Consider the following 576,716-nt stretch of genomic DNA (forward strand, 5'->3'; position numbering starts at 1 on the left):
TGCAGAAAGGTAGTATAGGAGGAAAAACAGTGAGGAGTGTCTAGGGCAATAGAAATCCCAAGGTGTCCACCCCCACCCCCAGATTCATTCTACTTATTCATTTGCCTAGATTGTGCTTACCCAACCTTTTAATCTGAGTAGTAAAATCAACAGATTTGACTTTGACCTTATTTTTCACTTCTGCCCAGTCAGTCATGGAGTTGGAAGTACCTAAAGGAAAAGGAAAGAAACTGGATAATTTCCAAGCAGGTTCTTTCATGGTTCTGGGTAGGCTAGCAATGTTTCCAGGAACTAGTACAGAGTGCAAGGTTCACATTTCTAATTGGTAAAAAAACAACTCCTTTCTTTGGCTATCTCTCCACTGCAGCCCTCTATTCCACACCAACCAAACAGAAGGAGGAGAGGGAGGGAGGGAAAAACGAAGGGAGGAAGGAAGGAAAGGGGAAAAATTATTTCAGCATTGGGACAGTCTCCTAGATGTGGGTTCCTGTCCAAATCTGTTTAATTGGTTTCTGGAGAATGTCCTACCTGATCTCTCTCCAGTTTATTTGGATTTTAGCTGGAATAGACCTCCTGCAACCAACAGATGTAGTCCTATGGATTTCTATAATTAACTGCTGAAATGTGCTTTGCTTTTGGATTATGTCAGCCTACATAGCAGAGCTATTTACAACACAGGACAACATATCAATTGATCTCCCAGCTCCTAAACTTTATATCCCAGTCCTCTTGAGATTTTATATCCAATCAGATCGTTTTTGTCATTTTTATGGTGCGCTACTGCTTTTTGTTTCTCCAGGTGGTTTATAGAGACCTTTTCTTGAAAATGAGTGTTTCTTTGCAGAAGGTTGCTTCCTATGTGCAGTGTCTTCCTGGACTGGAAGAAAAAAAGGAGAAAGGGGCTCAGAAAGAAGAGCAGTCTAAACTAAACTGGGCATGAGAATTTTTAATTTGTGCTTTTTTTTTTCCCTCCAAACTAATGTCATGGCTTTGAAAAAGAAATGAGGGCATTGAAAATTTGACTCTTTTGCTCAACTGAGACCAGGGGATAAGTCACAATTTCTCCATATCCCTGCATCATGTAGTTTAATATCTCCTCTCAGAAGCCCTTTACTGATTCATATATTAAGGCTCTGAGATTTTTACAGAAGTTTATAATAAGCATTATCATTTTTTAAGTAATTACTATTTGAAGGTGCTTATAGCTATTATTATGTTTACAAAGGCTGTTACTACCCATGTTGGCTTTATTTGATTGCCTCCCTGATATCTTGAAGGGCACTGTAGCTTTTTCCTGGATCTCTGACATGTAGTTTTGTTTGAAATTGTGTTTCAAGACATTACAGCCTCTTTGCTTCTGCTTCCAGGTAGATGGAATAAGTATATTTTTCTCTATCTCTCCCAATAAGTACAACTAAAAACTTTGGACATTATATATAAAACAAATTTAAGAAACTCTGAAACGTGGAGAAAAAATGGCATACTAACTAGGGACTTCTGGACCCAAAGACGGAGGGAAGTACTTGGGTTTTTGTTTAACCTTAAGTTCCCATACTGAGTGCTAGAGAAGTCAAAAGCTAGAAACCTTGAAATGCCGAGAGGCACAGACAAAACTGCCCCAGTGAAAGGCTATTCTCTTTAGCCAAAGGATGAGGAAGGGGCAGCCTACCAAAATATCACTTTTACACCAAAATATCACTTTTACAAAATAATTACTCTGCTATAGACAAGCACCACACAATAAAAACCTATGACCCCACCCATGCCTGGGAAGGCCAAGTGAGGAGCCTAGACTTGCACACTCTATAGGCTATAATGAAACACTTCAACATCCTAACATCCCAATCCCCCATTCCTCAATCCCACTGGTGTCATGTCAGAGAAAGCCAAGTAGAGGGCCAAGACTTATATACCACTGCTGAGTTATAACAAATAATCCTCTACACATATCCCTGATCCCTCTCCTTACAGAGACTATGTTGGGAGCCTGGACTGGACTTCCACCCCTACTTGACAGTAATGAGAAAACCCTTCTCCCTGCTGAGAGAGTCAGAGAAGGGACCTACTGGAGAGTAAGGACTTTCATCACTCTCTGGTGTAAGGAAGCCAACCATCCCCATTATGGTGCCATTGGAGGCCTCGTGGGGAATAGTAATGAGGCTCTCCTATCCCTCTCAGCTAAGGAAGTACCAATGGCAGCCTAATGGGAAGTTGAACTCCTACCCAAGCCCACCAGTAATGAGGAACCACACCCCCATGCCATCAATGTCAACATGGGCAGAATGGAGAACCTTGAATGCTACACTTAATGTCCCATTAACATAGACAATGCACCCTCTATTCCTTTTCCAGGGCTAGGAAAAGCCAGCTAAAATAGGTGGTTTAAATAAGACCCAGAGTAGAATAATAACCAAACATCCATGTTGCAGTTGAAAGTCGTTCATCGTACCAAGAACCAAGAATATCTTAAACCGAATGAAAAGAAAAAAGATGTCAATATCCCATAAATCAACTATAACAAAAATAATAGAGATTTCTGGCTTTGTTTGTTTTTGCTTAAAGAGATGATTACCAGAGGCCCATGCCATAATTTCCATAGCCTGCGATCACTCTGGTATTTCCTGGGTCAGATCATTTCTACATTTGGCCGAATTTATCTGTAAAGAGTATTAAGCAGTGGCTTGCAATCCCAAAGTCACGTTAAACCGTTTTCAAAACACCAAAGCTCCGTCCTCATGCACAAGTGGCTTCTGGAGTAAGTCATAGAGCATTTGAATTTGTTTTTAATTTCTTCAAATGATTCTGCTACACAGTGAATCTAGAGGGCCACAGTCATAGGAGGGAAAGCTAGCTAAGGCATAAAAGATGCTCAGGAACTGTCCATGCTGGCAATGACAATGGGCATAGAGAAAAAGAGACAGGTATGAAAGGTATCTGGGAGGCAAATCCAGTGATACCAGTTACCTCTGAAGTTGAAGGAAACTTGAAAGGGAAGTAATCCAGGCAGAGCCCCAGGTTGTTGGCTTGGGTGACAGAATAGTCGAAAATGCCATTTCCCAATATGGGGAACTGGATTATATAGAGTTTGAAGTGAATGTGTCCAAGGGCAGTCGGCCAGATGGAGAATCCACGTTAGAGATTCATATTTAGAAGTCACAAGCTAAGAGAGGGTAAAGGAAGTCATGGGTGGAGGTGGGATCATTATGAACGTTTTAAAGGAACATTTTTGGGGTGCCTGGCTGGCTCAATCAGTAGAGCATGCAACTCTTGATCTTGGGGTCATGAGTTGAAGCGCCGTGTTGGGGGTAGAGTTTACTTAAGAAAAAAAAAGTTTTTAGTATTTTTAAAAAATTAAAAATAAAGGAACATGGCTGATGATAAAACTCCAGAGAACACCGTAAGAAGTCGGTGAAAGAATTAGATCTTATGAAGACTGAGAGGGAGGGTCCAAAGGAAGAAAGACATAAGGAGCAATATCCAAGAAGTCACAGCAAGAGAAAAGTTCAAGGAGGGAATAGTTCACAGTGCCAGTTGTTACCATGTAAGTGATAAGTGCATAAAGGTAAGTCTTTATTGACTCTTGGAACTCAGAGTTAGTGTTGGCTTTAGTAAGGGAGAGCAGATGTAGTGAAACGGTGGGGCCAGATCACTGTAGATCGAGGAGAGAATGACCAGTGGCAAAATGGAGAAATTCAGACAGCAAATATTGTCTGCTTTTTCATAACACCTGGCCTATGAAGGGAAGAATTTAGAAAGATGTAAATGCCAAGGGAGGCCTTTATTTACTTGTTTTCATTTTAAAGAGGAAAGATATTTGAGTATGTTTAAATCCTAAGGAGAAACAGTAAAGAGACTGAATTGAAGAAAGGGGTGCTGATAGGTGATAGTTTTGGGGTTATTACTGAACAATCCCAGGGGTTCTTTCTCTTTAATTAAAAAAAAAAAAATGCTTCTCCATTTAGTTTCTATGTAGACCTGTAGTCAGAAAGAAAGCATGTAGAGAGCCTCAGCTAATAAAGCTGTGGATTTTCTTTCCCACAACAACACAAGCTTAGAACAATCTTACAAACACATAGTGAGGTATAATAATTTTTAAAAATACAGATCAGGGTGCCTGGGTGGCTCAGTCAGTTAAGCATCTCACTCTTGATTTCAGCTCAGGTCTTGATCTCAGGGTTGTGTGATGGAGCCCCATGTCCTGCTCTGCACTCAGCATGGAGTCCGCTTGAGGTCCCCTCCCTATCCCCTTCCCTTGCTCATGTGTTTTCTCTCTCTCTCTCTCTCTCAAATAAATAAATTAAATTAATCTAAAAAAAGTACAGATCAAGTTGGGAACATGCATACATTTATGAAAACATTTAAAATATTGTTTCCTAAGTTTTAGTAGTATAGGAGAATTCTCGTAATATAATGTTATGTGAAAAGAATCAAGATACAGGCACCTGGGCGGCTCAGTTGGTTAAGCATCTGCCTTTGGCTCAGGTCACCATACCAGAGTCCTGGGAGGGAGTCCCTCTTTGGGCTCCTTGCTCAGTGGGGAGCCTGCTTCTTACTCTACCTGCTGCTCTTCCTCCTAGTGCTCTCTCTCTCTCCCTCTGACAAATAAATAAATAAAATTTTTTTAAAAATCAAGATACAAAACTGTTCTTGCAACATTTTGCAATTTGTATTGTATTAAGTATAAATATATGATATATATATAAACATACAATTTGTATTGTATTAAGTGTGTGTGTGTAAGTATATGCATATATATATGTACAAGCATAGGAAAACAAAATGCAGGATTAAAGATGTTTTTTCTTATCTCTGCTTTTCTTCGCCTTTTCTACCTCACCGTCCATAAAAATCAATTCCAGATGAACAAAAGACTTATGTATAGAAGACAAAATTTTAAATCTATTAAAAGAAAATGTGGAAGAGTATGTTTGGAATAAGGAAGAATTTTTTTAACAAGTCACAAAAACGCAAGCAATAAAGAAAAGTATTAACACATTCAACAGTATTATAATTAAGAACATCCACTCATCAAAATATAACAAATAGAAAGTGAAAAAACAAGCCACTGGAAAAGGTGTTTGCAACACACAAAAACATCAAAGGATCAGTAGCCACTATATATTTTTATTTTTATTTTTAAGTTATCTCCACACCCAATGTGGGGCTCAAACTCACAAACAAATCTTTTCATTTATTTATTTTTTTAAGATTTTATTCATTTATTTGACAGACAGAGATCACAAGCAGGCAGAGAGCCCAATGCGGGGCTCGATCCCAGGACCCTGAGATCATGACCCGAGCCGAAGGCAGAGGCTTTAACCCACTGAGCCACCCAGGCGCCCCTCACAAACAAATCTTAAATCAAGAGTCACACACTATACCAACTGAGCCAAGCCAGGTGCCCCACCACAATACCTTTTAAAATCCTACAAATCTACATAAAACATATAAACAGCTAATAGAATAAAAGAGTAAAAGATATAAACAGACTTCTTATTAATAATCATGAGATGCATATTAAAATCACGAAGAAGAGACAGAGAAACAGGAGCTTTCTTACATAGCTAGAAGGAGTGTAAATTAGGTCAACGACATTGGGAAATTCTTTGGCATTACCCAGTGAAGTTACACAAACTCAATAATTCCACTCTTGAATATTCAGCTTTGTGAAATGCATCTATATGTTCATCAGGAGCCCTGTGCAGGAAAGATCTTTTTTTTTTTTAAGATTTTATTTATTTATTTGACAGAGAGATCACAAGTAGGCAGAAAGGCAGGCAGAGGGGGTGGGGGAAGCAGGTTCCCTGCTGAGCAGAGAGCCCAAAATGGGGCTCTCCATTCCAGGACCCTGGGCCAATGACCTGAGCTGAAGGCAGAGGCTTTAACCCACTGAGCCACCCAGGTGCCCCCAGGAAAGATCTTAATACTGTTGTTCCAGTGGCAAAAAACTGGAAACAATGCAAATATCCAACAGAACAAGGAAATACATTGTGGTGTATGCATAAAATGGAATGTCACGTTAGCAGTGAGAATGAACGCAATATCACGGCTCCCATTAACATGCATGACCCTCAGAAACAATGTTGAGTGAGTCACAAAAGAAAAAGTACTTTTATAGAGAGCTCAAAACAGGCAGAACAAAGTATTTCTTTGTATGAATACATACACATGTAGTAAAATGATATTAAAGTAAGAGAATGATTAACACCAATTACAATATAGAGGTTACCTCTGGGAGGAAGAGGAAGTGGGGTGACTGGGGAGAGGCACACGGGAATCTCCAGAGCTATTAGCAAAATTCTGTTTTTTAAGCTTTGTGATAGGTCCAGGTGGTCATTTCATTCTTCTTTAAATAATAATGTTTTTACTAAACATGTACATGTCATACACTCTTGTAGGCATGTGATTTAACTTGGAGGTAATTTTTTAAAACTAATCACACACCCACAGTGTGCCTAAGAATGTAAATTTGTGAAGGTTAGGACACACTTGATGGGGATCATTTACAGGTTCAGGCAATACTCAGAGAGTGATGGAAAGAACTTGGGTCTCTGATGGAACCTGGGCCTCTGCTAATATGGACCAGGATAACAAGGTCAGCCCTGAATCTTTTACCTAGACTAGTCAAGTCCCTGTATCTTGGGGTCTTTTTTTGTAGCACCAGTTTGTCCCTTGGCTAATAAAGCCATCGTCTTTCTTTATGTGTTCCTTGTAAACATCAGCAGAGTAGGTAAGGCTTGACGGATAATGGTACAGGGCTCATATGCCATTGTCTGGGAAAAGATCAGCTGCTTTCATACCTTAGAAATTTCGTTTTCTTGCTTTCTAGGACTTTCAGGCCCTGATAGACTGGGACAAGTTGGCTAAAAATTACAGGAGACCAAAGTTAACACCAGAAAGCAAATTGATTAATTTACTGGGAAAAGTAAAACGGCAATAACGTAGCAGGCATAGTTAGCATATTCCATCCCCTATAATAAAGCTACATGGAAAGCTAATTCATCAGAAGCTGTTTCAGTGACTTGCCAGAGAATTTTAAAGTTCATGTGGTAAAAGTTCATGTGGTAAGTAGGAGAACTTAGAAGGTTGCTTCCTGATCGTAAAATCAAAGCAAGGGGAAACAGATGAGTTAAATGTATAGTGATTAGCTTTTTACTTTTGTAACCACAGGACAGGATCAAAATCAAAAGCTAAAATCTCCTATCTCTATCTTCACATCCAAAATGGTGTTGCAGCTGAGAGCAAAAATAGGTCAAAGGCAGAAGGTACGGCTTCCTTTTCCTGACCCCAACCCCAATCCTAACCCCTCCTTTTCCCTGAACAACAGACATTACCAATGTTTGCCTCTGGGACTCTTTTTTTTTATCCCAAGGGCTGGTCCAAGAGAGTGTTGCTTGTCTTTAATAAGATTTTCACCTGTTTTGGGGGAAAAAAAAATATCTCCCGAGATTGTAGACTTTCTGGGAACAACTGCCTTTGTTCTGAGAATATACTATTTTTTTTTTTTTTTGGTGGTAAAACATCTTTTCTCTTATGACATGATGGTGGTGGGTTTTGACAGATATTTCTTGTGTCAGTCTTTGGTAAATTGGAACGTTGGAAGCACTTCATCAGGCTCTCCAGTTTTTTTAAAGAGTCATAAAACCTAAAGGCCTGTTTTATCCTCCAGAAGGCAAACAACCGCTTTTTGATGGACACGTTTTTAAGATAGGATAATAACTTCAGATCGATTACACTGAAGTTTTCTGAGCCTTCAAGCTATCCTTCAGGTGAACCACTTATGGTTCATTTTATACTAAACTTGTAGATTTTTTTTTTTTTAAGAATTTAATTATTTATTTATTTGTCAGAGAGAGAGAGAGAGAGAGAGCACAAGCAGGCAGAGCGGCAAGCAGAAGCAGAGAAGCAGGCTTGCCACTGAGCAAGGACCCCCCAATGCAGGACTGGATCCCAGGACCCCAGGATCATGACCTGAGCTGAAGCCAGCAGCTTAACCGACTGAGCCACCCAGGCGTCCCAACTTCTAGGTGTTTTATTTTATGTCTTTCTCAAGTTATCAGGACATAACATGATAACCCTGAGGTATTTAGAACATCCCATGAATTCACTTTCTAAGAGCACAGTAATCATGTCTTATAACAGTAATAACAACATCTGCAATTTCTTGAGCATGCACCATATGTCAGACACTGTAAGTGTTCTATAAGTTCTTTACCTGGATTAATTCAGGCAGTCCTTTCCCTAGGAAGTGAATATAATTATTTGTCAGAAAGCACAAATAATAATCATAATTATAATTATTATGAGCACAAATAATAATAGTAATTATTATTTGCATTTTAAGATGAGATGATCAGAGTACAAAAAGGCTATTAATTTGTCTAAGATCACATAGCTCATAATACCTGGAACTCAAAACCAGGCGATCTGATTCCAAAGTCCAAGTTCATTTTGTATTTCAAAAAAACATGTTGCCTTCTCATTGACAAATTAAACCCCGCTTTTCCATGAGACAGAAATCTGACACCGCCTAGTGAGGCATTGTATAGTGTAATCTCCAATACCTGGTACTTTAAAAATATTCAGTGCTATATCTAATATACTTTATCCATAGAAATACACAAACAGTTTGCATTTCCTAGGGTAGAAAAGTGAAAATCCTTCTCAATAACTCCCTCCATCCTTTTTTACTCTTCTCTTTGTGAACACTTTGTCCCTAAAATAATTCATGACTGTGGCTTTAAGGAGAATGATATTTCTTAAGAAGTTTTTCCCTTGTACTAACACTAGTTTCCTTTTTATTTTTTTCAACTAACTTTCAGGTTTTAACCTACTCCATCAGTGTTACTGAGATAAGGCCTTGTCTCTCTATTGCCTTTTCGGAGGATATAGCCTTTAATTCTGTTTAGGGAGGGTCCTGCTTCGTCTTTCCCCATACTGAATCCTCCAAACCTTCCTTGGCCTTCCCCACACTGACCTCTCATGAGTGTACTCCATGTAACCTTTCCTAATAGGTGTCTTTTGAGAAGTCCACATCATCGGCCAATTTTCCACATAGGGTTAGTCTCAGCTTTCATGCTTTGGGTCTCCCAACACATTCTGTAATGTCAGGCCTAGCCAGGGTTTCCAACTCCTAACTCTTAAAACCAAACCAAAAATCATTCACATTCAAGTCTTCCTTTAGTGGGTTCTATATATTACCTAACATGTCAAGGGTCCCCAAGACCACCCCAAGTTTTAGGGGTCTACTAGAAGGACTCAGGACTCAGCATATAGTCATACTCATGGCTGTGATTCATTACAGAAAAAAAAAATACAAAGCCAAAGTAGCTGAGGCAAAAGATACAGGGTCAAAATCCAGAGGAAGCTGTGTTGTAAGCTTCAAAGAATCTTCTCTCAGTGGAGTCATATGGGACACACTTAATTCCCCGGCAGTGAGTTCTGATGTGTAAAATGTTGTCTACCAAAGAATCTCATTAGAGACTCAGTACCCAAAGCTGTTATGTATGTATGTATGTATTTAAGATTTTCTTTATTTGACAGAAAGAGACAGAGAGAGAGGGGGGAACATAAGCAGGGGGAATGGGAGAGAGAGAGAAGCAGGCTTCCCTGCCAAGCATGGAACCCGATGTGGAGCTCCATCCCAGGACCCTGGGTTCTTGCCTGAGCTGAAGGCAGATGCTTAACGACTGAGCCACCCAGGCGCCCGTTTTTTATTTATTTCATTTTAAAGCTTGCTACTCTTGTGTGTGTGTGTATTTTTTTAAGATGTTATTTATTTATTTGCCAGAGAGAGAGAACAAGCAGGGGGAGTGGCAGGCAGAGGGAGAAGCAGACTCCCTGTTGAGCAAGGAGCCCAATGTGGGACTCAGTTCCAGCAGCCTGGGATCATGACCTAAGCCGAAGGCAGACGCTTAACGGATTGAGCCACCCAGGCACCCCTCAGTGCCCAAAGTTTTCACTAGGGGCTGGTCACATGGGCGCCCTCTGCCTAGCACAAAATTCCAGACTCCAGAAAGAAAGTAGGTGTTTGGTATGAACAGTATCATTGGTACAAAGCAGTTTAGGTACAGTGAGCCATTCTTACTAGGTAGGACAGTGGGAACCCTTCCGAAATCCAGGTTACCAAACAATAGCCAAGGGCTAACCTTGCCTTTCAAAGTTTGTAACTCTTCTTCAAATAGCTGAGGAAGTACAAGTAGAAGAGTTCTGGTAGAACAGGTCAAAGGCAAAGTCCTTGAGGGAGAGCCAAGAGTCTGAATCTGGGGCTCCCAGACATATTGCCAAGCACAGAGGTCTGCAGCCACACAGAAAATGAGAAAGAAAACCAAAAATGGGAAAGCAAAGCAGGAATCTGACAAAATTAAAGCCCACTGAGGGCTTTGATCAGAGCTGATTGATCCTAAATGCCTCTGTGTACTTTGTCCCTGGTACACAGCTGAATCAACGGCTTAAAACTATAGAGTTAAGCCCGGCAAATGCTCTCCAGATTACTCCCACAACATGGCAAGGACCCATCAGAGAAGAATGCCTGAGACTGAGCACTGAGGTGAGTTTTGATGGGAGAAAGCCAGTGCCACGCCAGTTTCTGGGCCTCACCTTTCCCACTGTCTCAACTTCTTTGGTACAAGGCAGAGTTTCATGTCTCTATGTTGTCTGACATATATCTAAGCCTCCTTTCAGAGCGTCAAAGAGGCTGACTTCTGTGGACAGTATTCCCACAACATATAGGCAACTATTCCTACATCTGTCCATGCTTGGCAGAGCTCTGGAGAAATCCTGACAGTAGTGTGACATGGAAGAAAGGAAGTCCTCCCATGCAACTCTGGCTAGTTATATGTCCCAGTAGACAGAGCTTGGATCCAGGCCTGTCTTCTATGCCAGGGTGAAAACTGAGAGGGCTACTGGGACCCTTTCAAGAGAACTAATTTGACTCATTAGGGAATCTAATAGTCCCATAAGCAGCATAACTTCTTTCATTAGTCCGACAAATAAACGATACTCTTGGCCAACAGATAAGTCAGTGATTCCCAAGGAGCTCTTATTCCTTTTCCTGTCCCCTAAGCCTGCTAGGGGATAGTGTCATGCAATTCAATCATAAACCATATTTCTTTTCTTCTGTGTCTATCTCAGGTTTGATGGGGCTACTGATAAAGATAATTTATGTGTCATCTGTTCCTGCTCACATTTGGCACTGAACACTCAACCATGCACCTGCTAGATAATACCTGCAACCATGTACCCACAAAATGCAATAGAATAGTACAAACCACCAAATGGTTTCTTTTCCTACAGAGCCTTTACAGGGCCCCATACTTGTAAGCCCATGTTTGTAGGGTATGTTAAATCCAGGTCCAAGTCTATTTCCCCTCACTCCTAAACTCATGGCCAAGAATCTATGAACCATGTGCTAGAATATTTCAGATTCAGACCATTCTCTTAAAAGGATGGTTGCCCTTGGGGAGCCTGGGTGGCTCGGTGGGTTAAAGCCTCTGCCTTCCGCTCAGGTCATGATCCCAGGGTCCTGGGATTGAGGCCCTCATTGGGCTCCCTGTTCAGCAGGAAGATTCAGGCCATTCCCCCTGTTTGTATTCTCTCTCTCTCTCTCTCTGTCAAATAAATAAATAAAATCTTTTTTAAAAATAATAATTGTCTTTAGGTGGCACACACGAAACTTTCAGCTTTATTTGCATTATACAGTCCTTCAGGAATATAATCTCTTGATGGGCATACTATGAAAAACAGATAAGCCAAAAGGTTTAGAATTGCTGTCCCTTTCCTTGAGAGTAGCAATATTTACTCTAAGTTAGACTAGATTTAGAATAGGCAGAATGTCCATAGCAATTTTAACTTGATCCTGTTATTAGCAAGGAAATATTCTGTTGCTTACTTGTCAGGCTTTTTGTAGGTGTCTTTCTATCATTTTATACTGTTTCTTTGTAGCAAATCACTAGTGAGAGAAAGTTAAACCTAATGAATTAATTCCACTTTGGGGTTTGTAAGTTATTGTACATTAACCATGATGATCATTATTCTACAGTCTCTCCAAGCCTGATACTCTTGAAGGATATAGTACTATTCCCCCAACGGTTACATCCTAAGTGACAGGATGATATAACAAATGACTGAATCTATATCAAATGAGAGTGCATCCTATAAGTCATATCTCTTCAGCAGACATATTATGATCATTATTGTCAGGCTTTATTCTGTTTGTTGTTGCAGAGGAGAAATTATTTGGTTTTCTTTGATAATAATTTGATGAACTGGGGTGGTTTTGTGCAGACAACAGTGAAAAGACTTTCATAACAGCTCTGAAGAAGATTAGGGTGGGAATAGTGGTCATTTTGTTGGTTGATACCCATATCCATCTCTGCTTTCTAACCATATCCTAATTCAGGTAACCAGTATGACTCTTCACATGCGTGTTGGGGGAAATGGTCACACCCTGATACAGAGCAAGGCTATTGGGAATGAAGGGAAATGCCATCTCCCTCATTACAGTGACTGGTGCTGGAACCCAGACCTAAGCTGATCTGCAGATAGCATTCCTCTGGTCCCAGGGACTGGTTCAGGAACAACATATAAACCAGGATGGGCCAATAAGAAATGAGAAGAAACATGCAGAATCTTCTGAGAAAGAGTTGTCCTTATTCCTAAAAGAGAATCACAGATGTGAAGGTAGCATGAGAAAAGCCAGTAGAAGGATGAATCCAACCCACAGAGGAATAACAGTCCTGGAAGGCTGGATTAGACTGAACCTGAAACCAGCCTCGCTCTGGACTTGCATTACGTGGACCCATGAATTCCCAGATACATGAGCCAATAAAACAAGGGGAAGTCTGGTAAGTTAGTTTTAATTTTATTTCACTTTTTAAATATTTTCTTTTTTCTGTTTCTTTTTTAAGGTTTTTTAATTTATTTACTTGACAGAGAGAGAGATCACAAGCAGGGTGGGGGGGGAGCCAGGCTTCCCACTGAGCAGAGAGCCCAATGCAGGGCTCGATCCCAGGACCCTGGGATCATGACCTGAGCCGAAGTCAGAGCCTTAACTCACTGAGCCACCCAGGCACCCCTTCTGTTTCTTTTTTATTAATTATATTTACTTATTTGACAGAGAGAGACACAATGAGAGAGCAAACACAAGCAGGAGGAATGGGAGAGAGAGAAACAGGTTTCCTGCTGAGCAGGGAGCCCAATCCCAGGATCCTGGGATCACGACTGGAAGGCAGATACTTAACGATTGAGCCACCCAGGTGCCCCTCTGTCTCTTCTTAAGTAATCTGTACACTCAGTGTGGAACTCAAACTCATGACGCCCGAGATCAAGAGACATGTGCTTGGGGTGCCTGGGTGACTCAGTGGGTTGAAGCCTCTGCCTTCGGCTTGGGTCATAATCCCAGAGTCCTGGGATTGAGCCCCGCATCAGGCTCTCTGCTCAACAGGGAGCCTGCTTCCCTCTCTCTCTGCCTGCCTGTCTGCCTACTTGTGATCTCTGTCTGTCAGAAAAATTAATGAAATTTTAAAAAAAAAGAGAGAGAGAGAGAGAGAGACATGTGCTCGCCTGCCTAAATCAGTCAGGCACTCTTTGGCTCAGTGGGTTAAAGCCTCTGCCTTCAGCTCAGGTCATCATCCCAGGGTCCTGGAATCAAGCCCTGCATCCGGCTCTCTGCTCAGCAGGGAGTCTGCCCCCCCCCACCTCTGCCTGCTTGTGATCTCTCTCTCTCTGACAAGTAAATAAAATCTTTAAAAAATATATTTTAAAGTTTTACCAAAAAATTTGATGAGCATATGGTAAGATTCAGTCAGTGTAAAAAGACAATCAAAGTAAATGTCCATCTCCTTTCAAATATTATCTACTCTCTAGAGTCAATACAGAGTAATTTCACACACATATGTGTATGTCCTTGTTTCTATTCAAATAGAAAAACAGTATAGGCACTGCTCTAAAGTCTTGCTTTCTGTACTTTGTGTATCTTGGAGATCACATCAAATCATACATATAGATTTATCTCATTTTTTAAATTCAATTAGCCAACATTTAGAACATCATTAGTTTCAGATGTAGAGTTCAGTAATTCATCAATTGCATGTAATACCCAGTGCTCATCACATCACGTGCCCTCCTTAATGCCTGTCACCCAGTTACCCCACCCCCACACCCTCTCTCATTCTTTTTATTTTTTTTAAGGATTTTATTTATTTTGAGAGAGAGAGGGAGAAGGAGAGAGCATGCTGGGGAGAAGGGCAGAGGGAAAGGAAAAGGGAGAGAGCAGACTCCCCAATAAGCATAGAGCCTGACCTAGGGCTGGATCCCAAGACCCTGAGATCATGACCTTAGCCAAATCAAGAGTTGGACACTTAACTGATTGATCCATTCAGGTGCCCTATCTCATTCTTTTTAAAGGCTGCCTGATATTCTATTGTAAGGAGGTACCACAATTCATTTAACCAATTCTAATTTTTGCCACTATAAATAATGATGAAATTAACATCCTTAAATTTATATATTTAGATAAAGATATGAGTGTAGTGTAAATCTGAGGATAAATTCCTAGAAATGCAATAAATGGGTTAGAAAGTACATACATTTTATATTTTAATAGTTATTGCCGAAGTTGATAGAACCTCTTTACAAGGGCTTTTGAGAGTAGTTTCTAAAATAAAAGATGAAATAAAAATTAAATTAAATTAAATAGGGGCACCTGGATGGCTTAGTTGATTGAATGTCCAGGTCTTGATTTTGTCTCAGGTCTGATCTCAGGGTGGTGGGATCCAGTCCCATGTCAGACTCCACACTCAGCAGGGAGTCTGCTGGAGATTCTCTTTCTCCCTCTCCCTCTGCCCCTCCCCTCACCCACGTACGCGTGCTCGCTCTCTCTCTCTCTCTCTCTCTCTCAAATAAATAAATAAATCTTTTAAAAAATGCATACACTTTTTTTGGGACATGGAGAAATATTTAATAACTGTAGGTGTGCCTCTCTTCTCATTCCTGTTTTGATTTGACAGCCTCCCCAAACTGTCAGCACCAGAGAAAACATGGGCACTTTTTCTCACCAGGATTTAAAAACCAGTAAGGCCCCAGTTTTCTAGCTCTGGAAATGATCTCAGGTGAGATCATTCCACAGCATGCCTCAAGCCTCTCTGCTCAAGGAAAATCCCCTCCTGGTACTACAGGATGCTGAGGTCTTCTGTTCTTTTGCAGCCTAGTGCTGGGAACTGTGCAGGTGGAAATAGTAGTAGGCTCAGGCATTGCAGTGGTAGCTCCCATTAATAGTGAGGAGCATCATGGAGGTAGAGAAAGTCTTGTAACCAATATCAGCTAGTTACCTGGCTGTTGGCAGCTGCCTCTAGGACTCAGCTCCCAATGTGGGAGAGTGCGTCACATGCCCAACACAGCACAAGTCAAATAGACTGTTTTTCCTTAAGCTATTCCAATGATCAAAATTATACTGCATGTTATGGGTAATATTTGGACTGCAGCTTTATTTGAGTTTTGTTTGTTTTCCTGGAGTTTCTTTTTTCTTTTTTTTAAGATTTTATTTATTTGTCGGGTGGTGAGATAACGAGCAGGCAGAGGCAGAGAGAGAAGCAGGCTCCCCACTGAGCAAGGAGCCCAATGCGGGACTCCATCCCAGGACTCTGGGATCATGACCTGAGCCAAAGGCAGCAGCTTAACCAACTGAGGCACCCAGGTGTCCCTTTCCTGGAGTTTCTAATTGCCTTTCTTTTCTTTCCATTTTTTCCTTTGATAAATGGAACATGCCTTCTTCACCATATCCAAATATCTTCCAACAACTTATTTATTCTATATGTAGCATGGAATTGATTTATATTAATTTATTTATTTTCAGTTTCCTTTGAATACTTGCTTGAATTTGGAAAGGCTTATCTCTAGAGTGCCTGAGTGGCTCAGTCAGTTAAGTGTCTGCCTTCAGCTCAGGTCATGATCTCAGGATCGAGCCCCACTTCAGGCTCCTTGCTCAACAGGGAGTCTGCTTATCTCTCTGACCCTCCCCCCTCTCATGTGCTCTCTCTCTCTCAAATAATAAAATCTTAAAAAAAAAAAAAAACAAGAAAGAAAGAAAAGAAAGTCTTATTTCTAGACCTGCAGCATTAGCAATCATTTGGGATTTCTGTTGATTGAAGACTGGGTTAGTTCCATGTTTTCTGTATTCCAGGTCATTTTCTTTCTGATTTCTCTCCTTGTTTTTTTCTCAAGTACAACAAATAACTTCCCATAAAAGGGAGCTCTGAGTCCTTGAATATCTTTATCTTGTTCTATTCCTTGACAGTTTGACTCCAAGTTTCCAAGTCCAGAATATCTCTGAGGTTCTACTTGAACAGATTTATTCCTACCGCCCCTGATTGTATCTGGGTTGTGGCTTCCTTCCCTCTGTTAAAGCCATCATATAGTTTCCTCTCTTTTCTGACTTCCATAAATTAAGAAAACAAAAACAAAAACAAAAAATTTTCCATTTGTTGGTGATTCTCATCCTATTCTCTTCAGTCTTCTGATTTTATTTCCTTTTTTTGATTTTTGTTTCTTTACTATCATATTAACTCCATCCTGACCAAACAGTGCAGTTTGACTTGCAAAGACTTTCCATAATTCTTTTGATTTTTTTAGTCTCAAAATAATTGTTTTGCTTGTCGTCATGGATAAGAACTCACCTGCCTACTTTTTTCTTTCTTCTTCTTCTTTTTAAAAAGATTTATTTATTTATTTTAGACAGAGGGAAAATACAAGTGGGAGGGGCAGAGGGAGAGAGAATCTCAAGCAGATTCTGTGCTGTGCATGGAGCCTAATATGGGACTTGATCTCATGACCCTGAGACCTTGACCTGAGCTGAAACAAAAAGTCAGATACTTAACAGACTGTGCCACCCAGGTGCTCCTCACCTGTGTGCTTTTTCCGTGAAAAAGTAGCTCATGGTAAGCTCTAACCACTTATGTAGTCATGTAAACTTGAACTATGTGGGTGGAAACAAAATGTCTTTTTCCAGAACTATAGAACTATTAGGCACTTAGCATATCAGGATGGTTTTAAAGTATTACCACAGACATCATAGGAATTTAGTTGCCTACTTACTATCAAAACATTTAAGGAAATAACTATATGGGTATTCTTATTAAGCATTGTTAACAGCCTGAACTTTTTGTAGCATTGATAGAGTATGACTTGAGATGAAGTCACATTATTCTCGAACTAAGTGGGTGAGTCGAATGAAATTACTTAAATTATTTATATTTTGTTATTTTAAGCAATCCATTATAAATATAAAATGTATAAGCAATAGTGTGCTAGTAAATATTTAACAGCCAACTCTTTAGGGAAAAAGTATGTATAAATATATGTTTATTATAAATGTGTATAAATGAAGGATGTGTGCCATACAATTTACAAGTAATGAGAAAATGATAAAGAAACCTTGTAACTTCCACATAGCTAATGGATTCTTAGAGAATGCTTGTACTGATTTTTACTAAATTTTTGTATCTGTAGCCAATATGTGGCCGCAACTGGACTATGATTTGACAAATGGAGTTACCTCCCAATCTGCTCTTTTCCTAATACATCTATTGTCATTAAATCTGACCTATGGGGGCGCCTGGGTGGCTCAGTGGGTTAAGCCTCTGCTTTCGGCTCAGGTCATGATCCCAGGATCCTGGGATAGAGACCTGCTGGGCAGAGAGCCTACTTCCTCTTCTCTCTCTGCCTACCTCTCTGCCTACTTGTGATCGCTCTCTCTCTCTCTCTGTCAAATAAATAAACAAAATATTTTTTTTTTAAATCTGATCTATGTAGTAAATTTTTCATGACAGCTTTGCTGAATAACTAACTTGCAAAATTACTGAAAGTTTAACAATCAGCTCTCACAGACACAAACCAACTCTAGTACCCCACTACCTTTAACCTCCAGTTCTCTGACCTCAGTATCAAAATGAGGACCCATCTACTTTTGTTATCCAAATACTTCTTCTCTGAGAGCACGAAAATATCTTTCTTCTCTGTAATCCCTGCTCTGTAACCATTCCCCATCTCCTACCGTAATAAATCTAGACCCCAGGGACTGGGTGGTTAGCCCTACTTAGTGACCTCCAGAAGAGAAAACTAGAAATTCAGCGGGTCCATCAAGGTGGTCTCTTGGGCTAGGGCGAGGCTGTTGCTGGTGTCACAGCCACATGGTGGCACTATTGAAACACAGGTATCACGGCTGCCTCAGTACCCCTCCACACACCAATCCCATCCCCCAGGTTGCTCCAAGCCTTGGAAAAGTTGATGGTGAACCAGCCCACATCTCTTCTAAAAACCTAGCACCCCTCTCTCCTTGCATACACAGTTCCTTTCAGCACAAGAAATTCCAATGATGCAAACCAGCCCATTGGCATGCTGCTTGCATAAAAGTGATATAACAGGACTTTCCTGTTTCATCTTTCCCAGCAAGCTCACTTGTTGGCCACTGGTTTTTAGACCTTGTGATTTATATGTTACTGGGAGCCTCCCTGTCTCAGATTTACCTGTGGTGAAAGTAAATATTTGAATACCAGTCCAGGGCGTGGGAAAACTCAAGCCCTTTTAATAATTCATGTGTTCTTACTTGTGTGTTTCTCTCTTTCCCATTCCACTGTTCACATGTGCATTGCTAGATTTTGGTCTGTATTAGGTCCCACTGGAAAAACTATTCTTTATCATCTTCCATAAGAAATTCAACAAAACTCAGCACTTTCGTATTTGGGCAACTTCATGGAAGAGGTCCCAATTTCATATAAACATACCAGAGAAGGACTCTAACTGGCCCACCTTGGGCCTATACCTACCATGGACCAGTGTATAGTCAGGAGGATGCGACAGTATAACAGACTAGACCTATACCACATGCCAACTTCTATGATGGGGGGAGTATAAATGGCAGCCCAGAATCACGTGGAGTGAAGGAAGTATGATGCAGAAAACAAAGGAAGAAAAAAAATATTAAATTTCCTTAATACCTACAACACATTGACACGTCCTTGAAACAGGCAGAGTGAACTTCCTCTAGGGACTCAGCTGCCTCGATGTTAATACTTTGCCAAGGGCAAAACTCAATCTTAGTCCAACCCTCCAGGATCCTGCAAGTCTACTTGAACATATAAAAATTCCTTTGGAAACTTCCTTTATCTCTACTTCCTAAACACAGGACCCACTCACTGATACACATCTGAAGGGTCTCATGACTCAGGTTTTATTAGACATAATAAATAAATGGCATTTTCCCAGTAATAGCCAGCTCCCTTAAGGTCCTGCTTCTAAATTCCTTAGAGACTTACACTATCCCTAACCCCTTCCCAACTTGGAAGTATATAATCAGCCTCTCCTCATGACCCGGGTGCAGCTCTTTCTGCCTGCAGGTCCTGTTCCCTTGCTTTAATAAAACCACTTTTTTGTACCAAAGAGGTCTCAAGAACTTTTTCTTGGCTGTTGGCTTTGAACTCTAACATCTTGCCTACATCAAGTAGAATATTCCGGGGGAAGTGGGGCAATCGTATCTGAAAATGAAAGAGTGCTGAAAAACCAAAAGCAACAAACATCTACTTCCAGTTGAGAGCTGGCCCTTCCTGCCCTTCCTCAGGGCTAGCTCGCTCTTTTTGGATGTTTTTACCATTCCCGGAGAATAACACGGAAAGTAATGCTTTGTGGGAAAGAATTATAAAATGAACACATATTTAACATAAAGTTTAACATAAAGTTTTTAACATTTTGACATAAAGTTTTGTGTTTTTTTTTAAAGAGTTTAGGGTTTTTTTTTTTAATTTATTTATTTGACAGAGAGAGAGAGATCACAAGTAGGCAGAGAGGTAGGCAGAGAAGCAGGCTCCCTGTGAGCAGAGAGGCCTGATGCGGGGCTTTATCCCAGGACCCTGGGATCATGACCTGAGCTGAAGGCAGAGGCTTTAACTCACTGAGCTACCCAGGCGCCCCAAAGGATATCTTTTTTGAAGTATTCATTTGATATGGTTGCTTTCCTGTTATGGAGGTTAGATTTTTGTACAATTGGTATTCTCAAAGTGGGAAACAATTTTTGCCTGCTTTCAACCCCTCTGACACGGGTATTAATTTTTTGCTTAATGTTTCTATGTTAATAAATTGAATTTAAATTATTACTATTATTTTTAAAGATTTTATTTATTTTTGTGAGAGAGAAAGAGAAAGAGCATGCATGAGCAGTGGGGAGAGGCAGAGGGATCGGCAGACTTCCTGTTAAGCAGAGACCCCAATGTAGGACTCAGTCCCAGGGCACTGGGATCATGACCTCAGCTGAAGGTAGATTCTCAACTGACTGAACCATATAGGCGCCCTAACTAGATTTAAATTAATTTTTTTTAAGAAAGAAATTAATAACTGTGGTATAGAGTAACATTAAAGACTTAAGGCCCGGGTTGCCTGGGTTGGCTCAGATGGTTAAGCATCTGCTTTTGGCTCAGGTCCTGGGATGGAGCCCCGCATCGGGCTCCCAGCTCAGCAGGGAGCCTGCTTCTCCCTCTCCCTCTGCCTGCTGCTCCACCTGCTTGTGCTCTCTCTCTCTGTCTCTCAAATGAATAAATAAAATTAAAAAAAAAATAAAGGATTAAGGACTATGAGCCATTTATAATAAAACCTGCCTCTACCACTTACTAATTGCGGAACTGTGGGCCAATCACTTAAGCTCTCTGAGCTTGCTAACAAGCTCCTGAGTAGGATTAGCATAACAACATAGAGTTCATATGTCTGTTGTGAGGATTAAATGAAATAGAGCATGTAAAGTACTTGGGAGGAAAAAGTTTTCACTTAATGTGACAGAATAACCTAGCATCTTCAGTGAAAACATCAAATCAGAAGGTACCTTATGCCACTTAAGCCAAGACAAAAAAAATAATAGCAGTTAAATAATCTCATTGCTGTTCCCTTACTTCCATCATTCCAGATATAATGTTGTGTCTTACAGCCTTCTTCATTTCTAGAAATTCTGTATCAAAATATGAGACATAGGCCATGGAATGGGAACTGTTCTGATAATGGGTAGCATTAAAGAAGTTCCCTTAGTCAGATTGAGTTTCTGGAACACCCGATGCTATTTGAGCATCTCATCACTGGAAGGCTGTCTCGTAGCTTGTATCTTTGTAGCATATACACTTCTCTTCCGAAAAGGGTTTAGCACAGCGGACTGCAAACTGGATACTCATACTCCTGGCATTTCATGAAGACTGTCCTTTTAAAAACACACAGTGTTTGCATTGTTTTTTTTTTTTAAAGATTTTATTTATTTATTTGATAGCCCGAGATCACCAGTAGACAGAGAGGCAGGCAGAGAGAGAGAGAGGAGGAAGCAGGCTCCCTGTGGAGCAGAGAGCCCGATGCAGGACTTGATCCCAGGACCCTGAGATCATTGACCTGAGCTGACGGCAGAGGCTTTAACCCACTGAGCCACTCAGGTGCCCCGTGTTTGCATTGTTTTAATGCAATCTATTTCCAGATTCTCAACTTCCACACATCTCTTTCCTCAACAGCCCTCCTCCCGAGGACTCCCAGACCTTTCCATGTTCACCCTTTTCCCACCTCCTAGAACTTACACACTTCTCTCCTAACTGGAGTCCTATCTCCAGGCTGTAAAAATCTGGGAGGAATGTCTTAAGTGGATAATAAAAGATACTGCTTCTGAAGGGGTATCTTCCTCTTCCCCACCCAAAATAGGGCAAGGAAAGCCTCAGGTAAAAGCACTAAAGTCTTATTTTATCCAGGTAACAAATTTTTGGCAAATCTCCATGCCTTCTCGGTCTCTCCTCTGTCTCTGTCACGTGGAATTAAGATCCAAAATGATATTATTCTAATCGTTTAAATGTTAAAACGATACTAAGTATGATTTAGCTGATCAGTTTGACAATGAAGACTGGTTTCAAAAGTGTATTATAGGAGCACATGGGTGGCTCAATTGGTTGCGCATCTGCCTTCATTTTGGGTCATGATCTCAGAGTCCTGGGATCCAGCCCACCTCGGGCTCCCTGCTCAGCTGGGAGTTTGCTTCTTCCACTTCTCCCTGCTTGTGCTCACTCTCACTATCTCTGTGTCTCTCTCTCTCTAATGAATAAATAGATAAAATAATTTTTTTTTAATTTTTATTTTCAGCATAACAATATTCCTTGTTTTTGCACCACATCCAGTGCTCCATGCAATCCGTGCCCTCTCCAATACCAACCACCCCGCTCCCCCAACCTCCCACCCCCCGCTGCTTCAAACCCCTCAGATTGTTTTTCAGAGTCCACAGTCTCTCATGGTTCATCTCCCCTTCCAATTTCCCCCAACTCCCTTCTCCTCTCTAACTCCCCTTGTCCTCCATGTTATTTGTTATGCTCCACAAATGAGTGAAACCATATGATAATTGACTCTCTCTGCTTGACTTATTTCACTCAGCATAATCTCTTCCAGTCCCGTCCATGTTGCTACAAAAGTTGGGTATTCATCCTTTCTGATGGAGGCATAATACTCTATAGTGTATATGGACCACATCTTCCTTATCCATTCATCTGTTGAAGGGCATCTTGGCTCTTTCCACAGTTTGGCAACCGTGGCCATTGCTGCTATAAACTTTGCAATCAGACAACAAAGAGAAATAAAAGGTATCCAAATTGGCAATGAAGAAGTCAAACTCTCTCTGCAGATGACATGATTCTTTATATGGAAAGCCCAAAAGACTCCACCCCCAAACTACTAGAACCCATACAGCAATTCAGTAACGTGGCAGGATACAAAGTCAATGTACAGAAATCAGTAGCTTTCTTATACACTAACAATGAAAATACAGAAATGGAAATTAGAGAATCGATTCCATTTACTATAGCACCAAGAACCATAAGATACCTGGGAATAAACCTAACCAAAGAGGTAAAGGATCTGTACTCGAGGAACTACAGAACACTCATGAAAGAAATTGAAGAAGACACAAAAAGATGGAAGACCATTCCATGCTCTTGGATCGGAAGAATAAACATTGTTAAAATGTCTATACTGCCTAGAGCAATCTATACTTTTAATGCCATTCTGATCAGAATTCCACCAGTGTTTTTCAAAGAGCTGGAGCAAATAATCCTAAAATTTGTATGGAACCAGAAGAGACCCCGAATCACTAAGGAAATGTTGAAAAACAAAAATAAAACTGGGGGCATCACGTTACCTGATTTCAAGCTTTACTACAAAGCTGTGATCACCAAACAGCATGGTACTGGTATAAAAACAGACACATAGACCAGTGGAACAGAGTAGAGAACCCAGATATGGACCCTCAACTCTATGGTCAAATAATCTTCAACAAAAAAGGAAAAAATATACAGTGGAAAAAAGACAGTTTCTTCAATAAATGGTGCTGGGAAAACTGGACAGCTATATGTAGAAGAATGAAACTCGACCATTCTCTTACACCATACACAAAGATAAACTCAAAAAGGATAAAAGACCTCAGCGTGAGACAGGAATCCATCAGAATCCTAGAGGAGAACATAGGCAGTAATATCTTCGATATCAGCCACAGCAACTTCTTTCAAGATATATCTCCAAAGGCAAAGGAAACAAAAGTGAAAATAAACTTTTGGGACTTCATCAAAATCAAACGCTTCTGCACAGCAAAGAAAACAGTCAAGAAAACAAAGAGGCAACCCATGGGATGGGAGAAGATATTTGCAAATGACAGTACAGACAAAAGGTTGATATCCAGGATCTATAAAAAACTCCTCAAACTCAACACACACAAAACAGATAATCATATCAAAAAATAGGCAGAAGATATGAACAGACACTTCTCCAATGAAGACATACAAATGGCTATCAGACACATAAAAAAAAATGTTCATCGTCACTAGCCATCAGGGAGATTCAAATTAAAACCACATTGAGATATCACCTTACACCAGTTAGAATGGCCAAAATTAGCAAGACAGGAAAAAACACGTGTGGGAGGGGATGTGGAGAAAGAGGAACCCTCTTACACTGTTGGTGGGAATGCAAGTTGGCGCAGCCACTTTGGAGAACAGTGTGGAGATTCCTCAAGAAATTAAAAATAGAGCTTCCCTATGACCCTGCAATTGCACTACTGGGTATTTACCCCAAAGATACAGATGTAGTGATAAAATCATTTTTAAAAGTGTGCATATAGGGGCGCCTGGGTGGCTCAGTGGGTTAAGCTGCTGTCTTCGGCTCAGGTCATGATCTCAGAGTCCTGGGATCGAGTCCCGCATCGGGCTCTCTGCTCAGCAGGGAGCCTGCTTCCCTCTCTCTCTCTCTGCCTGCCTCTCTGCCTGCTTGTGATTTCTCTCTGTCAAATAAATAAATAAAATCTTTAAAAAAAAAAAAGTGTGCATATATAGGGGCGCCTGGGTGGCTCAGTGGGTTAAAGCGTCTGCCTTCGGCTCAGGTCATGATCTCAGGGTCCTGGGATCGAGCCCCGCATCGGGCTCTCTGCTCAGCAGGGAGCCTGCTTCCCCCTTCTCTCTCTCTGCCTGCCTCTCTGCCTACTTGTGATCTCTGTCTGTCAAATAAATAAATAAAATCTTTAAAAAAAAAAAAAGAAAAAAAGTGTGCATATATATATATATATATATATATGACTTAGTCCATAAACCAAATGAGCTAAACCTACAGCTCCAAGGACTTGATAAAAAGTGGAAGTGTATATTCATATTACAATACAGCAGGAAGGACACTCTATAATCATTGAAACTTATGATGCAAGATTTTTAGATATCAATGTAAAATATGAAAAGGGATCCTATATTTTTCAAAATTCTTTCAGGACTACATATGCAAAGAATTTTGAAGATCCCTGGTCTAAAGAACAGAAACTACCTCAGCAATTTAAAGTATTCATTAGGAAAATGTAACCATATAACTTATAGCTATAATTAACTATGAAAAATGTCCCATTTAAAAGAAGGATGTAAAAGAATACAACATCTTGGTAAAAATTCATACTTAACTAAGCTAACATTTTTCTTATGTTGACTTAATTTTTTTTACTCTTGAGTCTAATCGAATGTGGGTTTCACCCCGTTAAATATAGAATTTGGCCAGGGGACATACTCAAGCTTTCCATCGCACCATCTTTCATCCTGTTTGTTTATGCTAGGTAAGAAGTGACTGGTGGTTAAACTCGGCTTTCCTGATATTTAAGCCTGCGAAGCCTATATTTGAGCCCCCACAAGACCAAAACTTTCTAATTACAGTTCTCCTAGTGGTGGTCCTCCCCACACACGAAATATCAAAGAAGAAAATAGCAATTTTTGCAGACTCTGGTAGAGCCCATGACTTTTTCAACCCAATGGAAAAGAAAATTCCAAAGCGCTACTTTTACCTTCCCTCTTCTCTCTCTGGGGCTTAGATAGCCTTAGGATCATTTAGCACAATACGATGCAAAATTAATTACGGAAGTTTGATTCTATTAAATTGCCAGATGGGTTTACTGACCTAGAGCCAAACTGGTTTTCCTACTAACTCGAATTTTCCTCTCTGTTTCTAATAACTGAAAAACTCTGAAACATATAAAGACATTGTAAATCCTTAGCAGCATGGTTTTCTCCACCAACAGACCCTCTTACCCATTAATGAGCTGCCAACTGAGAGCAAAATTTAGACCAGGGACAGAGAGACCCCTGAGAGGAGGGAGAGGGGAAGAATGGGGGTTCCAGAGGGCAAAGGGAACTATTTGGAGAGAGGGTAAGTGTTCCCGGGACACACGTCCTATTGCACAAGCTTGCCTTTGGCCAGGCCAGTCCTGGAGGACAAGGCCTTCTTTAGTCACCGCATTTGACCTGCTATAACCTTGGCTGGGGAAGTAGTAGTCATTTCTGGACATTCATTTGGAACAGACGGTTAGCTTGAATTTTTTTTTCTTTGTTTAATTTTTATTTCCTATCTGCATTGTGGTCAAAGCCCTTACAGTAACAAATTGGCCCAACTCTATCTTTGAGGCCAAAGATTTGACTTTCAGAAAGATGCTCTGGCTATCAGATTTGAGGGGTTTCTCTTCTTTCCTCTTGTTTCCACAATACATTCAATGTTCCGGCTGTTCCATTTACGTTTTGCATTTGCATCCTGTAAAGATTTTCCTGTCCACTTATTTGGGGAAGAAAAACTCCATCAATTTTTTTTTTCAAGAAAATAATCCCCAAAGGGTAATTATATGTTTCCTGAGGTGATAGGAACATTTTCTAGTCTCATCAGCAGAGACTGCCGAGCACAGTCTGTGCACAGTGAGTAACTGGTAATGACAAAGCCATAAATAAGCAACATTATGGAGGTGTGGATTCATTACCAGTAGACGATGCAATGGTGAACTTGTTACAGAGAAGAAACAACTTAATTATTCATGTAATATATTTTAAAATGTTAAGAGAACCATTGGTTTGTAGAGCAACTCTTTGCCAGCTCAGATTAAATGAAGATTTAAGTGCAGTTAAGTGCACGCACATGCACTTGAGAACAGACAGAATCCTTTAAGCATCTCATACTAATAAGAACGTTGAGGTCACTGAGAACTCACAGAGACTTTGTCTACACAAAGCCTCAAATTGGTCAGTTTCGAGACGATGACTTACAAATCTATAATATCAACATGGTCTATTTTGTAATTCTTTTTTTTTTCCTAAAGATTTTATTTATTTACCCAACAGACAGAGATCACAAGTAGGCAGAGAGGCTGCCAGAGAGAGAGGAAGGGAAGCAGGCTCCCCGCTGAACAGAGAGCCCGATGAGGGGCTCAATCCCAGGACCCGGGGATCACGACCCAGCCAAAGGCAGAGGCTTCAACCCACTGAGCCACTCAGGCACCCCTATTTTGTAATTCTTCTGCAGCCCTAAGATTCCATCAATTCCTCCTAGGGTACTACTATTGGTCCTACAGGTATTATTGAAAGCTCCTATTTTCCCCAGCCTTCTAAGGTTAAACTAATAAATATTAAATTGTATTCTGGCTTACTTCTTCAAGGTACCAAATCTAGTTTCCCTTTAAAGACAAAGACTATAGGGGTGCCTGGGTGGCTCAGTCAGTTAAGTGTCTGCCTTTAGCTTAGGTCAGGATCTCAGGGTCCTGGGATGGAACTCTGCCTCATGCTCCCTGCTCAGTAGGGAGTCCACCTCTCCCTCTCCCTCTGCCTACTGCTCCCCCAGCTTGTGTGCGCTTTCTCTCTTTAAAAAGAAAGGAAGGGAGGAAGGGAGGATGGGGAAGAGGGAGAGAGAAAGAAATGAGAGGCAAGAGAAAACAGAAGGCTGGGAAATAGATCTTGTAGTTTTTTGGGTTTTTTTTTAGGTTTTATATTTTAGATTTTATTTACTTGACAGGGAGAGAGTACAAGGGAGGAGCAGCAGAGGGAGAGGGAAAAGCAGGCTCCCTGCTGAACAGGGAACCCAATGCAGGCCTTGATCGCAGGACGCTGAGATCATGACCCAAGCTGAAGGCAGATGCTTAATAGATGGAACCACCCAAGTACCCCTAAATCTTGTTTGGAAACACAAATATAAAGCATTTCCTTTGATGAACTTCTGATCAAGATTGGCAGGAGTGAATTCACTCAGAAGGAGCATCCCATTGGCATAAACCACTTCTGCCCTCCACAGCATAACAGAATGTTTAGTAAATTTTATGTAAAAGACACCTCCAAGCTCTGAAATGCAATGGGTAAGGTGGGTTACAAAATATAAATGATACTACTCTATGCATATGTAGAGAAATAAGAAAAATGATAAAGTTAAATTTATATCTTTGGGCTGGTAGAGAAGTTCATGATATATTAAGTAAAAATAGTAAGTGGAGCAGTGTGTATAATAGGATTCTATTTCACAGAAAACAGGTAAACCTAAAAATCATTCGTTCGATTTCTCTTTTTCCTCTGTGTGTGTGTGTGATGAAAAATTATATAGGTTTGATTATACTACCTAGTTTGTAGAAAGATAAGGGTTAATCTTTTAATATGTTTACCTTAGAAAGCAGGGCTAGAATAGAGAGATGGAATCAGTTTTTTTTTTTTTACGCACCTTTGCATTGTTTCAGTTGTTAACAACCAGCCCATATTGTTTTTATAGTTTGAAAAACCCTAAATTATGGGAACTATAGAAAATTATGTGAGGCTCAGTTTTGTTTTTTTTTTTGAAGATTTTATTTATTTATTTGACAGACAGAGATCACAAGTAGGCAGAGAGGCAGGCAGAGAGAGAGAGGGAAGCAGGCTCCCTGCTGAGCAGAGAGCCTGATGCGGGACTCGATCCCAGGACTCTGAGATCATGACCTGAGCCGAAGGCAGCGGCTTAACCACTGAGCCACCCAGGCGCCCGAGGCTCAGTTTTATATAGTTTCTAATTCAGGATTCATTTTACATTTTCTAAATTTTATCTGAATATAAAAGTAATCAATATTCATTTTAGGAAGACTGAAAAATATAGAAAATCACACATACACAGAGAATAAATATCATTAATAATCCTACACCCTAAACATAAACACCATGAACAAACTTTTATATAGTTATTTCCCTCTTTTTTCCTTTGTGTGTCTATGTGTTTGTTTGTTTTAAGGTACATACTGGGCCTAACCCACTTTTAAAGACCTAACAAAAACAAGCAGTCCTAGTAATCAAATATCCTTCTTCAGTAGTGATTTTAGTGACCACATTGTATTCTACACAGTGTTATTTAGGATTAGATTCGACTATAACAAAATAACAGTGATTTAAATAAGCAGGGGGGGAAGCCTAGCTGGTTTGGTTGGTAGAGCATGCAACTCTTGATCTCAAGGTTGTAAGTTCGAGCCCCATGTTGGGTGTAGAGATTACTTAAAAATAAAATCTTAAAAAAACACACACACACACACAACAATTTCACAAATGAAGGCAGATCACTGATGGTAAATTGGCCCCAACAAGTCATGGCTGGCTGCTTCATTGTAGAAAATGAAAATGTGGGTTCTCTTGTTTAAAAAAGTAGGAGAAATCCTATTACAACACTAAAACATAAATATTCTTCCTCTCCTAAAAACTGTCTCTTGACTTGTCATGGTGTTTCCTTATTTCCTATTTAATGTCATTCTAAGTAACAAATTAAGAGAAATCTAAATTGTTAGTATGAATTTTAACCTTCGTCTTTATATTGGGTAATGCCAGTTTTAAATGCAAATAGAAGAATATTTCAATTGTCTCTGGAATCCCTAAAATCACTTAATTCACATGACATAATTTCTGCAAGTATTTGTACCTTATTCTTACCAGGACAATAACAATGCCAGTGGCACAAAATGAAGTCAGCTGTTTTTATCTCACTTCTCAATATACACACCTTCTACCAAAACTCTCTACCTTCATCTTATTGATGAGTAAGAAGAACTGAAAGGAAGAGGCACTGTGGGTTGCCTATCTTTCCTCTTCCTTCTATGTTGTCATTTCCAGGGCAAGTTCTTGACCACTACAGGGAAGCAACATGAGCCCAAAATGATACAGCAGAGTTCCTTGGTTGTCATGTTTCTAGAAATGCCATTGCCTTCTTTCTGCACAGCAAGTTCTAGTTCAAATGCAAAGTGTAGCCTCTCGGGGCTCTCAGAGACCCAGCTCAACCAGTTGTAATGTAACACGCTTTTTTTGAATTCACTGAGTCGTGCTTGAACTCCAGCTCATTGTAGGACCACAGAAATTCTGAACTCTTCAGGCTCTACCCAAATGGAGCAACAAGAAACAGCAAACAAACATATTGCAAGCACTCTCTTCTCACGCACATGCTCTGCTGCTCTATCAGACTTCATTTACAAAGCACAACTTCAAAGACAAAATTGTTAAGAATTTCGAGATGCCGACAATAGAGCGTTAGGCGAAGCTGGAGGTCTCCTAAGCAGGGGTCCTGGTAGGACTGCATAGCTCGCGTGCCCATGAAGCTGGCATGTTCCACCACATCTGAAAGGACATGAATTCTTTTTATCTTTTTGCTCCTTTATGCTCCGTGTGGGGCTTCTGCCTTCAAGGTCAGTTCCTGATTAAGTAGGCTGCTGGAGTTCAACACCAGCAGAAAGGAGAAAAGGAGAAGTGCAAAGAGCCAGCTTTCCAGGCTGAATCAGTGCCCTTAAGGGGCCTTCTCAGAAGCCTGACTCTGCGGGCATTTCATCAGCCAGAGCTTAGTCATGGAGCTTTGCTAAAACTCTAAGGGCTGCTGGGAAATGGAGCCTTCTTGTTGAATACACTGGCATCCCAAATGAAATCAGGCTATTTGAAGAAGTAAAGGTTAATTGATATGGATAGACAACTAATTGTCCTGCCATGCCAACATAAAGATGTAATTTATTTCACCCAGGACTTAATTTTTATTTATGAGGTTGTTTCTGATTTTTCACCATGATCTATATCACTTACAAACATTTAAATTGTGTAGTACTCCTAACTTATAAAAACTTATTCCTAGACAACTGGCACTTGTCGTTGGGAGAATCTTTCTGTTTATTAAATCAAACTAAACAACGTGTACTTAATTAAATTTGCAATGATTACAACAGTTAAAAAAAAAACAGGGCTTTTTTGGTAAAAAATAATGAGCAATTAAATGTTTATATTGATATTTTATTCCTGACATAAATACTGCATGGGGCAAGGAACAGCTAGCTAAAGATAAAGACATGTTAAATTGTGTGGATTTATGATCCTCTGATCCTGTATAGTACTGTTAACTTATGCACATCTAGATGACAAAAAGCAAAAGTAATATGAGCAAGTCCTGAAGGTTGCTGATTTTTTTTGAAGACAACTTACTTCTACCTGAATCAATGTCCCGTCAATGTTAGGATCCATTGGATCATCTTACGCTACTATCTATTTCTAAGATTGAATATCAAAATGCTTTCTATAATCTTGTGCTAATGGTATCTAATTTCTAATATTGAGTACCTGGATGCGTTATGTCATCTTGAATTAATATTATCTACTTGAAGCACACCAGAAGACCAAACTTAAGTGAGAAGGAGATACTGCTCATTTTTACATGGGCATTTACATAGCATATAATGAGGCTGTTCTTTCATTAGTGAACTCATTCTCTGTTCCGTGCTAGGAACTCAAGACGAAAATAACTTGAATGGTCTTAGCTCATTTGTTTTGTTACATCTTTGCCAAGCTTATCAAATTATTTCCATATGAAATGGAAAAAAAAGAGTTTATTAGCCTCCAAAAACATTTTTATTTGAAGTAAATAACTGTGAAAGAATTTACTTACTCTATTTTTTAACCAATTCTTAAATCACAAGAACTTGTAATTTATTAAACAGAAAGGCATCTGCATAGTCAGATTCTAATGTGTGAAGTTTTTCTGAATGAGTTTGGGTAAAATTAGATTTCTTTCAGAAATAGAACCATTAAAATCTGAGTATTATGAGCAAACTATTATTTATAGAGTATAGTTCTACATACTCTAACATTTTCTCCTTCACATATAAATATCTGGGTACATGCACCATCTGAGTGTATAAAATTAAACTACCCGAACACCTTTAAAAAATTAAAGTAAAACATAAAAATGTCTATAAAAAGAAATTCATTTGAGATTTCAAAATATCCGTAAGTGCTAAATAAGGTTTCCAGAAATCAGTGATTATGCTGAAACGTGTCACAAGGGGAACTGTTAACAAGTGTTACTTTGCCAATGGTAGGAAGATTGCCAACCTTTAATTGGCTTTAAAGTTGGTGTTCTATCAATGGTGTATTGTAAAAGGCAATAATGCCCACATTTATGATCTAAGTCTGAATTGGGAACTCTAGATTTGGCTAACTGCGGCACTATGCATTACTAGTCCTTCTAATTAAAAATATTCAAATGCCTGCCTTTTAAATTTGATCAGGATGTTTATGATCATGTTTTTATTAACAACAATAAAACAAAAGATGTTTGTCCACACTTTACAGTACACAATGACCAGTCAACACCCCCCCAACCTTATTTTGTTATACATTAAATATTTTGTTCTAACAAAAATAGCCCTAATGAGAAAAGTTCTTTCAAGGCTGCTGGGAAGATGGGATTCTACTGAATGAAACAAAAATCTGGCATGGCATCATTCTTTGCATTCTGTAAGGGAGGGTGTCCTCATTAGTCAATGCAAATGAGAGATTATATCATGATTATATCATCTTTAATAAGCAGAGTCAACAATGTTCTGCCCACTATTGGCTTCTGGATTTTTCTTTCCTTTCTTTCTTTTCTTTTCTTCTCTTCTTCTTCTTCTTCTTTTTTTTTTTTTTTTTTTGGCTTCTGGATTTTTGTGAATTCCTAACTGCCTACTGACACTGATGTTAGGCAGTGTGACAGAACTTTTGAATAACAACATGAACAAACAAATACAAAGTCAACTTCTGGTCAAACCTTTAAGAGGAGAAATCCCAACAGAAAGATCACTTTCAATACATGTGAGGCTTCAGGGTGGGAAAAAGACCCCGAGAGGATTTCTGAGGGAACACTGAGTGTTTGGTATTCAGTATTCAGCTGATTAACCTGGCAGTTTTGTCCTGATGACTTGATGGCTTTGTGAATTAAGCACGGTTTCTAGTTTTTCTGAGTGTTACAGCTTACTGATTCATCAGACTGCCTTTCTCTACCAGCTACTGGGTTTCCACTCTCTAATCTTCCTCCTACTCCGTGTGATAGCACACCCTTCATATTTTTAGCTCATTGGCTCTAAGAAACCAGCAAGGCACATGCCGTGACCATAGCTACAAGGTCCCTGTGACAGACACTGTTGGCTGCTTTCCCAAGGTCAGACCTCTTCCATCGTCCTCACTGGCAGGGCTGCCTCACAGCAGAGCCGGACAATGCCAAGTACATGCATTCTCAGCCTCTCTTGTGACCTTAGTCCTGGACTGTGATATAAGGGCAAGTCTGCTGGAAACTTCTGGAAAAGAAAAGAAAAGCTTCTCCATACATCCCACCCTAGCCTCTGTGGTTTTGATGTGATCGTGTAGAAGGGACGACACTTGGAGTCCAGGAGGCCATCTTGCAACAATGATCAAGAAACTGCAGAAAAGCCACCTCAGAGCTCTCTGGACTTTACTTGTGTGATAGAAATTAACCATTTTTAAAGCCACTTTAATTTTTAAAAAATATTTTATTTATCCATTTGACAGAGAGAGTGAGAGAGAGAGAACATGAGCAGGGGGAGGGCAGAGGGAGAGGCAGACATAGACTCTCCACCGAGCAGGGCACCTGGTGAGGGACTTGATCCCAGGCCCCTGGAATCATGACCCCAGCTGAAGGCAAATGCCTAACTGACTAAGCTACCCAGGCACTCCAAGCCACTTTAATTTTTATTTATTATTTTACTTCCACCCAAAAACAGCTTTACTAATATTCTTTTTTTTTTTAATTTTATTTTGTTTTTAAGCAGACCTACACCCAACATGGGGCCTGAACTCACGACTTTGAGATCAAGTCGTAGGCTCCACCAGGGATTCCTATTATTGATTCTAAATATCAATATAGTTTACCAACACAAACAGACAGATTCTATGATGATTCAAGTTGCCTTTCAGACAGTTCGTAGTATTGATCTCTTATTTCTCAATCTGATTTCTTTGATGTTATAGAAAGACAGTTTTTAGGGGCACCTGGATGGGTGGCTTAGACTGTTAAGCATCTGCCTTCAGCTCAGGTGATGATCCCAAGGTCTTGGGATAGAGCCCAGTGCCTGGCTGGGAGTCCACCTCTCCCTTTCACTCCGCCCCTCCCTCCATTCATCTTCTCCTCTGTTTAATAAATAAATAAAATCTTTTTAAAAATTTTTTAAAAAGCAGTCTTCAGCCAAAGCTACACATGCCATTTTTTGAGATTTAAGTAAAATCTGAGTAGAACAATGTCTGTGAAACAATTGCTTATCCATCATGCCAAAATTCACCCGCCCAACACTAATTCAATTTTTGTCTTTAATAATTCTGTAAACATAAGGCAGCATGCCTGTGGACATCAATATGTTTCTCTGAAAAGATATATGTATTTCTTAGCATTGTGAATGAGACTGTGGAACGTAAAATGTAAAAGATGAAGGTCATAGTTATTAAGAGCTCAAAGTAGTGATAAAATTTTAAAAAGAAAAACAATTTTTTCTTTTGTTCCCATATTTTGTTCCCGCAACTCTTTCTCATATAATCACAAACTATAATAAAATAGAAGTATTTTTTTTTAAGATTTTATTTATTTATTTGACAGAGATCACAAGTAGGCAGAGAAGCAGGCAGAGAGAGAGAAGGAAGCAGGCTCCCCGCTGAGCAGAGAGCCCAATGTGGGGCTCCATCCCAGGACCCTGGGATCATGACCTGAGCCGAAGGCAGAGGCTTTAACCCACTGAGCCACCCAGGCACCCCAAAATAGAAGTATTTTTTTAAAGATTTTATTTATTTATTTGAAAGACAGAGATCACAAGTAGAGGAAGTGGGGGGAAGCAGGCTCCTCGCTGAGCAGAGAGCGCAATGATGTGGGACTCGATCCCAGGACCCTGAGATCATGACCCGAGCGGAAGGCAGAGGCTTAACGCACTGAGCCACCCAGACACCCCCAAAAATGGAAGTATTTAAACTTGGGGTTTTGTATTCATCTTAGAAACATTAGCAGAGGGGCGCCTGGGTGGCTCAGTGGGTTGAGCCGCTGCCTTCGGCTCAGGTCATGATCTCGGGGTCCTGGGATCGAGTCCCGCATCGGGCTCTCTGCTCAGCAGGGAGCCTGCTTCCCTCTCTCTCTCTCCGCCTGCCTCTCCGTTTACTTGTGATTTCTCTCTGTCAAATAAATAAATAAAATCTTTTAAAAAAAAAAAAAAGAAACATTAGCAGAAGAATTCTTTCACATCTATTCTCAGCTAGGAAACTTGGCAAAAACCTGCTGTCCCCTATAAGTATCATGATTATTTGTTTAGCCAGGAGAATAAAATATGGAAAGGATATTAAATGTGTTTGGGAATTGGCTTAGGGTCAGAGTTACCTATCCTGAGGTCATAACTGAAGTAATCTGGAGCTCAAATATAAGATCTTGACTAAACCACTCATCCTGTAGTCTCTCCCATCAAAGCCTGCTCTATAATGTGGAGACAATATTATTAAACATTTTTAAAAGATTTTTATTTATTTGAGAGAGTGAGAGAGAAAGAGTTCCTATTGGTTCCTATTGGAGAGAGAGAGCATGAGATGGGGAGGGTCAGAGGGAGAAGCAGACTCTGCTGAGCAGGGAGCCTGATTCAAAGCTTGATTCTGGGACCCTGGGTTCATGACCTGAGCTGAAGGCAGACGCTTAACTGACAGCCACCCACGTGCCACTGGAGTCAATATAATTTTTTTTTAATGATTTTTTAATAGATTTATTTATTTATTTATTTATTTGACAGAGAGAGAGATCACAAGTAGGCAGAGAGGCAGGCAGAGAGAGAGAGAGAAGGGGGAAGCAGGCTCCCTGCTGAGCAGAGAGCCCGACGTGGGGCTCGATCCCAGGACCCTGAGATCATGACCTGAGCTAAAGGCAGAGGCCTAAACCACTGAGCCACCCAGGTGCCCCCAATATAATTATTTTTTAAGTAAACTCTACCCCCAACGTGGGGCTGGAACTCACAGCTCCAAGATTGAGAGAGTCACATGCTCTTACCAACTGAGCCACCCCGGTACTCTGGAGTAAATATTGTTAACAGCACCTGATTCTCCCTGTGAGCTTAGAAAATCTGATTAACCCCAAGCAGTCTATGAGCTTACATCGCTAAGGATTAAGCTCAGCTGTTGGCAGCAGAGACTCAAATATAGTGGCTTGTTTATCATCTCTTATAAAATATGTTCAAAGCATACAAACTCCCCATGACAATAGAAACAGAGTTGAAGCTAGGACAGTCTTTCTTCTAGGGAGCAAGAACATAAAATCTGTAGTCTATCTGAAACCTGTATTTAGTAATACCTCTGCTACTTACTAATTACGTGACCTCAGGAAAGCTGCTCTCTGAGCCCTAATTTTCTCTTGAATAAATGGGAAGAATAAAATGCGCTTGGCAAGTAAAGATTAACTGAGATAGTAAGTGGGGTTTTTTATACCTACTGGAAAATGATTTTAAAAGAGGAGTCCTGGGCTGGAGCTGTGCTTAGAAGAGCTTCTCAGGACCAGGAGACTTCATGTTAAGAGCAAAAGCTAATTGGTTCCATGGGTCTCAAAATTACCTCTAATGGGCATTTGACTAGTCAGCACCAGGGGCTCTTGTCTCTTCCTGGGAGGCCCCAGAGCCTTTCCTGCCACAATGGCCAAGTTTTATGTGATGGTTCACTTTATGTCAACTTGACGAAGCGATGGTGCTCAGATATGTAATTAAACATTATTCTGGATATTTCTATGAGGCTGTTTTTGGATAGATTATCATGTAAATTGGTGGATTTTGCATAAAGAGAGAGCTTTCCGTTACGTGGGTGGGCCTCACTCAATCAGCTGAAGGCCTGAATAGCACAAAAGAGTGACCTCATCTAAGCAAGAGAGAATTCTGGCAGGAGATGGCCTTTGGATTTGAACTGCAACATTGGATCTTTTCTGGACAATCAGCTTGATGATCTCTGGACTTGAACTACAGATTTTGAATTTGCCAGTCTCTGTAAGTGCTTGAGCCAATTCCCTAAGATAAATCTTTTTCTCTGTCATATATATATGACAAACACACATGTTGTATATACATGTCATACATATATATCATGCAGATATATATACACATCCTACTGGTTCTGTTTTTTCTGGAGAAGCCTGATTAATACATTTTCTCTCTCTCTTTTTTTTAAGATTTTATTTATTTATTTGAGAGAGAGACAGAGAGAGTGCAATCAGGGGAAGAGGCAGAGGGAGACCGACAAACAGACTCCCCACTGAGCATGGAGCCCAAAGTGGGTCTTGATCCCAGGGCCTGCAGATCATGACCCGAGCCGAAGGCAGACACCCAGCCATCTCAGCCACCCAGACACCCAAATACATTCTCTTACAGAAAAACTATGGATTAATTTCTCTGTAGCATCTTCTAATCTAGTTTCACCATTGGTAAAAATAACCCCTCTTGAGATATGTCATTAAAACATTACTGTATTTGATGTCACAAGATAATGACTCAATACCAAGAATATTGATTACAATGAGCCTCTGTTAGGGTGGTTAAGTGGGGAAAGAATGAATTTTATTTACTTATGTATTTATTTATTCATTCATTCATTTATAAATGGAGAGATAAAAGTTTCTTTTACTTTTTAAAAAATTTTATTCATTGGGGCACCCAGGTGGCTTAGTCATTGGGTGTCTGCCTTCAGCTTGGGTCATGGTCGTGGGGTCCTGGGATCGAGCCCCACATCGGGCTTCTTGCTCAGCGGGGAGCCTGCTTCTCCCTCTCCCACTACCCTTGGTTGTGTTCCCTCTCTCACTGTGTCAAATAAATGGTTTTTAAAAATATTTTATTTACTTATTTATTTGACAGACAGAGATCACAAGTAGGCAGAGATGCAGGCAGAGAGAGAGAGAGGAGGAAGCAGGCTCCCCGAGGAGCAGAGAGCCCCGATGCGGGGCTCGATTCCAGGACCCTGAGACCTCAACCTGAAGGCAGAGGCTGTAACCCACTGAGCCACCTCAGTGGCTTAAGTTTAAAAAGCCACCTTTTAAAATTAATTAAAAAATTAATAAAATTTTTTAAAAATAAAAAAAATAAATTTTATTTGTTTGAGAGAGAGATGCCAAGTGTGAGTTGGGGGAGGGACAGAGAGGGAGACTCCCTGCTGAGCAGGGAGCCCAATGCAGGGCTCTATCCTAGGACCCTGGGATCATGACCTGAGCTAAAGGCATACAATTAACCCACTGAAGCAGCCAGGTCCCCCCAGAATGAACTTTTAGCTGGTATAAGTGTGCCTTGCCTATTCCAGCTTTGTTTAGGACAGATAGTGCCTTCACACATAAGGTTGGGGTTATATAAATGAAGTATTATATTGACTATATGGTTTATTCGTATTACTTTTTTTTTTTAAAGATTTTATTTATTTATTTGACAGACAGAGATTACAAGTAGGCAGAGAGGCAGGCAGAGAGAGAGGAGGAAGCAGGCTCCCTGCTGAGCAGAGAGCCCGATGTGGGGCTCGATCCCACGACCCTGGGATCATGACCGGAGCTGAAGGCAGAGGCTTTAACCCACTGAGCCACCCAGGCGCCCTATTCATATTACTTTTCAATATTGAGCTGGTGATTTCCTAGAATGCTTATTAATGTGCATAATAATTAAATTTCTAAAAGTTTTTTTTGCAGATTTTAAAACACAATTTATTGTAAATATAGTCTACAACCACAAATACTAACTATACTTTCCAACTGTGAATGCATCAATTCATCATTCCTTGATACTTTTTCTTTTTCTTTATTTTTTTAAAAGATCTTATTTATTTGACAGGAGGCAAAGGTCACGAGTAGGCAGAGAGGCAGGCAGAGAGAGAGAGGAGGAAGCAGGCTCCCCACTGAGCAGAGAGCCCAACGCGGGGCTTGATCCCAGGACCCTGAGATCATGAGTTGAGCTGAAGGCAGTGGCTTAACCCACTGAGCCACCCAGACACCCCTCCTTGATACTTTTTCATCACACATTTTAGAACTGTATTCTCAGTTGGTTTGGTTGGAAAAACTTCAAATTGGTGCTAAAATAAAATTATTGAGCATGAATATGATTTTCCTATTATAAAATATTAAATTATACATGTAATGATGACCCATTTCCACAGGAAAACTAGAGTTTTCTGTGGAAAACAGAGGAAGAAGTGGTATCTTCATTTATTATTTCCCTACTGTTTTGAATAACTATATTATGAGTATATGCAGGTCTTTGGATTATGAAGTAATAATTAATTTTCCACTAAAGATAACAGATGACTTTTGTGCATTTAGACATTTTTGGTCACTTAAAGCTTACTGCTTTATTTTTCGCTTTTGCATTCTAAACAGCTGAAATAGTTTTATGAATCATCCCATTAATCTTTTTTTTTCTTTTTTTTAAAGATTTTATTTGTTTCATTTGACAGAGAGATCACAAGTAGGCAGAGAGGCAGGCAGAGACAGAGGGGGAAGCAGGCTCCCCGCTGAGCAGAGAGCCCGATGCGGGGCTCGATCCCAGGACACTGAGATCATGACCTGAGCCGAAGGCAGCAGCCTAATCCACTGAGCCACCCAGGCGCCCCTATCCCATTAATCTTTACAACACTGCCCTGAGCACTAGTGGGAATCTGTCGTAATCTTTGGGGAGCATAAGGTTAATGCAACATATATTTACATTTGTTAATGTAAATATTTATATGTTACATGTAAAATATACACCTACTCTGAGTCTGCTTACTTGGACATAGGTTAAGTAACAAAGCCAAGTAAATGAATGTCTTCTATTCCTTGATGCCTGGGTAACTCAGTTGGTTGGGTGTCTGCCTTCAGCTCAGGTCATGATCCCAGAGTCCTGGGATAGAGCCCCGCATCGAGTTCCCTGCTCAGTGGGGAGACTGCTTCTCCCTCTCCCTCTACTGCTTCTCCTTCTTGTGTGCATGCTCTCTCTCTCTCTCAAATAAATTAAATCTTAAAAAGAAAAAGAAGAGTCAGATGCTTAACCAACTGAGTCACCCAGGTGCCCCTCTATGAACAGCTTTGAAAGAGGTCATACACTTCTTCAGGATATGTCCATTTTTGTGTGCCTGCAGACAGTTTTAATCATTATCTGCAATGATAATGTAATTTCTGCTCATTATTTCTGCCTTGGGCACTATACAGCATATATCTTGTCTTTTACATGAAAGGCCTGCATGTTGCTTTTTTTTCCCTTAAAGATTTTATTTATTTATTTGTTTGTTTGTTTGTTTGTTTGTTTGTTTCAAGAGAGCACCAGCAGGGGTTTGGGTAAGAGGAGAGGGAGAGAGAGAATCTGCAGCAGATTCTCCTCTGAGTGCAGAGCCCAATGTTGGGCTCAATCTCAGAACCCTGATTTCATGACCTGAGCCAAAATCAAGAGTCAGACACTCAACTGATTGAGCCACCCAGGTGTCCCATGTTTTTGAAGAAATTAATCAATATTATCATCTCACCGAAGTGTTGCTTATTCCTAGCCAAAGTCTATATAAAAAATTCCTTTCCAGGGGCACCTGGCTGTGTCAGTTGGTTAAGCATCTGCCTCAGGTAGTGATCCTCAGGGTTCTGGGATCCAGCCCTGTATAGGCTCCCTACTCAGTGGGGATCCTGCCTCTTCCTCTCTCCCTCTGCCCCTTTTCTCTGCTTATTCTCTCTCTCTTTCAAATAAATAAATAAAATCTTTAAAAAAATCCTTTCCATTTTTATCCTAATATTTTGTACATACAGAAATATTACATACATATAGGAATAAATTACAAACACACATACAAATTTTGGACTTTTTAATAGTTTTGATATTAGTAGATATTTTAATAGCTAATAAACTACTTTAGAATAGTTTTTGATTGCTAAGAAAGTTACAATAATATTAACCCCACCTCGATTCTCCTATTGTTAACATTACAACTGTACCTTTGTCATGGCTAGTGAGCCAATACTATTAACTAAAGTCCATACTTCACTCACTTTTTTCAAACTTTTTATTGAATGTCTAGAAGTCCATTTTTCACAGGCCAATTTTCTAATCCTGGTCAAAGTCCTCTTTAAAAGCCCAGAAATAAACGTGATTCTCCATAGATGATCCACTAGGGCAGATCTCTGTTCAGAAACTGGATGGTGAAGAAAAGTTAGAGAAGTTGGGCAACCTCCTCAGGAACAGATGTGAGATCCATACCCAAGAGACTATCTCCTAAAAGCTATCCACTTCTCATCAATTCATTTAATGCTCCCTTCCGTCTAGGATGCAGGTACTATCATTGTCTCCATCTGTAAGAGGTTCAAAGAGATCTTATCTTCCCTGGGTCTCACAGAACCAAACCTCCAGTCCAGGTGTGTCTGACTCAGAAGCACAGCTCCACCTCCCACTGGTACATTTCAAAGCCACATCTGCTATCCACGAGACCCTCATTGTTCAGACAAGATAGCAATGTGAGAGCTCTGCAGCCCTCTTCTGAATGTGGGTTCACTTATTTAACAAACATTAAAAAACAACAACAACAACAAAAGCCAAACACCAAACATTTTTACCTCCTCCTGTGGAGCAGAAATGGGTGCATTTTGCAGGAGGGACTTTGGATAGAAACAAAGACTGGGGGTACAGGGCCCCAGATAGTAATGTGAGTGTGAAATGTTAGTAGTCCATCAGATTCTTTACCTTCATTGACAGGCTTCCAAAAACAATACACATAGAGAAATTTTGTTTAATCATGAGACTGGAGTTGGCAATAAAGCTGGTCCCTAATTAGAAAATCAATAGTAAATGCGCTGTCCATAAATGTGCTATTTGTGTATCTCTGTCTAAGGTGAATAGGACATTTATCAGGGTTCAGAAGTAAACACGTGACTCTTATGAACCTCAGTGTTGACAACCACAGGTTTACTGACTAAGTTATATGAATGAGAGATTCTGTAAAAGAAAGTCTGTTTTTAAATCTTTGGATATAAATTGTCCACTTGATTGGTCAGATAATGTAATTGTAACATGGTAAACATGTAGTGATGACGATAGCTACCATTTACTGTGTCTTCAGTGCCTGACATTCATTTTTTCACTTAATCTTCAAAGGCTCTGCTAGGGAGATACCCTAATCACAGTTCCACAAAGAGTGAACTACAGCTGGGTGGCTCAGATGGATAAGCAGCTGCCTTCAGCTCAGGTCTTGATCCCAGGGTCCTGGGATCGAGTTCCACTTCAGGCTCCCTGCTCAGTGGAGAGCCTGCTTTTCTTTCTGCCTTTGCCTGCTGATCTGCCTACTTGTGCACTCTCTCTCAAATAATAAATAAAATTTTAAGAAAAAAGAAAGAAAGATTAAGCAGTTAATGTCAGTGATTTAATCCTGAGCCAAGACTTCAGCCTGGGTCTGTTTGATTCCTGCACAGGGGATGAGAAGGGTGTGGTTTACTTGCTTAAACATGAGTCATATGAGTTGGGGAAGAAGATGTGATGATGAGTGGCTGACCTTGAGGTTCACCCTCTAGATTTCAGAAATGAAGATGACCATCAGAGGTGAAACAGACAGAAATGTCCAGCTAGTCCTGGGGTGTAATAATGTGCCATGATATTAAGGTTCTTTGGTCCAGATGCCAGGCTAGAACTCTAAGTAAAGAATCTAAACTTCGGGGCGCCTGGGTGGATCAGTGGGTTAAGCCGCTGCCTTTGGCTCGGGTCATGATCTTAGGGTCCTGGGATCGAGTCCCGCATCGGGCTCTCTGCTCGGCGGGGGTCTGCTTCCCTTCCTCTCTCTCTGCCTGCCTCTCTGCCTACTTGTGATCTCTCTCTGTCAAATAAATAAATAAAATCTTAAAAAAAATAATCTAAACTTCTCCTATGTGGGGATTAATAAGTTTTATATGATTTAGTCCCATAAACCAAGAATATAGTTTGATCAAATCAATAGAACAAAGATATATCCAGGTATGAAGAAATAAACTACCTACCCATGAGGGTAGGAGGAATGTGAGAACGAATGGGGAGATGGAGACAAAATATAGGGAGAAGAAGGAAGACAATGCGGGGTAGTTTTTGAAACCATCCAGCTTTGTCTTCCTACACTGAATAATGATGATAATGACAAAAATTTTTTTTAAATTGAAGTATCATTTACATCCAATGTTACAGTTTCAGGTGTACAACATAGTGATGTCAACCATAGAAAGGTCAACTTTCACCACAAGTGTAGCTACCATCTGTCACCATAAAACACTACTACAATTTCATTCACTGTGTTCCCTATGCCAGCAAGCATTTTTTGAGTACTTACCATATGCAAGCATTTGTGTGAGCACTTTGTAACTCTACCATGTAGGTGCTATATAGATGAGAAAAAATAAGATTCAGAGAGATGAGGTACTCTCAAAAAGCCAGTCAGTTCTGTCTGTCTCAAAAACTTAGGAAGTGTGGTTATTTCTTAATCTATGTATGCATCACCCATTGTTCAGCCAAGAGTCTTTCAAACCCTCCTCCAAGAAGGCTTTGGAAACAAAGGTCTGGAGAGAAGGTTTGTGGAAGATGTGACATATGGACAAGAAAGGACTCTCAGAGAGGATGTGGGACAGAACCATTGAGAGCTTGGCACTGTTCAGTTATTGTATCTATTGATAGCTTGACCATCCTTTTTTTTTTTTTTTTAAGATTTTATTTATTTGCGAGAGAGTGTGAGTTTGAGAGAGTAGAAAGTCAGAGGGAAAAGCAGACTCCCCACTGAATCGGGAGCCCAGTACGGGACTCAATCCTGGAATCCCAGGATCATGACCTGAGCCAAAGGCAGTCGCTTAACCAGCTGAGCCACCCAGGTGCCCCTAGCTTGACCGTTCTTATGAACTTTGTGTTTTCTTTGCTTGTGTTTATTTGTCCTCAGTTTCTTTTGGAAAATTCCAGCCTTCATTGCTGTGCTGAGAGAAACAATGCTCTTTTGTTCATGCTTGAGCCAGAGACCCAAGAACAACAATTTCTCTGTCAGGGTTGGAGGGAAGGATGGAGTGGAGGGTGGTAAGGGGGTTAACCATGGACATCGAAGTGAGAGAAGTCTAAAAGGAAGACCACAGGTACGTGGGTCCTTTTCTCCTCTTTGGATTGTAGCAAAGGCGGAGGCGGTGGAAAGGGGCAAACACCTTGTTAAGTTTGTTACTTGTGCTGTGTCATCTCTTGACTGTAGATGCTCTCTGTGAAACAGGCACCCAGTGGAGCATGTGTAGAGGTGCTTTGGGGGGACTCTCTAGTAGGAGTCTCTACTGTTTGTTCCTCTGATTTGGGATAAACCAGCTTGATGCATTTTCAAGTCCATTAACTCCTTCTTCTCTCCCCCCCCATATAGCCCTCCTATCCCCCTTGATACTGCTCTTGCCCCAGAGGCAGCTCTCTTGAGTGGGGTACCCACAAGACAGCTCCAGCCTGAATAACTTTGTCATTGTACACTTGACCAGAGAAATTCCCACATCCTTCCCATACTTGTTTAGAATCTCATTAAAAAGCAACTACACTTCAGTGGGCATATCATGTTGTACCAGCTAACCTGCAAACAGGGTCATCTTCTGAGTACATGAACCATTCCTAAGCAAAGGAGCAGGCTGTTCTTCAAATGTCCTCTGTCTCACTTCCCAATTCTATTTCCCTCTGTTCAGATAGGCATGGAAGGCAGATAAGCAATTCTAGGGCATGATCATAACTTCAGCTGGAAAATGGCTTTCTTCTTGCAGGCACTTCCCAAATGTTTGAATCTACTGGTGGTTCTCTTACGGTCTACACTTGGTCTGGGTGGGGGATGCAGAAGGAAAAAGCAGGGATTTAAAAAAAAGCAATGGTGGAGGGAGGGATCTCCCAGTCCTGATATTTCTTCTAGAATTTTGGTTTTCATATATAAGCTGCTGGTGTTAGGAGTGATAGTTGGAGTAGCAAATCTAGCTTTGCTTTTAGCAAGATCTGAGAGCACATACCTGAAGGTTTTCTTCAGAATTGAAGGTGGGAATTAAAGGAAGTACATACAGCTATTTTCCTCAGTTTCTTAACGTTCTCACCTTTGGGGCCATCAGAAACAACAAGAAAAATTTTATTCAGCAATCAGAGGTGACAGAAAAACTCTTACTCAACATTCTATTATGTGTGTTAATGCAACAATAAAGATGCAGACAGGTGCTTATCTCCATTATAGGGCTGATGTGAGAGTACAATGGAGTAGGGAACTGGTTAACAGCCCTTCCCATAATAGCTAGTTAACCAGTGGAGGCCATTGTAGTTTGACTATCTCTGATTTGAAACCTGTAGGGCCAGCTGTGTTCTAGAATTCAGAAGTTTGGGGATATTAAAACAGCAATTGTATATATTGTACAGTATTTCCAGGGGATCTGGAGCAAAACCCTCTCATCAAATACCATAATATTTATTTATATATTTATTTATGTCTTTCTTTCTTTCTTAATATTTATTTGAGAGAGAAAAAGTAAGCATGAGTGGAGCAGGGGCAGAGGGATAGAGAGAGAGAGAGAGAGAAAATATCCTCAAGCAGATCCCAGGCCCAGCACATAGTCTGACGTTGGCCTCAAACCCAGGACCCTGAGATCATGATCTGAGCCAAAACCGAGAGTCGGGATGCTCAACCGTCTGATCCATCCAGGTGGTCTTTTATATTTCTGTAGTAAAATATACAAATAGTCACAGTAACTGGTTTAAATAAAGACTTGATGTCAGTTTAAAGGATGATTTGTCACTAAATGAGCTCAGGGGTGCCTGAGTGGCTCAGTTGGTTAAAGCCTCTGCCCTCCGCTCAGGTCATGATTTCAGAGTCCTGGGATTGAGCCCCACATCGGGCTCTCTGCCCGGCGGGGAGCCTGCTTCCCCTTCTCTCTCTCTGCCTGCCTCTCTGCCTACTTACGATCTCTGCCAAATAAATAAATAAAATCTTTAAATAAATAAATAAGCTCAGAGCAGTATATGGTTTTGACATCAACTGAGTTTTGAACAAATTGTCAGCTTCCAGAGTTCCTTAGATTTCAGTTTTCAGTTTTAAGACTGTGGGCTTGGATTAATAATGTCAAGTCATTGCTCCAGGAACTGAAAACCAACAAACCAAACCATTGGACTATAGCTTATCCTCGCTGCGGATTCCCAACAATGCTTCATTAATCTGGCCCTTTACAAAATAAACTGTGTTCATTTGACCCATTCATGTTTTACAGAGCTAGCCTAAAACAATGGACTTTCTAAGTGCATCAGCTGTTCTGCCACTCTGGCAAAAGTACTTGGTGTCTAGCAGACAGGCCTCTTCGTTAACTATAACGGTACAGAGATTTAATAAATGGTGCCCTGCTGGTTAATGAGCATTCATACGACTCTGAAACATGCTTAATTATTGCTAGGGAGTGTCAGGTACAATGGTGAGTTCATTGGGAATTTTACCCACCTTTAAGAGTACAGAGTACACCTCTTAGTTACTAGTTCCTTTAAAGAATTACATTCTGAAAAAAAAAAAAAAGAATTACATTCTGAAAAAAAAAAAATTACATTCTGGCCACTGTCTGTTAGTAATAAATGGCATAGACCTTGACCAAGCTCTGGGAAATCAAGGATTCCTTCTACTTTTGAATGCCTCAGTTTTTCTAAGTTCTAAAAAAGGTAGAATAAGAACTATTAATCTACAGAGGCCCCAGATTACTCAAACTTATTGTTAACTTGAGATATTTACTACCAATTAATTGACTCATTTAAAATTAATACACTGTAGAAAGCTTCATGCTATGCTAAAAATATTTTTAGTATTAACTTATTAGAGCAATAAGAGAGATATTTTTAGCACAATTTAAAAAGTGCCCTAGAGCTTTAGAATTGAAAGAGTGTGTTCATAACTTCCACGGGCTGGCATGAAATAGAATTTTCAAGAAATGCATGGGATGACAAACACTCAATTCAGAATACTAATTATCTCTGTAGGGAGGGGGAATGCAATCTCTGAGGGGTGCATAGGGGCTTACAACTGCATCGATAAAATTTTATTCTTTAAACTGGATTAAGGGCCCATGGGTGTAGAAGTCTTTATACTTTTTTGGATGTCTGAACTATTTCACGATAAATTAAATATATACATAGTATTTGCATAGATTCATCCAGACTAGGGCAAGAGAAGCATAAAATAGACTCCTGTGTCAAATATCTTGGTAGTGATGAACTATTTACTCTTCAGACATCCTTCTATGGATTTGCTTCCTGTGTCCTTCAATGTTTCTTGATCATTGAATGCCCTCCATGCTCTGAATTCTCTGTAGGGATTAGTTGGTAGACAAGGGGAAGTGTCTGTGGAAAATATTCAGTTTGGAAGGTGAAGTGTGACATTTTATCCTTAGGGAGATTAAAAGCACTAGAGGAACTCCTGGCCTCCTCCTGCTTCCTGCTATCACGTTTCTGCCCCCCAGTCTGCTTTTGCATGTCTCCTCCTAGCTCTGCCTTTTTGTGATGTGATGTAGAAATTGGTCATTTGGGAACATCTGGATGGCTCAGTTGGTTAAGCACATGCTTTCAGCTCAAGTCATGATCCCAGAGTCCTGGGATCAAGTCCCACATTGGGTTCTTTGCTCAGTGGATAGCCTACTTCTCCCTCTGCCTGCTGCTCCCCCTGCTCGTGTGCGCTCTCTCTCTCTCTCTCCCTCTCTGACAAATAAATAAATAAATAAATAAATAAAATCTTTTTTTTTTTTTTTTTTTCAAGGAATTGGTTATTTGTTACACTATCCGTGTTTTTTTGTTGTGTACTTCCTTTCTCATGGACGTCATTGAAAATAAGTTATTATAGGGACGTGGCCTTTCCCAGAATCCCAGACTTTTTTCTGTAAAAATTTATATGCAACAAAGCCAAAGTCCACATCAGTCAGTGGGAATCTAATCATGGGCTTATTTTATAGGCAGAAAGATCTTGAAAGTAAATGTTAAGCAAACATTATGAAAATGCTTATTTAACACTGTTGATACAGTGTTAGTATATTTAACAGTTTCTCATATTAAAATCTTGTTCACCTTTTAGATACCATCCTAGTGATTATGTAGCATTCTATTATGAGGGTAGTTCAGATAAGAAAGGTCTTTGATACCATGTATATATGTGTACTGTATGTTTGCAATCTGATTGTTCTTAGAATCTTGGAGACGTACATTCATTTATCTAAAGTAAAATATGCTAAATTTGAAATCCTCAAATAAACTTCTGACTTCCAAAATTTGTTACTTCCTGAAGAGGATACCTGGATTTTGTTGGCGATGTTTATCCTCTGCTTATGGGCTGGTCTTTGGGGAATGGGCAGCACTAAGATCTTGTGGCTCAGTAGCTACTTCTGCTACTAATCCCCTAAAGAGAGGTGTGGGGGATACCAGGAGAAGAAACAAGGAAGAAAAGGAAGTCAAAGTCTGGTAAGATGTCCAGAAATATCTGTTGTCATATTAAACAGGGTAAAGGAAAGAGAACCAGAGTCATGGGTCCTACAAGGCTCTAGTTTTGGTGAATGAGGCCAGGACCCTGGCTTTCTTGGTTCCATGGGCCAAGGCCTGGTCAGTTTTTGTGAATCTACTATCTGGGTAGGAGAAGGACCAGTCTACAGCTGTAAGGAGCCCAGAGTAAATTCACTTCTATTGGAATAGCAATCCAAAATTATGTTCTTCGGATGATAGTCTCCTTTTCCAAAAGGAGACTCCAGGTTCAATTGTGTGACATCATAATGGTCTATGTTTCTAAGGGTGAAATTAGCCCAAGTACCTTTGCCTCTATGCAACATCCTTGACAAGAGATGATTTACGATGGAAGCTTCTCTAAGACATTGCAGACCTGGTGACCTCGGTGTAGTAATCTGGTCATACCTTTTAGTGCCCCAAACTGGATTGGGAGTAATGATAACAAACTTCTATAGCACCGTAATATTTACAAGATGCTTTCTCTTATTTTTCAATGTATTACTAGAACTCTGGACAGAGGATCAATCTGGGTAGGTATAGGTACTCAATACAGCAGGAGTTCTGATCTGGCTTTGATGGGGACTCAACGCTGTTTAACATGTGCATTTATTTATTTAATAGTTTTTGAAGTTTCCCTTATGTGCCAGGCACTTTTCAAGGCATGGAGGCATTGCAATAGAGGAAACTAAGTCCTTCTCCTAATGGAACCTACATTTTTGCCAATGAAAATACGGCAAATATTGGCAAATGAGAAGTGCTGTAAAGAAAAACAGAGCAAGATAGAGGGCTAGAAAAGTAAAGAAGAAGAGGGATGCTATTTAGCTAGGGTAATAAGAGAAACCCCTTCTCAGGAGGTAACGTTTGAGTAGAGACTCAAATCAAAGTAAGCCATTGGGCTATCTGAAGGAATAAATCAAAGAAGCAAGCCATTGGGCTACCTGAAGGAACAACATTCCAGGCAGAAGTAACAGAACATGCAAAGCACATTCTGAGGCAAAAGCACATTCACATCATTTTTGCTTTTTATATACAAAAACTTAAACATTGTTAGGGTCTGTGATCAACGAGCGAGACTGATAACAAAGCAAAGGTCAAGCAAAGCTTTATTTCGCGCCAGCAGCGAGAATCAAACCGACTGGTCAGGGCCCCTCCCTTATGGAGAGAGACACCCCTCCCAGCCTCACAGACTAACTTCTATAGAGCAAAGGCCATGTGGTTGAGCCTGGCCACACACAGGTGGCCAATGAGATTGTAACACACAGAGAAAGTTGCATAGTCATGCTAGGTCACACACGGGTGGCCAGTTAAATTACAATTCACCCTCCAGTAGCTATAGTAGCCTATCACCTTGGTCAGAATTGGCTCTCAAAAGGCTGGGCCCACATTCATCCTTAGTTAGGGAAATAGTATGTGCGCTTTACTGATTGGATGTCTCCACCTGGCTGGACTTGTCCTTGCATCTGGGCTCTGTTATCTCTCCCTGACCTGACATGTCCTGGTATATGGGCTCTTTTATCAGGGGCTGGTTGGCCATATTTTACTGGTTTCCCAGACTTGTTTCTAAGTAAGTTCCTCAGGGACAGGGTCAATCTGAGTTTACTGCATAAACAACAAAGTGGCTGTTCTACCGAGATGGGGTTGCTCTGGCTAAGTAGCCCTTACAACATATACAAAAGTAGACAGAATTATATAATGAACCCCATGGATCCATTACTCTGCTTCTATACTTTCAACCAATGTACAGACTCCACTTCCCTATACTGGACTATCTGAAAGCGAGTTCAAGACATCATTTAAATACTGAGTATATTTCCAAAGTTAAGAACACTTTTCTTTGACACGCTACAATATCATTACCATACTTAAAAAAATTTATCAATAATTCATTAATATTATCCAATATTCTCTAGTATCCACTCTTTCCAGATTAGTTCATATGTATTTTTCCTAGTTGGCTTGTTTAAATCTATTTTTAAATTAGGTCATCAGAGGGGCACCTGGGTGGCTCAGTGGGTTAAAGCCTCTGCCTTCGGCTCAGGTCATGATCCCAGAGTCCTGGGATAGAGCCCAGCGTCGGGCTCTCTGCTCGGTAGGGAGCCTGCGTCCCCCTCTCTCTGCCTGCCTCTCTGCCTACTTGTGATCTCACTCTCTGTGAAATAAATAAATAAAAAATATATATTTTTAAAATTAGGTTATCAGAATATTCAAAAAATGACCAGAGAAGATTGTGTGGCTGGAAAGAACAGAACTCAATACTGAGTTTCAGCCTCACAGAGGGGGTCAAAAGCAGAATCAGAATCAAAACATCAGTTCCAGTAAGTGAGAGAAGGTTATCAGCAGTTTGGATAAAATAACAGTCTGATGCTAGCAGGCAGAGATTCATAGGCTTTTGTTTCCTTTTAGGAGTAATGTTTTGTGAGCCTAACCTCCAGGAAGCTCGGAGATGAGATTGCCCCACCCTTGAGGTCCTTGAATTTCTTGCCCCAGGCTCTTTTCAAAGTGGCGGGGAAGGAGAGAACGCCGTTTCTGCTCCGCACTAAACCAGGAAAATTTATATAAACTACTCTCAATTCTCACAATAATCCTGCAAGATGATGACTATTTATACGAAATGAAACCAAGACTTAGAGAGGTCAAGTGCAGATATGCACAATATGGACTTGAGTGCTAGCCTATATGGCCTCAAAGCTGATCTTTTCTTTCCGATATTATGTCATATATTCATTTGTTTATTGTCTGTTTCTTCCCTGGTGAGAATGTAAGTTCAAAGAGGCAAGGACCTTGTCTGCCATTCATTGCAATTTTCCTAAGCCCAGCAAAGTATCTGACACATAAGTGAAAAAAAAATTCAGTGAATGATGTACATTGTGTATAACCTTGAGCCTCACAGGAAATGTTCTTACGGGGTCAATTCTACAAATGCCAATGTCTTCGTGGTTCAACATGGCACTTTCCATCCTTCCCCACCTCCTTTAATTCCTTCTAGAGCCAAAGCTCTGGGACTGGATGACTTGGAATGTTGTCAGGGTTGTGCAAAGTAAAGAAAACTCAGGACTGATCCCAAATGAGATATCATTTTACCTACTAGGCTGAAGAAAAGCAATGTGGGGGGGGGAGAGGAAGTTCTGATTGACAATATCAACTACTGATGAGAATGTGGATTAACAGGAATTCTTACATACCAATGGTGGAAGTATGATAGAATCATTTTGAAAAATGTTGACACTAACTTGTAAACTTGAACTTTTGCATACCCTAAGACTCAATAATGCTTCTCTTAGGCCTTATTCCTAAAGACTTCTTACTTTTCACTAGGAGACATATTCTAAACAGTTTGTTCAAAATGGCAAAACCAACCAACCAGTCAACCCTTCCTACCTCCCCCAACAAAAAAAATCTAAACTAAGCAACCCAAACATCCAAAGACTTTAGAATAACTTCCTAAGTGGTGCTATGGTTTAAATAGAAGAATTTTACACAACAGTGAAAATGAATGTGTGAGCTACTGCTGTAGGTAACAACAGAGATGAATTTAGAAACATAGCCTCAGGTGAAAAAAAAATCAAGTTTCAGAAGACTACAATAAATATGATATCATTTTTCTAAAGCCTAAAACAAGGAAAATAAGACAATAAAAAGTTTAAAGGTATATACATCTGTGCTAAACCTTTTTTTTTTTTAATAGGAAAAATAAACACAGTTCAAGATTGGGTTACTGCTGAAAAGGAGGCAGAGGGGGCGCCTGGGTGGCTCAGTGGGTTAAGCCGCTGCCTTCAGCTCAGGTCATGATCTCAGGGTCCTGGGATCGAGTCCTGCATCGGGCTCTCTGCTCAGCGGGGAGCCTGCTTCCTCCTCTCTCTCTGCCTGCCTCTCTGCCTACTTGTGATCTCTCTCTGTCAAATAAATAAATAAAATCTTTAAAAAAAAAAAAAAAAGAAAAGGAGGCAGAGGAATGAGGTAGGTAGGGGAATAAACTGATAATGTTCTAATTCTCCTTAAGTTTGTGTGGTGTGTTCATGCTTCACTATAATGCTTCAAGGCTTAGATATGAATTATGTGACTTCCCTGGTATGTATCAGATATCTAATAAGTAAATAGCTCAAACAAGCCAGCTCAGGACGGAGCTGTGTCTGAGGGCATCACGTCTGTCATCTGCCCAACCATCTGTCAGCTGCTGGCAGGAGTGTACTTCTGGCATCTGGAATCTGTTGTTTACGGCGTGACGGGTGCCAAGAGGTGAGCTGAATCCCATAAGTGAGAAATGAAACACTTACTCAAACTTGGAACTCCCAAATACATACCCAGTAATTACACCTCAGAGAGGAGACTTCATTCGAAGAGAGCATTATTTATCTGTGTTTAAGCATTTCTTCAGTGTTTGACAATGTAGTGATCCTACCAAGAGATACTAGGGATTGGAATGTATTCTTTTCTAAACATTTTTCTTCATGCCCTTATGTTGCATAAAGCTGCCAAAGATCATGCCTTAGATTCACTTAGCCTCTTCCTTAGAGACAGAGAAAGGGAGGTGCACAAATTCTCAACTAAATGTGTAGAATTATGTGTCTGTGACCACTTGACCTCATGTGAGTAAAGGCACAGATTTTATCACTCTTTCTAGTAATTTCAGGAGTCCTGGCAGCTTTTGCAATCTGTAAATGGGGTAACTTCATTAATTCTAATTAAGGGTCAAAAATGAAAATCGAAAACACACAGAGAGGCTTTTCCTTAATAAGGAATTTTAACAACATGTGACCTTAGCTGTGTGACAAAGACAGTATTTGTACTACAGTCTGAAGTGTTGGACTATTTTGGAGAGTATTAAAAGTGTTCTGAAAAGGAAACTTCTTCATTATTTTTAATGATAAGTTTTTAGTAGGTAGGAGAAATGGGTGAACTGTTTCTGTTCTTTGGTTTTTCAGTTGAAGCAAATTGAATTAAAAAATCTATGTGCCTACTCTCTTTATAATGAAAATGAAGATTTATAAATCACCCTGAAGATATGATCAATGTAAACAAGCTGGTAATTGAACATTTTTTCATTTATATTTTAAATTGTGTGTCTTTATCACATGAGCAGATAATTGCTAAATCTCTACCAGGGTGTCAGATCAGACACCCTGTCAATCACTGACTTAGAATACGAGGTAATTTTCTTACAAATTTAAAAACAGCTTTTAATAGACCAAGTAAAGAAGGGTTGTGTGTGTATCATATAAAATCACATGTGTATGCACACATATGCAGAAATGAACAAATATTTTTAAAAATGGGCTAGAACATTTTCACTGAGGTGAGGTATACACTGCCTTGCAATACAGGTGGATATCTGAAGAAAGACATAGAGGGGAAAGCATGTCATAGGAATGTACAGATGGGAAAACATGAAACATATTCCAGAAAGCATGGGTCCAATTTGGGTTCATAGGAGGAAGTAAGTAGTAAGGATTGAGGATGGAAAGTTAGATTGGAATCAGGCTGTGATATCTTTGACTATTGGACAGAGAAGTTGATATGGGATCCAGGATATAGCAGAAGATAAATTATATAGATGTGGGCAACCAGCCTCGCTCAGCTCTCCCACTGTGATGTAGATCTGAGCCATGGAAATGATTAACTCCTATTCTCTGTGTCTATCTGTTCCCTGAGCCGGTTAAAAGTGAGACAAATAAACTGTGTATATTTGGAGAAACACAGAGAGCCTGTATCCTTGAGGTCAGGGACCTTGTCCTATTCATATTCATACAACTTGCACCAAGCTTGGCTCGTGATTACTGCTTAATAATGTTAGTTCTGATATTTATCTTGTCAGTCATTTGTAGAAATCAATAAAAGAAAACCCAAAGTCCATATAGTCCCCCCCTTTTTTTAAAAAAGATTTTATTTATTTATCTGATAGACAGAGATCACAAGTAGGCAGAGAGGCAGGCAGAGAGAGAGGGGGAAGCAGGCTCCCTGCCAAGCAGAGAGCCCCATGTGGGGCTGGATCCCAGGACCCTGCGATCATGACCCGAGTGGAAGCCAGAGGCTTAACCCACTGAGCCACCCAGGCACCTCATAGTCCCCCTTTTTTAATTTACATTTTTTAAATTACAAAAGGACACTGAACAGACATAGCCAAATACAATGTACTGTATTTGGGAAAAAAAAATAGGTGCAAAAGACATTCTGGGGACATTTGGGAAAATTTGAATATGGTCTAGATATAAAAGTATTATGGAATTATTACTCATTTTCTTAGGTGCCTGCAACTAGCTATCAAATGTTCAGCAAAAAAAAAAATATACACACACATATACATATCACAGGTAAAGAAAATATATGAAAACTAACTACTTGTTGAATCTGGCTGGGTGGTATGCAAGTACTTATCTTTGCTATTCTTTTAACTTTTCTATATGTTTGAAATTGTTTGTAAATAAAGTTAGGAAGGATTTTGTTGTTGCTTTTTTAAAGTAGTCTTCATACTGGGTGTCCAGCCCAATGTGGGGTTTGATTCATGACCCTGAACTCAAGACCTGAGCTGAGATCAAGAGTTGGGTGCTTACCGGGGCGCCTGGGTGGCTCAGTCGATTAAATGTCTGCCTTTAGCTCAGGTCGTGATCACAGGGTCCGGGGATCGAGTCCCACACCTGGCTCCTTACTCAGCGGGGAGCCTGCTTCTCCCATTCCTTGTGCCCCTGGCTTGCACTCTCCCTTTCTGTCAAATAAGTAAATAAATAATCTTAAAAAAAAAAAAAAAGAGTTGGTTGCTTACCAACTGGGCCACCCAGGTGCCCCACTTAGGAAGGTATTTATGTATGTATGTATTTTCTTTTTTTAAAGTAAAGAGAGACCTTCTTTTTTAAAGATTTCATTTATTTACTTGAGAGAGAGAGAGAGAAAGCACAAGTTGGGGGATGGAGAGGGAGAGGAATATGCAGGCTCTTTGCGGAGCAGGGAGCTCTGTGGTTGGGGGGGGGGGCTTTACCACAGGACCCTGAGCTCATGACCTGATCCGAAGTCAGACGTTTAAGCCTGAGTCACCCAGGCACCCCAGGAATGCTTTTAATTTCAAAAATAATCTCCATCAGTCAGGGTTCTTAATTTCTACAAAGAAAACAGCTCTGGTTAATTTAGGGGAAAGGTCTTTATTTGGAAGATCGTGAGTAGTTCACAGATCCTTTGGGAAAGCTTGAAAGTCATAAGCCCAACATGCCTTGTGAAGAGCTCCTCACCCTGCCCCCACCCACTTCATAGATGGTTCTGCTAACCCTCTGACGCACTGTTACTTCCATGTCTTCCCCTGGAGACAGAACATAGCTTCCATGACGCTGTTGCCCCTCCCCCACCAGGGTGGATTCTGGACGCATCTGACTGGTGTAGTGCATGCTCTGACCGCAGGGGAGTATGGGAAAGCACGTAGCTGGCATTTGAGTTTCTAGAGCAGAGGCTTGGCCTGCTTCATAAGGTGGGGGATGCTCCAGAAATAGTAAGGTGGTTCAGATGCTGATTGGCCAGGAACAATCACAAAAGTCAATGCTTCTGCAACTGATACAGAAGTTATAAGTTGAAAGACTAAATAAGAGATGCACAGATTTATCAAGATGGGAGGAGACAAGGACCTGAGCTGGAATATGGAGAGGGATGCAAGAAAGGGATGAATGTGGAAAACAGAAAGTAAAATGGACACGATTTGATGACTGATTTCATATAGTAGAAGAAATAAGGCAGAGTTGTTGAGCAAATCTCTCAGATTCCTGGCTGGACAGACTGGGTCACTGGCGAAGCCATTCACCGAGGTGATAGGCTAAGGAGCCTTCATTTGCCCCACCAGAGCTCTTCTCCACCCTTTACCCCACTGCTTTGTGTCCCCAGGAAGCTGACGTCTGTCGACTGAGTCAGCTGGGCTTCTTTGACCTCTGAGTTCAGGTTGGGCTGGCCAATGGGTGGTAACAGCAAGAGATCATGGTTTGATGGCCATCAGGGTGGCCACAGCTTCTGCCAGGCAGTCCTTTCTCCACGTGCAATGAACATCTTCCCCAGCACCTCTATGCCTTGTGGGGATAACTGTTTCTCCTCTGCTGCTGGAGAATCCTTACTGAATCTCTCAAACTCTTCACTAAACTCTCTTCCAACTTCTTCTTTCGTGTGTTATCTGTTTCCTTGCCAGGATTGAGTCTATGATGTTTGTGTGACACACAAGTGGCAATGTGGACATAGGGTTGATGTCAGGAGGAAAGCCTGAGCTGGAGATGTAATATTGATTAACACCAGCATTAGGCTATTTAACAGTTGAAAATATGTAATAATAGTAAGAAAGATTTTAAAACTGAAGGTACAGAAAGCTGGACTCTGAGGAAGATCGGTATCTAAGGAGGCAACTACAAAATGAGAAGCGTGCAAATGAAATTAAGAAAAAGTATTCTGGGGGCACCTGGGTGGCTCAGTGAGTTAAGCCCCTGCCTTTGGCTTAGATCATGATCCCAGGGTTCTGGGATCAAGCCCCGCATGGGGCTCTCTGCTCAGCAGGGAGCCTGCTTCCTCCTCTCTCTCTGCCTGCCTCTCTGCCTGCTTGTGATCTCTGCCTGTCAAATAAATAAATAAATAAAGGGTTTATTTATTAAAAATAAAAAAAGAAAAAGTATTCTGAGAAACAGAAGAAAGACTAGCGTACAATTGTCACAGAGGGGTGGTAGGAAAAAGTTTCAGGAAGGAAGGAGTAGACAATAATATCAATAACATTTGTGGGGTAAGTTCTGAGAACTGAAAATTTGGTTGGGAAATCTGAGGGTTATTGATGACCTTACCATAGGACCTTTCAGTGGATTGGTGGGTGTGAGCATGTCCGAGGTGAGGAATGAATGGTCAGTGAAGAAGTCGGGATGCAAGGTTACTGAATATGTAGAGTATGTGACTCAACTCTGTAAAAAAAAATTTTTTTTTGTTTTTGTAGTCTACCAATTCAATTTCTATTTTGGGTCCCTCAATTCCAGTTTTCTTAGGATTTTGGAATATTACTCAGTACTAAGATGGAATGGGGGATATTTGGAGACCAAGGCTGGTTAGACAGGTTGAGTGGTTTTGTCCACCCAGAGGTATCCTTCCACCTTTCCCCAGATTAGAGAAATTTATTTTTAGAATTGGGGAAGAGGATGCTATCTATTCTCCTTCCACTTTTATTTCCCTGTCCCTGGCTTCTTTTCAAGCCATTTTCTCTGTATCCTAAATCCTCTCCCTGTTTGGCTTTTTGAGACTTTGGAGACAGGTGCCAGAAAGATTGTCCTTCTATACCCCTTCCCCTATGGCAACAAATCTATGGATTTGATAGTGGGCAAGGTTTGGGAAAATGACAAGCTATAGAAGAGGGAAATACTGAAAAATTAGGCTAATATCTCAATATATTGTCTTGTCATATAGATTGCTATTTGAAGAATGCAAGTTGGGAAGGGAAGAGGAAAAATAGCATGAAATTTAAAAAATAGTTCTCCTGGAATGACAGCAATTGTGATCTTAAAAAGTACAAGAAGGGTCCCTTCTCTACAGAGATTTTCCCCATAGATGCATGTAAACCTACAATGACAGGTTCATTGCTTCATGCTCACATTCTTATTTTGAGATCTTCATACTTGCATTAAGTCCCTCATGGGGTTAATATTGAGCCTAAGCTTCTTTTGTTCCCCTGTACAAGACTGCTTGTTGCCTGAGGTGTAGGGGTTGTTGAAACTGAGAAAGAGTATCTGAACAGGAGGGAAAAGTGTAGAAAATGAAGGATTCAAGAAGAGGAATTTTACCTACTCTCAGCTTCTTAGAACTTGCTGTATTATACTAACCAACCTTAAAAGTCAATTTTCACAATTAACCAATAGAATGTACTATAAATCACTTTCTAAAGACGCTCAACATAAGTAATAATTTCATTTTCCCCTTTGTCTTCATGGCAGGATCAGCATAGCTATGGTCTCTTCTGGGAATAAAGGCATTTCTTTCATCTAGAAAACCTAATGCTAAATGGCAATAAATCATTGTTCATTGAATTCTACAACCTAAACTATGTGTTACAGAAGGAATTCTAGCCTCTATGCATCATAATTAACATCAAATAGTAGTACAAGATTGCAGAACAACAAAAAAACATGGCAATAACCCTAGCCACCAGAACTAAATTAATTCACTAAGCAATTACTTAAGGGGAAGAAGGAAAAATAATCAAGACAGGTTCAACCTATGAAGCTAAGGGAAGGGGCATAGTGGTTGTTATCAGTCTGGGTCCAGTTAATCAGAGAACTACACAGTGATTTGAATAGGGAACGCTTAATGGAAAGAATTCCTAGCTATAAAAAGGGATTGGAGTAACCAGCCTACTAAGGAGTAAAGGGAACTCAAAAGACTGTAAGAATCGCAGATATAAGGAACAGATATTATCCCCATGGCTGAGACGCATGCCTAGCAAGAGATCTAGACCTTGGAGAGGTCATGACTCTGAGTCACTGAAGGAAATAATCCCACAAAGAAGTACCTGAATTGAGGGGTGCCTGGGTGGCTCAGTCAGTTAAGTGTCTGCCATCGGCTCAGGTCATGATCCCAGGGTCCTGGGATGGAGTCCTACATCGGGCTCCCGGCTCAGTGGGGCATCTGCTTCACCCTCTGCCCCTCCCCCACTTTCTCTCTCTCTCAAATAAATAATACAATCTTAAAAAATAAGAAGTAGTAGTAGTAGTAGTGCTGGTGGTAGTAGTACTCGAAATGTTGAGTTAGTGGAACTTGGTGGAAATCTACCTTCTGGAACTTGCTAGAGAGCCACTATGTGGATCTTGCTAGAAATCTGCCCTCCAGGGTTTTAGAGAAAGGTATTCATAGAGAACTATCTACACAGCAGGCACTCTGCCACAAAACTACTTAGAAGGGAACATTGCGGGTAAAGCGGCTGGGTGCTGGGGCTGCTGGCTACCATGCAATGGAATCAGCAACTAAGAAACCCCCTGTACTGCAGGAGGTAGATTCTTGGAAACCTGCACTAGCTGGACACTGGAGAAGTCACGTGCACTGCAGGAATCTGTTGAATGAGCAGACAGGGACCAGGAATCAGAATTTTTCTCTACTCCAGTTCTTTACTCCACTTTCTGCTGACCACACTTAATTGTGCCAGCTGGCAGAGAAAACGTTAAATTTAAGGGACCTAGATGAATTTTCACAAAGCAGGCAAAAAAGGCAAATTTAGGACTGGTTACTGCCATGACAGTAATCTGCAAATTCTTTACCCCCACTCCTAATGATAAGCTCCTAAAAAATATTTCAATGTTTTATGAGTAGGATGGGTATCAACCCAAGGAATGATCAAACTCCCCAATTTGGATAAAATTCAAATTCTTTTGCACAGATCTCCTGAGTCCCAGGCAAATCATGAGATGTAGTCAGAAACCAGGTTAGCATCCATGGTATGTGCATGGATAGGAAGATGGATTTGCCTATTGAGAGCACATTATATACATTATGGTATTAATACAACCTGTTTTGGTGTGATGGCAGCATGCAGAAGGAAGTGGGGTAAGAGAGTGGGAAATGGGGGAGTAGAATGTAGATAATTCTTTTTAATAATGAGAAGTTTGGCTGTGAAGGTAAAGACAAAAGGCAATAGCAGTTGAAGAGAAATATGGAGCTGGGAATTTTTTTTTTTTTTTTTTTTTGGTAAAGATTTTATTTTCTCAAATAATCTCTATACCCAATATGGGGCCTGAACTCATGACCCTGAGACCAAGAGTAGCATGCTGTACCAACAAAGCCAGCCAGGCATCCCTGGAACCAGGAAATATTTAAAAAATTAAATAGAAGAGACTTGAGCCAGTGGAAAAGACAATGGGAAGGATCCAGTGGAAATGGAAGGTTTGAATTTAAGAGAGAAGAGTTTCTGAGAAGGTGGGATGAGATGGGATCTGAAGAAATAAAAACATCCTTCAACCTAAAATTTTGATTCAGCTTTTATTAAAATTTAAAAGTTCAGAAGATTATCTTAATAACATTTCTTAAAATAATTTTATTGGGACACCTGCCTGACTCAGTAGAGCATGCAACTCTTGATCTCAAGGTGGTGAGTTTGAACCTCATGCTGGGAGTAGAGATTAGTTAAAAAAAAAAAAACTTTTACTAACTTTAATTACCACTGATATGCAAGTGATCCAAAAAATTAAGGTATGCAACTTATTTTATTATTATTATTTTTTAAGATTTTATTTATTTGACAGACAGAGATCACAAGTAGGCAGAGAGGCAGGTCTCTAGAGAGAGTGGAGGATGCAGGCTCCCTGCTGAGGAGAGATCCCGATGTGGGGCTTGATTCCGGAAGCCTGGGATCATGGCCACTGAGCCACCCAGGTGCCCCAAGGTATGTAATTTAAAACACTGAGAAGAAACATTCCTGACCTAAGAATCTTAAGAATTCAAAGTACCGTGCTCCTGTTACTCCTCTCAGTAAGCTAAGGAAGAGAGGTGAGACTGTATTTACATTCCAGTGACCTCTCAATTGCACAAGAACAAAGAACACTGTTAGGGGCCAGGTGAGGCAAAGGTCTTACTAAAGTATAAATCTCTGCAGTCTCTATTTCTGTTACATAGTTTTTCTCTTTATAGTACAAGAAACTTCCCAAGACATTCAATTTTACTTGTTTAATTTTTTATTGTTAATTTTTTATGATACATGCTTTTATTTTATTCATTGAAAGACAATGTGTACATGCCACATTGTGTATAATTTTTTTCTGAAACTTTAACAATAAATTGATCTCTCAGCCTCACTTGTTACACAGACACTCTGAAGACTCTACATTTCTAGAAAATAAATTCTAAGTATAATCATTTACAAAATAATTGTTAAGAAATTTTGAGAATGATAGTGCTATAAAAGTTATAATGTTATACCTAAAAAAACGCTAAGGTAGTTTTAGGTGCTTAGCTTAATTTTTGAAGTTGTGTGTGTGTGTGGTTTTTTTTTAAATATGTATGTATGTTATATATTTATTGAAATATAGTTGACATGCAATGTTACATTAGTTTTAGGTATATGGCATAGTACATAGTACATAGTATGTGAACTTTGACAAGTTTATACATTATGCTATGCTTACAAGCATTGCTACCATCTGTCACCATAGACATCTATTACAGTACCATTGACTACATTCCTTATGCTGTACCTTTCATCCTGGCAACTTATTCACTCTATAACTGTATCTCCCACTTCCTTTCACCCATTTTGTTCATTCTCCTACCCAACCTCCTTTGACAACCATCAGTTTGTTCTCTGTATTTATGTGTGTTTCTTTTTGCTTATTACTTTTGTTGGTGAGGTTTTTTTAAGATTCCACCTATAAGCAAAATCATATGTTATTTGTTTTTCTCTGGCTTATTTCAGTTGGCACAATATCCTCTAGGTTCATCCATATTGTCACAAATGTCAAGCTCTCACCCTTTTTGATGGCTGAGTAATATTCCTGTGTGTGTGTGTGTGTGTCTGTGTGTGTGTATGCCACATCTTCCTCATTCATTCATCTATCAATTGACACTTGAGTCCCAAAACACTTAAGTTCTATTGTTTTTGAATACCAAGTTTTTGCTTAGTATTCCCAGACATAACCTTTAGTTGTAAAGCATATGACGATTACAGAGTCTGTAACATAATTGTTCTAGGACATTTCACTTAATCTACAAGATAGAAAATCAAAGTATTGAATGGGGTATTGGATATAATGTTAATGACTTGAGAGTCCATGGACTCAGAGTTGGTTGATAAGGTTAGTATTAAAAGGAGAAAGTCGAATGGTTTAGAGATCCTGAAGAGTTTGAGAAATAGTTATAGTGGGCACATTTGAATAAGGAAGTTAGAAGAATAGAAGGTTGTTGTCAAAGAACAGAATGCTTAATTTTTTTTTTTTAAAGATTTTATTTATTTATTTGAGAGAGAGAGACAGTGAGAGAGAGCATGAGCGAGGAGAAGGTCAGAGAGCGAAGCAGACTCCCCATGGAGCTGGGAGCCTGATGTGGGACTCGATCCCGGGACTCCAGGATCACGCCCTGAGCCGAAGGCAGTCGTCCAACCAACTGAGCCACCCAGGCGTCCCTAAATTTTTTTTTTTTTAAGATTTTTTTTTGTTTGATGGGGAGAGACAGCAAGAGAGGGAATATAAGCAGGGGCAGTGGGAGAGGGAGAAGCAGACTCTCCACTGAGCAGGGAGCCTGATGCGGGGTTCAATCCCAGGACCCTGAGATCATGACCTGAGCTGAAGGCAGATGCTTAATAACTGAGCCACCCAGGTGCCCCCAGAATGCTTAATTTTAAAGGTAAAGTAGTTATGGATGGTGACAAGGTCCAAGGTATGAGCATGGAAATAGGTATATGTAGTGGAGTGGAGGACATTATTTGAGATGAGGGGGTTCAACAAATTAGAAGGCCAACATGGTGGCATTTTAATATTAATGTCATCCAAGGATGTACTGACACCTTGGAAAGGAGAGGAAGATGTTTAATGGAGAGGAAGGTGTTTAACTTTAACCCACATTCCCCTGCAAAATGGGGTGATACCTTACAGTGTTGCTGTGAGGAGGGCTGGCAGTCTCAGTATTGGCAGTGTTTGGCATGTGTACTCCACAGGTGGGGATTACTTTTTGTTAAGGATCTTCTCCCTACCAGAGTCCTTTGCCCAAGCTCTTACATCCTGACTGGGAGTCTTCTTCCTTCCATCTCTTCATCAAAACTCTACTTAATTTTAACTGAATAGGCCTACCTCCTTCAGAAAAATTATACTGCTCGCATAAGCCTATACGAGTTCTCCCATCTCTGAATATCTTATTTTATACTTTATTTTTATAGTGTATTTTATATTTTAGTCACCCATATCCTCATAGATTCATTTATTTTCTTCGCTTTGTTATCTTAAGCTCTTCTAATAGAGAAATGGTGTCTTTTAGGTATTTGCTCAGTCAACACATGGGATAGATGGTATGTGACAGATTAGGACAACTATCTGGAAACTACTTGGAATTGTAATTATTCCAGAAATAGCATGGGATGCTGAGGGATTTACTTTCCAATAGGTCTTTGAACAGGTCTACTATCCCTTATTCATTATTTTGAAATCCAAAAAAACTTTGAAAATAAAATATTTTCTTAACACTTGGTGGCAGAACCTATCTTGACCTGAACTCATTTGTCTGTAAAACTTGACCTGAATCCATGGAAACAAAGTGGCAAAACCTTATCTGAAAAACCTGATCTGAACTGAAATAAGCCTGTATGCTTTGTTTATCCCACTTAGTAGTGCAATAGTCATAATGTTTCTTAAAAAATGTTAACTTGATTATGAAGTGCTGCTATAGACCTCGTGGGATATCATGTAACATTAAGTATACTTTTTCTAAAGTCTAAAAATTCTTAATTCTGAATTCAATCTGGCCCAAAAGTTCTATGTGTAGATCTATATCCTTCATGGCCCTAATACACTGCTATACATACAAAGGGCAAATTTTAAAAAATTCAATTAAATACTGAAAGGGTATATATTTATCCTGCTGGGAGCAACATTGTCTAAAAATTCAAGGGATCATACTAAATGGATTAAAGCAAGTAAAAGTTCCTAAACAAATACCTTGATGGGAAAAATAAGGTCTGAAATTCAAGATATTATAAAAAATAACAAAATACTTTCCAATTATGGCTTTATTAAGCATATTGTTTTTCTGATTTCATTAATTGAAAATTGGTGGCAATTGGAGATTTATTACATGTAAATAAATAACGTGGTTAAAACATACCAAATGACACTTCTGAAAAATTGTGCTTATAAAGTTCACTACTATATTTACATTTCTTTTTTTTTTTAAGATTTTATTTATTTATTTGACAGAGATCACAGGTAAGTAGAGAGGCAGGCAGAGAGACAGGAGGAAGCAGGCTCCCTGCTGAGCAGAGAGCCCGATGGGGGGCTCGATCCCAAGACCCTGATATTATGACCTGAGCCAAAGGCAGAGGCTTTAACCCACTGAGCCACCCAGGCACCCCTATATTTACATTTCTTTTCTTTTCTTTTTTTTTTTTAAGATTTTATTTATTTATTTGACAGAGAGAGATTACAAGTAGGCAGAGAGGCAGGTAGAGAGAGGAGGAGGAGGAAGCAGGCTCCCTGCTGAGCAGAGAGCCCGATGCGGGACTCGATCCCAGGACCCCGAGATCATGACCTGAGCCGAAGGCAGCGGCTTAACCCACTGAGCCACCCAGGCGCCCTATATTTACATTTCTTAAGGGACACAGATATTTCCACTACATGTAGACTGCTATAGTAACATTAGTGATTCCTGATATTATCATACCATTTTCATCATCTGTAAAATAAGGTTGGTAGTAAATGAGCTCTAAAGTTCTTTTAAAATTCTACCATCAAGTATGCTATAGAGAACAAAAAGTTCAAAGATTTCAATATACAGGAAACAAATCAGCAAACACAGGATCTGTATTACCGAAAGGATTATAATCTTAACTATGGGGAAGTAAAAATCTAAGTATGTGAGATTGTGTATGTTCTGTATTTAGAGCGCTAATGTGATCTAATTATCCTTTCTCTACTAGGGATATTGATTCTATATGCGGTTTTTTTTTTTTAAAGATTTTATTAATTTATTTATTTGACAGAGAGAAATCACAAGCAGACTGAGAGGCAGGCAGAGAGAGAGAGAGAGAGGGAAGCAGGCTCCCTGCCGAGCAGAGAGCCCGATGCGGGACTGGATACCAGGACCCTGAGATCATGACCTGAGCCGAATGCAGCGGCTTAACCCACTGAGCCACCCAGGCGCCCCTCTGTAAGGGTTTTATAGAAAAATAGGAATATGATGCATTAGAACAGAATACACTTGCTTCCGTGAACTCGGGATGCCATCTGAATGCCTACTATAGGAAGGTAAGACATGTCACAGTCCAAATTGATATTAGAAAATATAGTTGAACAAAGAATATAGGACAAAATTCACACACACAAAAGAACACAGATAATAAAAGCAAGTGCGGGCAGAAAGAGGCCACGCTGGAGCAAGAGCAAATAGAATCATAGAGCTCTGGATCTGAAACGCTCCTAGAACGGGAGGTCTTCCATGGAGGGAACAAAATCTCAAACAAAAACAGGCCTGGACCAGGAGCTGGGAAAGAGCCTTAGGAGTTAGGGGTTGCATCCATGGTTATGGATATGGTCGCTCCTTTACTTCTACCGTTTCCCTACTTCTTGATCTATAAAATAAATGGATTCACTTAGTTTTTAAGATCCAGGCAATGACACGGTAATAGTCCATATATCTTTGGGCTATCGTTCCAACCTAACGTAAGTTACCTAATTTTCCGGTTAAAGTAAAAAATAAAAAATGAAAAATGTAAACCCAAACGGACCCTGCTTGACTAGGACTGAGACAAAAGACCGCGAAGCCAAAGGGGTAAAACGCCGGGCTGGACTTGATCCGCTCCACCCGCCGGGAAGGTGAAAAGCCGCAGGGCCGGAGGCTGTGCTTTCCGGGACAGGCCCGGCCCACCCCGCACGGTGACTGCGGCAACGGCGACGGAAGGGGTGGTCCTGAAGCCGGAAGTGACGGAACGCCGGCTTTTTGGCCCTGAGGGGAGGTGGAGCTGGGCGGTGGAGGGAGGTTGTGGTGGCGGAAGGGGTTCGGCGGCTGATGGCGGCACAAGCTCGAAAGACTTTCTAACGTTCCGTCTGTCCCGGAGTTCTCCGCAGGGTAAGCGCCTTCCCCGGCCAACTGCAGCGCCTTTTGCGGGGCAGTCTCCAGCTGGAGCTCTTTGGGGGTTCGTGATACGCTCCTCAGCGGTTAGAGTGTAGGGGCCTGGCCGGTCTCGGGAATGATCTCTGGTGACGATGCACCCAAATGACGATGCTTTCCTTCTCGAGGACAAACTTTTCCTCTTGGACTACGATTGTGACGGGGGTGCGGGCAACTTCGGTTGGGAGTAAGGCTGGGAAAAACAGCGGGTGGCCGCCCCACCCGGCGGGGAGGCCCCGGGATAGGCCCTTCGCTGTTTGGGGGAGCCGTGTGGAACTTGGGCACTTTGGCGGGGCGAGTGACGCGGGGGACCCCTGAAGAAGGACCTGTCTTGCCGGAGGTCCAATGCTGGGGTGTGTTTTGAGGGCATTGTGTGTGCTGCCGGCGTGGGCGCTTGGGAAAACAGGTCGAGTCCGAGGCTTCGGTTTGCCCGGGTGGGGTGAAACCCAGGTGTTTTGGTTTGTGTCGCCAGTGGAGAAAGAGGCGGGGACTCAGTGCGCCGCCCACGTTTGGGGGCGGGGGCGGAGTTAGCTGTTGGGTTCGCGTATTTCACCTGGGCTACAGGTCTAGCTGACGCTTTTCTTGGTCTTTGTAGACGGCTCCTGTGCGTAGAGTTCGGAGGGATCTTAAGAGTCAACGTCTTCTTTGTTTAGGCAGCTTTTCTTGATTTCACAACTCTCCTACCCCACACCCAGCACCCGCCGGTCGGCAGTTGTGGGCTACTCTCGACCCTCGCTCATCGCCTCGGGCAATCTTTGCTTGGCGGGGTGGGGGTGGGATTGTCTGTGACTGTTGATGCACTAGATTATCTTTTCTATAATTTTGTTTGGAAAACACTGGCAGATGACTTTCTACCTATATTACGTTTTAGGCATCACAGTTTAGTTGCGAATTGCTGTTATGACGAGGATTTAGATGGGAAAGTTTAATTTTTCAACTCTGCTTTACGCTCATTGTAAAATTTCTACAGAGTGAGCACTAATTATAATTTTGGTGCTCAGTTCCAAAGCATCTGAAGAGATTTTTGAATAACCTGTTAATAGAAGAGTGGGCTGATTGTCCCTCAAGGCACAATTCAGGTATAGAGAAGGGGCTGAGGCCAAGCCTTTGTTTTGTGCTTATCAAGAGTAGGCTCCATCTCTGGGGAAAAATTACTTGATAACGTGAGAAATGACTTGTTAGGTACTTTATTTTTTACCTTTTTTTTTTTTTTTTTTTTTTTGCAGCTTCAGAGACATCCTAACGTAGTTTTTGTTCTCCTCATCACATTCTTAAGTTGCGTACCTCTATTTATGGTAATGACTGCAGCCATTTAATGTTAACTATGAAATGTCCTAACGATGCTCATGTACTTCTTTGGGGGAATATTTGGGGAATACATATGCGAAGTTTATTGGATTCCAAAATTCTTTTGGAATTTTGACACTAATTAAAATTTTGGCTTCTCTGGCTTTTTAAAAAGTATTTTGGCTCAAATAAACCCCTACAAAAAGAGAAAAATTCCCTCTTTGTATGGGCCAAGTTACAGCTTTTTAGAAACCATTTAAAAAGAATCTATAGAGTAAAAGTATAAGTAACACGGGTAGAGTGTCGAGGCACTCAGTTGTGAAGAATTCTAGAGATACGGATGTATTTAAGAGTGCAAATTAACAGACTGTTGGCTTTGCCTCTGCCTCCCAGAAGGATTGCAGATAACATTTTTTTTTTAAGATTTTTTATTTATTTATTTGACAGACAGAGATCACAAGTAGGCAAGAGAGGCAGGCAGAGAGAGAGAGAGAGAGGAGGAAGCAGGCTCCCTGCCGAGCAGAGAGCCGGATGCAGACCTCAATCCCAGGACTCTGAGATCCTGACCTGAGCGGAAGGCAGAGGATTAACCCACTGAGCCAACCAGGTGCCCTGCAGATAACATTTTTCTGCTCTATAAACCAGCTGATAGTCTTTGAGTTAAAGTATGAATAATTGAAAACCATTAGAATGTCTAACAGTTTTTCCTTCAGATATTTGTGTGTTTTATGGGACTGAAGTTTAGAGATGATTTTAAAAGTTCATGTACTTTTAACTGAAGATTTAAAAAAACTTCTTGCTAAGTTTGCCATCTGCTATATGTAATGTGTTCCTATTATGGTATGTCATACATGGAGTTTTTATTACTAACTTTACTTATATACATACACAAAAGGAGAACAGATAGTAAAAGGAACTATCATTTTACTAATCTTGTTTTATTACTTCCCCCAGTACATTTTCCCTCAGGGGTTACTTATTTTATTTTATTTATTTATTTGACAGAGATCTAGCTAGAGAGGGAACACAAGCAGGGGGAGTGGGAGAGGGAGAAGCAGCTTCCCACCAAAGGAAGCCTGATGCGTGGGGCTGGGATCATGACCTGAGCCTAAGGCAGCTGCTTAACGGCTGAGCCACCCAGGCACCCCCCTGGGAGTTTTTAAAGCAAATCTTGGACGTCAGGATATTTCTTATGATTAGTTATCTTTGACTTTGTAAGGACTTTGAAAGAAAAAAAAAATCACCAGAGTCACATACACTGAACAAAATTAGTATATATATTTTCTAGTTTAGTTAACTAAGACTTACATTTTTGGGCTGGTCCATTGAAATTGAGTATCGGAAGCCACTGAAAAACTACCACAAAAGCCAGTTTTGGGCTTGAAAATGTTCCTGGAGGAAGAAATAAAGATAACATGCTTCCACCTTCCACCTTCCTCATGCCCCCTACCCCATTTATTTTAGTTGCTTAACTAAGTGCCAGCTGCACATTATTTATCTTTTCTCTAGATAGATGAATCCCCTAAATAACAAAATGGGGATTTTAGACCGAAGATTTTATTGTATAAAGTTTACAGTATAGCACATGCAAAGGAACTCTAGACATGTTGGGCCTTTGGGGAAATTAGTAGTAAACATGGAAGAGGGCACTGCAGGCATCATGTATATGCATTTCAGACTAACTGTTTCTCAGCTGAATGTGTTTGGTTCTTTAATTCTTGAGTGGAAAATTTTTGCTTAGCCTTGGCTTGCATCTTAATGTACTCATGTTTCTGGAGCTGTACTTTAGAGAATGGGAAGCAAAATTTGGTATAGTACAGCTGCTTCCACTTCCCTTTGTGTTTGGGGGGAGGGGCTATATTTCGTCTTCACCTGAGGTGCAGTTTATTCTTAGGGTGTTAGTGAAGCTACACTTACCAAGCATTACCACAAGGTGATGCAGTGACTTTGTATATTACTTCCCCACTGGGCTGTTTGTGTCGCCCGTGTGTGTGTGTGTGTGTGTGTGTGCGCGCGCGCGTGCGTGTGTACACACACATGGATAGTGTATAAATGTCTGAATCATCTTGATAAATTGCCAGTTTCAGTGAATATCAGCATGTTTATGTTTATCCATCTTTTCATTTTCATCTTATCCATCTTTTCATTTTATTTCTTTATCTGTGTGAGTAGTGAAACAGGATTATATGGGAAATTTTGTACTATTTAAAATGGGTTGATTCATGTGGTAATTACACTGAGATTACATTTACCCTTGTTAACTTTTTATGACTAGAAGATATATTGGAATTTAAATTTTTTTTTTTTTTTAAAGATTTTATTTATTTATTTGACAGAGAGAGATTACAAGTAGCCAGAGAGGCAGGCAGGCAGAGAGAGAGGAGGAAGCAGGCTCCCTGCAGAGCAGAGAGCCCGATGCGGGACTCGATCCCAGGACCCTGAGATCATGACCTGAGCCGAAGGCAGCGGCTTAACCCACTGAGCCACCCAGGCGCCCTGGAATTTAATTTTTTTAAAAAAGATATTATTTATTTATTTGACACACACAGAGAGAAATCACAAGTAGGCAGAGAGGCAGGCTCTCCGCTGAGCAGAGAGCCTAGTGTGGGACTCGATCCTACGACCATGTGAGATCATGACCTGAGCCACAGCAGAGGCTTAACCCACTGAGCCACCCAGACGCCCTGGAATTTAATTTTTAAAAAAGTTTAAAACTAATAGTGAGAGTGGAAGTACTTGGAAAACATTTCTGTAGTCATAATTGCACTGAAATTTTTAAAAAGGTTGGAGTGTTGGAGAGAGAAAAGGTTAGTAGGATCACAAATTTATAGTATACTTAAGATTTATACTCTTGAATATATTTAAAGTCTGATGAAGCATGTTTTTAAAAAAAAAAAAACCTGAATTTTGGGGGGAAGCTTTAAACATGAAATTTTATGTCAATATGTTTATTTGAAACGAAAATGTGTTTATATGTACTGGCAAACAGCTTAAAAGTTAGTCTTCACGTGTATCCCTCATGAATAAATACCATTAACTGTAGTTTTTAGTCCTTTTTGATAGCATTTGTACACACACACACACACACACACACACACAAATACATAGATGTATACCTTCCTGCTATTTTTCTACTTAAAATTCCAGTGAGGTAAAAGTGTAAGGTAGGATTATGGATTTTTGAAACATTGTGTAGGTGAGGTTAAACAAAAGTTTAAACTTCACTGCTTAAAACATAATTACAGTTTAAGAAACATGTTAAGTTGTGAGAGAAAGTTTCATTCTTAAATTACTTTTAATTATAACATTGGCAACTCATTCTAAGCTAGCCTTATTTTCTTCTTACTAAATGTTTTCCTAGAGAAACCTAAATCATTTTCTTTGTAGAAAAATATTCCTCATTGACTTCCTCAGTTTTGGTAGTTGTATCTGCTTCAGGTTGGTTTCATTGATTAGCTATAGTTTCTCTTAACTGGTATAACCATTAGTAAACAGGTTTTCAAAACTGGAATCAATCCGTTATTTTTTCCTTCTTTATGAAGGCATTGACTTGAAAAAGAGATTATTACCAGTGACCTTAGTAGCACATGACGTCCCTCTGAGCTGAAATTAGCTCAGACGATTCAAAGAAAGTAATAAAACTCTTCATTTATTTTAGGCAGAGTTCTCAGTGTTTGTAAGTAAGGGCTACTTCTTCATTTTATTGAAGACTTTGGCATGGTAGTGACGGTTAAATCCTTCTATGAAATAGGGCTGCTGGTAATTAAGCCATTTTGTTAGTGCGAAGGTGTAGGAGGATTGCTCCTGAATGTACTCTGCTTTCCTTGGAATCCTGGCAGAGCTCAGTTTGGGGAGAGGCTGACAGACAACCAGGCTGGTATTCTACCACAGTGGCTTCCAGGTTCACCATTGATAGTCTCTTGATGAGATGTTCAGTATATTGTTTCAGTAAAGCAGTACTTGAACAGAAACAGAGAAGACACAAGAAGAAACGTGGGTATTTTCTGAAGTGTTTATTACTTTGAAATTCTTAAAAAATTTGCCTTAGTATTCAAACAGGTCAGCAAAAGAAATATGTGAAAGCATGTTGTCCTAGATCTTCTAGCAGTAAAGGCTTTCTTAATAGTTAAAGTATGAGCAGAGACTAACTGCCATGCTTGCCCTGTAGAGACTTTATTGGTTTGTGAAGTACAATAGATTAATTTGGTTTGCAAAAATCTTGCCCTGGTTTTCCCATCACAGAGATTTTTGTGATGACTTGGAAGCAAGTACCATAGGGACATTGTCATCGTTTTTTATATGTAGTGTAGAATCAGTATTAATTGTACTGAGTCTTTGATACTGTATAGATAGCTTTTTTGAGTAAATCTCAGTTGTAAATCTCAAAAGTAGAGCACAAAATGTGGAAAATATTTGTGTCCTGCAGATTTTTGTTTAGATTTAATTATTTGGAGACTACAGGTGTGAGCCTAGTTAGGGAGGGGCAGAGGGGAGAGAGGATCTTGGTTTTTAAATTTTTTAATCCCCATGTGACTTTCTGAGCCATTTTGGAAATTATTTCCCAGTTTGTATTTCTATATTTAATCACATTTTTAAGGAGGAGTTACAAGTATGTATCTTAATAATTATGGCATACAGATGCGCATGTAATTTGCATTTAGTGTTATGTATTTTCTGAAGGTGTAAGTTTTTTGTTGGTATCATTCAACTTGTCTATGTTTGCTTGTTTCAGATTCACAATGACATCCTTTCAAGAAGTCCCCTTGCAGACTTCCAACTTTGCCCATGTCATCTTTCAAAATGTGGCCAAGAGTTATCTTCCTAATGCACACCTGGAATGTCATTACACCTTAACTCCATATATCCATCCACATCCAAAAGATTGGGTTGGTATATTCAAGGTGAGAATCTTTTTTTTTTTTTTCTTTCATATTTCTTCCGTGTAGGTACTGTTTTCTTTTTAAACAGGTTGATAAGTAGCTTGTATTAGTCTTGTCTTTACTCTGCATTAAGGGCCCTTTTTATGTTTGTAAACTTAAATGTTTTGTAAACATGAAATATTTAACAGTGCTGGCCAGTATCCAACAAATATTGAGAACTTCAGTTCACCAGGCTTGCACCTCTTTGATCAAAACATCTGTCACTCAAGGTCTGTGAAACCTTTCTTGGGACCTTTTTTTCCTTCCATTTTCTCCATTCCTTACTTGAAAAAAGATCTTTTCCTTTGAGTTGCTTTATCATTCTCTCTTCAGTCATTTGTAATTTTATACAGCGCTACAGCCATGTTATTCTTTTGTTGTCCTACATTGCTTAAATATTACTCATATTGTCTTATGCTTTTATAAGAGTATTCTGTTTAACATGACTAAATAGTAAGCTTTCTGATGGCAGGAATCCCAGTTCTTATATTTGGCTGGTCATTTTTTATAATATTTGCCTGAGAATATATTGTGGTGATCATTATGGTGGTGCGTCACTGTGCTAGAGATTTTCTGGCAATTTCAGCTCTTCAGAATGTAGTGGAGAACTAAAACATGAGAGTGTCTTTGGGGCACCTGGCTGGCTCAGTTGGAAGAACATGGGACTCTTGATCTCGGGTTTGTGAGTTTGAGCCCCACATTGGGTGTAGAGGTTACTTAAATAAAATTAAAAAGTGTCCTTTGAACAGCCAAAATGTCATAAATGTCCATATTCCTCAGAATACGTTTTAGATACGATTTTGTCTGGTGTGTGTAAGTTAACAACGTAGAAGTAAGAATAGGTGCTAGAATTAGGCACATAGAAGGTATCTAGAAGTTAAAGTTGGCCTTTCAGACTGAGGAGGGCTGAAAAACTATTGGATAAATAAAGTTTTGGCATCTAATGACCTCTTATTTCCTTTTTGAATCCTTTTTTCATTGATTTTGCCTGTTAGAGGAGTCATTATTAAGTTACTTAAGTCAAATTCCAGAATGGAGATAACATTCATTGTGAGCATTTTTATGACATCGGTGCTGGTTTTGATTTTATGTGAGATACAGGTATCGAGTTAAACTTGGTGAGAATTGCTGTTTTGTATAAGAATGAGTCAGACAAGAGTAGAATAGGGAAATGAGATTGAGGGAAGAAAGGGGCATTTCTGGTAGGAAAGTGGTATAAGCAAAGGCACAAAGAATGTTAATGGATGCAGGTTACAAGTTGTTTTGATTAGAACATAAGCTTCATTTAGGAAAGTGGAGGGAGATAGTGCTGGAATTAAGCTTCACACTCTCCATGAGACCTTCAGTTGTAGGCTGAAATGTTTGTAGGTTTTTATTTTGGGCAGTGGGATGTCTTTGTGTATGTAGGTATGTAGGCTGATGAATTGTGTTTCTAAGATGATGAATGTTTACCCTTTTCTTTCAGATTATTTTTTTAATGGCCTATTGCCTAACCCAGAAGTTAATGACTTTCCCTTCAAATGTAGTCGAACACCAGTTCTATCCATTTTCTTGCCTTTGTATTTTTGTGTTTGTAATATCAATGCCCTAATTATATGTCATCCTTATCTCTAAGACTACTGCAATAGGTCACTTTTCCCCTTTGTTTTCATTCTTACCCCCTCCTTATCTGTTCTTTAAACTACTCTATATAAACTATAATATAAAAAAATCTGAAATATGAAAATCTGAACATACCTTCCTTTTGTTTCAGACTCTTAGGTGGTTCTTCATCATCTGTGGAATAATGCCGAGACCAAATAACTTCACCAATGTGCTGTATAACCTTCTTTTGTTTTACTTCGTTTTTAAAGACTTGATTTGAGAATGCCTATGAGCATGAGCTGGGGGAGGGGCAGAGGGAAAGGGAGAAAAAGACTCCCCTCTGAGCAGGGATCTGGAAGTGGGGCTTGATCCTAGGATCAGGACCCGAAGGCAGATGCTTACCTGCTGAAGCAACAAGCTGCTCCTTGTAAGGCTTCTTTCTGACTTAATCTGTAATTTCATTTTTTGTCATTGCCTGCTTATTTTCTTTGATGATGCTAAACTACTATCTCTTGTGCATTCCAAGTACTGTAACTTTTCTCTAAGAGATGAAAATGTACATGAATATAATGGTGTAGACTGGATTGTAGAATTGCCTGGATAATACCGTAAAACTCAGTAGGAATTTCAGGCCTTTGGTAAAAATTTGAGAACATGTGGGAAGACTCAAGGAAGAAAATTATGTTTGTTTGTTTATTTATATTTAAAGATTTATTTCTCTGTCAGAGAAAGTGAGAGCACAAGCAGGGGAAGGGGCAGGCAGAGGGAGAAGAAGCAGGCTCTCTGCTGAGCAGGGAGCCCAATGCAGGACTCGATCCCAGGACCCTGGGATTATGATCTGAGCCAAAGGCAGATGTTTAACTGACTGAGCCACCCAGACATCCCAAAAAGCATGTTTAATAAAGTGGAATTGCCTTGCTTATTGCATTGTGTGTTTTAAAACACTTAAGTGTCCTGTAAATTGTCCATAGGATGATTTTGATAGACAAAATATTGAAAGACAAGCAGGGAGAATATGCCCAGATAGTAGCAATAAGGGGGAAGGAGTGAAGGGAATGTGTGTGTGGTATGTTTGTGAAAGTGTTAAGGAATTTGATTTACCTGGGACAGATGATTCGTTTTAAAAGATTAATGGGAAAGGTTGGTTTGGATCACGTTATGGATGGTTTTAATATTTGGCTAAGGAATAAAGTAAAGCAGAGAGAAATAAAATTTATAGATGTGTTTTTATGTTGGAGGGTTGAGTTGGATAAATTGAAATTAGAAAATGGAGACTGAGAAAATATTCAGACTGCCCTAATTTTCTAGGTGAGATAAGTCTTAAAGTAGAAAAGGGAGTCAGTTTGGGGAAATAATCCATAAGTAGAATCAGTGGGGATTCATCAACAATTAGTTGAATGAATTTGGACTGGAACTCATTCATGGCTTCAGTATATTCAGTAAGGAGGAATAAGGTCATGTGTTAAGGAGTTGAGGGCTTGAATATGCAGATGATTTGGTCTTGCTGCTATGGAAGAATGTCGTAGAGAATTAGAGATTGCTGAGTGTTGGTTTTAGGACTTTGTCCAGAAAGGTTCAGCAACTAGAATTTTGAGTGAAAAAGTTTGGTGTATATTTTTCTAGATTTTGAAGATCCATAGGCTCATTTTATACCATTCTGTAGGTTTTATGTTTATCCATATATAACCAGCAAATTCATTTTCAGTTCTTTCCTACTTTCAAGTCTTAGGTCTGTCTCCTTTTGCCACTTCCAAAATCAGTCCCTTCTGGAATTCTGTTTCTCTCTTTTTTTTTTACAAGTGCTCTTTGTGTGCTCTCCCTAATGTTTCTGTTTTTCTGTCAAGGTTTCTCTATAGTATCTTAGTTTTACTCGGTAATCTTGATGTCTTTCTGTTCTTCGTATTGCCCTCTCAGAATTTCCTTTATGATCAGTGCTTCTCATCCAACATGTTTTTCTAAAATGTTAATTCTATTTAAAGGGAACATTGGGATGCTGGGTGGTTCATTCTAAGTGTCCAGCTCTTGATTTTGGCTCAGGTCATAATCTCAGGGTTGTGAGATGGAGCCCTGTGTTGGTCTCTGCACTGGGCATGGAGCCTGCTTGAGATGTTCTCTCCCTGTCCCATCTACCCTGCTCCTGCCCCTTCTCCCTCTCTTAAAAAAAAGGATGGGGGAACACATTTGTGGGTTTTTTTTTTTTTCTTCCATGTTACCCTTGTTCATTCATTTCCTTTTTTGCTCTTGTTTTGCTATTGCATTAGTAATAGGAATAATGCCCAGTACTATTGTAATTCCCCAAACTAAACTGCTTTAACGGGGCTACTTTGGTTCCTTCCTTAATATAGTTAACTCTCTTCACTGGATTCAAATATAGCTCCTAGAAGCAGTGTGTTTTGAAAGTCATAGGTAGGGGCGTCTGGGTGGCTCAGGGGGTTAGGCCTCTGCCTTCGGCTCAGGTCATGATCCCAGGGTCCTGGGATCGAGCCCCCGCATCGGGCTCTCTGCTCAGCGGGGAGCCTGCTTCCCCCTCTCTCTCTGTCTGCCTCTCTGCCTACTACTGATATCTGTCTGTCAAATAAATAAATAAAATCTTCAAAAAAAAAAAAAAGGCATAGGTAATTTTAACTTCCATTGTTCTAAGTAATGTCATTCTCCCTGCCATTTTCATTGTTTTAAGATTATTATTCTAAATAAAATAATTCTTTCCATTGCTGCTTGTAAAAAGGCAAATTCCCTTACATTTTAAGGGATGAAAATCTGTCTGAATTCTGAAATCTGAATTCCAATCAAGTTCTAACTAGGTGACCAGGAAAATCAAGAGAAACAAGCTATGAATTGGACACTTTGTTGTTTATTGACTTTATAAATTAGATATTTATTATTCTTGCCATATGGTCCTACATAATTTCCAGATGTCTACTTTTTTTTCCATTATGACCTCATACTACATTTTCATGTGGGAGTTTAGCCTTACCTATCTGTCCTACAGGAGCCAGTAGTTTGTATCTTTACAGATTGAGAGACTATTTATTTTTAAAGATTTTGATTGATTTATTTGAGGGGGTGGGGAAGCAGAGGGAGAGAATCTGAAGCAGACTTCCAGCTAAGTGCAGAGTCTGATTCAGGGCTCAGCCCGATGACCCATGAGACGATAACCTGAGCTGAAATCAAGGGTTGGACACCCAACTGACTGAGCCACCTAGGTAGCCCTATATTTATTTTTCTATGTATGCCTTACGCGTCCCTTCAAGAGTGACCTAAGATCAGTTGTTCAAGATCCATTGTTAATTTCTTCCTCAAGGACTTGAAAGCATAGTTTTCTATTTTGTACTCAGATTGGATTTCATCTTGTCCCTCATTGGGCTCAGCGTGGGGTACCTATTACCTCCTAGAGCACCATCAACCACTTTCTTGAGAAGAGTTGGTCAGACTTAGGCAATAAGGGAAAGCAAAATATGTTAGGCATACTTGTAGGTTGCTGTAGAAGGCAACTGATAATACTCTTGAGCTATTGTGAATCACTTAGTGGAAACACAGCAAGGACCAAACCCTTCAACATCTTTTATTTATTGAAGATCTTATTTATTTATTTATTTATATATTTTTTTTAATAAGATTTTATTTATTTATTTGACAGAGAGATCACAAGTAGGCAGAGAGGCAGGCAGAGGAGGAAGCAGGCTCCCTGCGGAGCAGAGAGCCCGATGCGGGGCTCGATCCCAGGACCCTGGGATCATGACCTGAGCCGAAGGCAGAGGCTTTAACCCACTGAGCCACCCAGGCGCCCCGAAGATCTTATTTATTTGATAGAGTGCATGCGTTCTCAGGGAGTGGCAGAGGGAGATGAAGAGAGGCTAATGCGTGGTGTGATCCCAGGACCCTGGCATCCTGACCTGAGCTGAAGGCAGAAGCTTAACTGATTGAGCCACCCTGGCATCCGTAGATAGTACTTCTTTCTTTCTTTCTTTTTTTTTTTTTTTTTAAATTTTATTTATTTATTTGACAGAGAGAAATCACAAGTAGATGGAGAGGCAGGCAGAGAGAGAGAGAGGGAAGCAGGTTCCCTGCTGAGCAGAGAGCCCGATGCGGGACTCGATCCCAGGACCCTGAGATCATGACCTGAGCCGAAGGCAGCGGCTTAACCCACTGAGCCACCCAGGCGCCCGATAGTACTTCTTTCAATATCAGTGTATGGACAGGGACAAAGAACACAAACTATGATTTGTACCAGGCATGTATCATATATGTTGGGGGAAAAACTTCAGATGGGCCCTTTTTTTTTTTAAAAGGAGACGGTGAAGCATTGGGGGATCCGAAGTGAGGGAGAGCATATTATAGGATCAAGATCACTGTCTCTAATGGGCGAGTGTCCTGGGTATTAATAAATGGTAACATTTAATGAATACTAATGTGCTCAGCACTGTGCTGATCTATATAGAGATTATCTTATTTATTACACAACCTTTGAGATTATCATCTTCATTTTAAAGAGGAGGGAACAGAAATAACCTGACTGAAGTAATATAGCTAGTAAGTGATCTTTTCTGGCAGTCTGATCTTATTTCCTATGCTCTTAATCACTACAGTATACTGTGTGTGCAAAAACTATCATTTATGAAGTGCTTACTGTGGGTCAGGCACTCTCCTGGGTGTTGGTTTTATGTTCATCATCTAATTTCTGTTAACATTCCTGGGAGAAACACTAACAGCCTTATGAGGTAGATCATGTCATGGGTTCTTCAAGTTTCTCTCATACAAAGAAATGAATAGTGTCTTAAATGTTTTCAAATGTTTTTGACTGAAAGAAAGAAATTCTGTGACTTGACCTAGCAATAAGTTGTATGCAAGTACTCCTGAAGCAGATTTTCAAGAAGCATTATTTAGCCTTTATGCATTGGTATTTTCTAATTCTGTATAATTAAGAAATAAGGGCTGTGAACCACTGCATTGATATTACCACTTCCTAGTAGTACTTCCAGTTTAAAAGCACTCTTTTAGAGACTATAAAGATTGCTAATATTCTTTCAGATTCAGTGTTCTGTAATCTTATCCCAGAATTACAGAATTACGGAATGTATGTATAATCTAAACCTGTGGATGATGCATAATTTCTTAGTTTTCTGCAAATGGATGTCTAGTACAGGCATACCTTGGAGATACTACGGGTGGGGTTCTAGACCACCACATCACAGTTGTGAAGTGAGTCACAAATTTTTTGGTTTCCCAGTTCGTATAAAGTTGTTTACACTGTATTATAGTTTTTATTAAGCATGCAATAGCATTATAGCTAAAACATCCAATGTATATACCTTAATTAAATACTTTATTGCTAAAAACTAATCATCATCTAATCTTCCAGCGATTTCTCTTTTTGCTGGTCATGCCATGATATTTGAAAGCTCCTGGCTGGTCAGGGTGGTGGTTGCTGAAGGTTGGGATGGTTATGGTAATTTCTTAAAATAAGACAACAAAAGGGGTGTTTGGCTGGCTCAGTCGGTAGAGCACGGGACTCCTGATCTCTGGGTTGTGAGTTCCAGCCTCACATTGGGGTTGAATTTGCTTTAGGAAAAAGAAAAAGGAAAAGAAAAAACAAGACAATAATGAAGTTTGTCATATCCATTGACTCCTCCTTTCATGAACTAGTTTTCTGTAGCATTTTACCCACAGTAGAACTTAACTGCAGTCGGTCCTCTCAAACCCTGCTGCTGTTTTACAAGCTAAAACCCAGCAGCAGGGTTTGAGAGGACTGACTGCAGTTTTGTAAAAAGTTCTACTGTGGGTAAAATGCTTTTGGTGTCATTTCTATAATCTTCATTTCTATAATCTTCACAGCATCTTCACCAGGAGTAGATTCCACCTCAAATGTTTCTTTACTCATCCATAAGAAGCATCTCCTTATCTATTTTAAGTTTTGTCATGAGATTGCAACAATTCAGTCACATCTTTCAGGCTCCACTTCTAATTTTAGTTCCTTTGCTGTTTCTACTACATCTGCAGTTACTTCCTCCACTGAAGTCTTGAACTCCTGCAGGTCATGCATAAGGGTTGAAATCAGCATCTTCCAAACTTCTGTTGGTGATGGTGTTTTGACTTACTCCCATGAATTGTGAATGTTTTTAAGGGCATCTAGAATGATGAATTCTTTCTAGATGGTTTTCAGCCTACTTTGTCCAGCTCTATCAGAGGAGTTATTACCTATAGCTGCTATAGCCTTTCAAAATGTATATATATTTTTAAAGATTTTATTTATTTATTTGAGAGAGATCTTGAGCAGGGGGAGGGGTAGAGGGAGAAGCAGACTCCCCACTGAGCAGGAAGCTCAATTTAGGACTTGATCACAGGACCGTAGGATCATGATCTGAGTGGAAGGCAGATGCTTAACTGACTGAACCATCCAGGTGCCCAAAATGTATTTCTTAAATAATAAGACTTACAAGTTGAAATTACTCTGGATCTGTGGGCTGCAGAGTGGATATCCTATTAGCCAGCATGAAAACAACATTGACCTTGTTGTATGCTCCATCAGAGCCCTTGAATAAACAGCTGCTTTGTGAATGAGCTATAGGATTTTGAAATGAATATTTCTTTTTTCAGCAGTAGGTCTCAACAGTGGGTTTAAAATATTTAGTAAACCATGTTGTAGACAGATGTGCTGTCATACAGGCTTTGTTCCATTTATAGAGCACAGGCAGGGTAGGTTTAACAAAATTCTTAAGGAGCCTTGAATTTTTGAGAGGATACATGAGTATTGGTTTCAGCTTAAAAATACCAGCTGCATTGGCCCTTAAGAAGAAAGTCAGCTTGTCCTTTGAAGCCAGGCATTGACTTTTTTCTCTAGCTGTGAAGTCTGAGATGGCTTCTTCCAAAATAAGAGTGTTTCATCTACGTTGAAAATCTGTCATTTAGTGTAGCCACCGTCATTAGTTATCTTAGATCTTTTGGGTAACTTGATGCAGCAGCTTCTCCATTAGTATTTGTGGCTTCACTTTACTCTTCTGTATTATGGAGATGCTTTCTATAAATCTCATGGACCAACCATTGCTAGTTTCAAACTTTCTTGGTAGCTTCTTCACATCTGTCCATCTTAAGAGTTGAAGGTAGGATAGGGCCTTGCCTTGGATTAGGTTTTGGCTTGAGAGAGTGTTGTGGCTGGTTTAATCTTCTATCCAGATGATTAAAACTCTCCATATCAGCGATAAGATTGTTTTGCTTCTTATCATTTGTGTGTTCACCTGAGTAGCACTTTTATTTTCTTCAAGAATCTTTCCTTTGCATTCTTAATTTGGCTGTTTGGTGCAGGAGACCTAGCTTTCAGGATGTCTTGGCTTTTGATAGGCCTTCCTCACTAAGCTTAATCATTTCTAGCTCTGATTTTAAGAGTGAGATCTGTCTTCTCAAAGTGAGAAGACTTTGAGGCCACGGTAGGTTTAATAAACAGCCTAATTTCAATATTGTTGGGTCTCAGAAAATAGGGAGGCTTAAGAGGGAGAAATTGGGTAATGGCCAGTTAGTGGAGTAGTCAAAACATGTATATTAAGTTCATCATCTTTTATGGGCCTAGTCTGTGATACCCCAAAACAGTTAATAATAGTAATATTTGAAGATCACTATTGTAGGTCACCATAACAAATACAATAATAATGAAAAAGTTTGAAATACTCAGAGAATTACCAAAATGTGATATAGAGCTGTGAGGTGAACAAATGCTGTTTGGAAAATTGCGCTGATAGAGTTGTTTAATTTGAGGTTATCCCAAACCTTCACTTTGTACAAATAAAACAAAACACAGTATCTGTGATGCACAATGAGTTTTGTGTATACCTGTTTAAACATCTCTAATATTCAGTATTTAACGTCTTACAGTCCATCTAGAAGATGCAGACTGAGATACAGACTGAGATCTGTAATGTGTATTTTATAAGTTGAAAATGGTTTAGATATACGTGGGACATAGGTTTTCTTTCTTTCTTTCTTTTTTTTTTTAAAGATTTTGTTTATTTATTTGACAGAGATCACAAGTAGGCAGAGAGGCAGGCAGGCAGAGAGAGGGGGAGAAGCAGGCTTCCTACTGAGCAGAGCCCGATGTGATGCTGGGCTAGATCCCAGGACCCTGGGATCATGACCTGAGCCAAAGGCAGAGGCTTCAACCCACTGATCCCCCCAGGTGCCCCTAGGATTTCTATTTGTATATATAAACATCTTGATAATAAGGAACTTCTTGCAAAATTTACCAGTTGGCTGGAGTTAAGACTCGGTATGAGAGATTGGTGAAGTTAACCATGTTTAAGATAGAAAGAAAAATCTAATTACACTGAAATTTGAGACATAAAATAGGAAGGTTTAGAAGTTTAGTAGGGGGATGCCTGGGTGGCTCAGTGGGTTCAGTGTCTGCCTCTTGATCTTTGCTTAGGTCTGCGTGGTAAGTTCAAGCTCTGCCTAAAAGAAAAGAAAAAAAAGGAAAACTCTTTAAGTTTAGTGAAATCAAATTTTAAGGGAAACACAGGTTGTTGTATTTGATCATCTGCATGCTGAGATTCTTCTTGAGAAATTGAGTATCAGATTGCATTTTTAATACATAATAGAAACTCTGCTGTTCAATATATATGGGTTTTTATAACAAGCTTATAGCTTAATAAAAATCATAAAAATTTGACATGCTTGTTAAAATGCTCAGTGATTTATAAACATGGTAACACATATTTTAACTTTAGGATGCAGTAAAAACAGTATACTATAAGATACCACTCTAATCTGTGTTTTTGTTACTTTCCTTTAGGTTGGATGGAGTACTGCTCGTGATTATTACACATTTTTATGGTCTCCTATGCCTGAACATTATGTAGAAGGATCAACAGTTAATTGTGTATTAGCATTTCAAGGTAAGAACTGAAAACAACTTGATGAAATTTGATGTTTTCATCAAATTTCAAAATTCAGATTTCAAAAGAACTTGATGAAATTTGATGTTTTCTTGCCATTTAAAATGTCCTCCATTCTGATGGTCTACTTAGGCATGTCTAACTTAACAAAATTGAATTAATTAGTATCTTTATTTAGCAAAAATTTCAAGAATGTAAATATGTAGTGTAGGATGCATATTTTATATGGACATTAAAAGAGGTTTTTTGCTTTTCATTGAAGAGTGAGTTTCTTTCCAGATCTTCACTTTGGATTGCTTTTGTTGTTGTTTTTTCCCACACAAGAAAACTCTTACTGGGCGCCTAGGTGGCTCAATGGGTTAAAGCCTCTGCCTTCAGCTCAGGTCATGGTCCTGGGGTCCTGGGATCGAGCCCCGGGCTCGCCCTGGGACCCTGGCATCTCATCGGGCTCTCTGCTCAGCAGGGAGCCTGCTTCCCCCCCTTTCTCTGCCTGCTTCTCTGCCTACTTGTGATCTCTGTCAAATAAATAAATAAAATCTTAAAAAAAAAAATAGAAAACAGTTACTGATAGTAGAATAATGTAACGAATTAGGGTGAGAAAAATAATTCTATATGAAAACCACAGTTTATAGAGGTTATAGGGTTTATAGAGCAGTTGCTTTATAAAATGGATGTAAGGGAATGTAAAGTTTATTCTTAGCTTGGCATTATATACATAATTTAAAAAATAGTGCATTTAGAATTCTGTCTTAGAATTTGCTTCAGAGTGATCTTTGTATTATAATTTCACTGATTTTTGGATTATATTAAAGCAAATTCTTAGCCTTGTTTATGCTATGGATTCTTTTTGGTCCGTAGAAACTAGTGAATGTTGTCTCAGATTGGTATTGTATTGTGCATAAAATGCGGAGAACTAGGGATGCCTGGGTGGCTCAGTTGGTTAAGCATCTGTGTTTGGCTCAGGTCATGGTCCTTGGATCAAGTCCTGCATCAGGCTTCTTGCTCACTGTGGAGTCAGGTTCTCCCTCTATCCCTACCTCCACCGTCCCTCCCACTCATGCACAGTCTGTCTCTCAAATAAATAATTAAATCTTTAAATTGGGCGCCTGGGTGGCTCAGTGGGTGAAGCCGCTGCCTTTGGCTCAGGTCATGATCTCAGGGTCCTGGGATCGAGTCCGGCATCGGGCTCTCTGCTCGGCAGGAGCCTGCTTCCTCCTCTCTGCCTGCCTCTCTGCCTACTTGTGATCCCTCTCTCTGTCAAATGAATAAATAAAATCTTTTAAAAAAAATAATTAAATCTTTAAATTAAAAAAAAAATCCAGAGAACTACAAAGGAAACAGTAATACTCTATTGAATGGGTCTAATGGATTTGTTCATTCGTCTATTAAAGAAAGACACCTTAGCAGCTTCCAAGTTTTGTCAATCTGAATAAAGCTGCTATAAACATATATTCACAGGATTTTGTATGGATATACATTTTCCACTCATTTGGGTAAATACCAGGGAGTACAGTTGCTGGATCATACGGTATGTTTAGTTTTGTAAGAGACCACCAGACTTTTCCAAAGTGATAATACATCATTTCGCATTACCATTAGCATTGAATGAGATTTCTCGTTCTGCTGTGTCTTTGCTGGTATTCAGTGTTGGCAGTTTTTGGGTTTTGGTGGTTTACTTTTCAAAAAAACTTTATTCTGAGGTTTGTGTATGTTTGGTGTGAAAATGAATTGGCATTGTGACCATGTGGAACTAGCATATAAAAGAAATTTGTTATGTACTATGTCAAGAACCATCCAGAGGATAAAATTTATACTGTAATATAGGTCAAGATTTAGGTCCTTGTAGTGTTTTATGGATTAAGAAATGGTGTAAATTATAAATCTGGTTTATCTTTTAATTCATAGCCTCTTTTTAGATAATCAAATTCAGTTGTGTATACTGGAACTGATTTTTTAAAAAAAGATTTTATTTATTTATTTGGCAGAGAGAGAGCGTGTGGGTGCGTGCACAAGCAGGGGGAGAGGCAGAGGGCAAGGGAGAAGCAGGCTCCCTGCCAAGCAGGGGAAGCCCAACATGGGACTGATCCCAGGATTCTGGGATCATGACCTGGGCGGAAGACAGTGGCTTAACCAACTGAGCCACCCGCTGCCCCTGGAACTGATTTTTTTGTTAAGATGATTTTTTTAAAGATTTTTAGTAGCTGCAGGGGGTGGGGCAGAGGGGTGGGAATATAAGTAGATTCCCTGCTGAGCAGGGAGCGGGACTCAGAATTTTAGGACCCTGAGATCATGACTTGTGCCAGAGTCAGACATTTAACTGACTGAGCTGCTCAGGTGCCCCAAGATATTTTTTTTTCTTAAAAATTGTGGATTTATTTCCAATCATTTTTAATGTGATTAATTTTCCTAAACTAATTTACTCATTTGTTATAGTGACTAATGTTTTACTAGTGATGTACCAAGAGGTTTAAAAGCAGTTTGGGGGAAAAAAAAAAGCATCTGGTTTGTTTGTACTTTAAGAACATTTTCATGGGAGCTAAGCATAAAGGCAGTAAGTTTTCCAAGTTTTTGAAAACTCATCATGTTAATTTTTACTTTGAAATTCAGAAATAAAAGCTTTGGCTTACATAAAGAGGTCAGGATAGAGTCATGAAAAACTTACTCCTAGAGTATTAGAGCTAGAGGAAATTTTAAGCATTATCCAAAATTGCTTTGCTCATTTTGTGAATGAGTCATAAGATTCTTGAAATGCAAAACTCAGAACAACTAACAAAGATATGTAAATGTAATTCTTTCTCTATATGGGCCTTGTTATTTGACTGATTGCTTTACTATTTTATTTTCAATGTTATTCATCTAATGATTTTTCTAGACAGCTTTAAGTTGCAACTCCGAATAACTAGGCTTTGTGTCTCAAATGGTATTTGAACCATTTATTAGTGAATTATTTTTGAGATTTATCAAACCTTGACTATCTAGTTTGTACAATTTTGAATGTCTTGATTCCAGAGCTGATTAGTCAGAGTGCTAATTTTTTTTTCTATTTAAACTTTAAAATAAGTCTGATGGCCATTTAAGTTACTCAGCCATGGCTTAATAAATTTATTTGTATAAGGAGGGTGGGGTTTTCAAAATTTGTAAGTATATTGCCAAATCTACTCCTTTGTTAATTTCTCTTTCTTTCTTTTTTTTTTTTTTTCCCTTTCCTTAAGAGAGGTTGAGGAGTGGGGGCGGAGGAGAAGAGAGGGAAAGAGAATCCTAAGCGGGCACCAGTGTAGAGCCCAGTGCAGGGCTCAGTCTTAAAACCTTGAGAATATGACCGAAGCTGAAATGAGTTGGATGCTTAATTAACTCAGCCATCCAGGCACCCCCATAAAAAGTTTTTAAACTTCATATTTTATAATAATTTTGGATGTAAAGTTGCAAAAATAGTACACAGAATTTCCGTATACCCATTACCCAGCTTCCTTTTATGTTAACATTTTACATAGTACATTTATTTAAAAAGATAGGAATTTATCATTGGTATAACACTAGTGACTAAAGTATAAACTTTATTAAAATTTTATTAAGTGTTTCTAATAGTGTTTTTTCCTGAATCCAATCCAGAATCTCACTTTGCATTTAATTGTGTTACCTTCTTATCTCCTCCAGTCTGACAGTTCCTCATTCTGTCCTTGTCTTGCATGACTTTTACCTCTTTGAAGAGTATCATTATTATTATTTTTAAAGATTTTATCTATTTATTTGACAGAACATGAGCCAATGCACAAGTATGGGGAATGACAGGCAGAGAAGAGAGAAGCAGGATGTGGGGCTCGATCCCAGGACTCTTAAGACCAGGGTGGGAGATGAAGGCAGATGCCCAAGGACTGAGCGAGCCACCCACGTGCCCCTTTTGAATATTAGTATTACTATTCAGTGTGTTTTGGGTGGCGGGAGGATAACATGTTCCTGTTTCTGTGCTGGTGTTTTTTCATGATTAGATTGAGCTTATACATCTTCAGGAAGAATGTCATGTAAGTGCTGTTGTACCCTTTATAGTGCATTGTATCAGGGGGTACTTGATGTTCATCTCATTGCTAGTGACCTTAATCTTGATCATTTGGTGTCTGCTTTGTTTCTTTACTATAAAGTTAGTATTTTTTCTTTTGTAGTTCTGGAGGGAATTAGAGAGTAAGGAAATACCTTGTTTTTCCTTCAACTGTCACCCACTAATTTTACTATCAGTAGATCTTGCTTACAGCAATTTTTACTGTGTTTGTCTAACAGTGCTTTTCTGTTTTCATTGCTTGCACATTTATTAGTTGGAATTACTACATTGGACTTCCCAATGGACTCATGGATATTTATTTTCTTCTTTGGAATAAAGTCTAATACTATCTTTTTTTGTTGTTGCTTAAATTATTCCAGCTTTCTTTGGCCATTGGGAGTTCCATCACATGAGCTCTCATATTTTTTGATATTCCCTCTGCCCCTTGCCACTTTTTTTTTTTTTTGAGGACTTCTTCCTTTCAAGCACCACAAGATATTTCAGGCTTATCTTGTATTTTCTCCTCCCTCCTGTTTCTACGGAAGAAGGTTAGCTTTTTTTTTAACAAATGAAATCAAGTTAAGTAAATAAAATCTGAAACTTTCAAGTTGTGAAAGAAGAACAGGCATATTGATTAGAGATTTTTGGATAGATAGGTATATTCAAGATAAGGTGAATGTATTGATTTTTCTTTTTTAAAATTTTATTTGAGAGAAAGAAAGAGAGGGCACATGAGCAGGTGGAGGGGCAGAGGAAGAAACAGGCTTCCCTTCTGAGCAGGGAGCCCAATTTAGGGCTTAATCCCTGGGACTCCAAGATCGTGAGCTGAAGGCAGACGCTTAACCCACAGAGCCAACCAGACATCCTTGTATTGATCTTAATATATTCATTTCACCACCACTGAATGCTTCTTTTTTAGACGTTGTTATGGGGGATGCTAGAATTTTTATACATATTATTTGTCTGCCCTCAGTATTTCTGAGTTCTTGACAAAGCATATAAAAGCATGTATATTACCAGTGGTAATTGATAATGTGGCATTTTTTTTTTTTAAATGTAAAAAATAGCGTGGGAGCTTTGGAGAGAAGGTAAAGTTTAATTTTGGGCAAGGATAATTAGCAAAATTTAAAAAGTGGGTAAGAGGGTGCCTGGGTGGCTCAGTGGGTTAAGCCGCTGCTTTCGGCTCAGGTCATGATCCCGGGGTCCTGGGATCGAGTCCCGCATCGGGCTCTCTGCTGAGTGGAGAGCCTGCTTTCCTCTCTCTCTCTCTCTCTCTCTCTCTGCCTGCCTCTCTGCCTGCTTGTGATCTCTCTCTGTCAAATAAATAAATAAAATCTTAAAAAAAAAAGTGGATAAGAGATGAAGAAAGAAGGAACAAATATCAAACACGTATTTGTCAGATACTGGGCTGTATGGTGTAAATACATTATAGATAACCTGGACCTGTAAGATAGATGTCTTCATAGCTTTTTTGCAGATTAAGAAACCGGGGCTCACGGAGGTTGAGTCACTAATGGCTAGTGGTAGAGCTGGAATTCCAGAATAAAGCTGTGTGGTTCTAAAGCTGTTTTTATTCTGCTGCACCAGTGAACAACTTCTTCCTGTCTTTTACACAGTTCACATACAGCATATTCCTTTTGTTAATATCTATCTTTCATGCAATGAATGTCAAATTTGAGAGAAAATTTAATTTTTTTTCAGGTTTTATTTATTTGACACAGAGTGAGGGCACAGGCCGGGAGAGCAGCAGGCAGAGGCAGAGGGAGAAGCTGGCTCCCCACTGAACCTGGAGCCTGGTGGCAGAGCTCCATCCCAGGACTCTGGGATCATGACCTGAGCTGAAGGCAGATGCTTAACCTACTGAGCCACCCAGGAGCCCCGAGGGAACATTTCTTTAAATGACATATTCCTACCTGTAATTCTAGATTTTTGTGCTGGGTCTTCCCTTGTTCCTCCTCCAGTCTCTTTCCTCATTGAAAACATATGTGTTGGGGCACCTAGGTGGCGCAGTTGGTTGGGTGTCCAACTCTTGGTTTTGTCTCCGGTTGATCTCAGGGTCATGGGATTGAGCCTTGTATGGGGTTCTGCACTCAGTGTGGAGTCTGCTTGCTACTCTCTCCTCCTCTCCCCCTCTCACTCATGGGCTCGCTCTCTTTCTCTAAGTCTTAAAGAAAAAGAGAAAAAAGAAACATTATGTGACTCTCCCAGATAAGTTGGTTTTGCCCTAGTGAAGATAAAGGGAAAGGATATTCAGGGAGGACAAATTTAGACTTAAGAGAAATTAGGGCATGTTTACAGAAGAAGAGAGAGTCTAGTTTTGATAATTTGTGAAAGAAAGGAGGAAGTCTGTGTGCCTAGAACAGGTCAGGAATGAGTGGAGAGAGCTAGTAATGGTAAATTGGAGAAAAAAAACCATTTAATAATTTTTTTTTTGTACTTCTTTCTAGGATATTACCTTCCAAATGATGATGGAGAGTTTTATCAGTTCTGTTATGTTACCCATAAGGGTGAAATTCGTGGAGCAAGTACACCTTTCCAGTTTCGAGCTTCTTCTCCAGTTGAAGAGTTACTTACTATGGAAGATGAAGGAAATTCTGACATGTTGGTGGTGACCACAAAAGCTGGCCTCCTTGAGGTAGGTACCAACAGTGAGCTAATAATTTATAGATAATTTAAGAACAGAGCTTCTGAGTTTAAAAAATTCAGAAGAATAATCTGAAAGTAAATGGTTTTAAACTAACATGGTAAACTTAGAGTGTTGTTTCTGAAATACTTTAAGTTTCTTCCTGCCACAGGTTAATTGATTACACTGTGCAGGAGCTGTCCCTAGGGCCTATCGGTATTTTGTGCATAGATACACAGTAAATAACCATTGAGTTAGATTAATAACCATTGAGTTAGATTTAAAGCTTTCCTAATGTTACCTTACACTGACTTTTCCTCTTTAGTGGTTGCCTAATCCATTGATTATAGAATAGTACAGATTTAGGTTGTGAAGCTGGTATAAAGTAATACATCTAATTGTAATTGCATGTGAACTTCATTCCAAGTATGGCAGTGAATTAGGAAAGATTCTAGTCTCAGTTTAGGTTGAGCACTTAGAATGATTTCCTTGTTCATTTTATCGAGTGAGTATTGTTGTTAATCATAATTTAAAGAGAAAATGTGAAAAGCTTCTTATACTTTTTAATATAGAAATTTACTGTATAGATTAATAATGCTTTATGTCAAATTCTGGTAATTATTGAAGGACAAAATAGAACAGCATTCTTACTTCAAGATGTCAGTATCTTTAAACCAAAAAAACTAGAATGTTAACATTTGAATTTCTGTGAAAAACAGCTTATTTAGTTGGTTCATTATATATTTTTAGTTAATTTCCACTCATATTTAATCTGGTGGGTCCTTTTTCTTTATAGTCAGATGGATGTTTTTTTTATAAATAAATACTCCATGCCTTTGGTTTTATTTATCTTCAAAAACAGACTAGAGGAAAAAGATAAGGTCATAGATGTAATACTTTTATTAGATAGTCAAACTAAGAAGGTTAGAAGGAACCAATCATTTTTTTATTGTGAATTCTTCCATATCTTCCCTTCCCCTTCCAGAAATTCTTCTCTTATCTTAAATAAAGAAATGTAACTTTTATAGGGTGACTAAAACGTTTTGTGGTGACAACTGCCTGATGATCAAGGTTTTAGCCTGGTATTTGAATGCTAGTCAAAGATGGTGAGACAAGCCTAGCTCTTAAAAAGAATGCAGTTAGCATTTATACTGTAGCCTTTTGAATACTTGTTAGACCACCCTGATTTCAGGGCCTCCAACAAAAAAAATCAGGCATTTAGGCATCTATATCTTTCTTAAGCTCCCTTTCTAAGTTACACAATTTATTAGAGGTTAAACAGTTTACTTCATTTCTTCCTATTCACAGGAGGTACTTTATCAAGAAAATTTAAGTTGCTGTCTCTTAGGTGCTGAGATAATTGGTGAGATAAAATGTTTTTATTCTGACCAGTACTTTGACAAGTCTTTCAAATTTCCCACATTTATCAAAATCTTTAATGATTTTATCTAAGACTGCACAAAGTTAGTACAAATACGAGACGTCTGTGGCATTGTTGACATTGAAGGGGTTGTATCTTTTTTTTCACTTAGGTGTGAACCTTCATTGGAGTTAGAATTTAAAAAATAGCTATTTTGGGAGATTAGTGGGAGATACATAACTATGAACTATCCATTGGATGTTATAAAGTTGCTAATTTTCTTGTTTATGATAGTGGTAGTGGTTGAAAAGGAGACTTCTTTTTAGGAGATGCTTGCTCTGAGTACTTAGGGGGAAATGTCTGGAATTTCAGATGGTTTAGCAAAAAAAGTGTAAGTGATAAAGGGATATGAGGTAAATATTAATATTTCAGTAAATTTAAGTTCATATTAATATTAATCAGTGAGTTTAGGTGATGAGTGTTGATTTCAAGCTTTAATTTGGTAAGCTTGAAAGATTTCAGATACAAAATTGGAGGCAGGAATCAGACTTCTTTCTATACATTTTTATCTAATTTGAATTCCTCTTTAAAATTTCTACTTAAGTTTCAGTAAACTCTTCAGAAGGTATGTGACAACTAAATGAATCACAGGGAAAAATTGGTTCTTAATTTTTCTACTGTACTATGTCAGGATATATTTTCACGTTTAAGCTGCCAGAAAGTTTAGAGCCAAAACGTGTTTTTAAAAAAGTAAGGAATGAAAGAAGTTTAATAATAATCTTTTCTTTTTGGAATAAACTTTTCTTTTTTGAGGGCATTTTACTCCTAACGTTTTCATTTGGTCGGATGGAAGAGATAGAAGAGTCATAATAAAAATTTGCAGCTTTTCAGCTTTCATAAGACCCATTTTAGAGTTTAATCAGTCTGATCCCAGTTTAATCAGTTTGATACCAACTTAGTGCAGGAAAACATTTTTATTTTAGCTAAATGTATGTTGCCTCCTTTGTGAAATTTTCCCTCTGAGTCTTCATTATTCCTGTTAGAATCAAAGACTTTTTGTTGTAAATGTAAAGCTAAGAAATGTTAACCATTTTATTTACTACTATTTCAGTTCTACTATATTTAGTAGTACTTTAATGAGTAATTTTTTAGAATCCTGGCGTATAGGTTTTCCTGAATTGAGTTACTATTAGTGTTCCCATAAGAATCAGTTACATTGTTAACTTATTGTTACAGCCTGCATTTTTGTCCTAAAATTCGCAGTTACTTTAAGTTTGTTTTTAATTTAGCCAAATAGAATCCATTATAAATATAGCAACTGATACTACTTAATACCAAAACTTTAAGAGTAACGCCATAGATGAAGGCCTTATTTAACATGTAAGGAAGTTCTTCAAAATCGATGCTATCTCATAGCTTTACATTTAAGAAGAGGTACACATTTTAATCTTGATTATTATTTAAGAAAAACCCAGAATTAAGTTGGGTATGAAAACAGTATGCCTTGTTTTTGCTGCTTATTTGAAAATTGATTAGCAGGCAACTTCATGAAAAAATTTACTGAATTTATACTTTTATTTTATTTATTTATTTAAAAAGATTTTATTTATTTATTTGATAGAGATCACAAGTAGGCAGAGAGGCAGGCACAGAGAGAGAGAGAGGAAGCAGGCTCCCCACTGGGCAGAGAGCCGGATGCGGGGCTTGATCCCAGGATCCCGGGATCATGACCTGAGCCAAAGGCAGAGGCCTTAACCCACTGAGCCACCCAGGCGCCGCTGTACTTTTATTTTTAAAGATTTTATTTGAGAGAGAGAGAGCGCTTGGGCACACAAGTTTGGGGGAGGGTCTATGGGAAAGGGGAAAGCAGACTCCACTGAGTAGGTAACTGGATGTGGGGCTTGATCCCAGGTTCCTGGGATCATGACCTGAGTCAAAGGCAGATGCTTAACAGACGGACACACCCAGGTGCACCTGATTTTGTGCCTTCTTTTAATGTTATTTTTTGCCCGACCAAAAGGTTTAAATTTATGATTCATAAATTTTTATTTACATGTATGATTTATAAAGTTGATTATATGTACAAGTTCTTTTTAAGAATTTCTTCACTATTTTTGAAATGGAAAATTGAATAATATTTTAGGATTATAGAAAAATCAATTTGAATTTTTTGTTTTATAGTTGAAGATTGAGAAAACCATGAAAGAAAAAGAAGAACTGTTAAAGTTAATTGCTGTACTGGAAAAAGAAACAACACAACTTCGAGAACAAGTTGGAAGATTGGAAAGAGAACTTAACCATGAGAAAGAAAGATGTGACCAACTGCAGGCAGAGCAAAAGGTTAGTTGTGTTTTGTGTAACTTACTGGGATTTATAGTACATTGTCTGAAACCCACTTTTCCAAGAACTGAAGCAGTTAAAACAAGTAAAAACTGTTCTTAAAAAATGGCATTTAGATACATACTTACAGAAGGATAGATTAGTCCCTGTCAGTTTTCTGTTATAGCTGCTTTTAATGTTCTAAATAGTTAAAATACTTTTAGAATTTTTGGTACTGGACTCGATGAGGTGGTTCCTGACAACTGTTTCTGTATGCTTCCCATCTAATTCTAGAGTAATTGATTGATTTTGGGAGAGGGTTTGGAAATCTAATTAGGAGTGATAAATACTGAATAAGGGGAAAGTAGAACAAAGTAGTTAAAATTACCTTTCAAGACAGAATTCAGTGAAATAAGATGTAGTATTAGACAAAATTTTGAACTCCATGATATGAGAAATGCTATAAATTATCCTGAAAGAACATATAAAGAAGTGTACATATTAAACCATGTAGTTTCATTAGAGATACAAATGGATTTAACTTAGTAGATGAAAACAGTTTTAAAAAAAAAAAAAGCAATCACCTAGTCATTGACTTATATTCCCAAGAAAAGTTGTTTGTTAGTTTTGACATATGATAATATGTTTCATAATCTGATTTATAACATGTTGGATATTCTTAGGTCTTCTTACACAATTAACCTGTTGTTTTCTAAGGGTAGGTGTGTTCCATTTTGTCCAACAAGGCCTAGAGCAGTTACTTAATTGTTACTTGAACCAGTAGTGCAGTGATTTTCACTAATTTTTATACTCCAGCAGAGTGGTTGTAAATTGCATGCCTGACCAGAGATGATACATAAATAGGGCTTAAATTTTGGAAAGATTTTCTTTTAACTTGTCATTTTGAAGCGTCCTCTTTTGCCTTAGGTAGTAAACATAATACGAAGCAGTGTGTAGAATTGTGAATTTCTTCTTATAAATATCTGTAACATTGTTTTTATTACCATTAGCCTTTTTAGTTTAAAAGATGCAGTTACTTCCCCATTTTCCTCTTGGGGGGAACACTTAGAATCCTACTGTGGGAGTATCGTGCAGTTTAGGCAGGCATACCAAATATTAAAATACAATATATGTGCCTACCTTGATTGTTAGGACATTCAAATAAATGATTTATTCAGTTACCCCTTGATTGTTTTGTGTAGTTGCTATTCTGTTCTCTCGACTCTTCACGCTTTTATCTCATTTTACCTGATTTTGGAATGCCAATCTTTTTTTCTTTCACTCTCTTACAAGTTGGAGGGGTGCAGGTGAGATAGAAGACAGTACTCTTGAAGATGGCCCCATTACAGCATGTACTTCCTTAGCTTAATAAGATCAAGAATACCCTGAAATGTGGCCTTTGAGGTTTCAACTCTGATCACCTTGAAATCCAAGGGAAGAATGGATCATTAGAAGAATAAAAGGCCTTCAATTGTGTGAAATTATTTATGTACATGAGGTCATGCATCTGGTTCAGTCAAGTTATTAGCTGAGATTTAAAGTCTCAGGTATTCTCTGCTGTCCAGGTGACAAGGGTTAAGCAGTAGAAGACCGTAATGAAGAGAGCTAATTCTGACATACTCAGGTTGAGAAAGTAGTAGATTGAGGTGAGGGGATTAGTGAAGCAAAATTTATAGGAGATTGTGTTCTGAAAATAAATAAATTGGAAAAAATGAAAAAAAAAAAACTTATAGGAGATTGTGGCTGTTGTACCCGGAGGAGGTATACAGCAGAAGTTTTTATGGCAACTCATAAATCTTGATGACAGACACTAATTTTAGAGGGGACTTCTTCCTTTCTGTTATTTTTGTGTTGGGTGTATACTCTGGGAAGATGAAGTATGTGGAAGTGGCTTTTTAAATGCTATTCTATGCTGTGAAAATGGTGATGTAAAAAAAGACTTGGGGTGCCTGCATGGCTCAGTCGGTTGAGTGTCAGACTCTTTATTTCAGCTCAGGTCATACTCTTGGGAAGGAGCCCCATGTTGGGCTCCACACTCAGCATGGAATTTGCTTGCCCTTCTCTCTTTATCCCTCCCTAGCCCCCCACCCCCACCCCCAGCATATGCGTGTTCTCTCTCAAGTAAATAAAATCTTTAAAAAACCTAGATTGATGTTTCTTCTGTAATAGATTCTCACTAAATGTAAGTAAATATTATTTTACTAGTTTTTATAATGATGAACTAGAGAGTCAAAGAACTAAAATATGAAAATCATACCATTTTTCTCAGACTCTAGAAGTGATACTTATGTTTAAAAAAAAAAATCTTGGTTATATGTTGGCAGTTGCCTCCTTTCTTTCTTTCTTTCTTTCTTTGTTTATTTGACAGAGAGAGATCACAAGTAGGCAGAGGGACAGGCAGAGAGAGAGGGGGAGTGCATGCTCCCCCAGAACTCTTGAGATCATGACCTGAGCTGAAGGCAGAGGTTTTAACCCACTGAACCACCCAGGCGCCCCAGTTGCCTCCTTATTTCTGGGGATACAGTAACGTGCTTGCTAGGAGAAATAGTTCTTTTTGTTACTAGCCATGGGGCACTTTTTTTTTTTTTAATTTTCTTTTTTAAATTTTTCATTTTTTCACCTTCTAAATCAGTCTTCTGGGCAGCTAGACCAGCTTCCTTTTCTTAGTTGGGTGGTTTATGAAATCCATGACATTTCTTGGCACTTGTTTTAAATCTCTTCCATAGTGTGAATTTTAAAACAATTTCAGTGTAATAATTCTAAATGTCATCTCTTTGACATACTGGGTATATATACTGCTGAAAATCTGAAGAACTGTTATGATGTATCATCTATAATTTCACTTAAAATTTTAGAATGAACAGTCTACTAGGAATGTCTGTGGCAACCTTTAGTTTCTTCCTAATAGAAGAAATTGGGTTTTCCTGTTTTATAAAATAAGATGAGCTTGTTACCCATTCATTACTTGACAAATACTAACTTAAATGTTTATAATAATTAAATGTTTATAAATAAAATCTCTGATTTTTATAAATACTGACTTTGTATTATGAAATGCCTATAGAGAGAACATTCCTATTTTGAAAATTAAAAGAATTGGATCGGGGCTCCTGGGTGGCTCAGTAGGTTAAAGCTGCTGCCTTTGGCTCAGGTCATGATCTCAGGGTCCTGGGATCGAGCCCCACGTCGGGCTCTTTGCTCAGCGGGGAGCCTGTTTCCTCCTCTCTCTCTCTCTGCCTGCCTCTCTGCCTACTTGTGATCTGTCTGTCAAATGAATAAATCTTTAAAAAAAAAAAAAAAGAATTGGATGTGTTCTGGTTATCAAAAACCGATTGGTTTTAAGTGTTACGCTTAAGTATATTCTAGGTTATGTTGTGTAATTGGCTGCTTAAAGGAATAAAATAGGATTACAAAATAGATTAAAACTGAAACCAGATAACATATATAAATTGAGAACTATAAATTGTGTATTTTATTTTGCCTGTATTTTAATGTGCGGTGTATGTTCCATTATTTATGTATACCCTAGATTTAAAAAAGTAAATCTTGTGTTAAGGATAATTTTAAAATTCATTTTGAGTTTAGCTTTGTGTTTGTTTTTTCTATTATAAAAGGCTGATTCATAAAAATAACCCGTATAATACTTAATGTAAGCCAGGTGCTGTTCTGAGTACTTAAATGTGTTAACTCATTTAATTCTATAAAGTAGGCATTGTTAAATACACATTTTACAGACGTAGCACAGAGAGGTTATTTAACCTGCCTGTGGTCGAACAGTTGAAGTGGTAGATGTAGGCAGTCTGGCTCCTCAGTGCTCTTAATGACACTCTGCCTGTCACTAAAGATGTAAACTTAACCTAATTGATCTTTTTAAAAAGTAACTATAATGAGGTTAATTTATAATTTACATATCCTAATGTCCAACACTTTACAATATACGATTTAGTAGTTCTTACTAATATTTACAGAATTGTGCATCCAGTATCATAACCTAATTTTAGGACATAGTCATCACTCCAGAAGAAACCTGTACCTGTACCTGTTAGTGGTCGTTCTCCATTTCCTTCCCCCTCGGTCCCAGGCAACCACTAAGCTGAATTTCCAGCTCTGTGGATTTATATATTTTGGGCATTGCGTACAAATGGAATCATGTGTGGCCTTTGTGACCCTCTTTCACTTAGCATAATGTTTCCAGGGCTCATCTGTGGTAAAATATGCATCAGTACTTTATTCATTTTATTGTCAAATGATACTCCTGTGTATTGGTTAGTCTTTTTTTTTTTTTTTAAACCCTAACTACATTTTTCAGACATATGATGAGCAGTTTTTAGGTATATTCATTGTATTCTTGTTTCTGTTTTGGAGTACAGGATATGTATTTGAAAATTAGAAGATTAAAAACTGAGGGTCGGGACGCCTGGGTGGCTCAGTTGGTCGGACGACTGCCTTCGGCTCAGGGCGTGATCCTGGAGTCCCGGGATCGAGTCCCACATGAGGCTCCCAGCTCCATGGGGAGTCTGCTTCGCTCTCTGACCTTCTCCTCGCTCATGCTCTCTCTCACTGTCTCTCTCTCTCTCAAATAAATAAATAAAATCTTTAAAAAAAAAAAACAAAAAAACAAAAAAACTGAGGGTCAAGGAACCAATGATATTGAGTCTTATTTTTCAAATAGAACCAAAATGAAGTGTCACCTTAAGTTTTATAGTTTAGTGTATAATTTTTTGGAGCCTAAACTATGATAGAGTTTTTTCCCATAAAATAGTGTTCTTGGGTGCTGGTCTCCCTCTGCCTGTATGCAGCTTTCTCTCTCTAAGAAATAAAATCTTTAAAAAAAAATTGTATTCTTAACTTGAATGTTGTTAATAAAAGATGTACTTCAAGGTTTTTTTGGCTGGGTTTTTTTTTTTTTTTTAATGATCTTATTTATTTGAGAGTGAATGAGAGAGAACATGAGCTGGGGCAGGGGTTGGGCAGAGGGAGAGGGAGAAGAGAGTCTCTGATGAGTGGCGTTCCCAACATAGGGCTGGATCCCAGGATCCTGGGATCATGAGCCGAGCTGAAGGCACATGCTTAACCAACTGAGCCACTCAGGTGACTCTCAAACTATTTCTAAACTAAATTATATTTGAGAATACTTAAATAGTATTGATTAAACAATATAAGGAGCATGTTGTACACTGTTGTATTTATTCATATTGTTTTCATTCTTAAGTTTTTTTTTTTTTTTTAAAGATTTTATTTATTTATTTGACAGAGAGAAATCACAAGTAGACAGAGAGGCAGGCAGAGAGAGAGAGGGAAGCAGGCTCCCTGCTGAGCAGAGAGCCCGATGCGGGACTCGATCCCAGGACTCTGAGATCATGACCTGAGCCGAAGGCAGCGGCTTAACCCACTGAGCCACCCAGGCGCCCTCATTCTTAAGTTTCTTAAACTAGGTGTAGTGTACCTTGAGAAAACCAGCCATTTGGAGTTATCACAGGTACAGGAAAGAACAACTTAAAGGTTATCTCATGGTGACTCTGGCTAGTGCAGATCTCTTCTGCTGTCTTTATGTTTTTGGCTTTATCTTCTGTAAAGCTGTATTTATCACTGTATTGGATATCCTTTTTGGACAGAGGTAGTTTAAGACAATCTGCTTAATACATGGAATTGCCTCAGGTGCATATATATGTGTGTGTGTGCATGTGTATCTCTCTTCTAACATGTGGAGTTGCCAAAAACCAGTTTTGAAGCTATGATATCATTGAATTTCCAGAATTCTTTCTTACTGATTATCATTGGGTAAAAAAGACACAAAGGCCAGATTCTATTTTTTTAGAATTTTAATATTTATTCATTTTTTAGAGTGGGAGCAGGGAGGCGCAGAGGGAGAGAGCATCTTAAGCAGGCTCCATGCCCCCTGGCACAGAACCCAGTGAGGGGCTCACCTCATAATCCAGAGATCATGACTTGCGCTAAAATAAAAATTTGGGTGCTTGAGTATCTGAGCCACCCAGGCACCCCACAGAGACTTTAATATTGTAGGAGTGATCATTATAACTTAGGTATATATATCAATACATTTCTTTAAGGCTGATTTTCATTTTATACCTGATTTGCTAAGTAATAGTTTCAGGAAATTCATAATACTTTGTTTCTAAAATATATAGTTTAAGCTAGTTCATAATCTCTCTATGGAACAGAATAAAACCAGAAATAAACCTATGCATACTTGGTCAACTAATTCAGGACAGAAGAGCCAAGAACATACAGTGGGGAAAAACAGTCTCTTCAGTGAACAGTCTTAGGAAAACCGGACAGCCACTTGTAAAAGAATGAAACTGACTCACTGTCTTACACCATACACAGAAATCAACTCAAAATGAGTTAAAGATTGAAGACCCGAAACCATGAAACTGCTAGGGGATAAGCGCCTTGACATTGGTCTTAATCATTTTCTTGGATTTAACACCAAAAGCAAGAAACAAGCAAGTAAACTATCAAAGTATAAAGCTTCTGCACAACAAAGGAAACCGTCAACAAAATGAAAAGTGAATTCCAGAAGGGAGAAAATATTTGTAAATCAAATATGTGATAAGATGTTACCATCCACAATTAACTTAAAAAAATCACACAACTGGGATGCCTGACTGACTCAGGCAGTAGAGCATGTAGCTCTTGATCTCAGGGTTGTGAATTCAAGTCCCATGTTGAGGGTAGAGATAACTTAAGAGGCTTTAAACTTTTTTTTTTTTTTTTTAAAAGATTTAATTTATTTGAAAGAGAGTGAGTATGAGCCAGGGGGTAGAAAAAGGGTGGAGGGGGAGCAAGAACAGGCTCCCTGCTCAGTTGGTTAAGTGTCTGACTCTTGATTTTGACTCACGTCATGATCTCAGAGTGGTGAGCTTGCTTTCTCAGTTTAGCGTGGACTCTGTGATTCTTGCTCTTCCTCCGCCCCTCCCCCCACTTGCTCATGCTCTTTCTTTCTCTAAAATAAAATACTAAAAATCTCACAGTTTCCACAGATGACATAATTCTTTTGTCAGTAATTTGCTGTTTAGAGTATTCAAGTACTAATTTACTAAAATTTACCACTGTATGCATTCGAATCCAGAATACCATAATCATTTCTAAATGGTTGTCTATACTATAATGTGGTTTTTTTCAAATGTATTCATTTGTAGTCACAGTTTTGTCTTATTTTGAATAAGTGAAGTGGGCTCTGTTACTTTAGGTATATTTTAAAGTGTGTGTTTAGCCACACAGATAAGTGGCTTATTTTTTTTTTTTCCTCTGGTGGTTCATATTTGAGAGTTACGACCTGAAGGAATTGGTAATAGTGGCTCATGGTAGGGTTTCTTCAACCTGAAAGGAGGGAAGAAGTTCACTACATGAATTTGAAATGCCCAGATCTCTTGATCTCCTTTTGCCTCCATTTTTGTAATTGTTTTTATCTCGATGTACAATGTAGCAGCTTAATCTAGTCAAGTTTTACTTTAATATTAGAATTACTATGTTTTTGGGCAAGATTTGCAAATATTGACCAAATGAATATTTATCTCAAATTTCAAGTGTTTTTCAAAGATTGTGTTCTAAATTTTAATCTTTTTAAGAAGTTTTTAAAAGAAAGCAGGATTTTTAGTTACTCATATGTACACTACAGAGTTTAATGTGATTTTCATTCTAAGAAAGACTTAGCTAAGTTGAGATGCTATGCTTCACTCAAACGTGAGAACTAGAGGCCTGAAGGATAATTTCTAGCATTTTCATGCTATTAGAAAATAGGTGTGGATGTGGAGAAAATATTAGGTGCTTTTATGGGTACCAGGCAAAGATTCTAAGACTGTCAAGTTATATTAAAATTAGTGACTCACTGTAGAGTTAAACGGCTCATTGATAAAGCACTAAGTTCATGTTTTGCATTTAGTTACTTATGAATCTTCCCTAGTTCTTGCCCCATACATTTTTTAGAATACAGTTTACCTGTTATAGAACTTCATTAATTACAGATTTAGAAACTAGTTTTTACCTGTACGCAATCTAGTCTTTGTTGTAGGAAGAAATAACCTGGATTAAATCTGTAGCCTATTTGTAGTGCCAAAAGTGCATGTGGTAAAAATAACAGTACAAAATTAAAAAACTATTTAGAAACCTCTCTGGCTTATCTTTATAAATCACCAAGACAAAAATGTGTCACATTTGCAGGAGTCATTGGATATTGACAACAGTTTATAGCAGAGGAAATACTGTTTATTTCTGGGGCATTTTCACTGGAATCAGAAAAGCACTTAGTTTTGTATAACAATCTTTAATGTTGCAAATTTAGTAAGGAAAGATTGCTTTGAGCAAAAGTAAAACCAAGAGCGTGTATCTGACCCTTACTGTGATGGGATTTTTAATGAAGTGTAGATGCAACATAGCAATTTTCATATTCTAGTAATATATTTAAAGTGATACTTCACCTATAAGTAAAAAATTTGGCTGAGTTAACTTCATGAAAATTGAAGTGGCTTATAAATACTGTATAACATTTGTTAGATTTAAATTGTAAGAATGATGATTTCCTTTAGCTTCTGTTGTTTAGATGGGTGGTTACTTTCATAATTGGGAACTTGTAAAATAATTTTTTAACAACAATTTGCCTTAATTTATCAGTTCTTTGATGTATAGTTTTCTATAACAAAGTATCTCCATGTGCACTATTACATTTGATTCTCATGATTTTATAAACTAGGAAGAAAAAGCTTTATTATGTTCATTTTACATATCATAAAATGGGTTTAGAAAGGAGCTTGACCAAGTTCTTGTATGTTACTTAATTGTCTTGATGTGTTAATATTTTTAAAACTTTTAAATCGTTGAAAGTAGACTATTCTATTTTAAATAGGAATACTTTTATTGCATTTACTACTATTATATTCATTTTAGTTTCTTTGGATATTTATTCAGGCTTCTGAGTCACAGTGACAGGATCATTATGAACATTGTTTCAGTTGTTTTTTGACAGTGTGTTATCTGTGGTGGTATCATATGCAACCTGACTTGTCACTAGAGTAGCATTGAGAAACAAGATGTCAAAAATGAAAGTGACGAATTAAAAAAATTTTTTCTCTCATTTTTGTTGCCTGCCCTCTGGTGGAGAAGTTTGTGAAATCAAGAAACAGGGTGTATGAGAAGTCTGGAAAAGAAATTAATAATTGTTTGATTTGCTATATGAAAAATTGGATATATGTTTCAGTTTAAGGTTTAGTTTTTAATCTTAGTTTTATAAGCTTTATAGGGGACAAATGTGGGATTAACAATTTGAGAATACATAGATTTCTTAAGGATATGCAAATCTGTTTTAGAGATTGTTTCTCAGAAATTTTTGTTGTTTCTTAGGATCTTGTTGAAGTATCACAAAGTTTAAAAATGGAAAATGAAGAGTTTAAGAAGAGATACAATGATGCTGCATCCAAAGTTCTCCAGCTTGAGGAAGATATTGTGTCAGTGACACATAAAGCAATTGAAAAAGAAACTGAATTAGACAGGTATTTCTGATGGTTTTAAAAAATGCTTACATATTTCAAAAATGCTTTAATGAAAATTTTTTGTCTATATTAATGTTACTTTAACTCAGTTTGAAGGATAAACTCAGGAAGGCACAATATGAAAGAGAACAACTGGAGTGTCAGTTGAAGACAGAAAAGGATGAGAAGGAACTTTATAAGGTAGTTTATTCTTTCTTCATTTCTCTTTGTTATCTATTGCTGTGTAACAGATTACTGTGAAATTTAGTGGTCAGGAATTGGGGAGCAGCTTAGCTGCATGGTTCTGGCTCAGGGTGTCTTGGTCAGTTGCATTCAGGATGTTGGCAAGGGCCACAGTCAGCTACAGGCTTGATTGGAACTGGAGGATCTGCTGTGGAGATGGCTCACACAAATGACTTTGTGGCAGGATGCCCTTCAGTCTCTTGCTGTGTGGGCTACTCTGTGGCATCTTCAGTGGTCGCCTGAATGTTTTCGCAACAAGGATGCCACTTAACCTTGGAGGGAGCTATCCAAGAGAGAGCAAGGAGGAAGTCCTAGTGTATACTTTATGACCTAGTTACCAAAGTTATAGATTAGTCCTGCTTTATCTTACTCATTAGAAGCTAGTCATTGGGTCCAGCCAGTACTTAAACGGAAGGGAGTTGGGCTTCACGGAGGGGAAGTATCCAGGGATTTGGGGACCTGTTTTAAAACTACCCTATTGTAAAAAGAAAGAGAAAAAAATAAAACAACAACAAAAATCCTGCCCTATAGTGTATAGTCCCTAAATGTTTTCAGGGAGTTTGCTTGTATTTTACTTAGCAGGTAATACATAATAAGTCAGTGAGGTTTAATGGTAACAGGATACCTGCCTGTTTATCAGAATATATAAAACCTATTGTTTTTCCCTTTTAAGAACATCTTAGAACATTAATTTCAGTGATAATCATCATGTTCTAGAGTTTGACTTTTAGAATAATCTTCAGAGAATGTCATTTTAAAGAAAATTCTCTGTTAACAAATCTTCACCTTTTTGAAATTTTTCTTTTTTTTTTTTTTTAGATTTTATTTATTATTTGTCAGAGACAGAGGGAGAGAAAGCGAGCGAGCACAGGCAGACAAAGAGGCAGGCAGAGGCAGAGGGAGAAGCAGGCTCCCTGCCGAGCAAGGAGCCCGATGTGGGACTCGATCCCAGGACCCTGGGATCATGACCTGAGCCGAAGGCAGCTGCTTAACCAACTGAGCCACCCAGGCGTTTTAAATGATTCTGAAATAGGATGGTTAGCTTAATAACCAGTAATGCTGTAGATGTAAATTGAGAAGTGTTTATCTTAAGTGGCTTATAGTACTCATGAAGGCAATTCCAGATGAGGAATTTCAAGAACATTCTGAGTTAAGTCAGTATTATTTGGGTAGATTTAGTCACTTAATGATAATAGAAAAGGGAGACACAGTATTGTGGTATATATTTGATTAAAGCTAAAAGCATACAACTGTTTATATATTCAGTATTTGATAGTTATAGTTTGCATGTAGAAACTAGAATATGATTTACATTGCCCATTGTTTTTTTCCTTTTTATTTTTGGTGGTGTTGGGATTTTTTTTAGAAGATAAAAATAAAAATCGAATCCACCATGCACCTTAGAGCAGAGAGCATGGATGGGGGCGTTTTGTATGTCACAGGTTATACCCATTTTATTTTATTTTTTAAAAAAATTTATTTATTTATTTGACAGAGAAAGATCACAAGTAGGCAGAGCAGCATGCAGAGAGAGAGGGGGAAGCAGGGTGCCTGCTGAGCAGAGAGTCCAAGTGGGGCTCGATCTCAGGACCCTGAGATCATGACCTGAGCTGAAGGCAGAGGTTTAACCCACTGAGCCATCCAGACGCGCCCCCGCCCCTTTCCATTTTATTTCTTGAACAGCTTATCCACAAGGTCTGTGTGTGTGTGTCACTCCCAAAACAAAGAAAAATAGTGATGGAGTAGCAAGCAGAGGGAGAAGCAGGCTCCCCTCTGAGCAAGGAGCCCCATGTGGGACTCAGTCCTAGGACCCTGGGATCATGATCTGAGCTGAAGGCAGACACTTCACTGACTCAGCCACCCAGGTGTCCCGCTCTGGTGTATGGGTGATTGATGATTCGACCGTTTAAGAAAATATGCCCCAAAATAATGTTTGATTTTTGAGCAAGATTTTGTGAAAAAGGGAAATAATAGAGATATCTAGAGAAATGGATGGAATTGGATTACATTTTGTACAGTGTCTTTGCAAACTACCCTAAATGCAGCTTTTTAAAGTTAGAAAGCATTTTTTTTTTTAACTAAATGAAAATTGGCATCTCTCATAATTTTTTACTCAATGTTAACAATGAATTTCAGTGAGAATATTTCAGTTTTGTTGTCAGGAAAAGACCTGAGCATTATTTCTTTCCATGGATAATTGCTTTCCATGTTGCTTTCTGTTAGCATAGTGGGAGATAATAAGATAGAATGTCTGTGTCGTCAGTCTTTTCAGCTCAATAATAAAATTAATTCTAAAGGCATTCTGTTTAGTGGAAAGGGTGTAGGAAGGTCCTAGGTTAAACCAGTAATGCTAGAGAGGTGTAATGCATGATACAAGGATGAATTATTTTGGAAAGAGAGAGACCTATCCCTAAGGATTTCATCTTTTCATCCTGCCTTTCTTTTCTTTCTGTTATGAGAATAGGACTTCTTGTGTTTTGTAGAGGGTTGGCAAGCACATTTTAGGGTAAATGAGCATTTTTCCTTTACTGCTCTAAATTATTCCTTATGCCTTGTTTGTTTTTCACTTTCTGCAGACTTTTTGTGTTTTGCTTTACACCTGAGTGACTAGTCCTTTATAAAAGAGTGGGCAGCAAGGAAGGAAGGGATAGAATGAGGTGTCTTGGGGATTTATTCTTCTATGGTGTGAAAATATCTTCATTCTTCTATGGTGTGAAAATATCTCCAGTTTTCTATAAGCTTTATCAGTTGGGATCAAATTGACATTGAAATTTCCATTTGAGTATATTTTCCTTCAACCTCCCAGTGCTCTAAACAGTATTTCATTTGTATGTGTTTGTCCCTAAAATAGGAAGTAAAACTTCCTTAGAGATTTTTGTTTTGTGGGTTTTTTTTCCTTTTCCTTTCTTTCCTTTTTTTTTTTTTTTAATGGCAAGGAGACTGTACTTAACTGAATATGATAAGACCTCATATTAAATTGTTAATCTCCGAAATGGGCTTTCCCTTCCAGATTGTATATATATATATATATATATATATATATAAAATCAGAGAGACTGCTTATATCTTTCTTTTTCTAGCCCCTCTTAGAGCGTATGATCTGTCTCTGTCCTGTCAGAATTTAGAGTAATGGATAAAACACTTTCTTGATCTGATGATTATTAAAATTAGATAGTGTTTTTAAAGTGATGACGTAAAGGACTTGGCTGGTGACACCTCAGAGAATCTGGAGTTATATTCTGTCCTTGTGAACAGGAATTAGTGTTTCAGCATTCATACATTGAGGTCAAGTGCAAGTAGTATGTTAATTTATTTCTCTCTGGTACTCTTAACCAAAGCAAAATACTCTTTTTAGTGGAAACTAGGTATCTGTACTCTTTATAATTTCAGTTATGGAATTAGATTTGTGCATCTGTTATGAGTAAATTAGCAAGTGCTGCCTAAGTTCCTGGGAAAATTAATATAGTGGGGTTAATCAAATGTATTTTTAGGGACATAGGAAGTAAATGACAATACTTCTCAAAATAAAAATATTGCTTAAGATGTTCTTGAATGTACCCCCTCAGTTTTCCAGAATCTCTCCATGCCTTTATATCTGAATATACCCATAACATAATTTGTTCCTCCAAAAGAACAAGTAAATTGGTATGCATTTTAAAAGAGAACTTAAATTTATTAAATGAGAGGAGAAGACTTCAGAGATCAAGTAATGTTTTAAGACCTTAGATGTAATCTGTGGGGAAAAAAAAAATGCTTAGACTGTGTTTTGTTCCTGTTTATTAGCTAGTCATTTAATGTAACTTGGGTCCCCTGACTCCTGGTCTAGTAAGTCTACTGGTTCCTTGATCATTTTTGGGTTAGAGATAAACAATGGTAGTTTGAAATATGAGTAGCTTAGCTTATTGAGTTAGAGTATTCTTGACATCTCAAGCACTGTTACAGGTACATCTGAAGAATACGGATATAGAAAATACCAAGCTTGTGTCAGAGGTCCAGACTTTAAAGAATTTAGATGGGAACAAAGAAAGCATGATTACTCATTTCAAAGAAGAGATTGGTAGGCTGCAGTTCTGTTTGGCTGAAAAGGAAAATCTGCAAAGGGCTTTCTTGCTTACAACCTCAAGTAAGGTAAGTATTTTTGCAGTTTGTATCTGAAGAGTGTAAAACGTGTGTCTGTTAAATGTATGCAATTGAGTGGTTTTTATTTTTAATCTTTCCTTTCCCCAAGCCTTTCTTTTGTAAAAGTACAAATCTGGAGGCATTTAGCGTTACACCCTAAATACATGAGCATGTCTCCCTATCAGTGTACATTATTCTGTATAACCATCAAACCATTAACATACCTAAGAAATTTAACATCATAAGATAATATTTCCTTCCTGTGTGTAGTTTTAGTACATTCAAATTGTCCCAAATATATTTCTGTATAGCCTTTAAAATTTCTTGGCCCAGGGGAAATAAAGATCACCCATTTACTGTGTTCTTGGTCTGCTCTAATCCAGAATAGCTTCTCTACACCTTTTGTTTTATGACACTTGATATTTTTGAAGAATTCAGACTTGTCTAAGAAAATGGTCTGTACTCCAGATTTATTTATCATTTCTTCATGGCTGGATTCAGGTGAAACCTTTTTGGGCAAGAAAAGGCATAGATGTTTTGTACATTGTGTTGCAGTGTTATCAAAAGACATAGAATGTCAGTTTCGTTCTTGATGTTAGGTTTAATCATTTGTTTAAAGTTATGTTTGCCTGAAACCATCATATTGGTGCTTTTTCCCCCTCTTTGTATTGAATAATATGTAGGATAATACTTCAAGATCATGTGACTATCCTGTTCCCCAGTAGCCTTTCACCCAGCGATTTTTTATCCTTGATGATCCTCACCTTTATCAGTTATTATTAATGATTACAAAATGGTGGTTTAAAAAATTACATCATTTCTTCTACATGTATTAGTATGTATTCTTTTATAATGAGGTTTTGCTGCCCTCTCTCTTTTTTCATATTACTGTGGACTTGGGGATTCTTTTTTGTTCAGTATATTGTACATCATCATTATTACTCTTTTTCATACCCAAATTATCCCATACTTAGCTGGGTGGAGCTGTTCCAGACCTTTTTTTTTTTTATTCCCCTTAAATTCAAGATTTTATTTATTTGCTTTAGATTGTGTACATGTGGGCGCCTGGGTGGCTCAGTGGGTTAAGCCGCTGCCTTCGGCTCAGGTCATGATCTCAGGGTCCTGGGATCGAGTCCCGCATCGGGCTCTCTGCTCAGCAGGGAGCCTGCTTCCCTCTCTCTCTCTCTCTGCTTGCCTCTCCATCTACTTGTGATTTCTCTCTGTCAAATAAATAAATAAAATCTTTAAAAAAAAAAAAAAAAGATTGTGTACATGTACTAGGAGGGGGAGCAGCAGAGGAAGAGGGAGAGAATCTCAGACACACTCCATGTTGAGCACAGGGCCTGATGTGGGGCTTGATCTTAGGACCCTGACACCATGACCTGAGCCAAACCAAGAATTGGGCACTTAACTGACTGAGCCACGTACCCACCCACCTTTTTTTTTTTTTTTTTTTAAGAATTTATTTATTTGACACAGAGAGAGATCACAGTGGTCAGAGAGAGAGGGGGAAGCAGGCTCCCTGCTGAGCAGAGAGCCTGATGTGGGGCTCTATCCTTGGACCCTGAGATCATGACCTGAGTCGAAGGCAGAGGCTTAACCCACTGAGCCACCCAGGTGCCCCAACTCCTCTGTCTTTTTCGTAAAGGTTTTGATTACTTCTTGGATTTATGAAACAACTGTGTATTAAGCTTTAGGTTCTGTCCCATACCTGGTACTGGCATTTATTTCTCTAAGGAGCCCTGTTTTTTTTCAGTGGGGAATGGTATTTTGAAGCCAAATAGAATTTTGATATTTTTATACTGGATCCTGTTGCTACTAGGGGTCATTGTTTCTTTGTACTTCCATTGGACAGACACTTAAAGTATTTATATAGTTTTCTTCAGTTCAAATCCAGTATTTTAGGGTTCTTCCTTACCTTCCTCCATTCCATATTTATCTCTTCTTTCAGTGTGAGAGCCTTTGTTTCCAAAACATCATTGTATATATATTCATCTATTTTACCCTGTTATATACACCAGTAGTTTCAGAAATGTTACACCAGTGCCATTCCCAACAGTGTGTCTGTTAAATTAAGTTCTTCCCAATCCTTTTTCTAAGAATTTATTTCAGTAAGGATGTACATAGTACTGTGTTCAAAGTTACTTGAATAAACTTTTTAACATATTAATGGGTAATGAATTTTCACACAGTCTACATTTTTGTTAGTATTTAATTCTAAGATTAGTTTTTATTCTCTTAACCTTTTTTTTTTTTTTTAAAGATTTTATTTATTTATTTGACAGGGATCACAAGTAGGCAGAGAGGCAGGCAGAGAGAGAGAGGGAGAAGCAGGCTCCCTCCCGAGCAGAGAGCCCGATGCGGGGCTCGATCCCAGGACCCTGAGATCATGACCTGAGCCGAAGGCAGAGGCTTTAACCCACTGAGTCACCCAGGCGCCCCTGTCTTAACCTTTTGATTGAATTTTGTGTTTTGATTGTTAATTGCATCATTCAAAAATGGAAATACTTACATAAAATTCACTGTCTCTTTCCTAAAAAAAGTAAACAAACCCTTTCTTATACCTATATGTAAACATTTTCATTAGTTTCCAGTTTATCCTGTTACTTTCCACAAAAATAAACATGTGCAAGAGCACCTGGGTGGCTCAGTGGGTTAAACCCTCTGCCTTCAGTTCAGGTCATGATCTCAGGGTCCTGGGATCAAGCCCTGCCTCAGGCTTTCTGCTCAGTAGGGAGCCTGCTTCCCCCTCTTTCTGCCTATTTGTGATCTCTGTCAAATAAATACCTTAAAAAAAAAAATAAACATGTGCATGTGCAGGCACTCTTTTCTATTCCCTTCTTTCTTCTTTTTCTTTTTCAATTTTTAAACATTTTTATTTAAATTCATTTAAATTGATTAACGTATAATGTATTATTGGTTTCAGAGGTATATGCTTTATCAGTCTTTATATAATACCCAGTGCTCATTATATTACCCAGTTACCCCATCCCTCCATATTCCCTTCTTTCTCAAAAAAAGGAAAAAGCTGCCATGCTATATATACTTTTTGCACCTTGCATTTTAAATATTGAACAATAGAAACTGAAAAAAATTACTCCACCATCAGTTCATGGAGATCTTCGAACTTTTTTTTTTTTTTTTTAAATGGCTGGGTAATACTACACTGGGCAATTTTACTTTGACTTATTTCTTAACACTTGTGAATGAGTATTACATCATTTGCAGTAGTTTACTGTTAAATATACTCAGATACAATTACTGTAACACCTAAAACATCAGTTGTGCATCACATTTAGAATTAATGATTAACACCCTGTCTTTAATATAGCACATTGCAAACACAGAGGTAAAACATACATTTGATTTATTAAGATGGTAAAATTTTCTCTAGGCATCTTTTTTTTTTTTTTAAGATTTTATTTATTTATTTGACAGAGAGAGATCACAAGTAGGCAGAGAGGCAGGCAGAGAGAGAGGAAGGGAAGCAGGTCCCCCGCTGAGCAGAGAGCCCGACGCGGGACTCGATCCTAGGACCCTGAGATCATGACCTGAGCCGAAGGCAGTGGCTCAACCCACTGAGCCACCCAGGCGCCCCTCTAGGCATCTTTTTTCTAAATAAAACCTCTAAGGAAAATCACAATTATAGAAATACCTGGAAAAATTGACTCTTTAATTGTTAAAACTTTTTTAAAAAAAATTCTCTGCCCAACAGGGGTTCAACTCACGACCCCAAGATCAAGAGTCAAATGCTCTACCAACTGAATCAGCCAGGAGCCCCATTAATCATTAAAATGCAAAAAAATTTGTTTTTTAAAGCAGTATAAGGTCATGGTTATAACATAATTCAAATAATATATAAGGGTACAAAGTAAAAGTAACCTTTATCCTTTCCCATATATGTCTTACAGAATTTTTAATTTTCCTAGAAATCTATGGAGGTACATAGAGAATTTATATTTTTATAAAAACAATAAAACCTTTTAAAAAAATTTTATAGAGTGTCTGGACATTCTGTATGAGTATGAGAACCCATATAGATCTTCCTCGTTCACTAACAGCTGCATAGTATGTAGTTGTTTTTAGTTGTGTATAGTCCTTTGCTTTTATAAGCGTGCTGCAGTAAACCTCCTTGTACAGTTACGTAGGCATATGTACATATCAGAATAAATTTCATAGTTACTTTTAAATAGCTTTTCAAAAAAATATCCCAGCATTGTATATACTTATGTTTGTAATGGGAACAGAGACTTTCATTGTATAAAGGATATATTGCAGAATTTATAATAAATTCTTATGTTACATATTTTCTATTTTTAATAATTTTTCATTTTAATAATTGTACTGCAACCCTGTAAAGCTAAATAAATTTCTTAGAAACTCATGAAAATAAAGTTGCTAGACCGAAAGTTAATGTGCTTTTTAAAGGTTGTGCATGTTGCAAAACTCTGATAAACTTTATACTGCTTACCAGGTACATAGTCCACTTGTTTATAAATGTTAATTTCCCTAAAGTCATTCAAATATTGGAATTATTCTGGTTTTTGAATCTTTGTCAGTTGAAATAAAATGGTATTTATTTTAAATTCTTTGATTGTTGATGAGTTGAATATATTTCTATATGCATAATGGCCATTTCTTTTATTATTATCACTTTTTTTTTTTTAAGATTTTATTTATTTATTAGAGAGAGAGCTAGTGCACAAGCAGGCACAGGTAGAGCGAAAAGCAGGCTCCCTGTGAAGCAAGGAGCCCAATGTGGGACTCGATCCCAGGAATCTGGGATCATGACCTGAGCTGAAAGCAGCAGCTCAACCCACTGAGCCACCCAGGCGTCCCTGGCCATTTCTTTAAAAAAAAAAAAAAAAAAAAAATTCACAGTCATGCCATTCCCCAATTTTTGGGGTTGGGTTTTTTTTGGGGGGGGGCTTTTTTTGGGGGGGTTGGAGAATTTTTCCCTTACTGATTAGAAAATGTATTTCTATCAGAGTATTATTGTACCTTTTTAAAAAATACATTCCAAACAATTTCTTTTGGTTTTTTGTTATCTTTCCTTTTGACAGAGAAACTGATGATATTTACATAGATCTATTAATATCATATCTGCAAAGATTTCCTCCACTTCAGCATTACATAGTCATTTCCTTCTAAGGAGATAACAGTTTATTTTTATTTATTTATTTTTTAAGTAGGCTCCATGCCCAACAAGGGCTTGGGCTCACTGTCCTGAGAATCAAGAGCCATGTGCTCCACCAACTAAGCCAGCCAGGTGCCCAGGAGCTAACAATTTAAAAACCCAAGAATGGGTTGCACTTTTTCTGAGTTTGTTGTTTTTAGTACAGAGATAAAAATAGGAAAGTTGAATAAACTGGATTTGTTGGGGTCCTAATATTAAAGGAATGGCAATTTTAACTTTTTCTTTTTCTTTCCTTTTTTTTTTCTCTTTTCTTTCTTTCTTAAAAATTTTATTTTTGAGAGAGAGAGAAGCAGACACCCCGCTGATCAGGGAGCCCAACATGGGGCTCCATCCCAGGATCCTGGGATCATGACCTGAGCCAAAAGCAGATGCTTAACTGACTGAGCCACCCAGGCGCCCCTCCTTCTTTGTTTTTTTTTTTTTTTTTAAATCAATTTTAACTTTTTTTTTCTTTAATATTTTATTTATTTAACAGAGAGAGATCACAAGTAGGCAGAGAGGCATGCTGAGAGAGAGGAGGAAGCAGGCTCCCTCAATGCAGGGCTTGATCCCAGGACCCTGGGATCATGACCTGAGCTGAAGACCGAGGCCTTAACCCACTGAGCCACCCAGACGCCCCTCAGTTTTAACTTTTTAAAGATACTTTAGGTTTGTTAAGAGGGGCTAATTACTTTTCATTTTCCCAGTACCTTATCTTTGTTATTTGCATATCAGTATTTTGTTTTTAGAATGAAATTCTAAATCTGTCCTGTTTTCATAATGATATGTGATGGTATATTAATGTTACATTGGGTATGTTTTAGGTTAGCTAATAGGAGACTTCTTTTAACCAGAATTTTTGTAATTACAGAGAACTTTCTGAAATTATTTTTATTGGTAATCATAAAAAATGAGGGTCAATAGTTACAGCTCTTAGAGATTTTTGGGGACAGGAACTTTCATTTGTATTTCCGTTTAAGCCAGGGCTTTTAAATACAGGCACGTTGCTTAACTTCTGAACTTCAGTTTTCGTGTGTTTAATGTGGTAGAGATACTGAGTGCATTGGGTTGTTAAATGGGGACTGTAACACAGAGTCCTTATGTTTTTTTATAGGTTTATGTGCTTCATCAAAGTCATGAGTAGAAAATAGTATTTAGGGCACCTGGGTGGCTCAGGGGGTAAACTTCTGCCTTCGGCTCAGGTCATGATCTCGGGGTCCTGGGATAGAGCCCCACGTTGGGCTCTCCACTCGGCGAGGAGCCTGTTTCCCTTCTCTCTGCCTACCTGCTTGTGATCTCTCTGTCAATAAGTAAAATCTTTTTTTTTTTTTTTAAAGATTTTATTTATTTATTTTACAGACAGAGATCACAGGTAGGCAGAAAGGCAGGCAGAGAGAGAGAGGGGGAAGCAGGCTTCCTGCTGAGCAGAGAGCCCGATGCGGGGCTCAATCCCAGGATCCTGAGATCATGACCTGAGCCGAAGGCAGAGGCTTTAACCCACTGAGCCACCCAGGTGCCCCAATAAGTAAAATCTTAAAAAAAAACAAAAACAAACAAACAAAAAACCAATTTAAAATTTTGGATGTGTTGAAGTATTAAAAATGGTTTCTGCTTCTTTTTTTTATTTAATGGTTTTATTGTAAATATATTTATCTACTTTTCTTCAGGAGGATACCTTTTCTTTAAAGGAGCAACTTCGTAAAGCAGAGGAGCAGGTTCAGGCAACTCGGCAAGAAGTTGTGTTTCTGGCTAAAGAACTTAGTGATGCTGTAAATGTGCGAGATAAAACAATGGCAGATCTGCATACTGCACGCTTGGAAAATGAGAAAGTAAAAAAGCAGTTAGCTGATGCAGTGGCAGAACTTAAACTGAACTCTGTGAAGAAAGACCAGGTAAAAGTGGGTTAATTTTGATTATTCATTTGATCAAAAACTCACTACAAGCTTAATAGGTATGTCATAATAGGTCAGATTCCTTACACAGAAATTTAAATTTCTATTCATTTCATTTAGTCATTATAACTTCTTCAGTGGAAATTAATGTAACTTTAAGGAAAACGTAGGTAGGCTAATGCCTAATGGTTAGTAAGAACTGCTCTATTGTTAAACTTTCTGATGTCAGTTATATATTGCTTTGTTTGGAATTTCTTATTTATTAGCTTCATAAAGTGGTATTATGGTTATTTAACAGGGTAATACTTACTCCTCTGGAGGTAGATTGTTCTTCTCTAGTTTTTTAATGAGCCTTAGTCCTAAGAATATAAAGCTGGGTTTATTAGGAGCTAATGTAGCTCTGTTGCCAAAACTCTAAAACAAATAAAAATTAAAAGCCAGAAAAAAGCAAAAATGAAGTTGGGATTTACTTTTACATTATGAGATAGGAGATTTTTAACTTTTTTTTTTTAAAGCGGAAGTGTGTGTGTATTTTTGTCATAGGAAAAGACTGATACACTGGAACATGAACTGAGAAGAGAAGTTGAAGATTTGAAACTTCGTCTTCAGATGGCAGCAGATCATTATAAAGAAAAATTCAAGGAGTGCCAGAGGCTTCAAAAACAAATAAACAAACTTTCAGACCAATCAGTAAGGAGAGTTTAATGTATATCTGATACTTCTTTTATCACTATTTTTGTTTACAAATCAAATTTATAATATTCTAAAGTTTTACTTATTTATGTAAGTAATCTCTGTACCCCTCATGAGCCTCTAATTCATGACCTGAGATCAAGAGTCATATACTCTTTCAACTGAGCCAGTCAGGTGCCCCCAGATTTATAATACTCTAAATATCAACATTTTGGATAAAATTTATCTCTGCTGATTTGACGTCATTGGTCTGATTTGAAGTCTTTGGTCTAATATTGTAATGATACATATTTTTTTTGATTTGGAGTTTTTATTTGCTGGAAAACCAACAAAGAAAGCAAGGACAGCAGCAGGCAAAAGAAAACAGGAGCGAGGTCCTTTTTACTTGACCATTTTCCTCTAAATTCTTGATAAATGTCTTCACTTAAAAACTATACGTATTGGATTGCTCCTTACAACAGTGATGCTTGTCCTCAGTGTGGTTCACCATTGGTTATCCCCAGGGTAATAGATATTTTCTCAGTTTTCATTGTTGGGTTCTTCCATCCTATTCATAATCACTAGATTAGGAAGAGTTAATGTTAGCTAGTTGTTTTATATTCCATTTGAGAGTGGGTAAGCAGATTTAATGAAGAAATTATTTCTGTTCTGATGCGTGTTTTAATGTGGGTCCTTAAATTGTACCTAATATAAGGTTTGCTATGTAATAGAATGCTGGAAGTGGAGAACCATATTTAAAATCTGTAGTTGATACGAGGTTCTCAAAATTTATTGTAAACACGGTTTTATTTGTATTCTGTATGGTTCAAATGATTTTTTCCCCCCAAGATTCTATTTAGGGGTGCCTGGGTGGCTCAGTTGGTTAAACATCTGCTTTCAGCTCAGGTTGAAAAATAAAGATTTTATTTATTTATTAGAGAGAGATCATGAGTGGGGTGGGGGAGTGCAGATGGAGAAGCAGACTCCCCTCTTAAGTATGGATCCCAGCATGGGGCTTAATCCCAGCACTCCAGGATCATGACCTGAGCTGAAGTCAGGTACTTAACCAGCTGAGCCACCCAGGTGCCCAGTACAGATATTCTCACAGAAATGGATGTAGTAAACTAGAAATGCTTTTGAGTTTGACCCACATGTATGGGTTTGGGTTTGGGGCCTGTTAAGTGTATTAACGACTTTGTAGTAGGTGACCTAGGAGATTTCTGTGTCATTTTTGGGGTAGTGTTTTGATGATTTGACAAGGAAAACCAAAATAAAGTTTTTCTCTTTTGTAACATTTAGGTCAGTTAGTAAAATGATGTGTGTTACCTTTGGTTTTTGTTGGTCTTCAAGACAATACCGGCTTCATGGACTTCTCTGGATTTCTTTATGGCAATTACTGATGGAAGGAAACACAACTCCTGTAATAATTTATTGTTAATATTTTGCATAGGCCAATAGCAACAGTGTCTTAACAAAGAAAATTGGGAGTCAGCAAAAAGTGAATGATGCCTCTATAAACACAGACCCAGCTACTACTGCCTCTCCTATAGATGTAAAGCCACCACCTTCTGCAGGTAAAAATTTTTCAGACCTTTTATGTAGTGTTCTGCCTTGACAAGTATTGATACTTATTTATACTGCCTTGTTCCAGGTATATGAATTTTAAGGGAGTTTCTAAAAATTCTTGTGAGAGGATTAAGGCAGTGATAAAGTAGGAGTCAAAAAGTAAGAAAGTCATGCATGTGAAATATACAAAATGTGTGAACCTAGTATTTATCTTCCTGAGAATATTCAGAAGTATTAAATGAACTATAGTTTGTAAGCTTAGATGCTTATAGCAACAGTTAGGCTATAGGACAAAAATCAGTGATTGAATTTTTAATTAATAGCCCACTAAAATCTATGGAATTTTTATGGAACTTTAATTATACGGTTCTGTGTGGTGGGGGGGAATAAATCCCCTGTTGATGGTTTTATTTATTTTTTTTTTATGACTGCTGCTACTACTGCCTTTTTTTTTTTTAAACTTCTTTGGATCATTAGGGTACTTTCTGGTTAGTGTACCTGTTGGAAAAATTAAATTATTATTAGTTTATTAACTTAGAGAACAGATTAGAAAGACATAGTGAATGTATAAACAACATGAAAAATTTGAATTAACTCTAGGTTTTCATTTGGCCTGATTTTCTTTTTTTCACCTTAGGTTAAACACTTGACAATAATGAAAGTTGGCACTAGAGTATATAAAAATATACTTCCTTCTATAGTGTTGGTGTAATTGCTGTTTTAGACTTTTTAAATGTATTGTAAACTTCCCATGCTATTAAATATTTAGTTATATTCAGCCACTGTAGAATAAGATCCTGACTTCCCATTTCTGTACAAACTCTGTAGCATCTAGAGTGGTGTTGTGTAAATTATTTACTTAATAAGACTTGAATAGTAATGAAGGACTAGAAAAATGATTTAAAGTGATTTTTTCAGAGAGTGTGGATTTCTACTTACCCTGTCTATTCAGTTATATGAAAACAAGTGTGCCATTTAAGAACTATTTTTAGTTAATTAAAAAAATAATGATCCTTTTCATTATTGAATATGAACTTGTTTCTGGCCAAACATATAAAAAATTCCCATGTAGAATTTATATTATCTTTCTTTATTTAGTGTATGAATAGATGTTCTCAAATATTTTTCTCCTTCAGTATTCTATTTGTTTCACAGTATACTTACCTTTAAGTCATTCTGAACAGGAGGATAATATAAGGGGCAAAAATAAGTTTTAATTATAATATTTTCTGCCTTGTAGTAGCTGAGACAGATTCTGAGATGGTAACAAAGGGACAAGTCTGTGAAATGACCAAAGAAATTGCTGACAAAACAGAAAAATACAATAAATGTAGACAACTCTTGCAGGTAAGCTAGCTTTCTTGTAAATGAAAGACTTTTTAGATATAACGACTTACCTTTGTTGTTTGGATTTTTTCTTTAAATTCTGGGTGTGTTTACCACCCCTTCCCATACCCATTTACTTAGGCTCCCCCCGCCGCCTTTTTTTTAAAGATATTTGACACTGAGAACACAGGCAGGGGGAGCTGCAGGGAGAGGGAGAAGCAGGCTGCCTCATCAGGGGCTCCGTCCAGGACCCTGGGATCATGATCTGAGCTGAAGGCTGCCTCTTAACTGACTTAGCCACCCAGGTGTGCCCTCTTAGTTTCGCTTTTGGGATGATGAAAGGGGGTTGTTCTGTGTATCTGCTCATGTAGGCCTGTGGGTAAAATCATGATCCTAAAATTTTCTATTGACCTAGTGTCCTTTCTTGGTATTGGGCAAGTGATTAATTGAGATTGGTTATTTTTGTTTGTTGTCTTATAAGAATACATTGAATATATATCCTTGAACTTGGAACTTCATAAAGGGAAGTATTTTTTTTTTTACATTTACTATAACAGCAAAGAATTTTAGGATATCTTAAAGTAACCAGATTTACAAAGTGGAAAAAGAAAATGTTAATCAGATGAGCTATTGCCTTTATGATGTTAACTATTTTGACTGTTTTGAACTGTATTCTTCATTCATTTCAGTTTTCCAACTATCTTGGGTAGGGTTCACTCCTGGAGTATTTAAAGGATAAAGGGAAAATGCTTCTCATTTATGCCTGATTTGGAGAAGGGAGGCAAAGGTGTTTTGTGTTTGTGTGGGAGATTTTTGTTCATTTTTTTGTGTATGTTTCTCCATGCCTGTAGAGAGGGAAAGGATGTTTAGAACTATAGAATGATGAAGTTCATACATTAGTTCAGTGTTACTGTAGTGATTGATTTAAAACATTTTGTCAGTGCCTTTTAATAATTAATCTCTTAAACTTTATTTTTAAAAAGATTTTATTTATTTGAGAGAGGGATTGCAAGAGAGCATGAATAGGGGATGGGGAAAGGGAGCAGGGAGCCCATGGGGCTGGATCCCAGGACCCTGAAATCATGACCTGAGCCAAAGGCAGATGCTTAACTGAGCCACCCAGGTGCCCCAAATCCTTTAAATTTTAAACATTTTCGTTGCTTCAGAGGATCCTTCCTTTTGTAGAAGAATTGATTGATTAGAAGAGTTTTACCCTTGAGTTTGGAGTAGTTGTTTGTAAGGGACTAAACTTTTTTCATCAAGTGTGAAATAATTCTAGATGAATATTTTTTAAAATGTCATTTTATAATGTTATTGATAAAATGTGCTAAAGTTAAAAATTTCCTCAAGGTGTTTCCCCCCCACAGTCCTACCTTTTGTACAGTTTGTGTAAATTCAGTCAGATGGTTTTATACTTTTTTTTGGTCCTCTTTCAGCATAATTAATTTGAAATTATCCATGTTGCTTATATTGATAGTTCATTCCTTTTTATTGGGAGAGTTATGATCTTTTGCTATTTTAAAAATTGAGTTCATTTTATTATTTGTTTTTTTCAAAGATTTTATTTATTTGGCAGACAGAGATCACAAGTAGGCAGAGAGAGGAGAAAGCAGGCTCCCTGCTGAGCAGAGATCTGATGCAGGGCTCTATCCCAGGACACTGAGATCATGACTTGAGCTGAAGGCAGAGGCTTAACCCACCGAGCCACCCAGGCGCCCCGAGAGAGAGAGAGAGAGAGAGAGAGAGAGAGAGAGAGAACGAGAGAGAACACGAACACGAACATGAATGAATGAGAATTAATCTTAAGCACACTCCATTCTGTTCTAAGAAATATTTACCTAATCCAACTTTTAAAGATTTTCTCCTATCTTCTGTAAGTTTTATAGTCTCAGGTATTTCACATTTAGGTCTGTTTCATTTTATTTTTGTGTGTGGTGTGATGTATGGTGTGTATTGTAATGGATATTAACTTGATCTAGCATTTGTTAAAGATTTTTCCTCAGTTGTATTGCTTAAAGCATATTTTAAAACTTTTACTTTGAATATAAGACATTCAAAAATGAACCCCAATTTACCCTTTTGTCATGATTTGTAACATTCTGGGTTGTAGAGGAGAAGTGGTGTATATGAAGTCAGCCTAGAGGCACCTGGGTGGCTCAGTCTTTTAAGTGTCTGCCTTCAGCTCTGGTCATGATTTCCAGGTCCTGGGATTGAGCCTGGTGTCGGGCTCCCTGTTCAGCCCCGAACTTGCTTCTCCCTTTCCCCCGGTACTCTCCCTGCTTGTGATCGCTCTCTTTCTCTGTGTCAAATAAATAATAAAATCTTTAAAAAAGGAAAAAAAAGTCAGCCTAGAGATTATCTTGGTCAGGAAATTCCAGTGTCTGGAAACAGCTGTCATTATAATCATACTAGTTTTTATTTCTTCCCGTTGCAGAAGTAATAAATGCTTATTATGAAATCTTACGGCAGTATAGAAATAAAGAATACAGATGGTAAAAGGTACCATCATGATCCTGATTCCAAGAGATAAGAGATATTAATACTTTATATTTTTCTACACAGCACTATATAGAGATTATAAAAAATTGTGTTAACTTTCTAAAAATAGGATTATACTATATATTCTGGTTTTTGCAGTATACTATTTTCAGCTAATGTATCTTGACATTTTTACTTGTTAATTTGTAGATCTGTGTTCTTTTAAATATATACTGTTCAATTTTAGAGATTTAAAAGGATTTGTCCCATCTTCCACTGACATTTTGTTTTTTTTGTTTGGGTTTTCTTTTTAAACATTTGGTTATTTCAGTGTTTACTCTGTTAAAACAATGTTATAATGAGGGGCGCCTGGGTGGCTCAGTGGGTTAAAGCCTCTCCTTTTGGCTCAGGTCATGGTCCCAGGGTTCTGGGATTGAACCCCCACATCGGGCTCTTTGCTCAGGAGGGAGCTTGCTTTCCTTCCTCTCTCTCTGCCTACTTATGATCTCTGTCAAATAAATAAATAAAATCCTAAAAAAAAAAACAAAACAGTGTTATAATGAAACATTCAGCACATCTAAATATGTTTATATAGATACTGGTTTTACTTGGATTTAAAATCTTTTGGTAATTATGCTAATTTTGTTTAGGATGAGAAAACAAAATGCAGTAAGTATGCTGATGAACTTGCAAAAATGGAACTGAAATGGAAAGAACAAGTGAAGATTGCTGAAAGTGTGAAACTAGCATTAAGTGAAGTAGAGGACAGTTACAGAGTAAGTTTGGTATTTGTATAGCTTGAACCACAGTGTACTTGGTACTTTTGCGAATATGTTAATTTTTACCAATCTAATGGACAGTTTCAGTATAGGTAATTGGAATTTGTATTTTTGTGTATAAATAAAAATATACTACGTATTTAGTTGAGTGTATTTAGTCAATTAACGATGAACTGAGAAAATAAATACTCCTGTGCATTGCCATTGTGGGTTTAATTTTTATGCACTCAGTTGGCTAATTAAAATTATATTTTAAAATCATGCTTAGTTTCTAAGGAAACATGATCATTTCATTATCCTGTTCACTTAGAAACAAACATGAACGTGTATGTAAAATTAGGGCCTTTACATTTTTGTGGGAGCATAGTAATATATGATCAGTAAAATTTATGTAAAAGTTATTAAGTGATCACCAGATGTGTTACTTGTGATCCTAAAAAATACTGCAAAGTGATACAATCTTAATTAAGATTATTTTTGCCAGTGTAACATTAGGCAACAAACAAGCCCAAATGGTAAATGATATTTGTAAGAAAGAGAAAAAAATTAGCAGGCTGTTTCTGCCAATTAGGAGGAAAATATTTTTGTTTTAAGGAATAAAGTATAATGTTAACATATTTTGAAATAGATATGTAACTATAATTTGCATATTGTGTGTGTGACTAAAGACCAGGAAGTTCTAAATGATTTAACTTAGCTATACTATAGCTAATTGTACTTACGATCTAATTTTTAAATGTGGTATTCTTAAAGGCACTAAGAATTTAGGTTTCCCCCTAAGGGCTGAAGAAGGTGGCACATTATAGGTAATTTTACTGGTAGTTCTTCTTTATCTTCATTTACTATCAGAATGAAAATTCCAAACTTTTAATCATGAGATCATTATTTCTGAGAACCCTGTGGATATTGTTTCAATGGCTGGCTGCTTCCCTTAATATTTATTAAGTGTGAATACTAATTTACATGAACTTTTATCTTTGCATATTGACTAGAAAAAATAGTAAAATTAAAGCCTGCTATGTAGAGAGAGCTAGCAGGCGCTCACTATGTTAGCTCTTATGTGGGTGATCAAATAAGTAAGGCACAGTGCTGTATATGCTTTATGAGTTTATAATCTAATAGGGATTGTTAGAAGTAGAATAGTGATACTCACAACTCTTTGACATTCACAACCCAGATAATCACCTGCAATCCTGTGAGAAACTAATGTTTTTATTTTTTTAGTTCATTTAGTTCCTGATAAAAGTGAGCATCCAAATTAAACATTATAGATTATGCAGCTGGTATAAGTGCATAGCTTTTTATTTAGTGTCCTTCCCTTATTTTGTACTGTTTAGAACAGATACTCACTAGACAAGGCAAAATGGGATGATGTTTTACATGAATGGTAAGTCTAATTAATGAAGTATCATAGGGCTGTTTCCAGTGCAATATTTAGGAGTTCAGCATGAAGAAATCCAACCTTTGAAAGACCAAACTGGAAGGAAGGGGAAGCAGAGCTGGGAAAAGAAAGAAGCAAGCAGATTGAAAAACATTTATATAAGTTTGGAGGTGAAAAGTGGAGAGCAGCATAGCCTGGAAATTTTGGGCAGTCTGGAATAATAGGACTCTAATTTCTGTGGTGGAATAGATTGGACTTAAAAACTAGATCAAAGTCACAGTTTTGGGGGTCCTAAAATGGATTTTGGGTGCTCTTTGCTCCTGAGAATTCCCTAGAGCAAAGGTACCCAACTACATTAGGTCTTTCTGAAAACAGTTGGGTAACCCTGAGAGGATTTTATAGGTGGGAAGGTGTTTGAAGGTAAGAAAATTAGAAGTAGTTTCAGAATTACTTGGTAAAGAGCACCCCCTTGCGTGCTTATCTGATGACTTATAATTGAACAAGACTATGAGTGTATCAAGGAAAGTTTTGAAAGGCATCCTTAGGGAAAAATAATTGAAAAATAAGTTTGTGTTTGTATTCATAATGTGGTTAAGTGAATGAATGACTTAAGAGACTGAAAATGTTGGGGAGTGGAGGAAGAAGAGGGAGGAGTAAGTGTTATAACAAAACTTCCTAGCTTCAGTCACAGTGGACTCTGAGATTGGTAATACCTGTTAACAAAAGTAAGAAAAGAAGGTTTGGGGCCTTTTGCCCTTAAAGTGTGGAAAGAACACTGAGAACATGTCACCCATCTGTTAAAAAGAGGTTTGAAACTTGGGGAAGAAAGATACATGCCATGTGAGTTAATACTTGTGATTTTTTTACCCTGAGGATTATAGTCGTGAAGGCATAGAAAAAAGAGAGTTTTGGGGGGAATATAGTGGGAAGCCGAAGAAGAAACTTTGGAGAACACTCTCATTTCTAATTGTGAAGAAGAAGCAGACACAAAAAAATCATGAGAGGATGATATTGTGGGAGAAGTTGTGTGAGTAAGGGAAGTTGGTCAATAATGAGAAGTAACCTAGAGATGTCAAAGAAATACACCAAGAAAAATACATGGCTGTGGTAATAGGAATTTTGATAGAATGGTATAGACTTAACTCTTGGTGTGTAAGGAGAGAGTAGATAGTGAAAAAGATTAATAATTTCTTTTTTCAGCTTCAGTTGGCAGAGAAAGACAAAGAAATAAGTGGTCTAACTTCTCGTTTGGAAAACCTCTCCAGGGAAAAGGTATTGAACAGTGTACTTCAAAAATCTTTTCAGGGGTGTCTATGTGTCTGTTTATGTGTGTCTGGTGCTTGGTTTGATTGTTTTTGTTTTTGGTGCTTGGTTTCCACTCAAGTCATAGTCTCACTGTGTGTGTGGGACTCTGCTCTCAGCACAGAGACTGCTTGATATCCTTGCTCTTCCCCCTGCTTGTGCATGGAAGGGGGTGGTGTGGCGGGGGGAGATGCCTGCGCATGTTCCCAAATAAATAAACAAAATCATTTAAAAAAAAATCATGACAGTGAATGACAGTACAGCTTTATGAAGACACCCATCGTAGAGTCATGTGAGGGTGGTTTTGAAAAAAGTTAAATGAATAAAGACTGAAAACAGATGTTAGTACTCATAGTGGAGAATGTTTTCAGTTAAATAATTTTGCAGAGTTGGGGAGCAGAAGGAGAAGGGAGAGAGGAGATCGCAGGTTCCACACCTATCTCAGAGTCCGATGTAGGGCTTGATCTCGTGACTCTGAGGTCACGATCTGAGCCAAAATCAAGTTGAATACTTAATCACTGGAGCCACTCAGGCACCCCTAAATAATATTTTTTAAATATTTTACTTTACACGAGGAAAATGCTTAAGTGTTGAAATTTAACTTACGTATTTTGTATTTAATAGTAAACAGATTTTATAATGCTTAAATTCAGGAATTAAAAAAAATTAAAAATTATACATAATGTCTATCTGGTTTTCTTTTGTGTTAGGAAACAATTTAGACATTTTAATGATTTGTAGCATAACCTGACATTGAAACAGAGCATAGATTTATAATACAAAACATGCTGTAGTACAGCATTTCTCCACATGTGGTTTGAGCTCCTGTAGGGGGTCCCCATCCCCTTTTAGAGGTCTATAAAATGAAACTATTTCACAGTTATTTGCTTTATTTCCTCCTGTTACTTACACACACCCCCCCACACACATATGTATGTGTATATATATGTATATATGTCCCCCCACCCCTGTGTTACATTTATATGCTGGTGTGTAAGCAGTGGTATGTTTTGAATTAAGGCAGTTGCACCAAAGTGCATTGGTATGGTTACCATATTCATCTTAAGTATTGCATTCACAGTTTAAAAAAAAAATCCAGTTTCATTTATGATGAAAAGTAAAATAATCTTATTGAAGCTTGACTTTGGAGTGTACATCTTTTTAGCATTCTGTGTTATGAAATTGGGAGATCCCCCAAAGCACTTTTACCTAATGAAGTATGATGGTTATCTTAAGGTGAAGCACTTGTGCAGTTGTTTGGGTTGTGAGCTGCACTAGCTGCTCTTTTCATAATGTATCATTTCCATGTTAAAAGAATGACTAATATGGGACGCCTGGGTGGCTCAGTTGGTTGGACGACTGCCTTCGGCTCAGGGCGTGATCCTGGAGTCCCGGGATCGAGTCCCACATCGGGCTCCCACCTCCATGGGGAGTCTGCTTCGCTCTCTGACCTTCTCCTCGCTCATGCTCTCTCTCTCAAATAAATAAATAAAATCTTTAAAAAAAAAAAAAAAGAATGACTAATAGACAAAATTTGGTTATTCAGAGTAGGGTATTTGGCAGGTATTTTCTTGAAAAGAAGTGAAGCAAGCCTGTTAAAGGAAAAACAATTGGTAGTATTTGTTGCCAATGATAAAATTCAAGATTCTAAGCAAAAGCAAGAATTTGGGGCATCTTGTGTCTACTGTCATGAGCTTGATAGTTCCCAGTGCTTACATTTCTTTTTTCTGTGCACACACTATGTCTCTCTTCCTGTCTTCTTACTTGACAGTCATCAGTATGAACTCTTTGGTCACTGGATTTAGAATTTGTTATGTTTGGGTGCCTGGGTGGCTCGGTTGAGGGACTGCCTTTGGCTCAGGTCGTGGTCCTGAAGTCTGGGATCAAGTCCTGCATCAGGCTTTCTGTTTGGCAGGGAGTCTGCTTCTCCCTCTGGCCCTCCCCTTCTCGTGTTCTCTCTCTCTCATTCTCACTCTCTCAAATAAATAAATAGAATCTTTGAGGAAGAAATTTGTTATGTTCTTAGTTTGATTTTCCCACATTCCTAGATTTGGTCAGTGGCAGCATTTTCACGCTGGTCCCTGATAAGCCCTAGTATCAAAAGGATGTTGTTGATTTTTTTAGCACATAATACTTTTCTGGCATTGCAAGATATTCTAGTTCGTCTTATACCCTTCTTAACTCATCTTTGGAATTGTCTTTTTTTTTTTTTTTTAAAAGCTAGAAAGATGCCCTGGTCCAGCCCTGGAAGAATTAGTTCTCTTCCAAGAAGTTTCTGGTTCTTTACTAGTGGGAGATGGTATTTATAAACGAAAATATGAGCCCTAGGTGTGTCCATGATTACTGGTGCTCTTTGCTTCTAGATCTTTTTAGTGGGCAGAACTAAGAAACATTATTTTTTAGATATCATGAGTTCTGGTCGAACTCCACATGGTTATTACTTGCTTTCCTCATTTTCTATTTGTATACACGCCTTCCACACTGAGAATCCTGGTGTCCAACAATACCAACACATATCTACTCATTTGCTAAATCTGATGATCCACATGAAACAGTTTGAGAATTGCTAGGGCCATATCACTCTGAGAAAGATGCCTGTTAAGAATAGAATTTGAGATTGTTTGAAGTTTTTTTTTCCCCCCTCTGTCTCCTACACTTGAGCATATTCAGATAGCTTTTTCTTTTCTCCTTCCTTCACCCCCCCTTTTCTCCCCTTTCCTTTTCAGTGTGTGGTAATACAAAACGGCAAGGGGGTTAAAAAGATTCCTGCAAATAAACAGTGGATTAAAGATAATTAGAACAAATGAAGAGTGAGAAAATGGTTTTTAAAAATTTCTGGTATGAGGTTTTGGTCAGGTGTATTGGAAAGTGAAAACAACAATGCTTTAGGGGCGCCTGGGTGGCTCAGTGGGTTAAGCCGCTGCCTTCGGCTCGGGTCATGATCTCAGGGTCCTAGGATCGAGTCCCGCATTGGGCTTTCTGCTCAGCAGGGAGCCTGCTTCCTCCTCTCTCTCTCTGCCTGCCTCTCTGCCTACTTGTGATCTCTCTCTGTCAAATAAATAAATAAAATCTTAAAAACAACAACAACAATGCTTTAATCAGATCTGACAAGAAGTTGGCAAGGAGTATATATATATATATATATATATGGGTACCTGGGTGGCTCAGTCAGTCTGCCTTCAGCTCAGGTTATGATTCCAGGGTTCTGGGATTAAGCCCCACATTAGGCTTCCTGCTCAGCGGGGAGCCTGCTTCTCCCTCTTCTTCTGCTCCCCCTGCTTGTGTTCTCACTCCCTCTGTCAAGTAAGTAAATCTTTTTTCTTTAAAAAAAAAAGAAAGAAAGAAAAATATATTCCAAGTGTTTCAGACAACTTTTTGAAATATGGAGTTACTTTCAGTATTGTTAATAAGAAACCCAGCTATAAGTGTATGTTGTGCTTTAGAGAGATTAGCTAATGCTAGAGAGAAGCAGTCAAGATACTTTCTGTATTTTACCTGTATAAAATAAATCCTATCTGGAAGATTTATATGTATAATTTATACATAAGATTATATAGAATTTATATAATTATATCCCTTCATATTTATGTATAAAATGTGTTTTATATCTACATATATATTTATTTTGATGTTTTATGCAGGATAAAGATAGTCCTGAGTGATTATAATCATTTGTAAGTTACTGAAATGGCTAAAATCACATACAATAATATAGTGACTGTATTATGCTGTATTAACAAATTTCCCGAAAACTTAATGGCTCAAAATTAGTTATTTCACAGCTTCTGTGAGTAAGGAATTCAGGTGTGGCTTAACTGGGTCCTCTGGCTTTAGACCTCTCTTGTGAGAGGTGTCAGATGGGGCTCAGTCACCTCGTGGATAGAGATTGGTTTCCATGGTACTCAAGTGATACCAGGATTCATTTTGTTGGCAGTTAATAGAGCAAGGAACAGACACACTTCCTTCTCTGCCATCTTCCATGAAGTCACTCCCCTTCTCTCCTCTTGATTTAGGTGGTTATTCAAAACACAGCGTAACCTTTAAAAATATAAAACTGGTCACTCCCTTGCTTAAAGCTCTATAATGGGCTTCCTCTGCCCTTAAGATGAAACCCCAAATTCTTAAGATAACATATGATAATTTTGTATGACTGGCCTCCATTTCTCACTGTTCCCATCTTAGGCTACAATGTCTTGTTTCACTGTCCTCTATTGTAGAGTCTCTCTTAGTTGTTCTTGAACTGGCATCAGAATCAGGGAGAGGGTGGTGGGGTTGTGGACATTGGGTAAGGTATGTGCTATGGTGAGTGCTGTAAAATGTGTAAACCTGGTGATTCATAGACCTGTACCTCTGGGGCTAATAATATATGTTAATAAAAAAAATGTTTAAACTGGGCGCCTGGGTGGCTCAGTGGGTTAAGCCTCTGCCTTCGGCTCAGGTCATGATCCCAGGGTCCTGGGATCGAGTCCCGCATCGGGCTCTCTGCTCAGCAGGGAGCCTGCTTCCTCCTCTCTCTCTCTCTCTCTTCCTGCCTCTCTGCCTACTTGTGATCTCTCTGTCAAATAAATAAATAAAATCTTTAAAAAAAATGTTTAAACTTAAAAAAATCACCTATATTTCTTGTTAAAACAGATTCCTGGGTCCATTTCCAAAGTTTCTGTTTTAGTAGGTTTGTAGTGGGGCTTGAGATTTGCATTTCTTAGTTCCGGTGCTGCTGCTCTGGGAACCACAGTTTGAGAAATGTTCTAGTCCCCCAGGCTTTATAGCTCAGCAATTGCTTTATTTTCTTATGGCCCTCATTCATTTCATTTGCCAGAAATATTCTTGCCTACTTATTACTTTGTTGGACTCTTTTTGGACATGTTTAAACATGTGAGAATAGAAGAGTAGTATGAACTCTGTTGTACTCCTCATCCAGCATCAGTAATTGTTTTATTTTATGGTGGTCTTATCTGTGCATAATTACCTTCCCTTCTCTCTCCAGGTATTTTCAAGTATATCCCAGAATGCGTACTATTTCCCTCTAAATATTTATTCATAACTACTACTTAAAGATTGATTTATTAGAGAGCATGCGTGCATGGTGGGGAGGGATAAGAGAGATGGGAGAGACTGTCAAGCAGACTCCATGCAGAATGTGGACCTGACACAGGGCTTGATCCCACAACCCTGAGATCACAACCTGAGCTGAAACCAAGAGCCAGACACTGAACTGACTGAGCTACCCAGGTGCCACCCCACATCACCCCACCTACTCTTGACTCATCCTTAAGTTCCAGAATAAATGACTCTTCTTCAGTAAGGCCATCTTTGACCTTCAGTCTGATGTGCGTGCCTCTCTTAAACTCAAACCTGGGACCTGCACTTTGATTTCATAGCACTTAACATAATTTGTAATTAATATTTATTTCTGTGATTACTTAGTATCTGCCTTGTCTTCTTAATTGTAAGATGTATGAAGATAGAATGGCTTCTTTATTATTCACCATTTTATTTGTAGCTCCTAATATAGCACCTGATACTTGAAGTTAAATACTAGTTCAGTTAATTTAGGTACTCCAGCCAGAGGTGCCCTAGAACTATAAGAGAAGAGTCCTAACAAAATCTGTTACTTCTTTTTTCCCAAGATTTTACTTAAATAGGAGAGAAAGAGCGCACATCCAAGTGTGCGCATGAGTGAGTGGGGGAAGGAAGAAACAGGCTCCCCACTGAGCAGAGAGCCCTACTTGGGGCTCAAACCCAACACCATGGGATCATGACCTGAGCAGAAGGCAGATACTTAACTGACTGAGCCACCCATGCACCCCTAACAAAATCTATTTCTTAAATTGTGGAGGTTTTTTAGGAGAGTTATGAATTAGCCATCAATGTTATTTTGCTAAGGTAAGTTAGCCACATTCATGTGTCAAACATGTTTTTGAAGGTAGAGGAGGTCTTAATAGGAATTTCTTCACCTATTCCAAGGGTCTTTTGATAGTCTGGTGAAATCTGCTCAATACCTATTAAATATATTAATATAAAACACATAAATTATATATATATATTAAAAGATTTATTTTAGAGTGTGAGTTGGGGGAAGGGCAGAGAGAGAATCCCAAGCAGGCTCCTTGCTGAGCACAGAGCCAGGTGCAGGGCTCGATTCCTAGACCCTAGGGTCATGACCTGAGCCAAAATCAGGAGTTGGCTCCTCAACAACTGAGTCACCCAGGTGCCCCAGAAATATTTTTAAATTAGTAAAGCAAAATACACAGAATCATAGCAGAAACAAGTTATAAGAAGTAGTTACCAAAATATTAAAACAAGTTTATGATATATGTGACAGGTACTATATGCTTATTTAAAAATGTTAAATAAGATTTAGTGTGTCTAATATACTAACCATAATTTCAAGGTAGTGAAATACAGAGGTGGTTTTGAGATGGATGCAGTGACTATAATATGAAGTGAATATATCTGGAATTCTGTAGGTTGACAAAGGTACTGCAGTTTTTGCTGTTTTTCTGGGTTGGTTTGTTTGTGTTTTTTTGGGCCTGCATTTGTAATTGAAGATGCTAAATTTCAGTTAGCAGTTAGTGAAAAGATACAAATTTATTTTCCTCATCCAAGTTCATTTTATCTCCTGAATTCTGAACATGGACCCTCTGGGGAGTGTGGTGAATGTAAATTTGTGAATCAGATTTTCTAAGTCAAGAGTTCAGTCTTCCGATTTACCAGACAACCTACATGTAGCTGTCTTGTTCATGTCCCTGTGTTCTTTTTTTCCCCCCAGTGTTCTGTTTACCCTGCCTCCAGTTTCCCTCATGAGGAATCAAAGCTGCTTTTTACTGGTCCTTTTCTTACCCGGCATCCTATTTGCAGGGGATTTATTGCATCTCTGATGGTAGAGGAGAGGAGGGAACTCTTTATTATGTTGGAATCTCTATGAAGTTGCTTGACTGCACCATAAATCTTTTAATGAAACCCTTGACTCCATTTAAGTAGTTTATTGTTTGCTTACAGAAGAATTTCACCATGTTCTTCTGAGGTGATTTACTTAAATTTTTGTAGCAGTTTATCCTGTCTACATCTTTTGCTGCATTCATGCCCTTTTCTTGAGTGGTCTTCGAAATATTTATAAAATTTATTTCCACTTCATCTCTACTCACATTGCATTTTCACAATTCTGAACTACATGGCAGTGCTTTCTGAGTCATGGCAGGAGACGAGGGAACCTTCTTTGAGGACCTGCTGTGTTCTAAACACTCCGCTAATTTCTCAGTCCTCCTAGGGCTGGAGAAGAAAAGGTCTTCAGGGTTACTAGTGCTGGAGCTGATGGGCAAATCCAGTTCAGTCGGACGTTAGTCTACCATGTCCCGTCCCTCTAGTTGTTGCTAATTGCAAGTTATGTCCAATTTCAAGTGTGCCCAATATAACTTGCCTAGAATAGCTTTGCTAAAGAGCCATATTACAATTGTTAGGCCCATTGTTATAAACTGTATGATACAGGTTTGGCACATCAGGCCTTAAGCTTGTCTTTTCTCTTGCTCTTAACTTGTACCCTGTGCTCTAGCCCTGTCGTGCATTTACCCAGTCCTACAATATATTATTATTTCACATATCTTCTGTACTCTTTTCATGTGCTTGAGGGAACTTTGCTGTATCTCTTCTCAAACCTAAATTGACTTGAATTTTTCATGTTTACCAGTTTTGCTTTCAGTGATAATGACTTTCTTCTAAGTTTACTTCATTTAATGATCATTTATATAGGTAAAAATTGGCTGACATAGACTCTCATCTCTGTTCTCATGGGATGACATTCAGCAAAAACAGTTGAGTTTTACTTTAGAGATGAAATTTTACATCCTTTGTTAAAATTTCTGGTTGATTTTTTTTTTCTTTAACAACTTTATCGAGGTACAGTTTGTATGCAATAAACCCCACCTGTATGCAATAAACCCCGATATATAGTTTATATGCAATAAACCCCACCTATGCAATTTGATGGATTTTGGTAAATATATATAGTTCTGTAAACACCATTATATTCAAACTATAGAATGTTTACATTACTGCACAAAGTTCCTTCATGCTTATTTTTAGTCAACTCCATCAGCTATGTCCAGTCCCAGACCATCACTGATCTACCTTCTGCTACTATATAGTTTCACCTTTTCTAACATTTCGTGTAAATGCAGTCGTGCAGCATTTATCCATTCGGTGGTTGGACATTAATCCTCTCACCAGCTGATGGATATATGGATTATTTCTAGTGTTTTGCTATGAACAATGTTATGAACATTCTCCTGCCTTTTAGTGGACATAGGTTTTCATTTCTCTCTAGTAGATGCCCAGGAATGGAATCGCTTTCTTATGTGATGGCTACTTTTTTTTAAGAAAGAGCCATATTGTTTTTCAAAGTGGCTGTTCCATTTTGCATCCCCACTAGCAGTGTATGAGCATTCTAGTTGCTCTGTAGCCTCATTAGTATTTCGTATTGTTGGGTTTTAATTTTAGTCATGCTGGTAGATGTATGTGCAGTTTTAAGTATAAGGTATAGGTTTAAGTTTTAATTTCCCTGATGACCAGTGGTGCTGGGCATCTTTTCATATGCTTATAGGCCATTCACTTATGTATATATTTTTTAAGTATATAAACTTAAAACCCTGTCCAACATGGGGCTTGGACTTCTGACTCAGATTAAGAGTACTCTACCAACTGAGCCAGCCAGGTGCCCACATTCATATATATTCTTTTGTGAAGTGTTGAAATCTTTACCTATTTTTTAATTGGGTTATCTTTATTGGTTATATTTGGTTTTAAGAGTTCTTTATATATTCTCAGTATAATTCCTTTTTCATAGTCTTGGAAATACTGTCTCCCAGTACATAGCTTGCCTTTTAATTTTTATTTATTTTTGGATTTTATTTAAATTAAATTAATTTACATGGTGTATTATTACTGTCAGAGGTAGAGTTTGGTGATTGATCCAACAGATGCAGGTAACACCCAGTGCTCATTACATCACATTCCCTCCTTAATGCCCATCGCCCAGTTACCCCATTCCCCCACTCAACCTCTCCTCCAGAACCCTGTTTGTTTATTATACTTAATAATCTTTTGTGATTTGTCTCCCTCTCTGATTTTGTCTGATTTTATTTTTCCTTCTCTTTCCCTTTGATCCTTTGTTTCTTAAATTCCACAGATGAGTGAAATCATGTGATAATTTGTCTTTCTGTGATTGACTTCACTTAGCATAATACCCTCTAGTTCTGTCCATGTCATTGCAAATGGTAAGATTCATTTTTTGGATGGCTGAATAATATTGTATATATATACACACACCACATTTAAAAAAATTTTTTTTTTTTTTTAAATTTAACAGATCACAAGTAGGCAGAGAGACAGGAAGAAGCAGGCTCCTTGCTGAGCAGAGAGCTTGATGTGGGGCTCGATCCCAGGACCCTGGGATCATAACCTGAGCCGAAGGCACAGGCTTTATTAATGCACTGAGCCACCCAGCTGCCCCTGCCACGTTTTTTTTTTTTTTTTAAGATTTTATTTATGACAGATAATGAGAGAGGGAATACAAAGAGGGGGAGGGGGAGGAGGAGAGGCAGGAGCCCCAGTGCAGGGCTCTATCCCAGGACTCTGGGGTCATGACCTGAGCCAAAGGCAGATGCTTAATGACTGAACCACCCAGGAGCACCTATTCCACTTTGTCTTTATCCATTTATCTATGGATGGACGTCTGTGTTCTTTTCATAGTTGGCTATTACAGATCTTGCTGCTAGAAACGTTGGGGGTGCGTAAGTGACTCCTCGGATCACTGCATTTGTGTATTTGGAGTAAATACCTAGTAGTGCAATTGCTGGGTCATAGGGTGGCTCTGTTTTTAACTTTCTGAGGAATCTCTGTACTGTTTTCCAGTGCCTTTTTGTTTTTAAAAATACCTTTGAAGAGCAAAACCTTCTAATTTTGAAAATAGTCTAATTTAGCAATATTTTCTTAATGGTTCATGCTGTTTATGTTGTATCTTAAATTTTTGCTTAATCCAATTTTATAAAGACTCCCCCACCCTTTTTTTCCTTTCACTGGGTTTATAGCTTTAGCTCTTAAGCTTAGATTTCTAATCCATTTGAAATAATCTTATGGGGTGTGGGGGGGCGCCTGGGTGGCTCAGGAGGTAAGCATCTGATTTGTGATCTCACCTCAGGACTTATCTCAGGGTTGTTCAAGACCTGTGTTAGGCTCCATGCTGGGCGTGGAGCCTACTTAAAAATATAATAAAGTAAAATAAAATTTTTTTTGTATGGTGTGATACATAGTCAAAATTTATTTATACTGAAACTAATATATATAATAATATCTATATAATAATAATATATAATAATAATGTACTTGTAGATACCCATTCTTTTTTTTTTGACTTTTTAAAAAAATTTATTTTTTCTTCAATTTATTTATTTTCAGAAAAACAGTATTCATTATTTTTTCACCACACCAAGTGCTCCATGCAGTCCGTGCCCTCTATAATACCCACCACCTGGTACCCCAACCTCCCACCCCCCCGCCACTTCAGACCCCTCAGATTGTTTTTCAGAGTCTGTGCATAGTCTCTCGTGGTTCACCTCCCCTTCCAATTTACCCCAACTCCCTTCTCCTAACACCCCTTGTCCTCCATGCTATTTGCCATGCTATTTGTTATGCTCCACAAATAAGTGAAACCATATGATAATTGACTCTCTCTGCTTGACTTATTTCACTCAGCATAATCTCTTCCAGTCCCGTCCATGTTGCTACAAAAGTTGGGTATTCATCCTTTCTGATGGAGGCATATTACTCCATAGTGTATATGGACCACATCTTCCTTATCCATTTGTCTGTTGAAGGGCATCTTGGTTCTTTTCATAGTTTGGCGACCGTGGCCATTGCTGCTATAAACATTGGGGTACAGAGGCCCTTCTTTTCACGACATCTGTATCCTTGGGGTAAATACCCGGGAGTGCAATTGCAGGGTCCTAGGGAAGTTCTATTTTTAATTTCTTGAGGAGTCTCCACACTGTTCTCCAAAGAAGCTGCACCAACTTGCATTCCCACCAACAGTGTAAGAGGGTTCCCCTTTCTCCACATCCTCTCCAACACATGTTGTTTTCTGTTTTGTTAATTTTGGCCATTCTAACTGGTGTATGGTGATATCTCAGTGTGGTTTTAATTTGAATCTCCCTGAGGGCTAATGATGATGAACATTTTTTCATGTGTCTGATAGCCATTTGTATTTCTTGATTGGAGAAGTGTCTGTTCATATCTTCTGCCCTTTTTTTTTTAAATTTTCTTTTTTTTTTTCCAATTTATTTATTTTCAGAAAAACAGTATTCATTATTTTTTCACCACACCCAGTGCTCCATGCAAGCTGTGCCCTCTATAATACCCACCACCTGGTACCCCAACCTCCCACCCCCCCCCCCCCCGCCACTTCAAACCCCTCAGATTGTTTTTCAGAGTCCATAGTCTCTCATGGTTCACCTCCCCTTCCAATTTACCCAAAAGCACATACCCTCCCCAATGTCCATAACCCTACCCCCCTTCTCCCAACCCCCCTCCCCCCAGCAACCCACAGTTTGTTTCGTGAGATTAAGAGTCACTTATGGTTTGTCTCCCTCCCTATCCTATCTTGTTTCATGGACTCTCCTACCCACTTAAGCCCCCATGTTGCATCACCACTTCCTCATATCAGGGAGATCATATGATAGTTGTCTTCCTCCGCTTGACTTATTTTGCTAAGCATGATACGCTCTAGTTCCATCCATGTTGTCGCAAATGGCAAGATTTCGTTTCTTTTGATGGCTGCATAGTATTCCATTGTGTATATATACCACATTTTCTTGATCCATTCATCTGTTGATGGACATCTAGGTTCTTTCCATAGTTTGGCTATTGTGGACATTGCTGCTATAAACATTCGGGTGCACGTGCCCCTTTGGATCACTACGTTTGTATCTTTAGGGTAAATTCCCAGTAGTGCAATTGCTGGGTCATAGTTCTGCCCATTTTTTAATATGATTGCCTGTTTCATGTGTGTTGAGTTTGAGGAGTTCATTATAGATCCTGGATATCAACCTTTTGTCTGTACTGTCATTTGCAAATATCTTCTCCCATTCCGTGGGTTGCCTCTTTGTTTTCTTGACTGTTTTCTTTGCTGTGCAGAAGCTTTTGATTTTGATGAAGTCCCAAAAGTTTAGATACCCATTCTTTTAAGCTTATGTTTAAAAGACTTCTCCTTTTCCTTCATTGAATTTCTGCATCGCTGTTACATTGACTGTGAGTATGGATTTCTTTTTTGGACTCTGTCTTTTGTTTTGTTGATTTATATCAGGGGTCTGCAAACTAACATCTGCAAGCTAAATACGGCTCATGGCCTATTTTGTATCTCTCTCTGTCAAATAAAAATAAATAAATAAATAAATAAAGTTTTATTAGCCTATGACCATGCCCATTCATTTAGGCATTATCTATGGCTGCAAAAACAGAGACAGAGTTGAATAGTTCTGACAGAACTGAAAATACAAACTGAAAATATCTACTATTAGGCCCTTTATGGAAAAATGTTGCCAGCCCTTAATCTGTGTGTTTATCTGTATATCAGCATTCTGTTCTCTTGATTTTATCACTCTATTCTATCTCTCAAATGTAAGTCTTCCAGCTTTGTTCTTCTTAAAAAATGAGCTATTTCAGGACCTTTGTATTTTAGGGTTCACTGAATGTATAGATCAGTTTCGGAGGAATTTATAAAAATGCCAAATTTTCCGGTACATGAATGTGGTGTTTTTTTTCTGTTTATTGAGATTCGCTTTAATTTCTCTCAGCGTGTTTGTTTTTAGTGTACAGACTTTGAACATCTTTTACTAAATTTATTCCTGAGAATTTAATATCTAGGGGTTCTACTATAAATGATACCTTTTAAAAACTTCATGTTCATTGTGTGTTGCTTATATACTGAAATGCAGTTGATTTTATGTATTGATCTTGTATACATTGCAGCCTTGCTAAATCTCCTCATTCTCCTAGTTCTGTAGATTCCTTAGGATGATGATATCCTCTGAATAAAGATGACTTTACTTCTTTTCAGTCTACCTTAATCTTGCCTTAATCCACTGTTTAGAATCTTCAGTACGATATTGAGTAGAAGTGGTGAGAGTAGACATCCTGCTTCATTATTGATCTTAGGTAGAATCATTTGGTTTTTCACTGTTAATATTCACAGTAGGGTTTTGAACTGTCTTTTTATATTAAGGATGTTCCTTTTTATTTCTAGGTATATGAGATTTAAAAAATGAATGAATGCCTGTTGAATTGTATAAAATGTTTCTTCACCTGTTTAAATGATCATATTTTTTTTCCCATTAGTCTGTGAACATAGTGAATTATATTGATTTTTGTATGTTAGCTAAATTTGCTTTTCTTGGTAAAAACCCACTTGGTTGGGGCATCATGATCCTAGGATCCAAGAATTGAGTTTCATGTTGGGCTCCTTGCTCAGTAGGGAGCCTGCTTCTCCCTCTTCCTCTGCCTGCTGCTCCCCTTGCTTGTGCTTGCTCTTTCTGTCAAATAAATGGATAAATACTTAAAAAACAAAAACAACCCTTATTATGTTATATTCTTTTTAAATATTGTTGGATTTGATTTCTTAAGGATTTTTGCATCAGTAGTCATGAGGAATGAGCTCTGCAGTTTTCCTGTGATGTCACTGTTTGACTTTGGTATTAGAATAGTATTGGCCTTATAAAGTAAGTTCAGAAGTATTTTTTTGTTGTTGTTTTAAGATTTTATTTGTCGGGGGAGAGTGCATGCACACACAAGCAGGAGATTGGCAGGTAGAGGGAGAAGCAGGCTCCCTGCTGAGCAAGGGACCCAGTGTGGGTCTCCATCCCAGACCCTAGGATCATGACCTGAGCTGAAGGGAGACGCTTAAGCGACTGAGCTACTCCAGTGTCCCTAGACGTGTTTTTTTTTTTTTTTCTTCTAATTTTTGAAAGAGTTTATATGGGATTAGTATTTTTAAATATTAAAATGTTTCTTATATGTTTGAGTTTACTAGAGAAGCAGTCTGGGTTGCTTTTTGTCCTGTGGCTTTTATTAATAACTAAATTGTAAGAAATTCAGAGTTTCCTCTTAGTTCAATAAAAAGGGCAACTTTTTGGCACAAATAAATTTGAAAATACATCAGGCTTTATATGTTATATGTGGAAGGGATATTTATGAGAAGTTCAAGAGCCAGACTTTTCAGTTGTATTCTTTAAACATAATAGGGAAATAATTTTATTATGTTTTAGCTAAATGTTTAATGCAACCCTTGCTATGAAATATGTGAATGCTTTCCACCTTTTTTTGGTTAATTTTAGGAACTTAAAAGGAATCTAGAAGATCAAGCAGAAAGGAAAATGGAAGGTCAGAATTCCCAGAGTCCTCAAAAGATCTCACAGTGTCTCAACACATGCTCAGAGCAAAATGGTCATGTTGCCACAGTACCACATATACAGCCAGTTCTGCAGTATGGTAATCCTTATGCAACACAGGAAGCCAGAGGTTATTAAAATAATTTTGGTTTGGGATTAACTGAGTGTTTTTTGGTTTGTATCTATCTTAATGGGAATTAGAGAACTACTGGTACAGTTCACTCTAATAGAAACATTATCTCGTAGCCAGTAATTTTAATGTTTAACAGTAACTGGGTTCGTCAAGGAGTCCTGAAGCACAAATGAGTAGTCTATTGACTTATTACTTATATTCTTATTTTTAGAAATCACTTGGGTTAAAAAGATATTTTTTGATGCATAAAAATGGTTCTTTATATCCTGTTCATCATAGCTGTACATGGAGATTCTAATTCTAGTACCAGGTTTCACTTCCAAAATTTTTACTTCAGATGGAGCAGATGGCGCTTTTTATCCAGATGAAATCCAAAGGCCACCTGTGAGAGTACCTTCTTGGGGACTGGAAGATAATGTTGTCTGTAGCCAGCCTGCTCGAAACCTTAGTCGGCCCGATGGTTTAGAAGACCCTGAGGATAGTAAAGTAAATTGAATTTCTATTTTCTGAGCTTGTTCCTTTTATTTTTTGTTTCATGTAGAGAGTTCTGTTTGTGGAAAAGAGAGTGTATGTGCTTGTGTATACATGTGGTTGTTTAATTTTTGGAAAAACCTGCTTGTATTTAAATTAAAAAAACAACCATTAATATACTTCAGGATATTTATACTAATGTAAAAGATTAAGTTCAGAGAAGGACCTCAATATCGAAGTTACCAGTTTACTCTTTAAAACAATTTTTTGAAAAAAATAAAATTAAAAAAAAAAAACAATTTTTTGAGATATAATTGATACAGACCTTTATTAGTTCAGGTGTACAACATAATGATTCAGTATTTGTATATATCATGAAAGGATTATTATAAGTCTGGTTAATATTTGTTATTACACATACTTAACAGATTTTTAAATTTCCTTTGTGATGAGAACTTTAAGATTTACCCTCAGTAACTTTCAAATATATGATAAATTATTAGCTATAGTCACAGTTTAATTATCACTAAGTAATTTACTATGTTCTTTCAATTACAGATGTAGTAGGTTGGAAGAAGCAGTGTTAATGACAATATTATGCTTTAGTATACTGCATCTTTTAATTTTAGCATTATACCCCACTTTAAATTTTAAGGTGGACTAGATTATCTTCAGAAAAGAGAAGTGTAGGGAAGCCTGGGTGGCTTAGTCCATTAAGCGTTTGCCTTCGGCTCAGGTGATCATCCCAGAGTCCTGGGATTGTCCCACATCAGGCTCCCTGCTCCTGATGTGAGAAGCTTCTGCTTCTCCCGTTGCTTGTGCTCTCACACTCTCTCTCTCTGACAAATAAAATCTTTAAAAAAAGAAAAGAGAAGTGTATTATCATAGTTTTTTTTTTTTTTCTGGGAAAGTCTTTTCGATATCATTAGTATTTAATAATTTTTCAGCAGCCCATTACTGATAATTTGAGTTAGTTTGTGTAGCACGTCATTTTTATTTTTAAGAGATTTTTTCACCATTTAATAAATAAATTCTTCTCACAAAAGCTTTTTTTTTTTTTTTTTTGGATTTCCTGTGCATAAAGATGAATTTAGAAGAAACGCCTTATCGTGCTCTTTGCAAGTACAGCGGTATCATGACCTGTTTCTCATTTAATCTAGTTTGCTGCATTTAATTGCTATTAACCTTTGCAGAAACTGATCAGTGTTCAGACAGGCATGATTTTAGCCCTAGTGCTCAACACCCATAATGGAGAAAAATGTATTTCTCCCTCCTGCCTTTTGGCCTCCTATGTCCATTACTGGGAATAATTAGGAAAACTGTCAGAACTTTTGTAGCCTATTTAAGGTCTAGAGTATAATCTTACTGCTTTTTTCGCACCTTTTACTTCACATTTTGCATATTTAATCTGATCATTCTTGGCACAGATGTTACATGTGACAAGCCCTTCTCTTCCATAGTCATCTGCTTCAGTTTAATTAGCAGAATGTTCTTTCTGATCTGTGTGCTTTGCCCTCCTGCAAACCCATGAGAAGTAGTGTTAGAGTCTTGTGCTCATTTGCTGACATGCTTAGATTTGGTAATGAGATGGAAGGACTCTTAATAGGCACACCTTGGGTAATTGTCTTTTGCAATCAGAAGATTTTTTTCACTTTAGACAGAAACTTAATTTTTATGTACATTTAGACTTTTTGAAAAATCTTGCCTTGACAATAACAAAAATCATTTGGAAGTGAAATATTTTAATGAGGAATTTCCAGAATATTTGAAGTAGATTTGAGTTGACCTGTTCCTTTTCACTGGTTCCTGCCTTGGGAGTAATTAAGAGCCATAGGACCTCGGAGTCAGGGTTGAGGCTGCCTTTCTCCAGCCTACTCCAGTCATAAACTTGCCAGATCTCCTCTACACCAGAAATAGGTCAGCTATCAGATCAGATGCCTTTTCCCTAATAATTGCAATAGCAATAACTATAGCATCATAATTATGATGGTGAAGGCACCAAACACTTTTCCAGCTCAATTTGGCAGCTAGTGCTTGGCTATTTAAATATGTTAACTCATTTGTTCTTTATAGCAGTCCTGTGAGGTAGGAACTATTGCAGTGTTTTCTTTTGTAATGGAGGAAACAAAGATTAATTGGCTTGCTTCATCATACAGCTACTGGTAAGGAAGGATACAGTCAAATGAGGATTTGAACCTCATCAATTTGGCTATAGGAGTTGTGGTCCTAACCACCGATCAGCCTATCAAATAGACTAAGCCAGAGGTTCCCAAACTTTCAGTTCATGGCACCTTTGGGGTGTCCAAATTTTTTTTTTTTTAAAGATTTTATTTATCCACTTGACAGAGATCACAAGTAGGCAGAGAGGCAGACAGAGAGAGAGGGGGAAGCAGGCTCTCCGCTGAGCAGAGAGCCCGACGCGGGGCTTGATCCCAGGACCCCGGGACCACGACCTGAGCCGAAAGCAGAGGCTTTAACCCACTGAGCCACCCAGGCGCCCCCCAATTTTTTTTTATGGTATCCTATAGGCCAAAAGAAATGCTTAACATATTTCCTAACAAATGTAGTAACCATTAAAAAAAAAAATAGTGTATACTGAATTGAGAGATTCTTAATGTTTTTCATTAAATAATCACAGTTACTAATGGGATGTATATGGTTGTTGACAACTCTAAACCTTCTCAAACCTTGGAATTAGATTGGACAGACTACTTCTCAAAGATAAGCTGTCAGTGAAGGAAATGTTGAAACTGCGAGCTATCTAATGTTGAAACTGGGAGCTGTTTTGAACTAGTTGCTCAAATATGGAGTGTTTGTGCATATTTCATTAACTTGGAAAATTAAAACTATCCCATAGTTCCCTGTAAGTTTGATATGGTGCCCCAGCAATGGGAACATGGGTCTAAACTTTTGCTCCTCAGAAATAACAGTGTGTGGAGCAACAGGGTTTTTTTTCCCCCCCTTGTTTTGTTTTGTTTGACAGAGAGATTATCTTAAGCAGGTTCCATGTCCAGTGCGGAGCCTGACGGGGCTTGATCTCATGACCCTGTGATCATGACCTGAGTTGAAGTCAAGAGCCGGACACTCACCTGATTGAGCCATCCAGGAATCCCCTTCGAGTTTTTTAATTTTGATGAAGTTAAATTTATCCTATTTTTGCTTGTACTTTTGTTGTTAGATCTCAGAAACCATTGCATAATTCACAGGAAGATTTGTCCCTGGGTTTTCTGTAGTCTTTGCTTTTATATTTAGGCTTTTGGTCCATTTAGAATTTATTTCTGAATATGGAGAAAAATAACACTTGAAGTAATGGAAATCCTGCTTTTCTTTTTTATTTAATTCCAGTATAGTTAACATACAGTGTAGTATTTGTTTCAGGTATACAGTATAGTGATTCAAGAATGCTGTACATTACTCAGTACTCATCATGATAAGTATACTCCCCTCCCCTCTGGTAATCATCAGTTCTCTATAGTTAAGACTGTTTCTTAGTTTATCTCTCTCTCCTTTTCCTTTGCTTTTTGTTTTGTTTCTTAAATTCTACATTGAGGGAAATCTTGGTATTTGTCCTCCTCTGACTTATTTTCACTTAGCATTATATGCTCTAGCTCCGTCTATGTTGTCGCAGATGGCAAGATTGAATTCTTTTTTGCGGCTGAGTAAATATTCCATAGTATATATGTATACCACATCTTCTTTATCCATTCATCTGTCTAGGGATACGTGGGCTGCTTCCATGATTTGGCTGTTGCAAGTAATGCTGCATGAAACATAGGGGTGCAAGTATCTCTTTGAATTAGGTTTTTGTATTTTTGGGGTGAATGCCCAGTGTGTGGTTACTGGATTGTAGGGTAGTTCTGTTTTTAACTTTTTGAGGAGCCTCCATACTGTTTTACACAATGGCTGCATCAGTTTGCATTGTCTACCAACAGTGCATACGGATTCCTTTTTCTCCGTATCTTCGCCAACACTTGTTGTTTCTTGTGTTTTGATTTGATGAGCAGCCACTGCTAAGATAGGGCTGGCTGTGGCTGCTCCCCAAAGTGCAGGCAGGCAGGTGTGCAAGTTGTATGTGTTGGTCCTCTTGCGCAGGGGAGGTGTAGCTTCCACAGGGCTGCTGTGCACAGCATGCATGGGTGGAGGTGGTGCAGTTTCAGCTGTGTGTGTGTGTCCTCTACTGGAGTTCGGGTGAGTCAGTGTTGGCAGGGTTTGCACAGGTTGTCTTAGGGAGGGAGCCATAGCCCTGGAACTAGAGCGGTCTTGGCTGGAGCGGGTGGGGCATGGTGTAAGCAAGTTCGCGGTGCTGATGCCCTGCTGGTTCACATAGGTGGCCGAGTGGTTATGCTGGGGGAGCTGGCGGGGGAGAGAACTAGCTAGCACCTGCCAGATCCTTTGTTCCTAGAGAAGTTCTTTAGTGAACTCTGACATTAGCAACTAACTCGCCCTCCTGTGTGCCCCCAAAGGACTTTTCAAGCTGCTGCTGCAAGTTGTATCTCTGCGAGCTGTTTCCTGTGCTGTTTCATTAAGGACAGGGACTTGGCTTCCTGTTGCCCTCTGGGCTTTCTCCTATCCAGCCTGCTGATTTTTAAAGTTCCAGAGGATTGAGGTCCCCACTGGTTTTAGGAATTCATGAAATTTGGCTCATCTAATACTCAGAGCCAAATGCTGTGGGGATTCATCTTCTCTTTGTAGGCACATGGTGTTGATAGTTGTTTCTTTCACGTCTCTGTTCCTCTGGCTCCCTCTGGTAGCCAGACCTGCAGGTTGAGCTCACCACATCTCTGCTCTTCCTACCATCTCCTGTGTAGCCTTTCTCTACATTTTGTTCTGGAGTTTGTTCTGCGAGTCTTGAAGGTTTTGTTTTTTGGGTTATCTGCACTGACATGTTACCTAGCCTGGGGCAAGGTGAATATAAGGTCCTCCTCCTCTGCATCTTTGTTGGAAGCCTGCTCTCTTTTTTCAAAGATTTTATTTATTTGACAAAGACAGAGCAGAAGCAGGGGGAAGCAACAGGCAGAGGGAAAGAGAGAAGCAGGCTGTGTGCTGACAGGGTGGGCTGGGACTCCATCCCAGGACCCTGGGATCATGACCTGAGCTGAAGGCAGACACTTAACTGACTGAGTCACCCAGATGCCCCTGCTTTCTCATTTTTAAGTGTGTGTGTACACACACACACACACACACACACACACGAGACTAGATGAATTGGCTACTCAGAGAACTTACGACAGTTTGTGGTTTTAAACTGTGTAGGTGATCTCTTATTTCATGAGCACTTACTTCTCCTGTCATTTAGAATTCTGTTGAGTCCCTCTCCCCTATTATTAGGTATTAGGTAGTAGAAGATACAGAATCATGGGGTTAGCATTACCAAATTGTATATGGCTTAGAAAGTATAAAGGCAAAAAAAAAAAATGAGTTTCTTCCTCCTTTCCCCCTGATGGTTAATATGTTAGATAGGGGTTAGAACCTAGTTAGAACCTAGGTTCCTGGGTTTAAGTCTAGCTGTTTAGCAGCAAACTCTGTTGTTAGCTAATTCATGGAAGCAGTAAATTGGGGTAGGCTATATATTTCGTCCCTGGAAAGTGGAGTTTTTTTTTTTTTTTTTTTTTTAAAGATTTATCTATTTGACAGAGAGATCACAAGCAGGCAGAAAGGCCCGAGGGAGAGAGAGAGAGAGGAGGAAGCAGGCTCCCTGCTGAGCAGAGAACCCGGTGTGGGGCTCGATCCCAGGACCCTGAGATCATGACCTGAGCCGAAGGCAGAGGCTTCAATCACTGAGCCACCCAGGCGCCCCAAGACCTTTCTTTTCTCTTCCATTATTCGTTTCGATAGCATTTCAGAATTCTAAAATTTGTTTTTTCTCAGAGATAAATAAGGAAATTGTATTCATTGTCATTATATTATATGTAGTTCTTTAAGCAAATTCATTGTTTCAAGTATTGCTGTTGGAAGGCCCAATCTGGCAGCTAGAATACTGTGGCACAGAATCAACAATTTATTGTCAACATAATAGGTTTAGCTGATTCAACTATATCGTCTTACCTCTTTGTACCTACAGACTTAAAACTCTTAATTTTAGTTATTGTAGACTTAATTCTTTAAATATGAAGTCTTCTATTCCCCAGTTTTTCAGTCCCTTATTAGGCTAGCTACCTATCTTGTTTCTGTGCAGCGAGTAGTTTCCCTTTTGAATACAGACTCTTTGTGATCAGAATGTTTTTATATTTTGACTGGTTTTTATTGTGTTAGTAGTACAGTTCAGCAGTTAAAGAAAAAATCACCTCCAATAGGCCACGATGGGAGACCACAAGGTATCACTTCCCATGTACCCTCTACCACCCTTCTTAAGATTTTATTTATTTAGGGGCACCTGGGTGGCTCAGTTGGTTAAGCAACTACCTTTGGTTCAGGTCATGATCCTGGAGTCCTGGGATTGAGTCCTGGCATCGGGCTCCCTGCTCAGCAGGGAGTCTGCTTCTCCTGACCTCTCCCCTCTCATGCTCCCTCTCTCTCATTCTCTCTCAAGTAAAGAAATAATTTTTAAAAGATTTTATTTGGCAGATATCTAGAGAGAGAACACAAGCAAGGGGAGTGGTAGAGGGAGAGACAAATAGGGAGGGAGCCTGACACAGGCTTGATCCCTAGTACCCCGAGATCATGACCTGAGCCAAAGGGAGATGCTTAACGACTGAGCTGTCCAGGCACCCCTCTATCACACTCTACTGACCAAGAGCTATTTTGAGTTTGGTGTTAATTAGGGTCAGGGTCAGTCTTTAGTTTATCAATAAAAACAGTTGTAACCTCTTTTAATTTTACTGAAGATTAGAAGGTTTTTTTTTTTAAAACTCTGTTTCCCATTTTGCAAAACTAAGTGAAGGAAACAGGAATTATTATTATGTTACCACACTGAAAAAATATGTACATAGTGGGTTATTTAGGAGGGAATCCTATGTAAGCAAAAAATATTTTCTTATGTGATAAACACAAAATAAAAAAGAGGCCCTACCCTTTCTTGGACCTTCCAGGAAGGGATAATCATCAAAATAATAGCCAGGTAACCTCCCCTACCTTCTGCCCCCCAGCAAGATAAATCAGTTTGTCTTTTGGTTTATTTGAATTTCGCACCACATATATTTTCTTAGTACCTCTTATGTGACAGATTTGACTACTTAGCCCATTAATAGCAGCTCTGGAATAAGCATAACTACCTGGCCGTATAGGGACTTCCATCAGTCCCTATATGCCTACTGATCTCTTTACAGACTGTTGGTTCATAACATGAGAGCAGCTAACAGAGCTCTCAGGAGTAAAGCAGATGGGCTTTTGGGAGATATGACTGCTCTTGATGTGAAGTGAGTCTCTATTTGGCTATTGAGAGAGAGCATACAGATCTCTAAAAAGTGATCACAGTGGGGCAGGTGTCTGGTTGGCTCAGTTGGTTAGGTGTCCAGCTTTTGATCTCAGCTCAGGTCTTGATCTCTAGGTCGTTGAGTCAAGTCCCATGTTGGGGTCCACATCGGATGTGGAGCCTGCTTTTAAAAAAAAAGGGACTACAGGGTTGTGTGGGCATGGAAATCCAAACCAGTGTTTTCTTTCAGATTTATATAGGTTTTTAGGACACTTACTGGACAGTCTGTTAGTCAGATATTTAATACTGAATTTCATTCTTTCGCAACAGGGTTTTGAACCCTATAGTTTGGTACATTGCTTTGTTTAAACATGGTTTTCCAGCTTGATAAGCCTGTGTGCCCAAGAACATATACATGCAAACTCATATTTTACTAGTTTTCTTTTATAATTTCTGTATGTCATGCAGTGGGATGTATGTTGTCAAAAGAGGAATACTGTCTTGCAAAATTTATTGAATGAGAATAATAGGAAGAATAATGCAGTCTTAAGATTTTTATGAAAGTGGTCACCTAGTCTATGGAATGATAAGGTCAAAAGGTTACCTATATAGAGGTTCAAAAAGTCTATAGATCCATACTTTATTCACACATAGAGGTGTGGTGTAGTCTCTGTTCCACTAAGTACTGTTTTATTTCAAGAAGACTCACTCCATTGTGAAATGCTCTGTAAAAATTGACTTTTATACCTTTATGTGAACATCTGACTACTTTTATAAAATTTTAGAAATGGTAATTCTTAATTCCTTTATACTAATCTTGAATTAAGGAATTTATATTGTTTCACGTTTCTCAAAAGTTGCAAAATTATTCTTTGCTTAGGAAGAGGAGAATGTGCCCAGTGCTCCTGATCCTCCGAGTCAGCATTTACGTGGGCATGGAACAGGCTTTTGCTTTGATTCCAGGTAATTTTTTTCTTTCCGGTGTAGAATTCGGATTATGTAGATGATTGTTTCTCAAAGTATGGTCCCTGGAAACTTATTAGAAATGCATATGATCAGGCTATACCCCAGACCTCCTGAACCTGAAACTCTTGGTGTGGGTCCCAACAGTATGTCCTTTTTTCCCCCCTTTTTTCTTTTAAGAAAGAGCATGAGCAGCGGGGAGGGACTGAGGGAGAGGGAGAAGCAGACTCCTGGCTGAGCAGGGAGCTCGACCTTGGGGACTCCATCTCAGGACCCTGAGATGACAGCCTGAGCCAAAGGCAGACACCTAACCTACTAGCCACCCAGGCATCCCAGCAATAATATGTTTTAACACGTGTTCTAGATGATGCTGATGGATGTAGTACTTTGAGAAGTAGTGCTAATAAATACTTGCAGTTGTTAAGCTCAAATGAATATACTGTTGGGAAATAATACGTTCCGTTTATCTTTATAGTTTTACAAAAGGTATTTTCTGTTAATTATAACCTTCATTTTATGTAATATACTTGCACTTTTGGGGATTTTAATGAAAATGTTTTTGTTACTTTAATTGTGAAACTCTCAATTTAGAGGCTTTATTAGTGGTTTACACAGTTGTCAGTAGCAAGTATTTAAGAAGCAGAAAGAGGTTTCTGAAGTAAGAAGACTTACAAGCTAAGTCATTAGGGTGAATTAACTAGAAAAATATAACATCGTATCTTGAGGATACTATTAGAAATTTTATTTACTAGAAATAATGTAATTCTTTCATTTTCCTATTTCTTGAAGCTTTGATGTTCACAAGAAGTGTCCCCTCTGTGAATTAATGTTCCCTCCCAACTATGATCAGAGCAAATTTGAAGAACACGTTGAAAGTCACTGGAAGGTGTGCCCCATGTGCAGCGAGCAATTCCCTCCTGACTATGACCAGCAGGGCTTTGAAAGGCATGTGCAGACCCATTTTGATCAGAATGTTTTAAATTTTGACTAGTTACTTTTTATTCTGAGTTAGTAATACAGTTTAGCAATTAAAAAAAAAAAAATCACCTCAAATAGACCACTATGGAGACCACAAGGTATCATTTCCGCACACCCTCTCTCTGCCCTTCTTTTCTGAACAAGTGCTACTTTTGAGTTTTCTGTTTGTTACTAGGGTCAGGGTCTGTCTTTAGCTTATCAGTTAATAAAATTATAACCTCTGTTAATTTTACCAGCTTAAGAAAAGTTTTTCTGTGTTTGTATCTTTATTTATTCCCATTTGCAAAACTATATGAATAAAGGAGATGGATTATTTTAATGTTATAGGCTGAAAAAAATATATATGTAGTGTCTTTAGCATATTTAGACGTTTCTGTTGACCTCGATTGAGCATGACTACTAAATATTATGTAATAAAAGTAATTTATCATTAGTCTTGCAAATTCTTTGAATACAGAAACTTCCATAATTTACCCCATGAAAGGATGGTTTTTTCACTTTCTTTAGAAATGGAAATGCATGTAGAATGAGCTCACATGCTTGCAGTATAGCACATAACCTTTTTATATTTAGAATGTTGCTTTAGGAATAGAAGGCATATTTTGCTAATTTTATGACTAAAACATTTTAGAATGACCTGAATAATTATTTTTAAGCCATCTTGAAGTTGTATTTCTACCTAATGGGAAAATGGAACAAGATAGGTTAGTGCAGTTGTTTCATACTAAATGATCTACTAAACGGTGGTGTTTGTGGCATAAAATCACAGAAAATGTATCCATATCTTTTTCACATTTTCTTGATTAAAAATGTGATGTATAAACGCGTATCAGTGTGTTACATCTCTGTATAGTATTCTCATTAACATTAAAGAGGACACATTTTTTTGGAGATGTGTAATTTGGTTGTCAGATTTATTTGCGATAGCTTTTCATTAAGTCTGAACTTTTTTCCCCTTAGTCTGGGCCTTTAAACAAATTTCTGAATGGTATTTCTCTTAAAATATGAATGTTAAGAATTTACTGACTTCGATTTTGCTGCTTTTGTAGTTACCCAAATATTGAAGCGTTGTCTTAAGCAAATAAGCTAGGATGTTAACCTAATATTTAGTGTGGTGGCATTTCAGTGTGCTGTGTGTGAACTGCATACACATCATCTTGGGTGTGTTTGTTTCTGAAAGCAGAATTTGTATTGCTGGACTCCTTAAAAATAATTTGGAGTGTAGGGCAAAACAAGGTATGGCTGACTGCAAGGCTCCTTTGAAGACTCCATGTCTCTTCCTGGGAGATGCAGGTAAAATATGGTCAATGGTAGCATTTTTGTGTAGTTAATTATGGAGCATGCCAGCCTTAAAACTATCCTTCCAGTATTAGAGTGGTAATGAACATTAATGAAAATAAAGAGCCATGTTTATTTAGGGTCAGAGGCAGTTTATTTTAAATGTGATTTCATTTACATTTATAAGCAGCTTTCTTTGACAGCAATTTTGATTAAGTTGCCTTCAGTTCTAAAACAAACCTCTGTTGCTTTCAAACTTAATGTGCTCTGTCCCCAACAAAACATATGAAAATATAATTTAAAGCACAGTTTTCACAGACACAGTACAATACATTCACTATACACGGTATAACAAAATATTCCCATCCTTACCTGTTTAGTAATACTGTCACAATGAATAAGTAAATAGAAACTGAATTTGTTTTATAGTTGAAAGAAATTTAACATGCACAATGACTATTTTATGACTGTTTAGCTGTTGAACTACTGATCCAGCCTAAATTTCTTGCACTAGAAGGAGCGAAGCTAAATAATAATTGCTGGCCTAAAAAAATTTTGGTCAATTGTAGGTAGGTATGAAATATCCAAGTAGGGCCTTCTTATGCACCAACTAGTTGCTTCTTATGTCTGGATCACCCTTTTTTGAACATGTAACACTGTATATTCAGGACCAAGACCACTCCCAGAGATCTGAGGAAAGTTTTAGAGGGCAGTGTCTTTATAAATACTTTAAAATCCCTCATTATGAGGGATTCACAACATAAGAATACAGAAGCTTACCCATCTGGCCAGCAGAACAGTCGGTCATCTTTCGAACTGTCTGAAAAATTGAGGGAGGGACACTTGCTTCCCAGCTGTAAGACTTTCATCAAATGAGAACATGGGAAGAAAGAAGCAATTCAAGCTTGCTTTTCACCAGTTTTGTGGGCAGTTAGCCATCTCAGAGCAATTTTTATTGCATAATGAGGCAATTGGTAAACTCTTGCATGTTTAAGGAATAGCACTTGGGAGAAAAGAACACTCAAGGCATGATGGTATTGTTGGTGAGAAAAACTTCAGGAATGGTCCAGACGTAGGTCACTCTAATGGGTCATATTAGTCACTCTTTGACCACCTGCTGCAAGAAGCACTTAATTGTCAATAAGGCTCAATTTCATATTTCAGCAAAATGTTTTTATAAAGCTAAACAGACATTTCCAGTGGGAATACAGACCTCTACAATGTGATGGAAAATGTGCCTTTAAAAGAAAGTCTAAAAACACAATGACCATGAAAAGGAGGCAATAAGGGGTCTTAACAAAAATGTTCTTTGAAACGTGCTTGGAATTTTATTTGCAACCCACAGTTTGTTAGGGCAGTGGTTGCAAGAATTGGCAACACATAAAACAGTAACTCTGTTGGCAATAGAGAACTACAAAGTGCTTTAAAACTTCACCTAAAGATGAAGATACAACTAAATTTCACACACACAAAATTTGCACTTAAGTATTTCAAAGTGTTTCCTAACAGATTTTAGGGAAAAGTATTTCACTAAACTGGTATCTTGGTCCAGAAATATCAATAGGCATAAACTGAAACCCTTGCACCCAGCAGGCACTCAATGAATGTGTGTTAAATTAATGAGTGAACTGAATAGATTATTCTGTACAAAAATGCCATTTATAACACTAAAATGATTGCTAAGTCAGATGGCAAGATTTTCAGCTTTTTAAGGGGCAGAAGGATTTGCAGATAATATAAAACACAGAAAGCACACCTTTTATGTATGTTATTTAAATATGAAAATATTTTTAGCATATTATGTTAAACATTCTTATTTATATTTCCATTACCTAAAGTCTTTCTACTCACAAATACTAACTCCATTATGTAAGGCATGGTAACCAGTTTGATAATGAAGGTATTATTTTGGTTTTGAACATAGTGAGTTGATGTGTTGAAAAACTTCAATCACATTACAATCTTGGGGGAAAAAAAAAAATCTCAGTGCCAGCCCTTCCCCACCCCCTCCCCCCAGTTGATATCACTGCAATACAACTAAATAATATGCAACATGCCCTCAATTTTATTGTTTTGGGGGAAATGTGCTGAAGAACCTAGAGCTTTTTTTGTTTAGCACCTTATATCAAAGTAATGAAAATGAGTATGATGATTACATGTGCAAAATGTACAAAATCATTAACTCTACAAAGATACATCATTCCAAAATTACAGAAAAAATTTTAAAGCATGCATTTAATTCTTTAAAGGGTTGCTGAATGCTTCCCCTGAAAAAAGGTGGCTGTTTTCAAAATCAGCAACTGCTGGTGAGGGTTTCTTGGCACAGTTATGACCAGCATGTTATTGCTGCATTTTCCTGATAATCTCAGCCGACACCGGGGGATGGAAATTGATTGTGTGGTGCCGCAGGCCCTGAGCTGTCTTGTAACTCTTACCACAACGACATTTGAATGGTTTGCGGACACGAATCTGCGTTCTGTGACCATTCTTAGCGTGGTACTTTATGCCATTCACATTCTGTGGAGAAGACAAAACATCACCTATTAGATGAGATCAAAATGTGTCAGACGGGGGTACAACCTTGGTGTGGTTCTGGATTACAGTTGCACTTCTCCTGCATGGCAGGTGTGTACATAGTAGGCCTTGCATGAACTCCCATCTTAAGCAGTCCTATTTGTGGACTGTGCAGACTGGGTTGCAAGCTGTGCCTGAATTACTCTGAAAATGCAAGTACTGGCTTCTTCAAATGTTACACAGAATACATAAAATATATACCTAATATATATTCCTTATATATGTATAAAGAAACACAGTTCTCTGCCTAGAACTTTGCTTCCTCTCTGGATTTTTCTACTTGGAAGAATGTTACAAACAGTTACATTAACGTATCCTCAGGATGGCCAAAAAAATTGTCTTTTTGAAGAAAAAACAGAGGGCAGTGGAATTCAGAAGGACATCTGTAAACCCTTGATACAGAAACACAGCTTGTGTTTTGCTTCCAGACAGCTATGAGAATATCTTACCTAGAATTTTTGTCTGTTTTCTACTTGCTCAAATCATGCCCCAGCATGGCTGTGTTAGTAAGCAAGCACCCATGGGCAGACTAGGCCTTACATTTATGTTGAGGGGGGCCAGGAAAGGATGGCATTCATTCATTTCCACGCTGGGTTCTACCATCAGGACCCACCTGCCCTGATGAGGAAACTGAACCAGTCAAGGGACAACAAACTGTTTAGAGGTGCTTCTCAAAATGCCACTCCAGATCCAGTCATGAAACAGTCTGGACACCAAGCTGGGCCATGGTGTTCTGATTCTATTTGGTCTTTGCTGTCAGTATTCAGACCTGAGTAAGTACAATATATGACATGCCCTTGATACAAAAACCACAACTTTCAATTTCCTGCAGGCCTTCATGTTATAACTGGTGTGTGATGAAGAAAAATGGGGGGAAAAAAAAAGACCAAACAAAACCAGAAGGCGGGGCGGGTGGGGTGGTAATGTTAGGGTAGAAAGCAAAGCCACTCCTAGCTGTGTGGGGACACCAAGGAGCCCAAGAGCTGAGATGCGACTCGCTCCTGACTGGACTCAGCGTGGCTGCACAGACAACACCCGGGATGAGTCAGGTGGGAATCACATCTTTTGACCCTCTCTATCAAAGCATGTGTGTCCAGTGTAGGCAAGTGCCGGAATTTAGAAAATATAAAGGGACATAAAGAATGGATATAATCACTAATATCTGAGGTCTCTTTTAAGTATTTTCCCCATGAGAGAGATGACACTGGATTCATCATTACTTTTTTTTTTTTGAAAGAAGGATTTTTTGATGGCAGGATTTTATTCCATTTCCCTATTGTTAGAAGTACAGTATTTCACAGATATGTGCTGACTATAAGTAATGTGATGAACATCAGTTTTTGCATCCCTGGTCATATACATGGGATACATTTCTTGGGACAATTCCAGAGCTAAAGAATATGGACATTTTTTAAAAGTTCTGGATTATTTATTGCCAAGTTGCAATCCAGAAAGGATGTCAGTTAAGCCAGGTCTTCTTATGGGACCCTTCGGAAAGGCAAGGAGGGTTAGATCCACTGAGAGGGGAGAATGCATTAAGTGCCCTTCTGGGAAAACCTTCAGCAACACACCTGCCTGATTGTGTATCTAGACATTAGAGGCCAAGTTTCCTTCATGGTGCCAAAACCGTCAGCCTTCCCCATGTAGCGCAGGGATCCTTTCGGAGAAACTTCCCAGGGGACAGCATGTTATGTATTCTAGTTCTTAAAAGTAGCAAAATGCCTTTAATTCTAACAACTCTAATATTAAAAAACTATCAAAGGGAAAAAAGGTCAAAGCACTTCAACCCATCTTTCAAAGCCATTCCCAATTACAAACTAGGGAAGTCCTCTCTCTTGTCTGAAGAAAGGTGTCTGTGGCACCAAGGTGGATGGGATCACTGTTCAGCCTAGAATGTGTCCAGGACACATCCAGCAGAATGAATCATGCTATTGCTTTGGGGTTCTAGTGGTGAGTTGGGGGGGCCACACTGTCCTCTTCCCCACGCATTTTGCCTCTGTTCCTTTATCTTGAAAGTATCTCCTGTCCAAGACCTGTGCCTGGTGCTGAGAGGGGTGTATGAGCTATACGGACCCTGGGGGTGGTAAGGTAGTAAGTATTCTCCAGTGATAGGAACAGAGCATGTGGAAAGGTCAGAGGTTAGAACTTCAGTCTGAGTGGGGAAATCAGTCTGGGAGACTGGTGAGGGCTCCCCAGAGGAGGTGGCATCTCAGCTGTGCTGTGAAGAAATGAGGGGAATTCAAACGAGAGGTACTGATGGAGGAGGGGAAGGGGGCATCCTAGGCAGTGGGATTAATAAGGGAAACAGCATGGAGACTGGCTGTCCTACTGGGCCCCTCTCTCCTGCCCTACTCATTAGGAAGTCTGGAACGTTAGATACCTCATCTATTGCTTCTGCAAATGCCAAGAAATGGTGAGTTGAGCTGATCTGGAGTCTGGCCCAAGAGGCCAGTGGTGGGCAAGGAGTGAGGTAAGTCTGAAGTGAGCCCTGGCTCATGAACAACATGGTGGCACTTCTGGATTCTGCCTGACCCAAAGCACCAGCTCATTAGCCCTTCCTTAAACGAATCTGCAGTCAGTAAGATGCAGTAGTTAGCACGAGAGAACACCACTGCCCTGCGGCCAGTAACTTCCCAGCAGAAAGGTCATACTAGGGAACATGACCACACTCCTCTCAAGCCAACAGTTCAGGAGGATTGGTTACACGTTTGTCCTTGTCCGCTGTATCATGCATGACTAGGCATGCTGGCCCAGAAAAGGAAACTCACACTTCCCTCATAGAAATTGGGACCACTAATTGGTGCCCATGTCATTTGTCAGTTGATGGTGCTGAAGCAGGCAGCCTCCACAGCCCAGGCCTCGCTCAGTTTTCTTTTGGCCTTCAGGGCAGAAAGAACACTCAAGTCCCCATCAACCCAGATGTAGACAACTGTAGGAGAAGTTGCTGGAAACCCAGGAAAAACCACAGCAAAAGACTAATGACAAGCAAACAAGTGACCTGAGCGGGGGTGGCTGGGGAAGGCTGTGAGGAAGGAGAGAGTGCCTCTTCTTCAGCCAGAATAAAGGTTGTGGCTTCTCTCCTTCACTCAACCCCCTTGTTGTAGGTCAGCCTCAGTCTGGGTCATTATCTCCTCCCTCCTCTAACATAGTGGATGTGCATGACCTCCTTTAAACCAGCGTCTGGATGCTTGAGAGAAGGCAGCAGACAGCCCAGGCCCGAGGAACGGCTCCGTGAAGCCGCAGGGAGAGACCTGGGATCTGGTGAGCAGGCGGGAATCAAGGATAGAAAACTCTCCGTCTAGCTATCTCTACTTTGAAACAAACCAAAAAAAGAAAAGGAGAACTCTGCAATATATGGTCTACCTTCCAGTAAAACAACCTTGTCTGGCAATCCCTACGCTTTTCCGGCTCCCAAAGAAACCACCTGGTTGCCTTTCCTCCTCTCTGCCTTCCATGTCCCTGACACAGAAATCCCTGACACACAAACGGACCCGTGCCACTCTGGGTCCTGTTCTGCCCCAGCAGCTCCCGGGCCCCAAGGGGATCCTCACACCTCCGCCAGGGTGTCTTGGTTTTAAACAAAGCACATTCAGACTTTCCATGAGATTCCATAAGAACGTGGTCGCCTAGTTTCCATAGGCAAAGCTCTGGCCACTTTTAGATAAGCAGCTGGTACAAAAAATACTGAAATAGGGTTGTTTGTTTGTTTGGTTTAGTGTTCAGAAACATACGCGTGTTTCTGATGCATTATGAGAAATGCCTCTGCTATTAACGACACATCTTTCAAGCCTTAAAAAAAGTCAGTCTGCTGAGGTATGGGTAAATTAGCATATCGTCAAATGTACCACATCGGTTCCTGATTTTTGTCTCCCAGTTGGAGTTTAAAGAGTTGCTAACACCTTGAGAAAGCGTGCACATTTGCTCTTTAAGTCGCCCTCTGGACCGACCCTTGAATGTTGTCTCTTTCATTGTTTTGTTCCTTTGAGTTTTCTTAACAGAAGATTTATTGTCCCTGGTCACTCCTGACACCCAGTCAGGCTCTCAAAGACACGGGTTCTGGGTCCACTATTACGGACAGGGAGCTGAAGTGGGCGGTTTGGTGAGAAAAATACCAAAGCCCCCTTTTCTCCTGGTCATGCCAGTGGTGGGGCTGTGGGGAAGGGAGCAAGAGCTTCCTCTGCTGAAAGCTGAGAACCCTACGTCTACCCCTTTGAAGATTTCAAGGTCATCCTCTGTGAGCCGCCTGCAGAGCCGACACTGGGGAAGTTTGGCAAATATATGGACGGCACACTTTGATATCTGATAGGATGTGAGTCTGAAGAACATCAAAGACACGATCTTGCCACCAAACCCTTCTTTTGACCTAGAGCTCCCACCTGGATCAGCAAAAGGGGAAGCCCCACCCAACCCCAGAAACCAGGGGCCTGCCTGTCCCCAGGCCCACGTCTCGGCGAAGACCAGGCACGTGGAGGGCCCAGGAGAGGAAGGCGTCAGAAGCGAGGAGCCGCTCCCCAGTGCAGGCCGGCCCCTTTCCGCACAGTGAATGCAGTTAATGCCAGGTAACGGTCCTGCTTTTACCTTGTATCTCTTTTTGCATCCGGGAACTGGGCAGGCAAAAGGCTTCTCCTCACCTCCGTTCATACACATGGAGCTGAGGATGGCTTCAGAGCTAATGGCGCTCTCCGTGGTCCAGGACTCATCGCTGTCCGACTCCTCGTAATCCACCTCCTCCTCATCGTACTCACTGCCTGTGGGGCCAGAGAAGAGCAAGGACGGTCAGCCGCGGCCCTGGCCCCTCGTCCCCTCCAGTGTGCTCCCCCTGCAGTCCCCAGGGCAGAAGGAATGGCAGTGACCAGATGGGCCGCTCCCATGGGGGCAGAGGCCAGATGAAGGGTTTCTCTAGGGCTCAGGCAGGGCTGGGAATTTGCTGAGCAAGAGCGTGGAAGCTGGGGCAGGCCAGTGTGTCACTGCAGAGGGGCTGCTTAGCCTCTGGGACCCAAACCACAGATACCCAAGGCTGACGGACACCCCTGCCCCGACACAGACACACACGCTGTGTCTGACATGCCGGTGCACAGGAGTCTGTCCCCAGAGTTTCATGCTCATCGGCCTAGTAAATGCAAAAGTCTGTGGGAGGGGATTACATTCTACACTTATCAGGTATCTGCATTTCGGTGGGAATTGCAGTGGGAATCAAATCTTTTTCTTTATAGCTAAAGCAAAGAAGACCATGAGAAACTTTGGAACTAACAGGAGCTTACTCCAAGCTCGGGGGCAGCGGGGACAGACATCCTGAGGCTCTGAGCCAAACTCATGGTCAGAATACCAGGTTCCAGCTCGCGGAAGGCCAAGTAACTCCGACCATGTCTGTCACCAGGGACGGACACCTGTCTCCCTGGCTCTACCCAGCATTCCCTGGGAGGGCGGGCTGCCCCCTCCCAGCTCAGATCGGAGGAGAGGATTCGCTTGTATTCCCAAGCTTAAGAGCTCTGCTCAGACTGGAGTTAAAAATTTTGACTTCATGGACTTCTGTTAAGGATGGTGGGGATGGAGAACCACTTCGACAAGCAGCCGCTTTTTTGCTCTTTTTTTAATGAGGCCGAAAGCCATTTATTTTGAGCTCTTGCACAATACAACCCTGAAGGACATAATTCTACAGATCATAAACAGTGTAAAATAATATGTTGACAAGTCTTAATGCATTTACAAGCCCCGTGGAATAAATAGGAATTATAGCACAACATTAATAAGAATTATATGGTAGCAATTACAGTTGTGAAATTCATCCCCCAGGTGTGAGGCTAAATGGCACCAGGGGCCTGCCTGGGTGCTTCGTGGTCTGTCTCTGCTACATCAATTATTTCAACACCAAATATTGGCATTTTTATTGGGTTTCATTTTAATAGGCATTAATAAGATTGTTTCAAGAGCCAACTGAGCCAGGCACAAGGACGCCGGCCCCTGAAGCGAACCCTTAAAAGGACCTAGGAAGGAAGGAAGGGACCTCAAGTTGACTGCCTCTTGTGTTTCGGGCACATCCCATGCATCATCTCATGGAACAGGCCAGCGGCCCTGTGAGGTGGGGAGGACTGTCACTTCCCTGAACACGAGGAAACCGAGTCCGGAGAGGTTCAAGAGCTTACGAACTTTCAATTGGCTATTTGGGGGTACTGCTTCTCTCCTGTCTTGCTTCCTGGCTGCCAAAGCCAGCAGCAATCCGAAGGGTCTCTTTCGACCTCCTTTGAGTTGCCGGTTCTTCACCATCTATCACTCAGATGGAATTCGGGGTGGTCTTGAAACGGGTTTTGAAACCCATTGAGAAACTCTTGGGTGGTACAGAAAAAACCAATTTGGTAAAAGGAGGTTTTGGAATTAAATGTGGGTTTCTGTAACTCCGCCATGTTCGGCTGTAGCCCCCAGAAAGAAGAGACCCAGTTCGGAAAGGTTTGTATGAGACAAGGCAGGGGTGTCCTCGGCCATGTTTCTGAGTCTGTGAGGAAATTTCGAGATCTGTTTTTAAGTAGGGCATTGTTTAGGACATTTTGCTCTTAAACAAATGCCACATGCTGGTGTCCTTTAAATTGCTTGTTAGAAAACTATAAATGCTATTTCACAAAGCTCCTCCAGCCGGACTTCAGAAAGTTAGAATGACTAATTTACCCATCTAATTGGGCTAATTTGTGAACCTGAATACCAGGAACCATGCAACATTTACAACTCGGGGGCGGGGGGAGTTGTGCTCAGACCAAGGGAGGGCTTAATGAAGCCCAGCAGAAGATAAAACTTCAAAAATCCACTGGATCAAAAGGAGCCAGACCCCGAGGGCTTGATGCTGTGGACACAGTCGCCTGGAAACCATACGGCATCCAGCCCCTAGTGGGGCAGGTCGGGGGACCACACAGTCCATCCGAGTCAGGACGCACTTCCCTGGCTACCTGGGCCACCTGCTCCAGGCACTGCTGTGCTACAAGGTCCTCTGGCTGCTCTGGGTAACTGTCCCCTGGGTGGGGGCTCAAAAATGACCTGCTTATACTTAATTCTGTCCTGTAACAAAGAGCTGTGTGTAGACCTGGGTTCACGTCTAGTGCAGGTCAGCTGGGTGACCAGCTCCTGTCATCCACTTTCTCGTCTCTAAAATGGGCACAAATCTCTTCCTTGCAGCTTAAGAATTAGAATTCACGTCTAGAGAACATCGGACGCAGGAGGTCCTGCCCACAGTAAGTGCTCAGAAAATGGAGGACAGCGTAACTTCGTTTTTGTAATAACATTACATGTATGGATTACATATATTTTCTAAAGAAAGGCCTCTTGCGAAACCAGACAAAAACTAACATAATTCTGAAAGACACGGGAAGCTCCACTACAAGAAATACAAGCGGGACTTCACATCAAGACGGGCTGTGCTGCTACTGACAAGCCCTGGGACCTCAGCAAGGGATGTCACCTCTCTGATCTTTAGGCTCCTCACCTGTAAAATGGGCCAATGCTACCAACCAGCTCTGAAGCTAGTGCTGAAGCATAACTGAATTCCTACTTCTAAAGCAATATACTTCGGACAGTGCCTGGCATATGGTGAGCATTAAAGGAGCATTTGGTACATAAATGAGTCAAAGGTCACAAGGGCAGTTTCCTTATTTTACCCGCTGTTCCTTTGTTCTGGGACGTGGCTGCGGGCACTGTTTCCAAACAGAACAGTGTGTGCACGGGCTCTGCTGCTTGTCTTAACCCGTCCCCAAACAGCCGGGAGCAGCTGGGGAGCCCGGCCTCCTCCCCAGCTGCCGCCTTTCACTCTGCGGCCGGCCGGGGCCCTCGGCGGGTGGAGACAGGCTGCACGGGGCTCCAGAGCCGCACGTGTGCGTGGGGCCGGCCCCTGCCTGGCGTTCACATCTGGAAAACGGGCTGTGGGTGTCCGGCGTTAAACATCTGCAGACAACAACCACGCTTAGTCTTCCCTCCAGGAAGGGCTCGCCCCAAACCGGTTACTGCTGCAGTTACAGGAACAGCCTGCAGCAGAGGGAGCCGGGCCCACGCCAGCAGCAGAGGGAGGACAACGGAACGGATGAGTTTGTTTGGAGCCGCCACCACCCAGAATCCATCAATGGCAACTTTTTGCGTAATTTTCTAAACAGAAAAAAATTCAAAATATCTCCTTGGTGTGTGTGTGTGTGTGTGTGTGTGTATTTAAAGATTTTATTTGTCAGAGAGAGATCACAAGCAGGCAGAGAGGCAGGCAGAGAGAGGGAAGCAGGCTCCCCGCTGAGCAGAGAGCCCGATGCGGGGCTCGATCCCAGGACCCTGAGATCATGACCTGAGCCAAAGGCAGAGGCTTTAACCCACCGAGCCACTCAGGCGCCCCATTCTATTTCCTTGGTGTAAAAGAGGGGGTAAAGGAAGAAAAGAAGCCAAACCAACAGCTACCTATCGTTGTGACTGGGGCAGGGAATGGGGAGGAGAGGGCTCTGGGCATTTGAGTCAGGCGGAATCAAACCCTCCGGGCCCAGAGCAGATAGGTGTCCTGCAAGGCTTTGCTGGGGAACACAGGGTCGTAGAATCCAAATTCCGACAGGAGAAGGGCCACCAAACCCCAGCGGTTGGTGCAGGGGACCCCCCTTCTCAGGGCTCCCAGCCTCGGAACTCAGAGCAGGAAAAGGTCATGCTATAGTGTGGACTCTTTTAAGTGTTATCTTTCCTTCTCCCCACTCTCCCTCTCTCCCCTCTACAAGACACCCCCAGATCCTGGCAAGGGTCCTATGGAAAGGGGCTCGGTATTCAGTCACAGAACAGAAAAACACCTGCTGTGTGCCTTCAGCCCCTCCCAATACCTCATGTTGTGAAGGGCCCAGAGGAAGGCTTCCTCACAATGAAAGAGAAAGCTACAGACCCTAATTAAGAAAAACAGATGAAAGCCACGGGCCAGTTGCACGGCTTCCAGCAGTGGCCCCGTGTGGGCTGGGCAGTGCCACCAGAAGTGGACAAGCTGGGAGACGTGGTCCCTGCATTCTGAACCAAACTTCAGTTGGCCTGGTGGGATTTCTCTGCCAAACCCATGGTTCTCTATTAGAAGATACACCCCGACGGATCTGCGTCTCTACAGGGTCTGGACAGGGAGGAGCCTGGGCCTGCTGGGCACGCAGATGGAGCTCAGCCCAAGCAGCCTCTGTCTTAAGATGGTCACAGCTTTCGCTCCAGCAGCAACTGCACTCCATGGCCGGGAGGGTCTGTCCCAACATGAGCGCCCCCAGGCGACATGTTCATTTCAGTGCACAAATGGGCAGAAAGAGACGGTTTTAGGAAGGTATTGTTGACACAAGAACGCTGCCTGCTTTTGGCTAGCCTGTTAAGTCATTTGCTCCCCAAATTCCATAGGCCTAAACCTGTGCTTGCTTAGATTTTTCTTTTTAAAGATTTCATTTTAATTAATTATTAATTTGAGAGAGCATGAGCAATGAGAAAAGAGGAGGCAGAAGCAGGCTTTCCCGTGAGCAAGGAGCCCCACGTGGGACTCGATTCCAGGACCTGGAGATCATGACCTGAGCTGAAGGCAGACGCTTAACCCACTATGTCTCCCAGGCGCCCCTTATTTGGATTTCTTAATGAAAACTGTAGCTAAGAAGAATCAAGTTTTGTTTTACACATGCTCCTCTGGAAGCTGAAAGCGCAGGGAGCTGCCTCGGATGCGCTTTTCTCGCGACCAACCTCTGTTTCTCCCATTTTAACAGAGGGCAGAGCGGGGCTTCGGGAAGTGAGGCGTGTGCTGAAGGCCACTGGCTACAAACAGGCTGACCACACTGGGACTTGGGGATTCGGTCCCCGAGTCTGTCTCCTTGTTTTCAAACCGCGTATCCCCTGCACGAGGGAGATCTGAGACGGGACACACAGAATGGAACCCTGTGAATCCTGGAAAGGAGGGAAAACGGACACATGACACACAGACCTGCGGGGAGCCGGGGGCTGTGCCTCGGACACCGAGTGGCGGGACCCGGCTCTCCTGGGCATTTGATCAGGCTCTTCTCTGTCCTAGACATTATGAATTTTAAATAACACATGGCCATGTCAGAGTTTCTCTAAGGAAACGTAATTTCACCATGCACTGTCCCCCACACACACTGGCCGCCATTGCTGCCCATGGGCGGAGCTTTCTACTGTCACTGAGCCCAGCTGCACCGTCCCCATGTGGGGGGGGGCTGCGCGGGACAGCAACTCAGACCGGCAGCCCCCAGAGCCCACCTTGGCAGCTCCGCCTGGAAAATGAGCACAACCTGGCAGATAGGATTTCATGAGAAGACAACTACGTTCTGCAGGATTGCTGGGAAAAGCTTACTGGGTGTCAGCAAATAAGTAAAAACCCTAACGGGTCCCATGAATCACGTGCAATCACAAGGTGGTCTGGAGCCTCCTCACACACATGCAGATTCGTCCACCTGGACCCACATCGCCGCCCAGGAGCCCTGCTGAGTGCCTCTACCAACCTTGCTGTCACTCGTCCCAGGAGGCCCCTGAAATCCTGTCTACCTCCCTCCAACCTCTGCTCACCTGCCCTCTGCTCATCCCGTTACTCTGTGCACGTGGCCTGCTCTCCATTTCAGCCCCTCTAGTAGTCTCATTCCTTGTATTCGTAAACATAAAACACTGACATACAGATAGATAAAAATAAGTCAACCTTTTCCAGAAACCCAACATGCCACGTTTTTCCTATAATCCAGATCATTAATATTCATGCAAAAGTGATAACTGCAGTGACAGCAAATTAAAACTCTCCTGGGGTGTCAAATTCTGGCAAATACATTAGCCAAGAGATGCCTCTCTGCCTTATAGATTTATCATTATAAATTAGTTTTAACTGGTACTGACCCACTTTATCAGAGCTGCAGCAGCAACAGTCAAAATGAACTGGCGACATTACGATTTCCTTGAAAGGCAGGCTGAAGGCTCTGGGGACCATGGGCCAAGCTTGACCTCCTTGCATTCCTGGAATGGCGCACTCCCCCACGTGCTCCTGAACTGAGGAAATGGTCCTGGCTCTCAAAGCCCGACGTTCCCTTTCCCTCCTAGGACTCAACCCCTTCTCGCTTATCTGGAGGTGCTTGGTCATTATCTTTGATAATGTGCCCAGGGTTCTGCTTGCCCTTAAGGAGCCGACAACATGTGTTTGTTGAATGAATTAATGGGGAATAGAACTCATGGGTTCTAGTAGTAGAAAGGGACCCAAGATTACACAGTTTGTACTCTATGACCTTTTCTTGACTTAGAAAAAAAGCGAATATATTACATTACCTGCCAGCTTAAACCTCTCCAGTGGCTTCCCATACTGAGCAAAAACCCAATGCCTGATCATGACCTTATTCCACAGCATACCTGTTTAGAACTTTAATATCTAAAGGATGTTTCCATAAGAAAACTTAAATATTTGTGTTTTGTTTAGTGTTAAATTTTACAGTTGTAAGTCTATTGAACACATATTTCTAACTATTCAAATACTACTAAGTAAATCAAAACATTTTTTTTAAGTAAGCTCTGTGCTCAACATGAGGCCTGAACTTAAGATTCCCCAAGATCAAGAGTTGCATGCTCTACCGTACGGGTTGGCCAGGCTCCCCCAAAATACAATTTTTTAAAATATAGCTTTCATACATTTATGTGTTAATTACAAACCTGGTAACAATTCCATTTTCAACAGAATTGTGCCAACTCTACCATTTAAGTATTTAAGCCTTAAAATATCTTAAAAACAGACAAATCAAATGATCGCAACGACTATAAAACCTACATTTCATCTATAACACAAGTTAGTCCTATGGATTTGTTTCTTCATGGTTTTCAACCTTAGCTTTGACCTTCCTGGGGTTACCAGAACCTGACAAGAACACAAGAAACAAAAGCTGATTCTGACCAACAGAAGGGAGGGTTTCTGAGTTACTGACCCACTGACGCTCGGTCAGGGTCAAGAGTGAGCCTCCATTTCCCGGGCTGGATGCCTGGGATCTTCACTCAAGCTTCACTTGCTCAACAGGCAGGATTTTTTAAAGCCCCTGTCTTTCTTATGATATCATGTCTTCAGTATAATGACGAGGGCCACTGGAGCTGGCATCTCCAGGGGAAAGGGCTTCTGTCCCGAGGCACATGACTCCTTGTGGCATTGTGCAGCCCTCCCTTCCTGCCATTTGTGACAGGCTCAATCTTGTTGCAGTTCCTACTTTTCCTGCAACTTCGGGGCTTACTCATAACTCCCTGCCAATCTGCTGACGGTGATGCAGAAAAGAACACCTGTATTTTGTACACAGCCAGCCACTTTACAGAACACAGTATCACCTATGCTAGTGGGCCCCGGGCATAGATGAGAAGCAGAAGCACATTGTTATTTCCACGTTCTTCTATTACAGCTACTTTTGGACACACTTTACACCAACTTCTCCATGTTCGGTACCATTTTGGACTCATTTCACAGATTCTGTTAATCAGCAGTCATCCTCTTATTCTTTGATGCTTAAATGACTATAGCTTGGCTGCTGGAAGCCCTTTCAGGTGGTCTCCTGGCTTTATAGTATCTTCTGTTATTAGTTTTTAATTTGTATTTTCTTCTCTTTGATCAAAGTTATGATTGCACACTGTGAAAAAGTTGGATGGATAGTTCTTTGTGGCTGACAATGAAAAAGAGGGGTCCTCTGTCTTATCTTCCCTCTGCCCATCCCCCCCCCATATTTACATCTCTCAACCTGGGATTCACCTCCTGGCTTCTGAACAACACAAGTCTACCGCTCCTTTTTGATATTCCATTTTGGATCCCTACTGACTATGCAAGTTAAGAATTTTGGTCTTTGGGGCACCTGGCTGGCTCAGTAAATGAAGCATGCGACTTGATCTTGGGGTTGTGGATTAGAGCCATACATTGGCTGTTGTGATTACTTAAAAAGGTAAAATCTTAAAAAAAAAAAAAAATTTGGTCTTTTACACACGTCCAAGCCTGCACTGCACTTCCCCTTCCAGGAGGATTTCATCATGACACTAGGTTTCACCGCTGTCCAATGTTTGCATTGTCACAACAACACTGGCCCACTCATTGAACTGTGACATTTTTGTTGCCCTAGGAGTTAGCGCATTTCTGGAGCCTCAGTGTCCTCCTCACCACCCTCATCATCAAAAGGGCGGTGGCCTAACTTGGGCTCCCCATGTTCCATTTATTCATGTAAACCTCACAACAACGCTGAGAATGCTACTAGGATTATCTTCATATTACCTAAAACAGAGTCTAGGAGAGGCAGAGTGCCTGGTCTGAGGTTGCAAAGCTTTTCTATGGTAGAGCAAGAGTCCCACCCTGCCGCCTGGATCCAGAGGCCATGTTCCCCAACAGTATACTGCACTGCTCACTTGAATTTGTCCCAGACTCAGCTTAAACATCACCACCTCCGAGAAGCCAGCCCTGTTTATCCAACTAGTTTGGCAGGTACGATGTCCTCCACACTGAGCACGTCTAGCTTTCTAAATGATCTTGTTCTTGTCTTTGTTAGCTTTCTTCCTCACTAGGAAGTAAGCCCCACATCACTGAGTTCCTGGAGTCCTTAAAGGTGCCTGGCACACAGTAGGCACTCAATATATATTTGCTGAACAAACAAACGAAAGGCAAGGGCAATGACATCAGGCTTCCTGACATCCAAGCCATGTTGCCCAACCAGCTGGTGATGTTCGCTGGGGAGAAGAGGGGTGTGGGGGCAAAGTGAAGATACAAAGTATTTAGGGATTGGAGATATAGGGTCTGCCGCTTAATGACAAATGAGGTGCATAGATCTAATTGCCTGTCACCTGCATCTGTGCGGCTATTTTTTTAAAGATTTTATTTTTAAGTAATCGCTACACCCAACATGGGGCTTGAACTTACGACCCTAAGATCGAGAGTTGCACGCTCCACTCACTGAGCCAGCCAGGCGCCCCACTCTGTGTTTTTTGACAAAGTCGAAAGGGTTACAGGCAGCTGCACTTCCCACCAGTACACTGACAAAGAGGGGAGCCCTGGAGAAATGCTTAGGCTGCCCCCCCCACCAAAAAACCTGCCAGCGCTGTAAACAGAGCGTAGACTCCACCAGGAGGGCACAGCCCTGCCTGCCACCTGGCCGCTGTGGTGTGACTGCTGCCAGGGCGAGGGCTGAGGGAAGCACACAGCAGGTGGTGACACCCGCCCCCTTCATCCTCCATGAGGGGGAGGGGAGGATGTCGCTCTAACCCCATGGGCTGTGCCTTATTTGAGGTCAAGATCAAGGCTGTAGCAATCAGCATCTTCTAAAAATTGGAAATTAAGATTTTAAAGCCATTCCATGAGACAAGAGCAAGTCTGTATTTGAATAGGCACAGTCTCAGAAAAAGATGAAAAGAAACAAACACATAGGAAAACTAGCCCCTTTCTCACTAACCCTTCATTGTTATGGCTCTTGATCCTTTGCTTTTATTCACTAGGAGGCTTTGGAGAAGCATTTTGTACTTTTTTTTTTTTTTAAAGATTTTATTTATTTATTCAACAGAGAGATCACAAGTAGGCAGAGAGAGAGAGAGGAGGAAGAAGGCTCCCCGCTGAGCAGAGAGCCCGATGCAGGACTCGATCCCAGGACGCTGAGATCATGACCCGAGCCGAAGGCAGCGGCTTAACCCACTGAGCCACCCAGGCGCCCGCATTTTGTACTTTTTTGTGACCTACTTGTTCCTAGCTCTGATTTCATCATTCCCACATCCCCCCACGCCACCTGGAAAGGGTCCTCCTGCCAATTCAGAGCTCCCATGGGCATATCTCTCCGGGCACCAGTCTCCCAGCTCTCCCTCTGGTCGGAGGAGAAAGAAACTGCTTCCAGAACAAAACAAAAAAATACCATCTCCTTTCTTGTCCCCGGCTCTAGGCTATTTTTCAGGGAAAATGAGTAATAAGAGATGATGTCTTATACACCCAAAACAAGGGTAACAGTGTGTGTCAACTGTAGGAAAAAAAAAAATGACGTCTCTTTAGTACACAGCACAGATTTCAGCAACATCCACCTCTTCCGGTCACTCGTCCCCAGTCAGGAGTTCCACTCTTTTGCCTTTCAAGGGTGGGGGTACAAAATGACGTCTTTTCTCTTAGTCTTCTAGTGGCTGATCAGGATTCACGGACATTTACCGTCAAAGTAGGCGACTCGCAAGACCCACAGAGTCCCAGGGTTTTCGAACTGCCGACTGTGACCCTTCGCGGGTTGTAAAATCAGTTTGGTAGGGCAGTTAAATAAGGATAGAATGGAAGACAAAGTGGCAGAGTGTAAACATGTGCTCATAAAACTTTTGTTTCAGGTGTGTGTCTCCACGTAAAATATTCCTCACTATGAGTTACAGCTAAAAAGCTTACGGCCATATTTGACTATTAGTATCTCAGTTTCAGTTGGTTAAGCAGCTGCCTTCAGCTCAGGTCATGATCCCAGCGTCCTGGGATCGAGTCCCACATTGGGCTCCTTGCTCGGCAGGGAGCCTGCTTCTCCCTCTGCCTCTGCCTGCCTCTCTGTCTGCCTGTGCTCGCTCTCTCTCCCTCTCTCTCTCACAAATAAATAAATAGAACTTCTAACTGAAAGAACTAGTCCATCCAGATGAGAAAATCACCGATTTTAACCAACATTTATAATAGGATGTAAAACAGGCTAAAAGAGAGAAAGGTCATTTGTGGTTAACATAAACAAGGTCTTATGTCGCAGGAACTCACTCTCTCCCCGAGAAGGTGGGCTGTTGGCACACTGACCTCAGGACCATCAGGAGGGCACACACAGATGGGAGCCAATGGGTGACAGGTGAAATATGAAACAAAAGTGTATGCAATGCACAGAAAGTATGAGGACAGCTCCCCACTGGTTCAGGTGTCCTTTAAGACCACGACCCTCCACCATCTTTTTGAATATTCTCAAGGACAATCAGAGTAGGAGAATCTGGTTCTAAAGAATGGCCCAAGTCATTCTCGGGCCTTGAGCTGAATTTAGAAGGGTCGTGCCTGTCACCCTGGCCTCTGCCATCAAGTTGCCAAAGGTTCTCAGAGTTTCAAGTCTCACAGCCAAGCCAGAAAGCACTTTGCCTTTGAGGGGTGAGCAGGCTTCTTGAGCTGGTGTTTTGGGCCAGACCCAGAGAATTAGAGCTGCCAAGATCCAGGAAGGAGCTGGAGCAGAACTCAGAAAGGGGAGATCTCAGTATGTCCAAGGGCAACTGGCAGCTCCGTCTTCCGTACCACCCCGATGGGCTCACTGGGAAGTCACCACCACTGGGAAACTTTTCCCTGCTCCGTGCAGCATCCCCGGCCCTGTGCATTCCCAGCCTGAGCAGGCCTCTGCTAATCTGCAGGGAGGGAGGGAAATCCACAGCAGAGGCCCAGCACCGGAAGGACATTCACTGCATGACACAAATGCACACGGGTATGTGCCTGTAATATACATATCCTGCACTTCATGATCGTGCTTAATTAAATCACAGTCCAGCGTGGACATGATAAAATGAAAGGAAGTACGATGACAACATGAATGATCATGACCTGCGAGAGGCACAGACGAGCTTCATCCTTCGGGTAAACCTGATCAGCACACACACGGCTGAACCTGTCTGGAGACTGTGTGGGAAGGCGGGTCATTCGGGGGCTTGGGAGCAGGCTGCCTGCATCGGGATTCCGGCTCTGCCACTCCTGGCCTCTGAACAGTGATTTCACCTCTTTCTACCTCCATTTTATCATTAGTAAAACCATAGTAACACTAGCCCCTCAAAGGGCTCCTGAGAAGACTGTACCATTTAACATGGAGAAGGTGATCAGATTAATTTCTGGCATATAATTGTGTAGTCTACTAGCACCCGCTGTAATTATTATTTTAATTGGTAATTTAAAATCATCTAGACTTGAAAGAAATGACCAGGGATAGACAAAGCCTAAAAAAAAAAATCACCTGGTTAACAGAGGTCTGCCGAAAATGCACAGATAAAAATGTCTGATTGTAGCTTACATTTCCAGTACAATGGAGGAAGACACTGATTTCTAATGCTGTTAGTGAGGGGAGCGGGGGAAGAAACGTTGACGTAGGATTTCGTTGCTGAATTGTCTTTTGTTCATTCATTCATCACAATGGAGACTCAGGGAAGAAAAAGACAGCCTCTCCGCCTGGAGGGGTGCAGTGAGGATGCGGGTACCCGATGGTTCCTGATCACACTGTGGACTCCTCCACTGAGGGAATGCCCTGCTTTTATTTTATTTTTTTTTTCCCAATTTATTTATTTTCAGGAAAACAGTATTCATTATTTTTTCACCACACCCAGTGCTCCATGCAAGCTGTGCCCTCTATAATACCCACCACCTGGTACCCCAACCTCCCACCCCCCCGCCACTTCAAACCCCTCAGACTGTTTTTCAGAGTCCATAGTCTCTCATGGTTCACCTCCCCTTCCAATTTACCCAAATTCCCTACTCCTCTCTAACGCCCCTTGTCCTCCATGCTATTGGTTATGCTCCACAAATGAGTGAAACCATATGATAATTGACTCTCTCTGCTTGACTTATTTCACTCAGCATAATCTCTTCCAGTCCCGTTCATGTTGCTACAAAAGTTGGGTATTCATCCTTTCTGATGGAGGCATAATACTCCATAGTGTATATGGACCACATCTTCCTTATCCATTCATCCGTTGAAGGGCATCTTGGTTCTTTCCATAGTTTGGCGACTGTGGCCATTGCTGCTATAAACATTGGGGTACAGATGGCCCTTCTTTTCACGACATCTGTATCTTTGGGGTAAATACCCAGGAGTGCAATTGCAGGGTCGTAGGGAAGCTCTATTTTTAATTTCTTGAGGAATCCCCACACTGTTCTCCAAAGAGGCTGCACCAACTTGCATTCCCACCAACAGTGTAAGAGGGTTCCCCTTTCTCCACATCCTCTCCAACACATGTTGTTTCCTGTTTTATTAATTTTGGCCATTCTAACTGGTGTAAGGTGATTATCTCAATGTGGTTTTAATTTGAATCTCCCTGAGGAATGCCCTGCTTTTAGAAACATCAACTCTTGGGGCACCTGGGTGGCTCAGTTGGTCAAGCCTCTGCCTTTTGATCCAGTCATGATTCCAGAGTCCTGGGATCCGAGCCCTGCATCAGGCTCCCTGCTCAGTGGGGAGCCGGCTTCTCCCTCTCCCTCTGCCCCTCACCCCTGCTTGTAAGTACCGAAGTCCCGGCCAGAGCTGGCTCTCACCGTGGTGTCTTCCCATCTCACAAACAAAGCATGCCGTATTGACGGTGTGCGCACTTTCTGCGCCGAGGAAAAGCTCCGAGAGGAGGGAGGGAGGCAGGGAGAGGATGATGGATACTCGGAAAAATGCTGCCATCACCACGCTGAGAATTAAAGAAGGGCGGCCAGAACGGGTTCTCACACATCAGAGGAACTTCTCTTCCCAGACACGGCCGATGACATGAAAATGCACCGCAACGGAAAAGATGCTGCGCCTCTGGGGAATCGTGTCGTGAGAGTCGCTGAGAGTTCACACCGATCTCGGAGATCTCCCAGAAAAGCTGAGTTTCACACTTCGTCCCATGTGGCAACTACAGCCTGTGCTGCATGAAACACGAGTTTTATGAGAGTACTTCTGATTTTTAAGAAGGCTATTTGGCTTCGTAACAGGGCAGCTTCCTGAAAGCACCGGGAACGTCGTTTTCACACACTGCGCATCTGGGGCCCGCTCAGCGCTTGTCGGGGCCACGTTTAAAACCAGAAGACCAGGGGCGCCTGAGTGCCTCAGTGGGTTAAGCCTCTGTCTTCGGCTTAGGTCATGATCCCAGGGTCCTGGGATCAAGCCCCGCGTCGGGCTCTCTGCCCAGCACAGAGCCTGCTTCCCCCACCTCACTCCCTGCCTGTCTCTCTGCCTACTTGTGATCTCTGTCAAGGAAAGAAATAAAATCTTTAAAAACAAAACAAAAACCTGGGAGACGGTACACGTACACGTGTGACAAACCTTGACAAAAGCGACTGGGAGAAGCTGTGGGGGCAAGAGTTCCCCAGTTTCCGAGATTGTTTGAAACAGGTTATAATAGAGTCCGACTTCCTACACTCCAGGTACGATGAGAAAGCCTGAGTGAGCCGCAGGCCCCGCCTGCCCCCGCAGTGCCAGCCCCTCCCCAAGTGCTTATTTACCAAGCCGCTCCCCTACCCCCGTGGTGGCAGGTTCTCAAAGGCTCAGGTCTTGGTGTGACCATCCAGTGACCCCGACGGTGCTTTCTCTTTTATTTCTATTTTTTCGGCAACATCTCTCCCACGGTCACAAGAGGATGCTTTGGAACCTGATGGCATGGGTTCAACGCTGGCTCCTTCACCGACGCCTTCCGTAACCTTGGGCAACTTGCTCAAGCTCTCCTTGCCACAGAAGCCGCAGCAGAGCACTGGAAGAGCTAACAGATACACTTTATATCCCTGCCGCTTAGCACTACTGTCATTAGCGTTTTCACCAGGTGAGCAGATGGGTGATTTCAGAAACTGAAAAATCAATCAGGACGATGGTTGTGGCTCGGTTGTTTTTTAAGACCTAGGGTCAGGGACAGACCCCAGGAGCTGCAGAGGTGAACAAAGTTGGTCACTTGCGCTCACATGGTCTTGGCTGGTTCCTGCCCCCCTCCTTTCTCCCTCTTGGCTTGTCCTGGGTTGCTGGTGTTTTACCTCAGCCGGAGGCCCTTCAACAACTCGGCCACCTGGCTACTGCCCCCAGATTCATCCACCCTGAGCATTCTTCGCCTTCCACCCTGGAAGAGACCGCAAAATGCCTCACTCTGGCCTGACTCCCTCAACTCCCCTGACTCAGTACAGGTATCGTGTGAGGAAGACATGATGCCACTTCCTCAGCCGACTATGTTCTTCTCTAAGTTGGACATAGTTGATTTCAAAAGTGTCTTGGAGCTCTCATTGCCGTGACACAGAAGCATCAAAGCTGGCCTTAAAAGCAGGGCCGGGGCACCTGGGTGGCTCAGTGGGTTGAGCCTCTGCCTTCGACTCGGGTCATGATCTCAGGGTCCTGGGATCGAGCCCCGCATCGGGCTCTCTGCTCAGCGGGGAGCCTGCTTTCCTCCTCTCTCTCTGCCTGCCTCTCTGCCTACTTGTGATCTCTGTCTGTCAAATAAATAAATAAATAAAATCTTTAAAAAAAAAAAAGAGCAGGGCCCCTGGCATCCTACTGCCAAAATTCACATCCCGTCTGGGGGGTCTCAAGGCAACTTCCTCACTTCCTCCAAGCCCCGGCGACCCACCTGGGAAACGAGAGCTGCAGCAGTTATGTCTCTGCCTGCTGGTAAGGACTGGGTCAGGACACACAAAAGGCTTTTCCCAGAGCCCAGGCAGACAACGGGGTTGACAGTCACAGGCACCAGGATCACAAGGTCCTTCTTCCACGCCCAGAATAGAGGGAGGCTCTTTTCCTCATGCCCTCTTCAGCTTCGGGGTCTCTCCACACACAGGCATCATCAGACTGTAAATCCCGATTTGCAGGCTGTCTCTTCTCAGTGTGTTTATAAGAAGTCATGTCTAATGGAACCATGTGTATAAATATGCCACATGGCGATCTACGAGAGGATATCTCGTGGTTTGGGAACCAGACTAAGGGTTTATGATCAGATATCTACTGAGTGCTGAAAAGAGGCACAGTCATGGCCCTAATAAACCTCACCTACAGGGCCTGAGACAAGCGGCAACAGAAGTAAGACAAGACCTGTCCTTCTGCCCAAACCCTCACGTGGACATGGGGTGGACAAGCCTGACTCCAAAGTCACCGGCTGCTTCCGTGCTGCTCAGCCTGAGCTGCCTGTGGCCAGTGTGGATAGGAATCGTTCCTGTACCAGATGAGGACCGACCAGTTATTTCTGAGACTTTAGATGGCTGTGTCTTGACGGCGCCAGCCCTGCCCTTCCCCCGCTCCCTGCTTCTAAGACACGTTATCAAACCTACGCAGGGGCTTCTATTTGGGTCACTTCCTTGTGTGGTAATCCCACAGGAGACCTGATGGACTGCTTTCTGGCCTGTTTTCCAGAATCCTACCCAGGACCGGGCAGGTTGGGAAGACGCCCTACCCGCCATCTTAAACACGTGGTAGGAAGTATGCTTTGTCCATAAAAAAAAAAAAATAGAAACACAGTGACAAAGACCACCATGTCATGGTCCTTTTCCATTTTCTTCTCTTTGAGAGACAGGAAATGGCATTTCTACCAAGATCTGATTCTCTGTGCAAAATAAAGGAAAAAATTTTAATGTCTGTGTCTCATTTTCCTGGACCCTTCACTATTTGGTCCCACCTCTCTAATCTCATTTTAAAAACACCCCCCCAACGGGTGGCTCAGTTGGTTGGGCATTTGACTCTTGATCTCAGCTCAGTTCTTGATCTCAGGGTTGTGAGTTCAAGCCCCACACTGGAGCCTATTTAAAAAAATTAAAATAAAATAATCATAAAAAAAAAATCCCTGCCCCAATTAGCTGCTCTCCTCTAGGACCTTACAGGAAGTGTGTTTTCACTGCTCGGATCCTCAAATCTCTCTTGGTTCCTGCTCTTCTGCCCCTACTCCAGCCTCCAGCTGCCCCTTTCATGCAGGTCTTCCAGCTGTTTTCAGTTCCAGGAGAACCTGGACTTGGTTTTATCTTCTCTTCTACAAGTCCTGAGTATACCATCAATGTACACTTTCTGGCTGATTTTAAAATGCCCAAGCTTGACCTTTGTAGAATGTCATTGCTGAGTCATAAAATGGTAACAATTCAAGCCTGGAAAGGGCCTCAGATATTCTGTGCCAAGCTCCCTTCCGACAGAAGACTACATCAATGCCTGGGGACCTAACCTGTCCCGGGTCACATATTGCCTGGGGACCTAACCTGTCCCGGGTCACATATTCAGCAAGAGGCTAGGCAGGGGTGGGAGTTTGGCCCCCAGGTCTGGGTGTTCCTTGACCCTTCTAAGGGCTTGTTAGGGGCCTCATGGGTCAAATAAATGGGAAACCCAGCCTTTGCAAGCCAGGTGATAGAGCCCTCCCTCACTTCCCGGAGCCTGAGCATTAAAAGCCGTTTAAAACGGACTCTCAGAAGCTTGCTCAGTAAACACGCTCAGTCCTCCAATATTGGGTCTACCCAAATAAACTGCCTATTTACTTTCCAGAAGGTGATGTTGAAAGAAGTTCTTTTCAGAACTACAGGTGGTTAACAATGCTTCCCAGGTAGTTTGATGGAGTCTGTGTATCCCCCAACCGTGACCCACATACACAGCGGCAGCTTCCTGAATATATAAGGGATAAAAGGTGTAAACCCTTCTCTTAAACTGTTATTCTATTGTCAAGGTAGAACTTGAGTCCTCAGGGGAAAACAAGGTGAGCATTCTTCATTCCAACTTCTCACATCACTGAGTAACTTTACTGCCCCATCTCCCTCCTCCACTGTTTGATCTGCGGCCTGCACTAAGTCTAAATGGCCCATTTTCCAAACCAGTCCTGGCCCAGAGGCATGAAGGTCGACCTTGAAGAAGCAAAGGCAGTCCTGCGTGCCAAAGGGGTTGTGATATTTGTTAATTCAATGGTTATAACCCTTAGCCAAGCTCCCATTTTCCAGCGTGGGTCTACTATTTCCTCCCTTGCACTGTTTTGCTCTGTAAGAAGAATGCACTTCATCCAAAGACAAGCCCAATGACCCTTTGTAAGTCCTGGAAGTCACTGGTCACCCACAGATTTCCTAAAGGGATAATCTGTATCCTAGAGCAAAAAGGAAGTATTTTCCAGTTGCCTAAATAAGTATTAATGAATGGCTATTCCACAAACCTTTGGGGACACACAACAAAACCTCTAGAAGGGGAATTACCATCAAAGCCCAAGCCCCCTGCCCAAGAGGCATCTGTACGTCTCAGATTGTTTCAGAGGCCTAGTTTTCAAGGTTTGGCATCCATGAGAAAGGTTTTCTAGGACTCCGTTTTTCTGAAGAGTCTAAGTTCAGAAAGCTGACACCCAAATATAAATTATATGGTGGTTCCCATATTTTGGAAGTGGGTTCCTGTGATTATGAGCCTGGTTCTAGCTGAGCAGACTGCCAGATTAGGGACTAGGCATGCAGACCACGCATCCCAGGATCAGAGGTGGGGAGAAAAGTTTACTGGGGCTATCATCTGTGCCTTGTTCCGCGGTACTCCAGAAAATTCCACTGAGCTACTTCTAAGGAGCAGCAAGGTCATCCTAGGAGGAGCTGCTATGGCTTTATAGCTCCAGTGCCCGGAGCCTCTGGCAGCCATTCTGCATTCTTACATAAACGCCACCCCCCATACCCCCAAGCCCCGCTCTCCAACAGTAAAAGCCCTTTCAATAATGAACAGCCAGATCTGTTCCACAGAGCACAGGAAAAACATGATAAACCGAGTCACACAGCCTTGGCTGTAAACATATTCTTACACAAGATTTCTACAGCTTCGTATAAACAAAACACGAGCTATTAACCACTTGCAGAACAACAACCCCCCCCCCAAAAAAAAAAAAAGCGCCGGGTTTCCTGCAATTAAGCTGCAATGTTTTACAGTGTAATTTTATTTATAACTAAAAAAGAGTAAATAAATAAATATATAAAAAGTCCAACAGACCCCTCCCGCCAAAGGCTTATTCTGCAAATTAAGTTTGCAGCCATAAAACCTGTGCCAGCTGGAACCTTTCCCCGGTGCTCCGCGGCACAGGCGGCCAACGCAGGTACATGGTGGAGAGAAAACAAAGTAGGGCATTTTCCACCTTTAGCCAGGGATGTTAATTGAACTTTGGCAAATGTTTAAAGATTTCTCTCTCCATGTTCAAGAAAGAATTAAAAACAGTTGAGCTGAGGGAAAATGAACATCTGTTACTGACTTACACTCATAACCACAATGAAAAACATTCAATAATTAAAGCAACCTTGCTTCCCAGCTAGTTAGATCTGTAATCTTGGGTTAAAAATATAAATGCAGAGGCTCCTTATTGTCTTCAGGGCTTTCTTCTTACGGCTGCTTGTAAAAAAGGTAGTTTATGCTGGGCTGCATTTTTCTTCCCTTGGAAAAACAATATCAGGAAACAGATTTGCGTAGAAAGATAGGGGATGACAACAGAAAGCACCTACGCAATTGAGGCTGGTTTTATGAAGCTATGAAACAGTAGTCACGAAGTGTTTTATATTTGGGAGTTAAATACACTTTACAGCTGTGTAAAAAACCAGAGCCATTTTGGGCTGAACATAAACATTCCAATGTCTACGAGGTTTACTTATGTTGAGCAAGCCAGGCAGGTTTCTATCAACTTGGAGGGATCTGTGTGTTCCACAGAACGGCGTTGAAAAGCCTTCCACATCAAGTCATTTCCCCTTCGACATGCAGAAATGTCATCAAGAAAATCCAATCTACTCCCGTATGTGCACCCCGGCTCTTAAACCAACCTCCTAACTGGTCTACCAGTAGCCTCTGGTCTCCTACCCTCCAACCTGTCCTCCTTCCACAGCCAGACATTCTCCCAAAGAGCCGCAGTCTGTCACGTCGCTCTTCTTTGACTGCAGTAGTTACCTCTCGTACTAAAAATGCCTTCCTGCTGCCAACTCTATAAAACACCAGTTCCCTAGTCCAGCATTGAAGGCTGTTGTATCTGTGTGTCCATGTCGCGACTCTCACACACCAACCAAGAGGGTGTGTGTATACTATGGTCCCCACACCACCTTCCTGTCGTCTGGAAAGATCTGGGGAACTGGAATCCATAACACAACAGCCACTCCACCTCATACCCCTTACCTGAGCTCATCCCTGAGGGCCTCTCTCCAAAGCTCTGTTTCCCCAGGTAACTGAATATGAACTGGATTGTCCCCAGGTAGAAGGGACTGCTCCTTTCTTTGACAATGACAACACTTGATTTTAGGCTCTTAGGTTCAGGGTCTTCTAGGCGCCTTACTTACACACTTGTCTTCCTCTGCAGCTAGATTCTGGTCCCCTGGAGGGCAGGGATTCCTTTCTCATCTTTTATCCCCTCCCCACCGCACTCAGACCAGGAAGAGTCTTTAGACTTGGGTCCTTGGTTGTCGCTCTCCTAGAGAGCTGGTGGAACGGTTTCTGAGGCTTGTCTGACAGGCTGCTGCTACGGTAGATGCAGAGACTCTGATGTCATTATCAGGTGGGCTACAAACTCTCACACTTGCTTTGGCCAATGGAATGCGTAATTTGGTTTGCCAAGCATGGGTTCTAACTAGAATGGTAGTCTTCATTAGTCCCTTTTCTTGGTTAGGCCCAGAGTTAATTAACTGCTATCCATCAGTTAACATTGTTCTGGAAGTGTCTTAAAATGTGGCCTCACCTTGGAAGGTGCCCATGAGCTCCCACCAGCTCTGGCCCCATTCCCACACCACGGACCCACTTGGGTGAAGATGATGGGAAAATCCCCAGGGAGAGTGGACCAGGGGGCAGAAAACTATTATACTCTAATAGAACATGAGGCTCTTTTTTTATTTTTTTGAGGTTTTGGAAAAGAAGTCTAGATGGTTTTCTTTCGAAGTGGTATTGGTTCAGCACACCTCTCCCTTCCTTTGCTGCCCCCTCAGGAACGAAAACCAGAAGTGCTGAGGGAGCTATGTTGTTATTCCTGGCCTCAACAAGAGCGGGAAGTACCATAAATCTCTCAAGAAAGCCGAGGCTCATGGGATTTCCAGAACCAATCCACTGATTTATGAGGATCAGATCATTCAGAGAGACATCTGAGCCTTAGGTCCTTATGAAAAACACTAGTATGTGGCAACATTCCTGTCATTTAGGAAAAGGCTATTCTTTCAAGGTTCCCCACTTATTAGAACTATGCCTAATATGGAGGGAAAAACATCAAAGATGCACAGCCCGAGTCAGGCCAGTCAGCAAACCTTTCCTTTAATTTTAGAATGACTTATCTGGGAAAACTGCTGGTGGTTCAGCACAACAGGGGTTTTGCGTCTGGGCAGGAATGCTGCTCAAATCGCCTTCAGGTCATCACAACCGGCCTTGGCAAATATGGAACAGCAGAGGTTCGTTTGCAAACCAGGTCCGTGGCTTGATGCTGGTCTGACGGTGGTAGAATCACCTGGAAACCGCTAGAAGCTCCCAATTCCTGGCTCTCCTTGTTACGTTTGACAAAATTTAGAGTGGATCCCAGGGATCCGTATCTTTAGGATGCTCCCAGACCAGGAAAAATTGGAGAACTACTGAAATACAGACTATCATGATAGAGATAGTGATTTAAGATGGTGTCTTGGTTCTGAAAGAGTACTTGACTGTATACTGTCCCCGAAAACCTGTTCCTGCCCCACAGTGCCCAGGAAATGGCACCATCACCCACTCAGTTGTTCTGACAAGGAACCCAGGAGTCACTCCTGCCTTACCCTCTCCCTCCCCTCCTGTAACTCCTGTAGGATCTACCTCCCAACACCCCATGTCCCTCCACACTCCACCCTATCCCCCTGTCCTGTCGCTGCTGCCTCTCCTGGGGGGCTGCAGCAGATACCAACTCCCCTTTTGCCATTCTCTGCCTGTCTCCCAAAAGTCATTAATCAGTCAGAATCATCTTTTAAAAATGTAAGGCAAACCGTGACATTCCCCTGTGTAAAAATCCTCCAGCGGTTTCCCGTTATACTTAAAAAAAGGGGGGGGAGTGGGGGGGCAAACTCTTGCCAGCTGGGCATTTTTCTCCCTCCCTACCCATATCAACCATACACCTTCTTTTTCTTCATCTAAGATGTACTGATATTTATTTATTTATTTATTTATTTATAAAAAGTATTTTATTTATTTATTTGACAGAGAGAGAGAGAGAGAGATCACAAGTAGGCAGAGAGGCGGGCAGAGAGAGAGGGGAAAGCAGGCTCCTCCCTGAGCAGAGAGCCCGATGTGGGGCTCGATCCCAGGACCCTGAGACCATGACCTGAGCTGAAGGCAGAGGCTTAACACACTGAGCCACCCAGGTGCCCCTAAGATGTACTGATTTTTAAAACTCAGAGTGAGTATCAGTGCTTCCAAGAAGTCCTCTGTGACGCCTCCCTCCAAGGCTGGGCTAGGTGTCCCTTCCTTCTATGTACACACCAAACTTGTCTCCATCAAGGAGCTTAGCATCTTTAGTGAGTTTCATCATCTGTCTCTTCCTCACTTGTCTCTGGGCTCCTTGAGGATGGGGATTATGGCTTTTATCTTGGCACATAAGTCTGGCACATAGTACACACTCAAGTGTTTGTTCTGTGAATCAACAAGGATACCCCTCCTAGTTATTCCTGGAAAATAGTCATCCTAGAGGAAGAGGGTGCACTAAGTACTGCTGAAGGGCATATAAATGAATCACATTTCTCATTTCCAGGGATCACAGAGGAGAGCAACCAGGAGTGCACTTTGGAAAAAGGCAGACCTGGGTTAAGATCCAGTCACGCAAACACATCAACAGCGTGCCCTTGGGCACGTTACTTAACATCTCTGACCTCTCAGTCTCCATTACAAATGTAAAATGGGGATGTGAAAAATGTGCTTAGCCAAGGGCACAGCACATTCTAGGCATCCCTACATGGAGACTAACGTTGTTACTCCTTTCTTTCTTTCTTTTTTTTTTTTTAAAGTCGACTCCACACCCAGCGTGGAACCCAACACAGCGCTTGAATTCACAACTCTGAGCTAAGATCAAAAGTCAGATGCTTAACAGATGAGCCCTCCAGGCACTCTTGACATTCTTCTCTTTCTTCCAGGCGGGAGCATCACGGGTAACTCTAATGCCCCTTGCCAAGCTGGGGTAGGGATCAGAGGATCTTTCTTCGATGGTTTTCATGACTATTCTATTCCATAAGTCCTATCTCCTGATCTGTTTTTCTCCTTGGGTGATCTGTTTTAACAGAATTTCCAGGGCACCTGATTGGCTTAGTTAGTGGAACATGTGACTCTTGATCTCGGGATCATGAGTTTGACACCCATGTTCGGTGTAGAGATTACTAAACAAACAAATATCATTTCTTAAAAGAACAGGCTACTGGCAGTAAAGTGCAGTCATCTGATTCCACTCCATTCAGGGGAGATTCTCATGGGTGACTCAGACACGCCTTACCCCTTCTGCCCTTCTCCCTCCAGTAGGCACATTTCCACTGTCCAGTGTGACTAACACTATTGTCCTTACAACTCCCGTACTCTGCTAAGTACCTAAAGTGGAAGGAACGCTGGGTTAAAAGTCTGAACCCTCTCTTACTCTCTGGGTAAGTTTTGCCAGCCTCTGTTTCTTAAAATGTCAAGCATTAAACTCCTTTTATCTCAGTAATTAATAATTAGCTTTGGCAAGCAAGAAGGAAAAAGGCACAGCTGGATCATTCTTGAAAGTGTATTGTAATAACGAAGTCCGAAGAGTACGCTAGGCTTAAAATGCAAGGAGGTGGCAAGGCTGCATAGATGCCAATAAAGCAGAAATTCCCAGCTCGGGGGGCTTTCCTCGATTGACAGAGTCAGTAGGAGAGTCTCCATTACTCTTCCTGGACAGGGGTCCGTGCCCTGGGGCAGACAACCGGTCTCCACAATGGGCGCTCTATACGTGAAAGCCCTTCAAGACTAGAGGCAGTCTTTTCTACTGCCGCACTATAGCTTGGAAATCCCACCTAGTGATGACTTTATGGGTTTGTACGGTCTAGACAAGAGGGTTACTCTTTGGTGAAATTGCTCCTCAGGGAGGTTACCGTAAAAATTCCCATACTACTAATTACCATGCCGTAGGGCAGGCTACCGAGAGGACGCTGGCCTTTGGCAGAGGCTGCGGTTGGAAACCCAGTACTCCCAAGCTTTATCACCGACTATGTTTATTTTCTTCCTTGTCAAAACAAGGACAGGAAAATGGGACAAGAACCCTAGTGAGAAAAATCAACTCAAGGTAATAAGAGAGGACAAAGAAAGAAGGCTGCCCACACAGCTCTGACCTAGAAGACGGGACTTGCTTGGAGAAACAGGGGAAAGCTGACCCTTTTCCTGCTTTATGTTTTCTACGTAGATTGTTTCGACTTTCTCTGCATCTTTGGACCGTTGCAACAGAGTGTGTAAAGATACGGTGGTCCAGACTATGTATATGGCGAAAATGCTTCCCCAAATACCACAGCTGTGGTGCTAAAACCCGGAGGAACTCAACTATTTTGACCTTAGGTTTTACGGACAGATAGAGGTAGGTGGCTGTATGTTCTCCTGTGAAACTTGGAAGAAATCATTTTCACCTACCCCAGGACCAAGCCAAGAGAAAACACCTGTCTAGAAAGCCTGGGACTCTGGTTAGCTACCTCTTTGGGAGGAAAAACGGGTTTCTGGGAAGGGAACTCAGTAAGATTGGGAAGATGAATGTGTTACGGCTAGATTGAGGCCATTCGGAGTACTTCAGAGACAGGCACTTTGAACTGTTTCCTGCGTAATCTTATGTTCACAGACCTCGATTCCCTTGGGTGGAGCCAGAGGAAAGCAATGCTTCAGGAGCCCGATCAGCCCCGGTGTGTTCACCAAAGCTTCACCATCTCTCTCCAGAGAGACTGAGGGACCATAATACCTGTTGTTTGGTATTCAGCTAGCATCAAGGTCATGGTCCTGGGATGCAGTCAAGTCAACTGCCCCGCATGGGAATGAAGCCCAGGGCCTGAGGCTTAGTGACACCGTGCTGGGGTCATCTGAAGTAACTTCAAGCCACAGAGTTCCAGACGAACCCAGGGCAAGACGGTCCACCTCACAAGACTGTAAGGAACCAGCACATAGACCTGATTGTTTCGTATCTTCCTCTGTCAATGAGAAGAACCAATGACAACATTAATTGGGCAACTAGGTAACAATCTGGTTTATGATGCTAATAAATTCAGGCCACCCAGAATGCTTTCAAGACAAGAACCTGACATTGCTCCGAAGGAGTCATAAATTGCCATCTTCTGGAACATGACAAAAGAGGCAAAATGTTCTGAGAAACTATCCACTCACTTTTGACTCCTGTCACCTTTCCAAAATATACAATCATATAATAGAAAATACAGACAAAGTGAACAGAAATTCTAGGAGGCTGTGAGATGCTATTTTTAAGAGTCACTGCTACCGTGAACATGAAGCTCCTTTCAAGTTTATATATAGCATAATTCATCTTCCAGCTTGCCCTCCTTGCTTGACGGAATTAGAGGGACAAAGCTCCTCACTGTACCACATTGACAGCTTTAGCTCAATGGTTCCCACCTGAAAAAGGACGAGCTTTCTAGACCTGGCAAACCTTCCTCCTCTGGTGACGCCAGGAAACAGATCTTTGTAGAGAAGTGAAGACAGGGAGGAAAAAAAGAAATCCTTTCTGGAAAATTTATTACTGATTCATTTTAGGAAACATGGCTCTATAGATTATTTACATGTGTGTTAGCTGGATTCTACCTTTTAATTTGCTGTGTACTTGCCAAATATCATGTATTAATGACCAATGGTGTACACATGCTTCTGTAATGTAAGCTTCTTATGTAGCTATCCCAGAACCTCAAATTTATTTCTGAAGAGAATTTTTAAATCCCAATTTTTAGATTTGCAGTTACTTCATAATTTTAATTTTACAGGTTTAGTTTCCAAAAGAGCTTATTCATTTCTGGGGGTGGGGGAACTCCAAAAAAACAACCAACCCTCCAGACTGTGGTGCGTTGTCCACAGGTGGTAGTAGGGACCCACCTGGTCTGTCACAACCAACTCCAGGCCAGGCCCCTCTGGCAGGTCATTCGCAACTGAGCTGCAACGTTTTAATTTTATGCTTTTAAAAGTTAATGATTTGTCAAGTTTTGTTAGTCTTAAGAAAATAATTTCCTTTAGGTACAGCCTAGCATATTCTAAATTCTAAATCACATACACATATATTACTAAAACCAAGTGGATTTAATTAAACAATTTTTTTCAAAGACTATTTCCTTGTAATGGCAGTGAAATTCTGTTCATAGCATCTGAATACTCCGCCAAAATTAACTTTATTGAGTTGAATTTTAGGGAGACCTTTTTCCCCCCATGGGATGAGACTTTCAACATGATTATGGTTTAGAATTTTATGGAATTTTACAGAGCAGTCACCTAAGGGGATGGTACAGGGGCATGTTCAAGATATAGGATCATGATTGTGTTCCAAAAACATCACCCAGAATGGAATGCCTGGCACTGGCCTTTGTATTTATGAGTTTACAGGAGTTCAGCTGAAATAATGGTGCATGGTTCTGCCTGGTGGACAGAAATGGGAACACAGCATCCGATGGGAAAAGCATGTTGAGGTACTTTCCACCCCTGAATTTAAGATTGTATGCAATTGTTTTCTTGTCAAACACTGTGACTAGAATTTTTACCATGCAGTTACATAGCCTATAGAAAGCTTGAGAAATCTCACACAGAAACACTTTTATTTTTTTAAACTATTTGCTACAAGACAAATCTGCTTTATACATGTTTTTCTTGTTATTTGGTATTTCTTATTATTAGGGCAATTCTGAAAACTGTATCCATTTTAAAACTAAAAATCCCCCCGACCAAGGCTGGAAAGAGACATCTTAGTTGGCTGACAATGGTAGGCACTCTCTAGCTACTTTAGTTTATTCAAAATTATTGGATGAGAGGAAAACCGGTTTCTCTGAATGACTTGTTCTCGGGGCTATAATCATCTGGAACACCTTGGCTGTCTTTTTTGTCTTTAGGGGGGAACAAAGTAATAACTGGGTGCCTACGTAGAAAATATAGCACATCATGGCAGAGTTAAATCTCAAATTCCTACAGAGCTGTCCCCCAAACAACTTCAGTTTCTCAGGGATGATTTTTGATGTGTGTTTCCATGCCAAAGAGAGCCTGAATTGACTAGGTTTAAAGAAACAAACAACTTATTGAGCCCAGAGGAGTATGAAACCCATCTTCGATCTGGTTAAGATCAAGCCAACTCATTTTTGGTCTGATGGATATAAAGCGACACAGGTTTCCAAGGAGGAGCAACATAAACTTGGTGGCAAGCTGCTAGAAACTTGTGTGTCCCTGGCACCAGACTGGGTCTGGTAACTTTGGGTACCAAAGGTAGCGTAACTTTCTCCCTTCCTGTCAAATACCACTTTCTTTTTAGTGCATCTCCAAGAAGTCTGCACAAAGCCCTGGGACAGGAGCAAGGAGATTCTGTACCTTGACTTTCTCGCAGGCACAAATTAGCTTACTGCTTTCCCATTTTTCTGCAGATTCTTTAACACTGTGCAGCTGGACGTGCCTGGGGATCATTTTATTTTGAAAACTAGACCACATGGAAAAGACATTAAAATAAGTCTGCTGCCGTGACACCCGTGAAGATGAAAGGGCTTCTCTGATTTTAATATGCTGTATTTTAGGTGGGAGGGAAAAGAAAAGCCTTCTTTGGATACACAGCCATTTGGCCGGGCTGCAAATTCATCAGGTGTTAAATCCCCATCGCCTTCACGGCAGAGGTGTCCGGGAGCGCCGCGCGTTTGTTTATTCATGTTTCCAGCGGAATCCGCACCGTCTTCCAGGCTTACAACCCGTTGCTCTCTTTAGCACTCTGACTTCGGCTCTGGAACTTGCTTTCCAAGGGAAATTACTGAGAAGTGTGCACTGATGGGTGCTGGCATACGAGTGAGCTCTGGGCCTTGGCTTAAAGAGACTGCACTTTTTTTGGGGGGGGGGGTTGGGGAGCACAGCCCAGTCTTCATGTGTGCCCTTTGAAATAACTTTATCTTGTGATCTCTCCTGGTATTTTTTTGGCAGGTGCAGAGACCCCTGCTGGGACAAAGAGAAAGCAACTCCTATGGAGAACCAAAGCCTTGCTATGAACCGTTTCCAGCAAGAGGTGAAAGAGGACTGTCAAGACTTTTTAGATTTCTTGTGGGAATTCTTAATAGCGGACATACTATTTTTCTTGAGTTCAATTAAACAACACAGTTTAGAGTAGAGAAGAAATTCTGGTTTAAAACTAAGTGTTAAATGTCCACAGTTAAGCAAGGTATTGCTAAAATGGTAGGCCTCAAAAATATTTTCATTGGAAGGTAAACCATAGACCGCTCTGTCACTGCAAATATGACATCGGAAGATAAGCCGCTTTTGAGGGCTGCTCAGGAGAGAAACTGGTTTTTTTTTTTTTTTTTTTTTTAAGAGTTTCAGAGGATAAAACTAAGCCACTTTAATTTTCTTCCCTGAAAAATTCTCAACATAATGAGCCACTTTTTATCTCACGGGAAGCAAAATGTTTTGGCAATGGAAGATCCAGATGCTAGAATTTTCTATCAGGAATCCTTTTAGTCCTTAACCAATTCTAACTGTGACCTAAGACCAAGTGTTTGACAACTAGTTCTGCTTGGTCTCCCCTTCTTTCTTCTTTTCTCCCTGCTTTATTTCTTCACTTGGTATGCACTGGCACTGTTTTATTTGACCATGCTATTGATTCCTCAGTGTTCCTAAGAAAGCTGAGGACATGGGATTCCACTTACTGTCTGTCTTCAATGGAGAGGAAATTCCAGAGATTTTAGTACTCCAAGGACCCACTGCATGTATTTACCTCCTTTGTTCTTAAATGAATTGTTTACAGCAGAGGAAATGCTATTTGCTCCCTCAAGCGTGGGTGGAAATTGGGATCCCACTCCTCATTTCTGCCCAGAGCCACCGATTCTTTTTTAACTTAAGCAAGCACGTCCAGAGCGCAATGCACAGACCTCGAGTGTTTAACTGAGAAGTCTAACAAATGGATCCCTTTGGGTAACCAACATCTCAGTCAAGATATGGAAACTATCATACCAGAAAAGTTCTCTTGTACACACACCCCTATCTCCATGCTCCCTGAGTCAACCGCTGTTCTGAGGTCTGTCTCCACAAACCGGTTTGCCTGTGGCTGAATTTCTTGCATACTCTGCCTCCTCTCACTCAGTGTAGTTTTTTCTTTAAGATTCATCTATGTTTTTTCGGTGTAACATTACTCTGTTCCTTTTTATCGCCAACTCTGTAGGCCACTGTATGGACAGATCTCGATTTGTTTATCCACTTACCTACAAGTGAATTAACCTTCTGGGTTTTTTGTGACTAGAGCTGCTCTGTGCATCCTTTCACTTGTCTTTTGTGGACTTGGTTTCACTACCCTTGGGTAAGTTCCTGGAGTGGAATTGCCAGGCCAACTGCACTTTGGCTTTGGAGCCCCAAAGAAGCTATGTGATCTGAGAGCATCTCATTCCCCTCAACTGGGTGGAGGAACAGCAACCTCTGATGCTCTCTCCCCTCTTCAGGGCAGCTCTGAGGATGTTCTCTGCCCTTCAGAGAAAGGAGAGCAGGGAATTTCTAAGATGCTGTAGTCAAAATTCACCTGGTCCTAAAGACCTTGAGATGACCTTTATGTAGCTCTATGATCTAGATATATCTTATTAGTGCAATGTTTAGTTCTGACACATCATGAAGGCCCTGAAAATGAAAAGCCCCTCATAGTGGGTGGGGTCAAGGGGCGCCTCCACCTCCAATGGCAGTGGTGGCTGGGCCTCTGCGGCCATTTCCTTCAAGAAGAGAGGGGACAGAGCTCATAAGGAGAGTGTGCATTGCTGGAAACATTCAATATTCCATTTTCATCGTGCTTTGAATTTCCACAATTAAAAGGGCTATTCTCATTACATTAACCAAAATAACAAAACAAGATCTAAAATCCGTGAACCGGCTAACTCTTTACTTCTACCATCCCTGGTCATAAAGCAGTTATCATAAATGTCCCCATATTAATAATGTAGACTGTCATTTTTGTTTTCAGATAGGACACCCCCCCCTTCCTTCAGAAAATGGGTCTCTGCCCAGAGCAGGTCATTAGCAAGTACCACCTGTAATGCACATTCCTGGAAGCAGCTTTTTCTGAGGTTAGTGCAGACCAAAAATAAACATGCATGAGCACCCTGGCTGGGGCTGGTGAGATACTGTCTGCCCGAAAGGACTCAGTTAAGAGCAGAAAGTGTTTTCTTAGTTTGGAATGTGCTATTCCAGAGACTTCAAGAAGCCCTAACTAGACTGCCTGCATCAGTTCTTCCTACCACTGCCAGCCGACAGTTCCGGAACATATGGGGCCCTTCTACCCCTGTATGTTCTTCTGCAGGGTCAGGCCCCTCCAAAGCCAAGCTCGTTTCTGAGCTGGTGGTTTCAGGAGAGACAGTGTTAACACAAGGAGATCCTGCCATCCTGCTTTCTAGTTCATTCATCTTCACAGTGAGGTAGGACTGCCTCCCACGTACAGATACAGAAATGGAGACTTGGAAAAACTTAAGGCCAACAGTCTCTTTAGCAGGAGAACCGAGATTTGAATTCAGATCCCTCTGATGCTTAAGGTTCTCTTCCCTTTACTTCTACATTCCCAGAGTTTTGAAAGGTGACCCAGAAAAACCCCAGATTCACTAACACCTTTTGTTAATATACCCAAGGTCTGATCACTAAAATTCCCTAAGCTAACATTCGGTAATGATCATGGAGTAGAAAACTGTCTGCCCCAGGTCACTTTCCCACTGATCTCATCTCATTCCAGCTCCTCTGGAATTTACATTTGCCTTATAGTATCTAAGACATTTTATGGGTGTGCATATACAGCTTGTAACTGTGCTAAAATGGCACAGAGGGAATGGCGCTGTTTGTATCTCTCTTGTCTTACTAATCACCCATGCTGATAATTTAGGCCATCTGTGCTTATGTCATGTTCATTACGTGTCTGTCCTACAAGTCTATAACTGGCTTCTACTAAAAGATGTAAGTTCTACTCCATGAGCGCTATGCCTTACACTTTTCTGTACCCACAAGACCTGGCACAGCACCTCTAACAAAGGAGATACTTAGTAAATTATGTCAGATGAGAAGATGTCCAGTCCTGGTGCTGCGGAAAACAGCAGCCATGCCATTGGGAACCACTTGAACTTGGGCAAGGTGTCATGTAAGTGAGACTTAGTTTCTTTTGTCTTTAAAGTGGGATTGATAATGGTGAATGTGAATGCTTTCCTGCACTATAAAGCGCTATAAAGATCTAATCTATTATTATTACAGATCACCGAGTTGACTGTTTTCTTCCAGCCAAGAAAGAGTTTTGTTTAAGAATCTAGATGTCTTATAAGTTGTGTAGTTATGGAAAAGTAATTGAAATACTATTTTGTTGTTGCCATCCTTACTCTACCAACACTTTGAGAGGCAAGAGGAGATGAAAAACAAGTTGCCACATGCAATGGTGGGGAAGGAAGCAGAACTGGCCCCAAGATGGGAGCCTGACCCTCAGGAAGCAGGATAACAGTTTTACGAGTCCATCAAAAAAGATGATGGAAGAACAATGATTAGACCAAATTAGTATGTAAACAAACAAGCAAAAAAACCCATGGGCCAGGAAAGGGTGTGTTCATGATCCTGAACAGAATGCAGGCCAGACAGAATAGCAACATCTTGTCATTCTCCAGCACAAGACAGCACTTTATGTGGAAAGGCAAATGGGAATCGAGGCCGCTTTCCTAACAGGAAGATTTGGGGGAATGTTTCTTTGGCATGGCCTAGATGGTCAGCTCTTTAGGGCAGGACCTGTGCCAATGACCAAACGATGGCTTCAGGCATTCATAAGTAGGTCACAGAATTCAGTCTTGCTGAAATATTTTGCTTTTCTTTCTCGTTTTCCACCATAAAACAGAATAGGATTTCTCTCTTTAAGGTTTTTCCTTCTATTTCCTCCTCCTCTTGCGGTGGGTGGGGGCAGATATGTTAGTTTAGACTTCACCTTGATTATCTCTGAGATTTTCTTCTTCTATTAAGCCTACGGAAGTTTATCTTGCCTTCTAAAAATAAGGGCATGGCAGGCCTGGGGGAGTCCATCTCAACCCCATTTAAACAGTTTCTAAATGTCAAGTAAAATTTTATCAATTTTGTAAGTCTATACTGCACAGTAATTTGCATCCTGAGGGAAAAATTAATACTTTTTAAAAAGACCTGCTGCGGACCAGTAACTCCTGGAAATTTTGAAATCTTATAATCTGAGCAACTTATCGCAAAAGCCATAAAGGAGTGTTAAGGGTCTACTGTAAGGCCAAACAGCAGGAGACACAGAAATATGAAGGGAAATAACACAACATAAAAACTCAAATTATGCATTCATAGACATTATCTGTGACTTCACACTCATTACAGGGAGCCTAAACAAGAAAACAAAAAAAAAAATTGGTTTAATTTCCTTGGGTGCCTTTCTCTGGTTTAATATTTTAATGCCCCCCATCCCCACCGAGTGGGCCAAAATATATATACAAATATTTTCCGGGAGAGACTACACAATGCTCTTATAACCAGAAATCCAGCCAACTCTTTCCATAGCTTCTCCATTAAGACATAAGCAAGCATCTGTTCAGTCCCATTGGACCCATCTCTGGAGTCCTAGCAAGTCAACTACAGTAACCTTTCTCCAGGCAAGGTGGAAATATGTTAACCCAAGCAAGAAAATACACGGCTATGACAACTAGACTGATCACATTTTTAAAAGAGCGCTTTCCCAACTTGGGCTATGGGTTAGAATGATCTAGTTTGAGAGCGCTTTTAAAAACACCCAGTGCCCAAGCCTCACCTACCAAATGATCAGAGTTTCAGGGATGGAGCCCAAGTGAAAAGTGGCTTAAATATCCTCCAGGTTTGGGGAAGCGGTGCAGGTGGGGAGGTGCCTGGGTGGGTCAGAGGGTAAAAAATATGACTCTTGATCTTGAGGTCATTTGGGCCCCATGTGTGGCATAGTTTACGTAAAATTAAAAAAAAAAAAAAGAATCTTCCAGATGATTTTGATGGAGAGTCACTGTTTTAAGAGATTCAGTGGCAAATATGGGGTGGTGGGGGTAGTCGGGGGGAGAAGTTACGTCTTTGACTAATCCACAGGCACTATAAGCAACACAATTTGCCAGAGCTAACCCCAGACCTTTCCTACAGGATGACCTCCTTCCTCCTCCAGGAAGAGATAATTAAATTAACTTGAAGAAAATGAATTCATTAAACTCTTTCTTGGAGGGTAGGGGGCCATCAGTAGTCCTGTCTCAATCTTCCCATTATATACACTAAACAGCTGTAGTTATAAAGGTAAAGCAGAGTCATCTTACTGAATGGGAAAAAAGAGAAAGGAGAAAATGACACCAATTTTCCCATCATATTAAGGGAACCACAATTAACTGTTTTAGAGTAAAAAATACAATTGGGATCATGCTGCACATGTGGTTTTACAACCCACCAATGTGAAAACCTTTCTGTGTCACTACATGGGCCCCTAAATATTGCAGTGAATAACTGCAAAGCAATCCATTGTTTGAAATGGCCATTATTTCCTGGTGACTGAGGCTTGCTTTAGGTTTACTCAGAGACATAATTAGGACCATGATCCCTTGAATGACAAAGTAAGATTAATCTGATAACTCCTGATAGGATAAACTGCTGGCATAACGGTAAAGAGGCGGCAGGTGGGTAAGGGTGGGGGGCCGGATGGGTAGCATCTGACTACCAATGGGTAGCAATTTGACTGATGGAAACACTCCCGCCACGGCCGATTTCAAGACAAACCTTCTAACAACTGGTTTGCAAACCTGAATATTGATTTAACAACCGACTCTCTGCAATCAGCTCCAGTTCATCCTTAAAGAAAAGCCCGGCTAAACTAAAGTGATCTGCTATTTGAACGGTAGAGCGGTAAAGCAGGAGTTCCATGAATGAAAGGGAACCACAGTTCCAGTTATCTTAACATTCTGTTGTATTCTGGGTTTGGAGTTGTCAAGTTGGTAACTGAAGCAGCGAGATGGCTGAAGGTCTAGTCCAAGTTTTCTAAAAGGTCTTCATGTGGCAAGTGCAAGTGCATTGGAAAGACCATGTTTTTTTTTTTTTTGAATAGACAGATGTGGGGCTTTGTGAAGTTAACCTTCTTAAAGCCTCTGTTTCTTTATTTTTTAAAAAAGATTTTATTTATTTATTTGACAGACAGGGATCAAATAGGCAGAGTGGCAGGCAGAGTGAGAGGAAGGAAAGCAGGCTCCCTTTTGAGCAGCGAGCCTGATGCAGGGCTTGATCCCAGGATCCTGAGATCATGACCTGAGCTAAAGGCAGAGGGTTAACCCACCGAGCCACCCAGGCGTCCCTGTTTCTTTAATCTGTATATGGGAATAATAATGTCGTCTCAGTTGAGCTGGTTGAGTTGGGATTAAAAATACCATACATCAAGTACACAGTAAAGCGTATAATTAACGCTCTACAAATGTTAGTCGACGTTCCCCCTTAGTGATTACACTCTAGATGTTATTACTTCTAAGGAGATGGTTATGAATTCTTTTGACACTTTATCTGCAGGGAACTTAATGAAGTTGATCTTTAAATTACACATCTGTATGATTTAAACCAGGGGTTGGCAAACTATGGCCTGTGAGCCAAAACTGGCCTGTTTTTATAAAGTTTTACAAAAACTTCTAGTTTTGAAGAACACACCGAGTTCATTCATTTATAGAGCTCTACGGCCGCTGTCCTGCTACACGGCAGGATTGAGTCACTGGAACAGAGACCACAGGCCCTAGAAAGCACGAAATAGTTACTATTTGGTCCTTTAAGGAAAAGGTTTGCTAACTCATGATTTAAACCATTCTAACTTTCCTTAAGTGAATACTTTCTTTTATATATACATATACATATACCTAGATATATATATATGTGTGTGTGTGCATATACATATATATATATATATATTCGAAAAATAAAACTTAGAATGGAAAATGAAAAAGATGAGGAAAAAAGATTCTCCTAGGATTCAGAAATTACAAAATACATATTAGGTCCAAGAATACCTGAGAAATACTTGAAACTCCAGGATGAAGCTGAGCTCTAATTTAGTCAAGACAGTATATTTTAAAAAACTATTTTATAAATGAAACTTTCTACAAGAGGACTATTAATTCTAGACCTGGAATATACCTTCAATGTGGAACTTGGAAGAGTGAATTTAGGAGGTAGAAACTTGGAATATTATTTACAACTTGGCAAAGAAAGTGAGCGAAACCACATTAGTCAGGCAAAATAAGCTGATCTCTCTAACTACAGGTAAAATAACATTTCAAACATTGAAAAATGTACACAATCAAAATTGCAGAGGGTAGAGGTTTAAACAACCATTTCCCCTAATTTTTGATGTTTACATGGAACGTTCTTCAAGCAGCAAATAAGTTACCAATGATCCTGACAGACTGAAAATGATACATCTTTACCACAACATAAATTAATTCTCTCAGTGGGAAATTGTTAAAATAGGCAAGGTGTCAGAAAGGTTTCTTTATGTCTGAAGGAAAGGAAATGATTCCATTTCTTCCAAACATTCTTACATGAAAAATAATAAACTCTCACTTTTAAACTGTCTATTTTCATGGGGCTCTATGGCACCCGCTACTAATTGGTGCAGTCACGGTTATCTGGCATTGGCCACGAGTCAGTCCACATTAAGTCAGGTATAAAACACTCTCCAGCAGAAAACCACCCCCATAATTCATATTACAGATGAATAAATATTCATAGAAATGCCCAGAAAAGGGATCGCAGAGTTATACTACGTTCTCATAGCATTCCTTAGATTCGCACAGCAAATATTACACAAAGATTCTGGAAAAGTAAATCTTCACAGAATAAAAGAGAAGGGAAATATGGTGGCCGTCTAAAGGATCAGACAAATGCTCAACACAAATAAGCCAATTCAACCTCTATGGGAGTGTGATGCTGATTCTGTTCCTGAAGCTACTAGTTGATAATTCGAGACCACGGGATGAACATTTATTGAATGCTTGGTGTATACACATGCTCTCACATTTAACTCACACAAGAACCTGTATAATGGGTAGTATTAGTGACCTGTAAAGGGAGAAGTACAGATAGGCACTCTGATTGTCTGTCTCTTCAAAATGCCTAATCATGACCAAACACAAGATGTCTATCAGCCATGAGTCCCCCAAACTGCCCTTAGGAAGGGGGTCTCATAATCAACTAAGTCAACTTAAGTCTAACTAAGTCTCATAGTCAACTAAGTTTGGGAAATTTACTAAATCCTCCCCTTGGAGAACAATGTACATTAAAGCCAAGCATTAAAGAAATCAGTGTACTTTAGTCTAACCCATCACTTCCCCCATCTGATTAGGAAATCTCTTTCTCTCCAACTACTATTTTATGAAGTAGATATTCTAAAACACAATTTGAGAAATACTACTATAGTCACCTACCTACTTCCCTTGACAGGAGAAGGCTGAAAGAGAGATCTGCAAACTGTCAGAGAAAATCAACTTTCTTAGCCATAGTCAAGGGGCTGACGTAACAGAGATGATGGTGTGATTTTAGGGGGCCTCTCTTTGCTCTCAGGATCAACCACAGTGTCCTGATTCCTGCCGAATGCCCTGGTCTCACCTCATGCGGGTCAGCCCGCCTCCTCCTCACAGAGCTTCTGCAAAATGTTCCCTGGTGAGATGCTCCTCCTTTCCCTCTTTACCTACTCGAGTCCTACTTATCTTTCAGGGAAAGCCTTTCCTGAATTTATGTCAGGATGCTCTTGTATCACCGAGTTTCATGCAGTACTTGTCATGGTTACAAGGTTCTATTTACTTACTGTCTGGTCTAAACTCTGACTGTGGAGCAGGGAAATAGATTCCCTACTTCTCAGAAGGGAAAAAGAAGAGGAGGGATCTTTCCAGCCTCCTTGGACTGTCCTTACTCATTCCTGCCCATGGAGGAGCCACAATTTAGTGGCTCTCTGATTTGGGGAGAAGGGGCTGTGTGTGCTCATCTCAGGACCTGTGGGGTACCCAGGTCTGCTCAGCCTCCATGTAAAAGGGCGGTTTGGGAAATAAGTTGAATTCAGGAAAAGACATACTAAGAGAAGCCCAGTGGCTATGGATCCAAGTTCCATTCTGCAGTTTGGCTTTATTCACTAATAAAGTTGATTTTGATCTTTCCTCTGGCTGCTGTTTAATTTTCCAGTTGCTTCTACATCTGGGAGGGGAAGACAAAGGTGTGCTTGTTGGCCCCCTGGAATGCCAACGCCTTCCATGGGGCCTAACCTCCTTCAGGACAGGAATGAGGTCTCCTTTGGCTCACTATGGTAGCTCAGTGCCTGGCACACAGAAGGCACTCATAATTTTTTTTTTTAACATTTATTGTGGAAAATGCTTAAAATAAGCAAAATAGGGAGAATGGTCTAATGAACCCCTGCGTACTCGTCACCAAGCACCAACAATAATCACCACATGGCAATCTTGTTTCATCTACTCTTTCACCTGACTGAAGCAAATCCACTTCAGCCTTCACACATGGCAGGCTCAAAAAAATACCTATAAAACCATTATCACATACTCTATACACAATAATTTATCAGTGATAGAGGGCTAAATCAACAAACTCAGAGAGATCAGTAAAGATTCAGAGAGGCAGTGGGTCAGAATCATCGCCGGTCCGTGCACGCTGTTCCCCAACAACTATCCCCTCCCCCCCACCCCAGGTGGTAGGGCCAGGCCACTCACCCGTGGGAGTGCTGCTGCGGAATGAAGAGGAGGGAGTGATGGGTGGGGTCACAGGAGGAGTAAGGCTTCCACTGCTGTGGCGTGGCGGAGTGGACACATTCCCTCGAGACACGGAGCTGGACAAGGTCAACGAGAGCTTCGGCTGAATCTTCTTCTTTAGGGACTCCTGCTCTCGGCGGGCAGCATCTGTCATGAATCTGAAGGAACAATGGAAGGTGAGTAACTGGGCCCATCTCTAGACCACGAGGAATGATGGCAGTTTCCCCGAGTTTGACAGATGCCTCTCCTTGGGAAAGGGGGCTGTTCACGATCTCAAAAACTTGTAACAGATTCCTTTTTCCTATGGGATGAAAGTATCTTCTAGTTCACTGTCTGTTCCTCACGGGAAGGCCCTATTACTTCCAGAGGCAAATCCTCCTTGTGGGAAACTTGTGCACATGCACTATGTCTACACCCGCGGCAGTGCCTTTGGTTAGAAGACTTCCTCTCTCTTGGAAGCTCCTCTCGTCTTTCAACTCATAGAAAGCCCACCCATTCTCAGAGTTTCCCAGCACTCCCAGGTGGAAAGGGCCTCCTTCATCTGTGGGTGGGTAGGATTTATTGTCCCTACCGCTTCACTGCCGCTTAACATATGCAGCCTCCTGAAAACGGATCTTTTTTGTATTACTCCAGATCCTCATCTTGTTATCTGTTTTTTTTTTTTAAAAGATTATTTATTTATTTATTTGACAGACAGACCGCAAGTAGGCAGAGAGGCAGGCAGAGAGAGAGGAGGAAGCAGGCTCCCCACTGAGCAGAGAGCCCGATGTGGGGCTCGATCCCAGGACCCTGGGATCATGACCGGAGCCGAAGGCAGAGGCTTTAACCCACTGACCCACTCAGGCGCCCCTTGTTATCTAGTTTTTAAAAATTTTCCTGGCCGACTGAACGTCTTGTCTTCCTACCTATTAGCTGAAAGGAAAGGACACAAATCCCCATAATTGCGGCTAGGACACTGCCAAGTCCATCTCAGTAAACACTGACAGAATGAAGAAATCTGCCCAAGCAGATTCAAGAAGGGAAGAGAGCAGTACAAGGAGGAAGATGACTGCTAAAGACCGGTTTATGTTGTGATTTTATTACCCGTAAAGAGAAAGGCGACTTTTCCTGGTCATTTCACTTTGGACACTTCAAAGTTATCCCTTCCACACTTCTCTTATGTTAGTAACATTCAATCTGTTCTTTTCTCACTGCATAACAGTTCATAAATTCACGTAATACAAGATTCAAAGCAATCTATGGTGTGGTATCTCTCACCTGAAGAACAAACTTTTTTTTCAGACATCATACAATGTTTTTTTAAAGTAGGCTCTGAGCCCAACATGGGGCTTGAACTCACGACCCTGAGATCAAGAGTCACATGTTCTAGCAACGGAGCTAGCCAAGCTGCCAGCAAACTTTTTTTTTTTTTTTTTTTTTGGTATTATTGGTAGGCAGGCTTTGTCAGCTGCATTTTTGAAAACCGGCAGAAAGCCTAGTGAACAGAGTGCATGAAAGCATTTAGGGAATGAAACAGGCACCCATGCCTACTACTTTGTCCTCTGAGCCATGGCCATCATTCTCCCTGTACCCAACCCCCCCATCATTATGTTCCATTTTAATACAATTAATCATTAATTAATTTCATTCTACTTAAACGGGGTCATAATGACCCAGTACATTTCACATTCTCTCTAAAAAATTTCTTAGTATTTGTCTTCATTATGCTAGGAATTTTTAAAAGTCAACAGATAGCTTCATTGCCTGGTAAAAAAAACCAGCCAACCAAATACCCAATGAAACAATATTACAGTATTGTTACAGTGTCTTAAAATGTCTACTTTTATACTTGGAACTTGGATGGCACATTTCTTGAATGGCGTCTGCAATACAATCTATATATATAATAATGAAGATTTTTATGAAGGGCTGAATGATAATCAAGTTACATGCTTTGCCTTGAGTTCTTAGGTTTTGTGTTAGAAGGTGGAGAAGGTTTAAAAAGAAAGGAACGATGCCGCAAAACAGAATTGTGTGCACCTGGTAGCTAGGTACTTATTTATTTTCAGGTGCAAAGTTGGCTCTACTCTTCTGAAAACTGCTTTCCACCACCACCCCCTGCCCCCCAAAATTCTACTCAAAATATGGACTCTCAGAGAAAAGCAAAGAACTAGTTCTTTCTTCTATTATTCCAAGTAGAATTACTAACTAGCACAGTGCCAATCTTCTTCAATTGCGGTACATGATATGTGGGGAGTGGGCAAAAACCCAGGATAAACATAGTGCCTCTTCAAGAAAGACCAATGGTTCTCAACGCAGGTAATTCAAGTCAGTTTTTTGTTTTGTTGTGTTTTTAAAGCAAGGGAGTTGCATGCTCTACTGACTGAGCCACCCAGGCATCCCCCCACATCAGTTTTTTAAACGGTAAAAAAAAAAAAAGAAAAAGAAAAAGAAAAAAAGCAGATACCCTCTGGAGTAGAACACAAAACGTGTATCTTGCACCTTAGTGAGAGTACAGGGCTTGGAGCCAGGCAGACGGGGGCTCCAGCCCTGCTATGTTACTATGTGACTGGAGGCAAGTTTGATAAACCTCTCAAAATCTCAGCTTTATTCTCCTTAAAATGGGACTAAAGACTGCAGGCAAAGGGTCAACAGACATCTTTTCCCTTACTGCTGGAGAATCTGATCTTTGGTTAAGCTCAGGTAATCTGCTAAGAGGGTGTGTCAGCTACACTAATAGTCAACACTCCTCATGATCCCAATGACCCCTGACTGGTCCTGGACTGCGAAGAGTGAGAGACCATTTACACACAGCGGACAGGGGAGTCAGAGCCTGGGCTTCCCAAAGACCGTGGTGATCTTGTACCTTGGCACGTCCCAGGCGGGGAGCTGGGAGCGTGCCCATGGAGTGTGCCCGTGCAGTGTCACAGGACCTCTGATGCCGCGTCTGCCAGGGCAGCCCCCACCTTTGCCTGCAGGGCATCTTGTCTACCTTGTACCGGTGAGGACTCGGCACATGCCTGGATGCTGCCCCGCTGGCAAGCTGTGGCTCTGCCCACTATTCCTCTGGCGAGACCCAGTCTACCATGGCTTCCGGTCATCCCGTGAGTCTGAATGTTTGTGATTGAGGAAAACCACCAACTAACGGACGGACAGGATAGTGCTGACCTCAGAGGACGGTTGTAAGGATTAAATGAGGTAGTCGTGTCTCATTTAATGAGGTGACTCGTGTCATACAGAAGTGGCTCAACATGGAAGCTGTTACCATTATATAAACCTTTATAATCTGGTTTTATCTATACATCCTGTCTACCTCACCTAACTCCAAGTTTCTTGGGGACTCACTGCATGTTCATAGCTCGGAAAGCTGCAGGATTGTGCCTCATCTACAGAACAGATTGTGGCTTGGCCAACTGGGAATCAGCCTGGGGGCGGGGGAAACAGTGCCAGTTGGAAACCCTTGTCAAAAGAGGGAGGTAGGAGAGGAGGGAGACAGGCGTGGGGCAGAAGGGCAGGCTTCTCTGTGTCTTCTCCCACCCCAGTGAAACAGTATCAATAGCTCATTCCTTTACTGTAAAATACTCTCCTACAGCTCAGATATAAAACAACACCCATAAAAAACCACAACAACGTGCCCACACATCCCCTATCTTCACCCTGACAAGTGTGTGGTCAGCTACAGACAGCAATCTATTTTTGGCTTAAATCTGCTAAGTGCTTTCTAGAAGTGAGAACGAGACATAATGTTAAAAGCATTAAACATGAAACTCATAAAGCACCTCTGCCAACCTTCCTCTCCATGTACCCTCCCTCCTCCTCTCTTGGATTGCCGGTTGTGAACTTGCTCGCAGCTTGACTCGTAAATCATGGCAACCCTGCCATACCAACATACACCGCTGCATGATTAATTCCCAGGGAAACACACACACACACACACACACACATGCCTCAGGTGCTGTGGTTACAATTCACCAGCTTCTTCTCACTGGCAATACTGCCTGGTTCCTCTTCCTCTTACCAACCATGACTCTACCTATTTTTTGAGACCTATTAAATCCCAAATACCAGCATTTTAAAGTAATGTCCCACCAGTACAGCTCTTTGTCAAAAGATGGGCAGATTCCCAAAGGCAAGGCATCCCTCGGGTAGACAAGCTTATAAAAGAGCCTGATGAGGCAGAGAAAGCCCATGAGTGCAGCCGGGAATGGGGGACCCTCATAGTTTGGCTTTGACCAGGTGGCAGGTCAATCTACTTCCCACCTTCGAAGGCAGCTGCCCTGTGACACATCCTTGAAGGACCACAGCCCAGATCCTTCCAGTGTCCTTTCAGAATTGTCCCCCTGTATTCCCACAACTGAGAGGAAGGTCAGTCTTGGGAAATCACTTTGCCATGTGGTCTGAATTTTTCTTGATGGGTTTTGACATGATGGGTCATCTTTTTTGAAGCCTTCAGTAACAGGATCCAACCTGGGGGCTTTAGAGCTGGAAGAAACCCAGGTAAGAAGACCATCTAGTCTAAGCCCCTCATGGTTCACATTAACTGGAAACTGAGATCACGTGGCCTGTGCAAGGTCACTTTGCTGGTGAAGGGCAGAGATGGCAGGAGAGAATTTCAGCCTCAGGCCTGATTCCAATGCTCCACATTCTGCCAAGGAGCCATGGGCATGTCAAAGAACTCGGAGCTCTCTTCCTTTTGCTCCAGACTCCTGGTCTTCAAGGTCAAAAGGGCTTAAAGGAATCAGAGCTTAGGGCCTCGAGAAATGTACAGGGAATCCCTCTAGGGGTTTAGATGCTGGGAGTGGGGTGGTTGGGAGACAGGAGGTCTCATTCTCTCCATGTTGGTCAAGTTTTGCTGTGTGGGGCTGCTTGACTTCTGGGGGGACCTGGCTTTGTAGCCTCATGGGACTGTGACGTGGAAAAGCCTGGTTGTGCCTGCCTCCTTGAATTCTTTCTGTTTTGCAATGGGAACCATTCTAATGTTACAGTAGTGTGCTACTGTGGGTTTGTACTGGCTTGTGAGAGCTGATCATTAAATTTTCAGGGACTCTTGTGAGTCAGGTGTTAAGTATACCAACTATTAAAAATTAAATTATGTGGATTTATAATTAAACAAGTATGTTTTTTAAAAGGTAATATGCAAAGCTTATCAATTCTTAATTATTTTATCATACTTTACTATTATTTATGTTTCAGGGGTTATTTACACTAATATCCTATCTGTTCGCTATCCCTGTCATATAATGGTGTGCTGTTTATACACATTTTCCCAACTCTGGTCAATGACATCATGGTGCCAGCTGGAAGCTGTCTGCAGTGGGTATTTATACCATGGAAATTGGCAAATATTACTAATCAGGGCTTTTTTCCTCTCCCTAAGTCAGTTATTCAATATTTATCAGAATGCCTTATAGTTAAATGTTATTATTATTATTTTAATGTAGAAAGAGCATTTGAACCAGACTACTTGCCTACTAACACAACCAATCAGGGAAGGGATAAAGAATATATAAGAAAGTCTTCTTTTCCTTTTAAAAATTATAAAAATCCATCTCATTGAAATACACTTATGTAAATACTTTTATGGGCTTGTGGCTCGTGTTAAAAAAAATCTTTTCAAATTGTGGAATGTACACACACACACACACAGAGAGACAGACAGACAGACACACACACACACACACAGACACACACACAAATGAGTACATATTTACATGTGCCGTTTAAAGAATAAAATGACAGTGTATAGCCTCACCAGCTTATGAAAAAAATATTACCAGAGTTTTGGAGTTTCCAGTTACAGGTATGGTTGATTTTTCAGGGTATTTTCCTTTCAGTATTGCCTTTCCACACATAGAGAAAACTGAGTATTTCTTGGGGGAAAAAAAGAGTCACCTGAGAGTTTTTTCACTGTTGACTAACAGCCTGGAAATCTGTGGTCAGGCAGAGTCGTGTTTTCATTTTGAAACTGAAACTGCCATAAGATTAATTTTAACTTTCCTACAAATCAGAAATGCCCAAGTTACTTTAATTTAATATGGTCATTTGTAGTAATATTTGTTATTGCTTGGGGAAGTACATATTCCTTAAGTAAATTTTCAAGACTCCGTTATAAATCTTTTAAACCCTTAGACCACAATGTTCATTCAGTCCGACATGTTAAATGTGGAAACATGAATATAACACCACAGGGGGAAAATGTCAAACTGCTGGTCCAGGGAGACCAGTTTCAACCACAAACTCAGGAAATTTATAGATTTCACTGGAACCTGGGCAGAAACCCCACTGCCACCTACTCTACGGCCAAACACCTGAGCCTAAGTGTCCTGCTGGGGAAAAAACCACATGGCTTTCCCTGGCTCTGGAGAACTCAGGCATGGAAGTGACCACTCAAAACGTGGGTCTCTTTCGGAGAAACTTGAAAAGAATCCAAACTACGAGATGCGTGGTGTGCTTTGGTTGTTGTTCTAAGACTCTGGAGAGGGCGTGTGGTCTGGAGGCCTGAGCTGTGTGTTGGGAGGCTCGTTCTGGGGCCAAGAAGCAGGTGGCCTCCGGAAGTCCCAAAGCTCTCCGTTCCGGCCTTGGTTTGTCTACTTGTTAAAATGGAAGTGTTCTGGTTTTACAGATCTATGTAATATAGCACACTTAAGTTCCTTCCCACCAGGCCCAGCAGTCAGTGATTTCAGAAACAGCATCGTGCAGTATTTTCCAAACTTTTTTTTTTTTTTTTAAAAACCTCAACCCATAGAAGTGTGTATCATATTGGGAGCCTGGACACCTTGTATAATTAGGTCTGCAATCTGCAATTATGAAATATCTAAAGCTCTGAAAACTGGAAAACATTTTATAAGTTTGGCAGCAGAATTCATTGGGAGACAAACCCTGAACTGAACTGCTTAAAGGCTACTTATACAATTTATTGTATTTAGTGTGAATAGTCACATGCCTCACTGCACAAATATTAATATGGTTGATTTCAGGGGCTGCCCCGGACCCTGCAGGGAGCATTATGTAATATGCAGCATTTGCACCGTATTATCTTTCTGAAATCAGAAAAATTATAAAACATACCTGGACACGAATAATTTTTATGTAATTTGCCTGGAATAATAATTTCATGAAACAATTCTTCCTACATGTGATACACTCTGATATCTTTCTATTCTATTTCATTTTAACGAAACACGCCTGTCACTGATTTCTTGACCTACTAACGGGGTCAGAGCCTGAGTCTGAAAATATGAGTGTAGCAGTTAAGATGGTGGTGGGTTTTGGAGGAAGACCATTTAGATTGTAATCTCTGCCCTAAGCACTCCAGCTGTGAGACCTTGGGCCAGTTACCTCTCTGTGCCTCAAGTTCTCTCTCTGGAAACAGTGACATGTCAGTAACAGGTCCTGTCCTACAGAGTCATTGTGAAGATTGAGTTAATTCATGTAAAGCACTTGGAACAGGGCCTGGCACGTTGACCTTGAAAGATGTCAGGTTCCTGGTACATGATGGATATGAATGAAACTGTTCTGAAAATTCAGCAATTGGTTATTTCTGAGCTGAATTATTGAGTAAAACAGTAAGTACTTGCCATCATTACTTCTGATTCAGAAAGCAAAGAGCCGCCCTGAATCTGCTCACATTGATTACCCTAGTGCTGCAATCCCAGGAACACTGGAGAAAGTAGTTTCAATAGCTAGAATACAAACAGAAGGTCCCTCTCCTGAGGGACAACAGGCTTGGGGGAAACGGTGCTATCTGTAAACCCCCATACTTCTTTACTTTTCTGAGAAGAACCAAACCAAAGAAGGTCCTTCTAGCAGGACAAACAACAGGAGACCATCCACACAGCTAGCTGAGAGAAAGACATCTTCCTAGGAAGTTTAAGCCTGCCCTCGCCCTGGGAGATTCATAAAGCCACACAGGGCTCTGACTGGTCCACACCCAGCCCCCTGAACAAAGAGCCACATCTAGCTACCTCACTGGAAGTCCAAAGCTTTGCTCTGCTTTCTCAATGGCCCTTTGGGCATTGCCATCTTTTAGGGAAGACGAGTCTGTGAAACCCACAAAGGCTTTGAGGAAAGCTGCAGGGAGCTGGCAGGTAGACCATAAGGTTCAAAGCACTCCCAAATTTGGTAACTCACGGCTCCGGACAAGGGGATTTCTGACCCAGCAAGGACACAACCGATCTTTCCAGTGGAGAGTCCAAACTATACCTCACCAATTTTTCTTTTGTTTGCTACTACATGCAATCCAGGACAAAGATGCACAGAAAGCCAGTAAGGAAGTAAAACCACCCACAGGACATTAGAATATAGGTCGTGGGAAATGACCATGGGAATGATGGGTCCATTTTGGCACGTGATGGTGTATGGCCCGCATGTCAGCAGATCTGACTGCTGCTCTAGGTCACCACGTAATGATGGCTTTCAGAACACACATCTGCTAATAAACTCATGGGGCAGGTCTTCACATTTCAGCAGCAACTTCAAGCCACAACGCAGCTGAAGGAGTATTTGGTTTAAGCAGCTGGCCAGTGAAACATAACCTGTGACCAAAAAGTGGGGTACCAGCTCGTCCACGCCTCTTTAGTAACAGGGGGCCTTTCTGGTGACCACTGGGAACTTGATAAACCAATGCTGTTCTGTTCAGTAGACAAAAGTAGACAAAATTTAGACTCCCGAGTAATGCTGATTTCAGGAGGATTCTAATCATGTTTTGAATAAGCGTACGTTTCACTTCTCACCCCAGAGCTATTTTTGACTTCACAATCTGGGGCCAATGGGGTGGATTTTGAAGCTTCATAAAAATTTCTGCAATGTCACCGGAACTCTGAGCCTCTTTTAACATGCCGCTATGAAAGATTTAATGCTAAATAATAAAACTAAAAGCAGCACCAGGAAAAAACCCACACCATCTGATCTGACCAGTGTGGCACTTAACTTGTGAGTGAGGGCGTATGATTGTCATCTGATATTCACATGGGTTGTGGGCATAATTTGTGAAGTACACAGCCAATGAATCAGATTTTATTCCTGGGCACAAACCAAGCTGACAGATTTATTTCATTAAGTAAGACTTTTCTCTCTTTTCCCCTTTAAGTTTCTATCTAACACATACAGAATATTGATCTTGGACTCTGAGATGTTCCCGTCTACTCTGCACAAAATAAACTAACATCGAGGGCAAGCCACTTTCCTATTAGATTCTGTAGCTCATTTTTCTTGTAAATTTTCATTTCATTTTTGGGGCCAGCAAGAAGGAAAAAGAGAGGGGAGTAAGAGGGGAAAAAAACAAAAACAAAAACAAAAACAAAAAGCCAATAGGTGATTTTTAAAAATTCTACTCTCAGGGCACCTGGCTGACTCAGTTGGAATAGCACAAGACTCTTGATCTCAGGGTCATGAGTTTGAGACCCACAGTGGGTGTAGAGATTATTTACTTATAAATAAAGAAACAAATCTTAGCAATCATATATCCTTTCTTTTCTTCTTCTTTTTTCCTCTTAAGGCAGCTACCGTTAATTTATATTTTCTATGGCATCTAGCCTGGGTATTCTAAGTCTTCCAAAAATATTTACTTAATAACTAACATTGCTTTGCCAACTTTTATATTGCTTTATCTACCTACCATCTACCATCACCAGCCTCTCATTGAAAAGAAAAAGCCATTTAACATAAAATAGGAGGATATAATCTTAAATAAGACCATTCTTTCTTGAGAAAGATTGCTCTTTATTCTGCAACTGTGATAAAAATAAACACAGGAATAAATTTACTTAAAAATTTTTGAGATGCAGGGATGCCTGGGTGGCTCAGTTGGTTAAGCATCTGCTTTTTGCTCAGTCTGCTTCTCCCTCTCCCTCTACCTAACACTCCCCCTGCTTGTCCTCTCTCTTTCTCTGACAAATAATAAAATCGTTTAAAATATTTTTTTTGAGATGCAGAAAAATTACAATATTAAATGTAACTTTATCATTTTATAATTATGTCATCTGTACATGGTAATACAGTTTGCAATACGCGGTTTATAATTATTCTCTAGATACAAGTTATTAATAACATCTACCTTTATTGTCTATCACTGCCATCGCTAAAAATTCTGTTTCGAGGAATGCTGACCAAATGAAACTCCTACACGTGGGAGGAATCATATGTAATCTTATGCTGAACGAAATGAAAGAAGTCAAATATAAGCATACCCAAACCCAGGAGCTGCTCCAAGAGCTGGGAGCAAGGTGGAAAGAGCGGAGTGTCCTCCTATGGCAGGGCACCCAGGGGTGGGGGGAGGAAGGCCATGGTGTGCAGGAGGCTCCCTGATCCTGGCCCTGCATGTCCTTGACAACTTGGTGACTGTACACCACTGGAAACGACCTCATGAACAGCATCATTCAAGGACTAGCAGCTGTTCTGTGAATGGTACTTAGAAGTTACTTTTTTTTTTTTTTTTAAGCCAATCATCTCTTCTGGAATTTTAGCACTCAAATGAAATTCATGTACTGAAGCCAAGTAACTGCAATAATGCACAAAATCCCGCTCCTGCATACCATTACTCTGTGCATTCCCAATAACTATCGGTTTTTTTCCTAACAACTAAGGAGTAATAAAGTCAATCTATCTTAATGAGAGCTCTGGTTCTGGTTCCAGCAACCACTATTTTACGCCACAGGTCAGCATAAATTATCAGTGAAGCAATTAATTTTGATTTACTTTAGCCTGAATAGAGTAAACCATGGTCTTTTTCATCATCAGTGCCAAGAATAAAAACCACTTCTGAAAACTACACGCACAAATCTTTGGTTTGGAGGCCAAATGGAATATCCCTCTCTTGGCAGCATCTCTCCATCACCCTTTCCGTCCCTTTTCCACGTTCATCGAACTGGGGAAAACTATGGCTGTTTCTTACACATGGTTTTCATTGCTAATTTGACATCTGTGACAAAACCAATGAACAAAACAAAGAAGTTGCATTTTGTGAGGTTTTGTTACAAAACTACAAATAGCTTGAGTTTTTTTTTTTTTTTTTGTTTTGCCTCTTCTGGTAGTAAATTAAATGAGTTATTTGAGATTTCCATGTAAACTGCTAATGAGATGATACCTAACTCTCCCCATAAGGAGAGAGAGGTTTAAAAACTACAGGGGCATCAGGGTGGCTCAGTGGGTTAAGCCTCTGCCTTCAGCTCGGGTCATGATCTCAGGGTCCTGGGATTGAGCCCCGCATCAGGCTCCCTGCTCAGTGCCTGCTTCCTCCTCTCTCCCTCTCTGCCTGCCTCTCTGCCTACTTGTGATCTCTCTGTGCCAAAAAAATAAATAAAATCTTTTTTAAAAAACAAAACTAAAGTAAAAAGCTGGGTAGAGGGATTCTGGAGTTTTAGTTCCAATATCACTAATGATTGTGAACACAACCTAGTGGTTGAAAGTCCAGGCTCTGGAGGAAGACTCCTAATCTGATCTGCCAGGTATTCGAACTTGAGGAAAATATGTACCCTCTCTAGCCCTGGGATCCTAATTCATAAAACAGAGATAACTCTAAACACCTACCTCATCCGGGTTACTGTCAGGATCTCATTAGATAAATGTATGGAAAGCAGCTGGCCCAACAGAATTCTCAACATGTATCAGCAGGCCACCCAGAGTCTTGGTATTTCCACAAGTGTAAGCCTTATGCACCTGACTCACCCAGGAACTATCAGAAACTGTTCCTAGAACGAACACTCATCCAACTGGATAATTCCTACAGAAGAAGACATCTTGCAGGGGTGGGTGGGTGGGAAGGGATGCAATCCATAGATGGGCTTAGATAGATATGTTAAGTCTAGGATCAAAAGCCTCCATTTCTAGTATATGTGCTGCCGAAGCGAGCACCAAAAGCCTCCATTTCTAAAGAGAAGTCCTTCTCTGATGCTGCCACGAACTTCTACTTAAGTGAGCTCTTCTAACCAGGTGACAGCTGACATTTAGCTGAGAACAAGGGACTCCAAAGGGATCCAGTGCCAGGGGATGGAGCACCCTAGAGGGCTCTGGTTAATGAAATGCCGGTTTGAGAAATGGGAGGAGATGTCAGGGAGACTGTAGAGGACTCTCAATGTCAGAGGACAGCTCTAATAGGCAGAATTTGATTATGCCAGGGATGGCACGTTCCGTTCCTCTGGGGTCATTTAGAACCCACTCTGCCTGTAAGAGCCATCATTGATTGATAGAGCACTCTTGCTTGTGCTGCTTGTGCATTCTGCCTTAACTTCTCCATCGCCATGCCTGATGTGGTCACTATCCACTGATTAACGTTAATGCATAAAATGAAGGTGACTCTTGATCGCAGGGTGCAACTCTGGGCCCCACATCGGGTATAGAAATTACTTAAATAAAACGTAAAAAAAAATCTGGTAGAAAGCTACATCCAAGACAAGAGCTGTCTCCAAAGTAAGGCACGTTAAGCACACACTCAGATAACTGGATGTATTCATGAATACAACTGTAAGACCAACTGCTCACCGAAATTTATTTTTATATGTACATGTCTCATTTACATACAGAGAACTGTCAGTGGATTAGCACTGTTGGGAACAGAGAGGAGTCAACAGCTATTTTTCTTAAAAGGATTAATCCATTTAGGCAATGGAATCATTTTGGGGGCAAAGTCAATTCTGTACATGGGCTGTCCCTCACAATGTATTTATCTACGGGCATCACAGACTTATAGACCTCAAGATCTGTGGGCCTTGGGGGATGATCTTTTTCAAAGTGATTTGTTTTTGTTTTTTAATATTTTATTCATTTGAGAGTAAGAGAGTGCACGAGAGAGTGGAGAATTGGGTAGGAGAGGGAGAAGCAAGGAGCCCCAGGTGGGGCTCAATCCCAAGACCCTGAGATCATGACCTGAGCTGATGGCAGATGCTTAACCCACTAAGCTACCGAGGAGCCCCGCTGTGATTTCCTTTTGTTGGAAGAACTCAGTTAAGCTACTTTGGGACTAGAGTTTGATTTTCCCTGGTTTTCAGGAGGCAGCTGTTCTTCAGATAAGCACATGCGACAGGGGACTGAACTATTTTTTAAAAAAATCAAAGATAACGTACACATCCTCCTGCTTGCGTGAACTCAATGAGTTCGTGAATGCTCAAGATACTCGGTAAACTATAGGCTGTGTGTAATCACTGAGGCTGGAGTAGATGGGGGGGACGAAGGCGATAACATACTTTTAATCAGAGATAATTTCAAAAGCAGGCAAAACTAGAAACAGACAGTTCACTAGGATGAACTGTCTCGTTATTGGTATTGGTATTTTGCCATCTGGTTTAAGCTTTCTCCCTGCCTACTCCCTCTTCAGCCCATGATTATTAACCAGTCATATAATCCTATCCTGTGTTTACCTAACCACTGGAAAAATATATAGGGATTTAAAAAAGGAAACATTAAAAAAAAAGAAAAATGGGAGAGAAGAGGGAAAAAAGGGAGAAAAAAGAATTTTCAACATATTTTTTGGAAAATACCTAATGAAGATTCAGAATCAAGTAAGACAACAGCATAATTACAGGGTCTGTCTCTCCCTCACCCACTCCCAAACTATTTAGCTTGCAAAGCCTGAGCACTGTTATACAGAGCACATACTACTGAATGACATAATGAAAGTCTGGTAGTTTGGAAGGCCTGAGCCAATGGTTCCTAACTCCCTCAGCCATGGAGACCCCATCGGAGAGTCAGTTGGTGTGCTTTGACTATCATAATGGCATTTCTAGTGTCCCTTAGATTGTGTGTGTGTGTGTATGCATGTGAAAGGGGAAGAATAATACAGAACTAGTATTCAGGATTGCTTTGACATGAATTCAAATTTACAAGATCCCCTAAGTACCTTTCTTCTATAAGTCCTACCCCAAATGGGGGAATTTACAGGTTATTTGGGGGGAAAAATTTCAGGTGTATTTGTGTGTGTGTGTGTGTGTGTGCGTGTGTGTTTAAAATTTTCAAGAATGCCCTTGTATTTCAGTGCTAATGAAGTGTTTCTTAGAGGGGGCCTCCAGCCCTTCTGGCTTTCAATGAACAGCCTTCATTTGCATGCACTAACCCTTAGCATCAGCTGGTTCCCAGAAATACATGTGCCCCCACAATCCTGTTGATCCTGCTGGTTTATTTCACAAACCTTTTCTTCACAAAGAGGACAGGCCCTCATTTTAAGCAGGCCAACCTGATTATCCCAAATCCCTAATTAGTGTAATTAAAGCTTTAATGGATTGCAGCCAGGATATAAACCATGCAAACCCCCCTTTATAAAAACTTGTTGGGTGTGCAGGTCTGGTCCACGCCAGAGGGCTTCCTGTTGAGGTGCTGAGGGCCCTGCTCTCCCGGAAGGCCCCGGGCACTGCTGCACCCAACACCCAGGCCATTTCTGATGCTCAGGGAGCCTCTCTGTCAGGTTCACACATGCAAACCAAGCTGCACCCCACCTCCCCAGTGTCTACTAAAAGCAATGGGCATTTTCATTAAGGAGACACCTCTCAAGCCTCCTACAGGTACTAGTTTCCTGGGTATTTTTCTCCTGTCATTATGCCCTGAAAAACAAAGCCAATGTCCAAACTAGAATATTCCAAGCAACCTAGGAGAATCTTGTTAGATCCTGTAGAGCACTCCTGTATTAACTCAACTGCACAGAAACACTCAGAACTTTTCCAATAACCAAGGCCTGCAGCTTAAACCCTGGTTTTTGTTGTTGTTGCTTTTTTTTTTTTTTAAGGTGTTTCCTGCAATGTGTAAACTGACCCATTCTTTTTTTTTTTTTTAAAGATTTTATTTATTTATTTGACAGACAGAAATCACAATTAGGCAGAGAGGCAGGCAGAGAGAGAGAGAGAGAGAGAGAGAGAGGAGGAAGCAGGCTCCCCGCCAAGCAGAGAGCCCGACACAGGGCTCGATCCCAGGACCCTGGGACCACGATCCAAGCAGAAGGCGGAGGACCCAAGCAGAAGGCGGAGGACCCAAGCAGAAGGCGGAGGCCCCAACCCACTGAGCCACCCAGGTGCCCCTAAACTGACCCATTCTTAAAATGGTCCTGGGGAGTGTTCACTTTATCTAAGCTCTAGACGGATATTTGGAAATTAATATTAGAGAAGGGTAAGGAGAAAAGGATCTATGATTCAAAAAAAGCCTTTCTGCATATATTACACTAGATGCCCCGTAACTATTACCTTCTTGAATCTTCACTACAAACTTGTCAGTGGTTATCAGTTTTTCTTTTCTATTTTTTTTTAATCAGTCTTTCTTTTCTTTTCTACCTTTCCTTCATTTCCTTCCTTCTTTTTTTTCCCTAAGCAATCTCTACACCCAATGTGAGGCTTGAACTCACAATACCAAGATCAAGAGTCACATGCTCTATCAACTGAGCCACGCAGGCACCCCTCTAGTCCCCTTTTATAGATGACAAAGTTGAGCCTCTGAGACATTAGGTAGTTTGCTCAAGGACCCACAGCTAATAAAATGCCATAGAAAAGATACAAACAAAAATATTAAAGATATGATGTCCAATCCAACAGCCATTAGCCAAGTGGGGCTACTGAACACTTGAATGGGCCTAGTCAAACTGAGCAACTATATTTCTAATTTAACTTAATTTAAAAAACAAACAAACAAACTATGTATTTGAGAGAGAGCACCAGTGGAGAAGTCTGGGGAAGGCAGAAGGAGAGGAAGAGACAAGACGACTCCATCCCAGGACCCTAAGATCATGACCTGAGCCCAAATCAGTCACTTATGGACTGAGTTATCCAGATGCCTCTTTAAATTTAATTTAAATCTAAAGAGCCACATGTGGCTAGTGGCTACTGTACTGGATAGCACTGAGAACATTCTCATCATCACAGGAAGTTCTACTGGACAGTGGGCAGCTAATGAGTACTGCTCAGTTCTAGATATTCTAGATTTGAAATGGTGGTGGGACCTCCAAGGGGTGTAAACAGAGAGCTCAGCGATCTAGATCAGGAGTCACCACTCAGAGGAGGAAAGCTGGAGAGCATGTAGGGAGAGGAGGGACCAAGGTCCAGAAGAAACTAGAAATGTGGGAAAGGCCCACATTTTAGACAGGAGGAAGAGGAGCCCCCAGAGTTACTTTTTTCAGGCTTGATAATTTCTCCTCTTACATTTTTAGGTGAAATTTGGGAGACAAATATATTAAGATTGAAGATCTGTTTTATTTTTTTTTTAAATAAATTCTACTGTTTTGTGCAAAAATGGCCTCCATTTGAAAGGCACGGTATTCACCTTTTCTCGCTCAGAGCCAGCAACGCTGTATTCAGTAGGACATTAGCACAGGACGCCGTATCACGTGGTTTTGATGCAATGTGCAGGAAGTGGTTTAAACTCAATTTCAAAATGTACCCTCCTTAAATAACGAGAGCCCCAGAACTTGCTGAAACAAAACCTCTGACTTAGGGCCCTGTGGTGAAGGGTACTTTACAATGGTTTTTGCTTAACACCCCCCCCCCACCCAACTTTCCGGTGCCTGGGGGATTCTTCATGAAGTTATCTGATCCTTTATTTCTTACTGTGTAACCAAAGTCACTCAGAGAAAAAGCCTAATCCTTTTCCCTACTGGGAGTGAAAAGACGGCTCATGAAGCCTCAACGGTGAAGAATTTTTGTTTGGTTCATCTGGGTGTGAGAAAAGATCTGAGAGGGTGAGAAAAATCTTGGGCCAGTTTACTCTATACTTTTCATCCTATGGAATGATAGAGTCTGGAACTCCCACTGAACTTCAAAAGGGAATTTGTCACCCACCTCCCCACCTCTTCATCCCGTCATGGAGGTGGGTGATGCATAGGGAGGAAGGAGGGGTAGGTGAGAAAGGTAATAGCAAGGTGACAAAAGAGCCTGCTAACATATAGGTTAGAGTTAAAATAAAAACCTTGAAATTCCGAGTTCTGAAAAGCCCATTAAAACATTTCCTACTTTTTTCCTATATAATTTACAACCGGGCTTTGGTGAGTACTCGAAGTGCACGATACAGAATTGGAGAGAAGGAACTGTGGGAGTAAAATGTGTGAAGTGTGCCAACAGAAGGCTGGTGTTGCCTATTAATACCGGGAAAGCCTGGAGGATGCCAAAATTAAGCTCCCATCCTTCCCCTACCCCCCGCCCATTGCAGCAGAAAGGGTTCACAATGGTGGTGCAGAATTTACATACAGCAGGCTTTTGCCCCATTTGTGCAATTAACCACATTTTCTCTGTGTTGGCATCACTCCCTGGGAGAACATGAGGAATTTGCAAGGAGACATTATATCTTTCAGGATACCTGGGAGCCATTTAGTGGTAATTCACTGAATGGAACCCTAGTGCCTTTGAAAGAGTTAATTCACCTCCTGAGGGTCCCTGAGAATGTGCTTCATCAGGCCTAATGGGACCAAAGGGAGGTCATTACAGAACAGTTTATATGATTTTTTTTTTCCCGGTAACCAAGTTGACTTTTTCTGATCTTTTTTATGTTAAATTTTCCACCACAACAATGCAATGCATTATTAAGAAAAAAAAAAAAAAAAGAAAACACTAGAAGGCGGCCATACTGTTTGGACAAGTAGGATGGGTGAGGAGAAGGCTATCTTTTTAAGGGAGGGCAGAGGAGAGAGATAAGGTGCAGACACCCCTGGTGAAGAGAGCTTGGGGTCCAGGCCTACACAGGCTCCAAGGGGCCCTGTGGATGCTGGGGGTGGGGTGAGGTCAGTACACTTAATGCTAAGGAGGGAAACAATTTGCTCTCTTTCAGGCTGGGTCAGATCTCAGTTCAAATCCCTCCCTTCCCCTCCATCTCTTGCCTGACTGAAATTTCCAGATGAAGGAATTCCAGGCCCACCTGTGGGAAGCCTTCCAGATGCCTCATTCCTCTTTGCAAGTAAAGAGCTACTCTGGCCACTTTTTTCTGCCCTACAGTGCTTTTACTAGAACTGAAGCTTAATTTCTCTAACTCATTCTTGATTAGGTTGCTACTTAGCAGGTGTGGCGGTAAACAGAAAAACAGAGGTGGGAACTCTAAGACATGTTACATGTAAGCTAAACCACAGGCTGGTTATATGCCTGTGTTCAAATTTTAAACCTCTCTGGGACTCAGTTTTTTTATCTGTAAAAAGGGAGTTTTATTTACTCATTTATTACTACCAGTTCTGGAAGAATTAAAAGTGACTTTCCAGGATACATGGAAGTCTAGTAAAAAAGGAAGAATGATAAGGGCAGAAGAAATGAGGCAAAACAAGGCGGGGAACATGGCACAGAAGCAGGAATGGGGCTAAATCAAACTGGAGTGGACTGAATGTTCCTGAAAATGCCTGCAAATGGGGAAGTTCTGGGGCGCCTGGGTGGCTCAGTGGGTTAAGCCGCTGCCTTCGGCTCGGGTCATGATCTCAGGGTCCTGGGATGGAGGCCCGCATCGGGCTCTCTGCTCAGCAGGGAGCCTGCTTCCTCCTCTCTCTCTCTGCCTGCCTCTGATCTCTGTCAAATAAATAAATAAAATCTTTAAAAAAAAAAATGGGGAAGTTCTGAACAGATGTAAGGGATTGCTCACCACATTCTCAGTCACTGAGCGTAGGACTACATGTGCTGAGATTCCACTGAACAAGTCTCTGTGAAGGTGCACGGGCTGAAGGAGGGAGATGGTCCCTGCTCTAAGGGGAGTCTTAGGGGAGTATAGAAGATTCTGAAGTAGCCTGTGGGGAGATTGTCAGCAACAGGGTGAGGGTTAAAAAAGCAGAATAGCACTGTGTATGGCTGGGCCGCGGTCCTGGATAGGAAGAACGGTGTGTGTGTGTGTCACCCACAGCTTCTACTGTTTATGTCTGTAGGAATTGTGTGTACCTTTTGTTTCCAGAATGCATTTCTGACTCTCGAGCATTTAGCATATTGCTAATAATGGAAAATTCTGCTCACCAGCCAAGAGGGGCGTGTGGCCAATGCTGACCTCACCCTTCTTTGTAACCCAGATAGATGAACCACTTCTTAAAAAGCACTAGATGATATGGACTTTATTTTCACACAGGGTTCTTTCAGTGTCTTGTATGTCTGATCAACAGTGACTCCATCTCGCACTCAACGTTCCTACAGAAAACAAGCCTCCGAATTTCCCAACACACGCGTAGGACTTCTCTTGGGACTTCTCTTGTCTTTTAGAATCTCCCCCTCTGGTGCGCTAATGGAACCCATTTTATTTGTAGTAGTAATGAGAGCATTTACTTTAAGTAAAGAATTTTAGCTGATGAAGAAATGAGCCCCAGCTTTTAAGCAAGGATTAGACTCAGCCTCGGTAACCAGTAAGATGGCAACCACCAGCCATTTAAGCTACAAATTACCGTTAAGAGTTTACTATCAGGATGATCCCTTCAAGCAGGCCCTATTAAAAAAATAATCACCATCTGCTTGACTCCCTTCTTTTTTATTAAACTGGTCATTAATTACTGGTAACAACTAATTTCGTCAGGATTTTATTGAGTAATTATAAAATAAACTGGGGAGGATATCAAGCTTCCTGCCTTGCTGAGGGCAGGAATTCTTTATAATGCTACATTTCAAAAGGGGGTTGTAATAAACCACCAAATTCCATTTAATATGGTAATTATAATTCTCAAAATTCATCCTTCCTGTGGTTAACGAATGCCTTCTTTCAGCTTAGCTCAGCCTGACTTCAGCTTGGGTCATTAAATAGCAAACTAGTTTTCACCCTCTGGTAACAATAGATCTTTCATGGCTTACTGCCTAATTAATTGAGGTGCATAATTTGATCACTACAACTTTTTAAAAATATCATATTCCAGGTATCATGTAACAATATGATACTATCGTAATTAAAAATGGAGTGAGTTTTAATGTTTTGATTAGAACAGGTTTATTATCATGGATAAGGTTAAGTGCAAAGTTTTACTAATGTTTTCAACTACAACATTTAGGTTAAAACATTCGCGACAAGCCATTAATTTAATAACATGCTCATCCAAAACAAATCATAACTCATTTCTTTTTACTGCAAAAGTAATTGAGTAATGAATAATGAAAACACCCCCCTGAAAAGGGCAGTAAATATGTTGACTTTATTATTAATACTCAATTTTGGTTAATAAGGCAGCAATTAAATCTGAAATATGATGGACTTGATTTATTGACTTATTCAAGATAACAGTGAAATATTATCTAGTAAATTCCGGGGTTCTTAGAAGATCTGATCATGATACAAACTGGAATTTAACGAAAATTTCAGTTCACATTAGAACTATTTCTCAAACCTCTTTCCCCTGTACTTCCTGTGTTCCTTAAAAGTATTTCAATTGTGTGTGTGCATGTGAATGAGAGGGAGAGAGAGAGAGGGACAGAGGGAGGGGCTAAGGGAAGGGGAAGAGAGAGAGAGAGAGAGAGAGACAGACACGTGGGCTGGGGGAGGGACCTAGGAGCTTTCCATATCACTCTGCACCCCTGTGAACTGGAATTCTCTGGTCAATCAGTATTGCTTTGGTTGTTTCTAAAAATTCATAAAATATACCAAAGTGGCATTAGTTACACCTAAAAGGTGGTGTGTAGCCTCAGTCTCAAAAACAGCAGGTCAGTGATGATTCAGGGAAAGGGAAAAAGAATTCATTAAATGTAAAGGGGACTAATGGAATTTTCTTTTCCCCCTGCAAATAGAATCACAGTTGATTCTTCAATTATTCACAACAGTTATGTTTTACAAAGTTGCTGCAAACACTGAATTACTGAATACCGAACCACTGTGTCACAGGTACTGACTCTGGATTTACGAAGAAATTTTAGCTAGTAGAATTCACAAATAATGTATCTGCCAATGATGAGGATCGATGGTACCTTATACCACAGGCTTATACCACTCATTCAACCACATGCTGTTACTTGCTTATCCACTAGAATGCTTTCTCACTTTTAAGAATCTCCGCCTTATGACAGGCCCCTCATTCCACAGTATGGGCCAGAACAGACATAGTTTACTTATTAGTAAAGTCTGAAAAAGCCAGAGCTCACAAATTGATAGTCTATGGAATGTGACCCAAGATTTAAAAATGAGACTTTATGGGACAATCTAGTCTTCTAGATCCTTTTGGAAAATGAGTGGCTCTGACATCACTGAGCCCCAGTTCTTAGACAGCAACAGTGAGCTGAGAGCAGAGAAGCAACATGCCTCTTGTGGGTTCCTAAAGTTACTCCCTATTTTTCCAGCAGCCAGCCAGGTCCATTCATTTACATCATTTGTCTGACATCCTTTTTTTTTTTTTTTTTTAAAGTTTTCATTCATTCATTCACTTGACAGAGAGCGAGCGAGCAAGGGAGAGGGAGAAGCAGGCTCCCGTCAATCCCAGGACCCTGGGATCATGACCCGAGGCAAACGCAGATGCTTAATCGACTGAGCCACTCAGGCACCCCGTTTTTTTTGTTTTAGTATTTTATTTATTTGAGAGAGAGGGAGAAAGAACACATGAGCAGGATGAGGGGCAGAGGGAGAAGCAGACTCCCCACGGAGCAGGAAGCCAGATTCTTAAGCACTTAAATTTCCCACCCCTTGCTTAGACATACGTATCTTTAATCATACTTATTCAGTAAATACTTATTAGATGTCTACTTTGTGCCAGTTGGTCTTACTTTCTGAAAATAGCCAAACAAACCCCCTCCAACTTGAAGAACATGAACTATATTTTCCCCCTGTAAATAGAATCACAGTTGATTCTATTTAGGGAAGGGAAAAGAACATGAACAATCTCTAAACAAACAAAAAGCAACCAATAGATCACTGATTTTCTTTCTTTCTTTTTTTTTAAGTATGTTCCATGCCCAGCATGGGGACTCAAACTCAGGACCCTGAGATTAAGAGTTGTGTGTTCTACTGACTAAGCCAGCCAGAAGCTCCTAAATTAGTGATTCTTACCTAGGGAAGGAGAGAAATGAATTTTTAAAATAAGCCAAAAGGGGCGCCTGGGTGGCTCAGTCAGTTAAGCCTCTACCTTCCGCTCAGTTGATGATCTCAAGGGTCCTGGAATGGAGCCCCATGGCAGACTCCCTACTCAGTGGGGAGTCTACTTCTCCCTCTCTCTCCCTCCCCACCCTCATGTGCACACTCACAAGCAAGCAAGCAAGCAAGCAAACAAACAAAATAAGCCCAAAGAATTTTAGTTGGCAAGGTACAATAAAAATCAGACTCTTCCATGAGGAGTTGCTCATGTAACTGAGTGTGTTGGGAGAGATGTAAGGTAATAAGAGCCATGATATTAGAGGGTATTTGCAGGATGTGTTGGCTGTAAGGGGTCACATTAATTAACTGGAGAGGAAGACATGGATTCATTTCAGGAAGGGTTTTTCTTGTAATGTTAAGTAGGACATAGAGGCCCTCTTGTTTTGATACCTACCTTCTTTTAAAATATACTGAGAACCTGTGATGGGTTCTGAAGTAGTCCTTCAAGGCTCATTGGCTCCTCATAACTCATACAGATTTACCTGCAAAGACGCCACTTTATGAGCGAACGACTTAATCATTGTTCTAGGTTTCACAGTTCAATTAGCTGACATCGTCTTAAGCCTGTTCTAGGGAAGGTCTGCCTATGCAGTCGTGTGGGCAGAGACCAATACACTGAAGCTCCAGAACTGAGACAGTGGGGCCCAGACACAAATTTGAATTTGTTAAATATCCTCTTTTAAACCTGGAGCTTTTGAACCTGACACTCAGCTGACCGTGTGGAGTACAAATGAGGAAAAACCCTGACGTGAATTGTACACAGTGGAAGAATCAATAAGCTAAGAGACAGAACTCCTTGCAGAGTCAAGAGGGTCTTCTGTAGAACAGACTAGCGGGGGACCAGCGATTCCTGTGTCTCTGATCCCCAAAGAAGCAGTAGCCTCCCTAAAACTGGGGCAAAGCTAGGACAACACTGTGGGGGAATATAGCAGAACTTCTGTTCCACAGCTGGTATGATTCTCTGCCAGGAATCTCATTAACAGAGAATTTATTACCTACAAGAACGTGGAAAAGGGTGGTGCCAGGATGACTAATTAATTCAGTAGCACCAAGGATTCTAGTTCCTTCCATCTTTTTATCATCCTAGCATGTTGGACGCTCTTCTGGTTGCAAGAATGTTGCATCAGATCACATTATCACATATTTTCATGGAGATGCAGTCTTTCTTAAAGATAGTGAGGACTTTTTCCAGAGTGCCTTCCTTCACCCTCCAACCCAGGGCATGTCCCATCATGTTTCATTGGCTGGACCTGCACCCCAATATTAACCGTCCATTGGTCAGTGGCAAGCAGAATGAATTGCCACCATCAGCTTAGACCAAAGTTTCTGATTCAGGTCTGGGGAGGAACCCGAGAATTCACATTTCTTACAAGTCTCCAGGTGATGCTAGTGTTGTCGGTTTGAGAGCCACTGAGCTTGAACTATTCAAGACTTACCACCTGAACAAACATAGGGCTCTTCCAGCAAATAAAGAGAGGGAAAGATTTGGGTGACCACCAATAACGGCAGCTACACACACTCTTTATGGAACCTATGAGGTCTACTGAAACGCTTTCAAGTGGGCTTGAAGAATACTAGTGACTTGTATTCCCAGTTATCTAGATGGAAGCTAAAACCAAGCAAACTATTAAAACCCACAGAAGTTTACCTTCTAGAGATCAAGCTCACCTTGCTTAAGAGATTTAATTATTGGGGCGCATGGATGGTTCCAACGCTTAAGCATCTGACTCAATTTCAGCCCAGGTCATGATCTCAGGGTCATGAGACAGAGCCCTGTGTTGGCTCCACCCTGCTCGGGATTCGGTCTCCCAACCCCTAGTGCATGCGTGCAGGCTCTCCTCTCCCATCCCCACCCCTGCCAAAGTTTTAATTACTAAGTTCTTCAAGTGTTATATTCTTTCTAAAGATTATTGATACTGCCCTCCGAGTGTTTCTGGTTCTCCAGTTTCTGGGCCCAGGATTGGGCATGGCCATGGGACTGATTTGGCCAGTGAGATATGCACCGCAGTGATGGCCCAAACTGAGAGTCCTCTTGCTACAGTGATTACAGATTGTGGTTCAAGCTTTATCAGACTAGGTTACTGAAAAACCAAAATGGACAGAATATTCCTCCTGAATCACACTGGATGTACACAGTGGGCAAAAAACAAACTTTGTGACAGTAAGTCATTGAGTTTTGGAAATTATTTGTTCAAGCAGTATAACCAAGCATATCCTATCTAATATAAAGTATACACAATTTTATTTTTTATTTTTTTAAAGTATATACAATTTTAATGCTGCATTTAGATTATTTTTTTCCTTATAGCTCAGACACCCCCTTAAAAATGCTAATTATCCTTCAAGCCCTGGCTCACATTACGTTTCATATTTTATCACTGCTCTGGCCCACACGTATTTCATGTGGACACCCCATCCTGACTACAAGAAAATCACAAGGATCAGTAATTGGTTATTTTCTAATTGCTCATCAATAGTAATATTACATCCCTTATTAGACTGGAGGCTTTGAAGGGCAGGGATCATATCACAGACATTATTGTACCCTCTGGGTAAAAGAGGGAAATTAGCAGCTTACAGACAGAATCTAGCTGAAGAGTAGAGCAGTCAATAGTTCACAGTATTTGAACTTTTCCATTATTTGCGTACAACGAGGATGTTACTGAGCATGTTTTCCCTGTATAGTTATATTGAACATCTGTGAGCAGAGCTGCAAGCAGTCATTAACTGCTATAATTTTTACCACCCATGGAAATTACCATTTCTCTGACTATATACTAATATTGACAATATACTAACTCATTGGACTATCAATTGGCCTGTTCACTGTAGCTTTCCCCAGATGAACTAAGGACTGGAAGAGAAACAGTGATGTTTATAACAGCCTTCCATCTTGTACAAGTCCTTGGAGCCCCTTTCTATTTGCTGGAGGGGATGCTGCCTGATTCAAGAACCCCTGATTCAAAATTTAGATCTTTAAATTTACTCAGATGGATTTTGTTTTTTAACATGTTTCATTTATATCAATAATCTGATTTGGGACTTTGTGAAGTCACTTAGGCCAGCCCTCTATCTAAAGATTTTTGCTTTCAAACCATGCAAAATACTAGAGTTCTTAAAAGGTAAGAGGCTCACTGAAGGTCACGGCTTAATAAATGATTGCGGTAGTACTGAAACAGAACCTAGCAAGGGGCAGCATTAAATACTCAGCACAGGTTGGGGGCACTACCCATCCTGTCACGTTGGGATAGGATATTATCCTGACGATAGGATATACGGTCAGGATGGGATATCATACTTGGCGGAATTACAACTTCTGAGCTCTCAGGAGAAATACTTTGGACCTGGCCCCAAGCTGTGAATAGGATCTAAAAAGGGAAAATGTGCGCCATACGGCAATAAAGAATAAAGATCTTTATTTTAAGTCAATCACGCACAAGCCTGTGATGAAGGTTTAAAAAAAAAAAAAAAGCAATTGATTTTTCAAAGGTAAATGGATTCAGTAGGTCTGGGGTGGCAGCTGAGACTGTACATTTTTGACAGGTTCCCAGGTGACACTGATGCTGCTGCTTTGAGAACCACTGAGTTGGACTACTCAAGTGCAAGCATGTCAACATGCCTGGAAGCACTACAGGAAAGTATTTTATTGTCAAATATGGAACCTCGCAGTGCCAGACAGAGCAAGTGTGGGGATATGTTCTATGACAGGGTGACAACACAAAAATAACTAAAATAATGCCCAATTTGCTGGAAAGCACACAACAGGTTTGGGTCAAGTCTTCAAAAAGAGGGGTGATTTAAGGTTACAAAAGGAAGGCGTGGGCTTGGGCTCCTGCTGTTGGATTACAGGAGGGCTCAGGAGGAATGTGGCTTCCAGAGAGCTAGGAACTTTCAGGGATGCCAGTAGTCCAATTCTACCTCTGCCTTTGGTGAAAGAATTAGAGTAGCTAATCCACTCAAGAAACACAAGTTGGAAATAGGCTTCAACCCTAAGTACCACTAATAACCATGTATACACATACTTGTTTACAGTAGTTAACTGTGTGCAAGCGTGTAACCGCATAGGGTTAGAATCCTACTGGACTGCCACCCTTAAAATCCTATCACACAGATGGCTCACAGGTATAAATAACTTAAGGCAAGTACCTCTGGTGTTTGAGGAACCAAAAGCCTCTGGCCCTGGCCCAGGACTAGTCAGGAGTCTTATGAATTATATCCCAAAATAAAGATGTTATAGTAACGTTTTGTACACTCAGTCTTTAGCTTTTTTCAAAACTTCAGCCTCATTTGGCAACTGATGCCTCTTGGGAAGCAAAATTACTTACATCATTAAAACTTCATCAAGTAATAATTTTATTACAGTTAACATAAATAACCGCAGTAAATAAGTAAAGGGTGATCAATTTGTTCTTGATAGCTCAAGGGAGTCATTATTTAGCTCTGATACAGAAAATCAGGACAATATTTGAACTGCAAACTACGCGTCGACTATCCATTTGGGTGTGTTTTAAGTTTAGCACATTCTATAACTGAACTCTATAAGCAGGTCGGCTTCAAAAACAAGGTCTCGCAGAACGGCTAAGTCTAAATAAATGATGATGTGTCATCTGGCAGGTCAAGTTATTTTTTCTGATTTCCCCTGCTTCCCTTCCTGACACCAGTGGGCAGAAGGAAAACCCTGTTGTAATGAAATGTAAAATGAAATTCTGCTCTGACGTGAAACAAGGAGGGAACGTATGCATAAATACGGAGTACCCCTTCCTTCAAAGTCAGCAGGAAGTGTCTTTAGCCTGTCTGGTTTGCCTCACCAGCCCAGGACAAATTTTACACTATATTCATGCGCCCCCCCCCCACCGGCCTCTACCACTAACAGAATAAGATACAGCCTGCTACGATAGATTATCATAATATAATGATTGAAGGAAAAATATATGGTATAATACAGAGAGGCCTAAATACCTATAAGTGGAAAAAAGCATAAATGACTGTTTTAATTAATTTCCTAATGTAAAACACAGCTGCAGTAATGTTGGCAAGTCTCACCCGCCTGTTTTAAATTTGTGACATGAAATCATACCACTTAATTAAGTCTTAATGCACAAAAATATATTTTATTTACTTTTTATGGAATATCAGCATTTAGAGCTTTCTATTTATGTGTGTAAACGCTTTATAAATTACTTGAAATGATTAAAAAAACTGACTACTAGTAATCGGCAGTTACAATGTACCAGTTTTGGTTTCAATAATGAAATGCCTTTTTGGTAGACTCCTGCTGCTACGTGAACTAGCTCTAGGCTATTAAAGTAATGAGTCCCGCCAGAGTCCTCCAATCTCTTGCTTGGTACAAAACTCAAGAGAAGGACTTTGCCCACAATTCCTAGTCTGTTTACCCGACTGCCACCAGGCTGACCGTCTGACTACAGGAACGTTATGAAGCCTCTGGGCTTACCCTCCCCCCTTCCAGCAAGTATGGCTTTATCCCTTTTTCCAAGGGAGGACTAAGAAAACGCGGTATTAGAGAGCCCTCTGCAGGCCAGAAGTTTCGAAGGCGCTTACCAGCATGGACTTAAATTTACAGTATAGTTGTAAAGCTATTTATCAAAAAGGCAGGCAGACATTGATTCTTCCAAAGGACTCACTTTAAAAACAAAAACAAAAAAACACTTCTGTCAACGCCTGCTGCCTTTTATACAGTTTCCTTTTATACAAACTTTCTGTAAGCCCCTGTGACATCTTCCTAAAATGCACTGCAAAGTATTAAGGACAGTATCATCATGGTCACCGAAATAATTCTTAAGATTATCTGTGAAGAACATGGGGCCCTGAGGAGTTCACTTAAGAAAAAAAAGAGAGAGCAATTTCTAGTACATCTGGGTTTTAGGGGTCAGGATACAGGGAAGAAACTAGAAGTTAGCTATGTGGACAAACGTCATGATTGCCTCAGCCGAATTTTCATTCTAGTGACTGAAGTGTATGCCTAGCAAAATCCAGTGAAAGTCTCAAGTGTTTTAGGGAACCGAGTACAAATTTTTACAGGGCATTTTATGTTGTGTTTTAAACTTTTTGGACAGAGCAAATATAAATCATTACTGAAAAAAATCCATACATAAAGATAAATATGAGGAAGTATATTGAAGACAGAACAAAAATAAAACAAGCTCTCATTTTCATTCAGATGGTACCTTCAAACCACATTTTATGTTAGTTGTAAAATATTCTTAAAGTCAGCAAAATAACCAACACATTTAATAGGAAATTTTTAAATAATATTTTCAAGTCAGCAAAAGTACTAACAAATTTTAATAGTGGGTGATTTTTTCCCCCCAGAACAGTCAAGAGAGTATTAATTTAAAAGAGGAAGCATTTGGCCACAATATTTCCTTTTATTGAGTTTCACCCGTGCCCGGTAATTCCCATAGTTCCTGGAGCACCCAGAGATACATGCTTCTCGTAATTCTCTTAGGGTCTGGGGTTGGCTCCCCAAAGTTCCTCTCTATGGCAGGAAGATGATACGGTTTACATTCATCTGGAAGCCTGGATAAGTGGAATAAATGGGAAGACATATGACGACGGAAAAGAACCCGATACTGTAGGTATTGAAACTTCCCTCCTCAGGACTTTTAATCAGTTAACACGATCTTTTTGAAGGATCTATAGGGAGGGTCAAGAGGCAGCAGTGGTCTGGGGCGAGGACCAGGGCTGCAAATGTTGGCAGTCAATCTGTGGCTGACTCTCCATGTTTCCCTGGGGAGCCTGGTGACAGTCTAACCAGCCAACTGCACACTCTCTGGTGGCTTGGCTGCTTTTCCCAAAGACGCACATTCAGTGTTGGAGGGTTTTCTGATCTCCTCGACTCCAGGGCGTAGACGAGACCAGCATGTTCTCAGGGTAATGTCAGCAGACGTTTTGGTTCCCGTAAAATGACTCTTCCAAATTAAAATCCCAAATTAAAAAACACCGAGCTTCCAGCTCTGTGGAGTTCAGAAACAAGTGCTCTCAGCATGAACTGTCAACAGCCGAAGTTAAAATAGGGCAGCTGCTGGTTCCTGTGGCATCATCTCCGCGCACCCCATCCCAACCTCACAGAGCTGAATGTCAGACATTATCCTACCCAGCCTGGAATCCGGCTGCCAGGCTCTGCCTCCTCCACTGGGGGCTTATCTCCCACCGGGAGGCTGTGGCCGACTGGATGGAGGCGCACGCTTCCCAGCAGATGTCCGGCTGCCAGCAATGGGAGCGCAACCAGGCCTGGCGCCGCCAACATTTACAGTCATTCCTCCCGCCCCCGCTCCCCACGGCCCCCCAAGCTCCCCCAAGCCCAGTCCCACCAAGGCCTGGCCTGCCAGCAGACTTGGCCACGAGGACTGGACAGGTGATGAGGATTAAGCCGAGCGTTATTTGCATATCCCCAACACAGGGAAGGAAATTAACACCACAGTGACATGATTTAGTGGCTGAACTTAAACCCGAGAAAGTCCTAGACCAATTTCTGAACACCAGGCAACTGAGGGAAGCAGATCTGAAATGCAACACATCTGGCAGGGACGGGCTAGTGCAGAGTTAATGGAAGAAACAGAAAGAAAACAATCAGTTTGGGTCCAAAGTGTTTAAAATTTACCCACAGAGTATGCGTGGGCTTTCTTCTTGGACACAAGAAATGCCTCCTTCACCTCATTCTTGCTGGATGGGGTGTGTCTGTGTGTGTGCGTGTGTGCGCGCGCACTGGTGCTGATCTGGGCCATTATCACTATCTGTGCAGGAAGCATTTCCAGACCCTGGCGAGGTCTGCAGTCTTGTTGCCTGCCATTAGCCTGCAGCCAAATTCAGAAACAGTCTGACAATTAGGTATTTCAGAAACAGAATGTATTTTGGAATTTTTTTTCACTATAATAAGTAGGAGCATAAAGACATTTCGTAAACATTTCACAAAAGTCGAGTGAATAAATAAAGAGGGAATTAACACCCGTCAAGTGTATTTTCATCTTCCTGAAGCCTTTTCTTTCTAGAAAGCCAGGAAGGGAGGTGATTTTTTTTTTTTTAATAGGAGTATTTAGACAACTGTGTCATCCAATGGAAGCAGGCAAGAAGGTGGCTCACAGTTCAATCTGCTGTTATATTAACATACCTAGAAAAGCAGATGCCATTAAAAGGTTATTATTTTTATGAAGCCAGTAAGGTTCCATGTGCATTCTCCGGGCAGATCCGCATAAGATGCTTTCACTTGTTTTCTGCTAAATAAGGAGTTTGCTCCCCGTGAGCACAAGCCTAGAACTGCGTACAACACAAAGCACCACACACACCCTAAACACAACACCCTCCAGTGTGGTATGCCTCCCTATAAAGTAATCAGACTACTTTAAGACAAATTCCAGAGCACATATAAAAAGACAGCGCTCCCCTCGCTCACACGGCCATCTTATGCAGCCCCATGGACCTCTGTCTACCACGCGGACATTACTCAAAAACATCTTATACCTTCTCCTCAAAACAACTTTGGGAAAAGCCTGGAATTTGGTGGCGTTTCACTGAGGGAGAAACTCTTGGTCACTGTGGAGCCAAAGGCCATTTGTAATCAAGTCTGGAGAAGAGGACAGGAGGACTCAACCTCCAAGGCCCCCAAAGGGTAAAATGCACACAGCACAACTCCCCCAAAACAAATAAGGTGCGGCTAATGAGCAGTATAGACCTCTTCTGCGGACTGGAGCTGTTTGGAAGGTCACGCCAGAAGGACAGCTGTGGACATGTTTCTAGATTCAAGCAATGAGTATCACAGAAATAGACCCGTAAACATCTCCCCGTGGGACACCTTTAAAGGACAATACTCATGTGGAAGGGTCATTCTGGTGCACATGTGTGGTAGAAAGGAAGCAAAATGTCCAGCATGGGCGTCCTTAAAAATCACCAAAGCCGGGGCGCCTGGGTGGCTCAGTGGGTTAAGCCACTGCCTTCGGCTCAGGTCATGATCTCAGGGACCTGGGATGGAGTCCCGCGTCGGGCTCTCTGCTCAGCAGGGGGCCTGCTTCCCTTCCCCTCTCTCTGCCTGCCTCTCTGCCTACTTGTGATCTCTGTCAAATAAATAAATAAAATCTTAAAAAAAAAAAAATCACTGTAGCCTTTCCCGTGCCGAGGTCACCTAGCTGCACAGTGTCTTTCTTTTGGGTAGGCTCTTGACTCTTTATAACTTAGTATTTGTGTCCACACACACGCACGCACATATAAAACAGAGTTACGAGGAAAGGTGTACTAGAAACTTTGGGAACCTCACTGTGGCCAGCCTGGACAGTCCTCTGCAGTATACGGAGCCTCGTGCTAGGGAGGAACTGAACCCTTCGGGCGTGTGGGAGGAGAGTTCCAAAAGGAGAGAGAGGTCACCCCCAGGGCAGGAAGAATATGGACAAATGGCGCAGGCTTGAGATGGAGAGTAAGGCTGGTCTGGAGACAGTGTGCGACTGTTGGCAGCGCCTCTGTATCCAGCTTCCTGGCATAGCCCTTGGCTTTGGTCGGGTGCAAAGGCTAACAGGAGGAGGATGAAACAGCTGCAGCCAGAGGCCCATGTGGGGCTCTACCTTTGGCGTGGGCCATGACTGGACCCGCAAGCTCGGCCTCACAGTGCAAGACCCGTCCTTGTGATGGACAGGACACACCTCCTGCAGCAGCAGTAGTCAAGAAAGATGGTAGGACAGACCTGCTGAGCACCTAGCTTTCACTTTCCTCTTGGTGTCTGAAGGGGGGGCTAACCCTCTGGACTGAACCACCACTGGGTTCTCTTGGATAATCTGTGCGTGTAAAGAGAACCTCAGGCTTTCGCTAATATAGCAGGTGGGGTGCTCTATCAACTGATGTGCAGAATAAAGATGTGTCCCCATATCGGCACCCCAGCCTATGTTGTTGCCCTCTTCGGTCATTTCCTCAGCCGTATTAGGCATTCCACAATATATGCCAATACAGATGAAGAGTTTACGATCCTCACAACCAAGTGATACAGTTGAGAAAAGTGTCACAAGAGCCATCTTACAGACAAGGAAACAGACGCACAGAATGGCTAACAGGTAGGTAGTGCTTTTGCAGAAGTTCAAGGCTCCCTCCAGGCTGGTGCTCTTCCCAGTCTATTCCATGCTGGGAACTGGTGATTCAGCAGACCCCAGGCTTAGTGGCAGGAGTCAACAAAGAAGTAGGTTTTCCAAAAGAGGGTACACGCCAACAGCATTCCTATTAAAGGACTGGCAGCCTTGCTCTCTTCCTTCTCGGGGAACAGCAGGTCTCCCTGGGAGACCTTCATTTTGTAATGGACAGACTTCTCCCTTTCATCTCTGTGGTGTTGCCAGGCTCAAGGACTAGAGTGAGTTTTTCTGTGAACTGATTCAGATAACAACTACGGGCTCCTAGACGTTGAGGGAGGCAGGAGAAGGGGAATAACCAGGAGTTTGCCCCTGAACAGCCCCTGCTCCCCCAACACTCAAAAGAGCAGAGGTCTGTGATGAGAAGCTGGGGCTGCAGCAGGAGGCCAGAGGCGCCTTCCTCGCCTCGAGCCTCGGACCTCGAGGCTCCGAGAGGCAGCAGCTCCAGCTCGCTCCGGCTCATCCGGGAATTCCTGGTGGAGTCTCAACCCCCACATGCGCCCGTGAACTTCTACTTACAGTATTTCCTGTAGAAATGAATGACAAAGCTCTCATTAGGATGAGGGTCCCTTAGAGACGTGTTAAGTGGACAATGGGCTCCGGAACCCTCTGCAGTGTTTCAAATCCCAGCTTGGCCCTCTACTCTCCCGGTGAGCAGGGTAAGTTACTCAGCATCTCTGAGTATCTTTGTTGTATCCTCTGTATGTGGGCCTAAGTATCTTCACTGTAGCCACTGTATGTGGGCCCAAGTATCTTCATTGTAAAATGGGGTAACAGTACCTTCCTTATAGAACCGTCGTAAGCGCAGGCTGAGAGAACAGATGTGAAGTGCTTACAACAGTGTTTGGCACGCGTGCACATGCACACACGTACGTACATACACACACACACACACACACAAGTGAACAAATGAACTCCAGCATTTCCGTTCTTACTTCTTACTTACTTACACTGCCTTTTACAAGTATTGAAATTTAGTGCCTTTTTTCATGTTTCTCTCAACTGCAAGCCTGCCGAGGGCAGGGCCCATGGGGTCTATGACATGGAGTCACCAATCCATGTTTCTTGTTGGAATAAGACTTTCACGAGAGCATCTGCACTTTAAAAAAGTACTATGGTGACAGGTTCCAAAAAAGGACTAATTCATAATGGTTGATCTGGGAGTACTAGTTGCGTAAAGGATCCTCAGCACCCTTTAAATAATTTTAAATGCTAGGTAGTATTCTACAAGACCGTCAGAACTAATTCTGGAAGTAAGAGTTTCTTCCCTGGAATCAATGTTCAGGGACCCTACACTGAAGACTTCTCGTGTTACAGGTTACTGATAAAATGAAATACTAATTGAATCTACAAGGCCGGCAGGCAACATGAGGTCATATAACTTCGTGTCAGCAGGTTTGGGTATTATCTGAATACTTCATTTGTATTTATTGAATCCTATGTTTACTGAAAAGCAACACAGCCTTGAACTGAATTATGTCAAATGGTACGTGATTGCTATACTTAAAATGTTCAGGTTATTTTGAACAGAGGGATTTATTTTCTTCTTGGAGCTTTTGGAAGTCTGGACCTATCTGGTTTCAGTTAGGCAACAGTCTTTGGCCAGCATTTTCTGGTACATTTGAAACTGTTGAACAATGAAAAGTAAAAACATGTAATTGCCAGCACAGCTTAAGCCCTAATGCAGATATAAACACAGTTAAGAGCACTTTATTTAGGTTCTGCTTTATTATTCTTAACTTTCATAGTAATTCTCAATCACAATGCATTAACAAATTTTTATTAGGTTTCCCAATGGAAAGTCAGTTGCAGGCAAGGCCTTTTATGACTCTCACTAAAGAACTTTGCAGTTGATTTTGGATTTACCTTCTAACACAGAAGAAAACAATTGTTAAAATCTTATGTTAGCTTTTAATTCAGTATGTTCTGAAGTACACTAATTCTTTCCTCTGCTCTTCCCTAATGCCCTCCCTGTATTGTGCAACTAATTTCCTTAACCATCTTGGAGTTACAGCCTTTTAAACAGAGCACAGGGCAGTGAGCGACAGGAGGCCAGGGATGGTGTTTACCTGAAGGCTCTAAACCCAAGCACAGGCAAAGGTTGGTTGTGTGTGTGGTGGTGGTGGGGGAATTCAAAATTTGATTTAAACTGGCAGCTCAGTTTCCTTGCAACTAAAAGATTCTAAGCAACTTCTCCCTCTGGACTCTTCTTCAAAACTTAAAAATAACACAGTCTTCCAGGGGCCGACTCCTTCATAGGAGCTACCACCTTCTGTCTGAGGATTTATTTAGCGGTTCAAGTATTTCTCTATGATTTTGGGTCAGTGGCTCCAGTGGGCAGCCAGGCACTGGCAGTGGCCTGTGGGATGACCAGATATTGTGTGCTGTGGCCAGCAGGGGGAGGGAGAAATGCCAGCTGCTTTTGAAAATTCTGGTGGCCAGCAGGCCAGGGAGGTCTCCAGCAGCCATGTGGAGGAGAGCCAGGCTCGCAGCAGGAAGTGAGGGTCATTCTGGAATCTTCAGTGAAAACACTCACCCCAGGGTGCACTACAGAAGAACCACTTTTACTAACTAGGACATTAACCACAAAGATGTACCTTAGCTTGCCAGATTCAAACACTAGCTTACTGATGTGACACAGAAGTTTGTAGGTAGCAGAGCACAGGGAGTAAGAGTGAGTTCAGGGGAGGGCTGTGTGACCTTGGGCAAATGACTTAACCTCCTGAGTGTTAGTTTCTAAAAATGAGCTTATAATACTTGCATACCAGAGGGATGCTGTAAAGATGAAACGAGACCAAGTGTATGAAGCTGTCAGCAAACTACGTAGTTGAATCAGATATTCGATAAATGGAAGTATTATTTTTTCTCAGAAAGTATAATAGCAATTTTGAAAAAAATCATATTATGTGAAAAAAGGTCTGGAAAGACTTACACCAAAATGTCAACACCATTATCTCTAGGTGGTGAGATTATAGGAATTTTTCCTTCTATGTGTTTTTTTCCCGTTATTTTCTGCATTTTCTATAATAAACACGTATTACTTTTTGAGTATGAAATTATAATTAAACTATATCTTACATGAAAATAATAAAGAAATGGCCATGAAGAAAAACAAGATGAGAAAACACTATTGCAATCCTGACATTTGTCTTCCTTAGTAACCTCTGGAACATTCCAATCATTATCCTCCATTTTTCCCCAGAAAGGACACATCACAAGTGGTCACATTGAGGTTAATGAAAAAAGGCATATTTGTAGTGATATAAAAAGGTCAATATGAATATGTATATATATACATATATATTCACTTTTTGGTAACTTGATTTTGAAATTTTTTTTTAAAAAAGGAAATATCAACTTTTTCTTCATGGAAAAAAACACGACTTAATATTGTTTTTCCTCACATGCTTTCATAGAACTCCAAAATATAGAAATTTGCTCTATTACCAAGAAAATGTTCATATAATTTATGTTCTATATAATTCTATATTCTTATATTTGTTCTATATTCTTTTTTTAAAAATAGATTTTATTTATTTATTTATTTGAGAGCAAGAGCATGAGAAGGGGAAGGTCAGAGGGAGAAGCAGACTCCATGCTGAGCAGGGAGCTCAACTTGAGACCCATCCCGGGACTGCAGGATCATGACCTGAGCCGAAAGCAGTCGCTTAATTAACTGAGCCACCCAGGCGCCCCTGTTCTATATTAAGAAAATGTTTATATCCGGGCACCTGGGTGGCTCAGTAGGTTAAGCATCTGCCTTTGGGTCAGGTCATGATTGCAGGGTCCTGGGATGGAGCCCCAAATCAGACTCTGCTCAGTGGGGAGCCGGCTTCTCCCTCTCCCTGCCACTCCCCCTGCTTGCCTGCACGCTATCAAATAAATAAAATCTTTAAAAAAAAGAAAATGTTTATATCTTATCACAGCAATACAAATATTCCACCCAATATTCTACTATAAATTGAAAGCAAATTATAAAAAAAGAAAATGCTAAACGCTGAGAAAAGTAGATGCTAGATATGAACACAGTCAGAACCAGGGCAGTGGCCTGACATTCAATGTCAGCATCTCAGAATATAGATGAACAAGAATTTGAAGTTGTCCTATCACTTTGCTCTCAGAAAAACAAAGCAGGTGTTAACAATCTCATTTTACAGAATGTGACTTAAGACCTAAGACCAGAATCAGTCCTGAGGAGATTAAATGACTGTGGCTACTGACCCTTGGGTAAGTTTGTGGCAAAAGAGAATTTCTCAGTGGAGTACTAAACCTTTGTTTTCTGGAAGGCCATCGGCAATGAGATTAGATACAGGGCATGGGTCAGCAAAATTCTCCTATAGAGGGCCAAATAATACATATTTTAGGATTTGTGGGCCAAACGGTCTCCCTGACTAGTTAACTCTGCCATGAGAGTGTGACAGCCACCCTAGAGAATTCCTCAACAAATGGGTGTGGCTGTATTCCAATAAAACTTTATTTACAGAAGACAGGGGAGGGCCAGGTTTGGCTTAAAAGCCATAGTTTGCTGGTCCCTGGTGTACAGGTACAAAACAACTCTAAAACCATTCTTTCAAGGCCTTTTTCCCTAAAAATGAAGAACACAGGACTATCACACAGTAGGAGAATAAATTTTGCTACGGGGTGAGACAGATTTGAGGTAGCCTTGGGCAGTGTATGTATGATTTGGACATGATGGTGAAACTCGGGAAGAATTCTCCTTGAGTCATCACAAGCTGAGTCCTGAGCAGAAACTCATTTAATGTGCTGAAAGAATGGGCTACTGTGATGTCTTAAAATGGGGCCAGGGGAGTGACAAGCCTAGGAAAGGGGGGGGGGCAAGGACAGAGAAGAGTTCCCTCAGTATGGCGAATGAGAAAGGAAAAGAAAGGGAAACCCAAGGTTTGGAAGTCCATTTGCGGCTGGAGGGGACAAGGCAATTCATTAACTAAGGCACTTTTCCTAATTGTTCTAAAATTCTCCCCTCGATCACTGATGCAGGGGTCGTGTCAGCCCATGGGTAGCTGGAATGCAGTTTGAAGTCAGCTCCATGGGCAGTCACAGGTGAAAAACATGCTGGTATTGGACAGGCCACATCACAGTGGAGTACTTGGCGTCAGCTACCGCTATATAATCAAAGCCCGTCAGCCATGATGCAGGTGCAGACAGGAGGGAGGGCACGTGTGCTCTTACTTGTCTCTGAATTCAGCCTGAAACACTAAAGGAAACTCAATTCCCAGCATACTATAGAGACTTTTTTTTTTTAAATGAATGTTTTGGTCTCACGTGGTTTATCCCAAACCATTTTATTGTGCATCCATCTCCAGCATCCTCATCTTTTCCTTAAATAGCTACAGCTAGAACTAAATCAAGACCAAAGACGAAAAATGAAGTCTTTCAAGATGTGAAAACAAACCCAATAAGGGTAATATTGAATAAGACCCCTCACTTCCTCTCCAGCAAGCCTATGTGCTGAATGACTTGAGAACCATTTAAGTGCGGGGTGAGCTGGTAGACTTCCGATACGTAAGATTCTTTTCTTCTAGCTTTGAAGTTTACATATGAAGACAATTTAAACATTTTTTTTTACTCTTCTTTATGCTGCTGATGTTTTTTGTTTGTTTTTCCAACAGGCTCCGCACCCAATGTGGGGCTTGAACTCAAAACCTTGAGAGATCGAGAGTCACATGCTCCACCAACTGCGCCAGCCAGGCACCTCTAGGCTGCTACTGTTTTTGATATTCTGCATAAACATGAACGGGCCAACCCAGAGATCTGTAAGAAACTGGGCCTACAAGGTCTGGTAGCGACGGCTGTCACTCACGGAGCATTTTACCAGCAGGCTGGGAGGTGCTTCATGTTTCCAGGGAGGACACAGTCACAACCTTGTGATATGGATGTTATTATTTCTATTTTCTTTTCTTTTCTTTTTTCTTTTTTTAAAAAGATTTTTATTTATTTATTTGACACACAGAGAGAGAGACAGATCACAAGTAGGCAGAGAGGCAGGCAGAGAGAGAGGGGGAAGCAGGCTCTCTGCTGAGCAGAAGAGTGTGGGGTTCGATTCTGGGACCCTGAGATCATGACCTGAGCTGAAGTGCAGAGGCTTAACCCACTGAGCCACCCAGACACCCCTCTATTTTCTTTTTCAAAAAAATATTTTATTTGAGAGAGAAATAGATAGCGAGAGAGAGCACAAGTGGGGAGGAGGGGGAGAAATAGGCTCCCTGCTGAGCAGGGAACCAGGTGCGGGGCTTGATCCCAGGACCCCAGGATCACACCTGAGCTGAAGGCAGATGCTTAATTGACGGAGCCACCCAGGTGCCCCTTATTTCCATTTTCTAATAAAGGAAAGTGGGCTCAGGGATGTCAAGATGTCCATGGTGACCCAAGCCCTAGATGAAGTGATCTGAGGCTCACAGTGGAGCCTGACTCCAAAATCCATTAATTAAGTCTTACTTCCGCCTATGACAAATGTGAAACATTCTCAAGTGAGTAAATACCAACCAAAGAAAAGGATAGGCCATAAATATCCAATCTTCCAGCAGAACTTTTTTTTTTTTTTTAAACTCCTAATACCATGCTCTTCACACACAGAAATCTTCAAATGCTCCCACGCCTATTCTTGTGTAAGAATAAATGAACATTGTGGAGGCCTCTGAAATCTTAGGAAGAAATGCCTTTATTCACTTAAAGTCAGGGGAGGATTCAAAAGCTTTCCTGTAAAGTCTCTTATTCTTTACAGGTCAGATAACTTCTCTGGGGAGAGACTTTTAATTGTTTAGGTTTTTTACTTTGTACATCTTTCCTCTTTTCCCCTCCTTCTTCCTAGGTTGGATTATTCAGAATTGCTCTCTGTTTTCCTTTCCTTAATACTCCTGCAATATAAGGACTACTTCCACCTACTTCCCTCTCTAATTAAAATGTTCTTAGACTATAATATTCAATACAAACAATCACTTCCTTCTATTCAGTTAATTGCCATTGTGGGTTGTTTTTTTTTTTTTTTCCCATTTGTTATCACGCATGTACAAAATTCCAGCTACATTATGTCTGGATGAGCTTTTGTAGGCTAACCCATGACCCTGGTCACTGCGTATAACACTGTTTCTAGGGGAAGGGTCTTTTTATTTTTTGGTGGTTGATTTATAAATGGACGTTTGCAATCCAACCCATCGGTAAGTTCAGGCTGCCTATAAACCAGACACGCATGAAGTAGAAGGCGGCATTTTTGACCGGCTTAGCATTCTGAGGTTACGCTCCCCAAGTGCTTCCCATACAGTCACTCAAAGGTCAGTCCCAGTATTGTTCCCATGTGCTCCCAAAGAGCTCCTCCCAGTCCCGTGGGTGACAGCGCCAGTAAGTGGATTCCCAGGCACAGAAACAAGGCCAGGGCATGGTACGGGCTAAGAGTAACCCACACCTCCATTTTAACTTGGTAAAAAGCAGGAATACAGGAGCAGAACAGAGGCCAGATTATCACCTTTCACAAAATACCATCTCCATCCCTCAAAACTCCACCTTCTTTCTTCACATCACACCTGAATTTTGACAAGAGGGTGGCAGCTGTCTAAAAAAGCTTCTGCCAACATTCCAAAGACCACCCTTAGTTTGGAGAAGAAATACAGTGGAAAACTTCATCATATAAACTTCTAAGCAATATGCCTGAGGAAAAGTCATCACAGTCTTTTCTGGTCTTGTTCTTGGCTATAGCTTCCACGCCAGGAGCTAGGAATCCAATTCCAGGCCACAAACACTGAAGGAATACCCACTTGGGGCTGGCCCTGGGGTAGTCACAGCTTAGATATTAGGACAAATCGGAGTCTGTCACTTCCAGAGGTCTACAGTGCAACCAGGGCAATGCATACAAAACTCTACAGAACTCTAGGTGCATATAAACACAGCAAGGCTGTTCAGTGCTCCCTTCCAACACCTCCACTTTGGAAATGTCACTGTTTGTTTTTAGTAAACACTCAAATTCTCACCCTTATAATTTATCTTTACATGTGGTCCAAAATGTTCCTGGTAAAAACAGACCAAAGAGGACCAAATACCTTTTATAATGCGCTAAAAATCAGTGGTTGAAGGTTTCATAAAGATTGCATTCACTCCACAGGCAAACAGACACGCAGTTGGCTTCAGACAAAGAAGGCACCAATAGCAATCATCAGCTGACCGGTAACTCCTGAGCAGGTATTTTTCCAAAAGAATTCTTCAAGCTCTGAGACGGTCAGAAGCAATGGAAATGGACGCCCCAGAAAACCAGAGGAACTGCTCTACGGTAGGAAACAGTTGACAGGAAAATCTCTTCCGGCCCCTCCTCGGGGACTCTCTGAATCAAATATTATGAGGTTTTGTGTTAGGGAAATGCCCAAAGAAAAACGGGTAGTCAGGCCATCGACTTCTTGCCCCTAGATTCAGAAGTTCTGATTTCTGAATCGCATTTACAACAATGGAGTTGTTCTAGCGAGCTATATTTGACTAAACATTCTTAACGGCCTCGGTGCTTGCGGATATACTGTATTTTTGCACACTTGTGGACAAGATGTTGGCTTCACTTTACAACCAACATCTTGTCCACATCAGGGGAGCTTTCTCACACAGACACGCATACCATGTGGGCTACCTGCTGAGTTCTGGCAAGCTTGGCAGACTGCAGAACATAATGGGAAGGCAGTTGGAGTGGAAAAAAACCTTCCTGGGAATTTTTTAAGTGGTTAGAAAAAAAAAAAAAAAAGGCATACCGTGTCCTAATGTCCCACACTGTGAGTTGGCACAGGGAAGATAATCCAGGAAACGAGATGTAAAAACTGTACACAGGTTCCCTAACAGAAGACGCATTTTGCAAACCTCTTTAGGAAGTCAACCACTTGAAAGTTTTACTTTTTAATTAGCCACATGGAAGTTGAAAGAGCTGGAAATCATCATTACTGCCACATGGTGGTCTTAACTAGTTGCACGGCCACTTCTCAGAAGCCTGCAGGCTCGCTTGCTGGTTAAGGCGCACATTCCAAGTCACCAAGGTGGAGAACAGTCTTCACCGGGGAACGTCTCTAAGGATTTCGGTTGGATAAGGACCACCAGGTAAATGTCAGCGAAATGCGGTATTTCAGATTTCTACTTTGGTGTAATGTTTTCCTCTAGCAAATTATAAGGTGTACCAAAGCAGAACACACAACCTTTCCTTGTCAAAGCCAAGAAGAAAGGAAAAAAAAAACCTGAGGAAATGCAATAGCGCCACCTAAAGGGCATTTAGAGGCATTAAAAACTAAACAAAGGTTAAAAAGCGTAAGGACTATCCATGTTGCCCCGAGGAACTGTGTGCAAGATTGCTATGATAGAGATGGAGTTTGACAGATGGTAGGTTGTGGGGTAGTCTCTGGAGCGGTTATATTCTGCCCTACATTCCGTCTGAAAAATTAGACAAAATCAATCCAATCCACAGATCATTTTGTGGAAGTTTAAACTCAGCTGAACAAACTTAAATGGCTCACAGACCTCAATGTGGGAGCTAAAACTATAAAACCCCTAGAAGAAAACACAAGAGTAAATCCTCCTAACTCTGGGTTAGGCACAGTTCCTAAGATAGGATGCCAAAAGCACAAGCAACAAAAGGAAGAACAGATCATCGGACTTCAATAAAACTAAAAACTTTGGGCTACAAACAACGCCATCAAGAAAGTAAAAAGACTACCCCACAGAATGGGGGGACATATTTGCAACTCATATATCTGATAAGGGACTTGTATCCAAAATATATAAAGAACTCATAGCTCAATGTTAAAAAGATAAAAAACCCAAATTTCCACATGAGCTAGGATGTAAATAGACATTTCTCCAAAGATGATATACAAATAGCCAATAAACCTATGAAAAAAATGTTCATCATTAGTCATTAGGGAAATGAACACCTAAACCACAATGAGATTCCATTTCACACCCACAAAGATGGTTATAATCAGGCAGACAATACTAAGTGTCGGTGAGGATATAGAGAAATTGGCTTCTTTATACATGGCTGGTGGGGGTGGAATGCAAAAACAGTGGAGTTGCTTTGGAAAGTAGTTTGGGAGATCCTCAAAATGGAACTTTACCTCAACCAATTAACAGATAAAGTAGGGTATATCCACATACTGAAACATTATTTGGCAAAAGAAAGTACTGATACGTGCTGTAACATGAGTAAATCCTGAAAACACTGTGCTAAGTAAAAGCAGCTGAGACACTAAAGGTCACATATTGTATTACTTCATTTACATATAACACCCAGAACAGGCAAATCTAGAAGTAGATAGAAGTAGCCTTGGGCTGGGAAAGGCGGGGGGTGGGGGGTGGGGGCTGGGGGTGGGTGGGTGGGGGACCAGGGGTGCAGGGAGGGGAATGAGGGGAAACTAATGTGCGTGTGGTTCCTTTCAAGAGAGATAAAACTATCATACAATTAGATTGTGGCAATGATCACATAACTGAATAAACTAAAACTGTGTAAATGTGTATTTTAAATACATGAAATGGATGGCATGGGAGTTCTATCTCAACAGAGCTGTTAAAGATTCAGGTGAAGAGTTTTCAACCGCTCAACAGAAGATCTTTTTTCCACAAAAGAAAAAAAAAATAACAGCAAAATGGAAGATATTATTTATACAAAGGGAAAAATAAAATCAAATCTTCATGGCCATTGTGAAGTGGCCCTTTCCAAGACCCTACCACTACATGACAGAGGAGGAAGCAGTTACAGCTTGGGGAGGTCCCACAGCTACAGGAGGCAGAAGTGGGATCTGAACCAGGGCTGCCCCCGCTCCATGCGGGTTGGGGGGCTAGGGTGAGGCAAGAGCTTCTGGGGCACAGCACTGAACCACATGCCACTCTCAGTCCCTGCTTGCCTGGGCCGGCCGTGGTTTCGCATGGCCTCCTTGCGAGGCTCAGAACGAGACCATCTGTAAACAGGAACACTACTGTTAAAGCCTCCACCGTCACTCCTCATTTGTTTTTCCTACAAATACCCGTAAAGAAAAATAAAAGGTTTTTCTTTCCTTTTACTTGAGGGAAAACAGAGATGACCCCAAGAATGAGAGGTTAGGCAGAGTTTGGGAGGAAAACCAAGTGAGAAAAAGTACATGCTTGCCAAGAGGACATGTTTTCTCTGGTGACCAGAAGGAACAACATTGCTTATTTTAACTGTTTCATTTAGCACGGTCTTCCTTTGCAACGTGCCTACTACAGTTGCCAGGTCAACCAATAACTGGCCAACCCTCTCACTCATCTGTGTCTATACCAACATGCTTCTTGTCATTGGTTGAGCTTTGTCTGGAGCACAATGAGTAAAGGTTTCTATTATGGAAAATATAGCTTATCGGTGGCCATAGTGTGTTGCAGTAGAAATGTTGAATTATTGCTGCTCGACAATCCTTTCTTTTTTATTTGCACATTTGCGCATTCTCTCTAAAGTGAGCTCAGCACACATCCTTCGCATGTTGCTTGGTTTATCTCCAGTGCACAAAGTCAGGTACAAAGTATTCCTGAAAGAGTAGGTAGGTAGGCTTTCAGCTTTATTTCGTCCCCTTGTTTACTTCTCTCATGACTGATAACAGATGATGGCAGTAAAGATTAAAACGCTCTCCCATGTCTATCTTGATTACCTATCTTGCCTGTCAATGGCATAAAATGGCTCATAAGGCCAGCCTTTCTATTTACATGTTCTGATTTATTTGCTGTTGTCAAAGATTCCCTATTTATTATCCCCTCTAGAATGAACTGGATGCTTTAAACATTTTCATACCATTTCCTGCTTTAATCATAGCCAAATATTTGACATCACGGATATGCTCGGTGACTCCAAGTTTTAGGATCCCATTATGCTGCAAGTTAAATAAATGCCTGGGTGTTAACATTCTAACGTTTGGTTTTGCTCTATTTGTCTCCCCAGACAAGCAGTTTACTCATTCCTAAATCCTCCTGTGACACTTTGCCGACCATATTCGGTTGTCTTCATGTACTTAAAGAGTACCTGGTGTCAACCAGAGTTGAAGTCTTGCCAACCACTTTCTGGACATAGCCCTTAGAGACAGAGGAGACGTGGCCATTACAAAGAAAGCTTCAGTTCTCAGGCCATTTACTCCAGGGGGAAGCAGTTAAGCTTAATGGTTAACAGGGACTCCCGAAGAGGAACTCAGAGAAGGTCTGAGTCCCACACTACGACTTATCACCCTAGCTTTGCCTTGCTTTTCCTTCCCAGAAACAGAGACCAACAGAACGCTCCAGGGGGCCTTGTGAGGAGCAGAGCAGTTACTCAATAAAGGCAGTGCCTATTTTTGTTGTTGAACTTTGTCTTTTGGATGCTTCTATGATGTGCTCTTATTCTGATTGGCTCCTGGGTACCCAAAATATCTCTCTCTTCCCGGAGCACAACTACTGAGTGGAAAATAAACTGTTGACTCAAAAACACTCAAAATTATCAGCAGAATGGATTTATTGCTTACAAATAAGAAAAAAGATTAAGCAATCCATGTTCTCTCTTGTTTTTATGGATGTGTAACAGTAGAATCAATATGCTATGAAAAAGCTTTATATCCCATTAGGAAATCTCATTTACCTGACTGAAGAGGACTGTCCATTAAAACTTAGTTTTTATCTCTTTGTTTCTTTGGAATTCAAAAGCAACATATCTCACCACCAACATCCAAATGTTACATAACTATTTATAATGTAAAAAGGGAAAAAGCTTGTACAGTCCCAAACCAACCACTGTCAGTTGCTGGAGATGACTCCAAATTCTATTTTTCAGTGTATTCTCCTTACCAGTTTTAAATATATACATACATGAAAGACTGTAGCACTTTGCATGTTTCTTTTTTTTTTTTTCCTTTTAAACTTCTTAGCAATATACCATGGACATATTTTTGGGTCATCACCTCACGGTTTTAAATAGGATGAATACACTGAATTTATTGACTCAATCTCCAACTAAAATAAAAGCATTTTGGTTATTTTTATTTTTTTTCTATCACAAACACTTTCACAGCCAAATTCTGAACAGATCCATGGCTTGACGCAGGCTCTAGCCAATTTAACAAAGGTTCTTTGAAGTTTCATTATTATCTGTTGGCATGAATGGCCAGATGGAATCCTGAAGGGAACCCTGCCATTTTAGGTCTTTTTCGCAGGATGGAATTTAGGTTCTATTGTCTGTAGGCACATGGCCTGCTTTGTTTTTTAACATTAACTTTACCTTTAAGTACCAACAAACAAAACCCCCCAAATCCTCTGTGTTTGTGCTCAGATCCTCTGGGAGCCTGTTTCTCTGCCCGGGGTCTGGTATCCGTTCAGCAGCCCTTCGCCCTGTGGCAATTTCCACAGTGTTCCAGAGCAGGTTAATCTTGGCCTCCCACCTCAGCGGTGCTACAGCCTTGGATGAGTTACTTCTTATCTCTGTGCCTCAAGCACCTCATCTGTGAAATGGGGATCATTCGGATATGGGGACTGAGAGAATGAACACAATGCAAAGTGCTTGGATCAGGTGTGGCAGTAAGTGGTAGCCATGACCATTAACAGTTACATGGTTGCTTTTAAAGGATTCTTTGTTAAGACCTGAAAATTGTGAGTTCTGTACCCTGTGTGGGGAGTGCTTCTCACTCTGGTTTCCCTAAGGGCCTTCAGCCTCCTTCACCTCCAGTGCTGTTTGGCTAGAACCAGACACTGGGGCCACGTCTCTGAAATACTCCCAGTGTGGCAGAGCCAAAGCGAGGCTGGCCACGCAGTGTGGTTTGAGGAGCACGGAGCAGACCTCTCTGCTCCAAAACACACTAACAAAATGCTACAGTTAGAGATCCATTACTCGGGACCTTGGGAGCGGTTTGGTTATCAGGAATTCACTGCTTAAAATATCAAGATTCAGGAAGAAAACCCTTTAGTTATCAGCTCACAGCTTAGCAAAGATGGACTGAGAGGGAGCTAAGCCAAGATAGTAGAAATAACGGCTTGGGGTGGGGAAGGACTGAGAACCGGGGTGAGGAGTAGCCTAGAAGGAGCAGTGGGTTGGGAAGGAAAGCCTCAGCATCCATGGTGCAGGTCACAGGCCCCCTCTGTCCCTAGCACTCAGAGAGCAGCAGGCCTGGTGGAGGGGACTCAGGATCTGCAGAGAAGGGGATGAGCTGCACAACTCTGGCCTAGGCAGTCCTGTTACTTCCCGCAGAAGTTACTTCCGGCCTTCAGGAAGTACGATGATCCTGTGTGTTGCTGTTTTTCTTACATTTGGCACTCACCACAGGAGCCTGGTTTTACGGTTACTTACTGGTGTGTCTCCCAAGTTCATGAGAAGCTCTGAGGATTCAGACCTGCTTTTGTCCCTGGCTTCCCATGACAAGGTCAACACACTGTTGACGGAGATGAGTAAACTGGGGTCAGTGACTCTGCTTTCCTATTTGTCTGTAATTAACCCTGTCTCTTTCCAGCTCAGGTGGAAAGCCTATTTATTCTGTGGCTGCCATGGCCAGTGAGAAGGGTGCTAAGGGCTGAGGCAGTCAGGGGCTCAGACCTTGGCTGTGGATCACAACTCCCAAGTGACAGCAGGGAGCAGCACCCAGTCTCCTGGGAAGAAAGCCAACTCCTGCCACCTGTCCTCTGTCCCGCTCTTACCTGCTTGCCACGCAACACTCCACCCGCCCTGAGCGCGCCACCACTGGAAATGAACCCCAGAACACCAAGACCTCTTCAGTTTATTTCTGGTAAGTTCCCTGGAAGGGCTGGTGAAAAGGGCAACACCTTTCTGCTGTGGCCACCAAACACCCCATCTCTCACCCTGCTCTCTCCTTTTTCTCCCCTCTGGGATCAATCTCCTCCTGGAAGCTCCTGACCTCAGGACATCCAAATCCCCTCAGCCTGGTCCCCTCATGCCATCAAGTGCCTTTTCTGTGTCCTAAACCCACCTCAGAGTCCCTGCCTCAGTCTAATCCATTGTCTTTCTAGGCTCTGCATCTCTGGTATACAGATGCTCTGTCTGTCTCATGAGTTCACCTGTCATCTTTCTACAGAGAAAAGACTGTAAGCAGAACTAGGCTTTTAACAAAAGCTCTCTGATGATGACAGCGATCTGGCTGAAATCTCCTAAGTCTGATAACAGCACTAAGATGCTAACATGGTCCATGCCGGCCAATGACCATCGGTCCCTGGGTTGGGGGGTAGGCCGCTAGAGGTTGCTGTGGGTCTTGGGTCTTCAGTGGGGTTTTACAGCCATGTTGCGGCCCTTGAAATTAATTTTCTATTAAAATCTAAGCCTCTTGGTCTGATAAACAAACTGCACATTTGCTGTGGATTCTGTATCTGACCTTTTACACTGGTTTTGTCAACAAAATTTACTGTATTCATAAATACTAATGTTCTCATTTGGTTCCCTATCTTTAGTATACTGTAAATTATCAGCAAGTACATAAATGTCTTGGCCTGGTAATATAGTGGCCTGAAATGACTTCCTTTTTCCTTTAAAGATGTTGCATGTTTTAATGGTAGGTGTTTCTAATTAACTTGAAGTGCCATAAACTGCCCATGTATGAACCAAAGACAAGTGAGTTGCATTAAATTAAAAGTGCAGGATCTGACTAATGTTAACAAATTAGGCATGCCTTCAAGATGCACAATTTCTCTGTTTGGAGTTGTCATCTTATTAATGCAGAGATATCAAGGCTCCCAGAACAGCCGTGCCAAATGAACCTTTCAAAATTAATACTTCTGGCCATCAGTTAGGAATAAGACTTCAAGCTTTAAAAAGATTCCCACTCAGGCATCTCAACATCTCTTCCTCCTTCATAAATGAGCTCAATTTGGGGATCTGATCTTTTTGCCAATACCAGTCCAAATTAGCACTGTAAATATTGAAATCAAATGTTACTAGTTGGCCTAATTTTCTTTCAGCCTGCAGTTAATCTTTATTCAGCCTTAATGAGTATTTATTGTGTGACCCTGACAGCTTGCTACTGCTGTGATAAATTATCTGACTCAAGTCCGATTAAAAATGCAACCCTGAGTGCTAATTATCTCAACAGACCTGCTTAATAATAGCATTTCTTGTCAATTATGGAATCTCAGCATGGGTGTCAATAGCAACAAATGCACGGGCCTAGCTTAGATGCTGACTTCCCATAATGCCCTTTTACTTGCCATATGTAAATCAGAGCACTTCTGTACTTGTGGTGACCTTTTATTAGCAAACTGTCAGAATGATAAAACTAGCCATAGCAAAACCCCCACCACCAGACAATTAGGGGCTACAGCTTAGGACAACAGGAGGTCAATCAGACATAGCTAATTATGATGCATCTTACTTATGGCCTGTCCTGCAGGAAGAATTAGCTGTTTTTGAAATTTATGCCAGCTTAAGTATGGCCCACAGGAGGGCAGCTACTGCAACATGGAGGCTAAGAGAGATGGAGGTGTACAATGGCACAATTCTAGGACTCCTCGGGGCATCTGCAGTCAGGATCTGGGTTCGGTTTCAGCTCTGTCCCTGACTTGCTGTGACGTGGATTCAATCACTTCAACGAAGAATGGGGCCGACACCATCCCCTCGCTGACTAGGGTCTGGGGTGAGGATTAAGAGGGCACAAGTGCCACAACACTTTGCATAGTGCCATCACACAGTGGGGGATGAATACCTGATTACATTCTCCCCGTTTCCGTTCCCAGAATCAAGATAGGATCAGTCACAGTGACATTTATGAACCGCTCACTCTGTGCTCAGCACAATGTCCTACCTGGATCCTGTCACTCAGTCTCTCCCTCCCTTACCCTAGTCGGAATTTAAGAGAATAGCTGAGCTGAACGTTACTCCCCCAGATCGTTTACTACAGCTTCCTACAGATAGCTACAAATGCCCTCGACTATTCAACACCAAAGATGAGACTCTTCTGAACGATCATTGGAGGCAAGCCTGCCTTGGCCAGAGGGAATGGGGCAGCATCTACTGAAACGAGCATTTATTCCAGGCCAGTCCCTGGTGGGGAGAGCTTTCCTTTGTTGATGCCACACGATATCCCTCTGATCATTTTCCCTTTGGAGACCAGGAAATAGGTTAAGAGAACTGAAAGGGCTTGCCCAGCATCCCACAACTGGTATGATGGTCCAGAGCCAGGGTGGAGTGAGCCAAAGCCAAGACTCCCTAAACAGGAGGGGACCCCTGGATTTTATTTACTCTGACAAATGCTTTTAGTGGAAAGGATGGGAGAGGTTGACACTGGCCTGAGAGTATTACTCTACACTGTTATGTGGCATTTTAATTACATGGCACAGTAAATAATACGGACCTTTCTGGCTCTTGGCTGTGACCAAGCACAAAGCAGCAGGGCAGGACCAAGCCCAAGACATAACCCTCTATCTTTTCATGGGCGCAGGGGGTTCTGGGAGTAAGGGTAGGGGTGGGGGATGACTTCATCACATGACCTCAGGCCTTTTCAGCCATAGATGGTAATTCTGGGGCACAGACCTCCTCTCCCCTGGCTTTTGCAACTCCTGAGAGCCTTGCTTTTTCAAGTGGAAATACCACCACTATTCAATTCTGCCACAGGGCCCCTTGCCTTGCTTCACCCGCCTGCCTTTCCCAAGCTAGCCTGCTAGGAACCCAGAGCAGCACAGAGCTTCTGAGCATAATTGAAGCAACCTCCGCAAAGCTGGTTCTGAATTTTACCAGATTAGACGGGAACCCTTCTAACCCCTCTCAAGTGGACCCCTGTGAAAACACAGATGTTCACATGCTTCCTTCTGGGCCGTGAGGCCGATATGGAAAGGACAGAGAATGCACCCTGTCTAGGGAGGGGCCACACCCAAGATGGCTTGCAAGAAGGTTCGAAGGCAAGGCTGTGGGAAACACAGAGGAGGGGAGAGCAGGGTAGACGCTTCCACTGCCAGCGGGAGGCTGCGCGCGGCTGGATGGCTAATGAGACCCAGATGAGGGTCTCCCGCGACAGATCCGGGGAGATGCAAGAAAGGAATGCAGTCATTTCCTTCTGAAATAATGTGTTCCCTCTTCTCCGACACCTCGGGCCTACTCCATTACTTCCCTCATGTACAATCTCAAATCTTTCCCCTCCATAGGATGCCAAAATTACTGCCACGAGGGTGTAACATCAACACTGTGTGGGCTAATTTTCTTTCCGCTGGCGCTTCGGTCCTCCGCCCCGCGTGAGCATACTCCCTGCTGCCCCCACAAGTAACACGCCCGCACTCGCTTGGACGAGGGCTGCTGTCATCTGGGGTAAGATCCACAGCTCCTTCCCCAGGGACGCTCCTTACAGGCCACGGAGGCACCTGGCGGGCCAGTTTTCCACATCCGGAAGCTTCTCCTCACCTTGCTCTGTGTCCAGGCAAACTCCGATTTGGGATGGGCAGGAAACCTCACAGGCTTAACTGTGTCTCCTGATTTTCACATTTCCTTGGATTCCCAGGACACGATGCAATGTTCATGTGGAAATGGCTTTGTACCACATCCCTCCCTGGCATGTTCTTAGACATACGTTCAAATTCCACATAAGGTTTCGCAAAAACTATGGAAACACATCCTCTGCACACAAGTTCAGCGTACGAGTTATTGCCCCGCTGGGCAGAGCGCAACGGTCTGATACCATTTAACTCTCTCAGAACACTACAAAGGGAGCTGAATCTTTCCAAACACTCTAGTAGTGAGGAATGGGATACGTGTACCCGCTGTGCTCTCAGAGCTGTACTTGCCGCCTCCATATTCCGAGCTGTTCGACCCGGGAATCTAGTCCAACTGAACGCGTAGCTCAAAGGCAGAGTCAACAGTTCACTAGGTTTCCACAGGCCTTTGCTCGCCTGCATACGGATCCCTTAACTTTCCGAGGATCCTACCATTTGCCATTTGGCTTCCTATTTTGAAAAATAGGCCTGTCGACACATTTCTACTGAAAAAAAATTAAGTAATCTGAAATATAAACTGTGACTTAAGTGGTAGACTATAATTTGTTTTGTATGTGGATGCCAGATTTAAGCAGCTATTATCAGATTTTTCATTTTATAATGGTGACCACATCTTAAAAATTAATTATGCCTGCTATTTATTTCACAGTCCTGGTCTCGGGCCAACAAAATCGTTTCTTGAACTTGCCTGAAACATATGGACGCGGGATTTCATTTATTGTTTTTGGTAAAGTCACGTTTTTCCAAAAATCACGCAGGGGTCACATGAGAATCTTGGGTGCTGTCATTTGCCCAAAGCTGTTTCCATTAGCAACAATATTCATAAAAACACATGTCAGCAGTTAGCACTCCAGCAGTCTTGAGTAAAGCCAGCCCTAGGGAGCTTCACTTCTATTTTGGGGCCTCACTGTCCTTCCAAGGGGCAGAAAAAGAGTTTGGATCATTTAGCTCTGCAGGAAACCCCTTGCTTAGCTTCTATTTCTCAAAACCACACCCTTTTTGGAATCCTCTCCTCAGCTATGATGAGACTATTAATACATTTTGGAATTTAGGAAATAATCTTTGACACCTCCCTGCCATGCATTATCATCTTAAAATTATCACAAGACATAGAAGAAAACAATCCTTCTATCTTGGATCTTTGGGGAAGTGTTTGAGAATCCACTCTGGTACTTCTGGGATACTGAACTTGGTGGTGGGGAGGAAGCCTTTAAAAAACCTTTCAAGGCCAGAGCTTAACCACACAGCTACTGGGCACACTTTTAAGCGAAAAACAAGAAGGCATTATTTTAAACAGAATCAAGAGTGTGCATAAAATATCCAACGAAGCCCAGTGCTAACCCAGCACTAACTGTCTGGACTGTGAAAAGCAATCCTGACTATCCCCACTGAGCTCCTACGCGACATCTTCTAGGCTCTGACCTTGAGGTCGACCAGCAGAGCCCTCTATACCTCCTCTCTCAGTCCCAGGGCCTGTGGTTTCCTGCAACATACATCTTCCCAGAAATTCCTACTCCCCTCCAATGCCTACATCCCCGACTCACCACCATTTCCCCCACCAGGTCTGATTACACTCAGATTTTTATGGCTATCTGATTCCCTCCACACCAGTAACCACCACATATCAGGGGTCTGGTTCATCATGGTCCTGTTGCCAGGGGTTCTCAGGATCACAGCATCAGCATGGCCTGTGTGCCTGTCCGACATGGACTCTACTCCACAGTTATGCAATTTGTTTGTAGCACTGGTCTGGAACTGATAGACCTTTCTTGAAAATAATTTCTAGGAGCGCGTGGGGTGGCTCAGTTGGTTAAGTGTTTACCTTCGGCTCAGGTCATGATCTCAGGGTCCTGGGATCGAGCCCCACTTGGACTCTCTGCTCAGCAGGGAGCCTGCTTCTGCACCCCCCCACCCTGCCTGCTTATGATCTCTCTGTCAAATAAATAGTCTTAAAAAAAAAAAAGAGTTTATGAGTGATCTAAGAATCTGGGACAGTCCTCAGAATACCAACAACTGTAGTCACTTTCCCAACTCTCACCAGCAGAATGCTCACTCTACTTGGGGAACCGGGAGATGTGTCTAAATCTGCAGTCGATTTATTTAGTCTGAAAGGGAAATTAAATATTCTAATTACTACACGCACCACATGGGGATAAATATTTTTGAAGAATTAACCTAAAGACCATCTAATATGCAATTCTTTTTTTTAAAAAAGATTTTATTTATTTTATTTGACAGAGATCACAAGTAGGCAGAGAGGCAGGCAGAGAGAGAGGGAGGAGGAAGCAGGCTCCCCGCTGAGCAGAGAGCCTGATGCGGGGCTCGATCCCAGGACCCTGGGATCATGACCTGAGCCAAAGGCAGAGGCTTTAACCCATTGCCCCCTAGTATGCAATTCTGAAGGCTCTCTGGAATCTTGCGGGGCCTGACATTCAGCAGCCGCCGACAGGGACTAGGGATGAAGGGGCCTCTGTGTTCCTTGACCTTCTACTAAAAAAAGTCCAAGAGTCTCCACGGTCCCCCTAACAACCAACTGAGTCTCCTTGAGAATGTGGAGCCCTCCCCATACGGTTGTGAGTGGCTTCCAAAAGACAACCGGGAACATTAGAATACAAATGGCCCAGCTGCAGGGCATGTGTTCTAGACTAGAATCTCTAGAGGCTGGAGCCTGGAGCTTGTGTCTTCACCATCTCCTTAGATGATTGGGAGGAAGGTCCACAGGTAGGAGCCATTTGTTCCAGGCCACTGAGTGGCTCCAAAGGTGGCTTGAACTTTGCTACTATTTAACTTCGTCATGCAGATTTATAGGAAAAGTCAGATTAAGTAGGTGTGTGAATCCAAAGGTGAAGTAGGGTTTTGACTAGTTCAAGGTTGTGCCCATGTGCTTATAAGTAAACTTACTCCCATAAGCAAGGACAGAATATCACTACCAACAAGCGCCACTGCCCTAAGAAGGAAAATACGTCCAACAGCTGTGTGTTTAAGCTCTGGTCTTGATTTTTAAAAGGTTTTCCCCTTGCGACCCTCCCACTTCCCCCACCCCACGACGCCCCCCCCCCCGCCGCATTCAGTAACCCAGAAGTACCAATGTGAATTCTAAGGCCTTGTGATAGTTTAAAGATGATAATGCATAGGGGAGGTGTCAAAGATTATTTCTTAAATTCCAAAATGTATTAATAATCCCATCATAGCTGAGGAGAGGATTCCAGAAAGAGTGCAGTTTCGAGAAAGAGAAGCTAGGCAAAGGGTTTCCTGCAGAGCCAGATGATCCAGAATCTTTTTCTGCCCCTTGAAAGGAGAAGTGAGGCCCCAAAATAGGAATGAAACTACCAACAAGTGCCACTGTCCTAAGAGGGAGGAAAGAATTCAAAATGTTCTGCGTAGCTAAGTTATCGCATGTCCACTGCACTTAATCAGAAATGGTTCCGTATTTCTTCTTTCAGGAAGTCCAGAACATTTTAAAGCAGGAGCACGAAACAGTTTTTCTCTGAGGTGAAAATAAAAACTTTGTCTGTTCCGTGTATCATGTTACCTAATATAGCAAATGATACTATGCATTCTGATTACCTTCAGAGAGTCTACGTTTTTGTTGCTTCCTAGTAGGGTAGATTATTCAATCACCAAGCCCAAGGATGCTCATAATGCCATCTATTTGCAGAACAGTTTTAAAAGCTTTCAAATACTTGGGGTGCCTGGGTGTTTCAGTGGTTTAAAACCTTTCAAATACTTCTAAGATTTAAAAAAAAAGTCTTATTTTGCTCTCTGTTGACAGATCAATCCTATCTTTGGCATACTGTAGCTAGTGGATTTATAACCATTACATAATAGTAGCCATCATAAACAACATAATAGGAACTAGTTTACAAAAAACCTACCACTCAGTAACTCTGTTCTGTTTTTAGCATTTGTGGCTCTTAAGAGCTTCTGCTTCTTTCAAATGAATCTGGGGTTGGTTTTTTTTGTTTGTTTGTTTGTTTTTATTTTGTTCATTTATTTGAGAGAGAGTATAAGCATGCACATGGGGGGAAGGAGAGGGACAAGTAGACTCTGCGTTGAGCTCAGAGCTCACCCGGACTTGGAGGTCATGACCTGAGCCAAAACAGAGTTGGGCACTCAAACGACTGAGCCACCCAGGCATCCCCAAATGAATCTGCTTTAATACAGCACTTATTTCTTGACATTTCCCATAATTTAGTCAAATCCACACCCTTTAGTATTTTCCCCTGGATCTGTGATGACCTGCAAACCAACCAAAAATCTGTAAAATTCAAAATGTAGCAAGTTTGGGGTGCCTGGGTGGCTCAGTTGGTTGACAGCCTTTGGCTCAGCTCATGATTCTGGAGCCCTGGGATTGAATCCTGCATTGGGCCCCCTGCTCAGCAGGGAGTCTGCTTCTCCCTCTGGCCCTCCCCCATCTCGTGCTTTCTCTCTCAAATAAATAAAATCTTGGAAAAAAATATGTAGCAAGTTTATTCACCTCCCCCCTTCTCTTTGGTTATTTACATCTACAGTGACATATGGTAATAAACTGCCATCACCAGCCACTCCTCCCTGTGGATCAAAGCCCAGGAATGCTTGATGAACATTTATTAGGCCTCTGCCCACGGATTCCCACTTGGCTGCTGACAGTGCCCGCCTCCCCTCCTGCCTGGAGAGGATACTGACGACCACCAGCCAACCCTGACTCCCTCCTCCAGGCCCAGCCTTCACCTGCCTTCCTCTTTCTCTTTCCTCACCTCACTCATGTTTTTGGTCAACTTGTAGCAGAAGGTGCCTCAGAAGCCAAAAAGCCGGGAGGACACCGGGGACTAGGGGGTGGGTATGATGTATAGAGACCTTCGTGCGGATGACGGTGACCAGGGCGACTCAGCTGGTTGGTGGGTGATAGGCGACATGCTGACACGGGGGGGCGGACTAGGGACTCAAGTGACACCAGGTGAAGAGAGAAACTGTATGAGGCACTCCAGGTTATCACCACAAAGGTGGTCAAATAGACACGACATGCTGCAATTTGGTAAAATTAATACACAGGCAGTGGGGCCCCCCTTCAACAATAGTTTCATCCAATCAAATACATCCAGTGATAAATATAGACACTTTAAGGTCCAAATGAAGGGCACCTGGGTGGCTCAGTTGGTTAAGTGACTGCCTTCAGCTCAGGTCATGATGCGGGAGTCCTGAGATCGAGTCCTGCATCGGGCTCTCTGCACAGCGGGAGCTTCTCCCTCTGACCCCCCCCCCACCCTTGTACACGCTCTCACTCTCTCTCAAATAAAATCTAATTAAAAAAAAAAAAAACGTTCCAAATGAAGCACATTTTTTTCTACATTAATTTTTGCCACTACACTACAATGCCTCCGGAAAAAGAGCCCACGCAGAAACTTCAGTAATAGCCTCTTGTTACAGCCACAAGGGACTTAGCATTTGTGCATCTGCGTATTTTCAAGGGGCTGGAATAATCCCGACAACACCGTATTCTGAAGATTACCTTCAGGCACGTATGAGCATGTATGGCCAGGGTATAAGAAATGGGAGTACAGCAATGGTTTGTATACACTGATACAACCTAACAAGGGCTTCTGGCTAGCTCTAGAACTTTTAAGACTTAGAGAAAACTGAATGAGTTTTATTCATCAGTTCTCATCATAATAATGTTAACCCAGCTAGAGTCTGTCCTGCAAGCCATATTCCATCTTTTTGGTGGTTAAAAAAAAAAAGGAGATTATAGGATTTAAGCTATCATACTTGAGTAGTGGTTGAGTTCTGGAGCTCTATTTTTGGAAACTGTGTCATCTAGACCCAAACCACAATTGTGCCAGTGGTTGACTCCACACCAGTGATCAGAACACTTGGCAGCTAACGTCACTAACTACCACCTTCCCTTAGAAGACACCCATTTTCTTCCAGATACCTGGAAAGCCTAGGACATGCACTAAAATGTATACCCACAAATTCACAAGGCTAAATAAGAGGGTGTGTTCATGGGGCCCCATTTTCAGCTGTATACTTATCCCATAAAAGCTGCTCCCTCCATCAGGCACATGCTTTGCATCACTCACTACCCAGATTGTTATTTCTTGCCTCCACCAACTCTGAGGAATCCTCCAATTCAACAGACACTGATACATTCTGTAGAACAATACTGCACCGTATCAGGATTCTGGGAGGCTAGGGAGAGGTGCGGTGACAGGTTAGAGTTTGTAGTAAAAGGCAACTCTCAACAGAAGTAGCCTGGTTGATCTTCCTGACCCTTGGGCACCACCTGACTCCCATGATTCTTTTGTGGTTGTGCAGTTTTTCCCATTTCCACTTTCGTAGCTGAGGTCCCCACACTGCCAGCTTTCGGACTGCAAGTGTAGTCCCAGAATCCAAACTATGCGCAGGGAAGCGCCGTCATGCTCATGGCAATGAAGACCACCTTTGCCACATGGCTCCTGACCCATGAAATGGGCTCTGTGGTCATTTGGAAGTTGACCTCCTAGTCAATGCCAGTCTTCAACAAGCTCCATCTCACAGCTCTGCCAGGTTCGCCATCAGGAGCCTCAAGTTTCACCTAAAGGCAAAAAGTCTAAAGACTTAGGCAAAGCGACCCCTCCCCCCAACTCCAACTTGGAAACTGCCTGGGATTCCTGACTTTAAGTGTCCCTTCCATTTACTGGATACCCCGCATCAGACCCATGAGAGATTTCCCTGCTCTTCCCGATATTCCTGATACCACCTCACTCCTCAGCCCACCAACCCTGTTAGACACGGGCATCCACTTGAGTTTTCACAGTTCCCATTTTCGAGGTTCAAGCTTTTGTAGTATCATCATGAACACAATAAATGAGATTACACTTACTAAAATATTTTGTAATCTACAAAGTAATATAGAAGTGGTTACTCGGGTCAACCAGATATCAGTGGAAGACCTCCCCTTTACTTTGCAATGTTGTTCAGTCTATTCAGTCTAAAGTTATAGTAGGACACCTGGGTGCCACCCTGGATGGTTGACAGGAAATCATTTGAGGACCTAAACAGGCAAAGCTGCTTTATCTTCAAGACGGTTCAGTGTCCTTAGAGCATCTGCTTAGAACTCTATCCCTCCAAGAGGGCTGGGATTGTCCAGTGACCCCCATCTAAATGTGATGAAAATGCACCTATGGAAGACAATCCACGAATGGCCAACTCTCATGAGCATGGGACTTCCCTGAGTAATTCTAGATAGGCATACATTGTACAAAAAAGAAAATTACAAAAAAGAGCTCTTCATGATAATGGCTCCAATAACTGTCAACCCATAGTAATAAAAAACTATAGATCAAATATTGGGCTGGATATATGAAGTCATTTTATTTTTTTAAGAAAGATTTTATTTATTTGACAGAGAGAGTGAGCAGAATTAGGGGGAGCAAGAGGCAGAGGGAGAAGCAAGCTCCCCACCAAGTGGGGAGCCGGATGCGGGGCTTGATCCCAGGACCTGAGCCTAAGGCAGATGCTTAACAACTAAGCCACACAGGCACCCCCTATGAAATCATTTTAACTTTGAGCCAAACTTAGTTAACAAAACTTGACCTCCATATTGTCCCACTTAGTAGGACTATGTGCTATGAGCTAAATATTTCATTTATTCCAGTACGTAGCCTACAATGTGCTGCAGAGAACTACACTTAGTTGTTGTCACAGTATCCATAAATTAATGGTTATTCCAAGGCCAGACATAGGACACAATATTACAAATCTGACCAAGAAGTTTCTACTAAAAATGCACTGATGGTTTAAATGATCTGAATTTCAATCATAAAAAAGATATTCCACTTGCACACAAGAGGACTTAACCTTTCTCTAATTTTCTGCGAATACAAAACAAGGCTACTACGTTTTCCTTTTTAAAATGGTATTTAAATAAATGGTTGTATGTATTCCATTATCTTGCCCATTCTTTCATGACCATAAGCCATGGATTTACTGGACTTACTGGACTTACTATTACTTATGATATTTACTATTACTTCTGTTCACCCATCTTACTCAGGAAGCTTGGCTCAGGGCCTGTCACACAGTAAGGGCTCCAGACAATTACGCCCATCTTCTCTATATAAATATGGGCTTTCATTTTAATCTGGGTTTGATAACTTCCTCAGGGATAATGTGGTAGTCTACCCTTTGATGGCTTGTAACAGTCTTTATGAGGCATTCCCGGATGGTTTAGCTCTGCTAAAGCTGAAAGACTCCTACTACTAGACCAATCAAACACGCAGGTCTCTGATATTTAATAATAGTAATTCTTACCAGCTTCTAAAGCATCTGCCACCACCACAGTACATGGAAATGAAAAGTAAAATCGGATTCTGGTCATCTGATTGCTACGTAGCTACAGCAGTCTATTCCTACACGATGAATTGGTTCAACATTCAACTTCTGGTATTCAGGATTCTCAGTAAAGAGTTGCAGAATGAAAAACTGGTTCATGAGGAGGTGAGTGGGGTGGGGGGTCAGAACAGCTGTATTAGCAGCAATTCAATTCAATGTAACAAGGCGTTTGTGTTCAGTTCTTGGGGGCATAAGTAAAACACCAGCCCCTGCCTGCAAAAAGCCCATAGTCTCGACGGAAGACTATGGAAGGGAAGAGGGTACGCAGAGAACCATCACACTTCTGCATGAGCTGAAGACAACACGCGGCACAGAGGAGTAATTAAGTGTAGGGGGTTAGGAGAAGTCAGGAAGTCTCTTTGGAGAAGTTGGCTTTCGAGGGATCAGTTAAGAGTTTACCAGAGAGAAAAGGGGGATGAGGGCATCGATTCTGGCACACGGGGAATGGTTCCTAGGCTTCACCTGTGCCACCAATCCAAAGAGGGGGCCCTCTGCCAATGCAGAACGGCCCATGAACACAAGATTACAGCCTAATCCACTGATTCTGTTTACATTCTCTCACAGGTCTCGTAAGTAACACCAACAGCCGAAATACAGATTTGGCTCAAAGAAATCAAATCCCTTTAGGCCTTCCCAAAGTGGCTGAGCGTCCGCTGGGAGTGGAGTGGTCTCTAGACCACGATCGCTGAGGAAAAGGGACTGAAGAGAACTGAAAGCAGCTCAGGGCTGGGAGAGCTAGACAAGAATGCTCCTCTTTGATTAAAATCAGATGCTATCGACTTTAGTCCGTTTTCTTCTTTACAAGTACAGATGCAGAAATGTATTTAAAACATGTTTAAAACATGTTCAGGAAAAAACACATTAAGATATTTTTATTCTTATGAGAGTACAAACATGGTAGGGATTTGAAGGCACCTGCTATCAATATTCAATATAAAAATCTTACCTATTTGATCCCTTAAATGTTACCAAATGGAACCACATCCTGATCAACAAAGAGCTTCATATATTAAACAAAATCATCTTTAGCAGAGAAAAAAGGGGGGGCATTTTTTTCTTCCCTGTTCTAAAGGCAGTAGCACGGGATATTAGTTACAGTATTAGCACAATCCTGAGCTTACTTTACTTTAAAAGCATGGAACACACATTTGAGGAGGCCTCAAGTTCTACCAAACTCAAGTTTTTCCAGCTGGCAACCATAATCTGAAAAGTTAAGTCATTTAAGGCTATGGAGCCCTATGTACTAAAAATATTCTCTCCACTTTCTCAAATTTTTCAAGCCCCTCTAATCCAATGTGCAGGTGGATAAATTTTAAGCTTGAACAACATTTTGAGGTGTGGGCTGTGTTAACTTCAGCCAGGAGGCAAAAACTGTCCAAACCGAATTCTGGCATGCATCTGGAAGGTAACATTTGAGGTTAAAATTTATGTGTATAAAAAGGATTTACAAACTTCATGCTGAATCTGAAATATGCTACTTTAGTCACCAAGGCAAATGACAAATCCAGCCGCTTGACACCGTAGTTAGCCGAAGTGCCGAGAGCGGATGGCAGTCTCAGCTTTGAGAGGGCGAGGCTCGGGGAGCGGGCTCCCCAAAGCCCCGCAGTTTGGCTGGGGTGTGCGACCTCGGAACTGACCTCATCAGGGGGTCCAGATCCTCAGAATCTCTAAATATGGCTCCAGGCCAACAGCCCACACACACCTATATTCTTTTGTTGGGGAAAAGGCGGGGAACAAGATTAATTTATCTTGAACAACTCTTTTCCAACAGACTGAAAATGATGTTTGAACCCCTTTAAGACTCGACCACAGGTCTGGAAAAAGCACACCAATTGTAAGTCACAGGCTGAGTCTGAGAGAGCGAAATGAGCATCGCTGCTCCAACAACCCAGGGAGAAGATGGACTGCTTGTCCCGGACCATCAGAACGCAGCCGGGTCCTCACTGGAGATCTCACCCGAGAAGCCACAGCGACAGTGCTACCATCACCCCAGCCTGGTGAATGAGGAAGAACACCTTGGCGCTGGATGCTGTGACCTCTGACTCCCTAATGGGGTTTTGCCAGGCACCTCTCTGCAGGGCACCTGCTCATTCCTCAGCCGGGTCCTCCCAGCCAGGCTGTCTGGGAACCAGAAAAATGGGGCTTTAGACGTCTACCTGCAGACATCCAGAGCCTTCGGAAAGACATCCTTCACCCCTAGGGTAGGAGCCCCCCTCCTCACAGCTCCTAAAGGTACACACATGGGTTCACACGTGCCGTAGTGTTTCTTTTCCCTGATTCCCTTCATTGAATTTTCTCCAACCACCCTGCGCAGCCCGGCTCATGGCCCTCAGGGAGATGAGTGCCTTCTGCTACCTGTAGAGGAAGGCTAACCGATAACAGGGCTTAGTGGGACTGCTGAATCTGGGAACAGTTATTAAGGATGGTGGCTTTTGTGTGACCTTCTGGTCCACCTGCGATACCAATCCTGTCTTTCACTCCCAAAAGAAGTCCAGCCTTGAGCTCCATCAGTTTTCCACACCTGTGACTGGTCAGCCCATACAGGAAGGCCAAATTCAGCAACTCAAAGAAAGGTGGCTTAGGGTACCCCCTTGTTATGTGTATACATCATTACTCGGTGAAAAATCAGAGACACCACAGTCAAAGTCCCGGTGGAGGACAAGGCAGGCTCGGCTCAAAATCTGACCAAGTCACTCTCTGAGCCCCACACTTGACTTTTCAGGCTCAAGTGGGACTCTCTTAATTGACTTCTTCTAATTTCATGACAATTAAGGAGGCTGGCCAATAAATTCTTGTGGTTTGGCCTACCTATACTTCTTAAGATATATATTAGTCTTTTACATATTTAACATTGGTTTCTGCCAGATTTGTGAAGTAATAGAAAAAAGCAGTAATAAGTGAAACATCCTTTGTAACTCCTATGAAAATCAAGCCAACACGCATTCCCTGAATTCAGTGTGTTTTTAGAAAAAGAGGTGTAATTTATATCATTTCATTTATAACGGTGCTAAGCTAATGCTCTTGGCTGCTTTTGACAGAGACCTTTCCAATCCGACTGCAATGATTTGTTTCCATGAAACACTTCAGTACTCAAAGCCTTTTAATTAGCTTTCTAGAGTGTTTTCCTGATGGACATCACCTCCCCAAAGCCCTGTAAGTTTCCTGGCTTCTCAAAATGAACAAGAAATTGACTCATATTCTTCGAATTTCAGGCTTTCTGTGGGTCAAGAACAAACTGGTGATACTGAGGGCAGCTGTGAGGGATTCTGGTGGACAGGTGTCCCTCTCTACCCTCTCATCCAAACCCCATGCCCACTCAGTGGCCTGCCTACCATCCTTTAATTTTACAACTGATGGTGAAGGTATCACCAAAAGGCAGGTTTTTATACAAAAATAGTCAGTGGAGAGTGGTAGTAAGATAGGTCACCACTGGGCATGACCTTGACTTAATGCAGCACTTCCTTTTTTTCCCCATTATAAATTACTATTATTATTATGTTAAGTTAGCCGCTATATAGTACATAATCAGTTCTTGATGTAGTGTTCAGTGATCCATTAGTTAAGTATAACACCCAGTGCTCATCACAGCATGTGCCCTCCTCAATCAATACCCATCACCCATTACCCCCTCCCTGCACCCTCCTGCCCTCTCATACCCCCAGATTGTTTCCCATGGTCCACAGTCTCTAGTGGTTCACCTCCCTCTCTGATTTCTCCCCTTGGGATTTCCCTCCCTTCCCCTATGGCCCTCCGTGCTATTGCTTATGTTCCACATATGAGTGAAACCATATGTTAATTGTCTTTCTTCTGCTTGACTCACTTCACTTAACATAATCACTTAACATAATCCCCAGCAGTTCCATCCATGTAGATGCAAATGCAGTACTTCCTAAAGGGGTCTACAGTCAAATATAGAAGGGAAGCCCTAGGCTAAATGAGTTAATCAGAGATATTTGTGAAAATAAAAATTCTCAGAGGCTTTAATTTGCATTGTGAATCTTTCCAACTTGCACCACGAATAGGGATCTATGATGCATAGCATCTTCCAAACTTAAACTGACCAGAGAATCCTTCTGAAGAGCATCTCATGGGATAAATGTCATGAAGAAGTAACTTTTGGACCTGCGGACTTCATTTCCCAGATTAACAGAGTACTAGAGGAACATGGAGATGAACTTCTGTTTGGATGGGGGTGGGGGGCTACAGCACGGACATAGTAGTGGGGGGGGCCAGCCAAGTCCTGAACCAGGGCATGGGAGATCTTAAAGATCAAGGAGAAGGAAACTTTCTTCAGCTCTGAGAGCTTTAATGAAGCAGCAGGGTAGCAAGTGACATATGGACTAACACGGATCTACTTTGGATTTACTCTTTACCCTCCTTTCATGTTCCCAGGAAAGCAGGTAGCCAACTAGTTCCTTAAAACAAGGGGTCTCCTGACTCAATGACTGATTCTGCCATAGGTCCAAAGACCCCTATTAAGATCTTTGTGTTTATGGCTCACACATTCAAGAAATATTTTAACATGGGAATGCTACCAGGGAGGGTAATGTATTGGGCTGTGATCAGCAATTGCCTCTCGTACTTGAACCTTATGAGCAGAGCTCATTATTATTCCCTAATGTCCTTTTACTTGAAATTGTCATTTATTACATCCCATTCTCTACCCCCAACCAGGATTCTCAGAGCTTCTGAGTGGAAAGGTTTTTTTTCCCCACTCACAATAAAGCCAGGAATGGCTTTCTGGAGGAGGGGGCCTTATAGGGAAGGGCACACATCCAGAGAACACCAGGAAAGTCACACCAAGGAAATCAGGTGAAAAAGGCAGCCATGTCAAACTCCACCGATCTCACCATTTTGGGTAAGGTCTGGTCTGGCTGCGCAGATGCCTGCCTCCGTGACGTAAGGCCAGTGTGAGGAGAACGTCTGTAAATTGTAAATTCAACCAACTGGGGTGCTGGAGAGCAGAGGGGCTGTTACCTTTGTTGAAGTGCTACCTCTGGAGAGTATGTGTTTGTGATCCCAGAGTCAAGGCTGCACGTGAATCATGGCAAACCTTAACTTTTCTATTAAAATGCAAAATGAATTACTGTAATTCATAAAGCCATTTGTTGATGGAAAGTTTATGTTGTTGATTCATTTCTGTTCTGTGCTGAGTCTGCACTGGCCAATCCTCTTTCCCCTCTAGGGACAAAGACCTGTTTCGATCTGACATACACATCTCCCTTGGTTTTCTCCTGGGTAAGTGAACGGTGCTTAATTTCTCAGTCACTTCTCCTGTGACCTTTGAGGAAATCAGCTTAAACCTGGTACCATTTGGCTACCTTTATTCCAGAAATTTCTAGCTTTTGTATCCTAAATATTAGGCCTCACTTGGCATTTCCAAAGTGGCTTTCAGTGCTTATTTAGAAAATAAACCTAAAATGGTGACACAAGGCATCATGTCACTTTCCCTGAGACCACCTTGAACAACTTGGGCTGGTCTGCCTTATAAAGACCTTTCTGCAGGATTTCAAGTTGTGCAACTGGTATAAAGTATCCCAAATTTCCAGAACACCCAATAGAGAGGCATTAAACACACACACACACACACCACCACCACCACCACCACCACCACCAACAACAACAAAATAAAACTGACTCAAAAAATAAATCCAAATGGAGTGGCTGCAGGATTTCCGCAGATTTGCCTCCTTTGCCCCACCTCCATTGTTACAACATTTTCTCATCTAGAAGATCCTATTTTAGGGCTCCAGCTAACAAATGCCTCTGCACTCCAACAACTGCAATATTACAGTAAGATTAATGCATTCACAGGCCGTTCCTAAGGATTTAATGGCTTCTTAATAGAATAGGGTGCACGCACAGCTAGACTACTATGACAAATCATAAAAGCTTCTTAATAAGAAACCTCAATTAGTTAATTAAAATTTGCTAATTGAAAATTCCAAGAATAGCATATAAAATACTCCAGACCTCTAGCTACAGCAATAAAACATAACTCTAACAAGCCCGCCAGAGAAGTTCTACCTATCTGTGCAGTAGGAAAACTTGGTCAGTGAAATAAGAAATGAGGGACTAGGTCATTACATAGAAACCTTGAGAGCAGTCTAATCGATCAGGAATGAAAATGGGAAATTATCACAAAGAGAGCAGGTACAAGGAACGAAGGCCATCTTTATTAATCGATTCATGCATTTCTTACTCCTCCCATTCCTCTACAGAGTCCTCTCTCTGCAGTGGCATGAAGCCGTATTTAAGAGATGTATGGGTTTTTACCCGGTCTGTATATTTTAATGTCTTTTCCTGTTCCTAAAGGATGCCCTTGATATTCATGGTTGTGTGGCAAGAAAATGCTCAAAATAAACATCATTAACGTGACTGATGGCACAGTTTCTACTGAAGAGCAGTTCAAATGTTGATGGGAAGGAGGTCTTCTAAGGCAAGCAGATAGAAAACATTTTTTAAAATGCCACACAATGGGGCGCCTGGGTGTCTCAGTGGGTTAGGCCTCTGCCTTTGGCTCGGGTCATGATCTCAGGGTCCTGGGATCAAGCCCAGCATCGGGCTCTCTGCTCAGCAGGGAGCCTGCTTCCTCCTTTCTCTCTGCCTGCCTCTCTGTCTACTTGTGATCTCTCTCTCAAATAAATCTTAAAAAAAAAAAAAATAAAAATAAAAAAATTCCACACAACCAGTTCCAAGTCATGGGGAAGGAAGCATGACAACAGAGCCATGGGACCCTCCCCACTTCCCCTTAGCCAGCCACCCATGCCTGGCTGCCGTTCAGCACAGGGCAGCCGCCCCAGCAATACGCAGGCTAGGCTTCACCGCTCACCACTCACAGCCATGAGCTGTGCAAAATGGCTCTAGTGAGCCTACAGCCCAGTCTGGGTTCTCTGATGCATTCGTGTGATGAACCAGAGGTCCAGTTCCACAGGACTCATGTTTGCTCACCATAACTCACAGGCAAAGCGAGGTCCCGTGTTTTACCTTTGAATTCAGTATTGGAAGGTGGTTTTGCAGTCTGGCCTGCCCCAGGCCCACCCTGCTGTGTCTGAGTCAGGTTTCCTTACAAAGAACTCAGGGAGCAGAGAACAGATGGCAATGGGGGCTCGGGGGGAAGGGGACACTCAGGGAAAGAGCTGGGCTGGGACCTGCCCATAGAAATCAGCAGAGCACTAACAGGAGGAGTAATAGTGGCTCTAACAGCAGGAGCAGAAGGAGAGAGTAGTGGTAAGATGAGCAACAGTACTGCTGATGGCAGAAATGGGATAGCAGCCAGGAGACCAACAATACCAGCGAACATTCGGGGAAATGCCTACAGAGAGCATGGCAGGCGTTGAGACTTTTTATTCAGTTTTATTATGCTCACTTTACAGATGAGAAATGGTGGCTCTGGGGTTAGTCATCACACATCACACAGGGAGTGAACGACAGACTTCAGATTTTCATTAGTATGTTCCTCATGTTTTCTTTTCATACTCCGCATCCTCTGGACAAATCTCAGGAAACCCCTCTAAGCCTGTTACTCTTCTGTTGGAGGCTACGGCATGGTTGTAGCCGTGGATCAAACCAAGCCCTGACTTGTGTCTCCTTTAAAGTCCGGACGCCTTGATAAGGGGCTAAGGACAGGAAAGTTGAGTGAAGGGTCTGTGTTACGTGTGGTGTGCTGGCCTATGTGACTTCCCACACGTTTTCCCAAACAGAAGGGAACAATATGGTCAGGGTCATGTATTCTTAGTTGGTCCTTGTTGCTCCTGTACTTCCCATAACCCACTCCCTGGTTGATTGTCTTGCATCAACAGTAGCTAATGGCATTAGCCAGGACTACCTGGCATCACAAGATTTGTTTGTAGTTAATGTAAAACTTGTTACAGGAACTTGCGATTATCTGACTAGATACTGAAGTATTACTTCTCCTATTGTGGTCTGCCTTATAAATGATTATAAGATGTGGAATAAAATTGACACTGTTGGACATTGGACCTCAGTGCTCCTCCAGCCCCCATCTCTTTGTCTCTTAATTTCTTTTCACCGTCCTCTTACCCTCACGTTCCTGGTTGATTTGTCCCGCTGGCTGTGACAATCTTCCATCCTTTTGCATGGAATGCTGTTCTCTTTTCCTCTCTACTAGACAACTCCTATTTACACTGCAAAGCCCAGTCAACTTTCTCCCTCCTCTGATGAAGCTTCCCTGATTGTTTTAGTTCCTCCTTAGTCACTGCACAGACTAGCTGAGCTACTCAAGCACTCAGTGCAATCTGCTGGGATGCAACTTAGTGTGGGTATTTAGGTCTCTGTGTTGTGTGCTCTTCCTTGAGTGTATGGAACACATGTCAGAGCTCTTTGTCTCTCTTAAAGTACCTGGCACTTGTACATGATCTTCATTCCACCAAAGATAAGGCCCATCAGAGCAGCAAGGTAAGGAGGGCCCGCAGCTCGGGTGAAATGCCATCACCTTCCCACTTACTCGGCAGAAAAATGCATTCATTCCCCAGATTCTTCTCTTTGGAAAAGGTATACATCTGTGAGCAACTTTCTCACAGAAAAAGGCAAAATTTAGAACACGAAATCTTTTCAATTCATTAGGCCTACTGTGTTTATGTAACCAAATAGCTTTACGCTGGAAAATGTTATACAGTCAACATTTCAAGGGTCTCTTTTAAACCACGGAAGTGAAAGTACCCAAGGAGTCCAGAAGTGAGAACTTACTCCTTTGGGAGAAAAACCTCTGGTTTCTAAGTGCTAGTTCTTACCCTGCGTTATCTATCTTCCTGGGGGCAGTGCACTTCCCTTGCACAGGAATTTTCTTTAGGTTACGCTCATTTTATAAATGAACCTAGCACCGGGAACTTAAAAGAAACGTGGTGTAAGAATGTGACAAGGATGTAATTTTGGATAGTCTTTGCCGGTCTGTTCTTTGATGCAAAGGGAAGTCATGCTGTGGTTGGAGGTGGACCCTCAGCCTTGCGGTGAGTGACAATGGTGGGGTTGGCACATACAGTGAGAACTGGGGGAAAAGAATTTTCTGGTAGAAAGTGAAGCTGCAGGAGGATGACATGGAGGGGCGGGGAACAAAGGCAGCACCTCTCCAAATCAACCTGCACCTGCCGCTTAGAGCCTGCTGCAAAGCCCGCAGGGAGGGGAGCAGAAAAGGACAAAACTACAAGGGAAGAACTCAGGGAGATCCCGAAGGTGGGGAGAACAGAGGGCAGACGCAGCCAAGAACAAGATGCTGAATGGAAGCAGGACAGACCAAAGATAATGCCAGAAAAACGGGGGTGCTAAAAAGGGAGCATGTGTGAGAAGGCAACGGAACAGCCACATACATGGGTAAATCAAGCCTCACCACAACAGAAACCTGGCATTGGAAGGCTTCCTGTTTAAAACTACTTCTGTGAGAAACACTGAAGACCACAGCAGCTATCAACCACATAGTGTTTACTAGGCATCAGGCACTGTTCTAAGTGCTTCCCGTGTACTACCTTATTTAGCACTTACACAACTTCTACCCATGGGAAAATTGAAGCACAGAAAGGTTAAGCACCTTGCCCAAGGCTGCAGTTTACCAAAGGGAGAGAGGAGATTTGAACACACAAAGTCTGTCTCCAGAGGCTATGTACATAGCCCCGCAGCTACACCATCTCCCACAGACGCAGGGCAAGCAATGATAACACAGGATACAGGAGGTGTATAAGAGCTGCAATTGCCCCGGGGCAGGACTTTGAATCCTCACCGCTACCCAGGCTGGGATGTGTCAGTGAGCGCCCAAGAGGCGACTTGGCCCCACCAACCCCCTCATTCTGCCTTGCTGTTGGAAGCTATCTCCTATTTGTCCCCACGCACATGCCTAGAACACTGGTGAAGATGGTAAAGCTTTTTATTTCAGAAAATATCCTCCCTCCACCCCAAAGAAAGCTGACGGTGAGAGCTAAAGATGGCAGGAAAAAACAGGATTTTCTAGAATTTGTTCTTGGATAAATTCAAGAATGGAATGCTGGCTCTGATCAGCCTAGGATACAGACCACCAGACATTTTATTTAAAACAAAGAAACGTCACCATTAAGAGTTTCGGTAAGAGCTCCAGCCAAAGGAAGCCTGCACTTCCACTGTGTGCCCATGTGATGGTATGGGAGAGTCTAAGGGTCTGGGGTGTTCTCGGGGTTTTTCCCTCATGGCTGTCAAAGGTGTACTGTCATCACCCAGTAGAAAGCTGTGCTTGCCCAGTGCTTCAGAACCTGAAAGACCCAAGTTCAAATCTCAGCTCCGCCACTGGTGAGGAACCTCTTTCTGCGTCAGTCTGCTCATCTAGAAAATGATGATGGCACAGCCATAATAATATTAAAATAATTTCAAAACTTTCTGCTTTTTGCATATCAATTTTTGGCTAGCATAAATTCCAGACAGTCTTCTATAATTCAGCACAAAATGGGTATTTTCACCCAACATAATGAGTATCTACCATATACAAGACTAGCTACATAGTAAAGGAAATTCATGTAGACAAGTAGTATCAAATCACTTTTCTTCAAGCTTTTCTGACTATAGATGTTCTTATTAACTTTGCTGACCTTACACGTTAGAAAAGAGTAACGATGATCATTATAACTATTATAACTTTATAATTATTTGGGAAAATTATTACAAGGTCCATGGCTTTAAGTGTCAGGAAGGCCAGCACACAGGACATACACATTGCTTATGAAGTCTATTCAACTTGCTCTAATGACTGGATGATTCACAGTCTTCTCCAATCCCCGAGAGTCAAGATTGCTTTTCTAAGAACAGAAGGCTTTCATGCTAATCCTGGGCGCTCCAAGAGACAAGGAGAACCAAAGGGATCAGAAATGGTGGATACGAGTTATATGTGGAATCCCATACTGAACACAGAGCTAACAAATCCATAGAAGAAAGGCAGAAAGGCTTTGCCAGGCCATAAATTAATTACCTTTAATGGCCAGGCTTAGGGTAAAAGCAAATAGACATGCAAGCACTTCCCTATCTGCTGCTTTCATTTTGGTATTTAGCACTAGAGTTAAAATCACTTTTAATCAGCAAGAAAGGCAGTTGTTTTTAAAACAGTAACATGCTGAAGAGAGAATTTCCCCTGATATTGAAGGGAATTTGAACTTTGGCCTCAGTTGTAGAACAACCCTACATGAGCCTGTCTGGAATAAACTGCAAATCTTTCTCTTTTTCTCGGTCTCCTTTAAATCAATAGGCTAAAGTTCTCCAAAGGTTAACATAAATGATTCCACCCACCATCCTTTAAGACCTCACTCTATAGGGTTAACATTTACCTTTAATTTAATAAAAGCAGCAAACTGAACACAGTAAGCTTTCAGAATTAGGGAATTCAAATTCCAAAGTATATTGTGCTTTGAAGTGGAATTCTTTGGGATTGATTTTCTATAAATCAAGGTGAACACAGATAATAAGACAGGATTTTCTGGGGAATATAACCTCATATGTACCATGTATAGTTTGGCCTAGAGCATTCTGTAAACACATAATTAAGTCAATGACAATTTTAGGAGTACAAAAACAATCCTCTTGTAGATCACAGCTAAGTTTCAATTAACTATAAATTTGAAACAATGTAGCTTTTGGGCTACATTTTGGGCTACATCTGTTAAAGAGGATCAAAGCTTATTTTTGGAAGAGAAAAAAATTACTCTGCTTCATTTCAAATTCTGTCCCTGTAATTATTCGATTAATTATTAGATTAAAATGGTGGTGTGGGAGCGGTCGTCCATTCTGCACACAGGTGTGGTATCACCATAAATAATTGCACAGGTTAAAACACACATACTGAGATTTGTAAATGACTCCATTGTAGTAGACCTGTGGTTAACTGTATGTGAGCAGTACTTCTCTTATCCTAACACCATTTCTTACGGAGGACGAAGACGCCAACATATGAACTGGTTACTTAGGGGCCTGTAATATACTGATGGCGATTGTCAATTTCTCCAGTGCTTCCCCTAGACTCCTTGTCCTCCAAATGCTTTGGGATTTAGTAGAAATCTGCGTCCTTTGGGAATGTGTAATGAATATAATCATCCAATATGTATGCTGTGGCAGAAGTTTGAGACTCACTGGTAAAATAGCATCCACTTCTGAGAAAAAGTCTTACGGAAATAATCTACAAGGAAAAAGCTACTGGCACGTTAACCACAGCTTGCTTCGGTGTAATCCACAATAAAGAAACTTTACGCACTTTTTTAATAATGAAAGTTTATAAGCTGTCATCTGACATTATGGAGTCCCTGTTTTTGTGAACTTGATCTTACGGAAGGAATATTACATGGTCATTTTACAAACAGTAATTTTGAAGCAACATGGAAAATCTTCATGAAAAGACACAGTTAAATGTATGTCACAATTATAATCTTACACAGACATCTATAAAACTCGATTGAGACTCAAAATCAAAAGGAACACCAAAATATCATGCTAAAATTGGAGAATACAAATAATCCACTACGAGGCTGCCATCTTTAAAGGGTAGCTCAAGATTTCCTTACTTTAAAAAACAAAACACCGTTTTTTGTGGTCCACAGAGTATATATAAAGTTGTTTGTTTTAGGAAGGAGTCAAGCAGGAGAGCTGACTAAAGTAACCAGAGAAAAGGAACCAACCCATTCTGGTGGTTGTGAATCTTATCGAAGGTTGGTTGGGTCAGAGCAGGTGCCAATGACAGTAACTCATTAATCTGTTAGTCCTTTAAAACAGTAGCTAAAATGCCCAAGCTAATTTCAAGAAAAATCAGAGAGAGAGAGAGAGAGAGAGAGATGGAGATGGAGATGGAGACAGTCCCAGTCTCTCTTGTGGTCTGGAATCTGTCGTGCTATCTGTGACTGAGTGTGCGAGTATGTTCGCATGTGTTTCTTTTTTCTAACAGTATCAGCATGAGAATGACTAGGAACGTGCTGTAGATTTTTCAGAAGTCAAGACAGCTGTGACAGCTACAGGGTTTCATTTATAGACACTGACACTGCACATTTCACTGAATCAAAGGTTAAAATATGTACATATTGTTCTTCGGCATGAAATCTAAGCAGAGAGCATAATTCTGACAGTACCAAAATGTTGCAATTCTTATTTTTTTTTCAAGTTGTTGTACACCCAAGATAACTTTGTTCCATGATTTTTTTAATAACACAAATAAGCCTACAAAAAGTCAGGCAGCTAATGAAAAATGCATCCATTCTCTATGCAGAGTCTAAAATAACACAGATTGGAACATGTTCATTGTTACAGTCAGGTTGTCTCCCATAATATAAGTAAGTCTTCCTTATGGCTGATATGAACACACATCAAGGTCCATCACTCAAAACTCTTCTGACGTCTCAAAATTACTATTTCAGATGAATAAGGGCTATAGATCCCAACCTCCTTAAATTTCCCCAAATTTGACTACATGATGAAGACTGGCGAATGTCTCCCTGTTTAAACAATTTATATTTCTGTGCAATACATCTTTTGGCAGGTATGCTGGAGTATACTCAGTTGAGTGCTGACTAACCCTTCTTGATCTTTAGTCCTGACAAGAAATGAAAGAGCCCTGTATTTTATAAATCTTTAGACCTACCAAAATCTAATGTGCTCAAGTCTGATGAAAAACGAAAGAGAAAAACAAAGCCAAAAATCATAAATCCTTCTCGACTAGAAGGCATTCCTGCCTTATCCCTAAAAGAAAGTCATTCCACACATCTTGTTTGAATTTAACTTCTAAAGTGCGTCTTGTCCCATCCCCTAGAACAAGTCGGGAGACAGGGGTCAAGATACAACTGCATGAATAAAACCACATGACCAACCCGGCCACTGTGCACACAAAAACAAGAGACAGAAAAATACTGTCAAGCGACATATCACTTAGACCCATGTGTTTCTGTATTTTGTCACGAGCGTTCCATCGGAGAGCTACTGGAAGTATCCGAATCCTCCTCTCCCTGCTATTACAAAACACGGAAATGTAATCAGGAAACACTGGCGGTGATTTTCAGTGCTGGAAGATTTGCTAAAAGAAGGCAGTATTCGACACATTAACAGTGCACAATGCATTCGGCAATTCCACACAGCCAGGTGAGGTTCCCGCTAGCTCAAGGCTGGGTTCTTCCGAGAAGGTGCCTCACGCAGATGCTGGGTTGGAGTTTAACTTGGGAAGAGCACTGTTTTTCTTTTATCCCCACCCGCTCTGTCTTACACCAGCCTTTTGTGATTTATGGTATTTTTATGGCAAATATAGTAATGAAACCTCACTTTGTGCAGATTGAAGCGGTGACGAGGGAATTGCAGTGGTTTGGCGATGAACGGAGGTGGAGAGTGAGATGCGAAATTCTATTCCTGTCACAAGTGAGAAAAACATCGTTCGAGGTTGACCCTGGACACGTTTGTGCTTGTGCGGGCGGGGGGAACCCCTGGAAGGCAAAGGATACCACTGGTGCTAGTGTATGGAATACGGCCATGCCTGGAATGAGACAAAGCCCATATACGGCCATTATCCCTTTGCGGAACCCCTGTAAATACAGAGAAGCAGGATAACGGGGGGCCACAATCTTTACTGGTGGCCAGATCTCTAGTGGGAAAGGCAGGTTTATTTTCATATTGGTTGAAACTTTTGGATAAACAAAATTCATAGGAAACTCTCAAAGGATAATCCTGTCTGACCTCCCCGTGGTCCCCTGCTTAGAATGTTCCTTCCAGTGCTTTAATTCTGTCATAGGTCTGGGATGCTGATCTGGTAACTTGCGAAGCAGCAGTATAAGCAACAAAGAGGAGAGTGGCTTCACCACCCAGCTGCTTAAATTCAGACCAAAAAACCAAAAGAAAGAAAACAGAAGGGACATCCAGGTTGACTGCAAGATGGTGTGGATCTCACAGGCCTAAGAACGGGGCTAATCAGGGTCTATCTGAAGAAGCCAAGGGATTGGAAAAGGCCCAATTACCATTTCCTAGTAGTCTCTCACCTTAGACTTCTACACATGTGGGGAGGATGGAAGGGAAGCTGTAGGCTGGAGGGAGTAGCTGTTGAAAAAGAGATGGGAGCAGCCAACACACCTTCTCTTTTTCCACCCCCTTACATCTGGTTCCCTCCTCGTCCAGGGCCTTTGTGATTTTCACAAACTGATGCAAATGGTGGAAAGGAAGAAACATATCTGAGTGCAAGATGATCTTTGATTCTTTGGAAATCATTCAAATGTTTAGTCATTCAGTCTCAAGCAACGGACTCTATAATTTTATATGAATTATTTGATCATTGTTCTACAGGGACTGGGGCATAAATTTTGGCTTCTATCTGGGTCTCATATTCAGTACCCCTTTGAAAGGAATTCCAGAAGACAGCTTAGAAATTATAGCCCTCCTTTATGTGTTGTTGAAAAGATCTACTGGCCCTGTTCTAGGTCATGATCCTGTTTACATTAAGAACAGAGATTCATCACACTGGTCATCACAAGCATTATGTACTGACATTTTCCTTAACATTAAACTGGCAAAGCTTTAAAATTGGTCATCCTTAATGCCAGCAAGGGAACACTGAAACAATATTCTCATTCACTGCTGGTAAAAATGAAAACTGAATTACCACTCTTGACGGAAATAATGTGACAATCTCTATCAGCAGTGAAGTCTCCACACCCTGAATCTCCATTCTAGAAACATGTCAGAGGGTATCATGGCATTCTTTTTAACAGTGAAAAATAGAGAACTATCCCATGACCGATGGGAAATAGTTAAGTTCCAGGTATTAATGCTGCCAAATGATTATTTAAAAAAATATTTGGGGGTGCTGGGTGGCTCAGTTGGTTAAGCGTCTGCCTTCGGCTCAGGTCATGATCCCAGGCTCCTGGGATCGAGCCCCTCATTGGGCTCCTCACTCAGTGGGAAGCCTGCTTCTCCCACTCCCACTGCCCCCTGCTTGTGTTCCCTCTCTCATTGTCTCTGTCAAATAAATAAATAAAATCTTAAAAAAAAATATTCAGAGGCAAAAAATGCTCACAATATACTTAAGAAAAGCAGATGACAAAATTGTATGTATGGTAGGATTCTGAAAAAATATGCACAAAAAAAAAAAAAAAAGAAAACCTAGAAGAAAATACCCATAAATATTAACCATGATTAACTCTGGGTGGAAAAACCTAAGTATCTTCATCATTTTTACCAAATTTCCACATTGATACTATTTCTATAAAGAGAAAAATACATTGATAAGATAGCAAATCAAATGGATGAAAATTGTAACAATGGGATATGCACTTTGGTTATTGTTTAAGTTTTTCAAGCTGGGAAAAATTCAGAAAAATCCTAGAGGCACCTGGCTGGCTTAGTCAGTAGAGCATGGGACTCTTGATCTTGGGTTAGGAGTCAAAGCTCCATGTTGGGTATAGATATTACTTAAAAAAAAAAAAAAAATCCTAAAAAATCCTAATCCTCACTGTGGGTAAGGAAGGGCAAAACAGACACCTACACATTCTACACTGAAACATATTTCTAGAGGACACTTAGGTGAAATATTCTAAAATCTCAGTTGTGTCCATCTTTAGACTCAGCAACCCCCAATGGAAATTTATCCTAAAGGATTAACTGGACTAGTGTTCACAAGATATAAATACAGGCTGTTCAGTGTTACACTGTTTACAAAGTAATCATTTTTTTTTTAAACTACCTAAAGGTTCACCAAGAAAGGGTTAAAGAAACTTATAGTAAACCCATACATAGGCTAGTATGTACCCATTAAAATGATAATATTGCTGAATTTTGAATGTATAAATAGTTCCACAATGAAATTTGTTTAAAAAAAGGAAAGTATAAAAATGGAATATAGAGTATAGCTCATTTATATATTTTTTTTCTGTCTCTTTCTGTATGAACAAATTTCACTATGGAATTATTTATGTTAATAAACATATATATATATAATATATAGAGAGAACAGAACACAAAACCTTGGAAGAACATAGGCCAAAATGTTAAAAGTGGTATTTCCTTTGCATGGGAAAGAAACAGAGGTGATTTCCATTTCTTTCATACATGACATTGATACATACATCATTAATAATGAGAATGAACTATTTGCAACATTTAGGATTTCAAAATGGTCTGAAGAATGTTGCCACAAAAACATGTAAACTCACCCCCAGCTTAATAAATAAAATGCCAGGGTGCCTGGGTGGCTCAGTCGATTAAGCATCTGCCTTCAGCTCAGGTCATGATCCCGAGGTCCTGGGATCTCTCCTGGGATAGTGTTCCCTACTCAGCGTGGAGTCTGTGTCTCCCTCTGCCCCTCCATGCCTTGTGTGTATACACTCTTTCCCCGTCTGTCTCTCAAATAAAGTCTTTAAGAAAAAAGAAAGAAAGAAAGAAAGAAAGAAAGAAAGAAAGAAAGAAAGAAAGAAAGGAAGGAAGGAAGGAAGAAAGAAAATGCTAACAACCAGGTAAGCCCTGTCTCTATTCCTTCCCACAATACTTCTGTCCTCAGGGATAACCACGATTCTGGATTTTGGAGTTGTCCACTCCATGTACTTTTTTAGATTATTATTACATAGGTATTTATACTGAGGCACATTGCTTTTTTTCACAAAAAGAAAAAAAAGCTGTTTTCATTTTTTGAAAAGAGAACTTTGACACAGCTGTGGCATCCTCTGGCTAGCTCTGGGCCATGGTCCACACACGCATACAAGGGAATCTGGGAGGGCAGGAGTGTAGACCCAACAGGCCCATCTGACAGGCCCATCTGCACCCTGTCTGCTCATCCCTCCCTGAGGCATAGGCGGGAATGGCTCAGGACACCCTCTGCTTGGGTGCAGAGGAGAATAGAGAATACAGGGACATCCCAGTTTTCTGACTGCCTACTCCTTAGGGTGATAATGGGAGGGATTCAAAAGAGTCACACTTTTCTTTGTAAAAAGAGGAACTGATGTCTTATCACGCATATTTGTGGGTTCAGATTAGCAAGGGTTTAAAAAAATCAAGCAATCTAGAAAAAACAAATGATAAAGCAAAATTTTATAAATAGTTCATTTTTAAACATGTAAATAAACTCAAAAGCACGGTCTCTGTTCATGAAATCTAAGTGTTATTTCAGTTTTTTATTCTTTTAATGTTTTTATAGAGCAAAAATAGAGGTACGATGGATTGAGAAGAAATTACTCTAAGTACAACTATACAACAACCAGAATACTAGACGTTGAGTAACTGACAACACAGAGTATTGGGGGGTACGCAAAGCAACCGAAGTCTCCTACCTTGCCTACAGGAGAGTTCAACAGCTTTCTAAAACGACAGCTAAATACACACTACAGCATACTTCAGCAATTCCTGTTCTAGTAACACACCGAGAAACATGAATGCTACCCCCATGGTAAGACTGGTCAGAACATTCATGCTCCTTATGATAACAAAAACCATCAACAGAATGGACAAATAAATTTGGTAAGTCATATGATGGGGTACTAAGCAACAAGCAAAACCAAAACTTGTACTAATACATCCAGTAATATGGATCAGTCTCAGAAACATGTTTTGTTTTAAGATTTTATTTGAGAGAGAGAGACAAGAGTGCAAGCGGGGCCTAGGGGAGGAGCAGGGAGAGCAGCAGAAGGAGGAGAAGCAGGCTCACCACTGAGCAGGGAGCCTGATGCAGGGGTTGATCCCAGAACACTGGGATCATGACTTGAGCTGAAGGCAGTCGCTCAATGGACTGAGCCACCCAGTCACCCCCAATCTCAAAAACATGTTGAGAATAAACGAGACAAGTAGAAATTAAAACAGAAGATCACCTGAAACCCTAATTAACTTGCTTTGCCAAAACAGTGTTATCTTACAATAGAATGAGACCTGTAATTCACATTCACATAATAAACTTATCCACAGATGGGAGAGACAACAGCAACGGGTAAAGCTCTGTTATTTTGAAGCTGGGAAGAAAAAAAAAAAAGAGAGAGAGAGACTGACTTATAGCAGGTAGAATTCCAGGGCCAAGATCTGGTATTTTTATATTCAACATCTTTTAGGGGCTACTCGGGTGTTGGGCAACTTCAGGAATTAGAAATTAAAGGGCTTTTCTACTCTGAACTAAGATTTGATATTATAAAAAAATACATTCATGCCCCTTTAAAAATCTAAAAAATAAGACCTTGATACTGTAGCCCTAGAGAAATCTGTGCTGAAGACCAGGAAAAGAACCTTTTTTTAAGGGGTAGGGAATTAAGGGCATAGTGTACATTATTGTTTTTTCTTTTCTTTATTTACTTTTTTTTTTTTTTTAAGTCTACATTATTCTTAAAAACATTCTGGCTTTGAGTTTTTAAAAACATGGCTGCTGTCTAGCAAAGATTAATGCAATATAGAAACCAGCTTTTCATACTTGTTTAGCCCAAGAGAATTGTCCATCACTGAATCTGCATGGTGCTGAACAGCACAATAAAACAGGCAATAAGGAGCAAATGTCTGTATGGGCACAATGCAGAACAAGTCTAAGCACACCTTGCAGCTTAGCTGCTTCCAATTAATCTGTCCCAGTACTGAAAATGAAAAAAAATAAATCAAGTTTGCACAAATAATGGATTCTATATTTCCTGAAAGTCCGCAGGACAGAGGCCCCTGTGGCTGCTGCGCCTGCCCGAGAGCCATAGCACTTTCTCTAGGTTTAAAGACTAGGATACCACTTTCTGCTAACCTTCATCTGGGCAAATGGCAAACTTGGGAAGTATCTGATAGAAAAGAGGCAAACAGAGAAGTCACCAAGGTGATGCCGAGTTTTTCCCGAGAAGAGCTCTAACTGTTGTTCAACCCCCTCACTGTGTAAAGAAAGATGGAGTTGGCTAAGTCAGTCACAGGCAAGAAGAGATGTCCACAGACACTGCCGAGAAGCCAGGGACTGCTCCAAAAGCCAGATGGAATCTCTGGCTTCAGCATGCTGAATCCTATCTTGTTCGAGGAGAGAGGCAGTTGGCAAGAAGGGATTTTACACTAGCCTCGCCATCTGTAAATTACACAGGCGCACATCGTCACCTAAATCTCTGCAGAAATTTCAGCTATCACAGAAGGTGGGAGCCTGGGAAAGCTTTTCTGCAAATCCTTCTGTTTGTCGAATATCACACGTTTATGGCCTGAGCAACGGCATAGAGTAGATTGATAGTCAAGGAAAACACACTAACTCGAATCAGGCTGGGGCAAAAGCCCCTGGGACAGGAATGACATGAGTGCAATGACCAGGGACTAAATGATCACCTGCTTAGGGTGGAATGAAAAACGCTCCTCACCTGTTGTTTGGTTTTTATCAGCAAAGGAAGACAAGGACATAAAATACAAGCTAGCACTTAAATTATTTAAATCTGGTAACTCCATCTGGTTTGCATATCTGATTAGAGAAGTCTGTGTGTGCTAATTCTGAGCCGTAGGTTTTTAAAGGCAATGTGTGCACACACAAAGATAAACTCAAAATGGATGAAAGACCTTAATGAGACAGGACTCCATCAAAATCCTAGAGGAGAACACAGGCAGTAACCTCTACGACATTGCCACAGCAACTTCTTTCAAGACATGTCTCCAAAGGCGAAGGAAACAATAGTGAAAATGAACTTTTGGTACTTCATCAAGATCAAAAGCTTCCGCACAGCAAAGGAAACAGTCAACGAAACCAAGAGGCAACCCATGGAATGGGAGAAGATTTTCACAAATGACACTATGACAAAGGGCTAATATCAAAGAGCTATAAAGAACTCCTCAAACTCAACACACACAAAACAGATAATCACATCAAAAAATGGGCAGAAGAGGGGCACCTGGGTGGCTCAATGGGTTAAAGCCTCTGCCTTTGGCCTCTCTCTCTGCCTATTTGTGATCTCTGTCAAATAAATAAATAAAATCTTAAAAAAAAAAAAAAAGGGCAGAAGACATAAACAGACACTTCTCCAAAGAAGACAAACAAGTGGCTAACAGACACATGAAAAAATGTTCATCATCATTAGTCATCAGGGAGATTCAAATCAAAACCACTTTGAGATACCACCTTATATCAGTTAGAATGGCCAAAATTAACAAGATAGTAAACAACAAGTGTTGGAGAGGATGTGGAGAAAGGAGAACCCTCTTACACTGTTGGTGGGAATGCAAGCTGGTGTAGCCACTTTGAAAAAACTGTGGAGGTTCCTCAAAAAATTAAAAATAGAGCTACCCTATGACCCAGCAATTGTACCACTGGGTATTTACCCTGAAGATACAGATATAGCATATGCATCCCAATGTTCATAGCAGCAATGTCCACAATGGTCAATCTGTGAAAGGAGTCGTCCTTCAACAGACGAATGCATAAAGAAGATGTGATCCATATATACAATGGAATATTACACAGCCATCAGAAAGGATGAATACCCAACTCTGTATCAACATGGAAGGGACTGGAGGAGATTATGCTTAGTGAAATAAGCAGAGAAAGTCAATTATCGTATGGTTTCACTTATTTGTGGAGGATAAGGAATAGCATGGAGGACATTAGGAAAAGGGAAAAATGAAGGAGAGGAAATCGGAACAGGGGACAAACCATGAGGGACTATGGACTCTGAGAAACAAACTGAGGGTTTTAGAAGAGAGGGGGGGTGAGGGGATGGGTGAGACTGGTGATGGATATTAAGGAGGGCACATATTGCATAGAGCACTGGGTGTTATACGCAAACAATGAATCATGGAACTCTGCATCAAAAACTAATGATGTACTGTATGGTGACTAACATAACCCAATAACTAATTAATTAATGGCAATGTGTGAGAGAAAATGGAGGTGGAGATTAGGAGACACTGCCCTCCTCCTGGACATGCCTGGATTGTGCACAGCTTTGACAGAAATCCCCTGACTTCTTTTTACCTTAGAGTCTGGGCAATTCCAAAGGACAAGAGGGCTGTATGACAAAAAGATTTGGGAGTTCAAGTCCCAAGTCTGCCATTTACTAACTTGGTTATTAAGTCACTGAGTTTGTCTGATCCTTGATAAAAATGAGGTAAGAACAATCTTTTATAGTAGAATCATGGCTCAATGGAGAAAATGTGTGATTTTATAAGAAACCAGCATAGTTTGAAGTATTTGTGAAGTTCTTTGTAAAATAAAAGGGTTTGTTATATACCAATTAGTTTTTAGGATTTGCTTTTGCCACCTATCCCACACAGAGCAGCCTGATGACACATAAACTATGTTCAATTTTAATGGGAAGTACAGCAAGAGGAGGAGAAGTTACTAGGACACAGAAGAAAAAGCAAAGACCTTGGAGTTGCATACATTTGAGCCCACCTCTAAAAGCTACTTAACTGTGACACCTAACAGAGGTGTTCTTAACCTGGGGTCTGTGGACCCATATGGGCCATCAGTAGGATTCAGGAAATCTCTGAACTTGGATTAAAAAGACAACTGACATTTTTACCTCCAGGAACCTCTAAACTGAAACTCTAACTGAAACGTAGCATTCTTTTCAATAACGAGTCTAGACAACCGGTCACAATATTTTCACCGTACCTATGACTTTGCATCCACAGAGGTCACGGATAATTTGATAGAGTATAATTGTAACAGATGTCTGTAAATATTTATACTCATCACTAATCTGAAGTTGTGGAGGCTATGAACCCAGCGCTTAGGCTTTCTTAAAAAAGTTGCATATGTTACCACACCACAAATGTGTAATTTTACTATTTTGATGAGCACATTTTAATATAAATCATTTTCTTCATAATCCTATGTAGTTTGGTTTAAGAATTTAACAGTATTTTGGGAAACCACCCATAGGCTTTACCAGCTCTCCAAAGGAGTCCAAGACATTAAAAAGGTTAGGAGCTTCCATTGCCTTCTTGGGAATTGATTAAGTGTACAAGGGAGCAAAGAACTGTGACATAAGGTCACTATGAGATTACAGAGGACATAGCCAAACACATTGTCCAGTGACCCGCACAGAGTAGGTGCTCAGCAGAAGCTACTCTGTATTGAAAGTGATGAGACAAAATAGTTTTCTGTATGACACATTTCATTCTTCCTTTGCATGACAATTTCCAAAAAAATTTAGCATTGGTCTTTTAATTAAGGTGAATGCTTTCTTATGACTGGACTCTTCATCTGTTCAGGTTGAATGGTCCTGTGCTGCTTGGGATGACATAGCTGTATGGCTGTCCTAAGTCCATGTCGCTATTGTTGGAAACAACCTACACAAAGACCTGAGATGAGAGTCTACCCTGTGGCTGAGGAGGAAGAGGTCTTTCTGGGGACATGAGGCTGACCTCGCTGCACTACTCTGAGCCAGCAGCCAAGTTCTTGGCTATGGTGGCGGAAATGAGAACAAGTTATTTAGAAACTGGGAACATAGAGCTATTTTAAAGCTTGCCAGTGAAGGGGCCTTCAAAGGCAAGACTAGTCTTTAGGCTCAACATAATGAACCTCAATGTGAGAAAATTAAGTAATGTTTCAACTTGAGTCCCAAATCAACAATCTCAGCAATATGAGAGTATCCCGCAAATGGGAGTGTGCTAGAGCTATGGAGGGAAGATTCATGGCCTTCTTAATTAACTCCGAGGTGCTGCACATAAGGGGAAAACGATAAATCAAGTAGATTACTGCCAGCGATCTGAATTTCCAAATGAAATAAGAGAGGTATAGCGCCTTGAGTCATTTTCTAAATGTGTATGGTGGGGGGGGGGAGAATCTCCAAGGTCATCCCTTATGTTAAGATTTGCCGCTATGCACAACAGTCCCTATTTCAAGTACTTGACATACAGTCAGGTGTGAAGCGGCAGGAATTAGGAAGACGAGTAAAACACATAATGAAAAGGGCAACACAATACACACACATATACACACACACACAACTGTGATTGTTATTTGCACATTTCTTCAAAATGTAGTTATTGAAAACCTATGTGTAACAGGCACTGTTCTAGAAGCTAAGGATATAGTGATGACCAAGACAAACAAGGTTCCTGCCTACATGGAGTTCATACTCTTCATGGGGGAGAGAGGTATTCCACAGAAACAATCCAAAACAGGAAGTTAGAGGTTCAAGACAGTGGCAGGGGAAGCATTCAAGAGGTCATTAGGGTGCAAACATTACGAACTTTGTGCCTGGCTATTTGAAAACAAGAAAAGAGAGGGCAAGCAGATAGTCCATGCTTCTTAGACTAATGAATGAACAGGTACCACTAAACAACACTGTAAATCCAAAAAGGAGAATCAGTTTCAGAGACAGGTGTGAAGTTAACAGACCTGGCAGTGGATGAATGGAGCCCATCCTGCACATTCATGTGCCAGTAAGGAGAGGACAATTAGAAACAAAGACTGGAGGAAAGCTAGGGTTACGGGCTGGGAGTCCTCTCCAGTGAGGTACTCATGGAATGGAGTGAATATACACAGATAAGCAAAATGATACAAACACAAGTTAGGAAGAAGCCTCCACTTGTGTAAAGAAGTAGGAAAAGAACCGAGGACAGAAAAAGTTAATGGGCACAAGACAAGAGTTTCTGAAACAAAGCAGCCAATGCCATCAAATGCAGGTAGGCCAAGTATGTGAAGGTGTCAAGGAAAATGCCTTAGCTATTCATGAAGAGGAAATGGGCAGGGAATTCTTAGAACAGACAAGACCCTTGGGTAGATGTGCTCTTACAAAATGAAGCCAGAGGAGAGGTATTTTTGAGCCCACCGGGCTCAGACACGGGTATATAGCATAAGCCGTGGTGCTGGCTTTGAACAAAGGGAATGAAGAGAATGTGGATGAAAGATCCAGATAAATTTGGAGATGACGAAAAGGGAAATTGAGGGTGGACAGAGAAACAGTCTTTATATCTTCTCAGTGCAGGAACTGAGAACACCTACTGGTAAGGGGATCGGAAATTCCTTTAGGAACTTGAGTATAATGGGTACACTTGAAATTGATGGTGGTTAAGTTTAGCAAGGTTGTAACGTGCGATGAAAAAGGATTATGGGACAGTCTTGCAAGCCCAGCTAAGGTTGGAGAGGATGTGTTTGTGGTGGAATGAGTCCCATTGCTAGGTGCTTTTCTATAGTGACTCTCAGTAGCTAGCCTGAGTAGAGAGGCACTTGTTAGTTTTATCTGAGGCTGAGTGTTGAAAATACGTGAGCAGGGTCAATGGCACAAGGGAATTAATCAAGGTTGATAAATCCAAAGTCAATACCCGGCAAGCAGTCCAAATAGGGGGGGCAAGAAAGAAAGGTCTGAGCCACTAGGTGTTTCAAGATCAACACAGTGCCGGGGAGAGAACTAAGAGGAAGCACTGGACACTGACCAACATGGAAATGTCCCAATTGGAAATACTGGAAGTAATCTAGCTAAAAAGAGCAGAAGACATGAACAGACATTTCTCCAAAGACAATACAAAAATGGCCAACAGACACATGAGAAGATGCTCAACATCACTCATCATCAGGGATACGCAAAGCAAAACTACAATTTTTTTAAACTAATAGATTATCACCTCACACCTGTCAGAATGGCTAAAATAAAAAATAAAAAATACAAGAAAAAACAAGGTTAGGGAGGATGTAGACAAAAAGGAACCACCATGCACTGTTGGAACATTACTCAGCCATGAAAAGAATGAAACCTTGCCATTTCCAATAACATGGGAGGATCTAAAGGATATAATGCTAAGTGAAATAAAAGAAAGACAAATACCATATGATTTCACTTATAATTGGAATTTAAGAAGCAAATGAACATGGGATGAACCAAAAACCGTGTGTGTGTGTGTGTGTTTTTTTAAGATTTTATTTATTTATTTCACAGACAGAGAGAGAAAGAGAGATCACAAGTAGACAGAGAGGCAGGCGGTGGAGGGGGAGCCTGCTGTGGGGCTTGATCCCAGGACCCTGAGATTATGACCTGAGCCGAAGGTAGTGGCTTAGCCCACTGAGCCACCCAGGTGCCCCATGAAAACCATATTCTTAAATATAGGGAACTGATGGTTACCAGAGGGGAGGTGGGTGGTGGGGATTAAGAATGCACTTGTCATGAACACTGGGTGTTGTATGCCATTGTTGAATCACTATATTGTACACCTGAAAATAATACAACACTGTGTGTTAACTATACTGGAATAATAATAATAATAAAAAGATCGGTCATCAATACCGATGGTAGACAAAGAAAGACTAAAAAAATGGCCTAATGGGGAGCTGCATAAGTAACCTGATTTCAAACACCAATGCCCTAAGAACAAACTGGACAAGAAGCCCAGAGCCTAGCAAGCAATCATATCACCAAGTTCTGCCAAGACTCCCCTCTCTCACCATGTGTTTTGTGCCAGCAGCACAGGCTAATTCTGCTGAAGCAAACCAAAATATCACATAAGGGTTCTTTCCAGCTTTCCAGTGTCCCTTGAGAGTACATGGTTTTTGCAAAACACAATGAGCAAGCCTAATCAGGTCAGAGATATTACAAGGAAAATCTGGCAGGCAGCCATCTTGGCTTTGTTTCAACTGATGTTCATAAAAAACACAGGTTAAGAAAATGGTAGCACAATGTCTGGTATTTGAGATCTAAGAATATGCAACATGTTTATGGCATACATTAGGCCACAAACTTCAGTATAGGACTGGAGCACAGAGAACTTCAGATCTGGTGGACAAAGAAGGAAAATAGGAAAGAATGTCTTGCATTGTAATAAATACAGACTGCTCTCAGAAGACCACAAACAGGTGGTTTCATTAAAAACAGCAACAACAACAAAAATGAAACCTACTGCCTTTAGAGTAAAAAATAAATAAAATGTTTCAGTCTTGTTTGTATAAAATAGAAGGTCATTGCACACTTAGCTAATTAAAGCTTTTTATTTTTATGAGGCTACGACAGACTATAATCTGGCAAAAATGAGTCCAACTGAAACGGCGAGAATGATGGTTTGGGGGAATTAGGTGAGGTTTTGGAGTGGGAATAAAAGTGGGGAAAAAGGAAGAAAGCTTTCATTAAGCAGTTTATACTCTGGTAGGAGGATTTAAAAAAAAAGAAAGAAAAGGCACCCAGACTGATTTTATTTTCATTCAAAACAATGTCTTATTTACTTTTCCTTTGAGTTCTTGAACACATTTATGATTGCTTTCAAGTCTTTGTTTCCTAAAACTAACATCTGGATCATATCAGATGTTAGGGAGGGTCTTTATTGTCTAAGGATAAGATTTCCCTGCCCTTCATGTCTGGTAATTTTTTACTGTATATTAGACATCATCATACCAGATTCATTCCTATTTAGACTACTGATTTTTGTTCTAGCAGGCCGTTCAATCTCAGGCTGATTATGTTGAATGTGTACAGACCTAGATTTATACCTTCTTAGACAAATCTGTGAAAAGCCCAAAGTGTATCCCAAGAATATCTAAATTGTCGGGACTCAACTCAGAACTTTGTCTCCTCTGAAGATGGTGCAAAGGCTTGGTTTAAGGTGTTGTTAGAGTGGCTCTAAAGCATGCTACACTTAAGCACAAAGTTCTTATTTCTAATATTTCAGTTAAAAGAGTTAGAGTTAGTTAAATGGAGGTTAACCAGTCATTTCCATGCTGGCTGGGCTGGAATACAGTGCCTACCAGCACCACCTCTCCTCTGTTCTCATGGTTTCATTCTCACCCATGGTAATCTGCCAGGGTAAGATTCAGTCTTAGACAGCAAATAACATGTGCAGCCCACCCTGAGCCACAGACTCATGAAGGACCCTCATGCACACTTCTGTGCTTCCCTTCTGCACAGATCCCTCATTTCTAGTACCCCTGTGCTACAGATTCCCCATCTCTAGTCACCCCACCACGGACCTGTCTTCTGAGCATGGGGGACTGCTGTGCTGTGTACGTTCTAATGTACTCGTGTGGTAAGGAAATGGTCCTCCGAGTGAGCCAGTGATCAGAGGGCTCACCTCATGTTTCCTTTCTCTCAGTCTTTACTGCCAATTATCCAGAGCTGGCAAACCATTATTTCATAAATTTGTCCAGTTGTTTATGGTAGGGAACTAGCGATAGCCACCACTTAACAGATCTTAATAGCTCTGCATTCCATACAAATGCTGAATAAAAGTACAACATTCCATTTTTTATCATGTGGCCCTCCCAATGCAAGGGAATACCAGAGGGTCCTGATTTCTCACAGAAGTGTCCCGAGAGTTCCTGGAATCATCTATTTCTTCACTCTTTGACTCAGACACAAATTCACAATGCATTCATTCACTCATTCAATAAATACTGAGAGTCTACCATGTGCCAGACACTGTTCTGGGGATTGGGGACACAGTTGTGGGAGACAGAAAACGTCCCTGCCCTCATGGAGCTTATTTCCTGGTGGGAGCTGTTCTGGTCCCACTCCAAAGCAATGCTTCCTCTCTGCAGTTGTTCCTCTAATTACTGACTTACTTGATAGAAAAGGGTGCTTGCAAAAAAATAATTGGAAGACCTAAGCCTATATAACACTATGTCACATACACAGTTGCAAGTGCTTAAGTGCAACACTCAAAATAAGAGAAGTGTCATTAGAGAGGAGCAAACAGAGCCCGAGACTTGTCAACCTACTCACAAAGCTCATGAATGGCAGAGACAAGACCCAAACCTAAGTCATCTGACTCCTCCCATATTATTTTTTAAAGATTAAGTAAGCTCTACAGACAACGTGGGACTTGAACTTATAATCCCAAGATCAAGGGTCACAGGCTCCACTGACTGAGTCAACCAAGCGCTCCACTCCTCCCAACTTATAACCACTGCCTTATTCTATTTCTCAAAGAGAGAAGAGAATTACATTGGAGATGGGGGGAATAAATTGGGTTTCTAAGCAAGAAAATGTAAGATTTATTTCATAGAAGCCAATTAGGTACCTGGGAAGGCTGTGAGAAGTAAAGGGATCACCTTTTTTTTTTTTTTTTTAAGATTTTATTTATTTATTTGAGAGAGAGAGAGCATGCAAGAGAGAGAGCACTCACACGGGGAGGGGCAGAGGGAGAGAGAAGCAGATGCCCCGTTGAATGGGGAGTCCAACACGGAACTCAATCCCAGGACCCTGGGATCATGACCTGAGCCAAAGGCAGACCCGTAACAAACTGAACCATGCAGGTTCCCCGAGGGATCACTATTTTTTAAAAGAGGCAAGAAGGGACACCTGGGCGGCTCAGTTGGTTAAATGTCTATCTTCAGCTCAGGTCATGATCTCAGGGTCCTCTTTCTCTCTCCTCCTTGCTCCTCCCCACCTCACTCTCAAAAATAAAAAAAACAAAAAACAAAACAAACAAACAAAAAAAGGCACAAGGCAAGTGGATTGAGTTATATAAGAGCACAATTTTCTCCTTTGTCCCACCTAACCATGAGGAAAAAGGTAGTGTTCTGAATTTTGAATCAAAAAAGAAAGGCAAGCTTTTCTGAATAAAAAGGCTTCAGAGTTCCTCAGGGAAGTTGAGGATCTAGGTGAAAGGGACTCTAGCAACCCCCTGCTGGTGCATGCTAGTCCCGTCAGATGAACAAGTGCTCTGCAATCAGGTCCCTGCGAGAAACATATTTTCTCTTAGAGATTTAAAATGCATAGCAGCAAAGGAAAAGACCCGATAAATGCTACTGTAAAGAAACCCATTCTATTTAAATCAGAATTTCCCGAACTTAATTGGCCACAGAATCATTGATGAGTAAATGAAGTGTGTGTGTGAGAGAGAGACAGACAAACAGACCCAGACTCTTGCAATTGCTGTTCTAGGAAACCCATTTTAAAATTTGCTATTTAATAGCAAACACGAAGCTAACTAAAAATCCATTTTCAGAGGAGGTTAAACCCACTACTGAGGCAGAATACATGGTCTTACAAAGAGAATTCGAGTAGAGCGGTATTTCAAATGAGAGAAAAGATTAAATGTTTATTAGGTAGTAAATGACAAGGAATTGACTGCAAGAAAGGTAACAGTTTGTGCCGAGGAAGGCTATGCCTTGACAGCTTACCCCAAAATGATATACTTAGTTGAAAAATTGAAATTAAAATGAAATTTCTAAATTAAGAAAAACAATTTTGTAGCAAAGATAGTACAACTTGCAGCTGAGGCCATGTAGTTACTAGGTCTTTAGGTTATCTCAGTTACCCATCCAGGGAAGTCACAAATTACTAATACGCTCTCTTGTTCCCTCAAGGCAGCAACCTGAACCACATCACAATAGCCTGAAGGAAACCGCCAGGTACAGGCTAGGGTTTCTCATCAGCCTTTTTATGGAGACTCACCTGACTTTTCACCCTGCAGCTCACCTATCACTTGCCTATTGGAGGACTGGAGTGGAAGACAGTTTCTGCCCCTTGCTCGAGAGCTCTGCCTTTTCCTCCTGCGAGGGAGGGTGCATAGGACCAGAGAGGCCAGGACCATAGAGGCCTGCTCCTACAGGATGTTCCTGCCACACTCAAATTGCTCTAGGGGTTCCAATGTATCATTTAGCAGTTACCGATCACCTCTCTCCTGGCAGGTTTAGCTCCTGCTGTCTCCTATTATTTTATTAGGTTGCTACCCTCCAGTTATCTACAGCATGGCACTATACTCTGATCTTTGGGTCTCTTTGTGTCCCCTCTGCCTAGCCTTCAGCTTGGGTCATGATCTTAGGGTCCTGGGATCAAGCCCCACATCCGAATGCCTGTTTGGTGGGGAGCCTGCTTCTCCCTCCCTCTCTGCCACTCCCCCTGCTTGTGCTTGCTCTGTCTCTCTGTTAAATAAATAAATAAAATCTTTAAAAACAAATGTTTAGCACAGAGCTCAAAGCATAAGTGTTATGTTTGCTCTAATGTATTTTTTTAAGATTTTATTTGAGGAGAGAGAGACAGAATATTGAGTGAGCAGGGGGAAGAGACAAAGGGACAGGGAGAAGCAGACTCCCCGCTAAGCAGGAAGCCCAACTCGGGGCTCAATCCCAGGACCTCCAAGACCTGAGCCGAAGACAGATGCTCAACCGACTAAGCCACCCAGGCACCCTTATTATTTCTTCTAGTCTCTCTCATTCAAAATCTTGTAGCCTTTTCTTTTGACCTTTATACTTCCCAGGTATATGAATATTATACAGACTCAGTAATTAAATTTCCTATTACATGGAGGTATCACTGTTCCTCGTATCACAAAATTAACAGAGCAATCTATCCTTAAAGTTCATATCCATCTCTCCCACCCCAAACTGTTCCCACAACCCTAATTCATTCAGTCTCTCTCATTCTCATAAAACTATTTATATTTTAAAATTTGCTCAGGTGTTGTAACAGACACGCTTTTCAAGCAATTAAAGGTTTGTCCAACACATTGTGTTCAAGAGAGTAAAGCAATTTAAAATAGGTATAAATAAAGGCTCCAATTTCCACTCAGTTCACTTTAGAATCCAAAAAGCTAGCTCCATTTTAAGGACCCAAACTCTGGGTCCTTAAAATGGAGCTAGCTTTCAGTGTTTGGCAACGTTCTTGCCAAAGGAAGTTTCATCTCAATTCTGAGATGTCCGAAAGTACGTTAGAGTTGTATAAACAGATACATGACCAGAAAAATATTCTTTTTCCGTCTTCACTGCTCAGCAAAATTAGACTATTTTTCCCTGAGGTTGGAGGGGGAAAAAAATCTTTTATTTGTTCAACTTTATTTTTATTAGTACTCTTTTCTGCTGTGCTCAGGATATTGCTGTCAAGCTGACTTTCTCTCCAGTTCCCTAGCCCTTATTAATCTTTTCTTGAATCTTGTATGGGCTTCATGGGAGTTCCAATGCTTCCCTTCAGCGTTTCCCTTCATGTGAATTCCAACGTCTAAGAGACCGAAGACTCCTTTTAGCCTCTCTCTCCCTGTGGCCGGACTTGACTTCCTCCTCAGAGCTACCCATGCCTCAGCTCTCTCATTTACTAGGTGCTTATCCACCACCTACAATACCCAGAGTGCCTATCACACGTTAAGTACTACATTACCAACGCAATACCAACCACAAATGGATCGAGTGAGAGAGGTTGTGAGTTACGTGGCAAGTCTCCATATGCAATCCTTCTCTTCACCTAAAGACCAGCAGCCAGCCCACCCATCCCCTCCAAGGTCTACTCTGCGTCATCTGGGCTGGGATGCGGTGAATTCAGAGTTAAGAACTCTATGTTCACATTGTTGTTTTTCCTACGCCAAGATTCTCTGGGATTTAGGCTTAGCCTACCGCACAGTTTATGCAACTGTCCTACTTGATTCAAGTGCTCTGGTGGTTTTTTGTGTGTGGCCCTTGTCCCTATTCTTTGTCTTCTTTTATAGTCCCATGTCACACCTGGCAGAGGATTTCTTTGGGGAGCAGAACCCCTGCTGCCTATATGGCTGGCAATATGAACACGACCAAATGTGCAAATGTCAGATTCTTAGCACAGTAAGGTTTGGTATTATAGGAATTTGAATACAAACAGGTAGCACTCTACCCAAAACACAATAGCTGTACTACTAAAAATTCCTATTCGATGCCAGTTAATCTATAAGCCTACTGATCCTCTTGCCCAGTATTAGTAGGTTAACTAACATATCACATACACATAATTCTAATGTATAATCAAGGACTTTTCAAAACCCACGTTTATTACTGGAAACGGGTATTGTGAGAAATCCAGGTAAGCACATACACCTTCATGTGTATCAGAAGTGATTCTGAAGGTGTTCTACTTCAAGTGTTTTTAAAAATGAGAGGCAGGGAGTTCCCTGCACCTCATATTCTTCAGGTCACTTCTGGGCAAGGCCAGTAAGCAGGAAATCCAGAGTCAATATGCAGATAGAGGTTTATGTTCATGAATCATTTTAAAAACATGCTTTATAAAAGAACTTCAAATGGAATAAGGCAACTCCAACTCAAAGCTCTCCAAAGATTTAAGTAAGTTTCCCCCAAAACGCCTTGAAATGGAACAGTACAGATAATTCATTCCCAGTTTTCTACTTCAGACCCTGAACCTCAGTTCTGGTACCACGAGAGACAGAAACCAATCTTTGCCTCATAAAAAAGGGACAGTTGATAGAAAATTATGCACTGAGTTATGAGCAGAGTTTTTCATTCTCATTAAAAGCCAATCCTGCTTTTGCTTTGCCTTTTTCTCTTTGGGGGTGTGGGTTTTCTTAACATACATTGGTTTTAGGTGTCTCCAGAAATCACGGTCTCCTTAATTAAGTTGGCTGAAACACCAAGTCCTCTTTCAGACCTGATAGATCAAGTTCTAAGTGTTCCCTCAAGTCATACTCACACGTTCGGTTTCAGTAAAAACTCATGTTATGCTGCACAGATGGGGTCGGTTGCTAACAATGTTTTTTACGAAAAATGAACTGCTATTAAATAACTTTGTTATTATTTCAGTTTGTTATATCCTGATATATTCTGATATTCCAACAATGTTCTGAATTCATAAAATACTTCTTCACCCCAGGATTTTAAAGTTTCAAACATAAATCCATTAATCTCTCAAACTGCCTTATGAAGTCAAAAGAGCATATACTAACTCTGCATACAAAATACTTCTAGAATGAGCTTATAAATCCATCGTGTTTTCAGCCATATGCACAGAGAATACAGACCTATACCTCTGCAACAGAGAAACATGAAAATTCTGTATAGAGGTGCATGTTAAATATTTTAAGACAGCAAACAATTTTTTCTACTGTTAAAAAGATACATTAAAAAAAAAAAAAGCATGTGGCAGATACGGCAGGGTAGAGCCAAAATACGAAGTTGCTATAAATTCTGAAAACGGCTTACCTATTAATGTAACTGAGGGCAACATAGGTTGGCTGTTGTAATTCTTGTTTTTCTAAAACACGTGGATCTGTATCTGTAACAAAAACACAATTATGATTTTTCAGCATTTGCATCAGAATATATGAGGGTGCCTCACATAAAGAAATAGGGGCTAACAGAGAAAAAGATTTAACATTCCTCTTTTTAAAGAAAACCCAGGCAGCAAAAGCACCATCATTTGTTCATTCATTCATAAATAACAAGATATTACATTACTTTTCAAGGGAATTCCAAACATCAACAGTGATAAAATGTCCATCTGTCACACAAACTCTTGCACAATCCCCCTCATAAATATTGGTTTTCACTGCTTACAGTTACAATGTTGGCATGGTTTTTGGAGGGTAATCGGCCTAAGAAAGAAAGTCTCTGTTAATTATGCTCACTTGAATGCTGGAACAAATTAGTTGCCGTTGGAAAAGCTCCCATCAATTTGAAAACCTACGGAGTATTGTTCTTGCTCACTGAACACTTTTCTGGGTTTGGATTTACATTCTGGAGAGCAGCTCCTCTCCTTTTTAATTGTATAATGAGTTTATTATAACTTTTTCTAGACTCTCAATCAGGAATTCCCATGCTGGTTCAGAATCTACAAATACCACATTCATCAGATGGGCTTTCCCCCCTGAACAGCGCGGTTTCAACACCATAGCAACCTTCGCCGATGGGGCCTCTCCAACATGGCACCCAGACAAAATGCACTTTTCACAACTAGAAATGCGTTCTCAAGCTTCTCACCTGGAGCAATGCTTGCACTAAACACATGTAAAAGCAATGTTTATATAAGAAGACTATAAAGGGGGAGTGCTGCACACGTTTTCATTTTCCTAGAAAAAGGCTCAGACACTTCACGCAGATTTCTTGTCATTATAACCTCATTGAAAACCATCTCGTTATTAAGACTCTTCCAGCTGCACTTGGCAATAACACCTTCTTTGATGTCATGACAGATGTTGTTTCAAGCGCTTTTGTACAGGAAGTGTATACGGCACGTGGTCGATGTAAGATACACGAACTCCAAAGCACATTAACAGGTGAGGGGGGTGGGGGGTGCAGGCACAGTGGCAGAGAGCACGGGTGGCAAAAAGGATAGCATAAAAATCAATTTACGATGCTTTTGATTCCCAGACTAAAACTAGGCGGTAGTGGCAATTTTATTCTTGGTGTTAAAGTTAAGACTCTCATGTTCACTTTATTGTTTTTCCTATGCCAAGAATTTCAGAGACTTACTATTCAGAAATCCCGCTTCCTGGGTCTTTGCCACTGGGGTCCTTGAAAGCCAAATTCTGAAACAAGAGACAAAGATTCTCTGATTGGCCCTATCAAGTCGGGTCTCAAGGTTTTGGCAGGGAGAGTGAGAATGGATCAGTAACTCAGCGTTTCCACCCCCTCCTGCAATGATTACATATGCAGCTTAGGCTGTTTGCAGATCACTAGCCTACAGATGCAACCCACGGTTCTCTACATACTGGAAACCACTCTTCAAGGGAAACTTAGTTTTTAAATACAACCTTTCTTTACACTCATCTAAGTTTCCTGTGACCCCACAGCACATCTGTGTTTCTGAGGAATGCTTTGTGTCATTTGCTAGAGAGGAGTCAGCAGAACAATGCCCTACCAGGGAAAGGTGTTTTATCCCCAGAGTGGTCCATCAGAATGCTGGGCAAGCCATGTGTGCAAATGGTGACTGACAGACCAATCCTGCAAGGTGCTTAACAAGGTAAGAAACAAGAGATTGGAAACAAAAACCATCAGAATGAAGAGGAAGATAAGAAAGAACAAGGCAATGATCGCAAAGGTCTATGTGGAAAATTTCTGATCACAAGACACTTTGACCTCAGGTAAAGCGTCTGATGGAGGCAGTTAGCTTTGGAGACAAGGGCCTGAACTTGACTCACTAAAGCCTGTTCCTTGAGAGCCATCTGGTGCATGATTACACAACGTGTATTATTTTGAAAGAGCACCATTCTGAGTCTAAAGTGTGTGTTTAAAGGGGAAAAGAGTTAGGAGGCCAATAAACATTTTTATATCTTCCACTGTTGCCTTTATTCTTATAATTGAGGCTCAGTCTTTGCCCCCACAAATCATCCTCAGAAGCTTTCCTTTATTTCCAAGTTATAGAAGTTCTCAACTATTTTAAATACTGCTTCTCTAAGCCACCTTGACTTTTCTTTTACCAGATGTGTGAGGAGGTATACACACAGACATACCTTTATATTATCCTTTTTCCTCTTCACACTCCAATGCCTCTTTGGGGAAGGGGGAGAAGTACCTTATATAAAATCCTTTAGTTCTCCGATGCTCAAATGAATGGTGTTGGCCACTGACATCCACACAAATTACACCCTGTGATTTTTCACTATGTTTGCATTTAGCCACAAAGCAAGGTCCTGAAATACTGTTTTCTTCCTTTGTTTCACCACCTTCTATAACCTATGCTAGACTGAATGCTCACATACCCTCAAATGAGCAGTGGTGAAATGGATTTCAGAAGCTTCCAAATGCCACCCCCTCAATGACAAAAAGACCTATCTGGCAGCACTACAAGCAAGGTTCTCTTTTTCTAGAATGTTCATTCTGGCAACCACAAGAAAGCAGGACTTCCAGACAAATGTCCACCAAGCTCTCAACATCTTTTTCAGATTAAATGTTTCCTTGGGCAACCTTGACATTCATTAAAGCTTCAAGTTCTTCAAAAGAAAATCAGGCTCTTGGTGCCCACAAACCAGGAGAGGGTCTACGCAAGTGCTACCGGAGGGACGGCATCAGCTGCTGGTTGCAAGTAAACATCAGCCCTGTCACTCGCTTCCTGGCTGACTGGTGTGCTGTGAGCGTGACTCACCATTTTATGGATTTAATGACGCCGGTGAGCACTCCGCCTTCAGTACAAGTAGAATAGCTGCCTTTATTATTTCTCCCTCCCTGACAGAAAAGGGACTGCCTGCTGCTAGAAACTCCCTACAGGAACAAGAGATGAGGATTTTCACAGCGGGACGATGACATGCCCCTCAGGAACACGGGGCGTCCACGGTCAGTGTGAGCTGGAGAGAGTAACACTAGCCGCTGGAGATTACCGAATTCCACAAAAAGAATTTCCTTCTACCATATGCCATGCCACGGAGAAAAGGTCTGGACAGGACGAAATGGGATCTGAACGGCAACGGCTGCAGCCCACAGCGTCGCAGACCGCGCTCTCACTTGTTTGTTTACGGTGCCAATAAAAACCTGAAACTGGAACATCAGCTACCACGGATTCCACCAAAGAGCCCGCCTCGGTCTGTGGTCTGTGGGGCGGGAACGCTTGACTTTCTTCATGGCCGCGGGAGGCTCCTCGAGCTGGCAGCCGGCAGGGCAGCAAGCCTTCCTCCCATGTGGCTGGCTGTGGCCACACAGAACCGCCCTCCACCGCTTTTAGAGCACTGAGAAGAAGTGAGAAGATGACAGACCCACACTTCTTCAGCGGGGCAGGGTAGAGCCAAAAAAAGCACAGAGAGATTCTGGTTTTCTGGCTCATGCCATCCCCTGCATACTCACAGATTTCAAGTGGACTGAAGGCTAAGAGAGTTCCAACGTTAAGATTTGTCAGACCCCAGTGATAACAATCTGTCAGCTTGCTTCAGTTTCTAAAACGTCTTCTAAAATAGATGGCAATGTGCCTCTTCTGACATGGCCCCTCAGGCGAGGAGCTTGAATGCTCAGGTGCACTGGAAGGACTACACATGGGTACGAAATGGAAGACTTTGGTACCTCGTGGGGTGCTAGGGACTCATGCTTCACAGACTCACCCGAATGGCAAAGGGTTCAATGTCACAGCACTAGCTCCCACGACTTCTCAGGTGCAGGGTGGGGGGGTGAGGGGGAGGCACAGCAGATGGGAGGAGAGACAAGGAGAGGACAGCTTTCAGACCCTTCTCAAGAGGAAGTGGGAGTGCAACATGACCAGGGAAAGGCCGCCCCATTCAGTCAGCCAGGCTCATGCTCCTCAGCTCTGGGGTCTCTGGTGTTGGGAACCAATGGCAACCAAGAGGATTTGTGACACATACTGAATCTTTTGTTGTACTATCTTCAAGCCCAAATGAAAACCATTAAGGTCCTTTGCTGGGTTAACAGAGGGTAATTAATAAGCTCATGGGATTTGGCTATGCCTCAGCTAGCCTACACTGTTAGGATTTTATAGGCCTGAATTACTTATAAATTTAAGAAAGTGAAAAACCAGCTGTCCTACCTCTCAACAAGACTAACGAGGCCTCTGTTAGCAATGAGCTATTTGCAGGCTGAGAGGGAGCAGTTGGGGAAGAGGGGATATCATGTCCCCCAGAGAAGGCTTTCTTCAAATTCTGCGTCCTTCCAATGCCAGGCTCTTTCCTCAGTGAGTACAGGGGCAGTGAGAAATGGAGAGGACGTGGGTAGGCAGGCACTGGGCGACTGGCAGGGCTGGAAGACCCTGGAGAGGCAAAGGCCCACCCAGTCAGATGTAGGGTTTTGAAGATCCGGGCTGGATACACCACTTTCCTTTGGACTCCCTCCGTAATAATTAATGGACACAGACTGTTCTCAGTCTTCTCCTAATAGTTGAACTCCTAAAACCACAGATGTTAGTTTACTCAGTGTGGCCTTCCACAACGCCGCTGGCTACATTCACCACATCCCCTTCTCTGCACAGCTACACTGCCAGCACCCTGCCTTTATTTCACTCCCCACAGAGGAACCCTCTGGGTGTAGCCTTTCCCCACTTCTCTGGGGTGAGGAACTGTCTCATGTCCTCTCACCTCTCTGGCGCTCAGCCCAGTGCCTGACAAGTAGGAGAATACACACTTACTGAATGTGTACGCTCACCGTACAGCCAGAAGGTGGAACTTCTGGTCTACTGTGGCAAACAGATCAAGGGCATTGGCTGCTGTCACCATCCCAGGCTTCACTAAAGTAGAAACAAGAAAACTCCCTGGGGATAGAAGGGGAGATGTCAGCAGACCAGTGATTTCAGGCAGGCGTTCAGAAGATGGAAAAGCCCTGCAGGAATGGAAAGCAACCAAAGAGTAGGAGCATGTCTACTTTCCCTTGGAGTGGCTGTAGCTGGGGAGACCCAGGAGCCGGAAGGTGAACCCGCTGCGGAAGCCCTGAGAGGCTCTGGCTTGGAGGTGCCAAGGGAGGCGAAGGGCAAGGAAGGGGAAGTTCAGAGCAGAAAACTGGAAGATTGTTTAATCGGTTGATTAGCCAGAGACACTGAACCAGGAAACCAAACACGGCAGAGGGGGAGAAGCGAGAGACCAGGGCTGAAAAGGGCTTACTACCACTGCTTCCAAGAACACTGGCAGTTAGAGGATTCCTTTGATTATGTGGGCACAGAAAGACACCACCTGATGCTGACTTCTCGTAATTCCCTGATTCAATGATCCCCCTGCAGTTCCGTCCATGGTCAACAAGCCTCATCCGTGCCTCCATCCAGAGCCTCCCACCAGCCTTCTACTGCTTCGGTCTTAAATGGCAGCCAAGAACAGCCAAGGAAGGATCATTGGACACTTGAGGGAAAGTTGTGAAGATGAACAGGATACTCAGTAACAATGGTGGAGGAGGGAGATCTGACACAGGAGCAGAGCAACAGACTTGGGAGGTCAAGTGACATGGCTATTCACATAAACCCAGTGAGTGGCAGGGCTAGGACCTGAAGACCAGCATCCTGAGTGCCAGCAGGTCAGCATTCTGACTTTTCAAAAGGCTGTTCATCCTCTGAAGTCATCTCATTGCTACTATCTGTTCTAACCCTGGACTCCACACAGACCATCTTTGTAGCGTTCTTAAAAAGCCCGGCATAGTTCTGTTTCAACATTCACTCCACTTTCAAGACAGAATTTGATGAACCAACAATTTACAAAGACCAACTTTTAATTCACGGCTAGTTTACTTTAGCTGCTGAAATAAATATTTCTTTTTGGAAATGCTCCTTTCAAAAAAAAAAAAAAATCCTACAATTGCACATAACCAGCCTTTGAGTGGATCAACTTTTCCTTAGTTTATAGACACGTCATTTGAAACTGTTCCCAAGCCATAATTTCCATTACAGGGCAGTCAGTGGAAATTACAGTGAGAGTCTTGCCTTCCCAAATTCAATGCGAAATCCAGATGCACTTAAGTGTTGTTGTAAACTTTATGAGTTAAATATCTAAAACTCGGGGACACTGTACAGCACAATAACCACCTATTAAAGAAAAGCATTCGTGCTCACATTTGTAGCTAGAGTTTTCCCCTACAAGTAAGTAGATAAACATTTTTCGACCATTTGGACAATGCTCTAGGAGGCCGATTCATACACAAACATGACATGCTGCAGCCTTCCCAGTTTCAGGCACGGCCAGAGGGTTCACGTTATTATAAATAGACAGTTCTGACTGCGATGCTTTCTAACTCTTTACCAACACATCAAATTCCTAAGGTTATTGAAGACACCCTTAAAGTCACAGCTATTTGTCCCTAAGTGGGAGATGTGTAGGCCTGGCATCTATGACACTATCCGTCTCTGCTCTTTGATGGTGACAGACTGTTACCTGGGACAAAGGGACTGGCCAGAGACCATTATGAACACCAGGTATGCCTGTGATGTGCACACAACCCGTCTCTGTATACAGCAGCCCTGGAGACTGGAGTGCTAGGATTACATATTAAAATTCTTTCAAACAGGACTATGGAAGCCAAAGCTTGGTCCCCTCTAATCCTTCATGCAGGGGTGTGTGTGTGTGTGTGTGTGTACACACAGACCTACATATCTACTTTCCGTAGAAATGAACCTGATGATGGATCCAAGTAGGATGCCACACAGAAGAGCACAAAGGAGCATCTATGTCACCCCTGGCCAATGGAAGGGCCTTTAATTAGCAGGCATCTGGAACAGAAGATAGCTGCTGGTAGGTAAGGCTAGGGTACAAGAGAAAAGGATGAGGCTCTGAAGTCCTTTCTTCAAGGCTGGGAGGGAACTGTTTATACAAAGACACCTCCATTCCTTTTGCTAGAGACTATTTACTGAAGGAAATCCCACCCATCCTCCAACGCATTGGCCTACATGCTACCCCCACCATCTGCTGTGCTATCCATATTTGCAAATGTGTTTAAACACCCCATCGAAATTGAAGTTCCTTAGGGGGCCAGTCCTTAGATGCCACACACCGTGAGCCCACTGCTCTATAAAAATAACCACTGTGTGTTTGGATGTATGCTGAACACATAAATGCACGCCCTGGATATGTGTAACTCAAAAGACGCGAAGATAAGCATCCAGCTCAGACAATTCAACTCTAAGAGTCAGACAGACAGGAGAGGAAAACAGATCCATGTAAAATAACTGTGTCAGTATACAGAGACAGTTACATGAAAAATATACCTGCAAATGTTCAGAGGGCAACAAAATAATGCAAAATTAGAATGGGGGTACAGATAGGGCTAATTTGGGAAGGACTTACTGATGAATGGGAACAGAGTTCGGTTTTAATCAGAGGGAGGCAGAGGGAGTCATTCATAGGTAAGGTTAGGGAATCTAAAAACAGCATTAAGTTTGAAGCAGAAAGTACAGGCGAGAAGTCTGTAGGTACTACGGAAAAGCTGTAGGGCCAATATTCATTAGTTATAGAATATTTATGGAGGAACTTTCAAAGAGTGGTTCTCAACTGTGGGCAAATTTATACCCTGCCCACCCCAGGGATGCTGGGCAAGGTCTGGAGACAAGAGGGGTACGGGCTCCTGGTATCTAGTGGGTAGAAGACACAGATGCTGCTGAAATGTCCTACGATGTGCACATGGGACAGCACTGCCCTTCTCTTCCACCTCCCCAACAAAGAATCATCCGGCCTAAAACGTCACTAGTGCCAACATGGAGAACTCCTGCTTTAGAGGGACATGAATGTTATGAGAAATGGAGCTGTTGCTACTGTTACCAGCAGATGATAATTTTTGTTATTATCTTCTATTGTCTGAATCTAGAGGCCAAAAGGCTGTTAGGAAGGTGCAAAAGTAGGATACAAGAGTTCCTTTGGACTTAGAGAAGAGCTCTTTCTTTATGGAAACAAAGAAATCGAATTTATTTCAAGAAAGACATACTGAACTCTTGCCATATGCTAGTTGCTCAAGCGAAATTCTAAGTCAGTAGATCCACAACTGAGCAAGAAAAATGACACAAATCGCAGTTAATAACACTCCAGACAGACTGTGATGTATGCTGAGAGAATCCTATTAATTTCTGTAGAAACAAAACATGATTCTCCAAGAATCAGAGAAACTTCTCGAAATAAAATGTTCCATGAGCTTTGAACTAAATCTCTAGTCAGAAAAGGCAAGAAAATGGTGAGTCGGAATAGAAAACAGTTTGAGCAGATGAACAGAAGCAGAGACGGGCAAGACATCCAGTGTGGCTGGAACTCTGCGAGAAGGGTCTTGCAACTCAAACCGGGCCCGCATCCTGGAAGGTTTGAAATGCTCGGCAGAGTCCAGACTCACTGCTGTAGACAATGGAGCGTGGTTGACCATCAACCAAGAGATCTGGGTTTTAGGAAAATCACCAGTGGTGGGGTGGAGAACTGAGGAGAAAGTAGAAGACAAAAATAGAAAATCTGGTGAAAGTCGAAATGGAAAGACCCAATTTTTCTACGTTACAGATCTGAATGCCTTCTTATCAGAAGTGAAGGAAGTAACTAGAAAGTGAAAAGGGTTTGACAGACGAGAAAGGGAGGTCTGCTTCTGATGTGTGGGGAGACATTTTACAGAACCAAGAAGCCTGGCTCTCAAAGCAAGAGAGATAAAGGAGTCATGATACACACAGAGACCAAGTGCTGTGCACACATTCCAGCAGGCCCTTGAACCAGAGCAAGTCCCTCAAAACAATGATAAAGAGTAGAAACCCAACAGACTAAAAATTTTTATCATATCACTCAGCCAACTAATCCGTAAGCACTGACTGAGGACCTACTAGGAATAAAGAAATCCTACCCAGTATGAAGAAAAGCCAGAGGTTGTACTGCACTAGAAATCCAGGAATTGGTAAATTTCACAGGAAAGTGTAGCAGGAATTGGGGGTATGGAGTCACAAAGGGCCCAGGGTTCCGTGTGTTATAGGATCTAGTATCTGAGTCTCTAAGGCTCACCTCTTGCAATTGCCCTCTCACTGCAAGTCCCGCTCCCACTTCTTGGTGTTGCTTAGAATTTATAATGTGACCCCACACAAGTCAAACTGCCTCAGTTCAATACTAGCTATAAAACCTCTTTAAGTCCTGGTTTTCTTCATCTGTAACGTGCTGATAAAGGTATGGGGTGCCTGGGTGCTCAGTAGGTCAAACATCTGACTCTTGGTTTCAGCTCAGGTTGTGACAGCTCAGGTTGTGATCTTCGTGTGGTGAGACGGAGCCCACATCCGGCTCTACATTGGGCAGGGGTTATATTCGAGATTCTCTCTGTCTCCCCTTGCCCCTCCCCCAGCTTACACTCTTCTCTCTTCAATAAATAAATAAATATATATTTTTTAAATGTTGGTAAAGATAGGACTTTTGCCCTAGGGCTGAAATGAGGGATTAAATGAGCAGTGTTAGGGCACCTGGGTGGCTCAGTGGGTTAAGCCGCTGCCTTCGGCTCAGGTCATGATCTCAGGGTCCTGGGATCGAGTCCCGCATAGGGCTCTCTGCTCAGCGGGGAGCCTGCTTCCTCCTCTCTCTCTCTCTCTCTCTCTCTCTGCCTGCCTCTCTGCCTACTTGTGATCTCTCTCTCTCTCTCTCTCTCTCTCGGTCAAATAAATAAATAAATATTCTTTTAAAAATAAATAAATAAATAAATGAGCAGTGTTGGATGTAGCTACTACTCCATTCTTCAGCCCATGAAGTGTTTTGCAATCAAATTCTGAACTGTTATAGATTATCTCCATTTTATAGTCAGAGGCAGAATGAGGCAGAGAAAACGCAAGAACTCACCATTCACACAGTATGCCGAAAACTGCTGGCTGTCATCCAATCGTCCTTTCCTGTCCTTCCTCCGCAGTGATTAGGCAAATGGCTATCTGGTAGAAGTCCACCTTTCCCAGATGCCAGGTGCAGCCATGTGATTACGTTCCAGCCAGTTAAGATACAGGCTTCTGGGAAGCCTCCTTAGAAGCATGCACCTTCCTTTGGGGTAATATTTCCTCCTGCTGGCTGGAAGAACAACCACAGCTCCTGCATCTACTTTGGATTGGAGATAATCTCGGGAATGGAAATTTGACATGGCGGAGTCTGGATCCCTGATCCTGGGAAGCCCCGTACCACTCCTGGACTGACCACCTCTGGATGGCTTTAAAGTGAGAGAAATACACTCTTCCACTGAGGCCGTTTAGGTTTTAAGGGTTTTAGTGAGTCCTGTGCAGTCAAACCAAACCAACCAGAACACAAAGTAACTGGAATGTTAGTTTGTTTTGTTGGACCTGAAGTTCTAATGTGAAACTTAAATATTTTTTGTCTTGCTCCCCTTTTTTTGGTGGGGGGGGTGGAATCTAAGAAAAGTCTCTAAGAATTTATCATATAAAACCCAAGGAAAGAAAATCAGAGTAAAATCATACCTGCAACAACACACCACCTGTGGCTCACTCTTAAACCGGAATAAAGAACAGGAGAAAGAAGAGGAGGAAACCATCGTGTCAAATTATAGCTCCTTTGGTGGCTTTAGGACTTTCTCCAGAATTGGTTATTAGTGGGCAATAATGAAGCAAATTGCACATGCATATTACTTCTGAGTTATGAACAATACAACCAGCAGTAACCTTTGAAGCTGTCAGGATCTTCTCAGGCAAGCAATTAAAGTGAAAAATGAGAGTGTGCTCAACTCCCATCACCCAATACTACATGTAATAACACCACCTACAAACACTGACATAAGAGTGGGACTCAGTCTGAATATTTATTAATGCAGATCTGTTCCCATTTGTTCCCCCCACCCCCCCACCTGCCAAAAATTTTTTCTTCTTTAAAGGACAGCTCTGACACCCTGAATTGCATTCACCTGAAACCTACATCCACCGTGACATCGCTCCCATCTGCACCTGAAGAAATTTCATTCTCTCTCCCTTGACCAAAATATAAATTTGGGACAAGCTTGGATTCTACAAGAGAAAAAAGCTGATAAGGAAGTGAGCCCCAAATTAGGAAAGCAAGATTAAAATAATAACTGATATTTACAGAAACCCAAACAGATGTCAGGTTTTGGGTGCTAGGCACTGAAGACCTCTCCCTCCCCCCAAAAAAGTCCCAGCTATCAAGGAGACCAGACTTTAGAGGATCTGACTTACAGAGATCTCCAATAAAAATGATCTTGTAATCAGAAAATATCTGCTCTTCTGCTACGTGTAGGAATCACTCACTGCTTATACAGGTTTTGTGATTTAAATACTTTCAAGGGCTCTGGAGAAATGACAGGAATAAATGCAGAAGAGAGCCAGTTGGAAAAGGTCTTTCCAAGCTGAAAAGAAACCCTCTTGCTGGAGTTCTGAGACCTGATGCCTATAGGTCCTATAAGCAACTTATCATTTGGTTTCATTTCTGTAACACTCAATTACCTAGAGACCAATGGTTCTCAACCAGAACTGCATGTTAATGTAAAATTCAGATGCCCAGGACCCATTTCTAAAATTCTATTATGTCACCAGGGTTGACAATCATTAATACGACTCCAAGAAGGCTTAGAAACCAGGAAAGGGAGAAGAGAATTAACTGGTTGGTAAAGTTGTTGAACAAAACAGTATGCATTGTTTTTTCCCAAGTTAAAAAGGCATTGTGAAACTAGCAAAGTGACTTAAAGGTTTTATAAATAAATCCAACATCCAGTAAAACCTTCGAAATTCAGACTTCACTGGGAGATCTGGTCTCCCCTCTTAATTCCTATACAGAAAAGTGTTAAGCTTAATAATTATAGAGACAGGTAACCTTAAGTATTTCTAGAACCAAACCACAATCAACCAATTATCAACAACCCTTGAATTGTGAGTGATTTTCATCTGTTCCTAAGACATCCTGATAAGATCACTGACCAGGAACTTTTTTTTTTTTTTTTTTTTGGGTCAATGATTTTCTTCCCAGTGTGATCCTAAAATTAATAAAATTGCATCACTTGAACTATTCTGTGGCTCAGATTTTCCCATAATTCAGACTGGCCTGAACCAGTGTGGTTTCTCCTGTGCTGTTCTTACTCACCTCAGTTACAAACGAGCTTACAACCAAGAATATTAGTTTTGTATTTTGGAAGCCAGTTAAGTCTAGGATTTGGCAAAAGGAATCACCCTCATCACTTCTCATCTCCCAGGGAAGGGGAATCAGTCAGTTCTTTAGAAAAGAGGGAGAGTGCGCACATGGCTCAAGGTCGGAACTGCTGAGCCCTGGCTGGCTGGCTATGGGATCACGCAGACCACAGCCTCCTTGCCCAGACTGCAGGTTCACCCCCCACAAAGGTGATGAAGTTGCCGCGGATTCATTTTTCCCCCTATTCTGTGAAGGCTCTGCCTTCATTCTACTTGCTAATGAGTCAGGGTGCATGTTGGGCGGTAGTTCAGACCCTTCTTGTGAGTCCCCAAGATTCCTTTTGTGAATCTGAGTGCCTGGGAAGGCCCGCGCACCCAGCAGATGGCTCCTGGCGCCCCTGGCTTTTGTAGAAGGACTTCTGCAAAGCAACTGTGGACTTAATGTTGCATTTTTTTTTTTTTAAATAAGGCTTACTTTCTTTAGACAAGCAATATAATACGGTAGCTACAATTTGCTGCTTACTGTGCAATTTGAGCAAGTTTCTCAGTCCATCTCAGCTTTCTGATAGGGGTGACAGTGACTCACAGTTCCTACACATTATGAGGTTATTCTAAGGATTATAAGAGATAAACCATATACAACACAGAGCGCAGTGGCTAGTACATGCTAAGTACTTAATAAATCACAGCTATTACTGTTACTCTTTTAGGCATTCAGGTCTGAAAGCATTTAGTGTTTACATTACGGTCTACATTTGCGAACAATTGTGTGTTTTTTTTCTTTTTTAGTATTTTATTTATTTTAAGAGAGAGCGCATAAGTAGGGGGGAGGAAGCAGAGGAAGAGGGAGAAGTAGACTTGCCACTGAGCAGGGAGCCCAATGCGGGACTCAATCCCAGGACCCTGAGACCATGACCTGAGCCGAAGGCTGACACTTAACTGACTGAGCCACTCAGGCACCCCAATGATCAATTGTTTTTAAGTAACAATAACAATCATAAAGGTACCATTGCCCTTTGCCATATCTCTAGCATGAATCAATACAGAATGGGCGGTCATCAAGAGAACACTGCAAAGGAAAGATCTCCCCCATCCCTTTCCCAAAGGAAAACATAAGGCTAAGAAAAAGCTAGGCTTCACAAAGCTAGGTGATGAGGCTTCAGATCCAGTCTGATTTCCAAAAGCATGCCACGGACCCTGACTGCCACCTTGTCCTAGCACACTGTTCAGTATCAATGCTCTCAAATTAAGAGTCTCATGCTCTACTGAGAGGTAGCCAGCAGGCTCAATGCCCTCAAATTAAAATCTCTAAGTGGCTTTCCCTCCCATCCCCCACTAAAAAACACCACCACCACCGCCGCCGCCGCCGCCACAAATGCTCCGTGGGCAAAAGCACTGGCATGCTTTTGAAGCACTGGAATGAAACACAGGGACAGATTTTGATGGAAACCAGGACCAGTGACACAGGCTTCACTGTAGTTCCTATATCCGCATTTCCTATACAGTTACTCCTTTGGGGTGCCTGATCTTGAAGATCACAGATTTAGAATCAGAAGATACAGATTCTAGTGCTAGTTCCGGCTTTTAGCCAGTTCCCTTACCTGTGAAACGGAGAGGACAGCACACCATACCTTCTCAAGCTTGAGGTGAGAATCCTGCATTTAACTGAACTGTTACAATAACCTCCAAGGCTCTGCCTCCAACTGCCAACTTAAGGTGGCCTTGGAGTTACTCCTTCTCCAACAGGAATAACTCAGTGCAGCCACTTACTTACTTGTCAGTCTCTCTAGTAAATAGCACATGGAGAAGAGAAGGCTTAAATGATACATTAAAATAGTGACTGAAATTATTTGTATAAAGCTCAGATTTCATGTTCCTTTGCCATCCCTGGAGCTTCAAGAGGGCATGGCTATGCAGCTGCATTAATTTCTAATTTCTCCTGAAAGAGTCGAGAAAAGTCTCCAATCGCTTTTCCAAAGAGCCAGAGGTCCTTTCAAGTAGAGACTGAACACTTTCTGGCTAGGTTTCAGCTGAGGTTATTAGAAGCCATTGTGACTAACTAGAAACAATGTGATCAATTAACTTGCTCTACAGATAAAAGGAAAAGCCTTTCAATTTATAAACCAAGACACATTCAGATGATTTTATCACACATTCAAGCCAAATACAAAACTCCATAATGCTTAAGGAAAGTAGACGTTATCAAAGGAATTGGCAAGACCACGGACTGCTCAGAGGGGCTCAGGAGACTTCGGGGATTTGGTAAACATTACTATCAGCTGAGCTTCAGAAAACTGGAAGGCAAAGACTCTGATGGATTTTCTTGGCTTATTTGAGATGAGGTTTAATACTCTAGACATGGATTCAATATCATAAAGATATTTAAAAAGGAATAGCTTTAAAAAGGAATGTCGAGATAACATAGACTTTTACAAATATGTTAGTTGCTGAACGTCTACAGCCATGCTGCCTGCTTGACCTCTCCTCCCCGCTGGTCCACCTCCACACTCTAGCCAGCAATCTAGCTCAGTGCTTTTTCGACATTTACCCTGCAACACAAAGTAGGATATATATTTTATTTTTCAAGATTTTAGCTATTTATTTGACAGACAGAGATCACAAGAAGGCAGAGAGGCAGGCAGGTCCCAGAACCTGGGACCCTGGGATCACGACCTGAGCCGAAGGCAGAGGCTTTAACCCACTGAGCCACCCAGGTGCCCCGGATATATAAAGTATAACCAGTACACCTTCCCAAACCTTCACTCAAGAAATATATAAAACCTTCAGAGAGGGGCGCCTGGGTGGCTCAGTGGGTTAAGCCGCTGCCTTCGGCTCAGGTCATGATCTCAGGGTCCTGGGATCGAGTCCCGCATCGGGCTCTCTGCTCAGCAGGGAGCCTGCTTCCTCCTCTCTCTCTCTCTGCCTGCCTCTCTACCTACTTGTGATCTCTCTCTGTCAAATAAATAAATAAAATCTTTAAAAAAAAAAAAAAAACCTTCAGAGAAATATACAAAACCTTCACAAACCATCACTCAACTTCAGAACATGCAATGCACTCTGACAATATTTCTTTAATATTGGGACACCCAGTAAATTGATTTTAGGACCCACTGATGAGTTCCAAATGGTGATTTTTAAAATATGAATCTTGCTAAATTACAAATCAATAATATCAATGCATTAAGCCCACCCACAACATGGCTCTTTATTGCTTAGAAGATTTAAAAAAAAAAAAAAAAGAAAGAAAGAAACTAACTTAGGTAAAATATATAGAAGGTCGTTTACAATTTGGCTCCAAACTCATCTTCGTTAGTTCTGTTTATGCTCTCTACCCTTTAGCGACTCCCAACTCCTTCCCAGCCTCTGTACCTCGTTCATGCTCCACACCTGCTGTTCTGATTTTCTGTTTACCTCTCCTCCTGCCCTGTCCTGTGCCCAGAGCTGGTTCACCCAGACTCTCTGCCCTCTGCTCAGGTTAGCCAGAGGGAAGCACCAGTAGGAGATCAGAGGGTGGGAGTAGAGAGAAGTATTCTGCTGAAAGACTTTGTAACATCAGCCCCCTTCTCTCCTAGAAAGCCTTTCTCCTCCCCACTTCTGTTGCCATCATCCGAGTCCACTACAAAGGGTACCTCCCTTCCAAAGCATTCTGGGAAACTACTTGGTAGAATTCGCCTCAGCACATAAATCTATGAGAAGGATGAATTACACTTGAAAGTCTTTGTTCCCAACAGACCCGCTTCTTCAAAGCCAGCACTCTGTTTCTCTGAGCCTCAGCACTTAGAAAACAGACTGGCAAGTTAACTGTGATTACAAAAAGATCAATAAATGAATGAAAGGTAATAGGATTAATTATTTGAGGACATCGCGACTGTATGTCACAAGGTAATATTTCCTAATAGTAGAGTCCACAGAGCTACCTCATCTAAATTCCCATTCTGGGGTGATCTGCTCTTTTTCCTCTAAATGTAACTGCTGGGAGCTAGCTCATGGAGAGTGCTGCTTCCTGAGTGGTGATCTGGCTGTCTCTGATGGTGACCAACTAGCTCCAAAAACCCCCCATCACCTGGCAGGGTGTTTTCTGCTTATTATGCTAATTAGATTTCACTTGAAAGGTGTAATTATTGCCACAATCCAAGGAAATAAATAATGGCCAATTTTAGTGAGCAAAATATTCATTAATCAAGTCAACAGACACAAGACCTGCAAAGTGTAAGAAAGGTCCTTAAAGAGAAAAAAGATAATCACCTAGAGATTTCTCCTTTCCATAAATATAGGTTAAATCTATTCAATTATAGTCTTTTGAAAGTTTACATTTCAGATTTAGTTCAGTAACTCCTTATGAAGTCTAGGTTTTAACTTTGGGTTCTAAAATGCACTGCCCAACAGAATTATTTAATCACTTTACTGCATTTAGAGGTGTGATAAAGAGGAGATAGCACTCATCTCTACTTGGTCTCTTTAAAATGTTTATTCATTCAAGGATTTCTTAACACAATAAACAAAATTTCTGCTTTCTTATATGACCAGTAGGCAGCCAGGTGTCAAATGAGAACACTATTCAGTTTCTTGGGCACTTATATCATCTTTGTCCCTTATAAACACTGAGCCTTTTAGACCTGAGGGTTAGAGGACATTTAATGTTCTTCTAACACCTTGGTAATTAGAGCCCAGGGAAATATTTGCAAAGAACAACACAGCGATCTAGAGATCAGATCAAACCTACACTTACTATTAAAAGATATTTCAATCCCAAGGAGCACTGTCCCTCATAAAAAATGATAAACAAATTCCCTCCAGCCTGTTCCCCACAGCCCTTCTCCTCAATGCCCTTTTATAATACTCATGTCCTCAGATTTATGTCGACTTTATATTTACTAGACGTGTCTCCCCATTACATTATCAGGGGCTTAAGGGACGAGAGGAGATAGGCCACAGAAGGGAGCATATAACTGACAGTCAAGTTTATTTTTTAAACCCAAAAAACCTTTCCACGTTTTCATTTGATTTTAAATGCTAACAACCATATTCCAGCCTTCACATGCTCATAAAGCTGTTTAACAGTCCAGAAAGAAAAAAAAAATAATTTTGGTTTAAATAATGTTCACTGTCCACATCTTAATAGTCTGGACACTGAAGCATTTTTCATTCAGAGTAATGATCTCCAGGAGTAAAAATAATATAATTATAACTGAACTACTTGGTCAGCTAAATCACAACCAGAAATGCACCGGTATGTATTTCATTCACTGCGTCAAAAAATCTTCATTCTGGACCATCAACATAGCACTAAATTTTGATCTGTCATTGAAAACAGGTCGCTTCTATTTCTGGCTTACAGCATGGTAACAGGGTATAGCAATTGGTAAAGACAGCTAATATTTCACATTAAATCTCCCCACCTGAACTTCTGAATCAAAAATGGAGAGGCTCATGAGTAAGGAATTACTATATAAACATCCCCTTCTTTAAAAAAAAAAAAAAAAAAAAAAAAGTTTCTTAATCAAAGCACGGAAAGAAAGATCAAATTCTTGGAAAGAAAATTTGTTGAGAGGATGGCACTGAAGACCAGTGAAAGATGTGGGTTATATCCCTAAGCTTCCTCTTTTTTAGGATTTTTATTTTTGAGAGAAGGCAAGACCTATCATTGTAAGAGAGAGAGAGAGAAGCAGAATCCGCACTGAGAAGAGAGACTGATGCAGGGCTTAATCCCAAGACTGAGAAATCACGACCTGAGCCCAAAGACAGATGCTTAACTGACAATCCACCCAGGGGCCCCTGAGCTGCTGCATCTTAAAAACAGAAGTGTGAACTCTAGGTCCCTGAGAAACAGTAGGAATAGGCATTTCCAAAGGACATGGGATGAAAGGCCACGCTACCCACTCTGGGTGTTGGCTCGGTAGCCCTTTGCAGGCTGCTGACATGGAGAATTAAAATGTATACAAGGAGGGTGAACTCCAGGAGTTCCTGTAGAAGAAAGCCAGTCTCCTGAGGTTCTCCTCCACAACTCTTTTTGAAATCATTTGTGGGTCCATATTTAAACCATGTCTTTACCTTCCTTTTAAACTTTCCTTTAAATAAAACTTTCAGGAAAGATTTAGCACATTTTTCTACCTCTTTATCCCCCAACTCCAGCCTGGAGAGAGGGACCCTTCCGTTTGCTCCCACTGCACCCTGCACTTACCCCCAGCCTCACACTCACCATATTGTGCGAAACTGCCCGGCTGGCGTTCTCTCCCACGAGGTGGGCGTTCCTCACGCAGGGAAGCTTTATAAAGTAGTTTACACCTGGGTACTGCCCCAGAGATTCTGATTTAACTGATCTGGAATGAAAGACCCACAAAGTGAAGGCACCTGGATTTTTAAAAGCTCCTCAGGTGATTCTAATACACAGCCAGGGCTGAGAACCACTGCTGTATATTCAGCTTTCCCAGGATGCACACTGTGGCTGCTTCACTCGGAACCCCCCCCCCCCCCCGACCCTAGGCCAATCCTGATACCCAGCCCAGATCCTGCTCACTGAACATTAACTAACTAAATAAAACATGGCTCCCCAATGATTAAAAAAGAAAAGTGGAGGGCTTGCTACAACTCAGACTACTGGGCCCCACTCCCAGGGCTTCTGATCGTGTAGCTTTGGGCTGGGGCCTGAGAATCCCCATTGCTAATGGACTCCCAGGCGGTGCAGATGCTGCTGGTCTCAGGACCCCACCTCTAGAGCCACTGCACTGAAAACCACCAAAGCCACCTTGTAATAGCCGATGAGGTAACACGTGACAACCAGACCTGCAGGCACCTGACTGTGTGGCCAAGGACAGTAGTAACACTGTGGGGAACGTCAAAAGGAGGGACAGCCCAGGTCTGTAAGCCTAGGTGATTGCTGGCCACAGACCAGGGCCAAGGAAACCGCCCCCCTCTGGGTTCCCAATTCAACCGACAGGCTTTAATTTTCAAGGCTCAAGTCTCTGAATCATCTATCATGTGCTCGCTACCATTCAGAATGAAGGTGGAGCCATCAACATTTAAATAAAAATTACGGAACACTTTCCTAGAAATAGGCCCAAGATCAAATTTTCTCAGAGCACCAGTGGCAGACTTAGGCCAGAAAACAAACCCACGGCTGCTTGTTAAATCAACTCAAGCACTCGATTCTACAGCTGTAAAAATACAGTGGTTTAAAATCCAAGCTTCTAATAGCCACCCAAATAGATACTGTACTAGAATTACTTAAAAAAAAAAAAAAAAAAAGACATGCTCTCTTCAACCACTCCTAAGTTCAGAAATCTCTTTCTTCAGAGACAAAGGTAAGGAATAAAGAAAATGCCCAGCGTGTTAGGTTTTCCCACCACCACACCGGTTACTGGTTCCTGGCTCCCAGAAATGGGAAGGAGGATTGCTTGTCAGCCCTTCCCTCCCTTCCAGTCATGCCATCATGGCTGCTCCCAGGGACGTGAGGTAAAAACTCAGGGAACGTGAATCAAGTACGAACTTCAGTTCATGATCGGTTTTTTTCTCGCGGTTGTGACAAACATACCACACCACCGTTAGGGTGTTAGCGAACAGGGAACCAGTGTGGGAATACAGAACTCTCCACCATCTGCAGTTTTTCTGTCATACTAAAACTATCCTAAAATAAAAGGGTGTTTAAACAAATTAGGAACTGCTGCGCTGAGGCACTGGCAAGATGGCAGATAGGCAGGTGGGTGTGTGTATGTTTCAAATATTTTTGAAATAGTTCGAAATCTACAATATTTTACCATTTGAGACTATAAAAATTATACATAGACACACTCGTCTCTCCCCCAGAAAAGGACTGGCGTTTTGTCCAGCGAGCTGCTATGCCGGAAGAGGGCCTGAAACACACCCTCATGAACAGCTGCCAGGGATCCTTTCAGTCTGAGGTCCCCGGGCACTGCCAGCTCTGTCGCCATGGAGGGGACCCCCCTTGGGATTATCCCTGGAGGAAAACTGTGGAGGACATGAACTTGGGCCCTCGAGCTTGCCTGGCTCCGGGCTCTGCGCCGCCTCTCACACTGATGGCAGTTCTTCCACAGTCGGTCGTACTCGTGTTCTCTGGGGCCTCACGCCCAGCGAGCGCGCCTTCGCCTGTGAGCTGGGAGCTGCCTCGGAGTGCCACTCCTGCAACAGCAGGGGTGGTTTAGCCAGGGCAGGGGAGGGCCCCTGAGCCCACGGGAGGGAACAGAGTGGTGGAATCCAAGGCACCGTGAGGGCAGAGGGCCCCTGTCCCTTCCAACCAAGCCACGCAGATACTGCCCACGTACCTTCTCCGCTTCAGACTGGACCGTGTTTGGTCAGAAGTAAACCCATTCCCCAGACCCCAGAGGCCTCTCTGACAGAGTAATGCTCCCATGCCACTCCAGAGCTCTTGATGTCACAGAAATTAATTAATGCACCGCACTGGTTCTCGTTGTTTTCCAACCTCTCAAGGAGGTAGAAACAGGTGTGAACCCGCCAGAATGGGAATGCAGGGAAAAGGGGGCCGAGAGGCCTGGACGGCCTATAAAACTGGATTCTAATCCCTGGAACCATGGACGTTCATGGCTGCCCACATGTTCCTGAGGCTGGCTATTTTCGCCTGGCTGTTTTAGTGCCAATACTAAGGAATGTGTGTGGTGGCCAGCCTTCCCCCGACACCTCTGCCTTGGGTCTTGCCCAAACCAATTGAGTGAGAATGGCGGGGAAGGGGGGGTGGCAAGGGACATCATTTTGGGAGTTCAATAAATAACACTGAAAGCTTACTGATTTGTTTTCTACACCAAACAGGTCAGCCTTTTGTATCCACAAGTTCCTCTTTCCCCTTATCTGTGCTGTCATCTCATTCTGGGCTGTTCCCTCTCCATCCCACAGTGGAGTCAAATTGAACCTGTCCCTAGAGGGCCCATTAAAGTCCTAAATGCAGCCATGGTTTCTCTGCTTCCTTTGACCCCATTCGTTCTTGCTCTATACAAATATTTACTGAACACTCACTATATGGCAGATCCTGTTCTAGGCACTAGAAATACAGCCATGATTTAAAAAAAAAAAAAAGAAAAGAAAAGAGAAAATCCCTTCTGAGTGAAGTTTACATTCTGGGAAGGGAAAGCGTCAATAAGGAAGTAAGTGAGTATATATACTATTATGTATACTATATCAGGAGAAATCTAGAACAGAGGCTGGGAGTCTGGAAGGACCGTTCCCCCGTTCTCCTAATTGGCACTTAGGATGTACCATTACTCTACCTGTTTCCGGGTTGCCTCTTCAGCTAGACACCCTGTGTTCAAGAAGGACAAGGGCCATTTAGGGCTTCTGTGAGCATGGGGCTGTGTACTCGGTAGATGTTCAGCCAGTTCTGTTCAGTGAAAGAATTTATGCAAAGCAGCCGATTGCTATTTTTCGAACCTTAGCACCTCAGGCAGCAAAGGGAAGTCAGGAGATGAATGGGTCTCAGGGGAGTCACGTGTAGTCGGTCATTCATACTACTCGGATACAGCACGTTCCTCCCTACCTCCTGAGCGCCGAAGGCAGCTCCGAAGCGTCAAGAGTGAATCAGCCGAATATGATTCCTGCCCTCATGATGTGTATGTTTTGGAGAACGACAGCCAAAAGATAAAGAGGAAATAATTTCACTGGGTGACCATTTCTTTGAAGGGGAACAGGCCAGGAGATGAGGGGAGCAACAGGAAGGAGGTCGGGGAAGGTCATTCCAAGAGGGTGAGGGAGGACAGGAGTCCAGCCGGGCAGAGAGCAAGGACAGTGAGAGCAAGGCTCCTGGCGGAGGGGACAGCGGGGGCCAAGGCCTGAAGTAGGAATGTGCTGAGTGTGCTCCAGGAACTGGGTGAGTGCAGGCTCGGGGCTGGGAGAGGGGCTGGAGCCAGATTCCACAGGCCCTCGTGGCACTCTGCAGAGAGTGTGGGTTTTACTCTAAGTGCCATGGGAAGCCACAGAAGCAGGAAAGAACCTGAGATTTATACATGGAGAAAATTATTCTAACAAGATACCCTCAGAATCAGGGTGACCTATGTTATAGTCTGTCGGGGACAACGTCATTTTATGTGGATTGCCCCCGCATATTAATAACAGCACCCCGTTTCATTCTCCAAAGTGTTATAGATTTTTTAAAAAAAAATTATATGACCATCCTTTCCAGAACCCATTATTACAACGAATACAATTCAGTATTGTATGAAACCTCATCTTCTCTGGGCCAATCATGTCCCCTCAAACCAAACATTCACAGCAGGAGATACAAAATCTTCCATAGTGTCAAGTGAAGGCTGTCCTCCAGCCACATAATTATAAAAAGGCCCTACTGTATTCTGGGTTTTTTTATTTTTTATTTTTTCAAGAAAGGAAGAAAAGAAAATTCTATAAACTTCTCTCCATGATGTAGTCTGCATTTCATAGCTGCTGCACAGGGAAAACTTTTCCACAGATCAAATCTAAAAATTTTCATGGCTCAGCGGGAGTCTGTCCTCACTAGATATGGACAAACAGGGTCAGTCACTGCTCTCTGTACTGAGATACTGAGAGTCCTGTTCTCGAAGAAGCCTGCCAAAGTCACCTCCGAGGAGCTGCAGCTTACATAACCGCTGTTTCTCTAACCTCTCCTCTCAGGTCTTATTTTTCAAATGTTCAGTCATCCTTGTGGCTCCTGTTTATCCTCGCCAAGCTCTTCACACTGACACAGTACTTCTAAAGTTATATTCCAGAAGCACTCTGCTATTTCCCCTACGAAATCTTTCCAGAAGCTTCAGATCTGCTCTCCTCCACATCTAAGCCGTGGACTGAGAAACCGGAACCAGTCCGACCATACCACACTGGCCCGCCTCTCTTGCTTTCACCTGTCCTCCTTGGACCAGACCACCTAGAGAGAGGATTAAGGATAATCTTACCGTGTCTGGTTTACAAAGGCACGCATGGGTGGCAGCTTCTGCCGGCTTGGATTATGTCCCCCTTCTCATGTTCCACCCTAGGACCACAGACTATCAGGGTAGAGGCAGCCTTCGCAACACTCTCTTCACTTATCAGATTTATTTAAGGCTGATCTAACAAGGAGTCCACAGAAAGGCTGGAACTGGAGTTCTGCCCTCTGCTTCTCAATCTCTCCACTCTTAGAAGGAAATGTCACTCACTGCCTTCCGATCGTTTTCTATTGACCTGTGTATACATGCCTTTTCTTGTCTCCCTCTTTGACCTTATTTTGTTTCTTGAGGGCAGAAAAATATATTTTAATAGGTCTGTATTCTTCACAACACAGTGTCTTCTGGGTGGCCAGGACTTAACAGATACTTGCTGTCCAAGGCATGCGTGGACTCCTAACGTTCCTCTTCGCTTTTTATGATGCAGCTGAACAAGAGTGACAGCATCAGCCTTTTGGGAGGCACAGGCTGGGGACAAAACAGACCCAGGTCCAAATCCAGGCGCTGCTACTAGTTTAAGAGTTACTAGTAAACTGACCACAGGAAAGATAATTACATCTTTCTTCACCAGAAAAAAGGGCCTAACAGACCTACCTCTCTGTACACCAGAGCCTGAGCACATGGGTTCTTCCCTGAGCACCACTTTCCCCTGCTTTGCTTCACTGATACAAGCTCCCACTTTTTCTCTCTAGGATAAGCTTTGACTAAAGGAGAGGGAGGGAGGGAGGAAAAGAGAGAAATCCAACCCCAACAGTACTATTACTAGGGATACTACATTTTTTTCCCACCCTGAACTACTTAAAAACCCTTTTCGGATGACGGATAAAGCTATGCTGTCACTTTGATCCTTCCAGAAATTTTTTTGAAGTGCTGAGAACACCAAAATGGGGGGTGGGGGGGGCACGATTCCTGAGGATATTTGTGACCTAAGTAGGAGATAGGAAAGTATTTAAATTTAGAGCAAGCACTAAGAAAAACCTCCTGATGAGGTGTGAGTCAATGGAAAACTGCACAGGGAAAACTAATAGGAAAGGCAGTACTTGGGCTAATACTGCAGCAGAAAGAAAGGGGTGCGCCAATCCCAGGGCCTTGACTGTGTCTTCCTCTTAAGATTTATAAACCAAGGGTGGCCTAATAGTCTCTCTGACACCCAGGACTGATACCACACTGACATCTTGTGGCTATAAGTATCATGACACAGAGGTGGCCCCAAAGCGAAATGGACCTGCTTTCCTATTACTATGTCTGCCAGTTTTGCAGCCTTTAAAAAACTTCAAATGTTTTCTCAATCGCAAGCTCACTGTTTCCACACCATGGAAACAGAAGTGAGGAAAGGGAGCCGCTGCTCAACACGTATGCTGGAGACATTGGCATCTGGGCTCCAACTGTGTCAGTGCTGGTATTTCTAATAAATGTCACTGTTTTCGAGCACGTGCAACTCTTGGCTGAGCATTTCTTCTTATCTGGCACCTGAGGCTTCGGGTAGGAGAGTTACTGAAGCTTACTGGTTGTTTCAAAAGTGAAATAAAAACAGCAGCTGGAGTTTTCCAGTAATACCAGCTCTCCCCCACAAGCCCTGCCTCCGCCTCCGTGAGGTCTAAGAGAGAAAGGAAGGAATAACCTGGTTCTTTGGAATTTCAAAATTAAATTTCTCTTCGCAGTCATACCCAAGGAGCAGCCTGGTCATGGATGGACACCAGAATTCCTCCAGCTTGCAGAACCCCATGTGCTCCTGAGTGTCTAACTGCATTCAAAGCCCTCAGGGGCTCCCAGAGGGCACATAGCCCAGGAGGAAGCAGGCATGGGTCCTGGGACCAGAGAGCAAAGGAGAAGTGGAGAAAGGCCAACATAGGTCAGGAAAGCTCTGGTGTGGGAGCCACTGGGAAAAGGTGCTATGCAGCGCTAATCTTTTAGCATGAGAGTTTGGGCCAAATAAAGATGGGCACGAAGGCATTCACAGCAGATTGACTAAAGTCATGGGCCTTGGGAATTGGAAGCAACGGGAATCAATTTCTGGCCTGTTTCTTCCTAACCAAACATCTCAGCTTGCTCCCCAAGCCCTCAAGACCTCATTCTCTGCATCTGAAAAGCAGGGGGAGGGGGACGGCGCTACTTTCTTCCATAGTTCTAAGGAGTGACTGACATGCAGGGTGACCACTCAGTGCACACGGAGGACACACAGATGACAATGACCATGGTTAGCCTCTGGAGGGAGCCACAGCTGCAGGGAGATGGGGGAGATGGACGCAAAGGCAGTAGTGAGCACAGTGGGTGGTCGAGGACATGAGTCGTGGGCAGAGCGAGGCTGTGGGATGGAGGTCACTGAGCACGGGTTGAAGGATCTGACTGGCCCTTGCCTCCTCTGTGCTCCCCAAGTGTCGCCGGACTCTTCATCACCTAGCTTTTTCACTTCGGCATCCTCTGTCTCCAGAGGCTGTTTTGGCTTCTCAAGGGCACAGGCCACATGTCACAATGCACCCAGCAGAGGGCCAAGTGCGCATGGGATGCTCAAAGGGCATTTGGCCTAAAGACCCACTGTGCTGGGTCACTTTGAGCAAATGAATCGATCTCTTTTGGTCGCAGGTTCCCCATCAGTAAAATCCAGTAAAGAACAACACCTGCCTCCTTTGGTGACTGTGAAGATAGAGATAATGAAGTGAAGTGACACGAGACAGACTGAAAAAAGGACGGCTTCTATCTGAGCCCCACCTGCTCACTGTTACTTCCGATATTCCAGTCCCAAAGCTCTAAGGACACACTTAGGATAAATCAGGGATGATGGCACAATATCACCACACAAATATTTTGTAAGGGATCTGTCAAGCAAACTGGGTTATCATCTCAGCCTCAGCAATATGTAACTTCTCAGCTCTTAAGCATGGCTCCAGAAACACACCATGGCATCCCTGACCTTAACTGCTTTTCCAGACTGAACCTTTGCAAATTTCCACCAAAAGAATGCAGTTGGCAGCACCTCATCCCAACCATCTTTACCAATGGGTAAATTATGCTGCAGTAAGATCGTCTAGCCCCCGAATCTTTTCCTAACAAGGTTCTAACAATAAGTAGGGCAGAAAACTATCTTCTTTTAAACAATAACACGTTTTTTGTGCATAATAAAAAATGACTGTAGACAAAGTGAAATGTAGAGAATTATAAAAAATAAAAGTTACCCATAATTAACTATCCAAACATTGTTCCACATGTGCCTTTTGCTGCATTTCCTTCTAGTTTTCCTTGCATATATATATATATATTTTAAAGATTTATTTATTTATTTGAGAGAGAGCTAGTACATGGGGGCAGGGACAGAGAGAGCAAGAGAATCTCAAGCAGACTCCGCACTGAAGGTGGAGCCCAACATGGGAGTCAGTCTCACAATCCTGAGATCACGACCTGAGCCAACATCAAGAGTCAGATGCCTATCGAAATGAGCCACCCAGGGGCCTCTTGCATATATATTCTTTAATACAGGGTCAATCCTATCTTTCCACATATTATAACTGAAATATTTTGCTTAATATTTAACTCTTCAAAAAAAAAAAATTACCAAGCACCCATTTAGTACATAAAGCTGAGCTCAACACTAATGGTATTCTAAGACATGTGAGATGAATTCCATGTCCTCCAGAAGCCTGGGCATTAGCTGAGGATATGTGACAACACACAGGAAAAATGAATAATGGTCTACAGTAATGACTATAGAGAAGAGTAGTAGAAATAAAGAAGTCTGTCAGGGGTTCAAACCAAGATGAACTTACCACAGCCTAACATGGTCTGGAGAGGGTTTCATGAAGGAAGACTTAAGTCCAACCATGAACCACTACCATCTCACAGATAATCTGGAATTACTAATGAGTCTACTAATTTACTAATTTGCTCCCCTTTTCCCAATATAAAGATGACAGTTTCAATGAAGTCATTCCCATTGCTATGCCTTTGCTATTATGGACAAAACTAAGTTCCTACAAAAGCTGCTTCTTAAAATACCATAAATTCAAAGCAATTTTTATTTTTTATTTTTATGTAATTTTTTATTTAAATTCAATTTAACTCATCAACACAACTTTTAAATTGCGTTTTTATTGCTGAGGAAAACCAGACCTTCAAGTGGAAATCAAAAACTTCCCTCAAGAGGGGCGCCTGGGTGGCTCAGTGGGTTAAGCCGCTGCCTTTGGCTCAGGTCATGATCTCAGGGTCCTGGGATCGAGTCCCGCATCGGGCTCTCTGTTCGGCAGGGAGCCTGCTTCCTTCTCTCTCTCTCTGCCTGCCTCTCTGCCTACTTGTAATCTCTCTCTGTCAAATAAATAAATAAAATCTTTTAAAAAAAAAACAAAAAACTTCCCTCAAGAATTAGACTGAACTTTGAAATTATTCTGAAATTCCTGATTCCTGGTATCTAAATAACACCCGATGTGAGAGATCATGTATGCAACATTAGCAAGAATAAAATCTGCCAGGTAGACACAACCCTATTCCATGCATGAGTTTCAAGTCTGGGACCACTTATCAACCAAACTTAATCCTGATGGGGAGAGACTCTGATGATTAGGCTGTCTTCAACCACTCATTCATTCTGAAAATGAATGGTGGTGTCTGTTCCTAAGTCCAGCCCAGGGCTAGGCACTGGAGACTCAAAGGTGAAGGGAACCAGAGGGACACCATTCCCGTCCTCCTGGAGCAGGCAGTTGAGTAGAAGAGGGGCTGACGAACAAACAGACAATGACAACCCCCGTGATAAACAGAACACAAATGCTGTGATAAACGGAACACAAATGCTATTTATAAATACTAGGTAAGGAATGAGTCCCTAGAAGACGCACTGTATTAACACAGGCTTGGAGAATTAGGAAAGCCTTCTCAGAAGGGATGTTATTCAAGGGGAAGGAAGAAGAGCCAATAGGTGGGGCAGCCAAAGAGCTATCTGGGAAGAGGGGTTAGCGCGTGAGAAGTTGTAGAGTGGGGAAGAATCGTGGTGCAATTGTAGCGAAGAGCCATTCAGAATGGCAGAGTCAGAATGTGGCAAAGGGAGGATTCTAATGAGAAATGAAGCTGGAGGGGAAGACATACGTACACACAGACGTCTGTCTATACCTGTGTGTGCATACAGACACTTGCACACTCGTTTAGACCTCAAAACAGCCCTCTCATGATTAGCCTCACCTTACACATTAGGAAACTGAGACATGAGAGAACACTGCCTAATGATGAAAGGTAAGTAGCCAAAGGATCCTGAACAGGGGAGGGACATGACGGATGCTGCATCGTTGGAAAAATACTGTCGATGGTTTGGAGAGGTGCAGAGTGGAGGTCAGGAGGCCTGGTAGGAAGTGGGGATGAAATCTTTACCACACTTCCTGGAGAGATGAAGGGCCCATGCTCTTTCACCTGACATACAAGGCCCTGAGCTTCCACTTTGAGAGACTCTATGATGGACAAAACAGAACCTTTGTCCTTAAGAACTTACAATCTACAGAGCTACGTGCACATCAGGGCACCAAGAGCACTCTGTGGCCCTTGGCAGATTCCATAGTCCAGCTGAATCACAGGTTGGGGTTCCTTCTTCTTAAGATGGCCAAGCTTCTGCCAGGAGAAGAAAGCCCAGGTCGCAGGCTGGGTGATGCTAGCTACAGCCTCAGTACTCCTCCTGAGGAGTGGCTGACAAGGCTACCCCCTCACATCTTCCTTCAGCTCCACCAGGCTGACCTGCTCTCCCAGCAACCGTGTCCCATGGCACCCCAACTGTCCAGGGCCATTCTTGACGACTCCACTCCTGACCTCTTGGGACCTGGCTACCTTGTCCCCTCATTGCTGGAAAAAAAAAAAAAATGCCATTTACAAATGATACCTTTCTCTAGATATTTATTCCTATTCTTAACATTCATCCGGCAACCTCTTATCCCCACTCCCTCAGAGCTTTGGGTAAGGAGTAGAAACAAAACGAAAATAAAGCCTGGAAGTGTATCTAACAGGTTCCACACAGCAACAACGTATTTAAACCTCTTAGGACAACCACCGGGGAGGACAGGCTTGTCCTCATGAAATAGAAGGCAAAACCGGAAGAGGTAAAGTGCCCTGCTGTAGTCCACGTGGCTGATGAGGGCAAAAGGATATTCAAGCTCCTTGGAGTCCACTCTACCGTATCACTTAATTATTCAAAATGAAAAACACGTCATTGGAGAATCCACTAACTCTGGCAAGTTGGAAGATACTGATTGCTAGAGAAGACTGTTCCGGAGCCCAATCTGGGGTTTAAGATTCTACTTTGAAATCATACCCTTGACTCCTAAACTGTCATTTCCAGTGTGGTGGTTGGCGTATTAATCTTGTCGGCATGGCCCACCACCAGATGCTGCACTTATGTGAAATGGAAAGTTTTCTGGCCAAGTCTCTGAAACCCTAAATTCTAGACCAGCCGTCCATAGTGGCTACAGGCTCATGAGAGGTGGGGAGGGCCTGGGGTACTCTCGCAAAATGCACACTGTTACTATTCAGAGCTTTGGCACCAAACGTCACACAAGTCTGGTAAGACAGGGTGGGTTACATGTCAGTGACTCATGAGTAGAGTGATAATATAATTTATGGTCCAAACCACTGGGACACCTCTAAGAGTGAAAGGGGACACTTAATAATCATGCCAGGACAGATGTGTAAACTAGGTCGGGCCAGGGCAAAGCAGAACTTATGGTCACCCTGGCCTTGAGGAGCTCCTCCACCCTCTCGCATAAGGTCTAGATTACAGCCCGTCTAGAGGCTTTGTTGGGTCTGGTCCCAAGCTTACAACCGCATCCTGTTGCTAACGGCAACAAGTGGCTTCTAAAGATGAAGAGAAGGAAAAGTGCTCCGAGGGAAGAATAACTACAAAATGCCTAAGAAGCCCAGAGCCAGCCTAAACCACCTGCCCTGAGCCCAGAGCGGGGTGGACTGTAGCGCAGACAGTCTGTTTTTCTAGGCCTACACCTAGTCCCCGGGCCAAAAGAGTATCTTCCCAGAGAGGGAAACAAAAGTAGGAGACTGCAGCGCAGACACAGAAACTTCCAACCTTCAAGGCCCCAAACTCAGTCCGTGGCACTCACGGCCCAGTAAGAGTCCTGATTTGGAACCTGTATCAGCCCCTTTTCCCCTCGAGAGACTGGAATGCCTCAGCCCATGCATGAGATGCACGCTGAAAAATGCATCCCTCTAGAATGTGCCAGGCATGAGAAGCTCTAATTATAGGGGAACCTGACCAACAGCATCAGTGTCATTAGTGTAATGACCACCAGCACCAGGCAAATGTTCTTTCCTTAAAGCACTAAATAAACATAAATGGCCTTTATCATTTGTCTATTTGAAAAGAGTAATTCCCAAGGAGACTGGCCAGCATTTAGAGACCCAATATCCTGCCCCCTAATACAGAACTCTCTACCTAGTAGTCACTAACTAAATGTTCCCTCAACTGAACATTCAGTAATCAAACTCAGTATTTACAACCAAACTAAGTATTTTTCAAATGACCAGCCTTGGGAATGGGGACAAGCGGCTCCTTAATGCTGACTGGTTAAAAAGTGATGCCTCAGACTAGCTGAGGTCGCAAGACAGTTACTATCTACCCCTTACCTCGGTTTTCCACTGCATCAGGTCAGAAACTGATTTGATTTGCTGCCCCAAGTGGGCTTCACACCTTCCCCCATATTTGCCAGTGTGTCTTTTTCCATTACCCATGTTTAAAAACAGACTCTTTAATTTATGAGCATTTAGGACTGGTGAAAGTCTCCAAGCCCCCGGCTCAGCACAGACTCAGGCCCCTAAATGGTAACAGCTGAGTGGGCTTGTGTGTGTGCATGTCTGTGTGTGTGTGTTTGTGTGCATGAGCGCGTGTGCGTGCATGTGTGCGGCAGGGGGTGGCGTGATGGCTCTATCTCCTGTCCCTGGAGAAGCAGACTGAATAGACAGACCTACTGATCCCATCCCCATGCCAGTCTCAGGGGCTGGCTGTTCCAAGTAGGGCTCACTGAGAGCATAGTGTTGCTTCCGTAGGAAAGAAGAAAAGCATCTTTCTTTGTGTCGTTGTCAGGAGAAAAAAGGTTCCTAAATGTTCATCCCCAGACTGTTTCTGCTCTAGCAAGAGACAAAACATTTTAAGGACAGTCCCTTACTTGAAGGTCATATTCTGTTTGGATTATAAAAATATCCTGTCTTTTGCGAAATGATGTTGGTAATAGATGGTGTTATTTTTTAATTGGCCAAGTAAAAAGTAAGCATCAGTATGTTGATAGTCTTTTTGGTAAAATTTTACTGGCCCATGAAATGCCAAAGAGTAGGAAACACTGCCTCTGACTCCATGCCAGGGCTCCTGGAGAACAGGGACATAGCAGGGCGCCTGGCTGGCTCAGCCGGTAGGACACGCAGCTCTTGATCACGGGGCTGTGAGTTCAAGCCTCACGGTGGGTGTAGAGATGGCTTAAATAACTAAACTTCAAGGGAAAAAAAAAAAAAAAAGAACAGCAAAGTGGTCATGGGGGTCACGGTGGTGGGGAGAGAACACACCTCCCTCGGAACTTCCATCCAGGGCAAAATAAACCAAATACCAATAAAGGGGAAGGCAGGCAACAATGATGTCTGGACCCCTACTCCACAAAGGGCTCTGCTCTGTACTTAAACGTTATCTCAGTTAATCCTCATAACTACTGTGCAAAGCAGATACTGCGTTTTCCATTTTACAGCTAAGGACTTAAATAGGGGCCATTGAGGCAAATGACTCAACCAAGGTAATGCCACGAAATGGGTGGGACGCTGGGATTCAGCCCCAATGCATGCCTTCTTTCCCTTCACTATGGGGTGTGAAGCAGGAGGGCAGGGTTGTCGGACCTTGATTGAACAAGCACAACAAAACTTCCAGATTAATCTCTAAGTAGTGGGGGAGCCTATTTTTAAATTGAGCCTATTGCATTATAAAATCCAGATGATTGCAAAGACATTACAATGGAATTTTGTTTACTCTCTGTATTTGCCAGTTTATTTGAAAATTTGGTCTTTGGAACTGTAAAGGCCCTGACTGGAACTGACCTTCATCAAAACAGGCCGAAGTTCAATTCGAAACAACAATCTAATGTCAGATGTTACTCTGTAAAGTAACATTATTCAGCCAAATCTAAATTACCCATGTAGTCCTCATCCCCCTTTTCTTAAAACCTTTGTGTATTTCATTACTTGCTGACTTCTCAAAAAAAAGGGGGCTATGGTAGGCGCAAATGATTGTTCCTTAAAACCATTCGAGTTTAGGGGTGCCTGGGTAGCTCAATAGGTTAAAGCCGCTGCCTTTGGCTCAGGTCATGATCTCAGGGTCCTGGGATCGAGCCCCACATTAGGCTCTCTGCTCAGCAGGAAGCCTGCTTCCCCTCCTCTCTCTCTCTCTGCCTGCCTCTCTGCCTACTTGTGATCTCTGTCAAGTAAATAAATAAAATCTTTTAAAAAAACTATTATAGTTTAAATGGAAGGATTTTGAAAACTAGGAGGACCAAAGAGTTCACTTTAATGTTATCTGTGGATTCAATTTAACCATGTGTTTTCTACCTTCCAAAAATGGTACAAATCACACTATGGCTGTATGCTTAAGGTTCATATAGTATTTGGTATTAGTGTACTAGCATCAGTGCATCTAACTGTGGTCACAAATAATGATAGGATTTGGCATCTCCCTTGGAACACCTCCTTTGCCTTAACAACTCTGTCAAATGCTGGTGAATAATACTAGGCCTTCATTCTACAACAAACACACAGAGTGTCTATTAAATGCCAGCCATCGTTAAGGATGACAGGGACAGAGAAGGGAATTAAAAATACTGACAAGGGGCACCTGGGTGGCTCAGTGGGTTAAGCCGCTGCCTACGGCTCAGGTCATGATCTCAGGGTTCTGGGATCAAGTCCCGCATCGGGCTCTCTGCTCAGCGGGGGGCCTGCTTCCCTTCCTCTCTCTCTGCCTGCCTCTCTGCCTACTTGTGCCCTCTCTCTGTCAAATAAATAAATAAAATCTTAAAAAAAAAAAATACTGACAAAAATCCATGCCATCATGGACTTTCTGTTCTAGTGGGTGGGGAATGATGACGAAGTGAAAACGTACTGCTTGAAAATAAAATGGAAAATTTTAATTTAGAACAAGAATTTTTGGGGCGCCTGGGTGGCTCAGTGGGTTGGGCCGCTGCCTTCGGCTCGGGTCGTGATCTCAGGATCCTGGGATCGAGTCCCGCATCGGGCTCTCTGCTCGGCAGGGAGCCTGCTTCCTTCTCTCTCTGCCTGCCTCTCCGTCTACTTGTGATTTCTCTCTGTCAAATAAATAAATAAAATCTTTAAAAAAAACAAAACAAAACAAAACAAAAAAAAACAAGAATTTTTACTTCTGACAGTTTTCATGGTATAGAGAGAACCCGTATGAGTTGCTTAAATTTGTTTTTTATTTTAGGTTTGTTTATTTAACTAATCTCCACATTCAACATGGGGCTCATACTCACAACCCCAAGATCAAGAGTCATGTGACTTTCTGGCCAAGCCAGCCAGGCACCCCTCAAATTTCTTTTTCTCCTTATTAAGAGAGAAATTACTTTGCAAAGGATTTAAAACAATATACCTAACTTGAAGGACAATCATGTAGACATCTTATTGTTAATATCCAGGTTCCTAAAATACCCTCCTTGCATTTTTCATTTGTAGGGGTTGGTGTGATTCAGGGGACTTTGCTGAACCCTTTTAGAGAAAGGATGGCCCCAGGGAGGGAAACAGCTTCCAGCACGGGACTCTCTCTTGAGATGTCTTGCCAAGCCAAGGTTTCTTCCTATAGTACCAGCCACTCTTCTTTATGCCAGACTGTTAAATAATATGACAATGTTGTATTCAGAAAACTCTGGTAAAACTTATGAAATATTCCTTTTTAAAAAGATTTATTTATTTATTTTTACAGAGAGAGTGTGTGTGAGAGTGGGAGGAGGGGCAGAGGGAGGGAATCCTCAAACAGACTCCCCGCTGAGCTCAGAACCCAACCCTGGGCTCAATGCCATGAGATCATGACCTGAGCCAAAACCATGAGTCAGACCCCCACTAACTGAGCCTCCCGGCGTCCCAGATACTTAGGAAATAGTCTAAGAATGAAAGCAAAAGAGTGACAATGAGGCAATGCAATCAAGAGTGGGTGTCTGATACACGACACTTCTTTTGTTGTTAGGAATTGCGAACAGATGAAAAGTCAGTCCTCTAAAATAATTTCCTATCAGATACATGCAAAAGAGCATCCTGGGATCCTCTGGAAGTCACTACAAAAGGCAGCTGCTAACTTTCATTATCCCAAGGAGACACCTGGTGGATAAAAAAGGCTGCATATCATGGTAACACTTAAGTAGAGAGTAAAAGGGGAGAAATCCATGAAATTCCATGGAAATAACTTGCTACATGAAATGAAGACCATTTTTAAAATTTGATTAAAAGTGGGACATAAAAAAATTACTTTTCATTTGGCTTCCAGATCTTTCCTTACATTTTGTAAGCTAATTGTGAAAAAGCTTAAAAGACAGAAAGCAAGGTCACTTTTAGTATTTTCATTTCAAGTAATCAGAACCAAGTTTGCTGGCAGTGAAGAATTACATGTTTACCCAAGTACCAACTGAAGTTCATTTCTAAGTGGAGAGCAGATTACAAAAATCGGCTGGAAGATTCATTCTAAGTTAAGCACATGTTCCTTGAAAGTCGGCTGTGGCAGTGGGACAGAGCCCTTCCTGGTGGAAGGATGGACCTCAGGTTCTACCTAGTTTAAAGCACCTTTACTTTCAAGAACTAACAAACAGCAAGACAGTAACACAGCTTGACTACCTTCCAACAGGATGTAAAACTATGAGATTCAGAGAACAGGGACAAGGGCTCTGTGTGTTTTGCATCTCTAGATCAGATCTGTGCAAACCAGAAGAACAAGGGCCCTTTGAGCAGTTGGTGCAGGGGGGAGAATGTTTTTAAAGAATTAAGGAGTGTTCAGTTTAAAATACACATACGGGGGGCGCCTGGGTGGCTCAGTGGGTTGGGCTGCTGCCTTCGGCTCGGGTCATGATCTCAGGGTCCTGGGATCGAGTCCCGCATTGGGCTTTCTGCTCAGCGGGGAGCCTGCTTCCTCCTCTCTCTCTGCCTGCCTCTCTGCTTACTTGTGATCTCTCTCTGTCAAATAAATAAAAAAATAAAATAAAATAAAATAAAATAAAATAAAATAAAATAAAATAAAATACACATATGTAGAACGCAGCCTCAGCCCTGACTGTCATGCAGCCGAAATTTTACAGGCTTGTGGAAGGCAGGCCCGGAGTACAAACAAATCAATGCGGACAGGAGTAAGAGATAAACAGTTTTAAATGTCTTGTACAACTAAGATGTTTCTGCAGCCAGGTTCACTGCCAAAAGGAAGACTTAGAAAATTTCAGTCTGGCAATTGTGGTCACTGGGCTTTATGACACCACACGAGATTCAGCAGGGCCTTCCTGAGAAAAGCAGTAATGCAGGTAAATCTCCAAGGTGAGGGGACTTGTTATGGGCAATGCCACCTAAGGAGGACAGCACTGTTACTAGCTAAGTCTGGCTTTCATTCTTTTTGGAAGGGAGTAGGGAAGGCCTTGTAAATTTCACATTATCTATTTGTCAGTTTGAGACTTGCACCACTAAAAAAAAGTACATGAGTTATTATGGACCTTTCTGCTATTTATAACATCAAGTACAGGTCATCAGTTACCATCTTGACTTTAAAATAGTTTTTATTTATCTTTGTGCTGGTTTAAAACTTAAACTTTAAATAATGTTTCCCTCTCTTTTGGCTTAGGGGGAGAGGAAAATGAAACTTCTGATTTCTATTTTGGTCCTGACCAAAAAAGTATTTCATAATATTTATTCCCAAGATTGTCAAGTCTGACCTAAACTGCCCATGTGATAAATATACAAATCTGATGTATTCAGATGATTATACTAATCATTTTCATTTTTGTGTTATGAGTCATACCAAGAAGGGCAAGGTATCATTAATAGGGACCAGAGTTCACTGGCAACGCTTTTTTTTTTTTAAGACTGATTTATTTAAGAGAGAGAGCGCATGAGCAGTAGGGGCAGAGAGAGAATCTCAAGCAGACTCCACGCTGAGTGCAGAGCCTGATGTGGGACTTGATTCCAGGACACTGACATCACCACCAGAGCTGAAACCAAGAGTCAGACACTCAAACTGACTGCATCACCCATGCGTCCCAGACTGGCACCTCTTTAATTAACTGGGGTACTTCTTGGCAGAGCGTGGTTGCTATATGGGAAATGTATTTATACCTACCAAGTCCATAAACATCTAAAAATTCTCCAATGGATAAGGCGTAGAGACTTCAAGAGCTGTAAGGACACCTATCCCTATTCCAGGTCCACCGTCCTTCCTATCTTTTCTCTATCAACTACAGCCTCATTCATCAGATCCTGAACAAGAAGTCAGTCTCACTTTTTGAAGAAGAGTCTTCAGAAGCTGAAATGGGCAAAAGGACGAGAAGGCATTTTGTAGGAAGACACCCCCAGCCCTACACCCCACCCCTTAGGCCCTGAAAGCTTGTAAGGATGGACAGCAGAGACCAAGATGAATAGTGACCCGGTGAGATCTGACCCTGCTCCAAGTCCTGCATTGGAGAGCCTGCCATTTGTATGCACATGTTTGTGTAGGTATAATTTTTTCATTTAGAAACTGGGCTTATTTTCTCTGATAAAGATCTTCTGGGGAGAGGAAGGCATCTTAGCTTTGTCAAGGGGGTGGGGGGGTACTCTCAGTGGGAGAATGAGGATGTTGTTCTGCATGTGGGAGGCTTTGCTTTTCCACAAACTCTTGGGAGTGTTTCACATATCCAGAAGGGAGGTCTGGGGGCTGGTTCCCTAACTCATCTTTATAACATTATTTAAAACTAAGTTCTTTTTTTTTTTTTTTTTCCTTTTTTAGATTTTATTTATTTATTTATTTGACAGACAGAGACCACAAGTAGGCAGAGAGGCAGAGAGACAGGGGAAGCAGGCTCCCCGCCGAGCAGAGGGCCCGATGCGGGGCTCGATCCCAGGACTCTGAGATCATGACCTGAGCTGAAGGCAGAGCCTTAACCCACCGAGCCACCCAGGCGCCCCTATTTATTTATTTGACAGAGTTAGAGAGACAGCACAAGAGGGGAGCAGCCAGCAGAGGGAGAGGGAGAAGCAGGTTCTCTGTGGAGCAGGAAGCCCAATGAAGGACTCGATCCCAGGTCCCCAGGATCATGACCTGAGCCCAAGGCAGCTGCTTCACTGACTAAGCCACCTAGGTGCCCCTAAAAGTAAGTTCTGGGTTTGGCCTATGTAAAAGTTTATCCTGGACTGGTAAAAATAAAATATGGGCAACATCTCATTTACAGAGTGAACCCACCCCTTGCTTATACGTTTACCATCTCCTTTTCCTCTTTTTAAACCTAAATTCTCTGGAAGAAATCAGTACAGTGTCTCCACATTGTGGACAGAAACCAAAGAAAGAAAATGTATTCTTTGAGAGAACTAGAGAAGAATGAAATACATAGGCCTGCGATTTGAAAATTTTAAAAAAAAGTTCTTGGTCATTCTTTGTAAGAACCACAGAAAATTAATACATAAGTTTGGGAACGGATGAAAGAGAAGAAATGCTCTGCGGTGCCTGGCTGCAAGCGCGCTCTGTGCTGGTGTGTTTGTAAACAGCACGTTTTCCTTTTCTCATGTGAAAGACAGCTGGAGGGGGTCTGACCTGCTACCTCATTCACTGATTGGGTTTCCTCTTCTGTTTGTGATAAGTGAAACCCCATCTTCCCCTTTAACGAGAATCTGTCTGATATGTTTAGAATATGAAGTAAGGCTATCCCTGATGCAACATAGCTGTCCCTGTGCTTCATGCATTTCAAGCTACGTCTGAGAGCCAACACAAGGAGATGGAAGCTTTAAACACTTGAGTTTGGATAACTTTCATCAAGCAGAGACTCCATGACCTGGCAGTAAGGAGGTACCATTATCACAACGGGTCTGTTCTTTGACTATCTGCAACCCAAACATACGTCCTTACTGTCTCCACCCCACCTGGCGCCTCTTGTCAGCTCCCCACCTTGCACCAAGCATCCTAAGACACCGGTGTGTACTCAGCATTTCTTTTGGTCCTTGACTCACCCACCTTTATTTTCTACAGACGGGACTACAGCACCTTTCAAGCTGAATTTAGCCCAGGCCCTCCCTATATGGGTTCTACTCCAGTCACTTAAGCAACTAGATGATGACCTTCTAGCTCATCTGCTTCATCTTTACCCCTAGAACAGAGGATAAAATGTTGACTGAAATGAAAATAAGGAGACTGCTCAGACATCGACTGAACTGCTATTATGGGATCAAAAGTTCACCAAAGTGAAAGCATTTACAAATAGTTGAAGAGGAAGACTCTGTATTTGGAGCTTGCTGCGTGGTGTGGAATAAAAACTTGAGACTGGCAAAATGGCAGACATCAGGAAGAGGCTGGTGACGGCAGCAGATGCTGGGGCAGAGAAGGAGCTCTGATTATTTACAAGACACCTCGGACCCAGAACTGGCGTGGGGTGGGTGACAATGGAGCTGCACACATAGGCCTTCCCAGGTATCCACAGAGTTATCTGGGGAGCAGAAGCCCTGGAGAAAAAGAGGACATCCTACTAAGGAGCATCGAGGGTTTGGAACACCGAGATTGGGAGAAGTACTGTAACGAGGCCACACGCACTCCCCCACCACCCCGCACCATGAAGTCAAGAACACATCAGCTACATGCTTAATGCTGTCCTGATGGCTTGAAAGAATTCCTTCAAATGCCATACTGTGGTAATTTACCTCTCTCCTTCATGATTTGGAAATCGCCCTGATTTCTGAATTTATAATTATAGCACTCTACAGGGACTTTTAATTCTTTTGAAAACCTGCTAGTCCTGACGCATAACAAATAACAGTATCTCTCCCACTACAGAAGGATTCTCTTTCACTTGACTTTCTGAAATAAAACATGACAATATGAATTTCAAATTGGTTTGCGTTCTACAGCTTCAGGGCAAAACACAAACAAACCACACACGCAGTCAGAGCTGATACAGATCTTTTTTAAGTGACTGATTCCATGAACTAAGAAACAATATTTCTGTTTTTACTAAAAGTGTCTAAGGCCAAGCCAGAGCAAGTTTGAACTCCTCTGGGTGAAGGGGCGATTTTGCTCCCTTCAGCCAAGAGCTTTCCATACAGGGGTGTGCAAATTGCTTTTAAAACCAACAGCAGGGGGAAGAACATTTTGAAACACAAAGAAATACTTTCAGTTTCTTTTGTGACTAAATAAGTATATTGTCTCACTGCTTGTTATTTTGGATATTAGTAGGCAGGCTTTGAGGGTGGTCAGTTATAGCTGAAATTGAATTTGAAAGATAACTAACATATACACAGCGATTTGTGACTTATGTAACGTCCCATGTGATGCTCACAACATCTTTGTAGGGAAAATATTCTCATTATACCTAATCCAGCCCCATTCCAAAAAGGATTTACAGGAGACAGACTTCTTGTCTTTAATTCACAGATGAAAAAAAATAGAGGCTAAACCTTGAAAGTGATTTGCCTCTGCTCACAAACCCAGGTGTGTGGCCAAGCTGGAATCTGGATTCAAGTCTTCTGAATTCAGAATCTTTCTAGAACGATACTCAAATGACCTCAGAGCCCCCTTAACAGAAACAGGGAACTAGATGAAATATCAAAAGAGAAACTGTCCTTCCCCAACTCACTCAGAAAGTAATTTGTTATTGAATAAAAGGTAAACATGCCATGGTCTCTGCAAACAAAGTTGTGATTTTTTTACTAGCCCGTGTATTAATGAAATACCATCACAGCCCGTAAGACGGGAACTTGCAACAAGAAGCAGAGAACATGAAGGCTGAACAATTACCGGCCTCCACAGACACAGATGGTTTAAAAAAAAGAGGGAGAGAAAGGTCCAATTTATCTGTTAAACGACTAAAAAAGATCAGGGTGGTAGTGAGCACAAGTAAAGTACAAAAATCAGAAAAAAAAGAAACAGAAATTTAAGAGATTAAAAAGAGCATCATCAAACTAACTTTTTTATAAAGCATTTTCTGAGAAAAATAACCTCTTAAAAGCAAATGAGTCACTCAATTAAGGCACAGAGTTCCTCTTCCTAATTGTTGATTTTGTTTCTTGTTTCATCTTTGGGAAGGAGGGGATGGGAAGAATAAACTAGAAGATAAAGCAATGAGACAGAATTATAAGGGGCTGCCTAGATATCATTAGCGTGTGCTCATGAGAGAGCACACAGAATGACAACAGATAAGTCAGAAAATATATAATCCGGTACAGTTTCCTCCTGGGTTTGAAACCCCACCAAAGCATTCAAGTGCTGTCCTGAGCAATTCTCGATTTCAATTCTGAAGTAATGACAACTGAAGCTCTGGGGACAGACCATAGACATGTGCCAACAGAAAACACTTAAGAATAAAGAAAAAAGGGAAAAATAAAGGCGGTTGTCAAACCTCACATCTTTAACCAGGTGGAGGCATATCTGTAGAGAGTCAGCAAGATCTTTTCTAACAATGTCACACTCAGAGATCAACGGAGTCCCTCTGGCTTCCTTATAAGTTAATGTATGTGAGATAATCACTAAGGACCCTTGCAACTTGACTCAGTAAATTACAATCATTTCTTTGTCTCTGTGCATTAGTGTGTAAAACCTGTGGGTGGGTGGGGGGGATAAAAAGTAAATCAAACCTTCCCCAAACCAGTCGTTCTAACATGTTGCTCTTTGCCAATAATTACGATTCCATTATGTACTGAAGTCCACTGGGAGAGCGGCCCAGCCTGGAATGAACTCTGGATTAGAGACTACTTGATAAATATTTATTAGCAGGCCACTGACATGGTAACAAACTGAAGCAGATATCAAAGCTTCTTATGGTTCATGCGGCTATCAAAGACATTCATATTACTCAAGAATATTAGCTACAGAGAGTTTTCCTTCTTGCTCACTCCTCATATGGTTTCATAGTCCTGGTTCATTTTGGGGGGAACAACCAGGAAACAAATGTAAGTGGTACATTAATGTACCACTCTCTGTAGGCTGCTTTGGACTCAGAGGACATTTTGATAAAGGCTCGTAGCTTACAGACAGCAGGATCATGTCTGGAAGGCATTCTCGCTTCCCTGCGGTACACAAGTTATTCTAGGGCCTGCCCAAATAGGGGGAAGGAAGGAAAACGGTCCTCCTGATGTGGGCCAGTGGCTTTTCTCCTCCTCTATTGGACACCTAGAGATCTCTCACTCTGCTTTGGCACTCTGGGGTGTGGGACATTGCGGGGTGAGGCTGTGCTCCTGGAGAGGGTAGGGCAGTACGGTCAGGAATAGAGAGAAGCATCTGGAAAGAATACACATAGCTCCCTGGAAGACAGGAAACACCCTAGCAGCTCCCCTAACAGATCATCTGTGTCTAAAGAAGGAACGATGCATTCGGTGCAGCAGGAGCCAACGGACACTCACAGCTTCCTTTCGAATCTCCTACGTGCACAGTTTCGTGGCTCATGTTACTGTAGGAAATGTCTAGACCTGTGGGACAAGAGCACACAGCTGAGCAAATCCTTAGCAGGGTACAGAGAAAATCAATCTGCTGAGAATTTAATTTGGGTCCATGCAGACCTTGCTTAACCTCGGTCTACCTCTGGCTCCAACATAATTATGACTGTAGGAAAAGACAAAGCAGGGAGACCAGATGCACTCAGATAAAACAAATATTATGTTTTCTTGCAAGTGAACTCTATAGTAAGATACAAAAGCTGAGGAATTTAAAGAAAATATCTAAGAGATGTGCTTACTCAGAAAAGATCAGTGACTTCTATTTTTCAGTTTTCCAAGCAGGACTAATGAAGCTAATTTTAATTTAATTCTCGGGCAGTTCTTTACGGACTGATCTGTGCTGCGTTGCAAGAGCTTCACCACATTCTGACCTTAGTGGAGTTCTATGATTTCTTTTTTTTTTTCAAGATTTTATTTATTTAGTTGACAGAGAGAGACACAGTGAAAGAGGGAACACAAGAGAGGGAGAAGCAGGCTTCCTACCAAGCAGGGAGCCTGATTCAGGGCTCGATCCCAGGACCCTAGGATCATGACCTGAGCCAAAGGCAGACATTTAATGACTGGCCCACCCAGGCACCCTGAGTTTTATGATTTCTGTAAAATGTCCTGAAAATAATTCAGGGAGAGGAGGGGGACACAGTGAGATCAAAGTGTTAGAGGAGTCATGAGATCAGAGTCTTAGTCCCAAATTCAGTCATGCGGCTTTGGACAGGTCACTTCACTTTTCAGGGCCTCAGTTTCTTCATCCAAAAGACAGGGAAGGCATTTTCTGTTTTTACTGGCATGTGTCTATTCCTTCTATCTTAATTTCATTAGAGCCTGAGCCCAGGTCAAACACACTTGGTCAAAATGAACCCTATTTCTAAACTCTGACTCACAGGCTGCTACAGTCTGCAGTTCTGTGGGATGGAGAGGTTTCCTCAATTCAGCTCTTATAAATGAACTCCCCAGGCTCCAGGTCACCTCCAGCAGCGCGTAATTTCTCCAGGCTAGTTCACTCCCTTTTTGCATAGTGTAATGATCACCCATGTCTTCCGACAAAACGCCTTCCTGTAACTTCTGAGCCTCTGTCTCCTCTCCTCCAGTCACACAAGCATCTAGTATGCTTGACTAGGAATGGATAAAAATTTGGGAATTTTAAGTTCCAACATCACAATGTCACAATCTTAAACAGGCGAAAAAGGGGAAAAAAAAGAAAAAAGCTCTTTTCTTCCAGTGGAAAAAACCTGAAACTCAGCTAATCCTTACATATTGTACTCAACCAAGGAGGGGAAAAACCCAACCAGAAGTGATCCACCAGGTCAACATCACACACAGAATGGGGAGAACGGGAATTTTCCATGCACTGGGACTGTCCACATAGGTAATTCAAGGCCATCATCATTCCCCACCCCCAAGCTTATGTGTTATAGGTATTCTTTCAGCTGACTTACTCTAATATTATTAGTTCCACATTTCATTTCTGTGGCCAAAAAAGCTCAACAATGAGATTTGCAGCTGTCCTTTTAAACACCAGATCAACAGGCCTCATTTAAGGGAAGAACCGTGGCTACGTAATGCCCAGCAGGTAACTTCTTAATGTGCTTTTGTTAATTAATGTAACTTAGATAAACACACATTTTTCAGGGATTTGTGGATCAAACACAAGAAATCTATGTAGATTTGAACTTGTTAAGCAAATGATTCATATAATCTTATTTGCATAATTGGACTAGATGAAGAAAGGAAAAGGGAAAAAGATTAAAAGCTGTACTATTAAATTTGTTAGTTTCTTACAAACATTTATAAATAATGTAGATAATCTTCATTTTTTAAACAAAACTGCTCAACATCTGCTTTTTATAATATTGTTATTTCTTGTGAAACTCTGTTTGAAATTCTTGTTCCCAAGAATTATTTGCAAATATCAACTAAAATTCAAAAAAAAGAAACATGTGCACACCTCGTAAGTCCAATAAATTCCTAATGAACTGAAAGCTGGAACACAACCACACAGAATTCCAGACTACCTGGAGCTTGTCCTGCCACATGATTTTATAAGAAAGTAGGAAACTACCAAAAAAAAAAAAGGTTTAAAAAAATACATATACATATGCATATATATATATACATATATATATATATATTAAAGCAGAAGACTTGTTGAACATTTTACAGGTCAGTTTATATCCAGCCTAATTGTACTTGATACACTTAAAAAGTGTTATGCAAGAAGAACAAACGTTCATGATGAAAATTTACCTCTACTTCAAATCCTTTTGTGGAACAAAATAGGATATAAATCTTCTTTTATCTCTGTAACTCTACTGCTTGGCACATCGATTACACTTCCATAGTGAAATATTTGTGCAAACAAATGGATAAATAGTGGTAAACTGGGGGCGGGACATATTAAATTTTAAAAGATTAATGATCATTAGTATATGCAACGTAAGACTGTAGAGTCTTAAGGTTTAAAGAGAGCTTGGAGCTCTATCTAGTCCTCCTTCGTGCAGAAATCCTCCAAGAACATTCCAGTATCTGAAAAAAAAAAAAAAGAGTTTGGTATCCACCATGATTGTGGACACACACTCACAACCATCCCACTGCCTCAGAATATTCTTGTGAGGGGCGCCTGGGTGGCTCAGTGGGTAAAAGCCTCTGCTCAGATCATGATCTCAGGGTCCTGGGTTCAAGACCCACGTCCAGCTCTCTGCTCAGTGGGGAGCCTGCTTCCCAGCCCCCCTCTGCCTACTTGTGATCTCTATCAAATAAATAAATAAAATCTTAAAAAAAAAAGAATATTCTTGTGAGATAGACATCTTGCAAAGAGGGAAACTGAGCTCAGAAAATGAAGAAAAGATGAGGAAGCAGGGAAAAAAATCAGAAAAAAATGTCACGCTTTTGCCAATTTTTTTCTATGGTCTAAGAGCCTAAGATAAACAAATAAATCAGAGAAGATGAAAGAAGATGAAAATGTGCCTCCCCTCCCTTGTAGCCAATTGCACACACCAACATTCCATAATTAATTTACTAAGAAATATGTAGTAAGCCAAGCCAGCCCCTGGAACACATGATACACATAAATGAGCTTCCTCTCAGGACGTTATAGCTCTGTAGCAACAAAGGGATTTAGGATCTGCTCCCAAATTTGCAAATTCAAGAATTATCAGGTAACTAAAGTGAGTTATGAGAAATGCTAAAACCTATTCTCCTAAGAGTAATGAGTACAATTGTGTTTTTTATTTTAACTTAAAATTCAGTAAGTATATGTCTTCCCTTTTTCCCCCAAGGAGATAAATAACTGAAATAACTAAATCCTGCACAAAACACAGACATGGGGAAAAGGTGGCAGTTTTAACTTTGAAATTCACCAATCTTGTCAGTTAAAGTCAGACCTAAAACATTAATTTATTCTGAAACATTAATTAACTGGAGCTTTTTTGCATTTAATTTTCTCTGGCATTTTGGAATCTATTCTAAGCCCTGTAGAAATGGCAGGTCTGATGTTATTAAAGTTAGCCTTTCAGAAAGTGCTCGAACTGAAGACTCCAACACATTAAAAAAATGCTGAGAGTCCAGATAATGCAAATCTAAAGTATTATTAAAGGGTATTCTTTACACATGAAAGAAAAGCCATAATTTCATTAAAAATGAATTTAACTTTTAGCTTCTACTTTACATACTAACTGGGCCTTTCAAACTCCTCTAAAGAAAACTCTAAAGCCAGTTTCATTTCCTTTATTCCTTCCTTCCTTCCTTCCTTCATTCATTCAAATATCTACTGAGTACCAAGTACATGCCAGGCAGGTACTGCTCTGAGTGGGGCTCAGACAAGAGATGTCTGTTGCCACTGTGGGAAGACCAGACTGAGCTGGGGGTGGTGTGTGTGTGAGGACGACGAAAGTCACAGTGACTAAGCCACAAGTCAAGGGATGGTATCACGTACCGAGAGGGAAGCCTGGGAGAAAAACAGGTGTATGTGTATGTGAGAGAGACAGAGATACAGAGAGAAAGAGAGAGGGTGTGTGTGTGTGTGTGTGTGTGAGAGAGAGAGAGAGAGAGAGAGAGAGAGGGAGGGTGTGTGTGTGAGAGGCTGAGTGTGTGTGAGAGAGGGTGAGTGTGAGAGAGAGAGGGAGGCAGTGTGTGTGTGTGTGTGTAAGAGGCTGAGTGAGCAAGTGTGAGAGAGAGGGTGAGTGTATAAGAGAGGGGGAAGGAGGGTGTGGGGGCGGAGAGGGGGAAGGAGAAAGTGGGAGGCAGAGAGAGTGTGTGGGTGTCTATGTGTGCAAAAGAGTGTGTTTAGGGGAGGGGGATCAAGAGCTCTATTTTGGACATGTAACATTTTAAATACCCACTTGAAAGAATGGTTTTAATAAAACAATAAATTACAGCAATTACATGATCGCCCAGAATCAAGGGAGAATTTGGAACAGTTGCCACCCTTTATTGGCCACACTGGATAGAAGACCATTGTTCTCAAGCTTTGTTCCATCCCATGAGTTGCTTTAGATACTCATTTTAATCAAGCAATATATAATTTCATGTGCCCCAAATTCAAGACAGTAAGTCATAACAAATATCTACTAAGAAAGTCCTTTTAGTTTTTGTTTTCGTTTTTTTTAAAGATTTTATTTATTTTGAGGTGGGGGCAGAGGGAGAGACGGTCTTAAGCTGACTCCGCACTAAGTGCAGAGCCCAATGCGGGGCTCAATCTCACGAAGCTGAGATCATGATCTGAGCCAAAACCAAGCATGGGTTGCTTAACCAACTGTACCACCCAGGCGCCCCCCCACAGATGATTCTTATTTTACAGTTACAGTGTGCTCTCACAGACACAAATTGTTTCATGGAACGCATATTAACAGGTGACCTGGGGGTATGTGGCAATTTTTTAAATGAAAATGTGTGCAACAGAAGTTGTGTAATAGAAATTAGAGGCAAAAGACTTGCCAAGAACGAGTGTCTGGCTGACCACGTCAGTGTGAGAGCATATTTGTGTGTGTTTGCAAGGGTAAGAGTCAATGTTGGCTAACAGCAGAAGGAAGGAGAATTCTGCTTTCCAAGTCAGCCTGTCCCAAATGATTACACTTCCTTACTTGGGATTCTAGGAGCTTGAATGTAGATGGATTTGGTATAAACTATCAAAAAAAAAAAAAAAGTGACGCAGACATGGGAAAAATGAAACTAGACATCTTACTGAAGTACAAAATTATGAGGCAGTCCAGAATTCCACGACCACATCTACTTCCCAAGCCTCAGCTCTCCAGAGCCAGTAAAATCTCACAGCATCATGCCGCTTCACTGTCCAAGACATTTTTCTGTCTGAGCTTCATCAGTCTGAGGGCAAGACCTACATACTTCAGATTATTTGAATTTAGAGATGATGACTAGCATGTACACAAGGGCCAAAACTTTTCATTCTGAGTGTCCCTGCCAACAATTAGGGAAAGGCTGCCTTACTCTTTATTAACAAATCCTCAGAGGAGAGAATTTCCCTGTAACATAGCTGTCTGGCAACAGATAGGGCCTAAAGACTCGTAAGTATCTCAGAAACAGTATTTCTCATACTGACTAATGCTACTAATGACTGTGTTCTCTGAGAAACTGTCGAGGAGAAATTTTAACCACTGTTGGGCTTTCAAGGAATGGCAGCCTTCCCATGCCATAGGAGACCAGGACTAATTAACTGGGTTCAAAGACCTAGATCATCCCATGACATGCTGCCTTGACTCATGTTCACTAGTCCAGTCAAAGGTGATGGGGTCGCCTCCTGAAAACAAAGTCCTGGGTGGGGGAAGGAAATAGTCTTCTTGAGGGAGCAGAGAAGTAAATCATTACAACCAAGAGGAAGAATGTGTTAAAGGCACACAGAATAGATTTTGAAGAATGAATAGGAGTTAGTCAGGTTAAGAAGACTGGGAGACAGAGGTAATACTTTGCAGGAGGAGCAGACTGTGTCGTAAGGAGCCAAGATGGAGTGTAACCTTTGGAGAACAAGGTGCCTGCGTGGATTACAGCATGGGTAAGGGGAGGGGAGAGGGCAGGATGAGGCTGGAGAGGATGCTGTTGCCAGTGCCATCCAGGGAGCGCCCTGCTAGAATGTGATGATTACCCAGAAGGAATTGATCACACACTGAAGAATTCTGAGTTTGGGGTATGTGACATGATCAAATTTTCATTTTAGAAATAGCACTGGGCACAAGAGAATGGATCTGGGTAAGCAGGGGTGTTGGGAGTATACCAAGACTGGCAAGACAAAGTAACAAAGAAAAAGTAACTAGTTCATTTGTTTGTTTATTTATTAAGATTTTATTTCTTTATTTGAGAGGATAGAGAGAGAGATGTGATGAGAGAGAGCCATAGTGATGGGGGGAAGGGGACAGAGGACAGAGGGAGAAGCAGACACATACTGAGCAGGGAGCGACATGGGGCTCCATCCCAGGACCCCGAGATCATGACCTGAGTGGAAGACGGCCAACTGACTGAGCCACCCAGGTGCCCCAAAGTAACTAATTTATGTAAAAAACCAAAATCTACCATGTTTCCACCTATGCTTGGCGGGAGCAGTCCTTGGTTAACAGTTTTCCTGCTTGGTTCATGTGTCCTGTACCACCTTCTACTATTACATGTGTCTATTTATCTACCTGGCAAAGGCTCCTGGGGTCAAACAATCCTGCGAGAATAGAAGATGAATGTGTAGCTGCTGCAAAGGTCCTGAGCACGCTGGGAAGTACAATGGATTATTGAACGAAGGCTCACACTAAGTACGGGAGCTAAGACGGAAATGAATGCTGTGAAGAGTAAAATCAGGTGGGACGCCTGGGTGGCTCAGTTGGTTGGACGACTGCCTTCGGCTCAGGGCGTGATCCTGGAGTCCCGGGATCGAGTCCCACATCAGGCTCCCAGCTCCATGGGGAGTCTGCTTCGCTCTCTGACCTTCTCCTTGCTCATGCTCTCTCTCACTGTCTCTCTCTCTCTCAAATAAATAAATAAAATCTTTAAAAAAAAAAAAAGAGTAAAATCAGGGAAACAACAACCTGGCCAGAGATGGCCTTCTATAAAAGATGGCTGCCTATTCATGGCAGACCATTACCCTCTTTACCCCAGAAGACACACTCTTTGCATGCAAGAATCCAAGTGCTATGAACCCATCTCTTCCCATGTGACCCAACACTTCTGACCGCACCTGCTCCAAAAGCCAGAGCTTGGACAGCCCTCCCATAAGCCCCTGATGGCCCCCCTTCAGCAAGTCCACCCAACAGTATCTCTATGTACATCTTTGCTGATGGAGGAGGACTGCTTTTTGCTCATCTCCCTGCTCTCACTGCTTGGCACATAACTCAGTGTTAAGAAACACTGTCAGTTAAACATTGCTTTAAATAAAAATACTGCACAGTCACTGTTAAAAAAAAAAAAAAAAAGTCTGGCAGGCCCTCAAGAAGTTACCCATAGAATTACCATATGACTGGCAATTCTACTCCTAGGGGTATACCCAAGAGAACTGAAATCAAGCATTCAAACAAAACTTGTACACAAAAGTTCAAAGCAGCCTTATCCAAAACAGCCAAAAAGTGGAAACCACCTACTATGTCCATCAACTGAAGGGATAAACCAAATGTTATTCATGTAACAGTATACGATGTACCCATAAAAAAGAAAGAAGTACTGACACATGCTACAACATGAATGAACCTTGAAAATATTGTTAGTGTAAAAAGAAGTCAGTCACCTAAGGCCAGATATTGTATGATGCCACTTATATGAAGTATCCAGAAGACCCACAGTGACAGAAAGCAAACTGGTGGTTTCCGGGGGCTGGGAGAGGGAGGGACAGGGAAACATTGTTGAGTAGGTATGGGGTTTCTTTCAGGGTGATGAAACATTCTAGAATTAGACAGTACTGACAGCTGTACAACGTCGTGATGCACTAAAAACCACTGAATTGTACACTTCAAAGTGGTTAAAACAGTGAATTTTACACATTACATGAATTTTACCTCAATTTAAAAAATTACATCTTTGGAAATCTAACCTCACTCAAGACCCAAATACATGAACCTTCTTAGCCTATGGGAGTGTCCATCTGTCCTTCCTTCCTCCTTCCACTCCAACACCCCGTCCACACCTCCTTTTCTTTATTCTCGGCTCACTAGGGACCTATGGCAAAGTCAAGCCACCCTGTTGTCCTCCTCAATGTCATCTGCAAAATGGGATTTGTGCTACCCTGATTGTCTTACAATTTTTTCTACTCTAATGTTCAAAGGACACTTTATTGGAATGACGTAGGGTCATTCCAACACCTGGGGCACCCCTAGCAGAGACTGGGCAGAGTTCCCCTTCCTCCAAAGGGTATGTACTATCCTAGCTGATGAGGTGATCTGCTGAAGAATTTTAAGAGTCTGTCTGCATTCTCTGAAAGTTCTGTGAGATAGCAGTAGTTATAAAGAAAGCTAATAACCTATTCTTCTAAGGTAAAAAAAAAAAAAAAGAAATGTATTTTTCTTTGGTTTTTAATTAAAATTGACCTTTCTGAATCTATGGCTGGAGGCAGCGGTAGTAATGAAAAACGATGTCATTTACTGGTGATACTAACAGTGTGGTAGTACTATGAAAAAGGTTATAATCCTCATAGAACTCCTAGGTCTCTACATAGCATCTAATTGTTGGGGGCGAGGGTGGGGGTAGGAGGGATACAGATTGAGAGACATTATAATCACACTTGAGCAAAGGACTGACCCTTATTTCAAACCTTATTTGAAACCCATTTGGGGATTCTCAGGAATTTAGCGTCCGTTTTTCCTTTAATGCTTCCAACAATGGGAAAAACAACGGGGAAGGAGTTCAACTATCCCAAAGAGATGAAATGTTTACACCAGGGGTCACCAGTCTCTTAAACTTGGAATGAGGTGAAACCAATGCCTCCCCAAGGGGTGGGTAGGTAGGAAGCAGAAAGGTCTGGAGAAGGAGGAAGGTGAAAATTAGGGAGGCATGAAAGAAATCGGCTTTGCTTCCTCAGAGAAGGGGGGCTGGAGCTGGGGAAGGTGAGAGTGTGTCTACGGAAATACCGCTGAATGGCTACATGCCTCTGGGTGCATTTTCCCTAAAATCTAAAATGTTTTCTTCTGACACTATCTGGGCTGCTTCCTCTCTTCCTCAGCGAGTCAACCCATACCGTGTAACGGATGAAGGGGAACAGCCAGGAAAGGAAAAACTTTCTAAGGGACACTTGAAGAAAAGCTCCGCTGAACTGAGCTTAACCTATTTCTCTCCTTCTTCTCCTGTATTCTGGATTATTCCAAAGTCTGGGATGCAGAAAATGACTGTAGTTAGCATAAGAACTACCAGTAAGTATAGTGACTCCAGACTGAACTGTTAAGTAGAATGAGAGCCCAGGGTGAAGCTGATGCTGTCAGAACACTTTGCAGTAGGTGTGCGGGTTTTTTTGGTTTGGTTTTGTTTTTTACCATTTTATTCATCACCCCACCCCATATTAATTACTTGCAAGCACTGGGACAGGTATCCTTCTCGAACTTTTTCAGTGCGCAATCAAATACAAAACTGCTTGTGCTATATTCTATATCCACTTCTCCGTGAGCGCTTACAAGCGTGCCCAGCACAATGCATGGAACATCTATCCCATTTATTTCCCACAAAACCCTCAGCAGGTAAGCATTAATAAAGAGCCCCCACTTTGTCAGACAGGCGAACCAATGCTTGGAGAAGTTACATAACTTGCTCAGAGTCACTCAGCCTTGTAGCTATCAAGTCTGTTCAGGCCTGGGCACTGAACCACTTTGCTGACATACAGCATCTACCCATGTCAAATGATACAAAACTCGCCTGTTCTTTTTTAATGGCTGCATGGTATTACACATAATGAATACTCCCCGCAAAATTTTAAAGATTTTATTTATTTATTTGACAGAGAGAAGGAGGGCAAGCAGGGGAGCAGCAGACAGAGGGAGAATCGCGGGGCTCGATTCCAGGACCTTGGGATCATGACCTGAGCAGAAGGCAGATGCTTAATGGACTGAACCACCCAGGCGTCTCATGAATACTCCAAATTTTATTTAACCTGTTTCCTTACTGAGGGGCATTTTTAGGCTGCCTCCAGGTTTTCTGTACATAAATACTATTCCAATAAATTTTTGTAGTACAGCAGTAGATAGATCTGCTAAGGTCTAAAGTAGTTATGTTTTGGGGCACCTGGGTGGCTCAGGGAGTTAAAGCCTCTGCCTTCGGCTCAGGTCATGATCCCAGGATCTTGTAATTGAGCCCTGCATCAGGCTCTCTGCTCAGCGGGGAGCCTGCTTCCCTTCCTCCCTCTCTGCCTACTTGTGACCTCTGTCAAATAAATAAATAAAATCTTTAAAAAAAAAAAAGTAGCTATGTTTTAAGTTTGGGTAAGTGCGACCCTCCTAAGCAGGCTGCCGAAATCTAAATTTCCAGTAGGAGTGTAAGAGAAGCTCTTCCTAACATGCCCTCCCCAGCATCACATCATTCTAATTCTTGGCAATCTGATAGATGAAAATTAAACCCAATAGTCATTTTCCTTGATGGTAAATGAAGACATTTTCAGGTATATTAGCCATTTGTATGTCTTAAGGTGATTGCTCATACCCTCACCACACTTTTCTACTCCCCTTTCTTTACTGATTCACGGGAGCTCTGTATAAATTCTGAATACAACATTGTGCCTCCTACATGTGTTTCACGGACTTTCTCCCACTTGGCTATCCATACTTTAATTCTGTTTCTAGTTTCTTCCACCGTAATTTCACAAAACTGAGTTTGTTCAACATTTTAAGACTTCAGGGCTCTTTGTCATGCTTCTAAAGACCTTCTCCACAACTATAAAAACATATTGCTTTATTTTCTTCTAGAATTTTATGTGGCAAGAAATGGGGTTCTAAATATCTATTTCCCAAAAGAAAGGACTGACCCTGAACAACATGGGTTTGAACAGCGTGGATTCACTTATACACCGATTTTTTTTTTTTAATAAACGTATTGGAAAATTCTTTGGAAATTGGTGACAATTTGAAAAAACTCAGAGGAACTGTATGATGCTAATCATCTCCCCATGAGCAGCTCATCTCTCTGACAAATTGCTTATCTCCGTAAAAAGTGATCTCCTGCAGTGGTTCTCCCTATCAGTAGTTAAGTTTTAGGGGGAATCAAGTTATATGCAGATTTTTGACTTTGCATGGGGGTTGCCAGCAGGCAGAGGGAGAAGCAGACTCCCTATTGAGAAGGGAGCCCAATGCAGAACTTGATCCCACACCCTGAGATCATGACCTGAGCAGACGGCAGACACTTACCTGACAGAGCCACCCAGGTATTCCTATCAACGTTTTCAAAGAAAGTTTTCTCAACTTTACTCATCAAATCTTATTTTCTACAATTTCTGAATTTATAGTTATTACTTACGCTGTTTGACATTTGGGGTAAATTTTATTTTTCCTTTTCCTCAAATATTGATTTGAGTACTTCATCGATTTTCAGTAACTAACTGTATGTTCCTTGTAAATAATTTATATTTAAATATGCTATCATTCTATTCTATTTTTTTTACTTTGAGGGCTGCTTTGGCCACAGCTTATAGGTTTCTCTATTAAGTGTTCTCATTCCCAGTAACTTCTTAAATAGCCTTTCATTCTAATTATGAGTTTATTCTTTACTCTTTATCTAAATTATGATTTTATTCTTTAACTGAGAGTTTAAAAAGGGTTCATACAAAAAACTGTACATGAGTGTTCACAGCATCATTATTCACGATGGCCAGAAGGTGGCAACAACCCAAATGTACATGGGCGGATGACTTCATTTAAGAAAGTGTCATAGCCATACCCGGAGTAGTACTGAGCCATAAAAAGAAATCAAATACCGATTCGTGTAAGAACATGAATGAACCCTGACAACAAGCTGAGTGAAAGAAGCCACATACGAAGGGACACGTACTCTAGGCTTCCATTTATGTGCAATGTCTACAATAGGGAAATAAATGAAGAAGGAAGTAGGTTAGTGGTTGCCAAGGGCTGGGGACAGAAGAGAATGGGAAGGGAGGTCCAGTGGGTTCACAGCTCTTTTAGAGGTGATAAAAATGTCCTGAAATTATAGAGTGCTTATGGTTGCCTAATTCTGTGAATATGCTAAAAAAGAAAAAAAGAAAAAAACCCACAATGGATTGGGGGCACCTGGGTGGCTGAGTCAGTTAAGCCTCCAACTCTTCCTCTCAGCTCAGGTCTTGATCTTGGGGTCATGAGTTCAATCCCCGGGTTGGGATCCACACTGGACATGGAGCCAGCTTAAACAAAACAAAAAAACCCACAGAATTGTGCACTTTAAAAGGGTAAATCTTGCAGTATATGAACTGCATCTCAAATAACAACAGTTAGAAAGAATAGTATTTTAAAATCCCCAAGTTGTTAGACTCAGGGAAGGCTGTCCTTGCTGCTGATACCCAGTGTTCTATCTTATTTGAAGAACCTGGACCATGCATGGCATCTAACTTTGAAACGTGTACAGATTTCTTTGTGGCCTGATCCATACTTGATTTTTGTGTCACGTGAGTACCTGAAAAGAATATGTACTCTCGTTTTGTTGGCTATTGATAATGTCATTAAATCACATTTGTTAATTGAGCTACTATTATTTTCTATATGCTTTCTTTTGTAACTGAGTCTCTGGACGATTTCAAAGAGAGACATTATGACTGTGTTTTTAGAAAACTACTGTAATAGTTTATTTTATTATTTTTTAAGTTTTTATTTATACTCCAGTTAATATACAGTATGACATGAGTTTCAGGTGTACAATATAGTGATTCCAGGCTTCCATATAACACCTGGTGCTCATGAGGACAAGTGCCCTCCTTAAAGTCCATCATCTATTTTGGCCAACCCCCCCCCCCTTTCTGGTAACTATCAGTTTGTTCTCTATAGTTAAGAGTCTTACTATAATATTTTATTTTTTTAATTTTTTTTTGTTTATTTGACAGAGAGATCACAAGTAGTCAGAGAAGCAGGCGGGGGGGGGGGGGGGGGAGCAGGCTCCCTGCTGAGCAGAGAGCCCGATACTGGGCTCCATCCCAGGACCCTGAGATCATGACCTGAGCCAGAAGCTTAACCCACTGAACCACCCAGGCGCCCCTCACTGTAATATTTTAAATGAATATAATTTACTTAGAATAAATAATGTCACTAATCTAGTAAAATTCTCCATTTTCTCCTGTAAACTGGCTTCTGAATACTAATTTTTCCAGCTCCTTTTGTATACTCTTCATCGGTTTCACTTACAAGGAACAAACTCCCCACCAAGGCACCACACCCCCAACCCTACTGCTGAAAAAAAAAGTCCTGATTCATATGCAAATGTCCTACAAAGGCAGTGCCAGGAAAGAGTGTGATAAGTGGCATTATCAACTTTAAACATCGCCAGTAAGAACAATTAAAATCAATAAGTAACTCAGAGTAGAACAAAAGTCGTAAGGAAAGAAATCACACTTAAAATTGATCTAGACAGGCATTTAGAAACCCTACCATGTGATTTACTGACAGAAACTAAACATTCTAGTGGGGCCTAATAGAAAAGAAAAACTACTGTCATTTTTTTTTTCCTGTTTAGGAGCTGATGTACTGAATCTGCAGGTTCACTCCCAGGGCAGGCCTCATGTGATGTTTAAAGGAGAAAAAAATTAACCTTGTGCACACCTCCTATATTCAAGATCATTAATGAAAAGCCAGAATGTTTAATTTGCTCTGATGTTTCTGCTTTCTGTCATTTTTGTATAGTTAACAGGATCATAATTTAAGTAAGTCACACATTGTAAATAACCTGCCTATATCATTCTCTCCTCCTTAGTAATTAGACCACCTTTTGTTACAAAGAATCCTATAAACCATTTAACCATGAGTGGTTGTAAACTGCTCGTATTAAGAATTGGGTGCTCCCCTTGCTAAGATGAATGGTACCAAAGAAACTGCATACTTTTTGTCTCTGCATCATTTTCATTTCACTTGAGTTTCTGGAATCGATCTGACAATTTGATAATTTTAATACAGGCATAAAAATCTACTATAAAAACTTTTAGAAGAAAGCAATTCCTACTGACACTGTCACTTTGCATCAGTACCAAGGAGTGGCGGGTGAGTGGGGCACAGACTTGTAATATACACACTGACAAACGGCTTCTTCAGCCTTGTTTCAAAATGATGAAACCACTTGTCTCGGGGAGAACTGTAGAAGTGTTTTCACAAAGGAAAAAAAAACAAAAACCAGTCATCTCTCCAATTTCACAAGGAGAGCAAAGTAACCTGTAGCTTTGTGTTACTTGAGATTACTTAAAATGCGGATCAAGTCAGGATGTTAAAATCAAACCTGTAAAAACCACGCTAAGACTCTTGGTCTTAGAACACAGGACAGTCACAAAGACGAGAAATCCTTTTTATCCGGAGAGAGGATGAAGTATGGAGATCATTTTCTCTTTATTGTGGTAAAAAATACATAGCATTAAATTTATCATCTTAACTATTTTTAAGTGTACAATTTAGTAATGGTAAACGTATTCACATTGGGGTATAGCAGATTCTATGATTTGGGGTACTTTAAATATGTCAGGCACTCGTCTGAATGACACATTCTCTGTCCATCTGCAACTGGCTTATTTCACTTAGCATAATGTCCTCGGGGTTCATCCATGCTATAAGCATATGTCAAAATTTCCTTATTTTGAAAGGCTTAATAACATTCCATTGTATGTATAAAGCACATTTTCTTTGTCCATTCATCTGTCAACGAACATTTGGGTTGCTTCTATTTTTTGGCTATTGTGAATAATGTCACAGTGAACACAGGTATGCAAACATCTCTTCAAAACCCAGCTTTTGGTTCTTTCAGGTATATGCCCAAGAATGGAATTACTGGATCATGCGGTAATTCTACTTGAAGGTTTTTGAAGAAACCTAGGACTATTTTCCATAATAGCTGCACCATTTTCCACTCCCTCCAACAATGTACAAGGGTTTTAATTTTCCACATCCTCACCAAACACTTGTTGCTTCATTTTCCTTTTCTTTCTTTCTTTCTTTCTTTTTTTTTTTGAAAGTTGCCATCCTAATGGGTGCGAGGTGAAATCTCACTGAGGTTTTGACTTGTGTAAATTTCTTGTTTAGTGATGTTGAGCATATTTTCGTAAGCTTCTTGGCCATCTATAAATAGATCTTCTTTGGGGAACTGGCTATTCAAATCCTCTGTCCATTACTTCATCAGGTTACTTGGGTTTTTTTGTTGAGTTGTAGAAATTCTTTACATTCTCGATATTAGCCATTTAAGAGATATTTAATTTGCAAGTATTTTCTCCTATTCCATAGGTTGCATTTTTATTCTGTTGATTGTTTCCTTTGATGTACAGAAGTTTTTAAATTTGTTTGGTTCCATTTGTCTATCTTTGCTTGTTGCCTGTACTTTTAGTGTCGGATCCAAGAAATCATTGCCAAATCCAGTGTGCTAAAAGCTTTTCCCTATATTTTCTTCTGGGAGTTTTAGGTCTTCAGTCCACTTGAGTTATTTTTAAAGATAGACCAGGAACTCTAAAAATTATACTGTCTGATATCAGAACACATTCCTCAGAGAATCAATCCACCATATCCGACATTCATTATGTTTTCAACTCTAGGTTTCTAAATTAAATGGACTGATGTGGGTAAGACTATCACAATTACAGTTAGGAAGAAATACTCTTTTTCAGGGGTACGTTCAGGAAATAATCAAAGAAGTCCATTTTGCTAGCTAGCAAAATAAAACAGTACAAAAAATAGCACTTTCATATTTCTGATTAATGGCAAAAGTATTCCAAAGATCCAAAATATGCTGTAATCATAAATGACAGATTGCAACAGATAAGAGTTTGAAATGAAACAGCTTCTGAGACGGTTATCACACTACCAACTGAGTTTTAAGCAAAGAAGCAGAATGGAGTGGAAAGAACCAGAGAGTGCTGAGAAGACACGGGCTGAATCTATCCGCATGCGGGAAGATGCTAGAAGGGCTTTGTGGGACCCTCCCGTCCTCATCTTTCCCACCCAAACCTCAGTCACAGCAGCTCTGCAGTAATTTTTTTTTAATCTGTTGAATCAGGCAGAAATAAAAAGGACAAAGGAAAATCACTCCTGTTTGATTCCCTTCCAGGATTAAAATTCAATTTCTTCAACTAGGGGAGGAACCAATGTAATTCTTTGTCTGTACTTCTCCAACTTTTCATATATGTCTTCCCAAATATAATTTCCCAAGTCCCCTTGAGTTTTTGTGGGTTTTTTTAAGATTTTATTTTCAAGTAAAGTCTCTATACCCAATGTGAAGCTCGAACTCACAACTCTGAGACCAAAAGTCCACATGCTCTACCAACTGAGCCAGACAGGCGCCCCTTGCCAAGGCGAATTTTGAAAAGTAAATGGGCCATAAACTGATTACAGAAAACAAAAGTTTCAAATACTATCTGCCCCAGGGTATATATTCTTAAATATATGTAAATACACAAAATACTACTTTGATAATCAATGCTATTTATCTAGAATGACTTTCCTATTTGCCTTGACATAAAACTGACCCCACAATGGTTAAAAAAGTTGAAGAACTACAACGTGAAAGAATCTATCCTTTAAAATTTGACCAAACCCAGTGGTATTTTACAACTGATAAAAAGCTTTTTAACTAGTCCACGGCAATGCCATAATCAGCAATGGAACAAAAATGGGTCCCTTCCTGTGTGTAAAGAGAATGTTGTACCATCCCTTGGAGAGGGAGAATGATGAACTACACCACGGTGAGGGCCCCCTGCCCCGGCCCCTGGTCACACCTGGTCACAGCCTAGATTCAAGGACCCCTCCCCCTAGCACACTCTGACAGGCTCTCTATTTGTGGTTTGTTTGGCTATGTTCTGGCCACACTAAAACGACTTGTAAATATTTCTACCACTTCCCTTCAGGGAAACCCAGGGCTTGGTATAAAATGTGCTTCTCTCATGCTTGGGGCCATTAGGGTAAACGGGCTTCGTGTATCCCACTTAAAAAGTTAACTCAGGAAGAGGTGCAGACTCTGGTAGACACAGTCTGCCTTTCTTCCTGCTGTCTGGTTAATGTAGCAACTAGCTGCTCAGGAAGAAGGGGAGGGAGATGGATGGCAGGGCTGAAAAGACCGCTGGCTGGCCCAAGGTAGGATTTACCCACCATCCTTCCCCGCAACAGGCTACAGCAAACGGTGCCCACGCTGCATTTTGAGTTAAAGTCCCTAATGCAGGTGCTAGCAATGCTCTATTATCTCAATCTAGATGGCATCCACATGAGTATATATGTAATACTCATTTGTAAAAATTCATTCAGTACACTTGGGATTTCTGTATTTGATGTCAATAAGACTTGGAAAAATTAAGTTTTAAAAGTTCCCAATATGGATTTAATAAATAACAGGGGATGGTACTGATTCGTTCCCACTGGGTTTTTTCTTCACTAAGCTTTTGCAATGACTGGACCTCTCCAAATTTCCAATCTTTCTCCTTCCATTATCTTTTATGCAGAACTAACACATTTAAACTTCTGAAGGTCCAGATCTGGTCAAATTACACCCTAGGTCAAAAAGAAATCCCTGTTTTGTTTTGTTGATTTCCGTTGCTTGTGGTCTATTAACTCCCCAGCCTGGCACTCAGGCTGCCCACTCGGCACCCAGGGTCAGCCATGCACTCTGGCCCAACACACTCCCCAGTGGTTGTCACTGCGCCTATCCTCTGCAAATATCCCACCCTGCACTTTGGTGCATGTTATTTCTTCTCCCATACTTCCATCCCTGTCCAGATTTCCATCTCGGACTATTAAAACCCTATCTGTTTCTTTCCAGATTGCTCCAAATGGATAATACAATAGTAAGAGTGATAAATACTTGTTTATTGTGTTTGTTGTCGATAATGCTTTAACACTTCTTTATTTTTTTTAATTTTTTTTTTAAAGATTTTATTTATTTATTTGACAGAGAGAAATCACAAGTAGGCAGAGAGGCAGGCAGAGAGAGAGAGAGGGAAGCAGGCTCCCTGCTGAGCAGAGAGCCCGATGCGGGACTCGATCCCAGGACTCCGAGATCATGACCTGAGCCAAAGGCAGCGGCTTAACCCACTGAGCCACCCAGGCGCCCCTGCTTTAACACTTCTTATCACATAGAATATAACCTCCAAAAAGACAGGACTCATTTTACCCACTTGTGTATCCTATGACCTTGGAACAGTGGCTGCCACATAGTTGGGGGACAATAATTATTCATTGATTTAATAACTTTCATGAATAAAAGTCTGTTTCCCATATACTCTGCCTTACACGTATCATTACTGTTCTTGAAAACACCCTTGTGATATGCGTAATACAAGCCCCAAGGAGGCTAAAGCTCAATCATGTCCATGAACTTGCTTAAGGCTTCCCAGCTCAGAACAGTCTGGATTCAATATCCTCTTTCTTCAGACTCTCAGGAAACAACATACCCCACTGCAGTGTGCATTTTCTACCTGAGATCTTAGTTACAGAAGAGCCTGTCCTCTCCTGCTAGTTCCCATTCTTTAGGAGCAGAGAATTTACCATTCCCAGGATCCTCTGACACAGCCAGCACAGAGCTCCACGATGAAAGAGGGGCCTCCATAAATGTGTAGTGAGTCACTGAATGGCACATGAAAAAGGTGGTAGGGAGAGTATGATTTAGACAGTCTCTCTCAAAAAAAAATTTTTTTTAAAAAGCTGGAGCACACAAAATACTTAAAGTGAGCATTAATTAGCACAAGAAAGCAAGTTAATGAGGAAAAGGAGGCCGTTCACACCACGTGTGTAGGACAGTGGAGAACAGCTCCACGTTAGATGGGGCTTCTGGGAATGCAAGTCCTTAGGGTACAAAAATGAACTGCGAGCCTCACAGAGCAACAAAACATTGAAGGCAGCTTATTTTCTTGTACTATTTGGGGAAAAGAAAAACTGTTTAGGCTGGACTGAAAGTATTATCCAAATGTAAGCATGAAATTTTACAGAAGAAGAAATTATTCCGAACATTTTCCTCCCTAAGAACCACGTCTACCATATCACAAGGGCCAAGCTAGTGGATTAAACTAAAAGCCAACACGGCTTATGAAATCAAGGAAGTTTCCCTGCTTTATCCTCAGACGAGGCTCAGGTTACCAAGTGGCAATAATCAGCGTGGCCACGCACACCTCTTCTGTCTAATAGCTCCTGGTGTGCACTCTTGCCTCCCTTCTCCTGAATCCCCTGCTCACTTCCATGGTCCCTTGCCTCCGTGACTCAGGAACCCACTGATGGGGAAATTTAAAGCAGACCCGTCTCTAATTTGAGGGCTACCTATCCTATCCTCTTTTAATAAACACCTATACAAAACATTTTGTGCCTTGAAGGGATAAAATTTTAGGCTGCCATCCTAGAACATGCCAAAATGTTAAGTCACCAAATTCATTCTGGAGCACTTGGGGGGAAAAAAATCATACTAATCCGGCCATTTTTCTCAATTTCTCGACAGTAGAAAGTAAGATGAAAGCTAGTCCTAGTGAACTCCCGCACTGTGATGCTCACCGCTGAAGTAATTTCCAGCCTTTTAAAAGTCTAAGTAATCCTGTAAGCTACAGGTTTCTAAGTACCATTCATCTGCATCCCACAAGTTTTGATAGGTAAATAGTTTTTATTATTACTTCTAAATATTTTATCATTTCTGTACTCTGTGCTTTGTCTTGTGATGTATTTGAATGCATGAGGGTTCCAAACATGAGGGTTTTTTTCAGTTAACTTTTGTTACTGAGTTCTAATCGAATTGCAGACTATTTGGTTTGTGTGATGCCAGTCCTTTCAATTTGTTGAAAGTTGCATTATGGTGCAATTTTTAATGTGTCCTTTAATATTTTATTTTAAATATTTTATGTGTCCTTTAAAAGTATGTATTCTTCAGAAGTGGGATACCGGGTTCTTTATATATCTTTTGCATCAAGCTAAATATTGTGTTGACAGTGTTACTCATTTTTTGCCTCCTGATCTAGATCTCTCTGATCCTCCTGATCTTTCTCCTGATAAGAGACCACGAGAGAATATGTTAAAGTCTCCTCCTATGATAAAGGACTATTTTATTCCTCCTTGTAATTTCAACAGTTTTTACTTTATATATTTTGAAGTCATCATGAAAAGGTATTAAGTGTATAAAGGTATAGAACGTTTTAATGTTTCTGGTAAATTGTACCTATTATGACCTTCTTTATCACTAATCTACTTTTGTCTTAAATTCTATTATTAATATACCAGCTTTCTTTTAATAGGACTCTGGTGTATAATCTTACATGATTTTAATATGTATGTAGTTGTGATTCTTTTAGTAAACAGCATATTGCTAGAATTTCTAAAAATTCAGTCTGATAATCTTTATCCCTTAGCTAGAATAATTTGTCCATTTACACTTAGTATAATTACTATCATATTTGAATTTACTTTTATCGTCTTATTTTGTGCTGTCATATCTATTCCTATGTTTTTTAAAAGTTTTGGAATGATCAACTATTATATTTCTTTCTGGTTTGGAAGCTAAGCACTTTCTTTAGCTTTACTTAGTGATTATTCTAGAAATAATGAAATGTATGCATAATGCATCTAAATTTTAAATCTAATTTCAAATTTTAAAACTGAATTTTATTAATTTCTTCACCTTCCTCCAAAATAACAGGTTATGGTTAATCACTTCATGACTGATGGTGCTATGCTGACATATATTTTATTTTTTAAGTTCATAACATTAAGACAGTTAATGTCAATTCAGATTTACTCATACATTTACCACTTTCCTTGTTTTTTGCTCCTTTTTAAAATTCTGATATTTGTATTTGAGAGCTATTTCCTTCTTTGCAAAATTCATACTTTAGAAACTTCTTTTGTGAGGCTTTAAGGATAACAAATCTGTTCTCACTTTCTTTTCCCACTCTAAATATTGCCTTGTTTCACCCTCATTTTTTTTAACTTTTTATTAACATATAATGTATTATTTGTTTCAGATCATCCTCATTTTCGAGAACAGATTTAGCTGGGCAGAATCAGAGACTGACTGATATTCTCTCAGCCTGCTGAAGACACTGCTCCATAGTTTCCTGCTTCTATCATTCCTGGGTTAAACTCCTGATTTGTTCCTTTGAAAACTATCATCTCTCTCTGACTACTTAAGATCTCTGTAATGGCACTGGGCAGTTTTGCCATGTCATATCTAGGTATGGACCTCTTTTTAAGAAATTTAATCTGCCTTGAAATTCATGTCATGAATCTGTGATCTGATCTCTTTCATTTCTGCCAAATTCACTGTTCTCCTTCTCTCTTAGCCTTTCTTCTGTAATTTCCCTCTTTTTGTCCCATAGTACTATATTCTGAACACTAATTCAATCATTTTTCTAATTGATTAATTCTCTCTTCAATTCTGTCTGTTATTAAACTATCTGTTATTAAACTTCAATTCTGTCTGTTATCAAACTAAACTTTTAGGCTTTTAATTTCAGTTATGCATTTTTTATTTATATAAATTCTATTTGCCTTTTCCTCAAATTTTCTTTGTCATAGTAATAGTCTTGTTCCTTAGACATACTTTCAATCTCTTCTTCCATTTTTATTATTTACTTATTTATTTGGTCGGGAGGGACTACCAACCTTAGTTAAATGTTCTTCTGACCTTCCGCCTAGAGTGAATTCTAGCCGTAAATCCATGAACTGACTTGAGGTTACAAATTTTCTGAATTTTATCTTTGCTCTACCACATAGTTTTAAGGTTCAAGACAAAGTTTTCCTTGGAAGAACCTAGATTTCCATTACCCTAGCTTTCCATTACCGAAAGAATGTAGCTTAAGCGTTCTAGCTCCATAAAGGGAGGAACTTTTGCAAACCCAAGAGCAAGTTTAAGGTAAGTCAGACTGCCCTGCTCAGCTTAACTCTCTAGCTTTGCAAATTTCACTTAGTATTTAATATCTGAGTCAGTTTTCCTGGTCTTGTCGATCACCAGTGTACTGAAAAATAATCCATTCCATCAATCCTGTAGGCAGTATGGTATACAGGGGTGTAGAATGAGAGCTCTGAAACCAAACTGCCTATGTTCAAGCTCCTCCTTATTAACTAAGTAGTCTTGGGACATTTTTTTCAGTTTCTGCCTCAGTATCCCCACCTGTATAATGGGAATAAGAATAGTATTTGCCTTATATGAGGGTTTTTGTGAGGATTAAATGAGTTAATACATATAAAGCACTTAGAACATGCATGGCCAGCGCCAGCACTCACTATCATTATCATTATCAGCAATCATTATCATTACAGTTAGATGTCAGTGTCACACTGAGACCTTACAGTGCAGCTACCCACTCTCTGCTCCCTAATATTGTTTCCTTCTAATAACATTTTATAAAAATCATCTGTAAAAATGTAACTTTACATGAACGTTTTTGAAATGCATTGATTTTTATGAAACTTCTAATTAAGAAAACATGCAATACACATAAAAACATATATGATAATGAATGGCAGACACACTTCACAGAACACTCCCATTTATCCACTCTTGTAATTTAAGACTAAGAGAGATCACAATGAAATTAAAAAGCATAGATTTTAAAAACCCGAAGAGTAATTTTCATGATGTCTAATGGACAGAGCTGGCTGTTGCCATCAGGTGTAAAGGTTGATATGAGCGTGGCCAGGGGCTTATTAAGGAGGGTTATCCTTTGTTCTTCTTAAGGCCTATGAGACAGAGACACAAAAATAAGAGGCCTAAGAATTTTCAGGCCCCAACTGGCTGAATTTAGAGGTGAAAAGCTAATATACTACAAATAATGTAAGAGGCACATCCTACGCAGTCTTTAATCTTTTAATAATCAGAGAGATCTTTTTATAAGACAAGTATTTCATGATTTTAGTATGTGCTCATTATAAAAGTAAAGTGTCAAAATCAATCTGTCATGAAGTCAATTTTTAATTGAGCATCCAGCTTACAGAGCCAGCACTGATGGGTGCTTTCAGTTTCAAATAGAAATCAGCTCCTTCTGATTTATCACTGTCTTAACGGCAACAAAACAAAACATCCTTGACTATATTGGAATCTGAGGTTGTGCCAGTTACCAGTTTATCATGGCTCAATTCCAAATTCACCCTTTAACACCTGCTCTGTGATAATGAACTAGACCTATGCATTTCTTCTTCACATTGACTTCAATATTAGGCTGCATCAGTAGAGGGCGCTGCAGGGACACTGCAAGGGCTCCAGCATACTGTTTTTGCATCTTGGTCCCTCAGCACTGCACACATAAGAGAACATGTGGTGATGCTCTGTGCTCCCGGCAGGAGTCCAGAGCACGCAGTCCCTCAGTGACCATGCAGGACTGTTCTGGGCCCAGTAACTACTTCCCCAAAGCCCTGCCACACCCTGCAAATTGAAGTTCTTCCACTCACCGCTGTACCCCAATTCCCTTTGCATGTTGGCCCATCAGCCTCAGCTTGCCTGTGCCTGTGTGTTGTTTCCTGCTAGTCTGCAACTGTGGATCAGCAGTGGCCCACATAACCTATAGACTTCCTGTCACCCCAGTGGGCTGTCATACCCTTTCCAGTAAGGTCTGAACCCCAGCCATGAGGAAGGGAAGCCTGTCCTTCCTTGGGTACACTTCTTCAGCTCCAGAGGAGCCATTAGTGTTCTCTTTACATCCTATGGTTCCTCTCCTATCCCAGCTTAACAATTCTTTATTTTAGATTTTTAAAAAGTAATCTCTACATGCAACACTGGGCTCGAACTCATGACCCCAAGAGTTCATCTCCCAAGAGTTGCATTTTCTACAGACTGAGCCAGCCAAGCACCCCAATAATTATTTTAAATGTTCCCCATTTGAATGATAATGTGGTTTCTGTCTGCTGGTTCAACCCAAATTGGTAAGAGTGCTTGACTCTGCCTTTCTAAATCTGTACAGTCACACATTCTCTTCTCCTCCTATACCACTCCCTCTATCGATTCAAAAAACTGCCTTTTCATGCATATTACAGCTAAAATGTTGGCCAACCACACTCCTCACGCATTCTGAAAATCCTTCAATGATGACAAGGAATATCTTCCAAGCTTATTTTATTCTTTTCTCATATCATCTCAAAGAATTCCAAGCTTAGAACCTCACTTACCCAAGGATTTCAAGTCAAGTTAATTGTTTCATCCTCTTTACACACCCTGGCCTTTCCTCCTTTCACAAAGAAGGGATGGTCTTTTGTTCATAATTCCAAAATAACAAATAGAAGATTACACCGCACCTTATTCTAAAGCTTTTATTTTGACAGGAATTTATACTAATTACTTCCTGGGTAACAACTTTCAATTAAGATACTAAAAGTCATTTAGTCTATTTGTCTATTTGGGCTATTTGTCTATTTATTCAACATTCTTTGAGGGTCCAATATGAGACAGATCCTAAACCAGGTACTCTGTTATAAAAAGATGAATGAGGCACAATCCCTTCTTTTCAGCCGAACAGGAACAGAACACAGGTGAAAGGGGCACCTGGTTGGCTCAGTCAGCGCATGTGACTCTTGATCTCGGGGCGGGGGGGGGGGTGTTAGGTATATAAGCCTCACGTTGGGTGTAGAGATTATTTAAAATTTAAATCTTAAAAAAAAAAAGGTGAAAAAAAGAATGAAAAGAAGGGAGACTTAGCAGTGAACGATTAAAAGGCACTCCCAAAGATTTGGATCACCCTTGTAATCACTGTTAAACAGTATTAAATCCCTCTTAAGTATTACTGAACACTCATCCATTCGCGGGTGTGGGGGAGAATCAAATATTTTCGAGAGTGAAAATGTACAAGTTCCATACCACATCCATTTGGAGACAGATTCTTAAATGAAGCTGAATTAAATTAAGAAAAAAAAATCAAAACTACCTACAACATAGCAGTTACTATACACAAACAGAAAAAGAAAATATGGTGTTTCATTCGTGGAATTTCTCCGAATTCCTTGGTGAGGCAAACAAGCAGAGAGCTAGGATTACAAAATTTTGTAGGACATCCAATTCACCAGCATGCAAATAACTTGACATTTTACAACTGCATTTTCAGTAACATTTGAGATTCCCTCAGTAAATAGTTTCCAATCTATATACCTCTCTTTGACATGTGAGGGAGGCCTCAAGAAATGCCACCGTCTGAAACTCATCACAATGGAATTTCAAATGTAATGAGCTGCATTTCGCGTCTACGTAGAGAGCTTCAACAGGACTGCAAAAACCGTTCTCTTCTTTCTCCCCAAAAATCATTCTAAAAGGTCACACCAGACTAATAGTGATAACGGCCAACATTTTTTTTATTTAGGCAATCTTATAAATTATCTTTTTTTTGAAGCAAGCAAAATTCATACACATCAAGAAAAACCAAAGACACAGACTATCACCCCTCAATGACCAGAAAAATCTGGCCATATGGTCATTTATTTCCATCTTTCAATTTTAAGTCCATTAATTTCCCACAAAAATACAAACATATTTCAACCAGCAACATTTTCTACTTCAACCGGCCAGCAGGAAACTAGCATAAAATTTAAAACAAGGAAACTATGTAAAAAATACTCTATAAGTGGGGTGCCTGGGTGGTTCAGTCAATTAAGCGTCAGACTTCAGTTCAGGTTGTGATCTTGGAGTCCTGGGATTGAGGCCCACATTGGGCGCCGGGCCTGAGTGGGGGAGTCTGTGTGTTCCTCTTCCTCTCCCTCTGCCCCTCCCACCGACTTGAGCACACACATTCTTTCTCTCAAATAAATGTAAAAATATTTTTAAAATATTATATAAGCAAATGCTTTTTCAGTTCTTATCTCACGATGTAAGCAGAAAGCAACACTTCCAGAAAGTGATTATTAACTAGAGAAGAATGAAAAGAGACCCAGTCCTACTCATCACCCACTTTGTAAAGAATCAGTTTTTAAAATGAGAAGATAAAGCAACTCATTCCAAAAAGTGGTTGCAAAAGAAATTCTGTGAATTTTCAAACAACCCTAATGACAGTTGAGAAAACACACTGTCAGCAACCCTCTAGTTAAAGAGTGCTTCCCCGTACCTCACGTTTGCCAAACAAAATATCATAAATGTGGGATAAAACAGAAAGAGATCTTATCATCCAATTTGGTTTCCTTAGACAGATTTTGAAATCAAAGACCAAATAACTTTTTTCTCCTAAAAACTGCTGTTACTGGCCTTAAGAGCAGCAGGTGGAAGAAATTGGGTGCCATTTGAGGGGTGCTAGGAGAGGACAGAACCTTTACGATTTCTTGACTAGCCTAATGGGATATCTGAAACGGTCCCATTAGATTCATTCTACTGGATCATGCATCAGATCTAAGACTCTGGAAGTTAGGAGGGCATTTTCAGATCACTGGTCTGAATTCATTCAAGGAGCATATCTGAATTACATTTATGTGTTCCTTGGTCTCCGAAACCCTAGAGAGAGCCTGCAGACAGTAATCATGCACAAATCCACTGCAGTGTTGGTGAAAATGGCCAAAGACTTGGTGCAATGACTTTCTCCCTGAGCACTGACAAGAGTCCTCTGGGAATAAGACTCCAGAGAGCTTGTTTTTAATAGAAGGAGGGATCAGAAGGGAACCCCAGAGACACAGTGTGGAATTCTTGCAAATGAGCTGCAGAGTGAAAGCTCCAGGTAGAGAAGGGGTGAGGGAAGGTGGGAACGTGACTCAAGAGAGCATTCTGGAAGGTGAAATGAGGGAATGGAAGAAACACGCTTTGTTTATTCCACAATGTTTCCCAGACCTCCCCTGCCAGTGAGTAGACCGTAAATGTCACTATCCTGTCCCAACATGTGCTGTTATGTCAGCGCAAGATGACTTAAAAATGTTGCAACTAATGTTAGAAAGATTACCAAAGATGTTTTAATTCTTAATATCTTGTTAACTAGGTTAGTAAAATCATAACAGTTTAATGTGATAGCTGAAAGAAAAACGAGAAATACCAAAAACAATAGCATGACTTTTTTTCCCCCTAAGAAATTGTTTTATAGGTCCTCCTATTTGTCCTTCTTTTTAAAGGGGGGGAGGGAGAAGCAGAGAAAACAAAATTACAACATGTTTTATTTTTGTGTTAGCCATACAGCCTGGAGCTATTTTTCCTTTCTCTTTCTTTCCAAACAATGTACCTTTCAGATCTGACAGAAAAGACAGAAAGGAAAGAGAGTTGAGCTCCATCAAGCAAATTTTTACTGGTGACAAAAATACGGGGCCAGATGGACGGCACACTTGCCAAGAGTGCAGTTAACGGTCCACAGGAGGACTGCGAGCATCAGCATGGAACAGGCTAGTTCCTCTATCTCTGTTTTTGTTTTGATCCTGCCAAGGGCTTGGCGATGCTGAGGAAATCAGCCCTGGGCAGGTTCAGCCTTTTGCTTATTAGCACATTACCTAAGCGTTAACACCTTGGATGCGTGGCATTCTTACGCAAACTGTGACAGAAACAAATCTCCAGGCCACAGAATTTCACCAGAGGTATTTCCAAAACTGGATCCTTGCTAAAAGAATGCTGGAAAGGCTCCCGCACGGGCTGGACCAGGGCTGGGAGCACCAGGCACCCCCACGGATGACGGGAGATGTCAGACCGTGCACCGTGGCTCCCTTCAGGTCCTGCTGGCTTCCCGTGCTCTTGGGCTGTGACTGTCTGGGCAACTCTCCAGAGGATGGCCGCGCTGGCTGATCGTGTTCTTGTTGTTTTAAGACTCTAATTGGGAAAACCAGTTTGTGATTCCATTTTATGACCCAAAGAGATGAATGGCCTTTTTAAGAAAGGCTTTCCCCCCAAAAGCCTACAGAATCCACCTAAATGATGCCTCCACTCATCCAGCGCCTAGAGAACCAGTGAAGACCTCCAGAATCTTGGCACAGTTCCAGATCGCATTCCAGACGGATACTTCTGCCACTTAACTCCTTGGCGCCTGCCTCAGCCATGAACATGAGGGCCCCTGACACGTGGCTGCAGGAACCCACCGGGACGAAATCCAAGGAGACAACGCTGGAGCCTGCGTCCCCTTCAGCAGATGAAGCAGAGCTTTATCATTCACCGCGCCATGGCAGAGGGAGGGAGGAAAGGCTGGGTTCAAACAAAATTGAACTGGGAGAGCGTCACCAAAACGTTTCCCTGCACGTCAGTGTCAGTGTCGGCTGGAGGGAAGCGTCCGGGGACGGTGAGCGAGGCATGAGCAGGACAGAAGGCCGCTGTTACTGGCTGTTGAACCTGTGGACGACTGCTCCCTCAGCTGGCACATGCAGCTGCGCCCTCATCCTTGAAAGAATCCCCTGCTGCTTCTGCCTCTCCCCTGGGGGCACCTCAGACTCCCCACAATTCTAGGGACCCCCCCCACAGAGACCCCAGCCAGCCTCTCACCAGGGGCAGCCCACACCATGCCAGGCACTGGGTAATCTGCTGACTGCCCCCTGGGGAGCTCTGGAGGACAGCTGATGGAGAGTGGGCCAGCTAGGGTCTGCCTAGCTTAACAAAACGGAAAAATAAAATAAAATAAAGGAAATTGGGTTTTGGTCACTTAGACAAAAATAATGAATTGGAATCAAGCAGGGAAATCAGTGTCAATTAGCAAAAATCTCACTGCAGGAAAAGGCTGGAAGGGGCTTACAGATGCTCTAACCAACTTCGAACTGTGTAAATGGGATAAGAAACTTGCAGTCACCCACTGTCAGCTTCAGCCTCAGTCTCCTGACCTAGCGGCCCCTCCCCTGCCTCATCCTGCCTCCCTGAGTTACTTACTTTTAAGACAAACTACTTGTATTACTTTCAAGTACGCTAGAAACTGGGCTAGGGGGTAAACAACATGAGCTGTTCTTCCATTAAAATAAAAGAAGAATCTCTGACCAGCATGCGGTGGATCAGTGAACACCTCTATGTTCTGTGATGTATGCAAAATGAATTGTTTCCTTTAAGTTAAAAACATTCCTCTTGTCGTATTAATTATACCATTTGCCTAACTAATAAAATCTTTTCTAAACTGCATAAAGGCACACTTCCCCAAACACCTTGCCGGTGATCCCAGCGCCCGACTGTTACAATGCCATTAATGAGATTTAACTCGACTCTAACCAGGGCCACATGAAAACTCACGAGCAGGAGAAGTACAGAAAATGTAGAAGCGACAATTTCAGGTTTCAAGACACCCATCCATATGCACAACATAAAATAGAGAAGCAACAGGCCTAGGAAACATCACTTTAAAAAAAGAAAACAGAGGAGGAGAGGAAAGAAAATATGAGTCATCGATAAACAATCTGTTGACAATTTTGTTTAAAACCATCCCAAGCGTTTGGGGTATTAACAATTGCCCGTATTTTCCCTTGGAACTGCAGAGAAGCTGGCTCTGGGAGCAAAGACAGATGGCTCAGGCCATTAACTGAGTCATCCCCGTATACGGTTTCAAAATGCTGCCTGATACCACGGCAAGTGCACACGAATGAGTGTCGCACAAAACATGATCAAGGCTTTTGCTGGGGGAGTCCCACAGGATGGACTCCATTTCTGAGACGTTCCCAGGGCTCTGACGATCGGGCCTCCATTCACAGACTCTCAGAGCTGGGGAAACTTCACCCCACCCCCTCCCAACCTGCCTTCCGTACAGGGGAACATGTACGTACATGGCCGTACATGGTGGACAGAGTCCCAGGAACAGAACCAACAGCAGAGAACCGGGCTCCCTGGGTTCCTAGGGTCAGGGCCTTTCCTCTCCTCTCCCTGCCGAATCTTTCCCCCATTAGTGAAAACTGACATGGCTCACCACTCGGCTGTTTTCACAAGGAGACCCATGCTTCATGATTATATTATTTTTTAATTTGGAGACCTGAGGACTGCACATAAATTAGGTATTTGTGTCACATGGACTTTTTTTTTAACTTTATAAAATTGAAAAAAAACAAGACTGTTTGTTTGTTTGTTTCCTGGAGAAGCTGAGAAAGTATTTTTTTTTTTTTTTTTTTGTATTTTAAGGTGACATGAAACATGGCAGATCCCATTCTCCACTTCACCAGACATGGCCTGGAGGACCAGTGTCTCAGCTCCCTTAGTCCTCCAGCCCACTGGCTGCTCACTAGTGTGAGAAAACAAAGGGCTGTATAGCAGAGTTGTGGAACAAGCCTGAGCCATGCACCTAAGGGGAGATCTATGGCCCAAGAGGCCTGGTTTCCTGTGTCTGGATCACATTCAAAATACCTACAAAACTTCTCCCCGTTCCCGAATTGGAATCACAGAGGAAATAAAAATGTGCCTCGGTGTCTCCTATCAGACGTAGGGCTTATGGAGACTGTAAACTTCACAGTTCCACCCACCTTGCAGATGACCCAACCACCTTTGATGACGCCGCTGCAGAGGGGGCCCAAGTCCTGGGCGTCTGGATCGCATCTGAAGTCAAACCAACCAGGGGAAGCAAAGCAACATGCTCTTACAATTAATTTCCAATTTAAATCCCTGGGGTCTTTTCCTAGGCATTGTTTTCGTCTTTTTGTATATAACTACACAAACAGAGGGAAATGAACTTATTTTCAACCCAGCTGGTTCACTGACAATCACGCATTGAGGGCCTCGGCGTTGGAGCTGGGCACTGTTTTTTTCCTCTGGGCGGCAGCTCAATGCTGGTTCACAGCACTCGCCGGGCTCTGAGCGGAGCACTTTGCTCAAAACCTCATCACCCTCAAACATTAACAAACTTCACTAGTTCCCAGAGAAGTCCCCACTGGCCCAGGCTATCTGGCTCATGGGCTTCTGCACACCTAAGCCTGAGGGCTATGGGCCTGGAGTGAAGCCAGCTGCCAGACTTCTCCCCCACAGACCCCCCGCCCCACCTTCTCTGAACGCCCTTCCCTCCCTGCTCGCTAAGTGTACTTTGAAACAGTCTCCTCGTATGTGGAGGGCTGAGCCCTGACGGTAATCCCAGGAAAGGGGATCTTTTCTGTGGCTCTGTCCTTGACTGATCCTCACCCTCCAACAGTTGTGAACCTTTTTGTTCATTTATTTTCAAGCGATGAAAAGACAGCTTGGTATCAATATTGTCATCTCTCTACATGGCATCTAGGGACCTTTGTCTTTAAGACCCACGTCATCTATCCAAAAGAGGAAAGTCTAGAGGTACCACACACCTTAGGAGAACAGCCCCGCTGGCGCTCATGTCTGAGAAATCCGAGCACTTGGAAATGAAAAGCTGAACACGTACATGTAGCCACATCTTTCCTCTCCTTTGCTTCCACATCCACGTGGGAAAGAAGAAAAACCATAGATATTTGCAAAGGTTTTATGAAATACGAGCTTTGGCTAAGTCAACGGTTCTGAAAATATCTGAACCATCCAAACGGAACAGATGTTTTTACAAAATTTTCCACCCTCCAGTCGCTGCAAGTCTGCTGTGTGATTCTGCCCCAGGACAAGGCCCCCAGGCAAGCTGGCAGCGGCCGCGGGTCTGAAGACAGTGCCCCAAATCACCAGGCCTTCTGACAGTTTAGAACAAGCCCCTCTGTCCTCCCAACCCGCTGTGGCTCCTGCCTGGTAGGGGAGGCTCTGGCACTGGAGCAGCGTGGACGGCCCGAGCGGAGCGCAGGGGCAATGGGAAGGGGCCAGATTCTCTCCATGACAGTCATGCACAAAGCCAAAAACAAGTACGATGCTTATTTCTTACCATGTGCTGAAGCTCGAAGGTCATCCCAAGCCCCTTACTAAAAGGCGAGTGTCTCGAGGGCACAGACCCGTGTTTCTATTCATCTTTGTACACCCAGCACTCGCATACAGCTCACAGCACGGCTGAGACCCAAGAAATCTGATGGAGCAGAATGAAAGCTACCAACATCTCTGTGGGACAGGGCTGTGCCAGCAGCCATCCCAACCAGAGCTGGCTGCCGGCTAAGAGTGAAACGAACAGAGAATTCCGATGTGGTCAATGCAGGTGTCTAATATGGAACTGGTGGGTTTTCCCAGCGTGTGAAGAGCCAGCCCCCCTGTACGCAGTGAGATACCCTATGTCAGCAAGCCATGCACTGTGACACCAACAGGTTCCAAGCGACCTGCAAATCCGAGGGTCAAGGGTACGGGAAAGGCCTGACACCAAGGAGACTTGGAGTATGGAACAAGGTGCAGGGAAGGCCCCAACGTGCTCTGAGAAGTTCAAAACACAGCACACTTCTTCTTCTTTTTAAGATTTGTTTATTTTTGAGAGAGAGAGAGAGAGAGAGAGAGAAAGAGAGCACGCGTTTGTAAGCAGGCAGGGGGAGGGCAGAGGGAAAGAGAGAGAAAATCTCAAGCAGACGTCTCACTGGGTGAGCAGCCCGACTTGGGTCTCGATCCCATGACACTGAGGTCATGACCTGAGCTGACAGCCAAGAGTCAGATGCTCAACCCACTGAGCCACCCAGGTGCCCCACACAGCATACTTCTTTTTAGCTTTTAAGGACCAGGACAAAAATCCAATACCTTTAGCTGATACCCCTCTGTCAATCACAACCGGGACAGTCTACAGCTCCATTGCTAAGCTCAAATTCTAATGTTCAAATTCTAAACTCCTGCCTCAACTCTCTGCAAAAAAAATCTTTAATCCTCCTGCCAAATTTTACAATTAAACGTTCATTTCTTTTCTTTCAAATAGGACCAGTTGGAGAAGTTTTTGGTTTTCCAATAAATGTATTAATACACAAATGTTAATACTTTCCATAAATGTATTTTTAACCCAGCTGCCGACCTGCCAAGATTTCTGTTGAATCTTTCGCTTAAAATTTGCCACCCACATAGAGCCCCCCAGATGGACCCTCCATCCAGCGACGGCAGGTAGAGCTGATTAAAGGGTTTGGAGGTGATGACAAAAATACGCGTGGTTGACAACAACAGGCAGCAGGAAGGGCACATCTCGGATCAGAAAAAGCACGAATTTGCTTTCGATTTGCATTACCACTGCTGGTTTCAGGAGGAGAGGCTGGCTGTTCCAGAGGCTCACATGGCATGGTGTCCTAATAGATTCTTAGTAGTCCTTCTTTCAAAAATATGTAACAAAAATACCAACAATAAAAAGAAGCTCGTTTTAACTTTTTTTCTTGCCAGAGGACAAAACATGTTAAAGAAGAAATCAGCGATCCCATAACCTTAACATTACAGCCTGAAATCAAGAGAGGACACACTACCTGTATTAACTACATCTTTGTTCTAAAATCTGCAAAAAGGAGAACTTCGAGAAGATGCATGAAGGAAATACATGTTGCTTGCACAAACCGAGTCCCACTACAAATATGGTGGATACACTTCAAGGTTAAGTTTGCACCTTAACCTTGCATCTGTTGTAATTGCCCTGGAGCACTGTCCCAGCTCTTTCATTTCAGGGAGAAAGTGTGATAACGTTGTCAACCCAGGGTGTAAAACTGACTTGAAACAAACTGCTATAATCAACTTCCCCCAGACCTACTGAACTGTATGTATGTATGGCAGTATGTAATAAATAATTAATGCAATTAGAGAAATGGCATGAGCCCACTATAGAATTTAATCTGTTCAAGCTGAAGAATAAAATTCATTTAAAATAATTGTTACCATATTTCTTCATGGATATGACTATATGCAATTCCATGATTAAACAGCATAAAACAATTTCTAAAATCAGGTCTTCAGTGTAAATTGCTATTCCTTCACCTTTGAGATAAATATCCCCAGACATACGAATTTTTTATTATAACTAAAAAAAAGCCTAAAAATAATTGTAGTAATGAGGAAAAAAAAAAAAAACTAAGAAAACACAAATCACTTTTCATTTGGTTCCCTTCCACCCTGCAGAAAAACTATGGGTAATGTTTTAAGAAGTAAAGACATAAAAACTTAACAGCAGCTGGAATGGGTGATGGGATCAGGGGAGGATGAACTTACTCTGTGCCATCTAAATTGTTTTATCCGGGTACCTGGGTGGCTCAGTGGATTAAAGCCTCTGCCTTCGGCTTGGGTCATGATTCCAGGGTTCTGGGATAGAGCCCCGCATTGGGCTCTCTGCTCAGCAGGGAGCCTGCTTCCCTTCCTCTCTCTCTGTCTGCCTCTCTGCCTGCCTGTGATCTCTGTCAAATAAATAAATAAAATTTTAAATAAATAAAGTTTTAGCACATACATGTATTAAGATTTTAATTTTTTGAATTAAATTTTTTGAATTAAAATTTTTTAGTAGTTTATATGCACATGCATACACCTTCCAGACTTTTCTCTAGGTGTGTGTGTGTGTGTGTGTGTGTGTGTGTATATATATATTTTTTTTTAAAGCTAAAATGGCAATTACACTGTGTGAATAACAGAAAAAAATATATATATTTGGGAAAAACAGAAAGACAGCCTTTCTCACCTTGTTGCCCATGCCTTCCCAACTTCAGAGGGAAAAACCCAGCTCTGATCGAGTACAAAGATATGACTTTTATAATTAGCATTACCTTTAGGGGTGTGTGTGTGTGTGTGTGTGTGAGTGAGTGTGAGAGAGAGAGAGAGAAAGAGAGAGAGAGATGACCCGTAATCTTTCTTTCACACAAAATCCAACACTGTTGTTTTCTAGAAAGGACCTGCTGGATCTCGTTTCTAAATAAGCAACCTATCCAAAGGTTACTTACGCAGAGCCAGTCATGCCAGAGTCTGGCTGGGGACTGGGTGTCCGGACCTCCCACCCTGCACCCCACCCCAGCGTGGCTGTTAGTTGTAGGACTCTTACATATATGTGGGTTCATTTCTGAGATGCAGGGTCCATCTTCAGATGTGCCCCACGGTGTGGTAAGTCTGGGCTGCCCCACACCCACCTCTGCAATAGAGCAACGCCCAAGTCTGCAAATCCAAGTCATGAACAGTCTCCCCACCTGCCCGAATCTTTGCATTTTGCTTTATTTTTCATTTTCAATCAAAGCAGTTTAGTTGGGCTCAGTCTCTTTATGTTTTTGCCTAAAGCATTCTCCCCTCCACAGCGAACCATTTTACAAGGGGCACTGAAAACCACCAAAGTCTACTTCCTTTTGAGGAACACCAAATCCTCACGCCTCATCATGCTGAACAGACCTGTTTATGTCCCTGACATCATGTCTGCGTCATTCTCCCTGCCTGGCAATCCGGGGAGGGGGGACCACTGTACTGTGGCTGCTTTCCAGGGAACTAACCCTCCCCGTGCAGAAGCCCTTGGATTTGTGAATTCTTCTCTACCACAAACGGGGAGAAGAGGGATTCATAAGATGCAAAACATAAGATAAAATAATCACAATTGGAAAGAAATTGCGTATGAAAAAGGAACTCAAATGCCAAAAAAACACAATCATCTCAGTTGGAAAAGGTGCTCAAAAAGAATAGTTTCCTTCAATTAAAAAGATCAGAGGTGAGGCTTTTCCCCTCCAATGTATTCTATCACTTTCTATGGTTCCTAAAAATATACTTAAGTAACCGTATTCTACAGAGTCACTGCAAAATTTCAAAGTGCCTCATGTTTACCTATGCAGCACTACTTTTTTCAGGTTCTGGGAGAGGCTGTTTAAATTATTTGGCCTAGATACATTACTTTGCCCCAGATAAGTTAACAAGTCGGTGTCACGATGTCAAAAGAAGGGCCATTAAATGTCAGTTCATTGGGTGAGGTTCACTTGTGGCTAAATTTAGTAATTTTTCCCCCAATATTTTTTATTGTAAAAAATACACAAAACATAAAATTCACCGTCTTAATATTTTTAAGCATACAGTTCAGTGATAGTAAAATACATTCATAATGCTGCACAAACTTCCCCACCATCCACCTCCATGACTCTTTTCAACTTGTAACTGAAACTCTATTCCCATTAAACAATAACTCTCTATTCCCCCAGCCCCTTACCACCACTGTACTTTTGGTCTTGGAGTAATTATTTCTTTCAAAGGAATAATTCCGAAGTTTGTAGGGCTTAAGAATGTATAGGGCTTTAAAAAAGAAAAGAAAAGAAAAGAAATGGAAATACGTATATGGTATATATACATGATACGCACACAGAAAGAGAGAGAGATTTCTAGCCTATGGAATAAGCGTCATATTTTTATGGACTACAAAAGATTTGTGGCTTATTAAGAATAAATATGTTAGAAGGAATGATTAAGTAAGTTACTGTTCAGCAATCAGTAGCTAATGAAAGAATTTTTTTTTAAAGATTTTATTTATTTATTTGACAGAGAGAGAGATTACAAGTAGGCAGAGAGGCAGGTGGGGGAGGGGGCGGGAAGCAGGCTCCCCACTGAGCAGAGAGCCCGATGTGGGGCTCGATCCCAGGACCCTGAGATCATGACCTGAGCCACCCAGGTGCCCCGCTTATGAAAGAATATTTAGAGAGTTACTGCTATCATTACATTATGCATACCATTTCCTATTAGTGAGGACATTGTCCACCTTGCGCACTGGGTGAAATCATTTGCTTTTCAGCTGCCACTGAGTTGACATTGTTATACACGGCATCATTTTAGAACAAAGGCTTCCACTCACTGGAGTACCCCGGTGAATCCCATGGGCCCTGAATGACTTTCTAATGACTGGTTCAAGTATGTATAAGAGGCAACACTATCATACAGTACTTTTTTAACAACAATACTACCATATAATAACATCTACCCCTGAAGTAGGTATTCCTTTCTTTCTGAAAGAAATCAAATTTGAAGGGATAATGTGACCCTGGAAATAAAATCTGCTTTTATAGAACTCTTCTCAGAAATCAAGCAGGGAGGAGAGGGAAGGTTAAGAGCATATAGCCTCTGGGGCTGGGCTGATCCAGGTTCAGATCCTGACCCTTGTTTCAGACTTGTGGCCTGGCAAATCATGGAATCTCCCCAAACCTGTGTGTCCTCAGGGAACAAGTGAGTATCTGTGGAGGAATGAGTGACTGAAGTGACAGAAGTGAAGCTCTCATTTGATAAATAACTTCTCTCAGCACCATAACCTAGCATCTCAGGTAGTAACAAAAGCGGAGGCTTCTCCCTCACAGAACCTTCCGCTCCACAGAGGCTCATTTATTTACTTACAATAAGCCAGTGAACTGAGCTACCCCACGAATATCAAACTTATTGGTTAAATAAATGAGAAAATAATTTTAAAATACATATATAAAGTCAAACTCTTAACCTGCCTTCCTATCCCCACTCCCCCTCTTTGATTTGGTATGTGTTCTTCTAAATCTTTTCTATGCACCTATGTGTATTATAGTTGGTTGGGTTTTTTCCTCAAACAGGATTATGCTATCCATAATGTTCTGTAAATGAATTTACTCAATAATATATAATAGAAAATATTGTTCTTTTTAATGGTTTCCTATAGTGAGTATACTTTATCTTACCATGCCCCATATTTATGGATATCTTGGGGAATCCAATTTTTTTTTTTTTTTTGGGCTCTTAAATAAAAGTTGAGCTAAGTGGCCTTACTAGGTACTTGACTGATTGGAAGCTTAATTTGATACTAGCTATCCTGAGCACAGAGACATCAGACCATAAATAAGATCACGATAAGGAGAAGGGATGAGAAATAGAGAACTTCCACTGGCATTTGGAGTTTTGTTTTTTTTTCCCCTTTGACTCAAAATGGATCCATTGTAGAGGAAGGCCTTCCTTCCTCTCCAGTGCAGAGACAAAGCTCACGTGCTTAAACGTACATGTTTAGGATTCTAGACTTGGTTTAACTCAAATGGCCTTGATTGGATGGGGTCCCTCCGCAGTATTAAAACTCCTCTAATTGCATTCTTCAAGCCAGCTGAAGGCTGACAGCTTCCGCTCCCGGCTCATTATCAGAGCACTTCAAGAGGCTCCATTATGAGCAGAGCACCTGGTCCAAATTTATTTCAACGGCCCGGGGCAAAATGGGAAGGTGCTTAATGTTCAACCACAATGGTGACATTTTTATGAGATATCCAAGGTTCAGAAACAAATAAATGAAAAGGTTTGAAAGGAGCACGAACAGAAACTGTGACAATAAAAATTCAACATTAATATATCAATTTTAAACCATATACCACCCATACACTTGGGGTAAGGCCAAAGGTTCAACGCAGGCTAAGCAGAAAGAAAAAAGAAGAGGAAAAACCAATACCCAACTCCTCCCATACAGGCTTTGCTAAAAAGACTGATTGTACGTTTAATTTAAGAACTTCAGAATGCGATTCGGATTCTGAATTCTGGTTAGGATAATCATCACGTTGTCTATCTGCACTGACCTCAGAATGAATGGAAATTCAGCCAGAAGTGAGCATTCATTCTAAATGTATTGTGTCCGTACATTTTCTCTGATTTGCCCACACAACTGCTGTGTTTCTCCATTTTAAAAAAATTCCCTTTTGGGAATGAGTAAGTTGAAGATTCCTTACACAGATGTTTCCATAAGAAAACACTGTGCAAATATGTACTTAGAAACTTTTTAATAAACGCATCACAGGAAAAAGTTGCCAGGTAGATCATGGCAGGTCCAAAGTAAACACTGCATCCTATTGCATAAATCCCTATCTAGAGACTTCTTGTCAAGTGGGGTTTTGCTCTCTGTGGCTGAGTACTTGCAGAGGACTTGGTATGCAGACGACAACCAATTTTGAAGCCCCGGAAACCAGCTGCACAGCATTAGTGAGCTCTACCCTTCACTACGAATCTGTCTAAAGAAATACAAAATAAATATTTGTATTCTTTTACTAAACATAACAATGACACTCATTTTGGAATCTAAGAAAATGATGAATGAAAAATTATAACACTGGCACTTTACAAAGGGAATGCTGACTTAACTGGAACTATAAGGATTTACTAAATGTTTAGTCTCTTATGAGAAAAAGAGGAGGGAGGGAAAAAGGAAGAGGAGGATAATTAATCAACTGTGCTTGGAAATGCTTCTCAGCTATTAGATGCTTTTGGTATTGTAATTTTATCTTTCCCAAGCATTTTCCTTATTAAGCCAACCATACAGATGTGCAAACATTAATTGGCCAGACTATAAAGGCTTTAATTATTTTACTGATTTAAAAAGGCAATTAGGCAGCACCTATTTTTCACATATTGATTGTACCTACTCTGGGTTTTAGATCTGAACACATGAATCATTGGGCAACTAGAATAACCACAGGCTGCTATCTTAGCTTTTTATTTTTTTTTCAACAAATGAATAAATGCACTTGAAATTAATTACCTGATAGAATCACTCTAACTACCAAAAAAAGAAAAAAAGAGAAAAGAAAAAAGAAAAGGGCACAATCCTTTAGGGTCTGTATGCAAGCAGCCCAGCAAAGTGACCACTTATGTAACTGCCTGCAGGCCCTCCAGTGTTAGGTATGGGAATTTGGGAGCTTAGAAAAACCTTTATCTGGGTGCTCAATAATTGGGTGTTCCGTTTAGTGCTGATTTAGCCTGGCGTGTGCCTTTCCTGTGTTCCACTGTCTCCTTTGAAACTACTTCACAGGGTGTAGCTCTGGGAGTCCACAAGGAAGTTCCAAGTTCACCATGGAAACTGAGCAGCCCTTTGGATCATTCACATCCATGCCCCGGTCTGTCCTTCACTTTGACCTCTCCCATTATCCTCTCCATCTCCTATCTAGTTAGGACCCTCTTTATAATATAGGTCAAAAGAGCTGAGACTGCCCCGACGGCTGTTCACAGTGGTACTCACGAGGCTAAACCTTCCCAGCCCTTCCCAGCTTTCTGGGCAGGGTCTGGAATGCCTCCACAAGATGTTGTGTCTGTGAAAAAAAATTGGAGAACCGCTGCTACAGAACAGATGGTTTTTTAGCTTTTGGACAACCTCTCATCTCTACTTTAGGAGGTCACCGGGATGATGATAATGACCCTTTCTGGACAGAGCAGTGTGGTGGAAAGAGACCTAGCTTCAGGCGAGGGACTTGGCTGGAATCAAGCTCCAGATGACATTAGCTGCGCAACTGTATGCTCTAAGCCTCTCTGCCTTCTGTTTTTCCATCTGTAAAATGGGAATAATTATGCCTGCTTTCCCCATCGCAGAAAACTGGCAAGATCCGCGCGTGCCTGCGCGCGCACGCGCACACACACACACACACACACACACACACACAGATGCTTTGTAAAATGGAAGCTAGGACTACAAACACTGTCATTATTTGTGCACAAGCCACTTCCCTCATTCAATCACCTGCACTGCCCTCTTGTGGTGAGAAAGCTGCAATGCTACCCAAAAGGCAAAGTTACTTCGTGACCCAAAGATTTTAAGATTATATGACTTCCAGATTATTTTTATGCAACTAACTCTTGATTGTGAGGCTTGTAGAGAAAGGGGCATTTGACATTCAATATAAAATGTAAAGGATCTACTTGGGGTTTTGTTTCTTTTTTAAACTGGATCTCATAACAGAGCCTGAGTTTCAGTGACAGACCAGAGAGAGTGTGAGGAAAGAATCCTAAATTTGTGAACAGTAAATCCAGACACAGCACTGTCTCCTACCCACTTTTTTTTTTTGAACCATCAAACAATGATTTAAAAAACAAACAAACAAACAAACCTGTGGAAAGTGTAAAGCACTGAACAAGAAGAGAACCTGTCTCAGAAGATCAGCTGAGCACTAGTGGGAAGTCTTGCCCTCCTCCCTACCTTGAACACAGATATTCAAACCAGTGGAATTGTTCACAAATTATAGGACCAAAATGCCACACTCAGATTCACCTAGACTCTAGAACAAGAAAAACAGACTTTTCAAACTGGCAGGGACCCAAGATACCATGTCATTCTACTTCCTTTCTTTATAGTGAAGGGACCTAAGACCCCGATTAAGTTAAAAGACCAGCTTAACTTGGACTGATGGCTGAATCCCACCTCGGCACCAGTGGCAGCCTCCAGCTTCCATGTTCATTACCTCTGCATTCACAGCTCAAAATATACCTTCGGGGCGCCTGGGTGCCTCAGTCAGTTAAGCATCTGCCTTTGGCTCAGATCATGATCCCAGGGTCCTGGAATCAAGTTCCACTTTGGGCTCCATGCTAAGCAGGGAGTCTGCTTCTCTGCCTGCTGCTCCCCCAGCTTGTGCTTTCTCTCTCTCTCTCCGACAAATAAATAAAATCTTTAAAAAAAAAAAAATACACCTTCATTCCCATTTCTCTGTGATGCTAGTATATAGCAATGAGAAACACTGAAAAGTATTGAAAAAACTAAGCCAAAGGGAGCAAAATCAAACAGAGATATTATCACTTAAAACAATTCATGACGCGAAATCATGATGTAGCAAGTCTCCAAACAAAAACTTGCCTGAGAGTTCATCTGTGGGCTAGCAAATAAAATAACACCAACGTGGACGACAGTCAGTTCACAAGCAAATCAATAAATGCTCGTAGATGGATTGAGTAAGCACTCAAGAACAAGGCTCCTCACTAAAATGTTTATTTAAGAAATTTTTAATTATATTCACTATGCAGCAGGCCCCGTTTTCAATGCTGTGCTCCTTATAATCTCATTGTAACACCCAGCATGCTGAAAACTACCTTTATTAACTACAGCATCAGCTTACAAACCACAGTGAGCACCGCAGATCAGAGAAATGACCGATTAAGGGGGAAGATGTTGAGAAGAAATTGTGATGAGTTGGTAATTGGAGGGAAGAAAACCCTGTGGAGAATAACAGAGAGGGAAATAACTCAAAGGGTTAAAGATGCTTGGCATTCCTCCGACCTCAAGGCAGCAGAGAACAACAGCTGGAAAGTGACCAAGTTAAGGTTTCGGGGACAGACTAAGCTGAGTGTCCCCACTCTTCAGTAAGCCTAGCATGGAGTGCTCCCCACTATGAGAATGGCTCTACGGAGAAGAGGCACGCAGATAAGCAGTAACTGGAAGACAGAGCAACCCTGTCTAGCTCCAACTCTAAGGGAGGTCTGGGAAGGAGTCTGGGAGCAGTGTACACCTACAGAGGATGAGCGTAAGGGGAAGAACCAATGGCTTCTGGGTGCCGGAAGCTTGCAAGGTTTGGTCATAGCCCACACCAAAAAGGCAAGTAACTGCCAAACCCACTGGCTTGTTCTATCCACCCACACGGGCCTACGCTGGTTGGTTTTAGGGACTAAGAGGGGACCTCAGTGTGGAGAGTGCAGTGCCCATGCTCCTGGTTCCGGAAGCTGGTGGGGCCTGGAGCACTGTGTGGCCTCTGCTCACCACGCCCTGGTCAGGAGCCTGACCCCGCCCTGGCATCAGTGATATGCAGGGATTTAGTCAAATGAAAAGGTCAAGGAGTGTGAGGTACTTAAAACCTTGTGGAGATTCAAGGTCTTTCCTTCTTCCCAAAGAGGAAAAAGAGAAAGTTTAACATGGGCTGAACTTTTTGTATTTCTATGTACTTATGTATTGTAACATTCTTATAATGACAAAATTCTGCACTCTTACACTTGCTTAACAAGACCAATACAGTAAAGCTCCTATTAATCTTTATGCCTAACAGAGTTCAATAAATGTTTAAATAGTCACTGAATAAACCAGTGACTAAAGGTACTATTAAGGAGGCTAGACAAACTGATCTCAAAAATTACCTTCAACGTAGGGGGCACCTGGGTAACTCAGCTGGTTAAGCATCTGCCTTCGGCTCAAGCCATGATCTTGGAGTTCTGGGATTGAGCCCCGTGTCAGGCTCCCCGCTCCCTCTGCCCCCCTCACTCATGCTCCTTCTCTCTCAAATAAGTAAACAAGATCTTTTTTTAAAGTTAAAAAAGATCACCTTCAACCTAAAAATGGCACATTTTGAGACAGCAGATACAATTATTACTTACAAGTCCCTATGCTATTTTAGAAGACAGTATGTTTGATAATTATGAAAAAGCATATGGAGACTTAAAACTTTTAAGGAATACTAAAGGATTCTTTAGGTCTGTGACAACATGAAGTGAGAGGATGGAATTTTCTCCGAAAAAGCACACCAGTGGACCACTTCCTTCACGACAAAGGCTGTGTACGGAAGAGCGGCAGATGTCTCTCACCTTGGCCACCCTTGGACTTCTGGCTTCTCTGCAGCATTTAGCGGCAATGGCCAGCAATTCCTCATGGAAGTCCTCCCTTCTGGGCTTCTCATCTGCCTTAGTCCATTTGGGTTGCTAGCAAAATACCACACCGAATGACTTACAAACATCAGAAATGTACTCCTCACTGCCTGGAGGCTGGGAAGCCCCAGATCAAGGTGCCAACAGATCCGGGGGCTGGTGAGAGCCCACTTTCTGGTTCCCAGCCAGCATCTCACAAGGCGGCTGGCAGCTCTGCCAGTCTCTTAGAAGGGCACTAATCTACTAATCTCATTTAGAGGGCTCCACCCTCGTGACCTAATCACCTCCCAAAGATCCCACCTCCTGATACCATCACGCTGGGGTTAGGATTTCAACCTGTGAATTGGGTGGGGGAGCCACAAATATTCACACCACAGCACCGTTACCCCCCACCACCACCTCTAGCCATTTGTTTTGCTCTAATACAGGCTCCCCCTTCCCTGTCCAACGTTGGAGGGTCCTCTAGTCCTGGAGGGTCTTCCTGTGTGCTCCTCCCATTCCACACATCCTTTCCTCTCCTCTAGTGTCAGTCAGCATCTGTATGATTATGACTCTTACATCTTTCTCCAGCTTCAGCGGCCTGTCAGATGCGTCTACCTGGTGACGCCCCAGGCTGCAGGAGGTTCAACACCTATAGGCATCAGCTGCTCCCCTGCACCTGGCTGCTGACTCTGACCCTCCCTGATGAGAAGCACACGGCTGGCCACCCAGTCGCCCATCAGGGAGGGCCTCACACAGCCCACCCATCCCCGAAGATCATGCCAGATCAAGGACAACTTGACCTAGCAACTAGGACTGGGGTTTTGGCTCCAACGCTCTCAGATCTACTCCATGCTCTAGAAGGCAGCCAGGGCCAGCCCCCCAGATGCTTATCTGATCACCTCCATCCTGGCTCAAAACCCTCCAATGCGTTCCCATAGCTCTTAAGAAAGTCAAAACTCCTTAAAAATTCTGTTCAAAGGCCCTTCCAGTCCTGACTACTGTGAAGGTTCCAGACTTTCCCCAAATTACATACTTTGCATTTGCTATACTTCCAGATTCAAATGCTTGCCCTTATCCATCCCTCTGCCTTCCCCCCATCCCTTCCACCTGGCTGATGTCAACCCCTCCGGCAGCTTTTTAGTTTTGGGGGAGTTTTGCCTACCCCTTGCCAATGCGCCCTTTGGGTCTCATCACACCCCTCAGTATCCCCCCATGCCTAGTCTGTAATCTCCCCATTTACTTCTTAGTACCCCCACCTCCCTTGTTTATAAACTCTTTAAAGCTGTATATTCTTTAAGACTGTCTTGTTCACATCATGCCCTGGGAATAGGGCGCAAGGTTTATTTATCACGGGAGGCGTACGACCAATGACCAATATTTACTGATGAATTAATGAATAATTATTCTTATCTCACTCGTGAGTACTTTATCTCTGAGCTGCACATGCAAAATGGCAACGCCCTGAGCTTCAGAATGGGACAGACCTGGGTTTGCATCCTAGCTCCACAGCTCCCAAGTTATGTGATCTCAGAAAGTCTTCGAAGGCCCGACGAGCAAGGCCGCAGGACAGAGTAAACCACCTCGTTCCCAGGGTGGCTGCGAGGGTATAAAGACCCATCATCTATAGCACCGACTGCGGTCCCTTATGTTCTTCCCGAAACTCCGTGCTACCAACTTGTTTACCACTGTATCCATTAACGCTATTGCTGCCTTACACTGCAGGCCACCAGGGCTTTTATGTGCAGTCCTTTATGTGAGTAGCTATTCCAAGAAATCAGTTTTGCCCCTGGCCCAGGACATTCATTCAGGGCCCTGCATTATTACACAAGCAGACTGGAAAGCCTAGGGCCCATCAGCCTAAGAATGGTGGGTCCTGCTTCTACATTCTACATGCTATGGTAGCAAGACTAACAGTACAAGGAAAATGTTTTGTTCCTTCCCAGGACGACTGAACAAGAGTAGAATTTTGAGCATCTTGTGGAAGAAAGATCCAGCGCAGAGTGCTGGAACACGCCAGTCTTGTAAGCACTGCCCAGCAACCTGCTCCAGACTCTGGAAGAACCCCGCTGCTCGGGCTTCAAGATCTTTCTGTCCTTGGACTGGTAGGTTACCCATGCCTTAAAGGGCGTATCCTATCGTCCAAGGGAAGCAAAGGAAGGAGAGGGGAATGGAGAAAGGAAAGAGAGGAAGAAGAGGGAGGAAGGGAAGGAAGGAAGAATGGGGAAGAGAAGGAAAGGAAGAAGAAAACCCAAAACTTGCCCATGGTTGTGAATTTAACACTTGTTGTTACTGATTTTATGGCACAACCAAGCCTTTCTATCCACCCCACTCCCCTGAAAGACAAAATAAGTTAACAACCAAAAACCCCCCTTTTTGGTCAGGTCAACCAGTGGCTTTGGAACCAGTCACAAAGTTCTACTTTCGAAATGAAAACCCTTAAGCTGCCCAACAAGTCAATTGCATTGTGGCAGCTGAGCACCCACTTCAAAAGTCTGAATTCTGACCACAGCCTCCCATCCAACCACCCCCGAATTCCAGCAGAGTTAATCCTGGCGTCCTGGCCTGCGCTCACACACTAGAGGGGCAGTACGGCACGCTAACAGCCTGAATGGCTCATCTGGTCCTTCCCTGACCTAAGAAATCCCGAACTCCTGGGGCACCTGAGGGGGACAGTCAGTTAAGCGTCCAACTCCTGGTTTTGGCTCAGGTCATGATCTCAGGGTCGGGCTCCGCGCTCATCAGTCTTGCTTAAGATTCTCTCTCCCTTTCCCTTTGCCCCTCCTGCTCCTTCTCTCTCTCTCTGTCTCTCACTCTCTCTCTAATAAGTAATTTTAAAAATCCTGGAGCTCCTAAGGGGACCCCACTTTCCCACAATGCTGGGTTAGCCTCACCAAGCAAACACCAAGCCTCAGGGGGTGAAAGGGTTGGCCTTGGCCCAGGTCTTGGCGACTTCCTCTCACTCCGAAAACAAGAGAAAATGTATGTTCTAATTGAGAAGAGATGTTTGTCATCTTACCCAAGGTGACCCACTTCATACTCTGCCTTCCAAGGCTCACACAGTTCAAGCTTTGTCCTAGAACTCTTATTGATTTTGACCTAAACTATGATCTGATGTGGCTAACTGGCATAAAATTCCAAAGACATTAAAACTGAATAATTTTTAAATGTCTTCTGGTATGTATCATGACCATGTTTAACATATTTCCTTCCTGGTTTAAAATAAACGAACCAACATCTAAGTACAGAGTTATTTCTTTAGGGGGAAAAAAAACTGAACAAAATGAGCAATAAGAAATTCTTTGTTATTTAAATATTTTCTCTTTAAAGAATACAAAACCTGAAATTTTTAGATGCAGTTTATGTCTTGGTAAACCTATAAATAGGTAAATGGAACACTTAAACCTATCCCTTTATATATCTTTGTCCCCCAGGACTAAGACCTCATATTCAAAGTGTCATCCCGAGTGATGTTTTATGACCACGTTATAAACCCCTCCAAAAACAGGGTTTACAATGGAAGTGTTGACATCATGTTAACTATTGCTCTGCAAACAGAGCCCAGTAATCAAGGCACATTACATTTATGAGGCGGGTAAAAGTCTGTACCCATTAATCACAGAGCCCTATTGACAGACCCTAAGTTTGAGGTCCAGCAAAATTAGTGGAATCCATTTCTTGCATCATGGGAACCAAAAAGAAAATTTGTAGACTTTTTTATAACTGTAAGGCTGTGCCATTTTACAGAAATCAGGGAAGCAGCCTTGCTGAAATATTTTGTTGTATCCATCCCCGCTGCAGTCAATTTTTGCACATCTGCAAACTCAAGAGAAGAGTTCTCTTTCCCATAGATAACTCATTTGCAGTAGACACACATTTGCACAAACATGGCCTTTAATGTGAGGCCATCACTGTCATGAACTCTATGCATCCAGCTCCTAACCTACACTGAGGCCACACCAAAATGTGATTAATTACCAAAGGAATATTCCACTCCTAAATTATAATTCAACATTCCTATATAAAACAATCTAAAATGTCAGCACTCTGTCTTTATGACATTATGCCATCCCAGTAATTCTGTTTTACAAGTAAATTCCTATTATACATTAATAAGGGCTGTTAGTGGCTAAACATCTTGCCTCCCCAGTAATGACTCAGTGGAAGGCAATTAGGGAAGCCAGGTGCAGCTGAGCTGGGTACTCATAAAAGTTTTAAAATTTTACTATTTCCGTTTGATTTGGGGGGAGTGCATTCCAATCTGCCCAAATTAAAGAGGAAGCTATGGCCATGCTTTCAGCTGTTGTGTGTTCTGACCATTATGGATAACTCCCTTTAATATTTCTTGGCTTCTTAGAAGCCGATGATCTGAGGAGCTGAGGTTCCACGCCGAGCATCAATATTTCACGGTCTGTCAGAGTGGTCACACAGGCACACACACAGTCCCAAGGTAATAGAGCTGCGCCTTCCTTTAAGACTTTCTGGGCAGCCCTGTGTAGTAAAATTGATGCATGAAAGAAAGAATTTTACTCACTTTGTTAACATGTTTTTGTTGTAATTAGCTTGGGTCAGTGAAGGAGACATCAAATTAAAGTTTTATGTCATAATAGGAGTGATGATTTTCCCATTAAAAGAAAATCAATTTCCTTCTACAAACTACAAACACTATATAAAAGAATTAATAAGTGTAAAGACTTAACACATCTGAAGCAAGAGAAAAGGTTAGCTCTGATGATGACAACTATCCTTAGAAGTCGAATTTTAAAGAGCTAACAACTTACCGCGGTCCTATTATAGGGGTGATGGGACCTGGGGAAATGTGCCTGCCAGGGTGCATGCAGAAAACACGGATTCTGCTGCCTAACCTTTCATGGTTTTCTTCTCTTTACTCTGTAACTCACAGTCATTGGTTAGATTTCATTCATTTTTTAAAAATACTGGAATGTTATAACCAACAGTTTATGATGCTGAACGTTGGATTTAACAAGGTTTCGTCTTCTGGGTCTTTCAACAAGTTACATGGATCTTCTGTACGTTATGTGTTAATGATCAGAGAGACGAAAGTAACTATGTACCAGCTGTGCTAATCCAAGGACCAATGCGTCCTGAAAAGCTGCAAGCACCTTGTTACTGACAATGAGACAGGGTCTCGCTTTGATTTCAAGAACGCACTGGCCAGAACCATCTGCAGAAGCAAACTTGGAGGAATGACTTGGTCCAAAGTCTCCCTTTTAAAAACAAACAATCAGGAGCGCCTGGGTGGGTTAAAGCCTCTCTGCCTTCGGCTAAGGTCATGATCTCAGGGTCCTGGGATCAAGCCGCAGAGAGCCGAGCCTGCTTCCTCCTCTCTGTCTCAGAGACCCGAGCCTGCTTCCTCCTCTCTGTCTCTGCCTGCCTCTCTGCCTCCCTGTGATCTCTCTCTCTGTCAAATAAATATATAAAATCTTTAAAAACAAAACAAAACAACCAGAAAAAACAATCATATTTCATTTAATTTCAGAAGGCAGATGGACACGATCATGTCTGTAGGAGAACAGTCTTCAAAAGTGATCCCTGGGGCACGTGGGTGGCTCAGTCGGTTAAGTGGGCGAACTCTTGATTTAGGCTCAGGCTGTGGATCTCCCTTGTGGGAGGGAGCTGGCGTGGGGATTGTGCTGAGCAGGGAGTCTGCGTCTCTCCTCTCCCTCTGCCCCTCCCTCTGTTTGCATTCAAGCAGGCAAGATTTCATTCTCTTTCTCTCTCTCTCAAAAGAATAAATAAATCTTTAAAAACTAACAATGAAAAATAAAGTGATCCCTAATTTCCTTTCTTGGCTTTTTGGGGGGTTTCCTTTTTGTTTGTTTTCATTTATTTATTTACTTGTTTATTTGAAAAATCACAAATACCAGAACAGGGTTTAAAAAAAAAAAGAAGAAGAAGAAGTAGTGCCGCCTATTTCAGAAAATAACATGGTTCAGGACTGTGCTAATTCTGAAGTGAGTTTGTATTAATGTCGTATTTCCCCATTTTCTGGGGAAAAAGCCACAAAAAATGAAGACCCTCTGTAGACATTTAAAATCTCTTGCTTCTTAACAGAGAAAGTCTTACTGAGGTCTTGTTTACTTGGGATATTCCATTTTAGCATGTCTATTTCACATACGGTTTTCTAAACCTACCAACAGGGAGGAGGCCTGTGGTTATAGTCTTGTTTCCTACTAAACAAGAAGTATGACTTTGTCATGCTTCCTTTCCTTTCTTTTCCTTGATCCACTACTCCTCCCCCATGCAAGAACTTTTAAAATGCCCGTTTAAAAAGAAAAAAAAAAAAAAACCATTATTATTCGCCTATCTTCTTTTTCTCCTCCCTGATTTTTCTCCTAGTGGGAATGCAGGAGTTAAAGAAAGGGCGTTGACAGGGGTCTCTCCTTCATTGGGGCAGTCACCCCGACAAGCCCGTGTCCCGTGCTCTCTCCCTGCCGACTTCTGAGCTAGATCCAGAGCCATCATCCAGGGGAGAAGCTCTATGGCGACTGTTGGAGCCTTAAAGCAAGGAGGGCTGTCTCAAAACACACCATTAAGAGCTTAAGGCACAAGGGGTTGTAATTTGCCGCCCAAGGGGCAATAATGCAGGAGAAAGGGAGTCAAGGGCAGCTCCAACTGAAACTGTGTTCCAAAAGTGTTATCTCTTCTTAAAGCCCAATTTTTTCATTTTGAAGCCCAACTTCTCTTCCAGGTTGCTAAATCTCATTGTTCTTGTTGATTCTGAAATATTTTTCTGTGAGCAACTAGCTTCCCAACAGGTTCCCACTGCCTTACAAGGAAATTCAGCAATTCACTAACAGATGCACTTGGTGGCTCCCTTCTTGCCATCAAGGCACTGCTAGATTGCAGGTAATTAGACCTGGAGGCTCCATCACGGAACACATTTTTCTGTTCCCTAATTACACAAGGAAGCCTCAGCAAGTTCCAGTTTTCATAGGAGTGCTTCCTGCTGCACTGATCAAAGCTGGAGGCGAGTGTGATGAAGTCTAGCCATGTGTAAGAAGTGTCTCCTCTTCCCTCTTCTTTCAAACCCTACCCTACCATCCCTCAAAGCCCGTCTGTTCCTGGGGAACGGTCCTCTGATCCTCCTCTGCTGGAACATTCAGTTATTTTCATCTGCCAAACCATAATGCAAATCACTATTTGCATTCTCTTGACTCATGTGTTTCTTTTGTTAGCAGGGATGGTTGTTTAAGTGAGCTTACACAATCTCTCCAAGGATAAATGCATTCTTAACCTATTAAGGGGCTTCATTCCCATGTTAATCTCTTTCTCCAGATCACTTTAATTTACCATCTCTGAGCTAGGGAACTGGTCAAATTATTAGCACTATATATATTCATCATGTCATGAGGCACCATCAATTTTCAACAAGAATGAAAATGCTAACTGTTTTCCGCAGATCCCATTTAGATACATTCCCATCAGCAATAGTGGAGAAGAAAATAATACAGACAGAAGCAGTAATAGTATTGGATATTTAGGGAAGCTTAAAATAAACTTAAGTGGCTACAGCTTCCTCCTTACACACATACTAATCAGCTTGTCAAAACTATGGCTCCTGTAAAAGGACAAGAAAAAGAAGGACGAAGAGGAGGAGGAGGAAGAACAGAAACAAACACAGTGTTGGAATTATACTGTTCAGACCAAAACGGCCCTTTAAGATTTTGGTCCCCAAGACTATAACCACAGGCACTCCCAAGTCTATCATGGTGCCAGTGCCAGCCAAGAGTCAGGGCTCCAAGCCAGCCCGCCAGCCTGGGCTTCAACATCCACTGTGGATACTGACCAATTTACCCAACCTCTCCATTGTCCATCAGTTGCGTGATGGAACCTTCCTCATCAGGAGGTAGTGAGGACTCAGGGAGACACTGCCCGGACATGGTGCCGGTGCCCAGCGCGCCTCACGATGAGTGTCCTCATCATGACGGACTGCAAACTGCTCTACTTATCAAAGGTGTTTCCATCCAGTGAGAATGCAAGGTGAACACTGGGGCCTCCAGTTTCCTCCACGACTACTTCACTTGCCCATTCTTCATCTTATCGCTCATAGCTTGAAATACCACCCAATCAAGGCACAAGAATCTACAGTTGATTTTTCATATAAATTCCAAGACCATTTACTTGCCAAAGGGAAGGTTATTTCAGGGTTATAATGTACTCTTAACATTTACATTTTCTGTTCTATGGAGATGCAGTGATAGCTAACTCTATGTGAATCACCCCATCTGAGCATCACAAAACCCTGTGAAACAAGCACGATTACTACCTTATCACCCAGGGGAAGAATGAGGCTTAGCTGCTGGACTGACCTGAGGCCACAAGGCCAGTCAATGATGGAACCCAAGGAAGCCAAGTTACCCAACTTTCCACCACGCCTCCTCATCCCATTTGTCTTTCTCTTTTCGTACTCAAGTTATTTTTTCCCATGTATCCTTTTTTTCTATTTCATGGATTTTGGTGTGTATGTTTTAGGTGTTTTATTTAAAAATTAATTAGAATTAATTTTTCTAATTCTATAGGTGAAATTACAGTATTATTCTTTTTATATACTTTTGGGAGTTATACTTTATTCTAGCACCCTAAACTTCAAGTTTTCATTATGTCTCCAATACAAGCCCATATTTTCATGAATATTTAATGTTTCCCTCTAACAGTCATGTTATTTTTCCCGATTATTAAAAACCACAGTTGTTAAACTAGGTATTTGTGAATCATTTTCCCTGCCCCAAATGTACTACCATAACAAGTTTCACCACTAAGAACATTCTTAAAATAGTTTCGATTTTTTTTAAGTAGGTATTACTCCCATTAAGTCCACTTTTAGAGACAAGGGAATAAGGTTTCCATTTCTTATATGCTCTTAAAATCACAATATTAACCTGAAAAATGTGAATCCCAAATGAAGAGCTCACTGTGAATTTAACAGGTGTATAATTAGATCAAAGGGAAATCCATTTAATGTAAAATTTGTTTTAAAAAGGCTTTTTAAGATTCAGAAATGCACTGCAACATCCACACGTCTTTTCAGTGTGTGTGTGGCCCAACCAGGAAAATATTCTCTTGTTTTAGATTAGAAGGGTCCTGGAATCCCAGTTGATAGAACTTAGAGGACTCAGCTTTTACCTCAGTACGCCAGTCGGCAATGAGCTTGTAAAATCAGTTTAGCAATAACATTTCATGCAGTTCAAGGGTTGTTGCTGCAAGAAACAAGTTTTTTGCTAAAATTGCTTCATTTCACAAGTATACACAGCAACATGCAATTTCCATTTAGAAAAGGTTAAGATTTGGGGAACTTCTTTGTCCTTTCATCAAGGGCATGTTTGGAGTGGTATATATGGCCCTACATGTATATATATGTATGTATATATGTAAATATTGAGTTATATAGTTACACACATACACACACACACACACACACACGTATATATTGAGTTACATAGTTACATATATACGTGTGTGTGTGTGTGTGTGTGTGTGTATATATGTGTGTGTGTATATATGTAAATATTGAGTTACATAGATAAAAAGAACATCGGATGGATAGGAGTTAATATGTAAACTACCAACTTCAGTTTCTAATTAATTTTTTTTAATCTGGCAACAATATTCTAAATTCAAAATACGTACATAAATAAATCCTTAAAAGAATAAATTCTAATACCCTAATAGTCTACCGACCATTGACAAAGTAGGCAAAAAAGGAAATGAAAAGATCTCATTTTCAAAAATGATACCTGATTTTAGCTCTCATTTAGTTAAAAGACAAGAGTTTGAACTTTGCTGCTGTACTATGGGTTCGGAAAGTGTTTTTAAAAATTATAAAGGCTTGAGGGGAGATGGTTTAAAATACTTCACAGAACTTTTTAGAGAAATTTCTCCTTGGAAACTTCTATCTGTATCAATCATCAATGTTTATCCACATCATTCTAATCCCTTTATTAACACATGTTCCTTGGAAGATTCCTATAGGATGTTCTAGTTTTAGTTACCATATGTATTAGGAGAAGAACACAGAAGGGCACATTTTTTCAAAAACATTCTTTAATGTGATGTTTCACTATCTGACTTATTACCCCCCAGGCTCCCACCACTAGTGAGAATCAGCATTGCTGGTGTTGCAAACAAGAAAGGACTAATTAAATCATTTCAAACCCAGTTCTTTGAAAAACCTGATTCTTCATCTCTTATCACTTAGATATCTTCTTTCCACTTTGCTAAAAATTTCTCCTACTAGATGACCATTTCATCTGGCTAAAATCCAATCAAGTCCAAGCAGCTAAGTTAGCAGGACCCAGTAATATTCAGGGGTTAGCGATGGAGCTCAGTAGTAGAGTCCACTTCTCTCTGAGCCCAGAGCACACCCCCAATGACAGGTGTTGCTCTCTTCTTTTTGGATGCTGTAGCATCCCTGCCCCCTTGCCCCTATGACAATGCCTACAAAGAAGCCAGAAACACTGACACCTTCAGAATGGGTCCCTGACAATAGACTAAGGGGTAGGTGGCAGAAGCAAGGGACGAAAGATTGGATTCAGCGCTCAGTAAAACTTGCTCCTTCCCCTTCACTACCCCATACATTCATTCACAAATATTTATCAAGTTCAACAAGCATACCACAAATGTGGAGACACCTGCAAGGCCAACCAAGGTCCCCTCTCTAATGGAACTTACATTCTTGTGCAATGAAAGCAGGAGACAGATGATAACCATGCAAACACATAAATAAGATCATGTCAGACAATGATAAATGTCCTCACATTGCAGAGGTGGGAAGATGTGTAAATATCCAAAATGTGGTAAGAGTAGGAAACATGATAATACACAAAAAAAGAAAGGTAGTCCTTTGAAAAATAAGTCAATTTTGTTGTTCTTTTAATATTTTATTTAGGGACGCCTGGGTGGCTCAGTTGGTTGGACGACTGCCTTCGGCTCAGGGCGTGATCCTGGAGTCCCGGGATCGAGTCCCACATCAGGCTCCCAGCTCCACGGGGAGTCTGCTTCGCTCTCTGACCTTCTCCTCGCTCATGCTCTCTCTGTCTCTCTCTCTCAAATAAATAAATAAAATTTTTAAAAAAAAATATTTTATTTATTTATTTGTCAAAGAGAGAGAAAGAAGCACAGAGAGCTGCAGGCAGAACAGGCAGAGGGAGAAGCAGGCTCCCCACTGAGCAGGGAGCCTGATGTGGGACTCGATCCCAGGGTCCTGGGATCATGACCTGAGCCGAAGGCAGATGCTGAACAGACTGAGCTACCCAGGCATCCCAAGAAGTCAAAGTTTTGTTTGCATCTACTGTGGCAAGAGAAGTTCATATTTTTCTTTTTTCATCAAGAAAGAATCTAAAGGCATAAGCTGTCTGCCTACTCAGTATCCCTCCCTCCCTTTCTCCTTTAACACAGACCCCTAATGTTCATCCAGAATAAAGGCAATATTTGTCAGTCTCAAGGTTCCATAGCTGGTAACTGGCAGGGTAGAAACTGAAGGACCAGCTTGCCAAACACCAGAGGTCACACTCTTTCCAGGCCCCGCCTCTTAGCCTACTGCCTATGAAGAAAACACTATGAAGCTTGAAAGGCCTTTAGAGGCTGGGGCTGGCCTGGGTTTCTGTCCTAGAAACAGAGCCAACTTGTTTGTGGTCCTACATGTGTTAACAAACCCCTTCTAGATTACCATCTGCTGAAAAGCAGCCACCTATCTAACAGCCGCATGGGAAGAATGAACCATTCGGTGCAGAGCACTTTCTGGAAGAAGGAAATCAGGGCAGGCAGATCCAAAGCCTCTCTGTCTCCACAGGGACATCACGTCCACCCACCCTCTCTCCATGCTTCTGCTCATGGTCTTTTAATGAAGCCCTGTTTCCTCCACTGCTGCTGACTTAGGAAGGCAGAAAGAGTATGTATGTGAAATATATCTGAAGTCCCAGGAAGAAGCCTATCCAGAAAAACTAGCACCCCAAAGAGGTAAAACCCCTATTCTGGGATTTGGCATACCTCTGACATTCCCATGTATTCCCAAGAGTTTGGCATCTCCCAGCTGAGAAGCTGCCTTGGGAAGAAGCTCAAAGCCAAACTACTCAGACTACTTTTCAAAGCTTCACCCAATCTACCCCATCACTCCCCAGGATTCTTGATTTTCTCCCACAGCCATCTTCTCAACACCAACCACCCCCAGCCATTCTATGCAGTCACTCATCCTTCCAGACCTCCTAGACCAGACCCCCATCCCTAGCAGCCCCCTTTCTGCTACTCCTCAGGCTGTCCGTCCTTCCCGCAGAGCCTCTGCCACCTTGGAGCAGGCAGCCGTGGCTAAGCCTTGGCTCCCGCGAGGTACCACCCCGGGCTGCCAAGACAAAGCGGTACAGACTGGGTGCTCTAAACGACCAGAATCTATTTCTCACAGTTCTGAAGGCGGCCCAGGTCAAAGTGCCGGCCAGTTTGGGTGCTGGGGAGAGCCCTCTTCCTGGTTTGCAGACAGCCACTCTCACCTTTTCCTTACATGAGAGAGAACATTCTGGCATCTCTCTCTCTTTAGATGGGCCTCAACCCTATTAGAATAGGGCCTCACTGTAAGATCTCACTTAACTTTTATCATCTCCTCACAAGCTCACTCTCCAAATATAATCACTTTGGGGGTTAGAGCTTCAACATGTGAATGTGGCAGGGACCCCGTCTGAACCAAACATTCAGTTCAAAACAGAGGGAGAAAGGTATGGGCTGTGAGACACCAAAAGGAAGAGAGGGGGCTGAGGAGAACTTACAGAGGTTGCCATAAAGACAAAAAGGACACGGCAGGAACTGTTTCTGCTTTCGGAACTGGAGAAGGCAGGAATAAGGGGAATAAGAGAGCCACAGGGTAGGGTTTTGAGGGGTTGCATGGTGAGGGAAAAAAATTATGTATAAAAGGCAACAGTGTTGTGTTATAAAGCACAACAGAATGAAGCACAACAGACTAAAGCAAAAGGCAGTCCCTTGGTGTTACTCTCTGAAGGTCACGGACATTTGACTGGACCACAAAGTCAGAAGTGACTTTTACCTTATTCCCTTGTCATAAAAATAGTGGAAGGGGCACCTGGGGACTCGGTTGGTTAAGTACCTGCCTTCAGCTCAGGTCATGATCCCGGGGGCCTGGGACTGAGCCCCACATCGGGTTCTACCTCTGCCTCCCCCAACACTTGTGCTCTCCATCTCAAATAAATAAATGAAATCTTTAAAAAATAAACAAAAACAGGGACGCCTGGGTGGCGCAGTTGATTAAACGACTGCCTCCGGCTCAGGGCATGATCCTGGAGTCCCGGGATCGAGTCCAACATCGGGCTCCCAGCTCCATGGGGAGTCTGCTTCTCCCTCTGACCTTCTCCTCACTCGTGCTCTCTCTCACTGTCTCTCTCTCTCAAATAAATAAAATAAAAAAATCTTAAAAAAAAAAATAAACAAAAACAGTGAAAACCTTCATAGACACAATAATGAAAAACATTATTATCTACTAACTGAGCTGACAAAAAACTCTCATCAAATCAAGTATTTTTTAAGTGCATTAATGAAATGATTTATAGAAGGACCATACCTTCCACCCAGTCACAGATACTGGCTGATTTGTGAATCAGGAAAAAATTAAATTCCTAAAATAAGATTATAGCTCGACTCTGTTCTGTAAAACTTACTTTCTTACTAGAGGATAGTCAGCAAGAGACTTTTAAAACTTTGTCATTATTGATTATTTTTTAAAAAATCTCAAGTTACATCTCTCAAATAGACTCACTCAGAACATTCTAGCTCTCCAGCGCGGAAACCCAGCAGCAGGCGGCGGCCTGGGACTAAAACACTGACTTGCACTGCCCTCTGCTGGTGCGCTGACCACATTTCAAGTCCTTCAGTTTACAGAGTTACCAAAAGGCACTACAGTATTTTGAACCAGCAAATTCAAGCCTAATTACTAAAAACAGGTTGTGGAAAATATTACTAAGTGGCTTAAATACCATCTGCACCACATCAGGCACACATTCCTAATGAAAAGGGCATATGTGTGGGAAGAGGTGGTGCCAAATCACATCTGCTAACCTAATATAAAGGGGTTTTTTTACCCAACTCTTTAAAAATATGCATTAAATTCACAATATCGCCTTTAAATTGTCCCGTTTTCCTACCTACCCCTGTCATGCCAACCAACTTTTCAGAAAACAAAGTTAGTTTAAAAAAAAAAATTAAATGCTGGCTTCACCACTGCATTTCAGGCTCTGCTTCAATCAGCTTAGCAATAAATAACTGCATGGTACTGCAGTTTACAAAATTCATTTTCTAAGTATAGACTTTTTTTTCATTTAGAAGCTGCTAATTTGCCAGAATGTTGCTGGAAAACATGCCATTTGTTTAAACACACACACACATCAGCCTCCATTAAAATGATTACAGCATCATTCAAAAGTCTAAAGCATTTATTAGGTGTCTCTAATTCCACAGAGCATTTTCCTAAGCCCTGTATAAATGAGTTAAGCCAAATCCTTGCCTCAGCACTTGTTGCCTAAAATAGATGAACTAATGCACATGGACACAATGGAGCACACAGCCCAGGTATATGAACTTAAGTGAGGGTACCTATGTTTCTAGGGAGTGTTCTGGGGAGCTGGATGTTTATAAAGGAGGGGGTGAGAGAAAATCACAGTTACCTAAAATATGCACAGGAATACCTCTGGAAGGAGGTGGGATTCCAGGCACCTGAATGAAAAGGGGAAGAAGCCTTGGGGACATGGGAACAAGTCTGAGGTCTCCTGCACTGAGGAGTGGGACAATGACTTGAAGGGAATGAAGCTGAGAAATTTCATGCTCTCCAGTGGCCACAGAGCACCTCTCGTTCACGAAGTCTAGGGCACTATATATTTCTGCACAGGCACGATGGGCTCTGGGCTCCCAGTACGTCAAAAGAGTTCCAGGTGCAGGTACAAAGTCAGCCCCAAGTCCCTAGCCTGTCCCAGTGAGTGACCTGCTTTACAGGCCATCTTTTTTTTTTTTTTTTTTTTTTTTTGAGTGAGCTCTGTGCCCAAGGTGGAGCTTGAACTCACAACACTGAGATCAGGAATCCCCTCCTCTAGCAACGGAGCCAGCCAGGCACCCTTCTAGGTCACCTTTGAGAGCTTAAACCTTCCTTCATGCAGGCAGACAATGCCTGAAGTTCTTCCTCAGCTCGCTGAAGCACTTATTTCACTCAACGAACACCCCACCAGAGCCCAAGGCTCTTTAGAAATATTAACACATTAAATTCTCAGAACCATTCTATAACATAGGCACTATTATTAAATTCTCCATTTTACATATCAGAAAACTGAGGCACACAGCAGTTAATGCTTTACCCAAATTCACACAATTAGAAAGTGGTAGAGGCAGGAATCAAACCCAGGCATTGTGCTTTTGAGTGTGGGCTCTTAACTGCTATGCTGTGTCCCAGAACATGATACACGTTAGACTATCCAAGCAGAAAAAAGAATAACGGATAGTCAGGATAAGTTTTGCTGTGGAAATAATCCCCAAACCCACAAGGCTTATTTCTTGTTCACAATATTTGACCTTTGGGAGTTGCCAATCACCACGCAAGAGGGACAAGGGGACCCTAGAGAACCTCGGGTTGGCGAGTATCTGCCCGGGCCCAGATGGGGCACCCATTATTTCCTACTCAAAACTCCCACTGGCTGGAACCAATCGTACGGACCCAGCCACTTTGATTCAACAAATCAAATGATGCAATCCCAGCCAAGGAGCTGGGGAGTGTGTTCCTACTATGTGCCCAGGAGACAGAAATGGAAATAATGAGCAAACCACCATAAAGACTACCCCCAAACAAGTAATGCCACATTTTTGATAAACAAAGATGACATTGTCAGCCCACTCACGTACGTCCAATCATTTTTCCACTTGCAGTAATGGATTTTCATGGTGTCAGGCATCCAATCAAGCAGGACCAGCTCATTCAGGCATTTGTTCATCCGTTTCCAGAAGTGGTTACCAAGCAGCACACTAGTCAGTCTTGCTGGGAAAGCCCACATACACACAGTGTGCAAACACTTAATAATAATGGCAAACATACAAGGCTACTAACCGAATACAGATAACGCACACATGGGAAAAGATTAGCAATCCAAAAGCAATGTGCCTTTTGAAGGAAATAAGGCTTTATGTGGCTTTTATGATGGAAGCCCACAACCACAGACACATATGAGCAGGGAGAGAGAGGCTGGCTGGCAACCCTAGAGCATAGAACATTCTCGGGAGAGAGAACTGTTCAGAAATGGTGTCCTATGGCTGAAAGATAAAGAAGCCAACATGAAGTCTGGTCCCATGAACTTGTCTCACCAGCACCACATTCTAACAAACTGAATTAACAGAGCTGGGACGAAACCCCGACCTTCTAGATTTTCATTAACGACTGATCTCATCGGTGGAATGGCAATGCGCGGCCTGAAAACGAGGCTTTCATGCTACAATGTGTCAATTCACAAACTACTACGCTGGATGCTTGGAAATGAAGTAAAATCATATTACCATAGGAGAATCCATTTCCCCTCTGCTTACTTCTGAAAGCGGAATATGAAATTTGGATTTTTAAGTAGAACAAGTACTGGAAAAGAACAAACACAGACAGGCTCAGATTTGGGGGGGAAAAGGTATATATGAGCAGTGCTACATTTCTAGACATTTTTTCTCTTTAAGTCTCAGAGCTATTTTTATAAATTAAAGAATCTGCTAACTTAAAAAAATACAAACCAGGGGCGCCTGGGTGGCTCAGTGGGTTGGGCCTCTGCCTTCGCCCAGGTCGTGATCTCAGGGTCCTGGGATCGAGCCCCACGTCGGGCTCTCTGCTCGGCGGGGAGCCTGCTTCCACCACCACCACCCCCCCCCCGCTTGCCTCTCTGCCTACTTGTGATCTCTGTCTCTCTCTGTCAGATAAATAAATAAAATCTTAAAATATATATATATATATATATATATATACCAAAAATCTAGTCTGGACACACCTTGGAGAAAAAAAATGTGAACAGAGAAGTGAAGGTTCTTGTTCAAGGCCACACAGCTCATGCGGAACCAGAGGGGACTTGTACCCAGTTCCCCAGATTACTAGCTCTGTGGGCTCTTCCCACTATTACGCAACTATTCCCGAGCAAACCTGTGGCCTTAAATGGTGGCAGTAAACGTGAATAAGTGTGTGGCACAGCTGACTTCAAAAGTACTGACAAACCCAGATTCTGCACTAGTCAGAACAGTGACTACTGCTTCTTCTATTTTAAATCCTCTCGTATCAGAAAACACAAATTTTCTACTGTGTCATTTAAAAATTAGGTTAGGGGCACCTGGGTGGCTCAGTGGGTTAAAGCCTCTGCCTTCGGCTCAGGTCATGATCCCAGGGTCCTGGGATCGAGCCCGGCATTGGGCTCTTCACTCAGTGGGGAGCCTGCTTCCTCCCCTCTCTCTGCCTGCCTCTCTGCCTACCTGTGATCTCTCTGTCTGTCAAATAAATAAATAAATAAATAAAAATTAGGTTAAAAACCAAGGGTAAGACAGTGTTTTTCAAAAACGAGGTCAATCAAGTCAGCAGGTCACACCCAGTATTTTTTTTTCTTTTTTTTAAAATAAGACAGAATACATACTTACTTAGGCTGTATTTTCATTTACCAGATACAAACTAGTTTCTCTGGTTAAAGCCTCTGCCCAAGACTCACAAGCCACGAACAGCTATCTTTTACTGTCATTTAAGTAAAACACCGTATTCTGAGCAAACAAGCTTCAAGTGGATTCAGTCCAGGGAGGCCTGTGAGAAATACACAGTGTATTGCCCCTTCTGGCTTCTCTCCTTAGCAACATGCCCCAGAGGATGGAGTGAGGGGCAGGGGTCTGAGCAATAGCGCTTTGCAATACTGAGCTTAGAATTCCATCCTGCAGGGATGCAGCCCACGGCTGCATGGGACATCACCTGAAACGGGGCTGGCACAGCGCTCTTGAGTGAAGACCAAAGTCAAGGAAAGCCAGTGAGTTACAACCCACCCCGTAGAGGTGGAAGGAGGAAAAGAGACAAAGGTTCAAAGCTGGAATCAAGAGTTACAGTGGAGATGGCAGCTCTTGTTTTTCCTAGCTTTTGATTTTTTAAAATCATGACATTAATCAGTTATGCAGGGATAGGGACCTGGGCAAACAAGAAGTGCCCTCAAGGAGCAAAATTCAGGGCCACACATGCAAACTGTTCTATTTCTGTACCTACTTCTCTAGGTAAGTACAAGTTTCCCTGCCTAAAATATTTTCTTTGTACTGCATGTTACTCCACCATTTAGATACCGCACAGAGGCTGGCAGGCAAGGTTTCTTATGGAAGTATTTAAGGATCTCCAGGGAAGGGCACCTGGGTGGCTTGGTTGGTTAAGCATCTCATCTTGGTTCAGGCTCAGGTCATGATCTCAGGTTGGTGAGATTGAGCCCTGAGCCCTGTGTCGGGCTCCAAGCTGGGTGGGAAGCCTGCTGAAGATTCTCTCCTTCTCCCTCTGCCCCTCACTGTGCCCTCTCACTCTCTCTCTCAAAAAAAAAAGAGAGAGAGAGATCAGGTTTAAATACTGATGGCTTACTCTTCGTGGCTGGTAGGAGGCAAGGATGTCTGCTGAAAATGCGGAGAGAGGTAGTGAGGTCAGATTTTGGGGAGTGGGAGAGATTGCTGATACCTGCTGCCAACTTGGAAAGTGTGGAGGGATGTGGGCGGTAGTATTCAAAGGAAGGAAGAGTAAGCCAGTTGACAGCACATTCCTAGAGTCCTTGCCCTATGCCAGTAGTGTTCCAATGTCTACACCCTACCTTCCTCCTTTCCTGATGCTCATTCCCTTCCTCTACCTCCAGTGCCTCGCTCGCCACATCAGCATCTTTTCCCATCAGTACTTAAACCTGGCGGCTTGCTCATCTACATAGGAAAACCATCCCTCTCTCTCTGCTTCCCAGCCTGGATTCTGGAGAGCCTGGTCTGCACAAAGCTCTCCCAATCCCACCCACACTCTCAGCCCCTTCAACATCAGATTCCAAGTTCCCTGAAACAGCTTTATTGGAAGTAAAAATGACCTCATTTTTACTAACCCTCTCAGCAGAGTGCAGTATATGGAGAAGCCACCGACCCATCCTGAAACCCCACCTTCCCTCCGCTTCTGTGCACGTGCTCTCCTGCTTGCTTCTCCATTGAGCTCCACCATCTTCCTCGCCCTCTTCTTCCCGGTTTTTAGCTGTCGGTTTTACTCTCCTCCCAGCGCCCTGCTCTTCTGAGTGCACGGATTCTCCCTTTGGGCAAGCTCATCTGCTCCTATGATGTCCATTCCCACCAATGTGATGCTGTTGCAGAAATCTGTGCTTGGCTTCTACTGGAACATCACTCATCCACATACTCTCTCATCAGCTTCCATCACAAGTCTACCCCCCGAACAGTGTGGCCCCCATTTCAGTCAAGGCCATCACCACCCACCTGGATGCCCAGGCCCAGGGCCAGGCATCACTCTGATTTGCCGCCAGCCTTCAGTTCAGGATTATCAAGCCTATCCATTCTTCCTCCCCATGCAACTTCAATCCAATCAAGAACAGTCTGCCTGGGTTCAAACCCTGCCCCTGACATTTACAATTATGTGACTAGGCCAGTTCCCGGCCCTCAGTTTTTTCCTCTGCCCCATGGAACAGAATATTTTATATATTCATAGTACACACCTCCAAAGATAATTTGGAGGATTAAATGAGTTAATTTATGTAAGGCACTCAGAACAATACCCACACGGTAAACGCTATCTGGGGCAGAGGATACTCTGGAGATTACTATGCTCATCATTCGTTACCAGCCCGACTCAAGCACTCATCCACCTCACTTAGACACTCAAATGCCTTCTGACTGGCCTCTCTGCCTCCAGTTTGCCTCCCTCCAAACCAGCCTCCACGGGGTGGCCAAAGTGATTTTTCTGAAATGCAACCCTACCCGTACCACAGCCCTGCTTACAGCTGTTTCCCTTCCCCTCTCCCTTGCAAAGCTCCCAGGCTCCCGTGCTCCCACCTGTCCCACCTCTCCCCGCCCCTGACTTTATACTCCAGCCTCACCGAGGTTCTGGAAGTCCTCCAGGGTGCACTACTCTCTGTGCTGTAGGCCAGTGCTCAGCCTGCCCCTGTGCTGGAAGATTCCACTCTCCTCTTCCCCCCTGCTCCCTCCTTCAGATCCCAGCAAACGGTCCTTTCCTGCGGCAAGCATTCCCTGACTCTGAGTCTGAATGCCCCCAGCAGACACCAGAGAAGGCTGAACCTTGCAAGTACTCAGCAACTGCAAATACTTCTTTACTTATGTTTAGTGCGGGGCAAGTCTAAGCTTCCTGGGTGTGGGGCCACATCTGTCTTCTTCGGTTTTCTGTATTCAGCACCTAGCTACGGACCTGGCTTGTGAAAGGTGCTCAGGAATTACCAACCGACGTTAATAAATAAGCCCCACTAACCATAACCGCTCTAATAGAATGTAAATTCCATTTTGGAACAAATGAGTGCTCGCTTTTTCTTTCAGGATCCCCTGTCACTAAAGCATACCTAGATTCTAGTTCCTCTGAACGTGGGAATGCTTTGTAACGTGTCCCGCTGGGGATAAGGAAATGTTAGGATTCCCAATTCAGTATTTGACGGTAACAGGTGATGAAAAGCAATGATGGTAATGGCAACAGCTAACACAGCACACTTACAGCACATCAAGCCCCATGCTGAGCCCACCACACAGTACTTCGTCTGATTATCAGGAAACTCTGAAGACAGCACTTACTATTCCCAGAGCATCTGAAACGTCCATAAAAGTCCCCTAACCATGCCCAGATTCCTCCTCTGAAATTGTTCACAAAATAGAGCTAAATGTTCTTAACTGAGTGTCCTCTCCCTCTCCCCCTCGCTCTCTCCGTCTCAGCCAGAGCAAGCAGCCATGGGATACTCTAACTTTTCCTAATAAGCAACAGGGCAAAGATAGGACCAGAACTGAGAGAAGCTAGCCCCACTTTCCCCTGACTGGGTTATTGCTGACACGCTGGCCAACATGACTTAGGATAATGTGGGGATTATCTGCATTACTGGAACTGAAATTCTCCTTCTAGTCAAAGAGGCTGGTATATACTTTAATGCAATGTCCAATGTCTTGTTTTATTTTTCCCCCCCAGAGATTGATTGATTATCTGAGAGAGAGCATGCAAGCACACACTCACGAGCATGAGTAGGGGCAGAGGAAGAGGGAGAGAATCTCAAGCATATTCCTCAGTGGGTGCAGAGCCTGATGGGAGGTTCAATCCCATGACCCTTGAGATCAGGACCTGAGCTGAAACCAAGAGCTGGATGCTTGACTGACTGAGCCCCCCAGGAAACCCCAACATCTTGTTTCTTATCCTATATTCAGCCAACATACCTCCACCCCAAAATTTCAATACTAAAAGGTTTGGGACTTAAAAAAAGAAAACCTGGACTTGGACTGACGGAAAAAAAAAATTCTATGTAATTTTCACCGTCTATTCACAACTTCCAGCAAGACTAAAAAGCATTTTTTACAGCTAATAAATTCCAGTTTAGAAAGGTTAAATTTTCTAAGCTTTGGAATCTCACCAAAATGGGGGAGAAGGAGTATAAAAGATGGAACAGCTTTTTAACATATTTTCAAAAGCTAGCCGGTGACAGAAGCAGAACTGATGAATAAGAAAGGGTCTTCACTTTCCTACAAAGAGATCTGGCTTTTTAGTCTCCAAGATTTTGGTGCTTAGAATTCTACTTGGCCAGCCTCAATACAGGGAACAGCCAAGAGAAGTTTCTGTGCTCCCTAAGGGAGGAGAAGCACACTAAACATCCTGTTCTTTTTAATGGTTCTGACGATATATATCCAAGTACTTAAAGTCAAGGTTTTGAAAGATGTTTGCTTCATTCTGTTAATTTGTCTGAAATCCAATGTTGGAAGGAAGAGAAATGGACAGTATGTTCCATACTCTCAATTCAGTAAAAGGGAGAAAGACAAGTTCTAAAGAGAGGATGAGTGGAGCAATCCATCAGTGCTAGTAAGTAAGAGTTATACTTCTGTTCATAAATCAGGTTCAAAATACGCTATAAACCAGAACTTATAAAAGAACACATGAGAGCATTTCTATAAACCACAATCCCTACATGAACTCTGGGTTTTAGATTAGTATCTTTGGGCTCGCCTAAAACTTCTGTTAAGTAAACCCTACAAATCCACATGAAAAACTGTTTTCTTTCTGAAATTACTGAATGTTCAGGTAGAGCTTATGTAGATGTAACTAACAGGATATATTTATTACTGAATGAGGAAGTTTCTGGCTTCTAAACCAGAACGGGTACATTCAGAGGCATGGAGGTTAGGTCTCTGACACCATCCAACCACAAAGGATGACTCTGCAAATTTATTTTCATTTACTCTCCCGTAGTTTAGAGATGGCACGTTAGGTTCTATAAGCAGCAGGACTAGTTCCTAGGAGAGAGCTCAATTTAGCATAACCAGCCACAGAGGTGTGTTTATTCTCTGACCACTCTGGTCACAAACCTAAGGGAGTCAGAGAAGGGGCAAGAAAACAGGATTACAATATCGTCACCAGCCATGCACCGCTTTTAAAATCTCTGGCCAATATTCTGAAAAGCAAAGGGCTGCCTGGAAGTGAAGAATCATGAGAATAACTCGACCAAGTCTGTGACAAGTGATCCCAGGTCCACCGAGAAGCAGGTCTGGGGCATCTGTGCGGAGGGACCATGTTCTGTGTTGGATGAAAAATGGGAATGGAAGAACCGAACCTGTAAGCGGCACCTACTGACTTCTGGGATAAAGATTAAGCTCTTAATCAACCTAGCCTAGAGCTGGTGGTACTAGTTCCTTAGAGGTTATGTAATCTGAGCACCTAAAAAGAGAATAATACAGAAATAATCTTTACAAAACCACGCCTTTTCAGTATTGCTTTGAAGTGTGATGTTTAACAACTTCACCAACGGAACAATCAAGTTAGTTCCCCAATTCTACGAGGAACAATGGAACTCCTGGAAATACAGGAGCTCCCCTTTAATTCTCCCCAGGCCGCATTAGCTTTGCAAACAAGACCAGAACTGTGATTTCAAACACAATTCACCTGATATGCCTGCCACTGCAGCTCATCCACATTTTAACTCTGCTACGTTCTGCATTAAGCACATCTGTAACACAGACACCAGGTTAGAAACCACACCCTACACATTACTTATTTATGTATACTACATGTTCTGTATTAAGTGTATTCCACCATAAGAGTACCTAACAAAACTGAATGCACAAGAAGGTTTGGAAAGGCAATCACAGGAGATACTGACATATTTAAAGTTCAAAACCCCTCAAAGCGTGTCCCTAGTATATTTGACAATCTGCAAATAATCCAAACACATATTTAACGAATGAGCTGAAATACCACTTTTTTTTTTTTTTTTTTTTAACCCGAAGGGAATCAATAGACTAGGGGTCCTTCAAGACGCACAAGTTTTTGTTTCTTAACACAGTAAACCTCAAGGGGTAGAATCCTGATTCTCCCCATGTTGTCTCATGAACCACAGCTGGATAAATCGCGCCTCATCAAATACATCTCAGTGACCGGGGTGGGTAGGGGGGCCGGCCGCTCTGGGTGGGACGCAGGGTGACAACAAGCCCACCTCCAGCAGCTGCTTCCTCCCAGCCTCCTGCCAGTGTGGCTCCCCTGAAAAGGCAAGAGGGAGGCAGGGAGACAACAGCCCAGCTGAATAAGGGGTCAAAGAGGAAAATGCATTGAGAGACGCGAGATGGACAGTGCAGAACACTGCAGGCCTTGGAGCTGGACCGACGGGGCCCACATACATCTCACTCCAACCCTTGCCGCAACCCCACTATGAGCTAGGGTCTCTTTCTTGGGGGTCTCAACTACAGGAATGTAAGTAACAGCATTTCCCCCGAGAACTGTTGTCAGAAATAAATGACACATTCCAAGTAAAATGGTTGGTAGCAGTTGTCTTGCCCACGGTAGGACTCAGTGAACACAAACACTCCCACGATCATCATTTTCCTGTTTATGGGTTGAGTAATTCCTATACACGCTTTCTAGATCACCTCTTAACATCGCAATCTCGACAAACTATAATAGATATCCAGGCGTGATTGTTTTAAAAAAAGATGAAAAACAGTTATGTAATATGCATACCATGGTATATACTCATGACGTATTATTGGTTTTTAAAAAGATTCTTCAAAAATAAAAACATTCTAAAAAAGGTAATATATTTAGCGTAGAATCAGTCCTTTGAAAAAAATATAGATGTCCACAACTACGGCTGGAAAAAAGTCTAGAAAGACACATGCCAACTTGTGAGCATGGTCATCTCTGAGTGATGCAATTATTATTAAGGAGTTTCCTTTTTTCCCTTTTGCTTACCTTTTTTTCTAATCATCCCACAATGAATATACGTTACATATTTATATAAAAGATATAGGAGAGTAACATATTCACACAAGCCTGGGACGCGGCTCTCAAACAGTGGGACCAGCACAGAGCTGACAATCTAATGCAACAAGCGCAAGATGACCTCAAACAGCACACAAAGGTCAGGTATGGCCAGGGGCCTCCCCTGGCAGAAAGACAGTGTACTTGACTTTGAGCCCTAGCCCAGCTGTCTCCTCAACACAGCCCTTGGTGAGTCATTTATTGTGGACTCTGTCTATGACTGACTGATTGATGGAATCAGATCGCACCCACAGTAACACAAACAAGATGACCATCCCTCTGCCTTGCAACCCTGGCTTGGCTTCCAGCGCGTCCCCCCACCACCTTCCCTCCCACCTCCCTGGCAGCTCCATCTCTGTCTCCTTTACCAGTTCAGCCAGTCTCTTGGCTTCTTGTTGTCCCAGTACCTGGGACTCAACCCCTGACCTCTTCCCCATTCTGTCTATTCTCACTCATTCATTCCATGAATTCAGTTCAACCTATCCCCTCAACTATTCTTAAATGTCTATCTTTAGCTCTGACCTCTCCCCTGAATTCCAGACTGGACTATCAAGAACTCCCTCCGGAGGTAATCATTTAGAGGTCTCAAGGGCACTCCAAGTGCAACAGCGTGACCCAAACCAAGGTCACCATCTGCCTCCAGGCCCGAACCTATTCTTCCTGGTCACCCTCATCAAGATTAATGGTAACCAAATCCTTCTAGTGGTTCAGGTCAAAAACTTTGGAGTCATCCTTGACTTCATTCTTTGTCTCATGCCCTAAACCCAAACCTGCCGACCCTACCTCTAAGATCTACCCAGAACCCTACCACATCACACCACCTTCAGAGCCACCACCCTGGCCCAGAACTACCACCTCTGTTCTGGGTTTCTGCAACAACTCCCCAGTCAGTCTCCTGCATCCACCATGCCCTCTCCAGTCTATTCTGAACCTGGCAGCTGGAGTGAGGCTATTAAAGTGTCATCCTCCCACTCAAACTCCCAAGTGGCTCTCCATCTCCCATAGATAAAATGCCAGAATCCTTGCACTGGCCTACGTGTGTACACCCCCACTTCATCTCCCACTCCCCTCTTCTCCGCTCACTCCAGCCCCGCAGGCCTCCCGGCAGTTCTCCCTCGCTATCTTCCTATCTCCTTCAGGCCATTTACTCCAATGCCTTCCCACCAAAGTGATTTCCCAATCATGCAATTGAAGTCTGGTGACAAAGCTCCCCCTGCCCACACCCCCCACCCCGTATCCTCCTTCCCTGTCTTACTTTTCTCCACAGCAGTTTCCACGGCCCGACACCACTTCCTTTATTCATGGTCTGTCTCCCCACAGCGAAGACAGAGGGTCACAAAAGCTGGAATCTGTTTTATTGTTTTGCTCCTAACTGTATCCCCAGTACCTACAACAGGGTCCAGCACATAGCAGACACTGAATAAATAATTGGTACTGAAGAAATAAGTAGGATTAAATGTTTCCTGTCCTCATTTCTGTCAGAGTTAGGTGACATTCTGGAAAGGATTAGGTTCAAAGATCCACTCAATGTCTAACCTAGAAATGATGGTCTTACAAGTGGGGACTTTTGTCTTCCCTTGGAGAAAAAGAAGAGAATGGGGAAGGGGTGATTAAGACTAAGAATGCCCAATCCCCCTTCATGGTGTCAGAAATACTGCGGAACCTCCACACAACTCAGGGAGACAGGACTCTGTCCTTGACTTCTGCTTGGCCCTGATCATACAATCAAGTCTCACCCAGGGTGGGTTTCTCTCTGTCTCTCTTTCTTTCTTTCTTTCTTTTTTTTTTTTTTATGATTTTATTTATTTGAGAGAGACAGACAGACAGAGATAGAGAGAGCACGAGCAGGGAGGAGAAGGAGACACCAGGCTTCCCACTGAGAGGGAGCCGGTGCAGGACTTGTTCCCAGGATCCTGGGATCATGACCTGAACCTAAGGCAGAAACTTAACCGACTGAGCTGCCCAGGCGCCCCAGGGGGTTTCTGTGTAAATTCTCAAATCTTGGGTTCAGCTCAGTGGTCTCAGTGGGAAACCAAGAGTATACAAAATACTCTATGAACTCCAGGGGATACAGACAATAGCATGTTTCATTATAACACCCCCAAAATTATTCTTGGAGGCACCAAACAGAAATGATACAGAGTTAGGACTCTCTTCTAAATGTAAATGTTCCTCAGCCAGTAGAAAACTCAGCTTGAAGACAGATTTGCTAACCTCTACTCCATCTTCGCTAGAATGATTGTTTACAACTCCTCTCCAGGAGCTCCCAAGAAACCACGGCCCTTCACAGGCTAATAACAGTACCTGCTACTTGCAAAACTAACACTCAGTTCCTGCAGCTAAACTGCAAAGCACTGTGAATCCTGGTGAGGAAGGCAATTAATCTAATTGAGCCGAACGTGTGAGGGTTTTCAGGTGGGTCAAAGTGCATCCAGGAACACCTGAGCCCAGCAACAACGCCCTGGGCGGGGATGACATTAAGGCAGTCCCATCACAGTCCACCTGAGAGTTTTAGAAGAGGATTTCATCACCTTCCCTCCAGCCCCTTTTAGAAAGAAGCAACTTGTAAAATCATATCCTATTAAAGACCCTATCATCAAAACTGACCAATTTAGCATTTAATTTAATTGTAAGATTTTGCTTATCAGCAACACACCAAGCCTGACGGGTTCCTCTGCTATCATTATGTTGAGACTACATTACCCAGGAAGGAAGACCAAGATAGTTTTAACCAAAAAGAATTAAGTGGCTACAGAAAAAGCTTTCCTTTCTCACTTTACGTAAATGACTAATTAGTTGAGACTACTGCTTTGAATCCTCATCAAGCTTGGCTTTCTTTTCTTCATTAAAAACAAGACAAAAAACCGAGATTTTTGCGTATGGACTCTCTTCCAGGGGCAAAAATGCATTCCCAGGAAAAATGAAATGTAACAGGAAACTGTTCTAAGGACACACAGGCAAGCCCACGATCCATTCTGCTAAGAGCCAATCCGAGCACAGGTGGTTTTCAGCAGACATCAAGAATAATCTTCATGTGGGGGCACCTGGGTGGCTCAGTCAGGTGAGCATCTGCCTTCATCGTGGGTCACAATCAAGGGGTCTTGGGATGGAGTCCTGCATTGGGCTCCCTGCTAAGCAGCAGGGGGGGGGAGGGGGCGTCTGCTTCTCCCTCTCTCTGTGCCCCCTCACTCATACTTGTGCTCTCTCTCAAATAAATAAAATCTTAAAAAAAAAGAATCTCCATGTGGATGGTGTCTTTGAGTCTACTTCAGCAAATGAAATACGTTATGATTGTGAAACTAGAGAAAATGAATGACTCCATATCAGACCAGATGACAAACACAGAAACTCTCCAATATTGCGGACATGACATGTTTCTCTCCCAAACAGCAGTGATTTTTTTTTTCCCCATTTGCTTTTCACTCCACACTGAATTTGGTATTTTCATCACACGAGTCAGGAAATCTGGACTTCGTGTTCCAATAGCCACTCCCTTCGTCAGCCTCCCCCCGAGACGTGCACCTGGCAAGATGGGCATCGGTGCCCCATGGTAGCACATCGTCATGTCAATAAACAGAACCCGAGTGTTAGAGGACGACACTAGTTTCTAGGGAGAAACAAGATCTGACACACGTTACTACCTCATTATACATCCAGGCCTTCTGCCAAGCAGAAGGAACGGAGGATCACCTTTTAACATAAACACCACAGGCCTTTCTTGCTATGAGGATCAAGTCCAGTGTATTTATTTCATTTACCACATGGTCGTTTTCTCTCCACTGGAAAGGACAGCCAGTGAATAAAAGCCATGTTCGTTCAGCATTATGCTTGAGAATTTTAAACAAACCAGTGAGGCGAATCACTTATGGTTTTCATACCAGGCATACCTCCGAGAGGCTCTATATAAATACTTTTTTCAGCTCAGCATACGATCCAGGCCATTATGAAATTCTGTACTCTGTGTGAGCAAGAGACACAGAATGATCCCAAAGCTAGGAAATGCAGGTTCACACGTTTGCACTTCCGTCTTCCACAGGGGCCCCGGGGTCTAGTGGGCTATCCCAGACTGGGACTGGAGAAACCCGAGGTTATGGGGTTTGGGGTGTAGCAAAGATATTTAAATTCTACGCCAGCTGTTCTGTCTCAGGAAAAGGCGACCATGACTTTGTAACGGCAGCAGGAGCGTCTAACTGAAGCAGCGGCAGATGACCCAAGCAGCAAACACCAAGTTCACCTGTCGCCTGAGGCTCGCAGTCCTGCAGATATGCTCCGTCATCTGTCCCTCAGATGCCACTCGAAGCACAACCCTCCCGCCCCGGAGAGCACGCTTCCGGCTCTCACCAAGCCACGTCTCGGGGGGCGCTTCTCCTCGTGTGCTCAGTTCCAGCCTCCTGGAGCGTTTCTGTATGTTGTCAAAGCCATGCACACACGGTGCAAACCGTCTGGTTCAACGCACTGGGTTGAACTGTAGTGGAGCCGAGCCGCGTGAACCGCGAGAACGCAATGAAGAATAGGGGTCATCTCTGTACCAAATGACCCCAGGGACAGAAAAGGGCTGTGTAGAGCAGGGAACGCTCTTGCTGTCTGTTGTCACGGCACATCTCACTCCAGATGGATGGAACCTCGGCTGGGGGTGGGGCTCGTCAGGTGTGGCGGGAAGCAGCCAGGAATACAGGGGTCTAGTGCTCAACGAGCCTCTCCATCCAAACAGGACAGCAGAGCCGTCATATCCGGAGGCCACCAGGGCAGCCCAGCAGGAATCAGACAAGACACAAGATTAAGCAAAACACAGGTACTGCAAGGAGGTGACGAGCGGGCACAACCAACCTCGGTCGGCACTCGAGAGCGGTTCAAAGAAAGGGCACAAAGTCACATCACGAGCACGGGACACACAGACTGAATTACTGTCAGAGGACGCATGCAAAGCTCCACTTTCCAAATCCGAAAACAGAACTAAAACAGTTTCATAGGGATGATTTATTCAACGAACAGTGCAAACTAAAACAGGGAGATGTAACTTGTTACCCCATCTTACCCCAGCACCCCTCACTTTGCTGAGCCAGAAAAACATGTGCTCTGTAGGGGTTAAATGATGCCGTCCTCCTCGGCTGTAGAGAGTCACTTGGGTGGGATGTAAGGACCCCTTTCTCTGGGGCACAGGCTTTTCCAGAAGGCAGAGGGATAGCTAGCCCGGGGCTACACCTCAATTCTGCAACTTGTTCTCTCCACTGCCTTCACTGTGCCCGTTTACTAATCCAGCAAATGCTTACTCAGCGCTTACTCGCTGCCGTGTCTTGTGCTCTCCGCCTTGCTCTTCCCCTAGTGGACACCATGGTACCCAGGCCCCAGTCATTTGGTGGTCGGATTAACTTTCCAACCGCTTTTTGTGTTTACCTTTCTGGCGATGCCAAATACATTCCATGTCCAAGGTGACCAGCATCCCACTTTCAAACTGGGAGTCTCCCCCATGATGCTCCTCCTTACTCCATTTTGGTGACAAGGGACCCCACACCCTTGCTTCCCAAGCTCCTCTCTCTTCATTCCAGCTGGCGTTCTTTCCTCTTTCCCACCAGCTTTCTCTGTTCCTCCAACATTCACTGACTCAGCAGCTCACTGGTTTGATCATCCCGGGGTGCCTTGATTGGCTTCTCCCTTCTTTATTCACCCGACCTTTCCTACATGATTCATCCAACACTGAGCTAAGCAACCTCTTTTGTGGATCACTCTCCCTCCTTGAAGGACCATCCTCAGTAACAGGAGAGCAGGCTTTACACAGCACTTCCAACGACGCCAACCTCATCAGTCCTTGACGACACTGCGGAACAGATGTTACGTAACTCCCTGTACGTACAAGGAAACCAAGGTGCGAAAAAATCACCCACCTTATCCTAGAGAATACCGCCAAGTGAGCGGTGCAACTGAGAGCCAAACCCTGTCGTCAATCAGCTACCAAATCAGAACCCTGTCTATTTATGATTCTGCCTCCACCAAACCCTGCTGAGGAATCAGCTATGAGAAACACAGGAGGGAGGGTGCTTACCTTGCCTCATCAGCTGACGGCCAAACTGGGCCAAACAGTGAAGAAAGAACAGGCCAACTCAACAGAGACAGGACTTTGAGGCCTGGAATCTCAAAAGGCCCAAGCGAATTTACAAGTAGGATCCAACCAAGTGTCCTCTGGAAAGAACCTCAGATGAAGCCATGAAGGTTAAACCACAAAGCACACCAGGTAGTTTTTAAGGAACACTTGCACATCACACACATTAATTAGTAAAAAGGAAAACATCCATTTGGCTCCTGAAGAGCTGGAATTTAAAAAGCATGATCAAAAGGAAAACACAACCAACTATAAGGAACTGTAATTAGAAAGCTTAGGAGAAATTTAAGAGAGCAAAGGTCCCAGCATTCTCAAAGAAGGTGGCATTCTGTTAACAAGTTGAGAAAGGGACGTACTTTGTGTCCCCATGTCCCAAAAGATTAATACCTGATGGTGTGCCCACATGGCCAGCCACTGAGGCGCCAGACACCCACCTGAGATCACGTTCTCACCCATGAGCCTTGCCTGGCAGGGCCTTGGCAGTTCCAGCCCAACTTCCTCTGTCTTCCCTTTATTTTGTGAAGTGTGCAGCAGGAAACACAACTGGTGGAATGTTTTTTATTTGTTTTTGTTTTTTAAGCTGAGCAGGAGAATGCTGGAGATCTGCTTGACAAGATGCCCAATCACCATGATTTTGTCTGCAGGTCCCCAAAGGCCCTCGCACAACAGACAACTATACCTCGTTGAAGAAAGGAGGGAACTGACTGTCTCCACCTGCTTCCTGTTTGGTAACAATCCACCCAACAAAGTACTCTAGATAAAGGAATATTCTCAGACTTGTCTATTTAGGGAAGTAATGCTAATTCAATGAAATGTAATAATTTCTTTCCTATCTACTATAAGCTTGCCCACACCCTTGCCAACTCCAAGAACAGGCAAAGAGGTAATACAAAGAAAATATTTATTTGCTTCCACGTTTTTACTATCTGACTACCAAATTTCTTTCTTTAGTGCTTTTTGTTCATTCTTTCATTCAGCTTTTTATTGAAGTAGAATGCGTAGTACAGTGAGGGAGACAAACCCTAAGAAACACTTAGCTATAGGGCACAATCTGAGGGTCCTGGAGGGGAGATGGGTAGGGGGATGGGGTACCTGGATGATAGGCATGAAGGAGGGCATGGGGTGGAATGAGCACTGGGTGTTCAATGCAACTGAGTCAACTGAATTCTCCCTCGGAAACTAATAACATACCTGATGTTAATTAAACTGAGTTGAAATTAAAAAAAAAAAAAAGTGTGTAGTATAGGATTATCCTTACATGTCATATAGGCTTTGAGATAAAATGTAAAGGTAGCCCTTTAAAAAACAGCATTCCTGCCTACCATATGGCAGCTAAATGTCTTTGACTAAAGTCACATCACTTCTCTGAGGAAGTTCCTAATTAGTAAAAGAGGGATCACAGAATCTATCCTATCCATCTTAAGGTGGTTTTCTGAAAGTCAAATCAGATGATGAATCTGCAAATACTTTGTATTTTCAGCACAGATACCTGTGGATCAGAAAACCTAATAACAAAAAAATGTACTGACCTTCTAGAGACTTCCTAGGGCTGTATCTGTGTAAGCTATGTGTACGTGTGCCGTCAGCAAGAGTAGTGGTACTGGCCTGGTGCTCCCCCCAGAGTCTTATCACGACCAGGCACCACTAGATCTGTGCAAGAATCCGCATTCAGGGCAGAAACAAGCTGGGTACAGTGGCCTCTGAGTTGTATGGAAATCACTGTGCGATACCAACATCTGGTCTTCAGTCATTGCCAACGCTAGAGCTCTTATTTTTCACTTGGCTCTTGTTCCAAAAGCTTGACAGGTGGAGAAGATACTTGAAATGTCCCAAACCTGTGATTTTGTGATCAAGGGGTATCATCACCTCCACCCAGCTGGTGACAGAAAAGTGGGTGTCCAAGTTATTTAAAATAAGTACCATGAGGAAAGAACTTTCTGAAAGAAACCTTAGTGGCCTCCAAATGGGCAACTGAAAAGAACCAAACGCTAGTGACAGAGAAGTCAACGATTCAAAAATCAAGGGCAGTTTTATTAGCTTCATTCAATGAGGCAAAACTTGGACAAAAAAATTCATTATTCAAACCAGATGCTGTTTTTGTAATATTCATTTCAATGATGAACTGTTTCAATTCTCTTTTATTTTGAATATGTAATATAAAGCAGGCAAATCATTACATTAATAAAGGCACACTTGAAATTTGTAAAGTTGGTTTGAAAAAGAACTGAATGTAAGAAACCTGTTTTCCCAAGTGCATTGCCAAGAGCAGTTTTGTCTTTTTTAATCATGTGACAAAAGAAATGCAATAGTGAGTTTAAGCAAGAGCAATTATGAACAGCAATGAAATTACCCTTTAATGATAATCAGCCCCAAATCTTGATTACTACCAGCTCAAATTTTCTGGTCATAAGGCATACAGGGCACCGCGTTCATCTATCTCAAATGAGAATGAAGGCTGGGCCCCTCAAAGTACGTGGTCAGATAAGATGGGGAGGCAGGGATGGAAGGAGAGGGCGCCAACCACACAGACCTCAAGCGCCAAACAGAAAGCAGAATCCTCATAAAAATGTTTACCAAGCACAAAAGCTATTTTTTAGAAGAAGCCTGATGATGACCTCCCTCTTAGAAAAGATTATTCTTTCTCTTGTCAGAAGAATGATGAGGAACAGATCTCCTCCCCAGGAAAAAAGAGAGCATCTGTAGCTGGGTGGATCCCAGGAGAAGGGGAGAGAAGACTGTGGGGAACGGAGCCCAGAAAGCAGACTTTGGCCTTGAGATAGAATCCCAAAGGCAAAGGGGGAATGATCCTCCAGTTTGGGGCTCTAAAGAGCAGCTAGTAAGGACCATGACTGTGGGGCAATCACCGCATTCCAGCACAACTGTAACAGACACCCTCCTCTTCTGGACTGGGCATGCTTGTGTGTGGATTCAACACCAGACAGCTGCAAAAGAAAATCTCCATTCATACTGGAGTTCTAAATCCTACATACCAAAACCCACTTTGAGCCAGACACCATGTTGGCCACCAGCATTCATTAGCCTCTTGTAATGCTCACAGCCCAGGAGGTGTTGACAACTCATTCTACTGAAAATGCAGCTCAAAGAGGCAACGTCACCTGCCCATGCCACCAGGCAAGTGGCAATCCTGGGTTCAGGCATGTTTTTCTAGCCACCCCCCTTTTTTTCTAGTCCCTTGAAGAGGGACTCTTCTCTCCTACCCTACCAGCCCTCAAAGTTCTGCAAAGAAAGGACTCTTCATTCAGTGGATTTATCTGCATAGTGAGAGTATGTGAATCACTATTTAAGAAATAAACAGATCCTGGGGCGTCTGGGTGGCTCAGTGGGTTAAGCCGCTGCCTTCGGCTCAGGTCATGATCTCAGAGTCCTGGGATCGAGTCCCGCATCGGGCTCTCTGCTCAGCAGGGAGCCTGCTTCCCTCTCTCTCTCTCTGCCTGCCTCTCTGCCTACTTGTGATTTCTCTCTGTCAAATAAATAAATAAAATCTTAAAAAAAAAAGAAAAGAAAAGAAATAAACAGATCCTGAGCAATGGTAAAGAAGCTTCTAAAATCCGGGTGTAAAGAGCACTTTCAGTTACTCAATGAAGGAGAAGTTTCTTGCAAAATTATTTTTCTTTCTCCTCTTTGCTTCAGAGATCCTGAATTTTCCATTTGTTACTCTTTTTCTCTTTCATGCAAAAGCTCAAGTCCCCACAAGCAGAAGAGAAGGACGATGGAAATCTTAACAAGACTGCGCAGAGACGGGTCACCGAAGTCAAGAGCCCACGGACAAGACCGTGGAGAACTTCATTACCTCGGCTCACAGCCTTCTTGTGGTTGGCCAGGATCCACTGGCGCCTTCACCTCCTGGCAACCACCTGCCACCTTTACCTTCTGGAAACATGGGCCCGCGGCCAGGCAGGAGATTTCTGCTCTCTGACTGAACACAAACACCTCTCAGCTTCCAGTCTGAACATAGCCCTGAAGCCTGGGACTCACTGTGGGTTTGGTGCTACTGATGTCTCTGCAGTCTGTAATCTGCCTGTTTAATTAAAACTGGAACATTCCAAAGGGGTCTATTCTTAACTAAGAGAAGATCCATGGGATTTGAACTTGCGTTTGCAAACCTACAGACCGAACAGAAGCACCAGCCAGGCAAACAGGGCATGGTGTGCTCTCAACAAAACACAACCAGCCTCGTGTTCCTAGTGACTTTTCTGAAGTTTATTTCCTGGCAGTTTCAGGGAATTTTTGTATTCTTTTTCTTCTGCATTCTTTAGTAATTTTTGGATGAGTTCCAACCCTGAGGAGTTCACAGTCTGATGAGGGAGACAACACCTTGAAAAAAATTAATGGCAGTATTAGGTGGTGGGAGAACACAGAGGGACACCAAGTGCTAGAAGGAAACAGGACAGAGGAACGAGGGAGAGTCCATCAAAGAAGGGGCCACACAAACTAGCTTTACAAAATGAGTAGGGAGTTCTCAAGGCAATGAAATGGAGGTTCTGGAACACTGCAAGCAGAAGGGACAGTGCATTCAATGACTCACATTTATGAAGGAGCCGGCAGTCCGAGCAGTGAAGAGAAGCAGTGTTTACACATGAAGGGAGATGGGGAGCTGATAAAGGAAGCATCTCAGAGACCATTACAAAGGGTCTCTATAGGCATCTCAGAGTCAATGAAGGTTTTAAAGCATGTTCAGTTGGTTTTTTGTTTTACATTTTTTAAGAAAGTAATTCTAGCAGATAGGCCGAAGGTAGACAGTTTACATTAGTGCCATGCAAAAAATAAATAAATAAAATGAAATGTGAGCCACAGAGCCCAGCCACATCTATAATTTTACATTTTTTAGTAGCCACATCTACGGTAAGGGGGAAAAAATGAAATTAATTTAATAATATAGTTATTAAAATATAATCCAATCAAAATCCAAACTATTATCATTCAACATCTAGTCAATATTCTTTTTAATTATTAATGAGATAGTTCACATTCTTTTTATCTCATCCTATGTCTTCTAGATCTGGCACACTTAACAGCACATCCAAAAGTGGATAAGCCCCATTTCAAGTGCTCAGATGTAGCCAGTGATTATCCTATTGAACAGAGAGCTCTAGATAAGCCAAATGCAAGACCCACTCAGGAGACTGCGGCAAAGAGTCCAAACAAGGGATGCTAAAGATCTAGACAGATATTTCCAGCCCGTGAACATATGCTAAACTGCCATCAAAATGCCATTTTACAAATATGTAACTTGTTTTGTTTTAAAGATTTTATTCATTAGAGAGAGAGAGAGAGAGAGAGAGCGCATACCTGCTTGCAAGCAGGGTGGGGAAGAGAAGCAGACACTCTGTTAAGCAGGGAGCCTATCTCAGGACGTCAGGATCATGACCTGAGCCAAAGGCAGATGCTTAACCCACTGAGCCACCCAGGCACCCCATGTTTTGTTTTTTCTTTAAAGATTTCTTTGAGGGCACCTGGGTGGCTCAGTGGGTTGAAGCCTCTGCCTTCGGCTCGGATCATGATCTCTGGGTCCTGGGATCGAGTCCCACATCGGGCTCCCTGCTCGGTAGGCAGCCTGCTTCCCCCAACTCTCTCTGCCTACCTCTCTGTGATCTCTACTTGTGATCTGTGAACTCTACTTGTGATCTCTACCTGTTAAATGAACAAAATCTTAAAAAAAAAAAAAAAAAAAAAAAAAAGATTTGAGCGGGGGAGGGGCAGTGGGAGAGGGAGAAAGAGAGTCCTCAAGTGCACTCCCACTGAGCACAGAGCCTGAGGCAGGGCTCAATCCCACAGCCCCCACAGACCCCGAGATCATGAACTAAGAGTTGGCCACTCAGCCAATTAGGCCATCCATGCAACCCCACTTTTTGTTTTGAATAGACAATTCACATGGTTCACAAATAAAAATACAACAGGGTATCTAACAAACAGTACTGCTCCTACTTTTTTTCTGTCTACCCTATCCCCCCACCTCCCCCATTAAAGACAACCATTTCTACTGAATTTCTTTTGTTTATCCTTTCAATGTTTCTTCATGCAGATACAAGCAGATACGAATGGAAATTCCAATTCTGTCCCTTTTCTACACCAAAGGTAACATACTACATATTCTGTTCTGTGCCTTGCTTTTTTCATTTTATCATATCTTGAAGATCTTTCCATATTACTGCATAAAGAGTTTCTGTGTTTTCTTTAAATGTTACACAATATTCAATTGTATGAATGGATCACAGTTTATTTCACCAGCCTTCTACTAATGGATACTTGAATCGTTTCCAATCTCTTCTATTACAAACAATGGTCTAATGAAAACCTCCTATATGCGTCACTTTTTATGTATTCAGATGTACCTGCAGGGAAAAATTACCAGAGCCAAATTGCTGGGTCAAAGGATAATTGCATTTGTAATCCTGATAGATACTGCCAAACTGGCCTTCGTAAGGGCTGTGGTATTTTGTAATCTCGCAAGAAGTACAATGACAATTTTTCCACATCTGATCAACAATATATAATTATCACACTTTAAAATTTCTGCCAATCTGATAAAGTGAAAAGTACTACCTCAACACAGTCTAAATCTGCACTTCTCTTATTATGTTGGAGTTTGAAGATCTTTCCTTTGGTATAAAGACAACCTGTATTTCATGTTCTGTGAACATGTCCTTTACCCATTTTTCTATTGGTCTGCAAGTCATTTTCTTATTCATTTGTAGGAGCTCTTTGTATAGAGATTTACCCCTCCCCCCACTAGAAATATTTTTTTCTCTGATTGTGATTTGTCCTTTGAATTTACTTATTGCAGTTTTTACCAGGTAAAGTTTTTATCCAAATTAATCAACATTTTTCTTTTATGATTTCTGAATTTTAAGTCATACTAAAAATGCCATCTTCTTATAAAGGAATTTACCATATGTTTTTCTAGTCCTTTTATGATTTTATTTGCTTTTTAAAAGATTTATTTATTTGACAGAGAGAGAGGGAGAGAGAGAGCAGAAGAGCATATATCTGCGAGCTCAGTGGGGAGGGGCAGGGGGAGAGAATCTCAAGCAGACTCCCAGCTAAGGGCAGAACCCAAATCGGGGCTCGATCTCTTGATCCTGAGATCATGACCTGAGCCGAAATCAAGAATCAGACACTTAATTGATTGAACCACCTAGGCACCCCTCTAATCCTTTTATGATTTTACAAAGATATGAATATACACTTCAATTTTGATACACTTGTTATAAATATCATTTTTCACTTTTTCCAACTGAGGTAGATCAGGCATTTTATAAACTGCCTTCCTGATTTCTTCCTTCTTTCTTCATCATCATTCTTTTGCATATCACAGTAATCATCATATAAAATGAACTAAATCAAGGTGGAGTTTAACCAACCTCATCTTCTTCCAGATTCCTAACCACTTGGCCCAATACCATACACTAAATATTTCATCACTATCCCACTGGAAACATAATTTTTAAATACTTTTCTATTTGTGTAGATGGCAACCTGGATTTTTATAAACTCATGGTTCTAATTCTTTAGTCTAGACACCACAGAGGTAAATACAATTTATGTTATTCAGTTTATTTATGGAACTGCCAAGTTTCATGAAATTGCATCCATCCAGTACTGCCCTTTCTCCCACATCATCAATATCTTTTCAACAGATGCTTGACTTGAAGAGATCTACAGATGCAAACTGCCACTGAGAAATTTACAGTGTGGAAGTTGCTAAATTATTTTTCACAATAATATGTTTAAAAGGCAAACAGTACACCAAAATTAAAGTTTGGCAAAACTCTTCACCTCTTGATCTCAGGGTTGTGAATTCAAGCCCCACGTCGGTTGTGAAGCTTAGTAAGTAAGTAAATACAATAAAATATCAGATTTTTGGGGAGGCCTTGGCTGGCTCAGTTGGTAGTACATGTGACTCTTGACCTCAGGGTTTTAAGTTTCACACACACATATTGCATGCAGAGACAATTTTTTTTTTTTAATCTTTAAAAACAAGGAGTTTGGCAAAACTGTCATCAATGACAGAATTCTAGATTATCCAAGTTCATTTTATATGCTCACAAAGGTGACATTCAAAAGATTTATGAAAAAAAAGAAAGAGAGAGAGAGAGAGAGAAAGCCCAGAAAAGCAGTTCAGAAAATATCTGGTCCCCCCTCAGCTGAAAAAGAGAAGAGTGATTTTTTTTTTTTTTTTTTTTTTTTTTTTGCATTTTCATAAAGGTAAATGGAAACAGGGGCACCTGGGTGGCTGAGTCAGTTGAGTGTCTGCCTTTGGCTCTGGTCATGATCCTGGGATTGAGCCCCACATCTAAGACTGAGCTCCCTCTCCCTCTGCTTGTACTCTGTCCAATGACTAAATAAAATCTTTTAAAAATTAAAATATGGAATGCTTCACAAATCTGCCTGTCATCCTTGCACAGGGCCATGTCATGTTCTCTGTAACGTTCCAATTCCAGTATATGTGCTGCCAAAACGAAATTGAGAAATACTATTCTTTAACAAGGACTTAACATTCCCAATTATTTCTCTTCAAAAGTTTCCAGTAAACTGGAATTTTTACAGTAAAAAGGAGAAAAGTATAGTATATGGTAAATGCTCTTCTACTCCAATATTCATTCCTATCATGCAGATCAGCATCCTTCAAGTTTTATCCAATCAATGCACACTCCACATTATTTCCCTGCCACTTGAGGTTGTAAAATCCGTTATCAGAGTTCAGTTTCCAAGAGATTTACACATCTGCACACACATGCACATACAAAATGCTGTAAGTAGCATATCGTTCAAGAATAGCAAAGTGGGGGGCGCCTGGGTGGCTCAGTGGGTTAAGCCGCTGCCTTCGGCTCGGGTCATGATCTCAGGGTCCTGGGATCGAGTCCCGCATTGGGCTCTCTGCTCAGCGGGGAGCCTGCTTCCTCCTCTCTCTCTCTGCCTGCCTCTCTGCCTACTTGTGATTTCTCTCTGTAAAATAAATAAATAAAATCTTTAAAACAAAACAAAACAAAAAGAATAGCAAAGGGGGACGCCTGGGTGGCTCAGTTAGTTAAGCAGCTGCCTTCAGCTCAGGTCATGATCCCAGTGTCCTGGGATCGAGTCCCACATCGGGCTCCTTGCTCGGCAGGGAGCCTGCTTCTCTCTCTGCCTCTGCCTGCCTCTCTGGCTACTTGTGCTCACTCTCGCTCCTCTCTCTCTCTCTCTCTCTCTGACAAATAAATAAATAAATAAAATCTTAAAAAAAAAAAGAATAGCAAAGGGATCAGTTCCTACAGGGGATGCTCATGTACTAGAGAGAAATTATAAAATCTTACACAGGGGATAATAATACCAGAAAAATAAAGACAACAACAAAATGGTCCTACATCAGAAATAAAGGAAATGCTGGGGAAATGGGTCAGGGAGGTCCTATGGAAGAGAAGCTCCCCCCAAAGCATAGCTTCTGAGACCTCTGTGGTGTTTCTTCTTCTTCTTTTTTTTTTTTTTTTTTTTTAGATTTTATTTATTTATTCGACAGAGAGAGAGAGAGAGCACCGACAGGCAGCATGGCAGGCAGAGGGAGGGGGAGACTCCCCATCGAGCAGGCCTGATACAAGGCTGGATCCCAGGACTCTGACATGACCTGAGCCGAAGGCAGACACTTAACGGACTGAGCCACCCAGGTACCCCCTCTTTTTTTTCTTTTTTTTTTTAAGATTTATTTATTTGAGACAGAAAGAGAGTCAACAGGTGGGATGGGGGCAGTTAGAGAGAGGGAAAGAGAATCTTAAGCAGACTCTGTGCTAAACACAGAGCTTGACATGGTGCTCTATCCCACAACCTTGAGATCACGACCTGACCTAAAACCAAGAATGGGGCACTTAACCTCCTGCACCACCCAGGAGCCCTAACCTCGGTGATGCTTCTAAAAGAAACAGAGCTGAAGTGGAAGCCAAGAGCCCTGTGAACAAAGAGCTCCTTCTGAAGAGGCCTCCCTGTCTCCCGACACCCCCCACCCTCAAAGCTGCTGCTTCCCACATCAGCCTGCAGACTCGGGAGAAAGACTCACAAACCTGATCTCTGGCCCTGAAATGACGCTCTTGAATTTCAACCTCCTTTTAATCTGCAAATTCCTAATGAAGGCAATTCACCCCCGGATCATACCTAAGAGCCTAAAACTAACCACAAATGCCTACTGCCCCTGCCCTCCAACAAAACTCTATCTTATTATCTCCAACAAGAATATTATTTTCCAACTTACTTGAACTCCTTCACAGCACCTTATACCTTAGACATTTTCTAACTCTCTCTACGCCCTACAAAAGCCCCACACCGAGTCCTTCCCTGTGATATCCCTCATCCTGGCTTCCCGTTTGTTTCCAACTTCAGACCGTCCTTACGACCAGGACCCTGTGCCTACTTCAACCTCTCCTCACACCTCAATGATTTCCTTCTTTCCTCACCTTCTCCCCTTACACATGATCTACAAACAATCGCATGTACCTTTCCTAAATGGTACCAAAACTTCCAGTGTTCCCCATTACTTCTGTGACAGCCTGAAACCGTATCACTGATCGTTTCATTCATTTGACAAATACTGAGTGAGTCCCCCTTTTGGCCAGGCATGATTCTAGGCATTAGGGACATATCACTGAACAGACAAAATTGCTACATAATCTTATCTTAACCTATTTTTTTCTAGGCCTTCACCCCACTAGTCCTCTAGATAATTATAAACATCTATAAATAAATCTATACCAGAAGTTACATTCTGGTATAATGATATATTCAATGATACCTTAAAAAGCCCTACTACCTATTGGATCCAGTATTGAGCAAGACACATGCAGCCTTTTCCCTGTGTCCCAATCTGATCTCCTTTCACCTTTCTGCTCTGAAAACCTTCCCCCTTCCCTGCCCCCTAATCCCTGCCCACCCCAAAATACTCAACCCAAACCATCTTAATGGTGTTAAATAAATAAAAAATTGAATTAAATTAAAAAATAAAATAAATAAAAGTCTTAAATAAAGACTTTCTTGGGCAATGACGCCCACAGCAGGGACCACCAGTCCTTCTCCTGACAACTTTATCTTGTACAGTGCTTCTGGGTGTGTGTGGAGGGGGGCGGTTCTTTTCATGGGTTTCATGGATCTCCCTAATTACTACAGAGGTCTCTGAAGACCAGATACCTGTTATCTTCTTTGCACTTGGTAGGATTTCCATAATCACAGAACACTACTGCCAAAGGAAATGTCTCACACTGGTTCCTCAAACCCATCCTGCTGCTTGAGAAAGTTGAGGCTTAGGGAGGTTTACATCATATTATCAAGTGCTTTAAAAAAAAAAAAAAAAGTGAATAAATACTAATTGCAGACTGGCAGACATCCTTTTCTTTGTCCCTAGGGATGGAGGAAGACGGCTGCACTATCGCTTGCATGCAATTCTCTCCTCCTGGGATCCACGCATGTGCTCCCACACTGTCTGACAACTTGCTGAGAGCTACTGCCTAGCAGAGCCCTAACGCCCTTCAGCTTGGTGGATCTGCCTAGTTCTACACGGTTGCCCTCTTTCCAACGGCCTACTGCCCGTGGTTAGCTGGAGATCTCGGTGATGCTAAACAAGGAGACCCTAGGTTTTCCAGACTCTAGACTGCTCTCCCTCTCTGCCCCAGGGCTTCCTTTAGCCTACCATATCAACGCTTGACCTTCCACCCTGGTCAGGGAGCTGTCCCTGCTGGGAGCCAGAGAGCTCTCAAAGGGAGAGAGCTGGTACCAGGAGGAGCACACAGGTAGGGGTTAATGGAACCGTAATTAAAAGTTATCTACAAGGGCAAAATCAGCACCAGCCCTGTGAGAAGTACAATTTAGAACAGGATAGCGGAGTCCAGATGTCATCTACAAAAGACTGAGATTTTGTAGCATGATGCAGGAATGCCAGGATTTTTAGCATGAGTCCCCATTCCTATCCCCTATCTTCAGGTCATTCTCTCCACACTATTCATACAGAATTCAAAGAGGCATGTGTGATCCTTTCTTCCCACTCCTACTGAAATGGCAATGGTGCTCAGTAACGTTTCCTGAATCTTCTACAAATGAAAGGCCAGTCTGCCCTTTGCTTGAGCTGGAAAAAGTTAAATTTAACAGAAGCAGCCAATATACATGTGGTCAATGCAGATAAGAGTGGCTCATGTTTGTCTGATTCTCTGGGGGGCCCAGAAGAATGGATAGTACTTAATTGGCCACAGATTATGAAGCCCATGTTGATCAAATTAGACTGGAGGTAATTGTCCTTCACATGTTGTTTTAAGCAGCTATTCCATTATTCACAAGTAAATCTGTGGCCTCAATGTATAATAATCCCTCAATGTCATGGTCTTCTGGTATAGCCAAATCCCATAACCTTGGAGGCCACTAAAAGTTCTCGCTCAGGTTCACTCTGTACCTGGAGGAATAGTTTGGAGGGAAGAAAATCCTGGTTTTCTGGTTTTCAAGAACGAAGAATATTCCTTACATTTATGAAAACCTTCAAAATACAGAAACTTCTCACCCAACAGCAGCTAGAAAGTAGCCTTGTTTGTTTCTCTCTAAGTAAATGAATTGTTAAAAGCAGAAAAAGAAAAATGTTCTAAGCTCCAGAATCTTCCTCTGATTTTAACTTCTTTGGGGGAAAGAAACACAGATTCATGCCCAAACCCAGACCACAGGCCATCCCTTAGATGTCAAGACAGAGTTGCTGAGTTGTCTCTCACATGCCCCCTCCCCTCTCTCCTGGTGCAGCTTTTCCTCGCCTCCTCCCACAGCACTCAGGACATCTTCCATCCAGCTTGGACTGCCCACCATGTCTGGAAAGTGCTCTGCAGCCCAGCTTCTGTGATTATCTGAACGTTACTGAACGTTACTGACCCAGACTTAGCCACCCAGACCCAGGTCAGCGACCCAGACCATGGGCTGGGACTCCTTCTGGTCTCCCCTATCTCAAGCTGGGGTCGGCAACTAGAGTGATGCTGGGCTAGTGGTCAGTCTTTAAGGAATCCTCCCAGGTCTCGCAGACGAGGAGGAGACAGAGGCCAGGGGCCTGGCATGTCAGTGCAGACAGCCTTCTTTAGCCACGGACCCGAGCAGATGAAACACCAGTGAATCACTGCCTCTAAGGTTATCTCAACCCTCCTGCACCAGCCACCAACACCACCCACTCAGTAACATAGCATTCATTCATTCATTCATTCATTCCCTCATTCACTATTTAATGAGTCCCTGCATAGATGGAGGCAGATACATCTCAAAATTGCACATCCTAGTTAGCCTGAACCCGCTGAAGTACAACCTTCCATTAACTGGAATGATGGGGCTCCTTCATGTAAGTGACATTCAAGCCATACTAAACATACCAAGTTACTGATAATCTGTCTAAAATATCTCGCCTTCTTCTCTACCAGAAGAACTCCACTATCTTTATACAGAAAAATCTAGATGTCCCTTCCCTGGGAAGCCTTTCCCAGCTCCTCCAGTCTTCCTAGAAGACTTCCCAGCTACATCTCCCACACCTTCCTTTACTCTATCCTCTAGCTATACTGCCCTTTTCTCACTTTCTGCCTTCTACATTAAGTCCCTTTCTGCCTCAGGGACTTTGCACATGCCGTCTGTGATGTTGATGTTCCTGCCCATATTCCAACTCATGACTGACCCCAGCGCCACAGCCTCTACTGCTTCCCTCCCTTTATCAAAGTAAGCCTCTCCAGCCTTCAGATCTCAGCTGAACCAGGAAATGCATCCCTGAGCCCCACCATTATTCACCTCATAGTCTCACAGGCCTTTCCTTCCCTGCACTTATCAGAGCTGTCCTGTTAGAACGGTGATATGGTGATATTATTTATTAAAGTCCATCTCCTCACAGGGCACCAGGGTGGCTCAGTGGGCTAAGCCTCTGCCTGCGGCTCAGGTCATGATCTCAGGGTCCTGGGATCGAGCCTCACATGGGCTCTCTGCTCAGGGGCTCAAGGTCCTGGGATCGAGTCCCGCATCGTGCTCTCTGCTCAATAGGGAGCCTGCTTCCCCCCCCCCACCTGCCTTCCTGCCTACTTATGATCTATCTCTCTCTTTGTCAAATAAACAAATAAAATCTTTAAAAAAAAAAAAAAGTCTATCTTCTCACTGGACTATAAGCTCCATAAAAGCAGGGACCAGGGACCAGGACTATTTTCATTTCTCTGTGAACACAGGGACTAGCCCAGGGTTACACAGTAGGCAGAGTATTGGCTGAAAGAATGAGGGACCTTCTCTACAGTGTTTGGGTCACTGAATTCAATCGCTCGTTTGTGTCCTGACCCCAAAACCCTGCCCCTGCCAGCCAAATAATGGGGGCCTCTGCCCCAGAACCAATACTTTTCTACAATGTCTTAAGTGGACATTTAGCCCTATCACCAACACCCTATAATATCCCATTTAGAAACAACAGAGGGTAAAAATAAAGATCTTGAGATCCTAAAGGCTGAAGATGCTCATGTATACTAAGGTGATGGAAAGTGACCTCAGAATATATCTAAGAAAGGGGACCCTGGTTGGCTCAGCTGGTAGAGTAAGTGACTATTGAACTCAGGGTTGGGAGTTCAAGCCGCATGTTCGATGTAGAGCTTACACTTAAAAAAAAAAAAAGAAGAAGAAGAAGAAGACAACGACGACTATATCCAAAAAGGTTGAAATGAGAACCAAAAATAAAAGGGTGGGGGCTTTAAGTATTATTGAATGTTTCTGATCAACTCTGACCTAACCAGAAAAGTCATAACTTAAGAACCTCACTTCCTGACTCCTTTGCAGCTGAAGTCTCAGCTGTTTTCACCCCTGAGTAGGACCCAAACTGAGCGACTGGAGACAGCAGCATGCCCTGTGCAGCTTCTTGGTTAGTGGCTGTTATGCGCTGAATTGTGCCACAACCCCCCGCCCCCACAAATTCTTATGTTGAAGCCCTAACCCCCAGTACCTCAGAATGTGACGACATTTAGAGACAGGGCCTTTCCAAGAGGTTAATTATGTTAAATGAGGCCCTTAGGGTGGGCTGTTATCCAACAGCGACCTTATCTCAGAAGAGGAGACTGGGACCCAGACACACACAGAAGAAAAAGCGGGTAGCCACCTGCCCCTCCCCGTGAGAGGCCTCAGAGGAAACCAACCCTGCCCACACCTTAATCCAGTATATGTAGCCTCCGTTTCCACTGACGAAGCCAAGCAGGCAGTGGTACATGTTACCGCTGCAGCCCTAGCTAACCAATATACTGCCCCAGCGATTCTGGAGACAAAGGGAAGGAAAGTTTGCCAAGTATCCACTTCCCAGCCTACCCTTTGCAATCCCCTGTGTTCTCAGCTCCCAACTGCTGCTGTCCTTCCTTCTTCATTTGACAAATGAGGGCACTGAGGCAGAGTCACAGAGGCAGAGCTGTATTTGGACTCCAGGGCTATCCGCTTTCAAATTCCACAGCCTCTTCTGCACTAGACCTTCAGATCCAAAAGATCAAAGTGGTATCCTCATTTGCTGTACTTAGCACTTAGAAAATGGACAAGATCACCATTTAGCTAAGTTGAAGAACCAAATGCATTTGTATGCATCACCCAAATAAAGCGAGTGAAATACTGTGAAACACATGTGAAGAGGTACTAATTTTGCTTTTTAATGAGCATTTTGACCAGATCAATACTACAAAATGCTAATCTGCAAAACGTCATCACAATTTAAATACACCTGCCCAGCTGATTGGTTCAAAGAGGCACTTACAGTACCTAAAAATGTATTTTCTCCTTGTAAGAGCAGGAGTCTATTATGTAAAATAAAGTCATGAAAATTTTAATTTCACTGCATAAAGGACAGAACCAGGCCTAGCCCACAAACCATTGAAAAACAAAAAGAAACAAAATGCAGCTGAATGCTTCATCAGTTGTCTGTCACTTTCTGAATAGTGACTAATATTCTAATTATTAGTCACCACACTGCAAAGGTGCAATTAGGGAACAGGGACGATTGCTTTAATTTTTGTTGTTGTTGTTAACCCACAATTTGTGAGGCCGGCATGAAAATATGATTTAAGTCCCCATCGTCTTATAAAAGAAAAAATGATTACAGTTAAAATTCAGCGCCCCCCCACCAGTATTTAAAAAAAAAAAAAAAAGCTTTGAAGTTGTATTGACAGATATGACTAACAACTGTAATCACAGAAATAAATTTAGTAAAACGATAATTTATCTGTCACAATTTACTGAGAGAGAAAAACCTGCAGCACAAGCAGCTGAATGGTGAAGTTAAACGAAAGCCAAGAGAGAACCCAGTTTTTAATGAAATGTAGAGCATTATTAATTGGTTTCCTAGCAACAGCCAGGCTAAAATTACTTAACAGGTCTGCTCAATCATATGCAAATATGAGTGCTATCCTTTAAATGTTGATTATAGTTGGTCTTTTCAGATGCAAATCCAATGTGTAGAGAGACTGTAAATGTTGACAATGCTGATACCAAAAAAAAAATCCCCTGATTAACATCACTGTTGTTCGAAGCACCAGAGCTGAGGGTCTACCCTTGGGAAGGGCTGGAAGCTGCTTGGGACACCACCTCCCTTACCTGATCTCTCACCTTACCAGCACCCTCAGGCCACCGCTGCCTCAGAGAGGACAAACGAAATAACACTGCTGGGCCTTGCTGAATGGCGGGGCAGTGACTGCTCCCGCTGCGGAGTGATGGGTGGGTGATGCTCTCAGCTTATAGTCCAATCAGATGATGCAAGGGCCTGCCTACCCAAGACCAAGGTTGGGTTTGCACACATAGATCTTTAGATGACTCCAACAGAGCCTCAACAGCCAAATTCCCTTCAAAACTGCCAACTAAGGCACTCCTCATTTTTACTTCAGCCCCGTTCCACTCTCCAAGAGCTGTTTGGGAACAACCACATTCCACGGGCAATAGGAACGAAGAAGGGGTGCCTCCACAGGGGCCGAAAGTGTGTAGCCCCATCATGATCACCGCCAGGCTCCAAAGTCCCCTTAATAACACACCACTTCAAGCTAAAGCAATGTGCTTGCCATGCTTTCACTTATTCATGCAACAAATATTTATTGCATAATTATAATCTGTCAGGCAATGATCTATGTGCTAGAGAGACAGCAGTGAGTAAGAAAAAAAAACCTATCTTCATGCATCTTAGTGCTGGGGAGAGACAAATAAATCAAGAAACACATAAACAATGAAGTTTCAGGTAATGATAAAAAAAAAAGTAGGGAAGAAAAAAAGTAGCCTACGGAGGGGAGGAGGGAGGGGGAAAGGGAGGGGCTCAGTGGACCACTGCATAGAAGGCCTCACAGGGCCTTCTGCACAAATTCAGAATTACAGGAAGAACCCATGCCCAGGAGGGGGAAAAACATGCCTGCACCCCGGGGGCAAAAATGAGCTTGGAACAACAAGCCCAGGGTGGTTAATGACAAGGAACAGGAAGAGAGAGAGTGAGTGTGTGTGTGTGTGTGTGTTTATGTATACACATGCACGATGTGACAAGCACAGTTTTGAGCTAAGTTCCCAGACCACCTTCCAGCAAGATCGCATCCCTAAGCCCCTGCCTTACAGTATTTCAGGGATGCTACTACCATCTCCAGGTCGACCTTAGGAGTATACTTCAGGACCAAAAGATGGAGTGTAAGTCAGTTATAGGCAGGGGGAAAAAGGAGGGGTCTGTCCCACAGAACCCTAAAGGTCCCTTCCTCTCCAGGTCAAGTCTCAGTGCTCTCCGGACCACTGAGACATTTCCGAGCCAACCAGAAAGTACAATCTTGAGCTGATGTGCCTAGAGGAAGTGGGGTAGGTTTTTCTGGCCAAAGCCCTCTGCTTGCAAGCCTTCAAAGGTCAGAGACTGGACTCTAGTCAAGACTCCAGGATATGCCAGACAGTGGCCAGAAGCTCAGGATATATATTCCAAGGAGTTCCAAAACTTGCTCGTAAGGAGAACTGACAGATTACACAGACAGCTCCATACCAAGCCTAGGATCCTCAGACTAACCTCATGAGTATCAGGCCAAGGGGCAGACAGATTCTTCTTCCAACACATCACCCTTTGGCCTTATACGTCACGCCTTAAGTCTTTGAAGACTTTAAGAGGTAGTACTAAATGCAAATAACCTTAAGAGAAACTTGTGAAAGCTTCCGTGTAGTCTACCCGGGAGTGGGGTAGGCTAAGGGCTTGGTTTGAGCTAATAGAAGCCCAAGAGGAATCGATGGAAGGTGGATGGGGTCCAGCTGACTGATACAGACCTGCTTAGGGAATGGTGTCAGAGGACATGCCACACGGGTCTGTATGATACAGATATTTTACCAGTCTTGCCTTCATTCATGTGAAGCCTTAACAAGAAATAGCGCTAGTACTTCATTTAGCCTGGAGTCTAGAAAGGGAAAGAAAAACTACCAAACTCTTTCATCAAAATGGAGCTGAATGTCAAAAAGAAAGGAAAATGTGGCCCACCACTCAATTAGAAGGGGAACAGACCTCTCTAGGCAGCTTGTAATCACAGATGAGGAGACCAATACACTCAAATAAATTCTGAGCTACAGATCAAACAGGTTGTACATGTGACCATAGTCCTGGGAAGAACTGGAAGAACTTTCTGAAAAGTTTCTTTGAGGCCCATGGTTCTTGGAGCCGCATTAGCATGGTCTGGGCCCTTATTAGAATGCATGTTCACAGGTCCAGCCCCATACTTACTGAATTACCAACCCTGGCAGTGGGCCCAGAAATCCGTTTCAGCAAGCCCTCCAGGTGATTCTATGCATGCTCAATTTGAGAGCCAGTTTCCGAGGCCCATTCAGCAAGACGGTGTCTCTGAGTTTCTGCTCAGCACCATCTTGCTGCAAATTATTTCAGTCGACAGGAAACCAAGGATAGAGCCGCACTATACCTTCAGCACATGGCACGCGTTCAAAATAAACACACTAATTGTGTGAATTCCTGATGCAGTAACTTTTTCCAAAGAATGTACCACTCAGAACACAAGATGCTGATTTACTGATTTCTTAAGATAATTGACTTTTCTGGCAAAGAGAGGTATGAAAAAAAGAAAGTTAGTTATTACTTAGGAAATTCGAGGTTGGTGTGGCCTTTTGAGAGAAGCTTGGAGGGCAGATCTACTGCTTATCTCCTTTCCGGGACCCATTCCTACACTGTCAAGGTTCTGTCCTGACAAAAGGACCTCCCTGGGAGGACGGAGTGTCTTACAAGAGGACTCACTGCAAACACTCCAAAAGCCCTTGCTGAATGGATGACTCCCTCTTGTTCTTGTGTTTTAGCGAGAATATTCAACCCTTTTAGCGCTTCTGACAAACACCGCAAACATTCATCAAAAACACTGATGATGAAAAAATAATTTAGAAGATGCTTTCATCACTGTAAGATAAATCTACGTGAGGAAACCTACAACCAGAAGGGTAAATCTATCTCAAAGTTAATTGTGCATCAGAATCACTTCTGATGGGCGCCTGGGTGGCTCAGTGGGTTAAGCTGCTGCCTTCGGCTCAGGGCATGATCTCAGGGTCCTGAGATCGAGGCCCGCATTGGGCTCTCTGCTCAGCAGGGAGCCTGCTTCCTCCTCTCTCTCTGCCTGCTTGTGATCTCTGTCAAATAAACAAATAAAATCTTAAAAAAAAAAAATCACTTGTGATGCCTGATAAAAATGCAGACTTCAGGCCCCATTACCAGACATTATGATTTATTCAAGTTGGGGTCCCCCATCCTACCTTTTGAATAAGCATTCCCAGGTGATTTTGAGGCAGGGATCTGTATTTGAATTACTGACATGGGGGGCCCCTGAGTGGCTCACTCGGTTGAGCATCCTACTCTTGGTTTCAGCTCAGGTCATAAACTCAGGCTCCTGAGATCAAGCCCCCTATCAGACTCTGTGCTCAGCAGGGAGTCTGCTTGAGGTTTTGTCTCTTCCTCTCCCTCTCCTCCTCTCCCCCACCCCCGCTCTCTAAAATAAATAAATCTTTAAAGAAATAAATGTCTAGGGGCGCCTGGGTGGCTCAGTGGGTTAAAGCCTCTGCCTTTGGCTCAGGTCATGATCCCAGGGTCCTGGGATCGAGCCCCGCCATCGGGCTCTCTGCTCAGCAGGGAGCCTGCTTCCCCCCCTCTCTCTGCCTGCCTCTCTGCCTACTTGTGATCTCTCTCTCTCTCTGTCAAATAAATAAATAAAATCTTCTTTAAAAAATAAAAAATAAAAATAAATAAATGTCTAAAAAATTACTGATATGATAACTTCTCCAATGTTCAAGGGGTATTAATAAGAGGATTGAGAGAGGGTTTGTTTTTGTTTTGTTTTGTTTTGTTTAGGAAAATTAAACAGTTCTTGAGCAAAAGAACTACAAGTTCCTTTTCTCCTATGTGTGCTAATGTTGGAAAACCATAGTTGAGAAAAAGTTTGCATGTATCTATCATAAGGTAACTTTTTAATAGGTAACTCTTTTCTGATTATAAGTTACTCATGTTCATTGTAAAAAAAGATTAAAAAAGCAAAAGGAAGAAAGCAAAAATACCCATAACCTTACCTTTGAGTTAACTTGGTGTATCAATATTCTTCCAGATAACTTAATTTTCTCTCTCTCTCACAATTTTATGTCTCTTTTTTTTTAAATACAATTAGTATATGTAGTTATTATATTATGTGTTTTTTACATCTAACGACATTGTCGACATCTTTCGACCACTCTGATTATTTTAGATACAAAATGACATAATGTCTAAATATTAACTCTATTGGTTAAGAGTTTTTTTAAGAATAATCGAGGAACTAAAATTCTATCTATGTGGCCAGTACATAAATATGCATAATGAACACATAAATACAAATATTTGTGTCATTTGTATAAGTATGCTAAAAATCTCATTATTGCTTTTATTTAAGTGATTTAGCACTAACAGAGTTTATTAGTAACTTTTATTAGCTCCTTAGTTCATTTTAATGAATGTGTACACATTACTTAAAGGCCTCTAGACATACATATATAATATATTAACACAACAAGTATTCACTTTAATGAAACTTATTAGACCAACATTTTTCTCATTAAATTCAAAAAGGAGCCAAAAGACTCTACTGGAACAAAATTGTAATCCAAAAAAATAAATACATTTTTTTTTAACATGCCCTGAGAGTCTATAAACTTTAATTCTATTCAACCAGGAAGTGGCCAAAACATGAGTGCATTTCACAGAATACACTCACCATAACTTGAAAGGTAAATTCTTGCATGCTTTACAAACAGGGCAGAAAGAATGGGAGTCTGTATGGCTAGCTCACATTCACACCCTCCTGCAATGCTTGGTGACAGAAAGCTCACAGTGGATTTAACACTTAGTAGACACAGGAACTTAAATAAGCCGCTCGATTCTTCTGTGCTTCCATTCCTCATCTGGACAATGAGGATGCTAACACCTAAATATCTGTGTTATTGGTTTCCCAAGGGTTTTCTGAGGGCCAAGTCGGGTAATACAAGCAAAGTTCTCAAGTACTATGCCAATGTTACCAGAGTCCGGCTGGGCTCTAGCTTTCCGAAATAGTACTCCCTCACCATGTCTTAGCCTACTACCACACGTCTCAATCTCCTGAACACAGCAAGAGGTGAGACAGAATGCAAAATCTATGTGGGTTAGGCCAAGGAACGAAGAATAATTGAACCTTCTAATACTTGGCCTGAGAAATGCTTGACAAGAAAATCAGCCGAAGGGTCCCTTGCTACAATCATGAAAAGTCCAAGTCATACATTCTTCAGAACAGCTGTTCTTGGAGAGTGAGGACATGGTCCCACTACAGGTTTATCATCACCAGTACCTGGGGAGCTTCTAGAAACAAAGATTCTCAGACCCCCACATCAGAGATTCTGGTGAGTTTTTAACATGGCCACATATGACATTTTAAGATGCCTTGACCTATCACAGCCATTTCTCAGCCAATTATGCCTGACATTAAACATTGCTCATTAGTTTCCAAAAGCTTGGGAACCCTAAGTACCCCCATGAGTGAGCTGCATGGTGGTAACTTGTGTATTTGTGGAGAGAAGGCCCTCAAAACGGTGCCCCAACACTTCAACAAAAACTCATCCAAATAACTACCTAAAGGTCGGCAATGAAATTTCCCCGAAGTCAGGGAAATGGCACAAGACTGACAATCCCCTTCTAAATCGTTTTTTATTTTACCGCAACCTTCTCTTCACACACAAATAATATCACAATATGCCGTAGAAGATAAGAACTTTTTAAAATACTCTCAAAATCATAATTATCATCTCTTTTCCTATAAACAACAAGCAAAAGGGACAGACATTTGGCCCCTCCAACCTGCTCTTTGCACAAAGTGACAGAGTTCTGGACACAACATTCTTTTATTCATTCAACAGTGACTGAAATCAGCATTCCTCAGTACCAACCACAAATCTGCAGAGCTTATACCAGATCCTGCCGCATCCTGCAATTTGCATCAAGTTCTGTTACTGTGTTTTTAGAGAGTCAAATATTGCCTGATTCTTCTAATCTCTGGCTTGGAAAACTAGGCTGTCGCTTGGCCACGGGCATTCTTTCTCAAAACTGTCTCCTCCTTTGTGGTAAAAACAACAGCACAGCTCTCTCCGTTTATTACTACTGTTAGATGCAGTTCTTGAAATCTGGTGGGATTAAAAAAAAAAAATACACAAGCCTTCAAATTAAGTGTATTCAAAATCTCACCTGGAACATACGGGTCAGAGACTGACCACATAAAATACTGATTAAAACGAAAAAACTCTTTGATCATACTGGCCCCATGATCAGAGGTTTCTTGGCTAAAACATTTCTTAGTTGAAATCCCAAGGAGAATATCATTATATGTAATTTTCCTGCAAAACTGATAGAATGGAATGTACTAAGTGTTCATTTTGAAAACATGTTAGTTATTGGTCACTTGATTACCATTAGAGAATACTAATTAGGGTAAACAATATGTGGCAGTCTTGGCCTGAAAGATCATCAGCAATGAATTCATTTGGGAGAAAGAGTTCAGCAAGGCTCAGCTAATTTATACTATTGACCGCAACATGAAATCAAGTTGTATTCCAGAACTAGAACTCATTAACAGTGCAATGGGAGAGAAGAGAGCAAAGTCTATTTTGCTTACAAGCTGGGAGACTTGTGGGAACAAAGATGAGGATACTCGTTGCTTAGGGAAAACCAAGACTGCCCCTAAAGCTTTCAAAGGAGTCAACTTCAAGGACGCGGAAAGATTCTTATGGGTGGTAAGGAGAGGATTAACTCGAAGTTATAACGTGAAATTATTGCAAATGCAATTTGAGCTACACATAAGGAAGCAATTTCCAGCCATAATTTTAATTAGGAACACAGAATGATCTTCTGTGTAATGATGGCCCTTCATCATTACCATTATTCAGAATTGCCCTGCCTCCACATGCATTAACATAGCAGGGAAATGAAACATAGATGTGGAAGAAAGGTCAACCATGATCAATTTCTTTAATCCTCCAACTGCAGGTGAAAATTTCCAAATAAAATACCTGAATACAGTTAGCTCTCAATTTGTATTTAATTTACCAGCAATTAATAAATCCAGAGAGTCACTCTCTCCCACCCTCAACCCCAACATGCCTCTGCTCCTTCACACTATACCCAGATATGGACCTCCCCACAGATGCTACACAAGAATCTTTTAAGATACCCATGGAACTCGAGAGAATCTGTTGAGTGGAGGGAAGGAAGAAGCCATGAAAAGCAGACACTGCTTTAACCACACAGGCAAACTCCCGAGAAAAAAGGCTGGGGCTTCCTTGTCCAAAAAAGATCAACCTCCAAACCTCTCACGTGGTTTACCCCTCTTTAGTGTACCATTTATTTACTAAAATAGGAAATTCACTTGGCTTCATACTTCTTAAAATGCAAATGATTTTATAAGCAGACCAGACCGTATCAGTTATTCACACCAAGAGTGAGATCTGCTTTCTCAGCACCAGCTCAAACTGGCTGCCTTGAAGAAATGAGAGTTTTGAATGAGAAGTGGTTAAAAGGAGAAGAAAGGTAAAATCAAGTCTAGAAACTGAAGTGCTAGAGGGGTACGGCAGTGAAAGGGTACCATAATGGGGAGATAAAATTAAAGAGTCTTAAGAACACATGCTGCCTAGATAAAAAGAGACAGATAAAGAGAGAAGATGACAATGTACAAATTGTGTTTACTTTTTAAAATCTGCCAGGAGGACCCAAGAAAGAAAACAGAAATGTTCTTTTTTCCCTTTTTTCTTTACCTAGCAGCAACTTACTTTCTGGACTCAGAATTCAACACAGCATTGTGCTTTTTAAATTACAGGCACTCAGTAAACCTCAAGCAAATGCATGGATGGCACTCCTGCTATCACTCAAAATGAAGCAAGCAAGCTCTGAGCCATCCCGTCTTCAAGCAGGAACTTTCCCAAGTGATAACTAGGTAAGGCGGTGAGGGGAGGGGGCGCAGGGGAGACCATTTTCCTTATGTAATAACATCACCAATAACTCCAGAGAGATGCAGACTGTTTGAAATACACACATGTACATGATACATTATTGCATGCACCCAGAGACACAGGTTCGAGTGAAAATGAAGCATGGAAAATTTTAGTCCCAGTGTTGGTGTTCCCCCAAACGAGAGAGCCCTTTCTTCTCAACAGCCTATGTACTTAACAACAGAACTGTGTTGCTACTACAAACATGAACTAAAAGGCAGATGTGAGACAGAGCTTTCACCATGTGGTACAAAATATACTGTTTTAAGATGGAGGGGTTGTTACATGTTACGAGTTTTACAATTGTTCTTATGTCACTTAATTGCTTATCAGAGCAAACAGCACCCTGCCACGTGCTCATAACTCCATGTTCTTTGGCTATTGTAATAAGAACTGGTTTGGATTTATAGCAAAATAACTTTACTCAGGACTTTCTGCCAAAACCTTATCTGATCAATGCCCCCCCATGTGCGGACATCTGGGGATGGCGTTTTGAGAAAGACGAGAAGATGTTTTGAAGGGCCAAAGAGAGCTTCAAAAGAAGCAGTTACATTTTAAGTCCGATCAAGAGGGAAGAGCATGAACTGCAAAATGCCTCTTAAAAAACTCTTTCCAGGCTGAGGTGAAGTGACATTTACAGCAACACCGAGAACAAAACACTTATAAACAAGTTGGCGGTATTCTGGCTAAGTAGGTGGCACCAACATAAAATTCTGTTTGTATGTCTGTATCTAGGCACAAGGAGCTTATCAACAGTTTCATCTCTAGTCTTCTTCCTGCATCACCGTATCGTGCTACCGTACCAGCTCTCAGATTTTTAAGCAACACTATGTAATGAAGCTTCTGCAAGCTGCTGAGATTGGCAACTGTACAAATACCTTTTTTCCATCCTCCCCGTTTCACCTCAGGAAAAATACTCATTTGTCCAAAATGTATGGGTAGCACTGCCAGTCTGTAACGCTGCTATGCCAAAATCGTAACAACGAGGACCATGTAGCAGGACTAATTACTGAAGGCTCAAGATGGGCAGGTACTATGCTGGGCCGTCTGCATCTACTCTCTCATGGAAGCCTTCCAACTCCGTGTAGAGGTATACCCTTATTTTACAGGTGAAGGAACTGGGGCATAGCCAGTTTAAGGGACTCATTTGAATCACACTGCTAAGAATACACGGTTGAAGTGGGATTCAAACTTGGTTTTCCTAACTAAACCCATGCTCTTATCCGCCATGCCACACTTTTTCTGGGTCTTGTTTTTTTTTTTTTTTTTTTAAGGGTTAAGGATTTTATTTATTTATTTGACAGACAGAAAGAGAGAGAGAGCACGAGTAGGGAGGAGGTCAGAAGGAGAGGAAAAAGTAGACTCCCCACCAAGCAGGGAGCCTGCTGTGGGGCTCCATCCCAGGACCATGAGACCACGACTTGAACAAAAGGTGCACACCCAGCTGACTGAGCCATCCAGGAGCCCCTCTGTGATCTCTTAAATGGGAAGTCAGCCGCCCTTGAGAAGGAAAAAAGAAAGAAAGAAAGAAAGAAATCACCTGGATATAGATGTGGCCTGTGTTCTCCAGCAAGGACAGAATTGAGACAGAACAGCACCTCAGTGGAGGTGGGGAAGGCTGGGTGCCTTAAAAAGGCCCTCAAGTTGTGGTGTGAGTGCAGAGCTGAGATCCACCAGTGTTTAGTAGGCACCCGCCACACAGCAGCCACATCTGCCCAGCACAGAATTTGTGAGGTCAGAGTCCTTGTCTGCATGGACCTGCAGTCTAGTCAGGGGGAAGACCAGCAGGAGGAGCAGTGAAAACAGGGCATGATCAGATCCGGTAATGAGTAGCGACTGTTCAGGCGCAGGGGTGTGCCAGGTGAGGAGGACAGGGCGACTGCCAGGAAGGCCTCCCAGAGGCGCCCGACCGCAAAATAGACCACGAAGGAGCAGAGAGAATGGAGTCGGCAAGCCAGAGGGCTGGATGGGCCTGCCACACGAGCAGTCTGGAGGTGGTGAAGCCAGACCGGCTCACATTGCCTGCGGACACCACGCCAGGCCCTGTGCAAAAGCATCCAACTGCCCAACAACCCTAGAAGCTGGGAATCTTTTTTTTTTTTTTTTAAGATTTTATTTTTATTTTATCTCTACACCCAACATAGGGCTCGAACTCACAAACCCTGAGATCATACACTCTTCCAGCTGAGCCAGCCAGGCGCCCCACGATGCGTCCTGACACCATCCTACCAGTGAGGCAGCCAAGGCACAAGAGGAGGCCAGTGACTGGTGCTAAGCGACTCAGCAAAGCAGTGGGACTGGGACTGAAACTCAGGACACCGCATTCCAAAGCCCGCAGCACACTCTGCGCTATGTGGCCTCTCAGGCTCAGTCGGCTCCTGACAGCAGGAGGGGTTTACACAGGGAAGGGACGTGAGAGAAAACCACTCTTCCAGCCGTAAGACAAGTAGGGGGAAATGGGCTAGCGGCATGAGGCCAGTCGACACTAAGATGCAGCATTTTCTCTGCAGCCAAACCTCGCCATGTCACTGGTACCCCCTCTGGCTTACGATCAGGCACCCTCCACAAACCTGCCGCATTCCAGTACAAGAGGGCAGAACGTACTTGGGGAAGCTGATCTGCAGCAAACCAGAAATACTCTGAGCTCCTCCAGAGCATTAATCACGAGCATCAGTAATACTTCCTTGCAAGTCCTTTTCTACCCGTGAATGGTCAGCTCTCAGACGAATGATGCATAACGATGTCTTCGTGCAGCCCCAGGATGCAGATGGCTATGCTTTCCGAACGGCGCCTTCCCCTCTCCACCAGTGCTGTTCCTCCGTACTTATCACATGAGCGGTGTCTGCACTAGAGCCAGGAACTCAGGATGGCCAACCTGGATCCTTTTAGACCATCTGGCAATTGGGAGTAACTTGGTAACAAACAAGAGAATACCATGCTTGGAAATGAAGAGCAGCTGAGGACCCACAGGGATACTGTTACTAGTGCTAACATTTATGGGTACTCAGAAGGCACTCTGGCACTCTTGTAAGAACTTTACGTGTATCAATTGTCACAACAACGCTATAGGGTGGATACAATTATTACCCATTCTCCTGATAGGTAGACTGAGGCACAGGCAGGTTTCACACCTTGCCCAAGGCCACACAGTAGGTAAGTGGTAGAGTCGAAACTCAGTTCTAGGTGATCTCAGTCAGAGTCCACAGTCTTAACAGCTCTCCTCTACTGACCACCTCTCAGGAGAAAAACTAAAAGAGGGGAGATCCATATTCCAGAACCATACCTAGTTCTTGTTATAAAAGCAAGCAGTGTAGGCTCTCTGTAGGGCTTATGTGTTTATTAAAAGGAGAGAGTAAAATACAGATAGAACGGCATACGTTTTCAAAATCCTGATGCTGGTAAGACATCCTAATGGAAATAGAGCCAGAAGCTACTCTCATTTCTACAACTCAATGAACAGACCCAACCAACTCAGAAAGGCAGAGAGAACAAGTTAATAATGGCCTAAATACAAAAGCACAGCTTCAAATTCAACCTACTATTAATTAATTTATGTATTGCCACTAGGGAGGAGGCAGTTAGTATTAAGTTAGATTAAATTATGGAGAAGCTTCAGCATTGCTGTGACTATTTCAACAGTAATTATTAAGTTGCTATGCCTTCCCTCCCTAATAAAAACCCCTTTATTCTCATTCTCAGAATGCTTTACCGTTCACCTGTCGCTAGCTTCTTTTGACAGGCATGACAAGCTTTCAGATTAGACTAGTGATACTTTTCAGAGAGAACAAGGAGATCTGATTTGTAAATCCTACCAGGCTTCCGATCCAGACTTGGTCTCTGAAGAATATTTGTCTCCGGTTTTCTCTAAAGGGTCCTGGGTCTCACTGCTGGGCTGAGTGGACACCTGCCACGACCACCAGGCCCCAAGGGAACTGTGGACTCGGGAACAGGGAAGGGGCACTGAACTGGCAGTCCGAAAACCCGGCTCCCTCCCTCGGGGCTCTGTGAAGCTGCCCTCAGTCTCCATGTCCATAAAGAAGAGGTACCTGCACTAGACCTCCCAGAGTCAGTAGGAGGCTCAAAGGAGATAACCTACATGAAGGCTGTCTGCAAACGGTAAGCCACGCAAGTGTGAATGGATTAATCAATAACTAATTAGTGGACTAGTTAACTCACTAGTTCAGTAGTTACCTGACAGATTAATTAGGTCCCAGTAAATCTCAAGTGGGAGGGCTGAGTCACTATTCCATGACCTAGCTCTGATGACCTCTTGTCCTACTACTCTTGCTTCCCTATCAGAGGCAAATTTCCCCACCACCGAGAGGGACACCTCATCCTGGTTCACATTCTGCCACAAAACACTGCTTTTGTGTGTCCTTGTCATTATCTGAGGACATGAAGGGCCATCGGCCTGCCCCTGAAGTGGCCAAACCTTTTAAGGAGGAGGCCAAAGAAATTGTGAGCAAGGGCTCATTCCCACTCCCCCCGACCCTGCACCTGTCAGAGAGCCTGTCAGAGAGCCAGGGAATACTTAGTAATCTCTCCTCCTGTTGTTCATTCATTCAACGTATTCGCTGAGGACCCACTGTGTGAGTAGGCCCTGGACGCAAGGATGAAGACATCAGCTGTCCTCAGGGAGCTCAGTGTGGAGTAGGAGGCAACGGCCCTATGGGTAAACACAAGTGTCCCAAGAGTGTCCCTGGTGGTTGCAGGGAGTGGCGAAGGCAGAGCTGGAGGACATGGTTCTTTCAAGAAAGGGAAGGAGGTGGGTGGCAAGACCAGGAATAATGGAAGGGCTGCTATAAAGCCTGAATCAAGTCACTTTAAGCCCCATTTGCCCAGAAAACACACGGACAGCAATATGCTGAGATGTCAAAACAGAGGAGCTCTAAGAGAGATACAGATAGTTATCACAGTATTTTTACTGCAGTCTGGGAAACCTATGCCTGCCTGCCGCTCACCCCAAACCCCAGCGAGACTCTGATTCAATGGATTTGAGGTGGGGAGTGAACATGTACTTAAAGGGTTCTACGTGATTTTAATCTCTAACCCCCAACAGCTTCTGTTGGTTCATCCAGTATTTCTGGGGTCACGCACAAATGATAACACTTATACAGCCTGTTCAATTAACGTGAAGGTGACGGGCAACACCTATGTGGGAACTGGTCAGGGAAAAAAATAAATCAGTTTTATTTCTTTATATTCCATGACTATGGTAAGCATAATTATTTCATTATTATAAGATTATATATTTTACATTATTACAATTATATTTTTATGATAAAATGCTAGGAAGATATTAAACAATAGATGTTTATAAATGTTCCAAATACAATCTTTTGAAATCACTACATTGAAATCACAAACAGAAGTTTACAAAGGGACCCATACAAGTGAGGTTCAAATATAATTTGAACTGTTACAACGTTTTGAATGGTTGTAGGAAATACTAAATGTTCTACCGCGGTAAGAACTTTACAGCCGTGACTATGCGGTCGCACACGTGAAACCCACTCCCAGCATGTAGTTTTAGGAAGCTCTCAGTTAGGTTATGTTATCCCAGCTTCTAATTTTAGGTAGAACAAAAATTCACAGGCTCCGAAGATACAGCCACAGCCTGTATCCTGTTCCAGCGAAATCCCAAGCCAAATGTTAAATAGAAAGTTGATCTAGACACACTAGTCAGAGCCTCGTTGATTTCTAGAAAGTTTAAGTTAACAAACAGAATGAACAAGCGGCTCCTACACTGCCTGACAACCAGAAGAGAAGGTTTAAGAAGAGAATTTTTTAGAGGCTTGACTTTCTGAGCTTTGGAGGTAGAGTCACAGAACTTACCCTATGTTCTTTAGGTACACAGTGAGGGAATGCCAGAAAATTCCTGTAAGGTGTTGGTAAGAGGCCAACACTACTCAAAGCAGGCCATTTTCCTAAGTAAAAAGCCTGTATTTAGAGTAAGATCACATTAATTCCAAAAAGACTCTCAATTTAACTTTTATGCTGTTACATTCTATGCAGTTCCAAGATCAAACTAGACTTTTTCAACAAAGCATGCCTTAAGAATTGGAGACTTCATTACAGTCAGGCATAGACCAAGGCTCTAGGATGCCTGGGGCTTTTGCAGTGCTGTTCCTTGCTTGCAAAGTTGCTCCCAACACTTGAGGATGTTGTCAACTCCCATATTCCAGTTCAAGTCTACGTATTTCTCTGGTGAAGCCTTCCCTGACTCCCTCAGGTATAGCTCCTACCTAGGACACCTTCAACATATACATCTTCCTTAGAGCAAGTGTCTTACTGAATTGGGAATTTTGGCCAGCTTGTCTGTCTCCCCACATCCTTTAGTGATGGTACTCCACTCACCAAACAGAACCAGGGGTATCAAATGCTCAGTTATTTACTGAAGGAACTAATAAATGGATGAATGCTTTCTTCTACCCTCTAGCAATTCCCAAAGTATCTGTCTACACCAAGGAGAAGAAACATTACCTCTGCCTTGAATCTTGAGAACTGCAGACAGATCCTTTAAGTGTAAGAGAAAATGATACCACCCATAAAAGGAACCTATGGTATAGCGTCGCCAAAGCAGCGTTTTTAAAGGAGTGGTCCTCTAAAAACATAAGCCAGGTCTTATTTATTATTTTATTTTCTCTTTTCCTGCTAAAATGTAAAGTTCCAGAAGGCAGAGTCAACTTCATTCACTGCTGAATCCCTCCCTCCCCCCAGCCCCACCCCAGGACCTAAAAAAGTACTGGAGAAGGTAAAAATAAAATAAAATAAAATAACATTTTTGAATGAAGGAATGAATAAATAAATGAACAAACTAAGAAATGAACCTCTGAAGATAAAGTTCTAGGTGGGAGGACTAAGAGAAAGAAAAGAACTTGGAACAGATTCTGCACTGCTAAGCATGTTTACAAATTGCTTTTTAATCACTAATTAGCTTTTCTAAACCACATCCCCTTGGATGTAGGCAGTACTACCCTCCCAAGTTTAAGATAAGGGAATTCAAACCCAAGGTCACACAGCAAATCAGCTTCAAGTTCAATGCTTAGCCCCCAGCTGGTAATAAGAACAAGATTATAGATACTGCTGATCTGTAAAAGGTTGAAATATTAGACGAAATAAAACAGCGGAAGGCATGGGACCAAGAACGATTTGCACATATTCTCAGCACACTGCATCAAAAGAAAAACAGACTGTTCTGTCTGGAATTGTAAGTTCTCAATGTGTGTACACTGCATTATTCAGTCATCAATTTCCACAGCCCTGAGAGGCAGACATTTGCAGGAAACAATGGGAGCTGCAGTCTCCCTCCGGAGTCTCAGGCCCAGCCTGCCAATCAGCAGTGACACCACTGTCACCAGGCAGACCCGATGGCTTGGACTCATTCTCACCAGGGCCGGCACAAGCTCTTTACAGGGGATGGATGGGAAAGAGGCAAGAGAATAAAACACCTACAGAAAGGAAGCAAGGAAGGAAGGAAGGAAGGAGAAAAGAGTTAAATAGTTAAATCAAACAATAGATAATATAAAAAACAAATATACACAATCACAGTTTAATCACAGTATAATCATCTAGCAGCGATTATGCTATTTATACTATAAATGAGACTCTAAATTATACCCCCCAAATAAAGGAAAATGGACAGGTGAGTAAAGAGTCCCAGTCTATTTCAGGTTTTTAAAATCAAACTTAATTTTTAAAAAATTTTTTAAAAGATTTTATTTATTTGACAGAGAGAGATCACAAGCAGGCAGAGAGAGAGGGAAGCAGGCTCCCTGCCGAACAAACAGCCTGATGTGGGGCTCAGTCCCAGGATCCTGAGATCACGACCTGAGCCGAAGGCAGAGGCTCAACCCACTGATCAACCCAGGCCCCCCAAAATTAAATTTGCTGAAAAATTATACTTGCTTTCCCAGCATTATTACTCAATTCCAAGAAGGGAGAGTAAAATATAAAATTTTGATGAAACCTAAAAATTAATTTCAGTTGGTCTTTTTCAATTTACTTTTTATTTAGCTTGGGAAATGAGACCAATCTCTTCTCTTCTGATTTAAAAATTATTTTCCACTAAAAGGCACTAATACACTCAAAACTTCAATGAGGCCAAAGGCCATAGTGAGTCTGCACTGATGAACGGGGAATGAAGGAACCAAGAGCATCACAAAACAAGATAGCCCCCATCCTTAATCTTCTTCAACCTAGTCCACATTACCAGCAAGTAGAAGACCAAGGGAAAGGTAACTAAGATGTCCAAGGCACTGAAGTCTCTGAGGCTAGTCTCAAGTGCACAATCTTTGCTTCTCCAGATACCAAAGGTCTGACACTGTGAGGTCACACTTCCAAAATACTGAAAGCAAATATGAAAACACACCTGAGCACATACTGAAATGCAGACAAGGAAAACCCAAAGCTCAGAGAATAAATTATACTCTGACCCTACAGTTTCATCAACCATCCACTTAAACTTAACTCTAAGTAATGTCAGATGAAGCATTTTTAAACATTCAGCATAGGAATTTCTTGTAGACACCGGAAAACATTAATACTGAAAATGGTTTGGTAATAATTCATCTTCAAAGGAGCACAGTGATCTGAAGCTCTCTGTGTATTAACTTTCTTAAACCACTTTAAGATGGAATTTGTACAAAATAAAATTCATCCTTTTTTAAAAGATTTTATTTATTTATTTGTCAGAGAGAGAAAGCACAAGCATAGGGAGCAGCAGGCAGAGGGAGAAGCAGGCAGAGGGAGAAGCAGGCTCCCTGCTGAGCAGAGAGCAGATGCGGAACTCGATCCCAGGACCCTGGGATCATGACCTGAGCCAAAGGCTGATGCTTAACCCAATGAGCCACCCAGGTGCCCCAAAAGCTATCCATTTTTAAGTATATGGCTTGAGGAGTTTGAGCAAATGTATACAGTTGTATAACCCACCACAATAAAGAAAGAGAATATTTGCATCACCCCAAAAATTCGCTGGTGTCTATTTTGTAGTCAAGCCCCCTTTCTCCATCCCAGGCAGACAATCACTGATCTGTTTTCTGTCCCTGTAGTTTTTGCCTTTTGTAGACTATCACAGAAATAGAGTCACACAGTAAGCCTGTGTCTGGGTTCTTCCACTCCACTGGATGGTGTTGAGATCCAGGCTGTTCTGTGTGAATCAGGTGTTTGTTCCTTTTTATTGCTGAGTAGTACTCCGTTCCTTTGCATCACTTGTACATTCTTCCTAGAAGCCCTAAAAGGAGCCCTGTGCTAACACTCCAAATGCTATTTCTACACTTTCCTAGAGTTTGTCCTCCAAAGAAATGTCAACATGGCTTTGGCCGGTCACTTGGGAGGGCCATGCTGGGCAAGTCAACAAGAATTTAAGGAAAGAGTTGGAATGACTACATAAGCTGAGGAAAAGAAGCCAGGAGGAGAAGCCAACATGCTGATGAAATCTCTTATGTATGAAAGATTAGACCGACACTAAGTTAGAGAAGGCTGCTCCCCCACTTACTGACTGATCAGTATTTCTACTGATCAGTGTTTCTACTGATATACCCGACAGATTGCCAGCCATGCACTGTGAGGGGCACACAAGCCCCATGGACTTGATGACTCAGGGTCGTCAGGTGTTTCGCATGAGTGAATTTTCAGATAACTGAAATTTATCTTATTAAGTGGCACTAAGTACTAATTAAGTACTAAAAAGGTACTAATTCCGTGCCTTATTAAACAGAGTCTATCGAACATAATTAAACGTTTACTTGATGATGCAGAATCATCATTACAAACAGTCTGACTATTGTGCCAAGACCCTAAACAGAGTTGTTCTCAGGGCTTACCGAGTTCAGCAGATTTGTGTCTTCCTATTCTAAAAACCCCAAGACAAGTGCCATGTTTATTTTTTTTTCTTTATAAGATTTTATTTATTTATTTGACAGAGAGAGACACAGCGCAAGAGGGAGCACAAGCAGGAGGAGTGGGAGAGGGAGAAGCAGGCTTTCCTGCAGAGCAGAGAACCCCATGTGGGGCTCAATCTCAGGACCCTGAGATCATGACCTGAGCCAAGGGCAGACGCTCTAACAGACTGAGGCACCCAGGCCCCCCCGACAACTGCCATGTTAAAAAAGAAGTTTTCATCTTCTGAAAATATTACTGGCAGTCTTGATACTATTACTATGTTGTTGCTGTTAACCTACCAGCGCTTTCCCTTAAAAAATTAATCATAAAGCCTTTCCATGACTCAGTAAAGTTTAGATAATGAGTATCCAAATCCTCTCCAACTTAGAAACTGTTCACAAATGATCTTTCTTTCAGATCATTTTTCTTCTACTAGTAAAAAATTACATATAATTTTTTACATTCTAAAAACAGTTTGGCTATGTTCCAAAGCATTTGGAAAATAGAGAAAAGAAATCATGCATCATCTACCATTTCAACAACCAGTCTTCACGTTCTGGTGAATTTCCTGCTTTTCTTTCTTTCTGTACAACTGGGTTCCCCAAATATTTGGGAGGATACAAATTAATTTGGAATGCTACTTTTAGGACCACATCTTATCAAATGTGTTTCTTTAATTTGCTACATAACCACCGTTTTCTGGAGGCTGCACCGTAGAGCGAGTGAACAGACCAGCCGTAATGCCAATCCCATTTCATCATTACTCATTTAGGATATTTCCAATTCCCTGCTGCTGCGGTAGACTTCAGAGTGCATTTTAAGCATAAAGTCTAACTTCGTGACTTTTCATCTTCTCAGAAAGCATCCTAAGTATTATATGACTAGAGAGTAACTCCTTTGTATCATCAAAGTGAAGTCTAAGAAATGGTTTCCCTCATTAACTCATCCATTCACCTCTTCATTCTTTTAAAAAACACTTACCAGGGCAATGAATATTATCCCTGATTCCTGCCACCCTGGTCTTAGTAGTGGAAGAACGGTCTCAGGACTGTGTGTGGGGCAGTTGGTTAAGCATCCAACTCTTGATTTTGGTTCAGGTCACGATCTCAGGGTCATGAGATCAAGCCCCACATCGGACTCTGTGCTTAGTGTGGAGTCTGCTGTAGATTCTCTCTCCCTCTTTCTGCCCCTCCCCCTCGTGCTCGCTCTCTTTCTCTCTCTCAAATAAATAAATCTTAAAAAAAATAAAATAAGGGGCGCCTGGGTGGCTCAGTGGGTTAAGCCGCTGCCTTCGGCTCAGGTCATGATCTCAGGGTCCTGGGATCAAGTCCCGCATCGGGCTCTCTGCTCAGCAGGGAGCCTGCTTCCCTCTCTCTCTGCCTGCCTCTCTAGTTGTGATCTCTCTCTGTCAAATAAATAAATAAATAAATCTTAAAAAATAAAATAAAATAAAATAAAATAAAAAGAACTGCCTGTGTCAATTGGCCATTTAAGTTTAATAGTAAAAGACTGGCTAATAACAATGCATCGTAAAACCTCCAGAAGGAAAGGGAATGTTTGGTGGACCAAGTGTGTGTGTGTGTGTGTGTGTGTGTGTGTGGCAGTTTTAAGTTACTGTTTTTTAAAATCAGTATTTTTTAATGGAAACAACGCAACCAAAAATCTGTCACAGAATTTTGAGATCCATTAAAACAAAAGTTTAATGAGGAAAAAACAAAAAACAAAAACACTTACCAAGTTCCTGCTTGATGGTAGAGAGCTTTTTTAGTCTAAGTTAAAAAGAGTCAGACGAGGCCCCTGCCCTCCCAAAGTTCACCAGCTGGCTATGGGGGCAAACTCAGGCACTCAAAAAATCCGAGAGCAACAAAGGAAAGGCAGGAGTCACAGACTGGCTGCTAAGCTGCACCGCACTGACGCTAGATGCATCATGGAGTCTGTGGGAGGAAAACCTCCCTTGGCTGACATGGTCGGAGAGGGGGACCAGGTACAGGGCCTGAAGGACAGGTAAAGTTGTCCCATCCCCTCACACTTCCTTCAATGTATATACTGTGCTGATATTAATGAGAAGAGGATAGCCAAATCTCTTCTAATCCAAAGTCAGGCATAGCAAAAATGACAACTTTTTCTTTCCTGGCATCAGTCACCATTTGTGGTGAAGGAATCAAGACCCTTCTCGTGGAATCGTTCACACAAGAACGCTCTTGTGGGAGCGTTCACACAGGAGCTGGGTCGTGTGCCCTACAAACAGCCTCCAGGCCCCAGCTCAGGCTCTTGTATTTTAGCCACCAGAATGAGACCACCACACCCCCTTTCTTGCCCTATCAACAAATATATGAAAACCTTTTTTTTTTTCCTTAATTATGCCTCATCAGAATGGAAACAGTGCCAAAGAGGTGTGTCACCAGGGTCAGAAAAAATGTCCATGGACAAAGAAAGGGCAATAGTTCATCTATTTTTTTGTTCTCTGAAGGTCAAATGTGAACAGGCTGGCTCAAAGGTCCCCGCCCCACCCAAGTCTCTCAGACATACGGGGCCTTGTCTCTGTGCTCTATGGCAGGCCCTCCTTGGCATGCCCCCTCACTGGAGAATTTGGGAGAAGAATCTAGTTGGTAAGAGAGGAAATAAGGAAGTGACAGGAAAGCCCGAACCTGTGGGTTCAAATGAATTCCTGAACAAGTGACACATTTTTCTTCCATTTGAATCAGTGAGAAAGAAAAAAATTCATTTATCTTTAAGCCTGGGATTTGTCTCAACAAATATATTTGCTGAAGCATCCGATATGGCAATGAGCTAAATAATTACTAGATAATTCACTTGTTCTTAACAGTCATCTTGTTTTCTTCACAGTCAGTTTTCTTCTTTTCCTCTCTTCCCCACATGTTCCTCCTCCAGTGAAATACCCACACCGGAGAAGTCTGAATGTTGACCTGGTAAGTACCTTCTGGCAGCACCATCAGCATTAACCCCACAGCAAACACAACACCCACGTGGTCTCAAGAGACCTTGCACTGGAGATTGTAAGCCACCTCTCTCCCCTAGCCAGGAGCCCAAAAGGAATGTTCCCTGGCTCCTTCGGGAAAGGTCTTCGGCTTCCTCAAGGAACATCTAGACTCTTCCAGAAAGCAGTTGAAGAACTGAGTAAGCAGAATGAACATTACACAAAGGGGAGACAATCACTCCACCTGGTGGAATGGCAGGTCTGGAAACTGTAGAGGGTGAGGTTTGCCGGGACCCTAATGGATTTTCCATCCTGCCAAAGTGTGGGCGAGCACCCCAGGAAGAGCAAGCGAGGTGAGCAAAGACAGTCAGGCACAGCTGAGGAGCTGCCAACAATTTGGCACAGCTGGCCTACCATAGTTGCTCCCAGACTTGGATTTCATAAAGCAGGACTTAAAGACAAGTCGGGGCGCCTGGGTGATTCAGTCAATTAAGCATCTGTCTTCAGCTAAGTCATGATCCCAGGGACGTGGGATCGAGTCCCACTTCGGAGTCTACATCTCCCTCTACCTGCCTCTATCTGTCTCTCACTTTCTCTCTCTCACTTTTACAAATAAAATGTTAAAAAATAAAAATAAAAACAAGTAATATGCCAAAGAAGTGTCCAGAAAGAAAGCTATCTACTCTTACCATCTTCATTTCATAAAAGAAACAAGGGCTATGGGGCACACCTGGGTGGCTCAGTGGGTTAAGCCTCTGCCTATGGCTCAGGTCATGACCTCAGGTCCTGGGATCGAGTCCTGCATCACCCCCTCTCTCTGCCTGCCTCTCTGCCTACTTGTGCTCTCACTCTTTCTGTCAAATAATTTTTTATTTCTGTCAATAAAAAAATCTTAAAAAAAAAGAAAGAAAGAAAGAAAGAAAGGTTAGTGCCCACTCTCACCAAAGGAATCATCTCAGAATAAAGAACACAAATGACACATTTAACTTGAAGAGGCAGTGTCTCTGTGTTTTCTTTTTCTTATTTTGCTACGGACCAGTGGAAATGGGTGTCCTGAGCTGGCACAGGCCTGCACATTTGGGTGACATTACTCCACAACTCAGGGCGGCCTTTCTCTCTCTCAAGAGGCAAATACGCTTTCTCAAGGTTCAGAGCTGAGAGAGATCAGGAAGCGTCTGGGTAGGGTAGGGAAGGAGGCCTGTGCAATCATAACGGCACACCCTTCTTTCGCCACAGGCCCCCTGGCATGGCCTAGTGTGTGAAGTATACTCGTAAACTATTTTAAATCACAGTGCATAGATTCAATATAAAGAGGCATTAAAAATTTCATGTACAAAGAATTTGGACAAGAAGTAAAAATGTCTAAGTTGTAAGGCTAATGGAAAAAGATTGATATAAATTACACATAACTTAACGAATTGTGTAAACAAAGAAAGACTGAAAGGAAATAGTTCCAAGTGTTAACAGCCATAGCCCTGGAAGGGGACATTACAAATGTGCTTTTTCTGTATCTCCTAAATTTTCTATAATTTATGTTCACATTTTTCTGTATCTTCTTCATTTTCTACAATACTTTTAAAACTGAGGCTAAAATATTTTTACTTTCACAAGTTTGAAGGTCAAAACTTAATTTTTTAGAAACCTTGGATATAAATTTGCCACAATTCAGTAAAGGTTTCACAATAGTAATCATTACCAGTAAAAAACAAAACAAAGAACTGTGGTTCATGTTGACCTATACTTACTAATTATTTTTCTTTCTGTTTTAGAGTACCTATCACATTATCATTTAATTCATTGATTTCCCCAAACAAATCAGCAGGTTCATGTCTTTATGAAGTTTCATTGTGACATGAAAGAGTTTCAATTTGACTTAATTATTTCATCACTTAGAGGTGAAATCAAGCCAGATCTGTTGATTAATCAGATATTCTCTTTTACCTACACACAAAAAGGCTACAAGTCAGCTAATGATAAATAGGTTCAAAGGAAATGAATTAGCTTTGATGAATTCACAACTGAGTTGTCAAACCTCTTCTTCTTCTGTACAGGATTTTTCCACACTTGACCATATTTCTCCAACAATTTTACTAAGATTCCTCCAAAACTCTAAAAGTTCTGCATTTGGTACAAAGTCCCAAAAGCAGGAACCCCCTCAAATGGCTTGCTTTATTATTCATGAAAACTTGAGTCTAGTTCCTGGTATAAGTTGACCCTCTGATCCACAAATAACCCATCTGCCAGTTACCTACTATGCTAACCACCTGTTAGCACATCCTTTTCTTTCCCAAGTGTCACTGCTAAATGCTTACTCCATGCAAGACATTGTATTAGTTTCTTCTACCTCCCACTGACTCAGAGAGAGGGGAGTAAAATCAAAGGTCACATAAGCAGAAGAAATCTTGATTTAGTTTTCCTTTATAAAAGAGACATAAAAATAAATTATATTCGGGAAATATAAGAATAGTAAGAGTAATGTGGCAAGTTAATGAAGAACAATAGTTGGAGGAGTAGTGCCTAGAGAAGAGGTTACAGATACAGGAAAAGGATTTGGAAGGTCAAAGATGTGAAAAGGGGAGACCATGAGAAAAAGGACATGGAGGAAGCACAAAAAAGATACACAGATAAACACAGATACACAAATATGACTCAAATAAGTTGTTTTTCAGTACTTTTATGGCAATGCTTTTTAAACCTGTGTATATCTGTGTTGCATTTTCACAACCACAGGCACATAGCAGGATAGGTAGTTCTGAGCAGAATTTTTAAAATTTAAATCATATAAAGGTTTGCTGAGCTATGGCTAATTTCCAACTTTCAGAGGCCAATTTCCAGTTTATCACAATTTTCCCTTTGATTCAGAAGCAAAGACAAAGAAAAATGCTTGGGGAGAGAACAGTCTAGGATTATCCCCAGCCAAAGGACAGCCTGGGATTGCCCGGATAGCAATCCCACCCCCACCCTCCAGTGTAACTAAAGAGAAGAAAAACCAACCTACTATACGAGGCTTATTGGCTCCCCTTCTCCACTCCCCTCTCCCACGTTCCCCCAATCCCACATGGCACTAGTCCCTGGAAGCCAAATGCAACCTGCTCTTCCCATGCAGCCACTGGTGCAGCAATGTCTGCCCTTCACCTTTAGACTTCCCTCTTCCTTCTAGACACTGTTCAAAGGTCACCCTTAAGTTTGGCCATCTTCCAGAGACTACCCTCACCTGTGCTACAGCCCTTCCCATTCACCTCCACTGTAGCCCTGTGAGCAGTGTGGGGCCACCAGTAACCCCCAAAGAGACCTTGGTATGCTCATCTTTGAGCAGAGTTCCCAACACAGTATTGGCCAGGGAATAGCCTCTTAGAAAATGTTTGCTGAAAAAAAAATTTTCTTAATTAAATGGAAGAATCTGTCTCTTCTGTAAACAAATTAAGCCTAGACTAACAGCATCCTTTTTACACTTAAAAAAAAAAAAAGAACAAAAAAATTTAACAATTTTTTTAAAGTTTCTCTTCCTAAACTCGACGTTCAGATTATGATCTAAAAAAGATAGGAAAAAGAAAGAAAGAAATGATTTAATGTTCCTGTTGGGGAAATTTCATTATTAATATCCAGACTGTAACTTTTTTTCAATCACAATAAAAGGCAAGGGAAAAAAAAGAGAGAGAGAAAAAGAAAGAAAGAGAGAGATAAAGAAAGGAAGGTAGGAAGAAAGGAAGGGAAAAAGAGGGAGACACAGATGAAGATACAAGGAGATTCTGTCTAAGGCAAACCTGGGCCATCATAATCTCCATTCTGACCCTATCTTTATCCACCAAAACCATACCAAACAAATCGATTCCCTCTTCCTTGACAGGCCTCCTCATATGTGGAGCTCTGTTCTCTTCACCAAGCTAAGCATTATGACCATATACTCTTCCTCATTCAAGATCTCCCGAGCCTTCCCTTTTGGACGGCCCTTCTCTAGAGACCTTTTTCACTAAATGAGACAACCAAAATTGATGTGGTCTAGCAATGACCATGTTGGGGTGACCACTCACCATAACCAGGATGTGATCCCTCTATTAAGTCGGCTTTTGGAGGTCTGCAGCAGTGTGGGCTCACGCTGAGTTTCTGAGGAAGTGAAAGCCCAGAACTGTTTTTGCACAGCATGAATCCTATCTTCCCACCCCTCACATTCACCTCCCCTCTATTTCCCCTAGAATAATCAATGGGAGAATCTAAAAGAAGTCCCCATCAAAAATGTACTATGAAAAATCTAAGGAGAACATCGAAAATGCTGAGAATTCTGAGCATCTGGTCCTTTCATAATGGGATGAAGTAAGTCTATGAATGACAGCCTCTAACACAGGCTTCTAAATTTTGGAGGTCTGTTGTCCTGCATGACCTCCCTCCATTCATGAGGATATCTGGCTTGTTTGTATAAGGGAGAATCTGCAAAGCACAGATGAGTTTTTGCTACAAGTCCACAATGAGAGCTGTCTAACAACAGAATGGACCAGAATGGACCTGAAAAGAATTAACGTGCCCTTAATCATCACAATGTTAAGGGACGCCTGGCTGGCTCAGTCAGAGGACCATGTGACTTGTGATCTTAGGGTTTCAAGTCTAAGCCCCATGCTGTGTGTAGAGATTACTTAAAAATAAAATCTTAAAAAAAATCTTCACAGTATTTAAGCACAGTAGTGGGCCATTTGTCAGGATTCTTATAGAAGAAATCCTGGGTGGGGTTGCTGGATGAATTTGAGACCTCTAATGACTCTTCTGATAATTATAGAGTCTCTTCAAGATCTTTAAGCAAACTTATTAACCTCATTTCTAATACTCTGGTGCCCTGGGGTTAAGTGCAGGACTCAAATATTCACTCAACAATCAACCAACGACCCAAACCACACTTACTGAGGAGGATCTCCCAGATGCCTGTCGTTGTCTCTGCAGGTGAAAATGAATCCCGTCCACTATCCTATTCCTTTACTGTTCTTCCTGTACCTTATTAGTTAGTTGATCACTGAGCAACTTTAGGAAGTTGCTGACACTATTAAACCATTATTTAGGACCTGCCATTCCCACCTATCATTAATTAATTATGGTACCTAATAATTTCCCAATTTCGAATTCTCTGTAACACCAATGACTACAAGTATATTCAATTTCTGACTAAGGTGAAGCCTACATAGCAAAATAAAAATCTCTTATTCTTATGATGGAAAGAATGGCCTTTTCTACCCAAAAGAAATTATATTCAATAGATAAAACATACTAGGGAGAACAAGAGCCAAAACATTAAAAAAAGAAAGAGCTCAGAAGCAGATACAGTAATCTATTTGCAACTGCTATCTGCCCTTGTTCAAGAAAACTAAAAATAAAATTGGCCTGTGGTTTACTAAATTTGGTTGCAAGTGCTTTTCCCACCAAACCACTCGGCAATCACATCAATCACTAATAAAAATGACTGGGAGGGGGACGGAAGAGAGGCTATAGTAAAAATACACTGCATATTTTCTGGAATGGATGATGAAACAGAATCACTTCTTGTTTCAACTATTTTAGCACCTTCTCATTTTACTCAATTTCAGGCCCATTAAAGGGACCGGGCAGTCGGGCAGAATACCAGGAGAACTCATTTTGAGAGAAGATTACAACCCGCCCAGTAATAAACTGTCTTCAGTTACTGTACACATCAGTCAAACCAAATAATTCATTGTGGGTTTAACTCATTCTGTAGGACTCCAGAATCATGCATCACTCTCCTGAGAGAGGTTGTGAGTCCATTAATTACCAAAAAAAGCTGCCAGAGTCATACGGACTTCATTCTTCCTCTATACAGCGTTGTTTTAGTTTTGAGGCAAGAGGAGAAATTCAGATGGGAAATGAGCAATTTGGGAACCTCTTACAGTTCTTTGGCCCGCAGTAAGTAATCCTTTCTTCCTCTTTCAGAGTCAATCAGCAACAGTTCTGAGCACAGAAAGCAGGGCTTGGCAGCTCACCGCCACACAGCAAGGAGAACTTCCACCCAAGTCCCAAATTATACTTAAGAAATGACGTGGGCAAAGGAGACCAAGAGAAACCACCACACCCAGGTTGTGAGCACCTAGACTGTGTTGTATGCGTGTGTGCTTGTGTATGTAACCACAGAACTACAAGCACAAGAACCACAAGCACCACTTTTGGAGGCTGGGCTACCATGGTCTCTAGAACCCAGCTACCTGGGTTCAAATTCTCCCTCTGCCACTTACTGGGTAGAAGACCTTGTGCACAATAACTTGGTTATGCCTCAGCTTTTTGCTGTGACCATACAAGTGGCTGGGAGGTCATAAAGGGTAACACAGGTAACTTCCAAAGCACAGGACCTAATATCTACAGATGTAGCCTCGACAGACACAGCATTCATTCAACCTGTCACTCACTCTAGCACACTGGCGTTCTGTGGCTGTCAAGGGCTATGCAACTGTATGCTTAAATACCAAATCGCCTAAATTGTTTAGCCACAGTCATTGCTCCTTCACCAAGTCTTGCTTGTGAAACGTCCTCTTGGCCCCATTTCCTTTCTCAGGCATCAAGCGTCTGTTTTCCTCAGAATCTGAAAGTCACTGGGTCAGGGCTGTCAAGGTCCCTTTTCACACAGAGCAATCAGTCAAAGACTGAGAAGGCTCTGTGCAGTGGTGGTGGTGGTCGCCTGGCCAATTTCACGGGGAGTCACTTCGTGGCTTTGGCAGAGGCTGCCACTGTCTGCTGAAATAAATCTGGAGCCAAAATATGATTTGTCTATTTTGACTTGTGTACATTTTCTGAGTACAAGAGACTATTGATAAGGAATCTAAGTAAGAGGAAAAAATGTTTGTTGATTCCCCTGAAAGCACAAAATGTTCATTCAGTGAAGGGAGGTAGGCCATTCGCTTACTGTAATTATGGATTAAGGCTGTATCTTCTACAGCCGTGGTTCCCGAATGCTAAGACACAACTGCTGGGTTCCCCAACCCCTCTCCCCCAGTAGATTCTGCTCTAGCAGGACTGGTGCAAGGGGACTCAGGGCTAAAAAGCTGCAATTCTAGTACAGTCCCTGTAGATACTGATGCAGCTGGTCTGGGGATCACACTTTGAGAACCCGTGCATCACAGGTAGGATTACCTCCCTCGCTGTAAGAAAGTTAAGTTCAGATTTCAGGCCGGAGCACACTACCATTCTCCTCGGATACTTGCTGAATGAAGGCACGAGTGAACAAGCACACGAGTAAGTCTTCTCCCATTAAGACATTTCCTGCATTTGTTTATATCAAAGCTACTTGAACACAATAAATCAAGACGGCCTTCAATATCCTTCCCGCAACCACAGTGGATTTTAAACAAAAAAGATTACAGCACGCACACACACACACACACACACACCCTGTGATGGTCTGCTGTATGTACCCCAATATCTACACTCTCCTTCCTCTTAACGACAGAAACCTTAGAGCTGTCACTAGGCAAAGAGTCGCCCATTTGCAAACGACACTTCTCCACCTCCCTGCAGCCAGCGTAACCAATGACGACAAGTCCCTCTCTCCTTGGCTGAAGAATAGACAAGGTGAGAGGAGGCCAGCTTCAACCTAGGATCTAGGACCATCTCTAAAGCAAAGGTTGGCAAACTTCTGTGAAGGCTCAGGCAGCACATTTTTTGGCGTTGTGGGCCATAGGGTCTCTGTCGCAACTGTTCAACTCTGCCATCGTAGCACAAAAGCAACCACAAGATGGAAATAAAGATGTATGGCCATGTTCCATTAAAACTTTATTTATGGACATAAAATGTGAGTTGTATATAATTTTCACATGTCAGAAAACATTTTTCCATCCATTTAAAAATGCAAAAACCATTCTTAGTATGTGAGCCACACAAAAACAGAGTACAGGCCAAATCTGGCCCATGGGCCATAATTTGCCAGTCATGTCCGAGAGGATGATGGAGCAACAGCAGAGAAGGAAGCTGTCCTTAAAGAGCCTCATGGAGCAGAGGTCCTCTCCACCCAAACCACAGTCTACTAACAACATGGAATGAAGCTTCTACCCTCTCTAAGCAATGGCATTTCAGGGTCCCCATTAAGAAAGCCTATGTGGGGGCACCTGGGTGGCTCAGTGGGTTAAAGGCGCTGCCTTCGGCTCAGGTCATGACTCCCAGGGTTCTGGGATCGAGCCCCATAACGGGTTCTTTGCTCGGCAGGGAGCCTGCTTCCTTCTGTCTCTCTGCCTACTTGCGATCTCTGTCAAATAAATAAATAAAATCTTTAAAAAAGAAAGAAAACCTATGTGGCTTCATATATAAAATCGCATTTTGGTGTGAGATAATCTGATATATTAGGACTGTTCAAAACCAACAGAAAGTTAAAGAAATGGAGAATCCTTTTTTTGAAATCCCTGATGTTAAGTTTCAACTCCATGTTTCCTGGTAACCTTCTAAGGTGGCAGAACAGAGAGGGGTCAACATCAATCTTGATGGCTACAACAGAGACTGCCTGATGTCTAATCTCTCCTTATTACTTCATAACTGAACCCTGGACAATGGATCCTGCAGAAGGATCAATCATACTTCTTAGCCTCCCCAAGCTTAGGTGGGAGTGGTAATCCTGGGCCTAGGAGAAAGGAGGACACAATGAACATGTATGTGCGTGCGCGTGCACACACACACACACACTGTTCCTAACAGTACCCAGGCCTCTCCCCAAAACCATAGCTCATGAGGGACAAGAGGAGGCAAAAAGGCAAACAGCCTCTCCCTCCGCATCCAGGTCAATAAGCTACCTCCCACTGGTGGCCAGTGTAATGTATGGATAGCACAGGGATTCCCAGAAAGTCCTTTGGCCTTCCTCTAAGCCTAGAAATCAGTGAGCCCTAACTAAGAGCTCTGGGACCATGAGTTAAAGAGGAAGAGAATGGCAGGTATCTCAGTTGGCATGAACATCCTCGGTCACTGCAGAAGAGCAACAAGCTAAGTCCAGAAGTCTTTTACATAAGCTACTGTGGTCAGGTGGCCCCCAAGTTCGATTCTCTTTGCACAACTAAATAAAGATAAAAGACCCATCAGTACAGTTCGCAACTCAGAGGCAGAATTCTCAGCTATAAAGGAGGAGCAATCACAGGCTCAAGGTGATATCCACGGGGGATTCTGGGAAAGCCAGTTTTGCCTGGCTTGCAGAGTGAACCAATGGTTCACTCTGATCCTATTTTACCTCCCAACTGGTCCCCTGCACATGTGGGCCTATCAATGACTGCAGCCCAGCGTTCAGTCTGACATGGACTCAGAACCAGGCCTAGCGACGTCGAGCACTCAAAGAGATGTCAAGGAACCTCACTTCTAATTTCGGCTCTCCACGAATGGCTGACAGCCAGTCAGCTGGTCAGAGCATCTCGATGTACCAACCTGGGCTCTGGGCCTAGGAAACAACAGTGCACTTAACGGAGTCTCTGCTTCAGGGAGCTCACATCCTGATGAGGGAGACAGAGAATAGATGAACAAATACATAAGTAATATGATTCCAATAGAGACCAGTCCTAGGCAGAGCTGTACTGGGTAATGTGATAGCATGAGGAGGGAGTGCAGCTGCCCGTTTGGCTGCGGTAGAGCGGAAGCCTCCGAGCAGATGATACCTGAAAGATAAAGAGCGCAACAAGGGTGCTGGGCAGGGGTGGGGTGGTGAGCCCTGTGAGTCCACATCACTCTTCCCAGTGTATACAGAGCCTGATATCCTGGATATTGCATGCAAACTGGAGTCTAGTGTGTCAGACTTCACTCCTAGGGCCTAAACAGTTTTTAAAATATTTTACCTAAATTTTTAGCCATGCTAAAATTCCTCATTCATAAAAACATACATAAGTAATTAGGGATCTAAAAGTTCTTTTCCCTTAGACTGTGATCTTTTAAAAGCAGCTACTTTGGCTTTGTTCACAATAGCAAAAAGAACTTAACAGAGATGGATGATACTGCCCCTCAAAGTGGTAAAAACTGGGGTGAGGCTGTGGAATCCCTTTCTCTCTTTACACACAAAGCCCAGGTATGTATGTATGTATACAGCCCAGAACCTCCCAGTACATCTGTAGTATGAAACTTTCATGGGTTGGGGGTCAGATACAATAGTTTCTGGGCATGGGTTAGGGGACAGATAGGAAACGACGTATATAATAGTCCCTGGGGAGGGGCTTAATGAAAAAGGGTTGAGAAACACTAATTTCCATAAGTATCTCATCTAAAACATAATAGAGACTAAACCCCCTCACTGTCATTCTGTATCCCCTCATATTTTTTTTCATATTTTTTTTTAAGATTTTATTTATCTATTTGACAGAAAGACAAAGGCGGCACAAGTAGGCAGAGTGGCAGGCAGAGGGAGAGGGAGAAGTAAGCTCCCTGCTGAGCAGAGAGACCACAGCAGGGCTCAATCCCAGGACCCTGGGATCATGACCTGATCAGAAGGCAGATGCCTAACCAACTGAGCCACCCAGATGTCCCACTATGCCCTCATTCTGCTTTACTGCCCTTTCCAGCACTTACCACTACCTAACATGACATGTTCTGTTGCTGCTGCTTATCTGGGCCTCCATCTAGAATGTAGGTTTCTGGAGAGTCAAGGCTTTGTTCCCCACTCTGTCTGCAGCACTCTGAACAATGCAGGCACAGGGCAGTGCGGGTGCATTTGTTGGGTGAAAGTAGGCTGTTGGTTTATATGTCCTCAAAGGCTCCTCCTGCTGTCAAGTTCTGCGATTCTAAGATGCCCTTAATAGTATCATTTTTTATCCATCCGAGGGGGCCATTCCTTGCATACCAAAAGCACTGCATTAGAAGGTGGCCTCCTTTATGCCCTCTCTCACCCCCAGGACCAGCTGTGTTTTAGGAAGCCTTCCTCCGTGTATTTATCAAAGCAGCTCCATGGTCAGAAACCAGTGTAACAGAACCTCATGCTCCATCAGGTGGTGATGAGCAGACCACAGCATTTCTGAAATTATCAACAAGATAACAGATCTTTCTGATTCACACCCAGCTTCTGACCATCAAGAGGGAGGTAATACCTCTCCTTGGCCTTTTGGCTAAGATCAAGTGAAGAGGGAGATGGTGAACTGTTCAAGAATCTTTCTTGGAGAAGAAAATTTCTGGAGTTGTCTGTATGCAGCAAAAGGCATGAACCACAGCATCTTCAGACCTAAAGGAAACCTCACACAGTATCCATTCCTGCTGTCTTGTAGCTCTAGATCTCAAACCCCAAGTTTGAACACAACACTGGTTGTGTTCAGTGAGTGACAGACGGCAAGTTATTTACCTACACAGTAGCTTATCTCTTTCATTTGTAAACTGGGAATAGTAATAGGTGTACCCTATAGGTCAATTAATTCGTGTAAAGGACTCGGAACCATAGCAACACTTAGTACACTATAGGCACTTGTTATTTGCTAATAACAAATATTAGCCACTATGACTACAATTAGCATTTTGGTTTTCACTTCTTTTAAATTTGAAAATTCTTTTAATCTAAGAAAAGAACATCCCAAGTCTCTGTATGAAGGGGATTAAAACCACTATGTAGTTCAACAGAAATCCCAGAGCCCCAAGAAGTGCTCCTGGAAAACCAGTGATTAAGCTCTATACAAGTATTTTGCTCCCCAAGAAAGGGAGACTCAAGGTTGATGTGTCTGGTCAAAATGACCGATCAAACTCCAGTCTCAACTACTGACTCCTCTTGTACCATGTTCCCAGGTGCTCCTCATTACCTAGAAAGTACAGAACATGTGTGCTAATGGGACTTCACCACTGTCATAGGAAGGAGGGGTCATGGGTGACATGCAGAAACAGAATGCAGAAAGCAGGACACTTGACCTTCACAGATAATCATGGAAGTTCCCCACAGCCCATGTACCAAGCACAAAGTCCTTCCATGGAATCCCTAACAAAGGGTAATACTTCCAGACAACCACTGCTTTTCCCGATAGCCTTTGCTAGTGACTAGCTTTCAGCAGCCAGAACTAGAAGTAAGCAATAGCTATCCTTTATTCCTAAGGACCCCACCATTCCCAGGGCAGTATGGTGAAGGCTCTGGAGTTAAGCAGGCCTGGCTGTGTAATCTTGACAGTTCCTTACCCTCCTTAAGGTTCAATGCCTTGATCTACAAATACAGATAACAATAGCACCCCCCTCACGGCCTTCCCAATAGAGTCAAACAAGAGAATACATTCAACTGTGTTTCATAGTCCTTAGGTGCACTCAGTAGCCCTATAGCTGGAGCTCAATATATTGTAAATCCTATCATTATTATAACCACCCACTCTTTCCCCATTCAACTACTAGAATACACATTAGCTAATCAATAAAAGCAAAATTCTCAAAAGCAAACTTACTTGTTGGTCCAGGGTGGGAACCTGCCAGCTGTCCACCCAAATCAGGCCCTCCCATACTCCACAGTAAGAATTCTCATTAGGCCTCACTGGAGGTACAAGTGGCAGGGCCTCTGCGGCTACAGGTAGCCAAGCAATTAAGTTCTCACTAGTGGAACACAGTGGAATGACGAGTTACCCTTGAAGGCCTGGCCATAGCACACTGTATATGCAATCTCCACACTCTTTTCCTTTCTCCCAAAATGAATACGAAGGTTCATCCTCAGGGAAGGGCCTTAGGGAACTCAGCTTGTACCATATAGAAGAGGAGTAGACTTTGGGAGAGCAGAGACGTAAGATGGACTGAAGCTGAAGCCCTGAATGACAGCATGGAGCTGAGTAGCCTGCCTCACTGCCCTGAATCCTTACGGGAAAGAGAAATTTCCTGGACTTCTCATCTATGCTATGTTGGGCCTGTTTGTTACAACAGCTGAGTCTTTTATCTTGGCATGTCCACTCCCTGGGAGAAATGACTGAGCTGAAAATTTATAATACTTTTGAACAAGCTGATGAGAAAAATCATAGACACCATCTGAGAGCCAACTCACATGTTAGGACAGGAGTTAGACTATGAGAACAAAATTATGTTGTTTTTGTTTTTGTTTTAAAGATTTTATTTACTTATTAGAGAGAGAGAGGGAGAGAGAGCAAGCACAGGCAGACAGAATGGCAGGCAAAGGCAGAGGGAGAAGCAGGCTCCCTGCCAAGCAAGGAGCCCGATGTGGGACTTGATCCCAGGACGCTGGGATCATGACCTGAGCCGAAGGCAGCTGCTTAACCAACTGAGCCACGCAGGCGTCCCCAAAATATGTTTTAAATGCCTTTTAAATCTTGTAGATATACCATGAAGATCAGCCTGCATACTGTTTTCAACTCCTCTGATATAACAAAGCCACAGCTTTCTTGAGTGTGTAGAACGTGTCTGATTAAAGGCAAAGCATGGAACTAACTCAAAGCCTTTACATTCCTATGGCTTCAAAAGTTTTTATTTCCAGGCAAATGTGAAAGTGGAAAAAAAAGAAAAAGAATGACTAACTCTGTTTTTAGGGAACAATCTAATCTGGTCCTTGGAGCTGAAGGCCTCACAGTAGAGGATACTTGTCTGGATACAATTCAGTGGATATCAGTTTACGTTCCTTCATCATGAACTGGTGCAACTGCAGGATGGGGATGCAGAGATGAAAACACAGAGCCATGAATCGTGCCTTTTGGAGGCTCACAATCAATCTAGTGGGGAGACATAGGCATTCTGAAGGAACAGTCACAGAATGCCGTCTGTAGGACCCATTACACCACATAATACTAAAGCATTACAGCACCAGCTCAGTAGTTATTAAATGTTTCCTGTGTACCAGGTACCATGCTAGGACTCACCACTCACTTAACCCTCATAACAACCCTACAGCATGGATATCACATTTCTCATTTAGTAAGTTGTCCAAAGTTACAGAGCATCACCCAGAACCTGGGATGTCTGATCCCAGAGACCACTCCCCCAGCTATCAGAAGGTGTGATATATAGTGGAGGGAAAGGAGGTTTCCAACCGGCAGGTGAGCCCTGTCCCATCCTCTGGGACGCTGGCTCAGCACTGGGGGAAGAGAATGGTCATAAGATTCAGCCCACAAGGCAGTCCCAAAGCTTCTCTGAAACTCTCTGTGCTAGGAAAGGACATCATAGTTAGCATCCCCAACCTTCTCAGCCTTGCCAAACAGCTCAGGAACTTCTAAGACAGGTACACGAAGCCACCCAAATTAGTGTCTTTGGATTTTTTTTTTTTTTTTTTTTTTTTTTTTTGAGGCTCAGTCTCACAACCCTAAGCTCATGACCTGAGCCAAAATCAAGAGTTGGACACTTAACTGACTGAGCTGCCCAGGCACATCTAAATTCTTTGGATTCTTACATAACCTCTGAATGGAAAAGGTTCATCCCTAATTAGAGAAGGCGATGCCTCTGTTTTTTGGTGGGGGGACTATGAAGAAACCATTTTAACAGCTTTTACTTTCTTTTTCTTCTTCTAATTTCTTAAAAAAAATTTTTTAAGCAGGCTCCATCCCCAATGTGGGGCTTGAACTCACAATTCTGACATTAAGAGTCCCATGCTGTATCAGCTGAGCCAGCCAGGCATCCCTACTTTTACTTTCTTTAAGTCTTAATTTCCCTGTATCAAACACTTCTTCATTCCTTATTGGAGAGTCCCAATGTATGCTTCCCACATTCTCTAGGAAGGTGCAGGTACACCAATCTCAGGTTTATATAGTATTATAATCATTTTAGGGGAAATTTAAATTTCTGTATTAAATTTCAAGTCTTTCTGCACTTTTTCTATTTCTAATAAACAGTATCTGTAATAATGGATCACGGTTCACTCACATCTCTCCCCGACCCTTGCTCTATCACTTCTGTGCTTGGCCCCATGACTTGATTTGGCGAAAGGAACATTATGGACATGACATGAATATAGGCCTTTAAATGAGTTTCCACGGTTTGGTGTGGCTATTGTGCTCCCGTGGTCCACCACGAGAAAAGCATGCCACTCATAGCTGCTGGCCCTTCAGCCAGGTCCCAGAATGAACACATGTCAGCTGACTTGTGCCCAAGCCTGCACAGGATCGGTACCAGCAGCCTGAAGCAGAGTCACCCAGCTGAATCACCTTGCACACCAGAGAGCATGGGAATAACTGCTTACTGTTGAGAGCCAGTGAGTTTTGGGATAGTTTGTTATGCTGTATTACTGTGGTGGTAGCTGACTAATGGCATCATCATTTTATATCAACTGGAAAGGCTAAATTACAGGCATAAATCTATGTATGTATTAAATATCTATGTATGTATTTAAGTCTTAAACATACTGTGTGATTATTCCCTTGGACTGCACAAGCATCCTGTCACCCAAAGCACCATTTCTCAATTACTTGAAAAAAGATACTGGCAGGTAAGAATGTAGAAACAGGGGATCTGGGTGGTTCAGTTGGTTAAGCGTCTGCCTTCAGCTCAGGTCATGATCCCAGGGTCCTGGGATGGAGCCCCACATCTGGCTCCCTGCTCAGTGGGGAGTCTGCTTCTCCTTCTCCCTCTGCCCCTCCCAACACACACACTCTCTCTCTCAAATAAATAAAGGCTTTAAAAAAATAATGTAGAGAACATAAACCCTCAATAAATACAAAAGCTCATTTTGACAGTGAAATGTTTATGCTAATGTCTGCCCACATGATACAGATGTGGAAGAGAAACAAGGATCTATTTTTCATGGAAGAGATACATAAAATACAAAAATTTCACAAAATACATTAAATACAAAAACATAAAGTACAAAATTTCAGAATAAAAAGGGTACTGATAGTGAAATAGTATCTTTAGGCTCATACTCTCTATAATCTCCCTCAGTAATTTTTCTGTCCTTCTGTCAATATGCTTTAAGCTACCACTGCCAATGCCATTCTCTTCTCTCTTCTCCCCACAGCCTACCCCCACACCCAGTTCTGCCAATACTCCCAACACTAAAATCTAGCAAGATTTCAAGAAGCTCCTGAAAATTTTTTTTAAAGAAATCTATAGGTCACAGTTTAGGAACTGTATGTTTAATGCATTATGATTATTGATAATTCTGTTTTCACTCCCACACCAAAATAAAATAGCAAACACTACATGAATTAAATTAGTCAAATGAAATGACTTCAGTAAAAATTTTTATTTCAATATAAATTTTGAAATATTAATGGGACTGTTAGCATTGAACAAAAAGTGAACTAGATTTGAAGAGATCTAGAGGCCAGTTAGTTTCCCAGATCCCTAAAGGGCATTGCAGCGGGTAATGGAGTCCCCAAGTGACATGAACATGACAGGAGGCCTAACGGAAACTAGAACCATAATTAACCTGTACAACATTCCCTATCATTGTTGAGGCTAGAATTAATTTTGTTAAGATTTTTTAAATTTTAAGTACACTCTACCCCCCAGTATAGGGCTTGAACTCATAACCCCAAGATTAAGAGTTACATGTTCCACAGACTGAGCCAGGCAGGCACCCCGTGGCTGCAATTATTTTAACTCTATTTGGTGACACTGGCTGACACATGGGTCTCCACTGGAGGCCCTGACAATGGCCCCCATCCTATTCCCTAACCCTTTCCCCTTTCTCCATCTTCTCCTACCACATCAGCCTCCTTGCTGCTCCTCAAACGTATCAGATACTCTTGCTTCCACCCTTTGTCCTTGCTGGTCGTTCTGCCTCGAAAACTCTCCGCCATCCCCTACCCCCGAGACCCAAATGGTTCCTCCATGCCCCTACTTTGTTCAGGTCCCTTCAGAGATGTCTTCCTCTCAGAGGCCATCCCAGACCTCTCAAACAGGCCTCTCAACTCCTGTCTTCTCATCATAGCATAAGGACATTGAAGTTATCTTATGGATTTATATTTTTTCTTGCTGTTCCCATGAGCACGAACTGTGTGTGGTTCACTGACATATTCCAGCTCCTGGAGAGTGTCTGCATAGCCTGCACTCAATAAATACTTACTAGGGCGCCTGGGTGGCTCAGTGGGTTAAGCCGCTGCCTTCAGCTCAGGTCATGATCTCAGGGTCCTGGGATCGAGTCCCGCATCAGGCTCTCTGCTCGGCAGGGAGCCTGCTTCCCTCTCTCTCTCTCTCTCTGCCTGCCTCTCCATCTACTTGTGATTTCTCTCTGTCAAATAAATAAATAAAATCTTAAAATAAATAAATAAATAAATAAATACTTACTAAATATATAAATAGGAGTTTTAGAAGTTGCTGCATGGGGTGGGGGACCAGAAAAAAAAGTGCATTTACTTATTAAATCAGATTATTAGGACAAAAATCTTTTAATGCATAGAATCCATGGGGACAGAGAAGGAAAATTAACTAAAGGGACCCTCAACAATAGAGTTGGAAACCATTTTCTTATTCAACTACAAAGAAGTCACATAAACTTGGACCAGCTGGTTAACTGCATCAGATCTCAGTGCCCTCTTTAAGAGGGAAAACCAATGGTTTTCTGTAGGACTGAAAGTGATTTCAGTCATTGTCAAATACCATTTAGAAACAAAGAAGTTAAATATTCTCTGCACTCAGTATACAACTCAACTATTGCCACTCGACCTTCTAAAACAAGGCCTATCCCGCAACTTCCCAGAGAAGCTTCCAGCATATGAGTATGTGGTATTTCAAAAACTGTAATTAAAGAGATGCACAGCCACTTAGCCAGGAGGGCATGGCATTTGGTTAGATTCCTATAGCTACGTTCTTGGACTGCTTCATAAAAGCCCCACGAATCCTCTCAAATGATTCACCGTAAACCTTTACAAACAATGCCTACAAAATCATCTCCTATTTTTCCATTGCTTGGTTGGTGCAACATAAAAAAAATTATGTTTTCTGTTTATATAGTTTAATAAACCTCTCTAGACTCTTAAAATGCCTTTTCTCAAAAATGGAAAATTGTATTTATCAAATATGGAAGTCATTTTTCTAATCACATGATCTAACATCCCAAAAACTTAAATCTGGATAAACAATCCTAAATTAAGGCTGGTATATTTTGAAACAGCAAGAATTTGCGTGTGGAATGTTTTAACAGCTCATGGATTCCTATGACCACTCAGTATGACTTACACAAATACAAACCAAAACTCTACCAGGGAAATCAAATTTCATCAAATATCTCAAAGTAAAAATGTTTAACAAAAACCAGAAACGTGTAATGTTAGTTTGATTCTTCTTCTTCCATCATATTATGGAAACATAAAGAGGACAGAAGAATCTGCGGAATGTGGCACGGGCAACATCATCATGGACGCCAAGATGGTATGATAATATCAGCGCTAATATTTGCAGGATGCTTCCTTAGCTGCCAGGCCCTTCATACGCATGTTTTTATTTAAACCTCATAACAACACTCTGAGATAAATACTATCTTCATCTGACATCTGACAGAAGTTGAGGTCCAGATGAGTTAAATAGCCTTGGTCAAGGTCACACAGCCAGTGGGGTTCAGGGCAACACCACTACGTACTCCACAGGAAAGCCTCCCACACAGCTTCCTCCAGAAGGCAATGAAGGGGGGTAAATGGAGAGCTTTCCTTCCTTCAGAATTCACCAGAGCTCCAACAGCTAACATACCAAATAAATGTGGTATCGGCGTGGGGGTATAGCTCAGTGGTAGAGCATTTGACTGCAAATAAATGTGGTATCTCACCACACCTTGAGATACGTACCATTATTCCCATTTAAGAGATTAAAAAACAAACAAAATAAGGCACAGAGAGGTTATATACTTGACAGAAGGAACAAAGCCAGGATCCCAAGTGAGGTAAGCTGGCTCACACAACCACAGAATGGACCACTATTCTACTGTTGTTTTCTCTGCTCCTCTAGGCCAAGCGCTCTTGCTCACTCATGACCTTTAACCTCCTCGGCTTCTTTATCTACAGAATTACCTAGTTGAACTAGATCACCTCTAGGTGGCCTTCTGGTTTTTCAGTAATAGTGCTCAAATTCATCTGCTCGAAATCATCTTTTTGCCATGATGAAAACTCACAGGATAGAGTATTTGAGCGGCTCTGATTTTTCTCCTCAGGGGAAGAAAATGCACCCAATAATGATCCTAATATACTTTCAGGATTAAGGCTCACTTTTTGGAATTTTGTATAGTTTAAAAGAAAAATCTGAAATCACAAAGTTTATATTTTAAAAAACAATTAACCATTTCCTAAAAAGAAATGGAAATTTAAAAACAAAATAAAATTATAAGCTACTATTCTTTCCATTACACCTTGTATAGTCTGAATAGCTTTTTCACTGGAAACAACCGTCTTCAAAATTTACTACGCATCTCAGCATCTATCCATAAAACATACTCCATTAAAACACACGACCTGGGGCACCTGCGTGGCTCAGTGGGTTAAAGCATCTGCCTTCGGCTCAGGTCATAATTCCAAGGTCCTGGGATCAAGCCCCACATTGGGCTCTCTGCTTGGCGGGGAGCCTGCTTCCTCTCTCTCTCTCTCTCTCTCTCTCTCTCTGCCTGCCTTTCTGCCTACTTGTGATCTCTGTCTGTCAAATAAATAAATAAAATCTTTAAAAATAATAAAATAAAATAAAAAATAAAACACATGACCTCTCAACAGTGTCTTATTAAATACAGTGATTAACAGGAGTGGAACAGTTTCTTGCACCATGTTTTAAAACCATCTGTACTGGTTGCAAACCAGTATAAGAAGAGAGATTTCATAGAAACATCTTAGTTCCTAGCTTCTCTCTCTCAAATAAGGACAAGAGTCTGCTAGCTGCCTGCACTCCAGCCTGACAGCACTGGACTGCAGGTGAGCGGCAGCTGCCTCTATGAGGAAAGCCAGGGCTCTCCCTAGTTTGCCCGAGTGGTGGGGACCACTCCCAATTAGACTGAATTTGCTCATACACTGTGTCCTGAGGTCACCAAGTTTGAGAGGTTTAGGAGACAGGTTTCCCATTTTGGGCCTCTGTGCTCAAAGTCCATACCTGAGATAGTAGCCCATCTTCAAAACTGTTCTACATTAAATGCTTGCCTCCAGTAAAACTAAAAATTACACCTACAGAACTGAAACCCAGAAAGGGCACACCCCTTTAAAAGCATTATTCCAATTAAAAAAAAATCCACAATCTTCACAATGCTAATTATTCCATCAGTATAAACCAATAGGTTCCCAACTCTGACAACAAATTACAATTGACCTTGACAGGTACTCAGACTCAGATCACCCCATGTCAATCCCATCATAAGCTCTGGGGGTAGAACCTTTATCCACCCATGTGATTCTGATGACAACTCCTCTTGAAAAGTGCTGCCATGCAGGGACTTGTAAATCAGTAAGACTGATTGCCGCAGGCCACTGATAAGAATAATTCTCATTACTTCACAATATATATTACATTAACACTTCAGATGCCACTATCTTTCTGGGTTTTGACAAAATATTATGTCTTTGTTCTAACATCTGATATGAAATGTCCATATAACGCCCCTTAACCGAATTTGTCTGGTGTTCCCCTATTTCAAACAAATATTTTGGTGTGGGCCCCTGAAAGAGCTCAGTGCTGAAGTGAGGCCAACATACAGAAGGGAGTTTCCAGCTCAGGGAGAACATTGAGACATATTAGTTTAAAGCAAACACTATCAGCCAATGAGTTCGTGCCAAACTCCAGATGTCTGGTGTCAGAAATATCCTATCCAAAGATCACCTCAGTAAAGATCTAAAACTGAAACTTTCTATAGCTTCCTTGGGGTCTATGAAATGCTGATGAGAGATCTGCTGAGCCTGAAGAGGAATTTTAGTCCGTAGTCCACCAGCTTGTCAGTTATCTTAATAAAGTGACATTAGCTGGGGAGGGGAGAGGCCTAGATAAGCTCATCTAGAATTTCTGGGGTGAAGGCTTTCGGTAACAGGTCCCTACCTGACAAAGAAACTTCAATACTCCATTTCTTTCATTGGATGTTTGATACCTGAAGAAGCATGGGCATAATAATCTATGCTTATTTATGCTTATTACCATGCTGTTCACTTTACTTAATGGTAAGCTGTACAAATAGGTCTTTACAAATTTCCATGCTTTTGCCATTACGTACATAATTACACTATGTACTGACAATCAGGCAGCTGAATTAGCATTAGAGAGACTTTCGTTGAATGATTAGGTAAGAAAAATGGTGCTTCAACTATAAGCCCAGATGTGCTCCTGCAGCAACTGCTGAAGGCCCGGGATGAAGTCAGAGGACCTGAAAAGTGCTCTCTGTGAAGGACACCAGGGAAGAGTCCGGCAGGAAGGGCTCTACACAAACCCAGGCAACTGGGGTTTCAGCTCTTCATTCACAGTGTTTATAGCTGGGTCCCGTTAGTTATCATTGGTCCAGACAAATTTTCAAATTAGTGCACATGAACATAATGCCAATACTTTAATTTGGAAACCTAAACTAAAAGAGAAGTTTGTGTGTATAGTGTTAGGTTACCAGGAGGATCCTACCCCGAGAGAAATAAGTATCCACGAGGAGGGAAAACTAGTTAGCACCTTTAGACAATGCAGTAATGACAACGATTTTAGAACTGCCAAATTCTTCACTCCATTGTTGTTACTGTGGTAAGGGGATGCTCATGGACCTTCCCAACCACTGCAAACAACTTCAGCAGCCTGGAAACATACCTATTTCTTTTCTCTTCTTCTTCTTTTTTTTTTTTTTAATCTTATTTGTGTTTTTTAAGAGACATGAGCAAGGGGGGGCGGGGGGCAGAGGAATAGAGGGAGGAGAGAGAGAATCCCAAGCAGTCTCCACACTCAGCTTAGCACAGAGCCTGACATGGGCCTCCATCTCATGACCACCAGGTCATAAGTGACTGAGCCACCCAAGCGCCCCTGGGAACATTTCTATTTCCAAAGTATCTCCCCTATGATCCAAACTGCTGCCTTTGGAAATCCAACCTTTCTTCTGTACGTGAAGCACTCAGGTACACAAGAGCCTCCACTGAGGTCCTGGGTGGCTCAGTTGGTTAAGCCTCTGCCTTTGGCTCAGGTCATGATCCAAGGTCCTGGGATTCAGCAGGAAGCCTGCTTTTCCCTCTCCCACTCCCCCTGCTTGCTTGTACTCCTTCTCTCGCTGTCTCTGTCAAATAAATAAAATCTCGAAAAAAAAAAAAAAAGAGAGAGAGAGAGCCTTTATTAAAATGTAAACATCTTGTACAGGGCCACAACACAGGCTGTATAAAGCAGGTACTAAAGTACAGGAGGACACCTGTAAACATCTGTAAGAACAAAGCCTACCCCTACGCCCCTGAGCATTTTTCTGGTTGTACACTATAAGCTACATTATTTGTTCTATGTCTTGGCCTATGTCTCACGTCAGACGGGACACATGCTGTATTCTTAAGCAGTGGTAAAGAGCAATTAGCTGTGCCTCGCTAGTATGTGGCTAAGAAACAATAGCTACTGTTACTATTTTATACAAACAAGAAGACTATCAGAACTGTCCAAATTAGAAAAGCTAAATGGTAGTTGGATTCAAGATTCAAAACCCTGCCTTACAGTCCAAGCTTCTCCTCCCCCCAACCCCTTGCCTCCTTTATACCAAACTGCTCCAGCAAAAAGCTGAGAGGCAGCAAGATACACTTTTGTCCTACCATTGTTTAAGTCGTAGAATGTTCTAGGTAACCACATACTGTAAGGCAAGAAATCATTCAACTGAGCTTCATAATATCCTCAACGTGGAACAAGCCTCACCAAGTTCAACCCGTAAGTATGAACATAAAGACATGCATTTCTCTTTCAAATCTACTTAAAACAAAATCTTCTAATTCCCTTAATATACACTGTTTGGGCTAACTGCATAACTGGAATTTATGTCTGCCATAAACACACACAGAAACACATAAACGTATTATTTTTCATATATGCACACTTCCAAAGAAGATTAGCTTCAAAGATGTTTTTTACCACCCAAAGTTACCTTGGAACTTTCTCTTTTTACCACCCAAAACACTTTCCAATTTTTATTTTCATTTCATTTCAAACACTTCTTGAGGAAGAGGCTGGGAAGATGTCAAGGCACATCCTCCAGGAAAGGGCTGTGCTTTGGTGGGAGCAAAAGTATCCAGGGGCTTACCCTGAAGAATGGTGAGCAGGTACTCAGGTGCTACAGGACAAAGAGAGAAGGACCAATTATGATGATGCTATTTTCTGAGGTAACAGAGGCTTTCTGTTCTGTAGGAAAATATTTCTGTCTTATAATCTTACCAAAATAAACATGCTGGTTCATTTTTCACTAGATTACTTATTTAACTCCAAATCAGAAGCACTTCTAGGATGGAATAATGTTTATTTCATAAGCTCACACTGAAGGTGAATTAAGTACTGTATGAAAATTGGTTAATACAATCTCTGGTACATGGTACTGACTCCCTAACAAGAGTAACAAGAAATGGATCCATGTTTTGTGAGGCCTGCAGCTTTAGACTCTTTATGGGAAAAAAAAATTACAAATACAAAATGATTAAAAAAATTATCATTTATTTAGAGTAAGAAATCACAACAAAATATAAAATTTTAAAAGCTAACATTACCAAAACATCACAAAATCAAAATCCAGAACTTCTGAACCCAGTATGTGAATTCACCTGCTGATAACACTGCTATAATTACTTCTTTTAAACTTCATATTCTTTGATTCCTTCTCATATGACAATGACATATATTATTTTCTATAAGGTGCAAACATAAATCAGTCTTTCCTCAAGTGTGGGTAATCAGTACTATTTTAATTATTGATAATTCAGAAAAGTTACTTTCAGCCTCCCAGCTCCTTATTGGTAAAGCCATATAAATTTTTAGGATCACTGTCAAACTTGTAAACACCTTTATTAATTTTCCTTCATATATGAGCCATAAGAATTCAGGGCATTTCAAGCTTTCTTATGCATTGACAGACTTCAAATATTCTTTATGTTGATGACACTAATTAACTAGTTTGCTGTCAATATTTTTTGTTGTGTTGATACACACACACGTGTCAAATGAGCAAGACACTTAAACACAGACGCTCTAGATAAAACACGGTGCATTTGTAAATGTACACTACCTCACACTGCATTATATATAATTACATATAATTTTATAATATATAAGTAAATATAACCATACAACCATATATGAATGTAAATATGTAACATATATGTAAAATAAATATTCTATATTATATGCTATACTATAATAATATATATAATATAATAATAATATAATATAATAATATTATATTATTGAGTGTAATTCCTAACAGAATTATGGAATTCTGTTATGGAATTAATATGGAAGTTCCATTCCTAACAGAAGGAACTTCCATATTAGCCGCATTTAGGTAAGAACTGAATTCCCTACTCAGAATTTTACACATTCAACAAACAGAAGAATTTTCCAGACTTGCTTCTGGCTCCATACATTTCAAAGTAATTCCTACTGGTAGATGCCATAGTACACATCCATACTGCAATACTACCTCTGGCCCTGCCCCTGTGTGTAAGGACACCGGGTGAGCTGGCACAATGGACAATGGTCCTGGGAAGTGATTGTCATATTCGGAGAGCTACGAATAACTCAACTAGACACAGAGATGACCAAGAATCATAGAAATATGTACCATTAAACCCAAACTAAATATGTCCCAAATTCAAGTTCCCCCTCGTTCTATCTCAAAGATACTCTCAACTCCAAGGTCACTGAACCCAAGGAGGCATGTTACAGAGGGGAAGTCACAGAAGAAAAGAAAAATGTTAGCCAAAGGCTGTTAATCCTACTTTTCCAATTTTTACAAGTTATGATCCCAAGAACACCCTGCTGCACACACTTCTAGGGCTTCTCCAGGACCCTGGAAAGGGCTGTGTGGGTCCTAGGAATGTATTCATACATGTTAAAACATGGGCTGTATAGCTGTGGGGCCCTGGGGCTTGAGCTTCACTAGCTTCACAATATATCTGCTTCTGCGGTCCCTATCATTACCCATCGTTTATCTCAGTCTGTATATATGTGGTCTTTCCAAACAAATTTCAATTCCTTGGAAACGGAAAGTACTATCTTGAGTACTAGCATATATAGTAAATACTCAAAAACATGTGTGGTAGAGGCATCCAGGTGGCTCAGTCAGTGAACCATCAGCCTTCAGCTCAGGCTGTGATCCCAGGGTCCCGGGATGGAGCCCCACATCAGGCTGCCTGCTCCAAGGGAATCCTCCCCACCCTTATCACACCGGTGCTCTCTCGTTTGCGCTCTCTCTCAAGTAAATAAATAAATAATATTTTTTAAAAACGTGTGTGGTAGTTCTCACTATACATAGTGATTCTGACAGAGAGTGAGCTATGATATAAATCATAAACGTATGTAGGTATTATATACACATACATATATATACACATATACATATATGTACACACATGTATGCATGTGGGTGTGGAGATATTCACATACATGTATAAATATATTAAATATGTATTTTATATATATATTTTATATACTATACACATCATTTATCTATATAATATATCTATATATCAATTCTCTATAGAATACCAAAGACAGAGTGAGTTGTTCCATGTCAATAATTAAAACATGGCATGGAGATCTTGTTCCCTCAAAGATGTCCATCTCAGAACAAAGTCACCATTCGAGTCTGACAGAAAACAAACAGGCTTCCTTTACGAGGCCAGTGGGTGAACCAAGCAAGGGCCACTCTAGCCATTAGGAGACTAACATACATACTAGATACAGAGTCTGGAGTTAGTGACCCAAGAGAGTCACTCTGACTCCTGCCAGAGTGAAGAGAACTACTGGGAAGACTTCATCCTTAAAGAGAATATCTATTAATGCAGTCCCTGCTTGCAGCTGGCCTTTAAATAAAATAATAGGTGAAAACTACTACAACACTGCAGACTTTAGTGCAAGGGAAAATATAATTTTATTTAAACTGACTGAGCATATTAAAATTGAAAGGCTTTTTTTCCAAACCTCCAATAGATTTCTGACATTTGTGGTTTCTGATTTTCAGGTTCTAAACAAACAATATGTGCTATTCAACACTTGCACAAGGTCTACATGGAGCAAATCTGTTACTTCATCATGAAACAAAATACATTATCTTAAGTCCAGAAAGTTCAGTAGCATACAGGCCAGATCTGAGAGGGCAGGGGTCAGGATGGGTGGGGGAGAGAAATATCAAGAAATGTGGGGTCTGTTTTATTGTCCTAAAAGCAAAAGCTAGAAAAGGGAGGCTTCTTAAAGGAGTTTGATAGCACTGTCCTGTCTCTCAGATCTCAGTCTAAAACACAAGGCCTTTGGCTTCAAGATAGTCCCAGGAAAGCCCCTCACATCAAGTGTCACCAGGCTGCTTTGGCCGGGAAACTTCTTCACTGTCATCACTGCGAAGAATCGGGTTTTCTGGAAACAACCAGCAGTCTGCCCCTCTAGTACAGTCACACGTGGGAGAGGTCTCCGAAATACAGGCATTCTAAAGGAAGCTCTTTACCTAATATGGAGGCTTTTATCGACCAAGTCGGCTGCAGGCAGTTTTTCTGTCTGTGCATCTCAGTCACACACCAGAAAACATGGACACTACAACCAGAAAACAATCAAAACTTTTGAGATTTAGGAGATCAAACGTTCATTAGCAAGGGTCCACAAAGGGTAAGCTGTTTACAGGTGAGAACCAGCACAAATGGAAAACTGTTCTGGAGAATGCTGTGAGTTGTTAGAGGTAGGGCCTCCCACACTGGGCAGTATGTGTGTATCCTCACGCACACGCACACACCTGGCTCTGTACCTGGGACCTTCCTGGGATTTATGGAAGGGAGCAGCAGGGCACCTTGCAGCCAAGCCACAGGGTACAGGCAAAGAGCAGGGCAGGCAGTGACAAGCCTTTCATTCATTCACTTACTCCTTCAGTCATTCCTTCTTCCCACAGGAAGTGTCCTCAGAGGAATGTGCCCACAAGCTCAAAGCATAGTGCCTCTTTCTAGTCCTGGGTTTTTCCAAATAAATACAGGCCACAAGGAAAGGCCATGCTGGAGGCCACTGGCCTTGACACCACTTTCCAGTCCACAGTGGCAAAGGCCTCTGCCAGCACCTGAAGTACCTCTAGCCACAGAGTAGAGAAAGTGGCCAGAGCCTGTAACCCCAATGCAGGACTGCTGAAGGGTTTCCCATTTCCTGTTTGCAACCTTTCCTGGGAAGGGCCTCATGATTTCACAGAGTTGTAGGTGGACACATCCCACATTCTGTTAACCTCTACAGTAGTTTTTCATAGTAGGATTACAGACTTGTATGGTAAATACAGAAAATCAGGTGACTGTACTGTAAATGAGTACTGTACACTTAATCTTCCTCAGCCAGTGCATGGGGTAGGTACTGTCACTGTCCTCACTGTACAGAGGCAGAAACTGAGGCACAGCGAGGCTGACAAGCATCAGAGGAATATAGTCAAACCCAAACATGCTACGTTCACTACACTGCCTCTCAGATGATCCTCGCTTCAAGAGTTCAGAGCTATTTTCTCGAGGATGAAACACAGACCAATTGCCTCCAGTGGGGGTGGGGTGAGGCGTAGGGACAGTACTATCTAGCTCTGTTACCGGTCTAAAATCCAAATTCCAGTTCACACTTGGCCAGCCATGGAAACTTAAGGCAAGTTATATAACCTTTCTGTGCCTCAGTTTATTCACCTATAAAGTGGGGATAATAAGGGCCTATTACCTATTCTATATATCCATCTATTTAGCATACTATGGTGTTACTTTAAGAAGATAATGTAATTATTTACTAAACTATTGTTGGAGCCAAATTGTACACTACTATTGGCAGTAGAGTAAGTACCTTATTTTTCCGTCCAGGGACTTTGACCTTTACTAATTAGATGGTTTACAAATCTACCCTCTGAAAAGAAGCAGCAAAGATTTATCCCTTTTGGTTTTGGAAATGAGGAAACTAATAAAAATGCACAAAAACCTGTTGACATGCAGCATCAAGAACCACCAAGTTAAAGCTACTGCAAGCCACTAGGACAACAGTATTTCATCTCATAATATAGCCCCTACAGGAAAATCTGAGTCAACAATAGCAAAGCTGAGGCTCCTAACATCTGGGGGAAGCTCAAAATGAACTTCTAGTTGAGTACTATCACAAGAATAACTAAAATGGGTCAGATTCTCTGTTTCAGTTTAAGAGGTGCAAGCTGCCTTGGAGCGTTTGCACTGTCTATTCCCTCTGCCTGGGTCCTGACGTTCTCCATGTTCTCATGGCTAACTTCCTCCCTTCTGTCAAGATTACCCTTTAGTTTCTCAGTGAAGTCTACCCTGACCAACCAATTAAAAATTCTAACTCTTCCTCCTCTCAATCTACCCTTAGGCTGCTCTAATCTCTCTTTCTCATAACCACCTTCAACATCCTATTTAATTTATTTTTATGTTGAGTGTTTATTGTCTATCTCCCACCACTAGAACATAAACTCCCCAAAGTTGGGCTCTTTGTTAACCAAAAGTACCAAGGGCCTAGAACTATGCCTGGTATAAAATAGATACTAAACATATATTCTCACATAAATAAATTTAACATGCAGAGGTACTTTTACAAATGTACCAAATAATCAAATCTAACAAGAATAAATAAACAGTTTCTTTTCTGGGACCAACACCCCAAAGATTTCTCAGCACTGAGACGCATGGACAGCGGGCATTTCATGAGTCTGTGACATTGACCTTCAGTGCTAAATTTAGTGCCCTTGGTGTTTCTGTGATTCCTGGTTACCAGTTTAGCTTCACCTACCTAGGATGTGCATGTCAAGAGTGTTTCTACAAACTCACAGTAGATACTGTTATCTACTCACAGCAAGAATCAAACAAATCTTGATCAGCTCTTCCCATCTCCAGGAAACAGAGCCAAGCTATGAATGGATTGAGAGCAAAGCTGATTAAGAAACACTTAAAACTATAGGCTATGGGATTTCTAGGCAATGTAAGTTGAAGGAAGGGCTTGGGCTGGGATACCAGGGTTGTCCACAGAGAGACAGGCAGGCACTCCAGTAGTAGACCAGCAATGAAAGGCAAGGACCAATACAGAAACGAACACGGGTATTGCACTCCTCTAGGAGGAAGAGGATGGGAGAAAATCACACTCCCCTTGACTCTACAGCCCCAAATCCTTGTTCCTATGGGTACAGGAAAATAGTTAAAAACAAGAGCTAAATGCACATATGTAACAGAACAGAAACAGCTATTCTCCACTTAATGCACTTAATCTGAACTAAGTGTTACAATTATATAATGAAAACTGTGGGCCTTGTATACCAAAGGCCTTGAAAAATCTGTCAAGTAAAAACCACGCCATAGTCCCACAAACCTTCATGTCATTGCTGCTTAAGGATTCTGACTAGCAGTTAAAAAGTAGTAACTCAGAAAGTTCCCCAAGATGGAACTACCACCTGAACATACTTCTAATACTCTAATGATTATTGAATAACAAGCTCTGCGAAAAAATGAAAGATAATATTAAAATAAATCTTTTAGCATTCCTTTCATGCATCTTTTTTATGTGGCCACTCAATAACAAAGACACGCAATCAGAAATCAAATATTAAAAATAATGAACCACAAACAATAAATAAATACCACTTAACAATCCATACAAAGAACTTTCACTAAATGCTTCGTCCAATGTATCTGCACTCATGGCCCCTCATTAAGTGTATTTACGTGTCACTGCCTACTAATCAGGATGTTTTTACCCTTCTCAGGTCAATTCTTATTTGTCCATACAGGGCTGTCTTTAAAAGCAAAGGGCCTCTGCTCTGTAAAAGCACCCAATAATTTAAGTTCATCTCTTCCATCTGGGAATTTTGAGTGTTTGTTCATTTCAAGCATTTATTTTCCATAAAGCTGGCTGGTTTTAAACTAATTCCAAAGTACAGTCATTGTTAGCCTTGCCACACAGTGTGCCTAAGTCATAACTATTGTTATAAACTTAATTCTTCAATATTTTCATTAAAGGCTAGCCCTCTGGGGATGAGCGTAACTTAAAAACTGAGTTTCAGAAAATTTACAGAACCTTTAACCCTCTTTAAAAATGTTTACCCAATACTAACAACAATTTCTGCAAACTTAAAAAGCTCCTTTGATCCACCAACCATTTAAAATCTAATTGATTATAAACTAAATCCTCAAGTGGGATAACTGCCTTTAACACATTTTAATAAATATAACTGATATTTCATTTAACCAGCTAGTCCAAGTAGGCAGCCAATGCGGGAAAATTATTACTCACCTTACATTAATTATAGTTTATCCTGAACTAACTCTTAGCGAAAGTGAATGGGATATGCAATGTCAGCCCTCCTTAAGTCGGGAAATATTATTTATTTATATATGTATATACTACATATTTATTTATTTGTTTCTACCTATTGTTTTCCGCGTATTATTGAAAGGAAAGGAATCTGAACTAACCAAATTTCTCTTGGAACTTTGCATTACTGGGGTTTCAGTTTTATTTTAAACTGCCCATCATGAAAAATCTGATTGATCCTTTAAGTACCTTCGGTTATGGCTCTTCAGTCATGATATGAATCAGCAAATTTGTTACTCCATTATTCCTGCTTTTAAGGCTACCAAAACTTGCTTACTTCTCTCACACCTCTCTCCGAGGAGACGGCGGAAACTCTTATACGGATGTCTTAAAACTTTCTAAGTTTCAAAATCTAGACAATTATTCATCAGGAGTATTTCTTGAAAGACATTCGGTAGACATTTTCAAATGATTGCTTCCCATTCCAGATGCCCCTGCCCCTCTTATCCTATGCTCAACTAGCAGTCAACGCTTATTAAGCACCCACTGTGTACCGAGAGAAAGCATTATACTAAGCAAAGAGCATAAGGCTCGCCCTCATTTTATTCGTGCATACACAGCAGTCGTGATTTATTCTCACAACTTTGTAGAAACGTGAGTTGCATTCACATGGTTGAGTCCACAGCATTCATTTGGAAATGGCTTTCTGGGCTGAATTTCCAGGTTCTCCGTATTGGACAGCCCCGACGGGACATCACGCGGTCCCTTCACCTTCCAGCCCACACAGGACACCTTCTGCAGGTGGCTGGATCGCCAGAGCCAAACGAGCCCGACCCATCTCCCCTCGCAAGGGCTCAGAGTCCGTAAATGCGTGCAGGACTCCTGCGAATTCAAGGACTTGTTGAAAGGCCCCGGGGACCCAGGCAGGGAGGGAAAGCAGCCGGCGCCCCCTCCCCCCGCGGCCACCGAGTCCCCCGCGCCCCGGGCGCTGCGCAGGCAGCCGCCGCCGCCGCCACGGATCCCGGGCGCAGCCGGCGCACCTCGGGCCTAGCACCAGTGGAAAGGCAAATCTGAGCCGGGACACGTTTAAACGCCCGGCCGCAGCCCCGAGGGACTGCTCTCCAGCAGACACAGCCGCAGGGGCCTCCGGGGCCGCCCGGCCTGGGGCGTTGGGCGCGGCCCGCGGGCGCCCCCGGCACCTCAGCCCGCAGCGCCCCGGCGTCCGCGCCAGGCCAGGGCAGGGGCGGGTGCCCAGGGCCCCGAGGCCCGCGTCCCCCGCCCGGCCGAGCGAGCCCTGCGGCGCGGGCGCAGAGGGCTAGAGCCGGGTCCTCCGCCCGCGGCCGCCGGCTCCCGCCCCCTCCCGACGCACCACACCTAGCAACCCGCGCTGACAGGACGCAGTGGCGGCGGCGGCGGGAGGAGGAAGCGGAATGGCTGCCGCGGTGGAGCCACCCCCGCCCCCCCCCGCTCCCACCTCCCAGCCGCTGCAGCCGCCGCCGAGCCCTGACAGCTCTAGCCCGGGCGGAAGCAGCGGGCGGCGTGCAGCGCCCGCCCCCCGTCGCCCCCGGCGCCTCGGGCCGCCCCGACCACCAGGCCAACTAACTCCGAGCCCCTGCCCAGCGCCAGCCGCCCGGCCCAGCCGCGCCCTCCGCCCCGCGCCCCCTCCCCCGGCGCCCGGCCCTGCCGCCGCATCTCCTTGCAGCCCGGTCTCTCCTCCCGGCGCCCCCGCTGCGGCGCACCCCCCACTCCCACCACTTCGCCGCCGGCGCGCACGCCCCTCGGAATCCCCCAGCCGGGCCGCCCGCCGGCCCCCGCACCTCGGGGCGCCCGCCCCCTCCCCCACCCCGCTCCCCGCCCCCCCCAAGCACCTCGCGCCTCCGCATCCCGTCACCCCCACGCCCCGGGCTTGCACACACCCTCCCGCCCCGCCGCCGCCTGCCTCCCTCCCGGCCACCCCTGGCCATTCTGGGGTTCTCGCTTGGGCAGGAGTTTCCGCGCGCAGGGCACCCCCGCCCACCCCAGGGCCATTTACCGATGTGGTTGTCCTCGATGTGCTCGATGAGGTCGGCCAGGGTGGGGAAGTGGAGTCCGCAGCCCCCGAATCGGCAGGTATTGGAGAAGAAGGAGGCGGCGGCGATGCCTGTCATGGTGCTACATCGAGAGCCCCCCTGGTGTCGGCTCTGCGAGCGCCGGGCCGGCGGGCGGAGGGAGGGAGGGAGGGAGGCAGGGTGGGGTGAGGAGAGGAGGGGCTGGGGGAGGGGGAGAGAGGCGGGGTGAGGGGAGCGGAGAGAACGGGACGGAGGGAGAGGGGGCTAGAGAGATGAAGGAGAGCGAGAAGAGACCGGGAGGCTGAGGGAAGCGGTGGCGGTGGCGGCGGCGGCGGCGTCGGGAGCGGCGGGGGGAGGGTGGGGGTGGGGGGTGAGGCGGCCGCAGCTGGGAGGAGGGACCAGGGCGCGCGGCAACAGCTGTGCGGCCCCAACCTCGGCTCCTGGACGAGGCCTCACCTGTGAGCTCCTGCCACCAACTTTATCTTGTCGGCCTGCCCTTCACAGTTGGTAATACATGCAATCTGTTTGCAGCTTCCTTGGTTCTGTGTATTACCTTCTTGATATATACACATCTATTAATTACATATGCATCCCGCGATGAGAATTCAGGGAGTTACCCAGTCCCCACTCGGGGGCATTTGTTTGCACTTGGCCACCTGTCTAGGTGTGACACATTCACAGGGGACCCAGGAGAGGTAATTGTGTGCACCTTACTCTTTAAACCTTTTTTTTTTTTAAGTCATTTTTCTCTGGAGGTTTGTACTAACTAATTGATTTTAATGAAATTTCCCTCTAGGCCAAAAGAAAATCTTAGCTTTATTTAAATTTCAAAATAGATTTCTTGATTGTCAAGTGCATTTGCCCGTGTTTTACATATGTACCACGTTTGTTATACTCCCAGCTCCTTTTGGGAAAACAAAAACGAAAATTATTTCATTTTCCCAAATTATAGCACCCCACTGCCCTATCTGAGGTCTGGGAATTGATTCACTCCTGACTATAGCAGAAAGGCCAGGGCCTTGCTTAAGGCTAGAAGGAGTAAAAACAGGGTCAAGGGACATATTTACTCTTCATTTAAAAGAGAAAAGACTCCTACAATCAATCTTGATTACACATTTAAACCATAATGTTGGCCAGTTAAACACTTAAGTTGAATTTGGTAGCTTCCCCCTAAAACCAGCATTTTCCTAAGAATGGCTCATTTTTTTTTTTAAGATTTTATTTATTTATTTATTTACTTATCAGAGAGAGAGCTAGCACAAGCAGGGGGAGTGGCAGGCAGAGGGAGAAGCAGGCTCCCCATTGAGCAGGAAGCCCAACTTGGGACTTTGGGATCAGGACCTGAGCCTAAGGCAAGGCTTAACTGACTGAGCCACCCAGGTGCCCCACACTTGCATTTTTACCTGCAAAGTGTGTAATCTCTGATAGCACTTTTCCAGAGGCCTAAGGAACATTATACATTATGAGCAGTTTATAGTGCAATAGCGCATTTTTAAATTAATACAGGCATACTGAATTTAGCACTTTTCCTTAGGACAAATTTCACTTACCTCTGGTGCAGATACATACAGAAAGTGTTCCCCTCTCCATAAACTATATTCATCTCCCACAGTTAGTACTTTCCATTTGAGTTTTCAGAGTTAGGAAGGCACCACCCAAGTTTTACAATGGGACGGTCACAGCGACTAGGGTTGATTAGTTCCCTCACCCATGGCATTTCCCCTTCTCTCCCATTTCTTTTTGCCCCTTTCACAAGGTGACAGACTTGTGCTGAGAGGAGAGTTGGGTTGGATGCGACTGGGGCGATTGTATCATCGAAGTTCATTTGGGTGCCAAGAATGGTTTCCTGGGCCCTTGTGTGGGTGGGGGCAGGGCCTGGGTGGGCCTGATAATGAGCCACCAACCCGGTTGGCTGGAGACTGGAGCCAGGACCAGACAAGGGTCTAAAGAGCAGGAGTTAGAATTCTAGATCTTGAATTAGAATTTTGGCAGCTGTGCAGTGCATTCAGCTGCCCAGTCTGGGAAGGCCTTCAGCTGAGAGCAGGCAGAATATCTGGCAGACACACACCACCCACACGAATAGGACAGGGCAATGTCAGCCCAAACTGGTACCAGAACAGCTTCCCCCTAGAGATAAGTGTTAGGCACCACCACCACCACACAGGATCTAGGAATTATGAAGAGCTTTGGAGAAGTAGAAACTCTGTCCTCTGGAGAAAAAAACTGTCCACATGGAACTATTAACTCTAGGCAAGAGACTCAGAAATGGAAAGTGCCAGAAATGTACAGGTAAAAGACAAGGGAACTGGGTTCTGCTCATGCACACTAGTGTACAAACGATAGGCCAAATTTAATAAATAGAGCTTTTTGGTGAAATAAGCCAAAATAACATAAATCCAGATTTTTAATTTTTAAGATTTTGTTTACCTTTTTACCTTTAAGATTTAATTTTTTTAAACCTTTCCTTATCTTTTTACCTTTTCATTAATATTTTCTAAGGACTCATTTGATCTTCCAGTCTAATTCTTATATGAACTGAAGCTCTGCCTATGTGACATTCTGTTTGTTTTTGTACTCTGCACACTCTAGGCATTTCTGGCCTTTATATTAGATGCATAATCATGGTCTATTAGGTTTGGGAAGATACTCTGGCTGTCAGAGCCACTGATATTGTAGATGTAAATAAACTGAGGCCAGGGACATGGAGTGTGTTCTCCCCCAGCCTCTCTGTATTGATAGTGCATTCAGTCAGGCATCAGTAACAATAAAAGAACAAAGATATAGTAACCACATGCAGATTTTTAAAAAATTACAGTAGCTTGCTTACCATCAGGTACTTACATTCAAAAATATTTGTTTCAGGGGCGCCTGGCTAGCTTAGTTGGTAGAGCATATGACTCTTAATCTTGGGGTTATGAGTTCAAGCCCCACATTGGGCCTAGATCTTACTTAAAATTTTTTCTTTCAATTTTAAAAATAAAAGTGTTTGTTTTAAAGGTGTCCCCTCAGATAAAATCAACACTAGGCTATAAAAATATGGCGAATAAACATTTCGGCCTGTTATGTCCAAGAGAAAATGATGGCTGATATATCTCTACATTTATAAAAGACATTTGTCTGCCTGATTTGGGTAGTAAAAATATTTCAAAGGAAAGGGATGGTAAGAGAACTGAGGAGTCAGAAAGATAGGGTAGTGGGTAGAGCCAGAAGTGTTCCCTGGGCTTAAGACCCTTTTCTTGCAAGCCATTTGCCTTTCCCCAGGGTACTGTGCCTCCCTATGTGTAAGCCCAGACAAAGTACAGACATAGCGGTCCCATAGCTTGGTACTTAGCATTACATATGATTTGGGATCCAGGAGCAATTTCCCAAAATCTGGAATGGCCACTGACCACAGGCTGGTGCAGCTGCCAGCAAAGTGTGAATCCATTGGTTTAATGGGACCAATCAAAGCCACCTGATGATTCTGCTTCATGAAATTGTCTGGCCTCCACATAGGGACTTGGTTAATTTAGGGATATTCTGATAAAACCTTGCACTTCCTGTGCCCTGCATGAACATCTGTTAGCACTACAAGAGGATGTGTAATGAACCTTGGATTCCGTTTTGAGTTGAACTCTCCATACTGCTTTTAATTCTAGCTTTCTCAAGTTTTCTGAATCAGGTCCCTCTTAAGTTGCTTTTCAGGTTTACTGGATATAAACAGGCTTGTAGTAAGTGCCTGGAGGCATTCCTTTTACCACCACCACCACCACATAGACTGATTAGACTGAATAGATCAGGAGGTTGGTCTACTTCCTCTCATGCCAGTCTATGGCCACTTATAAGAATAGCAGCTCTTAGGGTTCCTGGCTGGCTCAGCAGATGGAGTCTACAAACCTTGATCTTGGGGCTATGAATTCAAGCCCCACATTGGATGTCAACATCACTTAAAAATAAAATCTTTGGAGCGCCTGGGTGGCTCAGTGGATTAAGTCTCTGCCTCTTAAGCTCAGGTCATGATCCCAGGGTCCTGGCACTGAGCCCCATATCAGGCTCCTTGCTCTGCGGGGAGCCTGCTTCTCCCTCTTCCTCTGCCTGCTGCTCTCCCTGCTTGTCCCCACTCTCCCCCTCTCTCTCATTTTGTCAAAAATAAATAAATAAAATCTTTTATTTAAAAAATGAAAATAAAATAAAATCTTAAAAAAAAAAAAAAAGAATGACACTCTTGAAGACACGGGCTGTCACTTCTGCTAACAGCAACCTTTGTCTTTACAGGATGTTTTCTTTAGGCTTCACCTTCTTCCAAGGAGGATGATGTCTATTTCAGATTTTCTTGTTTAATATTGATGCAACCAAATCTTCCAAGTTTTTTTGTATTGGTTTTACTCCAGCTCAGAAATGAATCTAGTTTCTCTGCTCTTTGGTGATTAACTCTAATTTTGGTCCCCTGTCTGATTCTGCCTAGATTTAAGTATTGGCCTTAGAATGAGTAATGGCGGTTCTCTAGTGACCAGTAGTCACGGGTGTTACCCCTTAGCTGTCTACCAGGCTGCTTCTGCCTCACTCACTAAGTGCATAGTTACAGCATCTTTGTTTCCAGCTGCTTGCAGGATTTCTCTGGAACTAAATTAGGGGTGCTCGGTGGCTCAGTGGGTTAAGCCTCTGCTTTCTGCTCAGGTCATGATCTCAGGGTCCTGGGATTGAGCCCCGCATCGGGCTCTCTGCTCAGTGGGGAGTCTGCTTCTCCTTCTCTCTCTGCCTCTCTGCCTACTTGTAATCTCTCTCTCTCTCTGTGTCAAATAAATAAATAAAATGTTTTTTTTAAAAAAGAACTAAATTAATGAAACATCCAACCAATAACCGGAGTTCTAACTGGACATCCTGGGTTTACTCCCCTGCTGCAGTCTGCCACACTGCTACCCAGATGATAGCTCCAAATCCAAATCTGATGGGGTCTGGCCACCCAGGTTGAGCTTTCAACATGCCCATAAAAGCGGCCAGCCCATCACGATTTCATTCGTTCCTTCAACATATTTGATTGAACTTCTATGCAAGCTGCTGCTACATGACCCCAGATGGCATTATTTATAGAGGCAACTGCAGAACAGTGACCCTAGGATTTGTACATCTGCATAGGCTGATCCACTGTGCAAGATAGAAGGGATACAATTTGAACAAGACAAGTACAGTCTCTCCTCTTATGAGGGAACACCAGATGCTTTGCAAGGTCCTCCTGAACTAGTTCTTAGCGCCTGCCACGGGTACTCAGTGGACCCCACGTACTGTCCTCTTGGCTCCAGTGTCTGCCATTTCCCCTCTTTCCAACTTGGGCTCACTCAGGTGATGACTCTTGTTGCTGTTGACTGTAATCAGTCACTAAAGTATGACTGCTTGAAAAAACACTGCACAGCCTTTTTGCCCAGGCAAGTGTCCTTAGGCACTATTGATGCTCACCCAATAGTGCCCAGTGTTAAAGATTTTCTATCCCTTCCAAGGCTGCTAGCATCTTTTTTGTCCTAGCTTTTTGAGGTTTTGTCAGCTCCCACTTCACAATCCTTTTCCTCTAGGACTCAAACAAGTATCGAGGGAGACTGGCCTAGAGAATCAAGTTGGAAACACTGCTCCGTGATCTCCCCTCCCCTGCTAGCATCCCTTGGCACCAAGCCTCACCATCAGAGTGGCTTTCTACTCAATGATCTTCGTAATTGGATTTCTGCAGAATGCAGCACATTCAAAATGAACCAAATTATGTTACTTTTCAAAATGCACTCATTGTCCATAACAGGCCCCCTTGCCTTTACACGTGTATGTATAGCCTGCCAGAAATATTCTCCCCTCTTCTGCTCTCTCCCTACCAAACACACTTCAGCAACTCAGTCTGTCACCTCCTACAGGAAGCATTCCCAGAATTCTGCCTCTCTTTCATCCAGGCTAAGATACAGGCTTATCTGTGCTTCAGCCAAGCTCCCTCTGCCTTAGATCTCTGACTATTGGCTTATTGGTCTTTCTTCTCTAGACCAGTGGTTCCCAAGCCTTTTTATTTATTTATTTATTTATTTTAAAAGATTTTATTTATTTATTTGACAGAGAGAAATCACAAGTAGACAGAGAGGCAGGCAGAGAGAGAGAGAGGGAAGCAGGCTCCCCGCTGAGCAGAGAGCCGATGTGGGACTCCATCCCAGGACTCTGAGATCATGACCTGAGCCGAAGGCAGCGGCTTAACCCACTGAGCCACCCAGGTGCCCCTCCCAAGCCTTTTTAATTGAGAACTCCATCAATAAAAAGATATAAGCCTTGATCTCATAAATATTTATATTTTTATTTATAAATTATATACAGTCACTCCTATTTAAATATAGCATGTATATTATAAAATAAATCATACACTTTAAGAAGAGAACTTTAAAAAAAAAAAAACAGAAAGGGAAGGTCTAATATCTTCATTTCATACCCCAGAGTATGTCTGGCTCCCATGATAGGATGAAGGCATTCTGCCCTGGAGGCCACAAGTCCTAGTCTCCTTGAGAAAGTATACTATCTTTCATCCTGCCTGCACGTAGCATTCAGTACAAGCTGTATGGGGGTATAGCTCAGTGCTGTGATAAGGCAATGTACTAAGATATCAGTTTTCAGTGCTAAAGCAATTTCAAACAATGTGTTACTGTTCTCTTATGTAGCATCAGGAAAAGACAGTGTTCAATCAACTATCAGCTTGGATAGAGTACAACTGTTATACTTTCCCATGATCATGGCACAACCTTTGATGAGACCTTTTTTTAGGTCTAGTGAAGTGTCATTGCCCTGCGCCCCTAACAGGCACTTATGAAATGCTTGTCTCATTGGTTTTGATGGTACTGGTTTCCTAGTCACTGCTGATGCAGACAAAGCCATTCAACTGGACAGAGATAAGCAGGGAGGCATTGAGCCATGACATGAGATCTGACACTAGCTCTCCTTTTATTTGACTGACTCGGACACCTTTCCCTTTCACAGATGTTCAAGCTCATTATGATGATTATTTTAAATAACAATTACTACCATTCACTGAGGGCCTACTGTTGTGTCAGGCATTGCACTAGATATCTTAACAGGTAAGTTTTTAAACCCCATATTACACCCAAATTATGGATTTAAAAAAAAAAAAAAAAGACCCAGGGAAACAAGGTAACTTATGGAGGCCCAGAAAGCTAGTAAGTGACAAATTAAAATTTGAACTCAAGCCTGTCTGACTCCAGAGTCTTTGCTCTTTTTTAATAAAGATTTTATTTGTTTATGTATTTATTTATTTATTTATTTGAAAGAGAGGATGAGAGAGAGAGTGAGAGAGAGCATGAGAGAGTGGGGTGCGAAGCAGAGGAAGAAGAAGCAGACTCCCTGCTGAGCAGGGAGCCCGATATGGGGCTCAATCCTGGGACCCTGGGATCATGAGCCAAAGGCAGATGCTTAATCAACTGAGCCACCAAGGTGCCCCCATTATGTGCCCCTCTTAACATAATATCATACCTTGATTTGGGTATTTTGGATCATTTTCCTTTCTGCCCTTGAATCTGAAGAAGTTGGCCTCTTGGCCACAAGCAGGACCATGCTCATATCCATCGCAGACATTAAGATTGAGAGGCAAGGATTTTAAGCTATATTACAAAACTGTAGTCATCTAGACAGTATGGTACTGGCACAAAAACAGACACATAGATCAATGGAACAGAACAGAGAACCCAGAAATGGACCCACAACTATGTGGTCAACTAATCTTCAACAAAGCAGGAAAGAATATCCAATGGAAAAAAGACAGTTTCTTCAACAAATGGTGTTGGGAAGACTGGACAGCATCAAGCAGAAGAATGGAACTGGATCAATTTCCTATACCATACACAAAAATAAATTAAAAATGAATCAAAGACCTAAATGTGAGACAGGAAACCATCAAAATCCTCGAGGAGAACACAGGCAGAAACCTGTTTGACCTAAGCTGCTGCAACTTCTTATTAGACACATCACTGGAGGCAAGGGAAACAAAAGCAAAAATGAACTATTGGGACTTCATCAAAATAAAAAGCTTCTTCACAGCAAAGGAAACAATGAAACTAAAAGGCAGCCTATGGAATGGGAAAAGATATTTGCAAAGAACATATCTGATAAAGGGCTCATATGCCAAATCTATAAAGAACTTACCAAACTCCACACCCAAAGACACAAAAAATCCGGTTAAGAAATGGGCAGAAGACATGAATAGACACTTTTCCAAAGAGGACACCCAGATGGCTAACAGATGCATGAAACAATGCTCAACATCACTCATCATCAGAGAAATCCAAATCAAAACCACAATGAGATACCACCCCACACCTGTCAGAATGGCTAAAATTAACAACCCAAGTAACAACAGCTGTTGGTGAGGATTCAGAGAAAGGGGAACACTCTTACACTGTTGGTGGGAATGCAAACTGGTACAACCACTCTGGAAAACACTAGGGAGGTTCCTCAAAAGTTAAAAAATAGAACTACCCTGCAACCCAGCAATTGCACTACTAGGTATTTACCCAAAGGACACAAAAGTACAGATTCAAAGGGATATGTGCATTCTGGTGTTTATAGCAGCATTATCAACAATAGCCAAACTATGGGGAAAGCCCAAATGTCCATCATCTGATGAATGGATAAGGAAGACATGGTACATGTATATATATGAAATCTTGCTATTTGCATTGATGTGGATGGAGCTAGAGGGTATTTTGCTAAGTGAAATAACTCAGAGAAAGATAAATACCATATGATCTCACTTACATGTGGAATTTAAGAAAGAAGACAGATGAGCATAGGGGAGAGAAGGAAACAAGCCATAATGGACTCTTAACCATAGAAAATAAAACCAAGGGTTGATGGAGGGAGGTGGGTGGGGGATGCAATAGATGGATGATGGGTATTAAAGAGGGCACTTGTGATGAGCAGTGGGTGTCGCATATAAGTGATGAATCACTGAATTCTACTCTGGAAGCCAACCGTGCACTGTATGTTCACTAACTAAAAGTTAAATAAATTTTAAAAAAGATTGAGAGGCAAAAGTGTACTACTTTACCTAATGCACATAGGAGAGGGCACTGAGGGTTGGGATAGGGGACTGATGATGGAAAAGCCTTGGGGCCTCCACCAGGTATTACCACTCTTGGCTTCTCTTTTCCCTTTTGTTCCCCTTTGGAATGCCCTCTTATTCCTGTTCCCTAATATTTTAAAATTGAACTCAATATGAGGCACCTGGGTGGCTCAGTCGGTTAAGTGTCCAATTCTTGATTTTGGCCCAGGTCATGATTGCAGGGTTCTGAGATCGAGCCCCATGTGGGCTCTGTATTGCTGAGTGGGAGTCTGTTTAAGATGCTCTTTCTCCCTCTCCCCCTGGTCTCCTTCCCCCCTCTAAAATAAATAAATAAATAAATAAAATTAAATAAAAAATAAAATTGAACTTAATATAGAATTAAGCCTTTGAAAAGGTACCCTTGTTTTGCTCTTTGGCTGGTTCCTGACTATGCCTTCATTGTGTACCTTTGCTCTGTTGAGGCAAAGCAGGGAACATAGGCATTAGCTATCACGTGGAAAGGTGACTCTTTTTGCTTTTGGAATGCTCTTTGTCTTTGTCCTGTCTGTGTAATGACTCTAATCATGATGCTTCAGCCCGTTTTTTGGCATCATCATATCTTCTGTTGCAGTTCTAATTCTCAGAGCCACAGAACAAAGAGCCCTGCTGAACACGATCTCAAAGGGCTCTGCAACTCAGCCCTTCTTTTCTAGGGTTGGACCCATGTGATGGCTACTTTTGCCTTTCAGAAAACAGACCCAGATTTCAAGAGTACCTCCAGGAAGGCCTTCTCCGCAACTTTCCATAATTTTTGTCTCATTTTGCTTTTGGTGACATAAATGATTCTTTCTTCTCTATAGTCCCCCAAGTACTTCACGACTTTTTATTTATCTTAGAGGTCTCAACTCAGAAGCCTTAAGGACCAGGAAGGGGAGGCGATGAGAGAAGACAGCAGGGCGGGCGTGCACACGCATGTGTCGTGTGAATGGTGGGGACTGGATGAATTGGAGAGCACTGGTCTGCACTGGTCTCCTAAGACACTGGAAGGCAAGCAAGTCCCGTCTGGAGGTCACCTCTGAGCCACCAGTTGGCAATCTCTGATTTTCCTTCTAAGCTACAGTGCAAAAATTAGATTACTTTTACTGTCACAATAGCCCAAGAGTATTGGGATTAATTATGTCTAAATTTCTCCCCACTGTGAGACGACATGCAATCTAATCCTTGGTGCCGATAATTCAGAAAGGACCCTCTGCACCACAAACAGATCTCCAAGATGATGTCAGAGCTGCCCAGGTAATGGTCATAGCAAAGGGAAGAATAGTTGCCGGGGGTGATCTCCAGGCTCCAACACTTCTTGCTTTTCAGTTTTCCTCTCATATTTCCCATTGCAGGTCAGAACCTTAAGATAAATAATTTTCAATAAGCTGAGTCTGTAAGTCTTCCAAATTTATCTAAATGAGTGCTGTATATAAAAGTAATATTTTACAGTGCCTGACCAGTATCTAGCTATACTTTAAAAATAAACAACCTTGGGGGGGGGCACACCTGGATGGCTCAGTTGGTTGGGCCTCTGATGCTTGGTTTCAGCTTAGGTCATGGTCTCCAGTCATGGGATCCAGCCCCACTTTGGGCTCTGAGCTTAGCACAGAGTTGGCTTGTCCCTAGCCCTCTGCCCCTCCCCCTGCTCACTTGTGCTCTCTCTCTCAAATAAATAAATATAATCTTTTAAAAAATTAAAGTTAACAAAATAAATGACAGGTTATCTGTCTGGCTCAATCGGTAGAGCACACAACCCTTGATCTCTGTGCTGTGAGCTTGAGCCCTATGTTGGGCACTTACTTAAAGAAAAAAACAATAAAAATTGGGCACCTGAGTGGCTAAGTTGGTTAGAGGTCTGCCTTTGGCTCAGGTCATGATCACAGGGTATGGGGATCGAGTCCTGCATCCAGCTCCCTGCTCCATGGGGACCCTGCCTCTCCTTCTGCTTCTGTCTTTATCTCTCATGAATAAATAAGTAATCTTAAAAAAATAAAAATAAAAGTAATTAATAAAACCCTTCAGTTGGTAGGTTTGTTCTTTCCAGTCTTTCCAACCTGAGTCTGCAGTTCAAAGGCACCTTGCCTTGACAGCATTAATTCTCTTTAACAATGTATAATCTCACATTTTAGATTACAGTTAATCTTTGGTGTCAGAGCCAATTCATTATTCCGATTTCTTTCTCTTTACTCTTTCTCCCACCACCCCCCTCACACCTCCTCCCCAATTCTGTGTACCCCTCACCTTTCTCCACCTGCTCCCCTCACCAACCCCATTTCCCATTCGTTATTAGGATTCTTGAATGGGATCTGACCATGGAAAATGTTTGGTATTGTGTTTGCAAAAGTTGCACCAGAGAAGAGAAAATGAGAAAGAAACACAGGAAGAAGGAAATTGGGAAAGAAAGGGGGGAAAAAAGGCAGAAGCAAATGTTGAAAAGAGCTTTCTGTCTTGGTGTTCAAGTTCACTCCAAGTCCTACAGCAGAGACACCCCCCGACTCAGTCTGCCATCCCTCGGATCCACAATCCAATTTCCATCTTCCTTATCTTTCTTACTCTGTTCTCTGGTCCAAAAGACTAATTAGAGGGAAAGTGCAGCATCAAAAAGACCTAGATCCCATTGGTAGCTCTGTCACTTACAAGCCGTTGACCTTGGCTAAGTCAGTTGCATCAACCTGAGATTTCCTTATCTACAAACTGGCTGTAACAGCACAGATACTCCCAGCTCCTGTAGATGGAATGAGATGGCGCATGTGAAAAGACCCTGGAAACTGTACCATGCTAGTCAAAGATGGGGCATTATTATTATTATCCCTGATTCCAGTGCTGCAGATACTATGGCTTTTGGTCATCTTTTCACCAAATGTCCTTAGATTTCTTGGAGAAGGGGGTGGGTGTCACAATCTGGAACAGCAGTGAGGCAGAACTTTATGTTATAGGAGGGAAGCTGGCATTTAAAGTTGTCTCATATTGCTACTTTTATGACATCATGAGGATAGGAAATCACTTTGGAGCATACCTTCTCTGTTCTGGAATGAGCTATTCGAGTCAATCCTTTTAGTTATGTAAACTCAGTAAGAGTGAGCATCCATTACTCTGGGAGAAGGTGCAACAATTGTTTTTGTAGCTTAGAGCTTCAATTCTGCAGGCAGATGGGGTCATGTTGCCAAAGTGAAAGTGCCCAGAAGGTTCCATCAGAATTAAGCTCTGAGCTTTTATCCAGTGGTTATCTGGATGGAGGCCAGCTCTTGTCTCACTTGAACAAGAAAGCATGTGGCCCAGGTGATGCGAGCAGACATCTCGTGACCATGAAGGACTTCTGCCTGAGGATAAAACCAACAGAGCAGAGTGTAGAGTTGAGATCAAGAGAAACTGAATGGGAGCTCTGATAGAACTGTGCCTGAAGCCCATATTAGTCTTAGCAGTTACACGAGCCAATGACTCACCCTTATTTTCTAAGCCAGTTTGTATTGGGCTTTATAGTACTAGATACTGATGCCAAAGTCATCCGAAATGATACGGAGTCTGAAGGTTTCTGGAGAAAGTACGGGCATGTTTCAGAGTGTTGAGTGAGCTTACTGAAAAGGAGTTGACAAGTCTCCTCATCTTTCCCACCAGGTTCCCAGTTATAAGCATGCCTCTGATGGGTAGAGGCAGGTTGGCTGAGATAGCTGATGGGAGGGACACTGCTAGAGGCGGTGTCAACAACAAGGCCCAAATAAGGGAAGGAGGGCTGGAGTGGTCCTAGCATGGGGATATGAATGAAGCAATCACTAGGTTGATCGACATGAGTATGGTCCATGATGATGCCTAAGTTCAGTTTTAGAATATTCTGCCAAACCATCTTCCAAAGCAGATTTACCAGTTTGCACATTCAACATCAATGTTTGAAAGTTCTCAGAGCTTTTTACTTTTACTTTACCCACAGGCTAATAAACAAGATGTTCTGATTTTACCAGAGCACAGCAGTTTCCGAACAGCAAATATAAAGGTTGCTGGCAGCGTAAGACATATTAGGAAAAGGTATACACATACCCAGAAACACACAAAAGCATCATAATTCAAGTAGCAGAGCAATTTGGGGTGATGATTTGAAGGTAAATACATTTCAATTATCTTAATTAAGTTATAAAAAGTACAAGTATAACCCAAGGGCCTGAGTAAGTGCTAGTTCTAAACTATTCTCCGTGAAATAGGAATAACTCAGCGCTCCGTCAAAATGTCTCTCATTATATCTAGGGGCTGGAGGAGGCAGTGTGTGTGTGTGTGTGTGTGTGTGTGTGTGTGTGTGTGTGTGTGTGTGATGGTACGGGGTGGGAAACAGCAAGAATATGGTTGTTTTCTGCCCAAGTGGCTGCCAGTTAAAAATATTCCATTACATGAAATTATTTAGTAAATGTGGATGAAACAGGCAATAAGATTTCACAAGATCTCCACTAATACTTGGTAATTGTTAATTGCTGCTTGAAAGAATGTTTCAGTTTTCTGAAAAAGCAATCACCTGAGGCTTAACTAACCTGCGGCCCCAACTTGTAAGACACGGAAGGGTTTATTTGGAAATGGTGGAGAGACTTGATATACATTTAACTGACATAATAGTCTTATTTAAATATGTATTTACTGAAAACAAACAAACATTCAGACTGATAAAACTCTGCAGGCTCATTCAAGTAGTAGTACCTCATTTAGTCTTATCCTGCAAGACCTTTCATGGGTTCCATCCTTGGAGTAGGGGTGACAACCCCATGAATTGATTTCTTTGTTCCCAATTTAATGTCATTCACCTCCTATTGTGTAGACTTTCATAGATGCTAGATTGGCGGTATTATCATGTCAGTGCTATCTGCCAGCCTTCAAAAGCTAATGAACAAACCTCCGGATTTCTGGCTGCTTCTGTGGGTTTGCTTCTGCTCTCTATGTGATCGTTTCTAGCAATTCACATTTGTTTTGTTTTGTTTTTAAAGATTTTATTTATTTATTTGACAGAGATCACAAGTAGGCAGAGAGACAGGCAGAGAGAGGAAGGAGGAAGCAGGCTCCCTGACGAGCAGAGAGCCCGACGTGGGGCTCCATCCCAGGACCCTGGGACCACGACCAGAGCTGAAGGCAGAGGCCTTAACCCACTGAGCCGCCCAGGAGGCCCAGCAATTCACATTTGTATCCGTTTACAGACATCTTGTGGCAGAGATTCCCAGCTACCTACCCAGTGTTTGTTCTCACCTTTTGTCAAGGGAAGCAGTGTGTCCTGATTAAACCCAGCATTCCCAGGCTCCTTCGCACACAGGAGTAGCCATATGACTAAGTTCTTGCTATTGAAATATAAGTGAGGTTGTTGGATGGAGCTTCTGGGAAAGCTTCTTAAAAACCATACTGACTAGAAGCATCTGGGTGGCTCAGTCAGTTAAGTGTATGACTCTTGGTTTTAGCTCAGGTCATGATCCCAGGGTCCTGGGATTGGGCCCCGAGTTGGTTCTGCACTGAGAAGGGAGTCTGCGTGAGATCCCCTGTCCCCTCCCCCTGGCTTGTTGCTTGCTCTCTCCCCACCCGTAAATAAATAAATCTTAAAACAAAATGAAACAAACAAACAATAAAAACAACCTTACTGATTCAACCACTGGGCACCAATTTCACTTGGTTTTTCTTTCTCTCTGCTTCCAAGTGCTCAGTGTGATAGCTGGAGCTCCAGTAGCTATCTCATGAACATGGGGATAAGGGTCATACTCTAGGATGATATCCTAGAACCATCACATCAGCTCTGTACTGCCTACTTGGAAATTCTCATTTTGGAAGCAAAATTAATTCCCATATTACATAAGCCACTGCTTCTCTGGTTTCCATTACTCATGGTCAAATGCAACTCTGGTATTCTAAATAGTCATTTGGTATAATCCTTTATTTGATTTGCTCAACATTTTACAATTGTCTTTGAACAGAAGCCACACAACTGAGATGGGTACAACTCATTCAGGTTCCCTGGCCTGGATATTGAAAGATTAAGTTTTAGAGGCTCCACCAAGCTGAATTATGCATTATGAAACCTGGGAGTGAGTGGCGGGGCAGGTCCTCCTCCAAGGTAGTATTAGAAGTCCACAGGATAGAATCAAGGGTTGAGATCTAAGAGTGTGCACAACAGAGCTCTCAGCCTGTTGTCATGGCAGCAAGGAGAGAGCCGCAGCAATAAGCTGGAACAAATATGAGGCTTTCTCCTGCCTCTACATTGGATCTTATAGGCCTCCCTGTTTAATCAGGCCCCCTGAATCTAAATATCAAGATCTTCTGGCAGGTGTAAATTATTCTGTTATCAGCCTACAGACACCCCACGGTATCTGCCTTTCTCACCTGGCTTGGCCTAGGAATGGTTTTCTTTCTTTTTTTTTTTTTTTAAGCTTTTATTTATTTACTTGTCAGAGAGCAAGAAAGAGAGAGAGAACACAAGCAGGGAGAGCAGCAGGCAGAGGAAGAAGGCTCCCCGCTGAGCAAGGAACCTGATGCAGGACTCGATCCCAGGGCCCTGGGATCATGACATGAGCTGAAGACAGATGCTTAACCAACTGAGCCACCAGCGTCCCTAGGAACAGTTTTCTAGCATTCCTTCCCCACCTCTACACTAACACTAGTGGAACTATCACTGCCATTGTGAGAGAACAATAGACTCGTGGTGGAGGGCATCATTCCTCCTCAAACTAGAGACTCCCCTCCACTCCACTCCCCCTTTTATTTTGTTTCCCCATACCATCATTTGATTCATAAGAATAAAGTGTTCACCAAGAGGAAATGGTTCTAGATCACACAGCAGGTCAACCACATCCCGAAACATCTTCGTAAAGTACCAACTTCCAGAAGCAATTTATAGATGCACAACTCTGAAGCAAACTCAAGATTAAGGCAGGAAGAGAGAAAGAAAGAGAAGAAGAAGAAAGAAATGGGTTCAAACTTAAGCAAGTCTGACCTACTAGCCCGGCAAATAGATGAGCCTATTTCCAAAAGAACATTTTCTATGTTCTGCCAGTTATTAAATTAATGACCTGTTCTATGCCCCTTAGTACTGCTGTCATTTTGGCAATATTGTAGCTTTAAACTTTTCACTCTTTTGTGGTTTCTGAAGCTGAGCTGGAGCCAGCTTTATGAACTACATTGAACTCAAAGAGCCCCCTTCGTGTGATAGATGGCAATGCAACCGCGAGCAGGTGCCTCCCCAGGCCACCATGCTAGGGTACTGGCAGAGGGCTGATGAGGAAGGAGGTGCTCATTCTGTGTTCCAGATCCCACGTCTCTTCTCCCTCTGACCCAAACAAGACCAGGAATTGCTAAGGGCCTTATAATGGCTTGAGTTCCTGGTGTCTCAGCATTGGCCCCTGGAGGCCTCACCTAAAAAGTCCTGGGGTTGTTTGTTTTTTTTTGTTTTTTTTTTTTAAGTTTTATCTATTTATTTGACAGAGGAAGACTCAGCTAGAGAAGGGACACAAGCAGGGGCAGAGGGAGAGGGAGAAGCAGGCTTCCTGCTGAACGGGGCTTGACCGCAGGACCCTGGGATCATGACCTGAGCTGAAGGCAGATGCTTAACTGACTGAGCCACCCAGGCTCCCCAAGAGTCCTGTGGCTTTTGTAGGGTCTCTGTGCCCATATGGTGCTGCTACTCTGCTTTGGCCCCTGTCCCAGAGCCACATCAGATCCATCCAGGTGGTGTCCCAGCAACACAGAACACCTAGGGCTGTCCCGGGATCTGCCATCTTTTCAGGCATGCTTAGGTGACCCCTTCTCTCTGACTCCCACCAGCACCAACAGCCACACTGGGATGGGTGGACCTGTCCCTGGGGCAGATGGACTAGTGGTATTTGTCAGAATCCCTTCAGTGGGGGCACCTGATCTCCACACATTGGGTCACAGTAGCACAACTACTGAGCATTTGGATCACTTGATCCTTCTAAACTTTGGTTTATTGATGCATAAGATGGGACTAAATAATGGTCCCTTTACATGGTCCCTTTTCCCCACCTACTACAAGAGGTGGATGGCTCAGGGGAGAAGCATGAAATCTGTAATGCCAAATTGTCTAGGTATGGTAAAGTCCTGCTTCTGCTCCTGAATTCCTGAATAACCATGGCAAGTTGCTTGAAAGCTCTGTACCTCAGTTTCTCCATCTGAAAAATGGGAGAAATAATGACACTGCCTGATGGCACCATCCTGGAGATTAAGGGACCTTGTAGAGTACTAGGGGAGCTGGTAGAGTACTATGTGCAGAACAGAATGAGCGCTACAGTATTTGCCGAGCACAGTGACCAGCTCTGTTAACCTTCACCACAGAAGTTCGTTATTTATTCCTATTTACAGATAAACTGAGGTTTAGAACAATTAAAGGATTCAAGCATTAAGTAACTGCTCTTGTGTGTTTTTAGGACCTAGAGGTTTCTTTCCTTTTCTTCCTCTGCTTTGAGAAGTCCTGGATCCCAAGGATCAGGGGTCATCATCACTTTACTTCACTAACTGATGTCAGACCTACGGGTTTTTTCTTCATACCTGGAATCTAACCCGAAAATCCATTCCTTCATATTTTCCAGAACTAACTCCCATCAGCAATCCCACACCATGGGGCCCCTTCCTCCCGGGGCCACATCAGTCAGGGTGTCCCCCAGGCTCCACAGGGCCAAGCGAGGCCCCTCCCCACAGAGAGAGGAGCTCAGCTCCTGCTGAGAGAGGCCCCCCAGACGGGTAGGACAGTTTGCTCACCTTGGGCACTAACCTCGCCAGTGTGCAGGAGTGATCATGAACTGTTTCCTTTTCTCTGCAGTTCACGTTAAATAATTAGCCCCAGCTTCGATTTAATCTAACTACCTTACATTTCCTGGCCTAGGTTCCCGGCTCACAAAACTGAATTTGCCTTCTGACACTTTGTTCTCCACATTCTTTAAGAAAGAAGTATGATATCTTCCTTCTAAATGGTCTAATTCTGGACATGGAGTTCGTGTCTGGTTTTTTTTTTTTTTCCCACCATGACCTTGGCCACCTTCTCTCAGCTTCCATCTGACCTTCAAGTCTAGCTGCTCTGGAGCACACGTGAGTGGTTCTCACACCCAGCAGCTAGTCGCTGGCATCAGGGGATGGTATTTATCTCCTCTTCCCTGAAGCTGAGCAGGACACACTTGCAAAGTGCCAGGAGAGTTTGGTCTTGTTTCTTCATCTTGTCCCCCCAGAGAATTTGGTGTGAGAATTGATTTTCTACCAAGCGACAATTCTCAAAATATATTCCAGTTTGGAGAAGCACACTGTGAAATGTCAGTCTCCTTTCTAAGACAGACCAGCCCTTCTCCTGTGTGCCCCCACCCAGAGGCAACTGCTACTACTAAGTTTTGCTTTGCATTCCAGAAATACAGGTCCATGTGCATAGCTTGAATAACCAAGAGGTACCACAATATACACATTGTCCTGGACCTTGATTTTTTTCATTTAATAATATACCTTGGAGATCTTTCCATAGGAAAATAGGTAGGTGTCTTTCCTTCTTTGTAATGGTTGCACAGGATTCCACAAGATATGAAAGTAGTTGTATTGGTTTCCTATTGCTGCTGTAACAAATTACTACAAATTTATTATTTCTAGCTTGGGAAGTCAAAAGTCCAAAACTGGTCTCATTGGCCTAGAAGCAAGGTGTTGTCAGGACTGCACTCCTTCTGGAGGTGTGAGGCAGAATCCACTTTGGTGCCTTTCCCAGCTTCTTGCAGCTGCCCTAATATTTTTGGTTCACGGCTCCAGTTAGCAATGCTGTCACCTGACTCTGTGTCTGTTACCACATCTTATTCTTGCTCACTCTGACCCTCTTGCCTCCCTCTTGTGATTACATTAACCCACCTGGGTCATCCAGTATACTCTCCCCATCTCAAGAACTTTAACCAAATTACATCTGGAAAGTCCCTTTCGCTATTAAGGTAACAAATGCGTAGATACCAGGGATTAGCCTCAGAACATCTTTGGGAAGGCCCTTGTTCTGCTTACCACAGTTTTTGTTACTCACTTCCTACATCTGGATTTTTATTTTGTTTTATTTTTTTAAGACTTTATTTATTTGTCAGAGAGAGCAAGAACACAAGGAGGGGGAGCGGCAGACAGATGGAGAAGCAGGCTCCTGCGTGGGCTCAATCCTAGGACCCTGGGATCATGACCTGAGCCAAAGACAGACACTTAACCAACTGAGCCACCCAGGCGCCCCACATGTGGACTTTTAGATTGTCTTTTGCTGTGATTATAAGCAGTGTTTCGTGATTATCCCTGTGTGTGTCAGAGTAGAAGCAGTTCCTAGAGAATGAATTGTAATTTCAAAGATATGTACATTTCAAATTTTGATAGATCTTTGTTCTGGTAATTTTTTAGAACTTTATTTTACTTGAGATAGTCTGAATGACAATTATCATAAAACCATTTAGAAGGTAAAATCATTTTACTTTCTTTTGAGTTAGTTTTCTCACTGACTGCTGTTACCTATCATTACTAGCACTACATTCTTGACTTTCACAAAGGCCCCCAATCTCAGGCAATGGTTTTAGAAATATGGATCTATGTTAATTTATTGGCTTAAAAATCTAATACTTAAAGCTGTGGCTATTTAAATTTAAAGTAAATCAAAACTAAATATAATTAAATATTTAGTTCCTCAGTCCCACTAGCCATATTTCAAGTACCCGCTAGCCATATGTGGCTAGTAGCTATCATATTAGACAGGGCACATAAAGAATAAATTCCTTCATTGTAGAAGTTCTATTTGACAAAGGTGTTAAGAGTGATCTTTTGCTCCTCTACCAAATTAGAACCTACCCATCTCCTGCACCTCACTTAGGGTAATTCCATTAAGTTAATTAACATTTATTGAATGCCTACCTTGTATAAGACCCTAGATGATATTTTTTTTTTTAAAGGCCCCTGTCTCAGGTAGGTCCCAAATCAATAGAGGAAAGCAAGAAGTGTTTCCTGAACTTGCCCCAGGAATGCCAACTAACTATAACTGAGAAAATAACCCATATCATAGTAAGATCCAAGGCAATTTAGGAACACAAAAGAAGAACATACAGTCTGTAAGGGATCCTGAAGACAAGAATATAGAGGTTATTTTCTCATCTTTAAAAATAGCTTGCAGAAAGGATGAATACCCAACTTTTGTATCAACATAGACGGGACTAGAAGAGATTATACTGAGTGAAATAAGTCAAGCAGAGAGAGTCAATTATCATATGATTTCACTCATTTGTGGAGCATAACGAATAACATGGAGGCCATGGGGAGATGGAGAGGAGAAGGGAGTTGAGGGAAATTGGAAGGGGAGATGAACCATGAGAGACTATGGACTCTGAAAAACAATCTGAGGGTTTTGAAGGGGCGGGGGGGGGTGGGAGGTTGGGGGAGCCAGGTGGTGGGTATTATGGAGGGCATGTATTGCATGGAGCACTGGGTGTGATGCATAAACAATGAATTCTGTTACACTGAAAAGAAATTTTAAAAAATTGCTTGCTCATTGTCCAGTTTTCTAATGTATTTGAAATATTGAAATGTTCATGGGTACTTTATTTGTAAATAACAAACTGAAAGCATTTCAAAGGCTCTTAATAAGGCATTATAAAGAAGAGATTACAGTACAGCCTCTGGAGTTGGGCTATAGGGGTTCAAATTTGAACTCTGCTATTTGCTAGCTGGGTGACTTTGGGCAACTTACTTGACCCTTCTGGGCTGCCGTTTTCTTATCCCTCAAATAAGTACTTCTTTCACATGGTGATTGTGAGGATTAAATGAGTTCATGTCTGAAAGTGCTTGGAACAGGTCCTGGTGCTCATTGAGTACTAAGTGCCAGCCATTGTTATTATTTAAACATGAATAACTATAATGGTGGAATTTCAGCCACCTGGATAGAATTTCAGTGTTCACTTGGTTCTGAACCGACCATGGAGGAGTTGAGGCATTTGTAGGAATCCCCCCAGGTTTTGCTGGTCAGTGGGACAGATATGACATATACATGTCCAGGCCCCTGCCTGTCTTCCTTGGATTAGGGTTAGGTTAGGGTTAGGGTTAGACAGTGGCACTAAGGGAATTTGCTACCAGAGAGACTGGCTTTCCTCTCAGACATGGACAGAGGGGATTCTACACTCTTATGGCAGTTAGTTGTGGCCCCATCATTCCTAAATTTGGCCAATTTGGCACTCTGAAGTTGTCTATTATTGGTGATTGTACTCAGAGAGCAAAGAAGGGAGAGCAGAGAGTGAGAAGGAAGATTTCCAACCTCAAGACTTTTGATATATTTTTTAAAGATTTTATTTATTTATTTGACAGAGATCGCAAGTAGGTAGAGAGGCAGGCAGAGAGACAGAGGAGGAAGCAGGCTACCCGATGAACAGAGAGCCTGATGTGGGGGTTGATCCCAGGACCCTGGGACCATGACCAGAGCCAAAGGCAGAGGCTTTAACCCACTGAGCCACCCAGGCACTCCCTAAATCATTCTATTATAATACTACCTAAATCAATCAGCTTAATTCCTATCAAAATCCCAGTACCATTCTTTTTACAGGAATTTACAAATTGACCCTAAAATTTATATGGAAACTTAAAGGACCCAGAATAGTCAAACCAATCTTGAAAAGAAGAATAAACTTGGAAAACTAATTCTTCCTAATTTTAAAACTTACTATGAATTTACATTGATTAAGCCAGTGTGGTTTGTCTTTAGACTCTAAATTCTTCTCTTTTTTTCAGTTTTATTAAGAAGTATGGGCTCTCGAAGGGGCACCTGGGTGGCTCAGTTGGTTAAGAAATATGGGCTCTGGGGGTGCCTGGGTGGTTTAGTTGGTTAAGCGACTGCCTTCAGCTCAGGTCATGATCCTTGGAGTCCCAGGATTGAGTTCCGATCCTCTGGTCCTCCCCCTTCTCATGTTCTCTCTCTCAATCTCTCTCTCTGTCTCAAATAAATAAATAAAATCTTAAAAAAAAAAAAAAAAGACGTATGGGCTCTCAATTCTATTCCATTCATCTATATGTATCCTCAATTCAAGAACAATTGAAAGCCTAGAAATAAACCCTATGTTTATGGTCAACTGATTTTCAACAGGGTACCAAAGCAATTCAATGAGGAAAATAATAGTCTTTACAATAAACAGTATTGGGAAAACTGCCTAGTAATAGCTACATGAAAAGAATGAAGTTGGATCTCTATCTCACACCATATACAAAAATTAATTCAAAATGGATTAAATACCTAAATATAAGAGCCAAAACTATAAAACACATGTAAGAAACATACAAGCAAAGCCTCCATGACCTTGAATTATGCACAGGTTTCTTGAATTTGACTCCTAAAGCACAAGCAACAGAAGAGAAAAAAGATAAACTGGACTTAATCAAAATTAAAATTTAAAAAAATTTTTTTTACTTCAAAGGACATCATCAAGGGAAGAAAGAGACCATCCACAAATGGGAGAAAATGTTTGCAAATTATATATGTGATAAGGGATTTGTAACCAGTGCCTATAAAAAAGACTCTATAAAAACAACTCAACAATTAATGAATGGTCCAATTTTAAAATGCAGAAGACTCAAATTGGCATTTCCCCAAAGAAATGGCCAATAAGCACTTGAATAGATGCTCAAAATCATTATCTGTCAGAAACATGTGAATCAAGGGGTGCTTGGTTGGCTCAGTCCATGGAGTGTGTGACTCTTGATATTGGGATTATGAGTTCAAGCCCCACTTTGGGTGCAGAGATCATATTTTAAAAATTTAAATTAAATTAAAAAAAAAAAAAAGGAAGGGCACCTGGGTTACTCAGTGGGTTAAGCACCCAACTCTTGATTTCAACTCAGGTCATGATTTCAAGGTCATGAAATGGAGCCTTTGTGGGGCTCCATGCTGGCTGTGGAGTCTGCTAAAGATTTTCTGTCTGCCCCTCCCTCTCCCTCTTTTTCCCTCTCCCCTCACCTCACACCCTCTGCTTGGCTCATATTCTCTCTCTCCCTAAAAAAAAAAGGGAGAGGGATACAAATCAAAACCACAATGGGATACCATTTCATACTCACTAAGATGGCTATGATTAAAAAAAAAAAAAAAACAACAAACAGACAATAACATATGCTGACAAGAATGTGGGACCCTCATACATTGCTGGCAGGAATGTAAAATGGTATAGCCACTTTGGGAAACAGTTTGACAGTTCCTCAAAATATCAAACATAGAGTCCTAATGACCTACCAATTCTACCCCTAGGTAGGAACTGAGTTGTTCCACTCCTAGTTCAATTCAATGTGAGCCGTATGAATGAGAATTGAAAATATAAGGCCAGACAGGAGCATCTCACTGGCTCAGTGGGTGGAGTATCCAACTCTTTTTTTTTTTTTTTTTTATGTTAGGCTTATTTTTCTTTTTTTTTTTTTCCAATTTATTTATTTTCAGAAAAACAGTATTCATTATTTTTTTCACCACACCCAGTGCTCCATGCAAGCTGTGCCCTCTATAATACCCACCACCTGGTACCCCAACCTCCCACCCCCCCGCCACTTCAAACCCCTCAGATTGTTTTTCAGAGTCCATAGTCTCTCATGGTTCACCTCCCCTTCCAATTTACCCAAAAGCACATACCCTCCCCAATGTCCATAACCCTACCCCCTTCTCCCAACCCCCCTCCCCCCAGCAACCCACAGTTTGTTTCGTGAGATTAAGAGTCACTTATGGTTTGTCTCCCTCCCTATCCCATCTTGTTGTGGGTACTCTACACATTCAGAGAAACTTCTCTAGTAACAAACTATAGAAATGATCCCTGAAAGTATAGTCTTGGAGTATCCAACTCTTGATCTTAGGGTCATGAGTTTGAGCCCCATGTTGGGTATAGATATCACTTAAATAAATAAAACTTAAAAAAAAAAAGATGGGGCTCCTGGGTGGCTCAGTCAGTTAAGCATCTGACTTTTGATTTTGGCTCAGGTCATGATTTCAGGGTCATGGGATTGAGCCCCCCGTTGGGCTTTGCCCTCAGCATGGAGTCTGCTTGGGATTCTTTGTCGCCCTTTCCCTCTGCCCTTCTCCCCTCTTGTGCTCTCTCTCTCTAAAATAAAATAAATTACTCTTAGAGAGCAAGAGCACAAGCAGGAGGGGCAGAGGGAGAGAGGGAGAGAGAGAGAGAGAATCTCAAGCAGACTCCACACTGAGCACAGAGTCAGACACAGGGCTCAATCCCATGACCCTGAGATCATGACCTGAGCTGAAACCAAGAGTCAGATGCTTAACCGACAGTACCACGCAGGCGCCCCAAATTAAAAAAAAAAAAAAAAAAAATCTTTAAAAAAAGAAAGAAAACATATGCCCACACAAAAACTGTATAAAAACGTTCACAGAAGCATTATTCACAGTACACAAAAAGTGGAAAGAACTCAAATGTCTATCAACTGATGAATAGGTAAATGCAAAGTGGTATATCCATATAACAGAATGCTATTCAGTGACAAAAAGGAGTAAATTTTTTTTTTAAGATTTTATTTATTTATTTGACAGTCAGAAATCACAAGTAGACAGAGAGGTAGGCAGAGAGAGAGGGGGAGGCAGGCTCCCTGCTCAGCAGGGAGCCTGATGTGGGGCTCGATCCCAGGACCCCGGGATCATGACCTAAACCAAAGGCAGAGGCTTTAACCCACTGAGCCACCCAGGCGCCCCAAGGAGTGAATTTTTTTTTTTTGTATTTTTTTTAAAGATTTTATTTATTTATTTGACAGAGAGAGATCACAAGTAGGCAGAGAGGCAGGCAGAAAGAGAGGAGGAAGCAGGCTCCCCGCTGAGCAGAGAACCCGTTGCGGGACTTGATCCCAGGACCCTGAGATCATGACCCGAGCCGAAGGCAGTGGCCCAACCCACTGAGCCACCCAGGCACCCCCAAGGAGTGAATTATTAATACACACGATGATGAGCCTTGAAAACACTGTGCTAAATGAAAGAAGTCAGCCACAAATGACCACATATAGTATGACTCCATTAAATTAGATGTCCATAATCAGCAAACCTATAGCAACAGCAAGCAGATGGATGGTTGTCAGGGACTGGAGGAAGGAAGCAATGGGAACACTAATGGCTATGGGGTTTCCTTTGGGAATAATAAAAATGTCCTGGAAATACTGTTGATGGTTGCAGAACTTCATAAATGTACTAAAAGCCATTGAATTATATACTTGAAAAATAAACTTTAAAAATGGCTGAGCAGTTAGAATATAAAAGAAAAGGGGGAATCATTTGGAGAGAAACATGATTGCTATGGGAACTTCATCAGAAAGGGCCTTATTGGGGCGCCTTGGTGGCTTAGTCATTAGGTGTCTGCCTTCAGCTAGGGTCATGATCCCGGGGTCCTGGGATCGAGCCCTGCATCAGGCTCCCTGCTCAGCAGGAGACCTGCTTCTCCCTCTCCCATTCCCCCTGCTTGTGTTCCCTCTGGCTGTCTCTCTCCCTGCCAAATAAATAAAATCTTTAAAAAAGAAAGAAAGAAAGAAAGAAAGAAAGAAAGAAAGAAAGAAAGAGAAAGAAAGGAAAGAAAGGGAAAGGAAAGGAAAGAAAAGAAAGGGCCTTATGTAAAATGGAAGGCTGTTGGAGAGAATAATCCAGCACATCTTGGTGCGAGTCAGAGAAGTGCCTTATGATGACAGCTGCATTAAGTCGACCAAAGGGAATGGGGCTGCTGGACGATATCCCCTCCTCCAACTCTCCTCATGTTGTCTGGCCTCTGCATTCATTTGCTAAAACCTTAATATAGCACTGGAAGGAGCCACTGATTAAAACCCGACAGAGAGAGGGCCAGAAAAATAAAATTTGCTTACAAAGTAGACACCAAATGTCAGGAATGCACGTGCAAAAGACTACATGCCTCCTTCATTCCCATAGTGAAGATGAGGTTTCTATCCAGGAACTGGAAACAGACTGTCTTTCTAGGCTGCTATACCAGACTACCATAGCCTGAGTGAATTTTAAACAGTTATTTCTTGTAGTTCTGGAGGCTGGAAAGTCCAAGATGGTGGCACCAGCAGGTTCAGTGTCTCCCAGATAGTGCCCTCTCGCTCTTGTCCTCACACGTCCGATGAAGGAGCTCTCTGAGGTCTCTTTTCCGAGGACAGTAATCCCACAACTGGGGCTCCACCCTCATGATCTGATCAGCTCCCAAAGGCCCACCCCCCAATGTCAGCACCCTGGGGATTAGGTTTCAACATACGAATTTTACCAGGGGCACAAGCATTCAGTCTAAAGCAGAGACCTTGCTCCTGCTTTGTTCTTGTTGTAGAAATCTAACTTCCTTTGTGGTTTGCCCCCTGTTAATTACATTAGACTCGGGACTGCCCTCTTTGTGGTTTATTTAAAGTAGAAAAAAGAAAAAACAGAAAAAGAAAAGGCACTGGAGATACAATACAGATGGGGGGGGGCAGGGGAGATTTACATTCTAGAGATTAAATGACAGGCTATCCCCCACCCCTCCCCCGGGGGGTTTATAGATACTCATTAACTTTTTGTTATAGCCTTATGAAATTGCTACTATTATTATTTCCATCAACAGCTTGGACCACTAACACTCAGGGAGGCATCATTACCCATCTAAGCTCACACTGCAAGGGAAGGGCCACAGTTCGAACCCAAGCAACTAAATCTAGGTACTGAGCAACTAACCACAATGCCCACCGTTCTCCAACAGTGTGCCCAGGTGCCCCAGAGAGCCAAAGGGAACTGTGGCTGAGCAACAGGAGTCAGGAAGTGTGCATCTAAAGGCAGGAAGGTATATATGGTCTAGATTTATGTCAGCACGGTAACAACAGGGGAGAGGACCCCTCTAAGAGGGACCATGTTGTTCAGACAGGCTAAGTCTTGAAGAGTTTTCAGAGAGGGGCAAAGAATAGTTTTAATTAAATTTTTTTCCAGTAGTGAACCACATGAATATTTATACCAGAAAGTCTTTCTTCGCTCTTATCCTTTAGCCATTTGGCTTCCAACACACAAAGGTCATCCTTCCAGAGTTTCTTTAGCCACATTTAAGAAAATACAAATATGCATTTTTATTTCACCTTAGTTCTGGCATCAGAGGACCTTAAAAGTGGATGCAAGCATTCTGAAAACTGAAGAAGCTATACTTTAATAAGTGGACAACTGAGAGCCAATCTCAAAAAGACTTTTCACTGAGAAATTGGGGTTTGGGACCTGCAGAATTGGGGCTGAACTGAGATAAAGATGACATCTTGAGCTCCTCGTGCTCTTATTTCCACATGAGGACTGCAGTTTTTAATGTAGCATTGTCCAGATTCATGACCACTTTCATAGAGATTGTTCCTACCATTTTCATTAGTGTTGTTGGTGCTCATTCATTTTCATTCCCTTTGTCACATTAAGAGCTCAGGATGTTTGACAACCACCCCCTCCCATGCCTACAGATTAACATCACTGTCCCCTGATGTTATCTGTCTCTAACTGGTGGTTTTCCTTTTGTTATGACTAATTCTGTATTTGGGCACTTGTCAATTCTACTCCAAAAGTGGTATGGAGCAGAGAAAGACAATGGCGTATGTGCAGCCTAGGTTTATCCAAATTTTGTTCAACCCTCTGCCTTTAGGTCCTTATCCCTTCCCACCTGCTGCTTGCCGTTCTTCTATCCTCTCTCTCTCTCTTTCTATGTTTAACTCCTTCTGACATCTCACACCTTCTGTCTGAGCTCACTTACATTCTGACTGAAATACCCTCTTTAGAATCTCTCTGAATGAGAGTCAGCTGGTAATAAGTTATCTGTACTTTCCTTTATAGAAAGTTATTTTTGCTGGGAAATAAATAGATAAGATACATTGGCAGCTATTTTCTTTCAGTGCATGGAAAATTTAATTTCTCTTAAATGTATGTTAGGCCTTAACACTCTATATTCCATGCCTTTACTCTCTCCCATTTTTTTTTCCATTTTTCTTCCTTTGGCTATGTTCCAGATACTTTCTTCTGTCTAATGCTGATGTTAACCTCATTTGCTGCATTTTTAGCTTATTAGTTTTATTTCTAGACATTCACTTCAGATCACATTCAAATATGCTAGATCACTTCTTACATTTTCTTTATCTGCAGACATTATCAAGCTTGTTTCTAATAATTCCAATACCTCAGTTACTTGTGGGTCTGTTTCTACTTTCTGTTATCACTGCTGTTCTTGTTCATGAAGCCTCATTTCCTTGGACCCTTGATTATTTTTCATGTGTGTTTCTCATTGCCTTTGCAAAATAATAGGTGGTAGTTCTTCAAGGCCACGAATATAGGTGCCCCTTCTAGAGAGGATTTGTCTTTGTTGTCACATGAATAACTGCACTGTCAGTCTGGGAACACTTTGCTAAATTCACCACATAAGGTTCTTTTGGCCCACCCACATGATGTAAATTTGAGGTAAAAATCTTTGCGAGGGCCATTGGCGGTTAAAAAATAAATCTCAGGGTGGGGTTTCCCCTCACTGTTCTGCCCAGTATGAAGGCAACTTCCCCTGCTTTCTCCTGGGGTTGGGGTTAGTGTTGGTTTTACTTCTGGTTCCATCTTACCCTGGAACCCCTTCTTATTGTGGGGGTTTTCTGTTATAGTCCCAACCTGGGGTGGGGTTCTGATTTCTTTTTTCCTCCAATAAACAGAAGTTCATAGTTGCTGGGATTGACAAATCATCTCAAGACTTAAGTGACTATTACAAACTCACCTCTCTAGTGTTCTGCTTTTGGCTTAGATATCTTTTACATTTGTCAGATCTTCCTTGTCTTAAGGGATGTATACTTTTTAATGTTTTACCCAGCATTTTTAATTGCTTCAGTGGGAGGGCTGATCTGAATAACCTAGCTAGCCATGATCAAAAAGAGCTGTTTTTTAAACAGCTGCACACTTCCTTGTCATATGCATATGTCAAGGTAATGTAACCACTCTCTTATGATGGACATTTGTTTCTCATCTTCTGAAGTGATAACTATTACTGTGATGAATTTCTACATCCACTGCATCACTATATATAATCTCAAATATATACGTACATTCATTTTTCTGTAGAGTAAGTGCTCAGAAGTGGATTTCAGAATTAAAATGTATTACACATTTTTACTTTTTTTTAAGATGGGGGAGGGGCAGAGAAAGAGGGAGAGAGAATATCAGGCTGACCATGTGGCTGAGCACAGAGCCCACATGGGGCTTGATCTCACAGCCCTGAGATAATGACCTGAGCCTCAATCAAGAGCTGGATGCTTAGCAGACTGAGCCAGCCAGGCACCCTAATGCATTTTTCCTTTTGACAGCTACTGTCAGTTAGACTGCATTGCACTAGTAATATATGAGAGTTTTACCATATCCTTCCTGAGTACTGTAACAGTGGATTTTGGAAAAAGGCAATCCTTAAAGCTATGTTCTCAAGTGCTGTCTTTGCTCATATAGAAATTGTGGCCATGAGATAGTGATTGTGGTGGGAATGTTCTTGGGTTGGACCACAACTGCTCTTAAAATCACCATAAGTACTAACAGAGGGGTTCAATCACATCTTCAAGCCCATAGTATTTTCTTTTTACGCCCCATCGTATCTTGACTAAAAACAAAAAACAAAAAACAAAACCCAACTCTAACTCCCTGAAGGACAGAGATCAAGTTGGAATTTAATGACAGAGCTGATTTCCCAAAGACTGAGTACAGAGAAACTTGAGCCAGATCTGAATAAGTGGGCTAAGAAATATGACCTCAGCTCTGAAGTTGTCAAGATAACCCTGACATTATTGGATATGTCGCTTCTGATAATGTGTGGACTTTGCCTAATCCAGACAACAAAAAATAATTCTTAAGCAGTATTTAGCATTACTTTTAAGGACTGAAATGTGTCCTCCCAAATTCCTATGTTGAAGTTCTAACCCTGTCACCTCAGAATGTATTTGGAGATAGGGCATTTATTTATTTATTTAGTTAAAAGCTTTTATTCATTTCACAGAGCGAGAGAGAGCACAAGCTGGGGGAACAGCAGGCAGAGGGAGAAGGAGAAGCAGGCTCATCCTAGAGAAGGGAGCCTGATATAGGACTCGATCCTGGGACCCTGGGATCATGACCTCAGCTGAAGGCAGACACTTAACCAACAGAGCCACCCAGAAGCCCCAAGACTGGGCCTTTAAAGAGGTAATTAATTTTAAAGGAGGTCATTGGGGGTGCCCCTAATCCTGTTAGTGTCCTTCTAAGAAGAGATCAGGACATAGACACACATAGAAGGAATGAGACAGGGAGGGAAATACGGCCATCTGCCAATCAAAGAGACAGGTCTAAGAAGGAACCAACCCTGCTGACACCTGCTTCTTTGACTTCTAGCTCCAGCACTGTGAAAAAAAATTTCGTTCTGTAAGTCACCCAGTTTGTGGTACTTCATTATGGGAGCCGAAGCAAATAAATAAAGCAAGGGACAGCAGAGGAACTGTTTATAACATCAGATTTTAAGTTGCCTAAAGCACTGAGTTAAAGAAAATATGGTGAGTGGAAACTTATTTGATAGCTTACTTGCCTGTCTCTGCTCTATTCATTTTAATATACTTCTAAGGAGGTCACAAAGTCATTCAATGTCAAAGTAAATAAAAAACTTTTTGTGAAACTTTCAGAACTGTGACACTTTCTTATCTTTGCTTTTTATGAAAGCAGTATGATATTAAATGGATGGCAGATAAATTGATAACTAGTATTTTCTTTTTTATATATATTTTTTAAAGATGTATTTATTTATTTGAGCGAGAGAGAGCAGGGGAAGGGCCTGAGGTGAGGGGAGAGAATCTTCAAGTAGACACCCCACTGAACAGGGAGCCCCATGAGGGGCTCGGTCCCAGGACCTGTAGACTGTGACCTGAGCCAAAATCAAGAGTTGGCCGCTTAAGCACCTGAGCTACCCAGGAGCCCCTTGGTACTTTTTCAATATGCCTGTATGTTCAAGGCAGGGTCTCCACTTCTGTAGGTTTTGTGTTCTCCCATCGCGGAGTGTTGTGTCCAGATTGGCTCTCATGTCTGACAGAGGCAGACATCCAACGCAAATCCCTTGCTGTGTGAATGATGGCGACGATAGACAGACTGCACATACTTCTGTGGAGGAAAGCAACCTGAGGCTCAAATCCAGTCTCTGAAAGCTCCCTCAGAGGCGAGCCCCTAGATTTAGCAAGCCAAGAGTTTTGAACTCCCTGATGAGTCTCTTTCAGTAAATGAGTAGAATTTGGCCCAAAAGGCAGTGACGGGAGATGTGTGGTAGATCTATCAATAGGCTACCTATTTACCAGCAAGTGAAAGAGCCGCCCTTTTTGGCACAACTTGCAGACTATTTACATACACTTATGGAAAGAGAAAAATAACACATTTGCTTAATAAAATTTTCTCTTGTTTATTTTACAAACTACTTATGATAAGAAAGAAAATGACATTTTACGTTTTTTTGAGGAGGATTTTTCAAAAATCTTTGTTTGATTTTCTTCCACAAAGGAATTTATTTGTGTTAAGCATGGAGAAAAGGCTCAATGCTTGGCGTCTGTTTTTCCTTTAGTTTTTGAATTTAATGGCCTCTTGAGTCATTCTGTTGGCATATTCTTTTGGCATATGCTCTGGATATCCAATCAAGTTACTAAAGACCTAGATGGAAATAATTTTTTGGTTGTTCATATTATACACTGACCTAGTTGCCATACCCATAACTCATTAGAACCCATCACAGTTCTGAAAGCATTTAGTGATGCTTTCAGTGATAAAATGTAGGAAACGAACTTAAATAAGGACAAACTTAAAAAAAAATTTAAGGGGCACCTGGGTGGCTCAGTAGGTTAAAGCCTCTGCCTTCGGCTCAGGTCATGATCCCAGGGTCCTGGGATCGAGCCCCGCATCGGGCTCTCTGCTCAGCGGGGAGCCTGCTTCTCTTCCCCTTTCTCTGCCTGCCTCTCTGCCTACTTGTGATCTCTGTCAAAAAAATAAATAAAATCTTTTTAAAAATTCATTGAATTAAAAAAAAATTTGAGGTCCCTAATTTCAGGTATTTCTTACAAAAAAAAAAAAAAAAAAAAGAAAAGGAAGAGGGTGCCTGTCTGGCTCAGTTGGTAAAGCACAGGACTCTAAATCTCAGGGTCATGAGTTCAAGCTCCACACTGGGCATAGAGGTTACCTAAAAAAGAGAGAGAAAAACCATACTGTAACCTAACTAAATAGTTTGAGATTCCTCTAAACTTCCCACATTTTTCACTTTAGATTATAAACCTGAATAATAAGTCTATAAGAAGTACTTCATACTGGGGGCACCTGGGTGGCTCAGTGGGTTAAGCCTCTGCCTTTGGCTCAGGTCATGATCTCAGGATCCTGGGATCTAGCCCCACATTGGGCTCTCTGCACAGCGGGGAGCCTGCTTCCTCCTCTCTCTCTGCCTGCCTCTCTGCCTACTTGTGATCTCTCTCTCTCTCTGTTGAATAAATAAACAAAATCTTAAAAAAAAAAAAAAAAAGAACTCCCATATATCCATTAATCAGAGACCCTAATCAAAAACCATGAATTTTTCTAGTAACATTCTTCATAGCAAAATGGCAATACACTATCAATATGGTCTCATCTGCTGCCTTTAGTTATCATGCCTTTTCAGTCTCTGTCAATCCAGAACAATTCCATGATCCTTCCTCGATTTTCATGACTATAACATTTTTAAAGACAACAAGCAAATTATTTTATAGAATTAGGGTTGTCTTACGTTTTCCTATAATTAGATTCAGGTTCTGCATGCATTTTTGGCAGAAATATCAGAGCAATGCTAATTTCAGGTGCTACATAATTTCAATTTGGTGATGTTACATTTGATGTTATACTTGAACAAGGTGGTCTGCGTTTACTTCACTAGAAAGCTCTTTTCTTCCCCTTTATAATTGTCTTCAGTGGGGAGTTATTTTGCATCTATGTAAACATTCCATTTGCACCTAACTTTCACCCATAAATTTTAGCATTCATTGACATTTCTTGCCTGAACTATTACTAAGAGTGTTGCCTAATGGTGATTTTTTTTCATTTCTTCTACATTTAATAGTTGGCATTCTGCTATAAAAGAGCCGTTTCTTCTCTCCATTTATTTATTCATTTGTTTGTTTAAATTTGCATGGACTCAAGGATATTTATTTGATAGATTATAATCAATTCCTATCACTATTTATTTTGATGTTCAAATTGTTCCAGATTTGCCCAGTGGTTGACCCTTCAAATGGGCTTCTATATCCTTTTGACATGCCCCTATTGTTTTCTGAGTACCTCATTACTGCCTGATATTAAGTTATTTTTCCTAGTCGTCTTGTCATTTTGCTCCTCTAGCCCTGAAATAGTCATTTTTTCTAAGACCCCTTCTGTTAATGAAAAATGGTCTTTAGAAATCAGGATTTTTTTTTTTTGTGAACATAAGTTTTTATTGCTTTTTTTTTCCAATTAATTTATTTTCAGAAAAACAGTATTCATTATTTTTTCACCACACCCAGTGCTCCATGCAAGCCGTGCCCTCTATAATACCCACCACCAGGTACTCCAACCTCCCACCCCTCCGCCACTTCAAGCCCCTCAGATTGTTTTTCAGAGTCCATAGTCTCTCATGGTTCACCACCCCTTCCAATTTACCCAAAAGCACATACCCTCCCCAATGTCCATAACCCTACCCCCCTTCTAGAAATCAGGATTTTTTAGGTATGCTTACTGCTATGGGCTATTGATGCCTCCAGGATCTCTCAGTGGAAAGCAGTATGACAGAACATAGATATATCTATATTCATTTTCCTTTCCATCTATTTATCTAACTAATGACATAGAGAGAGAGGTAGGTATATGTGGGTATCTATATCTCTATGTATATAAACGATGAGTTTGGAAAATACCTCCACTTGTGTTCAAACTCAATACAGTGTTTGTTATCCTTCTTCTATATATTTTTTAAGATTTTTTCTTTAGGGACGCCTGGGTGGCTCAGTTGGTTAGCCCACTGCCTTTGGCTTGGTTCGTGATCCTGGGGTCCTGGGATCAAGTCCTGCATCAGGCTCCTTGCTTGGCGGGGAGCCCGCTTCTCTCACTGCCTCTGCCTGCCTCTCTGCCTGCTTCTGTGTACTCTTTCTCTCTCTGGCAAATAAATAAAATCTTTAAAGAAAAAAAAAAGATTAAAAAAAAATAATAATCTCTAGGGGCGCCTGGGTGTCTCAGTTGATTGAGCAACTGCCTTTGGCTCAGGTCATTATCCTGGACTTCCAGGATCAAGTCCCACATCAGGCTCCCAGCTCCTTGCGGAGTCTGCTTCTCCCTCTGACCTTCTCCTCTCTCATGCTCTCTCTCACTCATTCTCTCTCAAATAAATAAATAAAATCTTTTAAAAAAATAAATAAAAAATAAAAAATAATCTCTATACCCAATGTGGGGCTTGAACTCAAAACCGAAATCAAGAGTCTCACATTCCACTGATGGAACCAGCCAGGTAACCCTCTTCTTCATACCTTATATGAATAATTTCCCTTATCTGGCGGTGAGAAATCTGCCTCCTTAATCCTCAGTATATTTACTTCTTTGCTCAGTTCTTCTGTATGCAAAACATTCTCTAACCTGCTGCACCACTATCGAAACAACTACTTTCTGGCTATCCTTCCTGCTTGGAACCACCTAATAGCTTTTTCAATGAACACTAAGGAGAGGGAATAAGTAAGGAAGGAAGGTAGGAAGGATGGGGGGGGAATGGAGGGAGGGCATTATCACACTAATCATGAATCAGTAGGTGAGTAGGAAGTCTGTTGATCAGGGAAAGAAAATATAAAAATTAGATCTACCTGATTGAGAAGATAGTTACTAGGTGAGGCTAGATTATGTTGCAGAAACCAACAACCCTAACATCTTAGCCATTTTAAAAAACAAACATTTCTTTCTCTCTTTTTTTAAAGATTTTATTTATTTATTTGACAGAGCAATAGATCACAAGAAGGCAGAGAGACAGGCAGAGGGAGAGGGAGAAGCAGGCTCTCTGCTGAGCAGGAAGCCCGATGAGGGGCTCGATCCCAGGACCCTGAGATCATGACCTGAGCTGAAGGCTAAGGCTTAAATGACTGAGCCACCCAGGTGCTCCAAAAAACATTTATTTCTTGAGCTCAAAAAGTGCACTGTAAGCCTGAGTGGTTCTGGAAGGTGACTGCTCTTCACGAAGTGGTTCAGCATAGCAATTGCTTTGACCTCATTGTCCGTCCATCTTATAATGGAGGGGAAGGCAGGGGAAGAGAGCATAAGATGCCCAGCCTAAGGGGCGCCTGGGTGGCTCAGTCAGTTAAGCGTCTGCCTTCCGCTGAAGTCATGGGCCCAGAGTCCTGGGATTGAGTCCCACGTCCGGGTCCCTGCTCGACGGGGAGTCTGCTTCTCCCTCTCCCTCTGCTGCTTTCCCTGCTTGTACTTTCTCTCTCTCTTACCCTCTGTCCAATAAGTAAATAAATTAAAAAACAAAAAACAGAAGATGACCAGTCTGAAATATTTCCTCAGGGAAAGGACACAGGTTGATTCTGTCTACTATTTATTAGTTAAAGAAAGTCGCATGACCACTCCAAATTTCAAAGAGGGAACAAGGAGCAATGCTCCCCTCTGCCCATGAGAGGAGACCAGAAAATACTGGTCCACAGAAATAATTAGACAGTTTTCTTCAAGATGTTAGGCAAAGCCAGCAATATTCAGACTGTTCAGATTCATCTCTTTTTTTGGAAAGAAGATTTATTATCTTCCTGTAGCCATAAATATTTTTGAACTCCAAGATAATTAAGATAAAAGTCACATTATAGTGATGAAGAGATCATTTTTAAGTGATTTACTTCCAAATTTACAAAGGACATAAATCTGAATTTAGAGATGGTTCACTTAGTTTCCCCTCCGAAAACATTTTAGTAACTAAGTCAGCAAGTCTCAAACCTGGCTATACATTGGAGTCACCTTGGGAGGTCTAGAAACACAATTTGCTGGCCCCTACTCTGGACATTCCGATCAAATTGGCCCCAGGGTCGGGCACCTGGGTGGCTCAGTGGGTTAAGCCTCTGCCTTCATCAGCTCGGGTCATGATCTCAGGGTCCTGGGATCGAGCCCCACATCAGGCTCTCTGCTAAGCAGGGAGCCTGCTTCCCCACCCTCCTCTCTCTGCCTGCCTCTCTACTTGTGATCTCTCTCTCTGTCAAATAAATAAATAAAATCTTAAAAAAAAAAAAAAATTGGCCCCAGGGTCTACTCTGGGTAGCACTAGTTTTAAAAACTCCCCAGGTCAATCTAACCCAAAGCCAGGATTAGAATTCATGCAGCCCAGTCCCGACAATATTGTTTTCCATGGCTTCTTCAGCCTGCACACCACCTCCCCAGGAATCCTCCCCAGCCCTAGGTCTAGGTTATCTGCTTCTACATCCCTCTGAATTTTTTCTGTATCTTTCTGTTGTATCCTTTACACATTGCACTGTTTGCCTTGATGCTTTGCTGTATCTAGCTGTAAGTTCTATAAAGACAAGGACATGGGGGCGCCTGGGTGGCTCAGTGGGTTAAAGCTTCTGCCTTTGGCTCAGGTCATGATCCCAGGGTCCTAGGATCGAGCTCCGAGTCGGGCTCTCTGCTCAGCAGGGAGTCTGCTTCCCTTCCTCTCTCTTTTTGCCTGCCTCTCTGCCTAGTTGTGATCTCTGTCAAATAAACAAATAAAATCTTTAAAAAAAAAAGAGACAAGGACATGTCATTTTCATTTATGGAATGTCCTGCTCCTGGCAGGATATCTAACACATGGTAGGAGCTCAATTAGTGGGTGTTGAATACATTAGTCGATTAGTACATAAAACTGGACTTAAGAACTTTCTGTGATAGTACTTTCTGTTCCAGTATAAAATATATAGGTACAGACAATTCAGTCAGGGAAATGGTTTATTTGTATCCTTTGCGAATGACCGACATTAATCTCTTATAAAAAGAGCTTGGCCTAACCACACAATGAACATTTGTAATAAAACATGTGATGTTTAGTGTGATTATGTGATTTCATTTGATCAGATTAGCCATATCTTCAGGAACTTTTTTAAGGAGAATCAGAATAGCTTATCTATTTGCCTAAGCATATGAATCTGTAAGGATTTGGCTAAGACAACAAGTAACAACCATACTGCCTGCAGGGTACAGTATAAACTTATTGTTCAGGGACCTTCACAATCTCTCCCCAGCCTGCCTTTCTAACTTCTCCCAGCTGAGTATGGGTGGAAAGAGTAGTCATTGTGTTTTTGATCCAGAAACCTCACAGTTCAACTGCTGTACCAGAATATTCTGAGAATCTTGGGTTGGTTTCTTAATTACTCTGGCCCTCAGTTTCCTCATCTGTAAAATGGGGAGAGAGGACCTCCCATGGTTGATTTGATGGTTTAAGTAAGATACTGCACAAGACTGCGCTTTTCCACAGGATAGCTTTGTCCTTGGAAATGCTTGTTTTTAGCTGCCAAAGAAAGCTACTGACAGTTGTTATGCTCACCTAGTTTCTCTGCTTTAGCCTAGAGGACTCTGTCTTCTCATTTCAGTCTATCCAGACGTTGTGCTCAGTAATTGTGAATCTCCTTCCCTTCCCTCTTGAATTGTGATTTCTAACTAAGTCTGGCCAGCAGAATCCAAGCAGTGATGGGGAAAGATGCAATGTGGATTACCGGATTTTCTGTAGCTCATTTCTGTTCTCATTGGAGAACAATGGGGTAGAAAGGACAGAGTAATGCCCCCACACATTTACTCACTAATTTCAATGTGCCATTTACTTTAATTATTCTCATAGTACTTCAAAGCATATTTTGTAAAATTAATAAAGTCTGAGTAATTTGAAACTTCTTCTAGTTAGCCTGCCAATGCATCTTTGCTGAGAAATGCAGTAAGTGGAATTCTGTGAGAATGATTTGATCTATGGTTCAGGGACAGAAGGATTACTGAGGAATTTTATATGTTCTTTGAGTGCCTTTCTATTTCAGGAGAAAAATAAGACAAATTCCGTTTCATAGAAGCAAGTAGAGTTATAACAGAGGAATGCTTATGTAACAAAGAAGCGAATTTTTACTCTAAACCACATTCGTTATGTTTAAAAATATTAAATACAGAATGCAAACAATTGAGAAAGCAAACTGCCACTAAACTCTAAGAAACTGACACAGACATGTGATTGAAAATATTTCAAGTGTGTGAAGGCCTGTATTAATTTTTGCATGATTACATTTGCTTCCAGAGTTCCCTGTTGAGATTAGAGACTTATACCAGCATAATGTTATGGAAGACTGCTTCTGCACGATGCTCTGTGATGGAAGGTTTCAAGATTAAACCAGTTTGGTAAACCATGCATGCGTTCCCCTCTTGGAGATTCACAATGCATGTCTGCCTATTAAAACTTTAAGCACTCCAACAGTAAAGGTCCTGTTTAATTTTGTTTAACTCTGTCATTCCCACATTTCTTTGATTGTGAAACCTTCTGAAAGGTAATCAGTATCACACATTACTAATTTTTAAGATGTTATTTATTTATTTGACAGAGAGAGAGGCAGTGAAAGAGGGAATACAAGCAAGGGGAGTGTGAGAGGGAGAAGCAGGCTTCCTGCTTGAAGCCTGATGTGGGGCTCAATTGCAGACCCCCAGGCTCATGCCCTGAGCTGAAGGCAGACGCTTAACCGACTGAGCCACCCAGGTACCCCCATCACACATTTCTATTTTTTTTTAAGATTTTATTTATTTATTTGACAGAGATCACAAGTAGGCAGAGAGGCAGACAGAGAGAGAGAGGAGAAAGCAGGCTCCCCAAGGAGCAGAAAGCCTGATGTGGGGCTTGATCCCAGGACCCTGGGACCTGGGAAAAGCCGAAGGCAGAGGCTTTAATCCCCTGAGCCACCCAGGCGCCCCCACACTTTACTACTAACAGCTAAATCCCTAATGCCCTCTGGGAAATTCTGAACTACGTACATGGAATACATACAGTCACTTGCGCAGCTAATGCCCCGAGTGTCCTTTCCAGAAAGGACTTGCAACAGGATTTATGTAAATTTTTGCAGAAAGCATAAAGGAACATAGGTAAATGTTTACATAAAGCATAAAGCAACTAGCCATAAAGGGTTTGTTGTGCTGGTGGGATTTTTCGGTAACAGCTTTACTGAGATATAATTCACACACACAGCTCATGCCGCCAACGTGAATAATTCAGTACTTTGTGGCTACTCAGAGCTGTGCAGCCATCACCACAGCTGATCTGAGAATATTTTCCTTACTTCACGTCCTTCAGGGCTTCATCATTTCATGTCTTTTGGTTGTCACTGCCCGGTCTCCTTCCTTCCCCTCATCTCAGCCTTCAGTAACCACAAATGGACTTCCTAGTTCTAGAGATTTGTCTGTTTATATAAATGGAATCACATAATACGTGGCTTGTGTACTGGTTTCTTTTGCTTGGTACGCTGTTTCCAAGGTCCTCCCGTGCTGTGGCGTGTGTCAACACTTCACTCCTTCAGTAATAAGCGAAGTCAGGAAGATCGACAGAAGACCAGGAGCAGAAGAAAGTCAACGGAGGGAGAACTGCCTGCTTTCTACTGTGGGGGCCACGCAGAGCAGGCACCCTGGCTGGGTCAGGAGACACCCCACGAGGGGAAGGGGTGCCATTATTCTTGTCTTTCTTCCTGATCGTCTTGTGCTTTGGGTTCCAAATCTTGGCACACATATTGAATTTGCTTCTTCTGCAAAATCAGCTTCCTGAACATCTTATGTGGCTCAACACCAACGCTGTGCTTTGACTTGCCGGGTTCAAGGCTAGCGCCTATTTCTCAAAATAAACTATCTCAAGTCAGAGATGCTCGTACTTGTTTCCTGCTTATTCCCTGACTCTAGGAGGGAATTTCCAGGGGGACTTGCATGGAGCTTCAGTTAATCCTTTAAAAATGTAAGAGCAGTCAGGAGAGAGAACATGCTTCTCTCCTGAGGCAGCTGCTAAGATCACTATAGGGATATTATATTTTGCAAAATGTCTCACGGCAATTTTCAGTAATTAGCTCATGAGAGCTCTGGGGGCAAGAAGAGGTCTTTTTCTTAACAGAGCAGGTGAACTAGGACCTGGGCTCAGAATTTACCACCCCATCATACTGTCCCCAAGATGAGAAAATATGAGAGAAAAAAAAAGGAGGGGATTTTAATCTTCCCTGAGCACCTGGGATTTAGGTAGATTTTATGCAGGTTGCTGCTATTTTCCCATACAGTGACTGTCACTCGCTTCTCATTGCCTGCTGCTCATTCCTGATGGTAGAGCATAGTGGCCCTTCTTCCAGCTTGTAGAGTTCAAGGATCCAAAATAACGACAGGGGACAGGTTTTTGTTTTTTTGTTTTTTTTAAAGATTTTATTTATTTATTTGACAGAGAGAGATTACAAGTAGGCAGAGAGGCAGGCAGAGAGAGAGAGGAGGAAGCAGGCTCCCTGCTGAGCAGAGAGCCGGATGCGGGACTCGATCCCAGGACCCTGAGATCATGACCTGAGCTGAAGGCAGCGGCTTAACCCACTGAGCCACCCAGGTGCCCAGGGGACAGGTTTTGAAGGTCGTTCTGGCACGGACTTATTATACGTCTGACTGGTCACTTCACTGTAATGGTCTATACTTGGTCTGGGTTATGCTTGGGGGAATAGTGATTCTGAGGCACTGGGGCCATGGAACTTAGTATATTTTTATTCATTCATTCATTCATTCATTCAGCCAACAGTCCTTTAATGCCTTCTAGACAATGAAGAAGACAGTGCCTGCCCTCATGTAATGTATAATCTTGCTCAGGTACTAATAAATCATAGTTGTCTCTGAGGTGCTGGGTGGCTCAGTTGGTTAAGCATGTGCCTTCGGCTCAGGTCATGATCCTGGGGTCCTGGGATCGAGCCCCACAGTTCTCCCTCCCTCTCTGCCTGCTGCTCCCCTTGCTTATGCTGTCTCTCTGGGTCAAATAAATCAATAAAATCTTTTAAAAAATCATAGTTGTCTCATGTCTCTTGTGGATTCCAGGAAATAACCACAGATATCTCCAGTTAGCTCATTTCTGACCTGACCACTCTATAGAGACCCCAAAGGAGCAGGATGACACATTTATATGCCCCGTGCTAGCCACTCCTTTGTATGCTTTCCACGCCTTATCCCTTTCATCTTCCTAGCAAGCCTGCAGGTAAGACTTTGTTAGGAACCCTTTGACCAAGAAGTTGAGGCTCAGCATGTTTATTAAGAGACAAAACCAGAATTGACTCTAAGACTCTCTGACTCCAGATCCTATTCTTTGTGAATAAATCAGTGCTACTCCAAAAGACTGAGAAACTTTGGCATTGATCACAGGTTCGGGGGATGCCCAAAGGAATACTAACAGGTGACAACAAAGAGTGTGCTAAATTGAGCAATACTGACAGAGGGATTTTTGTGCCTTGAATACTGTGGTGTGCTAGAAAGTATATGGGCTTTCATAAATCAGTGAGGATTAGATGAGTTTCAGTAATTGAAATTCCAAATATAGAGGCTTAAAAATAATAACTATATTTACTTTACATGTAAAAGGCTGGCAAAGCCCTTTGGTCTTCAAGGTAAGGGGCCCTTTCAGATTTCTGCTTCTTTTTCCTTAGTGTCCAATATCTGCTAGCGGCTCCAGATATCACAAGGATAAAAGTCATCAAAATGAAACAGGTCTAAAAAGGATTGGCCCCTCCCTTTTGGGAAGACTGGTTAGCAGTTCTGCATAATATATTCACTTTCATCTCATTGGTCAGAACTTCGTCACATGGCCAGTTGCTGCAAGGGAGAGTGGGAAATGTGTCTTTTAGCTGGATGATGGTGTACCTGAATGTGAATTAAGGTTCTGTTACAGAGGAGTTTGAATATTAGAAGATAACTAGCATTCCTTGTTCTACTATATTCTATCCTTCTTAATTATATGATAGAATCTTGGCTATAACCTATTAACTGAATTGATTACATATTTTCATTCATTCAACAAACGTGAGTTGATGCCTATTGTACGTCAGGCATCGTGTTAAATGCCAGGAATACAAAGACCAGTAAGACACAATTTGAACTGGACTTCATTAAGATTAAAAATTTTGTGCATTAAAGAACACAGTTATGAAAGTGATTCCCAAGGAAAGGGAAATATTTTTTTGTAAATAATAATCAGATAAAGGAAAAGTTATCAAAAATATACATACCAAATTTTTACAACTCCCTAATCAAGAGACTTAATGCCCAATTAAAAGTTGGGCAGAGGATCTGAATAGACATTTTTCCAAATAATTTATACAAGGGGAGCTGGGTAGCTCGGTTGGTTAAACGTCCAACTCTTGATTTCCACCCGGGTCATGATCTCAGGGTCATGAGCTTGAGCCCTGTGTCAGGCTCCATACTCAGCACTGCTTGCAAAGATCTCTCTCTCTCTCTCTCCCTCTGCCCCTCCCCCCTCTCATGCTAAATAAATAAATAAATATATATATATATACACATAAAATTTTTAAAAAAGAAGTCATACAAATGACCAATAAGCACATAAAAAATGTTCAACTCAAAACTATATCTAAATAGATAATGAAAGTACCCTATGAAAAGAACTAAAGAAGAACTCATTAATAATTTGGAAGAGGGGACAAAAAGAATAATAAACACAAATTAAGTCTCTATCTTTGGGGCGCTTGTGTGGCTTAGTTGGTTGAATGAGAACTCTTAATCTCAGTTCAGGTCTTGATCTCATAGTTGTGAGTACAAGCTCCACATTGGGCTCCATACTGGGCGTGGGCATGGAGCCTACTTAAAAAAGAGTCTTCATCATTTTTGGCAATCTACTAAATGATCTTGAAATTTTTAATGATAATCTCTTAAATGGACAAAGAAATTTTTGAAAAGAAACATAAATTATTATGGAAAGAAGGGCTAAATCCAGAAATGGTTATAAGAAATTTCCTTTGGTGAGGTCAGGATGGGTTTGGTTTTTTTTTTAAAGAATCTTTTACTTTTTTTTTTTTTTAAAGATTTATTTATCTGAGAGAGAGAGTGAGAGTACACCTGCATGAGTCGGGGGAGGGGCAAATGAAGAGAATCTTCAAGAAGACTCCCTGAAGAAGCTGATAGAAGCTAATCTCATCATCCATGAGATCGCAACCTGAGCCGAAACCAAGAGTCAGATGCCTAAGCGACTGAGCCACCCAGGTGCCCTTGGTGTTTTTAATTATATACCCTTCTGTACTTAAAGGAAAAGGGCAAAAAGCAAGTATAAAGTTAAAAAAACAACCTTCTAATAAGGCAGATTATATTCTGTATTCATCTGACTAATCTAATCTCTTTTAAAAAGTATCAGTAAAAGTTTGAGTAAATCTAAAAAACCAAAAGTTTTAAGAAGAAATGACAAGAATTAAATATGAGGAAAAAATCATCTAACCATAACACAAATATTCTTGGGTATTTCCAAAGCTTCAAAACTTGGAATCTTTTCGGGGCAAATGGTAGCTCAGTTGGTTAAGTATGTGCCTTCAGATTGGGCCCTAGTGTCAGAGTCCTGGGATCAAGCCCTGAGAGTTTCTCCCTCTCCTTCTGTGATTGTTCTTGCTCTCACTCTCTCTCAAATAAATAAATAAAATCTTTTGAAAATTGGTATATTTTCAATATGAGTTAATACCACAATATTCTTGATTTTCTAGTTATTTTTCTTGCCTAATTCTGAGTTGCTCTTGCCCTGTTTCCCAAATATGAAACATAATTTTTTGATAGATTTGTTTCACTTGGTCCACTGAAATCGGTAACATCTCTTGGTTACTTCAACCTGCTAAATTCTGTATGTTTCTATAATCACAGAGATGGCCAGGCATCCCAGAAGCCTGAGACACATTCCAATCAGCCTTTCAACCCCATCACTCTTTCAAAACCTATCCCTTCAAAGCATACTGACCTTTGTATTTGCAGAATCAACAGTCAATTCTTGGCACACACTGTACTGCCACCTACCAACCCCAGCTCCCCACTTACTCATTCATTACCTTCACTCAGCTTTCAGGAACCCACTGTCTTGGTTTTCAGACTTGGCTATTTGCTTCTTTCTGATCCTTTTTGTTTGTTCTACCTGTAAACATCGGGTGCCTTGGGGATCCCTCCTCAGATCTTCCCTCCTTTCTAGCTACACTCACCTACACATCCCCTAATGATCCTAACCAAGTCTCATGGTTTTAAATGGCATCCATCTGCTCATAACACTCAACATAATATCTCCAGCCCTCACCTCTATGAACTCCTGACTTGTGCTTCGAGCTGCCTATGAAGTGTCTTGACGTGGGTGATGAATAGTCATTTGAAATGTGACATGTTCCAGAACACTCTCCCTGCCAACTCTGATTGTTTTACAAGCTTTCCCAACCCAATAAATGGAAACTCTTTTCTTCCATTTGCCCAAGCCAAAGTACATGGACTTATGTTTGTTCCTCTCAGACCCTAGTTGTAATCTATCAGCAATTCTGTGGCTCTCGCTTTGGGTATATTAGAGAAGACCACTTCTCAACATCTCCACTAACACAATCAGTCAGCATTTCAGCCTGGATTATATGCAATAAGTGTCTTCTTCTATTCTTGTACCTTTCTAAGTAATTCTCCACATAACAACCATGGTGAGCCTCTTAATACATACAGTGGATCATGTTATTCCCCTGCTCAGACCTTTCAATGGCTCCCATCTCAACCAAGGAAAAGGCAGTCGTTTTTCCCCTCAGGTGTGACTTTATCCGGCAAACGATACCATGCATCTCTTTCTCTTATCAAAGCTGGTTTTCCTCTGTCCTAGATGAATCCCCTTCCTACAGCTAGATATCTTGAAAACATAGGCCACTGAATAGAGAGAGTATTAAAGGAGAATAAGTAGCTGAATCAGAATATTTCTATCTGCTAAAAACAAATAAAAAATAAAGAAAAAAAGATTAGTGTTGATGATGCCCTAGTAATGAATGTTTATATATAAACAAGTAACCATATCAGTTTATAAGTTCAGGTATTCCCAGATGTACTTTATCTTTCTGTATCTAAATTTATATGTAGAGCAGTGTAGCCCCATAGACCTTTCTGAGAGGATGGAAAGGCACTGTATTGGTATTGTCAAAGGTGGTAGCCATCTACCATGTTGAACAGCACAGACCCAGGGCTCCTATTCTTCCCAGAGGCTGAAAGCAGGATCAATGTTGGGCAAAGCCAGTCAAATCAAGGATTTCTCAGACTCTCTGGGGGACCCTCCCTCCTCTCTTTATCCCCTCAGTTGCATGTAAGTTACAAGACTCCTTGAGAGTCTCTAGTTATAGCTGTCATTTGCTGAGATGCCTAAGTTCTTTTTTTGTCTCTGGTCATTGACCTCTCAGGTGACTGTTACCTTCTTGTTTCCTGGTCAGATCATAATATTTTTTGTAACCTTTTGGGGTGTGTGTGTGTGTGTGTGTGTCAGGGTCAGGGCAGGGGAGAGGGGTAGGGATGGGTGAATATGCATTTGCTCTAATATTTGAGAATATTTAATTCTACTATGGAAATAGAAATGGGACGGTAATGCTCAAAAAATGTGTTAAATATGGATAAGTACATTAGTAACTTTTGTGATATGTTAAATGTAGATTATGAGGGCTTGTTAAGTACTGAACACAGATAGGAAGGAAGGGAAGGACTAATTTTCCCACAGCGTCAAATGTACCTGGGGCACCAGACTCACCTAGTCTTCACGACATACTGAATACACAGGAGACACATGGAACACTCGATATTCATGAGGTCTTCAATTACCCAGCCCATGGTGACACCCATTCAGGCCCCAAACACCCTCTGCCAGATAAAATCCACATCTGCTCATAAGCCAATCAGGGAGCCACAGCTCTGGCCAGGACCACTATACCCCTCCGTCTCCCTCCTATAAAACAAGTGTCTGTGCTGGTGCCAGGCATCTCTGTCTCTTGGATGTCTCTGCTCCATTCTCATCTTGGTCCCTGTAGCCACACCATCAGTGGGCAAGGTGGATAGGGTAGGGAGATGGGTGCCTGTGAGCTTTGCCTCATCCAAGTTTTGGGTAATGTGATTTCCACCTTGCTCATACCCTTTCCTAAATATGTTAGCTATTGAATCACCTTCCCTTTGTTTCTTGCTGAGTATTTTAAATTGATTTAATAAACGGTGTGATTTGCACATCTGAATTGGGCTCCTGAGCCTTTCTGATACAGTGCCTCTGGGGCAGCTCGCCTGGTGGTGTGCTTAGAGGCTACTGTGACATCAAGGCAACTTTAGAAGTCAATCAAAGACTTCCAAAGACTTCCAAATACTCCGGAGTGACTCAGGGAGTAAGGCTGCCTTAGGCTCTCTCTGCCAGCTCAGACTCTACTTAGTCCCCTGCTGCTGTTCCACCATGCTGCTGTGGGAGAACATGACAGTGTCTGCCACTTCTAGGAATCCAACTACAGAGTGGGACACAGACCCTGATTGCTCACAGACCCCCAACCTTTTCCGGATCTCCTTCATGGAACACCCATCCATGTCTGAATAGCTTCCCTCTGCATCCTCCCTCAGGTTGAAGGGTATCTCCTTTGGAAAGCAATTTTTTTTTTTTTTAAATCTGTTGATAATAGTATAAATCTTAAGCCTTTAGCTCTGAAGGAATTTGGTTTGATTCTGATAATTCAGGCTCTTGAAACTCAAAAATGCTTTATCACAAACTATTATGTCTGGTTTCACAAATCTATTTTGAAAGTCAGTGCATCTTTTCTATCCCTGCCTTTCTTTTCACGGCATCCATACCTGAGGGCACACGCCCCCTCCCAACACACATAGACACACACAGATACACATCCACAGACACACACCCCCATACAAACACACACACCTTGCAAACAGCCTCATAGCTGCATGAATGGGAGGAAGGGGAAGGGAGGAAATGGAATACTGGGGAAAGAAGAAGCATACATATTTCAAAATACCGTTTTTCCCCATTTGTCAAGGACCATGCATAGCTATAACTGGGGCTTTAGTAAAGGAAGGCCAAGGGATGTCTAACCTTAGGTTTCAGATGTTTTCTCCCTTTCTGTGTCTTGGTCCACTCTTCTGCTTGTCTTCATGCAGTGGGCAGTTTCATAACAACATTGTCAGTAGAGTACAAAGGAGCTATGATATGCGGTACTGGAAATATCTTACTTACTTTAGGTTCTTTAAGGGAATGAAGATCACAGTTACTGATCACTTTCTGGATACTGGGTGCAGCTTCTCAAGAGTTCCCTTTTAAAATGTAAATTCCCTCTGGCAGGGAAAACCCCTTAAGCCCTCATTATCTAACCCCTAGAATTAACTTATTAGAAGCATTTCCATCTGTCATAGCCAGCTGTGATCAAGGCCACGTGAGATGAGAGTTGGGCTGGTCGTACCAGGGTAGGCCTGGAATAAAGAGCCCTGAGAAGGAAGGACAGGGCAGGGGAAGTGGACTTCCAAATCAAAGTTTGCCAGCCCTGCAAAATTTGAGCCACAGTACCCCTACACTAATTGATGTGCTAATTAAAATCCCCATAGATTCATTAAAGTAGTCCTGAGAAGAAAATTTGTGTTTTGCACTGAGGGTAGCTAATAGTTTGGGTATAAATGTAAAGTCATGAAACTCATTGCTTAAAAAACTTCTCTCATTTGGTCTTTTTCTATCAGTCTAAATTATAGAGTTGAAACATCATGTCAATGCTGAGGAATGCAAAATATCATTAATTAAATGAGAGAAGGAGCCTAGGTCACATAAGCAGGCTGGTTTGTGTTTTACAAATTATATAATACAGACTGATCACAAGTGGTCTTATCCATCCATAAATTAAAGTGACCTAGTCATACAATGCAATATTGCTCTGTGATAAAAAGGAAGGAATTATTGATGCATGCAACTCCATGGGTGAATTTCACAAACTTACTGAGTCAGGGGCGCTTGGCTGGCTCAGTTGGAAGAGCTTGCGATGCTTGATCTTGGGGTTGTGAGTTCAAGACCCAGGTTGGATGTGATTAATTAGATTAAAAAAATCAAATTAAGGGGCGCCTGGGTGACTCAGTGGGTTAAGGCCCCTGCCTTCAGCTCAAGTCATGATCTCAAGAGTCCTGAGATCGAGCCACACATCAGGCTCTCTGCTCCGTGGGGAGCCTGCTTCCTCCTCTCTCTCCCTGCCCGCCTCTCTGCCTACTTGTGATCTCTGTCTGTCAAATAAATAAATAAAAATCTTTAAAAAAAAAAATTAAAAAATATTTACTGAGCAAAAGAAGCTAGACACAGAGAATATGTATGATTCCATTTATATGATGTTTTCAGATATGTGCATTTTACCAAATATAAATTTACCATATGTAAATACCACAGTGAAAAATAGTCTAAAAATAGGTCCTGGTCTTCTATTGGGATGTCTTTGCTTGGAACTGGCTGACTCCATGTTGACTAGAGGTCAGAAGTAACTGATGTATCTAGTGTAGGGCGGTCAGAGCAAATCAGACAGCGTGCAAACTAAAATACATCTGGGTTGCCTACATGTCACGTTACTAATTACCTTACTATGTCACACTAGCTCTAAAACACAGACAATACAAACACATCCCATCCATACTGGTTTGGGTTTTTCATTTATCTGGATTTTTTAAAAGATCTTTTATTTATTTATTTGAGAGCAAGCAAGTGAGAGAGAGCACAAGCAGGAGGCAGAGGCAGAAAGAGAAGGAGAAGCCGATTCCTCGCTGAGCAGGGAACCCAACATGGGGTTTGATCCCAGGACCCTGAAATCCTGGCCGGAGCCAAAGGCAGATGCTTAACTGACTGAGTCACCCAAGCACCCCTCTAATTTTTTTTTTTTTTAAGATTTTATTTTTAAGCAATCTCTACACCCAATGTGGGGCTCGAACTCATAACCCTGAGATCAAGAGTCTCATGCTCCACCAAATGCGCCAGCCAGGTGCCCCTCAAATGCTATCTATCTCTTTATTTGAAAAGATTGTATTTATTTATTTGATAGAGACAAAGGGCAAGCAAGGGGAGCAACAGGCAGAGGAGAGGGAGAAGCAGGCTCCCCACTGAGCAGGGAGCCTAATGTGGGGCTTGATCCCAGGACCCCAGAATCATGACCTGAGCTGAAGGTAGATGCTTAACCTACTGACCCACCCAGACACACCTAGAATGCTTTTTTTAATAGGAAATGTACAGACCAAATGAATCCCTGCTTCATTTAAACAATGTCTTCAAACGGTTTACTCTTTTTATCCTACTGCCCCATGAATTTCTAGAAAAATAAATTAAAAAATAAAGTAGTTCAGCTCTGGCCCTATACAGTACGTATGCTTATATTCTTTTCAATATACAATAACTGATTAAAATGTTATAGAGAGATTGCTTCTTGGCCTTCTGGCTAAGATCAAGTATAAAATGTTATGGAGAATTTATTAGGCTTCCCTTCACCCCTCATCTCTTCTACACATACAGTGGTCTCTGGTACAAGAGTAGCTGCCTCTTTGAGTAAAGGATGTCTCCTGGAAAACTGAGCTGAAGTAGAGTTGTTTTTTTTTTTTAAGGATTTTTTTTTTTTTTTTAGATTTTATTTATTTATTTGACAGACAGAGATCACAAGTAGGCAGAGAGGCGGCGGGGGGGGGAGTGGGAAGCAGGCTCCCTGCTGAACAGAGAACCCGATGCGGGGCTCAATCCCAGGACCCTGGGATCATGACCTGAGCAGAAAGCAGAGGTCTTAACCCACTGAGCCACCCAGGCGCCCCTGAAGTAGTGTTTTTAAGATAGAAATAATTCTGAAGGACTTATGGCACACTTTCTCAACCAAATATTTCTTCATTCTTTTTAAGAATAAGAGTCCTGATTATTTTCATTATTTGTCTGCTCCTGTTGTTTATTCCTTTCCTGAAGTCATAATCCTCTTTTTAAGACATCCCAGTTGGTTACTATGGAAATGATTATTTTGCTACAAACACGGAATTATGACTTATACAGTAGAGAATAAGCAGGAGAAGAAAATAAACTCTTGGAAAAGACTTAGCCCTGTTAAAGCCAAAATAAGACTGCAAACTGTGAAAACCCTAAGAGAACCTGTCCAAAGTTTTTCATGAGGCAATAAATTAACTTGACATTTTCTCAAATAATTATGAGATCCATGGATGAAGAATTTGTGGCTTGAACACACTTATGGGCACTAATACCTGCATAAGTTACAGTCTATCCAAAGATTTGAACCTAAAGGTTCAAAGCAACCAGCGATTTAACATTAGTATTAATCATTTTTTTCCTGTCACACCCCCGAAGTATACTTACAACCCTACTTCAAACTCAGCCATTTAAATTCCTGTGCAGTCAAGAGGCACCTGGGCAGCACAGTGGGTTGAACATCCGACTCTTGATTTTGGCTCATGATCTCAGGGTTGTGAGTTCAAGCCTGGCACTCGTCAGTCTCCATGCTCAGGATGGAGTCTGCTTGAGATTCTCTCTCTCTCTCCCTCTGCCCCTCGCCCCTAACTTTCTCTCTCTCTCTCTCAAATAAATAACTCTTTAAAAAAAATTGTGTGCAGTCATATTTAACTTTTTTAAGATTTATTTATTTGAGAGAGAGAGTGAGCAAGAGAGAGAACACAAACAGAGAGACTGACAGAGGCAGAGGGAGAAGCAGCTTCCTCACTGGGCAGGGAGCCCAATACTCGATACCAGGACCCAATGATCATGACCTGAGTGAAGGCAGACGCTTACCTGACTAAGCCACCCAGGCACCTCCAGATTTGACTTTATATAATATCCAGCAATTTATTTCATGTTTTCGTTTGTTTTATTATATACATTCCTTTCCATATTCCTACATTATCTTAATATTTACTTTATTTATTTATTTTAGTAATCCCCATGCCCAATGTGGGGCTCAAATTCACAACCTAAGATCAAGAGTTGCATGTTCCACTGACTGAGTCAGCCAGGTGCACCTGTTTTCACAATTTTTACACTTGATCTTAGCCAAAAGGCTGAGAAGCAGTTCACGATTTTTAAATTACATTTGAGAAACCACTTATTCTGGTTTCCTAGAGTGGAGTATGTATGTTGTATCAAATTGTTTTCACCATATAAATGAAACTGCTATAAATATGGTGATGGCAAGTCCTGAAAGAAATTCTCCACAATCCACTCTGAGAAACTGGGGTTTAGGGCGACGAGTGTGACGATTTCCATGTGGCATACTGTAGCTCTACATTACATAGTGTAGCTCATATGTAGCTATACATACACAGCCTCATGAAGTGTCTGGTAAAGGGGCCCTTCTCATCAGACACACTTACTTTAGGGCAGTCAGGGAAACCAGGACAAGAGAAAGTTCCATGAATTTCGGGGACGAAAGCAAACCTTCTCAAGCCTGATGTCCGGGGAAGCTAAGCAACTTGGCTCAGGCCTCGCCTGTGAGGAGAGCACTTTCAGAGACTGGCGGTCCCCTTTCCACGTCATTCCTCCCACTGCACCAAACTGTGCTTCTCAAGGAAAGGAAAGACCCTGAGGGAACTCAGTATGTTTCTGACTTCATACAGTTTGTCAGTTTTTGTGTACTCTGTCTTCCAAAAATGATTTCAGGCAGATTATATAGAGACATGAAATACGGTAGAACAATGCCAAAATAAAAAAGCTAATCGGGTCAAATACAAAGTGTGAGGGAAAGTTACTCCCACAAGGTGAACTTGCGGGTCATCTGGAGTTGGAAAGATGTTGACGCCAGTCTCGAGCTGAGCTTCTTCAAGGCCAGAGGAGAGAGGGAATAAACACCAGCACATGATAAACCAGTTGCCTGAGAGAAGAAGAGTAATGTCACTGAACCCGTGTCTTAGTGGCCCTCAAACTCCAAGATACTGCCAAGCCACACTGCCATTCCAGCCACGTAGCTGTTAGGCTTCCTCGTGGTGACAAGCACGGTCACTGACTCCACTGTGATGACTGCCCCCAGGTGGGAAATCATACAGGTTTGATGGGGAGAGCTAAGACAGAAGTACTTGTATTCTACCCAAATTTGATTTGATTTTTTTCATTTTTATTTTTTTAAAGACTTTATTTATTTATTTGATAGAGAGAAAGAGTGAGAGAGAGCATGAGTGGGGAGCTGGTCAGAGGGAGAAGCAGAGCTGGGGAACACCCCCCCCTAAGGTGGGACTCGATCCCAGAACTCCAGAATCATGACCTGAGCCAAAGGCAGTCACTTAACCAACTGAGACTCCCAGGCGCCCTGGAATTTGATTTTAAATCTTCTCTGATTAGAGATATAATTTATCATACAGCCTTATTGAAGAAAATGGGCAAAGAATAAAAAAGAAATAGGGTGCTTGGGTGGCTCAGTGGGTTAAGCCTCCCCCTTCAGCTCAGGTCATGATCTCAGGGTCCTGGCATGGAGGCCCGCATCCGGCTCTCTGCTCAGCGGGGAATCTGCTTCCCCCCTCTCCCTCTGCCTACTGCTCTGTCTACTTGTGATCTCTGCCAGTCAAATAAATAAATAAAATCTTTAAAAAAAAAAAAAAAAAGGAAAGAAATGTCACTACAAATCTACTGCCTATAGGATTTTTTCAACCTTTAGATGTATTTATTTACATAGTTAAGGTTCTGTATGTATGTGTGTCTATACACATGTACACACGTTTCTGTACATCCATATGTCTGTGTATATATACATACACATATATGTGTATGTGCATATGTATGTTTATATACTCCATACGCATATGTGGAAATCACAGACAAAGCAAATGGGAAAGAAGCAAGCTGAACAGATTCTCTGAGGCCCTGAAGTGTAACTGTTAGGGTTTTAAAAGAGTCTCTTTGGCGTCTCGGGGGCAGAAAGGGAATCTGGTAAAAGAAATCGTCATGTTAGTCTCTCCATTTTCCTAAGACTCACATCCCAGGAACTTTCCGTAGTTCTCTGTATCTGGGTCCTACACACTTCTTGTTGAGTTTAACAAAATTATATGTGTTTTACTTTTTAAATTATTTTAAAAATTATTTATTTTTCATTTAAGTAATCTCCACCCCCAACGTGGGGCTCAAGAGCTGCCCGCTCCTCCCACTGAGCCAGCCAGTCACCCCCTGTGTGGTTTTTTTTTAATCATTGTGAATATTTATTCTATTATATATTCCCCTTGCCATTTCTAATACCTATAGATTTTTATACTTTTCTTTTGCATCTCAAGGTTTAACTAAATTCTCTTTTAACCGTAAGATTTTTTTTTCTTGCAGAGTTTTCTCAGAATGAACTATTTCCCGAAAATAATGATGCTTTTGCTAGTTGGTCAACTGACAAGTTTTAGAAATTCACTTATTTCTACTGATTATCTCTCTAAGTATGAACTGTATGCCAACACTATTTTTCTCATCATTCAACTTTGTGAACCATAGTTTTCTCATCTTTAATTATTATTTTTAATATCCTTTAATGAATGCCTATCTGTGACCATTGATAGGATTAAAGAAAAGGTAAGAAGCCAACAAGAAAAATAAAGAAAATTTATTTTTTCCACTCATTCTTGCTTTCCTGGTCACATGCTTTTCTCTTTCCCCTTTCTCTGGATCAGTCTTATATCTGCGTTTCAGAAGGGCAACCAACGGGCATGGCAGATAACAAATGGGAGCCTACGAAGCAGCGAAATCTTCCTAAATTGCATAATGTTTTCCAGTTCACCAGGGACCCTATAATGACATATAGAAATAACCCACAGTTTTAAATAACACCTACTTTCCTTTAAATTATGTAAGACACATATCTGATACAAAAAATCAAGGACATTAATAAGCACAAATAAAAAATCCAAATTAATCAGAATGGTCGCATCCCAAAGTAACTGTATCTTACCTTGGATTTCCCCAGAAGGAGCCTTAGACAAGAGCCCATGGGCAGAGCTGGTATTTCTCTTGGAAAGTAATCCCAGGGAATGAGACTGGAGGACTGGAGAGAGGGAAACTGTAAGAAAAGGAAAGGCAACTCAAAGGAGTGTCATCAATCTGTTCACCACTGTGGGTGAGTAGGACTCCATCTCCCTGGGTACCTCTTAAGGAGCTGACACAGAGAGACTATGCTCAGACTGTTCACTTGAGAGACGGAAGAAGTGAGTGGTATTCAATGGTGTGTTGGAGCCTGCTTGTCCCAGCTTGGTACAGCCTATTGTACACATCTCTTGCCAACTTTACGTTCAGTAACGTTGGGTCAGTGTCTTGAAATCAACCATGGTGGGAAACATTTACATTATGGAAATTGGTGAATACTACACATCAGGGTTCTTTTCCTCAGAGAGCTGGATGTTAAACACTGGCCAGCGTACCGTTTGAAATACGTATCCCCCTTTGGTCGAGGGTCACCGCGTGGGGCATGAACTCCCTCATTCTTCCGAATCTGCAGAGACCTCCCAGGGCTGAGAGGGTCTCTGCAGACAACTGACCAGGTGGAGAAGACCTCTCAGCAGCAACAAGGTGCCAGCAGGGGACACCTCCTCATGTGGCTTCACCAGCAAGGACCGAAGTGAAAGGCTGGTTGGGGGGGTGGAGGGTGGGGTGGTCCAGGCAAAACAAGTACCTAATCCAAGCACCATTTGTGTTTAGACAGTTGTTATTCCAAGTCTGTGTGCACCTCCACATGCAACTCACTCGCCATGCCACCCTACCCTGTGTCCCTAGCTTTCACTCACTTGACAACGTGGAGTCTAGAGGAACACCACATTGAGGAGACACAGACAATGTCACGTCCCATGAACATGTCCCATGTTAACCAGTGTGACTTCACAAGCAGTTGTAGATGATGAGATAGACCATGAGGTATTTCACGAATCTCCCACTGTGGCACATCTAGGCTGTTTCCAATCCCATGCTATTATAAATAGGGATATGTTGTATATATTTTACATATATATATATATTTTTTAAGATTTTATTTTAGAGAGCACAATAAGCAGAGTGGCAGGCAGAGAGAGAGAAGCAGGCTCTCCAATGAGCAGGGAGCCCAATGCGGGGCTCCATCTTAGGACCTTGGAATCATGACCTAAGCCGAAGGCTTAGGCACCCACGCACCCCTACATATATCTTTACACACATTTTTGATAAATTCCTTTAAGAGCAATTACTTGGTCAGAGGACATGCATAGTTTTCAGACCTTTTACAATATTGCTTTGCCCATAACAGGAGTATCCACAAAGACTATACCTTAGGATCTTTTGAAATCTTTTCTAACTTTGTCTATAATTCTTTTGTTTGTTTAATTATTTAAGTGATATCTACACCCAGTGTGGGTTTCCAAACACACAACCCTGAGATCAAGAGTTGCACACTTTTCCGACTCAGGCAGCCATATACCTCATTATTCTATAATTTTCTTAATCTAATATGGGAGTTATCAATGATTCTTGTAGGATTAGCATAAATCACTGTAAGTGAAAAGATAGATTCCTTATTCGCTCTACATCTAATTGCCCTGAATAGTAAGCACTTTTGAAAACAAAACACGGTCATTTTACTTTAAGAGCTATCTTTATATAAATATTATTTGTCCATACTTATAATCCATAGGGACAAACTTGCAGCAATCTAAAGACGGATTCTTTTTTTGGATTTTAACACTTAAGTAAGACATTCCTCTAATTGCCATTAATCGCCCATCTTAATAATATTATTCTAGCATGTCTTTAGACTTAAGAAGGCTTTTTTTCTATAAATCCACCCTACATAGCTATTTTATTTGGAAGAAAGCATAATACAGATGACAAATGACTCATTGTTCCTGGAGCAAAGTAACATCATTCTGGAACAAAAGGAAAAAAAGAAAAATAGTAATAAACATTGTTGTAATATTTTTGAATTTGGATTTATTTGATTCTTCAACATTGTCCTAGCTTTCTGTTTTATTCCATTTCTCCAGTCAGATCTTTAACGACAAAAAGAGGATGTCTGAAATCTTACATATGGGCTCAGATATTTAACAACTTAAGACATTGTGACTGCATTCAATTATATCGTTCTGTAAGATTTTAGAAAATACAAAATTACCATAAAGATGTCCACATAGGGATTTCTTAAAAGTTTCAAATTCCACATCCAACATAAGGTTTACTGATTGCCTTCTCTGTGCTGGTTTCCAGAGATAATGCAGTAAACGGGACGCTGTCCCTGACCTCATAGAGCTTGCGATTTAAAAAGACTCCAGTGGAAATAATGAGTAAGAAGCAAACACCCAAACTTCCTCGTGGTTCTCCCCACTTCCGTGATAACTGACCCCCCGCCAAGTCCCCCAACCCCTTCCCTCCTCCCCCAGCCTCTACAGCTTTCTCAGATGTTAAACATCCTCTCTGGGGTCATTTCCTTTTTGACCAGTAAAGGGCCTGGTACTGGCCTGACTCTTAAGGAAGAGCTCCAAAACGCGATTTGCCAGATTGCATCACAACTGAAACACTTCCATTTTTTTAACAGCAGAAAACAAAGAAGCATGAATAACAAACGTGCTCATTTTAATTGATATCAACTGTATTCTTAGTCTCTCTCCAGGTGGTTAGCATCTACCCCTTTTCAAACATATGCATGGAAATCCTCTGAAAAGCTCAGCTATTGGCATAACAGGACTGTTGTCAGTGACCCTGGACCCAAGGCGTGGGCAGAGGCTTCCAGAGCCAGCTGGTCCCGAGTTAAGACTGAGTGGAGGGAGCTACGGCCAGGGGACCTGCACCCCTCGGCATCCGGCCTCTCCCACTGGGTCACCCTTTTCGTATCAAAAGGTTTTCAGGGTGCCTGGGTGGCTCAGTGGGTTAAGCTGCTGCCTTCGGCTCAGGTCATGATCTCAGGGTCCTGATCTCAGGGTCCTGGGATTGAGTCCCGCCTCGGGCTCTCTGCTCAGCAGGGAGCCTGCTTCCTCCTCTCTCACTCTCTCTCTCTCTCTCTCTCTCTCTCTCTCTCTCTCTCTCGGCCTGCCTCTCTGCCTACTTGTGATCTCTCTCTGTCAAATAAGTAAATAAATAAATAATTTTTTTTTTTTTTTTTTTAAAAAGGTTTTCAGGGGGCACCTGGATGGCTCAGTGGGTTAAGCCTCTGCCTTCGGCTCAGGTCATGATCCCGGGGTCCTGGGATCGAGCCCTGCATCGGGCTCTCTGCTCGGCAGGGAGCCTGCTTCCTCCTCTCTCTTCCTGCCTCTCTGCATACTCGTGATCTCTGTCTGTCAAATAAATAAAAAATAAAATCTTTTAAAAAAAAAAAAAGGTTTTCAGTAACCGATCTGATATTATTGCCCAGCAAGTATTAAAATGTGAATTTGAGGGGCGCCTGGATGGCTCAGTGGTTTAAGCCTCTGCCTTCGGCTCAGGTCATGATCTCAGGGTCCTGGGATGGAGCCCCACGGCAGGGAGCCTGCTTCCCCCTCTCTCTCTGCCTCCCTCTCTGCCTACTTGTGATCTCTCTCTGTCTATCAAATAAATAAATAAATAATTTATTTAAAAAATCATTTAAAAATGTGAATTTGAGCAGGAAACAAAGCTTTAAGTCAGAGGGACTGGGCTCAATAAGTAATTTCAGGGGATGGATGTGGGCATCAGGATACAGCAGAAAGAGCCTAGATTTTGAATGACAAAACACACCTGAGTTCAGATGCTTTCTGAGTGTCAGTTTCCTCAAGTACCAAATGGGAATTAAGGCATCTATTTAATAAGAACACCTATGTTTTCTCTGTAGAATGGGAATTAGGTACGATAATGTCTGAAAAATACAGGGACCACTAGAAGTACTCAGAGGATTTTGGCTATTGTTACGTCTTTGAACTCAGATGGAAGAGGTTGTTGTGAAAATAAGAAAGGGCCCGTCCTCAGTCCTTTTCCCTTTCTGTAAAATGGGATACAACAGGGTTCTTACCCGGAGCTGAACTCCAATAACCTGGAATATGAGTGGGAAAACTGGGAGGGAGGGTGAGAAGGGCAAACCAATTTTTTTAACTTCAAGTTTATTTTTAGAGAGTAAAGCCACAGTTCTTAAACTTTAGTTTGCATTAGAATCACTCAGAAAACTCTCCCCCTTCCATGTTAATTCATCCAGCACATATTAACTGTGAATATACTGTGAGCCACAGATAACTATTTTCTTAGGAAACTCCCTTTTAAAATTCGAAGTCTGGGGCCAATCCCTAAGAAGTTCTGAGTCAGATCTCGGGCAGGTCCCAGAGAATCTGCATTTTTAAAAAGCACCCTCGTCATTCTAGTCTGGGAACAGCTATGGGCAAACCCAGGGGAAAATGGGGCCTGAGAAAGTGTGCCTAGATTTCCATGCTGAGAATACACTGTTTAGGGGAAGTCCCCTTAATGGGCCTTTTGGTGATTCCAGGAAAAAGCAAACCTCCTTTTCAGAAGTGGAAAGACAAAGCTAAGTTGAAGAGCAAAGTAAAATAAAAGGCCATTTCATTGTGAGTGAGATGAAATCTTGGCAGATTGTTTCTTTCAGGAAATGCTCCTTTGTTCTTAATATAGATCTAGACCACTTTGAATCTGGACATAATTTTGCTTCCCAAAGAGCTACTAGTTACACCAGGAGAGCTGGAGCGGAGGTGAGCAAGAGACGAAGCAGGACGAAGCAGTTCTAGATTTTCTTTGCAGCTATAAAGCCAGCAAGGAGATGGGACCGGGAGTATCAAAGCCCAAAGTCTTTGGTGTAATACATGCCTCCCTTAGACTAAACTGAAAGAAAACTTCAACTACCTCCATTTTGTGTGAAGTAGTCTCCAAGCCCAGTATGGGGCTCGAAATCATGACCCCAAGATCAAAAGTCGCGTAGTCTACTGACTGAGCCAGCTAGGTACCCCTCAACTTTCTAATTGATTAGGTTCTTTCCAGCTTATCTCTTATCTCAAGCAAAAGACCCTTCAGGCAAAGCATTCCCTGATAGGAACCAACACTTCCTCCTCAAGCAATAGGGACTGCCCTGAGCCAGCAAGACCCTGGGACTGACACTAAGACAATAATGGCCATGACCATCCCTGCTCACCTGCACTACCCACCCACCTGTGCCCCACATTTTCCTTATACAAACCGGTAAGTATTTGGGGGTATTTTGGAGATAGTCTTTGAGATGCTAGTCCACTGTCTGCCATGTTGGTCTCACTGAAATTCTTTTATTTTTTTAATTCCTGTAATTTATTTTTTTAAATTAACATATGATGTATTATTTGTTTCACGGGTACAGGTCTGTGATTCATCAGTCTTACACAATTCACAGCACTCACCATAGCACATACCCTTCCCAATGTCCATCACCCAGCCGCCCCATCCCTCCCACCCCCCTCCCCTCCAGCAACCCTCAGTTTGTTTCCTGAGATTAAGAGTCTCTTATGGTTTGTCTCCCTCTCCGGTTTCGTCTTGTTTCATTTCCACGATCACCCGGTTCTCTGCCTTTGGATTCTTTCACCAGCAAGTGGCAGAATCGGGTCTGTTCAGGCCCCCGAAAGCCAGATACTTGCGTACCCTTCTGCCCAGGCTACAACATGAGGGAATTTACCAACACTCCTTCTGAGCACCTGACAGGATTTGCTTTGAACCTAGAAAGATCTGACTGTTTAATTCCTCCTGAGGGGACTCCTGAAGGTTTGCCCCCCTTCTCCCTATAGAAAATCCTTTTTTATTTTGGAGTTGCTATGTACGAATGTTTAATAATACTCTTAAAGAGCTTATGCGAGCAGTTTGAACTCTAAAATATTATAAAAGAAATTCTGCTCTTTCTAGCTAAAAACATTGGCTTCCCTAGAAATCTAAGTAGAAACTGCCCAATCAGTTTTGATGAAAATGAGAATTGTTTATAGTTAGGAATTACTTTTTTGGCATCCATACAGCAATCTGCTTGCAATCTTGAAGCAAGCTCAAAACCTTCATCATCTTATTTAACTTAATAAAAAAAATTTCCATTACAGATATAGTACCTGCTCCTAATGAAAATTTAGAAAATAACATAAAGATAAAGAGAAGGAAAAAAAAATCATCAATAGTCCCACAAATACATTGGGATATATTTCTCTTTCACTGTGTACATTTTTACATAGCTGCAATTACATGTTCTATATAAAATTGCATATGTTGGTTTCTTAAAAATTTGTTTTTAAAATATCTGCTGACTATGAAGCAGGAAAAAAAATATCACTTAGTTTACTGAGGATACTATCCCTTACCCCTTAATATTATTTCCTTATAATATATTTCCTTATAATTCTTTTCCACACTTTTTTTTTTTTTTTTTTGAGAGAGAGAGAGAGAATACCAAGCAGGCTCTATGCTGAGTGCAGAGCCTGACCTTGGGCTCAATCCCATGACCTCGAGATCACAACCTGAGCCAAAATCAAGAGTCAGAGGTCTAACCGACTGAGCCACCCAGGGGCCCTGCCATACCCTTTTTTTTTTTTTAAGTATAATTGCAGTTAGTTTGGATTAAAGATTTCTTAACACAGGAACATTCACAGATCCTGTAAGAAAGGGGGTTGGAAGAGACTCAGATCAAATCTGTTACTTGGTGGCCTAGTAGTCTTTCCCAATCAAACCTCACTGACTCAGGACTCTCAGTGTAAATTTTAAAAGTACAGAAACTCATCATTCAGGTTCTAAGGCAGGAAAAAAAAAATAGGGCCACTATGTTGCACTATGTCATTCTGGTTTGGTGCGGGGAAAGCATATTTTTTTTTTAAGATTTTATTTACTTATTTGATAGAGATCAGAAGTAGGCAGAGAGAAAGGAGGAAGCAGGCTCCCCACGGAGCAGAGAGCCCAATGCGGGGCTCAATCCCAGGACCCTGAGACCATGATCTGAGCTGAAGGCAGAACCTTTAACCCACTGAGTCACCCAGGTGCACATTTTAAAAGTGCATCTTAGAAGTAATTTTTCTGGTTCAGTTTCTTAACAGAATGCCCTGTATAGCCATTGCTCACCAGTCCTTGAAGAGAACCTATTCATTACCGTTGCCAGTGGCCATGATACACGCAAAAGATTTCTGAATCTGAAGGATATAGCTCAACAAGCCCATTTCCTGGCACTGCGAAGTGGAAAGAGGAGCCACAGCAGAGGCCGTGTGGAAGAAAGTACAATAGGGCCAAGCTTGGCCCCTTGAATCACACCCCCAACTGGTGCTCTCTTCATTCCAGGTCCTGACCTGAGTAGACAAGGGATCCTTAGGCCTTTTAGCTACAACTTCCTCTTTCTGGAGTTCTTAACTTTCATCTCTACTGTGGTCATGGGAATATATTTTCTAGAATTTTCTCAAGTGGGATACAGGGATTCTTCATGTTCTGAGATGTCACATATTTGAGAATGACACCAGAATTTCATATATATATATGTATGTCATACATATATATGTATGTCATATATATATACATGAAATTCTGTATGTATGTCATATATATACATGAAATTCTGTGTGTCATGATCCTTTCCCTTTTTTTTTCTTAAATATTTTATTTATTTATTTGACAGAGAGAGAGGTCACAAGTAGGCAGAGAGGCAGGCAGAGAGAGAGCATAAGCAGAGCAGAGAGCCCAATGTGGGGCTCAATCCCATGACCCTGAGATCATGACCTGAGCTGAAGACAGAGGCCCCAACCCACTGAGCCACCCAGATGCCCCGATGATCCTTTTCCTAAAGTCTGTAGACACATTTTCCTTGTCTTCTAGAATTACTATGATAGGAGTCAAGTCTGAGGTAAGCCTGATTTGTATCTTTTTCTAGGTAACCTTTTGTTCTGCTTGAGTTGTTCTTTAATATTAATTTAATAATTTTTCTAGGATATGTATAATGGAGATACTATTTTGGTAACCACCCCCCAGATATATTTCCCCTCTGCGTCACCTGGTTTGTTTTTTTCCCCCTTTCTCCTGCAGCCCTTCCACCACAGCTGGGTGGCAGAACCTACTGTCCAGGGATGGAGAGGTCAGGATTAAAGAATTTTCTAGAGTACAGGAGGAGATGGTGTTGGCAGAAACAAGTGGGTCTTGACTAATTTGAAAGAATGTAGGGGAAGCTGCTCCAGGACCTGGAGGTGGAGGCTGACGCAGAAACACAGGCTTAGAGTGCTCTCCCCCAAACACCTGCGCAGCTCACTTCCTCACTCAGCTCAACACGTCACCTTGTCAGGGAAGCCTGCCCTGATCTGTCTGTCCTCACTCCCACCTCCTGCCCCCGCATTCCCGTCCCCCTTACCCTGTTCTGACTTTCCCTATAGCACTTCCCCCACCTGCCACAGGAAATGTGTCCCATCTATGCTATCTCAAACCCTCAACCCTAGTTCTGTTTTGCTGGGCCACATTAGACCCACCTCCTGAGTCTTTGTTACTCTGAATGGACGGAACACATGAAAACCTTGAGATTTCCCTGTTCCCTTCTAGCACTTTTTTGTGGGGGCCACCCCTCCCAAGGTGCCCTGTCACCCTCCTCTCTCTCTTACCTCCTCCTGAGTTGTTTTCTCAGAGTCTCTAAATGGACACAAAACTGATACCTTGTCCACAAGAGTTTACTTATTTTTGCTCACTCCTGTGCGGCTAGCTTCTAGCACACTTCCTGGTGCGGCACACAGTAGGCATACAATAAAGAACTCTCTGGTAAATATATGACTATATTTCACGGACAAGCTTAGGAGAGTTAGTTCACAAATGGGCTACTTAAGAGGAGAGATCAACCGCGTTCTGAGAGATCCACAAAGCCATGGTGGTGTAATGGGAGAGAGTTCCCTCTTTTCCTGCTTGGCCCAGGACTTGTATTTGTAGGCTAGGTGGTGCTGGAGGTCTGAGCCCATTTCTACCTAGAGCAACAAGCTCATTTTCTAGAAGCAAGAATTGGGAAGACCTGCCAGATTCTGACAGTCCTTGTTTTCAGGATGGTGAATTTCAACAGGAAAGTGGGCAACACTGTTTCAGGGTTAAAACCCAGATTTGCCATTTCAAACTGGTCATCTGGTCATATTTTTAATGTTATATAATGAACACTTCACAGAGAATGCAAAGGTAAACTATGGGCAGCTCAATTCATTGCCCAAAGGGCAGGTGAGAGGCTGCAGGTCTACGTTATGTCCGTCCTACAGATTATCTTCAAAGAGTATTTTTAGTTATTGCTTCCAAGTATGTACAAATACTTTTTACTAATATATTGGTCACATTCACTATTCTCATTTGCTGTATGCTAGTGAGTTTTTATACTGTTTTAAAGAAAGGAAGGCTGACTGATTAAAACATTTGGATACAGGGCGCCTGGGTGGCTCAGTGGGTTAAGCCGCTGCCTTCGGCTCAGGTCATGATCTCAGGGTCCTGGGATCGAGTCCCACATCGGGCTCTCTGCTCAGCAGGGAGCCTGCTTCTGCCTCTCTCTCTCTGCCTGCCTCTCTGCCTACTTGTGATCTCTCTCTGTCAAATAAATAAATAAAATCTTTAAAAAAAAAAACATTTGGATACAGATTGTCCATAGGCTTTATCCATTCATAAAACGCAAGAGGTGAAGATTAAAAGAAAAGTAACATCAAACCCCACAGAAACAAGTAAAATGTACTTAATTGATTTTTTGGCAGTTTATTGATGCTGCGACTTTTTTTTTTTTCCCCTTGAAAATATATAAAATTTCCCTTTTATCTTCTTTAAAGCTTGCCAGAATAAAGGAGTGACTGCATAATTAATATCCAGGTATTTTTGTGATATTTTGATAATGGGCTCCCCCTCTTCTAATCTCATTTTATATTTCAGACCACACACTCTCAGTTTGTTGATAATGCATTTGGCTGCAGCTGGGGGTATTTCCAGGTCTAAAGCCAGGTTCACATTTTTGCTTTGAAGAGACAGAAATTCCAAACAAATACAGATGGTCAGACCATAAACTTAATTAAAATTTCTGCTTTGCTGGATGTTACATTAAATATGGCCATAATGCCAAGAGAAATACATGAAAAATCCATTTGTATCCACATCCTGCTGCTTCCACATAGTATAAAATAACAGAATGCTAAGAAGTATGTGTTTGTACAGACGTGTGTGAGAGCATGTGTGTGTTAATCCCTTCTCTTTTGCCTTGGCTGTCATACTAGTCGTGTTTTGACCAATAAAAGATGGGTTTTCATTAAAATCTGGGAATGGCCAGCTGTACATCTGTTAACTTTTCTTCTATACATTCTCAAGCACTAATTTAGGCACTTTCTGAAGCAGTGTGATTTCCTTTTTATGCAAATCTGGACATTTGTATCTTTCCTAATTAACCCAGGATTCTTATTTATTTAGAACTGTAAAGAGATAATTACTCATCTCCGGGAGGGTCATAAAGGTCATGCCTAAGAAGATGAAACAGCTTTCTTCTAGAATTTGAAGCAGTGGAAGGAAGAGACCTGCCCAGTCATTGGTAGGTGAGGACTCCTGGAGAGGACAAGTGAGGGTGAAGAGTCCAGTGTGGCTAGAACAGGACAAGCCTGGCACAGGATGGGCAGGGAGGACTGACAGGACAGCTGCGAACACACCTGACAGGCTGGTTGGCCACATGGTAGGACACCAGCCAGTTTCTACCAAGCATCTTAGGCCAACTTCCCCGGGAAAGATGAACATGAGACCAGGGCTTATGTGCAAGGACTTTACTGGTGAGTGTGATCCCAGAAAAGGGCAGAGATGCAAACCAGGGTAGAAGGGTATGTTTCAAACTGCTCACAACCACGAGCAACTGGATGATCTATCCAATAGGATCCTCTGCGGAGGCGAATTAAAGGCATCTCAGGACCCTCCACTACAGGCTGATCTGTGTCCTCCCCAAATTAGGGTGGGCCTTAACCGAATCTGACTGGTGTCCTTTTAAGAAGAGTGAATGTGCACCCACAGAGCAAAGGCCAGTGAGGACACAGCCAGAGGAAAGCAGTCTCAGGAAAAACCAATCCTGCCCATACCTTGATTTTGAACTTCCAGCCTTTGGAACTGTGAAACAATAAATTCTGTTGTTCAAGCCACCACTTGGTCAGTGGTTCTTTGTTATGGCAGCTGCAGCAAATGAGTATCCCATCGGACAAGGGAGAAGGAGGGGTCATGTAAGCAGTTTCCCTTGGAGTCGCATGGACTGGGGTCAACAGAGATGTCCTGGGGGAGGAGTAACAGGGGCAGAGCTGGGCTTAAGGCAAGGCCTTGGTAGCTAGCAGCTATGAGAAGCAGACTGGATCCTGGGCAGAAAGGGGCCTCAGCAGATGAAAGGGAGGGATGGGAGAATGGCTGGAATAAGAGATAACAAGGCTGAGAGAAGGTGAAAAGCAGAGTTGAAGTGATCTCTGATACACAGGGTAGAGACGACGATGGGTGACAATGAGGACCGGCGCTAGGCTCTGCACTCTACACCCTCTGATGCTTTTTTATATAAAGATTTATTTATGTATTCCAGAGAGAGAGAAGGGGGGAATGGTGCAGGGAGAGAGGAAGAGAGTCCCAAGTAGACTCTGTACAGAGCCCAACGCAGGGTTCAATCCTATGAGATCATGACCTGAGCTGAAACCAAGAACTGTGTGCTCAACCCACAGAGCCAGCCAGGTGCCCCCACCCCCGATACTTTACAGGACATATGTACTCTACATAAACTATCTTCCTTAATCCCAGCATCCCTCTAGAGTTTAAGTAACATTTTTATCCCGACTTTACAGAGAAAGAAACCAAAGAAGAGAGAGGTGCAGGACTTGTCATAAAAGCTACTAGCCAGTAATTGAGCTCAAGTTTAATTGAACCTGGCTCCAAAGCTTGTGTCCTCACTCCGGTCGCTCTGCTTTCTCTTGATGCTGTCACTGAAAGTGTTTTAGATAGATCAATAGGAACAGGTATTTTGTCTTAATTTCATACACAAGTTATTTCTTTGAGCACATATGATGTATTCTATGCAGAATGTTACCTCAGAAGGTCAGTGTAGCATGGCTATTAAATAGTCAGACTGGAGTCAAGATGCGTATGTTCAAATCCCAGCTCTTCTACCCACTGGCTGGGTGAATTTGGGAAAGTTACTCAGCCTCTCTGTGCCTTACTTTAAACCTATGGGTGATTAAAAATAGCACCCACCTCCGGAAGTTGATGTGAGGATTATTTAATATACATATTGTAGTTTATGCACTGTTTTTTTTTTTAATTACAAGGTTTAAAAATATTGGCAAGCTACGACTTCTTCCAATAACTCTTTTCTATGAAAATAATTGAACATTACATGTGCTTCTCCGAATTTTTGCAACACTTCTGTTGCTATATAAGCTAAGGGACAGATTTTTAAAAAGTAGTCAAATGTCAGCTGTTAAACATCACACTGCCAGCATCATAAATGAAGTCACCATTTGGCAAATAATTTCTTGGCGGGAGTGGTTCTCACCAACAGGGAAAATTAAAAAAAAAAAAATTAAATAAAATCCCCACTGTGATTTGTCAAGCATTTCAGACACATGGCTCAGCAATTTTTCCAGCTGAAAAGTTCTTTTCCTTCCATCTTAGAACTCAGAGGAGGACCAACTAGAGGGGGTAGACTGTTAGGTAAATTCCATTTTGTTGGGTTTGTTTGTGTTTTTTGTGACTGTCAGTTCCCTGCAGGTGAGGCTGTTTTCCATGGGGAGAAGATAAACCACATTATTCAAACACTGATATGGTCTCTGGCTTAGAGGCCGTTCGTTTATTATCCGATTGCTTTAATTTAATGTGGGGAACACAGCCGAATGGATGCAGTAGTTGTCTTACCTCATTTCCTCCCTTTCCAAGGTAGAAAGAGCAAGTGCCCTCCTCTGTCAAATGAGGGGTTGAACTAGATGTCCCCCTCGGTCCTTTTGGCTCTGACACATTTTTGTGGCTTCAGATTTTCTTCTTGGCAATGTTTTTGGTTTTCCAGCACATGAATAGGTCCAAACATCTCTACGTGCTTATCCCAGTAGTTACAGGCAGCCAGGAAAGCAAAAGGCAAGGTCTTACATTTCAGCAAGGCCTTGCAATTTAGAACACGCTTTCACATACGCATCCTTTAAAAAATCTTCACAAAGGTCACTAAGGACTTTCAGATGACCAGACCCAGGGAAGTCGAAGGATCTGTCCAAGGTCACACAGCTTGTAGGAAACAGGGCCTTACAATAAGCCTTTCTATCAGTGCACTGGCTTTTGCGGTCAATGCCTCCCGACCCAAGAGGACAGGATGACATTACCAGGATGCTCAGTTTCTTCAGAGTAGATTCTGTTGGTTCTGATTAGTCATGTCTAGAGCTTTGCACCAGTCACTGTGGCCCGCAGATGGGAAAGCTTCTGATTTACCCAAACCTAGTCACAGCATCTTCTTAGGAGGTGGGAGGGGATCTGCTCCCCTGAACCACATAGCTGAAAATGGGAGCTGGAGAATCAAGGCAGGCATCAGGGTGAAGAGAGTTTAGATGGTGCACAGAAAAATAAGAAATTTCCCATTAATTGCATAGAAAGCATTTTCCCCAAAAGACATTTTGCAAATAAATTAAGAAATGTTTTATTTTCTATTTTGTCTTAATCAAATTTAATTTCTGCAAAGGCAGTTTTCCCTCTAAGTGATATTGGGTAACCAAAAACGAGCTCTAGGTTGGTTGAGGAAATGGAACAAGAAAAGCTCATCCGTTTCAAGTACCGAGATGTCTGGAAATCCGTATTTATTGAGTATGTCTGGGTCTCAGCTCAAATGAGACAAAGTCACTCTTCTCTAGGCCCTTTAGGAAGGATATGGAGCTCTTCCAATCAGATCAAACCAAAAGACATTCCTCAGACATCCTACATCCAGGGGTCCCCAGGTACAGAGGGGCTGGGGTGGCCATGTTTCCTGCTTTTTCAATTTGAACCATCATCTAATTTTCTGTTTCTTGCCTTGTGATTTCCAGAGTTTATACCTGTGAGTCATTGTTCTTTTGCGGCATGTGTCATTCAAATCCCCTTTGGCTTCAAGAAGTTGCTCAAAGGGTTGTTGTTTTTGTTTTTTTTTTAAGTTGTTTTTGGATTATATCCTGTTGACCAAAACTTTCCCCTCAGTTGTCATGGTAACTTGCATACTGCAAGAGCTAGATGTTAGCCAAGAGGTTTGACAAGCAGATGACTTCCAGGCAAGGGTTGACTTAGGACTTTTCGGTTGAGGCACAGGCTTTTACTGTCCTGGAAGCTAGTTTACATAATTAGTAAATCGTTTGGATTCAAATAAGCTAACCTCTAAACCAACCACGGAGTATCCCTACAAGATACTACTCAACTCATTCAAGGTACTACTCAATTCATTCAATTATATTCTTCAAGTTTCAACTAGTAGCTGACTAGTTAACCCTTGGATGTGGGGGAAGGAAAAGTTGTGGGGTTTGTAAGTTGCACATTTTGTAACATTAAACAATTTTCACATATACAGGAAATATGAATATTTTTTAGGCCATTGGATGAATATCAAATATTAGAATTACAAAATTTTTATTTTTATAAAAGTATTTTCAAAGCTTCCAATAAATTTTCAAAAAAATTAAGTTTAATTTGAGCTTCAGTAACTTTTCATTAAAATCGTTGATATTATTGGGGTGCCTGGGTGGCTCAGTGGGTTAAGACTCTGCCTTTGGCTCAGGTCATGATCTCAGGGTTCTGGGATCATGAGAGAGAGAGAGAGAGCCCCACATCAGGCTCTCTGCTCAGCAGGGAGCCTGCTTCCCCCCACCCCCTGCCTGCCTCTCTGCCTACTTGTGATCTCTGTCAAATAGATGAATAAATTGTAGGTGTCATGTCTCTTAATAGATCATTTTGAATATTTGGCAGAAAAATGATATTTCTGGAAAGCATATATAAAAATATGGTTAAATTTTCTATAGTAATATTTAATAACTCATATTTTAAAATAAAATATATTCAAATTTTGGATACTTTGAATACCATTACATTTTATATTTCTAATCCTTTAGAATTATTACTATCTATATTAGGACATAATTTAAGTCTAATTATTGATTAGTTAAGAGATATTACTGAAATGAAGGCAATAAATGTTACTGAAATATATAAAATTATGTATGTCTTTATTATATGACAGTGCATCAACACAAAATGTGCACAATAATTAAATTCAGTTGTCTTTGATATTTTGCTAGCTTTAAGTTATCTAAAAGTCCCTGTCTAAAAATCATAGCTTTATACATATATTATACATTGTAAAGGTGTTTTTGTCAAGGCCTGGGAATAAAATACACTGTAAAAGTTGGTAGCTGAATTCACAAATTGGAAATGTTTAAACAGTGGCATGTGGGCCTACTGTGTTCCTGCACTCCAGACCCCATAGCTGTAAGCTGGGCCCACATACATGCTCAGGTGTTCCATGGAGACCAACCCTCAGGCTTGGTCACTTGGTTAAGGCAGTAATTACTAGATCACTCCACTGGGAACACACATTTTTCCCTCTGTATTTAGTTAGTAATCTATGGAGTGAGATCTTGCACATTGCTTTAGAATCCATTGATAACTTCTGCCAAATCAGTTATTAATTAGTTATTAGTTATTAATTTGGGGACCAGAAAAAGATGATTTTCCCAATTCTGTGTTTTCTTCTACATTTATTAGATGACATTCTTCTGTAACAAAGAGTTTTCCTTCCTTGATATCCTTTGCCCATTTTCATTTTATTTATTTTTTTTTTAAAGATTTTTTTTAAAAATTTATTTATTTGAGAGAGAGAGTGAGAGAGAGAGAGCATGAGAGGGGAGAAGGTCAGAGGGACAAGCAGACTCGCCATGAAGCTGGGAGCCCGATGTGGGACTCGATCCCGGGACTCCGGGATCATGACCTGAGCCGAAGGCAGTCACTCAACCAACTGAGCCACCCAGGCGCCCCACCCATTTTCATTTTAATTAAAAAATATTTTGAAACATACCGCTGTGGTCACCACAGAAATGCACCTTTCCAATCTCCCATTGTGGGGAGGAGTATAACTGACTGACAAGCCCAGCTGCTGCCCTTTGAGGTTTTTTTGTTGGTTTTTAAGTAAAGTCTGTACCTAGTGTGGGACTTGAACCCATGACCCTGAGATCACCAGCTGTATGCTCTACCGACTGAGTGAGCCAGGCACCCTTTTATTTTGATTTTGTTATTACCTTTTTTTTTTTTTTTAAGATTTTATTTATTTATTTGACAGACAGAGAGCACAAGTAGGCAGAGAGGCAGGCAGAGAGAGAAGAGGAAGCAGACTCCCTGCAGAGCAGAGACCCCGATGTGGGGCTCGATCCCAGGACCCTGGGATCATGACCCCAGCCGAAGGCAGAGGCTTTAAACCACTGACCCACCCAGGCGCCCCAATTTTATTACTTTTATTCATTTTTCCTTTTTTAAACAGTCTGGAAGTTTTCTTTTGTTTCTTTTTTACACTTATCCTGCCATGAATTTGTAGGGAATGGGTTCCAGCAGCTCAGGCTCCTTTCCATTGGTTCTCACAAAGTGTGCTTCTCTGGGTGGAGCTTTCTAGACCTTGAGTTGAACCCAAGCATCTTTTTCTTTGGCTTCCTTCTTTTTCTGATCATTTTCCTTCATGTGCTTCAGGAAGCCATCTCAGCTCTTTGAGTGCTTAATATGCTCAATACTCACATTAACTCTCTTGGCAAGAGTCCTGCCTTTAACTTGTTTGTTTACAACAATGCCAAGAGCATGCTGGGTAACACCACAGACCCTTCCAGTGTTGCCATGGTAACATTTGTGGGGCGTTCATTTTTTAACAGTGTCCACTCCCTTGATGTCTACAACATCACCTTTCTAATAGATCTGTATGTATGTAGCTAAAGGAACAACTCCATGTTTTTTAAAAAGTGGAGAGAACATAGTGGGTGTCTCTCTTCTTTCCCTTTGTGTTGGTCATTTTGTCAAATTACTGGGAGATGGCGGTCCAGCTGAAAGGAATTACTTTTATTAGTTTATATTTATATCAGCTGCTGCCTTGTGAAAGCACTTCCAAAGTTACACCAAAGTCAGGCTTCCAAATGTTGATTCCAACCAGTGAGGAGGCATGGCAAGGACACTGTTCCTGCAAGACAGTGACTCCCTGACAGGTGACTTTGGCTCCTCACTGGCCTGGCCAAAACTTCCTTAGAACTGTACTTCAGTCCAAGTCTCTTCCTACCCACCCCTACTTTCTCCCACTTCTTCCCAGGTGTCAGATCCGCATCATGGTCCCCTCCAGGCATCTCCCTAATACATTTCTTGCATGTTTAACCCCATCCTGGCTTCTTAGTGAACTGAGCTAACACAATAAAAAAACAAGAGTAAATCAAACACATACATACACTTTATATAATAATACCCCCACCCTGGCTATGAAATGGAAAATTATCTATACCCGTCCTTCCACTCATTCACTTCAAAGTGAACCACTGTCCTAAATTCTATATAATCATTGCCTCCCTTTTTTGTTTAGTAACTGACAGATATACTCCCAAGCAAGTCATGGTTAATTTTGTCCATTCTGGAATTTTATATAATGGAATTCTTTTTTTTTTTTTCCCAAGATTTATTTAAGAGTGAGCACACCCATACACAAAGGTGGGGGATGGGGGGAGAAAATCAATCCCCTGCTTAGCGAGGAGCCCCATGTAGGATCTCACAACCCTGAGATCATGACCTGATCAAGACTCCATTGCTCAACCAACCGAGCCACCCAGGTGCCCCATAAATAGAATTCTACTTTGGGTATTCTATGACCTATTACTCACTCAACACCACAACCATCAACACAATATTCAGATGTGTGCAACCATAGTTAAAGACAGTTGACTTCAATGTTTGTGTGGTTTTGACTATATATTCTTTTGTAGTAGTAAGTTATATATTCTGGACACTAATCTTTTGCTAATCATATGTGTTGCAAATATCTAATCATTTGAGGCTTGACTTTTCACTCTTTGTGACATCTCCGAGGAACAGAAGCAATCACAGATATCTATCTTTCCCTCTATTAAGTTTTAAGAGATTCTTCCCTATTTTAAGACCTTAAAAGATATTCTCCTGTATTGACTATGAGACGTTTCATTTTGCTTTTTATATTTTAATCTTTTATGTACCTGAAATTGATTTTTAACATGGCATGAAATAAAAATCCAATTTCTTTTTTTAATTGAAATATAATTTAGATCTGTAATATTTGCCTTTTACAGTTCTAAGAGTTTCAACAAATTCAATTGGGTAACCAATACCACCATAAAGATATAGAATTATTCTTTTCCTTTATAATCAATCTCTTCCTCTATTCTCAGTTCCTAAGAACCACTGATCTATTTTTTTGTCCCTTGAGTTCTACCTTTTCAAATAGGTCTTGTAAATGGAATCATACAGTATATAGCATTTTGAGTCTGGCTTCCTCCACTCTGTAAAATGCATTTGAGAGTCATCCATGTTGTATAAATCAGGAGATCTTTTTTTATTGCTGAGTAGTATTTCACTGAGTGGTTGTACCATAATGTATCTATCCCTTCATCCACTGAAAGCTATTTCAGTTGTTGCCAGGTTTTGCTGATTCCTAGCAGCCCCATAGGAAGATTCCTGTTCTGCATCCTCACCAGCTTACTAACTTGAAATATCAAAAAATAAAAAATAAAAAAAAGACAACAGTCTTTTCAAAGAGCCTTTCTAACATGCATCCAGTGATATCTCATTGTGGTTTTGATTTGTGTTTCCCTTAGGACTCCTTATGGTAAGCATCTTTTCTTGGGTTTATTTTCTATTTACATTTCTCTCTTTTTTAGGTGGGGTGGGGGTTAGAGGCAGAGGGAGTGAGAGCATCTTGAGCAGGTTCCACACCCAGTGCAGAGTCTGACGTGGGGGTTGGTTTCATAACCCTGAGATCATGACCTGAGCCCAAATCAAGAGTTGGATGCTTAACCAACAGAGACACCCAGGTCCCCCTGCATTCTGTATTTTCTTTGAGGAAATGTTCACTGTTTAAAAATTGGGTTGCTTGTATTATTACAGGGTCATAACAGTTCTTTACATATTCTTAATTAAAGTCCTTTAGGAGATGGTGGTTTACAAATATTTTTTCCCAGTTTGTGACTTGCATTTTCATTTTCTTAACCATCTTATTTGGTCCTAATTTTATGAAGTCTATTGGATTATTTTTTTAAGGATCATGATGCTCTTTTCATCCTAAGAATTCTTTACCTAACCTAAAGTCACAAAATTTTGTTTTATAAGTTTTATAGTCTTCACTTTCACTTTAGGTCTATGATTCATTATAGCTCAACTTTTTTTTCCACATGCAAAGAGATCAAATTATTTTTTAACAATAAAATATCACCATTCTGAAATATCTCATAGAAAGTTGTAGTTAACATTTCAGTTTCTTGATTCAAGCTTCTTCAATGATGACTAAAGAGAATGTTGGTATTTTCCCCCATTTACCATCATGAAATTATTATTTTTTTTTGAAGTAAGCATTACCCCCAACGTGGCACTTGAATTCATGACTCTGAGATCAAGAGTCACATGTTCTACCCGCTGAGCCAGCCAAGCACCCCTGAACTTTACTTTTTAACCAGGATATATGTTAAGATCCAAATCAAACAATCTGCCCTTTAGCCAATTTCCTTGGCACACGCAAACTATCAGATAGGATATTTCCAAGTGCAGAGACGATCTTGATTCCAGACATAAAACGCTTGATGTTACTAAGTTGAAAATAGGAATCTCAAAAATGACTAATAAGACAGACTCACTTTATTTTTTAAATTTCACTGCAAATATCATTGTAGCTAAATCCTTTTTCTCAAAATTATTGTTTATTCAATGAATGCATTTGAAAAATAAACCCCCAGAAGAGCTATTTCAGGATCAGACTCATTCTGATAGAGGTTCAGGAAGAAGCTTTCACCTTTAGCAATGTCTGCCTGCTGGTCTGTCCATAGCAAAGCCAGCTGACATGGCAATGTACTGTACATGAGCCTTCCCTCTTCCTACCAACCCCTGTCTTTTGAGGAGAATTTTGTGTTTGCGTGTACACACACATGTGCATGTGTCTGTCCACATGTGTACCTGAAGACACGTAATGGAAATGAGAAGTCTCTTCCTCTTTATGCCTGCCCCAGGGAGCCAGCCCTTAGGCGGGTGATCATGGTTGAAGAGGCTGCTGTCAGGATACCGCCTCTTGGTCCAGCAGTTGGCCTGCAGCCTCTGTCTATAAACAGCAGCCCTACTCAGCCCTGCTAATGCCCTACCTCTGGTCAGCCCTTCCTGGCAAGTGTCTTCAAAGCGTAGCGTGATTTCCAGCTTGAAATGATAACCCTCGCAGGTGGCAAGCAGTACTCAATGCGCTTCTTCGCAGAATCCCACAAGTAAACATTCCCATGGAAAAGTGGTATTTTCCACGCTTTACATATTGGATTTAATAAGGGGTTAGTGTCAAAGTCACACACAGAACAGAGAGAAGGATGTTATTGAATGCTCAGCATGGTACTTACAAAAATTGTCTGCTGAATGCAGCAAATTCCTTTTCAGGGCTAATATAAAGCCAAAATGGGTTGGATGCTAATATGAAGGGGAGCCCAATATAATCACATTTTGTTTTGGGGCCTATCTCTAAGTGATGTCTTCTTTTTTAAATCACAGGGGACAAAGATCATTCACAGGGTGTCACTGACAACTCTTACTTCTACCTGTGTGGGCCTGCCACAGCTGTTGGTGACCAGAAAGTCATGAAAAGAAAAGACTCGCTTTGAAATTCTATGAATACTGTTAGCCATGAAAGACTGGCTAGGATCTTCATGTCTTTGAAAAACTAAATCAAAGAAGAATCTTTGTGTTTAGCTCTGCAATTTAGTTAATACATCAAAGCTAAACATTATTATTTAGAAGAAAAAAAAACTAGATGGGATGAAGAAGGCTTCTCCCTTTTCAGTTTGGTTGGTTGGTTTGTCCCTGGGTGTTTCTACGTAAACTCCTTTATTAGTCCCTTATTTCTGTGTGCAACAAATTAGATTCTCCCCAGTTCTGTAGGTATAAGCCCACTTCATTTGTAGCACAGTGCACCTGAGGCCACAACCCTGGTTCATCCTAATAACTGACACCAGTGAATGAATGGGTACTTTAAAATAACAAGGTTACAGAAAAGCTCCAGAAGGATCAATGGCTACCAGGGGACTGAATTTGTTGTGGTTTTTTTTTTCCCTCCTGTCTTTTTTTTTTTTTTTTTTTAAGTAACCTCTACCCCCAATGTGGGACTTGAACTCACAGACCCCAAGAATGAGAGTTGTATACTCTACCCATTGAGCTAGTGAGGTGCCCCTCCATCTGTTTTTTAACTGCTTAAAATTTCAGATGTTAATGACTAATGTTTCTTAGAAATTGTTACAATACATAATTTTGTTAATTATTAAATTAATTAAGAGGCCTCTGGGTGGCTCAGTGGGTTAAGCATTTGACTCTTGATTTTTAGCTCATGATCTCAGGCTTTTGAGATGGAGCCCAGCATTGGGCTCCAAGCTCAGCAGGGAGTCTGCTTGGGATTCTCTTCCTTTGCCCCTCCCCCTCAAAAATAAATAAATAAAATCTTAAAAAAAAAAGGAAAAAAAAATTATTCTCTCTCTCTCTCTTTCCTTCTGCTTCTCCCCTCAATGTCTCTCCCTCTCTGGAAAAAAAAAATACTATTACATTAGTTGAATTGGAGAAATATATATAATCCCCCACACAAAATAAAATATTTTGCATAAGTCATTTATGTAAGCCAACTCTTTTTAGAATTGAGGATTATAAAGAAAAAAATTTAACAAGTACCAATTGTCTTGCATTTCACTAAAAGCCCTGAAGATGCATTTTTAAATTATTAAATACATATATTGTGATAAGGTAATATATAGCAAATATAGACACATTTAAAAATATTCTTTGATCTAATAATTACACTATTACTCTGCTAGGGATTTTTTTAAGGATGTAATTTAAAAGAAGAAAAAGCAATGTGCACTTAGATTTTCATGGCTGGGTTACATATAATAGGACAAAAAAAAGAGAAAAGAAATGTCTCATGAAAGGTAAGTGCTTAAATTAATTGTTAAAAACCTGATGGATTATTATATGCTTGCTACAATGACATTTATTATTTCTATATATAGATATATCAATTACATGTGATTCAATATTAACCAAAAAGCAAAAGTACCATATGACTGAAACTGAATTAAGATATATATGTACAGGAACAAAGAATGGAATGTATTTTAAAAATTGTAGATTTGTAAAATATTGAATTATTTTTATCAACATTTTCTAGCAATAAGAATTTTTAAATTATGGAGCCACAAAAACTATATCACATTTATGTAATCTTAACCTATTCTTCTTCCATATTCTTTTTTTTTTTTTTAATTTTACCTATTTATTTGACAGAGAGAGGGATCATAAGTAGGCAGAGTGGCAGGCAGAGAGGAGGAGGGAAGCAGGCTCCCTGCTGAGCAGAGAGCCCGATGTGGGGCTCGATCCCAGGACCCTGAGATCATGACCTGAGCTGAAGGCAGAGGCTTAACCCACTGAGCCATCCAGGCGCCCCCTCTTCTTCCATATTCTTTATGTATTTCAGCAAAACCAGAAAGAGAGTATGTTCCGTAAGAGATAAGGGAATCAATTATGGCCTAAGTGCACTGTTTAGTTCAACTATTTTTTCTTTCTTGGGGGGAGAGGGGTTCGCAAATCTTTCTTGATAAAAAAGTACTTTGATTTACACGCTGGCGTAAATTCCTCACCTCATCACAACCAACACTCTGAGCATACACTCACCTGCTGCTTCTCAAGTATGGCCATCTTCTTTCTGTCTCACACGTAACTGTTTCTTCTACCTGGAACGTTCTTGCCATTCCCGAGTCTTCTGCAACACTTAGGTCTCAAATGCTATCATCTGACCATGTCCACTTATCTATTTATTATGTTCCCTGTCTAAGCCAAAATGTAGCAAATGGAGTAGAATTTGATCTACTGGTGCTATATGGTTTCTGGTGTAGTTCTTTGTTATACTCAGGGATAAATGCATTGGTACAGGATGGAGATGAGAGTGTCATTTGGAAATAGAAGAAGAGAAACAAACTGCTTCAAAAATAGCCTCCTTGAGGGGGGTGAAGGGATGGGTGAGCCTGGTGGTGGGTATTAAGGAGGGCATGTATTGCATGGAGCACTGGGTGTGGTGCATAAACAATGAATTCTGGAACACTGAAAAGAAATTTTAAAAATAAATAAAGATAAAAAAAAAAAGAAATAATATCACTGAATCTTAAAATCAGTAGATCAAAAAAAAAAAAATCACCTAACATCTCTTCCAAATATCTCAAGAAATTGATGTAAGTTTCAGAAGACTCTGTCAAAATAATATATTTGGTAGGATTCTGATATCTGCCTCTTCTAGATTCACTGATTTAAAAGAAAAAATTAACATTCTTCAATAGTCAGGGCACCTGGATGGTTTGGTCTGTGGAGCGTGTGCGTGACTTTTAATCTCAGGGTTGTCAGTTCACGCCCCAAGTTGGGTGTAGAGATGACTTAAAAACAAAATCTTAAAAAAAAAAATACTTCAATATACAAATTTCTTGGGTTAAAAAAATTACATGCATGTATGTTTTGTTTGTTTTGGCAAAGAAATCCTTAAACAGATTTTTAAAAAATATATATGTAAGTTTTTTGCCCCATGTGGTGCTGGGTGGCTCAGTCTGATAAGCCTCTGCCTTTGACACAGGTCATCTCAGGGTGCTGGGATCAAGCCCTGAGTGGGGCTCCCTGCTCAGTGGGGAGCCTGCTTCTCCTTCTTCCTCTACCCCTTCCCCCACTTGATGTACTCTCTCTCTCTCTCAAATAAATGAATACAATCTTTAAAAAATATAAAAAAAGGGGCACCTGGGTGGCTCAGTGGGTTAAAGCTTCTGCCTTCAGCCCAGGTCATGATCCCAGGGTCCTGTTATTGAGCCCTGAATCTGGCTCTCAGCTCTGTGGAGAGCCTGCTTCCTCCTCTCTCTCTGCCTGCCTCTCTGCCTACTTGTGATCTCTGTCAGATAAATAAATAAAATCTTAAAAAAATATATATATATACATATATATATAGATAATATATATAAAGTAACTTCGGCCCCAAGATAGTCTAGCAGCTACGAACAGGGATTCTGAACCCATGTAACCTGGGTTCAAATCTCAACAGTTGCACACAGTTACATACTCCACGACGGTTGAAGAGAGTTTACTGAACTCAGCCTCAGTGCCTTCACAGATAAAAAGAGGACAGGAATACCACCCATCTTACAGTTTGTTATGAGACTAAATGAGTTAATCAACATAAAACACTTAGAACAACACTTGGCACATCGTTAAGTCCTTACAATGTGTCTGCTATTGTTATTTTGAATCTGGTAGACCAAGCATTTGGTGGTAAAACTCCTTGGGCATTGGATGAATATTCCTAAATTTCTTCATCATAATGCATACTGTAGGCAGATCCAAAATTTAAATATGCAAATTGTGTTTGTAATAAGTTGTGTTGATGAGGATTCCTAGTAGTTCACAAAATGAACTCTAAAACAGTGGTTCTGAAGTTTGCATGAATCATCTGGAGGGCTTGTCTCAACACAGGTTGTGGAGCCTCTCTGCAGCTTGTAATTCACCAGCTCTGTTGGGGCGGCCTTAGTGGTTCCCCCTAGCAAGCTCTCGGGGGTGCTGGAGCTGCTGTTCCCTGGACTACACTTTGAAAACTACTTCTTCAAAACTCCTGCAGTTCATGGTGATTACATGGAGGAAAACTCCTCCCCTTCTCCTTTCTTCTTCTGCAAGGAACATGTCCTTCCTGTGGTTTCCTGGGAACAACAGTGTTCTTGACGAACAACCTGATCTCTTTAATTGAATTGAAGTCTCCATTTACTCCTTTTCCTCATCTCTGCAAGAACTTCCCAGACAACTCTCTAGTCGGGGGCACTGGTGTTTTGTTACGCTTTTACTTTTTACAATTTGGTAAGGAACCTTAGATGTGCATAAGACAGATCACCTTTTGCTTCCCGATCGTGGTTACACCAGTTACCAGTGTGATCTTGGGCAAGTTTCCTAATCTCTCTTTGGGTCCTTGACCTGCAAGGAGGGCATCACCTCCCACTGCACAAGGGTGCCAGGAGAGTTAAATGAAACCGTGTAAGCCTGTCCTGGGTGCAGTGCTTGGCCCAGAGGCATGGCCCAATGAATGTGTGCTATTAGCAATTGATAAATAAAACAGGACATCGAGACCTTGTACTAAAGAGCAAAGAGTAACTGAAAATAATAGACATGAAAATAATGTCATTTTTAAAGAAGAAGGATGGGAGCAAGAAGGATTTGAATTTTGATCAGATTAAGGAAGCTAAGTCACCAATTACTTTACTTCAGCACCTAATAACATCACGCATGAGTTAAGGCCAATTCACTGGAGTATTTTGACTTGTTTCAACTTGAGAGACTAGAAAAATTTTGCTGGGATTTACCGTCATGTTGTTGGAGGAGTTTTACTGTCTTTCTCTTCTACATCAGCACTCTTTATACATAACCTCTGGGTAAAGGAGACACTGTAATTTGTCTTACAGCTTTTCATAGTATGAATGCAATGCTTTCTCTTTAAATTAATTCATTTCCTTGGAGCACACATTTTCCAAACATTTCAGAAAATCACAACTTAACATAATTTGGCAGGACTTACCACAACAAGATAACTCACTTTTGCAAATGCTTAGGATTCTTTGGATGAAATTTCTCATCTCACTTTTGCCTGATTTTATTAAGTTTATTCTTTTCATACATACATACTTATCTTTCTGGCAGCACAAGACATCGTAAGGTTATGTCTACAAAAGTGGATCTTTGTGGTAGATCTATTACAATCCTAAACAAGTCTCCAAAAACTTCCCCTTAGTGTAAAACAAAAGAGGCTATTATTGTTGACATTAGTATTTTGGCAAAATAATTTCTAAATTTATTTTGTGTGGGAGGCCCCATAGAAAGAAGGGAACTTTGAGAAATATCATCTTCTGTGGAGTAAATTTTATATAAGAACCTCTCTTTTACAGGGAGGCAATCCAAAGCATGCATTTTCAATAAAGTAAATGAAACAATAACTTTTGGCTTTCCTGTAAAATATGAGAGCTCAAGGGTTTTCTTCATCCTTTTTAGCTTAAACATTTAAAATGTGCATATACTTCCCAATGTGTAAACATCTACAAATGACTCACCAAACAGGTAACTTCATCCTGATTCCTCATACTTTCATCACCAGAGCCCCATTTGTGTGAGTTTTTTTTTCAAGGGAAAAGTCTAAAAAGGAAACAGGCAAAGAAATCCAAATGGAACTTTTAGAGCAATGGGCTTCCTGGACTTAAGCTGCCATCAGAACGACCTGCAAGGCTTGTCAAAACACAAATGTCCATCATGGGTGAATGGATAAACAAATCTGGAGTATACATACACACACATAATGGAATATCATCCTGACGTTAAAAGGATGGAAATTATGTTATATGCAATGACATGGATGAATCTTGGGACATTATGCTAAGTGAAATAAGCCACTTACAAAAGGGCAAATCTTACATGATTCCACTTACATGAGGTATGAAGAGCAGCCCAAGTCATAGAGACAACAAGAATGGTGGTTGCCAGGGGCTGGGGAGAGAAGGAATGGGGAATTGTTTCACAGGTATTGTGTAAGAGTTTCAGTCTGGGATGATGCAAAGGTTCTAGAGATTGACTGCACGGTACTGTGAATGTACCTAACACTACTGGACTGTATACTTACTTTCTTAAAGATGTTATTTATTCAGGGGTTGTCTGGATGGGTCAGTGGGTTAAGACTCTGCCTTCAGCTCAGGTCATGGTCTCAAGGTCCTCGGATCGAGCCCCACGTCGGGCTCTCTGCTTGGTGGGGAGCCTGCTTCCCTGTCTCTCTCTGCCTCTGCCTACTTGCGATCTGTCAAATGAATAACATATTTTTTTAAAAAAATATGTTATTTATTCATTTTGAGAGAGCACACAAACCAGGGGGAGGAGCAGAGGGTGAGGGAGAAGTAGACTCTCCCACCGAGCAGGGAGCCGGATTCGGGGCTCGACCCCAGGACCTGAGATCATGATCTGAGCTTAACACAGTCGCTTAACCGACTGAGCCCCCCAGGCGTCCCTGGACTGTATATTTAAAAATGTTGGGCTGAGAGGGGTGCCTGGCTGGCTCAGTTGGAAGAACATGTGACTCTTCATCTCCAGGTCATGAGTTCAAGGTCCACATTGGGTGTGGAGATTACTTAAATAAATGAAACTTAAAAAAAAAAAAAAAAAAAAGGTTAGGATGGTAAATGATTTGTGTACTTATCCAATTAAAAAAAAGAGAGAGAGAGAGAGAGAGAGAACAGGGCAGAGAAACTAGAGACAGCAAGTATAGATAGTGTCCAGTTTTCTGTGATAGCTGAAAACGGGGCACAGATGGAGGTAAAAGGGAGGTCAAGAGTTTTGTTCATACATTGTGATCTTAGTTGTCTGTTCGTATTTATGAAGAAGAATTATGTTCATTAACATAAGAAAGCTTATATAAAACTTCCTTTTTCAGTGGGAAGCTTGCCAGAGAGCAGTGTGTGTTGGCAAGCAGGACTGAGTTGAGGAATGTCCAGGTGAGAAATAATTAGGCAGATGATATTTTGTGTTTATTAAAAAGGGACTCATAGAATTGTTCACAGCCAGGTATATGGTGATTATTAAACATGTGAAAAGTACTTGGCATAATATATGGCATATGGAGCTGAATGAATGTTAGATGTACTTACCATTGCCTACCATTTATCAGTTGCTCTTTCGAAGAGGCGAAACTTAAATTTTTGTGTCTCGTTCAAATTTGTCAATTACTTAGTATTTTAGAAAAATTCGTTTTCCACCTGTGGCTTCCTTTACTTCTTACACAGAACCCTTCACTTCTGGTCACCAAATGTGTGGGAGTTTCTCCTCAGAGCAAGCAATTCTCCCTGACACCCGCTGGGTACCCTAGAATTCAACTCAGCGCAGCCACCCTCCGGAGATTGCGTTGGGTCCCATGGGTTAAGGGCTCAATCCTCCAAGACTGCTCCACCCCCTACTCCAGAAGCCAATCACAAGCCCAAGGTGGGATCACCTGTGCTTTTGACTGACTCCTGATGAGAGGTCCCAGGACCCTTTCCTTGCCTTCTATTAACTTGCTAGGGCAGCTCACAGAACTTAAAGAAACCGTTTACTTACTAGGTCATTGGTTTATTCCAAAAGGATATAACTCAGAAACAGCCAAATGGAAGAGCTGTACAAGGCAGGGTATGGGGTAAGGCCCCCCCTAAGATTCCATTCCCTCTCCTGGTCCGCCACTCTCCCAGATTCCCACACGTTTGCCAATCCGGAAGCTCTCCTCACGCAGGCCTATTGGTTTTTTTGTTTTGTTTTGTTTTGTTTTGTTTTTAGGGAGGCTTTATTACAGAGACATGATTGATGGAATCGTTGGCCATTGGTGATTGAGTCAACCTCCAGCCCCTTCCCCCCCCCTCACCGGAAGTCGGTGGGTGGGGCTGAAAAAAATCCCAACCCCCACGTGACCTGGTTGGTTCTCTGGGCAATTAGCCCCCATACTCTGGTGAGCTCCAACATTCCCCTAATAAACTTAATAAAACACACCCCATTGCTCTTTTCACTTAGGAGATTCCCAGGGTTTTAGGAGCCCTGTGCCCGCAGTGGGGACCAAGACCAAATATATACATAATATATGTTATGTAATGTATTCTTTTTAAAGATTTTTTAAAAGATTTTATTTATTTATTTGACACAGAGAAAGAGATCGCAAGTAGGCAGAGAGGCAGGCGGGGTGCGGGGGTGTGTGGAGGGGTGTGGGAAGCAGGCTCCCTGCTGAGGACCCTGAGATCACGACCTGAGCCTAAGGCAGAGACTTAACCCACTGAGCCTCTTGGGCGCCCGTATATAATATATTCTTAATTTAGTTGTGGTTCTTTTGTCTGTATCCCTTGTACTTTTCCACTTGGTTCTTGGATTTTTTTTTTTTTTTTTTAAGTAGGGGTAAAAAGTAGGGGTAGCTGTAATTAATGGAAATGTTCCCCCTTAAATTTGACTTGGTTATTTTTGCTTCCTATGAAAAAATGAATACTATTTTTTGGTAGAGCAATGGTTGTGAGCTAAAACAAATCTCACCATTCGGGAAGGAAAATGTGTAAAATTTCCAGAACCTTTACCTTGGACCATAAGAAAAAAAAATTTTGCCTTGGACTTTTTGAAAGATCCTAGTTATTTAGGCTCCAAGAAAAAGGCACACTCAATTTTGTGAATTACTATTTCATGTGAACAAAACCAAGTCTTTATACTATTCTTAATTTGGTTTCTGAAAGGGATTAGATAATTGGGGCAATTTACAAAAGAGTGTGTTCTCCAACCCGGCTTTTTCTGTGGATTGCGGGTTCTCTGCCCCCTTGTGGCCTTCTGCAGGTTTTTTTGTTTTGTTTTTTGTTTTTAACTGTGTTTCACATTTCCAGCCTTCTAGTGACTGCCTGGTTCCCCGAACACCAGATGCATTTGCTAATCACATTTGCCTAGATGAGGGAGGAGGCCCCCTTCATAGTCTACAAGTCTTAATTTCAGAAATTCGCTTTCAGAGTGAAGAGAGAGAGAAAGGATTGCCTTCCAAATTGAAGGGAATTATGTTACAGGCATTTGATTGTATGAGGAGGCAGAATCCCAGAACAGGAAGGAAATCTTCAGAAGTGTTTTAAGTCGACGTGGACTCCAGAAGAGGTTCAGGACAGATGGGCAGGAGCCTAATCTTCCATGTTATATCTTCCTGTCTCTCTTCTCGAGACAGTGAAATTAATGTTTTAAAAACAATATTTATTAGAAATGTATTTATTGCTAAAAATTTGGAAAACGCTGAATAAAATCAAGAAAATAAAAACCACCTAAACCCTATCACCCAGATACAGTCATTATTCACACTTTGATTTAACCCTTCCTAATATCTGAGAGAGAAGTTATGTATACACTTTTGGGTTGTATATGTAACAACTCAGCCACTCAGGTGCCCCGCCACTAATAAAGTTTTATTGGAACACATCTGCGTTCCAATTGTGTATGGCTCTGTGAAGACTAAAATATTTACTGTCCAGTCATTTACAGAAACGTTTTGCCCATCTCTGATACAAAGTCAGCATTTCTGGGGTGACTGGGTGGCTCAGTCGGTTAAGTGTCTGCCTTGGGCTCAGGTCAGGATCCTGGTACTGGGATCCAGCCCCACATCAGGCTCTCTGCTCAGCAGAGTCTGCTTGTACTCTCTCTCCCTCTCTCTCAAGTAAATAAATAAAATCTTAAAAATGAAACACACACACACACACGAAGTCAGCATTTCCAACATCTTTAAATATTTTTAAAAAACTGAACAGCAAAGTTATTGTCCATATAGTTTGGTGGGGATGGGTGCTATTTTTTCCCCCTCATTCTCCTGCTCTTAAGAATATTTTTTCCAGGGGCACCTGGGTGGCTCAGTGGGTTAAAGCCTCTGCCTTCGGCGGCTCGGGTCATGGTCCTGGGGTCCTGGGATGGATCCCCACATCGGGCCCTCTGCTTAGCAGGGAGCCTGCTTCCTCCTCTCTCTCTGCCTGCCTCTCTGCCTACTTGTGACCTCTGTCTGTCAAATAAATAAACAGAATCTTTTTAAAAAAAGAATATTTTTTCCAGGTGCTTGGTTGGCTCAGTTGGTGGAGCATGCAACTCTTGATCTTGGGTTTGTAAGTTCAAGCCCCACATCTGGCATAGAGAACGCTAAAATAAATAAACTTAAAAATATATTTCTCTATAATTTTTTCAGTGATCTTTTAAATAATATTTATTATAAAAAGTGTAAATATACACCAATGTAGAGAGTACAGTACTGCCAAATGCCCACCACTTGGAGTCTATAATTATCAAGATTTTGGCACATATCCTTATATTTTCCTTTATTCTTTACTGAACTATTTTAGAGCAAGTTATTCAGATCATATAATTTCATCCCAGAAACTTAGGCAGTGTTTTTTAACTATAAAAATAGTACCTGCTCACAATGAATACTAAAATAAATTAAAACAATACAGATTTATAGAAATACATGAAATAAAAGGTGGAAATTCTTTTTTGCCTCTCTGTAGTCCCTCCCTGCCAGTTTAGTGGGTATCTTTTTACCCATTTTTTTTGTGTAGATAGAAATAAAATGTTATCATATAGATTATCCACTTAAAGATAATTCTGGACTAAAAGAATGAGAGAAGAAACCCAAATGGAAGCATACATGACAGCCCTCCAAACTCGTACCTTGACCAGCCAAGAGTGAGAAGCAGGACTCTTTTAAGTTATTGGTTGGGGCTAGGTATGTTTTTTTCCTCGCATGTCACCCATTGTCCAGAAGCCCATGTCATAAACCAAGTGTGTGAAAGTGACGTGATGGGGACACACTTTCTACTGCCCTTTGCTACCACCCTATCCAATTTTTCAGGTAACAGGTGAATGCCCATAGCAAATTTGAGGGACCTTGTGCGAGTCTCCCAAAATGTGAGTTACTTAATTTAATTTACCTTATTATTTTTAAACTTATTTTGAAAACAAAACTCAAATTGAGAGAAAAATTCCACCAACTATGTAATGAACTGCTCGCTATATACCCTTAACCTAGACTCACCAGTTATGAAAGAACAATGGTTGCTTTCTTTCCGTGTATTGATACTTATTATTGTTGTTGTTGTTTAAAGATTTTTATTTATTTATTTGACACAGAGAGACACAGTGAGGGAGGGAATACAAGCAGGGGGAGTGGGAGAGGGAGAAGCAGCAGGTTTCACGCTGGGCGGGGAACCGGATGAGGGGCTCAATCGATGACTGAGCCACCCAGGCGCCCCGTTGTTGTTATTGCTGAAAATTTTGAGAAAAGATTGTAGATATCGTGATTCTTTATCCCTTAATCTTTCAGGTATAAGTATACTTTTTTGGAAGCTTCATTTAGAGTGTGTAATGAAGCTTCGTGCCAGAGTCTTTGAGGTCTGCTAAACACTATGTCTTCCCACTTTGAATTCACTTGAGTAACTTGTGTGTGGAGTTAGCTGATCAATTTTGAACCATAAACTGACAAATTTTACATTCTCTTCATTTTTTTTTTCATTTTTCTGAAAGAAAAACCTTCACAGTGGGATTTTTGAGTGTTAGGATTTGGGGCAAATTTTTCCATCCTGTTCTTTCTTTTCCTGAAATGGACATACAGTTTTTAAAAAAATTAATAGCTTTACTGAGATAGTCACAGAACATAAAATTCATGCCTTTACAGTGTACAATTCAGTGGTTTTTAGTCTATTCACATAGTTGCACAATTATCACCCCATCTAAGAACGAGCCTTTCATCATCCCCAAAAGAACTTGTACCTATTAGCACTTTTTCACATCCCCTTCTCTAGTCTCTGGCAACCACTAAATCTATTTTTTGTTTCTATAGATTTGCCAGTTCTGGGCATTTCATAGGAATAGAATCATACAATATAGGGGATTTTTTTAGTCGGGCTTTTCACCCAACGTTGGGCTCGAATTCATGACCCTGACATCAAATCACATGCTCTACCGACTGAGCCAGACAGGGACCCCAAATATGTGATTTTTTTTGTGTGTCTAGCTTCTTGCAACTAACATGTTTACCAGGTTCATCCATGATAATATGTGGTAGTATGTATTAATTCTTCATTCATCTCTGTGGTTATGTTTTGTGTCTCCGCTTACCAGTTGATGGCTATGTAGTTGTTTGCATTTTCTTGGCTGTTATGAACAATGCTGCTGTAAACATTTGTGTACAAGGTTTGCATGACAATATATTTTAGTTTTCTTAGGTATATACCTAGGAGAGAAATGGGTCATATGGTAACTCTACGTTTAACCTTTTGAGGAATTACCAGACTGTTTTTTTTTTTGAGTTGTTATGCCATTTTACAATCCCACTAGCATTATAAGAGGGTTTCAATATTTTCGCATCCTTACCAAGGACACTTGTCATTAGCCATCTTGTTTATTATAATCTTAGTGCGTATCAAGTGGTATCTCATTGTAGCTTTTATTTGCATTTCTCTAATTAATGACACTAAGCATCTTCTCATGCACTTATGGGACATTTGTAGATATTCCCTGGACAAATGTCTATTTAAATTCTTTGCCCATTTTTTCAGTTGGGTTGCCTTTTTTTTTTTTTTTTTTTAAGTAGGCTCCAGGCCCAGGGTGGAGCCCAGGTTAGGTCTTGAACTCGCGACCCTGAGATTAAGACTTGAGCTGAGATCAAGAGTTGGATGCTTAACCAACTGAGCCATCCAGGCCCCCTGGGTTATTTGTCTTGTTATTGAGTTGAAAGAGTAAGTTCCTTATCAGATTCATGATTTGAAATATTTTCTCCATTCTGTAGGTTGTCTTTTCATTTCCTTCTGGCACTTGTCACTCTCCTCTGAAGTACAACAATTTTTAGTTTTAGTGAAGTTCAATTAATTTTTCCTTTTCTACTTCTGCTTTGGGATCATCTCTAAGAAACCATTGCCTAATCTAAGGTCATCAAGATTTATATCTATGTTTTCTTCTAGGAAAGTTTTATAGTTTTTACTCTTACCTTTAGGTCTATGATCCACATGGAGTTAATTTTTCTACATGGTGTGTGATAAGAGCATATGTTATTTATTCATTCATTCATTTTTTAAAGTTTATTTATTTTTTTAAGTAATCTCTACACCCAACACAGGGCTCAAACTCACCACCCCAAGATCAAGGGTTGCATGCTTCTCAGAGTGGACCAGCCAGGGTGCCTCAGGGCATATGTTATTTTTAAGAAAAAAAAAAAAAAAAAAAAAGGAAATGTATTTTTCTTTTATTTTTTAAGTATTTAAAAAATAAATTTATAATCACAATGAACAAACAGCTTTCAAACTCCTAAAATGTGTTGATTCAAGATTTGCATGCCCATAGGTAGATATTTAAATTGATCTTCATTAGACTGCATTAAGAAAAGAAATATGAAAACAAAGTGAGCTTTTCTCTTTATGAAAAGATCTGTGATGGAGCTCTCAGATGGTTGCTGCCTGTGACATTCTGCATGGCAAAGCATTCCATATCCCCATTGTTCCATTAACTCTGTTTTGTTTTGGGGGAGGGGTTGGCCTAAAATAGAAATCTCATTTAATACCAAGAAAGCTAGAAATAGCCATAAAGGTCTAGATTATACATTTTCAACAGAGAGGCAGCTAAAAAATAACAGAAGTTTGAAATATCCAACTAAAAGCATACTGGCCCATCAACCCCAAAAGAATCTGTACATTATATGAAGATGAATGGATTTTCAGGTTTCTAGTTCCCATTTCCATAGTCTTAAAACATTTGAGGGTTTCCCCTAGATGTATTCTCCCAGATGCTTATTTATATACTACATTTTCAGTTCTAGAATATAGGCACCTTGTCTTCCTCACCTTTATCCCCACTCCAGGCTCCAGGGCCCTTGTGTACACTGGTATGGATTGTATAGCGCAACTCTCAAGAGCGTCTGCAGTTGAGCAGTGCCCATCTGTCCAACTGTCCATGGAGGTTCGGACCCACACCATACCTTCCGGGCAGCGAGTCTCCATCTTTACTTGTTGAGTTGAAATGAATTCCCCTAAGTTCTCTCTAAAATCAGGGACAGGCTCCTGGTCAGCAGGACGCTTCTGAGGCAGGTAGTAAAAAGTAGCCCCAATTATTGTTGGCATTGAATGCCTCTGTTACATCTTTCAGGGTATATTAAGATGGACTCTAGTCTTTGTTCTCCTAAAACCCAGGGCTGAGTTAAGCAAAGAAGAGCTGGTGTAGGCAGCAGTGCCCACCCTGCAAAACGCCAGCAGGCTGACTTCAGGCATGCCGCACGCTTTCCTAGGAACATTTTCTATCTGGAGGTTGTGATATCTGACACTCCTATCCAGCTCAGCCACCTTGCGTTCCTTCCTTTTCATCACGGAATTGAACTTGGCTTCCAAGTAAACAATGCTGGGTTTTGAGTGACCCAGCAGCTGCTACGCTTTGGTGAGGGAGTTCTCTCCCCCCACTTTTTCTCTTGCTTTGCTCTCTCATCCCTTTCTCCTCTACCCCCACCTCCTCCTGCCTCTCCTACCTCATTACCACACCAGAAACTGCTTCTGTCTCTCTCCTGTCCCAAAGAGACACTTCCTTTATTCAACTGCTTAAACAAATAAAGTTTCCCTTCCCACCGCCCCCCCCAACCACCTGCTCAAAATACAAGCAGGAGACCAATTATAACCAGGGAGACAAATCCCCTTTGAACAGCTGATCCAGGGCATGGATTTGGAGCCTTATCTTCGGTCTGAATCACAGGGTCATGCCGGGGTCATCCCTAGAGCAAATCGTCCCCTTGACTTCCACTGAGTTTACCCTGAAATGTGCAAACCAGTTCTCTTTTCCCATGGATTACGGAGCTATTTGGTAAAGGCTGCTCATTTGATGTACTAATCAGCATCTCGACATGACACATGGGAAGAGTTTAAAAGTTTGCCTTTGTATGGCAAGGCTTCTAGGGTAGTTTTTAATTATGTCCTTACAATTGCAGATAGACACCCGTGACTGCAAGCCGGAAAAATAACTTCCAAAGAATAGGGCAGTGCGGGCGCCTGGGTGGCTCAGTGGGTTAAGCCGCTGCCTTCAGCTCAGGTCATGATCTCAGGGTCCTGGGATCGAGTCCCGCATCGGGCTCTCTGCTCAGCAGGGAGCCTGCTTCCCTCTCTCTCTCTGCCTGCCTCTCCATCTACTTGTGATTTCTCTCTGTCAAATAAATAAATAAAATCTTTAAAAAAAAAAAAAAAGAATAGGGCAGTGCTTCGTCAGCTTTCATGTGTATACAGTTCACCGGGGAATGTCATTTAAATGCAGATTGTGATTCAGTAAGCCTGGGAGATGCCTGAGAGTCTGCATTTTTAACAAGCTTCGAGGTGATGTGGACGCTGTGGTCCTCGAGGCACACTTCCAGTAGCCTACTTGATGTACAACTGGCTAAGAACCTTTCCGTTTGAGGCATAATTAGTGAGATTCTGTGTTCCTTAACTACCACCAAGGACCTCCTCTGTGCAGCTTCTCCCATCTGCCTGGCCTCAGTGGGATGTTTCCTCATTTTTACCACTCTCTGCTTAGTTTCAATCTCTATAACCGCAGGTGAACATAATGAGTTATATTTGTTTACACGCCTACCTCCTAGACCATGAGCACATAGGAATGAGAGAAACCTTCTCATACGTCTTTGAATCAAAGCCATCTAGAGCTGCATCGGATAAACAGTAGGCATTCAACAGACATTTAATGAATAAAAGACAATTGATAGATTAAATTCATAACACTTAAACCACTTATAGCTGTCCCAAACATCATAAATAAGATAAAAAAGGCAAATGACAAATTGAGACAAATATTTGCAACATATGGAGATCTCTTACGAGTTGTTATGGGTTGAATTGTTTCCCCCAGAAAGATATATGGAAATCCTAACCTCCCGCACCTTGGAATGTGATCGTTATTTGGAAATAGGGGCATTGCAGATGTAACTAGTTAAGATGAGGTTCTATTGGAGTAAGGTGAGCCCTAAATTCACTATAACTCGTGTCCTCGTAGAGGGAGGAGATACAGACACACACCCCAAGAGAACCTCGTGAGAAGAGAGGCAGAGACTGAAGTGATAACATCTACAAGCCAAGGAGCACCAGGGCCACCAGAACCTGGAAGAAGCAAGGGAGGATCTCCTCCTAGAGGCTTTAGAAGGAATATAACCCTCCCAACACCTTGATTTTGGACCATGATAGAACAAATTTCTGTTGTTTCATTAACGGAGTTTGTAGTATTTGTTAAGGTGGCCCTAGGGAACTAATACACATGTGATAAGAAAAAACAATTTAGTAGGAAAAGGGGGGGAACTCTGTAGGCAAGGCACAAAAGAACCCATGCAAATTGCCAAAACCAAGTAAAAATTGTTTAAGAGCTAAAAATCAATACACATGGAAGCAACATTAAAATTGTATTTGGGGCACCTGAGTAGCTCAGTTGTTAAGCATCTGTCTTTGGCTCAGGTCATGGTCCCAAGGTCCTGGGATCAAGCCCTACATCAGGCTCCCTGCTCCCTCTCCCACTCTGCTTGTGTTCTCTCTCTCGCTGTGCCTCTGTCAAATAAATAAGGGTTTTTGTTTTTTTTTAATGTTTTTATTTATTTATTTAAGAGAGAGATAGTGAGCATGGAGGGAGAGTGAGAAGGAGAAGCAGACTCCCTGCTGAACGGAGGGCCTGAAGTGGGGCTCTGTCCCAGGATCCTGAGATCATGACCTGAGCCAAAGGCAGATGGCCAACCGACTGAGCCACCCAGGTGTCCCTAAATAAACAAAATCTTAAAAAATAAAATAAAATCGTGTTTTATCTATTTATTCTTATTGTATTTATTACTTTATTTTATTTATTATTATTGTATTGATTCATTATTTTAATTATTTTCAACAAAAATAGTATTATGGGGTTCAGGAACTGTCCCTCTTTAGTGCTTGAGCAACTATTGCCTATTGATTTGATCTCCAAATATATCTTAAGTCCTTCTGTGTCTTTTGCCACTGCCTCCTTCCAAGATATCATCACTGATGGTATCCAGGCAACTAAATTGATCTCCTATATGGTCCTGTTGTTTAGGTTGCTTGTAGCAGCTAGATGGAATCATTTATTTATTTATCTATTTATTTATATATTTTAAGTTGTTTTTGGAGGGAATCTTTTAAAACCACACAAATCAGACCACGTGACTCATTTGCTTAAAATCCTGTGATGATGGCTTTCCTTGCAATTAACGTGGCTCTGCCTGAGCTCCCTCCCTGCCCATCACCATCCTCCAGCTCTTTGGCGTCTTCCAGGTTCTTCTTCGAGTTCTCTTGGACCTGCATGTTTTGCTAGTCCCTTTCTCAGAATGCTTGTCCCTCTACTCTTTACCTTCTGGTCTCAGCTGCAATGTTACTTCCTTGGTGTGCCTCCACCTAGGTTAGGTCTCATCGTGCTATTCTTCTTCTTTATTTTTAATTTAAATTGCATTAATTAACATATAGTATATTATTAGTTTCAGAGGTAGAGTTCAGTGATTCATCAGTTGCATATAACACCCAGTGCTCTTTACATCAACGCGCCCTCCTTAATGTCCATTACCCACTTACCCCATCCCCCCACCTATCTCCCCTCTAGCAACCCTCATTTCCCATAGTTAAGAGCATATGGTTTGTCTCTCTCTCTGATTTCATCTTATTTTATTTTTCCCTCCCTTCCCCTATGATCCTCTGTTTTGTTTCTTACACTCCACATATGAATGAAATCATATGATAATTGTCTTTCTCTGATTGACTTATTTCACTTAGCATAAATACCCTCTAGTTCCATCCACGTCGTTGCAAATGGCAATATTTCATTTTTGATGGCTGAGTAATATTCCATTATATATATATTCTCATGGCGCTATTCTTATCCTGCGTGATTTGTTATAGGTGGTTGTTTGTTTAATGTCTCTGTGTCTAAATTATAAACTGTAAAGGTAGGTACTATATCTGTTTTACTTCCCCCTATAACCCAGACTTTGGTATGGAACACAAAGAAGGCAATGTGTTTTTGCTGACTGAATGAACAAAGATAAATTTGAGAAAATAAGGCCACGGTTCTTAGAAATATGTAGATCCTTTCCATCAGCAATACTATTGACAGCAATATGTATAACTGAATATAAATGATACATATATAATTGAATATATAATGTATAATAAATATAGGATATGTCATATATAATAAAACATATATAATTGAATACATATACATAATTGAAGTAGAGTTGAAAGCACAATGTTATATTAGTTTCAGGTGTACAATGTAGTGATTGGACAACTAAATATTATGCTATGCTCATCACAAGTGTAGTTTCCATATGTCACCTTACAATGCTATTATAATATCATTCACTATGTTCCCTATACTGTATCTTTCATGACAGGAATGTATTTTAAGAAAATAATTAGGAATCTGTTTTAAGACTAGTTGCATTGTAACTTAAATAATAGCAAAATAAATAAGAGCACTAAAGTGAGAAAAAAATGCATGTCAAAATGACCAATTTCATAAATTATGGTTTGTACATTAAAATAATATTATGCAGATATTCAACTTGCTGTTGCAGAAATTTATGAACTGACATAATTTCTGTGATCACATCTTTGTATAAATGGATGTGATTTATTTTTATTTTTATTTATAAAAAATATTTTTTTATTTGTCAGAGAGAGAGAGCACAAGCAGGGGGAGTGGGAGAGGGAGATGCAAACTCCCCACTGAGCAGGAAGCCCAATGTGGGACTCGATCCTAAGACCCCAGGATCATGACCTGAGCAGAAGGCACACACTTAACCAACCAGGCCACCCAGGTATCCCTGATCTATATATTTTTAAAGTTTTTATTTATTTAAGTAATCTCTACACCTAATATGGGGCTCGAACTCACGACCCCAAGATCAAGAGTCACGTGCTCTCCCAACTGAGCCAGCCAGGCACCCCTGTATGTATTTTTATATCATTCTCTAATGCACTGAAGAACATTTGGAAAGCTACATACTAAAGTGTTAATCACAGTTCCTTTTTTGATTTGTCTTGTTTTTAAAATTCCTTATATGTATGTTTAAACATTGTATTATAAGCATATGCCTTATAAAATTAAAATTAAAGTAATTAAAATTTTTATTGAGTGAGTGAATGAGTGAGACTTATCTGCTTTAAATTTTTCTACAAAAAATGAAATAATTTGTATAAGCAGAAACGGTATTCGAAGATTCCATTTAGATCTCAGATGTGGTTGCCCACCTCCACACAAGCTTGCACTGTGAAGGGAAGATGTCCCATCTGGGATTTTGTCCCAGACCATCCACTGTTTTTATTTTTTTATTTTTTTCATCCACTGTTTTTAATGGTTGAACGGTTATTCTAAAGCCTTTGTTGGCTGAACTCCTTCTTTCTATATGGGAGCTTCCTACTGTCTTTGACTGTAGGTAAGAATTGAGAATGCAGAAATCTGCAACTTCTCTTGTCAAAGGATTTCTAATACTTTGGTTGGATTCAAAACCAAATTCTACTATGTAGACCAAATATAGTGTAGAAAAAAATGGGATCTGGATCAAAATCATAAAAACATATGAATGAGTTTTATCATTGGAAAATTTTCAAAGATAAAATTATATGGAATCTAAGAACTGCATTTCCTGAACTATCTTTCCATCAGGAATTCAATGACCTCCTTGGATTCTCTGGAGACTCTTGTTCTAACCCGGCAGAGGTGAGGTGTGTTACTTCTCTATTTTTCCCATTAGCATGGCTCCTTGGTTAGATTCAGAAGGAGCCTCTTTCATGTTCACATTTATAAGCACAATACTGGTGTGTTTTCAGTTTTATGTCACTTAGAGTCTCTAAATTTGACTGCATAACACTGTTTTCACCAGAAAGAACAGGTTAAAGAAACACATTATTTTGCATATTTAGATGTGTGTGTGTATAACATATGTTAAAAAAAATACAAAGTTGCATATCAATAATGAACTGATAACAATACAAAATTGGGATAATGTTTAATTAATATCCTGATGATAAAGAAGCTGTAAAGAAAATAACAAATAAAAGGTGTTTAGAAATCAAATATAGACCTGTTTTGTTTCCAGATTTACAAATCTCAAGTCTAGAAAGTTATTGTTTTGGATGGAGAAGGAAATGGTGGCAGCGGGCTACTTTGGGAGAAATGAAGAGCATGGGAGTGAGTGTGATGAGGGAGCAGGAGGCTGGCTGAGGACAGAGCAAAAGCTGGCACCTTGCACCCCCTCTTTACCCGCTCCCCTCCATATGTGTAGCATTCCTCAGGCACCCCTGACTGCCATAAAACGATAAATAGTTAACTTGCAGGGATCACAATCCTGCAGAACAGGAATCTCCCTTGTTCTACAGATGTCCTAGAGATCCAAACAGGGAGGTTACCTTATCAATAGCACAAATTTCCAGAGGCAAATAACTCTCAGGTCCTGAAGCCCTAATGTCTCCCTCCCCACCATAAACTGGAGGAGGCTGAGGTAGAAGGGAATGTAAATGATAGCAGGATCATAACACCCCACCAAGAATCTCCCAACTATCTTGATGTTAATGCCTGACCTAAAAACGACATTGATCAAGCCATAAGGGCAAGGACTTCCCCTGGCACCTTGTAGGCCCTCCTTAACATGTGAAACCTCTGTTGAAATCTCCCATCCCTTCACCACCTCCCCCCAACCGCAAGGTATATAACACGCCTACCCTCACAACCCGGGGCAGCCGTATCTCCGCCTGCCCACGGGTCCTGTCCCCGTGCTCTAATAAACCACCTTTTCCACCAGCGATGTCTTAAGAATTCTTTCTTTAGCCGTTGGCTCTGAACCTCACCCCACCGAACCTGACTTAGGTTCTGGGACTTCATCAAGTGCATGAGGAGAAAAAAATTTTTTTTAAGTTTTCATTTGTTTATTTGATAGAGAGGGAGGGAGAGCACAAGCAAGGGGAGCGGTAGGCAGAGCGAGAAGGAAAAACAGACTCCTTGCTGAGTGGGGAGCCCAATGCGGGACTCCATCCCAGGACCCTGGGATCATGACCCGAGCAGAAGACAGATGCTTACCTCACTGAGCCACCTAGGTGGCCGAGGAGAAAATTTTTATATATACTCCCAAGTTCAAATGAACCAACCAAATTAATAAAATAATTACCCCTCCCCCAAAGGGAATGGCTTCTTCTCTATTCACAGAGCACTTACCCCGTTGGTAGTTACCGTTTCTTGCCTTGTTGCTGGGATGAACGCCACCTCCAATACTACTACCTATGTGTCTTATAAGCCTCGATGGTCTCACTGAGGTTTGGGTGAGAGTTCAATGAGATAAAGCAGAAGCTGACATGGTAACTAACAGGCATGAATAACATACTGGTTGTGCTCTGTGTCCATTTTCATCAGGATTTTTTCCCCTCTTCCTTTGCATCCTCTTGGATACCTAGAAGAGTCATCTGATCATTGAAGATGCTCAAGGAGTGTACCATTGAAAAGAAATGCATCAAGCTCTCTTTTCACTAAGACATATTCTAATTCAGGCTAACTCGATAGGAAGTTCAAACATTTCTTAATTACCATATAATGTTTTTTGGGGATGCAGGTGAATGTAAAAAAAAAAAAAAAAAAAAAGACACACACAAAAAAATACCCCTTATCTTTTTTGATGGGATTCCTTTCAACATTTTCTTTCCATTTAAATAAAAGGAAAGCATTTTAATTTTTGCGCATTTTGATTTCAATCCTTCACTGTTCATGTATCTCCTTAGCTATGAGTCCCAGTTTCCACTTACTTTGATAATGCCAATTATATCACAAATTTCCTGGTGTAAGTATTTAGTTCCTTTTCATCTACTTCACTTTTCTTTTCTTTCTTTCCTTTCCTTTTTTTTTTTTTTAACAGATTTTATTTATATATTTGACAGACAGAGATCACAAGTAGGCAGAGAGGCAGGCAGAGAGAGAGGCGGAAGCAGGCTCCCCGCTGAGTAGAGAGCCCGATGCGGGGCTCAATCCCAGGACCTTGGGATCATGATCTGAGCTGAAGGCAGAGGCTTTAACCCACTGAGCCACCCAGGCACCCCATCTTTCTTTCTTTTTTAATAAAGACAAAGCTAAGGATGCCTGGATGGCTCAGTGGGTTAAAGCCTCTGCCTTCAGCTCAGGTCATGATCCCAGGGTTCTGGGATCGAGCCCCGTGTCGGGCTCTCTGCTCAGCGGGGAGCCTGCTTCCCTTCCTCTCTCTCTGCCTGCCTCTCTGCCTACTTGTGCTCTCTGTCAAATATATAAAAATCTTAAAAAAAAAATAAATAAATAAAGACACAGCTAGCCCCGGACATTCCTGGAAGGATTCACAAGAGTAAGGTAACTGAGATTATACCTAGGGAAGGGAACAAATTCTAGGGGTAGGGAACAGGGTGGGAAGGAGATGTACCTTTCTCTATATACTCCTTCATGTCTTTTGAAGTTTGTACATTATATGTGTACTATGTTCAAAAATAACAATAAAGAAACAGCTAGTTGAGGGTGCCTGGGTGGCTCAGTTGGTTAAGAGTCTGTGTTGGCTCGGGTCATGATTTTAGGGTCCTGGGATCAAACCCCATATTGGGCTTCCTGCTCAAGGGAGAGAGTCTGCTTCCCTTTTTCTCTCTCCCTTTGCCTCTCCACCTGCTCGTGTTCTCTCTCTCTCTCTCAAGTAAATAGGTAAAATCTTAAAAAAGAAAAGAAAAGAAAGGAAACAAGCTAGTTTATTTGGTCTTCTTAGCATCTATTCATTTTTACAAGAAGAATTTGTACCTAGTTTCTTTAGTCAACAAATAACTTCTAAAAATTCCTTTTCAAAAAATGACTGGCTTCCTCTGACCTTTTTTTTTGAAATGCTGGTCTCAGTCATGATCACTTTCTATGAGAGCAGCTTTCGCCTTTAGTCAAATATATAACTTTCTCATGTCCAATCACAATAGGGCATCTTCAAACACACACACACACACACACACACACAGAGAACTGTGCAATGACTATGGGAAGGAAAACATTGCTTATAGCCTCGGCCCCCCAGTGACTGGCCAGTTTTTTAAAAAGCCCTCCCCATTGCTGAATTTTTCCTACATTTAACAGTCTGGACAAAATGTTCTTTGAAGGCCCTTCTATTCCTTCCTCTTCAGTCCTTAGCAAGACTCTAATTTTAACCTGGAGAGGTGGTCTGGTTCCTGTCTTCTGGACTATTACGTGCCCTTGCCCATGGCTGGATAGAGATTAGCATCTGGGAGGGGAAAGCCAATATCGTATCAGTGAATTAGAGTTCAGATTTTTGGAAAAGGCAAAGCTTTGTGAGCTTAGTTTTTTCTCACACTCTTGGAGAAATTAAAACACATCCAAAGAGTGCTGATGACAGATACAAAGGCAAAACCATTCGGTTTTTACAAACTCCCAAGAAGGGCACCTTGGTGGCTCAGTCTGTTAAGTATCTGCCTTTCAGCTCAGGTCATGATCCCAGGGTCCTGGAACCAAGCCCCAAATTGGGCTCCCTGCTCGGTGGGAAGCCTGTTTCTCCCTTTCCTCCCCTCTCATGCTCTCTCTCCATATTTCTCTCTCTCTCTCAAATAAATAAATAATAATTTTTTTTAAAGTACTGTGAACAATGCCTGGCATTAGTATGTGCTCAAAATGTTAGCTCTGGGGGTGCCTGGGTGGCTCAGTGGGTTAAGCCTCTGCCTTCAGCTCAGGTCATGATCTTAGAGTCCTGGGATGGAGTCCCGAATTGGGCTCTCTGCTCAGTGGGGAGTCTGCTTCCCCCCTCTCTCTGCCTGCCTCTCTGCCTACTTGTGATCTCTCTCTCTTTCTGTCAAATAAATATATAAAATCTTAAAAAAATAAAAAATGTTAGCTCTGAACACCCCCACCCCCCCACAGACACACAATATTGTCCTATAGTGCCCTCTTGCCTAGAGAGTTAGCATCACATCTCTCAAATTCAAGGCCACACCATTTTTTCTTTTCCCTTCCATATACTGAAATGATGTCTCTGTGTCCATCACAGTTTTCATTGAGGTTTTCTGCTCTTTTTTTTAATCCAAAGAATTTCAAATGCTGATCGAACCTTCTTAATTTGCAACCCCGAATAAAAGTCAGAAATTTTAATTTACCTGCCTCCCGCAGGTAGAACACAGCACATGCCAACGCTGACGGGAATGGGGTCAGCTTGGCTTCTAAGTCTTGCTCCGTTACTGGTCAGTGTGGCCTCAGAGAAAGTACTGCTCTATGCTCTCTGCACAGTTGATGCTATTAGTGGAGAGTAAAGCCAAAAGAAAATATTTCTACACTGTGCTCTGGTTTGATATTCTATTTATTTAGTTATAGGGGCCATCAAACCCACGGCCAGATCAAAGCAGTAACCATGTCTCCAAACACAGGGCCAGTGGTACAAGAGGAATTCTGAGCAACTTCCAAATTGAATTCTTCTTGGGAAGCATTTTCCTGGAGGGAGAAAGATCTCAGGCACACCGAAAGTAAGCCCAGGCCTACTGCCTGGAGCATCAGTTCGTGATGCCAAGACCAGAGCTTGGAGAGGAGCCTGAGCTGGAGTGGAACCTGTACCACTTAGCAGCTCCTTGACCAAGTCCCATCCCTGGGCCTTTTCTCGTCTCCTAAGATGTGGGGACACTATTCTCTACCTCACAGGATTATTGTAGGGATTGAGAAGGTATAAGGGAATGTTCTGTAAATATCTGTGTATCTCCTCCTCTCTGCCACAATTCCAGAGAACACCTGAGGAATGTCCATTCGGATGGTGCTACTTCTTCCTTCAGTAGTTCTAGAGTCTAGAAATTTGCATATAAAGAAAAGGTCTGTTCCATGATGAAGAATAATTTATTCAAAGAAACAAAAGCTTGTCCCAGCCTGGCCACTCACTAAATGGGTGACTTTGTGTAAATTGCACAAAACTTCTGAGCCTCAGTTTTCTCCCTTGTAAAATGAGACTAAAGGCAATGCATCAGATGATCCTAGGGTTGTTGTTTTACAATTAAATGAGATAATGCAAAGCAAGGCTCTTGGTGGTAAACCTCAGCTGTTTAAGGATCACATTTTGAGTAGAAGGCACCAACTTAGAGTGGCAGAGGCAAGTTCCATTCTTCACACCCTGCCCAGGAAGCACTTTGCCAGGAATAATTAGAAAGGATCCTGTCGCCCTGTGGAACACTTGCTTTGGCTCAAAGAATCAGAGACAATTCTCCAACTTTATTCCCTCCCCCCAAAAATAAAAATCAGTAGCCACTGATCATTTCCAAGGAGGCCTTTAAACACGTTTGGAAAAAGTGCTCTGGTTGGCATGGGTTTAGGCAGCTTTATGCAAGTTCTATCTGCACTATAACCTATAAAAGCCCATTTAGGAATTTATGAAAACTGCATTCAAGTTAGAAACATTTCATAAATGATTGGAGGGGCGCCTGGGTGGCTCACGCTGTTGAGTGTCCAATTCTTGATTTCAGTTCAGGTCATGATCTCAGAGTTCTGGGATCGAGTCCTGCCTTGGGTTCCACACTTAGCGAGGAGTCTCCTTGTCCCTCTCCTTCTGTCCCCCCATCTCTCTCAAATAAATGAATAAATAAAACCTTTTAAAAAATGATTGGAGCCAGAAGTAGTTCTTCTAATTTTCTAAGACAGTAACTATAGCACTAGATTATGAAAGAACTTTATGGCTGTGAAACCAGGAATGTCAAGCAGTTTATTCTTTCTTTCTTTTTTTTTTTTTTTAAAAGATTTTATTTATTTATTTATGAGAGAGAGAGAGAGAGAGAGTGAGGGGAGGAACGGAGGGTGAGGGACAAGAGACTCCATGCTGAGTGTGGACCCTGACACAGGACTCCACATCAGGACATGGAGATCATGACATGACCCAAAACCAAGAGTTGGACCCTTAACTGAGCCACTAGGTGCCCCTATTCTATTTTTTATTTATTTTAATTTTAATTTTTTTTTCAATAGGCTCCATATCCAGTGTGGAGCCCAACGTGGGGCCTGAACTCATAACCCTGAGATCAAGAGTTGGATACTTATATCAAGGGAACCACCCAGGTGCCCCAAGGAGTTTATTCTAAAGACAACCAAGCTCAGTCCTCATGACCATGGCCTTGAAGCTATTCATGTTCATCTCTTCTGATGGCTGGTACTGTGATAGTCTCCTTCAGGACTGGGAGCTCCTGCTCAGGATGCTAGGCACACAGTTTATTACTGAATTCTCTCGGTGCATCACCCTCTAGAGAAGGGAGCCTTGACAAGGTCATACCCTATGCAGTGACCAGGACAAGAGAGGACTTGTTATAGAACCTGAATTGGATCCTGGAAGAAGAACCAAGTGGCACTCGGAGACTTTGGAGGATCAGAGGTTTATGTAACACCGCGGGCTCAGAGGAGACCATTCTCCAAGGGTCTGAGCCTTGAGCACAAGCAGGGAAGGTAATTTATACCCTTTTACTTCCACATACTTCGTACTTTCGGCATGCATGGGAAATGGGATAGGGAAGAAGAACTCGGAAGGGCTTTGAGACAGAGACTAGAATTCCCTTGCTGGTTTGGTCAGCCATCTTAGAGCACAGTTTTTCCCTTATCAGACTCAGCCCTTTTCCTAGATCTGGGACAACCCCGAAGGGCTCCAGAGCTCCCCAAGGGATCTCTTGACATCTGTGTTGGAACTGCATCACCGTTCAACATTTCCCCAAGTTGATAGGACCGTGGCTTTGCTCTGCCTGGGTTCAAAGTCCCAGAGATGCCTCTTTTCTGCATGATGCCCTCATGAGCAGAGGGGCTAGAACGGCAGAGGGACAGAACATTGACGTGGAGTCACTTCACATCTTTGAACTTCAGTTTATGTTAAGTGAGAGCTTTGGACCGGAGGGTCTGGAAGGCATCTTCAGACTCCAGTGTCGTATAGATCTGGAGTGGTTCCATTTCATTTACCGGTGGTGAAAAGCAGCCTGCCGACCAGTCGTGCCGTCCACGTAGTCAAAGCAACACATTTCTTCTACTTGAATTTGCCTTAGACAGAGGGGAAAGTGTAGGCTGCATTATTCGCAGCATGTGGAAGCTCGGTCTGAGATTCTTAGTATTGCAAGGTACATTTATTTCTTGCTAATGATCCCTGAAACTGATTTTGGTTTTAATCGTGTGAGACTAGCAAAGCATAGCTACCCAGGTTTGTAATAACGACCCTGTGAAATCAATACAGAGAAACCTTGGGTTATATGTGACTGTTACCACTCGGTGAATCATACTATGCAATATTTCCTAAAAGATAATGGGTTTCAAAACCAAAGATAAATCTTCAGTGACATGTTGGCTATTTGTCATGTTTCCTGGTGGTGGAATTATAGCAGCTTCAATAAAATCCACATGGTGGTTGGGTGGTAGATTAATATCTGATACAATCATGTTCTTAGGACCCCAAGAAGTAAAGTGGGGGAGAGGGAGCAGCGAAGGACAGCAAGTTTGTAATTATTGTAGGATTTTAGTAACCCTAATGCCTAACCTTGGCCCAGATATTGCTCAAAAATGGCAAAAAAGCAATACAATGTGGGCTTTCGAATATTAAGCTCTGTAAAGTGATACTGTATTCTTGAAATAGTAAACATGACTTCCATATGTGGCTAAGTATGCTCAACACTGCCAACTGTAATGCAAAGCAAATTGATTTGCATCTGTTTTGTTCACACCATTTTAACTCCTGGCTTCCCATTTGAATCCTTGACACGATATAATCACCTCCTCTGCGTATTTCTCGACTTAGCAGAAATATTTTCCCTATGACTGGGAAAATGAAATTGATTTTCTGATTAAATGACTCCAGTTAGCCCTTCGGAGTTAATAACGCTTCTCTACGACAGATGAGTCAGCAACATTTACCGAGCCCCCAGTGGGCAAGGAGTATTTACAAGGTGTTACATGAGTCTGTAAGAGCAATAACTTTGCAGCCTTCCTAACCTATCCATGCTTGGAATTAAGCAGCTATTTCTGTCCAGATACCAGGTTAACACCTAATTCTCTCAATGTTGTGGAGAAAGGGGAGGTTGTCTTGACAACAGTTTGGAAAAAGTCAACTAGAAGAATTTATTTAACCTAAAACTGCTGTCTTTGCAATTTAATAGAATGTGGATGCAAATTGTGTTTGTAATTGAAGTCAGTATCTCAGCAGATCTTCTTTAAAAAAGTTAATTAAAAAGCAGATAATACTCGGGGCTCCTGGCTGGCTCAGTTGGTGGAGTGTGCAACTCTTGATCTTGGGGTTGTGAGTTTGAGTCCCGCGTTGGGTGTGGAGATTACTTAAAATAAAATCTTTAAGAAAATAGATAATGGATAAGTAGATAAATATAGATAATGCAGTCATATGTTGCAAAAGCTATAAAGGTAAGAAGGATACACAGTAAAGTGTCTCCCTCAGTCTTTGGTCTATTGGGTACCACATCCAGCCCCAGAGGTCTCCATGGTCTTGTTTCTTATGTCCTTCCAGAGATAATAAAGGCACAGAAAAGCAAAAACACATTTATCATTTATTTTCTCTCTCTCTCTTTTTTTTTTTAAATACAAATGGAGGTCCATTTCTTGTTCTGAATGCGTTTTTCAACTGATGTGGTTTTAGAATATCAGTGAAGTTCAGTGGGGAGCCAACGACCTAGAAAGAATTCTTGACATGTCTTTGGTCCAAAATGGTGGTTTATTAAAACATGGGGACAGGACCTGTGGGCAGAAAGAGCAGCTGCCCCAGGGTTATGAAGGATGACTGATTATATACTATGGGAATGGGGGAGGTAAAGAAAAAGGGAGGTTTCAAAAGAATTTTCATATGTTAAAGAAGAATCACAGGATACCAGAGGCCTTGCCATTGTCAAGTTAATATTGTTTTTCCCTCTAGTAAGGCATTAACATGAAGATAGTTGGGAACTTCCTGGGGGGAATTTACACTCCGTGGGCTTCAAGTATCTGTCAATGGGATGCAGATTATAAGGACATTTAATTTTATCTACATTTCCTTCTGGAAGCTAGATTGTTGATAGAAACGATTTGTTCCAGTAAATTACTAAGACATTTGTAAACTGAGGGAGACTCAAGTCTTGCAGGACTGTGATCTCTGTATAAGTTTAGCTATTTGGGGGCACCTGGGTGGCTCAGTGGGTTAAAGCCTCTGCCTTCGGCTCGGGTCGTGATCCCGGGATCCTGGGATCGAGCCCCGCATCCCGGGATCCTGGGATCGAGCCCCGCATCGGAATCTCTGCTAAAAGCAGGGAGCCTGCTTCCTCCTCTCTCTCTGCCTTGTTATCTGTCAAATAAATAAATAAAATCTTAAAAAAAAAGAAAAAAAAAAGTTTAGCTATTTGTTTTTCCTTACCTTAGCCTTAGGGCAGCCAGAAGTGCTAGAGAAATGTCACATATATCCCATAGGGGAGGTCGGTTGTGGGGTGTCAGCTTCTGCTTTGTCCTCAGCTTGCCTTCTGTTCCCTCATCACAACTGTGTTTCTGGAAGATTCTTGCATATTAGCACAAAGAGAGATGCTTCCCCTTATTCCTCCTTTTTTAAAGGTGAGATATAACAGTATATTAGTCCAAGGTATATAGCATTGGATTTGATACATGTATGTATTGTAAAATGATTATAACTAGAACTTTGTAGCTTTTGGCCCCCTTCACCCACTTCCCCCTTCTTCCCTGCCTCTGGTGACCACCAGTCTGTTCTCTGTACCTATGAGATTTTAAAAGATTCCATACACAAACAAGACCATCCCATTTTTAAAAAAGATTTTATTTTATTTATTTGACAGAGAGAGATAGCAAGAGAGGGAACACAAGCAAGGGGAATGGGAGGAAGAAGCAGGATTCCTACCCAACAGAGAGTCAGATGTGGGGCTTGATCTCAGGACCCTGGGATCATGACCTGAGCCAAAGGCAGACACTTAATGACTGAGCCACCCAGGTACCCTGAGACTATCCCAATTTTTTTCTAACGAATCCCTTGTATTCCATTGTGTAGATATATGGTAATTTAGTTTTCTATTGATAGATTTATTTCCTGTTTATATTACTACAAACAATGTGTAATAGATAGCTTTGCATAAATGTCCCCCTTCTTCCAGTCTAATATACTGATAAATTATTGGAATTGGAATCGCTGAGTCCAAAATTTGGGTAATTAAAAAAATTTTTTTTTTCAGCTTTTATTTTTATTTATTTATTTATTTATTTTTAAGATATTTAATTATTTATTTGACAGAGAGAGATCACAAGTAGGCAGAGAGGCAGGCAGAGAGAGAGGAAGGGAAGCAGACTCCTTGCTGAGCAGAGAGTCCG

The 576,716-nt window shown here is 41.7% G+C and overlaps 2 protein-coding genes and 3 pseudogenes across 6 annotated transcripts; 1 reads left to right on the forward strand and 4 right to left on the reverse strand.

Annotated features, from left to right (window-relative positions):
- Nucleotides 1-65,709: 65,709 nt before the first annotated feature.
- Nucleotides 65,710-148,511, forward strand: TAX1BP1 (Tax1 binding protein 1). Of its 5 annotated transcripts, none has more exons than XM_044246284.1 (18): nucleotides 65,710-65,815; nucleotides 71,877-72,045; nucleotides 82,424-82,526; nucleotides 89,007-89,194; nucleotides 92,724-92,882; nucleotides 102,222-102,370; nucleotides 102,460-102,550; nucleotides 106,535-106,720; nucleotides 113,555-113,779; nucleotides 114,323-114,469; nucleotides 115,902-116,025; nucleotides 117,258-117,364; nucleotides 120,472-120,597; nucleotides 123,182-123,253; nucleotides 137,662-137,845; nucleotides 138,186-138,334; nucleotides 146,551-146,633; nucleotides 147,423-148,511. In XM_044246284.1, the coding sequence occupies exons 2-18, from the start codon at nucleotides 71,884-71,886 to the stop codon at nucleotides 147,622-147,624; spliced, it is 2,457 nt and encodes an 818-aa protein (XP_044102219.1). In that variant the 5' UTR covers nucleotides 65,710-65,815; nucleotides 71,877-71,883; the 3' UTR covers nucleotides 147,625-148,511. The 5 variants fall into 5 exon arrangements, with proteins under 5 accessions (XP_044102219.1, XP_044102220.1, XP_044102222.1 ...); XM_044246285.1 differs by having other exon boundaries at nucleotides 117,261-117,364; XM_044246287.1 differs by having other exon boundaries at nucleotides 117,261-117,364; nucleotides 137,662-137,707.
- Nucleotides 148,512-149,020: 509 nt separating this feature from the next.
- JAZF1 (JAZF zinc finger 1) lies at nucleotides 149,021-471,799 on the reverse strand. Its single transcript, XM_044246289.1, has 5 exons — nucleotides 471,626-471,799; nucleotides 286,546-286,618; nucleotides 193,963-194,159; nucleotides 156,042-156,211; nucleotides 149,021-151,406 (listed from the first exon to the last, which is right to left on the reverse strand). The coding sequence occupies exons 1-5, from the start codon at nucleotides 471,738-471,740 to the stop codon at nucleotides 151,230-151,232; spliced, it is 732 nt and encodes a 243-aa protein (XP_044102224.1). The 5' UTR covers nucleotides 471,741-471,799; the 3' UTR covers nucleotides 149,021-151,229.
- LOC122905756 lies at nucleotides 410,411-410,511 on the reverse strand (annotated as a pseudogene).
- Nucleotides 471,800-495,416: 23,617 nt separating the features above from the next.
- Nucleotides 495,417-495,525, reverse strand: LOC122905611 (annotated as a pseudogene).
- Nucleotides 495,526-542,073: 46,548 nt separating this feature from the next.
- On the reverse strand, nucleotides 542,074-542,577 carry LOC122904074 (annotated as a pseudogene).
- Between the last annotated feature and the right edge of the window lie 34,139 nt (nucleotides 542,578-576,716).

Source organism: Neovison vison, chromosome 4 (genome assembly GCF_020171115.1).
Source record: "Neovison vison isolate M4711 chromosome 4, ASM_NN_V1, whole genome shotgun sequence".
In the NCBI taxonomy this organism is placed as follows: Eukaryota; Metazoa; Chordata; class Mammalia; order Carnivora; family Mustelidae; genus Neogale; species Neogale vison.

Coding starts and splice junctions, on each gene's coding strand:
- JAZF1 (XM_044246289.1), bottom strand. CDS start 471,740: ATGACAGGCATCGCCGCCGCCTCCTTCTTCTCCAATACCTGCCGATTC. Junction 156,212..193,962: donor CCGCAGCAGCACTCCCACGG/GTGAGTGGCCTG, acceptor CTGGCCCCACAG/GCAGTGAGTACGATGAGGAG. Junction 151,407..156,041: donor GATGCAAAAAGAGATACAAG/GTAAAAGCAGGA, acceptor TCTTCTCCACAG/AATGTGAATGGCATAAAGTA.
- TAX1BP1 (XM_044246284.1), top strand. CDS start 71,884: ATGACATCCTTTCAAGAAGTCCCCTTGCAGACTTCCAACTTTGCCCAT. Junction 102,371..102,459: donor AAAGAAACTGAATTAGACAG/GTATTTCTGATG, acceptor ACTTTAACTCAG/TTTGAAGGATAAACTCAGGA. Junction 113,780..114,322: donor ACTCTGTGAAGAAAGACCAG/GTAAAAGTGGGT, acceptor TTTTTGTCATAG/GAAAAGACTGATACACTGGA.